The sequence below is a fragment of the Nomascus leucogenys genome, chromosome 11 (genome assembly GCF_006542625.1).
Source record: "Nomascus leucogenys isolate Asia chromosome 11, Asia_NLE_v1, whole genome shotgun sequence".
In the NCBI taxonomy this organism is placed as follows: Eukaryota; Metazoa; Chordata; class Mammalia; order Primates; family Hylobatidae; genus Nomascus; species Nomascus leucogenys.
The window spans coordinates 105,771,831-106,338,399 of record NC_044391.1 but is presented as its reverse complement, the minus strand read 5'-3'; the positions used below and the strand labels follow the sequence as shown (position 1 = coordinate 106,338,399).

At 42.8% G+C, this 566,569-nt stretch overlaps 3 protein-coding genes, 2 long non-coding RNA genes and 1 other non-coding gene across 9 annotated transcripts; 3 read left to right on the top strand and 3 right to left on the bottom strand.

Annotated features, from left to right (window-relative positions):
* Positions 1-13,672: 13,672 nt before the first annotated feature.
* LOC115837412 lies at positions 13,673-13,728 on the bottom strand. The gene has a single exon (XR_004032456.1). It is a non-coding gene; the product is annotated as a small nucleolar RNA SNORD43 (small nucleolar RNA).
* A 23,627-nt stretch (positions 13,729-37,355) lies between these two features.
* Positions 37,356-117,429, top strand: C11H3orf70 (chromosome 11 C3orf70 homolog). The gene is made up of 2 exons (XM_030822943.1): positions 37,356-37,771; positions 113,430-117,429. The coding sequence occupies exons 1-2, from the start codon at positions 37,576-37,578 to the stop codon at positions 113,984-113,986; spliced, it is 753 nt and encodes a 250-aa protein (XP_030678803.1). The 5' UTR covers positions 37,356-37,575; the 3' UTR covers positions 113,987-117,429.
* Positions 117,430-143,346: 25,917 nt separating this feature from the next.
* On the bottom strand, positions 143,347-379,809 carry VPS8 (VPS8 subunit of CORVET complex). 4 transcript variants are annotated; one of them, XM_030822939.1, is made up of 49 exons: positions 379,721-379,809; positions 366,497-366,735; positions 365,059-365,127; positions 358,458-358,588; positions 356,684-356,777; positions 355,118-355,201; positions 352,707-352,739; positions 351,701-351,755; positions 348,325-348,330; positions 342,421-342,545; positions 341,594-341,680; positions 339,079-339,146; positions 337,630-337,783; positions 337,467-337,526; positions 335,817-335,924; positions 331,586-331,666; positions 328,612-328,782; positions 324,729-324,803; positions 323,401-323,436; positions 322,444-322,534; positions 321,996-322,042; positions 320,724-320,813; positions 305,053-305,099; positions 296,309-296,531; positions 292,605-292,694; positions 290,278-290,329; positions 277,986-278,028; positions 276,482-276,554; positions 276,061-276,180; positions 271,250-271,321; positions 266,472-266,591; positions 264,806-264,862; positions 262,913-262,995; positions 261,823-261,907; positions 260,917-261,015; positions 254,805-254,894; positions 250,916-250,962; positions 233,391-233,538; positions 227,797-227,886; positions 225,662-225,704; positions 220,024-220,127; positions 209,149-209,230; positions 208,704-208,786; positions 197,447-197,527; positions 195,016-195,185; positions 191,720-191,885; positions 171,261-171,314; positions 147,450-147,530; positions 143,347-144,082 (listed from the first exon to the last, which is right to left on the bottom strand). In XM_030822939.1, the coding sequence occupies exons 2-49, from the start codon at positions 366,647-366,649 to the stop codon at positions 143,933-143,935; spliced, it is 4,371 nt and encodes a 1,456-aa protein (XP_030678799.1). In that variant the 5' UTR covers positions 366,650-366,735; positions 379,721-379,809; the 3' UTR covers positions 143,347-143,932. The 4 variants fall into 4 exon arrangements, with proteins under 4 accessions (XP_030678799.1, XP_030678800.1, XP_030678801.1 ...); XM_030822940.1 differs by lacking the exon at positions 355,118-355,201 and having other exon boundaries at positions 143,350-144,082; positions 379,721-379,803; XM_030822941.1 differs by lacking the exons at positions 348,325-348,330; positions 355,118-355,201 and having other exon boundaries at positions 143,350-144,082; positions 379,721-379,803.
* Positions 379,810-420,819: 41,010 nt separating this feature from the next.
* LOC101177836 lies at positions 420,820-437,491 on the top strand. Its single transcript, XR_004032410.1, has 3 exons — positions 420,820-421,008; positions 428,456-428,602; positions 435,204-437,491. It is a non-coding gene; the product is annotated as an uncharacterized LOC101177836 (long non-coding RNA).
* A 15,772-nt stretch (positions 437,492-453,263) lies between these two features.
* LOC115837309 lies at positions 453,264-455,315 on the bottom strand. The gene is made up of 2 exons (XR_004032357.1): positions 454,439-455,315; positions 453,264-453,574 (listed from the first exon to the last, which is right to left on the bottom strand). It is a non-coding gene; the product is annotated as an uncharacterized LOC115837309 (long non-coding RNA).
* A 24,784-nt stretch (positions 455,316-480,099) lies between these two features.
* On the top strand, positions 480,100-481,860 carry MAGEF1 (MAGE family member F1). Its single transcript, XM_003256578.3, has one exon. It carries the CDS (start codon positions 480,400-480,402, stop codon positions 481,324-481,326), a length of 927 nt encoding a protein of 308 aa, XP_003256626.1. The 5' UTR covers positions 480,100-480,399; the 3' UTR covers positions 481,327-481,860.
* Positions 481,861-566,569: the final 84,709 nt, after the last annotated feature.

Here is a 566,569-nt window from a genome sequence, read left to right as displayed (position 1 = left end):
TTCCAGCCTGGGTGACAGGGAAAGACTCCGTCTTAAGAAAAAAGAAAGAAAGAAAGAAAGAAAACGGTAAGAGGAAAATATGAGTTCATTCCTTCTTATTTTACATCAAACGAAGCCAAACGAATTGGAATTTGCTGGGTCCTACATATAATAGGAGTTAATATGATGAAATTTTCAGGGTATCCTCTCCTGTCCTTGAAAATATACTTGCTTAAAAGGCTGATTTTGTTACTAATTTTAAAACTTTTTTTTTAAAAAAAACCTCTGGATTTCGTTTTAAAAAATATGTTCTAATGATAATTGACTCTGATGGGAATTATATATTGGAAACACCTTTGAAGCTATAGGACTCCCAGCTTGAAAGATGCTCTTAATGATACTACTTAAATCAGTAAAGCCACCATGCAGCTGCAGTTGCTCTCTATTTATTTACTTCCAGCAGGAACAGGTGTGCATGACAGCGATAAAGTGAGTAATCCTAAATTCCCCTGATTAATGATGTTACAGAATTCTTTATGCAAACCACACTCTACTGCACTGTAGGAACCTAAAATTTCAAGGTCTTAGGTTTGTCTTTAAAACAGATACCTAGAAATCAGAAATATTGCAGCCTCACTAGATTATCTGAACCCTTTTGGTAGCCATTGATAAGATTAAATCAAGTTCTCTGGACTATGTTTAAAAGCAGCTTTTGCAAGAACAGAATAGTTCTTGACTATTCCTGGGACTGTCAGTACCATCTGCTTATCTTACCAGCTTATACGTATTTTGAGATTAACAGACAGGTTACACTGCTTCCAGGCAGGACAGCAGCATTGCACAACTCCAGCGGACACCATTCATACTGTGTACCAAGGGGTTGTCATCCACATGGAAAAGATATGAATGACATCCCCAGGAATTGTATAATGCCTAGTTTTGTTTCCAGGACACTCTGTGTGGCAGTTTCAAGCCAAAAACTCTTCTGGTTATTGCTGTATCTTTCTAAATAATAGTTGACAAAAGTGGCTGGGAAAACCTCTATTTAGACTGGATCACCAATGGGACCAAATTTGGGACAAAATGGGACAAAATGATTGCATTTGGTTTGTTCTTTTTAATATTTTTTTCCTAGCACCCTGAGAAAGAGGAATATGAGAGAGATGAACAGAACTTTAAACTCTTGTCCAAAGAATACCAGGGCATTTAATTTATTTTGTATTTTTTATAGAGACTATGTTGCCCAGGCTAATCTCAAATTTCTGGGCTCAAGTGATCTTCCTGTCTCAGCCTCCCAAAGTGCTCAGATTACAGGCATGAGCCACTGCACCTGGTCTCCCTGCGTGTTTCAATTGAAATATTTATTTGTTCTTTTTCACCCAAACTTAAAGCAGCCTGGCAGAATGAGTGCCTGAAAGCATCTCATAAGATGACATGAGCAGAGCTAATGCAGTCACTCGTGTGCATGTTTTCCCTGTACTTAGGGCTATTCCACATGCTCTAAGATGACACATAAACAGTTGCTAATTCTAGCCATAGTGTGATATCCCTAGGATGAGCTTAGGGCAAAACTTTCTCCAACCAGATCCTAAATGCACATGGATTTCCAAAGCTGGCCAAGGCCTAGAATGTTGTTGATCTGTAAATTGACCGCTGGCTGTCCCCCAAAGTTTCTTTTCTTATGTAAGGATAAATGTCCCAATTGTTAGCTAAGCATATAGTTGCCCAGAATACACAACGTATTTGTCAGCTTCTCTTGTGGATATGTGACTAAGTTCTAGATGATGGGATGTCAGAGGGAGTGTCACATGGCAGCTTCTGGGAACTGGCCTTCACAGTCAGATGATGTGCAGCCTTTGCCCATTTCATTTTTGTCTCTTCCTCCATCTTCCTGCCTGGAACACAGATGTGATGGCCAGAGTTGCAGCCACTAGACTAGACCATGAAGACAGAGGCCAGGCCCTGGAATGAAGAGCAAGAATGAAGAGCAGTAAAGAGCTTGGGTCCCTGAGGAACTCGTGGAGCAGCACGGCCCCTCTACCTCCAGCAGTCATTTATGTGAGAGAGCGATCAACTTGTATCATGGAGAATTTCCTGTTATTTTTAAGTCTTTACTCATAACTGACCCTAAAATCTGAATGAATGCAAATGGGATCCAAGAATTAGTACGGTTTGGGGTTCTTTGTTTTTTGTTTGTTTGTTTTTTTCTCAGTGCCATAGGCAATTCTGATACACAAGTAGTTTTATTTATTTATTTATTTTGGGACAGAGTTTCACTCTTGTCACCCAGGCTGGAGTATAATGGCGCGATCTCGGTTCACTGCAACCTTTGCCTCCTGGGTTCAAGCAATTCTCCTGCCTCAGCCTCCCAAGCAGCTGGGATTACAGGCATGTGCCACCACATCCAGCTAATTTTTCTATTTTTAGTAGAGATGGGGTTTCACCATGTTGGCCAGGCTGGTCTCAAACTCCTGACCTCAGGTGATCCACCCGCCTCGGCCTCCCAAAGTGCTGGGATTACAGGCGTGAGCCAACAGGCTCAGCCACACAGGTAGTTTTAAGAATCTAGTCTCATGAAACAAAATTTGTTTTTTTAAAAAATGTTTTCGCCAGTCTGATGTATTTTTCAACCTGATGTTGAATTACTCAGAAATTTTTATATGTTTCACATATAATTGTTGTGGGCAGACGGAGATGCCCAATAAGAACCTGAGAATAGGGCTTTAAATAAACATTTAGTAGGAAATAGTCTCACAGGCCTACTTGAACCTCAGCTTGACTATTACTTAATTAGAAATAAAAAACATTCATGAAGAAAATATGTATTAACAGAAGGAGAAGTGATCAACAATAGCATAAGGGAAAAGAAGAAAAATTGGAAAAGCAGCATCTCTCAGCACTGACTAAAAGTACTAAATCTGGGGTGCATAAACTTTCTGCTCACTAGATCAGAGATCTCCAAAATGGGGTGCCTCTACTCAAAAGAGCATAAAAAATGATCCACAGAGGTGTAGGCAGAAAATACTAGAACTACCATTGCTACTTATTTTTGCCTACAAAATAAGAACTTAATCTTGATTAATATTTTGTGTGCTGATGTACACTGTTGCCCTCAACAGGCTGCATCTCAGACAGCTATGAGGTGTCCTGAGCAAAGCAGGCAACATCCAAAATGCAGAGGCTGACAGAGGTATCCTCCCACTTTCATTTGCTTTCAGCGTATTGAGAAATATTGTAGATTCTCTGTAATGGGGTAAGTGGATAGTCAGACTAAATTACTTAATTTAACTAAACTAACCCTCACAAAAAAGTCCTTGAAGGGAAGCCCTCTTAAAAAATTTACTTATGAATGCATAAAGAAAATGGGGTACACGTACACAATGGAATATTGTTCAGCCGTAAAAAAGAATAAACCCTGTTATTCATGGCAACATGGATGGCACTGGAAGATGTTATGCTGAGTGAAGTAAGCCAGGAATGGAAAGCTAAATACCACATGTTCTCACTCATATGGGGAAACTAAAAAGAGCAGATCTCATAGAAATGAAGAAAGTAGAACAGAGGATACCAGAGGCTGGGAAGGGTAAGGGGAAAGCCCCATGAATATGTATAGCTACTATTTGTTAATTAAAAAATAAAATTATAAAAAAAGGATTCCTTCAAAGAAAGCGCAATTGAAGATAAAACAAAGCAAGCAAAGGTGAGCAACGAGAAAATGGCAGAGCTGGTAGTTCTGGTGTCAGCTTTTAGTCAGCTGCATTACAAGGTAGAATGAATTAGTCAAATCTCGCAAGAAGTTGGCCAAAAAAATGGAAATTATCAAGAAGATTATTAGAAATTTTGATTGATGGACGGGTGCGGTGGCTCACGCCTGTAATCCCAGCACTTTGGGAGGCTGAAGCAGGTGGATCACCTGAGATCAGGAATTCAAGACCAGCCTGACGAACATGGTGAAACCCCGTCTCTACTAAAAACACAAAAATTAACTGGTGTGGTGGCACGCACCTGTAATCCCAGCTACTCGGGAGGCTGAGGCAGGAGAATCACTTGAACCCAGAAGGCAGAAATTACAGTGAGCTGAGATCGTGCCACTGCACTCCAGCCTGGGCAACAAGAGCAAAACTCCATCTCAAAAATAATAATAAATAATTTTTTAAAAAATAAATATTTATGTACCTGCCATAAATAGTGAAGTTTGCCCTAAAAGTGTACTGTCTGATACTAGCTAATGAAAATATGAAACCATCACATATTAGTAAGATATTTTAATATATTACTTGATCAATATCTAATCATTTATAAATTTCTTTTTTGTGTTGTATAATGTACATGTATATCAATATAATAGGAAAAGTATATGATTTGTAAGTCAATAAGCATTCTGCATATTAGATATATATACTAAAATTTTCTGTGATGTGCTACCCAGATCCTCTTTCAGGAATGAAAGATTAATTCTCCCAGCTTCCAGAAGTGCTGCCAGAAGATGGCCTTCTTTAGGGACTGCCTTGCTCAAGGTCACAGCTTCTTCCAAAGGTAATTTGCTCCGTGCAGGAGTCCCCTTGCCCCAGCTCTGCAGGGCTGGCATAGTCTAGAGCTCCTGGCGGGTCACACTGATTGGAATGAGGTCTTCCTTCATCCTGCAATGCTCCTCCACTTCTTCCTCTGCTCCTTCCCGCTTCTCTCTCCTCCCTTGCAATGGTGTTAATTCCGAGACCACTCCCTAAACATTTTGGACTTTATTTGTTTATTTATAATTTCATCTTTGATTTTAGATCGGGGGTACACATGCAGGTTTGTTACATGGGTATATTGTGTGATGCCAAGGTTTGGGTTATGACTGATAATTTTGCACATGAATCTCAATCTCAGAGTCTGCCTCCCAGGAAACCTAACCTACAATAGTGAAGGTGCATGATTAAAAATACTTGGCAGGCCGGACACGGCAGCTCACGCCTGTAATCCCAGCACTTTGGGAGGCCGAGGGGGGTGGATCATTTGAGGTCAGGAGTTTGAGACCAGCCTGGCAAACATGGCAAAACCCTGTCTCTACTAAAAATACAAAACATTAGCTAGGCATGGTGGTGTGCACCCATAACGCCAACCACTTGGGAGGCTGAGGCAGGATAATTGCTTGAACCAGGGAGGCAGAGGTTGCCGTGAGACAAGACTGTGCCGCTGCCCTCTAGCCTGGGCCGCCGACTGAGACTCCATCTCAAAAAAAATGCTTAGCAATCGTCAACCTACAAGCCAGCAACTCTTCAGTGTTTGTTTAATAGACTTCTTTTGATCTCACATGCTATCAATTTTTATAAATGTTCTATGTGTGCTAGAATTTCATTCTCTATTTCATGAATATGGAATTCTACTATTAGATCAAGCTTGTTAATTATGTTACTCTGGTTTTCTATACAGCCTTGCCTATGTTTTATCTGTAATCTTACCTTCCTCTGATGAGCAGGGTCAGTTACCCATGCCAGGGTGGTTACAAAGAGCCAGAAGTGACTGGGGGGCAGTCATAGCTTAAGGGATTCTTACTGTATCTCTGGTGGAAGTATTTCCCCTCTAGGAACCAGGACTTCTAGATACCGTGTTAGTTGCTTGTGCAGGAAATAAAATTCCCCAAGGGGGCCACTTCTACTTCCACTATTTGGTGTCTATAACCCTGTGTTTTATCTATTGGTAACATAGCACCATATGTGATTATTGATTTAGAGTATGAACTATATCCTGGAGAGTGATACCCCATTTCACAGGGCATCATTTCGAAACTGGCACCTCAACAGTACCTGCAAAGATATATCCCATTGCTCTAAGAGAAAGGCTAGCAGCTTCTATGTAGTATAATATGTGACTGGACTAGAGGACCCCGTAGTCGTCCATCCACTTCTATACCTCTTTTGTTCCAAAGTATGTCCTTTTCCCTGATGCAATATTATGTGAGGTCTTGTACCACTGATTCAGATTCTAAGTCCTTGGAGAATGGGGCTGAAACCCTGTAGTCAGAAAAGAAAAACCTGTATCTGGAATATATGTCAATTCCAATCAAGATGGATCACCGATCCTCCCAGAGTAGAAGAGTTCTGATGTAGCCGACTTACCACCAAGTGGTTGATTGCTATCCTTGAGTACCAGCCCCCGGGGTGCAGCATTTACTAGTCTCTGGCTAGTAAATTGTACCTTCAGCAACTAGATCAGCCTTGGTGAGTGGGAGCCCCTTCTGCTGGGTTCATGCATGGCCTTCATCCCTGCAACCATGCCTACTCTGTTCACGGGCCAGTCATGCCAGTGCTAAGGTGGGCAGTGATCATGACTGGTTGATGTCAGCTAGCCTGGCCACTCTGTCTACTTGGTTGCTTCATTCATCTTCTTGGTAGGTGTTCTCTGGAGGTCATTAACATGTGATACACTACTTTTCACATTTCACACCCACTCCCACAGGTCATCCATCTCTAGTTCCCTAGTTCTCACTGTCCCCTGACTTCCAATATTCCTCCTTCTAGGCCTTGACCAACCATCCAAGCTGTTTACCATTGCCCACATATCCTTATCTCAAGCTACTTCTGTGAGTCTTTGGATCTCTTCTTCCACCATCTGCCATAGCAGTTTCAACGGTTAACCTAGCAGTGTATTAACAACGTCTCCTAGAGTGCCTAGGTATTGAATCCTGTGTCTTGAAGAGTGTTTCCATGTTGATAAACTCTACCTACCAAAGTTTATGTTCTGCCACTCACTTGAACTAGCACCCTCAGGTCTAGTCCCACACATGCTCTCCTGGCTTCTGCTAATAGGTGCTGGCTACGTCCTACAGCACCTTAAGGGTATGATCCCTTTTCTCCCCTAGTGATCTCAACACCTCCCTGGATGAGTTATTTCGTGACTTAACTCTAATTATTGTCCTAGGGGCATTTTCGGAGCTGAGCACGTGTTGTCTTATAGGACGGAAACCTCTTATCTTCAAGCAAGTGAGGAGCACTAGTGTTTAGCAGGGAAAGGCAGGTCACTCCTGCAGGCCCAGAGCATTTAGGGGAATCTCAGAATTTGAGATTTTCAGATTCATTGACTCGATGTCCCCATCCCAAGTCACAGGGTCCCACTTCTTCCTAATCAAAGCCCTAACCTTATCATAGTGGACTTACCATGAAAATTCGGCCTTTTGCCGAACTCCACTTTCCTTATAATTAAGTCCCGGGCCTGATACTCTGCCTTTTCTCCCCTGTGACTACAGGAGATGAGCTTCTTCATATGCTGCCAGGGAAGTCCTGTGATGTTCACAGTTCATCTTACACTGGTAATTAATCATCTTCACATCTTTTATTATATTTCTCCACTGCAGCAATAGCCTCCAGCAACCACCATCTGACTCCATATAATCATAATTTCCGATAAGCCTCTCAAATGCCTGAGATATTGCTTTCATTACTTCCTACCGATATCCCATCACAACTTCTCCATGGGTAAAAGTTTTAACTTTTGCAGCCACAGCATGCCAGGTGGTATCAGTACTCCACTTATTACGAGGGATGACGTCCTCAGTGCCAGGTGGCTGGTTGATGATCCAGTTCCAAAATTCCATTTTAGCAGTTTGCCTCCTAGGACCACTTCTGTTAAAATTGCCATAGAATGGGAAGGAGACCCGAAGCAGAGATTTCCATGCAGGTCTACTGGTGAATGCTCTTGGCAACAGCAGGTGTAAGGGAGTGAAGGAAACAGGATTGAGCAGAAGGAGGGGTTGATACAGATGTAACAGGGGCTTCAGTGGACCCATGGGGAGGTCAGGGGCTTGGATAGTCCTTCAGAGATCCTAAATTAAGGCAAGGGGGATGGACCTTTGTACCCGGACCTTGACTCACTTTTGGCTGTGGGTTGCCCCTAGGGAGGAAGGCATAGCCTTGGACATACCATCAGCCAAGATCAGTATCCTGGGATCAGTTCAGGTCCTTACGGCCAGTACTCGCAGCAGCTGGGGGAATCTGGTTGGTGCGGCACAGCATCAAACACAGAGCTCTGCCTTGTAGACCTTCATTATTGCTCTAATCGCTCTCATTATACTTTAAGCTCCTGTTTTTGTAATTTGCTCGAGAAACCTGCAACTCCCAGCATCCCTCCTCACCTGGACATTCATCCCTGTGTGGCCGTGGACTCTTTTCATCGTATGGCATCTAATCTGGTGTCTGATCTTCCTCAACTCTCCAAATCCTTCTCCTGAGTCCTCTCAAACTCAACATTTGCATCAGCATGTCCTCTAGTCTCAAATGCGTATTGAACACTTCTGTATCTCCTTGGGGTCTTCAAGAGAGTCTCTAATAAATTACTGCATCAGCCAGCTTTTGAATACATTGAAAAATAAAACAAGAAGTAACTATGGAGGCCAAAATAGCACCTTTATTAGAGATAGAGGACAGGCAGGAGGATGTGGTTTGATGTAGATTAACCCCATGGACTTGATAACACTGCGCTGGAGAATTAGACGGCCCACCCTGCATAGTCACAGCAGCAGGGGGCCACATGTATGTTCTCACATTTTCTAAAGCCCTCAGTTATGTGGTTTTAAATGATTTGCTATGGCACATTAGTTGTCTCAGGCCCTAACAGGTGAGGTATAATCAGGAAAAAGAGGGAGATAGAACTCTCAAGAACAGATAATCGATAATTGAATATAATGTGTCAAGTGCCAAATGAATGATGTAGAATGTTAATACTGGAATTCAGAGAAGAAGGTAGTCACTAAAAAATTCATGCTCCTTAACCTAAAGGAGGCCATGCTACCACATTTCTTTAGACCACTCCTTCCCCCATTCTTCTAGATGATTCCTTCATACCTCCTATTCTTCCAGATTCTGTCACCTCCTTCTCCATCCTCCTTCTCAGCTGATGTCCTTGCTTATTTCACTGAGAAAATAGAAGCAATCAGGAGAGCTTCCTCAAGTGCCCACCAACACATCTACCCACCTCCCTGCATCTGTGCTCACATATTCTGCCTTCCCTCTTGTTTCTGTAAATAAACTATCTGCCCATCTATTAAAAATCATCTCCTCTGCTATATTCTAGATACCATCTCCCTTCACCTACTCAAATACCTTGTCCCAGCAATTCTCTCCCCTTTCTTCTGCTTCATCAACTTCCCTCTCTCTACAGCTTCTTTCTAATCAGTACATAAAGTTGTACTTTCTTCCATCTTAAATAAAATCTTGTTTAAAAATCCTTTTTCTATTAAAAAAAATTTGATCCCGTTTCCCCTTCTGGCTACCAGCTTGCTTCTTCTTCACAGCAAAACTTCTCTACTGATTTTTCTCATTGTTTCCTATCATTTCCTCTCATTCTTCCTTAAACCTACTCCAGTCAGGCTTTGATCCCCACCACTCTACCAATACTGCCTTTGTCAAGTCCATCAATGACACTTTTTTCTTCTTTTTTTTTTTTTTTTTTTAGACGGAGTCTCGCTCTGTCACCCAGGCTGGAGTGCAGTGGCACAATCTTGGCTCACTGCAACCTTTGCCTCCCGGGTTCAAGCAGTTCTCTTCCTCAGCCTCCCAAGTAGCTGGCATTACAGGCGCTCACCACCATGCCCAGCTAATTTTTAGTAGAGACGGGGTTTCACCATCTTGGCCAGGCTGATCTTGAACTCCTAACCTCGTGATCCACCCGCCTCAGCCTCCCAAAGTGCTGGGATTACAGGCACTCACCACCACGCCCAGCTTATTTTTAGTACAGACTGGGTTTCACCATCTTGACCAGGCTGATCTTGAACTCCTAACCTCGTGATCCACCCGCCTCAGGCTCCCAAAGTGCTGGGATTACAGATGTGAGCCACCGCGCCTGGCCAACCAGTGACACTTTTATTGCTGAATCCAGTGACCAATTCCTGGTTTTCATCTCACTTAACTTGTCGACCATTCCCTCTTCCTTACAAAGCTTGCTTTGCCTGATTCCAGGACTTCACCAGCCTCTTTATTTCTTCCACCTCATTGGTCTCCTGCTCAGTTTCCATTACTGGCTGTCTATCTCCCCCACCTCTAAATAGTGGAGAGCCCAGGGCCCAGGCCTTGAATCTCTTCTTTTCATGCTCCATACCTGCTGTCTCAGTGATCTCATTTAGTTTCCTGGTTTTCAATATCAACTGTACACAGAGAACTTCTAAATTCATACCTTCAGCCTAGACCTCTCCCTTGTTTTTCTGTCTATTTGACATTTATGTTAGGATGTCTAGTGGATATCTGACTTAACATGTTCAAACTGAGCTCCTGATATTCCCCATCCTCCTTCCAGTCCTCCCCAAAAACAGACTTCTGTAAATCTGCCCCATTCTCTGTAAGTGATAGCTCCATTCTGCCATTTGCTCAGGACATACACCTTCGTGTCATCCTCAGCTCTTCTCTTTATCTCACTCTCCACATCTAATCCATCAGTAAATCTCGGTGGCTCTACCAGCAAATATATTCATTTATATATTATATACTATTTATCACTTTATATATTATATACTATTTATCACTGCTTCCTCTGCTATCACTGGGTCCAACCTATTATTGCCTCTCCTCTGAGGCAGTGGTGTCTTAACTGCACTCCCTGCTTCAGCCCTTGTTTTGCTACGACCATATCAACACAACAGCCAGAATAGCTCTTCTATTCAAAATACTCCATGATTTTCTATCTTATTTAGAGTAAAAACCAGCCTTTACAATGCTACAAGCCCCTACATGATCTAACCCCATTACCTCCCTGACCTCACCTTTGAATGTTTGGCTCATTCTCTGTCCCAGCCAACGTGGCTTCCTTGGTATTTTCTGAACATGCCAAGCAAACTCCCACCCCCGGGCCTTTGCACCTCCTATTCTGTCTACCTGAAACTCACTTCCCTCAGCTATTGCACAGATTTCTGCCTCACTTCTTTCCTTCTGCTTTGAGGTCACCTTGTTAGAAGGGCTTTCTCTGATTATTCCATATCAACAGCAACCATTCCCTTCCCCAATATTCCCTGTCTCCTTGATCTTGCATTTTCTTCATAGCACAGTTACTGTCTGACAATATTTCTATGCTTCCCCCTCTAAAATGTCAACTCCTCACAAGCAGTCATTTTTGGTGTTTTGTTTGTTGTTGTGTCTGGAACCTAGACCCATGCCTGGACGTCGGAGATGCTCAATATATTTGTTGAAGAAATAAAAATCTTAGTTTATACCTTGTCTTAGACTAGCCATTTTAAAAGATCACACCTCGTGTTCTGCATGCTGGAGATTAGCCCAGGCTGTGTTAGAACACTGAAGGAAGGCCGTAGAAAGACTGCTCAGCCATCATCTGTCTCAAAACTACCTGGCACAGCTTAACATAAGAAACGTAAAATCCAAATTTCCATTGGTAACCCAACTTTCGCCTTGTCTACCCACCCCTAATTATAGAACAAATGATCCAAAAAAAGTTTGCTGATTTGTGACTTACATTAAAAAAAAATCTCATAGTCCCAGCTACTCAGGAGGCTGAGGCAGGAGAATTGCTTGAACCCGGGAGGTGGAGGTTGCCATGAGCCAAGATCATGCCTCTGCACTCCAGCCTAGACTCTGCCTCAAAAAAAAAAAAAATTAAAAGAATTAAAAATCAAATTACATTTCATTGTACAATTTACAAATCCACTTTTTCGAGACAATAATATTACATAACAAAGAATATAAAACTCAAGAATTATTAGAATGTATGAGTATTTGAAATATGAACTGTTACAGAAAACGTCTCGGCCATACCACTAAATTGTCAGTTACCCAACTGGTCCTCAGAAACATCTCATAATGTAGACTCTACGTTGGAAAATAAAACAAACTTAATGAAGCGCAATTGATAATCACTTCCAAGAACTGAAAGTATAGAGTGTGGGTTTTGTCTGGCTGTGTTTTGTTTTGTGTTTTTGCTGCACTGCCCACCAGGTGGTGCTGTTGAGAAGTTTTCTTTAAAATTCTGAGTTCGGGGTCAACTATTAACTAAGTAACAGAATATAATTTCTGTGTTCAATAGCGGTTCTCTAATTTGTTTTTATTACTTTAGACAAAATGTTCTGTAGGCTCCTGGAACTTGTGCATGGGTGGGATGTGGGTCAGTTTCATAAATAATAGGCAATGCGAGTAGGTGGAAATTGGAGATAGAATTTCAGCTGCTGCAGCATTTGAAATTGGTAGATTTTCAGTGATCATTTTGTACTTGGCGTCCCAGAGTTAAAATATTATGTAAGATGTACATAATTTTTTGTAGCTCTTATTCAACCTACAAGAGTGAGCATAATAATACCATTTCAATTTTAAAAATCCAACTGCTTATTCTTCCATGGTTCCTGAAAAGCTAGCTTTATTAATTCTTTAAAATATGGGCAAGAATTTTAAAAATAATAATTTAACAGTTGGATTTGTGGCTCTTTCTACACAGGTATTTTGTCTATTAGTAAATTCAGGGATTTTTTTGAGTGTATGCTATATACTGTATATCACTGTAATAATAGTACGAGCCATTCATACAGTATAGCAATTAGTCTGCCTGGCCATTTCCTAAGAGCCACTAATTTTGATGAGAAAATTAGTGAATCTAGGTAGTCAGATTTTACCTGATTTGCTACCGTTTTGGAGCTTTCATGGAAATTTGAGAGTCAATGACCTCTTTTATCCTCTGTGCAAATGGAACCTTGCCATGAAATAGCCATTACACTTGCTTTTTCAGATTAAATTCCAGCTTCTTTACCTTTTACATGTTGACTCTATTTTCCATCTTTTAATCATTATTGTTACCAGAATTGGGACGAGAAAAGAAGGCATCATTTACATAATCATTTGCCTAATCATGTGCATTTATTTACATAAGTTATAAATCTATCTGAGAGAATGAGAAGCAGACCCAGGGGGAGCGAAGAGCCTGGGGTGGGGGTTGAGACTTCCTTCCCAGGGTGAGGGAATCTGAGATGTTAGCTTTCAGGAAGTCAGAAGAGCATGGACAGCAGCCATCTGGGCTTGAGCGCGCTGGGGCCTGCCTGCGGGGAAACACAGGCCACGAGATTGTCTCTGGGGAGAGCAAGAGAAGAAAGCGAAGCAGGCGGCTTAAGCAACACTCAATGTACTGCTTTCTCCTTTTCTCCCAGCTGATGGTCCCACTTCCCAGGGCCTCTGCCGGGACGTGGGGATGCAGGGGAGCAGCAGCTGTTCTGCTGGGCTGCTGGCAGGCCGGTGGCTCTAGCACAAATACCCCTTTCTTCTTCCTCGGAGGGAGCAGAAAGTTGCTGAGTGAAGCCTTGTTTCTCAGCCTCTCCATCCCCCAGTTATCAGAGGGAAGGCTCTGTGTGGCAGTCTGTCTCCTGTTCCTGGGCAGGGCTGGGCCAGAGGACACCACCAAGATAAATAACCCCAGCATATTAGGGCCCTCTTTTACTGCTTGTGGAGTTAGGCAACCTGGCAGTGCTAGCCCAGATTCCAAGGCCAGAGGCTGGCTTAAGCGGAAGGGGCAATTTGGGGAGTGGTCTTGCTCTGATGCCCCAGAGTCATTTGTTTTTGTGCCTCTAGTTAGTAGAATAGTTAGAGCCATAATTGCCAAATGTGTAAAACCGCACCCTTTGTGGGTCAAAGAGAGAGAGACGAGAGCAAGAGACAGACACAAAATGCATCTTTAATATACCTTAAAATATGTATATATGCATAATAATTGTCCTTTTTTCTTTTTTTTTCTAAAATCAGAACATGACAGCACATTGTCTCAGTCCACCCATCAAGTTCATCATCTGTGGATCACTGTCTTTATCATTAAAAAAGTACAACACCACCCCTAGTATTGCAGAGCAGCATTCTAAATATTCTGCTTGTATTAACTCATTTAATTCTCACAATACCCCTATGCAGTAGGCATTCCAGTATTATTATCACCGTTTTACAGATGGGGAAACTGAAGCACAGAAAGATTACTTTCCCAAGAACACACCGAGATAAACCCAAGTTTTTTGTTTGTTTATTTGTTTTTTGTTTTGTTTCTGTTTTTGTTTTTGCTTTGAGACGGAGTCTTGCTCTGTTGCCAGGCTGGAGTGCAGTGGCGCAATCTAGGCTCACTGCAACCTCCACCTCCTGGGTTAAAGTGATTCTCCTGCCTCAGCCTCCTGAGCAGCTGGGACTACAGGTGTGCGCCACCACACCCAGCTAATTTTTGTATTTTTAGAGATGGGGGTTTCACCATGTTGGCCAGGGCGGTCTCGATCTCTTGACCCTGTGATCTGCCTGCCTCGGCCTCCCAAAGTGCTGGGATTACAGGCATGCACCACTGCGCCCAGCTGTTTTTTTGTTTTTGTTTTTGTTTTTTACTGTAAGTTCTGGGATACATGTGCTGAACATGCAGGTTTGTTACATAGGTATACATGTACCATGGTGGTTTGCTGCAGCTATCAACCTGTCTCTGGGTGATAAACCCAAGATTTTAACCTGGGCAATCTGGCTCTAGAGTCTGTGCTCCTAACTATTATGCTATGCAATTTGTACTTATTTATAAATCACACACATATACTACTATAATAACATTAATATATACCTCATGAAACACAAACATATACGGACTTTTTAAAAGGCAATGTTAAAAATAAATATAAATATAATTTCTGATATTTTCTTCCTTGACTCCAATAGATTGTCTTGTAATCCCCCATTTTAGAGAGCACCGTTTGAGAATTTGGAGCCCTGTGGAAAGAGCCTGACCACGACAGGCTCAGGGAACATGAGCTGTACCACTTCACCATTAATACAGTGAGCTTCCGATACTTTCTAGCACCATGCTTCCTTTTTAACACAAACAAATTTTGCGGATGCTCATATAAGAGTTGTACCTTTAGGCCGGGTGCGGTGGCTCGCGCCTGAAATCCCAGCACTTTGGGAGGCCGAGGCGGGCGGATCACCTGAGGTCAAGAGTTTTAGAGCAGCCTGGCTAACATGGTGAAACCCCATCTCTACTAAAAATACAAGAATTAGCTCGGGATGGTGGTGTGCACCTGTAATCCCAGCTACTCGGGAGGCTGAGGCAGGAGAATCACTTGAACCCGGGTAGTGGAGGTTACAGTGAGCCAAGATCGTGCCATTGCACTCCATCCCAGGCAACAAGAGTGAGATTCCATCTCAAAAAAAAAAGAGAAAAAAAAAGAGTTGTACCTTTCGTATCTGTTGATTGAGAAAAGACACTATAATTGAAGCTATTGAGTAACATGTGCTTTTAAATGACTTGATTAATTACAGCAGCACCTACATAATGTAAAAAGTGGCCCACACTTATGCAAGTCACATTAATTTTTCAGTCTACATAGAATACTCAGTATATATATGGATTTGCTTGCTTCTTCTGGGCCTCCGGTGTGCATAACCTTTGTAGATGCTGAAATTTGTTAGTGTGGTGGAAAGATTTTGAGTTCACAAGCCAGTCAGAAATGAGTTTGAATTCTAGTCCCACATATGCAACCTGAAATAAACAATGAATTTTTTCCCTGCCTGAGTTTCCTTGTTTGTAAAAGGAGGATAATACATCCTTGCTTGTTTGTTGTAAGCACAGCTATATATAAAAAGTCTCAGATATATATTGACACAACAAATGGTAGCCATTATTCTCAGAAGCAGATTGACTCTGAAGCTAGCAAAGCTTACAGCATTTGGCAGGGGCTCTTCCCAAGACTTCAGGAAGGCCCTGGCAATTTTGTGATTTGTAATCTTGTACTCTTTTCCTTAAAGAGGGCCCCTAAAATTATATACCTTTCAGCTTCTCATTGGGTCCGCCGAATTACTGCTGCGCTATCCTTCCACTTAAAAGGAATATCTGAGAAATGAGGTACTATAATGACAGGTAAAGTGCCCCACCCCTCTGATTAGAGCCAATGATGGGAGTACATGTGAATTGCTGAGGCAGGTTCAGAGCCAGTTCCCAGAAAAAGGGTTTAAACAGCTACCCTCCAAGGAGAGGTGAAAGTGATCGCGCTAAGTATTCAGCCTCATGGGGGTGGGGGTGTGGAGAGAGGGGCACTGAGAGGGAGCTGGGATGCTTCCTGACTCCCCTAGGCTCTGCGTAGCAACCATGTCAGCAGGGGTGCGCTTCTCATCTGCCCTAGTCAGACTCAGAATTAAAATCTGTTAGTTGGGCTCTGAATAATGTCCTAAATTGGTGGTTCTCAACTCTGGCTGCACAGAAGAAAAATCTGGGGAGTTCTGAAAAAATACAACCCCGGAGATTCTGACTGACTTGGCCCAGTGAACTGGTATTTTTATGCACTCCCCAGGAGGTGTCAATGTACAGTCAGGTTGGAGAACCACTGCCCAAACTAGTACGTGCAGTTTCAGTAGGACAGACAGTGGAGTCAAGGCTAGTGCCCAGCAGTGGGAGAGACAGCAGCAAATGGCACAAACCTTTCTTAGGACTCCTGTGGGGCAGGCACTGTGCTTGGAACAAAGATGCCTAAGAGCTCTGACTGTTGCTGGCACACAAGGAATTTACAGTCTAATCAAGGGGTACCGGCTGCCATGATTCTTACAAGAGGGACCCTGAGCTCAGCTAGGATGTGTCAAGGAAGGCTTCCTGGAGTGACCTGAGTCATACAGGATAAAGTAATTATCCAGATGAAGAAAGGAAAAGTGGGGTTTAGGGATATGAATTATGGTATTGCATTGGGTGTATTGACTGGGCTGGGGCTGTGGGAATGATATGAAATTCCAGATGAGTAGAACAAAAAAACAGTGAGGCAATGAACATTCATCAGCTAAGGTAAAGGAGTAAAGAGACATTGGACCACTGGGCAAGCTAAAGGAGCAGCTGGATTGGCTGGAAATGTGCCAGAGGAGCAGCCCTGGGAGCAGAGGGTGACGGCGCAGCTCTCGGGTGACTAGTGAGAACCACAAGTCCATCCAGCCCACATGAAGCGCCTCTGCAGCCCAAGCTGGAGAAGGAGGGACCACAGGGCTCTGGACAGACCTAGCCAAAGAGAATGAGAGAGTGGGAAGGGGGACCAGTTTCACTGGGATTGATTGCCTTTGGGGTCACATGAAAGGTCCATGAACTTTCCTTCTCAGGCACAGCTCTGGAAGGGCTGTTTGACAAATAGTGAGATTTCAGGCCATTCTGAAACTTAGCCCATCTCCACTGGCCTGGCACTGCTCTTTCCAAAACTACCTCATTTAGGAGCTCAACAATTTGTGTTTACTCTCAATAATATGTTTTGTTTATAAGTTTTTTCTTCTTTTTTTTAACGTTTTGCACATCCATCTTGTCTATGATACTGTCCCGCATGCTTCCATAATCAGAAATTTGTTTCCCTTCTTCCACTGGGAACATGTTTTCCTGTTTGTGTTTCTACAGCATTTAACCAGTTGGTTCTAGTTTATATTTAACACTCTGACTCATGATAATAACTGTTTACTATGTTCCTGGCATTATGCTAAGTGCTTTATATACAATATCTGAGTTATTCTGCAAAATTACCCTCAAGATACGTATTATGGGTCCCATTTTACCACTAAGGAAAGGGAGAGAGAAATTTTAAGGAACTTGCCAAAGACTGTCTGATTCCAAAATACTGCTCTTAATTGCGCACTCTCTCTATCTATCTATATACACACATACACATATATGTATAAATATATATGTAAATGCTTCTTTACACCAATAGCATTTTGTCGTGATTCTTTTCCTTACTGTACTCCTTCTGTTTTGTCATATATTAAACTCTTAGTGTTTGAATTAATGTGTTAAATCTCTGTTTATTTCGGGTTCAGTAACTTACTCTATTTTTAACTTAATGCTCCATTGCTTTTATAATGATCACTTTGTAACATATATTAAAATTCAGTACAGCCAAAAATATACAGTAGGGCGGGTCAATAATCATTACATCCTCTAAAATAAGTATTCTTTGGCATTCTTGTTATTATCCAGCTGAATTGCCCTCCTATTTTGTTAGATACTTGAAGTTAACCTGCCGAGGCTTTAATTGGTAAATCTACATGTTAACCTAGGAAATACTATTTTATTTACTTTTCTAATCAGATATGGAGCTTGATTTATTAACAACGTCCTCTGTAATTTCTCTGAAAAAACCTTACTGTAAGTTAAATCAACCCCATGTGTTTAATCTGTTTTGGTTGTACTAGCAAAAATAAAATTTATTTTTTGTATTTCCTTATTAGATATCAGTTTAATATTGGCATATATACATACAACAGTATACGTACATACAACATATAGTAGATATACACACATACACACATGTACGTACATACAAATGTTTTACAGGTATTAGGGTTAGTCCTGCAACTGAACTCATTACTTTCAGTAATTTTCAGTTGATTTCCTTAGATTTCTAGGTTTGTAGTCATGTCATCTGCAAAACAGATTATTCCTTCTCTGGGAGTAAAGGATATATTGTCATATAAGCAAAATGGGTTTGAACAAGGCAGACCAGGCAATCTGCCTTTCTGGTGCATGACTGAAGTAAATCCCATAGGACAAAAAATAATCCCGAAATTACTAACACCTGATTTTTAGAATTTCATCAAGAAGAGAATGAGAATTATAGCAAATACCTTATTAAAATCTCTTTGGATGGCCAGGTGCGGTGGCTCACACCTGTAATCCTAGCACTTTGGGAGGCTGAGGCGGGCAGATCACTTGAGGTCAGGAGTTTGAGACCACACTGGCCAACGTAGCGAAACCCCATCTCTACTAAAAATACAAAAATTAGCCAGGTGTAGTGGCATGCGCCTGTAATCCCAGCTACTCAGAAGCCTGAGGCAGGAGAATCACTTGAACTCCAGAGGCAGAGGTTGCGGTGAGCCGAGATCGTGCCACTGCACTCCAGCCTGGGCAACAGAGCAAGACTCCATCTCAAAAAAAAAAATCTCTTTGGATAATTATTATATGTATACATATATTTGTTTTTCCTGTCAGTGTGATATGTTATGTTATCCTTTCTTCTGTGTACCAGTTTTGTGTCTTTAGAATAAAGTATAATGTACTCCAAATAAACCTTGCTACAAGTTAAATCAACTTGTGTTTAATAATTTTTCTCTTTTTCTATCAAGTTGAAATCTTAATATTAATGTTCATAAATAAGACTTGTTTCTCCACATCCTCTCCAGCACCTGTTGTTTCCTGTTTTTTTAATGATGGCCATTCTAACTGGTGTGAGATGGTATCTCACTGTGGTTTTGATTTGCATTTCTCTGATGGCCAGTGATGATGAGCATTTCTTCATGTGTTTTTTGGCTGCATAAATGTCTTCTTTTGAGAAGTGTCTGTTCATGTCCTTTGCCCACCTTTTGATGGGGTTGTTTGTTTTTTTCTTGTAAATTTGTTTGAGTTCATTGTAGATTCTGGATATTAGCCCTTTGTCAGATGAGTAGGTTGCAAAAATTTTCTCCCATTCTGTAGGTTGCCTGTTCACTCTGATGGTAGTTTCTTTTGCTGTGCAGAAGCTCTTTAGTTTAATGAGATCCCATTTGTCAATTTTGGCTTTTGTTGCCATTGCTTTTGGTGTTTTAGACATGAAGTCCTTGCCCACGCCTATGTCCTGAATGGTATTGCCTAGGTTTTCTTGTAGGATTTTAATGGTTTTAGGTCTAACATTTAAGTCTTTAATCCATTTTGAATTAATTTTTGTATAAGGTGTAAGGAAGGGATCCAGTTTCAGCTTTCTACATATGGCTAGCCAGTTTTCCCAGCACCATTTATTAAATAGGGAATCCTTTCCCCATTTCTTGTTTTTGTCAGGTTTGTCAAAGATCAGATAGTTGTAGATATGCGGCATCATTTCTGAGGGCTCTGTTCTGTTCCATTGATCTATATCTCTGTTGTGGTACCAGTACCATGCTGTTTTGGTTACTGTAGCCTTGTAGTATAGTTTGAAGTCAGGTAGCGTGATGCCTCCAGCTTTGTTCTTTTGGCTTAGGATTGACTTGGCGATGTGGGCTCTTTTTTGGTTCCATATGAACTTTAAAGTAGTTTTTTCCAATTCTGTGAAGAAAGACAGGTGCTGGAGAGGATGTGGAGAAATAGGAACACTTTTACACTGTTGGTGGGACTGTAAACTAGTTCAACCATTGTGGAAGTCAGTGTGGCGATTCCTCAGGGATCTAGAACTAGAAATACCATTTGACCCAGCCATCCCATTACTGGGTATATACCCAAAGGACTATAAATCATGCTGCTATAAAGACACATGCACACGTATGTTTATTGCGGCACTATTCACAATAGCAAAGAGTTGGAACCAACCCAAATGTCCAACAACGATAGACTGGATTAAGAAAATGTGGCACATATACACCGTGGAATACTATGCAGCCATAAAAAATGATGAGTTCGTGTCCTTTGTAGGGACATGGATGAAACTGGAAAACATCATTCTCAGTAAACTATCGCAAGGACAAAATACCAAACACCGCATGTTCTCACTCATAGGTGGGAATTGAACAATGAGAACTCATGGACACAGGAAGGGGAACATCACATTCCAGGGACTGTTGTGGGGTGGGGGGAGGGGGGAGGGACAGCATTAGGAGATATACCTAATGCTAAATGACGAGTTAATGGGTGCAGGAAATCAACATGGCACATGGATACATATGTAACAAACCTGCACATTGTGCACATGTACCCTAAAACCTAAAGTATAATTAAAAAAAAATAAATAAATAATAAGACTTGATTTCAGTTTCCTATTCAGATTTTGAAATGAATCATTTTCTTTTCACAAAACAAGCTGGGTAACATACAACACACATGAGCACTCACATACATTTAAAGTTTGTATAACAGGAATTTTTTTTTGTTCTTTGAAAGTTTACAAAATTTTTGTAAACCCATAAGGACCAGGCATCTTTTGGGGTGTAATTTCTTGTATTTCTTTTCTGGTTATTTCATCTGTCACAGTGCTTTATATTTTTATCAGCAAGTACACATTTGGGTATCAAAATTTACTTATATATACATATATAGAAATAATATTCTTTTAAATGCCAAGTCTACTTTGTGTTATTCGCATCTTGTTAACATGTATTCTTTCTTCTTGTTTTGATGGAGACAATAGTCTTTTGTAGAAAAATTACTTTTTGCTGTTTTGATATACTAGTCTGGTTTTGTTCCTCATTTTATTTACATATAATCTTGTTTTATTTTTCCTACTTTAGACTAACCACTTTCATCCCACTAAATATTTTAAGTGGAATTTTAGTTCAACATGTTTACCATTTTTTTTAATTAATAAAAGTATTGGTCGGGTGTGGTGGCTCACGCCTATAATCCCAGCACTTTGGGAGGCCAAGGCAGGTGGATCACGAGGTCAGGAGATCAAGACCATCCTGGCTAACACGGTGAAATCCCGTCTCTACTAAGAATACAAAAATTAGCTGGGCATGGTGGCGGACACCTGTAATCCCAGTTACTCGGGAGGCTGAGGCAGGAGAATCGCTTGAACCAGGGAATTGGAGGTTGCAGAGAGCTGAGATCTCACCACTGCACTCCAGTCTGGCGACAGAGCAAGACTCCATCTCAAAAAAATAATAATAATAAAATAAATAAAACAATTTTTTAAAAAAGTATTTAGGATGATCTTTTAACACAATAAGTATACAATAATGCAATGGTTAAAGGTTTGGGCACCAGGGTCAGGCTGCTTGGGTTCAAATCCCAGCTTCAGGCCTTACTAGCTATGCTGCCTTGGACAAGTTCCTTAACCTCTCTGTGCCTCCAGCATCCTCATGTGTGAAGTAAGGGTAGTTACCAGGATCTGCCTCATAGATTATTTTTATAAAAATTATGTGAGATAAAGTGAGCTTTTAACATAGCACTTGGCACATAGTAGGCTGTTAACAAATGTTAGTGTATTAGTTGTCATTGTTATTACTATTAATTAGAAAATAAGAATTATCTGTAGGAGGACTCAGAAGAAAGGGGCATTTCTAGTGAGCAGCAGGATGAAAGAGAAGCCTTGGCTTTGGCGGTTGGTCTCTGAGTGAGGGGCGCAAAAGGGTCTGTGATCCCCAAGCTGATACTGTGGGTTTACACCTGGAAAAGCATGGAAACTGCTTACAAAGACCAGCTCTTGGTCAACTATAATACAGGCGGTGTTCCAGGTAATTACAGCTTCTGCTGTTTCTGCTGTTCTCTTCACCTCTACCTTGTCCCTTACTAGCCTCTCAGCTCCATCGCCAGTCACCCTTTCCCCCCATTTCAAACCCAAATGAATTTCCACTAAGGTAATACATGATTCATAAGATAGCACTTCTATTTTATTTGAATGTAGCATTTGATGCAGTTTTAAGACAAATTTAACTTTCATGCAGATTTTTATGGCATAGTAAAATGAAGTGTTAGATTGTAGTTTTGTTTTATTTTGTTTTGGAAGATGGTTGATTGGGTAGGGGTCTTTCTAGTGTATCCACATATGTACCTTCTTACCCATCAACCTAGTCCTATCTCAATATCAAAACCAGAAAGTTTGCAGGCCAGGCATGGTGGCTTATACCTGCAATCCCAGCACTTTGGGAGGCCGAGGCAGGAGGACTGCTTGAGTCCAGGAGTTTGAAACTAGCCTGGGCAACATAGTTAGACGCTGTCTCCACAAAAAAATTACAAAATTGACCAGGTGTGGTAGCTCTCACCTGTGGTCCCAGCTGCTTGGGGAGGCTGAGGTGGGAGGATCACTTGAGTCCAGGAGGTTGAGGCTACAGTGAGGTGTGATCGTGCCACTGTACTCAGCCTCGGCAACAGAAAGGAAGTTAAAAAGAGTGGAGTGGAAAGGAGTCTCTAAATGAATAACTGTAAAAAAGAAAGGTAGGGGTGGTATGAGAAAACAAAATTTTAGGCACTATTCCCGGCCATGCGTACCTCAGGTCCCAGTCCTTCCTACCTCCTCTGTGAGGAAGAAGTTTCTGGGCCGGTCACAGTGGTTCACCCCTGTAATCCCAGCATTTTGGGAGGCCGAGGAGGGCAGATCACCCGAGGTCAGGAGTTCAAGACCAGTCTGGCCAACATGGTGAAACCCCATCTCTACTAAAAATACAAAAAATCAGCTGGTCGTGGTGGCAGGCACCTGTAATGCCAGCTACTTGGGAGGCTGAGGCAGGAGAATCGCTTGAACCTGGGAGGTGGAGGTTGCAGTGAGCTGAGATCTCACATTTCACTCCAGCCTGGGGACAGCAAGAATCTGCCTTGAGGAAAAATAAAAAAGAAAGAAGAAGTTTCTAATCTGAGTGGTCAGAGCCCAACACATCGACTAGGCTATGTGGCAGATGGTGTTTTCCAAAAACATCTCATGTCTCATGCTGTTCTTATGATGTGATGCTAGCACGTCTCTGTTGTGAGGTGGGGTCTCCCTCCAAACCTAGGCAGACCTTACTTACTGTCTCAACTAATCGAATGTAGTCATGCTGCCTGACTTTTATTTATTTATTTTTTTTGAGAGGGAGTTTCGCTGTTGTCGCCCAGGCTGGAGTGCAATGGCGCGCTCTCGGCTCACTGCAACTTCCGCCTCCCAGGTTCAAGCAATTCTGCCTCCTGAGTAGCTGGGATTACAGGCATGCACCTCCACACTTGGCTAATTTTTTGTATTTTTAATAGAGACAGGGTTTCTCTATGTTGGTCAGGCTGGTCTCAAACTCCTGATCTCAGGTGATCCGCCCACCTCGGCCTCCCAAAGTGCTGGGATTAGAGGCATGAGCAACCGCGCCTGGACTGTCATGCTGCCTGACTTTTGAGGCTGGGTCCTGAAAGTCAGTATGACTTCCACTTGGCTCTCTCTCAGGACCCTTCCTGTGTTCTGAGGAAGCCACACAGAGGGCCCATGTGTTAGTGTGCTAAGCAACAGCCAACCACCAGACGTGTGAGTGACTGCTTCCTCAGGCAGATCCAGTTCCCAGCCTCTGAGTCTTCCAGCTGAGACTCCAGACATGGTGGGACAGAGAAAAGCCATCTTTGCTCTGCCTTGTGTGCATTCCTAACCCACAGAAACTGCAAGAGATAATAAATGATTATTGTTGTAAGCCATTGAGTTTTAGAGTGATTTGTTATGCAGCGCTAGGGAAATAACACATTTACCAAAAGATGCATTTACTAAAGGGTGTGAACCTATATGCTTCCCTTTTATGGATTTGGTTTTTGTTTTTGAGACAGGATCTTGCTCTGTCACCCAGGCTGAGCGCAGCAGTGCGACGCGATCTCAGCTCACTGCAGCCTTGACCTCCTGGGCTCAAGCGATCCTCCCACCTCAGCCTCCTGAGTAGGTGGGGCCACCAGCATGCACCTCACGTCTAGCTGTTTAAAAACATTTTTTTTTAGAGATGGGATCTCACTATGTTGCCCAGGCTGGTCTCAAACTCTTGGACTCAAGCAATACTCCAGCCTCAGCCTCCCAAAGTGCTGGGGTTACAGTCATGAGCTACTGCGCTTGGCCCTATATGCTTCTTTCTTGTGCTTCCTATATCATTTCTAGGTGGATCAGGCCTAGCTCATTTCTTCTCTTATCTACTTTCCCCCTAACATTCATTTAGGTGAGCAAATAAGCCAAGGCCTGCTATGCAATCCTGGCCACACAGTTCCCCTGTTTCTTAGACCTCCTCCTCTTTGCATACGGTCAGAGAGCAGGAAGATCCCAAGAGGTAGGAGGCCCCTACTTCTCTCACCAGTGAGCTCTACATTGGGGTATGGGTGCTCGGACCTTCTTAATAAAGAAGTACCTGTTTCTTCCAGGCGTGGTGGCTCATGCCTGTAATCCCAGCATTTTGGGAGGCCAAGGTGGGTGGATCACCTGAAGTCAGGAGTTCGAGACCAGGCTGGCCAACATGGTGAGACCCCGTCTCTACTAAAAAAAAAAAAAAAAAAAAAAAATTAGCTGGGCGTGGTGGCGCATGCCTGTAATCCCAGCTACTTGGGAGGTTGAGGCAGGAGAATCACTTGAACCCTGGAGGCAGAGGTTGCAGTGAGCCAAGATTGTGCCACTTCACTCCAGCCTGGGACAGAGTGAGACTCCATCTCAAAAAAAAAAAAAAAAAAAAGTACCTGTTTCACAATCTACAATCATTTATTATGCTTAGCTTCCTGGGGGTCTAATGGGAAGGGGAGAGGGGTGTGGCAAGCAGGGCTAGGGTGTTGCTGGGTCCTTGCCTATAATAGCACAGGCTCAAAATATCACCCTAATGACCAACAATGGGCAGGGAGTGAAAAGGAGTCATCAAGATTTAAAATGTGTACAAGCATCAGCCAATTTCCCTTCATACCACTAAGGGAGAAAGCAGAGCAGTGTGGCTTTGGAATCACTAAATATGGACTCTTTCATTCTCCACCAGGAATAGATTGTGGGACGAGTGGTTTTATGACCTTGAGCAGGTAACCTTATCACCTTTCTGTAATTCCACTTTCCTGAATAATAAAGGGGACATTTTACTTAACCAGTTGTGTTACTCTATGAATCCACAAATCTCTCCGTCAGTTTCACAGCTATTTACACCTTGAGCTTCAGGAAGGAACATACGCTTTTGGATACCCACAGGAGATGTGAGGAGGGCGGGGAGTCCCCAGCCCTGTGCCTCCTGGAAATCACAACAGCTGTCGCTGGGGCTCAGCAATCTCCCACCAGGAAGCAGAGATGAAACTCTCCCGACAGCAGCTGCCTGGGGGAAGCCAGCTGCAAGGGAGGGAGAAGAAGCCTTGGTTCCGCCCTCATTTCACCCCAGGTGAACTAGCTTTGTTCTGAACTAGGGTAACAATAGTGCATCCAAATCCTACACAGGTATACACCCAGGCCGAGTAGGTGTGAGTAGCAGAGAAAGAGAGCAAGCCTTATCCTTGTGCTTTTGAAGCCAGGGCAGGAAAGGGGTTCATTTTCCAGATAGCTATGTAAAGAACCTAGCACCACTGACATCATTGACATTACGGTTGAAGCTAATTGCTTTGACGGTCATTTGTACCTGAGTATCAGGAAAAGGGAGAGGGACTTTTGGAGGAAGCTTCTGGTTTTGTACTGGTTACATGTCATCTTCCTGCAACAATTTCATACTGACATTTAAAATAAGGTCGGGTGCGGTGGCTCACACCTGTAGTCCCAGCACTTTGGGAGACCGAGGTGGGCGGATCACCTAAGGTCAGGAGTTAGCGACCAGCCTGGCCAATATGGTGAAACCCCGTCTCTACTAAAATTATAAAAAAATTAGCCAGGCATGGTGACCCGCGCCTGTAATCCCAGCTACTCAGGAGGCTGAGGCAGGAGAATCGCTTGAATCCGGGAAGCTGAAGTCAAGATTGTGCCACTGTACTCCAGCCTGGGCAACAGAGCAAGACTCCATCTCAATATAAATAAATAAATAAATAAATAAATAAATAAATAAATAAATACATAAATACATAAATGTATTATATTTCTTTTCTGTTTTTTCTTTTTCTTTTTTTGAGATGGAGTTTCGCTCTTGTTGCCCAGGCTGGAGTGCAATGATGCGATCTCAGCTCACTGCAAACTCTGCCTCCCAGGTTCAAACTATTCTCCTGCCTCAGCCTCCTGAGTAGCTGGGATTACAGGCATTCGCCTCAGTCTCCCGAGTAGCTGGGATTACAGGTGTGCACCACCACACCTAGCTAATTTTGTATTTTTAGCAGAGATGGGGGTTTCTCCATGTTGGTCAGGCTGGTCTCGAACTCCCGACCTCAGGTGATCTGCCCGCCTTGGCCTCCCAAAGTGCTGGAATTACAGGCGTGAGCCACTGAGCCCAGCCCAAGAGTATCATATTTCTGATGTGCCCTACCACTCCCAGCCTCCTAGCCTCCACTGGACACACACATATGCACTATCCGAGGCATGTCAATCATAGGGCCTCCTTGCCCAGTCCCTTCTATGGGAAATTGTCCTCTCATAGCTCGTGCTAAAGAAGCAGTTTAGGTGGCCTTTGTTTACATCACATGATGTGCCTTCTCTTCCTTCAGCTGTGGATGACTGCTAAGATAACGGTTGAAACAAATTCTAACTCTCGGGAATTTAATCTGGAAGGGAAGAGGAAAATGCAGGTCATATCAAGAGCTGAATTAGAAAAGATTTATAATGGAAAAGAATAAGATGGAGTTGGGATTAGAGGAAGTCAAAGTAGAAGGAAACAGGCTGATACTATGTGTAAATAGAAGCTACAAGGTAGACAAAAGACAAAATAGGAAGAATAGAGGTGTTGGTGATATGGGATACCTACACATGGGTAACAGCAAAATCACATATTCTGGAGCATACCAGTGAAGCCGCATTAACTTCTGCTGCTGCCAGTTCAGGCTGCCTTGGATCCAGCCCCACTTCCTGGAGTCCTGGATGTACTGTGACTTCTGTTCTTGGAGTCTCCTATTGCACCATGTGCCTCCTGACATTAAACTTCTCACCACTTAAAGTACCCACAACCAAAAGACAGATCCACATACCCCTCGTGCACAGTAAGTTCTGAGAGTTCCAGCACGGCTGTTCCAGGATGACTCTTCTCTTTGAATAGAATGGCGAGGATATTCGCTGTGTGCTGGAGTCTCTCCTCCTTCATTGGAGATGATGGCCATTATTATATCACTATCAGAATGTCAGCTGCCACTTCTCAAGCACCTCTTTGGTGCCAGGAACTGTACTTGATATTTAACAAGCAGTATCTCATTTAATCACAACAACCTTCCTAAAACTGGTATTATTAGTCTCTTACGCAGCCAAAGAAACGCTGGCTCAGAGAGCATAATTAACTCGTCCAGGGATAACAGTTAGCATGTGGCAGAGGCAAGATTAGAACTCGGTGCTGTCTGACTCCAAAGCTCTTGTCCTTTTCATTCTGCTGTGACACTTCCCTAAGGAGTGCCACTCAAGGCAGCTTCTCTTGAAACTGAATTGAGCATCGCAGACAGCTGCATTTCACACATGTGTGGCTTTGATACCTCTAAGGAAGGCAGGCACTCTGCAATTCAACACAGTCCCTGCAGCTCCTGAATACAGGACCCTTCACCCAGGACCCTTCACTCCTTGATGTTATTTTCTTGGCACAGAGGCATTGGAGTTTGCAGCCTCTGTGAGCGAAGCAACCTGAATGTATAAGGGCAACTTCTTATGCAGTCTCTTCTTTCAGACTGCTTTGAACTGCATATTGACTATTTGCATGCTTCATATAAGTGACTCGCAGCCACTATGATCTCCACACATCCCAACTTCAACATTTTTTTCTTTCTCTCCAAATATGTTCCTCCATCCTTGTTCCCTAGTTAATGACTGGCATTGTCCTTGAAACTCCTCCCCTCCCCAGAAACAATTCCAAGCCTTATTGATTTTACCTTCCCAGGATGTCTACCATTCTTCTCCCCTCCTTCCTACCCCCATCATTCAACCCTCTTCGTCTCCCTCTTGGACTAGCAGTTGCCTTATCTCTGGTCTTGTTCCATTCAATGTATCCTCCTGGGTCTTTCCTGAGTCAGCATTCAAAATGCCCATTTGATCCCGTCACTCTGGGCTCAGCATTCCTCAGTGGGTCCTGTATTCGTCATTTATTGCGGCAGAACAAATTGCTCCACAACTGAACAAGTTAAAACAAGAAATATTTATGATCTTACAATTTCTGCGCGTCAGGAATATAGGTGCAGCTGCGCTGGCCAGGTCTCTTACAAGGCTGCAGTCGAGGTGTTGGCCAGGACTGTGGTTTCATCTCAGACTCTACTGGAAAGATTTGCTTCTAAGCTCACTCACATGGTTGTTGTCAGGGTTTGGCTCCTCACTGGCTGTTGGCCAGAGATGTCAGGTCCTTGTCATGTGGGCCTTTCCCTAGGGCCACCCACAATACGGCACCTGGCTTTCCCTAGAGTGAAGTCCCTGAGAAAGAGAGAGACCAACACAACAGAAGTCACTTTCCTTGTCAACTAACTTTGGAAACAACTCCCATCACTACTTCTAGGATTGTTAAGTCCAGTCCATACTCCAGGGGAGAGAATGAACACAAGGAAGTAGCGGGAGCCATCTTAGCGGTTGCCCATAGCAACTTCCCACTTCCTGGAGCAGTGGTTTTGCTCTGGTGTTGTGGGAATTACAAACAAAAGGGTTCCAGCCTTACCCCAGCAACATGCAACAGCCTCAGCTGGAGCAGCTGGACTTTACAGATGTTTCATTTATGATTTCTGATGAGTTTTTTAATTGAACAAAGTGTGCCCGGCTGAACGATATACAAAAACTATGGGTTTAGAGGACTCGGTCTAAACTCTACCAGGCTTTTCGTGATCTGGCCCCTGCCTACCAGTTGCGCCTCTTGTGTGACTGCTCCCACATGACTTTCAGGCAAGACAGATCCACACAGCAGCCTTTGCCTTTCTTGCCTTTCTTTCATTATACCCCACCCCAGCTTGTCTGCGTCACCAGTGCCGACGCATCTTTCCTGGGAAATGTTTTTAGATGGCTCCAGGCAGACCTGTTTCTCCCTCATTCTCTTACGGTGCTTTGTTTAAACCCCTTAATCAAAGCAGTTACCTTTTATATTCCTATGGTTGGTTTATGTCTTCCCCCGGAATTTTCTCTAGCATCCAGCCTAGGGCCTGGCACATAGAAGACACTCACTAGCTATTTGTGGAGTGGATGAATGAGCCCAGCATTGTGAACAAGATGCTCTCTGAGTGCACGGGGCCCTGGGTGTGCTTGGAGGGCTGACTGCAGCCTCGCATCTTCACAGTTTGCACATGGAACCTCAGCTGCCTCATTTATAATCCATGAGTCAGTCATTGTATTCCAGATTGTTCTCCACTGTCATTTCAGCCTCTAGCTGCTTCCTGAAATGAGATAAAGCTGAACTATTTTAATTGCTAGCCATCAAGAGAAGATATTTTTTAAAAAATGAAAATGGTAGAATGTGTATGTTATCCTACCATTAAAAGAAGCAAGAGTGTTGCTGTTTCAGAATGATGAGAGATCCATTGCTTCCCGAAGTAGGTGCGGACTGTCGAAGCGTAAAAAATGGGTTGTGTTGTGTGGAGCACAAAATCGACCTGATCCTACACCTATTAGTGTCACATCACATCACTCAAGAGAAGCTCTCTGCTTATTGGTCCCGATGAGCACGAACACTGAGAGCGTTTACCGAGGCCCACCAGGGGCCAGATCGTTGGGAGGTTAAAGACTGGCCTTTTTGCCTTCCCCTACTCTGGAGGTTCATTTTTCCACTAAACATTTTCATAGATAAATATACTTCTCCAGTTAATAAAACAAATTGGTACAAAACTGCTGTGTTCCTTTCAAAGAGCAGCTGAGGGAGATAATGGCAAATTTTAAAAATTCATATTAAGGTGATCCACAATCCACCACTTAAAAAATATAAGAAATGCAATTTTGGACTGGCTTAGCGTTGTGTGGCTTTCTATTTTGCCTTTGATGGTGGCACAATGATATGTTTTGTGGGAAAGCTGGCCTTCGTGATGCAATATCAAAAGGTTAGAGGGGGAACCATGAATATTTCTCCACTATGGGTCTGTCATTCATGCAATGTATAAAATACTGCTTTGGTCAGGAGTGGTGGTTCACGCCTGTAATCCCAGCACTTTGGGAGGCCAAGGTGGCGGAGCACGAGGTCAAGAGTTTGAGACCAGCCTGGCCAAAACAGAGAAACCCCGTCGCTACTAAAAATACAAAAATTAGACAGACATGGTGGCGGGTGCCTGTAATCCCAACTACTCAGGAGGCTGAGGTAGGAGAATCGTTTGAACCCAGGAGGCAGAGGTTGCAGTGAGCCACAATCGTGCCACTGCACTCCAGCCTGGGCAACAGAGCAAGACTCCGTCTCAAAAAATTAAATAAATAAATAAATAAATAAATAAATAAAATACCGCTTTGAATTTGTGGTTATTTCAGCCTGGGTCACCTATAGAGGTAAGATGTTCAGTAAGATTACAAGCTAGTTGTTTAAGTTAGGCTTCTTTTTAATTTCAAAGACTTCAAAGGAATCTCCTCATGCTTAGGGTCTAAGGTTTGCAAGACAGGAATTTGAAAAACAAATTCCATCCTATTTGTGAATTTTCAGTCATAAATCTTTCAATGAATCCATTCAAAACTATTTGTTGAGTATCTTCTGTGCACCCCTGCCTCACTACTTGAGGCACAAAGTGGTAGGTACAGAGTCCTGAAGTATGGAGGAGAAAGTGAATTAAGAAAAGGCTTCAAGAAGCATTTGAGCCAGAACTTGCAGGAAAGGCAGCATTCCACATGTGTAAAAAGGGGTGGCCAGGCAATTCAAGGCAAAAAGAACAGGATGAGAGAAGGCACCCAAGCAGGCAGGAGAGGATATTACATTTCCAGAAACAAGACAATAATCCAGGAAGTTTCCAGATACAGAGGCCTAGGGAAGAAGAGGTGGGGAAGTTGGGAGGGCTTTGTATATCCCACAAAGGACCTTCATTTTTTCAAGTAGGCAATTAGACGCATCAAAGGATTTTAAGCCCAGGTATAATGTGATCAGATTTATGTTTTAAGGAGATCTCAGCCTCATGAAGGAAGGATTGGAGCAAGGAGACTCTGTGGATATGGAGGCATTTGAAGGTGCTGGGAAGCGATGGACTCATATTTATTGAGCATCTGCAATGAGCTAGACACACGGTTTGGCTCTTCAAATATGTTACTGTATTTAATGTTCACAGCAAGTGTATGAGGTAGCAATTACAATTCTCATTTAAGAGATGAGGCTAAATAACTTGCTCCAAATCACCCAACTAGGAGGTGGTCAACCTAAGCTTTGATTCCACTCTGTCTGATTCCAACGCTGCTGCTCTTTTCTTTTCATTTGAGGGGATGATGAGGGTCTGAATTCTGCCGTCAGCAACACTGAAGAGGCATCCTCCCTCCCAACAGAAGACTCTTAATTTAGTTTCACCTCATTTGGAAGCTTCTCCATCCACTTCATCATTCTAATTGCTTTAATATGACAAATTGACCAATTACTAGCAGGTTATTTATAACCGTGGTGGAATTAGTTGCTTAGTACAATCAAGCAACCAAAAAGTAACTGAATTGTAATGACTCGATTTATCAAACTGTTCCAAATGGTTGGTGTGCATATATATAACTCATATTAGCGTTAGACCAATATATGCAATAGAACAGTGGGGGAATATTTGACTATTCACAAATGACAGCTGAACCAAAATAATTCTAATCCCTGCTCTATAGCCAAGTGGACAAGTCTTAACTTTGAACACTAAAAGATGTTCTGGAGAAAGTTCTGGGCTCTTTTTTGTTGATAGAGAAACTGAAGCCTAGAAAGCATAAGGGATTTGCCAAGGTCTCCCAGCCAGAAAATGACGGAGCTTAAACTTGAACTATTTGTATTGTTTTGATGCCATTTTCTTACCATGCCTGCTGCACCATGACATGGAGTCACTTAGCCTCTTGAATCCTCAATTATTTTGTCTACAACATGGAAGGATTGGTGGATGTATCAGTTAGCTTTTGCTGTGTAAGAAACCACCCAGAACCTAGCAGCCTAAAATAATGGCCATTTTATGGAGCTTATGATTCTGTGGTTGATCACGGTGGTTGTCCTGGTCTGGACTGGCTCAGCAGATCTCTGCTGGACTCTCATGCCTCTGTGACCAGCTGGTCGGTCTACATGATCTGCCATAGCCCCATTCATAGTTCTAGTGGTTGACAGACCATTGGCTGGGGATCGGCTGCTCGTCAACTGGAGCACCTCATTCTCCTTCACAAAGCATTTTATCCTTTAGCAGGCTTGCTTAGACTTGTACACATGGTGGTCTCAGGGTTCCAACACAGAAGGAATGGGCAAATCCCAATGAGAATGCTCTTAGCAAATCTTTACCATCCTCGCTACTCTTTCATTGGCTAAAGCAAGTCACATGGTGTAGCAGGCAGCTTCTGAAATGGCTCTCAGTGATTCCTGCCTTCTGGCATTTCTGCCCTCATATAATCTTCTCCTCTTGCATGGAGCTGGACCTAGCAACTTGCTTCTAATGAGTAGAATATGACAAAATTGATGGAATATCACTCCTGAGAGTAGGTTATAAATGATTGTGGTGCTCTCTCTGACTCTTCTTAAAGACATACTTGTTCTGATAAAGCAAGCTGCCACGTGTGAACTGTCCTATGGAGAGGTCCATGGAGATCCAAACAACCGGTGAAAAACAACAGTTCCCTAAGGAACTGAATCTTGCTAACATACAGTGAGTGAGCAAGCTTGGAAGCAGACCCTTCCCTGGTTGAAACTTTAGACGGCAAAGCAGCCTTGGCCCATATTTTCATTGCAGCTTTGTGAGAGACTTAGAAGCCGAGGACCTACTGAAGTTACATCTGGGTTCCTGACTCACAGAAACTGTGTGTTCTTTTAATTTGGGAGTGATTTGTTACAGAGCAATAGATAACTAATACATACAGCTAAGCTCAGAGTCAGTGTGGGAGGTGATTATCCAAGGGTACAGTTATAAGAAGAGTAATTATATGAATTATTTATACATACTTGCAAACAATTTACCAAAGATGAATCTTTTCCAGCCCTTTAGAACCTGAGATGAAATTATTTTCATTATTGCAACAATTATTTATTCTCTGCACTAAATATTGAAAACAAGATGGAATGGTTCCTGTCCTCAAAGAGCGTACAGTTTGTGTCGGGGAAGGGACACAGGGAAACATATTAATTGAAGAATTCTTTCTTTAAGTTTTGTTTACAACTGGGATAAGTGACCTGAATGGACAGCGTGTATAGCTCAGTCTGGACGAGTCAGAGAAAATGGCACTTAAGCTGAAGAGGTAGATGGGGGATTAAGAGCCAGGGACAGGGGAAAATTCCAGGCAGAGGGAGTAGTATTCTTTATTTTATTTTATTTTATTATTTTTTTTTGAGATGGAGCTTTACTCTGTCATCCAGGCAGTGCAGTGGTGCAATCTCTGTTCACTGCAACCTCTGCCTCCCAGGTTCAAGTGGTTCTCCTGCTTCAGCCTCCTGAGTAGCTGGGATTACAGGTGTGCGCCACCACACCCGGGTAATTTTTGTATTTTTAGTAGAGATGGGTTTTCGCCATATTGGCTGGTCTTGAAATCCTGACCTCAGGTGATCTGCCCGCCTCTGTCTCCCAAAGTGTTGGGATTACAGGCATGAACCACCGTGCCCGGCAGGGAGTAGCACTCCTTTTTTTTTTTTTTTTTTTTTGAGCTGGAGTCTCGCTCCGTGGCCCAGGGTGGAGTGCAGCAGTGCGATCTCAACTCACTGCAACCTCCACCTCCCAGGTTTAAGTGATTCTCCTGCCTCAGCCTCCTGAGTAGCTGGGATTACAGGCGCGCACCACCATGCCCGGCTAATTTTTGTATTTTTAGTAGAGATGGGGTTTCACCATGTTGGCCAGGCTGGTCTCGAACTCCCAACCTCAGGTGATCCATCCGCCTTGGCCTCCCAAAGTGTTGGGATTACAGGCATGAGCCGCTGCGCCTGGGTGGGAGTAGCATTCTTAAAGGGGAGCTGGAGAGGTGGTCAGCAGCTACTGGACAAGTTCATATTTATCATCAAATTGTGTGCTATTATGCAATAATTATGGTTAGAGTTTTTAAAATTTCCTTTAGAGATATACACCAAAATATTTATGGATGAAACGATTTGATGTTTGAGATTTGCTTAAAAATGATCCAGTGGACAGGGTGGGGGCCTGGAGTGGGTGGCGCTGTAGATGAAACAAGGTTTTCTAAATGAGTTCATAATCATTGAAATTGGGTGATGGGTACATGGGTACATGGGGGGTTATCTTCATCTCTCTATGTTTGTATATTTTGGAAAGTTTCATAATAAAAAATTTAAAAATCGTATCCCAACAACACATCCTGAAAGCTGTGTGTATATATTTGAGAGGTCACAGCGATTACCTCCTCCTGCTCTACACCAGACAGTAGAAATCAATAACATCTTTAGGGCAAGGGGATGGAATGAGTTTCATGGTACAGAAAACGTAAAGGCTTCTCAACTTCAAATCATGTGTCTAACCTAAAATAAGGTGTTTGGATAATTATCTTGCCTCCTAGCCAAAGTGCTATATTGCATTCTTTCTCATGTTCATTTTTTACTAGCTGAGATGGTATATTTCATATATTGTGGAATCTTACCACATGGTTCACCCTGGAGTAAAAGTCAGGGGAAGGATCCCGTACAAGTATTAGTTACTGAAATACAGAGAGGATGCTGTCATAAGGCCTTCTATGATAGGGGCAGTATTAGAGTGAGTTATAGGTTGGAGAAAGAGAAAAATAGGGTAGAACAGATGGAAAGTCCCCTTTGTTTGAAAAATTGTTGGTTGGCTTGCTGCAGTAATAATGGAGTATGGATTTCTTTGATTAAGATTTCTCTGCCTTTTACTTAGGTTATTCTGAGGTAGGTCAGACTGTGAAGTTAACAGCAGGCGTGCATAGATTTTATGTCAGAGATGTATTCCTTTAGGATTTTTTGAGGCAGGGAGCAGTTGGGGTGGAAGCTGATGAGATGATTCTTCATGTTTGCAACTGTTTCAATGTTAGGTTAGTGGGGGAAGTAGAGTTTGTGATTTTGATTCAGACCTTTCTGGAAAATACTTTTGCTGCCAAACTGAGTCTCTCCCCAATCCCTAATAAATGAAGATTTCACCAGAGTCAGATATATGCAAATTACATTTCCCTTCTCAAGCCAAGGTTAAATAAAAGGGAAAATTATGAAAGATTGCTTATGGCAGCAAGGATTTTCAGCGCTTGAGGATGAATTTGGTTATTTCAAAACCATGATGAGTCTCTTGTCAGTGCAAAGCAGGAAAGGCATAAAACAGAAAGTGGACCTGGGCATAAACATGTTCCCACAGTGTTTGTGCTGAAAGCCTTGTTCCTTGAACAAGCATTCTTCTGTGCTGTGAAAAACGTTTGGCAAATAAGGAGGGGGTGTCCCCTCCTTTTCTGTGTTCAAGGCTGGGTTCTGGCCTTGTTGCAGGGAAACACTAATTCCCAGCAGTGCACCCTGGGAGCAAATGGTTTGTTTCCTCTTCACTGAATCCAGCCTGGGGTCGGTTCTCAGCAGCAGAGCCCGGCATGGAAAATCTATTTGGAGCAACTCGTCCCCAGGAGGGAAGAGTGCAAGCCGACTGTGTGGGGAAGCCGCAGCCACCACAGGGTCAGTCACACCTGCTGGCCAGAGCAGGCACTAACACACAAAGGCAGAGTCCTCCGCGTACATGAGTCCCGTTTGTGTGCCTACCCACCCCTATGTACCACACACACCCGATTTGATCCATATATACCATGCGGACACTCGACATGCCAGATACACGCATTGCACTGCCACACATATACCATACACACACCAAATACTCTATGTTACTAAGCATACCCACCCCCACACCACGTGCACAAGCACATGCACACCCAACTACACACATACACATATTCTGCACACCACACACACTCAACTACACACACCACCCACACTCCACCTCAGTTATAACATTCATTTCACATACACACGTATACACACACCTCACCAGTCACTTGCATCACGCATACCACCCATCAGTACCGTGAACGCACCTAACCACACACCAACCACATACGCATACCCACCACACATACTCCAAATAATCATACACACGCACGCAACACACACAACCCAAGCACACCAAACTACACATACACAGACACACACACATCAATGCACCCAGCTTGGTTGCTTTCCCGCTCAACGGAGGCGGGGGTGGGAGGAGAAGGGGGAGGGGCTGCAGTCCCGGCGAAGGTTGGGGCGGGAGCGGGAAGGCCCGGGCGCGCTGGCCTGGGGTTTGGGGCGAGGCGGGCAGGGGTTGGCGGTGCTGGCCCCTGACGCGCCCTGTGGCCGCGCTGGGGCGGGAGGCCGGCCCTGGGTTGGGGGAGTGCGCGCGTGTGCACGAGCGTGTGCGCGCCTCCCAGGGGCTCCATGCCCAGACACGGGGAGGTGTGTACGGGGGAGATGTGAGACGCCTGTGGGGAGAGGCTGTGTGTGTGAGATCCTCGCTACGCGATGCACCCGGCCCGGGCCACTAGGAGGTTTGGGTGGGCGTGGGCCGGCTGTGCGCAGCCCTCCGTGGAGCGTGTGGACGCGTGTGTCAGTTCTCGGTGGCCAGTGTCACTCTAGGGGAAGTGCATATGTAGGCTGGCGTGCATGTGAGTACAAAGCGGCCGATGAGCGTGTGTTCATCACGGCCCTCCGTCGGGGTCTTTCTTCGAGGAAGGAGTATGTGAGGAGGACCTCGCTGTGACCAGCGGGGACGCCGACGGCCGCGCTCCCTGGCGGGGTGTGTGTGAGGGGGCCGGGCTCGCTGAGGAACGTCGCGCGGGGCCGACCGGCGCGCGCCTGTGCGCGTGCGTGTGCGCGTGGGGCGCGGCGCGCGCCGCGGCGGAGGGAGGGAGGCTGCAGGCCCGGCCCCGGTTGCAGCGCCCGGGGCGGCTCCTCCTCGAGCCTGGGACCGTCACGCTCCCCCCGCCGCCGCGTGCTGGCGTGACTCCCTGCCCGTGCCGCGCCCTCCCGCGTCCGCAGCCGGCTCGGCTTCCTGCCCACCCAGACGTCGCTTCTCCCGGGCTCCCGGTGTCGGCTCCGCGCGGAGGGAGAGGAAATGAGTGCGGCGGCATGGCCGGCGCCCGAGCGGGGTTGGAAGAGCGAGAAACTAGATGAGGCTCAGGCCCTGGCGCGGAGTTGCGCCGCCCGCAGACCCGACTTCCAGCCGTGCGACGGGCTGTCCATCTGTGCCACGCACAGCCATGGCAAGTGCTTCAAGCTGCACTGGTGCTGTCACCTAGGATGGTGTCACTGTAAGTCTAGCCGCGTCTTCCCGCCTTCCGCCGCTGTCCGGGGGACGCCCGCCGGGCCGTCCGGGGTCGCTGCCGGGACTCTGCGGCCGCGGGGCTCCCGGCTCTGCCGGGGCTGCTCTGCCGCTGGCTGGGGCCGCCGTGGGCTCCGGGCCCTCCGGAGCTTTCCTCGCGCCGGACGGCTCGGGTTGGCGCTGCCTTGGCGACGAGATGAAATCCCTTGGGGCGCCTCGCTTTCCTTAGCTACTTCTACAAAAGGGAGCTCCCTGTCCCAGGGAAGCGGGAATCTGTTTTTTTTTTTTTTTCTTTTTTTGACCAAAGCGTCCAGGCAGTGTTTTGAGAAATGGGAGCGAGCCAGCAGAGTTGGTGACAGCCGTTGGGGATGCCTTTTTTCAAGGCTGCTGGTTAAAGATGCTCCTCTTTTTCTTTCTCACTTTTGTCTTTCTGGGCTGCTGTTTAAAAGAAGGAGCCCTTAGATATCCAAGTGTTTCCCCCTTGATTGTACACAAATTGAGAAAAAGCGCTAATGTGGGAGGGATTGCGCCCAAGAAGTTAATATTAACAGTTTGGAAGGTCGAGCTCCTTAAATACCCAGAGGTAAAATTTAAAGCCAAATAAATGAGACTTACAAAATTACAAAATAAAATGAGTGAAAGTAAGCTTAATAGTCTTAAACCAATTTATAAAAGCTAGAACCAAATGGTCTAAACCCTTTCTCTGTGTTTAGCCTCCTGCCTGTGATTTTTAAATAGATTAAACTTAAGTAGCCATTTAATTAGAATTTCACAATTTGATTAGCTGTATCCGATGAATCATTCCTTTTAAGAAATACATTCTAAAGTTAGTTTCCACATACATTTATAATAGAGGGTTTTGGAATGCTTATTTAGGACATTTTCCAAGTGATCTTAAGTTAAAATGAATTTTTCTTCGTTGAGGAGAAAAAATAACTGACAACCAGGAATGCAGTACATAACAAATCCTTATTTACATTAATCGAACATAAATGAATATTTTAAATCGAATTTATGAATTCAAGGATAGAGGATCATTTTCTTTACAAATTCCAGGCACATAGAACAGTATTGATTTTTGGTGTTCCATTTGCTTATGGGCCAGTTTCTTCCTATTTCTCATTATTCCTATTGTGCTCAGATCTGTTCTCATTTGTTAATATAAAGCATTGCTTCACGGTGGGACAGGGTACCGAGTTGGAAGTAGCAACTCCAGGAAACCTGGGATGCTGAAGTGCACAAGTAGAATCTAGACTTTAATTCATTTCGTGGGAAAGTATAGAATCGTTGCGTAAAATGTGAGGAATATTCAAAATAGTCCAGGTTACTGTCTGTCTTATTTTGACAGTGTCTCCTCTAAGTACACCGTTACTGATGGGAACCTTGCAGTCTTCTCAGACAGCGTCTCCCTTCATTAGCCTTGACTCTTAAGATACTCTTCCTTATATGGAGCTGAAATCAGTTAATTTCTAACTTCTTTCTTCTGCTCCTATTTCTGCCTTATGAAATCATATAGAACAATCGAATCCTTTTTTAGATCATGGCTGTTTCAACTCTTCATGTATACATAGCTGAATATACATATGAATGTCTTGCACATATGGACTGTCTTCTCTCTGTATCCCTGACCATTCTCACAATGTCTTTCCTGAAATAGGTTTAACAACAATGTTCACTGAATGACTGAATGAAACTAGTGATCATCTTTCTCTTAAGGCATTGCTTTGTCCTATTTATACATTTCCAGTCCCTTCTGCCTTTCCTTTTATGGAATAGTATTCAGGCTCCTAAGCGTCTTGGTTCTTCTCTTCTGAACATGTGCGAAGGTGGTTTTGATCCTTTGAAGACTGTGGCCCATAGAAAGGTAGACAATATTCCAGTTGTGGTCGGATCAGTCTAGAGTTGAACAAGACCACTACCTCCCATGTTCGAGATACTACTACTGCTGCAGCTCGCATCACATTAGCTTTTCTGATATCTTCATCACATACTGAGCTTGCTGCCGTCAGATTGAACTAAGCTTGCCATCAAAGCCATTGAGTTGTTTTTTTTTTTTAACATATGTGACAATTAAGCCACTGTTTGCCCATCTCACAGTTATATATATATTTTTGGACACAGGTATCCCTTAGATATCTTTTCCTATTAAATTTCATTTCATTGGAATTAGCCTAATTTTGTGCATGTGTGTTTTTAGATCCTGGCTCTTTCTTAATATATTTATAAGCTGTTTCTCCTAGGTTCATGTCATCCACATACTGGATACCAACAGTAGTACAGTACATCTTCATTAAAGTTATTGATAAAATTGTTGAACAAGAGAAAGCCACAGACAGAGTCCTGAAGCTTGCCGGTAGAACCACCCTTCAGGTTGATAGCAATTCATTAATGAGCACTTGTTAGTTATGATTGTTCAAACAATTACCTAGCCACCTAGTTGTGCTGTTATCCATCTTATATTTATCTTGTATACGGGTGTAATGAAAACCTGGCCAAATACCTTATTGAAATCCTACCAACACACTGTTTTTACTGCCTCTTTCTGATCTGTTACTTTTCTGTACATACACTCTTTTTTTAAAAAAAAAAAAAATTAGATTAATCTGGTAAAACTCTGGTTGATTCCACAAATGGTTACCATTTTCTTTTCTAAATGGTTAGAAACTGTTTTAAAATAAATAATCTGAATTTAGAAAAGGATTGACGTCAAGTATACTGGACTGTCGTTGGCAGTTCTTTCTGTTTTTTAAAAAATCAAGACTACAGTTACTTGTTCTTTTCCAGTCTTTGGCAATCCTCCGCTTCTCTACGCTTCCTCCACTGGCAGCAGTTCAGTGATCCCATTCACTAAAAGCTTGACTTCATTTAAAGCAGCTAGGTGCTGTGTTACAGTCTCCTCAGTTATCCTGGGAATTAAATCTCTCTACCCTTTTTAGCCCAAAATAAGCAGAGTTAACATATTTGAGAAGTTCTCCTTTCTTTTTGGTATTCATGGAGTTTACAGTATCAGTCCTAAGCAGAATTCCTTTAATTCTGTTGAACATATATTGAATACCTTCTTTATGAGACATTATTTTGGAAACTCAGCTGTATTTATGAATACAGCTGGATCACACTGGACCCCATATGGACCATTATGGACCCTATATGCAGAGTCTAAGGACACAATCATACTGTATTTACTGTTTTTTTTTTTTTTTTTTTTTTTAGGAGACAGAGTTTCGCTCTTGTTGCCCAGGCTGGAGTGTAGTGGTGTGATCTCTGCTCACTGCAACTTCCACCTCCTGGGTTCAAGCGATTCTCCTGCCTCAGCCTCCCAAGTAGCTGGAATTACAGGCATGCACCACCATGCCTGGCTAATTTTGTATTTTTAGTAGAGACGGGGTTTCACCATGTTGACCAGGCTGGTCTCGAACTCCTGACCTCAGGTGATCCGCTTGCCTTGGCTTCCCAAACTGCTGGGATTACAGGCATGAGCCACCATGCCCAGCCCATACTGTATTTACTTTTGTAATTCTTTTAAAATCACAAATGATAGAAGTGAGAAAACTATCAGTTTGTTTGCCAAATCTGAGAATACTAAAACGAGAGGATTATCCTGATGCTTGAAAAAGGTAGATTCAAAGCAAAGAAGTTCAGTTTTATGTGGTTGATTTTAATCTTGTGAAATATACAGACTTATAAAATAGAAAAAGCTTAAAAATATGTACATGTCCATAAAAGACATAAAGCACATATACATTCACAGATTCAGTGCTCGATGCATTATTAAAGGAAATGACTAGTGTATTTGGGTAATGGTGCATTTTTGAGGATGTTGCCTGGGAGGAAAGCATTATATGTTCTGTTGGTATCACTGTCGAAAATAGATTATTAAGCTGAATAAACCATGAATCTGAATGTGTAACTTAATTTTTCCCAGTAAGGAGTGATACTGGCTTGAATTAATGAGTGAAGGTTTGTTTTCAAGAGGCGTTTTGAGAGAGAAAGAAATACATGGCTTCGTGAGAGAAGAGGGATGGGAAAGAAATCATATGTAGGTATTGTAAAGTAGAATTTTGTGGCTACTTAGAATACTTAGAAAGAATAAGAAATTAGATTGGTGGAGGTGGAGATAAGAGTGTATTTGAGAGATATTTAAGGTGAAATCTATAGGGTTGATTAAATTTGGTCGGGAAGGGAGGGGAAGATTATTAAGGTTAACTTCCAGAATTCTGCTTTATGCAGCTGTGGATGGTGGTGCCATTCACTAACAACAAAATACTGGGTAACTGGGATTGGGAGGAAGGTCATGAATCTAGTTTTGGATCTGTAAGGTTTAAGCTGCCTTTGTCCTCACATGGTGATGTCAGTAGGCAATTAGATACAGGGATGTAGAACTCAGAGGAGAGATCTGGGCTAGAAATAATATGTAAGTAATTTACTTACTTACAGGTTGCAGCTGTAGCTGTGATGGAGCATGAGCACCAAGGGAGAGACTGTAGCATGACAAGTAAAGAAAACCATTAAGCTTTCCCTTTACAACACCAGAGTGTTTTCTTTTAGGACATCAGAGTCTGAGTACAAGAGGATAAGCTGGCAGAGGAGTCTAAGAAGAGATGGCTAGAGGAAAAAATCTGGAAAATACGGTATTGCAGAAACCAGGGGAAATTAGTGTTTTAAGAAAGAGTATGAAGATGAAACCAGTTTTCAGCAGGCTAGTTATTAGATATTGGTAAAATACACAAATAGGGATTTTCATTATTATGGAGAAGAGGGTGAAAGGTTTAGTCTTGCAACAGTGACTTCAGGAATATACTTAATTGAAGCATTAGTCAAAGCTGTTGGAGGCTCTTCAAGGCAAAAGAGAACAGAGCGTTAGGAGCTAAGAATTAGGACACAGATAATTGTTAATATTTACTGAGTGATTACTTTGTACCAGAGTAAGCTTATTATGCTGAGCACTTAATAGCCAATTATGTAATTATGTCCATTTCACAGTTGAGGAAAAAGGCTTAGAGCTTTTCCACGGGCACATAGTAAGGAGTAGAGCCTGGATTCGGATCTAGCTCTGTTTGATTCTACACCCGGACTCTTAACCATCATTGCACTGTAGAGCAATTTAAAATTAGTGAGCAGAACCAACAGAGCTCAGTTCCATTAAAGCCAATGATGGGGAAAGTTTTTAAGAAATGGGTGGCAAGTTGTATCAGTTGCAGTAGTTAAATCCGGAAGAATGAGAACTGTAAAGAGGTCACTGTATGTAATAGGAAATGACATTCAAGTTAAGGGTTAAGGAGGAGAAAGTGATTAGAAGGTGACAGGTGGGGCTGAGTGGGTGGATGTGGTATGATGTAGGTGCTACCAGCCAAACTCAGTTGGCTTAAGAAAATCACATAAGCTCAGTTTTCTGTAGAAGAAATCTGAAAAGATTCTGTTTCAGGTTGAAAGCAGGAAGAGTGGGACTTGATGTAGTCTAATAGGTGATATTAGCATATCTAAAGAAAGACTGTCACAGCAAAAGGTAGATGGGCAGCATAGAAATAGAGACAAATGGGAGTTGGAGAGGCAGAATTTGGGAGTGCTTTTCAAGACTGTTTAGAGAAGATGTTATGCTGCCTAGAGAGTTTAATATCTCTGGTCCATATGGCTGCGCTATCCCAGCAAATGTTTGGTTATACATTTGGCTTCCTGTTTATAGATTTTCTGTAGGGAGAGAAGGAGTTGATTAGAGGGTTCAACTGTCAGGACCTTGGGGCAAATATACTTCTTTTCGTTAGTAAATTAGCATTGTGATTTTGTGTTATTCTATTTGTTCTGTTTTTGTGCTTCTATACAACTCTAGGAAAACTCACAAAATCAGGTTCTGACTTCCACGGGAAAATGCCACCTGGTTTTCCTAAAGGACTTCTGATTCATATCAATAACAATAGCTACAAAAAATGTGTTTAAGTAGTTTGATAAATGAAAACTAGCAACAACAAAAAATAAGGAATGGTAGTTTGGTTGGAAAAGTCAACTACAGTTTTTTTCTAAGAATGAGGGTTCTGCCGGGCGTGATGGCTCACGCCTGTAATCCCAGCACTTTGGGAGGCTGAGGCGGGTGGATCACCTGAGGTCAGGAGTTCGAGACCAGCCTGACCAACATGGAGAAACCCCGTCTCTACTAAAAATACAAAAACTAGCTGGGTGTGGTGGCACATTCCTGTAATCTCAGCTCTTCGGGAGGCTGAGGCAGGAGAATCGCTTGAACTTGGGAGGTGGAGTTTGCAGTGAGCCAAGATTGTGCCATTGCACTCCAGCCTGGGCAACAAGAGTGAAACTCCCTCTCAAAAAAAAAAAAAAAAAAAAAAAAGAATGAGAGTTCTAACTTTGTCTAGTGGTTGAAGGAAGAGGATACAGATTTTAAGAGGAGAGGTGTGAGGTGAAGTTCTGAGTGAGTTTCCTCAAAGCTCTTCCAGAGATAGAGAACACCGATAGGTTCTTCCAGAGACAGAGAAAGCTGATAGATTCTTCCAGAGACAGAGAAAGCTGATAGGTTCTTCCAGAGACAGAGAAAGCTGATAGGTTCTTCCAGAGACAGAGAAAGCTGATAGGTTCTTCCAGAGAAGAGAAAGCTGATAGGTTCTTCCAGAGATAGAGAAAGCTGATAGGTTCTTCCAGAGGTAGAGAACACTGATAGGTTCTTCCAGAGATAAAGAACGCTGACAGGTGTCTTTCTATGTAGCTGGTGCTTCAATAATGAATGCACGTAAAGTTCAGCAATAACAAATAACATGCATCATGGCTATGTGCAGGCACATAACTTTTTGTAATCTTTTTGCATGTGTTTGTTCATTTAAACGTCACAACAATCTTGTGAAATAGGTACTGTTACTATCCTCATTTTTAAGATTAGGAAATTTGCCCAAGGTCACGTGTAGTACCCCTAGCTGCCTGTGGCAAATGTATATCAAAATCTTACAAACCAGCTGGCAACCAGGGCTGTCGGTTTCTTGGTTCCACTGAAGGTATACTGAGGATGATTTCAGCTGTTTTAAATTCCTTTTGGAACTAGCATGTTGAGAATGCTTTCTGAGTTTAAGAGAAGGGCAATTATATGCAGTATGAATATTTTTGGAATGGTTGTGAACTCTATAAAACCATGCTTTAAAAAACATTTAATAATGTATTTGAATAAAATAAAATTAAAATTAAAAGAGGCAAAAAAGACTAGGCAGTTTTTATTATTTGTATGATATGAAGCTTCAGTCATGTCATATCCTCAACTAATCTCTGACTGGCACAAGCCGTTTTTAGATTTGTATACATACCATTAATTATTACTGGCTTCCAAGCCTGTTGAACTTGGAGATTTAAACCACATGGCTTTTGCAGGCCTTTCTATAATTTCCCACATTACAAAATCCTCACTTCATCCAAATTTGTTCTTTCATGTTATAGATCTCATTAATTACAGGAAAGAATGTTTCCAGGGAAATTGTGTTATTAATTCCAAATCAGTATAGGAACATAGGCCTTCGGCAACCAGAAGTTGTCTAGTAGAAGATTTGTTTTCTTAAAAAATAAGGAATTGTATATACATAGAATGTGGAAGGCAGAGTATAGTCCAGCAAAGAGCACCTGTGTTTGAACTGTGAGTCTTATTGTTTTCAGGGTGACTTTGGGTAGATTACTAAACCTCCTGTTGCTTCACTGTACTCTTCTGAAAAATAGGAATAACAATTCTATTTCATCCAAGCACCATGGTGGGTGCCTATAGTCCCAGTTACTCGGGACCACTTTGGCCCGGGAGCAACATCGCAAGACCTCCATCTCTTAAAGAAATCCTACCTCACAGAGTTGTTGTGAAGATTAAATGACATATTGTGGCTGGGCATGGTGGCCCACGCCTGTAATCCCAGCACTTTGGGAGGCCAAGGCAGGAGGATCACCTGAGGTCAGGAATTCAAGACCAGCCTGGCCAACATGGCAAAACCCGTCTCTACTGAAAATACAAAAATTAGCCGGGTATGGTGGTACATGCCTGTAATCCCAGCTACTTGGGAGGCTGAGGCACAAGAATTGCTTGAACCTGGGAGGTGGAGGTTGCAGTGAGTCGAGATTGTGCCACTGCACTCCAGCCTGGGTGGCAGATTGAGACTCTGTCTCAAAAATAAATAAATAAATAATATATTACAAGCAAAGTACTTAGTGCAAGTATTTAGTAAAGGGAAGGATCAGCCCCTCCTCCAAAAAAAGCAAAAAGCAGTGGAAATACTAGGTAATGTAGATGTCCTGATGGCAGGCACTGGAGTCAGACTTCGTGTTTGAATGAGCTCTGCCTACTTAATAGTTACATGGTTTGAGGAAGTTACTTAACCCGTCTTTCAGTTTTCATGTTGTTAATATGGGGATAATAGTACCAGCTTCTTGGTGTTGTGATTATCAAAGTCGGCAGTTGTTTTCCCCCTTCCTCAAATGTCCTGGTTAATCTGGAATCTACCCTGTGACCGTACTGATTTGTTCAATTAAACACTGAAAAACAACAAAGAATAAAAATACATGTTTTGAATATTACACTTAGAATTTTTTTTATTGTTCTCATTGTGGAAAGTTCTATTTTGTAATAGTTCCTATGTGATGAGTGTGTGTGTGTGTGTGTGTTTACCATAGAATCTTATATTTTGCTCCAATTCTCACTCCCCAGCTTCATCCTGTTTTCCTCCATTGTTAAGCAATGGACAGCTCTGGTTAATCAAATATACCAAATAATAGAGAGCTATCATATATATCAAACATGGGTTAATAAGTTTCAAAGGATTCAAATATTATAGAGCTCATCCTATGTTAAAGTGAAACTGAACGTATTCAACTTTGGTGCTTTAGAAGTCTCATCAGTGTGTACTGAAAAAATGGCAAGAGTGCTAGTTAATAGGGGAGTCCTGGTTGCTAGAATGATGGGCCAGTAAACGTAACTGCAGTCTTTCCAAGTTATTTTACTCAAATTCACAGGATTTTTCCTTTGCTTTTCTCTTATTCTTCAATTTTCCGATATTTTAAGAGTATTTTGTAAGCACACTGCCAAAAATATGTAATATCTGGAGTGCCAACAATGTATAATACAAACACTCCCCCAGCTGTATCTGTACAATGCCTTCCCAAGTAGGACAAATTCTTTACCGTCTCTAGTGCTTGTTTGTCCATTTAAAACTGAGTGTTTTGGTAATACAGATGTACTTCTGTATATATCTATCTCATTTTAATAGATGTTTAGTGAAATAAAAGCACTAAGAATATAACAATTTGGTATTTCATGGAAAATTTTATCTGTTGGACTCATTTGCTTTATCTTTCCCTTTTTCTGACTACACACTCTCTTCCTCTGTCTCACTTTTCCCCCCAATACATTTAGAAGAAAGTTGCAGACATCATGACACTTCATACCAAAATATATCAGTATGCCAAAAAAAGAGAAATGTATCAGTATGCCTGTCTCAAGAATGAGGACATTTTTCTGTGTAACCACGATACTATCTATACTCACACCTAAGATAATTAACAGTAATTCAGTCTACCATAGTTTTCTTAATTGTAAAGAAAATGACGTTATAAAAAATCCAGGGTTCAATCAAGATTCATATATTGCATTTCATTGTTAGGTAACTTTAGCCTCTTTTAATCACTCTAAACCAATCACACTTTTTTTTGATGACTTGAATTTTTTGAAGAGTCCAAGTTAACTTTGGAGAATGTCCTATATTCTGAATTTGCCTAATTGTTTCATCATGATTAGATTTAGATTAAACATTTTTGTCACGTTATTACATGAGTGATATTGTGCCCTTCTCACAGCATCACATGAGAAAACACATCATTTGTCTTGTTCTGCCAAGGCTAAGGTGGTAACTGCCACATCTTTCCATTATTAAAGATGCCTTTTGCTTTTTTTCTCTTTGGTTTTTAATAAGTAATCTGTGGGGTGATACTTTGATGCTAGGTGAATAGTCTGTTCCCTAACAAACTTTAACCCAGTGATTTTAGTATTGGCTGAAGATCCTTGCATGCATCACTTACTATGTTGGTTGCAAAACAGTGATGTTCAAATTTTGTCATTCCTTCTACCATTTGATGACATCTTTTATATTGAAGAGGTTCTCTAACTGTACCCCATCTTTCTCATGTTACTATAGACAAATTGATTCTTTGTTTTTGAGCAGGGTTTTGCTGTGTCACCCAGGCTGGAGTGCAGTGCAACCTTCCCAGGGTCAAGCAGTCCTTCCACGTCAGCCTTCAAGTAACTGGGGCCACAGAAGCATGCCACCATGCCTGGCACACTTTTTTATTTTTGTAGAGAGGGGCGTTTCACTGTGTTGTCCAGGCTGGTCTCGAACTTGTGAGCTCAAGTGATGCCTGCCTTGGCCTCCCAAAGTGCTGGGATTACAGGCGTGAGCCACAGTGCCCAGCCAAATTCATTCTTTTTTTTTTCAGAGTGTTATAATCAAGTATTATAATTATTTTTGATGTTCAAATTGTCTTTAAATTTGGCCAGTGAGAATGCCTGCAAGCCGGCTTCTATGTCTTTTTAATATATCTCAACATTTATTTGAACATTTCCCAGTTTTCTGGCATGAGATGTCCCAGGCTTACCTAATAATTTCCCTGCCCCAGATCAGAAATCGTTTTTCTAAGGAAACCAAGTTCCTTTTCATGAGAAATGGTATGGAAACCATTATCTGGGTTTTGAGTCTGCTTATTTTTATTAAGAGATTATTGCCTTTAGGACTTTTCAGTGGACAAATTTAGGGTGTGTGTGTGTGTGTGTGTGTGTGTGTGTGTGTGTTTCCTTTGCATTTCCCCACTGCATACTTGTACCTCCCTCGTCAGTAAAACCCCAGTTTCTAATATAATACTCACTAAGCTTTTCTTCATTTCTATAATTTTATTCCCAGAATGTTATATAAGTGAAAACATAGAGTATGTAACCTTTTGTGATTGGCTTTTTTCATTCAGCATAACTCTCTGGAGATCCATCCAGTTTGTTGGATATATCAGTAGTTTGTTCCTTTTTATTGCTGAGTAGTGTTCCATGGTATACATGTACCACAGTTTAACTTTTCACCTATTGAAGGACATCTAAGATATTTTCAGTTTTAGTTATTATAAATAAATCTGCTGTAAACATTCGTGTACAGTTTTCTACTTGAACATAGTCTTCATTTCTCTGGTATAAATGTTCAAGAGTGCAAGTGCTAGGCTGTATGATAGTTACATGTTTTTGTTTTTGTTTTTTTTTAAAGAAACTGCCAAACTGTTTTCCAGAGGGTCTATTCCATTTTACTTTCCCACTAGCAATGTATGACTGGCCTAGCTTCTTCACCACTTGCTCACCAGCATTTGGTGTTGTCACTGTCTTTATTTTAGGCATTCTGATAGCTTTTGTCTTAGTGAGTTCAGGCTGCTATAACAAAGTACCAGAGACTGGGTGGCTTATAAACAACAGAAGTTTGTTTCTCGCAGTTCTAGATGCTGGAAGACTGAGATAAGGGTGCTAGCATTATTGGATTCTGGCAAGGGTTGTCTTCTGGTTCTAGATTGATGATTTCTCATCATATCCTCACTTGAAGAGGGATAGAGCACTTTCTGGGGTCTTTTTCTTTTTCTTTTTTTTTTGGAGACAAGAGTCTCGCTCTGTCGCCCAGGCTGGAGTGCAGTGGCACGATCTCAGGTCACTGCAGCCTCTGCCTCCTGGGTTCAAGCGATTCTCCTGCCTCCGCCTCCCAAGTAGCTGGGATTACAGGTGTGGGTCACCATGCCTGGCTAATTTTTGTATTTTTCTTTTTTTTTTTTAGTAGAGACGGGGTTTCACCATGATGGCCAGGCTGGTCTCAAACTCCTGGACTCAAGTGATCCATCTGCCTGGGCTTCCGAAAGTGCTGGGATACCAGGCGTGAGCCGCTGCCTGGCCCTGGCGTCTTTTTTATAAGGGCCCTAATCCCATTCATGAGGGCTCTGCCCTCAAGACCTATTATTACTTCCCAAAGGCCCCACTTCCTAAGACCCTCACATTGAGGATTAGGATTTCAACGTATGAATTTTGGGGGACAAACATGCAGCCCACAACAGGTGTGTATTGATGACTGATTTTGGTTTTAATTTGCATTCACCTAATGGCTAATGTTCATGTGCTTATTTGCCATTTATTTTTATTTTTTATTATTATACTTTAGGTTTTAGGGTACATGTGCACAATGTGCAGGTTTGTTACATATGTATCCATGTGCCATGTTGTTTTGCTGCACCCATTAACTCGTCATTTAGCATTAGGTGTATCTCCTAATGCTGTCCCTCCCCCCTCCCCCCACCCCACAACAGTCCCCGGAGTGTGATGTTCCCCTTCCTATGTCCATGAGTTCTCATTGTTCAATTCCCACCTATGAGTGAGAACATGCGGTATTTGGTTTTTTGTCCTTGCGATAGTTTACTGAGAATGATGTTTTCCAGTTTCATCCATGTCCCTACAAAGGACATGAACTCATCATTTTTATGGCTGCATAGTATTCCATGGTGTATATGTGCCACATTTTCTTAATCCAGTCTATCGTTGTTGGACATTTGGGTTGGTTCCAAGTCTTTGCTATTGTGAATAGTGCCGCAATAAACATAACGTGTGCATGTGTCTTTATAGCAGCATGATTTATAGTCCTTTGGGTATATACCCAGTAATGGGATGGCTAGGTCAAATGGTATTTCTAGTTCTAGATCCCTGAGGAATCGCCACATTGACTTCCACAATGGTTGAACTAGTTTACAGTCCCACCAACAGTGTAAAAGTGTTCCTATTTCTCCACATCCTCTCCAGCACCTGTTGTTTCCTGACTTTTTAATGATGGCCATTCTAACTGGTGTGAGATGGTATCTCACTGTGGTTTTGATTTGCATTTCTCTGATGGCCAGTGATGATGAGCATTTTTTCATGTGTTTTTTGGCTGCATAAATGTCTTCTTTTGAGAAGTGTCTGTTCATGTCCTTCGCCCACTTTTTGATGGGGTTGTTTGTTTTTTTCTTGTAAATTTGTTTGAGTTCATTGTAGATTCTGGATATTAGCCCTTTGTCAGATGAGTAGGTTGCAAAAATTTTCTCCCATTCTGTAGGTTGCCTGTTCACTCTGATGGTAGTTTCTTTTGCTGTGCAGAAGCTCTTTAGTTTAATGAGATCCCATTTGTCAATTTTGGCTTTTGTTGCCATTGCTTTTGGTGTTTTAGACATGAAGTCCTTGCCCACGCCTATGTCCTGAATGATATTGCCTAGGTTTTCTTGTAGGATTTTAATGGTTTTAGGTCTAACATGTAAGTCTTTAATCCATCTTGAATTAATTTTTGTATAAGGTGTAAGGAAGGGATCCAGTTTCAGCTTTCTACATATGGCTAGCCAGTTTTCCCAGCACCATTTATTAAATAGGGAATCCTTTCCCCATTTCTTGTTTTTGTCAGGTTTGTCAAAGATCAGATAGTTGTAGATATGCAGCATCATTTCTGAGGACTCTGTTCTGTTCCATTGATCTATGTCTCTGTTGTGGTACCAGTACCATGCCGTTTTGGTTACTGTAGCCTTGTAGTATAGTTTGAAGTCAGGTAGCGTGATGCCTCCAGCTTTGTTCTTTTGGCTTAGGATTGACTTGGCGATGTGGGCTCTTTTTTGGTTCCATATGAACTTTAAAGTAGTTTTTTCCAATTCTGTGAAGAAAGTCATTGGTAGCTTGATGGGGATGGCATTGAATCTATAAATTACCTTGGGCAGTATGGCCATTTTCACAATATTGATTCTTCCAACCCATGAGCATGGAATGTTCTTCCATTTGTTTGTATCCTCTTTTATTTCATTGAGCAGTGGTTTGTAGTTCTCCTTGAAGAGGTCCTTCACATCTCTTGTAAATTGGATTCCTGGGTATTTTATTCTCTTTGAAGCAATTGTGAATGGGAGTTCACTCATGATTTGGCTCTCTGTTTGTCTGTGATTGGTGTACAAGAATGCTTGTGATTTTTGTACATTGATTTTGTGTCCTGAGACTTTGCTGAAGTTGCTAATCAGCTTAAGGAGATTTTGGGCTGAGACGATGGGGTTTTCTAGATATACAATCATGTCATCTGCAAACAGGGACAATTTGACTTCCTCTTTTCGTAATTGAATACCCTTTATTTCCTTCTCCTGCCTGATTGCTCTGGCCAGAACTTCCAGTACTATGTTGAATAGGAGTGGTGAGAGAGGGCATCCCTGTCTTGTGCCAGTTTTCAAAGGGAATGCTTCCAGTTTTTGCCCATTCAGTATGATATTGGCTGTGGGTTTGTCATAGATAGCTCTTATTATTTTGAGATACGTCCCATCAATACCTAATTTATTGAGAGTTTTTAGCATGAAGGTTGTTGAATTTTGTCAAAGGCCTTTTCTGCATCTATTGAGATAATCATGTGGTTTTTGTCTTTGGTTCTGTTTATATGCTGGATTACATTTATTGATTTGCGTATGTTGAACCAGCCTTGCATCCCAGGGATGAAGCCCACTTGATCATGGTGGATAAGCTTTTTGATGTGCTGCTGGATTTGGTTTGCCAGTATTTTATTGAGGATTTTTGCATCAATGTTCATCAAGGATATTGGTCTGAAATTCTCGTTTTTGGTTATGTCTCTGCCAGGCTTTGGTATCAGGACGATGCTGGCTTCATAAAATGTGTTAGGGAGGATTCCCTCTTTTTCTATCGATTGGAATAGTTTCAGAAGGAATGGTACCAGTTCCTCCTTGTACCTCTGGTAGAATTCAGCTGTGAATCCATCAGGTCCTGGACTCTTTTTGGTTGGTAAGCTATTGATTATTGCCACAATTTCAGAACCTGTTATTGGTCTATTCAAAGATTCAGCTTCTTCCTGGTTTAGTCTTGGGAGGGTGTATTTGTTGAGGAATTTATCCATTTCTTCTAGATTTTCTAGTTTATTTGCATAGAGGTGTTTGTAGTATTCTCTGATGGTAGATTGTATTTCTGTGGGATCGGTGGTGATATCCCCTTTTTCATTTTTTATTGCATCTATTTGATTCTTCTCTCTTTTCTTCTTTATTAGTCTTGCTAGCGGTCTATCAATTTTGTTGATCTTTTCAAAAAAGCAGCTCCTGGATTCATTAATTTTTTGAAGGGTTTTTTGTGTCTCTATTTCCTTCCGTTCTGCTCTGATTTTAGTTATTTCTAGCCTTCTGCTAGCTTTTGAATGTATTTGCTCTTGCTTTTCTAGTTCTTTTAATTGTGATGTTAGGGTGTCAATTTTGGATCTTTCCTGCTTTCTCTTGTGGGCATTTAGTGCTATAAATTTCCCTCTACACACTGCTTTGAATGTGTCCCAGAGACTCTGGTATGTTGTGTCTTTATTCTCGTTGGTTTCAAAGAACATCTTTATTTCTGCCTTCATTTCATTATGTACCCAATAGTCATTCAGGAGCAGGTTGTTGAGTTTCCATGTAGTTGAGCGGTTTTGAGTGAGTTTCTTAATCCTGAGTTCTAGTTTGATTGCACTGTGGTCTGAGAGACAGTTTGTTATAATTTCTGTTCTTTTACATTTGCTGAGGAGAGCTTTACTTCCAACTATGTGGTCAATTTTGGAATAGGTATGGTGTGGTGCTGAAAAAAATGTATATTCTGTTGATTTGGGGTGGAAAGTTCTGTAGATGTCTATTAGGTCCACTTTGTGCAGAGCTGAGTTCAATTCCTGGATATCCTTGTTAACTTTCTGTCTCGTTGATCTGTCTAATGTTGACAGTGGGATGTTAAAATCTCCCATTATTATTGTGTGGGAGTTTAAGTCCCTTTGTAGGTCACTCAGGACTTGCTTTATGAATCTGGGTGCTCCTGTGTTGGGTGCATATATATTTAGGATAGTTAGCTCTTCTTGTTGAATTGATACCTTTACCATTATGTAATGGCCTTCTTTGTCTCTTTTGAGCTTTGTTGGTTTAAAGTCTATTTTATCAGAGACTAGGATTGCAACCCCTGCCTTTTTTTGTTTTCCATTTGCTTGATAGATCTTCCTCCATCCCTTTATTTTGAGTCTATATGTGTCTCTGCATGTGAGATGGGTTTCCTGAATACAGCACACTGATGGGTCCTGACTCCTTATCCAGTTTGCCAGTCTGTGTCTTTTAATTGGAGCATTTAGCCCATTTACATTTAAAGTTAATATTGTTATGTGTGAATCTGATCCTGTCATTATGATGTTAGTATTTTGCTCGTTAGTTGATGCAGTTTCTTCCTAGCCTCGATGGTCTTTACAATTTGGCATGTTTTTGCAGGAGCTGGTACCGGTTGTTCCTTTCCATGTTTAGTGCTTCCTTCAGGAGCTCTTTTAGGGCAGGCCTGGTGGTGACAAAATCACTCAGCGTTTGCTTGTCTGTAAGGTATTTTATTTCTCCTTCACTTATGAAGCTTAGTTTGGCTGGATATGAAATTCTGGGTTGAAAATTCTTTTCTTTAAGAATGTTGAATATCGGCCCCCACTCTCTTCTGGCTTGTAGAGTTTCTGCCGAGAGATCAGCTGTTAGTCTGATGGGCTTCCCTTTGTGGGTAACCCGACCTTTCTCTCTGGCTGCCCTTAACATTTTTTCCTTCATTTCAACTTTGTTGAATCTGACAATTATGTGTCTTGGAGTTGCTCTTCTCGAGGAGTATCTTTGTGGTGTTCTCTGTATTTCCTGAATCTGAATGTTGGCCTGCCTTGCTAGATTGGGGAAGTTCTCCTGGATAATATCTTGCAGAGTGTTTTCCAACTTGGTTCCATTCTCCCCGTCATTTTCAGGTACACCAATCAGACGTAGGTTTGGTCTTTTCACATAGTCCCAAATTTCTTGGAGGCTTTGTTCATTTCTTTTTATTCTTTTTTCTCTAAACTTCCCTTCTCGCTTCATTTCATTCATTTCATCTTCCATCAGCGATACCCTTTCTTCCAGTTGATCGCATCTGCTACTGAGGCTTCTGCAATCTTCGCGTAGTTCTCGATACTTGGCTTTCAGCTCCATCAGCTCCTTTAAGCCCTTCTCTCCATTGGTTATTCTAGTTATCCATTCGTCTAATTTTTTTTCAAAGTTTTTAACTTCTTTGCTATTGTTTTGAATTTCCTCCTGTAGCTCGGAGTAGTTTGATCGTCTGAAGCCTTCTTCTCTCAACTCGTCAAAGTCATCCTCTGTCCAGCTTTGTTCCGTTGCTGGTGAGGAACTGCGTTCCTTTGGAGGAGGAGAGGTGCTCTGCTTTTTAGAGTTTTCAGTTTTTCTGCTCTGTTTTTTCCCCATCTTTGTGGTTTTATCTACATTTAGTCTTTGATGATGGTGATGTACAGCTGGGTTTTTGGTGTGGATGTCTTTTCTGTTGGTTAGTTTTACTTCTACCAGACAGGACCCTCAGCTGCAGGTCTGTTGGAGTTTACTAGAGGTGCACTCCAGACCCTGTTTGGCTGGGTGTCAGCAGCAGTGGCTGCAGAACAGCGGATTTTTGTGAGACCACAAATTCAGCTGTCTGATAGTTCCTCTGGAAGTTTTGTCTCAGAGGAGTATCCGGCCGAGTGAGGTGTCAGTCTGTCCCTACTGGGGGGTGCCTCCCAGTTAGGCTGCTCGGGGGTCAGGGACCCACTTTAGGAGGCAGTCTGTCCGTTCTCAGATCTCCAGCTGCGTGCTGGGAGAACCACTGCTCTCTTCAAAGCTGTCAGTCAGACAGGGACATTTAAGTCTGCAGAGGTTCCTGCTGAATTTTTGTTTGTCTGTGCCCTGCCCCCAGAGGTGGAGCCTACAGAGGCAAGCAGACCTCTTTGAGCTGTGGTGGGCTCCACCCAGTTCGAGCTTCCTGGCTGCTTTGTTTACCTAAGCAAGCCTGGGCAATGGTGGGCGCCCCTCCCCCAGCCTCGCTGCCACCTTGCAGCTTGATCTCAGACTGCTGTGCTGGAAATCAGCGAGACTCCGTGGGCATAGGACCCTCCGAGCCAGGTGCGGGACACAATCTCCTAGTGTGCCGTTTTCCAGGCCCGTTGGAAAAGCACAGTATTAGGGTGGGACTGACCCGATTTTCCAGGTGCCGTCTGTTACCCCTTTCTTTGACTAGGAAAGGGAACTCCCTGACCCCTTGCACTTCCCGAGTGAGGCAATGCCTCGCCCTGCTTCTGCTTGCGCACAGTGCGCTGCACCAACTGTCCTGCACCCACTGTTTGGCACTCCCTAGTGAGATGAAACTGGTACCTCAAACAGAAATGCAGAAATCACCCGTCTTCTGTGTCGCTCAGGCTGGGAGCTGTAGACTGGAGCTGTTCCTATTCGGCCATCTTGGCTCCACCTGCTTGTTTGCCATTTATATCTCTTCTTTAGTGAAATGTCTGTTCATGTCTTTTATCCTTTTCTAATTGGATTTTTTAAACTGAGTTTTGAGAGTTCTTTATTATAGATACTAGACTTTTGTCTAGTGGTTTGCAGATATTTTATCTGTAGTTTATCTTTTCATCCTCTTAGCAGAGGCTTCCCCCATCTTTATTTATATGCCAAAAAACTGCATGATTAGTTTATAGTTGACCCTTGAGCAACGTGGGTTTGAACTGCATGAGTCCACTTATGATTGGGTTTTACAACCAAATGTGGATTGGAAATACAGTATTCTTAGGGTATGAAACCCATGAGTACCGAGGGCCAACTGTGGGACTTGAGTATGTTCAGGTGGGGGCTCTGGACCAATCTAATGTGTATACTGAGGGATGACTGTGTATAATTTGGTGAGTTAACAGAGTCTTTTGAGATACAAAATTTAAAATTTTGATGGAGTCCAGTTTATCAGTTTTTCCTTTTATGGATTGTGCTTTTTGATACTTTTAAGAACTCCTTGCCAAGCTTGAGATTTCAAATATTTTTACTTTTTTCTAAAATTTTTATAGTTTTAAGTTTCATATTTAATTCCATGATCCATTATGGGTAATTTTTTTATAAGGTGTGGCTTAGATCACAATTCACTTCTTTGCCTATGGATGTCCAGTTGCTCCAGCACCATTTGTTGAAAGATTATCATTCTACCATTGAGTTGCTGTTGTACCCTTGTTAAAAATCATATTGTGTGGGTCTATTTCTGGGTTTTCTATTTTGTCCCTCTGGTCTTCATGTCTCTTCTTCTGCCAGTACCATACAATCTTGCCTACTGTAGCTGTATAAGAAGTCTTTAAGTTGGGTATACTGATTTTTTTTTTTTTTTTTTTTTTTTTTGAGACAGTCTTGCTCCATCACCCAGACTGGAGTGCAGTGGTACGATCTCGGCTGACTGCAACCTCTGCCTTCTGGGTTCAAGCAATTCTCCTGTCTCAGTCTCCTGAGTAGCTGGGATTACTGGCGTGCACCACCACACCTGGCTCATTTTTGTGTTTTTAGTAGAGACGGGGTTTCACCATGTTGGCCAGGCTGGTCTCGAACTCCTGACCTCTGGTGATCTGCCCACCTTGGCCTCCCAAAGTGCTGGGATTACAGGCGTGAGCCACCAAGCCTGGCTGGGTAGACTGATTTTTTCCACTTTTTCTCTCATTGTCATCGTCTTCTTTCTTGCCCCTTCTTCCTCTTCTCCTCTTCCTCCCTCTCTCCTCCTCCCCCTTTCTGCTCCTCCTCCTTCCTCCTCTTTCTTCCTCCCTCCTCCTCTTTCCTCCTCCCTCCTCCTCTTTCCTCCTCCTCCTTCCTCCTTCTCCTTTCTCCCCCCTCTCCCTCTCCTCCTCCCTCTCCCTCTCCTGTTTTGAGACAGGGTCTCACTGTCGCCCAGGCTGGAGTGCAGTGGTGTGATCATAGGTCACTGCAGCCTCTACCTCCTGGGCTCAAATGACCCTCCTGCCTCAGCCACTCAAGTAGCTGGAACTACAGGCATATGCCACCATGTCCAGCTAATTAAAAAACTTTTTTTGTAGACAACACAGTCTCACTATTTTGCCCACGCTGGTCTCAAACTTCTGGGCTCAAGCAGTCCTCCCACCTTGGCCTCCCAGAGTGTTGGTATTACAGGTATGAGCCACTGCGCCCAGCCAAATCTTTCACCTTTAAGTATAATGTTAGCAGTAGATTTTTTGTAGGTGTTCTTTATCAAGTTGAGGAAGTTCCTCCTGTGTTCCTATTTTCTGAGAGGTTTATTAAAAAATCTTGAATGGGTATTAAGTTTTGTCAGATGCTTTTTTAAAATCAGTTGATAGGATCATGTAATTTTTCCTCATTAACCTGTTCATGTGGTAGATTATATTGATTTATTTTCAAGTATTGAACCAGCCTTGCATCCATGGAATAAACCCCACTTGATTAAGGTGTAATTATTTTAGTGTATTGTTGAATTCTATTGGCTAATAGTTTGTTAAATATTTTTATGTCTATATTTATGACAGGTATTGGTCATAGTTTTTTTTTTTTTTATTCTTGCTGTCTGTCTATCTGGTTTTGGTGTCTGGTAATGGTAACTTCATACAATGAATTAGAAAGTTTTTCCCCTTCGTCTGTTTTCTCGATGAAAATGTGCAGAACTGATATTAAATTTTCTTTAAACATTTGGTAGACTGCTCCAGTAAAACCATCTGGGCCTGGAGGTTTCTTTTTTTTTTTTTTTTTTTGAGTTTAAAAATTGCTAATTCAGTTTTCTTGTTATTACAGGGCTATTCAAATTATTATCAAGGAATGAGTGTAGAACATTGGCATTTTTTCAGGAATTGGTTTATTTCATTTTGAGTTGTCAAATTTATGCTTCTAGAGTTGTTAATAGTAGTTCTTTATTATACTTTTGTTGTCTCCATGGTTTGTAATGACATCCTCTGCTTCATTCCTGATACTGGTAATTTGTGTCGTTTGTCTTTATTCTTTGTCTGTCTTGTTAGAGGTTTGTTAGCTTCATTGACCTTTTAAAAGAGGCAGCTCTTTGTTTCATTGATTTTCTTTCTGTCAGTTTTTCTGTTTTATGTGTCTTTGATTTCTGCTCTCATCTTTATTATGTTCTTCTTTCTGCTCACTTTGGGTTTATTTTGTGCTTCTTTTTCTAGCTTCTTGATGGTGGGAGCTTAGATTACTGATTTGAGGCTTTTATTCTTTTTAATATATGCATTTGTTACTGTAAAAATTCCTTTTCAGTACTGCTTTAGCTGAGTATCATAAATTTTTATGTGTTTTATTTTAATTTTCTTTCAGTTCCGTGTAACTTTTGATTTCTCTCGAAACTTCCTTTCTGACCATAGATTATCCCAAGTGTTCAGAGATTTTTCTAACTTTTTATTAACTGGTTTCTCGCTTGATTCTACTTTGTATGATTTTAATTCTTTTGAAATTGTTGAGGTTTGTTTTATGGCCCAGGATATGGATCAAGTGTCATGGACACCTGGAAAGAATGGGTATGCTGCTGTTGTTGGATGAAGTGCTCTATAAATGTCTTTTAGATCCTGTTTATTGATTTTGTTGTTGAGTTCTTCTATATCCTTGCTTATTTTCTGTCTATATGTTCTGTCAATTGTTGAAAGAGGGTGTATTAGTTCGTTTTCACGCAGCTGATAAAGACACACCTGAGGCTGGGCAATTTACAAAAGAAAGAGGTTTAATTGGATGTACAGTTCCACGTGGCTGGGAAGCCTCACAATCATGGCAGAAGCCAAGGAGCCACAAGTCACATCTTACGTGGATGGCAGTGGACAACGAGAGGAGCCCTTGTCCAGGGAAACTCCCCTTTTTATAACGATGGGATGTTGTAAGACTTATTCATTACCACGAGAATAGCATGGGAGAGACATTCAATTACCTTCCACCAGGTCCCTCCTACAAAACATGGGAATTCAAGATGAGATTTAGGTGGGGACACAACAAAACCATTTCAGAGGGGTTCACGTAAATTGTGGGTTCGTCTTTTTAAGTCTATTAGTTTACCCACAGATATTTGTAGTTTTTTGTTTTTGTTGTTGTTGTTGTTGTTGTTGTTGTTTTTGAGACAGTCTTGCTCTGTTGCCCAGGCTGGAGTGCATTGGCGCAATCTCGGCTCACTGCAACCTCTACCTCCTGGGTTCAGGCGATTCTCCTGCCTCCTTCTTGAGTACCCAGGATTACAGGCGTGCACCACCATACCCAGCTAATTTTTGTGGTCTTTTTTTTTTTGAGACAGAGTCTTCACTCTGTCGCCCAGGCTGGAGTGCTGTGGCGCAATCTTGGCTCACTGCAAGCTCTGCCTCCCGGGTTCACGCCATTCTCCTGCCTCAGCTTCCTGAGCAGCTGGGACTACAGGCGCCCGCCACCACTGTGGGCCCAGCTAATTTTTTGTATTTTTAGTAGAGACGGGGTTTCACCGCGTTAGCCAGGATGGTCTCGATCTGCTGACCTTGTGATCCGCCCACCTCGGCCTCCCAAAGTGCTGGGATTGAGGTGTGAGCCACCGCGACTGGCCTAATTTTTGTGTTTTTAGTAGAGACGGGATTTCTCCATTTTGGCCAGGCCGGTCTCCAACTCCTGACCTCAGGTGATCCACCTGCCTCGGCCTCTCAAAGTTCTGAGATTACAGGCGTGAGCCACCATGCCTGGCCAGATATTTGTAGTTCTTTTGTCTGATGCATACACATTTAGGATTGCCAATATCTTGTTACACTGACCCTTTTTTCATTATCTGATGTCCCTCTCTGTATCTGGTAATTTTCTTTTCTCTGAAGTTGACTTTAGTTGATATTAATATAGCCATAACTGCTTTCTTTTGGTTAATGTTCCCATGATGTATCTTTTCCTTCCTTTTATTTTCAACCTCACTATACTGTTAAATTTGTAGTAAGTTTCTTGTACACAACATATTTTTGTCCTGCATTGCAAGCCATTCTGCCAGTCTCTTTTAATTAATGTTTTTATTAATTATATTATATATATATTTTATATATATATATAAATTAAATATATTTTATATTTTATGTGATTATTGATGAGTTATAGATTATGTCTGCCATTTTATATTTTTTTTTTCTCATTTTTTATTTTTCTTTTCTTTTCCCTGCCTTCGTGTGATTTATTTGAACATTTTTTTGAATTCCATTTTGATTTATCTCTAATATTTTTGAATGTCTTCTTTGTGTATCTTTTTAAAAATTCAATTTAATTTTTTATTGGCACAATATTTGTATATATTTATGGGATACATGTGATATTTTGTTACATGCATAGACTGTGTGATCAAGTCAGGGCGTTTCGGTATTCATCACTTTGAGTATTTATCATTTCTATATGTTAGGAGCATTTCAAGTTCTCTGTTTTAATTATTTTGAAATGTGCAATACATTGTTGTTAACCAGAGTTACCCTACTCTGCTATTGAACGTCAGAAATTATCCCTTCTATCTAATGTATGTTTGTACCCATCAACCAACTTCTATTCATCCCCTCCCCACATCTTTCCCAGCCTCTGGCTAATTTTTGTATTATTATTTTTTAGTAGAGACGGGGTTTCATCCTGTTGACCAGGCTGGTCTTGAACTCCTGGCCTCAGGTGTTCTGCCTGCCTCAGCCTCCCAAAGTGCTGGGATTACAGGCATGAGCCACTGCACCTGGCCCGGTTCTTTATTCTTCTTGTCTTTGCCGAGATTATTTCTTTTCTGAGTCTTTCTACAGTTTCATTTGCTTGAAGTGTGTTTGCAGTTGCTCACCGAAGCATTTTTTTTTTCATGGTTGCTTTAAATTTCTTGTCAAATCATTCTAACATCTCTGTATCTCAGTAATGGCATCTGTTGATTGTTATTTTTCATTTAGTTTCAGTTCTCCCTGGTTTGTTGTTATGACAAATGATTTTCAATTAAAATCGTAATGTTTTTCCATTATATGAAGAGACTCTGAATCTTAATTAAATAAGATCCTTCTGTTTTTCCTGGCTTTTTTGGGGTACCATTCTGGCAGGGGAAGGGGCTGCACCCTCATTATTGCCAGATGGAGATAGAAGTCCAGATTTCACACTCGTTCTCCACGGACACCCTGGAGATGAGGCTTTTTGGTATCTCTGGGTGGGAGTGGGAGTTTTCGCTCTCCCTTAGGCCTCCACTGATAGCACCATGGGGGGCCTAAGTACCACTGAGTCCTGACTTCTGCAAGGCCTCTGACACTTCCTGGCTAAAGTATTGAGGTACCTTTTTAGAGCCTTTCAAGGATGGAAGTTCATCTTTCGTCCCAGCTCTCAGCCTTTACTGGCATGGATTGGGGTAAAGTACACAATTTTTTTCCTCTGATGTTTGGCTGGAGTAGAGCAGTTATTCTCTGAAAGTTTTTTTTTGTCATTTTAGGTTGCTCCTTCTCTGGTCCGTTGGCTAGAGAGAGCAGGCATTTTTTAGGGCTTCTTTTGTCTGCTGCCATTTATGTTTCCTGATTGACGACTTTTTTAGCCCCAAGTCTGGCAAAATAGGAGGAGAAAAAGATACACAAGAAAATACCAGGGAACTCGCTACCATGTGGTTGCTTGGGCCCCAAGGTCCCTAGTTGGTCAGGCTTCTTCTCCCCACCTTTCAGTCTTTTTCTGTTTGTTTTATATGTAATGTCTAAGGTATTTAGCTATACTTAGTGGGGAGGAATAGGGAAAAGTATTTCATTTTCCTGGAAATCTTAGTCTCCATCTTTTTTATTTGACTTTAATTTTTGAATAGGTAAAAGTTTTCATGGTTCAAAAGTCAAACTATTTGGTGTTACTTTCACCAGAATAAAAAGTCAACCTATGTAAAAAAGAATACTAAAAAAGTTTCATTTGTATCCCAATATCTTCTACTGCATTTGAATCCATCTCCTCTAAATATATTATATATATATGATGTATTTTTTTCTTTTTGAGACAGAGTCTCACTGTATCACCCCGGCTGGAATGCAGTGGCACAATCATAGCTCACTGCAGCCTTGAACTCCTGGGCTCAAGCCATCCTCCCACCTCAGCCTCCTGAGTAGCTGGGACTACAGGCATGCACCACCAAGCCCAGCTAATTTTTCTGTTTTTTGTATGGATGGGATTTCACCATGTTACCCAGAATGGTCTTGAACTCCTGAGCTCAAGCAATCCGCCCACCTCAGCCTCCCAAAGTGCTAGGATTATAGGTGGCTTCTTTCTCATTTCTTTATGCTTGCATGCTACTTTGTTGCATATATGTGTAATAGATGTGTTTTGTTTTTGTTTTTGTTTTGAGACAATTCTCACTCTGTTGCCCAGGCTGGAGTGCAGTAGCGTGATCTGGGCTCACTGCATGCAACCTCCACCCCCCGGGGTTCAAGGGATTCTCCTGTCTCAGCCTCCCAAGTAGCTATGATTCAGGTGTGCACCATGCCTGGCTAACTTTTTTGTATTTTTGGTAGAGACAGGGTTTTGCTGTGATGGCCAGGCTGGTCTCAAACTCCTGACCTCAGGTGATCTGCCTGCCTCGGCCTCCCAAAGTGCTGAGATTATAGGCGTGAGCCACCATGCCTGGCCTGTGTAATAGGTTTTTTAACCAATTTCTTATTGCTGAGCATTTTGTTTGTTTCTCATATTTTACTTGTACAAATAATGTTGCATTGATTAACTTGTGCATATGTTGTCAAGATCTGTTCATGGAGGTACATCTTTAAAGTCCTAGAAGTGGGATTGCTGGACCAAATAATAAATACATCTGTAGTTTTATTAGATATTGCCGAATTCTGTTTCATATGGGTTGTACCATTTGCCCTTCCACCAGCAACATGTAAGAATGCCTATTTTCTCATAGCTTCACCAACAGAGTGTATTGTCAAGCTTTTGAGCTTTTGCCAATGATTATAAGTGAGAAATGGTATCTCAGTGGTTTTAATTTACATTTCTCATATTATGAATTGAGCATGTTTTTGTTTTTAACTGTTCTTTAAAGATATTTTCAACGAGTGTGACAGTATAATAGACTTCCAGTATATTGAAGATCATACTACCATCTTCTGGATTTCTTTGTTGCTGTGAAGAAGTCAGCTGTCAGTTGTCATTCCTTTGAAAGATATCTGTCTCTTTTGCCATTCCTTTGAAAGTTATCTGTCTCTTTTTTCTCTGGCTGCCTTAAGATAGTATCTTTGTTTTTAGAGTTCTACATTTCTCTGTGTGCCTGTATTGGAATTCTTTTTATATATCCTGTTTAGAATTAATTTAGCTTCTTCAATCTGTGGATTGATGTCCTTCATCAATTTTAGAAAATACCTGGCCACCTGATCTTCAAATACTGTCCTTTCCCCATTCTCATTGTCTTCTTCTTCTGGAACTTTGATTAGATATGTATTATACATTTTCACTTTGTCATTCATTTTTTAACCTTTGTTTTATATTGTCTGTTTCATATTGAATCTCTTTGTCACTCTATACTGCCTTCTGGAGAATTTCTTCAGATATGCTTTCACTTTGTTCACAGATCTGAATCAGACTAAAGTGGAAGGCATATCTGAAGAAATTGTCCAGAAGGCAATATTTAATGCATTGAGTTTTTAATCTTTTTTTTAGTATTTTACAGATCTTCTATTTGATTCTTTTCAAATAGTCATTTTGAAAAGGACTTCCTCATTTTTAATAGTTACTTGTTTTTACTCATGTCTTCACTTTCTTTTATTTCTGTGAACACAAGAAACATACTTGTTTTATGTTCTGTTTCTGATAGTTCCAATATTTGAATCTCTGCAGATCTGATTCTACTGGATTTTACTAAATGCCTTGCTCATTTGTATGTTTTGCAATTTTTAACTGTGAGCTCCAGTTTATCCCATGGAATGTTATCCCATGGAATTCCTTCAGATCAGATTTGCTTTTGCTTTCTCCAGATGCCTAGGGACACTATTACTACAGGATTGCTTTAGACTAAACAAGTAGCTTGCCTGGAAGTCTGAAGTTTGGCTGGAATCTGTGGAAGGACAGCTTTTGCTTGTGAGTTACAATTTTTCCTCCTCTCTTTCCTCTTGTGTCCTGAGTTTAAGCTATGTAAAACCCCTGTAGGAGTTGGTTTATTTGTAATTTACTCTTATACTGATGTTAACTTTTTGGAGAGTTTCTTTTTACAATATCTGTAGTAAGCCTTAAGCTTTATTTCGTGAACCCTGAGCTTCTAAAAGGTTACAGAAACCAAAAATCCGAAGTTTACCTATCCCAGCAGATATCCTGAAAGTAAACATTGTGCTCAGTTTTCCACTTGCTTCTCTGAATTTCTACCTTTACTTGGGTTTCTGCTTGAATATTCCTTATTTTTGTCAGTTCATCAGTGTAGTGAGGAATATTAAATTTTTTTTCTAGCATTTTTCAGTTGCAGAAGGATTATTCAGGTTACCTGATAGACCATTCGGTCAGAAAAAAGTCTGTTACAAAAATCCTGCTATATTGTATGTCCCTTTTTAAAAAGTTGCTTCAAAGCTTGTTTTGAACAACGTGGAACATAAATACATGTACATATGAATTCAGTATAATAAGAGGCAATAAATATATTAATGCTTTGTTTAACCAGATATCAGACTTCAGGAAAACTCTATTATAACAAGATATTATCACTTGGTTACTTTTTGTTGAGTGGTAAGCACCTCCATTCAAAACACTGCGGAAATGATCACCTAGTCATACACCTCTGATGGTTAACATACAGGTTAAATTACAACAGCTTCTGTAAAATTAGTTTGATTTGGCTAAGGTGGATATTCGTTTAATTGTTTACTATTTTAGACTGCACCATTTAAGAATTACATTTTGAAGCCATAATGAATACCACTTCACACCGACTAGAATGGCAGTAATCACAAAGAAAGATAACAAGTGTTGGTGAGGATGTGGACAGATTAGAACCCTCATGCATTGTTGGTGGGAATATAAAACGGTGTAACCACGTTGGAAAACAGTTTGGCAGTTACTCAAAATGTTAAACATAGTTACCATATGACTTAGCAGTTCTACTCCTAGATAACCCAAAATAAATGAAACATATGTCCATAAAAAAACTTGTATAAATATGTTTATAGCAGCATTAATCATAATAGCCAAAAAGTGGAAAGAACCCAAAAGTCCTTTAATTGATGAATGGATAAACAAGGTATAGAAAATACACAGATGGACTATTATTTGGCAATGCAAAGGAATAGAATGAAATACGGATACATTCAGTAACATGGATGGACCTTGAAAACATGTTGAAGGAAAGAAGCCAGACACAGAAAGTAACATATTGTATGATTTCACTTATATGAAATGGCCAGAATAAGCAAATCTGTAGAGACAGAAAGTAGATGAGGGGTTGCGATGGGCCAGGGAAGGGGAGAATAGGGAGTGACTGCTGTGGACAAGAGGTTTCTTTTTGGGGCAGTGATAAAGTTATGGAATTAGATGGTAGTCGTGTTTGTACAACTTTGTGAATATACTAAACCCACTGAGTATATACTTTTAAAGGATAAATTTTATGGTATGTGGGTCATACTAATAAAAATTGTATGAAGAATACTTTTTAGCCCAGGCTGGAGAGCAGTGGTGTGATCTTGGCTCACTGCAAGCTCCGCCTCCTGGGTTCATGCCATTCTCCCGAGTAGCTGGGACTACAAGTGCCCGCCACTACGCCCGGCTAATTTTGTTTTTGTATTTTTAGTAGAGACGGGGTTTCACCGTGTTAGCCAGGATGGTCTCGAACTCCTGACCTCGTGATCCGCCCGCCTCGGCTTCCCAAAGTGCTGGGATTACAGGCATGAGCCACTGCGCCCAGCCAATATATTTATTTTTAGCCCAAACTTTAGTAAAATATTTTTATAGGATGAATTTGTGATATAATTGACAAAACATGAAATAATTTTCTAGGAAGAAAAGGAAACAGGAAAAATAGAAAGAAGTAATACTATTTAACCTTAATTTAAAGGATTATATTACAAGAGGTACACTGGAACAGAAGCCTGGTTGTTATTTTAGTTGCCTATTTTGAGAATATCTCTAAGCCAAAATGTCAGTGATTGCTTATCTTTGATTATTTAACCACAGTGAAAATAGTACTTATGCTTTAGTCTGTTTATTGTAATATAGGCTTTACTTTTTGGATGTTGTGTTACAATCTGCTCTTAATTCAAAATGATATGAATAAGCATGTTATAATTTTCTTTTGTTTGAATATAAATATTTTGGTAATGGGACAAGTTTAATATTGCCTTCTATTATTAAAAAGTCAAGAAACAACAGATGTTGGTGAGGCTGCGGAGAAAAGGGAATGCTTCTACACTGTTAGTGGGAATGTAAATTAGTTCAGTCACTGTGGAAAGCAGCTTAGAGATTTCTCAAGGAACTAAAAATAGTACTACCATTTGACCCAGCAGTCCCACTATTGGGTATATACCCAAAGGAAAAAAGACATATGCACTCATATGATCACCACAGCACTATTCACGATAGCAAAGATGTGGAATCAACCTACGTGTGCCCATCAGTGGTGGAGTGAATAAGGAAAATGTGGTACATACCCACATGGAATTCTGTGCAGCCATAAAAAAGAACAAAATTATGTTTTCTTCAGCAGCATGCATGTAGCTGGAGGCCACTAAGTGAATGAATGCAAAAGCTAGAAAACCAAATAGCGCATGTTCTCACTTATAAGTGGGAGCTAAACAATGCGAACACATGGACATGAACATGGGAACAATAGACACTGAACTTCTAGAGGGCAGACGGAGCGGGGCCAGGATTGAAAAACTACCTGTCGGGTACTATGCTCACTACCTGGGTGCAATATACCCATGTTACCATCCTGTGCATATATACCCTGTATCTAAAATAAAAGCTGTAATTTAAAAAAGTCATGGCTAATGTATTTAATAGTATTTGTCTGACTCACAGAAAAAATAATAATTTAAAATTTATGTGCATAGAAACTTTTAAAGAGAAATAGACAATTGAATTTTTAAAATTATGATCAACATGCTGGGCACTCAAGGAATATTTGTTATTAATGATTAAACTCAGATATTAATCACTTGATTAAATCCATACATTCATGGTATGATAGAAATTACCTCTAAGTTCTCTAGAACTTAGGAAAGAAAGCACCTTGAGATCATCTCTTTCATAGTTTTTCAAATTATGCTAAGACAGAGTTTCATAGAGGTGCGTTTGATAGAAGGAAATTCATAGTGAAAGTGACCTGTGCTGGGTCCCCCATTCTACTTCAGGCATGTGTTTATCTGTTTTACATAAAATGAGGAAACTGAAGAAACCATCAACATTATCATAAAACAAAGTTATGTTTTTCTGGACTAAGTAGCCTTCAAGGTTAATCAGATACAAATCCATTTATTTTCAGAAAAGGAGTTAGAAAACTCAAAAACTTCTCTGATTTCATTAGTGGTTTTTTGTTGTTTTTTTTCCCCAAAACAGTCTCGCTCTGTAGCCCAGGCTGGAGTGCAGTGGTGTGATCTCAGCTCACTGCAACCTCTGCTTCTGGGGTTCAGGCAATTCTCCTGCCTCAGCCTGCGGGATTACAGGCATGTGCCACCATGCCCGGCTAATTTTTATATTTTAAGTAGAGATGGCATTTCACCATGTTGGCCAGACTGGCCTCGAACTCCTGACCTCAGGTGATCCACCCGCCTCGCCTCCCAAAGTGCTGGGATTACAGGCATGAGCCACCACACCTGGCCGATTTTCACTTTTTTACCTGGTGGTTTTGTTATGTTATAAAAGCACTCACTAAAGTCTTCAGGGCTGATACCATCCTTAAAGAATCTATGCTGTAGCAGTGAGGACCATTGTCAGGTTTCAAGCAGCAGTTAACTGTCTAAAAATCAGCATTATATGTCATATTAAATTAATGTTGCCCATTTGATGATTATTGGCTTTGTTGCTTGTGTATTTAATTTGAAAATTAGTTTCTGTTTTGCAGTTGTATAAGAACTATAAGCATAAGAGGTTTATGCTTAACTTTGTTTGTTTTAGTAAATCCACACTAATGAAAAAATTGAAGCTGATCTTGAGGGGAAAATCTCCTGGGCCGAATCATCCTGTAACTTAACTCATAAAAGTTGCTTTTCAACGTCTCAATTTTTTAAAGCTGTTGTATCTACTCTAGATTGTTCACATGTTGATTATATGGATTTGCTCTTTTTGAGGGAGTCGGTTGACTCGGACATTAAAAAAACAAATAGTGGCCGGTCGTGGTGGCTCACACCTGTAATCCCAGCACTTTGAGAGGCTGAGGCAGATGGATCACCTGAGGTCAGGAGTTCGAGACCAGCCTAGCTAACATGGAGAAACCTCGTCTCTAATAAAAATGCAAAAATTAGCTGGGCGTGGTGGCATGTGCCTGTAATCCCAGCTACTTAGTAGGCTGAGGCAGGAGAATCGCTTGAACCCCAGAAGCGGAGGTTGCAGTGAACTGAGATCGCGCCACTGCACTCCATCCTGGGCGACAAGAATGAGACTCCATCTCAAAAAATAATAATAATTTTAAAAAAGAATGAATGTCTAGGTCTTAGTTCCTTTCTTCAAGCTAATCTATACCATATATCTTCTCAGGGAGTTAGAAATTAGACTTCTTAAAAGTTGAGATAAAATTACAAAAAGTTTACAGTTCTGCAACAACATTTAGTTTTTCAGTAACACCTTATTTATCTCATTTTTAGGCCCAGTCTTTAAACTGATTAATATCTTCCCAGCTGTTAGCTTATTTTAGTTCTGTCAAAGTGAATTAGTTTTTTTTACTTTTACTTTTAATTCTATGGTTCTAGATAGACAGCCCAAAATGATATTCAGGCATATAAAAGGGACCTCTTACAGGAGGCAGTGGAAAGACATTTTCAGATTTTCCTGGATATGAGATAAGGGAATTGGGGAATATCAATAGAAAAGATGGAAAACAGATAACTGGAGATCTTTGCGGAGACAGTAAAGTGGATTTTTAAAAAGCTATAGAATCTCCTTTGGGGATTTGAATGTGAAGATTTTGAATAATATTTTTATCGTGTGATTATCATTGCAGTAAGGGAATGGACAAGTGATTTCTTGCATGTTTAAAATTTGTCAGTGGGCTGTACCTTCTCTCCAGGGCGTGTTTTATGGCCATACAACTGTGTGATTGGAGAGGTCCCACTCTTAGAAGGGCCATGTGCTCTGTAAGTTTTGAACAAGGGGCCAGCATTTTCGTTTTGCACTGGGACCCAGAAATGATAGGGTCAGTCCTATTTTTTCCCATGATTGTTTCACTTAAAGCAAAGAAACCATGTCCTTAATGTAAATGAAGATAACATCTATTTCTTGGGTTGTTTATGATAAGATGAATTAAAACGTGGAAGTCGGAAGTCCATTTTGAGTCTCCTCAGTATGCATTGTAACTTTCTGTTTTTTATATTATTTCTCACGTATTTCTTCCTGGCTGCTTGTATCTAGAGGCACCCAGGGAAGTTATTTGGGACTCTGTACTGACAGTAATGATGCTGTTCTATATCTGGTTTGTCATGTATCCCTGAATTTCACTTGTCTGAGAAGACAGATCCTTCAGTCTGTGACTGACATCCTTTTCTATCATCTTGCAACAACTTGTCTAGGCTATTTTACCTAGGAAATGGGCCTAGAGCTTTCAGCTGTGGAGTTGTTAGCTATACAAAGACATTGGCAGCTTGAACTTAGATACTATATCATTTGATACTTATGAAATTCAAGAGACCAATTAAGTTAAAGAGCAGGCTTGAAATTATATGTAAAAAACTGCTTAGAAAAGTTGAACATTATAGAATTGTTAGCGATTTATCATTTTTACCTTCCTTTTTTCATTGACATCTTGTTGTACTTGCCATGATCCTTTTTTAAAAAGTCAGGCTTGTTAAGTATAACTTATATACAGTACAGTTCACACACTTTTATTTGTACAGTTCTGTGCATTTTAACAAACATATATAATTGTGTAACTATCATATCATCAAAGTGTAGAATATTCCTATCATCCAAGAAATTTCTTTCAACTTTATAGTCAGTCCTATATTCCCATCTCACCCCCATCCCTGGTAACTGCTAACCTGTTTTTATGCCCTATAGTTTTGTGTTTTTCAGAATGTTTTATACATGGAATCATGCAATATGCAACCTTTTTGTTATACTTTTTATAATATTCCAGGATGTTATATAAATGGAATCACGTAGCATGTAGCTTTGTCCACTTAACATAAGGATCTCGAGATTCATCCATGCTGTCGAGTGTATCAGTAGTTTATTCTTTTCTTTTGCAGTTTAGCATTCCATTGGATGTACCACAATTTGTTTAACATTCATCAGCTGGTGGATATTTGGATTGTTTCTATTTTGCCTGTTAAGAATAAGGCTGCTATAAATATTTGCATGCATTTTTTGTGAGAATGTATGTCTTCATTTCTCTTAAGTAAATGCCTAGGAATGGGACTACTAGGTCATAGAAGTTGATGTTTAATTTTCTAAAAAACTACCAAACTGGTTGTTTTTTTTTTTTGGAGACAGAGTTTCACTCTTGTTGCCCAGGCTGGAGTGCAATGGCATGGTGTCAGCTCACCGCAACCTCTGCCTTCCGGGTTCAAGCGATTCTCCTGCCTCAAGCCTCCCAAGTAGCTGGGATTACAGGCATGTGCCACCACACCTGGCTAATTTTGTATTTTTAGTAGAGACAGGTTTTCTCCATGTTGGTCAAGCTGGTCTCAAACTCCCGACCTCAGGTGATCCACCCACCTCGGCCCCCCAAAGTGCTGGGATTGCAGGCGTGAGCCACTACATCCGGCCCAAACTGTTTTTCAAAGTGGTGGTTTTATTTTGCATTCCCACCAATAATGAATGAATATACCAGTTGCTCTACATCCTTGCCAGCACTCGACGATGTCAGCTCTTAAAAAAAGTATCAATTTAAATATGTGGTTACAGTATTTCATTGTAGTTTTAATGGGACTTCTCTAATGTAATGATGTTGGACATCTTTTCATGTGCTGGTTTGCCATCTGTATAATCTTTGGTGAAACATCTGTTCAAATTGCTCACTTTTTTAAAACTGTTTTTAATTTTTTTAACTCTTTCTATATACTGGATATCAGACCTTTGTCAGACATATGTTAGCAAATATTTTCTCCCAGTCTGTGGATTTTCATTTTCTTACACTGTCTAGTGAGGAGTTTTACATTGTAATGATTCTCAATTTAACATTTTTTTAGTGGTTTATGCTTTTCATGTTCTATTTAAGAATGATTTGCCTCATCCAAGGTCACAAAGATTTTCTCCTATATGTTCTTCTCGAAATTTTATAGTGTAAGTTTTATGTTTAAGTCTCTCTGACTCCTTCATTTCTAGGACTCCTTTATTTACAAAATTTTGTTATTTACAAATTTGTGTCTGTCCTTTCACCAATGCCACATTGTCCTAATTACCATAGCTGTATTGTAAGTCTTGAAATCAGGCAGTGCAAGTCTTCCAACTTTACTGTTCATTTTCAAAATTGTTTTAGCTATTGTAATTCCTTTGTCTCTCCATATGCATTTTAGAATCAGCTTCTTGATTTGGACTGCACTTGCATTGGATTTGTGTATCAATTTGGAAAGATTTGCTTTTTCTTCATGTACAGTCATTCCTTGGTACCTGTGGGGGATTGATTGTAGGATCCCCCCGTGGATACCAAAATCTGTGGATACTCAAGTTCCTTATATAAAAGGGTGTAGCATTTGCTTGTAACCTATGCACATTCTCTTGTGCATAGGTTTAAATCTCTAGATTATTTATAATACCTAATACAATGTAAATGCTATGGAAACAGTTGTTTTATTGTTTAGAGAATAACGACAAGAAAAAAGTCTATACATGTTCAGTAAAGACAAAACTATCCAGTTTTTCCCTGAATATTTTCAATCTTCAGTTGTTGAATCAGGAGCCTGTCATAATTCTGACAGACAAAATTGCAAACAGTGTAATCCTGAATGTTGAAATTCTGAAAGATCAAAATCCTGAAAATATAATTCTGGAAAAAATAATTTAAAATTCTTCAAAGGACATTTGTTTACATTTAGAAGTGGGATTTATTTGAGAAACATATAAAAATATGATAGAATACTTCATAGGCCAGTTTACACAATAAAATAGGCAATAATGTATATTTTTTGTAATCACAAATATTCAGGTATAGTAATAACAGTCACATATGTATAACGATTATGAGCAGACAAACCATATTCATAAAGAAATAGGTCATAAAGATGGGGACCATGGTGTGTCCCTACAATCCCAGCTGCTTGGGAGGCTGAGGGGGGAGGATCGCTTGAGCCTGGAAGTTCAAGTCTGGTCTTGACAACGTAGTGAGACTTCATCTCTTTAAAAAAAAAAAAGGAAAGAAAAATATATCAAAAAGTGAAATGTATAAATGCACATCACTATAGTTGGTAATTGTGTGTACCCAGCTTTGTAACTGTAGTCACCCGAAATACCATGATGTTCAATGTAAGCTTTTTGATGAGATATGTCAAAAACCACGATGGGTCACCACTACATATGTCCTCATTCAAAGAGCCGAGATCTCAAGAAATTTATCTTTCACAAATGCAAATGTAAAAAAAGGACTTTTTTTATTTGTTAAGTTTCAGCTTTTTTGCTTACACACAGAGTCAACATTGTGATAATGCAGTTTCGTGGAGTCAATTTTTTTTTTTTTTTTTTTTTTTTTGAGATGGAGTCTCGGTCTGTCACCCAGGCTGGAGTGCAGTGGCGTGACCTCGGCTTACTGCAACCTCCGTCTCCCAGGTTCAAGCAATTCTCCTGCCTTAGCCTCCTGAGTAGCTGGGACTACAAGTGCGTGCCACCATGCCTGGCTAATTTTTGTATTTCTTTTCTTTTTCTTTTTCTTTTTTTTTTTTTTTGTTAGTAGAGATGAGATTTCACCACGTTGGCCAGGCTGGTCTTGAACTCCTGGCCTCAGGTGATCCACTTGCATCGGCTTCCCAAAGTACTAGGATTACAGGCATGAGCCACTGCGCCTGGTCCATGGAGTCAATTTTTTGATGTCCAAGGAGCGGAAGAAAAGCCTGTCTCAGCTCTCAGAGACCAATTTGCCTTTTGTATTTGTTCTCTCCTGGCCCTCAGCCAGTTGGATGATGCTTGCCAATATTGAGGTCAGATCTTCCTACCTAGTCTACTCAGACTCACACACTAACCTCTTCTGGAAACACCCTCCTAGACACACCTAAAATAATGCTTTACCAGGTTTCTAGATATTGCTTAATCCAATCAAGTTGACCCCTAACGTGAAGTCCACAAGCCCATCTGTCATCACCTTGGCACCCATATGCATGTCCTTAAACCATACTTAATTTCCAAAAAAAGACAATAACAAGGTAATAGTTCTGCTTTCCGTGATGCAACTATCCTCGGATGGTGATTTACAGGATTTCAGACACTCGGGGCTTTCGACTTTAGGGATTTTGATCTTTTGGGATTTCAACATTTGGTATTATGGCATTTGGGATTGTCTTTTGAGATTGTGATCCAAACCCAGTTGAATCCACAGATGCAGAACCCACGGATATGGAGGGCCAATGGTATTCTGAGACTCTATTGTTAGGTTTATACATATTTAGGCTTATATATGTTCTTGGTCGGTTGACCCTTTATCATTATGTAATGTCTTTCTTTATCCTTGGTAATATTACTCGTTCTGGAATCATCTACTTTGATATTAGTATAGTCACTCTAGTTTTCTTTTGATTAATGTTTGCATAGTATTTTTCCTTTATACTCTTGCTTTTTTTTTTTTTTTTTGAGATGGATTCTCGCTCTGTCACCCAGGCTGGAGGGCAGTGTCACGATCTCGGTTCACTGCAAGCTCCGCCTCCCGGGTTTACGCCATTCTCCTGCCTTAGCTTCCCTAGTAACTGGGACTACAGGCGCCCGCCACCATGCCTGGCTAATTTTTTGTATTTTTAGTAGAGATGGGGTTTCACCGTGTTAGCCAGGATGGTCTTGATCTCCTGACCTTGTGATCTGCCTGCCTTGGCCTCCCAAAGTGCTGGGATTACAGATGTGAGCCATCACGCCCAGCCATACTCTTGCTTTGAACCAATTTCTTTCTTTATTTTCAAAGAGGGTTTCTTGTAGATAGCCTGTCATTGGGCCTTGCTTTTTTATACAGTGTGACATCATGGCTTTCTTTGATTGTCCTGTCTCACCTTGCCTTACTACTTCTCCAACTTCACATGTCTCATTACACTGTCTCTCCTCCACTATTCTCCCATCAGATTAACCTTAATTCAGTTTGTAGAACTAGTGAAATTCTTTATTGCCCAAGACCATTGTTCTTGCTATTGTCTCTGCGTTGAGTGTTCTCATACCCCATGGCATCTGCCATCCTCCCCCTTTCAGCCTCTCATGCTATAATAAATAGTCCTCTTGTCATGTCTCTTCTTAAACATTACCTCTTCACAGAAACCTTTACTGGCTATGCTATGTAGAGTAGGCTCTCCCTGTTCTTTCTAACAGAATCATGCTTCTTTTTTTTTTTTTTTAAATTTCCATAGATTTTGGGGAACAGGTGGTAATTTGGTAATTTGTGAGATTTTGGTGAACCCATCACCCGAGCTGTATACACTGAATCCAGTTTGTAGTCTTTTATCCTACATCCTCTTCCCACCCTTTCCCCTCAAGTCCCCAATGTCCATTGTATCATTCTTATGCCTTTGCATCCTCATAGCTTAGCTCCACTTATGAGTGAGAACGTATGATGTTTGGTTTTCCATTCCTGAGTTACTTTACTTAGAATAATAGTCTTCAGTCCTATCCAGGTTGCTGTGAATGCCATTACTTCATTCCTTTTTATGCTGAGTAGTATTCCATCGTATACATATATACCACATTTTCTTTATCCGCTTGTTGATTGATGGGCATTTGGGCTGGTTCCATATTTTTGCGATTGTGAATGGTGCTGCTATAAACATGCGTGTTCAAGTATATTTTTTGTGTAATGACTTCTTTTTCTCTGGGTAGATACCCAGTAGTGGGATTGCTGGATCAAATGGTAGTTCTACTTTTAGTTCTTTAAGGAATCTCCACACTGTTTTCCATAGTGGTTGTATTAGTTTACATTCCCACCAGCAGTGTAGAAGTGTTCCCTTTTCACTGCATCCATGCCAACATCTTTTTTTTTTTTTTTGGATTATGACCATTTATGCTGGAGTGAGGTGGTATTGCATTGTGGTTTTGATTTGCATTTCCCTGATCATTAGTGAGGTTGAACATTTTTCCATGTTTGTTGCCCATTTATATATCTTCTTTTGAGAATTGTCTATTCATGTCCTTAGCCCACTTTTTGATGGGATTGTTTTTTTCCTTGCTAATTTGTTTGAATTCCTTGTAGATTCTGGATATTAGTCCTTTGTTGGGTGTATAGATTGTGAAGATTTCCTCCAACTCTGTGGGTTGTCTGTTTACTCTGCTTATTTTCATCTTTCTTTATTTGCTGTGCATATCTATGTGTTTACTGTCTACTTTCCCTACTAGAATGCCAACATTATGAAGGTAAAGGAATCTTGTCCATCTTGTTCTTTATTCAGTGGCTAGCATTCAGTAGTACAGTGTCTGGTAGATAGTACATATTTATTGAATGACCAAATGAATAATTTTCAAAATGTGCTTCTTTCTAGGACTTATAGTCTTACATGTTTGTATATTTTCACCATTAGACAGAAATGTATTTATACTTGCTAAGTTACCCTTTACCCATTAGCAGTCACATAGATATCTTAAGTGATTTGTAGTGCTGTTATTATTGTATGACCAAATATATGATCTTTGTAAGACACTTTATATGTTTTGTAAGATACTTTTTTTTCTTTTTTTTTTGAGCCTCACTCTGTTGCCCAGGCTGGAGTGCAGTGTCATGATCTTGGCTCACTGCAACCTCTGCCTCCCAGGTTCAAGCGATCCTCCTGCCTCAGCCTCTGGAGTAGCTGGGACTACAGATATGCACCACCACGCCCAGCTATTTTTTGTATTTTTAGTAGAGATGGGGTTTCACTGTGTTGGCCAGGTTGGTCTCGATCTCTTGACCTCATGATCCTCCCACCTTGTCCTCCCAAAGTGCTGGGATTACAGGCGTGAGCCACCGCACCCAGCCCTTTTTCATTTTTTTAAAAGCACCCCAAATTCCCTAAGATGCAGATAAAATGAGGAAACATTAAACTGAAAATAGATTAGTGATGTACTTTTCTGAAAAATTCAGAGATTAACTGAAAGACCAACATAAACTTTTTTAGACGTGCCTTTTCAGTTCATTTTCACATTTACATATGTAATGAGATATAGTACACTATTTAAATTTGACATTAGATGACTAACTTTAAGCTCTGTTAAAATGGCTGTATTTTTAGTAGAGACGGGGTTTTCACCATGTTGGCCAGGATGGTCTTGATCTCCTGACCTCGTGATCCACCCGCGTCAACCTCCCAAAGTGCCGGGATTACAGGCGTGAACTACTGCGCCTGGCTTCTCTTAGCACAAATTTCAAGTGCCATATATAACATATTATTATTAACTGTAGTCACCGTGCTGTACTTTAAGTCCCCAGAACTTACTCTTCTTAAAACTGCAAGTTTGTACCCTTTATTGGTTATTAATTTGTTTCTTGAAAACTTGGTATGTTCTGGTTTAGGAGAGGCTACCTCATAGTACTAAAATGTGGGCAAATGTGTAGTCATTTATGAGCTGTGATGGAAGCAAACAAATAACATAAGCTTCCATCCTGTTACTGTTTTAATTATGCCCACTAAAGACTCATTGGGAAAACATTTAAATGTTTCAAAACTCTGAAGGGATAGATCATGTATTAAGAAAACGGAAGTTGCCTTAGCAACCAACTCCTCTCTTTCAATATGGGAATCCAGAAGAAATTTACAGACATCATTACCATCGTCTGTAAAGGGACAAAGTAATTTGCAGGGGGAGTTTTTAAGTTTAAGTGTCTTTTCAGTAGTAGAGTAACATGGTAGATTGGTTCTTGAGATCATATCATTTTAAAATGACTTAACTTGCATAGAGTACAATATTCAACTTTTCTGTTTTCCTAGAAGTCATACATGAATCTAAATTGTTTTAAAATTTTTATTTAGTGTTCTGATACTTGTTTTAAATTTTACCCTGGAAGCCTGACAAGGAAAATAGTAGTTAAAAAAAAGTAAGCAATTTTTTTAGGTTATTGTCTTTTCTGAAAAAATTTTAACGTAATTTAAATGTTAGGGCTTTATTTCAAGTTTTATTTTATCTTTATAATGTTTTCACTATAAAGTAGTGAGGCTGTGTTGCAAAGTGCAGTATGTGCATATTCATATGTGTTCAGGCATTTACTGAGTACCCCCTCTATGTTAAGCCCTGTGCTACCAACAAGGTTTATAAAGATGAAAGACACAGCCCTTGTCATTAAGGAGCCCATAGTCTAGCAGAAGAGACAGATAAGTAAAAACTATAGTCAAGTATATATGCTATATAAAAATATATCCAGGATGGTATGTCAGCACAGAAGCAGAGTATCTAAGACTTAGGGCATCAGGAAGACTTCTAGAACGAAGGATGCTCAAGCTTAAAGGAAAACAGGAATCGGCTAAAGAAGGAAAGAAGCATCATGTCCCATCTCCAGTAAGACTTGCAGATATGAAAGAACATTCATTTATTCATTTATTCAACAAACATTTGTTGAGCATCTGTTATATGCCAGACATATACAATATAATACTGCCTTGGGGACATATTAGAACATAAAACCAGACACACTTCCTGCCTTTTTAGGCATATGAAGAGAATAATACAATAATCACAAAAAATTGTAAAAACTATAGTTGCGATAAATGCAGTGAAGGAGAAGTCCAGGGTGCTGTGAGAATGTGTAATAGAGTGGGGATTGGGGCAGTATTCCCTGAGGAAGTAACACTAAACCTGACAACTGAAGGATGGGTCCATAAACAAAGATTACACAAAATTGTACTGATTTCACTTTTACTGTTAGAAAACGTAGGTTCTTGGGTATCTTTCAAGATCTTCAATGAGTTCAGTCTGGCTAGAATGTAGAGCACATGTGGGAGGAGGAAAAGACAAGCTGGAGAAGTAGGCAGGGACAAGATCATGGAAAGCCTTGTATACCATTCTAGGAAAACTGCTTTTTATCTTGAAGGTGATCGATATTGTGAACCATTTGAGGATTTGAAGCCAAGCTGGGAGAAACATAATCAGATTTGTGTTTTAGAAGGATCTTCTTGAGAAAGGTTACTGTGGAAGGCAAGGCTGTATCTACTTGTTTCTTTGCTAAGTAATGCATGATAGGTTCTGTGTTTTTGAATTTTAATACTGTATTTTCGTTCCTTCAGTTCTGCCATATCAGTGGCTGTTCTTTTCTCTCTCTCTCTCTCTCTCTCTCTCTCTCTCTGTGTGTGTGTGTGTGTGTGTGTGTGTGTGTATGTGGTACACAAATGATGAGAACCAGGGTTTTTACCCTAAGTGATGGGCATGGCTTCTAAAGATTTCTCACAGATCTTATAGTAACTGAATTGGAGGAAATATATTTTACATATTTTAAAGTGATATGGCACTTACCCAGAAATAAATAATACTGACTGATGTTTTCAGTAGAAAAAACAATTGGGAAATTCCTAGATTGTGCTATTTGCATTTTTATTGACAAGGTTGCTGATTTTAAAAGTAAGATAAAGGTTCTGTTTAAATAAATAATTGGTAGTAAAGTTGATTTTCCATAAATGTGGTTTCTCGTTTGAAAATGTAGAGGGTCAGGCCGGGCGCGGTGGCTCACGCCTATAATCCCAGCACTTTGGGAGGCTGAGGCAGGCAGATCACGAGGTCCAGAGTTCGAGACCATCCTGGCTAACATGGTGAAACCCCATCTCTACTAAAAAATACAAAAAAAATTAGCCGGGCGTGGTGGTGGGCACCTGTAGTCCCAGCTACTCGGGAGGCTGAGGCAGGAGAATGGTGTGAACCTGGGAGGCGGAGCTTGCAGTGAGCCAAGATTGCACCACTGCACTCCAGCCTGGGTCACTGAGCAAGACTCCGTCTCAAAAAAAAAAAAAAAAAATGTGGAGGGTTAGACTAGCTGACCTCTAAAGACCTTTCTATCATAGTCTATGATTTTGTGTTTGCTTTTCAACAGGTAATTTTTCAATAGATACATACCTTTGCTTTCCTGTACTGACACAACGAATTAAGGCAGTGGTTCTCAACAGTGGATAATTTTGCCACGCAGGGGACATTTGGCAATGCCTGGAGACATTTTTGGTTGTCACAACTGGAGAGTTGCCTACCCATGTCTAGTGGGTAAGAGGTCAGGGATGCTGCTAAACATCCTAGAATGTAGAGGATAGCTCTCCACAAGAATTATCCAGCCTAAAACGTAAATAATAATGGAAACCCTGAATTAAGGCAAGATTGATAAGACTACCTTTGGTTAATATATAGTCCTTGAGTAGATATGATATTCTATCTGTACTATATTTGTTTTTTCATTTATTCATTGTAAACATTGCCAAATGACATTAAACACATTGTTTTCGTATTCCGTGTGCCATTATCTAATATAGAGTAGGTCTTGTTGAGATCCCTGAGGGGTACCAATAAATAGCATTCTTCTTTTGCTGAGTTGTGAGCCAGGTGAGAAATAAAATAAGAATATTCATCTGCGAGCCAAAATATTACCCTCTGTCTACTAAACGCTGAATTAGAGGATATAGCTTGTATTTGCTAGCATATGGGCTTCCAAATTCTGCACCTCAGAATGAGAAGACTTATCCACCTAGGCATAGCAGCACTGGACTGGGAGAAGCTCCGTTGCAGAGACCATCTGCAAGGGACTGAATGGTCCCCCACCTTCCAAATTCATATATTGAAATCCTAATCCCCAATGTGATGGTTTTAGGAGAGGTGAGACCTTTGGGAGGTAATAGCTTATGAGGGTGGAGTCCTCATGAATGGGATTAGTGCCCTTATGAAAGTGACTCCAGAGATCCCTGTAGCCCTCTTTCTGCCATGTGAGGTCACAATGAGAAATCAGTGATCTGAAGTCCAGAAGATGGCCCTCACCAGCATCCAACCATGCCAGCAACCTGATCTTATATACAATAGATCTCTTTTGTTTATAAGCCATATAAGCTATGGGGCTTTGTTATAGCAGCCTGAAGTGATTAAGACACTGTCTTTAGAGAACTAGGTCAGAACTTGCATTACCTTTGGCTCACTCCCAAGAGGCGAAAGGGAGGGTGCCTAGCCAAGCATATATAGTTTTGGTTTTTTCCAAATTTGCCAGCCAAGAAGCTATTCTCTCTCTCTCCTTGACCATAGGGAGGAAAGGCATAGAGAGGGGCCAAGAGTTTTATGCCACTTGAGCTCCCTCTATATGGAAGGATACGTCAGGGAAGGAGAGGCAGCCTTCTCCATAATGGGTCCCAATAAATGCTGACAGATTGTGATGTAGAATCTCCATACACCATGAATGTCTATAAAGTCTACAGGGGGAATATCAGTTTATTTTTTTTCTGGGTTTGTGTGTGTTTATTGTGTCTAATCTATCTATCAGTTAATCAGTAGCCAAATGACTACAGCCAAAACAGGGGAAAATTAATTAGAATTTTAGATTATAAAAGGGACCTTAAAGATTATTTAGTACATTGGCTCTCAGTCTTGGTTGTACATTGGAGTCACTTGAGAAGCTTTAAAAAAAAAATATGCCAGAGCATCCCAGACCATGTGAAATAAAATCTTAGGTGGGAGGAAGTAGGACCTAAGCATTTATTATTTTGTAAAAATCCCCTTAGAGGATTCTACTGCACACCCAAGAATGAGAATCACTGATCTAGTCTAACATTCTCATTTTATAAAAAATTAACCCAGAGAGTTTGAGTGAATTGCCTGAGGCTGTAATTAGTGAAAGTTAGAGTAAGAATCTGGCCTTCTGCCTCAGAGTTTAGGACTTCTTATTGAAAACAAAGTGAGTTCCCCCCGCCTTTTTTTCATAATTTTAGTTCAGCAAAAGAATTTCCAAAAGCAATAGTCTTATGTCTGGAGATCTGGATTTTAATCTGATTCTGGTGTTAGCTTACTAAGTCATTGGGCCTCATTTTCCTTCTTTTTTAAAATTAAAGAATTAGACTAGATCATTTCCAAGGTTTTTTCAGTCAGTAAAACTCTATGCTTCTATGGTTTCAAATATAAAGAATGAGCTTTATTGCTCCTTAGGGTTAATTGTTGTTTTAATTTTTAGTAAGAATCCACTATCTAGCAAGAATAATGACAGGTGCTTTCATTTACATTAATTCCTTTTAATGGAAACATTTTAAGATAGGTTTCTGATGGGGAATTTTTAATCATTAAAATCAAGATTCTACTGCTATTTAAATTATAACAAATTATAATGCCTTGAGCTGGGCTTCTTAGTTTCGTTAATTTACTGAAGATGTGGACTCTAAAAACATACTTACATGATAGATACTATCTGGAAAAATGCTGTTAATTCTTGGATATTTCCAAGTGTGGATACGTTCACATATCTGAATAATTACTTGACCCCTTTTAACTTAATCTGAATATTTCTGAATATTTCTCAACATACAAATATGACAAAACAAAGTTACCATTTATGGTATTTCAGTTATTTTTGTGTTCATTTGGTTTTCTCTTTTTGGGGGGTGGGCGGCGGAGTTTTGCTCTTGTTGCTCAGACTGGAGTGCAATGGCGGGATCTAGGCTCACCACAACCTGTGCCTCCTGGGTTCAAGCGATTCTCCTGCCTCAGCCTCCCGAGTAGCTGGGATTACAGGCATGTGCCACCATGGCCAGCTAATTTTGTATTTTTAGTAGAGACAGGGTTTCTCCATGTTGGTCAGGCTGTTCTCAAACTCCCGACCTCAGGTGATCCACCTGCCTTGGCCTCCCAAAGTGCTGGGTTTACAGGCTTGAGCCACCACGCCCGGCCCATGTGGTTATTTTCTTATAGCAATCAACTTAGAAAGTATTCTTTGACATTTAAGTTGTTAATTTAAATTGTTACAGCTTCTGACTGTAAGGACAGGGCCTATTATATTCCAGGTACTAAGCCATGTACCTCCACCTTCCCTGTTCCACATAGCTCTGTCTCTGGCACTTAAGAAGTATATAATAAATTTTGGTTGGCTTATTTACTATTTTATATTCTGGTATTAATAGCTCACTGTCTTTTTTTTTCGTATATATCACAACTGGAATTTTACTCTTGGCACTATCTAGCAATTAGTTATAATAGAAGCCCTAAGACTAATGAATAGGGTTATTTCAAGAAATGCTTTTACTAGTGTTAGTTATTTATAGGTCCTTCTATGCTTGTTCATTATTTTATGACTGGATAAGTTTTCCTGACTTTTTCTTCCTGAATAAACCTCAGGTGAGGCAGGAATCCAGACACTGTTACTTTTGGCCATGTTCGAAGAAAAGGAAAATGCTCTTTAAGCAGTCTTGTTTCCTTCAACCTCTATTCTTAGAATTCTATCCAGAAAAGGTATGGCACAGTTCTTTACAAGTCTCATTTGTTTTATTTTACATTGCCATTAACTTTTTTTTATTCTTTTATTTTTTATTTATTTTTTTATTTTTTATTTTTTAGTAGAGACGGGGTTTCACCGTATTAGCCAGGTCTTGATCTCCTGACCTCATGATCCGCCCGCCTCGGCCTCCCAAAGTGCTGGGATTACAGGCTTGAGCCACCGTGCCTGGCCCTACATTGCCATTAACTTTCTACATATTGTAGATCTTTTTTTAGTATAGATAAAAACTTCTATTTGAAGGCAAACATTAGATGGTCCTACTTTATTTTCGTTGCAAATCTCTATGGGATTTATGTGCATGTCAAATGGCAATTATTATTTTGGAATAAAAATGTTAAAAATTTAACTCATGTTCAGTGACTCAAGTTTGAAATAATGTCATGGGAATTTTACTGAACTTGCATTATTGGTTATTATTTATTGTATACTGAGAGTTTGGTGGCATGTAATATTCAAAAAAGAAAATATTAATTAGTTTAGACATGCAAAGTCCAGGGATATAGTGAAAAATACATTAGGTGAAAGTTCAAAATAGAGGTTACCTCTTACTGTGATAGGGGAGGGGGAGGGAGGAGAATTAGGTTGGGTATGAATATGCAGAGACTTCAACTATATTGATAGTTTTATCTTTTAACTGGATGGTGGGTACATGGAGTACATAGAGTACAAAAATAACATATACCTTTGTGTGAGAAAGATATTTCATAATTTTTTAATGTTAAAAATAAATGAATATAGGTTGTGCAAACAGCGTAAGTGTAATTTTTAGCCTATCAAGGAATGCTGATATGATTTGTTGAAAAACTTTGCTTAAATAAATTTTCTAGTGAAATTTGAAAATCGTGGAATTATTTGGCAATAGAAGCAGAGTGTTTCAAGTCTAAATGGATGGGAGAAAGCAAAACTAGTGAAATTATGCTTGCTGGGGAATAGGAAAATGAGAACCAGGTGGCAAAGGACCAGTCACTCAACCAGTTTTTTTTTTTTTTTTTTTTTTTTTTTTTTTTTTTGACGGAGTTCTCTGTACCAGGCAGATGCAGTGGCAAATCTCGCTCACGCAGCTCCCCCCCCCCTCCCCTCAGCCTCCCGACTCCCCCCCCCCCCCAGCTATTTTGTATTTTAGAGACAGGTTCACGTGGTCTCATTGTCTGATCCGCCTCCTCAGTGGATTACAGGTGAGCACCGGAAAGTTTTTTACAGTCAGAATATAGTCAGAAAATGGGCCACGAGTGACTTCTATTTATTTTTTTTGATGTGGAATCTCGCTCTATAGCTCAGGCTGGAATGCAGTGGCACGATCTTGGCTCACTGCACCCTCTGCCTTCCAGGTTCAACTGATTCTTCTGCCTCAGCTTCCCAAGTAGTTGGGATTACAGGCGCCCACCACACCTGGCTTATTTTTTTGTATTTTTAGTAGAGACAGGATTTCACCATGTTGGCCAGGCTGATCTTGAACTCCTGACCTCTGGTGATCCACCTGCCTCAGCCTCCCAAAGTGCTAGGATTACAGGCATGAGCCACCACGCCTGGCCCAGCCCCATGATTTCTGTTTGGTGTTTTAAAAGTATTTTCTATCTCTTTGTTTAAATGCTTACTTCGTTTATGCATTGTTCTCTTGACTTCAGTTAGCATCTGTTATTTTGAATTCTTTGTCAGGCAAATAATATAATTACATTTCATTAGGGTCAGTTTCTGGTATTTATCTTGTTCCTTTAAAACATCATTGCCTGATTCTGTTTCCTTTACTCTTTGTGTTGATGTCTACATATTAGATAGAAGAGAACCCTCTCCTAGTCCTTACTGACTGGACTTGTGCCTCCACCAATCAGTGTGGCTGGAGATTCTGGGGTCCTCTATCAACTCTTCCAAATTGTTTTTCAAAATAATTTTCCCAAGCAGCTGTATACCATTTTACATCCCCACTATCAGAGTTCCAGTTCTCCACAGTCTTGCCAACCGTTTTTATTGTCTTTTTTATTAAAGTCATCCTAATGGGGGTGAAATGGTAGCTCATTGTGGTTTTGTTTTGCATTTATCTAATGGCTAATGATGTGTTGAGCATGTTTTCATTTGCTTATTGACCATCTTTAAAGATACATCTATTCAAATCCTTTTGATCATTTTAAAATTAGATTGTCTTCTTATTGAATTCTGAGAGTTCTTTATATATTCTGATATAAATCTTTTGCCATATATATGACTGGCAAATATTTTCTCTCTTTCTGTGGGTTGTCTTTTTTCACTTTCTTGATGGTATCTTTTGAAGCACAAAGATTTTTTATTTTGATGAAATCAAATTTACTTTTTCTTTCATTGCTTATGCTTTAACAAAACATTCTCTAATTCAACATCATAAAGATTTATTCCTATGTTTTCTTCTAAGAGTTTATAGTTTTAGCTTTTATGTTTAGTTCCATGATGCATTGTGAGTTGCTTTTTGTACTTAGTGTGAGACAGGGATCTAATTTTCTTTCTTTTCATGTGTGCCGAGACCAGCTCGGTCGGGGAGACCCTAACCCAGCGGCGCTAGAGGAATTAAAGACACACACACAGAATTATAGAGGTGTGAAGTGGGAAATCAGGGGTCTCACAGCCTGCAGAGCTGAGAGCCCAGAGATTTACCCACATATTTATTAACAGCAAGCCAGCCATTAGCATTGTTTCTATAGATACTAAATTAACTAAAAGTATCCCTTATGGGAAATGAATGGATGGGCCGAATTAAAGGAATAGGTTGGGCTAGTTAACTGCAGCAGGAGCATGTCCTTAAGGCACAGATCGCTCATCCTATTTGTGGCTTAAGAATGGCTTTAAGTGGTTTTCCGCCCTAGGTGGGCCAGGTGTTCCTTGCCCTCATTCCTGTAAACCCACAACCTTCCAGCGTGGGTGTTATGGCCATCATGAACATGTCACAGTGCTGCAGAGATTTTGTTTATGGCCAGTTTTGGGGCCAGTTTATGGCCAGATTTTGGGGGGGCGTGTTCCCAACATGTCCCCCTTATTTGATTTGCAAATTGATAAAAGCAGGGGCAGCTTTGTCATGGTGAGCTACTTCTCGCAGGAATCAGGATCCACATCTGCAGACTATACAAAGACAAACAACACAGATTAAAAGCACAATTGTCATTGAAATCACAGAGCTTCCAAGTGTTTTTATCCATTTTAATAGGTTACTAGCTACTAATTTGTCTGTAACTCCTTCAAGCACTCCAGTTCCTGGCATTAAGGTCAGGTGTGCCTGGGATACTTTAAATATTTGTTCTTTAATTTCGCAATATCCAAAGACAAGTTTGTAGAGTGTCTTTCTGGATGCTTTTTTATTCTTTCCCAAATTTTGATCTTATTAAGAGCTATTAGTAGTTTCCAGAAATCCTTGTGTTTAGCTCCTACAGCAGGCCATATCATATGCGGTTGAGGAGCCACTATACCGCCATGGTTCCAGATAATAAGAACTCTTGTCATACTTTTTGTGATTTCTACCATCTGACCGTTTTGTTCAGACCAGCTGAACATAGTGTGGCCATGGCACGCAGACTGAGAGGTGCAATTTAAGCTAAACATCTCTTTAGGGGACCAATCAATAATGATTCCATAGGAATCGTTGTACAGCACCTCTGTCTGTTCTGCAGTGCAATCTTCCTAAACAAGTATGTTCATTATTTCTGGCCAGGTTCAATTTTGTTTACAAATAGGTTTTTGAGGGCGGTATGCCTCAATTATAGGAGCAGATTTATTATGGTAAATCCTGAGATCAGAAAGCATGTGTAACTGTGTCATAGAGTGATTACATCTAGGCATTATTGCCAGCCAAGATTGATAAATATGCCCAATAAGTATAATTGTTCTCTGTGTCAGCCCTTGTTGAAGGAATACTCACAGCAGTGGTGATAACCGCTATCATAGCTACCATTAAATTACTCATTGTGACTGGCTGTCCCACTTTCCTCAGGTTTTCTTCCGCCATCTGTGACAGCTTCTTGATCTGTCCCCAGATGAGTAGCTGTGTTCGACGGGTGTTGCTTGTGACAGTTGGGGTCCTCCTCAGCATTAGCCTTGACACGGCTGCAACCGGGGGGGTCCTTGGGATCCTCCCAGAATCTCTTCCTCGGCATCTGGCTCATGATAAGGTTTCAGGTGTCTTGATGGTATCCAGATCGGCTGTTGATTTTGACCTGGAGAAACACAAGCATAACCTCTACCCCAAGTTATTATTTTACCTATTTCCCAACTTTTTGTTATCGGATCTCTCCACCAAACCAATTGTTTTGCTTCTGTCTTTGCAGCTCGTTTCTGTAGTTGCTGTTCAGCTGCTGATAACATCTGGCCTTTGGGCAGGCTCAAAAAATTTAAAGTTAATAATGCTAGATTCAGTTGCATCTGTGGGGTTCCATATTCTCTGTCTCCCCCTTTCTGCCTTTGCAACTGCTGTTTTAGGGAGAGATTCATTCTTTCCACTATGGCTTGTCCTTGAGAATTGTATGGGATACCAGTAATGTGTTTAATATTCCACATAGAGAAAAATGTAGCTAGAACTTGGCTAGTATAGCCTGGGGCATTATCTGTTTTCATAGAAGCTGGAATGCCCATCACCGCAAAACACTGCAAAAGGTGATGTTTAACACAGGCAGAAGACTCTCGTGATTGGCATGTAGCCCAAAGTGAGAAAAGGTGTCCACACATACATGTACATAAGCTAGTCTTCCAAATGAGGGAACATATGTGACATCCATTTGCCAAAGAGAGTTAGGTTCCAATCCTCGAGGATTAACTCCTCCTTTAAAAGATGAGGAATGTACCATTTGGCAAGTTGGGCATCGCTGGATAATAGCTTTAGCTTATTTCCAGGTAATGCTGTATCTGCGTTTGAGATGAGAGGCATTAACATGGGTTAAATTGTGAAAGTGTCTAGCATTAGATGCTGCATTAGCAACTAGGCGATTGGCCATTTGATTCCCTTCAGTCAAAGGTCCTGGAAGAGCTGTATGAGCCCTAATGTGAGTGATGTAAAAAGGGTGCATTCTACTTCTAACTGCTGTTTGCAGTTGGGTAAATAAAGTCATCAGTTGTTCATCACTTGTATGAAATTGTAACTGAGCATTTTCAATTAACTGTGTGGCATGAATCACGTATGAGGAATCAGAAATCACATTAATAGGCATATCAACAGCAGTCAATATCTCAGTTACAGCTACAAGCTCCGCTTTTTGATCTGAAATATAGGACGTCTGAAAAACTTTACTTTTTGAGCCAAAATAAGAAGCTTTACCATTACTAGACCTATCTGTAAAAACATTTTCAGCACCTTCAGTTGGTTTAAATTTAGTTATTTTAGGGAGAATCTAATTAGTTAATTTCAAAAACAAACAGTTTTGTTTTAAGAAAATGATTATCGAGAATACCTACAAAGTCAGCTAAATGGGTTTGCTAAGTAAGACTATTTATAGAAGCTTGCTGTATTTGTGCCTTCGTGAGAGGGACAATAATTTTTCTAGGATCATATCTATGTAATTTAACAATCTGAGTTCTCTCAATCCCTATCATAGTAGCGATTTGATCTAAATAAGGAGTTAGAGTCTGTGAATTAGTATTTGGAAGAAAAAGCCACTCTTACTAAGTCCTGTTCTTGGACAATAACACCAGTAGGTGAATGCTGAGTTGAAAAAATTAGCAAATCTAGAGTCTATGACTATTAAAGGCCAATTTTTTGGAATTATAGCAGGAGAAGGCAATCCTGGCTGTAATGCTTACATAGGTTGTATAACTGAATTGATGGCTGTTAAGTCAGTTAATATTCTCCATTTACTTGATTTTTTCTTAGGAAAACTGGAGAATTCCAAGGGGAAAATGTTGGAGCTATGTGCCCATTTTCTAATTGTTCAGTAACTAATTTCTCCAAAGCCCCCAGTTTATCTTTACTTAGTGGCCATTGTTCTATCCAAATTGGCTTATCTGTTAACCATTTTAAAGGTACAGGTTCTGGAGGCTTAACAATGGCAATGGCCGCCATCAAAAATTATTTCCTAATCTTTGGCGGGAACTTTGTTTTTCCACTTGAAGTGGTTCTTTCCAACCTTGCAAATTTTTTTCTAGTCCCATACCAGGGACATACCCCATTTCATGTGTCATATGTTGACTTTGAGGGCTATATAATTGTTCTGGAATTAGAACTTGTGCTCCCCATTGTTGTAATAAATCTCTCCCCCATAGATTTATAGGTACAGAAGTTATAATTGGTTGAATAGTCCCAGGTTGTCCATCGGGCCCTTCACAATGCAAGATGTAACTACTTTGATATACTTTGGGACTTTACCAACTCCAACTATGTTAAGTTGGGCAGGTTGAATTGGCCACGCGGACGGCCAGTGCTGTAGAGAAATGATTGAAATATCTGTTCCTGTATCTACCAAACCTTTAAATTTCTTTCCCTGAATAGTTATTTCACAGGAAGGACGTTTATCAGTAATTTGATTTACCCAAAAGCTGCTTTGCCTTGTTTATTTGTGCTTACAAATCCTCCTGTTCGTTTAATTTCACTTTTCCCCGTTTCCGCATACGGCACAATCAGGAGCTGTGCTATGCGCTCTCCTGGCCCTGCTTTCCAGGGAACAGAAGTAGATATAACAACTTGAATTTCCCCGTTGTAATCTGAGTCAATGACTCCTGTATGTATTTGTACCCCTTTTAAACCTAAACTAGACCTTCCTAAAAGTAATCCTATTGTCCCCGCTGGCAAGGGTCCACAGACTCCTATTGGGACCTTTTGCGGGGGTTCCCCAGGCAGAAGGCTCATAGCTTTTGTGCAGCATAGATCTACTGCGGCACTACCGGCTGTGGCGGGGGACAGACATTGTACAGGGGTGAGGGAATGGCCTGAGCTGGAAATGCCGCGGTTTAGAACGGGGCCCGGGACAGGCCACTCATGGTGTTTCCCGAAATCAGGTTCCCATCTTTATCAAACTTAGAGTGACACTGATTAGCCTAGTGTTTTCCTTTTTTACATTTTGGACATATTTCAGGCTCAGCAGTTTTCTTTTTTTCCCTCAACTGGCGGCCTGACTCACTGATTTTTTCCACATTCTTTTTTAGTATGACCATGCTTCCCGCAGTTAAAACAAGCTCCAGGAAACAGAGTATTTCCTTTGTCTACTCTCAGTCCTGCCATTGCCTGTACTAGCAGAGTAGCTTTATGCAGATTACCTCCAATACCGTCACAGGCCTTGATATAATCAACTAAATGTGCTTTCCTGAATTTAAACGGAAAAGGCTCAAATGTAGCTATAATATTTCCCTGTTGATCTAGGGGGCGTGTATTCTAACAGGGAACTGCCAAGCCTCTAAATCACTCTCTCGTCTAGCTTGCTGAATTCCTGCCTGAATAAAACTAAGAGCGGTTGCTCGAGGCGCTGCTCGAACAGTCACTGGGGCAACTGCTTTTCGCCCAGTGTCCTCTGGAAAAGAAAGATATGGAGGGTCTTTTTCTTCAAAATAATAATGAGGGGGTGCAGAAGGATAGAGATGAACCTCTCCTTCCTTTGCCACTTTAGCTGGTAAATAAACATGCTCTGTAACCTCTTCTGTTACTTTGCTATACTCTCCTTCCTCCTCATCATCAGTGTGAAAAAGTTCCAAGGTGGAAGAAACCACACCCCACACTTGTCCCATTGTTACCCTGACGCTTCCGAGCTCCCCTTCTTACTCACCACAGGGATTGCTTTAAGAGTACTCTGGTGTCCTCCAGCTAGTTCACGTTCTCCAACTGTCGCTCCGGCGACCCTTCGACCTGGATTCGAGCCCCCATGATGGACGCCACTTGCCGAGACCAGCTCGTCGGGGAGACCCTAACCCAGCAGCACTAGAGGAATTAAAGACACACACACAGAAATATAGAGGTGTGAAGTGGGAAATCAGGGGTCTCACAGCCGGCAGAGCTGAGAGCCCCTAACAGAGATTTACCCACATATTTATTAACAGCAAGCCAGCATTAGCATTGTTTCTATAGATATTAAATTAACTAAAAGTATCCCTTACGGGAAACGAAGGGATGGGCCGAATGAAAGGAATAGGTTGGGCTAGTTAAGTGCAGCAGGAGCATGTCCTTAAGGCACAGATCGCTCATGTTATTGTTTGTGGCTTAAGAATGCCTTTATGCAGTTTTCCGCCCTGGGTGGGCCAGGTGTTCCTTGCCCTCATTCCCTTAAACCCACAACCTTCCAGTGTGGGCGTTATGGCCATCATGAACATGTCACATTGCTGCAGAGATTTTGTTTATGGCCAGTTTTGGGGGGCCTGCTCCCAACACATGTGGATATCCAGTTGTCCCAACATCTACTTAACCTATTGAACATATAGAATACAGTTGTAGTCATTGTTTTAGTATATTTGCTAATTTTAACATTTGTGTCAGTTCTGGGTAGATTTTAATTGATACTTTCTACATTATTAGTTGTATTTTCTCCTTATTTGATATGTCTGGTAATCTTTAATTGGTTGTCAGCATTGTGTATTTTACCTTGTTGGTTGCTGGATATTTATTTTTTAAGTTCAGGGGTACATGTGCAGGTTTGTTATAAAGGTAAATTTATGCCATAGGAGTTTGTTGTACAAATTATTTCATCACCCAGGTATTAAACCTAGTACCTATTAGTTATTTTTCATGATCCTCTCCCTCCTACCCTCCACCTTCTGGTATGCAGCATGTGTTGTTCCCCTCTATGTGTCCATGTGTTCTCATCATTTCGCTTCCACTAAGATCATGCGGTATTTGGTTTTCTGTTTCTGCATTATTTTGCTAAGGATAATGGCCTCCAGCTCCATCCATCTCTCTGCAAAGGACATGATCTCATTCTTTTTTATGGCTGCATAGTATTCCATGGTGTATGTGTACCACTTTTTCTTTATCCAGTCTATCAATCATTGATGGGCATTTAGGTTGATTCCATGTTGTTGCTACTGTGAACAGTGCTGCAATGAACATATGCATGCATGTGTCTTTATGATAGAATGATTTTATATTCCTTTTGGGTATTTACCTAGTAATGGGATTGCTGGGTCAAATGGCAGTTCTGTTTTTAGGTCTTTGAGGAATTGCCACAAAGTTTTCCACAATGATTGAACTAATTTACACTCCCACCAACAGTGTATAAGCATTCCTTTTTCTCTGCAACCTCTCCAACACCTGTTATTCTTTGACTTTTTAATGATAGCCATTCTGACTGGTGTTGAAACAGGTCAGGGTCACTGGCCTCGTTGTCTTAAGGTGTTATCCAAGCTCATCATCTCACAACCAAGAGAATTAAGGAGCATGGACACAGAGGATGAGGTTGGAGGGAAAGTTTAATAAGCAAAAGAAGAAAGCTCTCCACAGCGGAGGGGGGAGCCAGAGTGGATTGCTGTTTTACAGTTGAATTCAAAAGCTTTTATAAGAAACTCCTCTCATCTCTCTAGATGTTTGAGTAACTTCTCTTATCTGAAAAGCTGTTTGCATAACTCCCCCTTATCTGTGTAGTTGTGCGTATGTCTCTAGGCATGCACAAAGCACCGCTTCTCTTGTTTGTATAACTGTGGGTTTCTTTTAGGTAAGTCCTCCTCCTCCGTGTGCAGGTTCCCACAGAGCCCACCATGTATATGCCTGAAAGGGACAGGAACCTTTTTCCTGGGAGCCCACTAATCACAGAAAGAACAAAAGGCTTCTGTGTTGGATCTTACCTGCTTATCTGTGCAGGTACAGCCTGAGTTTTCCCCAGGCTGCTCTATTTTTGCCTGTAGCCATGATTTTTCAGGCAGGCTGCGTCTCTGAGGACCAGTCTTAACTGTTTACCTAACTGACTTTTCCTTTTCTTCTCCCTCAGTGTGAGATGGTATCTCATTGTGGTTTTGATTTGCATTTCTCTAATGATCAGTGATGTTGAGCTTTTTTTCATATGCTTGTTGGCTGTGCATATGACTTCTTTTGAAAAGTGTCTCTTCATGTTTTTTGCCCACTTTTTAGTGGTTTTTTTTCTTGTAAATTTAAGTTTCTTCTCGATTATGGATATTAGACCTTTGTCAGATGTATAGTTTGCAAAAATTTTCTCCCATGCTCTAGGTGGTCTGTCTACTCTCTTGATAGTTTCTTTTGCTGTGTAGAAGCGTTTTAATTAATCCCATTTGTCTATTTTTGCTTTTGTTGCAATTGCTTTTGGTGTCTTTGTCATGAAATCTTTGCCCGTTCCTATGTCCAGAATGGTATTGCCTAGGTTGTCTTCCAGGGTTTGAGACAGAGCCTCACTCTGTGGCCCAGGCTGGTGTGCAGTGGCGTGATCTCTGTTCACTGCAACCTCCACCTCCCAGATTCAAATGATTCTCCTGCCTCAGCCTCCTGAGTAGCTGGGATTACAGGCATGTGCCACCACACCTGGCTAATTTTTGTATTTTTAGTAGAGATGGGGTTTCACCATGTTGGCCAGGCTGGTCTCGAACCCCTGACCTCAAGTGATCCACTCACCTCAGCCTCCCAAAGTGCTGGGATTACAGGCATGAGCCACTGCCACGCCTGACCGTCTTCCAGGGTTTTTATAGTTTTGGGTTTTACATTTAAGTTTTTTATCTATCTTGAGTTAATTTTTTTATGTGGTGTAAAGAAGGGGTTTATTTTCAATCTTCTGCATGTGGGTAGCCAGTTATCTAAGCATCATTTATTGAATAAGGATTCCTTTCCCTGTTGCTTGTTTTTATCAACTTTGTAGAAGATTAGATAGTTGCAGGTGTGTGGCCTTATTTTGGGCTCTATTCTGTTTCATTGGTCTGTGTCTGTTTTTGTACCAGTGTCTTGCTGTTTTGGTTACTATAACCCTGTAGTAGAGTTTGAAATCAGGTAGCATGATGCCTCCAGCTTTGTTCTTTTTGCTTAGCATTGCCTTATCTATTCGGGCTCGTTTTTGGTTCCAGTGCATTTTAAAATAGATTTTCTAGTTCTGTGAAGAATGTCATTTGTAGTTTGATAGGAATAACATTGAATCTATAAATTGCTTTGGGCAGTATGGCCATTTTAATGAAATTGATTCTTTCTAACGACAAGCATGGAATGTTTTTCCATTTCTTTGTGTCATCTCTGATTTCTTTGAGCAGTATTTTGCAGTTCTCCTTGGAGAGATCTTTCACCTCCCTGGTTAGCTATATTCCTGGTTAATTTTTTGTGTCAATTGTGAATGGGACTGTGTTTCTGATTTGGCTGTTGGCCTGTTGTTGGTATATAGGAATGCTAGTCATTTTTGTACATTGATTTTGTATCCCGAGACTTTGCTGAAGTTGTTTATTAGCTGAAGGAGCTTTTGGGCCGAGACTGTGGGGTTTTCTAGATATAGGATCATGTTGTCTGCAAAGAGGGATAGTTTGATTTCCTCTCTTCCTGTATGGATGCCCTTTTGTTCTTTCTCTTGCCTGATCTGGCCTGGACTTTCAATTCTATGTTGAATAGGAGTGGTAAGAGAGGGCATCCTTGTCTTGTGCTGGTTTTCAATAAGAATGCCTTACCTTTTACCCATTCAGTATGATGATGGCTGTGGGTTTGTCATAGATGGTACTTATTATTTTGAGGTATGTTCCTTCAATACCTAGTTAATTGAGAGTTTTTAACATGAAGGGATGTTGAACTTTATTGAAAGCCTTTTTCTGCATTGATATGGTTTGGCTGTGTCCCCACCCAAATCTCATGTTGAATTGTAATCCCCATGTTGGAGATGGGGCTTGGTGGGAGGTGATTGGATCATGGGGCTGGTTTCTAATGGTTTAGCACCATCCCTCTAGTGTTGTCTCATTGACAGAGTTCTTACGAGATCTGGCTGTTTGAAGGTGTGTAGCACCTCCTCCATCACTTTCTCTCCTGCCAGCCATGTGAAAATGTATCTGCTTCCCATTCACCTTCCACCATGATTGTAAGTTTCCTGAGACCTCCCCAGAAGCAGATGCCTATATGGTCTGCAAAACTGTGAGCCAATTAAACCTCTTTTCTCTGTAAATTACCCAGTCTCAGGTAGTTCTCTATAGTAGTGCAAGAATGGATGAATGCGTGCATCTATTGAGATAATTGTGTGGTTTTTATCTTTAGTTATGTTTATGTGATGAATCGTATTTTTTGATTTGTGTATGTTGATCCACAACCTTGCATTCTAGGGACAAAGCCTACTTGATTATGGTGGATAAACATTTTGATGTCCTGTTGGATTTGGTTTGCGAGTATTTTGTTGAGGACTTTTGCATTGATGTTCATCAAGGATATTGGCCTGAAGTTTTCTTTTTTTGTTGTGTCTTTGCCAGGTTTTGGTATCAGGATGATGCTGGCCTCATAGAATAAGTTAGGGAGGAGTCCCTCTTCCTGAATTTATTGGAATAGTTTCAGTAGGAATGGTACCAGCTCATCTTTATATATCTGATAGAATTTGTCTGTGAATCCCTCTGGTCCTGGGCTTTTTTTAATTGGTGGGCTATTTATTACTGATTAAATTTCAGAGCTTGTTACTGGTCTATTCAGCAATTCCATTTCTTCCTGGCTCAGTCTCGGGAGGATGTGTCCAGGAATTTATCCATTTTTTCCAGGTTTTCTAGTTTATGTGTGCAGAGGTGTTCATAATATTCTCTGATGGTTATTTGTATTTCTGTGAGTTCATTTGTAATACACCCTTTGTCATTTCTAATTGTGTTTATTTGGATCTACTCTCTTCTTTATTAGGCTAGGTAGTGATCTATTTTGTGAATTTTTTTTTTTTTTTTTTTTTTTTTTTTTTTTTCCAAAAAACCAACTCCTGGACCCATTGATCTTTTGGATGGTTTTTCATGTCTAAAGCTGTTTTAGTTCAGCTCTGATTTTGGTTGTTTCTTGTCTTCTGCTAACTTTGGGATTGACTTGCTCTTGGTTTTCTAGTTCATTTAGTTGTGATGTTAGGTTTTTAAATTGAGATCTAAGTTTTCGATATGGGTATTTAGTGCTATACGTTTCCCTCTTAACACTGTCTTGGCTGTGTCCCAGGGATTCTGGTATGTTGTATCTTTGTTTTCATTGGTTTCAAAGAATTTCTTTTTCTGCCTAAATTTCATTATTTACCCAAAATTTACTCAGGAGCAGGTTATTCAACTTCCATATAATTGTATGGTTTTGACAGAATTTCTTAGTCTTGATTTCCAATTTGATTGCACTATCGTCCGAGAGTGTGGTGGTTTTGATTTCAGTTATTTTGCATTTGCTGAGGTGTGTTTTATGTCCAATTATGTGGTTGATTTTAGAGTATGTTTCATGTGGCATTGAGAAAACTGTATATTCTGTTTTGGGGTGGAGAGGTAATGTAGATGTCTGTCAGGTCCATTTGATCCACTACTGAGTTCAGGTCCTGAGTATCTTTGTTGATTTTTTGCCTCAGTGATCTAATACTGTCGGTGGGGTGTTGAAGTCTGTCACTATTCTTGTGTGGAAGTCTCAGTCTCTTTAGGTCTCTAAGAACTTGCTTTGTGAATCTGGGTGCTCCTGTGTTGGGTGTATATACATTTAGGATAGTTACGTCTTCTTGCTAAATCGAATCCTCTACTATTATGTAATGCCCTTTTTTTAAATCTTTGTTGGTTGAAAGGGTGTTTTGTGTGAAATTAGGGTTGCATCCCCTGCTTTTTTCTGTTTTCCATTTGCTTGGTAGATTTTTCTCCTTGCCTTTATTTTGAGCCTGTAGGTGTCATTGCATGTGAGATGGGTCTCTTGAAGACAGCATAATAATGGGTGTTGGTTCTTATCCAGCTTGCCACTCCGTGCCCTTTAATTGGGGCATGTAGCCTGTTTACATTCAAGGTTAGTATTGACGTGTGTGGATCTGATCCTATCATGCTGTTAGCTGGTTATTTTACAGACTTGTTTATGTGGTTACTTTATAGTGTCACTGGTCTGTGTCCTTCAGTGTGTTTTTGTAGTGGCTGGTAAGGGTCTTTCCATATTTACTGCTTCCTTCAGGAGCTCTTGTAAGGCCAATCTGGTGGTAATGAATTCTCTCAGTATTTGCTTGTCTGAAAAGGATCTTATTTCTCCTTCACTTACGAAGCTTAGTTTGCCTGGATATGAAATTCTGTGTTGGAATTTTTCTTTAAGAATGTTAAATATTGGCCCCCAGTCTCTTCTGGCTTGTAGAGTTTCTGCTGAGAAGTCCACAGTTAGTCTGATGGACTTCCCTTTGTAAGAGACATGACCTTTCTGTCTAGCTGCCTTTAACATTTTTTCTTTCAACTTTGGAGAATCTGCTGATTTTGTGTGTTGGGGATGATCCTCTTGTGAAGTAGCTTACTGGGGTTCTCTGCATTTCCTGAATTTGAATGTTGGCCTCTATAGCTAAGTTGGGAAAGTTCTCCCAGATGATATCCTGAATTATGTTTTCCACGTTGCTTACACTCTCCCCATGTCTTAAAATTAAAATTGGTCATATTGGATTATAGTGCTATGGCTATATCTTACCACTGCAGGTAAAAGGAGTTCCACTATATTAGTGTTTTCCAGAGAAACAAACAGAGATAGATGGGTATTGGTTGATCGTAAGGAATTGGCTCACGTGATTATAGAGACTGGTAAGCCCAAATCTGCAGTGTGGGCCAGCAGACAGGCCAGAGACCCGGGAGAGCTGACAGTGTGGATGATGTCCACGGGAAATCACTGGAGATTTTTCTCTTGCTTGGGAAGCTGGTATTTCTGTTCTATTCAGGCCTTCAACTGTTTGGATTGGGCCTACCCACATTATGAAGGGCAGTTGGCTTACTCAGACTTCACTGATTTAAATGTCAATCTCATTCAAAGCACCCTCAAAATTGACATATAAAATTAGCCGTCACATCTACCACACAGTAAAATGAGTAGTTTTGAAATTAGTTCTCAGTATGATATATGAATACATTTTTTTCTCTGTGGATTCATAAAAATATCAACTGTAAAGGGAGATGCTTTCTGCCTTCATCACATTTTGTAATCTTTTGAGATTTTATGGGAAAACTATAGATTTTCTAAGTTATTAGCATTAATCAATAGACTCTAGGACCTACTAGTTTGAAATGTGCCCTGCTTGTATTCCAGACGGAAGTAATGAAATCCTAATTAATGTCTTTGAAACCATCCATGAGATCTCATCTGGCATTTTAGGCTCATGGTCTGTAAAGGACTCACAGAAATCCTATTTGGTTTTTATTAGCAACATTAAAAATGTTCCCCAGTTGGGAATTAGTAGCATTTTAATACATAGCATTTATTATCTATTAGTATAGGTTAAGAACAGCTGGGGACCTCTTTGAGCCAGCCATCTGCATAGATAATTCCCAGGATAGTTTTAGCCTAGGCATATCCAAAACAGCTGTACCTGGACAGGCTTCATCCTTGCTGTGGGGCTGGCGTCTCTGGCAGTGTTTTTTAGTCACAGCCTTTCCCCTGCAGGCTTATGGCTTTGTCTCTCTGCAAGGGTCGTATTTGTGCTGGTGGTACCTTTTATCTATTATATTGTCAAGTGATAATCTTAAAAACCCCATCATGCATGGAAATCTTATTTGGTCTTGAAAACCTACATTGTCATATTACCTAATCTCATTGATATTTCAAGCTAAAACCATAAAGTTATCTGCTACAATTGTAAGTTTCTACACACATAACATGGACAAATAGGTATAAAGCTCCACAGCACCCAACCCAGTGCCGAATGTCTTAGGTTTTATATACTGCTCCAGTTTTGTCTAGAACTTCACATGTAAATCAGCATTTCTTTTCTCAAATGGTTGTTTCTGCCTTCTGTGTTCCACATGCTTTATAGGCAGGGGTGCTTCCTCCCTGTCTCTTTTCTCTTCGAGGGCTTATTCCAGGTTCCTGGGAAAAAGAGCTGTATTATCCTTGGTCAGCCATGATGCTCTGCTCTCATTCATAAAGCTACTGAATGTTACTCTCACCTAGCTGCTAAAGTTTTTCGCTCTAGAATTAAGATTAACATGTGTTCATCTATTATGAAGACTGGATTCACAGTTCTTTTCCGAACTTGTTCTTTCAGGAAAAGCACTTTTAATTCAGTAGTTTTATATGCTATTCTTTTGGGGGAGAATAATCAAGGATATTCAGTAAGCTCTCTTGGCTTCACTTAGTTATTTTTGATATTATTGAGATAGAATATTCAAGTAACAAAGATAATGTTCTTTAAAAAATAGGTTTTAGTATACATTCTAAAGTCTTCCTCCATTAATATTAAACTTGTTAAATTAATCAATATGTCCAGTTATAAACATCTAAAGAATTAGTAGCATTTTAATGTATGACATTTATTATCTATTGGTATAGGTTCCAAATATATAAACTACTTCTTAATGCTATTTTCTCAGTAGACAATAAAAATTACTCCTGTAAGAAATCCTGTACCTTGGTCATTGAATCAATTTAAAACCAAACAAGAGTTGGAAACCACACAGTGGATTAAATGGGGAGGAAGTTTAATAGAGAGTATTATTAAACTCTGAGAAATTACGGAAATTCTATGCAGTCCCCCAGGGCCTTGGGAGAATACCCAAGGAAAGACAAAGTTGGAAGGAGGTCCTCTCCCCAAAGTTGGGGTTCAGCCCAAAGGACAGCAGAGAAATGCGCTGCTTCCCCAGGTTGTACTGGTCTGCAGTTGCTTGGCAAGCAGGAAGCAGCTCTCTGCAGTGCAGGTGGGCACAGGCAATCAGCAACTAGTGGTGTGGCTCTGTAGAGGGAGCAGAAGCTTAGTGTGGGCTGGAGGTCTTCACAATATTGGTTGCCTTGTGGAGAGGGCATGGGAAGGTTATCATTAGGCCAAGCCAAGACTGTAAGTGAGCCAAGGAACCACATGTTCTGGGTGCATGGCTGGAGCAGACCTCCCGCAGACCCCTCACACTCTCAGCAGCCAGCAGCGGCAGAGCCCCTTCCTCCTTCAGAGTCCTCCGCGCCCACCACCAAGAAAGTGTCATCACGTTCACTGTAAAGCAATTCTGTCCATTACGGCAGAGCATATATGGGAGGGAAAATTTGGAGCTGAGTGGCAGTGAATTGACAGCTAGCACATTCATAGTCTTATTGTACTCTGGACCCCTTTTTTCTCTTTACTATTTAATGCTTACTGTGGAATGACTCCATTCATAGATTTTACAACCCAACTATTGTAAGGAAGAGGTGGTTCAGGAACAAAGCTTCAAGTTGAATTTTGGTACCATCATCTTAGTTTTCTTGTCCTCATTCAGGAGTAGTTAGACAATGAAGTAGACACACTAGTTACCTGTAAATATTAAACTCATTACTTCCCCTAATGCTTTGGATTTCCTCAGTGGCACCAATTTTGAAATTGGCTGGTTTAACTACAGTTTCAGGAGAGATGAGAGGTAATTATTAAAGAAAAAACATAAGTATATTTTCTTTGATTAGATTGGGAACTATAATTCATGTATATGTTAATAGCTCATTGATATTTTGAATGTGTTTATTATGGTTATTAAAAAATGAAGTTTCGGCCAGGCATGGTGGCTCACACCTGTAATCCCAGCACTTTGGGAGGCCGAGGCGGGAGGATCATGAAGTCAGGAGATCGAGACCATCTTGGCCGACATGGTGAAACCCCGTCTCTACTAAAATGCAAAAAAATTAACCAAGAGTGGTGGTACACACCTGTAGTCCCAGCTATTCGAGAGGCTGAGGTAGGAGAATTGCTTGAACCCAGGAGGTGGAGGTTGCAGTGAGCCGAGATTGTGCCACTACACTCCAGCCTGGTGACAGAGCAAGACTCCGTCTCAAAAAAAAAAAAAAAAAAGTTTCAGAATGCTATATTGGCTTGTTTTATATTGAAAATGAGGTTCTCGAATAATATACAGACACGTTCCCCTACGAAAGTTTTAACTAAGTTAATCTTTTTAAAAAATCAGTAAACATGTTGAGTCTGAGTTCCTATGCTAAGCACAGATGCTTCAAGATCTTATTTTTCTTAAATCAGGTTGACTTGTTAGCACCCTTGTAATTTTCCGAACTTTACATCCCCTTAATAAATAAATGTGGCAGATGTCTTTTACTGGTTCCCTTAGCTTAGTCTGTTAGCAATATCTGTCCATTGACTTAATGGCTGCTAATAACTTGTTTGGTGTCTGTAGAACTCTACAGCTGTGTGCTAGAACAATGGCAGAAAACTACACGAGAATCATCATGTTCCAGGCTCTACTTTGCTGCCCCTCCCCCGATAGGGACTTCATTGTTCTCAAAACGGATTTTTTCAGACTGCAATTTTAGAAATCTGTTGTTCAGTCTAGTAACTCAACCCACACACTAGTGATTTTTGCAGAGAAGGACAGGAGGCTGAGATGGTCTCATAAAATGCCCATAAGGTCAAGGCTTGTTATTAAAATATCAAAGATAATAATGGTAATGTAAATGAAAGACATTAAGAACCATCTTTAGATTTGAAAAGCAGTGGTACTCATGCAGTTTTTCTCACCTTGTAACAACAGTAGCTTCTGCAGTCAGCCACTCCCCTATTTAGGCCTCTTCCCCACATCACAGTTCTCTGCACTGTTTTCCTACACTGCAGAGTGCAGACACTTAATACAGACTGGCTGAGTCTCTGTGTGCCCTGTCAGCAGCCGTCCTTTTTCTGAGCATATGGTTTTCATGCTTCGTCTCACCCCCAGTGACCTCTCCTTGTGAGAAGGCTCCCTCAGCTCTCTTTTCTAACCAATAACTGTATTCAGCTAGTTCTGCAGAATAGCTCCACGTGGATAAGTGTGACTTTCCAACTTACATGGAAACAGGCAGACATATTTGCTATTTGAAACCCTTATTTGGCCACGTAATAGGAACTGGAAGCCTAGGAGACGTCTTTTTTTTTTTTTTTTTTTTTTTTTTTTTTTTAATCTACCAGAAGTTTCTAAACTCTCTGGCCCTAGAAGGAGCCTCTCTCAACTGGAATTAGCTGTGTCTACAGGTTCAAGGGCTCCATCGTGCTGGTTTATTCAGCAGAAAACTCTTAGTATATCCCATCTCCCATGGCAAGGGAGGGGTTTTGCTCTTGCCACATTATAGTGGGCTCTTCATATTCACCGGCTCTGCATCCGTGGATTCAACCAATCATGGATTAAAAATACCTGGGAAAAGAACTAAGAAATAACAGTACAACAATAAAAAATACAAATAGGCCGGGCGCAGCGGCTCATGCCTGTAATCACAGCACTTTGGGAGGACAAGGCAGGCAGATCACTTGAGGTCGGGAGTTTGAGACCAGCCTGGCCAACATGGTGAAACTCAGTCTCTACAAAAATACAAAAACTAGCCAGGCGTGGTGGCTCATGCCTGTAATCCCAGCTACTTGGGAGGCTGAGGTGGGAGAATCGCTTGAACCCAGGAGGTGGAGGTTGCAGTGAGCCCAGATGGTGCCATTGCACTCCGACCTGGGTAACAAAGTGACTTGGTCTCAAAAAAAAAAAAAAAAAAAAAAACCCCAGGGTGTAACTCATTACAAACCATTTACTTTGTATTAGGTACTATAATCTAGAGAGGATTTAAAATATACAGAAGGATGTGCATAGGTTAGACGCAGAATACCATGCCATTTATATGAGACTTGACTTGAGTATCCGGATTTTGATTTCTGTGGGGGTGGGGTGGTCGTTGAACCAATCCCCTGAGGATCCTGAGGGATGTCTGTATCTAGGTAAAGAGACTGGTCTCAGGTCATAGGAGAGCTCCATTCAGGCTGGTCACCTCACCATCCCTCAGGCATCCTATACTTCCCCACCTCCCCCTCTCTATTACTGTTGCACAAGGCATATCACTTTACTTTCTTTTGTTCAGGTCCTAGCTCTTTTTAAATTTACATTCCATGTTTTCTGTGGAGCCTTTTCTAGCCCTTCCAGCCCTCGTTTTTCTCTAACTTCTACACCATGTATCATCTATACCCACAGCTTAATACTCATATTTCCTCTTGTGGTGTCCGTGGATGTTTATGTGACCCAAACTGGATTGTAAGGGGGTTGCATTCTACACTTCTCTTTCCCCTTAGTTGTTCACTGGTGGCTGCTTGTTAAAATACACAAGAATTTGTTGCATATATCTGTCCCTTAAGCCAGATTTGTCTTCAGGTAGGACTAAAAGTGGTTAAAAAGTATAGAGCCTTCATTATCTCTGATTTTCAGATTGGCTGTTGTGAATTCCTAAGTATGGCAAACAGCTTCTCTATTTTAGATTTATGGCATTTACAGAAATGTTATTTTTAAGGCTGGTCTCAGGGTTAAGCTGCCCATACTTGAGGGTGTCAGAGTGTGGCCTGGAGCAGTGTAGTTTATAGAAGTCTGTTGGTAAAGGGCTCCTGCCCTGTACAGGTTGGTTGGTGGTACTTTGTTCCACCACCTCCATTCTCTCTTACTTGACTGAAATCCAGATATCAGCATGATAACTGGGAGGGGGTTGGTGGCTTGATTGCTGAAGTCAGTTTAGTGCTCTGGGAAATCTGAAACACTTCAGATCCCAGGCATTTCAGATAAGGGATACTCGACCTGCACTATACATTGTCCCCCTTGTTTTTGAGATGGAGTCTCGCTTTGTCGCCAGGCTAGAGTGCAGTAGCACGATCTTGGCTCACTGCAACCTCCACCTTACGGGTTCAAGCGATTATCCTGTCTTGGCTTCCCAAGTAGCTGGGATCACAGGCGTGCTAATTTTTGTATTTTTAGTAGAGACGGGGTTTCACCATGTTGGCCAGGGTGGTCTCGATCTCCTGACCTCATGATCTGCCCACCTAGGTGTCCCGAAGTGCTGGGATTACAGGCGTGAATCACTGTGCCTGCCCCCAAATACATAATTTCTAATCACTGACTTTACTTTCTTATCACTTTTTGCCTATCACTTTTATTGGTTTTAATCATTTATATCTTTTCATGTGAGATTTGAAGTATGCATACTCTCCTAGAGTGTAAGCTCCATGAGGACAGGGTTGTCTGTTTTGCCTGCTGTTTTTACCCCATGAACCTAGCTCAGTGCCTGGCACATAATTGAGGCTCAATAAATACTAGTTTGAAAAACAGAGTGAAAGCAGACTAGGGTTTGGGGGTAGGTGAGGTAGGGTGGCAGAGATCTGGACAGAGAGGAGTTTATGGAAGCAACTGAATCAGGAAGCTGGGTACCAGAAACTTAAGAATGGAAGGGCCCTGGGCTTGGCAGGGATGGCCAAATGCAGCTGAGAAAAGCTCTAGAGTGGCTTGGAGACACCTCCAGGCAGCCCTTGCCTTCTGTAAGCAGCAAGAATAACAGAATGTTTACAGTGTGCCAGATACTGAGTCACTGCTTTGAAAGCATTTTCATGTTTAACCATTCAGCCACCTTCTGAGGTAGATATCATTAATCACTTTTACAAGAGGAAACTGAAAATATGAGAAACAATTTCAAAAATGTCAAACAAACAGGCTAGGCACAGTGGCTCATGCCTGTAATCCCAGCACTTTGGGAGGCTGAGGCAGGTGGATTACCTGAGGTCAGGAGTTCAAGACCAGCCTGGCCAACATAGTGAAACCCTGTCTCTACTAAAAATACAAAAACAAAAAGCTGGGTGTGGTGGCAGGTGCCTGTAATCCCAACCACTTGAGAGGCTGAGGCAGGAGAATCGCTTGAACCTGGGAGGCGGAAGTTGCAGTGAGCCACGATCACACCACTGCACTCCAGCCTGAACAACACAGCAAGACTCTGCCTCAAAAAAAAAAAAAAAAAAAGTCAAACGGCTCTAAGTAGCAGAGCTGGGATTCATATCCAGGTGTGTCTGACTCTACAGTCTTTGTCCTAACCCCCCTGGGCTCTGCCACCTTCACAAGATGTGTCTCCTCCTCTTCTAAGCCATGGGACTTAGAACCTCATGCTTGAAAATCTGTAGCAGCCTCTTAACTCTCATCTCTTCTCTTTCCAGTCCATCAGCACACATTTACCAGACCACATTCTCTGCAGCCCTCCTTTTGTCATTACTTGCTTCCTCAGTAATCTGTAGCCATTCACTATTGCTACCCAGATCTGACCTCTTTGGCTTTGCGTTCCAAGCCCCATCCAGCCTCAGTCCTCCTCAGAAACATTATCCTCCTTTGCCCTTTTGATCAACTGTCTAACCCCAAATGCCGAGCTGATGCGTTGAAGCCATTCTGCTTGCTACAATACCGGTCTCTTTTAATATCCATGTAAAATCCTTCAATGAAACTTGGAATCCTGTTCCACTGCCTGGTGAACGCCCTTGCATATATGCCTATAGTCTTATTGAACTCTTGTTTTACTTATCTTCTATATCTATCTGAAAGCTTCTAGAAGCATGACTACATACTCTACTTCATTTTATTTCCCCATAGCATCTGACTTAGTAGTATAAACATGGTAGATATGCAATAAGGATTTGCTAGCTGAGTAAATAAGCCATGCGTCTGGTGGTCTGTCTCACTAGATTTGCTTTACAGTATGTTCCGCCACACTAAAGAAGTTATACATGCAATTTTAAAGTGAAGAAACTAGGATCTTGCATATATTTCTGATTGAGAATTTCAACTTGTTGGGAAATATGCAAACTTTAGTGTCCTCACAGCTCAAAGTACAAAAATATTGGTGTATTGACTGCCAGTGGGGCAGGATGAAGGGCCAGGCCGCAAAAAATATTGGCTATAATAAATACTAAGTTCATTTGCTTTTGGTTTGTGATATGCTATTCAGTGAAAAATGCATCTTCCAGAAATTTTTAAATTAGAATATTTAACATTACTTTCAAAATAATGAATGCCCTTAGGAATAAAATAAACATAATTGTAATTCAAAATATAAAGTCAAAGAACTGAACTGTGCATGCAATTTACCTCAGGCCACTCATTTTTTTCAGTAGATTTACCTTTCTAATTATATTTTGCTCGTACAAATATTTAAATTACTTTGCATTCCCTGAGAGCAGTATACTTGTGTCAAGCAAGACACACATTTAACAACCATAAAACTATCTGCAAAAGCAAAAAGCTCATTGTCCCCCCAAAGGATCTTTTTAAGAATCAAAGCGTACAACTGATGAAATAGTTGAGCAAGGTACACACAGTAGCTTAGCAGGGCTTACACATTTATTTTCTATATTTATTTGGGCTTATTTTTTCTTTTTCATTCCCTTTGTGCTCTACAACCAAGAGAAAGAAACAAACATCTTCAAGGAATTATATCTGCTATGTAATTATACAGTGCTGCAAATTGCAATGTTAGCTGAAGTTAAGGGCAGAGAATGACAGGGTAACTAATGGAGCATGATCTAAACCTTATTAAGTAATGGGTATCTTCCTGGAGAAAGAACACAGGGTGTCTCAAGGCCGAGTCTAAGAATTGACTCCTATCTTGTTATAAGAGTTTGAGAATGTAATAACTCTTCTGTTTCTTTTTTCAACTAAAGAGCTAGGATGAGAATATAAATCTTTTTTAGTGTTTCATTGAGGCATTGTGAAAAGGCATATTATTGCCAAACAGCAAAGAAGGAAAACAAATATTATGAATCAAAACTTTAATAGTGGAAGTTACTTATTTGTGGTTTGATTGGCCTTTGAAAAACAGCTGACAGTATTGATTCATGTACCTCCACCCTCAAAAAATTTTTTCATTTTCTGGTCACAGTTGGTTTTTGTGTTAGTCATGTTGTATGATCACTTTCATTATTGAGAAAGTGATTTCAGCTCCCTTTAAAAAGATTAAAGATAAATTAATGGGTTTGTGATATTTTTATATTTTTAAAATGGGTGCTGGATACTATAATAAGGTATTATCTTCACTTTCCTATGGATGAGCTCTGAGAGTGATTTGAATGAGTCATTAGCAAACTAAGATTCCACTTCACAGGAGTATTTTAACAACAAGTTGAAGAATGTGTGTAAGTTCTTAATAGAAGGAACTAGGGCTCCTTGGAGAAATGGCTGCAGGTAAAGTACAAATAAACGAGTAATGTCTTCTAGTGCCAGAAAGTAAAGAAGTCTTCAGTCAAGGATGGGAATAGTTGAAAGGGCAGGTCCCAAGAGCTAAATCTGGAACAATATAAGTAACAAAATAAATGATAGTAACAGGTAGCAATACACAGAATAAATATCTGTGTGTCCATGCTTATATAAATAATTGAATAAATAAATAAATAAGGGAGAAGGAACAGCTTTTGGTGCTTACTTGTGGCCGGGCGCAGTGGCTCACGCTTGTAATCCCAGCACTTTGGGAGGCCGAGGCGGGCGGATCATGAGGTCAGGAGATCGAGACCACGGTGAAACCCCGTCTCTACTAAAAATACAAAAAGTTAGCCGGGCGTGGTGGCGGGCGCCTGTAGTCCCAGCTACTCGGAGAGGCTGAGGCAGGAGAATGGCGTGAACCCGGGAGGCGGAGCTTGCAGTGAGCCGAGATTGCGCCACTGCACTCCAGCCTGGGCGACAGAGCAAGACTCCTTCTCAAAAAAAAAAAAAAAAAAAAAAGAAAAAAAAAGTCAGAAAAAAGTCTTTAAATATGTTGAATTTATTTGGGAATTATAATGCAAGTTGGCCTGAGTTTATCAGTGCAGATGCCGTTACTGGGCAGGTGTTCTTTCGAGGGCATCTTATCTGAATTGCTGCAGTCCTAAAGAAAGAATCTCTTAGAGTTATTTTAGAAAGTCCTTGAGACAAGTCTTTATCTCAGACATAGCACAAAGCCTCCCCTCTTCAGGCTCTGCTGGCTTTAGTTTGTTTGGGTCTGACAAGATGTGATTTCATCCCAGTATCTTCAATTTCACACATATAATTCCAATTAATGTAGAAGGAATGACGTAAATAGAAAATCTGAAGAATCATGGTGTGTGGTTTAAAAAAAATCAGTTTGGCAAACACCACAGTAATATTTGTTGCAGACAAGAGCCACCTATCCATGCTAAAATTGGTGAAAGTATGGTGAGAAACAGGATATTTGCACAGTCCTAAAATATCTTACAAAGAGAAAAATAGTAACTTTACAATGGAGAAACCTAGGCAGGCACCACAAAGTTAATAAACATCACCTGTAATGAAATGTATCAACAGCATGTACCTCCTGATATAATACACCAAAAAGGGTATGTCATCACATCTATGGTGATAGTTCCCTGTTGTTTTAGATTATACATTTTGAAAAAAAACCATAGGTTTATGTAAAATTTTAAGAAATACAGAGCTCTCATGTGCCCTTTGCCTAGTTCCCCCCAATGGCAATTAAGTTGCAAAACAGTAGTACAATATCACAACCAAGGTGTTGACATGAATACAGGCAAGATACAGAACATTTCCATCACTGTAAAGATCCCTCAGTCTTACTCTTATGTAGCCACACCCCTTTTTAAGAAAATTGGGTTGTTTTCTCATTATGGAGTGGCAAGAATTCTTTAAATATTCCAGATCATATGGGTTTTTTCCCTGTAGTCTGTTAATACAGTGAATTATACTAATTTAAAAGTATAGCTGGGCACAGTGGCTCACACCTGTAATCCCAGCACTTTGGGAGGCCGAGGCAGGTGGATCACCTGAGGTCGGGAGTTTGAGACCAGCCTGACTAACATGAAGAAACCCCATCCCTACTAAAAATACAAAATTAGCCGGGCATGGTGGCGCATGCCTGTAATCCCAGCTACTCGGGAGGCTGAGGCAGGAGAATCGCATGAACCCAGGAGGCAGAGGTTGTGGTGAGCCGAGATCGTGCTATTGCACTCCAGCCTGCACAGCAGAGAGAGACTCCATCGCAAAAAAAAAAAAAAAAAGTGTAAAACTAATTTAAACTATATAAAGTCAGAGAACTGAACTATGCATGCAGTATACCTCAGGCCGCTCATTTTCTTGGTAAATTTTGGTAAAATATACATACCATCTTAACCATTTTTAAGTGTACAGTTCAGTGGTGTTAAGTCCATTTATATTGTGCAACCATCACCACCATCCATCTCCACGTCTCTTTTCATCTTGTAAAACCCAAACTCTACGCATTAAACAACAACTCCCCATCCCCCCGTATGCCCAGTCCCTGGCAAACACCACTCTGCTTTCGGTTTCTGTGAGTTGACTACTTTAGATACATCAAACAAGTGGAATCAGAGTATTTGTCTTACTGTGACTGGCTTATTTCTCTTAGCATCGTGTCCTCAAGGTTCTTCTAGTTGTAGCATGGGTCAGGATTTCCTTCCTTTTAAAGGCTAATGTATTTTACGTGTATATGACCTCTTGTTTATCTGCTCATATGGACACTTGGGTTGCTTCCACCTTTTGGATGTTGCGAATGACGCTGCTGTGAACATGCATATTCAAATATCCCCGAGACTCTGCTTTCCATTCTTTTGGGTATGTACCCAAAAGTGGAATTGCTGGATCAAACTGATCCTCCTTTTGCTCTTTTTCTTTAAGCCCTCACCTCTGAGTATCTTTTCCTTTTAGAGCTTTAGGTTTTAAAAGTTCTCAACCATTTATTCTTTAAGTAACACGGTAAATCCTTAATTAAGATTGTTCAGAGAATATAGTGGTTATTGAATTTCTTGGCTAAATCGCCAGAAACTCGTTTCAATCTTTGCTGTTGAAGAAGTGTGTTCATTTTATTCTTGTAGTAAACATAATTGAATCTCTCTGATAATTCCGGATCTTGCGGTGCCTCGGAGCTATGTGAACATGGATTCTCAGCCTAGGATACCCCAGGGATATAAGTTATCAGGGATTGGAGCAAAGCACTAACCCTTCACAGCCCTACAAAACTAAACCTTTGAGTTTAATTATTTCTCTGTTTATAAACAATATAGTATTATATAATAATTGATATTTCAAAGGTGGTTACTAAAGGTGGTTTTTTATGTGGCCATCTTTACTATTTTCCTTCTCTCTTTCTTTGCATCCCCATATCACCAGATAATGGGCTCTCACCCTCGCTCTGAGTAAACACATTTAATAGATGTACCTTGTAGAAAGAAGTGGAATCTGGTTCACATCTTCCTCACCCAGCTGCATTTCCCTTTTACTACATGTCCTGGTCAGTTTGGGCTGCTATAATAAAATACCATAGACTGGGTGTCTTAAACAACAAACGTGTATTTCTCACAGTCTAGAAGCTGAGAATTCTAAGAGTGAGGCAGAGTCAGTGTCTGATGAGGACACTCATCCTGGTTTGCAGATGCTGTATCCTCACACAGAGGAGAGAAAGGGATCTGGTCTCTTCCTCTTCTCATAGGGCACTAAACCAATGATTAGAGGCTCCACCTTCATTGCCTCTTCTAAACCTAAGCACTCCTCAAAGGCCTCACCCCCAAATACCATCACATTGGGAATTAGGGTTTGTGGGGATACAAACATTCATTCCATAGCACTACACTTCAAGAAAGAAAAAGAGAACTTTGGATGAGAGGAGACAAGAGAAAGAATAGAAGAACAAAAAGGAAAGCAAGCAAACAAATGATGAAGAAGCATAAAAGAGGGGAAGGAAAAATGGAGTGAGGGAAGTCCCAAAGCCAGGCTTCACCTTTTCCCTCTATCTTTGGACAAATACAGCCTTGTTCCCTCTGGATCTGAGGATGGTTCTGGAAGGCATGAATCAACTACGAGGATCCTCCTGTGGCTGTGACAAGTGGACAACTAAACCACAGGTTACTTAGGACAGGATGAATCTAATCAGCATATACAACAAGCACATCTTGACTACCTGCCTTCCACAGCCTCCTGAGCTCAGTAACTACCAGCCAAGAATGGAAAAGATGAAACCTTCATTCCACGTTTTATTTACCACTCTGTGGACAGAAGAGTAGTTCCCCAGGTTCTCTAAGTCCGTTCTCTCCCGTACCCAAACATACATTGCTCTAATCCTGGGGCTGGAGGATCTGGAGGGAGGTGTAAACGGGAGGGAGATGTAAAGGTCAGCCTTCTTTAGCCCTTCAGCCAATAGTGTCCACAGTGCCTAGGGGCAGAGGTCCTACTATACCACCTCTTAGATCTGACCTGATTTTAACTCTGCCTGACAAGTACTAATTACCTTTTAAAGAGCTGGAGAAATGAAGACGCCTGGTATATTTTAAACATAGTTCCCCCAGGCAGTTATGACTGGGTTCTTCTCAATGCGTTTTTATCAGACCACGGGGTTTGCATAAGGTATGCCCAAGCTTGGAAGCACCCTGGGAACCCAGAGGCTTAATGACTTTAAATGTACTTTTTTCATATGGTACCCCAGGATGAAAATGAAGGTATTTTTAGAGTAATTTGGTTATAAAGAAATTGTGGTACCTGAGTGGCTTTTTTGTACAGGAGTCAAAAAAAAAACAAAAAATATAAGGAGGCTTGATTGATCTTAATAGATTACTGATGTTGCATGATTTCTGGCCTTTACTACTTACATTTCTAATCTGAAATTGCCGCTCTCCTGCGGCATCATTAACATTATAAAACCTAAGCTAGTTTTCCTTACAAATGTGAATCCTGTCCTAGAAGGATTTCCAGTCTAAGAAATAAACAGGAGCAAGTGCCATACATATGAGTAACTGGCCTGCAAAAAGATGCCCATGAAGATACCATAAATCACTGGTTCTCAACCAGGGTGATTTCACCCGTCAGGGAATTTGTCTTATTTGGGGAGGAGCTGCTACTGGCATCTAGTGGGGAGAGGCCGAGGATGCTGCTAAACACCCCACACTGCCTAGGATAGCACCCCCCACTTCCACCACAACGAAGAATTATCTGGTCCAAAATGCAGGTGGTGCTAAGGTTAAAAGCCCTGTCAACAATGTGGTGAAGATACAACATGAACCAATAAATTGCCTAAATTAGGAAAAATTCAAAATGATGCCCACAATTGTGGCTACTTGTCTCTGGGAGTTTTAGGCCTCCCCATCCCTGCTTTAGCTTTTTGTTTTGAAATCACTTTAGACTTACAGATGGGATATTTTCAACCCTCTTTCCTTAGCATGTGGGAGGCTTTGCTAGATGTTGAATGAAAAATGGGATGAGGAAAGGGACACATTAGGACCAAATCCATTTAGGTTTTACTTCCATGTCAATTATGTGGGAAACAGTTGAAGGCTCAGAGCAGAGAGGAAGGCTTGGAGATAAGCTTGTGGGCTTCCTAGAAACATCCAGCAGGGTGTCCTCTGCATCCCTCTGTGCGTTTGCCCTTTGCTTCTGCTTGGCTTAGGTTGCTTAGTGCCAGTGGAATTGGTGTCGGGGAGGGGGTGCAGGGGAGACACCTCCTGATTAGACCACTGATGAGCTTTGGTCCTCAGAGAAACCGTTTCCCACTCTAAACCTTACCCCAGTCACTGAGGGTGGCCAGGACAATCCAGTGGGCCACTACCTATTAAATAAATATATAGGTGTATGTATATTATAATTAGAACATACACCTGGAAAGTGAAAATCTCCCATAATTCTGATGATAAACTTAACATACATTTAAAAGCTGGAAAAATATATACGTTAACACAAACATTATTAGAGATAACCACGGAATTATACTTTTACAGTACATTATACTGTTTTACAACTTTTTTTTTTTTTTTTTTTTTGAGACAGGGTCTCATTCTGTCGCCCAGGCTGGAGTGCAGTGGCACAATCTCAGCTCACTGCAACCTCCGCTTCCTGGGATCAAGGGATTCTCGTGCCTCAGCCTCCCAAGTAACTGGGATTACAGGCGTGTGCCACCATGCCCAGCTAAGTTTTGTGTTTTTAGTAGAGACAGGGTTTTGCCACGTTGGCCAGGCTAGTCTGGAACTCCTGACCTAAAAGTGATCTGCACATTACAGGTGTGAACCACTGCACCCGGCTGTACAACTTGTATTTTTTACCATGCTATATTGTGGACCTTTTTTGTTCTAGTATAATGAGCAAATGACTTAAAGTTGTAAAATAAGGATTATAGTATCTATCCACCTACTTCAGAGATATCAGAAAGACACAAATATAAATTGAGATTTAGAAAGTAGATTGAGTCTTTTAGATGAAAATTATTATATACCATGCTGACTTTTTAATTGGACTATACCAGTGTTGAATGATTTTATTACTAGTTTCTTTTGAGGTGTTACTGAAATATTTTTAAAGACATCGAGTCCTCAGAAACCATTATGGCCGTGTTAATATAGTTTGTGTAATACTCATAGATTTCAAGGGTCTTTTTGTGTCTCCACAGGCAAATACATGTATCAGCCTATGACTCCTGTGGAACAGCTTCCGAGCACTGAGATTCCTGCCAGGCCTCGGGAACCCACAAACACCATTCAGATCTCAGTCTCGCTCACTGAACACTTTTTGAAATTTGCATCTGTCTTCCAGCCTCCCCTTCCCCCTGACTCACCAAGGTACTGTATGATTTCAGACCTCTTTATTGACAACTATCAGGTTAAATGTATTAATGGGAAGATGTGTTATGTGCAGAAGCAGCCAGCGCCGCATTCCCACAGAATGAGCCCTGAGGAGGTCTCTGCACACGATGCCTTAATTTCAAAAGAGAGCAATACACCAAAAATAGATCACTGCTCTTCTCCCTCAAGTTCTGAGGACTCTGGGATCAATGCGATCGGGGCTCACTATGTGGAATCGTGTGACGAGGACACAGAAGAAGGAGCAGAACTGAGTTCAGAGGAAGATTACAGTCCAGAGAGCAGCTGGGAACCGGATGAGTGCACCCTTCTCTCCCCCTCGCAGTCTGACCTGGAAGTGATTGAAACCATAGAAACGACCGTGTGAGAGTCCAGACAGGAAGCCGCAGCCTCGGACCCACGCCAAGCTTTTGTACCTTTGTCCGGTGGATCCTTTTTTCCAATGCTGTTGATATTTTCTACCCACTCCCCAACCCCACCAACAACCGTAGCAGTTCGGTGGTATGCTGATTAGCTTCTCTCCATCTTACAACTAAGACATTTTTATTATAAACGGTTTTCTTTTGTATCTCGACTTACTTTCTATGTAGCATCTGGTGTCATGAATTGTGACCCAGCCTTAATTTCACTGGGAGATTTGAAGGCAGTGAAGTGATGGTCGCAGAGAATCTTGGATCAGATTGAGGAGGTACCGAAAGGGAAGGAGCCAGTGTTTTCTCGGTAGCCAGTCCTTCACAGAGAGACTCTTGCCATTCCCTTTGGCATGTTCACAGGCACTCCCGTCCTGTCCTGCTTGTCCTACGCAAGCAGCACTCCCTACTGAGTGTGCACTGGTAGATGCCGTTTCTTCCCTTCCCCTTCTCCCCACACCTGCACTGGGTCTAGATCAGAGCTGCCTCGGCTTACTTCTGGGAGGTCACTGGAGGCCAGCTCACCCCATGGTTTGTGGCCAGTGTCTGTACAAGGCTCCATGACTGGGGCTGAGCTAGACATTCACATGAGAAGAGATGACCTCATCCGTCTCATGCTCAATCCAGCTTTAGCTGAGCACCTGTCCCCTGCAGGGTGCTGTGGGGACACAGCATAAGACCTGATTCCCACCATGAAGGGGCCCACAGTCCTATATATGACACATTCAACTCATGACACCCAGAAAGCTCTGGGGACCCAGGGGAAGCATGAGATTTACTTGGCTGGGGCCAGCTGGGGAAGGTGTTTCAGCATTTGAGCTGGCCTCTTGGTGGGTTCCCCAACATTTCTCTGCTTTTAATTGTTCTTCAAGTCTGGGAAACTCTTAGGAAGTTATATAGGTATCACATTTAGGAGGCAGCCACATCTGACATCTTAAGGAAAAAATAAATCAATTAATAGTTTTAGTTAGCATGGAAATGCTAAAGACAGAAGCCCTTTAGGGATTAGGACTGAATCTAATAGGTTTGATTAATTCTGCTTCATTTGGTTGTATGAAGCATTAGTATGGCTTAAGTGAGGAATGGATTAGAATTCAGTATGATGCATGGATTTTTAAACAGGTGCAAAAGCAGTTGAAATAGTTTGCTGCTAAGTCAGGAGGAAATATTCAGTGTAATCGTCATTCTCTTTCCCACAGTCTGTCTGTTGTATGTGTTCTCTCCCCTCACATGCACAAAATAGTGACTAATTCTTTCTTATTATCTCTCTTCAGAATTCTACTTCTACTCTCCATTTATACCAGGTATTCTTCTGAGTCAGTTAACTGCTATTTCTCCAAACCTTCTATCCATGAGGCATAGTTTCAAATCCTGGAAATTTTAAGTATGGCCTAATGAGAACATCAGAGTTGGAGACAGACCAGTACTTCCATCCTAACTATCCAGAAGCATGCTCTCAGGCCATTGTGCTCTGAGATTCCCTTGTGCTCTGGCACCGTTATGGTACATCTCTACATCACATTCTTTTTTTTTTTTTTTTCGAGACAGAGTTTCCCTCTTGTTGCCCAGGCTGGGGTGCAGTGGTGCGATCTTGGCTCGCTGCAACCTCCGCCTCCTGGGTTCAAGTGATTCTCCTGCCTCAGCCTCCTGAGTAGCTGGGACTATGGGCATGTGCCACCACACCCAGCTAATTTTTTGTATTTTTAGTAGAGACAGGCTTTCACCGTGTTAGCCAGAATGGTCTCGATCTCCTGACCTTGTGATCCGCCCACCTCAGCCTCCCCAAGTGCTGGGATTACAGGCGTGAGCCACCGCGCCCAGCCGGATTTGTAAGAAAAAGTTGTGTTCTTCCCTGAAGCCTCCATTTGGCATTGTTCACAAACTACTCAAGGAAGAATCTGCTTTCCCAGTTGTATGTATAATTTAAGTCGTTTACTAGATAGAACTTTTTTTTAGGTTTAGGTGGCCAAGACATCTATAGGTTTAGAAGGCAGAGTATGCATTTTCCTTTGCAAACAGTGTGAGTTAAAACTTTCTATGCTAAATGGGAATGCAGCATCAAGTCTCCACTTACTGAAATTTAAAGATTCAACAAGACAAACCAAGAAGGGGGTCAGAGGAGCTCTAGGAACAGGCCCAGGAGAGGGCAGGTGGAGGCAGATGTGGGCAGGAGGAACTTCCCCCTGCCCAGGGCATGGCCTGGGTGGCACAGGGACATCTGATGAGCCCTGCCCGAAGTTCTCGGTGCCTGCCTTGCATGAGTGGCTCACTGAAGACAGGTGTGGAAGCCAAATGCCTGCAAGCCGTGTGTCAGGCCACAGCAGTGCAGTCATGCATCATGCACTCAGGTTTGTAACAGCAACACTAGGGCCCTGTCTAGATTTACCCTGTGGGTGAGCCCGTTCTCCAGATGGGCGTATAAAGGGGCTTTCTCCTCTACACCATTCCTGTCAGTGTTCTGTACAGGCCCACATTCCCACCCAGTAAACCAACGGAGTTGACCGGATTTCTAAAGCCATGGAGATATGTGGTCTCGGGGCCACGTTTCTGCAGCATCTAGGGCTTCTGTCTAGGCTCCTGTTTTATTACACTCTTGAACTGCCATTCTGATTAGACACAATTTTAATGGAATTTTTGGATTTAATAATAGTTGATAATCACCTTATATATTTGCATAATCTCTTTATAATGAAAAACTCACTAAGCTTCACTTACTACTATCTCCTATATAGAATTAGAGACATTCCATTGGATTCTAAGTATCAGACACTCCTGGATCTCAAAATGACCTTTTCTAAATAAGCACAAGATTTTTGTCCTAGCACTGTTGATAACACTCTGAAATATGTTATTGAACTGGAATTGTTTCTTTATGCTTGCATTCCAAAACCAACTGAAACAGATTGTAGTTTCACTTTAAATTCTAGGCCTGTTCTATATTATATGAAGGAATTCTCTGTAGCGCTGATATTATGTTGCTAATTTGTATACTTACAGGCACTTTAGAAAATGTTTAGACTGCAACATGCACGGTAACATTGAACACAGTCACATGAAGGAGCCTGTGGTTAACACTTGCACACTGACAGATAGGACAGCTTTATACTTTGGACCCAGTAATATGCTCATTGGAGCAAGGGTTGGGCTGTGTGGATGGATAAACTGCTTTCTTGGGTTTGCATGGAAACCTGGTGCCACTGCTACTTTTGGAAAGTTGGTATAAAAGCTATTAGGTAGAAGCTTAATTCCACTAAACGTAGAATTTAGTTTTCTTCTCTAACCAAGATTTTAGAAGTTTCAAGTTTCAAATATGCTTATAACTTTTCCAAGAAATGATGATTACAATGCTTTTGTGGTTACAACTGTTTGGTATATTAAAAAATAAGGGTTTACTATCACATGTAGGTCTTTTTTACTGTGTAATTTTTAAGATATGAAATAAGAATCTGAGGAGAGCCCTGAAGAACAATTGCTTTCCTGGGAGGGGAAGACTTGTAATTCAAGGTCATACAATACAAAAGAAAGGCAAACAAAAGCACCAAGAGCAGAACAAAACAACGTAGTTGCTTTCCTGAAATACTTTTTGGATTTGATTCTATCTTGGGAGTAGTGGCTTTACTTTTTTTTGAGACAGAGTCTCGCTCCTTCGCCCAGGCTGGAGTGCAGTGGCATCATCTCGGCTCACTGCAAGCTCTGCCTCCCAGGTTCACGCCATTCTCCTGCCTCAGCCTCCCAAGTAGCCACCACGCCCGGCTAATTTTTTGTATTTTTAGTAGAAACGGGGTTTCACCACTTTAGCCAGGATGGTCTCCATCTCCTGACCTCGTGATCCGCCCGCCTCGGCCTCCCAAAGTGCTGGGATTACAGGCGTGAGCCACTGCGCCCGGCCAGCTTTACTTCTAATCCTCCACTTCTTGGTCTATTTGAACCATCACAAGTATTTTGGGACTGATAACAAACCCCTTTTATGCTAATTTAATTCTTGACTTGGGTCATAGGGTGCACCTGGATAATTTATAAAGCTGTCCATAGATCTAAGTTTAGTGGTACAGATACTACTGGGCAGGAGAAAAAGCACAAGTTAAAATATTTCTACAGTCAGCTCTTAATTATTCCCACATCTTGTTTGCAAAATTTTATTGTCATGTTCTGGCTTTTTTACATGAGGAAAACAAAGTTTTAACAGTTTTCTCCTCTGTGCCCTTCTCCAGAGGAGGTGTGAACCAGAAGTGAGGAGGCCAGTTATATTTTAGGCTTTTCGGTAGTTATGATTTTTGTCTTCTCCCACTGAGGAGGAGGGAGGAAGGGAGAAGCCAGTGGGAGTTCCACGCACATGACCAGTGCCGTAAGTTCCCGGATGTCAGTGTGTCACATCAACACATAAATAGGGCACTTCTCAACATTAATTTTGGAATTATTCACCATTTAAAAATTGTCACTGCTTTTTCATTACTGTAGATAACTGAGAGTTAGCTGTTCTAGGAAAAGGCCATGTCTCAGTTAGTGCTATGAATTCTTTTTTCGATTAAGGTTGAAGCAGTGTTCTCTTAGTAGCCTGACACTTCTCAAAGCGACTTATCACTAGCGGCTGTAATACTGAGCTTCTATATCGTTGTGTCCACCTCACTTTTTAAGGCTGTTCATACCTGGCAATATTCACTCACTGTGCTATTTTTAAAAACTATTTTAAAGTTTTAAGCACAATGTTGACTAATTATATTGTTTTCCTACAGACAGCTCAACTTTCCTTGATATGTAACACTTTAGGAAAATACTGCCTTGTAAAATAAACGTGACTTTTTTTTCTTTTATACCAGAACAAATCTGCTATTTTGGAGTGTAGAGTAATGCCTCCCACCCAACCCCAAAACCAAAACTCACGTTTGCAAAGTGTGAAACATTTATGTATCAGGTCTTTCCTACATGCTGAGAAACAGTGTATGGCCATTACCCCACTAAACCTTTACAAGACCTCATGAGGTGCAGGTAACTTGTACTGTCCGCAGTATCTACTCACAGTCACCACTCATGATAACTCCCAGAACTCTGGCTACACTGGGTTTATAGCAAATAAAACTTGATACCCACCTCCACCAAATAGCATTTATTTCACCGCAGCTACAGCCTTTCTATTCGGCTTACACGTGCCATGTAGGGCAGTGTTGGCTGCAGTTCTAACTGAAGATTGGGCATCGAGGGAGGCTGCTGCCCTGCAGAGTCTGGGGGGTTGCTTGGTCACCAAGGCTCGGGGGCCAGGCCTCAGCGCGGCAAGTCCATACTCAGAAAAGAACAGCTTCAGGGGCTGGAGTCTATTGAACAACCTTCCTAGGAACTGCTAAATAAAGTCATTATTTATCAGTAATAAAATCCTTGTTAGTATTAATTATAGTCCAGTGGCTACCTTAAGCTTTCTATGCATAATCTCCACAGCAACCTGTGAGGGAGATTACAGCAGCCCCATTTCACAGATCAGGAAAAGAGCTCAAGAAGTCCACACTTTGCCCAGTGTGGCACAGCTCGTACATGAGTGGCAGTCAGCGTTTGAACCCGGTCACTTTGGCTCTAGAGTCCGCACTCTTGGCCCATTGTCTGCATTGCTGCATCCCCCTAACCCAGCAGACACCTTCCCACAGACTAGTGCCTCATCTACCTCAGTGCACCTGGTCCCTACACAGTGGAGGAGAAACACTGACAGGCTTCCCTCTTTGTCCCCTTCTCTGTCCTCCATACAGTGCCCCCCCACCCCGCACCATATCTCTGCAAATATCTCTACGCTCTGATGAGGCCATTGCTTCTTCCATGTTTAATCACCTCTTGACTAGCATTCAAGACTAGCCCTGCCTTTCCTAAAGCTAACTGATGTTTTAAAGTGATTCCTGCAGACAGCGCATCTCATCTGCGTGTGCACTCTACTGTTTTAACACTCTACCTAATTGTATTGCCAAGTCCTAGAAGGCGTCTCATTGTAGCCTCTTACAAATGCTGACTGCACACTTTTATTCTGCAATAAACTTTAATTTAGCATCTCATCCTCATTACAGTTCAATCACTGGGAATTGGTAATGTCCTTAACCCTTACTGTCCCACCCCAGTTCTGTGCTGAATGAAGGGAGTAAGAAGGATCTCCGGACTCAGCCTCCCTGAGGTAGGGTTCAGGGAGGGGCAGTTAGAGGTCGGATGGAATTCTTCAGGAATCAGGGAGATATGGGAAATTGATGGAAATAAAGTAAAAAGCAAGGCAAAAGCAAATGTGCCAAGATTAATAGTGTTTTTGTTTTAAATTTTCTACTTTTCTAAAATGAAGATACATTACTTTTACAATCAGAAACAACCCAGTAAGTTATTTTGACGATGTCAAGTCCTAGGACAGTGGGTACACGTGGATCCCGATTTTGCTGGATCTGTGCATGGAAGTGAGTTGAGGCTGTGGCCAAACCTGCTCATGCACCTGCTGGAAGAGACTAGCGGCTGCGCTGGGAGTGTGTGTCCTGAAACTAATGGGCCTCCACGGAGGAGTGACTCCTTTCGTGGCTGGAGAGTTCATGGGCCAGGTAGGTTGGAGAAAGGGGTGAGGCTTCATTTCTTCCTGTCTTCCCCAGTCCCCAGCCTGAAGCTGTGTGTGACTCTGGAGATAGGAGATGAGAAAGCTTGGGACCCGGGGGGACCATCCTGGCCCTGTATGACACCTAGCTGGTCACCTGTTGTCAAACCCCAGTGATTTCTCCCAGGACAAAGATGATGACAAAATACACAGCATCGTGGATCAGCAGAACACAATGTCTGAACAGGGACCTGCAGTTTCCGAAGCATTTTCCCAGATGGCAGCTTATCTGCTAGACCCATTGACTCTGTGTGGCGGACAGGGTAGGGATATTGGAGAGTTTCTTACGAAGCAGCCAAGAGTTAACTCTAAAGGTCACACGGCAGGAAGTGGCAAGGTCAGAGCCCCAGACTTCTGATTTCAAACCCAGCCTTGCTGCTCTACCACTTGTTGAGCTGCTGCAATTGAAACCCTGCCCTGCTTTGCAGCCCATTTTCTCTTCGCCCCACAGCTGAGGCTACGAGGGCATCCCTTGCCTCAAGGGAACTACAGCTCAGCCCTCAGGTATCACCCGAGGTTGCCCTTGGTGCCACATCACTCTGTGCGCCAGCCTGGCTTGACCCGGATCTGAGTCTGATCGAGAGAACAGGCATGACCTCGTGCTCGAGCGTGGCCGCCGGGTCTAAGAACTCATCTTGGGAATTGGCCTTGGGTCAGCTTTTTTTTTTTTTTTTTTTTTTTTTTTGAGACGGAGTCTTGCTCTGTTGCCCAGGCTGGAGTGCAGTGGCGCTATCTCGGCTCACCACAACCTCCACCTCCCGGGTTCAAGCGATTCTTCTGCCTCAGCCTCCAGAGTAGCTGGGACTACAGGCACCCGCCACCAAGCCCAGTTAATTTTTGTGTTTAGTAGAGACGAGGTTTATGTTGACCAGGCTGGTCTTGACCTCCTGACCTTGCGATCCACCCACCTCGGCCTCCCAAAGTGCTGGGATTAGAGACGTGAGCCACCGCGCCCAGCAGGTCGGCTCTTAAAGCAGCAGCTGCTCCTGTCTCCCTCCCTCCTACCTCCATTGGGATTGGGACCTTCAATACCAATTGCTTCCCTCAACTATTGCATGTCCTCAGTAGCATCCGCTTTGGACTCGCCTCCCGGGCCAGTCTACTTCAGGCGACTGTGTAGATCCTGACTGATTACCCGGCGATGAGCCTCTCATATCTGCCTCAACCAGGACTCTGTGCAGTAAACAAAGGAGTACATTTCAGCCCTCGTGTAGAATCTGCCTATGTGAATTGCAATGCCAAAATTCACAGAGCAAATGTAGGCACACCCATTTATCTGCAGAAGGACCTGGAAAAGCCATGTTGGTCTATGAGCATCACCACTCCAAGCGGTCGGACAGGACTCCGGAGCTCCCAGGAAAAGCCAGAGGGCCACACAGTACCAGGAGGGGAGTTTCACCGTGGCCCGGGTGTGAGCTGAACAGGGGATTCACAGAGCCTGTTTTCCCTAAGAATCTAGAATAATGAGGCAATTCTAGCCTAATTTAGAGGCTGCACTGAGTATGTGGGAAGCACACCAGATATTTGGGTTTCCCGAGGAAACCAAATGAGGATACCTCGGGAAACCCAAATACCTGGATGAACATGGGGCACACACTGGAGATCTCTGACGAGTCACCAAGGGGACAGTGGAAGATCAGCCAGTCCAACTAGAATTCACTGAGGTCCCTTCACATCACTGGGGGTCCAAAGAGGTCAGTCCTATCCCAAAAGGATTTCTGCTGTCCCCATCATCATTTCCAAGGGCCACAGGCAGTGAATTGCTAGAGCTATCCAGTGCCTTCTGAGTCAATCAGGGAGTCACCTGGGCCCGCATTATGCCACTTAGGGACTGATGGGGTCATGGAGAGGCCAGCAGTGGTGAGTATAAAGGGAGGCAGTTACCTGGAAACCCCATCTCGTGGAGATGAGGCAGGGGTGGTGTGGGGGTGGGGGCTATGGGCATGCTGGAGGAGGATGGGCCGACTCATTCATCTAGAGAGAAGAGGCTAGGCTGGGCTGGGCACGGTGGCTCATGCCTGTAATCCCAGCACTTTTGGAGGCCGAGGTGGGTGGATCATGAGGTCAAGAGATTGAGACCAAACCGTCCCTCTACTAAAAATACAAAAATTAGCCAGGCATGGTGGCATGCACGTGTAGTCCCAGCTCTTCAGGAGGATGAGGCAGGAGAATTGCTTGAACCTGGGAAACGGAGGTTGCAGTGAGCCGAGATCATGCCACTGCACTCCAGCCTGGGCGACAGTGAGACTGTCTTAAAAAAAAAAAAAAAAAAAAAAAGAGGCTGGGTTGGGCAAACCATCAGTCCCCAAGTTTGCTAGGGGCTGGGATGTGGCCCCCAAGATGACTAGGACCCAATGCTGACCTTTGAGATAGGTACAGCACAGGGATCTGAGGGAACAGACGTCCAGAATGGGGGACTACAGCTTCTCTCATAAGTGCCTCAGTGTGAGCCCAGCGCGGTGGCTCACACCCATAATCCCAGCACTTTGGGAGGCTGAGGTAGGAGGATCGCTTTTGCCTGGGAGTTTGCGAGTAAGCCTGGGCAACAAAGTGAGGCCTCCGTCTCTACAAAACATAAAAAACTCGCCGAATGTCCACACCCGCAGTCCCAGCTACTTGGGAGGCCAAGGTGGAAGGATCTCTTCAGCCTGGGAGGTGGAGGTTGCAGTGAGCCATGATTGTGCCATTACACTCTAGTGTGTGTGACAGAGTGAGACCCTGTCTCAAAGAAAAAAGAACAAAAAACAACAAAAAAAAAACCTCAATGTGAAACTGAGGTCCCCTCAGAGCCCCCGGCCTGTTAGGCTGGACCCAACCCAGCCCCACCTAGCAGCTTAACAGCAGATCCTGCCAGGATCTAGAGCCAACCACACCCCTGGCTGGGGCAGAAGGCAGACGACAGGCCCTGCACTTAGGGTCAAGCTCAGGAAAAGACTGAGTGCATGTGAGCGCATGTGAGCGCGTGTCTAGCGTGTCCCATCTCGCCTATCCTGTTGCCCCCAAAGCCGTAGAGGCTTGTTCATTCATCAGGCATGTATGCATTCAACAAGGTACTAATGACATCTACCCCCGACCCTGCAAAATCATTAAGTTTATACCTGACAGAAATGGACACCTACAGCAACCAAAAGACAGAAACAAAAATATTAACAGGCCAGTACTGGAAACAACCTGAATTCTCACTAACAATAGAACGGATGAACTATGGTGTAGCCAGTCAGGGGGATGCTCTTCAGCAATGAGGATGAATAACATGGATAAGTCACACAGCCACACCGTTGAGCGAAAGAAGCCATTTCCCAAGGGGCAAATTCCAAACAGGCACAACGATCTACACTAGTAGTCAGGGTCGTGGTTCCCATGAGGGGTGTGGTGCGACGGAGGAATCCAGGGGACCTCTGGGTGCTGGTGACACTGGTGTGTTCACATTGCGAGTTAATCTAGTGGTACACATATGGTTTGTGAACGTTCCGTTCATAAATTTACTCGAAAAAGATAGTGACTTAAAGGACAGCAACACCCACTCTGTCTCACCAAGTGCCTGGCATATACTTGGCACTCAGTAACTATTGACTGTGCCAGGAATGACATAGGAGTGAGCCAGACACAGTCCTGCCCTCAGGAGGAGTGGGATGGGGCCTCTGATCAGCTGGGGCCACCCATTGGGAGCTCAGACCTCCCCGGGGGCCTGGAGTCCGCCCCGCCTGGCCAGAAGACAGCATCACAGGAGGCCTTTCCTGCAGCTCTGGGCAAGTCACAGACATCTGATTCTGGAGCTGCATCTTTGGAAAAACACTTTCAGCAAGCAGGGCTGAGTGGAAATACACTGCTTCTAGAAGGATTTCCAAAGCTGAATGATTTATTCACTGCAGCGTTCATTGATGAGGCCCCTGTGGGCTTTCCTCTTCCACAAGTAATATGTGACCTTTGTAAAGCATTTTCCCACACGTTGCTGGGACCTTTGCTGCAGATGAAACATCATTTTTATGGTCTGTATTTTTCAGAGGCCCAGTGCCTTGTTCGGCTCACACAGGGGCCATGATGGGGCTGTGCCTCGCTCTTCCCAGTGGGCCACACTGCCCCTCCTGGAAGGCTGGGCGAGTTTCCATCCCCCTGGTGGCAGGAGGAAGGCGCAGATGCAGGGGCACCAGGGCCCTTCCAAGCACCACCTCCTTCACGCCACTGGCTAGGGTGTGAAGGCCAAGTTGCCCCACCCTCTCCCACAAACATGCCTCCTGCAGAGCTCCGTAGAATAAAGCAGGACAATCGTGAATTAGAGCAGTGTTAGCGCCATGACTTCTGGGTTCCGTAAAGTCAGAACTGACTGGGTACAGGATGGGCCTGTCATCTGCAGGTGACTCCCCACTGATGGGCTCAGCTCAGGCTGTCGCCTCTCCTTCCCTGTCTACCTTCTCAGTGGGGAGGACAGTGCCACCTACTCCATGAAGCCCTTCCCCGGCTGATTGAGTCCTCTCCGCCCTGACCCACTGTGTCAGCCGTGCCAATTCAGCCTCGCCTTCTGTATGCCCGGCCAAATGCTGAGCAGGGCCCATCTCCACTCTGGGCAGACTCCTCCCTGGGCACACAGCACCTGAGAATGTAGCTGCCCCTGGTGGCTGCAGAGCTCCCTGCTGGACACAGAATGCTTCCTGAAACACTCACCCCAAAGCCTCCCTCCCACTCCTTCCCAGCCCCTGGGGCCAAGTCTGGTGCCTGTGTTTGGATGGGAGAAGCTGGCACCCTGAACTCTGAGGTCACCTGGATGCTAGAATTCACTGACTCCAACATTCTAAGCTGCTGCTCAGCTTCTGCAGGGATCTGCTCGGATTTCTGTGGAATGGTGACTTGCAGAGAACTTTGTTTTCTTTCTATTCCTTTGCTGGGTAAAGAAATGAAAGATTAGATCAGAAGCAAGATGGAGGAGTCCAAATTTTAAAAATAGGAAAAGCTTTACACAGGTTCAGGCCCCTCCCGTGCCCTCAGCAGGCACACCCTCCACGTCACAATGTCTCAGGCTGTGTTGTCTGGGCAGGGTGTCACCTCTGTCCCCTCCGGAGGGGAGACCATGTGTGACCTACTCCCTGCTTGTCCCCATTGCAAAGGACAGTGCCTGGCATATACTTGGCACTCAGGAGATAACTACTGACCGATAGGCTCTGACTGTGGGCCTGAATTCAACAGAGTGGCTGCGGATTCTCACTGCAGCCTGCAGCGGGGAGCACCGGCCTCCCCAACACACATTTTTTTTTTTTTTTTTTTTTTAAACAGAGTAGGTGACAGGCTGGTCATTTGCTCGAGGATTCCCTGGTCCTCACTCTGGGGATGTGACCACACCTGCATAACTCCAGGAGTCAGCTTCTTTTAGTATGTCACACCCTTCAGGGGCTGGGAAAGCAGCTGCAAGAGGGCACGCGAGACATGCGGCCCAGGAGAAGCCCTCCAAGGTGGGCGTCCTCCCAGACAACCAGAACCCCCTGCCGGGCACCCTCATCTGGCAGAATCAGCCCTTTCCCACCTGCAGGCCCTTCTCAGTGCCTCTGACTTCCCACACACACAGCACAGATTACAAACTGGTCCCTGGCAGTGCACTCTAGCGGGCCTCTCTCAAGTTCTGCGGTCCTCGTTTCAGGGAAAGCAGGTTGTGGATTCCTGCTGCCCTTGGATGGCCCCTGCGCAGCCACACCTCTGAGCAGGCACTGAGCGAGCGTGGGGAGCTGCTCCCTGGGAATCTAGGGAAGAGTTTTTAAACACCCTTACGCGCAGCCATTCTGCGGGAATACATGCTTTCCCGGTAAGGCTTTTACTGTTCATTCCAGGTAAATTGGATGTTGCACACCCCAAGCTCCAAATACAACTCATTAGCTGGCAGGTCTCTGACACCAATTCCTTCTGAGGAAAATGGAGATAATAGCAGCTACCCTCCCAGGTGACTCGGGGAGAATAAAGTGGCTGTGCATAGTGGTGTTTGCAGCTGGTGGCTGCTATTACCCTTCATTACAGCTTATAAAAAGGGTGTGTAGGCCATTTACACACAGATAGGCCGGGTGGGGTGTGTAACCGAGCTGGACTGATAACCACAGTGATTCTCAACGCTGCTGGTTCAGAACCCTCGCCCCAGGCCCTGCCTGGAAACCCAGCAAGTTCAACAGAGCCTTGACGCACACACGCAAGCTGGCACACATGGGTCCCAGGTGGGGCGGAGCCTGGGCCAGCCATGGTGTCCAGATGCCACCCCGCCCACCATCCCTGCTACATGCCCCTGGACCAAGAGCCACATAAGCCGGAAGCTCTGCCAGTGGCCCCAAGTCCTGAAGGAACCACACAGCCTGGCACCCCTCCTGCCAAGAAGCCTGAGGCCCTTTCCCCACCTCCACTCACCCTCCCTGGCTCAGTTCTTGATTAATGTTAGGACAGTTAGCCCACGTCATGGAGACAAGGAACTTGGATATACACCGCCCATCATGCCCTTCAATAAACCCCAAACTTGAGAAACATGTGCAGATACCTATAAAAACATGTCTTAGTCTGTTTTTGTGCTGCTATAACAGAATACCTGAGACTGGCCGGGTGCAGTGGCTCACGCCTGTAATCCCAGCACTTTGGGAGGCTGTGGCGGGGGGGATCACCAGAGGTCAGGAGTTCGAGACCAGCCTGACCAACATGGCGAAACCCTGTCTCTATTAAAAATACAAAAATTAGCCAGGCATGGTGGCGGACACCAGTAATCCCAGCTACTCAGGAGGCTGAGGCAGGAGAATCGCTTGAACCCAGGAGGCAGAGGTTGCAGTGAGCTGAGATCTCACCACTGCACTCCAGCCTGGGCGACAGAGCAAGACTGTCTCGAGAATATATATCTGAGACTGGGGTGATTTATAAAGAACAGAAACTCAATTTCTCACAGTTCTGGAAGCTGGGAAGTCCATGACCAAGGTGCCAACAGGTTCAGTTGTCTGGTGAGGGTTGCTCTCTGCTTCCAGGATGGCGCCTGCTTGCAGTATCTTCCGGAACGGGGGATTACCGCATCCTCACCTGGCTGCAGGCAAGCCGGCTGAATGCTGCGTGCAGCCTTTTTTATGAGGGCCTTATTACCATTCACGAGGGAGGTGCCCTCACACTCTAATCACCGCTTAAAGCCCCCACCTCTTAACACATTGGCTATTAAGTTTCAACACCTGAATTCTGGAGGAGACACATTCAAACCATAGCAACATGAAAACCTGTGCTCGTTTATACCATCTGGAGGAAAGCAATGCTGCTAGTAAGAGGACTTCAGAGTTTTCATATATAAAAAACAAAACCTGGCTGGGTGCGGTGGCTCATGCCTGTAATCCCAGCACTTTGGGAGGCCGAGGCAGGTGGATCACCTGAGGTAAGGAGTTTGAGACTAGCCTGATCAACATGCTGAAAATCCTAAAAATACAAAATTAGCCTGGTGTGCTGGCGGGCGCCTGTGATCCCAGCTACTCGAGAGGCTGAGGCAGGAGAATTGCTTGAACCCAGGAGGCAGAGGTTGCAGTGAGCCTTGGCGCTCCAGCCTGGGCAATAGAGTGAGACTTCGTCTCAGAAAACCAAACCAAAAAACCTCCCTTTGGATAATAAAATGTGAAAAAAGCAGAATGGAAAACAGAGGCTATGATAAATAGCACCTGGTAAGAGTGAATCTTCACAAAGGTCGAAGCCCAGATTCTCTTCTAAAAGTGCCCAAAATAAATGAACAAAGTCACATAGAGGTAGGTTTGGACAATACATCCCACCAGAACAAATGTATAACCTGAAAGCAAAGAACCTCTGGGCCATCTTTTTATAAGAACTAAACTATAAAAATAAAAACAAATGCTGATAGAGCTACGGGAGCGTTTCCTGCTGAACGTGTCCTTCCCCAGCTGGTAGGTGCCTGAGGGCAGGGCTGTGTATGGCTCCCTTTTGTGTTCACAGCAGCCAGCCCAGTGTCTTGCCCAAGGGAACAATTGAGCAATCCTGGGGGCTCAAAGGGAAGAAAAAGGCGCAGAGAATTCAGTGAAGCTGGAAATTGACAGTAACTATCTTCAGGTGTGATATAGACACATCCATTTGAAACCACTTTTGCAAAAATTGTTAACAGTGAGAAAATTCTGGCAGTGTAGAAGATCTCACCTGCCAACCCCCGCTTTGTCTTTGGCCTTCAAGCTACCCTTAATTATTCCTGTGCTTAGGCCGAGCTAACTTTTGGAAGATATTTACTTTGGTTTAAATAATAGCCTTTCCCCAATACTCAACTGCCTTTGTACACTCAACTTGGTCTCTCGTTAGCCAATGAGAGACCGCCAGGCTAGGAGGATAGAGGAGCCTGAATTCTGTCTGCTAAGGTGTCGATATAGACAATTGCCAGCCATTATTCCAGAGGCCACCAGATGGGCAACTTCCCCAATTACTCCTGCAGGTAACATCAAAATTGTAGAGCCTAAGATTGGCCTTTTGATATATCTTTTTGAGTTTTTTGCATGCCTGACAACAAATGGCTCCACGTGGACCCACAGCCTCTCCTGTGGCCTCATCCAGATTAGCAAGCCACTTGACTCAGCATGGAGGACCATTTCCCACCCCTATGATAGCAACCCCAACCAGTCATCAGCAAGCACCCGTTGGCTACCTATCCCCACCCCTTCCCACAATCTACTTTAGAAAAACCCTAGCCTCCAGATGCTCAAGGAGACTGATTTGAGTAATAATAAAACTCCGATCTCCTGTTCAGCTGGCTCTGGGTGAATTAAACTCTTTATTGCAATTCACCTGTCTTGATAAATCAGCTCTCTCTGGGAAGGGGGCAGGAAGAATCCACTGGGTGGTTACACATTCAAAGATTCTCTGTCAGGTGTATTGGTCCATTCTCGCTCTGCTACAAAATACCTGAGACTGGGTGTTTATAAAGAAAAGAAGTTTAATTGGCTCATGATTCTGCAGGCTGTACAGAAAGCAGGATGCCATTTACTCAGCTTCCGGGGGTGCCTCAGGAAACTTACAATCAAGGTGGAGGATGAAGGCGGAGCCAGCACTTCACATGGCTGGAGCAGGAGGAAGAGAGAGGTGGGGAGGTGCCATGCACTTTTTTTTTTTTTTTTTGAGATGGAGTCTTGCTCTGTTGCCCAGGCTGGAATGCAGTGGCACCATCATGGCCCACCGTAACCTCCCCCTCCCAGGTTCAAGTGATCCTCCTGCTTCAGCCTCCCGGGTAGCTGGGACTATAGGTGCACAGTACCATGCACAGCTAATTTTTTTTTTTTTTTTTTTTTTTTGAGACCGATTCTCCCTCTGTCACCCAGCTGGAGTGCAATGGTGCCATCTCGGCTCACTGCAACCTCCGTCTCCTGGGTTCGTGTGATTCTTGTGCCTCAGCCTCCCAAGTAGCTGGGATCATGGGTGCCCTCGACCACACCCAGCTAATTTTTGTATTTTTAGGAGAGACGGGGTTTCACCATGGCTGGTCTGAACTCCTGACCTCAGGTGATCTGCCCGCCACAGCCTCCCAAAGTGCTGGATTACAGGCATGAGCCACTGCGCCCAGCCAGTGCTACACACTTTTAAACAACCAGGTCTTGTGAGAACTCACTCACTATACAGTATCAAGGGAGCCTGGAGGCGGCGGGGGGCGGGGGGTCGATGGCGGAGGGATGGTGTTAACCCATTCACGAGAGCTCCACCACCAGGATCCAATCACTTCCCACCAGGCCCCTCCTCTAACATTGGGGATTACAATTTGAGATGAGATTTAGGTGGGGACACGGATCCAAACCATATCACCAGGTACAAAGGAGAAACAAAGCTGTGATGGAAACTGCTGTTTTTTGGACAACTCAAATGCCCTCCCCTCTCCCGTCAGTGCCCTTATCCAGGGATCATCTCCTCCTTATCGCAGGCGGCAGGATGGCAGGAGAATGTTCAGACCAGTTACCTGCCTTCCCCAAATGGTAATACGAAGGGTCTTCCCAGATCCTCCTTATCACCCATCATAGCCACGTGGTGGGTATGTGACCTAGAAACACAGCTGGAGCTCCCTGGGGCTGGAGCAAGGCAGGTGCAGCTGCTTGTTTTCATATCCTGGGCCTGGCTCCTAGCCTGCTCTGTGATCCTCCAAGCTCCCAAGGCATTATCAGCAGAACCAGGTGCTACTGCTGAGTCTAAAGATATTTCCAGATAAGAGACTTTGTCCCCAGGGACCTGCTACTAGAACCTGCGCTAAGTGCCACAAGATAAGATAGGACAGGGTCAGGCTTCCTGATGGCAAGAACTGGGGCTCAGCTCAGGCCTGCCACATCCCCAGGGCCTAGCACTGCCCAGCTCTCAAGCCTGTGTCTCATCTACCATTAGATGAGACGAGAGGGCTCTTCAAACCCCATCCAAAGTAGATGCTTAGGGAGGCATGACCTGAATGTAAAGATGCTGCAATTTACTCAATTGTGCTGTGACTTGAATGACAACTAAAGGAACTCTTGGGGACTGATGAAAGAGGAAAGGGGCTGAGGAAGAATAATTTGTTGGTGTGTGCTGGTCCTGGTTTGAACAGAGGTCCTGATAATCCCATAAACTGCCTTGATTTATTTTTTAAATTGACAAGTACTATTTGACATATTATGGTGCACATCATGATGTTTTGATATATGTATACGTTGTGGGATGGCTACATCGAGCTATTTAAATGTATTACCTTATATACTTATATTTTTGTGGTCAAAACAATTAAAATCTATTCCGTTTGCAATTTTCAAATATACAATATATTATTAACTGTAATCACCAAGACACATGATAGATCTCAACTTATTCCTCCTAAATGAAATTTTGTGTCCTTTGGCCAACATCTCCCCAACCTCCCAGCCTCCAGTAACCACCATTTCACTCTGTTTCTGAGTTTGACGTTTTTACATTCCCTATATGTGACATCATGCAGCATTTATCTTTCTTTGGCTAGCTTATTTCACTTAACATAATGTCTTCCAGCTTCATCCATGATGTCACAAATGACAGGATTTGCTGCTGCTGCTGCTGCTTCTATTTATTTATTTATTTATTTTGAGATGGAGTCTGGCTCTGTCGCCCAGGCTGGAGTGCAGTGGTGTGAGCTCAGCTCGCTGCAAGCTCCACCTCTTGGGTTCATGCCATTCTCCTGCCTCAGCCTCCCCAGCAGCTGGGACTACAGGCGCCCGCCGCCACGCCCAGCTAATTTTTTGTATTTTTAGTAGAGACGGGGTTTCACTGTGTTAGCCAAGATGGTCTTGATCTCCTGACCTCGTGATCCACCCGCCCTGGCCTCCCAAAGTGCTATTTGCTTCTTTTTAAAGGCTGAGTAGTATTCCTTCGTGGATATAGACTGCATTTTCCTCATCCATTCATCTATCTGTTGGTGGTCACCGAGGCTGACTCCTTTTCTTTGGTATTGAGAATGCTGCTGCAGTGAACATGGGAATGCAGACAGCTCTGTGACATACTGATTTCATTTCCTTTGGATATATTCCCCGTTGTGAGATTGCTGGATCATATGGTAGCTCTATTTTTAATTTTTCAAGGAAGCTCCATACTGTTTTCCATAATGCCCATACTGATTTACACTCCTATCAACAGTGTACAGGGGTTCCCTTTTTTTCGTATCCTCACCAACACTTATTCTCTTCTCTTCTTGATAACAAGCATTCTGACAGGTGTGAGGTGGTGGCTCATTGTGGTTTTGATTTGCATTTCTCTGATTAGTGATGTTGAGCATTTTTATACACCCGCTGGCCATTTGTATGTCTTTTCTGAGAAACCTTTAGTCAGGTCCTTTGCACATTTTAAAAACCGAGTTATTTTCTTCCTACCGAGTTCCTTAGATATTTTGGATATGAGCCCCTTATCAGGTGTATGGTTTGCCAATAATTCCCCCCATTCCATAGGCTGTCTCCCCACGCTGTTGTTTCCCTTACTGCACTGAAACTTTTTAGTTTGATGTAATCTCATTTGTATTTTTGCCTTTGTTGCCAATGCTACTTTTAGGATCATATTCAAAAAATGTTTGCTCAGACCAGTGTCATGGAGTTTTTCCCGTGTTTTCTTTTGATAGGTGTTTATTTTTTGAGACAGGTTCTCACTCTGTCGCCCAGGCTGGAGTGCAATGGTGTGATCATAGCTCATTGCAGCCTCAATCTCTCAGGCTCAAGTGATCCTCCCATCTCAGCCTCCCTAGTAGCTGTGACTATAGGTGCACACCACCACAACCGGATACATTTTTTTGTGTTACTTGTAGAGCCAGGATTTCACCATTTTGTCCAGGATGGTCTCAAACTCCTAGACTCAAGTGATCCACTTGCCTCGGCCTCCAAAAGAGCTGGGATTACAGGTGTGAGCCACTGCACCTGGCCTCTTCTGGTAGTTTTATAGTTTCAGGTCTTACATTTAAAATTTGAACCCACTTTGGTTGATTTTTGTATGTCGTGTGAGATGAAGGTCTAATTTTATTCTTCTGCATGTGGATATTCAGTTTTTCCAGCACCATTTATTGAAGACATTGTCATTTCCCCACTGTGTGTTCTTGGCATTTTTGTGGAAAATCAATTGACTGTAAATGCGTGGATTTATTTCTGGGCTCTCCATCCTGTTCCATTGGTCTGTGTCTACTTTTGTGCCAGTACCATCCTGATTTGTTATAGCTCTGTAGTTAGTTTTCAAATCAGGTAGTATGATGCCTAGAGCTTTGTTTTTTTTTCCCCTAGGAAGCAAACAGTATTATTTACTGCTACATAACCAATTACTCCCGAACTTTGTTGCTTAAAATAACAATAAACATGTATTATCTCATACAGTTTTCAGAATTCAGGAATTTGGGAACATCTTAGCTGAGTGATTCTGGCTCAGAATCTCTCTCATGAGATTCCAGTCAAGCTGTTAACTGGGGCACCAGTCACTTGGGTGTTTGATTGGGATTGCAGGATCTGCTTCCAAGCTTACTTGTGGTTGTTGGCAAGAAGCTTCAGTTTTTCCCTTATGGGCCTGTACATTGGGCTGCTCACAAAATGGCAACTGGCTTCCTCTTGGGTGAGTTAAGAAGGGGAGGGAGGGAAGGAGAGAGGGGAAGGGAGGGGAAGAGGGGGAGGGGGTGGAGAGGGACATGCAGGAGGCAGAGAGAGAGAGAGAGAGATGAGAGAGAGAGAAAAGAGCACTAGCAGATGCACAACCCATATGAAAGTTGTAATGTCTTTTTTTAAAAAAAATTCAATTGACATATAATTATACATATTGATGAAGGACTGTATTAGTCCCTTCTCAAACTGCTATAAAGAACTACCTGAGACTGGGTAATTTATGAAGAAAAGAGGTTTAATTGGCTCACAGTTCCACAGGCTGGGAGGCCTCAAGAAACTTACAATCACGGCTGAAGGGCTAAGGGGAAGCAGGCAACTTCTTCACATGGTTGCAGGAGAGAGAGATCAAAGGGGGAAGTGATACACACTTAAACAGATCTTGTGAGAACTCTCTCACTATCACAAGAGCAGCAAGAGGGAAATCCACCCCCATGATCTAATTACCTCCTGCCAGGTCCCTCCCCCAACACTGAGGATTACAATTCAACATAAGATTTGAGTGGGGACACAGAGCCAAACCATATCATTCTGCCCATCCCCTCCCAAATCTCATGTCCTTCTCACATTTCAAAACCAATCATGCTCCCAGCAGTCCCCCAAAGTCTTAACTCATTCCAGCATTAACTAAAAAGCCCAATTCCAAAGTCTCATTTGAGACAAGGTAAGTCCCTTCTGCCTATGATCCTTTAAAATAAAAAACAAGTTACTTACTTCCAAGATACAATGGGAGTGCAGACATTAGGTAAATACTCCCATCAAAAGGGAGAAATTGGCCAAAACAAAGGGGCTACAGGCCCCATGAAAGCCCAAAACCCAACAGGCAGTCATTAAATCTTAAAGCTCCAAAACAATCTCCTTTGACTCCATGTCTCACATCCAAGACACACTGATGCAAGGGGCAGGCTCTCATGGCCTTGGGCAGCTCCAACCCTGTGGCTGCTTTTGTGGGCTGGTATTGAGTATCTGTGGCTTTTCCAGATGGTGTGAGCTGTTGATGGATCTACCATTCTGGGGTCTGAAAGATGGTGGCCTTCTTCTCACAGCTCCAGTAGTCAGTACCCCAGTGGGGACTCTGTGTGGGGGCTCCAACCCCATATTTCCTCCCTATACTGCCCTAGTACAGGTTCTCCATGAGGGCTTCACCCCTGCAACAGACATCTGCCTGGACATCCAGGTGTTTCCATACATCCTCTGAAATCTAGGTGGAGGTTCCTAAGCCTCAACTCTTGACTTCTGCATACCCACAGGCCCAACACCACATGAAAGATGCCAAGTATTGGGGCTTGCACCCTCTGAAGCAACAGCCCAAGCTGTACCTTGGCCCCTTTTAGCCATGGCTGGAGCAGCTGGGATGCAGGGTGCCATGTCTTGAGGCTGCACAGAGCAGGGGGCCCTGGGCTTGGCCCAGGAAACCATTTTTCCCTCCTAGACCTCCAGGCCTGAGATGGGAGGGGCTGCTGTGAAGGTCTCTGAAATGCCCTAGATACATTTTCCCTATTGTGTTGGCTATTAACATTCAGTTCCTCTTTACTTATGCAAATTTCCGCAGCTGGCTTGAATTTCTTTCTAGAAAATGGGTTTTTCTTTTCCACCACATGGTCAGGCTGCAAATTTTCCAAACTTTATGCCCTGCTTCCCTTTTAAATATAAGTTCTCTTTGGTTATGCAAATGAGCATGGGCATTTAGAATTACCCAGGCCACATCTTGAACACCATGCTGTTTAGAAATTTCTTCTGCCAGATACCCTAAATCATCTCTCTCAAGTTCAGAGTTCCACAGATCCCTAGGTTAGGGACACAATGCTGCCAGTCTCATTGCTAAAGCACAGCAAGTGACCTTTGAGGTGACCTTTGCTCCAGTTCCCAATAAGTTCCTCATCTCCATCTGAGACCATCTCAGCCTGGATTTCATTGTCCACATCACTATTAGCATTTTGGTCAAAACCATTCAACAAGTCTCTAGGAAGTTCCAAACTTTCCCTCATCTTCCTGCCTTCTTCTGAGCCCTCCAAACTGTTCCAACCTCTGTCTGTTATCTAATTCCAAAGTTCCTTCCACATTTTCAGGTATCTTTATAGCAATGCCCCACTTCTCTGGTACCAGTTTTCTGTATTAGTCTGTTCTCACACTGCTATAAAGAACTACCTGAGACTGGGTACTTTATGAAAAAAAGAAGTTTAACTGACTCACTGTTCTGCAGGCTTTACAGGAAGCATGGCTGGGAAGCCTCAGGAAACTTACGATCATGGCAGAAGGGCAAAGGGGAAGCAAGCAACTTCCTCACATGGCGGCAGGAGACAGTGTGAAGAGGGAAGTGCTACACACTTTTAAACAACCGGATCTTGTGAGAACTATCACAACAGCAAGGGGGGAATCCGTGCCCGTGATCTAGTCACCTCCCACCAGGTCCTTCTCCCAACACTGGGGATTACAATTCAATGAGATTTGGGTGGGGAAACAGAGCTAAACCATATCAGGTACATAGTAATGTTTCAATACTTATAATGTGCAATGATCCGATCAGGGTAATTAGCATAACCATCATCTCAAACATTTATCATTTCTTTGTTTTGGGAACGTCCAATTTCCTTCTTGTAGCTATTTGAGACTATATTATTAACTATAGTCATCCTACAGTGGTGCTGAACACTAGAACTTTTTCCTCCTGTTATTTATTTTGTATCCTTTAAAAAATCTCTCCCTATTCCCCTCTTCTCCCTTCCCTTCCCAGTCTCTGGAATCTTCTGTTCTACTTTTTACTTCTATGAGATCAACTTTTTTAGCTTCCACAGATGAGTGAGAACATGCAGCGTTAAACATTCTGTTCCTGGCTTATTTCACTTAACATAATGTCTTCTAGCTCCATCCATCTGTGTTGCTGTAAATCACAGGATTTCATTCTTTTTCATGGCTAATATTCCATTGTGCATATACACCACATTTTCTTTAACCACTCATCTGTCATTGGGCACCTAAGGTTGATTTCATATCTTGGCTATTGCTAATAATGCTGCAATAAACATCAGGGTGCAGATGTCTCTTCAATATACTGATTTCCTTTCCTTTGGATAAATGCCACGTTGTGGGATTGCAGGATCATATGATAGTTCTATTTGTAGTTGAACCTCTATACTGTTCTCCATAGTGGCTGTGCTAGTTTACATTCCCACCGACAGTGTATAAGAGTTTCCTTTTCTCCACCTTTCCTTGCCAGCATTTGATATTTTTTGTCTTTTTGATCATAGCCGTCCTGGAGTGAGATGATACCACACTGTGGTTTTGATTTGCATTTCCCTGACGATTATGCTATTGAGCATTTCATCATCTATCTGTGGCTATATATGTTTTCTTTTGAGAAATCCCTGTTCATATTATTTGCTCATTACAAAAGTTTTTTGTTGACATGTTTGAGTTTCTTGTATATTCTTTTCCTTTTTTCTTTCTTTTTTTTTTTTTGGATGCAGGGCCTCACTGTGTCACCCAGGCTGGAGTGCAGTGGCATGATCACGGCCCACTGCAGCCTCAACCTCCTAGGCTCAGGTGATCTGCCCACCTCAGCCTTCTGAATAGCTGGGATTGCAGGGACACACCACAATGCCTGGCAAACTTTTTGTATTTTTTTTTTTTTTGTAGAGACAGGGTTTCACCATATTGGTCTCAAAATCCTGGACTCAAGTGATCCACCCACCTCAGCCTCCCAAAGTGCTGGAATTATAGGCGTGAGCCACCACACCTTACCTGTATATTCTGGATATAGATATTCAACTCCTGTTGGATGAACAGTTGGCAAATATTTTCTTCCATTCTGTAGGCTGTCTTTTCACTCTGTTGATTATTTCCTTTGCTGTGCAGAAGCTTTTTAGTTTGAAATAATCCTATTTATTTTTGCTTTTGTTGCCTGTGCTTTTGAGGACTTAGTCATAAAATCTATTCTCAGATCAATGTCCTGAAGTGTTTCTCCTATGTTTTCTTCTAGTAGCTTTATAGTTTTGGATCTTACATTTAGGTCTTTGATCCATTTTGAGTTGATTTTTGTATAGAGAGAGAGGTGGGGTCTAGTTTCTTTCTTCTACATATGACTATCCAGTTTTCCCAGCATCATTTACTGAAGAGGGTGTCCTTTTCCTAATAAGTGTATGTGGTGTCTTTGTCAAAAATCAGTTGGCTTTGTCAAAAATCATATACATGGATTGATTTCTAGGTTCTCTATTCTGTCTATGTATATTCTTATGCTGGTGCCATGCTGTTTGGTTACTATAACTTTGTAGTATATTCTGAAGTCTGGTAGTGTGAGCCTCCAACTTTGTTCTTTTTGCTCAGAATTGCTTTGGCTATTCAGGGTCTTTTGTGTCCCATACACATATTAAGATTTTTTTTCTATTTCAATGAAGAATGACATTGGTATTTTGATAGGGCCTGCATTGAATCTGTAGATTGCTTTGGGTAATATGGACATTTTAGAAATGTTAATTCTTCCAGTCTATGATCATGGGATGTCTGTTTGTGTCCTCTCCAATTTCTTTTCTCTCTTTTTTTCCCCCCGATACAAGGTCTGGCTCTATCACCCAGGCTGGAGTGCAGTGGTGCCATCTCAGCTCACTGCAATCTCCACCTCTTGGGCTTAAGACATCCTCCTACCTCTGCCTCCCTTTTAGCTGGGACAACAGGGGTGTGCCACCATACCTGGCTAATTTTTGTATTTTTGGTAGAGATGAGGTTTCACCATTTGCCCAGGCTGGTCTTAAACTTGTGAGCTCAAGTGATCCTCCCACCTCGGCCTCCCAAAGTGCTGGGATTACAGACAAGAGCCACTGCGCCTGACTTCCAATTTCTTTAATCAGTGTTTTCTAGTTTTCCTTGTAGAGACCCGTCACCTCCTTGGTTAAATTTATTCCTAGATTGTTTTTATTTTTTGTAGCTGTTGTAAATGGGATTGTCTTGATTTATTTTTCAGCTAGTTGGTTATCGGTGTAGAGAAACACTACTGATTTTTGCATGTTGATTTTGTATCCTGCAACTTTACTGAATTCATTTATCAGTTCTATGAGTTTTTTGGTAGAGTCTTTAGGTTTTTCTAAGATCGTGTTGTCTGCAAAGAGCGACAATTTGACTTCCTCTTTTCTCTTGTCTGACTGCTCTGGCTAGGACTTCCATACTATGTTGAATAAGAGTAGTAAGAATAGGCATCCCTGTCTTGTTCCATTTCTTGGAGGAAAACCTTTCAGTCTTTCCTCATTCAGTATGACATTAGCTGTGAGTTTGTCATACACGTCCTTAATTGTGTTGAGGTACTTTCTTTCTATACCTAACTTACTGAGAGTTTTTTTTTAATCATGAAGGGATATTGAATTTTATCAAATGATTTTTCTGCAGGTATTGAGATGATCATATAGTTTTTGTCCTTCATGCTACTGATGTCATGTATCATGTTTATTGATCGGCATATGTTAAGCCATCCTTGTATTCTTGTGATACATCCCACTTGACCATGGTGTATTATCTTTAGTATCTTTTTGATGTATTGTTGGATTTAGTTAACTAGTTTTTTTGTTTGTTTGTTTGTTTTTTTGAGACAGAGTCTCACTCTGTCACCCAGCTGGAGTGCAGTGGCACAGTCTTGGCTCACTGTAACTTCCACTTCCCGGGTTCAAGCGATTCTCCTGCTTCAGCCTCCCAAGTAGCTGGGACTACAGGCATGCACCACCATGCCCGGCTAATTTTTGTATTTTTAGTAGAGACAGGATTTCACCATGTTGGCCAGGCTGGTCTCTATCTCCTGACCTCAGGCGATCCACCTGCATTGGCCTCCCAAGGTGCTGGGATTACAGGCATCAGCCACCATGCCCAGCTTACTTACCTAGTATTTTGTTGAGGATTTTTGCAGCTATGTTCACAAGGGATATTGACCTATAATTTTCTTCTTTTTATAGTGTCCTTGCTGGTTTTGGTGTCAGGGTTAGGCTGGCTTTGTAAAATGAGTTAGAAAGAGTTCCCTCTACTTCAATTTTTTGGAATAGTTTGAAAAGAATTGGTACTAATTATTTTATAAATGGTAGGTAGAACTCAGTGGAGAAGCCATTTGGTTCTGGGCTTCCCTTTGTTGAGAGACTTTTAAATTACTGATACAATCTAATTATTTGTTATTGTTCTGTTTGGGTTTTCTATTTCTTCATGATTTAGTCTTGGTAGGTGGTATATGTGTCTTGGAATTTATCTGTTTTTCCTAGGTTATCCGATTTGTTTGTGTATATGCTTGTCCACAGTCGTCTATTATGATCCTTTTTACAGTTGTAAGGTCTTATCTTTCATTTCTGATTTTGAGTCTTCTTTTTTTCTTAGTCTAGTTCAAGGTTTATTGATTTTGTTTATCCTTCCAAAAAACCAACTCTCGGCCAGGCACAGTGGTTCATACCTGTAATCTCAACACTTTGGGAGGCTGAGGTGGGAGGATCGCTTAAGCCAGGAGTTTTTTGAGACCAGCCTGGACAACATAATGAGACCCTGCCTCTACCAAACAAACAAAAAACAGTAGCTGGGCATGGTGGCGTGCCCCTGTAGTTCTAGCTACTTGGGAGGCTGAAGGAGGATCACTTGAGCCCAGAAGGGTGAGGCTGCAGTGAGCAGTGATTGTGCCACTGCACTCCAGTCTGGGTGACAAAGCAAGAGCCTGTCTCAGACAAACAAAATCCTCTTAATTTCATTGATTTTTAAAAATTATTTTTCTAGTTCTAGTCTCTATTTCATTTATTTCTGCTTTGATCTTTATTATTTTCTTCCTCTTACTAACTCTAGGCTTAGTCTGTTCTTTTTATAGTTCTTTAGGTGTTATGCCAATAGGTTATTTGGAGTTTTTCTTCTTTCTTGATGTAGGACTTTATTGCTATAAACTTTCCTCTTAGAACTGCTTTTGCCACATACCATAAATGATATTTTTATGGGATGTTTCCATCTTCATTTGTCTCCAGATATTTAAAAATTTTCTATTTCTTCTTTGACCCATTGGTTGTTTAGGAACATGTTGTTTAATTTCCACAGATTTGTGAATTTCTTAAAATTCCTATTACTGATTTCTAGTTTCATACCATTGTGGTCAGAAAAGATACCTGTTATGATTTTCAATCTTAACTTTGTTAAGACTTGTTTTGTGGCCTAAATATGGTCTATCCAGGAGAATGTTCAATGTGCACTTGAGAAAAACGTGTATTCTCATGCTGTTGAATGGAATGTTCTGTGTATGTTTGTTAGGTCCATTTGGTCTAATGTGTGATTCAAGTCCAGGGTTTCTCCATTGATTCTCTGTCTGGAAAATCATTGTTGAAGTCCCCTATTATTGTATTTCAGTTTATTTCTCTCTTCAGCTCTATTAATATTTGCTTTATAGACTTGGGTGCTCTGATGTTGGGTGCATATATATTTACAACTGTTCTATGTTCTGGATGAATCCACCCCTTTATTATTATATAACTTTGTCTCACTTGACCGTTTTTGACTTAAAGTCTATTTTATCGAAGTGCAGCTACTCCTGCTCTCTTTTGGTTTCCTTTGCACAGAATATCTTTTTCCATCTTTCATTTTCAAGCTACCTGTGTCCTTAAAGGTGAAGTGAGTCTCTTTTAGGCAGCATATAGTTAGATCTTATTTTTAATCCAATCAGCCCCTCTGTCTTTTGATTGGCAGATCTGATCTATTCACATTCAAGGTAATTATTGATAGGTAAGGACTTACCACTGCAATTTTGTTCATTGTTTTGTAGATCCTTTGTTCCTTTCCTCCTCTCTTGCTTTCTTGCTGATTAGATGATTTTCTCTAGTGGTATACTTTTTATTCCTTGCTTTTTATCTACCTACTATAATTTCTTGCTTTGTGGTTACCATCAGGCTTACATAAATCATCTTATTTATTTTTTTGAAATGGAGTCTGGCTCTGTACCCCAGGCTGGAGTGCAGTGGCACCATCTCGGCTCACTGCAACCTCCACCTCCCAGGTCCCGGTTCAAGCGATGCTCCTGCCACTGTCTCCCAAGTAGCTGGGATTACAGGCATGCGCCACCATTTCCAGCTAATTTTTGTATTTTTAGTAGAGATAGGGTTTCACCATGTTGGCCAGGCTGGTCTTGAACTCCTGACCTCATGATCCACCTGCCTCGGCCTCCCAAAGTGCTGGGATTACAAGCGTGAGCCAACGTGCCTGGCCAACATCTTAGTTATAACGGGCTATTTTAAACTTACTACAACTTTATTTTGATTGCATAAAGTTCTGCTTTTACTTCACCCTTCCCACATACATTTCATGTTTTTGATGTCACAATTTGCTTTTTTATATTGAATACTCCTTTTGCCTTAGTTCTTTACACTATAAGAGAAGAAGAGGAATAATTGAGTTGTACTTCGAGAATATCAAGTTCCTTTGGCCTTAATTTAAGGCTGAATGAGAAACCTTTTGATACATAACTTGGGGCAGGTAGCATCACTGGCTCTAGAATCACAACTCTCAATTCCACCTACTCTGCTACCTCTTTGGTATGTTACCTTGGTGAAATTACTTATCACCTCTGAGCCTCAGCTCTCTCATCTATCAATTGGGGTTGAGACTGTCATACAGCTGCGGCAGGCATCCAAGTGGTAATGACTTAATGGTTCAACCACTTCCTTCAATTTTATCTCCTGATACCTTCATCAGGAAGCAGTACCCTTGTAGCCCAGGTCTTGGGAGAAGTTATATAATAAAACCTAAGCTAGCATTTCTGGGGTATTTGCCATGTGCCTGAATGGCACATAGCAAATGTTTACATGTATTATTTCATCTTTATTAACAGTTCTGTTTATAAAGAAACAGAGGCTTAGAGAGGTTAACTGATTTGTTGATTATACGTAGTACATGGCAGAAACAAGATCTATTTTCTATTTAAGGGTTAAAAATTTCTATTGGCCAGGTGTGGTGGCTCATGCCTATAATCCCAGCACTTTAGGAGGCCGAGGCAGGCAGATCACCTGAGATCAGGAATTCAAGACCAGCCTGGCCAACATGGTGAAACCCCATCTCTACCAAAAATTAAAAAATTAGCTGGGTGTGGTGGTGGGTGCCTGTAATCCCAGCTACTTGGGAAGCTGAGGCAAGAGAATCACTTGAACCTGGGAGACGGAGGTTACAGTTAGCCAAGACAGCGCCACTGTACTCCAGCCTGAGCAGCAAGAGTGAAACTCTGTCTCAAAAAAAAAGAAAAAAAAAATTTCTACCTAGTTTATACATCTATTTCCTGTGGGTTTGGTTAGTATCAGTCCATGAGAGCCTGATGATTCCAGTGCACTGAGAAAAGGATCATCTGAGTATGTAAGGTGGAAACCCAGGTGTCTGGGTGTGGCGACCTCCTGCGGTGGTTGGTTCAATGGTATACGAAGTCCCATGGCCAAAAACTGAGTAAGTACTATTCTCTTTGGCAGCCCAGCCCCTGTCACAGGAGCATGTGGGTGGCTGGGCTGCTCTGAATAGAGCTGATGATGGAGCTGCTTATCTGAATTAAGGAGGGTTGTCACAGGCAGGATTCCTGACTTTGAGCTAATAAAATTGTGACAACAGGGCTCGAAATGTCCTCCATGACTTGACAGACTGAGAGCCAGCCAGCCAGGAGACCTGCAGAACTTAAACACAGAGCATTTATTGTTAGAAAGGGCAAGTCTTACACTCAAATAGGTTTTAACATGAACACATTAAAGGGAGATGGCCCTGGCCCCCACAGTGTCTCTGCTCTCTCCAAGGCATGCTTCAGTTATACTGCAGCCTGGCCAACCACTGTTCCCTGTAGAAGTTGAAGTTCCTTGTATTATCCAGCAGCTGGAGGAGACGGAGTATGGCAGACTCTGGAATGCCATTTGTGTGAGTTCCACCTACTTTCTAGGCTTCAGGATAAATGGAAAAAGTCCCAGTAGGCAAAATGTATTTCCTAAAAAGCTGGACAGAGGTATGTGACATTCCTTTGCTTAACAAGCAAAACAAAATCAATGAGTCTGGTGAGCTGACGCCATGACAACAATGTGGAGAAGACTGGGAGTCTACACTGGGAATGTGCTGTGGATGCTCTGGGCACAGGAGCCCAATTTGGAACCTCTTCTCAGAAGCGTGGGAGGCGGTGGAGGCCAAGCCCACCAGAGGCGGGGCCTCTCCCCAGCTGCCTTGGGATCATCTCTGGTTCTCCTGGGCCAGGCTCCACGGAGTCATCAATCCTCAGTCACAGGTGGGGGAATGAGCTGCAGCTGGAAGTTCTCATTCTGGAAGATGCTGTTGAAAGCAGGAGCACTCTGCGAGCCACTGAATGGCCTATAGCTCTCGCTGCTGCGATTCTGGGAGAGTTCCGTGAGGAGAGCCAGCTGCAAAGGAAGGACACACATCAGCTAAGGTTTGTGGGGAGCAGAGGGAAGAGAGGCTCCTGAATCCACTGCTTCAGGCACATGAGAGACAGCGCTGTGTTGCAGGAGTAGTAACATGCAGGGTTGAATCTTAGGTCCATATATCACAAACTAGCTGTGTGACTTTGGGCAAGTTCACTTCATTTTTTAGGGCCTAAATTTCCTCATTCAATAATGAGACTGGACTGGTTCGCTCCCAAGGGCACACAAACTGTGCTCTCCCTGGCACTGGAGAGCTCTCCCACCCTGGGCTGGCCCTGTGCTGAGGGCTCCTCCAGCTGCCGTGGGTGGCCCTGCTGCCACCCTTCTCTCCCTTGGACGCGCCCTGGGCTGAGGAGCTCTGTTCTCAGCTCTGCTCATTCCAGGCTCTCCGTCTTGGTGTGCTCTCCTCGGGGTGAATGACTAATTATGACCACTGGCTCTGACCTCTCTTCTGTAACCTGGAAGGCTTCAGACAGACACCCAGCTGCCAACTCAAACTCAGGGGCTCCAGAGTGGAACCCCTGGATTCTGCCTTCTCCTTCACGTGAGTCCTCCCTGCTCCCAGCTTCCTTATTCCCACCAATGACACTAGCAGTACCCTCATTCTGTCAGTGGCTCAATTCTGGAAGACCTGCCAAGGAGGACAGAAGGGTAAGAGGAGACCTGATGTCAGCCTGTTGGGAAGCCAGTGCTCTGCCACTCAGGGGACCATCCCTTTCACCTAAAGAGGCTTCTGCAAAAGCAGGGAGCTGGCAGCCTGGCTCTTGAGGTGCCCTTGATGGTCAGAGGAGAGAGGAATTCTACATCCAAGGTCCTTAGACTTCCTGCCTGATTAGGGTCTTTGCCTGTTGCTTCCCAGAACATTGTGAGTTAACTTCCACCCCACAGAGCTAATGTGAAGGAAAACTCAGAGCCCAGGTCAAAATAGTCCCTAGTAACAGTAGTTGGGACCTGTGGGATGGGCCACCGTGTCCACTACCAACACTCTAAGGGACCCTGCGTAGGCTCACATGGAGGCCAGTGAAAGCCTGGTCCATGGGGAGTGCACAGCTGAGACGAGGGGGCCATCAGACTCCTCAGGGCAGCCCTGTCTGTGTCTACCAAAGACGCCAGGAGTCCGAGGGGATGTCTAACAGCCTCTGGTGACTGTATCAAGCATCTTTCCATGACAGGCACTTTGCTAGGTCCTTGACATGTGTGTTATTTCTCGTCCTTCACAACATAGTGACTTGCCCTCAGTCACCAGTAGTGAGTGGCGGTGTGGGATTCACCTACCAGACACCATGTCTTCGAGGTGCCCTCTGACCTCTAGCAAAGGGTTTTCCCCTCACACAGGCAACGGTGGCACAAGCTCACATGTGTCCACGTGTCACTTCTGTGGAAAACTCAGTACCAGTGGCTGTGGTAACTGGGAAGACATCTGAAGGCCCCTAAGTCCTAAGTGTCAATTTATCAAAAGTAATCCAGGTCCTGGCCCAGAGACACATGTATGGTCTCTTTCACAACTCAGTAACTCTGACTCAAGCTCTGACTGCAAGTTACCGAGCAGGCCCACTCAGGCAATACTCCAGGGGCCATGAGATGTCCCTTGCTCTGTCCGAGTCCACTTCATGCCACTTCCTTTCTTCCATAACCCTCTCAGTTGCCCATCAGCCTGCGACGTTCTCTGCAATGACTATTATGTACGATGCCTTGAACAGAATGAGCCACAGATGCTCAACTCAATGCTTTCACATTCTGACACTGTGAGGTGGGAAGATCAATTGCAAAAAAAAAAATAAATAAAAATTATTTCCCAGGAAAACAGGTATTTTTGTGTTTCACTTTGGTAGCTTTGTGATCTGGAAATCAATGAGCCTTAAATAAGGGCTCAACAGTTTGAAGCAGAAGAACCTCCTCGGAAGGCCCAGAAACCCAACTCCTGGGGCAGAGCTTGGCTGAGGCTGGAAGGGATGGGGGTGAGGCCAGTTCAATAAAGCTGCTGGACTACATCCAGGAGACCTCTGGAGAAGGTTCCTGGAATAACAACCTCTGCCCAGACAAACTCTCAAAGAAGGAGCACCACTCTCTCCTTCAGCTGCCAAGTAAGCTAGTAGGTTCTGCCTAAGAATGGGGAGGGCGTGAAGGGGGCCCAGGCAGAGAAGCAGAGGACACAGCAGTTTGCACAAGCTCGAGATAAGCTCAGGAACAAATGGGACCAGCTAGAATTGAGGTGTGATTTGGGGAGTGGAGAAGATGGTAGGGTTTGGACTCATTCTTTAGGTGGTGGAGATCCAGAATGTATTGTAAGCAAGGGAGTAACATGACATATTTGGTTTTAGAAAGGGTAGCCAGGCTGCAGCATGGAGAAGGGACAGAAGGGTTTCTAGCCAATCAGAAGACCTGCAGTGGCCTCCGTGAGTGATAAGGAGGCCCCACCTGGGGTAGTGGTGAAAGGGGGATTAGTAGAGAAGATCCCACAGGATGTCCCCAGTCAGGTGGCAGGAAGGTGAGGGGTGAGCCTAGTGCTGCCAGGTCTCTGCTCTAGGTGGCTGGATGACAGAGGTATCATTCCTGAGGCAGGCACTAGGCACGAAGAACAGGTCGAGAAAGCGATGAGTACACATCCAAAGTGCCTGGGGGACACCCGGTCTGATGTGGTGGCAGCGACTGCTAGAAGCCCTCCAGTCTGTACTCTTCTTCCACAGTTAGAGTAGACCAAGAATTGCAGCCCAAGGTCTTTTGGAATAAAAACCAATTTTCCCAGTCTCCATTGCAGTGAGGTGTGGTCATGGGTCTAAATTCTAGACAATGGAGGTAAGTGGAAGCAGCCATGTTGAACCATACAAGTTTAAGTCATGTGCTAAGGAAGGCAGAGCCACGAGACAGAAGAAAGGTGAAGGGAGGTACGTGGATGTGCCCTGGCTGGCTGCATTTACGCTTCTCTTGCTTAAACCACTACTACTTTGCATTTGTCTTTCATGGCCAAAACTAATTCAACCAATGCAGATGCCCAGAAGGGTCTAGGGCTTCGGACAGATTGGGCACCTATCCATATCCTAAGCAAAGCCCTCCTGGGATCAGTCTGGCCTGCTCTCTGTGGAGGGAGGTCAAACACAGAAGCCCTTCTGTGTCCTCACAGCTCATGGTACGTAAGGGACAGACAGCTTTCCCCTTCCTTTGCTCTCTTTGCCAAGCTCTGAGTGCTCCCTGGGGCCAGGGTCTGTTGTCCATGTAGCCATAACAGGGATGCCAGGGCACCTTCCAGGCTAGGAGGAGGCTAGAGGGAGGTTCCAAGACACTGCCTGTCTAATGCAGTAAATTATAAATAGGGAAATAAAAATATAAACAACCACGCAAACATTACCCTGGAGCTTCCTCGGTAGAGACGGCAAAGCTGATCAAATGCTTGGATTTGCTGTGGATCCAGAACAGGTTCTGAGGTTCCCTGAAAAATAAAAACCGATACAATTAACAACATCACGTGGCTAGGCAGCCTCTGGACTTGCTTTACACGATGCCGAAGCAGAATACGGTGCTTCCTTCATTCTCCTGAAAACAATCCATGCTACCAGCAATTAGTGAGATATATACTGAACATGAGTTAGAAATCGGCACGTCCCCCTAAGATCCCTCCTTGGTGTGGCTGCAGGTTGCCCTGTCTGTGGACCCTTTTCCCAATGAAGTCTCCAAATGTCCCATATGTATAGGTTCCTTTCAGGTTTCTTGATCCCTCTTTGGCACCATTATGCAGAGCTAGTTAGTTCCTTCCAGCCTTGCATTCCCATGTCCATCACTTCATACGGCCAGCAAAGATACCCCTTTTCTCTGTCATGGTAACAGGAGACGCACTGTCATTTAAAAATCTCATCCTCTCTCTGTCTCATTATAAAGCTGGTCGCCACCTACGGGGTTGCAAGATTCATCTGCTGCTTTTGGGAAAAGGGCCGGTCTAGCCTGCTCTTACAGCAGCCATGTTTTGTTCCACCTGTTATTGTGGTGGGACCTGCCAAACTGCGATTCTTATCTCAGTGGACCTGATCCAACTCACATGCAGAGAGAAGAAATGGGATTCTGGGGGAGGTGGCCATAGGCTTTGGAGTCAGAGGAGAATCTGGATACTAGTTCTGACAGTAACCTGCTATGTAACTTTAGGCAAGTCACCTCACTTCTCTAAGCCTCAACTGCCTCACCTGTGGGAAGGAAGGGGTAATGCTTACCTTTTGAGATTGCCAAAAATTAAATGAGATATATATTTAAAGTGTCGCCTGCCTAGTACCAGGCGAGGGCTCAGTATACACTAGCTTTTCTTACAATTCAGAGATACCCATAGTTAAAAGTTGATTTCAGAAGTGTTTTTGTTCATGTATAAGATTAGTAAAAGGACGTTTTTCTTTGCCCTATATTATGAACCTGTCCCAAGCATCTGCACTGCACAGGTTGGTGGGTAAGAGCCTGTACTGCAGAGTTCATCAGCCTAAGCCCAAACCCTGGCTTTGGCAATTATTAGCAGCATAATCTTAGGCAAGTTCTCTGAGTTGGGTACTTTTTGCTTGTTTGTTTGTTTTTGCTCACATGGGGATAATGACTATAGCTATATCACATAAAGTGGCTACGAAGATTCAGGAAGGTAATGCACGCAGAACACATAGCAGATGCACGGGACTCTGCAAGTTCTCACTGAGAGCTACTAACTAGAGAGCACAGGAAGGCCCACAGGTACTGCGCACACAGCCAGTCTCCAGGAGACAACGTCGTGTGGCCCTCATCCTGATGTGGCTACAGAAACAGAAAGGAAGGGGGCATCACAGCATCGTGCACAGGCAAAACTGGCTAATGAAGGAGGTTAGGGGATGTGCAGGAGAGGGCATGCGGAGCGTGAGAGGGAAAACTTCATGGAAATGAGAGCTGCTAAGGTCGGCTCCCTGTCTGTCTTGCTTACCAGTGCCCAGTACTGTGCTTGCACAAAGCAGCCACAGAGTCATCATCTGCTGATCAAATGAAGGGATGGGAGGGCCGGCATGCAGATTTCCGATTTCTTACTATTTATCACTGGTGTTGTGACCAACCCTCTGCCATGCAGTAAGAACACAGGGCAGGTTTCTGACACACTTGGGCTCAATCTGGACTCTACCCAAGACTAGGTGAGTGGCTCTGGGCAAGGAATTTAGCTTCTCTCAGTCTGTTTCTTTATCTGTAAAACTCTACTTTGCAGAATTGTTGTGAAAATTAGACATAATGTATGGGCTTAGCGTCTATTTGATGTTCAATCAATGGCAGTAATTACTGCGATTGTGTTGTTTATACTCCCAGAGAGAAGTGCCCCCCTAGAAAGAACAATGGGATGAAATCAGGAAACATGGGCTCCATTCCTGTTACCAGCTCCCTGTATAACCTGAAGAGGCCACATCTCTCCTCTCAGTCTATGTTCCAATTGATCAAAGGGCAATGCCACCTCAGGCCACACTCCACCATCCAGGGAAGAGGTGGGCACCATGAGATTAACAGGCATTTAGGGCATGAAAGTTTCAAGAAAAATAGTAATGTTTACTAAGCCTAATCATGGCTTTTATCTTTTATTGCATATTCGGAAGCAAATTAGGGGCAATGTCACAAAGACACATGGCAGCCCTGAAGAGAAATAACAGTTTCCGTCTACAGATGCCAAATTAGGGTCAGACAAAAAATAAAGGAGGAGCAACCAGATACGAACATAATCTCTGTTCACTCCAAAAACATAAAAGTATTCTCAGACCACTAAACCCCCCCAAGGATAAAACTGGTTAGGAGTGATTTTCCAATTGGAAGAGAAGGAAAAATGCATTTGCTGCTGTCTGTTAGAGCAAATTTCTTTCTTCCCATGTAACAAAGTCCAGTGTTAAGAGCTAAAAATTAATCTGTAGCGAATATGAGAGGAAGAAACAGTGGCAACCCTGGAAATGACCTTGTAGTACTCAGCATTAAAGTAAATCCGGTAGAAAACGAGGTCCTGATGATCTCTGAGAGCCCCAGGGAGAAGGGTGTTGGGCTGACATGAGGCGCCAGCACATTGCAAAGCTCAGTGACTCACAGATGTGGAAGTGGGAGCAGTAACTACATCTGCTGGAAAGAAGAAAACAAACCAGGGCTTTCAGGATACACAGACCTCTTTTTTTTTTTAGATGGAGTCTTGCTCTGTCACCCAGGCTGGAGTGCAGTGGCGTGATCTCAGCTCACTGAAACCTCAGCCTCCCAGGTTCAAGCAATTCTCCTACCTCAGCCTCCTGAGTAGCTGAGATTACAGGCGTGCACCACCATGCTCGGCTATTTTTTGTATTTTTAGTAGAGATGGGGTTTCACCATATTGGTCAGGCTGGTCTTGAATTCCTGACCTCAGGTGGTCCACCTGACTCGGCCTCCCAAAGTGCTGAGATTACAGGCATGAGCCACTGTGCCCGGTCACAGACCTCTTAACAAACATATCAAGCTCTGATATAGGAAAACGACCATGATCCACTGCCACCCTACAGGCCAAATTCTCAAGAACAGGGATGATACTACTCCTAGGGATACTGGACATAAAGCCTTCCAAATCATACTCGAAGACACGGACAGTCACAGAAGGCTGAGTTTGGCTTGTTCGTTTCTTACTCTCTGCAATTACTAAGATCCTGAAATCAAAACCCTAACACTTCCTTTCCTAATTATCTTTCCACAGTAACACATGAGAAGATCAAACCTAGTTTGTGAGAGACACGGGCCACTTTGTATAATTCGTAACGCGATCATGTCTTTTTGGTATTCTAGAAGCCTCCACAGGCGCTTCTGTAAATTTCTGGTGGCAATGAAGGTGGAGATGGAGTAGGACGAGTGGAATGAGAAGCATATTTCCCCCTTTTCTCGCTGCCTGCCCTCCACCTCACTTTCAAATCTTTCCCTGTATCTGTTATAGCCTCAGCCAGTCTTTTGCCACCACCTAAGCTGTTTCACACTGGAGGTCCTTAATATTTAAAAGTTTTGCCTAAATCAAAGTTTGGCTTCAGAGATAAAGGAAAAGCCACACACCTCCTTCCCCTCTGCAAACAGGAAATACCTTTTCTAAATTCCCACCCACAACACAGTTTGCTCTCAGATTGAACCTGACTCTTCATAGCCTCTCATTCTCCAATGCCTCAAAACTCTCAGTAGGTCATAGCTAACAATGAATTAGGTAATGAAATAATACAACAGGCAGACAAGTTGCTAAGCTGCCTAGAGAGAGGAGGGGAAAATGTGGCAGAACGTCTCTGCAGGAGATTCATTTAGAGTAGTAGTCATGACCCTAGAATGAGCAGCTCTAAGGGAGGCGAGTGCTTGAGGCCACAGAGACAGACTGAAAGGCTCAGTGAAAAATAACCTTAAAAACCCAAGCCCTTCAATACCACGATTAAAAAGAAACAACATGGTGACCGTTCACAGCACAGGGGAAAAATGCTGGTTTACATTTTCTCAGATGCGACACAGGAACAACCCTCCCTCCCCCGCTGCAGCGGCTTGCTTTATTGATCATGTAATGACCATGTGCCAGCCACTGTTACAAGTACTTAGCATGGATCATCTCATTTAATCATCTCAAAAACCCTAAGTGGTAGGTACTTTTCTTATTGTTATTTTACAGGTGAAGAAACTCAGGTCCTGGGATTCAGTGATATGCCAAGGTCACTCTGGTTGGTGGCGGAGCCCAGATCTGAATGGGAGTCCAGTTCCAGAGATGTCTTTCATCTGCCATTCTCTTGGCAGCAGTCTGGAAGAAGCCTGACGAAAGTCACTTTCTTTTTTTTTTTTTTTGAGACGGAGTTTCACTCTTGTCACCCAGGCTGGAGTGCAGTGGCACGATCTCGGCTCACTGCAACCTCCGCCTCCCGGGTTCAAGTGATTCTCCTGTCTCAGCCTCCCAAGTAGCTGGGATTACAGGCGCATGCCACCATGCCTGGCTAATTTTTGTATTTTTAGTAGAGACGGGTTTTCATCATATTAGTCAGGCTGGTCTCGAACTCCTGACCTCAGGTGATCCGCCTGCCTCGGCCTTCCAAAGTGCTGAGATTACAGGCGTGAGCCACTGTGCCCAGCCAAAAGTCACTTTCAAGGGACCCAAAAGGTTGTCTGAGGAGCAGTGTAGGACTTGCCTGGGTCAATTTGCCTAATCAAGCTCCTGTGAAACTGACGGACACCTGCCCTCCTTCTGGGGATCCTTCATGATTCTGCTTTAATTTCAAAACTCATCCCATCATTCTATAAAGTATAAACAAAAGACCCAGGAGAGAGAACGAGAGAGCAGCTAATGGAAATAAATATAGCTACTAGTGTTCTGCTTAAAAATGGCTTTGGAAGCCTAGACCAAAGCCCAGTGTTAATAACTAAGCTTCGTTCTGCAGTGAGACACTTCACATACAATGTCATGACAGTTCTGGGTACACACTAGGCGTTCACGAATGCCTTCTGCCATCACAGAAAAAAGTCTGAATTTGGCTCTGACACTAATTAGTTGTGTTGATATCCCTCATATCAGTTATCTCAACTACAAACGGGGAAATCTCTGCACAGCCTACCCTACAAGACTCTTTCTTGTGAGGGAAGGGCTGGGAAGGGAAATGGAGAAAGCTCATTTCCTGTTGTCCATTAGTCTCTGGCCTTCTGCTAGTTGCGTTTGTGTTTAATGTGTACATTAGCCCAATGAAGGAGAAATTATTTTCTCTAATTTACCTGTGAGGAAACTGAAGTTTAGACGTATTAAAATACAGCTTGTAAGAGACAGGGTAACTCTTGATAACAGGTCTAACCCTAAAGCCAACTATGACATGTTAGTGACAAACATAAGGTGCTCTGAATGTATATGGTGTCATGGGCTGCTCGTGGACACCCTGGGCTGCCTGGTCTGTGTCTGTAGGGGCTGATGCTGCATCTGCCCGAGTGCCTACTGGAATCCTGTGTGGTGCCATCATAAGGTTAGCACTAGGTGAAGCTGTGTCATTAGATGAGGGAATCTAAGTATCTTCTGTTTGGTGTCGGTCACCTGTTTTTGCTTCCTCACAAAAGAAAATGTCCCCCAATTGGTTTAAAGTCTTTGAAACCCATATACTGTTCCGACACAGGATTGGTATTCCTTGCCCGACCTGCTTTGAAAGGCAACAGCTTGGGGGAAAATCTGTGGTGACAAAAGCTGATCATCTCATTATATATTTTAAAAAATGGATTAAAAAGTGTAGAATACAGTTTGAATTTTTAGATAACTAATGTAGCTCCTTGGTCAAATTCATGAGAGCCTTCCTGTTTTCTTGATAGGGTTGGAAAGGGGTGGCCATCTCAGTGTACCTGCTTCACAGGCAGGGGAAGCTCAAATTCCCAAACATTAAAAAATCACTGCCGGATGCTGCCACCCACAATGTAACGGAGGTATTTTCCCGAGTCATCATTATCCCGAGATGCCAGGACAGGGAGCAGGACCATTACAAACGGGGACACTGATGGATGGCAGTGAGACTGACCCCCTTCCAGGGGCCACTGTCCTGTGCAAACTTGGAGTCCTGCCACATGGCATACTGTGGCCATTCCATAATTACATTTTCTTTTTGTCAGTACAGGAAGATCTTAAAAAAATACAGAAAGATTTATTGTTATAGGGCATGTACTAGGGAAAGGGATACTCTGGGGATCTGCCCTAGCAGAACTTCAAAATAAGCCTCAAAAATATGATTTAATAGTAATAGCTTGCCAGAAAAAAACCTCAAAAGTCTCTAAAGGAAGACAACACAACCCAGATGCTCGGCAACGCAGAGTAGGGGCTCTCTTTTAAGGAGGTGTCATAATGTCTGGAATAATACCCATCATCAGTTGCTATTTCATGGAAAACCAGGGAGCAAAATTTCAATATTATGATGGAAGAAATGTAAATTCTAACTAGAACACACCTAGGATATTTGTAGAAAACAACAAAACATAAAAGTCCCAAGGCCGTGACTTGTCAGCCACAGCAGATGGCACCAAGCACCTGCCCATATTTCACATTCATCTCCTCCTCCTTCCCTTCTGCTTTAGCCAGTGGAGAGTCCCACTGTTTCCCAAACATGCCCAATCCAATGTTTGATACTATATGAAGAAGTGGGAGCTTTCAGGGCTGGCACAATTGATTTGAGACAGAAGTCCAGGCAGAAGGCTACGCTCTGCAGTGACAGAATGTCAGCCATCAGAAAACATCACACACATTAGAGCAGCACAATCTGCAAAGCTCTGTTCAAATTCCATGACCTTTACAAATGGGTGACAATTCAGCACAGTGCAATTAAGAATGGCCTACTGAGTTCTTTTAATGCACAATAACAGGCTGCTAGTGGCTCTGTCACACATACCGAAGAGAAAGAAGATAACTGCCATGTATTGTGAGAAGTGCCTAAAAACTTCATCAGGAAACATGTTGGAAGGGAAAGGCCCATTTGTAACTCGATCAATAATCTCAACCTCCAAGAAGATGGTAGCCGTGAGGGAACTCCTGTTTTGCTGAGGGAGTTCCCTTCCATATAGAGAAGGCATAGGATAGTATAGAGAACTACTGGCACCGAGATGGTCTCACACACAGCCCCATAATAAGACACACATATGACAGTCTGAGCGGGAACAGACAACTACTCAAGCAGAAGTGTCATATTAAGAAGTGCAAAACCCACAGCCATTAGCTCTCAGTTGCATTGGCATGGGAGCTAATAAATGATGTTAGCTAAGTCTCTGATGATGAGCTGTAAGGCTCTATCCTTGTTTTTTTTTTTTTTTTTTCCTTTGAGATGGAGTTTCGCTCTTGTTGCCCAGGCTGGAGTGCAATGGCACAACCTCAGCTCACTGCAACCTCCACCTCCCAGGTTCAAACGATTCTCCTGCCTCAGCCTCCTGAATAGCTGGGATTACAGATGTGTGCCACTATGCCCAGCTAATTTTTTGTGTTTTTCAGTAGAGACAGGGTTTCACCATGTTGGCTGGGCTAGTCTCCAACTCCTGACCTCAGGTGTTCTGCCCGCCTTGGCCTCCCAAAGTGCTGGGATTACAGGTGTGAGCCACTGCACCCGGCCAACCTTGGCTTTTTTATATATAAATATTTTATCAATGGCTTAAAGGGAAAAGAGGCCTATCCTTGGGAGGAAAAATATGATTCCCAAGGGTCAGGAACTGAAACAATATAAGCAATGCCTTGCACTTGGCTCCAGAAACCAAGGGTGTGTGCATGAATAGCACGTGTGAACAAAATCGGCAGTTTGATAGCGGTATGTTAGCTGTGAATCAACCATGCAAAATGGCTGCTAAAAAAGTTAATGTGCTTTTGGTTCCATTTACAGAAACAGAATGTAGAGTAATGAAGATGATGACGTCATTTTGTTCTAAAATGACCTCACCTGAAGTACAATGGTAATACTCAAGGAGATGTGGTATGATAGGGTGGAGAAGATAGAGGAAATGGATTGTGGATGTTCTGCCTGGACAAGAGACCACCAAGGGCTGGAGATTCAGGACGTCAGCTACATGAAGGACTGGAAAGGCTGCTCTCTAACAGAAGGATTAAGCTATTTTTGGTAGGTCCTAGGGGAAGGGCCAGGATCAATTGGCATCACCTACTACAAGGAAGAATTATCTTAGAGCTTCCAAAGATGGAATATCCTGCCTTAAGAAGGTGGTTTTCAAGCAGAGGCAGAACACTGCTTGTTAAAATGGATGAGGAGAGAGGCTACTTTAGCACGAAGCCTGAGGAGCTCTGCTATAGTCTGGATGTTGTTCCCTCCAACCCTCGTGTTGAGATTGGAGCTCCAATGTTGGAGAGGGCCTAATGGAGGTGTTTGTGCTATGGAGGTGGATCCCTCATGAATAGATTAGTGCCTTCCCTGAGGGTGGGAGGGAGGTGAGTGATTTCTCACTCTATTAGTTCCCATGAGAGGTGGTTGTTTAAAAGAGCCTGGTACTTCCCTCCCCTCCCTCTCCTGGTGCTCCTCTTGCCATGTTGAAACCATGCCCAAAGAGTTAAAAACAGTCTACGACTAACAGAAATTCTTGAGTTTGCAAGATAGCAGATAAGGAACAATTTGCTAAAATGCGGAAACTTCCTCTGCTTGTGAGATTAAGAAACGGGTTGAAATTGGCTGGAAGCAACATGGCTGACTGGAGTTTGTGCAGAATGAGCTTGCTGATGTCACAGCCCAATTTCTACTGTGTATTTCATACTAATTCTTCCCAAATTTGCACATGAGACCCATGAGGTAGTATGCAGAGATAAACACACATCCCTGAGGACTTTCCAGACCTTCTCTTTTCTTCTACTAATCACCTGCTAATCCCAGAATCTACCCCCTGAACCTTTTCTAATAACATTACTCCCTTAAAGCCAGCATAGGGAGACAGATTTGAGCTGGACTCCTGTCTCCTGGTTTGTCAATTTATAATAAAAAGCATTTCTTTTCTAAAAAAAAAAAAACAAAACAAACAAACACCCACAGTGTCATAGTGTTGGCTTCTAATGTATCAGGCTAGCAATGCCTCTTTTTCTTGGTAACTATGTGATGTCTGGACAAGTTGGCTCCCCTTTGCCTTCTGCCTTGAGTGGAGGCAACTGGAAGCAGATGCTGGTACATGCTGCTTGTACAGCCTACAGAACCATGAGCAAAATAAACCTCTTTTCTTTATAAATTACCCAGCCGCAGGTATTCCTTTATAGCAATACAAGTGGATTAAGATAAACTCCAAATAAAAACTGGTGAAAACTATAAAACGAAAACTCCAAGCATTTAAAGACTAAATGAAGAAACTATCCTCCTTATACTCTGAAAATTTGATGACTATGGTTTGTGAACTGACTGCTCCCTTCCCCACCTTCACAACTCAGTAAGGTAGAACTCCACACTACTGCAACCAAGAACAGCAGGCTCTCTTCATCCCAAGATCACAGATGGAAGGCTTTCTTCCCAGTAGGAGCAGGACTTTGGTATTTTTCATCCTGCCATCAGTGTTGCTGGGGCTAAGTGCTAGGTGAGTGCAGTCAAGAGGTAATGGGGGTTCCCTTCTTCTGGAAGCCTCTACTCATGGAATGGAAGGTCTACCTTGGAGGCTGTGCATTGAAAATCCTCAGTCTCTGATCACCCTTGCCCTGGCTTATGAGTCCAGGAGAGGCAGTCCAGGGGGCTGCTTAGGCTCTCACCTTAGGCTCCTGCCCCTCCCCGCTTCCAACAGCATTCAACAACTAGACTGGGGGATGACATTCAGAGAAAAGCTTGCCATTGTCCCTACTCCCAGCTCCAGAGCCCCAGCTCAGAGATTTTTCCTTGGGAAAGAAGTAGGCTTTAAAATAAATAACTCCTAATCTTTTCCCAGAGGAACTGACTTCACTTGCAACTGAATATCGAGAATTTCAATCCTAAGTATGTTCTTAAGAACAGTGGAGTTAGTGGTGAAATGCAACTGGGAAGAGACTTGTGGATTTAATGAAGATACAACCTAGACTATAGGCTGGCTACTTTGCAGGAGAGAACTGAGGAAAAAGACAACTGCAGGTGACCTTGTGAGGTCAGAAGAAATATCAAAACTAGGTCTCAGAAACTATTACTTAACAGAAACTGCAATTTGACTGGATTAGTTTATAGACAATTTATGTCCTAAGGCATTAGTGGAAACAATAGAGCAATCATCAGGCAATTTGTAGAGCGTAACAGTGGGGTATGGTCAGAGAAAAACAAACAAACAGCAATAAAAGGAGAGCCCAGCCAATACCACTGTCATTCCAGGGTGACTGCAGACATACCCAAGGCTACACCTACTTGAGAAACAATATCAGAAGCTTAATATTGTGGAGAAAAATAGACTTTACTAAATTCATCTAGCCAGTCACCAATAACAAGCCCTGGGGGTAAGGGGACCAGTACATAGGATATACAATATATTTTTCTAAAATGTCCAGTTTCCATTCAAAAGTTGTGAGGCATGCAAAGAAACAGGAAAGTATGATCAAACCCCAGGAAAAAAAGCAGGAAACAAACTGCCTGGAAGAGTAAACAGATGTCAGATTTAACAGAAAAAGATTTCGAAACAGTCATTATAAATATCTTCACAGAACTAAAGGAAAGCATGGTTTACAAAGTAAAGGAAGGTATGATGAAAATATAACATCAAATAGAGACAGTATCAATAAAGAGATACAAATTATAAAAAAGAATGACTGAAAATTCTGGAGTTGAAAACTACAACTGAAACAAATTCACAAGACAGGCTCAACAGTAGATTTAAGCCAGCAGAAGAATTGGTGACTTAAAAGAGTTCAATAGAGATCATGCAAGCTGAACAACAGAGAGAAAAATGAATGAAGAGAAGTGAACACAGTCTCAGAGAAATGTGGAGGTATCATCAGCCCAATGTATGCATAAAGAGAGGACCAGAAGAGGAGAGAAAGGAGAGTGAAAATATTTGAATACATTATGGCTAAAAATTTCCTATGTTCATTGAAAACAATAACCTACACATTCAGGAAGCTTAACAAATTCTAAGTAGGATGAAAACAAAGAGATCCACAAACAGATACATCATAATAATATATCTGAAACTACATAATAATGTAATGCCAAAAGTCAGTAACAATGTGAAAAACTTGAAAACAGCAAGAGAAAAATGACTAGTAATTTACAAAGAACCCCAATAAAACTAACAGCAGAAACAATGGAGGCCACATATTCAAAATGCTCAAAGAAAAAACTGCCCACTAAGATTTCTATATCCAGCAAAGCTAGCTTTCAAAAATGAAGGTGACACAAAAACTTTCCCAGATAAACAAAAACTGAGAGAATTTGTTGATAGACCTGGCTTATAAGAACTACTAATGCATTTTCTTTGGCATGAAAGCAACTGACTATGGAGGGTAATTCAAATCCATGTTAAAAAAAAAAAAAGGAACTGCAAAAGGTAAGTATGAAATTATAAAGTACAGTATACATGCATATTTGCTTTTTCCTTCTAATAACTTATTTTAAAAAGCAATCATATAAAGTGTGTATAATAAAATGTTGGGCTTATAATATGTGGAAATGTAATATATGTAACATTTGCACAAAGGAGGTGGGTGAAAACAAAGCTTTTACTGAGCTAAGGAAATGACTACAGATGGTAAAGTAAAAATTACAGCAACGTATTGTGCATTTGTAACATTACTAGATGCACTACATATAACAATATAACTATATATGTACTATATATTACTAGAGGTACTAAATATATTTTGTGGTATGTGCAATACCACAAAAGTGGAGGAAAGGGAATAAAACTACATAGAAGTATATATATAAATGGAATTAAGCACTTCAAATCAAAAGCTGAATATGAAAAGCTGAGATGCATATGGTAAATCCTAGGCCACCACTAAAAAAAAAAACTGAAAAACTGTTAATGGTTAAAGACTTCATAAAAAAGATATACAATACCATTTATTAAATAGGGAGTCCTTTCCCCATTGCTTGTTTTTGTTGGCCTTGTCACAGATCAGGTGGTTGTAGGTTTGAGGCTTTATTTCTGAGTTTTCTATTCTGTGTCACTGATCTATGTGTCTGTTTTGTAACAGTACCAATCTGTTTTGGTTATCATGGCTTTATAGTATAGTTTGAAGTCAGATAGTGTGATGCCTCCAGCTTTGCTCTTTTTGCTTAGCATTGCTGTGGCTATTCATGGTCTTTTTTTGTTCCACATGAATTTTAGAACAGTTTTTTTCTAATTCTGTAAAGAATTATGTTGGTAGTTTGGTAGGAATAGCACTGACTATAAATTGCTTTGAGCAGCATGGCCATCTTTATAATACTGATTCTTCCAATCCATGAGCATGGACTGTTTTTCCATGTATTTGTGTCATCTCTGATTTCTTTCAGCAATGTTTTGCAGTTCTCTTTGTAGAAGATATCTTGGTTAACTGTCTTCCTAGGTATTTCATTTCGTTTTGTTTTGTGAATATAGAAAGTGAGATTCTGTTCTTGATTTCATTCTCAGCCTGAACACTGTTGGTGTATAGAAATGCTACTGATTTTTGTACATTGACTTTGTTTCCTGAAACTTTATTAAAGTCATTTATCAGTTCTAGGAGCCTTTGGCAGAGTCTTTAGGATATTCTAGGTATAGAATCATATTATCAATGAAGAAAGATAGTTTGACTACTTTGTTTCCTATTTGGATGCCTTTTATTTCTTTCTCTTGCCTAACTGTTCTGGCTAGGACTACCAATACAATGTAGAATAGGAGTGGTGAGAGTGGACATCCTTGTCTTGTTCCAGTTTTCAAAGGGAATGGTTCGAGCTTTTGGCTCTTCAGTATGATGTTGGCTGTGCATCTGTCAAAGATGGCTCTTATTATTTTGAGGTATGTTCCTTTGATGCCTAGTCTGTTGAGGGTTTTTATCATGAAGGGATGTTGGATTTCATTCAAAGCCTTTTCTGCAAATATAGAGATGATAATATTGTTTTTGCTTTTGATTCTGTTTATGTGCTGAATCACATTTATTCATTTGCATATGTTTAACCAATCTTGTATACCAGGAATAATGCCTAGTTGATTGTGGTGAGTTAACTTTTTGATATGCTGTTAGATTCGGTTTGCTGGTATTTTTTTGAGGATTTTTGCATCTATGTTTATCAGGGATATTGGCCTGACGTTTTCTTTCTTCATCGTGTCTCTGCCAGATTTTGGTATTAGGTTGATGCTGGCTTCACGGAATGAGTTAAGGAGGAGTCTTTCCTCAATATTTTGGAATACTTTCAGTAGGACTGGTACCAGTTCTTCTTTTGGTAGAAAGATGTATAATTCGATAGAACTTGGCTGTGACTCCATCTGGTCTAGTGTTTTCTTTTGGTTGGTGTGTTTTTTATTACTGATTCCATTTTAGAGCTTGATATTGGTTTATGCAGAGTTACAATCTATTCTGGATTCAATTTTAGGAGATTGTGTATCTTTCCAGGAATTTATCCGTTTCCTCTAGAATTTCTAATTTGTGTGTATAGAGTTGTTCCTGATATTCTGAGGATCTTTTCTGTGGGATCAGTTGTAATGTCATCTTTGTCATTTCTGATTGTATTTATTTAGATCTTCTCTTTTTTCTTTATTAACCTAGCTAGTGGTTTATCAACCTAGTTTATTTTTTTCAAAGAGCCAAGTCTTGGTTTCATTCACTGACCCTTGGCAAATAATTTTTTGCTAAGTCTCCAAAAGAAATTGCAACAAAAGCAAAAATAGACAAGCGGGACCTAATTAAACTAAAGAGTATGTGCACAGCAAAAAAAGCAAAAACAAAAACAAAAGCAAAAATACACACAAAACAACAACAAAACTATCAACAAAGCAAACAGACAACCTACAGAACAGGAGGAGATATTCTCAAACTATACATCCAACAAAGACCTAATATCCAGACTCTATAGGGAGCTAAAACAATAAGCAAAAACCAAATAACCGAATTAAAAGATGAGCAAAAATCATGAACAAATATTTCTCAAAAGAAGACATAAAAGTGGCCAACAAACACGAAAAAATGCCCAGGATCACTAATCATCAGAGAAATGCAAATCAAAACCACAATGAAATACCATCTCACACCATCAGGATGGCTATTATTCACAACAGCAGAGACATGTAATCAACCTAAATGTCCATCAATGATAGACTGCATAGAGAAAATCTGATACACATGGAATACTACATAGCTATAAAAAAGAATGAAATCATATCCTTTGCAGTAACACAGATGAGCTAGTGGCCATAATCCTAAGCAAATTAACACAGGAACAGAAAACAAAATACCACATGTTCTCACTTGTAAGTGGGAACTAAACATCGAGCACACATGGAGATAAATATGGGAACAACAGACACTGTGGAATACTAGAGGGTGGGGGGTACTATGCTCACTACCTGGGTGACAGGATTCACACACTAAACATTAGCATCACTCAATATTCCCATGTAACAAATCTGCACATAAACACCCTGCATCTAAAATAAAATTTGAAAAAAAATATATACAAATGGAAAATAAGCATGTGAGTCAAAAGATACTCAACATCCTATATCATCAGGGAATTGTGAATTTAAGAAAATGAGATACCACTACATACCTATTAGAATGGCTAAAATTCAAAATACTGACACCACCACAACACCAAATGCTGGTGAGGATGTGGAGCAATAGGAACTCTCATTCATTGCTGCTGGGAATGCAAAATGGCACAGCCACTTTGGCAGACAGTTTGGCAATTTAAAAAATGTAAAGATAGTCTTACCATATAATCCAGCAATCATGGTCCTAGGTATTTACACAAATGAGTTGAGATGCCCATACAAAATCCTACACATGGATATTTACTGCAGCTTTAGTCACAAGTGTCAAAACGTAGCAAAAACTAGGATGTCCTGCAGTAGGTGAATGGGTAAACAAATTAATAGTCCAAGCAGACAAGGGAATATTACTCAGTGATAAAAAGAAAAGAGCTATTTAGCCATGAAGACACTGAGGAACCCTAAATGCTGACTGCTAAGTGAAAACTGCCAAGTTAGAAAGCCTATATACTATGCAATTACATGCCATTCTAGAAAAGGCAAAACTATGGATGCAGTAAAAAGATTAGTAGTTGCCGAAAGTTTGGGGAGAAGGCAGAATAAACAGGTGGAGCACAGGGATTTGGAAGGCAGTGAAGCTATTCTGTATGACGGTGCAATGGTGGATACACTTCATTATACATTTATCAGAACTCAGAATATACAACAGAAAGAGTGAACCCTAATGTAAACCATGGACTTTAGTTAATAATAATGTATTAATATTGCCTCATCAACGGGCGGATCACGAGGTCAGGAGATCGAGACCATCCTGGCTAACACGGTGAAACCCCGTCTCTACTAAAAATACAAAAAAAAAAAATTAACCGGGCATGGTGGCAGGCGCCTGTAGTCCCAGCTACTCAGGAGGCTGAGGCAGGAGAATGGCGTGAACCCGGGAGGCGGAGCTTGCAGTGGGCCAAGATCGTGCCACTGCACTCCAGCCTGGGCAACAGAGCCAGACTCCGTCTCAAAAAAAAAAAAAAAAAAAAAAAAATTGCCTCATCAATTAGAACAAGTGTATCACATCGATGCAAGATGTTAATATGGGCAACTGTGGGGGTGGGGAGGGAAAGTGAACATATGGGAACTCTGTGCTTACTGCTCTACTTTTCTGTAAACCTAAAACTACGGTATTCTTAAAAAATAAAGGCTATTAATTACAAAAATTATTAACAAAATCAAAATGCTTATTAACTGACAACCAAATTTTGGTTAAGCTTCTTTCTTTTCCCCAAGCCCCTGAACTCTGACCCATTCTCAGCCTGACCCAGAGTACAGAATCTCTCCTTTAAGGGTTGCTTCTGAGAATCAACTGACCACAAGGAAAAGCATCTCTGATCAGCTGTCCCTTCCCTCCACCCACTCCTTCACACCTGGTTCTTTCTAGCTTTGTTTACCCACCCCCTCTTACGAAATAAATTTCCTTTCTGTGTGATCTTTGAGACCCTTGCAGATCTTATGGTTGGAGCGTTCCCCTTACTGCAATAGCCCCCTCACCTCTATTGCAATGATTCTTCTGAATCAAGTCTCTCCTTACATAAATCCAGATTTTTCTTTGAAAGACAACACATTCTATTAGTTTAGGCTGTTTAGTTAGTTTTAACTAAAATCATTCTCTATATCAGTGAACATGCAACCTGTTTTTTTTTTTTTTTTTTTAAGACGAAGTCTCGCTCTGTTGTCCAGGCTGGAGTGCAATGGCACGATCTCAGCTCACTGCAACCTCTGCCTCCCAGGATCAAGCAATTCTCCTGCCTCAGCCTCCAAAGTAGACTGGATACAAGTGCCCACCATCACGCCTGGCTAATTTTTGTATTTTCAGTAGAGATAGGGTTTCACCATGTTGGTCAGGCTGGTCTCGAACTCCTGACCTCATGTGATCCGCCTGCCTTGGCTTCCCAAAGTGCTGGGATTACAGGTGTCAGCCACTGAGCCCAGCTGCAACTTGTTTTTAATACAATTATAGACTCATAAGATTTTAATGCTTCAAGGGATCTAAAAATCAACTAGTCCAAACTCACCAATGGCAGGAGCTTTGAGTAATAGATATTCTGTCACTGACCAAACACCTCTAGTAGTAGGTAATGTAGTGTCACTCAAGATAGCTTGTTCTACCGTTATGAAATTCTCATACCAAGCTGACATCTCCATTCACACAGTAGCTACCCACAGGTACCAGTTCTGTCCTCTCAACAATTAAGGATGCCTATGCTTTCTTCCGGCTAGTGTCCTCCAGATCACTGCCCTTCAGGTGTCTAAAGGCAACTAGACTCCAGCTTCTTCACATCCATAAAAAGGCATCTGTCTTGCTGAGGTTTTCAACTCTGCCGATGCAAAAACAAAGATCAAATCATGTTCTCTGTTTCCTTTTTTGGGGGGGCGGTGCTCAGTAGAGGCAATGAAGTCATATTTGGAGTCCTATTAAGAAAAATACTCTAGAGAAAGAAGCATCTGTATCTATCAAGGGCTATCATTTTGTTGTTTAGGAGAACTCGCATCTTTGCAGGAAAGAGTTAAGGGTGAGGCATCAAAAGGTGAATGTATCTTTATTTTATTTAAGCCTCCATCAAATGATAACTAGAAAATGCTGCATCTATCTCAGTGTTTTCTTCATTTCCCTTGACTTTGGTGAAACTATCAACCAGCCATTCTTAGGGCTAGCCAGCTGAGACACTGGGGCCAGCTTTTCTGGTTGTTATGGAAACAGTGGCTTTGTGAGGCTTTTTCCCTTAAAAAAAAAAAAAAGCCAACCTGTAATTCAACAAAAATTATGAGCAAGTGTAGCTGTCTATATTGCTGACATGAGCAGCAAGACTGGGAATTGGTTATAAAAACCTTACTTCATAAGAACACCTGGAACAACAACCAAAAAAAAAAAAAAATCAGCCAGGCATGGTGGCTCATGCCTATAATCCCAATTACTCAGGAGGCTGAGGTGAGAGAATCGCTTGAGCCCAGGAGTCTGAGGCTGCAGTGAGCTATGATTGTGCCACTGCACTCCAGCCTGGGCAACACGGTGAAACGTCGTCTCTTAAAAAACTCCAAAAATGAGCTCCAAATTCTTATAACTTACTTGAATACTTAACAAACTGAAAATCAACTTCTGAGAGGCTTGGCTATGACATCCACCAGTTCAGTGACCATTAACATGTAAATGTGCTGAGAGAGGGAACAGTATTTCTTCACTATCCTTTGTCCCTCTGAACCCTGGCACCTAACAGAGGCTTGCAGAATATCTTCTGAATGGACTCACAGAACTATTGGAAAGGCTTTCCACTGTCTCATTCCCTGTGCATTGTCCCTAACTGGAAGAAGTCACTTTGAGAAGAACAGCTGTGGACCTTCCAGTGGCACCACCAGCCTGAAGATAGTCTTCAGCCAGAGCACCTGGCCCCTCAGCTTCTGCAAACACACCAGCAGAGAAAGCTGATCTAAAACCAGGGGTTGCTCAGAGAGGTAACCACGTACCTGAGATCAAGACATAAGACAAAATGCTTTCTCTAGTTATCATAAATGTAACAGGCCCAACTTTCCTGTGAAAATTCTTGGTTGGTGTTTCTTTGGTAGTCAAGAAGAGATGCATCATAGCTGAGTGGTGTCTGATGCTGCCCCCAACTAACTCTCCTGATCTACCTTAAACACTGTCAAGACCTCCATTTGGATCTATCCTGGGGAGTTCATCGCAATGGGTTTTATGTCAATTTTTATCTGAAGGCAATGATTCCTGATTTTTAAATTTCTGGTCATACATGATCAAACACTGTAAAGGTCCTAGGGAACCATGTGTATCTTCCAACTTCGTTACTGAAATTATCAATTAGAGCCCACTAAGAATTTTATAAAAAGTAAATAAATACCAATTTTACATACAATAAATATTGCCAATCTAAAGCTTTTGTAAAGAATATCTATAATGCAAAATGCTAATAAAAAGATACATGTTATGGGCTGGGCGTGGTGGCTCACGCCTGTAATCCCAGCACTCTGGGACGCTGAGGTGGGAGGATCGCTTGAGGTCAGGAGTTTGAGACCAGCCTGGCCAACATGGTGAATCCCCTTCTCTCCTAAAAATACAAAAAAATTAGCTGGGTGTGGTGGTGTGTGCTTGTCCCAGCTACTTGGGAGGCTGTGGCAGAAGAATTGCTTGAACCTGGGAGGCGGAGGTTGCAGTGAGCTGAGATGGCACCACTGCACTCCAGGCTGGGCGACACAGTGAGACTCCGTCTCAAAAAAAAAAAAAAAAAAAAAAAGATACATGTTGTGGAATGTGATGCACACTCTGACATGCAGCGGCAGAGTGGAACAGTGACATTCTAAAGAGTGACTCCTACATGAAATACCTAAAAAGAAGCCCCAGGAAGTTAGCAGAGTCCTACAGAACACGACTCTGGTTTCCTTAGCACTTGAATCCAGCTCTTGGCAGGGCCAATATTGACAGCAGAGTCACCAAACACTTCCTTCAGTTATCGGTCAACAGAGACTTTTCGGCTAAATCAAGAACACTGCTGCTTCCTTTGTGTTTCCTACACATGTCACTTTGGCAGTCACTCTGTTCAACAGACACTACTGCTGCTTCCATCTGTCAATGCAACTTTGGGAAGAGAGACTGTAGCTCAAGAATAAGAACCAGAATATATACATAGATGTACATGAGCATACAAGCATATCCACACAAAAATATATACCCAACTAAGGAAGTAATAATTAGGTGCTGAGTTTCACATTGATTTTCAGGTAAATCTCACTCCGAGTACTGCTGATTCAATAAGGAACTGACCATGCCTGGGAGACAAGCCTGAAACAGCAATGATGTTTCATTTATTTTTCCTCTAGTCATCAGAGCCAGAAATTTCTTTCCCCCCTCAATTCTCATAAACAACCATGAAGTCCTGTGATATCTCTTCCGTGTATCTCTCATTCATTCAACAACGACTGAGTGACAACTTTGTTCTACACTTAGGGATACAACTGTAAACAAGACTGATGTGGTTACTGCTCTGCCCTCATGAGGCATATGGTCTAATGGGAGATGGGGATTAAGTAGAGAGGCAATCTCAACCCACCCAGGTATTGGTAGGGACTAATTCAGGGTGCTATGAGCTCAGGGAAGGAAGGACACTTACTCAGACTTAAGGAGGGTGTCAGGGTTTTCTGAGAGGAAAAACAGCTGGTATTTGAATCTATTTAATCTCTTTACTCCATTAACACAGACTAGGGTTAGGACCTTTTTTCTTACGTGGACAAGTGTCTTACTCTTCTAATTGGTCTTTCTGCCTTCAATCTTACCTTTGCTGGAAATCTTATCCTCAGGATAGAAAGCAAACTTCACAGACTGGGGCTTTTTGAGGTCTGAACCCCTATTTCTCTTTTACCAGACTTCTCCACGCTTTCACATTATATTGAAGACATGCAGAACCATTCCCATTTCCGACAATGTGTTATAGTCACCTCTGTCTGCTTAGGTTACCATTTCCCTTGTTTCTTAAGGCTAGGTCAAGCTTTATCTTCGCTGGGAAACCTTTCCTGACCCCTAATCTGGGATGGCCACTATGATGTATATTTTCAAGTAACTATAGACGGCATAAACAGCGTGATAATAAGTATGTGCTATTTAGTTTTGGGCTTCAACTCACGGATGGTCAATGGCCCAAATTAAGAATTTATATTTCAGGAGAGTCCGGCTAACATGAACTCTGCAAGACAGCCACTAAAAAAAGCCCTTCAGCTATTCATATGTTCACCACCACTAAGACTTGGCTCATTAGCTAAAAAATGGAAATATTTTTATTGGTGAAAGTAATGACCTGTTAACCACCATGGTGAATACTGGAAATGGACTCTCATTGATAAAGTAAAAGGTATTTGAGATATACATATTGAATAAAATATTTTAGAGATAGTCCCAACTTTTGCATAAACCGGGAATAAGTCTGCATCTGATCTCAAAGGAATGCTGCCCGGGCCACTTGTGTCCAGTCACAAGAGGCTTAGGAAGCTTCTGTTTGCCTGATGCCGATTCTAAGAGTAACAGAATCTTGCTTCTGTAATGTCACATCCCTGACAGAGGTCAGACACGTAAAGTGACAAAGAGCTGGGACATTACTCAGTTTGAAAAATAGGTTGCAGAACCGATTTCTAAATGAGGATTTATTTAATAAATGCCTATATACATGGCAAAATTTGCTCTCACTCTAATGTGATAACAGTGTTGTAGGGGAGCACCTAACCATTCCTCAAAGTTCTTCATGGAAGTTTCTGCCATAAAGAACATAAGAACTGCACTAAGTTAGCTTAGTCATCTCAAAATAGGGCCTTTCCTTGGCACCTTCACAGAACCCTGTGCACCTTCCATGGTATGTGTCAAGGTGTACGGTAACTGTCAGTTTACCCATCTACTTTTCTCAATAAATGCTGAGGTCTTTGAGAACAGGATTGTATTTCTCTTCTCTAGTCCACTGTTTATCTCAGTAAATAATGTAAAGAAATACAGCCGGCCGGGCGTGCTGGCTCACACCTGTAATCCTAGCACTTTGGGAGGCTAAGGTGGGTGGATCATGAAGTCAGGAGATTGAGACCATCGTGGCCAACATGGTGAAATCCCGTCTCTACTGAAAATACAAAAAAATTAGCCACGTATGGTGGTGGGCACCTGCAGTCCCAGGTACTCAGGAGACTAAGGCAAGAGAATTGCTTGAACTCAGGAGGCAGAGGTTGCAGTGAGCCAAGATTGTGCCATTGCACTCCAGCCTGGGCGACAGAGTGAGACTCTGTTCAAAAAAAAAAAAAAAAAAAAAAGACAGTGGCTCATGCCTGTAATCGCAGCACTTTGGGAGGCCAAGGCAGACGGATCATGAGGTCAGGAGTTCAAGACCAGCTGACCAACATGGTGAAACCCCATCTTTACTAAAAATACAGAAACTGGCTGGGTGTGGTGGTGTGTCCCTGTAATCCCAGCTACTCAGGAGGCTGAGGCAGGAGAATCGCTTGAACACGGAAGGCGGAGGTTGCAGTGAGCTGAGATCATGCTACTGCACTCCAGCCTGGGCAACAGAGGGAAACTCCATCCCAAAAAAAAAAAAAAAAGAAATACAGCCATCCCTCGGTATCTGTGGAGAATTTACTCTAGGACCTCCTGTGGATGCCAAAATCCATGGATGCTCAAGTCCTTTAAAATGCATGGTATTTGCATATAACCAGTGCACATCCTCCCACGTACTTTAAATCATCTTTAGATTACTTATAATACCAAATACAATGTAAATAGTTGCACTGTTTTTTATTGTTGTATCTTTTTTTTTTATCATTTTTTCCCCCAAATATCTTCAATCTGTGGTTGGTTGAATCCACAGAAGCAGAACCCACAAATGTGACGGGCAGAGTATACTTGCTGAATGAACAGTATTACACAAGCAGCATGATAAAGTAAGAGGACATCTGATTAGGAGCTAGGAGACCTGCATTTTAATACTAGTGTCAACAACAGCTTGAGTACTTAACTATATGTCAAACATAGTGTTAGACTCTTAAACACTAGAGTATTTCATTTAATCTTCAGGACAATTCTGAGAGTAGCATCACCATTTTACATAAGACGAAACAGAGGGGACAATTCACACAAGGTCACTCAGATAAATAAGCAGAAGAGTAAATCTTTGAACCTAAGTCTGGTGGTGTCCAAGGCACATGCTTGACATTACTGTCAGAAGTGTGTTCCATAGCTAACATTGGAGAGCTAAGACAAAAAATTGGAATCCCTCTGGATTCCCATTTCCTCGTCTATTTACTGAGCGAAACTAAAATGACAGGCTCCCCCAGCTCTTCGCGTTACAGTGTGATGGTTCTAAGTATCAACAGTCATTGCCTCAGTCTCGCCTGCCCCTACTGCCTTGACAAGAGTGAAAGAGGCCTTTTCAGACAACATATTTTGTTTTTATTCTCTTCTCTTCTGAAAACGTCTCAGGGGATTCTGAAGTCAGAGGAGGGGGACCCATTTTTGGAACACTGCTTTAAAGTTAAACCTGCTGTTAGTCAACAGAGCCAGCAGGTGGTTATTTTTGTTCTACAGTCCTTCACTGATATGGATGCTGGCTGAAATGGTAAAAAAGGGCAAGGGGAAAAAACACTTCGACTATTAGAGAAAGAAAAATGATGAAAGAAACAAGCAGAAATGTCAATTTGTTTACCATATTTCAACCGCACTTTTGCAGCTGGATAAAGGAAAAGGATTTTAGTGGTTCTCTTGACATCATCTATGCATCACTCAGATAGGGTGTAAAACCATCAGTCATACCGTATCTGTGGTCACAAAGCTTACAGTCAGGAACTGAAGTGGCACACATGAGAGCTCTCTTCTGCCAGTATTTATTGAAGACCTTCTTATGTGCTGTTAATATCTCAGGCCAGTTTTTTTAGGCACAGCTCTCTAGAAGTAAAGCACATTTTTTCTTTTTCTTTTTTTGAGACAGTTTCACTCTTGTTGCCCAGGCTGGAGTGCAGTGGCTTGATCTTGACTCACTGCAACCTCCGCCTCCCGGGTTCAAGCGATTCTCCGGCCTCAGCCTCCCGAGTAGCTGGAATTACAGGCGTGCACCACCATGCCTGGCTAATTTTCTATTTTTAGTAGAGATGGGGTTTCATCATGTTAGTCAGGCTGGTCTTGAACTCCTGACCTCAGATGATCCATCCACCTCAGCCTCCCAAAGTACTGGGATTACAGGCGTGAGCCTCTGCACCCGGCAGAAGTAAAACACATTATTAAGACAAACGATATAGCTTTCCTCTGAATATCTTTCACCTGCTACCACTCATTGATACCATGATACCATGCCTGGTATAGAAGATGGAAATTCTAGAAACTGATAGTTGCTAGGAGACTGATGTCGAAACCCAACTTGGTTTCTCTGGAGAAGCCAAGGAGGAGGCCTGGAGACATGTCATTAAAGCATCTAATCAGAAATAACCCTGACAGCATTAAGATGATTAAAAATCATTGCCATGTTGAGAATATTGTTCCACATAGGAGAATAAACATACAGAAGGAGGAACTGGTTTTTTGCCTTTAAAACAAACTCACTTTTTTAGCAGTGGGATCCCCTTTGGACTGATGATATGATGGAGACATTTTTACCTGGAAAAAAAAGGCAAACATTTTAATACCCTTTCAGTTATAGTCTAGTTTTGTTTGACCCACATTCAAAATAATTCAACTAGAATTGGTATAACTAAGATAAAACAGACATTTCCAGAGGAAATTAATAGATTAATAGATTTTGTGTTAAGTCCCTTTGAAGTTTTTCTGGAGATCAAAAAATCAGTAGTGAACCAAGAAAAAAATATGATTTGGGTAAGAAAAGTGGGTCTAGGTTGGTTTTAACCAAATGGTGAGGGACTAAATAGATAACAGATCTTTGGTGATGATGTTAAGCAAATGAAGTAATAAAAAATGATCAGCATTTCTTGCAGAGGGCAACTCAAAATCTCTATTGTGATGTAATACCCTTTGAAGCAAAGCATGCACAGAAGAGTTTGATAATTGGGAAGGATTTAGAAAAAGTTATCAGCCAAACCATAATAAGAGGATGTTTAGTCCAAGGAAGAAAAGATAATGGTACAGAAATATATTTAAATATTTGAAGAGCTGAAATATAGAGATTTTAGATTAGATAAATGAAAAAGACCCAACTACATGCTGCCTACAAGAAACACCATTTAAATATGAAGGCTCAAATAGGTTAAAAGGAAAAGCATGGGGACACTATGCCATGATAGCACTAAATTTTTTTTTATTATTTATTTATTTTTTTGAGACAGAGTTTCGCTTCTGTTGCCCAGGCTGGAGTGCAATGGCACGATCTTGGCTCATTGCAACCTCCACCTCCCAGGTTCAGTGATTCTCCTGCCTCAGCCTCCCAAGTAGCTGGGATTACAGGCATGCGCCACCACGCCCGGCTAATTTTTTGTATTTAGTAGAGATCACCTGACCTCAGACGACTGCCCGTCTTGGCCTCCCAGAGTGTTGGGATTACAGGCATGAGCCGCGCCCAGCCAATAGCACTAGATTTTAGAGCAAAGACTACTATCAGGTACAAAAAGGGTCATCCCATAATAATAAAGGGCGTCAATTCATTAAGGAAGACACAACAATGCTAAACATCTATGTACCTAATAGCTTAAAAATACATGATGCAATCATGCAAATAACTATGCTGAGTGAAAGAAGTCAGATAAAAAAGTATATCCATTTTATAGTTTCATTAATCTAAAATTTGAGAAAATGCAAACTAATCTACTGTTTAATTAGTTTGTAAAGATAATCAGTGGTTGCCAGGGAACAGGAGGGAGGGATTAAGTAAATTTTTGGTGGTGATGGGTAGAGTCATTATCTTGATTGTGGTGACAGATTCATGAATGTATACATATGTCAAATTTATACACTTTATACATGTCCAGTTTATATCAGTTATTACACCTCAATAAAGCATTTAAAGAAATTTGAAGTATATAACTAAAACAGTGGTTAAAAGAATTTACAGCCCATATGTTATATTGGAAAATAAGGAAGGTTTAAAATAAAGGATCCAAATTTCCAATTTAGGGAACCAGAAAGAGATCAAAGTAAAACCAAACTAAGCAGGAAAGAAGTAAATAATAAGCAGCAAAAATCAATGAAATAAAAATAAAAATAAACCACCAAGATAATTATCAGAGTCAAAATTGGTTCTCTTTGAAAAGATAAATAAAATTGATAATCTGCTATGGAGCTTGATCAAGAAAAGGAGACTATAAATTACCAGTATCAGCAATGAAAGAGGATATATTACAACATGCAACATCATTTACAGGTATTTAAAAGATGATAAGAACCTTTTGTGAATAATTTTATGCCAATAAGCTTGACAAATTAAATGAAAAGGAATGAAAGGATACATTCCTTAAAAACAGAACTTACAAAAATGGACCCAAAACAGAAAATATGAATAGCCTTATATCTATTAAATAAATTCAGTTTGTTATCAAACATACTTCTGCAATGAAAATTCCTAGCCCACAGGGTTTCAGCAGTGAATTCTAGCAAAAATATTAAATATACAGAACCCAGAATATCTACTTATTAATTTACAGGGGTTAGTCCATTCTCATGCTGCTATTAAGAAATTCCTGGCTGGGCGCGGTGGCTCACGCCTGTAATCCCAGCACTTTGGGAGGCCGAGGCAAGCAGATCACGAGGTCAGGAGATCGAGACCACCCTGGCTAACATGGTGAAACCCCGTCTCTACTAAAAATACAAAAAATTAGCCGGGCGAGGTGATGGGTGCCTGTAGTCCCAGCTACTCAGGAGGCTGAGGCAGGAGAATAGCGTGAACCCTGGGGGGCGGAGCCTGCAGTGAGCTGAGATCGCGCCACTGCACTAGCTTGGGCGACAGCGAGACTCCATCTCAAAAAAAAAAAAAAAAAAAAAAAAGAAATTCCTGTGACTGGGCAATTTATAGGAAAGAGGTTTAATTGACTCAGTTCCACATGGCTGGGAAGACTTCAGGAAACTTACAATTATGGTGAAGGGGAAGCAAATATGTCCTTCTTTACAAGGCAGCAGGAGAGAGAAGTGCCAAGCGAAAGGGGAAAAGCCCCTTATAAAACCATCAGATCTCATGAGAACTCACTCACTATCACGAGAACAGCATGAGGGTAACTGCCCCCATGATTCAATTACCTCCCACCAGGTCCCTTTCCCGACACATGGAGATTATAGGAACTACAATTCAAGATGAGATTTGTGTGGGGACATGGCCAAGCCATATCAAGGGCAAAATATAATTATTACTATAAGTAGTTCAATGGATACTCGATACTATCTGACTAGAATGAGGTACTGGTAAACAGTTACAAGATCTCAAGCCTCTTTCAACTCTGCCTAATTATAAGAGACTATAGTACAGATGATATATGCTATAGGAAATATAGTATTTCCTATCACTGTCGCATCGCTATTCAAGTAGGACCACGTTGCAGGTTTTGTTTAACCTCTCTGATTTTAAGAATAACTTTAGAAAACACATCTCAGCTCAACAATCAAAACTGCTAGCTGTCCAGACTGTCCTTTCAGATTCAGCAGATTTGCAAAAATTAGACTTGACAGTCTTTGCTGTAACATACCATGACATTAATACTCTGGAATTCACTCCAGATGTATGATGTAGCTTGCTAAAAATGATCCAGTTTTAACTTCTGGTATGCTCTTTTTGAAAAGGGAGAAAACAGATTTTTCAAAGCAAAGTAGATATTTAAGCTTAAAAAAGTGACCTAATGAAAGAATCTGCAAACTTTTAAAAACAAGCCAAGAACTAAATGTGGTGGTGGACAATTTATCTGAGAAGCCTGTTCTCTAGAGATTAAGTCAGAAAATGTTTGAAGTGGCGATGGAAGTGGTCCAGCATCCCTCGTGAAAGGCCTTATTTTTTCATTTAACAGGATTCCTTCTGGAAATGCCCCAAGCAATGAAGCTTAAAAGAGACATTTTAAATCCAGGTGTGCAGACACTAGATCTGGGGATATGGATGATATACTAAGCTAGGGCCTTAATAATGCTGAACTTTTTGTGATCTTTGTTAATAAAATGATTCCTGACTTAATGAAGCAATCTGAGCTGAAATTTAAAAGCAATATGAATATCTTCTTTATCATCTTGTTTTTTGATTTTTTTTTGAGATGGAGTCTTGCTCTGGTTGCCCCAGCTGGAGTGCAATGGCATGGTCTCAGCTCACTGCAACCTCCAACTCCTGGGTTCAAGCGATTCTCCTGCTTCAGCTTCCCAAGTAGCTGGGATTACAGGTGCACCCCACCATGCCCGGATAATTTTTATATTTTTAGTAGAGACGGGGTTTCACCATGTTGGTCAGCTGGTCTCGAACTCCTGACCTCAGATAATCCACCCACCTTGGACTCCCAAAATGTTGGTATTACAGGCGTGAACCACCACAGCTGGTCTTTTTTTGTTGTTGTTGTTAAAATAGAGCTAGGAATGGTAGCTTATACCTGTAATCCCAGCAATTTGGGAGGCCAAAAGGAGGTTGGCTTGAGCCCAGGAATTTGAGACCAGTCTGGGTAACATGGCGAAACCCCATTTCCACAAAAAATTTAAAAATTAGCCTGGAGTGCTGGTGTGCACCTGAGGTCTCAGTTACTTGGGAGGGTGAGGTGGGAAGACCACTTGAGCCTGGGAGGTCCAGGATGCAGTGAACTATGATCACATCACTGTACTCCAGCCTAGGCAACAGAGTGAGGCCTTTTTAAATGTTAAAAAAAAAAAGCCTTAATTTTTCTGATTACAAAAGAAATACATGTTCAGTGACAGAAATTTAATATAACAGCTCAAACAAAGCAAATAAGCACAATACAATCACACAGCAACAACTGCTATTAAAATTTGGAATCACTGCTTTGTGATCTTTCTACGTTGCATATTATGAATGTTTACTTCGATATATCAATATTCTTCTACGATATGATTTTTCATGGCTACAAAGCAATTTATTCACTGCCTAGACATACCATGACTAATTTAATCAACTGTGGGCTATAGGGACATTTAGGTTATTTTCAATTTTTTAAAATTATTTTTTAAAATGTTATATCCTTGTATATAATATTTGGCACACAAACTTGATAATTTCTGTTGGACTTTGTAAGTCCCTGCTTAAAAGGGTGTAACCATTTAAAAATATATATTACTACTTTTTCTTCAGATAAGTAAGATGGGTCCACAACTCCCTTTCGTATAATTCTGAAATCCGAAAAGCTCTGAAACCAAAAGGATTGTTTAAAAAATATTTTTCACACCAAAAGTCATCTGGCAGCAAAACCTGGCCTGAACCAAAGTGAGGCTATTTATAGTCATCACTTATCTCTCAAAAGCATTTAATTATGAAATAAAGACTAGTACATACCAGGAATTGTTGGGAACAGACCCCCAAATCTGGCCATAAACTGGCCCCAAAATCGGCCATAAACAAAATTGCTGCAGCACTGTGACATGCTTGTGATGGCCATGACACCCATGCTGGAAGGTTGTGGGTTTACCAGAATGAGGGCAAGGAATACCTGGCCCACCCAGGGTGGAAAACCACTTAAGGCGTTCTTAAACCCCAAACAATAGCATGAGTGATCTGTGCCTTAAGGACATGTTCCTGCTACAGATAACTAGCCAGACTCATCCCTTTATTTCGGCCCATCCCTTTATTTCCTGTAAGAAATGCTTTTAGTTAATCTATAATTTATAGAAACAATGCTTATCACTGGCTTGCTGTCAATAAATATGTAGGTAAATCTCTGTTAGAGGCTCTCAGCTCTGAAGGCTGTGAGACTCCTGATTTTCCACTCCACATGCTGTATTTCTGTGTGTGTGTCTTTAATTCCTCTAGTGCTGCTGGGTTAGGGTGTCTCCGACCGAGCTGGTCTCAGCAAGTGGTGCCCAAACATGGGGGCTTGAACCTGGGTTGAAGGGTCGCCGGAGTGATGGTTGGAGAACATGGAACTAGCTGGAGGACACCGAGTACTCTTAAGCAATCCCTGTGGTAAGTAAGAAGGGGAGCTTGGGAGCATCAGGGTAATAATGCGACAAGTGTGGGCTCTGGTTTGTTCCACCTTGGAACCTTTTCACTCTAATGAGGAGGAGGAAGGAGAGTACAATGAAGTAACAGAAGAGGTAACAGAGCAGGTCTGTTTGCCAGCTAAAGCTAAAGCAGCAAAGGAGGAAGAGGTTCATCCGTACCCTTCTACACCCCCTCATTATTTTGAAGAAAAAGAGTGGCCTGATTCTCCAGATCTTTCTTTTCCAGAGGACATATGGGCGAAAAGTAATTGCCCCAGTGACTGTTTAAGCAGTGCCTCGAGCGACTGCTCTCAGTTCTATTCAGGCAGGAATTCAGGAAGCTAGAAGAGAAGGTGATTTAGAGGCTCGGCAGTTCCCTGTTAGAATACACCCCCCAGATCAAGAGGGAAATATTAAAGCTACATTTGAGCCTTTTCCTTTCAAATTACTCAAATAATTTAAACAAGCTATTAATCAGTATGGACCAGGTTCTCCTTTTGTAATGGGACTGTTAAAGAATGTTGCTGTTTCCAGTCGGATGATTCCTACTGACTGGGACGATCTTACTCGAGCTTGTCTAACTCCTGCTCAGTTCTTACAATTTAAAACTTGGTGGGCAGATGAAGCTTCCATTCAGGCTGCTTGCAACACCCAGGCCCAACCTCAAATTCATATAACTGCAGACCAACTTTTGGGGGTTGGCAGCTGGGCTGGTTTAGATGCCCAAGTGGTCATGCGGGATGATGCCGTAGAGCAGCTTAGAGTAGTGTGAATTAGGGCTTGGGAAAAAATCACTTCAGGTGGAGAACAATACCCTTCTTTTAGTGCTGTAAAGCAGGGACTGAAATAACCGTATGCAGATTTTATGGCTCGGTTACAGGATTCTCTTAAAAAGGTGATTGCAGATTAGGCTGCTCAGGAAATAGTGTTGCGGTTATTAGCTTTTGACAATGCTAATCCCGACTGCCAGGCTGCTCTGCAACCTATTAAAGGGAAAGCACATTTAGTTGATTATATGAAGGCCTGTGACGGTATTGGAGGTAATCTGCATAAGGCTACTCTGCTAGCCCAGGCAATGGCAGGCCTGAGAGTGGATAACGGAAATACTCTGTTTCCTGGAGCTTGTTTTAACTGTGGGAAGCATGGTCATACTAAAAAGGGTATTCAATTAGGAAAAGAGGAAGTCAAATTGTCCCTGTTTGCAGATGACATGATTGTATATCTAGAAAACCCCACTGTCTCAGCCCAAACTCTCCTTAAGCTGATTAGCAACTTCAGCAAAGTCTCAGGATACAAAATCAATGTACAAAAATCACAAGCATTCTTGTACACCAATCACAGACAAACACAGAGCCAAATCATGAGTGAACTCCCATTCACAATTGCTTCAAAGAGAATAAAATACCTAGGAATCCAACTTACAAGGGATGTGAAGGACCTCTTCAAGGAGAACTACAAGCCACTGCTCAATGAAATAAAAGAGGATACAAACAAATGGAAGAACATTCCATGCTCATGGGTTGGAAGAATCAATATCGTGAAAATGGCCATACTGCCCAAGGTAATTTATAGATTCAATGCCATCCCCATCAAGCTACCAATGACTTTCTTCAGAGAATTGGAAAAAACTACTTTAAAGTTCATATGGAACCAAAAAAAGAGCCCGCATCGCCAAGTCAATCCTAAGCCAAAAGAACAAAGCTGGAGGCATCATGCTACCTGACTTCAAACTATACTACAAGGCTACAGTAACCAAAACGGCATGGTACTAGTACCACAACAGAGACATAGATCAATGGAACAGAACAGAGCCCTCAGAAATAATGCTGCATATCTACAACTATCTGATCTTTGACAAACCTGACAAAAACAAGCAATGGGGAAAGGATCCCCTATTTAATAAATGGTGCTGGGAAAACTGGCTAGCCATATATGGAAAGCTGAAACTGGATCCCTTCCTTACACCTTATACAAAAATTAATTCAAGATGGATTAAAGACTTACATGTTAGACCTAAAACCATTAAAATCCTACAAGAAAACCTAGGCAATACCATTCAGGACACAGGCATGGGCAAGGACTTCATGTCTAAAACACCAAAAGCAATGGCAACAAAAGCCAAAATTGACAAATGAGATCTCATTAAAATAAAGAGCTTCTGCACAGCAAAAGAAACTACCATCAGAGTGAACAGGCAACCTACAGAATGGGAGAAAATTTTTGCAACCTACTCATCTGACAAAGGGCTAATATCCAGAATCTACAATGAACTCAAACAAATTGACAAGAAAAAAACAAACAACCCCATCAAAAAGTGGGCAGAGGACATGAACAGACACTTCTCAAAAGAAGACATTTATGCAGCCAAAAAACACATGAAAAAATTCTCATCATCACTGGCCATCAGAGAAATGCAAATCAAAACCACAGTGAGATACCATCTCACACCAGTTAGAATGGCCATCATTAAAAAGTCAGGAAACAACAGGTGCTGGAGAGGATGTGGAGAAATAGGAACACTTTTACACTGTTGGTGGGACTGTAAACTAGTTCAACCATTGTGGAAATCAGTGTGGCGATTCCTCAGGGATCTAGAACTAGAAATACCATTTGACCCAGCCATCCCATTACTGGGTATATACCCAAAGGACTATAAACCATGCTGCTATAAAGACACATGCACACGTATGTTTATTGCGGCACTATTCACAATAGCAAAGAGTTGGAACCAACCCAAATGTCCAACAACGATAGAATGGATTAAGAAAATGTGGCACATATACACCATGGAATACTATGCAGCCATAAAAAAGGATGAGTTCATGTCCTTTGTAGGGACATGGATGAAACTGGAAAACATCATTCTCAGTAAACTATCGCAAGGACAAAAAACCAAACACCGCATGTTCTCACTCATAGGTGGGAATTGAACAATGAGAACTCATGGACATAGGAAGGGGAACATCACACTCCGGGGACTGTTGTGGGGTGGGGGGAGGGGAGAGGGACAGCATTAGGAGATATACCTAATGCTAAATGACGAGTTAATGGGTGCAGCAAAACAACATGGCACATGGATACATATGTAACAAACCTGCACATTGTGCACATGTATCCTAAAACCTAAAGTATAATAAAAAAAAAAATAAATAAAGAATGTAGAAAAAATCAGTGAGTCAGGTCGCCAGTTGAGGGAAAAAAAAAGAAAACTGCTGAGCCTGAAATATGTCCAAAATGTAAAAAAGGAAAACACTGGGCTAATCAGTGTCACTCTAAGTTTGATAAAGATGGGAACCTGATTTTGGGAAACGTCATGAGGGGCCGTCCTGGGCCCCATTCCAAACCGGGGCATTTCCAGCTCAGGCCATTCCCTCACCCCCGTACAATGTCTGTCCCCCGCTACAGCCGGTGGTGCCGCAGTAGATTTACGCTGCACAAAAGCTGTGAGCCTTCTGCCTGGGGAACCCCCGCAAAAAGTTCCAACAGGGGTCTGTGGACACTAGCCAGCAGGGACAATAGGATTACTTTTAGGAAGGTCTAGTTTAGGTTTAAAAGGGGTACAAATACATACAGGAGTCATTGACTCAGATTACAATGGGGAAATTCAAATTGTTGTATCTATTTCTGTTCCCTGGAAAGCAGGGCCAGGAGAGAACATAGCACAGCTCCTGATTGTGCTGTATGCGGAAATGGGGAAAAGTGAAATTAAACGAACAGGAGGATCTGGAAGCACAAATAAACAAGGCAAAGCAGCTTTTGGGTAAATCAAATTACTGATAAACATCCTACCTGTGAAATAACTATTCAGGGAAAGAAATTTAAAGGTTTGGTAGATACAGGAGCAGACATTTCAATCATTTCTCTACAGCACTGGCTGTCTGCGTGGCCAACTCAACCTGCTCAATTTAACATAGTTGGAGTTGGTAAAGTCCCAAAGTATATCAAAGTAGTTATATTTTGCATTGTGAAGGGCCCGACGGACAACCTAGGACTATTCAGCCAATTATAACTTCTGTACCTATAAGTTTATGGGGAAGAGATTTATTACAACAATGGGGAGCACAAGTTCTAATTCCAGAACAATTATATAGCCCTCAAAGTCAACATATGATGCATGAAATGGGGTATGTCCCTGGTATGGGACTAGGAAAAAATTTACAAGGTTTGAAGGAACCACTTCAAGCAGAAAGACGAAGTTCCTACCAAAGTTTAGGATATCATTTTTGATGGTGGCCGTTGTTAAGCCTCCAGAACCTATACCTTTAAAATGGTTAGCAGATAAGCCAATTTGGATAGAACAATGGCCGCTAACAAAGAGAAACTGGAGGCTTTAGAGGAATTAGTTACTGAACAATTAGAAAACGGACACAGAGCTCCAACATTTTCCCCTTGGAATTCTCCAGTTTTTGTAATGAAGAAAAAATCAGGGAAATGGAGAATGTTAACTGATTTAAGAGCCATTAATTCCGTTATACAACCAATGGGGACATTACAGCCAGGACTGCCTTCTCCTGCTACGATTCTGAAAAATTGGCTTTTAATAGTCATAGATTTAAAAGACTGTTTCTTTATTATCCTCTTAGCTGAGCAGGACTGTGAACGGTTTGCATTTACAATTCCTGCAGTAAACAACCTACAGCCTGCTAAGCGTTTTCACTGGAAAGTGTTGCCACAAGGCATGTTCAACAGTCCAGCAATTTGCCAGATGAATGTAGGACAAGCAATTAAACCTACTCATAAAAAATTTTCACAGTGTTACATTATTATATGGATGATATACTTTGTGCTGCCCCACTCAAGAAATATTACCAATATTACCAAATATTCCAATGTTATGATTACTTGCAAAATTCAATTTCTCATGCTGGTTTAATTATAGCTCCTGACAAAATTCAGACTACTACTCCTTACTCTTACTTAGGGGCCTTAGTAAATGACACTACCATTGTGCCACAGAAAGTAACCATACGTAGGGATCAATTGAAAACATTAGATGGCTTTCAAAAATTACTAGGGGACATTAATTGGATACGACCTGCTCTAGGCATTCCTACCTATGCCATGAGTAATCTATTTTCTATCCTTAGAGGAGATCCTAGTCTCACTAGCCCTCGGCAGTTAACAAAAGACGCTGAGGCAGAGCTGCAGCTAATCGAAAAGCAAGTCCATAAAGCTCAAATAAATAGAACAGATCCAGAGAAGACTCTAGATTTGCTAATTTTTCCAACTCAGCATTCACCCACTGGTGTTATTGCCCAAGAGCAGGACTTAGTAGAATGGCTTTTTCTTCCACATACTAATTCACGGACTAACTCCTTATTTGGATCAAATTGCTACTATGATAGGAAATGGGAGAACTTGGATTGTTAAATTACATGGATACGATCCTGGAAAAATTACTGTCCCTCTCAGGAAGGCACAAATACAGCAAGCTTTTATAAATGGTCTTACTTGGCAAACCCATTTAGCTGACTTTGTGGGTATTCTCAATAACCCTTTTCCTAAAACAAAACTCTTTCAATTTTTGAAATTAACTAATTGGATTCTCCCTAAAATAACTAAATTTACACCAATTGAAGGTGCTGAGAATGTTTTTACAGATGGGTCTAGTAATGGTAAAGCTTCTTATTCTGGATCAAAAGGTAAAGTTTTCCAGACGTCCTATACTTCACCTCAAAAGGTGGAGCTTGTAGCTGTAATTGAGGTATTGACTGCTTTTGATATGCCTGTTAATGTGATTTCTGATTCTTCATACGTGGTTCATTCCACACAGTTAATTGAAAATGCTCAGTTACGATTTCATACAGATGAACAACTGATGACTTTATTTACCCAATTGCAAACAGCAGTTAGGAGTAGAATGCACCCTTTTTACATCACTTACATTAGGGCTCGTACACCTCTTCCAGGACCTTTAACTGCAGGGAATCAGATGGCTGATCACCTAGTTGCTAATGCTAGACACTTTCACAATTCAACCCACGTTAATGCCTCTGGTCTCAAACACAGATATAACATTACCTGGAAGCAAGCTAAAGCTATTATCCAGCGATGCCCAACTTGCCAAATGGTGCATTCCTCATCTTTTACAGTAAAGGAGGAGTTAATCCTCGAGGACTGGAACCTAATTCTCTTTGGCAAATGGATGTCACACATGTTCCCTCGTTTAGGAGACTAGCTTATGTACATGTATGTGTGGACACCTTTTCTCACTTTGTCTGGGCTACATGCCAATCAGGAGAGTCTTCTGCCTGTGTTAACATCACCTTTTGCAGTGTTTTGCAGTGATGGGCATTCCAGTTTTTATTAAAACAGATAATGCCCCAGGCTATACTAGCCAAGCTCTAGCTACATTTTTCTCTACATGGAATATTAAACACATTACTGGCATCCCATGTAATTCTCAAGGACAAGCCATAGCGGAAAGAATGAATCTCTCCCTAAAACAGCAGTTACAAAAACAAAAAAGGGGGGAGAAACAGGGACTACGGGACACCCCATATGCAATTGAATCTAGCATTATTAACTTTAAATTTTTTGAGCCTGTCTAAAGGCCAGATGCTATCAGCAGCTGAACAGCATCTACAGAAACCAGCTGCAAAGACAGATGCAGAACAACTGGTTTGGTGGAGAGATCTGATAGCAAAAACTTGGGAAATAGGTAAAATAATAACTTGGGATAAAGGTTATGCTTGCATTTCTCCAGGACCGAATCAACAGCTGATTTGGATACCATCAAGACACCCGAAACCTTATCATGAGCCAGATGCCGAGGAAGAGACTCCGGGAGGAACCTGAGGACCCCCCGGTTGCAGCCATGTCGAGACTGACACTGAGGAGGACCCCAACTGTCAGGAGCAACACCCATCGAACACAGCCACCTACTTGGGGACAGATCAAGAAGCTGTCACAGATGGTGGAAGAAAACCTGAGGAAAGCAAGACAACCAGTCACAATGAGTAATTTAATGGTAGCTATGACAGTGGTGATTACCATTGCCATGAGTATTCCTTCAACAAGGGCTGACACAGAGAACAATTATACTTATTGGGCATATTTATCAATCTTGGCTGGCAATAATGCCTGGATGTAATCACTCTATGACACAGTTACACATGCTTTCTGATCTCAGGATTTACCATAATAAAGCTGCTCCTATAATTGAGAGATACTGCCCTCAAAAACCTATTTGTAAACAGGACTGGTCCCAGTTAGAAAAAAATGAATGTACTTGTTTGGGAAGATTGCATTGCAGAAAAAGCAGACATGCTGCACAATGATTCCTAAGGAATCATTACTGACTGGTCCCCTAACGGGATGTTTAGCTTAAATTGCACATCTCAGTCTATGTGCCATGGCCACACTGTGTTCAGCTGGTCTGAACAAAATGGTCAGATGGTAGAAATGGTAAGAAGTACAGCAAGAGTTCCTATTATCTTGAACCATGGTGGTATAGTGGCACCTCAACCTCAAATGATATGGCCCGTTGTAGGAGCTAAACATAAGGATTTGTGGAAACTATGAATAGCTCTTAATAAGATCAAAATTTAGGAATGAATAAAAAAGCATCTAGAAGGACATTCTACAAACTTGTCTTTGGATATTACAAAATTTAAAAAAACAAATATTTAAAGTATCCCAGGCACACCTGACCTTAATGCCAGGAACTGGAGTGCTTGAAGGAGCTGCAGACAAATTAGCAGCTGGTAACCCATTAAAATGGATAAAAACACTTGGAAGGTCTGTGATTTCAATGATTGTGCTTTTAATCTGTGTTGTTTGTCTTTGTATAGTCTGCAGATGTGGATCCTGACTCTTGTGAGAAGTAGCTCACCGTGCAAAGCTGCCTTTGCTTTTATCACTTTGCAAAACAAAGAAGGGGGACATGTTGGGAAGAGGCCCCCCAAATCTGGCCATAAACAAAATCTCTGCAGCACTGTGACATGCTCATGATGGCCATGACGCCCACGCTGGAAGGTTGTGGATTTACTGGAATGAGGGCAAGGAACATCTGGCCTGCCCAGGGTGGAAAACCGCTTAAGGTGTTCTTAAACCCCAAACAATAGCATGAGCGATCTGTGCCTTAAGGACATGTTCCTGCTGCAAATAACAAGCCAGACCCATCCCTTTATTTCGGCCCATCCCTTTATTTCCCATAGTTAATGCTTTTAGTTATTTCCCATAGGAAATGCTTTTAGTTATTTCCCGTAGGAAATGCTTTTAGCTAATCTATAATCTATAGAAACAATACTTATCACTGGCTTGCTGTCAATAAATATGTGGGTAAATCTCTGTTTGAGGATCTCAGCTCTGAAGGCTGTGAGACCCCTGATTTCCAACTCCACATGCTATATTTGTGTGTGTGTGTCTAATTCCTCTAGGGCCACTGGGTTAGGGTCTCCATGACTAAGCTGGTCTTGGCAAGGAATGTCATATACAATACTTGCACCATATTAACTTACTTTTTAGCATTTTAAATGCCAGTTTATTGTCTTCTGGCCTTTTTTTTTTTTTTTTTTAAATGAGAAATCAGCCATCATTCTTATTGTTGTCTTTGGCTCCTTTTAAGATTTCTTCTTCATCTTTGGTTTCAGCAGTTTGACTATGACTATTAGTGTTTGGGTATGGTTTTCTTTATATTTATTCTGCTAGAGGTTTGCTGAGTTTTTGACTCTATGGGTTGATGTTTGCTATGAAATTTGGGAAAATTTCAGATATTATTAGGTCCAATGTCCCCAGCTCCCATTCTCTTGCTCCTTATGTTCCAGAAATCCAATTATATATATATTCTATATATGTTGTATATATTCATATGTCTATCATATATAAAAATTATAGATATATGTACATATATCTATAAATTATAGATATATGTACATTATATAAATATATAATATATAAGTTATAGATATATATACATTATAGATCTATAATTTATAAATATCTAATTTATACATTAATATATATCTATAAAATATAGATATAGCTATAATTTGTATATATGATAGACTTCTAGATATTGTTTCACAGGTCACCAAGAGTTTTTGTACTTTCTTCAATTATTTTTGCCTCTGTGCTTCAGTTACAATGATCATTTCTATTGAACTGTATTCGAATTTACTAATTTTTTTCTCAGTCTTAAAAATGCTGTCGATATCTAATAAAATTTTCACTTTACATATGTTTTCTAGCTCTACAATTTACACTTGGTTTTACTTCAGATTTTCTATTTCTGTGCTGATGTTTCCCCATGTGTTCAATCATTCTGCTAATCTTTTCCATGAAATACTTTAATATATTTATAATTTCTATTTTCAAGTCCTTAACTGCCAATTCCAGCATCTGGGTCATTCAAAGGTCTGCTTCTACTGATGCTTTTTCTCTTGATTATAATTTACACTTTCCTTCTTCCTCCTACTGATCCTATGATAGTTTGGGCTTTGGCTTTGTTAGGATTTACTGTGCTTTTGCTCTTAGTCCTGGGAAATCCCTTAGTCCTCAACCATAGCCTTTCTGCAGTTTCAACACAAAATTTGAGGTATTTCTCAATCCCTGTAACATGGCAAGATTTACATTCAAAACTTGGCAACAGGCAGCTGCTGAAATCTCTGCTTAGTTCTTTAGTACCTGATGCTGCTTTCTGGAAGCACTGTCTGTCTGTATACAATTTGGAAAACTGCAAAGAGAACTTGGGGCTCCCTCTTCTGTGGCATGCTTCTTTCTGAGATTTTCTCCCTTAATTTAGAGCTGCTTTGGTAGTCTTGTACTTTGACCTCTGTTTCTTCATCCCAATAAGAATGTGACTTGGTATTCAAGCTCTTTTCTCCAATACTCCATGGCAAGCCAAGAAGCGCCCTAGAAAAGCTGGTTAAATGTAGAGCTCGTCTAGTTTGCTTCCCTTCTTTCAAGGTTTGCATTCCCTATAGTTTCTGCCTGCTTCCAGTTGCTCTCTAAACAGTGTTTTTTGATATTTTGCCTAGGGCTTATAACTATTAGCAGAAAGGTCATCTACTATAGGCTGCTCTGCCATTACTGGAATTAGAACTTTATTATGTCTCTTTAAATTTTTTTTTTGTTGTTCTCCGTAGGGCTTATAATTATTAGCAGAAAGGTCATCTACTATAGGCTGCTCTGCCATTACTGGAATTAGAACTTTATTATGTCTCTTTAAATTTTTTTTTTTTTGTACTCCGTGTCCCTACTTTTTTTAGGATTCCAATTAGATGTATATTTGGCCACTTGAAGTTGTTCCATAGTTCACCAATGATCTATTCATTTATTTTTCTTTTTTCTTTTTTGAGATAGGGTCTCGCTTTGGTGCCCAGGCTGGAGTCCCATAGCACAATCATAGCTCACTGCAGCCTTGGCCTTCTGGGCTCAAGTGATCTTCTCGCCTCAGCTCCTCACCTGGGACCACAGGCATGTGCCACCATGCTTGGCTAATTTTTAAAAAATTTCAGTAGAGACAGGGTTTAATCATGTTGTCCCGACTGGTCTAAAACTTCTGGGATCAAGTGATCCTCCTGCCTTGGCCTCCCGAAGTACTGGGATTACAGGCATGAGCCACTGTACCAAGCCTTGTTTCTGTTTAGTCTTCTTTCTGTGTTTGATTTGGGATAGTTTCTATTGCTACATTGTTAAGTTCACTAATCATTTCTTCTCCAATGTCCATTCTGCTATTAATTTTATCTAGTATATTCTTCATCTCAGACATTGTAGTTTTAATCTCTAGATGTTCTACTGGTTCTTTGTAACTTCCATATTTCCACTTGACGTATTCAATTGTTCTTCTAGCTTCTTGAACATATGGAATACAATTATAACTTTAAATGTCCTTGTCTACTAATTTTATTATTTGGGTCATTTCTGTGTTAGTTTCAATGGGTTGTTTTTTTTTCCTCATTATCATGGCTTGTATTTTCCTGCTTCTTTGCATGCCTAGTAATTTTTGATCAGATACTAGACATTGTGGATTCTATCTTCTTGAGTATTGGATATTTTCATAATTCTTTAATACATTCCTAAGCTCTGTTCTGCAATGTGGTTAAAATACTTGGAAATAGTTTTATCTTTTTAGGTTTTTGCTTTTAAGCTTTGTTAGGTGAGATCAAAGCAGCAGTCAGTTTAAAGTTAATTTTTTTCCCCACTACTGAGGCTAAGAACTTACTTAGTACTCTCAATGCTACCTTGTTATTTATGAAGATTTCCAGGCTGGCTGGTGGGAGCAAGCATTATTTCTGGCTCTTTGTGAGTCTGGGACATTGTTCAATCTAATCCTTTTGGGTGGTACCTTTTTTTTTTTTGACCTGAAGTAGTTTCCTCACACAGTGGGTAAATAAGTGGGTAAGTACTCAACTGAATACTCAAAAGTTACCTTCTGCAGATCTATGGAGCCCTCTGTAAGGCTCTCACCTAATACTCCACCCTGCAAACTCTAGCCACCTTGTCTTTCCTGGACTCTGAGCTCTGTCCCCTTGACCCAGAGAGACTAAGCTCTGCCTTGGTTCTCCCTCTCTGAGTCACGGCGTGAAAACTTTCTCCAGGGAGTAATTTGGTAGAAATCTTAGGGTTTATGTCACTTGTTTCTTATCTTTCAGGGGTCACTATCTTTCACTGCCTAGTGTCCAATGTCTTATGAACCATTATTTTATATATTTTGCCCCTTCCCCACCCCCCCAAAAAAAACTCCAAATGCATCTTGTCCTGAAGTGAAAGTCTTCATATTACATTTATAAAATCCAAAAAATTCTGAATTCTGAATTCTGAAACATATCTGGCCAAAGTGACTTAGACAAGGGCTTGTGGACTTATACAAATATGCATTCCCACTAGTAGTGCATAAAAGTATCTGTCTCCTCACATCCTTATCAATGTAAATGCATATGTATTTTTAATGTGTCTCAGTTTAATTATGTATTTTTAAATATTTGCCAGCTTAATAAGTAAAAAAATGGTATTGTATAGCTGATTTAGCTTGCATTTCTTTGATCACTGGTAAAATTGCACTTTTTTCACATTTATTGGACAACAGAATTTCTTATGTCCTTATCTCACAATCTGGATGGAGTTGGAGACCATTATTCTAAGTGAAGTAACTCAGGAATGGAAAACCAAGCATCTTATGTTCTCATTTATCAGTGGGAGCTAAACTATGAGAATGCAAAAGCATAGGAATGATATAATGGACTTTGGGGACTCAGGGAGGGGGGAAGGACTGGAGCAAAGTAAGGGATAACAGAGTACACACTGGGCATAGTGTATACTGCTTGGGTGGTGGGTGCACCAAAATCTCAGAAATTACCACTAAATAACTTTTCCAAGTAATCAAAAACTACCTGTTCCTCAAAAACTACGGAAACAAAAAATTTAAAAATAAAATTAAATGGTTTCCAAACCTTTCTTGATGCTTGAGAAGGTAGGAAGAAATTCAGTGAAACAGATTACCTTTCTTCACTGCAGGAGGTGTGGGGAACATGGGAAGAGGACAACCAATGTAGTGTAAATGGCTTTCAAAATTTTACACCAATTCATGAAAAATTTCTCAAGAAAACTTGGAATGAAAAGGAATTTCCTAAACATGATATAAAGATTGCAGACTAAAAGCCTACAGTTAACATTACACTTACCAATGAAAAAATATAATGCCACAAGTATTGGCACACATAAGTACTTAACTTGGTCCTTGCTTGCCTAATGAGCCTCACCTCATACCACTCTCTCTGACCCTCTTGATTCCATTCTACTTACCTTCTAGTTCTGTGTTTGTCACACTTAAACTTGTCTAGCTTACTCCTTTTCTTTTCCCTTCAAGGGAAGCTAACAGGGCACTTCTAGGAAGCCTTCCATGATCCCTCATGTCTATTTTGTATCTACTCATTATCTGTACTTACAGCATAGTTCATCTATGTGGTATAATAAAAATACATATATTTGGCCTTTGTCTTAGGTTCCTGGCACACAGCTCCTAAAACCCTTGGAATCTCCTGAGTGAGGAGAGTGTCTTTTGCATGAGAATAAGATGACTGGTGTGGAGACCGTGGATAGCTTCAGCATGAGGGCTGGGTGCCAGAAAGACCAAGCCATGGTTAGAGGTTTGGAACTTTCAGCCCCATCTCCCAATCTGTGCAGAGGGGAGAGGGGCTGGAGATTGAGCTCAATCATAAATGGCCAATAATTTAATCAGGCATGACTACATAATGAAACCTCCAAAAAAAACCTGTAAATGGTAGGGTTGAGGAGCTTATGGGTTGGTGTAGACACTGATGTGCTAGGAAGGTGGTAGGCCCAGAAAGGGCATGGAATCTCTACCACTCCTCATCCCCCTCCCCAACCTCGCCCTATGCACCTCTTTCATTTGGCTCTTCCTCAGTCGCATCCTTTATAATAAATTGGTAAATGTAAATAAAGTGTTTCCTGAATTCTGTGAATCATCCTAGTGAATTATGGAACCTGAGAGGGGGTCATGGGGACCACTGAATTTGCAGCCAAGTCAGACAAAAGTAAGTAGCCTGAGTACTTTGTTTGTGACTGGCATCTAAAGTGAGGACTGTCTTGTGGGACTGAGCCCTTAAACCATGGAGTCTCTAACTCTAGGTAGTACCAGAATTGAACTGGAGTCAGAAAAAACTTGAGAGTACTTAGTTAAAAACCCTTTTATAAGTTCATTGACTGTAAACTCTGCAAGAAAAGACCATGTTTGCCTTGTCTACCATTGTATCCCCAGGCACCTGGCACAGTGCCTATCACACTGTTCAATACAAACTTGGGGAAGGTATAATTGGAAAGGCTACCACTGGAGAGTAGAAGTTCTACATTGTTATCTGGAGAGAAGTTAGTCAGGAGGTTTTCCCAGGCTCTGCTTCTAATACAATGCTGATGGCTGATGAAACAAAAAGAGAGGCCGGGCGCAGTGGCTCACACCTGTAATCCCAGCACTTTGGGAGGCCGAGGCGGGCAGATCACGAGGTCAGGAGATCGAGACCATCCTGGCTAACACGGTGAAACCTCATCTCTACTAAAAATACAAAAAATTAGCAGGGCATGGTGGCACGCACCTATAGTCCCAGCTGCTCAGGAGGCTGAGGCAGAATGACGTGAACCCAGGAGACGGAGCTTGCAGTGAGCTGAGATTGCGCCACTGCACTCCAGCCTGGGCAACAGAGCGATACTGCACCTCAAAAAAAAAAAAAAAAAGAAACAAAAAGAGAAAAGTAACAAGCCCAACTTTTCACTATGTGATGTGAATGTGAAGGCCAACTATAGGATAGAGTAGCACAGAGGAAGGAACAGGAAGCCAAAAATATGATACTACTTCAAAGAGGAAGTATAGCCAAGTAGAGCACAATGATCAAGTCCCAGTCCCAGTAACTTCTCCACATTGAACCCCTCATGTTGTCAAGCTCTGCTCTCCTGAAAACTATCAAGCGGTAGAGTTCAAACTCTGCTCCACTGTCTGCTTTAAAAAAAGGCTGTAAAATACATCAAATTATCATCTAGTCCAGTAGTCAGACTCCAAAGGCAGTGAAACAGCACATGTGTATGCACCTTGTCCACCATCAGCCCTACTTAAAAGCCATAATTCTGCACTCTTATCATATAGGTACTCATTGGTACCTGCAAGTACTCAGCTGTACTTGCTAAGCTGTTACTCTGTCAAAAGGTCTTAAAAGCAGGCTCATATGTGTACACCTCATCTGTCCAATTAGATCTTAAGCCGTTCAAAGGCAGAAAATGTCATCTGTTGCTCTCAAATTCATGTTTTTCCATACTGAGTAGCGAAGAGAGGCTCTTCAAACACTAAATAGGACTGAAAAGAACATTTCATGTACCCAATAACCATCAGGTAAATTTGTTGAGACCTATGGGAACCGAAGGAAATGAGACCAGGCCCAAATGACATTGGTAAGAAAAGACCATTTCCATTTTGCCACGAAAACAAGTCTTACCTGTGATGGGGTTATCCTTCCCTTTTTAATTTCAGATGAATTTTCACTGAGTTTTCCTACTTTGTTACTTGAGCTGCATTTGTAGCATGTCCATCTTGTTTGGCCCTCAATTTCCACAGTGCATTCTTTGTTTTGTAGGCAGAATGAGTGATACAAATGGCCACAGCTGCAAAACGAAGGCAACCAATCTGTACTTTTTATTATCACAGAATCCATAAATATAAGCTTGTAAGTGTACTTAGAAGCAATAAAGATCTCTAGCAAGTAGATATGCACTGATGGCTGTACAGGGTAAGAAACAAGAAAGGGAATGTACTTGCTGCTGTCCTCTCTTTTTAAAAATCCACATTCATATATTTGTATACTTATGTTGTAAGTACGAACAAATCACAGTTCTCTGACTAAAAACTACCTAGAGGATGAGTTGAACTTCTGTTCATTTCTCAAACTATGAAATTCGTATAGTATTTCTAGACAGTCTGAAAAAAAGGCAACTGGGGGCTGGGCATGGTGGCTCACGCCTGTAATCCCAGCACTTTGGGAGGCTGAGGTGGGCAGATCAGCTGAGGTTAGCAGTTTGAGATCAGCCTGGCCGACATGGTGAAACCCTGTCTCTACTAAAAATACAAAAAACTAGCTGGGCGTGGTGGCGGGTACCTGTAATCCCAGCTACTTGGGAGGCTGAGGCAGAGGTTGCAATGAGCCGAGATCATGCCACTGCACTCCAGCCTGGGCAACAAGAGCAAAACTCTGTCTCAAAACAAAAAACAAAAAACAAAAAATTAGCTGGGTGTGGTGGCACACACCTGTAGTCCCAGATACTCAGGAAGCTGAGGCATGAGAATTGCTTGAACCTGGGAGGCAGAGGTTACAGTGAGCTGAGATTGCGCCACTGCACTCCAGCCTGGGAGACAGAATGAGACTCCATCTCAAAAAGAAAAAAAAAAGACAACTGGAAAAAATCATAATTATTTAAGTAGCTTGATAACAACATGAGTGGTCTGCTCACCAAATTCAAGGCAAGGATTGTGATTTGATTAAACATTTACAAAAATGTCATTGCTGTAGTAAATCCTTATGCTATTCTTATAAAGAAATTCCCTATTGATTACACTAAATTACCAAATCAGCCTCCCAGAAGTTGAGTACTGAGAATAATCCTCAGCCATCTACACTGATTTATCTTCATTTCTTTAACCTAAAATGTCGGACATTCCAAGAATCAATCCTTTTCTTTTCTATAGTCTTTATACTCTTTTTCTTTTTTCTTCCCTTCTCTCTCTCTCTCTATCTATCTATCTATATATATATATATATAAACTTCCTTTTCTATACTCTGTTGTTGTAGCTACCTTTGCTCCTTTAGCGATTACTTCCAGGTTCCATAGCTTTAAAATACCACTACCTTCCAAATATATCCAGAATCCTACCGCTTCTTACTGCATGACTATTACCTAGACCGTCTCTCACACGGGCTACTACAACAGCCTAAGTGGTCCGTCTGCTTTCCCCCTTGATCTCTCTAGTCCTTTCTTACCACAGCAGTCAGAATAATCCTTAAGACATAGGTCAGATCATGTCACCGCCCCAATCCTCAAAACCATCCAGTGGCTTCGCATCTCAGCATAAAAGTCTCACTTTCACTATAAAAATGAGTTAGACTTGGGCCAGCTCCTACATGATTTGGCCTCTGCCCCTCTGAAGTCTCTTTCACTGTCCCCTTCCTTGGCTGCTCAGGTGCCACTAGCCTCCTCACTCACTACTCCTCAAGAATGCCAAGGCTCTCTCACCTCATGGTCTCTGCACTCGGCTCCTCTGCCTGGTGTACTCTCTTCTGAGGTTGCATGGCCACTTCCTTTAGATCCCCTCAAATGTCACTTAAACAAGAAGGCTTTCCTGGACTACTCTATAAATTAGTAGCTCCCAACATTCCTTTTCCTCTGTAGCATAGCTTGTTTTTTATTCATGTAACTATTATTTTTCTATTAATTAATTTTTAAGTTGTCTGTTCATAAGTCACCTTAACAGTGAGCCTTTCCCTGACCAACCTATATAAAATATCTGCACCCCCCACCAAACACTCTGTATCTCTTTTAACATTTTCTCCCCCATGGTAGTTATCAGTATCTGGCATTTCACTTGTTGGCTTATGGTCTATCCCTGTCACTACAATGTAAACTCCATGAGGGCAGATCCTTTGTTTTGTTCATCCTGTATCCTATCCCCTTGAATAGCAGCTTGCATACAGCAGGTGCTCCATAAATATTTCTTGCCTGAATGGGCTCTTTGTGTGAAGAGATCTACTTCCCCTTCCAACCATCAAGTCTACCAACCTTCCTGCAGAGCTAACACTCAGATAGTGCTTACTCATGCCAGGCACTGTTACAAGTGCCTTATATAAATCATCTCATTCAATCCTCACAAAACCCTATTATACTATTTACAGACGAGGAAACTAAGATATAAAGAGGTTAAATAACTTGTCCAAGGTCTCACAGCTGGCATGTAGCAGAGTCAAGATTTGAACTCAGGAAGTTTGGCTCCACGGCCATATCGTGTCACCTCTATCCATACATTCTAGATGAGCTGTCTTTGCTCCTGAGACCAACACCTTCGCTCTGCACTAGGGTTCCTCTCTCTTTGCAATGTAGCTTAAATATCATAGGCTGACAATTTCTAAATTAAAATTTTCCAGTCTCAACACATCTCCAGATTTCTGACTTGAATAACTGTCTAGCTGGCATCCCTACTTGATGTCTAACAGTACATTTCAAACCTAACACGTCCAAGACAAAACTCTTGACTTCCCCAGTTACCTGTACCTGTTCTTCCTCATCTTAGACAATGGTACCATGTTTACCCAATTGCTCAGACCAAAGACTCATTTTTCTCTTATACTCCACATCTAATACACCAGCAAGTTATCCCTATCTTTAAAGGATACTCAGAATCCAAACACCTCTCAGCACCTTTGCTCCTCCCTCTCTCGTTCTGCTCAAAGGTCACGTCCTCAGATATGCTTTCCCTCATTCAACAGCACTTGTCCTGAACTCGTCATCCTTCTATCTATTTGTCCTGTGTTTTATTTTTCTCCATAGCTCTTATTCCTCTGTATTTATGTCTTGCCTGGGCACCCTAACCTCCACCCCAATGCAGAATGTAAGGTCTGTGAGGGCAGGAACTTGCCTATCATGTTCATTGCTAGAATGACTGCCTGTGTATCCATGTGTATTCTTGCCTGGTAATGCCACAGATGTACATGTACCACATATGTAACATTTCCTTCCCTTTCTTACCTAAAGACAATAATTTCATCAGCCATTTCTTGGCGTCTCTTGTACTGCTGCAAACATATAGAGCAGTAATCTTGTTTGGGATTCAGTCCTCTGGTGACCGAAGCTCTCAGGTTACACAATGACCAATGGAGATCTTGGTTTAGAAGGCTAGTTGTTGTTTCCAGCAGGGTCTATGAAACACCAAAACAAAAAACAAACAAACAAAAGGTTATAAAATGAAAGAGATAGAGCAGATGAATGGTGAATAGCACTTGCTTAGTTTTCAGCTACCAACAACTAAAATTGAAACACACTATAAAGGGATAAAATTGTTGAAACAAAAAAACATCAAAACCTCCCAAATTCAAGCAGTTAACCTCAATGTGCAGAGTAATGGTGAGTGTATACATTACAAAGATTCTCAAATCTGTCATTAGTTTCTACTGAGAAATGTGAGCTCTGCCATTCTGCAGCTTAATTCAGTATTGATGGCTTTCAAATGACTAGATAAGCCCAAATCTATTTATTACATTTATATAATAACTGCTCTCTGAATGGCTCAGAGTGTTGTAATAAAGAATACAGCTAAGTCTGAATCCCAGATTCTTTATTGAAACTGCATTCATGGTAATGTTTCAAATATCTTTTCACTAGTAAAGCTAATGGCCATTACTCTATTTTCATCTTCCTTGGGCAGAGAGATCACATTTTCCTGATCAGCACTTAGAAGTCATTTGCATCTACTCAAGACCATGACATCTATCATTAAGTCACATAAAGACATTTTAACAGCTATCACATTAAGTCATTTTAAGGCTGTATGTATTTATACAGTATTGTTTTTGTACTGTATCTCATTCTTAACATTCATATATATCATCTGGCTATGTATTTGGGTTCTTTTTTCTCAGTCTTTAAGGGGAAGATAGAGGTAGGTACTGCCTGCCCTCCTTGCTATACAGCTTAACTCTTTAACTTTACCTGTAATTCAAAACTTCTGGTTCTAATGGTCTATTCTAATTCTTTCCAGTCAGTATTATCTTTTTCTCCTCTTCCATAGTTCCAAAATTGGCAAACATTTTCTGCTTTGCACAAACTATACTTCTGCTAACCTGGAATCTGTGACTGCAGGGGTATCAAGCTTCACTGGATTACACTTAACCAAACTGCAATTCTTACAACATTCTAAGAAAAGCTGTCACCCAGATTTTCCTTTTCTTCTCTTGGATTCTTAAAAAAAAGCAGACATTGTCTCCAACAGACCTAAATGGTACTTTTCCTAGGTGGCTTCATGAGTCACTTTGCAGTACACTAAGAAAAAAGCCTGTACACCAAGCTGGCTGTTACTGAGACTTAAAGCTAAAGACAATTTTGAGTTAAGGGAAGACTAATGACCATTTATGGTGATATGGTTTGGCTGTGTCCCCACCCAAATCTTATCTTGAATTACCACGTGTGGTGGGAGGGACCCAGTGGGAGGTAACTGAATCATGAGGGCAGGTCTTTCCTGTGTTGTTCTCGTGACAGTGAATAAGTCTCACAAGAGTGGATGGTATTATAAGGGGGAGTTTCCCTGCACAAGCTCTCTTCTCTTATCTGCTGCCATGTGAGACATGCCTTTCACCTTCCACCATGATAGTGAGGCCTCCCCAGCCACATGGAACTGTAAGTCCAATAAACCTCTTTCTTTTGTAAACTGCCCCGTCTTAGGTATGTCTTTATCAGCAGCATAAAAACAGACTAATACAATGGTTAGTGACAACTATCTGTTTCAGAATGTTTAAAATAATACTCATTTAATTTTATTTTACAATTTTCTATATTCATGTTGACCCTTTTCATGTGGTATAGCTTTGTATTAAATTATTTTTCCAGAAAGTTTTTCACACTTTCATTTTGAAAAAAGATATTTGTTTCATTGCCAATGAATTAAAATAAACTAAATTTGAATTAGATGCATTTCTACATTCTGAAATGTGTGTGTGTGTACACAAATTAAGGTCAAGAGAATTTTTTTTTTTTTTTTTTAGAGACAAGGTCTTGCTCTGTCACCTGGAGAATGCAGTGGCACAATCATAGCTCACTGCAGCCTCCAACTCCTGGGCTCAATTGATCATCCTGAGTAGTTACAATTATAGGCACATGCCACCATGCCCAGCTAATTTTTTTTATTTTTTGTAGAGACAGAGTCTTGCTATGTTGCCTGGGCTGGTCTCGAACTCCTGGCCTCTGGCAATCCTCCTGTCTCAGTCTTCCAAAGTGCTGGCATTACAGGTATGAGCTATCATGACTGGCGAGAGAAAAACTAAAAGAAATACACACATATACACCTCAGTGTACCTAACTGCCAGTAAATAGATGGTAATTTTTTTTTAAGTATAGGTACAAAAGAAAAAAAATTAGCATTTTTCTACCTTAGGACAGACTTAGATGCAACAAGTAGCTTACTTACTTGTTCATAGTTAAAGGTATCTAACATTCCCAAGATAAGTCCCTGGATTTCTCCAAGTTTTCCTTTTCCATAAACTGGATCCTAATCGGAAAAAATTATAATTCTGTTACAATTCTGTATTTTAAAATTACTTCAAAATGTAAGTTATCTGAAAAAGCTAAATGCTTTTAAGTATTTTTTTACAGTCACAAAATATTTATTCTTCCATGAACTTTCCACTGGAAATGTACCATAGTCTTCCTCTGACCATCTCAAATATTTTTGAAAAACAAAATTTAAATTATCCAAGCCCCTTGCTTAACAATCCTTACAAGTCTAATTAAACTTTACTTCTATTTTGTTTCTGCAAGAAGCTTCCTCTCCTTCAGAGAACACAGCAACTCTCCCTCTTTGAGCTCATATATATGTTACATTAAAACCAGTGTACTCATGAATACCCAGAATCTGTCCAACAACTCCTCCTGTGATCCCATTTAGCCACCTCCTGCCCCTAACCAACTCAATTGCATCAGTTTTGGAGACAGACAGGTTCTGAGAAAACAGCTCTCAGTTTTTTGAAGTTTTTTTCAATAAGGTCACTACTGATAAACAAAAGATACCTAGACACCCAATGTTCTCTCCACTGCATTTCATATGAGGTATGCCAAGTAACTTGTTTATTACGTACATTTTGGAAACACTGAAGTGTACCAAAACAAAAAACAAAAAAACACACCAAAACTGAAATCCAACCAGAGATAAACACTGTTGATATTTTGATGTATATTTCTCTAGTCTTATTTCTGGGAGAGGTGAGAAGAGGGAGGGAAAGAGGGATATATTTTTTAGTGTATAAAATTTGAGTATTTTACAAAATATTTTTATATCTTTTTTTAATTTAATGGTATATTGTGAGCACTTTTCCATACCAGCAAATATTTCTTTTTTTTTCTCTACTCTTATGACACATTACAAGGATTTCTTAATAGGTACAGAATATAAATCATGTGAAAATATCATGTTTTATTCATTTTCTGCTTTGAACACTTCACTTTTCCCCTTTCCCAAACTCCAGCCACTATTATCAAATGCTAGTGGCTACAAATCTCAATTGGAATCTCTGATTCTTTCTTTAGAGATTTCTAGACAGAAAACTATAGACTCAAAGGGCATTTTCATGGCTATCAATATATATTGCCAAATTGCTCTACCTATTTTAGGATTTTTATCCCCATCAGCATATGTATGTGCTCACTTCACTGACCTTTGGCTAGACTAATAATTAAAATTTTAAAACTGCGAATAAATGAGTCAAGTCTATTACTTTTCTCTAATATCAAGTTATATATGACATAAATGACTCTTTTCCATGCCAAATAGGAGAATCCAACTACACAGTTATGATACAAGTAGCTGCTACTTTAAGTGAGTAGCATATGCCAAGTACAGTACTAAGCACTTTATGTTTAACATATTACTAAATTCCTTTAACAGGTTTTATGAGTAAAGAAACTGAGGCTTAGAGAGGTTACAAAAACTTCTCTAAGTCACAAAACTATCAAGCAGATAAGATAGGATTTGAATCTATGTACTTCAGAAATCATGCTTTTAATAAATACACTATACTGGTCTCCCAAGTATGGATACAAAAACTAATAAATTAAGTAATAAATTACTTTTTGCGTGAAAATATGGGTTTCTAACATAGGTAACTAAATGATAAACTAATGATTGCCGGAAAACACGAGAAACATGTCTGGCTATTTCTTAGGGAGTAAGGGTTATTAAACTCTTGGTACTGTTAAGAGTTACTGTGAGTTCAGAAGGAAAAAAGGCTATGGAAGCAGGAAAAACCTGTATAAGAATTGTCGCCGGGCGCGGTGGCTCACGCTTGTAATCCCAGCACTTTGGGAGGCCGAGACGGGCAGATCACGAGGTCAGGAGATCGAGACCACGGTGAAACCCCATCTCTACTAAAAATACAAAAAATTAGCCGGGCGTGGTGGCGGGCGCCTGTAGTCCCAGGTACTCGGAGAAGCTGAGGCAGGAGAATGGCGTGAACCCGGGAGGCGGAGCTTGCGGTGAGCCGAGATTGCGCCACTGCACTCCAGCCTGGGCGACAGAGCGAGACTCCGTCTCAAAAAAAAAAAAAAAAAAAAAGAATTGTCTCAGGATTTGCTTATTTTTCTCTTCTGGGTTCTAGTGATGGCTCTTGCAGAATAGGTTGTGCAGTTTCTAACTAAGATTGGTTTTCAGTGCTTTGAGTCTGTCTAGAGCAGCATGAGATTGTCTGCCAGAGGTTTCTCTGGCCTCTTCAACTGCTAGGGTTATGCTGAAGAAATCCAAGGCACAAAATAACTATGTATTTGTGTAGTAATTATCAAATTAACAAGTTTGGGCTTGAACACATCACTTAAGCTTAACAGAAAAAATTTCTATTTCACAGCTAGAGATTGTATCACTAAGCTAAAGATATCTGTCAGATATGTGGAAATCATTTACAAAAGGCAAGATACAGATATTTCAGACTAGTCCTTCAGAGAAAAATAACTCAAAGCCATATACCCACTGGACATTTTTTTCTTTTTATTTTCTTTGCATAAAAATAGACCCTTGTTAAATGCTTAATTATACTTTTGGTCAAGTTCTTAATAAGTACACATTTGTCAAATATCAACAGATAGTACAATATCTTATTAGAAAAATCTATTATAATATTTACTATAATATGTGGATCCAATAAGACAACAGAGCTCTGGCATGTGTTTTCGACAAGGGTTGTTTGGAGAACAAAGAGGTCTTAAAAGGTTAAATTCTGGGAAAAGGAAATCTTTATAGGTCATTTCTATATTTATATCAGTACATCTCACTGTAATATACATAATTCAAAAGCAAAATCAAGAAAACGACCTCATGCTGGGACAACATATAAATTATGGAATGCAAAAGGGAGCTCAAAGCTTCTAGCACAGCATGCTCCAACCCACTAGCTCTTCAAATTATTTTCCAAAGATGTCAGCTAGATTCTTCAGCAATGAATAAATGCTGAGGTTTCTCTTAGGTTGTTTGTTTGAAAACTATGAAGGAAGAGCATACTTGGGTACCCAGGTAAATTTGATTTTCAAGACACACACTAGAAAAGATGTGATGACCACTTTTTTTTCCTATTGCTTTCTGGTACCTATTGTATCATGTATGTGGGTGTTTAAAATAAAAATCTTTATTAATTGAGCACTGCTTTAAAATATGAATGATGCCCTGAACAGGAGAGTCTATAAATAATTTGTTTGCCTTTCCTCAGTAAGAAAGTAATAAACAGCTTCTCAGAAGCTAAAAGTTACTTCAGCCATAGAGCGAAGATAGAATGTATATAACGAAAACATGGTCCTTTAAAATGTTCTTTTATTACCTAATATTCATGGAAAAAAAAAAAAAAGCAAAAACGGTGTAATTTGGGTCCCAGACATCAGTCTGAATAAACACGTGAAGATCAAGAAGATCTGTGAGAACCTCTTATCATGTGACCACTACTTTTGGAAAAACTAATTTTTTCAGTTGTATCTGAGCAACTGTGCATCTAAGCAACTGTGCATCTAAGTAACTGTTGCTCCCTACTTTTTTCAGTGGGGATCTGATAAAGTGAGGTGGGTAAGAGAAGCACCTTGATTAGTGTTAGATACAGAAGAAAAGCCCTAAAACTTGAAGTTAGCAGACCTGGATTAATTCTAGTGGTTCCCATTTCAAAACTGAATAAACTAAGACAAATTATTTGATCTTTCTGAGTGGCACTTTTCTCATGAGATATATGAGGTATTGCTACATCCCCAGCTTAATTTGCACAGTTAGAGATCAGAGAAGATAATGAACACTAAAGTGATGTGTAAACTGGTGAGAACTAGAGAAGGACATTATTAGGTGAGGGAGTCAACAAATATTTAATGGGCATATACTGTGTTTTAGGCACTGCACTCGCTGTCGTAGATAACACAGTGAACAAGGGAGACGTGATCTCTGCTTTTATAAAACTCACAGCCTAGGGGGTAAGCTGATATGAAGGTAGGGCTCAAAAAGAGTTTATATTTACAGGTGTGATTGGGCCTGCAGTGAGGGTGGAAAGGCAAGGGAGAAAAAACTTAACTCCTAAAATATTGTAGGAGATAGAGTAGAGAGGATTTAACATGGATTAAATACTGGGACTGCTGAGGAAAATAATGAGGAATTCTACCACACAGTTAAGGAGGAAATTATACAAACTGTCTACAATCTATTCCAGAAAACAGAAGCAGAGGGAACACTTTTTTTTTTTCTTTTTTTTGTAGACAGTCTCGCTCTGTCGCCCAGGCTGGAGTGCAGTGGCGCGATCTCAGCTCACTGCAAGCTCCGCCTCCTAGGTTCACACCATTCTCCTGCCTCAGCCTCCTGAGTAGCTGGGACTACAGGTGCCTGGCACCATGCCTGGCTAATTTTTTTTGTATTTTTAGTAGAGACAGGTTTTCACCGTGTTAGCCAGGATGGTCTTGATCTCCTGACCTTGTGATCCGCCCGCCTCGGCCTCTCAAAGTGATGGGATTATAGGCGTAAGCCACCACGCCCTGGCCAAGGGAACACTTCTTAACTCATTCTTTGAGGCCAGCATCACCCTAATACCAAAACCAGACACAGATATTACAAGAAAGGAAACTACATGAACAGAGATGCAAAAATCCTCAACAAAATATTAGCAAATTGAATCCAGTAATGTATAAAAAGAATTATACATAACAACCAAGTGGGATTTATCCCAGGTATGCAAGGCTGGTACAACATTTAAAAATCAATTAATGGGCTGGGTGTGATGGTTCATGCCTGTAATCCCAGCACTTAGGGAGGCAGAGGCGGGAGGATGGCTTGAGCCCAGGGTGAGACCTGCTTGGGCAACCCAGCAAGACCCCATTCTCCACAAAAAAGGAAACAAAAAAAAGGCAAGAAAAATCAATTACTGTAATCTATCACATCAACAGGCTAAATAAGAAAAATCATACGATCATATTAGTAGATGCAGAAAATGCACTTGATAAAATCCAACGCCCACTCATGATAGACAAACTATGAGCAAACAAGGAAGGGAGGGACACTTCCTAAACTTGATAAACAGTATCTATAAGAACCTTGCAGCTAACATCATACTTAATGATGAGAAACTAGATGCCTTTCTTCTAAGACAGAAAATAAGGCAAAGATATCCCCTCTTGCCACTCCTATTCAACGTTGTACTGGAAGTTCTAGCTACAGCAGTAAGACAAGAAAAGGAAATAAAAGATATACAGATTGAGAAGGAAGAAATAAAACTGTCTTTGTTTGCAGATGACATGATTGTCTAAAAAACCCTGAAACAATTAAGTGATTATAGCAAAGTTACAGGATACAAGGTTATTATACAAAGTCAATTGGTTTCCAATATGCCAACAACCAACAGTTAGAATTTAAAATTAAAAAGATACTATTCACATTAGTACCTAAGAGAAATATTTAGATATGTCTAATAAAATATATACAGTTTGTATGAAGAAAACTATAACTAATGAGGGAAAGCAAAGAAGATCTAAATACATGGAGAAATATTTCTGTTCATGAACAGAAACATTTGATATTGTTATAATGTTAGTTCTTCATTTGATCTACAAGTTCAATGTATTCCTAATCAAAATTCCAGCAAGTTACTTTGTAGATATCAACAAACTGTTTCTGAAGTTTAAAGCAGAGAGGCAAAAGACAAGGAACGGCCAACACAATAATGAAGAAGAGCAAAGTTGGATGATTGTCACTCCCTGACTTTAAGACCTATTATAAAACTAATCAAGACAGTGTTGGTATTGGTGAAGGAAGAGAAAATAGATCAATGTAAAAGAACAGAAAACCCAGAAACAGACCCATATGAATATGGTCAACTAAGCAAAGGCAATTCAATGGAGAAAGGGACAGTCCTTTCAACAAGTAGCGTTGGAACTAGTTCCAACGGTGTATATTCACATGCAGAAAAATGAATCAACACCGACCATATATTTTCCCCTAAAATTAACACAAAATGGATCATAGCTCTAAATGTAAAATGCAAAAATACAAAACCTTTAGGAAAAAACAAAGGAGAAAAATCTGGGTAACCTCGAGTTTGGTGATGAGTTTTTATATACAACATCAAAAGCACATTCCATGGAAGAAAAAGTCAATAAACTGGACTTCATTAAAAGCAAACACTTCTGCTGTGTGAGAGACACTGTTAAGAGAATGAAAAGACCAGCCACAGAGTGGGAGAAAATATTCGCAAAAACACACATGTGATAAAGAACCTTATCCAAAATATACAAAGAATCCTTAAAACCCGACAACAAGAAAACAAACACTTCAAAAAGCACATAAAAGCTCAATATCACATGTTGTATGAGACCTACAAATTAAAACAATGATGAGACTACTACATGTCTACTACGTCTACTAGAATGTCTAAAATCCAAAACACTGACAATACCACATGCTGCTAAGATATGGAGCAATAGGAACTTTCATTCAGTGCTGGCAGAAATGTAAAATGGTATAGACATTTTGGAGGAGAGTTGGCAGTTTCTTACAAAAGTAAGCATAGTCTTATATAATCCAGCAATCACATTCCTAGGTATTTACCCAAATGAGTAAAACTTAAGTCCACACAAAAAGCCTGCATACGAATGTTCATAGCTGTTTTACTGAAAATTTTCAGAACTGGAAGGCAACCAAGATGTTCTTTGATAGGTATATGGATAGACAAAACTGTGGAACATCCATACAATGGAATATACAGAGATAAAAAGAAATGAACTATCAAGCCCCCAAAAGAAATGGAAGAACTTTAAGTGCATATTGCTAAGTGAAAAAAGCCAATATGAAAAGACTATGCACTCTATGATTCCAACTATATGACATTCTGGAAGAGGTAAAACTATAGGGACAGTTAAAAAAAAAAAATCAGTGCAGGCACGGTGACTCGCACCTGTAATCCCAGCAGTTTGGGAGGCAGAGGTGGGCAGATCACTTGAGGCCAGGAGTTCAAGACCAGCCTGGTCAACATGGCAAGACCCCATCTCTACTAAAAATACAAAAATTGGCCAGGCATGGTGGTGTATGCCTGTAATCCCAGCCATTTGGGAGGCTGAGGCATGAGAATCTCTTGAACCTGGGAGGTGGAGGTTGCAGTAAGCAGAGATCATGCCAACGTACTCCAGCCTGGGTGACAGAGTGAGACTCTGTCTCAAATAAAAGAAAAAAAATTAGTGGCTACCAGGGGATTAGCATAGTCGGAGGAGGATGAATAGGTGGAGCACAGGGGCCTTTTAGAGCAGTGTATGATATGGTCATGGTGGATATAGGACATTATGCATTTGTCAAAACCCATACAACTGCACAACACAAAGGGTGATTCCTAATGTAAACTATGGACTTTAGTTAATAATTATAATGTATCCATATTAATTCACCAATTGTAACAAATATACCACACTAATACAAAAATGTTAACAGTAGGCAAAACTGAGTGTGGGAGGGAGAAGGGGTAAAAGGGAATTCTCTGTATTTTCTGTTTAATTTCTCTGTAAATCTAATACTGCTCTAGTAATTAATATAAATACTAAACCTCAGTGAAAGGCCTGGTTGTGTAACTGAGGCTTGCTGACTGATGCAGCTCCATGGAGAGTGACAGGACAGCTAGCCAGCCTTTTTCTTGAGGAAAACCTAAAGCATCAAATCTGTTTAGGGTTTATTCCTCTGAGATCATTCAGTGTCTCAAGAAAATGAACCTCTGTCTCCTTCGTGAGACGTGAGTGCGTCTGATGGCTGCTGGAAGGGGGAAGAGGAGCACGGGGAATCCTATCAGCAGACTTTCCCCAAATGCTCATTTTCAGCCCTGTGTTTTACTCCCCTCCCCTGGTGTCTGAGTCATTCCTCTGCTAAAAATCTTGATGACAACTGATTTTAGAATAAAATCCAAACTCCTTATCATGAATTACAAAGCAATTAAAGACACAGTCCCTGCCTATCTCTCAAATTTCAGCTCTGTAATTTTTCTTTATTCTTATCCTATGTTCTGAGCACACTTAAAAAACTTGTAACTTTCCAAATGTACCATGCTTTCACCTCAAAGTCTTTGTGTATATAGAATAATCCTACCTCCTTTCTTTCCTTGATTTCCTTAGACTCTTTTAAGAATCAGCTCAGACATCTCCTCTTCCAGGAAATCTTTCCAAATTTCCTAGTTAGTTTCAGGTATACACTTTGGTCATATATAGTCATAAATACAACTCAATCTAACTTACTCAAAAAAGTTAATTATTGTAAAGATACTAGGGTATTTCACAGATCCAAGAAGAGGAATGCTGCTAAGTCTTAAGAGTCACAATGAGAGACTCATGCGCATCAGCTTTTTCTCCCCACATCGTCTCCTCTCCTGGTCTCTATGTCTTGAATCCTCTTCATGCATTGTATCCATTTGTGTGTCTCTTCTTAGTGTCTACTACATTCGTCTCCTTCTCTCTACAGATTATGCTTTTTCACTCTTCCAGTCCATATAATGGAAAAACAGGAACTGTCCGCTCCTGAAATTTGTACCTGATGTAATCCAGAGACCTAACGAGAGACTTATAGGTCTTTTCCAAGTTCAGTTCCAAAATGTCCTGGAAAGCACATTGATTGGCCCTGTTTAGGCCATTTGCTCACCCTGAGTCAATCGGCTGGACCCAGGAGGCAGGGTCACACTTTCCCACAGCTCCTCCTGCTCTTATGCAGATTAAGTATAGAAATGTAGGCATGGAAATTATCCTACATGGATTCAGAGCAGATAACCCTAAAGGTGGCCACTATTACTTGAACGGAGCCCTTTGAATAGTTGTACCAGAACATTTTTTGTCTCTTAAATAAGAGCTCTTATGGGTTCAGAACTATGCCTTTCATCTAAACAACATAACATACAACTAATATACTTAATTAATAATGAACTCAAAAGACCAGGGACATAAACAAATAAAAAAAAGCTCACGTGACATAATAAAAAGGAACATGAATTAGGAAGTGAGAGACTTAGGGGGTGGTCCAGGTTCTGCTGCTAATGATAGGCTAAGAACTCAACTTCTCTATACTTCAGTTTCTTCTTTTTTCAGCAGAAATGTTTATAGTAGCCCTGCCTACCTCAAGAGATTGTTGTGGGCTTCAAATGAAATCTGTGAAAGCACCTTGAAAAATAAAAATCTCTGTACAAATATAAGGTAGCATAATCACAGTAATCACAAACATGCAAATGAGGAATTTAAGAAATAGCATACCTTCCTGATTAGTGGGAGTTAACAACCATTGAAAATAGAAAATGATAAGAAAAAATTATAATGAATGCCAGTATAACTCAAAATAAAGTGAAGATTTTCAAATATCAAGAGACTTCTAGATTCCAAAGTCTTGAAATATAAAAAATTTTAAAAATCATGTTTTTGCCAAGAGAAAAACATGTTTTTGTTATAATTTACATATCATAATGTGTGGTTAAAGCTCAACATAAAGCAAAATGTATAACACAGAGGGAACCCATTTGACTTTACGATTTCATTTCTTCTAACTTACTTGGAAAAGTATTCCTGCCCTTATGGAGATATTACTTTATATATGATTAGAAACCTCATAAGTAATGTGCTTTAAAATGGATATGTGAAGCAGTCTATATCAAAGAATTATTCAATACATGATAATTGCTAAGATCAAATGAAATAATACATGTAAAAATGTGTTCTGGCCAGGCGCCGTGGCTCATGCCTGTAATCCGAGCACTTTGGGAGGCTGAGGCGGGCGGATCACCTGAGGTCAGGAGTTTGAGACCAGCCAGACCAACATGGAGAAACCCGGTCTCTACTAAAAATACAAAATTAGCCAGGCGTGGTGGCACATGCCTCTAATCCCAGCTACTCGGGAGGCTGAGGCAAGGGAATCGCTTGAACCCGGGAGGCGGAGGTTGTGATGAGCCAAGATCACACCATTGCACTCCAGCCTGGGCAACAAGAGTGAAACTGTCTCAAGAAAAAAAAAAAAGTATTCTAAATGATAGTATACCATGTAATGACAAAGACTACAGGATGTAGTCATCTTTATCAGAAAAGCCCCAGAAGCTTAATATTAGATGGGAAGTAGAGCTTGGTGCATCTTTCTTTTTTTTTTTTGAGACAGAGTCTTGCTCTGTCGCACAGGCTGGAGTGCAGTGGCTCGATCTTGGCTCACTGCAAACTCCGCCTACCAGGTTCACACCATTCTCCTGCCTCAGCCTCCCAAGTAGCTGGGATTACAGGCGCCTGCCACCATGCCTGGCTATTTTTTTGTATTTTTAGTAGAGATGGGGTTTCATCATGTTATCCAGGATGGTCTCAATCTCCTGACCTTGTGAACCGCCTGCCTCGGCTTCCCAAAGTGCTGGGATTACAGGCGTGAGCCACCGCGCCCGGCCAAGCTTGGTGAGTCTTAAAAGAGCTGATAGGAACATTCTTCACTGAATAAAAATCATTTGAAAATTATAAGGACTAATGGCATCATATTACAGTTTGCTTTGTATGTGTGTGTGTGTGGGGGGGCGGGGTGCATGCACATGTGTGCCTATACTGAATAAAGTGAGGACAGACAAAATGGATTCTAAGTATAATTCCTGTTTCCCCAAGAATGCTCACAGGTTTTTTTCTAAAAATATATCTTGGAGTATTTTGAGTGTTCTCTTTTGATGAAGCCGAGAAGGTTCAGGCTTTTTTGTTGAAAGAAACAAACCAAAATGATGCTTCCTACAAAAGCTTTGGACACAAAGCCAGCTAGAATTTACAGTCAAGGATGAGTATTCAAGACAAAAATAATTTTAGGATGAGTTAGAAGCCTAAATAACAACCAATGCTTAGGAAATTCCTGTATTAATTTTTAGATTATCTTTTTGGTCTAAAAATTATAATCAGCTGATAACTCCCTCCCAGTTAGCAAACCAATAGGAAACTTGTATATCTGAATCCCAAGGCAACATGGAGTATCTGAAGGCTGCATGCCCTAACTGAAGGTCACGCAAAGTCACATCAATAAACTAACAGAAAAGATTCAAGAATGAGGGTCGGAAGTTAGATATTTAGATATTTAGCTATTGCCAAAAATGAGCTGCATTATGCTTGAGATCCATTTAAATATTAGCCCAATTCACTGTTATTTATATATAACTAAAATGTTAGTCGAAATCAATATTTAATATTCACCCCTTTTAACTCACCTGTAAGATTCTTTGCAAGATTGATGGAAGGGCAATAAAAGCTGCCATGCTATTTAAAACTTGCATGGTCAAAGATTTCAGAGCTGTTATAACAAAATATTAATATTCAGGTTAGTTTAAAATAAGAGTTTTCAGTTTTTCCCGTAAGTCTATGGAAAACAATGGATTTATATAGCTTCTTAGAAACTTAGCTAACCAAGGCCTATTTGATATTTTAAAATTAACTGTTGACAAGTTATAAAGACTACAATTATTTAAGATAAATTATATGAGTGGAACAACAGAAAGAAACATGAAAGATGAGATCAACCATACTATATGGTTTCATTAAGGAAAATCATAAGAATATGCTATTGGAAAAAGATATTATACTGATAGTTTCTGCAGACAAATATTGGATTGATGATACAGGTGGACTCAGTCACTTGAATTCTGAAGAACTGACCTTCAGAGTGTAGATGAGGAATGGCTGAACTGGACAGCTTCTGAGGGGCCATCATTGCCTCCAATAACGGAAACCAAAGTGCCTATAATGTCAGAGAAAATCAAAGAAAAAGAAAAGTGGTCAAAGAAAACAATGAAAAACAAAAGAATAACTAACATCAGCATAATGTTTTACAGGTCGAAAGGTACTTCTCACATACATTTGTTGGTAAAAATTAGAAAAAATAAAAATGGAAATATTCAGGGCCAAAAAAAAAAGACAATACAAAGCAGAAACCACAGCTAGAACAGGCATCTTTATCATGAAGCCTTGGGAAACATAAGGAGGTCAACGTTAAGTAAGTCTAGGCCTTGGAACTGCAATCTTACGTGTCTCAGGGGAGAGCAGGTTCAAGGAAGCCAGGAAAGAGCTTCCTGCTAGATTCTTATCTACTCTATTAAAAATTTATCACTGACAAAGTTTAAAATAACACTATTGCTGCATAAAGAAATAAGCACCCCCACTAGCTGTCCCCCACCCAATTTTCTTTAGCTATGTCAAGCAAGAAAAATGAGTAAAGGTTATCCCAAGTTTTTTCCATATCAAGCATTATCTTATATTTCCTAAGTCAACACGGACCAGGAAATAGAAGTGAAAACTGTATCAGTTAACATGATCAACCATGTCAAGAGATTAAAAAAAAATCTATCATTTATTTATATTATGTTAATCACTATTAAATGCTTTACATTTACATTTTTGCATTTAAATCTCATAATAACCCTATACAGTAGGTATTATCTTCACTGGAGATGTGAAATTGAGGCTCACTGAAGTTAAGTAATTTTTCAAAGACCACACAGCCAATTACCTGACTCTAAATTCTGTGTTCTCCCTAAGCCTTAGGAAAAATATTTATTATAAAAATGAATGGCTGGGTGCGGTGGCTCACTCCTGTAATCCCAGCACTTTGGGAGGCCGAGGCGGGCAGATCACCTGAGGTCAGGAACTCAAGACCAGCCTGGGCAACATGGTGAAACCCCGTCTCTACTAAGAATACAAAAAAATTAGCCAGGCGTGGTGGCAGGTGCCTGTAATCCCAGCTACTTAGGAGGCTGAGGCAGGAGAATCGCTTGTACCTGGGAGGTGGAGGTTGCAGTGAGCCGAGATCACGCCATTGCACTCCAGCCTGGGCAAGAAGAGCAAGACTCGGTCTCAAAAAAAAAAAAAAAGAACCCACTGCTGCCCGGCCCCCATGAAGATGCTGCCACCCCACCCCTGCTGGTGTGCAGCACACCCCACACCACTGCTGTCCATGCTGGCACAAGCATGTGTACCTGTCATGCCGCTGTTGCTGCTGGCACACACACACACACAAGGATGGACTCTGCAGCCACTGCCTCAATAAAGTGCTTTAGCTGGCAGCCCCCACTGGAACATTGCTACCAGCTGATCAGAAACATTTTAGCTCCTCCAATGCAGCAAGTACATAAGCTTGCGGGGCCAGAGCACAAAGCCATAGGCCTGGTCTCAGCCGCTCAGAGTTAGAACAAGCAGCCCAGTAGTGCTGAGCTGAGCCTTGGCCCCCTGAAATCTTCTGGAAATGAAGACAGTTGACTGACCCACATTACACCACAGTCAAACCTTCAAAGGCACCAAAGAATACAAAAGCAAAAAATGCCATCCAAAGTACAGCAACTTCAAATATTAAAGGTACACCAGCTTATATGGATGAGAAAGAACTGTGGAAACTCAAAAAGCCAGAGTTTCTTCTTAACAGCAAACAACCCCACTAGTTCCCCAGCAATGGATCTTAACCATGCTGAAATGGCTGAAATGACAGATATAGAATTCAGAATCTGGATAGGAATGAAGATGTTTGAGATTCTGGAGAAAGTTGAATCCAAATCCAATGAATCTTAGGAATCTAATAAAATGATACAAGAGCTGAAAGATGAAATAGCCATTTTAAGAAAAGAACCAAACTGATCTGTCAGAGCTGAAAAACTCACTGCAAGAATCATATAATACAATTGAGAGAATTAACAGTGAGTAGATCAAGCTGAAGAAAGAATCTCAGAGCTTGAAGACCAGTTCTTCAAATAAAAAATGAAGACCAGTTCTTCAAATAAAAAATAAAAACAAAAACAAAGAAAAAAAGAAAAAAAAATGAACAAAACCTCCAGGAAATATGAGATTATGTAAAGACACCAAACCTTTGGCATTCCTGAAAGAGAGGGAGAGAGGACAAGCAACCTGGGAAACATATTTGAGGATACTGTCCACAAAAATTTCCCTAACCTCGCTAGGTTCTTGACCTTGAGAGGCTGACATTTAAACTCAGGAAATGCAGAGAACCCTTGTGAGATATTATACAAGATGGCCATTACCAAGACACATGGTCATCAGATTCTCTACGGTCAACATGAAAAAAGAAATTAAAGGCCGCTAGAGAGAAGGGGCAGGTCACCTACAAAGGGAACCCCATTGGGCAAACAGTGGACTTTTCTGCAGAAACCATACAAACCAGAAGAGATTGGGGGCTTATACTCAGCATTCTTACAGAAAAAAATTCCAACTCAAAACTTCATATCCAAACAAACTAAACTTCATAAGCAAAGGAGAAATAAAATCATTTTCAGACAACGAATGCTAAGGAAATTTGTTACCACCAGACATGTCTTACAAGAGGTCCTTAAGCTAAACATGGAAACAAAAGACTATTACTGGCCACCACAAAAAACACACTTAAGTACATAGACCACTGACACCATAAAGCAACTACAACGAAGCCTGCACAACAACCAACAACATGATGACAGGATCAAATCTGCACATAACAACAGTATCCTTGAGCATAAACAGGCCTTAAAAGGCACAGAGTGGTAAGCTGGATAAAGAAGCAAGACTCAATGGTATGCTGTCTTCCAAGAGATCCATCTTACATGCAATGATACCCATAGACTCAAATAAAATGGATGGAGAAAAATCTACCAAGCAAACAAAAAAACAAAAAAGAGCAGGGGTTGCTATTCTAATTTCAGACAAAAGAGACTTTAAAACAACAATGAACAAAAAAGACAAATAAAGGCATTAAATAATGATAAAGGGCTTGATTCAACAAGAAGACTTAAGTATCCTAATACACAAGCACCCAACAATGGAGCACCAGATATATAATACAAGTTCTTAGAAACCTATGAACAGACTTAGATAATCACACAATAATAGTAGGAGACTTCAATGCCCCACTAATAGTATCAGACAGATCATCGAGGCAGAAAACTAGCAAAGATACTCAGGACCTGAATGTGACACCTGACCAAACGGATCTAAGTGACATCTGCAGAACATTCCACCCAATAATAACATAATATGCATTCTTCCCATTTCCACCTGGCACATACTCTAAAATCAACCACATGATTGGCTATAAAACAATACTCAACAAATTCAAAAAAACGAAAATCATACCAACCACATTCCCAGACCACAACATAAAAAAAATTGAAATCAGTACTAAGAAGATCTCTCAAAACCATGCAATTAAATGAAAATTAAACAACCCTACTGGATGACTTTTGGCTAAAAACAATGAAATTAATGCAGAAATCAAGAAATTCTTTGAAACCAAAGAAAACAAAGATACAGCATACCAGAATCTCTGGAACACAGCTAAAGCAGTGTTAAGAGGTAAGTGTATAGTGCTAAATGCCCACATCGAAAAGTTAGAAAGATCTCAAATTAACAACCTAACATCACACCTAGAGGAACTAGAAAAACAAGAGCCAACCAACCCCAAAGCTAGAGAAGAAACAACCAAAATCAGAGTTGAACTGAGTACAATTGAGACAAGAAAAACCATATAAAAGACTAATGAAACCAAAAGATGATTCTTTGAAAGAATAAATAAGATTGCTAGACCACTAACTAGTAAGAAAAAGAGAGGCTGGGTGAGATGGCTCACAGTTGTAATCCCAGCTTTGGGAGGCTGAGGTGGGGAGATTGCTTGAGTCCAGGAGTTTGAGACAAGCCTGGGCAACCTGGGGAGACCCTGTTTCTACAAAAACACAAAAGTTAGCAGGGTGTGGTGGTGTGTGCCTGTAGTCCCAGCTACTCTATTTGGGAAACTGAGGTGGGAGGATTGCTTGAGCCTGGGAGGTCGATCATACCACTGCTCTCCAGACAGGGTGACAGAGCAAGACCCTGACTCAAAAAAAAAAAAAGAGAAGGAAGGGAAGAGGGAAGAAGAGGAGGAGGGAGGGAGGGAAGGAGGATGGATGGACGGACAGAAGGATGGAAGGAAGGACAGAAGGAAGGAGGGAAAAAGAGAGAAGATCCAAATAAATGCAGTCAGAAATGACAAGGGGACATTAACACTGACCCCCAGAAATATATTTAAAAAAACCCCTCAGAGACTATTACAAACACCTCTATGTACACAAACTAGAAAACCTAAAAGAAATGAATCAATTTCTGGAAACATACAACCTTCCAAGATGGAACCAGAAAGATACTGAAACCCTGAACAGATCAATATAACAAGTTCTGAAATTGAAGCAGTAATAAAAAGCCTACCAATGAGAAAAAGGCCAGGACCAGATGGATTCACAGCCAAATTATACCATACATATAAAAAAAACCTGGCACCAATTCTACTGAAAATCTTTCAAAAAATTACGGAGGAGAGACTCCTCCCTAACTTATTCTATGAGGCCAGCATCATCATGATACCAAAACCTGGCAGACACAATTGAAAAAAAAAAAAAAAAAAAAAGAACGAAAACATCAGGCTAATATTCCTGATGAACATACATGCAAAGATCCTCAACAAAATACTAGCAAACCAAATCCAGCAACATATCCAAAAGCTGACCCACACCCACAACCATCTGAGCTTTGAAAAAGTTGACCAAAAAAAAAAAAAGATAAGCAATGAGAAAAAGACTCCCTATTCAAGAAAGGGTGCTAGAATAGCTGGCTATCCATATGCAGAAGAATGAAACTGGGGAACTATGTATCACCATATACAAAGATCAACTTAAGATGGATCAGACTTAAATGTAAGACCTCAGAGTAAAAAACTCTTAGAAGAATACCTAGGAAATATTCTTCTCAATATCAGCCTTGGTAAAGAATTTATGGCTAAGTCCTCAAAAGAAACTGCAACAAAAACAACAACTGAAAAATGAGACCTAATTAAACTAAAGAGCTTCTGCACAGCAAGAGAAACTATCAATGGAGTAAATACACAACCTAGAGAATGAGAGAAAATATTCACAAACTATGCATCTGACAAATGTCTAATATCTAGAATCTATAAGGAACTTATATCAACAAGCAAAAAACAAATAACTCCATTACAAAGTGGGTAAAGGACATTAACAGACACTTCTTAAAAGAAGACACGCAAGTGGCCAATAAACATGAAAAAATGCTACGCATCACTAATCATCAGAGAAATGCAAATCAGTAAGATACCATCTCACACCAGTGAGAATGGCTTTTGTTAAAAAGTCAAAAAATAGCGGACATTCACAATGCTGCGGAGGAAAGGGAACACTTATACTATTGGTAGGAATGTAAATTAGTTCAACTACTGTGGAAAGCAGTTTGGAGATTTCTCAAAAGAACTGAGAGTTGAACTACCATTTGACCCAGCAATCCCACCATTTGGAATATACGCAAAGGAAAAGAAATCATTCTATCAAAAAGATACACGTACCCGCATGTTGACTGCAACACTATTCACAATAGCAAAGACATGGACTCAAGCAAGTGCCCATCAACAGTGGACTGGATAAAGAAAATGTGTTACATATACACCATGTAATACTATGCAGCCATAAAAAGAATGAAATCATGTCCTTTGCAGCAACATAAATGGAGCTGGAGGCCATTATCCTAAGCAAACTAAAGCAGAAACTGAAAACCAAATACCACGTGTTCTCATCTGTAAGTGGGAGCTAATCATTGGGCATATGGTCATAAAAATGAGAACAACAGACACTGGGGAATATAAGAAGGAAGGAGGGGGATAAGAGTTGAATAAAAACTACCTATCGGGTACTATGCTTACCACCTGGGAGACAGAATATTCATTCATACTCCAAACCTCAACACCATGCAATATATCTAGGTTAGAAAGGCCAGCATCATTCTGATACCAAAACCTGGCAGAGACACAACAAAAAATCATGTAATCTCTGATTCTAAAATAAAAGTTGGGGAGAAGAAAGAGCAAGTTAAATGAAAAAACAAAAAAAAAGTCCAAATATAGGCTGCCAATCAAAAGATGAATAAAAATAAAAATTTAGGAATAAAAAAATTGTAACAAAAAGACTCGTATGATCTACCTAAATAAAGGTTAAACAACTATGGAAATTATAGACACAGAAAAGAATGTGTTATAAACCTTAATTAGGTAAAACACTGTGATTAATTAAAATTAGTAGGTATGTGAAGGGGAGAGTAGGAAGCAAGTATGAGTCCATGGGAATTTCATTATTGGCATGGCATCATACATATCATAAAAATGGAAATGTATAATAATTATAAACATATACACATAATTACAATGGGAGCTAAACATTGGGTACACCTGGACGTAATGATGGGAACAACAGATATCGATGAATACAAGAGGGGAAATGAGGAAGGAGGACAAAGGTATATGCAAATTTTCAACTGCGAGGGGGTTAGCACCCCATGCCTTGTGTTGTTCAAGGGTCGACTGTAATACACCATGATTAAGTGTGCTTTATCCTAGAAATGCAAGGATTCAACATGTCAATAAATAGATGTGATACATCACATCAACAGAATGAAGAACAAAAACCACATGATGATCTCAATCAATTCAGAAAAAGCATTTGACAAAATTCAACATCTCTTCATGATACAAATCTCAATAAATTAGGCAGAGAAAGAACACACCTTAACATAATAAAGGCCATATATAACAAAACCCACAGCTAACATCATACCAAATGGGAAAAAGCTGAAAGCCTTTTTTCTATGAACTTGAAGAAGACAATGATGCCCACTTTTACCACTGTTATTCAACATAATACTGGAAATCCTAGCCAGAGCAATAAGGCAAGAGGAAGAAATAAAAGGCATCCAAATTGGAAAAGAGGAAATCAAACTGTCCTTATTTGAAAATGACATTATCTCATAGATATGAAAACCTAAAGACTCCACCAAGAAACTGTTAGAACTGATAAACGAATTCAGTGAAGTTGCTGGATTCAAAAATCAACATTCAACAATCAGTAGCATTTCTACATGCCAATAACAAACTATCTGAAAAAGAAGTCAAGAAAGGAATCTCATTTACAAGAGCTACGAACAATAAAACAAAATACCTAGGAATACATTTAACCAAGGAGGTGAAAGACCTCTATAAGGAAAACTACAAAACTCTGATGAAAGAAACTGAATATACACAAATAAAAAGACATCCCATGCTCATGGATCAGAAGAATATTAAAATGACAATACTACCCAAAGCAATGTGTAGATTCAATGCAATCCCTATCAAAATACCAATAACATTTTTCACAGAAATAGAAAAAAAATCTTAAAATTCATATGGAACTACAAAAAATCCTGAATAGCCAAAGCAAGCCTGAACAAAAAGGATAAATCTATAGGCATCATACTACCTGATGTCAAAATATATTACAAAGCTGTAATAACCAAAACAGCACAGTACTAGTATGAAAACAGACACATAGACCAATGGAATAGAACAGAGAACCCAGAAATAAATCCACATATTTATAGCTGACTGATTTTTCACAAAGGAGTCAATCATATACATTAGGGAAAAGACACCCTCTTCAGTAAATGGTGTTGGGTAAACTGGATATTCATATGGCAAAGAATGAAACTAGACTCTTATATCTCACAATATACAAAACTAACTCAGCATAGATTAAAGACTTCAACGTAAAGCCAACATGCATAAAACTACTGGAAGAAAATATAGGGGAAATACTTCAGGACATTGGTCTAGACAAAAATTTTACAGCTAATACTTCAAAATCACAGGTAACGAAAACAAAAAAATAGGCAAGTAGCATTATGTTAAACTATAAAGCTTCTGCACAGCAAGGAAATGATCCAAAGAGTGAAGAGACAACATGTACAATGAGAGATAATATTTGCAAACTAGTTATCTGACAAGGGACTAATATTTAGAATATATAAGGATCTCAAACAACTCAATAGCAAAAAAGAACTAAATAATCCAATTAAAAAATGGGCAAAGGATATGAATAGACACTTCTCAAAAGACGATCAACATGTCAGCCATACAAATGGCCAACAGGTTCATGAAAAAAATCTTCCAACATCGCTAACCATCAAGAAAATGTAAATCAAAGTCACCATGAGATATCACAACACACTTCTTAGAACAGCTATGATAGAAAAGATCAGAGATGGCTCTTGCTGAGGATGTGGAGAAAAGGAAAGCCTTGTACATGGTTGGTGAGCATGTAAATTAGTACAGCCATTTTGGAAAACAGTATGGGGGTCCCTGAAGAAACTAAAAACAGAACTACAATATAATTCAGCAATCCTACTACTGGGCATTTATCTGAAGGAAATATATTGTAATCAGTATATCAAAGGGACACTTGCACCCCTGTTTACTGTAGCACTTATTCACAATAGCCAAAATATGGCATCAACCTAAGTGTCAATCAACGGATGCATGGATAAAGAAAATGTAGTAAATATACACAATAGAATGGTATTTGGCCATAAAAAAGGATGAAATCCTGACACTTGCAGCAACAAAGATGGAAGGGGAGGTCACAATGTTATGAAATAAGCCATGCACAGAAAGACAAATATCGCATGTTCTGACTTACATGTGGGGAGCTACAAAAGTTGATCTCATGGAGGAATAGAGTAGAATGGTTACCAGAAACTGGTAAGGATGGGTGGGGGGATGAGGAGAGATTTGTCAATGGGTACAAGCATACAATTAGATAGAATTTTAATAAGTTCTAATGTTCAACAAAACAGTAGAGTGATTACAGTAAACAATGATTTATTGCATATTTCAAAACCGCTAGAAGACTCAATGTTCCCAACACAAAGAAATGATAAATGTTTGAGGTGACAGATATCCTAAGTAACCTGATTTGATCATCATACATTGTATGCATGTATCAATATATCACATTAATCCCATGAATATGTATAATTATTATGCATCAATTAAGAACATTCTTTAGTTTTACGTAAGTTTCCTATGGGAAGCTGAGTAATATACATATATTTTTTGAGTACTATATTTTTAAAAGCAAGCATTATTTAATGCAATTTTACTAAAATTATATCAACCTAGGCAGACAAAAAATAACTAGAGTTATGTTCACCAAATGATAATGATGGTTATTTCTGAGTGATGGGATGAATCTATTTTAATTAAAAAAACCCATTCTTCTGCATAACTTTCTATATTTCATGATTTTTAAAAATCATGAGTATGTATCATCTCACAGAAAGTTTCTTTTAATAAAGAAAAGCAATCACATTTATATAAATAGGCTTGTTATACACAATTTACATTCTAAAGACTTCATAATTTATGACCTTGAAAACTTCTGGACAAAAACTTAAGGGAGAAATTTGCTCATCTCAGAAGAACAGAAAATATGCCATGATTTATTATTTTCATTGTAACATGTATGGCTAAATATAGATATATAATTAACCTGTTCCCCATTTCAAAAACCCAGGCATTAGAAAGAGGCCAGGCAGTGTCAAGTCAGAGGCCTGAGCCTTGGAAGGGCAGGCAAAGAGTTAAGTCATATCATGATACAACTTTACTTCTTAAAACTATTGCAGAATTTAACTATCAAATCACATCTCGCCCCCTTAGTTTCTGCTTCATTGCTGTAACTCCCACCTGCACCTGCTGCTCAACGATACCTCCTTCAGTTTTGTTTTCTTCTTTTGTGCCATCTGGGATCTGTGATAGCAGTGGTTCCAACCTTGGCTGCATATTGGAATCATGAAGGGAGCTTTAAAACATGGTGGTGACTGGGTCTCATCCCCAGAGACTGTAATTTAATTGATCTGGGGTGCAGCCTGAGTACTGGAATTGTTCAAAGCTCCCCAGGTGACTCTAGTGTGCAACCAAGGTTGAGAATTACTACACCATAGCCTTCTTTAACCTTTCTTCAGCTTTCTCTTGAGGGCATTCCTCCAGTTCTTCATGCTTACTTTCACCACAGGGAATAGAGACGATGATAAATGATGACCTATCTCTGGTACAACTACATGGAATACACAAAATCTCAGTCCAAAGAGAACAGGCACATCTAGTATTCATGCATCTTAAGTTTTGCAGCACAGCCAAACCATGAATATAAAGCCTTTGTTGAGAACAAACAAGCCACACACTCTTTATAATAACTTCAGGAGTCTCCTACTCCTGGGAACACTAAAAAGTGATTAAAATCCACTTGAATTAAACCCGGGTGGCTGAGAGGGCAGTGGAAACAGAACTGATTCCTAGTTTCAGACAAGTACAAGCTTTCTTTTTTTTTGAGACGGAGTTTCACTCTTGTTGCCCAGGGCTAGAGTGCAATGGTGCGATCTCAGCTCAACGCAACCTCTGCCTCCTGGGTTCAAGCAATTCTCCTACCTCAGCCTTCTGACTAGCGGGGATTACAGGCATGTGCCACCACGCCCGGCTAATTTTTTGTATTTTTAGTAGAGATGGGATTTCTCCATGTTGGTCAGGCTGTTCTCGAACTCCTGACCTCAGGTGATCTGTCCGTCTCGGCCTCCCAAAGTGCTGGGATTACAGGCGTGGGCCACCATGTCTGGCCAAGTACAGGCTTTTAAATACCTAAACAGTCATTCTCCTACCTCACGTTGCTGCTGGTTCAAATTATGTGAATTTCTCTGGCAAAGAGCAATGGTCTCCACCATGGTATCTTCAACATCCTTCAATGAGGGATCCTCTTTGGTATCTAGATTTAGAAAAAGTATAAACATCATTTAAGGATATGTTGCTGATAATCTCAGAGCCTCTGTGAAAAGTTAAACTTTTTTTCCTTTGCATCACCTTCATTTTCTAGTATATAATAATTAATAAAACCTGATACTAATGTTTTGTAGATTAAAAAACAGATTATTCTGTGAAATAAGAGTTTCCCACAGAAATGTTTTACATTCGTAGGACAGATAAAGCACATCACACTTAGCATTTCAATATGCTATGGAAATATGGAAAATCCCCAATCATCTGTCTAAGGATTAGTTACTAGAGAGATTATCATTCACCTTTCTTGGTATACTATCTCTTCTTCTGCCTATTTCTTAAACGTAGATATTTCCCCCAAGATACTATTTTAGGTCTCTCTTCATTTTCTCAATGATTGCAGCCATTTTTGTTTCAACTCTCATGTCTTTGTTCATAACTTTCAAATACACATCTCCAATCTTTATTCCATTCAAAATCTACAGGTTGAATCTTCTAATGAACCTAAGACATTTATCTCCACATGGATGTCCTGCAAGCACTTTCAACTTTATATGTGCAAAACTCAATTTATTTTTCTCATTTCAAATCTGCTCCTCCTCCTCCATTTACAAACCAAGTTAATGAAATAATCATCTTTAAGTCAACGAGTTTATAAATCTAGTTCAACCACTGTGGAAGTCAGTGTGGCGATTCCTCAGGGATCTAGAACTAGAAATACCATTTGACCCAGCCATCCCATTACTGGGTATATACCCAAAGGACTATAAATCATGCTGCTATAAAGACACATGCACACGTATGTTTATTGCGGCACTATTCACAATAGCAAAGAGTTGGAACCAACCCAAATGTCCAACAACGATAGAATGGATTAAGAAAATGTGGCACATATACACCATGGAATACTATGCAGCCATAAAAAATGATGAGTTCGTGTCCTTTGTAGGGACATGGATGAAACTGGAAAACATCATTCTCAGTAAACTCTCGCAAGGACAAAAAACCAAACACCGCATGTTCTCACTCATAGGTGGGAATTGAACAATGAGAACTCATGGACACAGGAAGGGGAACATCACATTCCAGGGACTGTTGTGGGGTGGGGGGAGGGGGGAGGGACAGCATTAGGAGATATGCCTAATGCTAAATGACGAGTTAATGGGTGCAGGAAATCAACATGGCACATGGATACATATGTAACAAACCTGCACATTGTGCACATGTACCCTAAAACCTAAAGTATAATTAAAAAAATAAATAAATAAATAAATCTTTATCTTTGGTGCCTCCCTCTCCTTCACCCCACACATTCAGATAACTTGCTAATTTTTGTTGATTCTACTTCTGTGCTTGCATATGACCACAACTTTTACCCTGGTGGAGCTTTTCATCACCTCGTCTGTGCTACTGCAACAGTCTCTTAGTTGAACTTCTGACATCCCAATCTTGCCTCCCTCATTCTCTTTTATACTGTCACTAGGGTTCTCTTAAGCACAAGTTCAAACAGATCATTCCCTTCCATAAAAACCACCAAAGACTCCTAATTCTGAAAAACAGAATGTAAGTAAGGATCTGACACTAAGTAAACAGAGTAAAGACTTGGGCTCATCTCACCCTCCGTGCTCTGGTGTTGCCCTATTCTTTTTTTACTTGCTGATTACTAGTCAGGCACTTCCATGTTCATGTTTTCCTCAGCCTAGAAGGTTCTTTTCCTGCTTCTATCAAACTGCTATTTATTCTTCCAGTCTTTCTTCAAAGGTCTTCCACAAAACTCACTGGTTTATGGGTTACAAATAGTTCCGTAATTTTCCACACACCTTAGTCACTCTCAATGTACCTTTTATGACACACCATTCTACTGGTACTACAAGGTTTTATTTACTTATCTGTCTCCTTCAGGAGACTAACGTTCTTTGTGCAGTGGGTAGGGGAATCTGTGTTTTAGTAGTCTGTGTATAGCCCATAGGAACAAAGCACAATTAGCAAATCCTCCCAAATACTTAAGTACACTATCAAAATTGAACATGAAAGTAGATGGGGCCGGTCGTGGTGGCTCATGCCTGTAATCCCAGCACTTTGGGAGGCCAAGGTGGGTGGATCGCCCTGAGGTCAAGAGTTTGAGACCAGCCTGGCCAAGATGGTGGAACCCCAACTCTACTAAAAATACAAAAATTAGCTGGGTGTGGTGGCTGGTGCCTGTAATACCAGCTACTTGGGAGGCTGAGGCAGGAAGAATTACTTGAACCTGGGAGGCAGAGGTTGCAGTGAGCCGAGATTGCGCCACTGCACTCCAGCCTGGGCAACGAAGTGAGACTCCATCTCAAAAAAAAAAAAAAAAAAAAAGGTAAGAAAGTAGATGGCAGGCATGAGACTATTTCTGGAAAATTTATTTTCACTGGAATTCAAAACACTAGCCTTTGCAGACATACCACCTGCAAATGACTGTAGTGATTTTGGGGGAATGCTCTTAATTTTTTTCTCAGTCTTTCATGTATTGTCTTGAAAAGTTATTCTTGGCTGGGTGCAGTGGCTCATGCCCGTAACGCAACACTTTGGGAGGCCGAGATGGGTGGATCACCTGAGGTCAGGAGTTCGAGACCAGCCTGGCCAACATGGCGAAACCCCATCTCTACTAAAAATACAAAGATTAGCTGGGCGTGGTGGCATGCGCCTGTAGTCCCAGCTACTTGAGAGGCTGAGGCACGAGGATCACTTGAACCCGGGAGGCGGAGGTTGTAGTGAGCTGAGATCACGCCACTGCATTCCAGCCTGGGCGACAGAGCAAGACTATCTAAAAAAAAAGGAGAGGGTGGTGGGGCTGGGTACGGTGGCTCACACCTGTAATCCCAGCATTTTGGGAGGCCGAGGCAGGCAGATCATGAAATCAGGAGTTCAAGACCAGTTTGACCAATACCGCAAAACCGCATCTCTACTAAAAATACAAAAATTAGCCGGGCGTGGTGACAAGCACCTGTAATCCCAGTTACTCGGAAGGCTGAGGCAGGAGAATTGCTTGCACCTGGGAGGCAGAGGTTGCAGTGAGCCAAGATTGTGCCACTGCACTCCAGCCTGGGCAACAGAGTGAGATGCCGTCTCCAAAAAAAAAGAAGTTATTTTTATAATACTAAATTTTAAAAATTGCCACAAAATGCAACAAACATAACCAAAATCACTGAACACATACTGATAGTACAAAAATGGTAATTAAGTGTCCAGTGGAACTATCAATATTAAAAAAGTCAATCAAGTGTTCACTGACGTTCCAAAAAGATTTACCATAATACCTGATGATCATAAAACAACACAGACCCTATCATCTAGGACCTTACTACAAAAATATAGGTAAGTAATCTACAGAGAATTAGGAAAACGGTATGTTAGTGAAATGTGTGGAACAAGGGGTCTCTAAGAAATGTGTGTTAAAGAGGATAATCTAAAAATCATCCACCAAGTGATTCCCTGATCTTCAGGAGGGCTACTTTAAAAATGTCAAGGAATATGAAAACAAACAACCCAATTAAAAAATGGGTAAAGGACTTGAATAGACATTTCTCCAAATAAGGTAGATAAATAGCCAAAATACTCACGAAAATCATCACTAATCATTAGAGAAATGCAAATCAAATCCATAATTGGATACTACCTCACACACATATGGATAGCTACTATTAAAAAAAAACAGAATATAAATGTCAGAAAGGATGTGGAGAAATTAGAACCCTTGTGTACTGTTGGTGGGAATGTAAAATGAAGCAGCAACTAGGGAAAACAGTATGGCCATTTCTCAAAAAATTAACAGAATTAATACTTGATCCAGCAATCCCACTTGTGGTTATACACCCAAAAGAATTGAGAGCCAGGTCTTGAAGAGATACTGTACATTCATGCTCATAGTGGCATTAGTCATAATAGACAAAAAGTGGAAGTGGCCCAAGTGTCCATTGAAGGATGAATGAATAAATGAAATGTGGTCTATACATACAATGGAATTTAATTCAGCCTTTAAAAGGAAGAAAATTCTGACACATGCTACAACATTTATGAACCTTACGCTAAGTTAAATAAGCAAGTCAAAAAAGGACAAACACTATATAATTTCATTCATATGAGATACTTGAGTAATCAAATTCAGAAAAAGAATGGTGAAAAAAGAAAGTAAGATGGTGTTTGCCAGGGGCTGGGAGGAGAGGGGAATAAGGGAGCTGTTGCTTTATAGGTCCAGATTTTCAGTTTGGGAGATTAAAAATTTTGGAGGTGGATGGGGGTAATGATGATATAATAACGTGAATATACTTAATGCTACTGAACTGTACACTTAAAAATAGTTAACGTGGTAAATTTTATGTTAGGGTATATTTTACCATAATTTTTTTTTTTTTTTTAAGATGGAGTTTTGCTCTTTTGCGATACCCAGGCTGGACCACAGTGGTGCAATCTTGGCTCATTGCAACCTCCGCCTCCCAGGTTCAAGCGATTGTCCTGCCTCAGCCTCCCAAGTAGCTGGGACTACAGGTGTGTGCCACCACGCCTAATTTTTGTATTTTTAGTAGAGATGGGGTTCACTATGTTGGCCAGGCTGATCTCGAACTCCTGACCTCAGGTGATCTGCCTGCCTTGGCCTCCTAAAGTGCTAGGATTATAGGTGTGAGCCACCGTGCCTGGCCACCACAATTTATTAAAATAATTTTTTTTGAAATATCAAGGAATATAATGAAAATTTTATATTTGCTAAGGACAAAACCACTCAAGATACTAAATTGTCAACTTTTACTGCTTTGGGTTAAAACTGTATAAATTCAGTTTGGAAGCATTGGCTATGTTCAATGTCCTACTAATTAGAAGCTCTGATTTGCTGTTGTTTGGCACATTAATTTTTAGGATTTAGTTATATACCTCATTTAAACATAACCAAACCATACTTTTGTTATAGCAAAAGTATAAACAAAAAGATAACCAGCCTAGCGTGGTGGCTTATGTCTACAATCTCACCACCTTTGGAGGCTGAAGTGTGCAGATCACTTGAGCCAAGAGTTTGAGACCAGCCTGGGTGACAGGTGAAACCCCATCACTACAAAAAATACAAAAATTAGCCAATGTGATGGCATGCGCCTGTAGTCCCAGCTACTTGGGAGGGTGAGGCAGAAGGACTGCTTGAGCCTGGAAGACGGAGGTTGCAGTGAGCCAAGATTGTGCCACTGCACTCCATCCTGGGCAACAGAGAGAAAGCCTGTCTCAAAAAAAAAAAAAAAAAAAAAAAAAAGACAACCAACAAATGGTGCCTAATTTTCTGTACATTTAACTCCACTGAAAATTAACATCACAAAGCCACAATGGTTTCTATGATTTCCTGTTATGAACTCTTGAAAATTAGCTAAAATTTCGATCCATGTTAAAATGAATAAACAGTAATTATGCATATATGGAAGTGTAATTATTACATAATAAATGCAATTTATTAAACATCTTTTAAAACATGAGGTCCATGGATGAAAAATGTTGTAATTATATTCAAGAACTTACTTTCACCTTGATGTGTTATCTCTTGAAGTTTGCTTTGTAGCCTCTAGGAGATAAAAGAACATAGGAGTTAAAAAGGAACACTTTATAGTTCTACCCACCCAATACTTGATTTAACATATTTTAAAGGTAAACCCCTCAAAACTGAAAGGTTATTAAGAACAGTCCTTTACTGTCAGTCAGAAGTAAATTATTGTGTTTATAGAAAGTACAGAGCTAGCAGTATGAAAAGGGACCCACCTCTGCTTCTGTCATCCCACCACAGTCACTTTGGATAAGGGAATCCAATTCATACTGGGTGATATAGTTTGGATACTTGATTCCTCCAAATCTCATATTGAAATGTGATTCCCAATGTTGGAAGGTGGGACTCAGTGGAAGGTATCTGGGTCATGGGAGTGGATCTGCACGAATGGCTTGGTGCGCCCCTCTGTGGTAATGAGTGATTTCTCCCTCTATTAGTTTACATGAGAGCTGGATGTTTAAAAGAGCATGGCACTCCTCCCTCAACCCCACTCTTGCTCCCTCTCGTGCCATGTGACATATCAGTTCTCCTTTATCCTCGCTTCCTGAGGTCCTCACCAGAAGCAGATGCTAGATGCTAACACAGCCTGCAGAACTGTGAGCCAAATAAACTTTTCCTTAAAAATTACCCAGCCTCAAGTATTCCTTTAGAGCAACACAAAAGAGACTAATATACTGGGTTATGAGTAAACGGGGTATAATATACTGGGTTATGAGTAAAAAGCTTATAAGCTAAGATCATCAACTACTTCCTCTCAGTTACCTCATACAATATGCAAATGATCAATAACTTCTCAAATCTAGCCTTCTTCTCTCCGTTGCCACTGACACACCCAGTTCAAGCTCTCATAGACTCATATCTGTACCATTGCAATGGCCTCCCAAGTACTGTCTGCTTTGTTTTACCTCCCTCTTCTCTGTACCCTGCCTCCCATCCCCCAGCAGTCACCAGAGCAGTCTTTACGAAACAAACATCAAATCAGTTTCTTGCTTAAAAACCTTTATTTGATCCCGTGTGACAAGAAGATTAGCTAACATTCTTTAGTATGTCCAACCAAATCTGTCCAAATCTGGACCTAACCGTTGTTTCTCTCCTGACCTGCCTATATATCACACAGCGGAGCCCTAGTGAAGCTGCTGGCACTCTCTTAGTCATCCATACTTCTTTGCTTTGTATTCCTAAACCTTTATGAATGATGGCCTCATTCCCCACAGAGATCTCCTGTTTCTCCTCTCATCGATGTCAGAAATACTCTTATTTATTCCTTAAAACTAGGTTCATGGTATCGTCAACAAATAAATTGCAAGAAAAAAAAAGTGGTATAGGAGTAATTTACAGATTAAAAGAGATTAAGAGCCTACACAAAGCCTCTGTGGATGATTCTTGCTGGCTTATTTTAGAATCATATGGCTAGAAAGAAACTAGAAGCCAATATGGAACATTTTAAAATATAAATATGATATCCCTAATCTATTCCTAGCCACATGACAATATTAAAAAACCACAACAAAACAAAACTGCTACGTCACTTCACCCATCAGGACGGCTACTATCAAGAAAACAGAAAGTGTTAGCAAGAATGCGGAGAAACTGGAACCCCTGAGTGTTGCTGGTAGGGATGTAAAGTGGCATAGCTGCTATGGAAAACAGTAGGGCAATTCCTCAAAAAATTAAAAATAGAATTGCTATTTGATCCAACAATTCTACTTCTGGGTATATATCCCAAAGAAATAAATGCAAGAACTCAAAGGTGTTTGTACATCCATGTTCACAGCAGCATTGTTCACAACAACCAAAAGGTAAAGCAGCCCAGGTGTCCCCTGAAGGAGGAATGGGCAAACAAATTGTGGTATATACATAAAAATACTTGTCAAAAACTCATCAAATGGTGCATTTATGACTTTTTTTTTTTTTTTTACTGTTGTACATTTTACCTTTTAAAAAAGTACCACAAAGAAATATTAAACTCTAGTTAATGCTATGCATGATAAAAATATTCAGGGATAAAATATATTACTGTCTGCAACTTGCTTTGAAACAAAAGAAATTAAGATGGATGCATGAATGGAGGAATAGACAGAAATATGATGAAAGAAACATAGTAAGATGTTACCTCTAACATTATTAGGAAGGCACCATGACTATCTCCTTTCTTTTCCAATAGATAAGCAGTGACTTCATGAAGTTGATACTTCTGAGTAATCTAGGAAAGAAAAAAGATAAATATTTTTATTCACCAATCTTGTTTGTGGAGTGGGAAGATCCCACTGAGGATGAAAAAAACTCATATGATAAATAATGAATTTATACTTTATTAGTATGATACTTTACAGTAAAATATGCAAATAACTGACTTTCTAGTCATATAGTAGATCATTTGGCAGTTCTAACTGGACCAGATTCACTCATTTTTTTCATTTATTTATTTAAAAAAAATGTTACACACCTGAATTAGGTATACACACTGGAGAAAAGCTAACATATATACATGCATACTAACAATACAAACTAGAACTTGATCAAGTACAATTATTAAAAAATTGAAAATGACAATGAAAACATTACACATCAACTTGTGAAATATTAATAAAAATTAATAAACAAAATCTCTAATTAGTAAAAAAGAAGTATCAGTTAGGCTAGGGAGAAAAAAGGAAAAAAGTACAGAAATGACAGCAAACAACAGAGAAACAATAGAGAGATTTCACAAACTCCAATGTAGCTTTTTTGAAAAGATTAACAGGTTAGAAAAAATGTTTATTAGAACAAATAACACATTAACAGTTTAACAGAACAAAGGAAAAAAACATGACAGTCTCAATAAATGCAGGAAAAGCATTTGGCAAAATACAGCACCCATTCATGACAAAAACAAAACACTCTTACTCAAACTGGGGATAACATTTTCTTAACTTAATAAAAACTATCTACCAAAATCCTATGATAAATACCACATTTAACGTAAAATATTAGATATGTTCCCTTTTAAATCAGGAACAAGGTTAGAAGTCATACTATCACTGCTTCTGTTCACCAATACTTTAGAGATCCTAGACATCTGATAAAAGAAAGAAAAAACTACAAGATTGGAATTAAAATAAAACTGCCATTATTCTTATTGTCATAAAAATCTAGAAACTGAATTTTAAAAGAATTCTGCCTGGTTGCTCCATACAAAACAATGTACAAAAATCAGTAACATTTTAATACAGCAGCAGCAATCAATATAGAAAGGGCATCTCGAAAAATCTCCTTGTACAATATTAACAAAAACTATAAAGTAACTATGAACAAATTTAATATGTGCAGGAACCTTACATAAAAGCTATAAAACCTCACCAAAGAGCAGAAAAGGCAGTTTTAAAAGGCATACATTTTCCTGAAAGAGAAGAATCAACACTATAGAGATGTCAATTCTCTCTGAATTAGTCTATAAATTCAATGTATTCATAAATCAAAATTCCAGAGTTTGTTTCTTTTAAAGAAACTTGACAATTTGACCTCCAAATTCATGTGGAATACTAGGAGATGTAGGACACCAAAAATAGCCAAAGTATTTTAAAGAAAAAGAATAAGGAGGGAGGATTCTTTTTCCAAATAATAAATCTATTGAAAAGCTGTATTAATTAAAATATGTGGTATGGATATAGGGAAAGACAACCAAAGGAAGAGAACGGAACCCACAGAGTCATGTATATTTGGGAGTTTAGTATATGGCAGTATGGCATTAAAAACCAGTGAGGAATGGATAATAAAATGCCACATGGACCATTAGCCATCATGTGGAAGATAAAAATCCTTCTTTTGATCAGCTTGCAAAAATTAACTCCAGATGGATTAAAAGCCTAAATGTAAGAAGCTAAACTATAAAATTTATATATAAGAGAATATCCTTTATTCCATTAAAATAGGAAAGGAAATAAGACACACACACACACACTCACACACACACACACACACACTCTTAAGCCTTAAAGAATGGTAAACTAAAACAGAAGTCACTAGAAGCCAAGTTAAATGATGTGCCATAATAAATTGGAAGAAAGTACCTCCAACACATAAAATTAGCAAAGGATTAGAGATTGGGAAATCAGAAAAAACTTCTAGAACTCAATAAGAGAGCCACAGAAACTCAACAGAAAAAATGGGCAAATGACATGAATAAATAATTCAGAGAAAAGAAAATTCCAATGGTCATCAAACATATGGAAAGATGTTCAATGTCATGAGTAATCACTAACACCCACCACAGCAAAAATTAAGAAGACTAAAAATACTAGGCATCAGCAAGGACGTGAAAAATAGCAAATATCAGACACTGCTGATGAGAATAGAAACAATCTGGAAATCAACTTGGCAATCAGTAGAACTACACTACTTTGTTGTCTAAACAATTCCATTTGCAAGTATATTACTCAGAGAACCCTCATATGGGCACACAAGAAGATATATACAAGGATGTAAACTGTAACACTGTTTATAATAGCAAAAGATTGGAAACAATCTAAATGTTTACCAACAGGGAAATAAACAAATTGGCACATTCATTTGATAGATTACCGTAAGATCATTAAATGAACGAAGTAGATCTACATGTATAAAAATGTTTTAAAAATTTAGTAAAAGTGGCCGGGTGCAGTGGCTCACGCCAGTAATCCCAGAACTTTGGGAGGCCAAGGTGGGTGGATGACTTGAGGTCAGCAGTTCAAGACCAGCCTGGGCAACATGGTGAAACCCCATCTCTACTAAGAATACAAAAATCAGCATGGTGGTGTGCACCTATAATTTCAGCAACTTTGGAGGCTGAGGTAGGAGAATCACTTGAATCTGGGAGGTGGAGGCTGCAGTGAGCTGAGATCATGCCACTGCACTCCAGCCTGGGTGACAGAGACAGACTCTGTCTCAAAAAAAAAAAAAAAAAAAAAAAAAAATTGGTTTAAAAAAAAAAAAAAGCAACTTACAATAAAATATCTACTGTATGATATTAATACAAATTTTAAAAACATATAAAACTAACATGTATTTTATAGATACATACACATACAGAAAAAATTCAAAACATAGATCAGAAGGATAAACACCAGTTTAGGATGGTGGAGACCTCAGGGGAGAGGGGGGAATAAGACAGATAATGGGTGCTCTACTTTTAATATAAACAAACAAGAACAATAAGATAACAAAGATCTAAGGCCAGTATGGCAAAATGTTAACTGTAAAATTTGGTTGGTGGGTATATACATAATTGATATTCAGCACATTTCTGTAAATTTGAAATATTTCATAATAAACATTTTTAAAAGTATGTGTGGGCAATTCAGGAGGTAGATGCAGAAAATACAGGCAACTGTTTCAGGAGTGTTGACAGCAAAGGAAAAGAGATGCATGACAGCTGAAAAATAAATGTTAAATGGGAAACATACTAATCTGTTATAGAAAATAATGTGTGTGTCTGTTCATTTTCATTTAGAAACAAAAGAAAATAAGGGAAGAGAATTAAGGCAATGAATGCGCTAAAGTTACTGAATTGCTATTTAGTCTATTAAGTTCTATGGCACAACAAGACTAATCATCTGTGTCTGCAAACAAGAGTTTGGTCTCCTTTCAATATTTTTACTATGTTCCTTTTCCTATGCTTATTGAGTTGGTTAGAATTTCTATCATGCTTGATCAATAACAATTTCTATAAAGCTGACTTTACTAAAATAAATGGAGAGGCAGTTTATCCCAGCAATTAAGAGCATGCACTATAGAGTCAGACTATGTGGGTTCAATCTCAGGGGCTACCACTTAGTAGGTATAAACTTACACAGGTAACTTCATATGTGAGTCTCCCTTTTAATTATGACTTTGACTTATGAATTACCATTATTTCACAGGTGAACTGTGATCCTATTCTGATCCAATCTTTTAAACCTTTGACATGTTTGACAGGCTTCTCAAAATCAAAGTTCAGATTCTAAAATTGAATCTTTTTAACCTAAACCTAATATTGGGATGTTGCAGAGGGTCCCTGAAACATACAAAAAAGAGATAATAAACCAGCTTATTTGATGTGCTCAATTACATGGGAAACACTTCACATAAGAAATAATGTTTCTTTGAGCTGAAAAAAAAGAGTATACCCAGGTACTACAGGTAAAATCTGATGATGGCAAGCCCATGGCTTCATTTCCCAGCCTGAAGATGAGAGACTTTTAAAGGTCTACTCTGAGATTTCTTGTAAGTTTCAGCAGAGGAGATTTTTAAAAAGCCTAAATAGCCAATCACTACTCTTGCAGTACTTACATAAATAATCAGGCCAAATATAATGACACTAAACTTATTTTACAAGTCAATTGAACTTACTCTGATTATTTTTGGTAAAAATGGGGGAACTGGAGAAAAAAACTATTTCAGAAAAAAAAAACTACAGTAAACATGAGATTCTAACTCACAGTTTTTGATATTTTATTATTTAATTTGACTAAATCTGAATTTTTAGTTTCCTCCAATATCTGACCAGCTCTCCAAACTAATATTTGAACATTTTCTCCCATTTTTCTGACTTGGAATCACTGAAATTAAAACTGCTTTTCCTGAAGCTCTGCACACTAAAGCTAGACAATTTGATATTGACGTTGGAGGAATCACCACAACAACTTATTTATGGACAGAAAGTTCACTGAAACACCTCATTCAAACGGCAATCCAGGAAAATCTGTCCGATTGCCATTTCCTACTCCCACCCCAACTATAGATACTTTAAACACAAATCTTGAAATATTCTCAGCTGGCTCCCCTCCAGACTGAGAGACAAGCTTAGAGACTGCTCCAAACATTAACTTTTGTTTTCTTTTTGTTTCTATAGAAATGTCTTTTATTAAATGCCTATGTGCCTATACCTGACTTTGTCAGAAACACACTTACAACACCACCACCTCCTAAAATGAGATGCAACTATTTAACTAAACTGACCCATTTTCACAACCAAGAGATTGTTTCAATAAGACGTGGGACAATGTACCCGAATTTGTTCCTTTCCATTTGTTCCAATCTATGATTTTCTCCCCTCTGCCAATCTATTATGTCAAAACCACTAACAAATCTCTCCACAGTTACCTACCTGGCGTTTAATATGTGAAACTTTCTAAAAGTAAAGTTTCAAAGGGGGCACCGAACAAAATCAAAATAAGTTTCCCCCAAATACTGAGGATTGTTAAGTTAAAGACAATGAAAATGCAGGGGCATCCTCTGCTCCCGCCATCTGCCTGATGGCAGGACATACATTCTTTACTGGATAGCACTTGCTTATTGGCCCGGAGAAGATACCAGCAAGCACAGGAGGAATCTGGAAACACAGTTGACTATCTTCCCATACATGTTCCCACCTTTTACTAGGCTGGAACTGCTCTCTCCTATCTTGTCACTATGTAAGATTTAAGGCTCTTTGTTAAAATACTGTTTAAGCAAAGCCCCTAAGCCACTGCCTTGAGAAAGATACTTTTGAACTGAGGTCTCTCCTACATGATGGGAATAGCACATATCAATAAACCTCTTTTTGTTTTTCTTTTGTTAATCTGACTTTTGTTTTCAGGAGTGTGTCTCAACTAAGAATTTATAAGGTTTAAAAAAGAAATTATATATTTTTTCCCCTTTTCTTTGATCATCTGTCAAATGGAGAATGTTAAGAAGAGTTTACTCTTGTCTCTTCTACATTGTTCGTCTCACCTGAATAGTTTCTTCCAGACGGTAGCACTCAAGGACTTGCAGAGTCTCTATAACTTGGGTTGGGTTGAACTGACACAACAGCTCAATGAACTGCTCTGTGATACAAGGAGATATTTGCAGTAATTCTTGATTTATATGAATACCTTCCCTAAAAACACAAAAGAGAATACTCAATTGTAGCATTATTTAATCACATCTATAATTAAAAGCTACCAGTAAAAAGCACATTACATTAAAACTAGGACTACCTGCTGGTCAGATAAAAATATGAATTGAAAGTCTCAATGCTATTTAGGTTACTTGAGCAAACTGTACATTACATAAGAGGCATTGTAAGTTGCAATATTACTCAGGTTATGTCGAATAATTAAGGAAGTAACATTCAGTTGAAACTCTTCTAAATCATTCCAAAAGTTGTGTTTTATTCTAAAAGAAACAAGAGACACCCAATTTAGTCCTAATACTTTGATCTCTAAGTAACTATATATAACCATCTTCCAATCTCAGTGTTTCTTCTTTATGTTCTTCATAGCATCAATCATATCACATTGCAATGACTTGTTGAATTATCTACCTTCTCTAAAACACTATAAATTCTGTGAGGAGTAGGTACCAGGTATCTTCTCAGTAGTAAATTTTTGAAGCTAATCAATGTCTTGCACACAGTGAGGACTAATTTTTTTGGTTATTGTATAATAAATACAGGAGTAATACTAAAATACACAATATTTACGGGTTCATTTGCCTAGTACACCAGCTACTCACATAGCCTGCTATTCATAATGCCTACACAAAAGTTTTGGAAGTAGAGTATTAACTGCATCATGCTGGGCACTCAAGCACTCAATTACTGATGGTGGAAAGTAGCTACTTAGGAAACCAACTGTTCATTGGAGACCTAAGAATCATCCTCTCTCTAGCTTCAAAAGAAGTTAGTTCCTTCTGAGAGTCCTATCTTCTCTTCAGAATTCCTGAACTAAAGCTCATTATTATATAAATAACTGGAACAGGGTTAATAAGATACAACAATGATTGCTCGGAAAACTAGCCCAGTTCTGAAGAAAGGTTAAAGCACACGGTCTAAAGAAGCAGTTTCCAGCTTTTCTCATATTGTGGCACACAGAAAATAAGATATTTGTTTGGTCCACTGTAGTGAAGTAAGATTGCTCACAAGGGACTCTGGTGGTCCCAAGAGCTGAGACAGTCTCCAGGCACACTTGTAACCATGTACAGTACATCAATAGCCACAGGGTGGGACTCTCTGGACTCCAGAAAGAACAATTTGGATTTTGTAGTTATTCATAAGTGATAGTAAGTAGTGCTTCTACTTTTACTAGTAAGAAGCTTGGGTTAAAGAAAAAGAGACTGTATTTAGACACAGGGCATTTTCCCTAATTTAAGAACTTTGTGATACTCAGTCCTGACCAGAGGTGGGTAAATGATAAACTGCTGCTTGGAACTTTCAATACTTGCTGATGGGCTAATTCAGTATCTCCTCAAATTGGCTATAAATTCCAAGGAAAGAGTGTTCTTTTTTTTTTTTTTTTGTATCTTATAACTGCCTTTAATACAGAAGTTTGTTCAGTGACTGGCTATTCCCTATATATACCACCACCTTAGTTCTTACCCACAACTTGAAAATCATCTGTTTAAGTATCTGTGTCCCCAACTACATTGTAAAGTCCATGGTATTGCATTCATAATTGTTTACCCATCATTAAGACAAAATAAATAGTGCTCAGTAATCTGATGTAAATATATATTGAATTGAACTGAAATGAATGTAGACAGTATATTGGACTGCCTTCAAACACAGGAAGAAAACGTGTAGGGTCCAGCCCTATGGGACTTAGCAGGTGTTCTCCCCGTGTGCGGAGGCAAGAGATTTAATAAATAAAGACACAAGACAAAGAGATAAAGAGAAAATAGCTGGGCCCGGGGGACCACTACCACCAAGACGTGGTGACCGGCAGTGGCCTCAAACGGCTGGGCGCGCTGATATTTATTGCATACAAGACAAGTGGGGGCAGGGTAAGGAGGATGAATCTTCTAAGTGATAAGGTGAAGCAAGTCACATGATCATGGTTCTTCTATGCACTTACAAGAAAGATCAAAGACTTTAAGACTTTCACTATTTCTTCTACCGCTATCTACTACGAACTTCGAAGAGGAACCAGGAGTACAGGAGGAACATGAAAGTGGACAAGGAGAGTGACCATCGAAGCAGCACAGCACCACAGGGAGGGGTTTAGGCCTCCGGATGACTGCGGGCAGGCCTAGATAATATCCAGCCTTCCACAAGAAGCTGGTGGAGCAGAGTGTTCCCTGACTCCTCCAAGGAAAGGAGACTCCCTTTCGCGGTCTGCTAAGTAACGGGTGCCTTCCCAGACACTGGCGTTACCACTTGACCAAAGAGCCCTCAAGCGGCCCTTATTCACGCGGGCGTCACAGAAGGCTCACCTCTTGCCTTCTAGGTCACTTCTCACAATGTCCCTTCAACACCTGACCCTATACCCGCCGGTTATTCCTAGGTTATATTAGTAATGCAACAAAGAATAATACTAAAAGCTAATGATTAATGTTTATAATAATGATTGATAATTGTCCAGGATCATCTCTGTATCTAATTTGCATTATGATTATTCTTATTTTAACTATTTTCTTTATTACACTGAAATAGTTTGTGCCTTCAGTCTCTTGCCTTGGCACCTAGGTAATCTTTCGCCCACAAAAACGTAGAATAGAGGGCTGAAAACTACAAGGACTAGGGCTATAAACTCAGAGATAATTAGGAATAAATCCTATCAGAAAGTCCTACATGGAGAAATTAGAAGCAGCACATGATAATCTAGGGACACGGCAGTTCTCTATGTGGGAATATAATATTGTGATATAATAAGCACACAGCTCCTAAAATCATCAAGCTTTCCAAAGTGTTTTCTTCTTCCATGCTAGTGAGATGACTGAGGGCTGGGGGCTCCTGGACAGCCTCAGGATAAGGGCTGGTTGCCAGGAGAGCCAACCACATGATTAGAGGGTTGGAACTTTCAGTCCCACCCCAGCCCTGACACCTCTGGAGAGGGAAGAGGGGCTGAAGGTTGACTTGATCACCAATGGCCAACGATGTAATCAATCACGTCTACATAATAAAGCCTCCATAAAAACCCCAAGGACTAAGTTCAGGGAGTTTCTGGATCGCTGAACATGTGGAGGGTCCCGGAGGGCAGTGTGCGCCAAGAGGGCATGGAAGTTCCCTGGCCCTTCCCACATAGCTCGCCCTGTGCATTTCTTCTTCTATCTGGCTGTTCCCCTATATCCTTTGTAATATCCCTTATTATTAAGTAAATGTAAGTAAGGTTTTCCCTGAATTGTGTGAGCTGCTCTAGCAAATTAATCGAATCTGGGGAGGAGGGTCAAGGGTATCCTGATTTAAAGTCATAGTTGCTCAGAAGCACAGGTTACAGCCTGGGGCTTATGCTCAGTACCTGAAGTAGGGGCTAGTTTTGTGGGACTAAGCCTGCGGGAAGAGAAATAAAAGGAAAATCCTAAGCTCTCCAACCAACTTAATGAAACTGAGATGGAGCAGGGGCCTCTCTTAGGGGCCTGCCACACACCTTCCCCTCTTTCAAGCATGAAAATAAAGAAAAATCTTGAATCTCTTCAAGGGAAATTCCACGCATCTAGCTAGTCTTTAGAAGTAAATGAGTAACCTGATAACAAAGAAAGAGCTTACAACAATAGCCACCCAAGTAGGTTAGAGCGACAAGATGTTTGATTCCCTGTAGAAATTAAAGATAACATCTTAACATATGTCCCTGAGTTGTTTTTCTCAAACCTGCACCACAACCAGATGGAAAATGCCAACCACTGTCATGCAGAACTCAGATAAGGGGGCCCCTGAGGACTGAGCTCTGTCTGCTGTTGTTTGCTCTAGATTGCTTCCTAAAGGGTCTGGAGAGAGTCACACCCACAAGCCAAACCTTAATATTCCTTCTGCCGACCCCAAGTTCTTAGGCAAAGCCTTGCTTCCTTAACCAATTGCAAATCAAAGAATCTCTGAATCCACCTATGCCATATAGGACCCCCACTTCAAGATATCCCACCTTTTTGAGCGAAATCAATGTATAAAACCTCCATGTAGTGATTTGCAATTTGGCCTGTAATTTCTGCTTTCCTGAAACATTCCCCTGTTTTTAAAAACTCTTCCTGTAAGCCATCAGGGATGTCTGGTCTTAAGCATGAGCTGCCGATTCTCCTTGCTTGGTGCCCTGCAAAGAAATGCCCTCCGTTCTCTCACTGCAAACCTCAATGTGGGTGTTTGGCTTTACTGCACCAGGTAAGTGGACCCAGGTTCAGCTTGGTAACAGACTCTACCTTAAAAATTGAGTTCCCAGCCATGACAGGATGGCAGGGCAGACATGCCTCAGTATGCCCCTTCCTTATTAACCTTTAACCAGAATTCTTTCCTAAGGAGTAAAAAGAAACCAGCTCTGGAAAACAAAAAATAGATGGCTCATTCTTTCATTGCCTTTAGCCAACTGTCTGAGGTTGTGACCAGACTCCTCCTCCACCTTTGCTGTTTCAGTGTGATAGCTCACCAGTTTCACAACACATCCTTTCCTAACACTAACCACCACCTCCACAACTGTTTTGCCAAATGGCAGAGGACATGCACTGAGGGTTTCCGTGTCATCTGCTTCACCTTTTGACGTCAGAGGGCTGAAAACTGCCCCTTTGGATTGTGGTAATGCTGCCATATTTTGAACATGGGTCCCACGAAAAGGCATGAAGCTCGATTGTGCATGTGCTTATTTCTCCTTTCATAAATATTCATGACTCTTCCTATAGGTTACTGAATATATACACTTAGCTACTCAGCATAAATTACTGTTCCTTTTACCCCTCCCTTGAACTGCTTGTTTTCAGCTTCTGCCAGAGGCTACACTTCCCAGCCTGTAGAATGGCCACCTTGCAAGCTGCAACTCTTTATCTGAAATAAAGCTCTCCTTTCAAAATTTATGAACCTTGTGATTCTTCAGTTGGCAAGGATCTGACAGTAACTCCAGATACATAGTGTCAGAAATGAGTGAAATTGTAGACTACCCAGTTGGTGCCCACTAGAGAACTGCTTGATTGGTGTGTGGGGAAAAATCCCCACATACATCACCAACGCAGACTGATTTATCTTATTATCAGAGGGATCAAGGTTGTGTCTCAAGAGAACACTATTAGGTAAAAGAAAATGGGAATGTTAACCAATGTTTCCCCATATTCAGATGAGCCAGTGTGCTTTCCAGAGGTTTATGCCAAATTGTAGGTTGTGTTTTATGCCAAATTGTTGGTATTTCATTTACATCAGACTTCTGTTAATATGTCTTATAAATGCAAGACTATGGAGCAAATTAAGACTAGACATAAGTATGAACAATAGTACTTCTTTCCAGAAAATTTATTGACACAACCATTTACGAGAAACAAAGTTGTGAATATGCATCAAACCAAGCAAATCACCCAGATGAATAGATTTTGATGGATTCATTGTGAGAGAAATAATGTGTCTGATGGGAAATGATCAGGCCACATCAATATAATCAAAACTTTAATAAGTTAGCTGGAGCATTAATGATTTACATCCATTTCCGACTGTTGCTTATCAGTCTTGCACATAAATTTGCTATATCCATTTCCCAAAGCTATCTGTTAGTCTTCTATTAACTATCTGCTTTGCAATATACCCACTGCTTTCTTTTGTCAGTTTTAGAAGAAAGCATGTGTGTGCCTTGTGAAACATACACACAAACCCTGCCTACTACAGAATTCAGGTTGGAGCACATATCCACCCTTACTCAAATTGTGAAAATCATTTCAAATTACAGCTCTGTAAACTGAACCATTTCTAGGGAAGACGAAAAATATATATCAGTTTTGAAAAACATATATCAAATTCTTTTTTTTTTTTTAGACAGCCTCACTCTGTCGTCTGGAGTAAAGTGGTATAATTTCAACTCACTGCAATCTCTGCCTCCTGGGCTCCAGTGATCCTCCCACTTCTGCTTCCTGAGTAACTGAGACTATAGGTGTGGGGCACTACGCCTGGCTAATTTTTTATTTTTTTGTAGAGATGGGGTCTCACCATGTTGCCTAGGCTGGTCTTGAACTCTTGGGCTCAAGCAATCCACGTGCCTCAGCCTCCTAAAGTGCTGGGATTACAGGTGTGAGCCACCATGTCTAGCCCACATTAAAATTATTCAAAAATTCAAATTCTGTAAATTAGTTCAACCATTGTGGAAGACAGTATGGCAATTCCTCAAGGAGCTAGAACCAGAAATACCATCTGACCCAGCAATTCCATTATTGGGTATATACCCAAAGGAATATGAATCATTCTACTATAGAGACATAGGCACACATATGTTTATTGCAGCACTATTTACAATAGCTAAGTCATGGAACCAACCCAAATGCCCATCAATGATAGAGTGGATAAAGAAAATGTGGTACAAATAGACCATGCAATACTATGCAGCCATAAAAAGGAATGAGATCATGTCCTTTGCAGGGACATGGATGAAGCTGGAAGCCATCATGCTTAACAAACTAACACAGGAACAGAAAACCAAACATCAGATGTTCTCACTCATAAGAGGGAGTTGAACGATGAGAACACATGGACACAGGGAGGGGAAGAACACACACCAGGGCCTGTTGGGGGGTGGGGGGCGAGGGGAGGGAACTTAGAGGATGGGTCAATAGGTTCAGCAAACCACCATGGCACACGTATACCTATGTAACAAACCTGCACATTCTGCACACGTATCCCAGAACTTAAAGTAAAATAAAAATTAAAAAATAAATAAAATTCAAATTTTGACTTCCTAATATTTGACAAAGAAAATACACATTGTGTTGGAATTTTTTTAAAGGCTAGTCTAGTCCCACCCCCTCACTCTAAAAACTATCTAAATAGGCCAGTCTAGATTAATCTTTCATTTCTCTAAGGAAGAGGACTTCACAACCTCCTTCACGTATTGTTTTTACAATTTAGGTCCACTTCGGCTTAGCCTAAATCCTGTCTGCTTAAATTCTCTGCTCTATCCCATATATCCAGTCCTTAGATGTGGTGGCCCCCTTTTGACTACCCAGTACCTTTTAGACTGAGAATGCAAATATATCACCCACAACAAGCTAGAGTAAAAAAAAAACCAAAAAAAAAAAAAAACTGCTGGGTGTGGCCGCTCATGCCTGTAATCCCAGCACTTTGGGAGGCTGAGGTGGGTGGATTACTTGAGGCCAGGAGTTTGAAACCAGCCTGGGCAACATGGTGAAACCCCATCTCTACTAAAAACACAAAATATTAGTCAGGCATGGTGGTGCGTACCTGTAATCCCAGTTACTCGGGAGACAAATGCAGAAGAATCACTTGAACTCGGGAGGCAGGGGTTGCAGGGAGCCGAAATCACACCACTGCACTCCAGCCTGGGCAACACAGTGAGAGACTCTGTCTCAGTTAAAAAACAACAACAATAGCAACAAACAACAACAACAACAAAAACCCCTATTTTCCCTATAGTTGTCATTCAAATCACAAAGCCTTTAAGCTGAACTTTCAGCTTTCCATACACATTCCGAGTTAAAAATGCCAAATGTAATCCTGTGCCAACTAAGCAAAACGTAAGTGAATGTTCCAATCTGCCTGAAAAATACATTAAATGTGATTATTACAGGTAGCAAAGACAATATCTATAAAATCTGTATGAAACTGTAACATACAAACAAACACAATGGTCTCTACAAACTTGACAAGCATTGACTGAGACAGAAACTTTCCTCTGGTAAGAAGGAATCCAGTGCATCCTTGGTCTCTTTGCTCCCCATCAAGACTGCCACGATCCACAGAGCTAACGGTATTTCCGCATATAGGAACAGCCACAATCCCTCATAAACTTTTAAGAGGCACAGAACAATGCAGGCAAGTTCATCATTGCCTGACAGCAAAGATTCTGACACATCAAGTTAATGGAACAGCAGATCTAAGACAGCTAGCTGTAGGGGATTTGGTCACTTTCCACTTTTCTGGTTTGACTAATAATCAAATGCCAAAATGTAATTTTTCAAATCTTTTTTTTTTTTTTTTTAAGACAGACTCTCACTCCGTTGGCCAGGCTGGAGTGCAGTGGCATGATCATGGCTCACTGCAGCCTTGACCTCCCCGGCTCAAGCAATTCTCTCACCTCAGCCTCCCAAGTAGCTGGGACTACAGGTGTGCACCACCATGCCCTGCTAATTTTTATAGAGATAGGGCTTCACTGTGTTGCCCAGACTGGTCTTGAACTCCTCGGCTCAAGCAATCTGCCCATCTCAGCCTCCTAAAGTGCTGAGGTTACAGGTGTGAGCCACCTCACCCAGCCTAATCTTTCAAATTTTAATAAAATTTGTTATTTCTCTGATAGTCATGAAAAGAAAGTACATATTGTTCTCCTACATAGGAAGGAAAAATGAGCTTTATAAGCTAATAGAAATAAGAGCCTAATGATTTCAGGGACAGAAAGAATAATTCAGCTCTATAATCACATCAGGTATAAATGTTATTTGAATTATTCTAATTCTATGCAGGCTGGGATGTCGTATTTTCAGACTACTTTAAGAAACTAAGGTTAACTTTAAGGGGCCATTAAAGCCCTTAGAAGAACTGGCCTGGTGCCATGCCTACATGGTTCCCAGCCTTGCAGTAAGTAAAGAATGTCACTTTCTGACAGGCCCAGGAACCTCAGAATATTCTGGGGACTCCAAGCAAAAATGAATTCACCCAAGTATTACTGGTAAAATCTGATTACTATGCTGGCCACTGATTTACTATTGGTAAAGTCCATGGCTACCCTGAAAAGGCTTTTTTGTTTTTTGGAGACAGGTCTCCCTCTGTCATCCAGGCTGTAGTGCAATGGCAGTGGCGCGATCACAGCTCACTGTTTAACTTTAAACTCCTTAGCTCAAGCAATCCTTCTGCCTCAGCCTCCTGAATAGCTGGGATTATAGGTGTGACTAATATGCCTGGCTAATTTTTCATTTTTATTTTTTTTAGAGATGGGGTCTCACTATGTTGCCCAGGCTGGTCTTGAATTCCTGGCCTGTACAGTCTTTTAAAGGTATAATCTAAGGTTTCTTATAATAAATTCCAACAAAGCAGATTAAAAAAAAAAAAGAGCCTATATGGCCAATCACTATTCTTGTTGCACTTTATGCAAATGATCAGGCCAAGTATAATAAGGCTAAAACTGGTTTTAATAATTAAATTAGTGTAATTACTGTAAATATCTTTAGTAAGAATGGGGGTAATTATAAAGAGAAAACTTATGTTTCAGAAGAAAACTACAGCACATCTGTTATTAGATTCTAGACCTGTCGAATATTTTTGAGTTTTTTTATTACCTGGTCTAAATCCTGAATTTTTAGTTTCCTCCAATATCTGGCTATGACTCCCAGACTTATGTTTCTAATTTTTCTCCTACCTTTCTGACTTGAAATCATTAAGTTTTAAAGTGTGCTTTCCCTGAAACCCTGCAAGCTAAAGTTACACAACTTGATATAAACTTCGAAGAAATCATACAAACCATTTATGGAAAAAAGTTCACTGAAATTTTGATGCAAACAGCAATCCAGAAAAATCTGTCAAAATTACCAGTTTACTTTTACTCCAACTGCAGATATTTTGAAAACAAATATAAAAATCTTCTCAGCTGACTGTGCTCCAGAATTAAACTCGCTAACAGACTGCTCCAAACATTAAACTTTGTTTTTCTTTTGCTCCCATAGACATGCCTCTTGCTAAATATGTTTGTCTATACCATAGAGTTAATTTTGATTAAAAAAAAAAAAAAACCTGTCCACAACATCACCTCCCGAAATAAGATACAACTGATCAACTGAACAGAGTAATTCTCAGGACTAAAAGACTGTTTCAATAAGATATGGGACAATGTACCCAAATTTGTTCCTTTCCATTTGTTTTAATCTATGATTTTCTCCCCTCTGCCAAACTGTTATGTCAAAACCTCTAACCCAAAATCTCTCCCGAGCTACCCACCTAGCTTTTAATATGTGAAACTTTCTGAAAGTAAAGTTTCAAAGGGGGCACCGAACAATCAAATACGTCTCCCCAAAATATTGAGGATTGTTAAAGACAATGAAAATGCGGGGAACCTCTCTGCCCCTGCCTCTATCTGCCTGATGGCAGGACATAACATTCTTTACTGGAGACAGCACTTGCTTACTGGCCCAGAGAAGGCACCAGCAGGTACCAGTGGAATCTGGGAACAGATTTTACTATCTCTCCACACGTTCCCACCTTTTACAAGGCTGGAACTGCTCTTTCCTGTCTTGTCACTATTTAAGATTTAAGGCTTTTTGTTAAAATACTGTTTAAGCAAAGCCCCTAAGCCACTGCCTTGAGAGAGACACTTTTGAACTGAGGCCTGCCCCACATGATGGGTACATCACACATTAATAAGCTTCTAGGCCGGGTGCGGTGGCTCACGCCTGTAATCCCAGCACTTTGGGAGGCTGAGGCGGGCGGATCACGAGGTCAGGAGATCGAGACCATCCTGGCTAACATGGTGAAACCCCATCTCTACTAAAAATACAAAAAATTAGCCGGGCGCGGTGGTGGGCGCCTGTAGTCCCATCTACTCGGGAGGCTGAGGCAGGAGAATGGCGTGAACCCAGGAGCTTGCAGTGAGCTGAGATAGCGCCACTGCAGTCTGGCCTGGGCGAAACAGCGAGACTCCGTCTCAAAAAAAAAAAAAAAAAAGGCTTCTGTTTGTTTTTCTTTTGTTAATCTGAGTTTTGTTTTCAGTAGAGTGTCTAAACTAAGAACCTGAAAAGGAAAAAAAAATGTTTTTTTCCCTAAAATGACTTTACAGCTATTACTACATATAAGTAAACTGCTCTCAAGAAAACAATGTGGATGAGGAGGGAGGAACAGGTATATGAAGGGAAGAATGGCAATGTGTAGTGTACCTTACGAACACGTAGGTCAGCACTGCTCAGGAATAAAGGAGAGAAGAGACATGGGAAGATGGAAGAAAATGCTGCTGGCCAGGTGGGCTGAGTCCTTTTGTATCAAGAACGGCCCTGTATACCAGGAAAACTGGATTTCACCTTAGGTAATGGGAACTGAAAGAGCTTTAAGAAAGTGGCAGAGAACATTATCATTATCTGCCTGTTCAAAAACGGAAAAGCCAGGCTGGTTATGAAGCTGCCACCGCAAAGATGATGACGGTGAGAGAAATCCAGCATGGCTGACTCCGTCTTGTGACAAGCCTCATAGGCTGGCTGTCCTCGCTCATTCCTGGGCACAGGCCAAGCTAACCATGAGTGGAATTTAATTTACAGTTTAACTTTGAAGCAAGGATGATAACAGCCCCCCTAAAACTAACCCTCTCCATGCTCAGGGACCAAAACCACCTTTGTAAGACTAATAAAGACTACAAGATCGGGATTATGGGAAGAGCCTGAATTCTGCTAAAATATAGGTGTAGCTAAATGATAGCCAGCCATTGTAACCTAGCTTGCCTTTCTATAATCCCTTGCTGCTCAAGGAGTCATATGGCCAGACATCATGAGATTTGTGACTTCCCCAACTGCTCCTATAGATAACACCACTATTGTAGAATCTAAGATTGGTCTCTGGAGATGTTTTCAGACTTTTGCATTCTGGCCATCTTCTGACTCCAACCAGACCTGGGACTCATGACTAAAGTGGTCCTGTGGCCCCCACTGAGGCAGACTCAACACACAAGGACCATTTTCCACACTACTATGATTTCATCTCCAACCAGTCAGCAGTGCCCATTCCCTAGCTCCTTGCCCACCAAATTATCCATAAAAGCCCTGGCCTCTGAGTTCTCCAGGAAACTGACTTAAATAATAAGTTATTACACCAGTCCTCCCATGTGGCTAGTTCTGTGTTAATTAATCTCTTTCTCTACTGTAATATTGTGGTCTCACTGAATTGGTTTTTCTGTGTAGCAGGAAGAGCCTGTTGGGAGATTACAGTTGGGAAACCAGCAAAAGAAACCAGAGGGGGGATATTAAGTGCCTAAACCAGGGCAGTAGGGGTAAAGACAAGAAGAAAAATCACACATAAGAGATAGAGAAGAGGTAGAGTTTATAGATTTTGGTAACTGTTTCTGTGCAGTGTGGTGACAAGGTGGAGTGGGAATGGATAAAGGAAAGTGAAAACTTGATCATCACTCTCAGGATTTTATTTAAGATACTTATACATAATTACCTGCTTTTGCCTATCTTTCTCCATTAGAATGTAAATTCTCTGAAGGCAGGGCCCTGTCTTATTCATCATTTTATCTCCCATGCCTGTCAAGTGCTTGGTATGCTGTAGTTACTCAGTAAATTGCTACATAAAATAAATGAGTTTATGATATTGTTAAGAGAGAAGAGGTTTAGGTTGGAAAAAGTGAGTATAAATAACAATTTCATTATAGGTAAGTACTGATTAAAGGAATAAAGAAATATATATATGTAATAAATATATATATATGTATATATATATACAGAGAGAGAGAGGAGCTGACTGGTGATTAGGAGGTGATGATGTGTTACAATTTAAAAGGTTGAATTTGAGTTGTTAGCAAAATACTAACCAAAGATATAAGATCTAGGGGTACGCCAGGCCAAATTAACAATCACCTTGGCCACTGTAGGCACTCACTGAAGTAGGTATTTTTTTTAATATGTCAAAGTTCATGAACATATATAATCTCCTAATTTTGTATGTTAACTTTGAAATATGCTATTTCAATACTGAGTGTCAATATCTTAAAATGTCCCTTCAAAAATATCCACAGAAACACTGACAGATTCAACTAAAATCCAATGCATAACCATTTCCATAATCTATATTTTGCTCCTTGGCAAAGTTACTCATTTTCTTAACAATGTTCAATTCTTACTTTACTCTGATTAAACACTTTCAGATACAATGTGACGTATGCGTTTTTTTCCTATAGGAAAATCATACTATATGTTTCAGAGGGCTTCAGAATATTGTTAACAAAGGCTAAATCAACATTACCAGGAAAATCATACTGAGGAAAATATTCAGAATATAAATATACTTGCACATTCTCTTTACTCCTCATGCAGCTCATGGCCTCACAAAAAACACGTGTCCTTTTGTATTAATCTTTAAGCATCCCCACTGCATAAGGAACCTGCAGCTGGGTGTAAGCACATCAAGAGAACTCCTGTGAGAATTCATGGCCAGCAGGAATGCACCCAGGGCGTGGGGGTAGAGTGGGGCTTTACATAGCAGCTGTCCCAAAGGAAATAATTGGAAGAGGATGCAAATCCTCTCTCCCAAGCTGTTGGCCTTAATTCAGGAAAGTAATTTGCTTCTGGAGGATTAACCCCCTCTCCCCCTAAAACTATCTAATCTTTCTATGTACAGATGCCACCAATATCTTTGCAGGTCAATTAATTTGACTGAGGAAACCATTTACATAACAAAGATAACACAAAGACACTGGGTAAAGACATAGAGAAATACACACATGAATTCAACTGGATGACCTATTCTTTTAAAAAAGCTGTTGACATAATAAAAACTACCCCCTCAAAAACAACTTGATACTTGTAAATGTTTGTGTGTGTGTGTGTGTGTGCACGTGTGTGTGCAATCTCTGCCTCCCAAGTTCAAGCGATTCTCCTGCCTCAGCCTCCTGAGTAGTTGAGACTACAGGCGTGCACCACCACACCTGGCTAACTTTTGTATTTTTAGTAGAGACGGGGTTTCACCATGTTGGCCAGGTTGGTCTCGAACTCCTGACCTCCGGTGGTCCACCTGCCTTGGCCTCCCAAAGTGCTGGGATTACAGGCATGAGCCACCGTGCCTGACCATACATGTAAATGTTAAATTAAATATGCATAAATTATACATACAAGAATGAGAATCCTATTAACTCAGGTGTCGGGGGCAAGAGCAAAAAAAGCAACACTCTGAGATGATACATACACACCAGCAGTCCTCATCTCAAAATAACTGTTTTCTTTCATAATGCTGCTTTAGGAGTTTCATAGGGGAAAAAACCTGGAGGTTAAAAATATCTATTGCTTAAAAAGAACAAAAAGAGAAGAAACAAAGGCAAAAATATTTCACAGTTGGCTGTCAAGTAAACTGCTAGCCGGGGCCAGTCTACCTATTCTTGATGTTGTTTTGACCCTATATCCGTATTCCGTACTCCCTCAGTTTTCCCAGTACCTGAAAGGACTCTAATCCTTTACTTTAGGTTAGTTAACAAGCACAGTCACTAAAAAACAGCTAAAATGTAATGAGAAGTTAGTCAATCAGAGACTAATATAAACCAATCCATGCGCTCTGCTTTCTTCTTACCCTTGAGGTCAACTGTATTAGGAAAAGGTGTTGAGTTTTTTCCCTATCTTTTATATGCTTCATTGTTTTCATATGTTATTTATATATTCCTCATTGTAAAAGGGGCCATACAATACAGAAATTGACAAAGCAACTAGAAAACAGTTTTGATGGGGAAATGGAGGAAGGTAATTTGGATTTTTTACATCTATAAAGAACACTCTATATCTGAGTGTGCCTATAATGCAAAGAGCTTGAAGAAGTGTGTGTACCCTGAATCCCTGGAAAGAAGGGAACAGAATGGGGTGGAGGTAGGGTTCAAAGGATACCAAAAACAAACCTTATACAAATCAAAACTTTGTCTAACAACCACTCTCAAAGCAAAAAAGGGAGAACTTCCTCTTTTTTCTTTACTCCCTCAGCACTCAACCTTCTTAACCTACTTTCTCTCCCTCAATCCAGAACTCAATATGTTACTAGTATTATATATTTATTTACACTGTGGGTTAAAGAGGCTTTTATGGATTACCTTGAGATACTATCATTTAAAATGTTCTTTATATAAAAATGATTGAAATGCCAAACATTAAGTTCAAAGCATAATCTAAATCAATGCCTGCCTCCTATGGAAGACATAAAGTAAGAGGATAAAATATGATGAATCCAAGAATCGGGACTCTCAAAGCAGAACACTCAGTCTTTGATATTTTGGAGGCAAATCAATACAAAAGTGAGCTCTTTTTAAAGGCAGAGCTAAGGTAAGCTGGTTACTTCAAGGCTCTTAATTTCTGGTAGACAAAAGTAAAGCTAGAAATTTGGCTGTCAGAGTGAGGTCATTCCTGGTCATGTCACTTTTTGGGGAAGGGGAGAGGAAGGCCTGTGAGCGCGCTGCCTCTTTTCAAGGTCGGTAAGAAAGGACCTTGCGCCTGAATTGATATGACAGGAAAGGAATAATGTGTGAGAAGTAATTATCCTGGTTAGGTTTAGCTTAGGGAAATAAAATATACCTGTTTCTCAAGTAAAATGATTTGTGGTTTACTGGTGAACAAAACAACTTTCACAGCACTCGTAAAGGGTCTTACCTAACTAACATCTTTCAAATCTAGATATAAGTAACAATGGAGCAAGACTGTCCATTGAAGACCTTTGATACTTGTGATATACCTTTTTTTGTAATATTTATTTTAAATAGTGACTGCATTACCAAAGCAGGTATATTATTTGTATTTGCTTTTTATTAAAAAACAATTGAAATGCCAAACATCAAATTCAAAAAGCTTAGAGCATAATCTACATCAATGCCTACCTCCTATATAAGACATAAAGTAAGAGGATAAAATATGATGAATCCAAGAACTGGGATTCTCAAAGCAGAACACTAGGTCTTTGACACAGATATTTACATTACCTAATACTGTTTTTTTTTTTTTAAATAAAAAAATATATATTTGGTCACCATCACTTTCCACACTTCATTTGAGAAAATGCCAAGTTGAAAGCTGACCTTCCCCTGTCGTTCCTGCTTGAGTCTCTTCAGGTAGGATGGCAGAGGAAAGGGACTTGATTAAAATAAATTATCCTAAGGGCAGAGCAGTGAATGGATCTAACACTGGGAAAAGTATGGGAGAGGAAAAGAGGGAACTGTGCCACAGAAGAAGAGGTGGGCAGGCTTTGGAGAAAGGGCTGAGAAGTGGGGCTGGCGTTTCCTTCCTCCTCCCCTGAGCTCCGTCCTCTGCCCTACTTTCATGTCTCCCCCTCCCAGCTCTCCCCACCTCTACCCACCTTCCTTCCTTCCCTCCCACTCCCAACTCCAATTCTAAAATCTTTCCATCAGTTAATTCTGGGAGTAGAAAAGGGCCCAAACTGACTCTGAGGGAAATACACATGATTAACAGGAATTAAAAAAAAAAAAAAAAAAAGGATGTCTACCCTCAGTAATAATCTGAGGACAGAGAATTAAAACACAGATACTTTGAAAACGTCTTGAACACAAGTGGAGGGGGGTTTGTAATCAGTCTGCTTTTAGTAAACATCTACACATACATATTTGTTTGACTAAATTTAAATGTACCACAGCCTATTCAAGATTTAAATGGTTGAGCTTTCAAAAAAATTTTACAACCAACAAAATTACTGGTATTTTGGTATTTTAAAATCTCACAGAACACGGAAATAACCAAAACTGATATTACAATTGCTAACGTAAGTAAATAGTTGTTTTCAATGGCCAGCACAAGTTTGTATGTCTGATATGAAAGCTACGTCATCTTGGAAAATTACATGTAAACCATGCTTAACTCTAGGTGTGCATCAAAATATTCCAACTCCCAGTGATTCTGTGGGTTGGGACAAGCCATCTGAATTTTTAAAAGCTTCGTAGGTGATTCTGATGCACACTACTAGTCAAGAGTAACTATCTTAGAGGATATTAAATATTACTGCCCTCAACTCCCAATGTACTCTATGTAGTTACACCAAAACTTTAAAACCTCATATGCAGAACCGCTTTGCCTACAAATCCATTATTAATTTCATCATCTCCTTGAGTTTGCTTTTATCTGACATAAACATCAGAGTAGCAGTTGAAAAAACACAAACTTTCCTTCCCATACCATCAGGAAGTTGTTTAAAACTAAACATATTAAGTCAGAGTTTAAAAGGTAATACATTTAGAGGTAGGCTGGGAACCAAGTGTTAACTTTGGAAAGTAGAGCCACCAACAATCTCCCACATGAAGTTAGGAGTAGGCAAGAGTGAAACAAGGGCAAGAGGGGGAAGCTAACTCTTCTGAAACATGTCCTTGTGGCATAGCTTCATTATTTTATTTACACCCATGAGAACTCACCATATATGCTCATGTTCAAATGGAAAGAAAAGTATTATCTCAAGATATAATCTATCATTCAGATCTTCTATTTTCACATTATCTGTAACAGTTGCTCCTACTAATACAAAAAATTAAGAGCTAATTGTATTATGTAGATATCATGGGCTGGTAACTTTATTTCCTTTTATTTTTCATATAGATATATATACACACATACATATATATATGTATATATATATATATATATATATATATATATATATATACACACACACATACATATATATAATGAAAGACTAAAGTTTATCAACATACCTTGGGTCAAGAAGACTCCTCAAAAATTTGAAAAGCAAAACCTGGTTCTGAATAGAAAAACAATAAAAATTACAATTAAATATTAAAACAAATTTTTCAAATATTCCATGGTAAAGAACTACTTTAACCTATCCCTTTATGCACAGATATCTGAGTATTTCCACAAAGCCCTCTGTACAGATATAAGAAATTCTAAAGAATCATTTGGAGGTTCTTTATGTCTTCTCAATAATTCTAATCACTGTCGCACATTCACTTCTCAGTGTAAACGGAACACAAACACCCTATTATCGCCCAAAAAAGACCTCTACTGAGACAAATCCCCCAGTTGTTCCCAGCACAAGGACCCTCGGAGTGGCAGGTGCTTGGAACTGCTCTGTGGATGCTGAGCTCTGGCTGCACTGATCAGTTTCACCCTGCCTTAACCTGGTCCTCCTGTGGCAATGAGTTGCTGTGAGATAGTTCATCCAGGGAGGGTGGGAGTTTGAGGTCCAAGTTAACAACCACCACCAAAAAACCTCATGAATATAAACAACTACGGAAGAGATGCCAATCAAACTGCAACATGTTAGCAATCAATACGCCATAAAATCTGGGTTCTGTTTGCCATTTACTCACTTACGTGACTTTCTGTAAGTTACTTATCCTCTGAGCAGTTCAATTTCCTTATGTGGAAAAAAAAAATGAGGACAGCAGTATCTTCTCTGCCTTCCACACTGGGTAGTAGTGAGGGTTAAATGAGATAAACCTTCAAATACTACAAAAATATGAATATTTCTAAATTCTTGGGAAATCTATGCAAAAATTGTTTTTTTTTTATTTTTTGACACATTCACACTTTATCTGTAAAAAATGGGGGACTCTTAAAGATGAAAAGATTAATATAAAATATGATTTAAAAATATATCTATTTTTATCCATCTAATTTTCTATTTTTTCACTATCATTTTGTATTATTTTACATGACTTTCTTCTTGGTTATAACATTCTGGCAATTTTTCATTTTAAGAATTCTGAAAACAACTGATCAGAGGCATATTTCTTGCCATCAAAAGTAAAGGTACTTTGTAAGATCTGTGTGGGATTCTTGCACAATTTATAAAGCTATGCAATAAATACTACATTTATTTAAAAGAAATGTCTAAGACTCCATAAACAGACTTTTTTTTTTTTTTTTTTTTTTTTTTTTTTTTTTTTTTTTTTTGGGACAGGGTCTCACTCTGTCACCCAGGCTGGAGTGCAGTGGCATGATCACAGCTCACTGCAGCCTCAACCTCCTGGGTTCAAGTGATCATCCCACCTCAGCTTCCCGTACAGCTGGGACGAAAGGAACCCACCACCACGTCCAGCTAATTTTCTGGATTTTTTTGTAGAGATGGGGTTTCACCATGTTGCCCAGGCTAGTCTTGAGCTCCTGAGCCTTGCAAAATGCTAGGATTATAGGTGTGAGCCACTGTGCCCAGCCCATACTTTATTTTATATATCTGTCTGATGAATGACATTATATTCACTTCCTGGGCCTTTCTCTTAATATCCTTAGAGACTATTAAAAAAAAAAAAAAAAGAAAAGAAAATCCTACAAATGATCCTTTTAAATCTTAAAGGACAATGACAACACAGCCACAACCACAGGCAAAATTTACCAGAAGTGCTGACTTTTAAAGGGGAGAGAAGCTCTGGAGGTTGAGAGTAGTTTTGGTAGAAATCTCCTCCTACCCTCCCTCACTAGACTGGATTTCATGTCCTTCCGTGTACTGCTTTAGTATCCTGGGCTCCATTAGCATTCCAATCAAGCTAGTCTGTAATTGTCTTTTGGCTTATTTGTCTTCTTCCTGGAGAGCAGGATCACACTTACATGTTTTTGTATCCTCAGCACTTAATGTTTTCGGCCCAGAGCAGGTAAAGGAGTATTTATTGAATTAATGGGTGAGTCTTTTTCTTGAGTTAATGGACCTCATCATTATCATGCTGGACAACCAAGCCTGATATCTGGGAGTTGTTTTTAACTCCTCCCATCACATTCAACTGATTTCCAGATCCTATACATTTTACTTCACAAAAATGTCCTAAAACTGTCCTCTCCAACTGCCACTGACTCAGTAATAGTTCTCTCCATCTTTTGCCTAGATCTTCTCTCTCCTCCATTCGCTCTCCTTTCCAGTCCATTCTCCCCACTGCTATCCAAAGTTCATTTTCTGTAAAATGGATCTAATGATACTGCTCTTTAGCTTTAAAAAACTTCAATAATTCTCAGTACACAGAAGACAGTTTAAATTTCATAGCATCACATATGAAACCGTTCCGTATTTGTCTCCAAGCTGTATTTTGCAACCCCTCTAGTTTAGCTCCTCCCTTCCAGCCTACCACTAGTAGCTTAACCTAATGCCACTTCCACCATCACCTCCCCCACCGACGTCATGCTTCACATAGACCTGACTGTTCTCTGAACATGCACGCTGCTTTATGCCTTCAAGGCTTTTATACCCAGAACCTTTTCATTAAGAAAGCCCCGACCAAGCCTCTGCTTGGAAATCTGACATTAGGCATTCAAGACCAGATTAGGGATGTCTGGGCCTTCTTGTCTTTCTCACAATCCATTACCCTCTTCTCTTGTTCTACAGTACTTTTCACATATCTCTAGTGTAACTCTTTCAACACTGGACTATAATTATGCAAGTGCTTCTCTGTTCTAGAGGAAAATTTTAAGAAAAGGTTGTATTCTTATTTCTGTCCCTAGGGCCTAGCACACTGGTAGAGAGTGGGGCTGCGCTAAGTGTTCGAATGAATGAATTCCATATTTTTGTCTCTCATGCCAGCTACCTCCTACTCACTGCTCTGATTTCCTTCTTGCACAGCTATTCCCAACCACTATTAATGTCACTTAAGGACTCTGGGTGGTGCTTCATGTCCCTGTCATTGTCCTATTCCCTGCCTCTATCACTTGTGGCTACAAGGACAGGGAGCAAACTCAGCATCAGCACTGACAGGTAAGTGGTAAGTGGAATACCTTAAACAGTCCATTCAATAGTACTTTTAACTGAGCTTCTCAATATTTACCATGCATATAGCTGTATTCTAGTAAGATTTTCCAAGAAAAATTCTAAACAGCGCATTTTCAGGATGACAAAGTTTTGAATAAATATGAATCTCAAAGAAAACAGGGTTGTGGGCCGGGCACAGTGGCTCACGCCTGTAATCCCAGCACTATGGGAGGCCGAGGCAGGCGGATCACGAGGTCAGGAGATCAAGACCATCCTGGCTAACATGGTGAAACCCTGTCTCTACTAAAAACACAAAAAAATTAGCCAGGCGTGGTGGCAGGCACCTGTAGTCCCAGCTACTCAGGAGGCTGAGGCAGGAGAATGGCTTGAACCCGGGAGGCGGAGCTTGCAGTGAGTGGAGCAGTGAGTGGAGATCACACCACTGCACTCCAGCCTGGGCGACAGAGCGAGACTCCATCTCAAAAAAAAAAAAAAAAAAAAAAACAAAGAAAAGAAAAGAAAACAGAGTTGTGGATCCTACAGCAAAAGAAAATGGGGGAAGGGAGGATCTGTGGATTAGGATTTCCAGAATAAGTACATTATAGTTCCAGAAATGCTTCTTTGAAGCTCATATTTGTATGCACAAAGATGAACTCCCTCATTTCCAAACTAAGAGATCATCATACAACTGCTTCCAATACCCCCCCGCCCCCCCCCACACACACAGAGTATTAGGTTGGTGCCATTAAAGAAATGGCAAAAACTGCAATCACTTTTGCACCAACCTAATAGAAACTGCTAATAAATGTCAACGGAAGAAATCACTACAATCAAAACTTCTTAGGTGAAGATTTAATAATTGTCTCTCCACTAGATATTTTTCCCCAATATATATTTGCAATATGTACCTGAAGTTTTTTAATGACCATTTCAATATGTCCAGAAAAGTGGGTGGCAACCAGCTCCGCAGCTTTACAGGGCTTCAGGGACACAAGTTCCTGGAGTTAAAGGAAAAGACAAAGCCATCTTTAATGGCTCATTTAAACAGCATATCCACAGATGTGAGGCATGATTACCTACCTCAATACAGTCGCAAGCTTCCATACTGCATTTCAGCAGACCTTGACATACGGCCTCAATTTAAAGGGCACTTTGCAAATGAGCAAAATTAGAAATGTGCCATGTAAAAAAAAAAAAAAAATCAAAATTTAATTTAAAGAAAGGTAATTCAGAATTCTTAGAAAATGAAAGCACTATAGAATTCTGGATTTCAGCCATGATATCTGCAGGAGAAACAGAAGGAACAAAAGCTTCCCAAATTTCCTGTCAATGCATTTCACCTTGGAGCTTAAAGTAATAATTTGAAGAAATGAGAACGAATAGTTGTAATTTATATGGCTGAGAATTTTAAAACTTTACTTCTGGTGCCTAGTGGATTTAGAAACTGCAAGCATTTTAAAAAATAAACTAGGTCGGGTGCGGTGGCTCACGCTTGTAATCCCAGCACTTTGGGAGGCCGAGGTGGGTGGATCACGAGGTCAGGAGATGGAGACCACGGTGAAACCCCGTCTCTACTAAAAATACAAAAAAAATTAGCCGGGCGCGGTGGCGGGCGCCTGTAGTCCCAGCTACTCCGGAGGCTAAGGCAGGAGAATGGCGTGAACCCGGGAGGCGGAGCTTGCAGTGAGCTGAGATTGCGCCACTGCACTCCAGCCTGGGTGACAGAGCGAGACTCCGTCTCAAAAAAAAAAAAAAAATAAAAAATAAATAAATAAACTTCAGGTCTTAAATTTTATATGAGAATAAAATGTTGACCACTTTTAATTAAACACTGTTAATAAAATCTGTTTGTCAAATATAAGACTTTTAATTTGACCTCCCCTTGGACTTTCCTGGACACTACTGGATATCCTTTACTTTTTAAAACTCTCTTCTTACTTGGTTTCTGTCACCTAATATTCTACCAATTGTACCTTCTCTGTGGGGACACTATGATCAAACACAACCACGATACACGGCTAAAACACAAAGACCAAATGTAGACCCAAATAGTGTATTATTAAATAAAACTCAGACAAGCCACTATGACTGCAACATTCACAATGTATCTCTTAATTATTGTGTTAGGTAGTACTTGTAGATTCGTAATAATTAGCTGCCACAAATAACTGTAGTTTGCATAACTTTAATGCAATACTCCTGATGAGAGAGAAGGTGTAACTAAATATTACAAAGGAGACACTATTACTGATCTGTAGCCATTCAAAAATAAGCTACGATGAATGAATTTATGCCAAGAATTTGGAAATTCAGACAAAATAAATTCCTAAAAAGTATAATTTAATAAGCTGACTTGAGAAGAAATAGCCTGAATTGATTTTTTATTTTTGGTAGAGATGGGGTCTTGCTATGTTGCCCAGGCTGGTCTGGAAGTCCTGGGATCAAGAGATCATCCTGCCTTGGCCTCCCAAAGTGCTGGAATTACAGGCATGAGCCACCGTGTCTGGCCCTGATTTGATTTTTAACCATTAAAATAACTGAATGAGTAGTTGAAAAACTGTAGGCTCAAATAGCCTCACTGGTAAGTTCTAGCAACCATTTAAGGAAGAAATAATTCCAACCTTAACTAAACCTCTTACAACAGAGAATAGAAAAAAGAAAAATTCTTCAGCTCATTGTATGAGGCTAGTAACATTTTGACACCTAAACCCAATAGGACAAATTACAGATCAACCTGAACCACAAATATTGATATGAACATCCTAAATAAAAATGAAATTCAGCAATGTATAAAAAGAATAATGTATCAGGATCAAGTTGCACTTATCTGCAAAAATCAAGGTTGGTTTAATACCAATAAAATTTAACACAAAAACAGAATAAGGAAGAAAACATGATAAAATTTAAAATCCATTCATGAGGAAACTCTTGGCATACTAGAAATAGAAGAAAACTTCCATAAAAATCCTTATAGTAAACATACTTATGTGGGGAATGAAATTTTTAAAAATGCCATTAACAACAGCAAAATATGAAGTTGTGACAGTAAGTATAACAAAGGATGGGGCTGGGCATGGTGGCTCATGCTTGTAATCCTAGCACTTTGGGAGGCCAAGGCAGGTGAATCATTTGAGGTCCGTTTGAGACCAGCCTGGCCAACATGGTGAAACCCTGTCTCTACTAAAAATATAAAACTAAGCTGTGCATGGTGGCCACATCTGTAATCCCAGCTACTTAGGGAGGGTGAGGAAGGAGAATCATTTGAACCCAAGAGGCGGAGGTTGCAGGGAACCTAGATAGTGCCACTATACTCCAGCCCGGGCAACACAGTGAGTGAGACTCTGTCTCAAAAAAACAAAACAAAATAGAACAAAAACAAAGGATGGAAAGTCTCCACAGAGAGCATTATAAAACTTTATAGGAAGACATTAAATAAAGGATTATACCATACAGTCATAGATACGAAGGCTCAATATTGTAAAGATTGCGAATTATCTTCAAAATTATTGATAGATTCAGTGCAATGCCTGTTGTAATCACGAAGTTAAAAAAATTTTGGTGGAACTTGATAAGCTGATTCTAAAATGTATTTGGAAGTATCAAAAGTCAATAGCCAAGATTCTGTTAAAGATATCAAGACTCATTATACAGCGACAATATTAAAAATAGTGTGATACTGATGCAGAGATGGACAAACAGACCAATGGAACAGAAGGCCCAGAGAAACAGACTAGGCATATAGATCCTTGATATATTCATCACATAGGTAGCATTGCTGAGCAACAAGAAAAGGCAACCTTTAAAAATAACTGCTGCTGGGAAAATTGGGCATCTATATTCTAAAAAATTAATTCAACTTCCATCTCATACTATGTACAAAAAATTACTTTCAGGTGGAACTCAGAGCCAAAGATAAAAAAGAAATAAGAAAGAAAACAGGACATAAAGGGGGGGGGGGAAATGATTATTTTGACCACTTAAACACACACACACACACACACACACACACAAAGATCGAAAGGAAAAGCCACAGAATGGGAGAAGATATTTGCAATACATATTGCTGATAAAAGACTAACATCCACAATACATAAGAAATCTTCCAAAACAGTAAGTATGAGACATTCAAACAGAAAAGTGGGCAAAAAACTTCAGCAGGCACTTCACAAAAGAGAAAATTGCTCAATAAACATATGAAAAGGCTGTCAGTCTTATTAGTAATTAAGGAAAGGTAAATGTAAAACATAATTAGGTATCATTACACATCCACTAGATCAGGAAAGATTTAAAGTCTGCCAAGGATATAGAGTCCATAGGAACTCTCATACAGTGCTGGCATCCAGTGAAATTTAAAATATTAATCTCAACTAACTAGGAATTATATACTCTAGAGCAGAGATTATGAGTTAGCATACATCAGAATAATGTAGGGGATTGCTGGACCTCACCCCCAGAGTTTCTGATTCAGGAGGTCTGAAGTGGAGATCCAAACTTTGCATTTCTATCAAATTCTCAGCTGATGCTGTGATGTTGGTTAGGGGACGAAACTGAGAATCACTGCCTTAGAGAAATGTATGTGGCTATGCTCAAGATGCACATATAAGAATGATTGTGAACAGACTATTCTTAATAGTTAAAACTAGAAACAACTGAAATGCCTAGCAGCAGTAGAATGCATAAACTGTGATATAAAATGGAATACTATACAATAAAAATCAACTGCAGCTACGTAAAACAAAAGGCACAATCTTCTCAAACAAAATACTGGGCAAAAATAAGAAAATAAAGTGTGATTTCATTTTCACAAAGTTCAAGAATAGGCAAAACAAAAACATATATTTAGGGATGCATGCATATGCAGTAACAGTATACAAAAAGGTAAGAAACTGTCACAAAACCCAGGATAATGGCTATATGGGGGAAGGGGGGAAGAAAAAAACTGTTATCAGAAAAGAATATATGGGAAAAGTCTGAGGTATGGAAATATAATATTTCTTGTTGAGGACCTAGGATGTTTGCTTTTTAATTTTTAATTAAGCTGTACATTTGTTTTATGCACTTTTTTGAATGCTTTATAAATTTCAAAATATAAAATGTGAACACAATCTAATGAAACCTTTCATATTCAAAAAACCATCTGAACCAGAGATTGGTCATCTAAGAAAGACTTTCAGGGATCTGTAGATCCCTGAACCTTTAAACAGAATCATGTATCTATGTACATGTGCAACATTATGGGGCATAAATCTTTCATTAGAGTCTCAAAAAAAGTGTTAAGAACCACTCAGCTATAAACTAAGTGTATCTTGTCAGAAAACTTCATTATGATGACTTTTTGTCCTATGTATTTAATGTTGATTATATTTACATTACTGAAGACACAGAAGTCCTTCAACAAAAGTTTATACACCTCTCATTGTGGCCTTAAGAGATTAAAAAGTTCAAGGTGAAAAAATATGCAGATGTGGGAAAAACTAGTCAGCAAAAATAATTATTGTGTAGCAAAAATACTTCTTGCTTCCCCAGCTTGAGTTTTTTGCCGAGTAATCTGTTTGCTCATTAATTTATCACATTTCATATAATGCAGAGATGTGGCTTCATTTTTGATGTCTGGAATCCATGTGCTCAAACCACTATATAATGCAGATGAGGTGAAATGAGAACTGAACCATAATATAACCGTGGAGACTTGAAGAGGAGAATGAAAAAGAATACTAAATGATTAAAGAGAAAAAATATAAAACACAAAATCAGAGAATGACTTGTTGGGTTATTTTGCCAAGATATATTCATTTTGCTGTTAGCAGGAATATAACAACACTAAATAATATATTCCATGTTCTCAATCCTATATACAGCAGTGTGGAAATTACTTCAGACCACATATCTCATGACTGGCTATACTACCTTTTGTGCCAGATATTTCACAAGAAGATGCTGTTCACACCTCTGATCTTTCTAAACTTTACAACCTTCAGGAACTAAAATGAAGTATCCACATCATATCCTTTCTTATAGTTTTTCATATCTATAAAAAATGTTCAAACATGTTGAATAATCATATCTTTACTACATCTCTAAATCCACCACCTGACTCTTGCTATAAGAAGAATGAGAGCAACTCTGTAGATATAAATGTTATTTCCAAAACTAGGATTACCTCAGTTTAAATGTTATTTCCAAAACTAGGATTACCTCAGTTTAAATGTTATTTCCAAAACTAGGATTACCTCAGTTTAAATGTTATTTCCAAAAGAGGATTACCTCTTTTCTTACTACTTTTTTTTCAATCATCAGAAATAAACAGAATAGATAAAATAACATAAAACATAAAAATAAGAGATTTCAACAAAACTGCTAGTTCTGTTGGATTCTGGGGTAAGGAGTATGTTATGAACATAAGGAAACTAAAGGAAAAAGTGATTTTTGGGTCCCATTTCAGAACACAAGGTGATCACAGCCCTCATCATGCAAGTAGTCTATTTGTATATCTAGAAGCATTGTTTCTTAACAAGAACTTTTTGTTTCAATAGAAGTGAATGCTTGCATCCTCTGTAAAATAGCAGGCATCAACAAAATCAGTGAATTAGTTGACCACAGCTAGGTCAGAATCACCATCCTGTTATATAAGGAAGAGAAATACATTAGAGAGAAAACTCATTGCAGTAATTTTTCTAAAAGTCCATTAGATGATTGGAGGGAATGGCACCAATCACGTATTAGGAAAAAAGGACAAGTAGTACTCTCAGAATCATTCTACGAACTTTGTAAAAACGCACTAATAATAGTTTGTCACTGGCTGATTGAACATGGGCTAGTTTCAGAAGTCATGATGTAACAGATTGTGTGTGACACAGACTTTATGAATACAAACATGAGGTAGAATAATTACACGAAAAAGATTTCAACCCTAAATTAAATCAACTTAATATGATACATGCCATTGCTTAGTTGGCATAAAGTTAACTTGGGTTAGATGACCATTCAGATGGTGAAGTGTGAAGTTTTGCGCATCAGTACCTCAATATGATCCATTGCTTTCTGCCATACAGACTGTTTCTCCTCTGCACTGTGTCCAGGAATGGATAAGATATTGTGAATGTAATTAAAGACTTCTTCCTGAAGAGCACAAGACAATATAATTTATTCCTTCACTCACTCAAAGATTTAGTCCCTACCAACTGAACCAGTCTTGGTAAACATCTATTATTTGAAGATGAAAAATCATCTGGAGATAATTAACTGATGGAAAACTCTGTCCCTAAAAAGAAAGAGTAATTGTTTAAAATTTAGGGTAGACTCTCAGAAGCAAAAAAATCAGTTCTAATTAATTTTGGTTTCAATTTATTAATCTTCAGTGACCTAATGAAGGAATATCACACTTTGGCTTTTGGGGATCCCATTGTCCACATTCCCAATTTCAGCACAAACCACTCCTGACCTTGTCTATTATGCTCCACCTATACTGATTTTCACTTCATCTCTATTATCTCTACTCAGCTCCTTGAACATGTCAATTTTCCCCACCTCAGGTCTCTTGCATATACAGTTACCCATCCTGGAACACTCTTCTTGGCTCTTTCCTTCACTGGCTTCTCAAATTCCAAAACTCAGTTTATATGTCACTTTCTCTGAAATTCCTTCCCTGGCTACTTTGTATAAGTCGGTTCCCCATTATCCTCTAAAGTTGCACTCAGTTTCTCTTCCCTAGCATTTATCACAATTTGTAATCATATTTGACTTTGTTTACTGTCGGTTTCCATCACTAAATTATACATTCCAGCACTGCAAGAACTATATCTGTTTTAATTATCAATGTATATTTGGCTCATACACATGCGCAAATATTTCTACTCAACAGTTATTTGTACTCAATAAGAGGGAAAGTTGAGTAAGAAAAAAGAGTAAAGCAGTATCTTGACTCACCTCTCTCAGAGGGTCACGTAAGTAGCAATCGATAATTTTGTCATATTGGTGTTCTCTTTCATACATAAATTCACAAATTTGATAGCTAGAATGTAAAGGGAAAAACTTCAGTGTACCAAACAGGGAGGTTTTTGAGACATTTGCTCTGGCACACAGGTTAGTATTAGGAAAAGTGGGTCGGGTGTCCTGGCTCATGCTTATAATCCAAGCACTTTGGGAGGCTGAGGCAAGAGGACTGATTGAGACCAGGAGTTTGAGATCAGCCTGGGCAACATAGCAAGATCCCGTCTCTACAAAAAAACTAAAAGTTAGCCAGTCATGGTGGCATGTGCCTGTCATCTGAGCTACTACGGAAGCTGAGGCAGGAGGATTGCTTGAGACCAGGAGGTTAAGGCTGCAGTGAGCTATGATCGCACCACTGCACTCCAGCCTGGTCAACAGAGGGAGACCTTGTCTCAAAAGAAAAAAAAGAAAAATTAATATAGTAGATGTGATTTCTACTGTTAAATAAAGTTACAGCGAATATCTAAGGGAGATGAGTATTTGCCATTCCTTTAACTATAGGTTCAAGAGGTTGCTAAATATTATAAGAAATTTCAGTGCTGAATATAAAAGAAATACTAAAACAATAATGTATCACATAAGAAATAGTGAATATGTTAGATATTGATAATTTACAAAAATTTTACAGAAAGTTCCTCTGTTCAGAATTACATGTCATATAAATACAGCATACTAGGTAAGTAGCAATGTGATCATATCATCTTATTTGCTATGTCAAATACTGCATTGTCTCTAATATATCTAACCATCAACAATTTATGAAACATGGAAATATTGAAGAAAAAATCTAAAATAATAAAACATCATAAGACTATTTCACTTTGTTTAAACAATTATATAAAAGCTTCATATTTGCCCTATCAATTTCTGCAAATTTTACCAATTTCTAGAATTCAATTAAAAGGCAGAAATTTTCACACTTAGCTTTTTGTTATTTGTATAATCTTTCCTAATTAAAAAAGCAGCAATGCATCAATAAACTGGGCTTTAGGTTAGAGAACTAATATACAGCCTCAAAACAACTTACAACTCAGCTTTTTCTGCCATCCGGATGAGTCGACTCTCTTCAAATTGAACTATGCCTCCAGCCTGCAGCAACTCTAAAAGGACCTGAGCATTTACAATAAATGAGTAAAAACACTTGAGAATTTACTAGCTCTTTAAGAGTGCATTCAGCCATGCAGACTATAACGTCTAATTTTTTCTTTTGTATTCTTAGTTGATATTTTGGCTTGCTGTCACATATGGAAGGGGTTAGACTGACATTATAAACTTGATCATACTGCATTTAAGCCCTATAAAAAGATAAATGGCTCCGCTTTTCAAACATGGAAAGAACACCACAGTGTTTACAAATAAAGCCCTATTAGACACTGAGCTGACTCTCTGCTAAGCTAAAATGTCCATATATATTCTTTCAAGAAGTGAATTTTTATCTCACTTTTATGTCTTACAGTTCTTTACAATCTGTCTATCCACAGCTGGTATCCACGTTTATATGTTAATTTTTTAAAAATTAAGTATTGGGGCTTTTCATAGCAGCACTATTCAAAATAGCCAAACGGTGGAAACAATCCAAATGCCCCACAGTGGATGAATGAATAAACAAAATGTAGTATATGCATACAACGGAATACTGTTCAGTAGGAAGAACACCTGATACATGCATGCTGCAGCATGGATGAACCTTGAACACATTCTGCCAAGTGAAGTAAGCTAAATACAAAAGAACGAATACTGTGACTGCACTGACGTGAGGGACCTAAGGTAGTAACATTCATAGAGACTGGTAGTTACTAAGGGCTGGGGAGGAGAAAACAGGGAGTGGGAGTTATGATTTAATTGGTATGGTAGTTCAGTTTGGGAAGATAAAAGAGTTCTGGGGGTGGATGGTGATGAGGATTGTACAACAATGTGAATACCATTGATGCATACACTTAAAAATAGTTAAAATGGTAAATTACGTGTTATGTCTATTTTACCACAATAAAAAGCAAACAAAAATATTGGGGCTCATAGAATTAATTTTTACCACACTAAGCAGCTGAAATGAGGGGGCCCATATTACTATTTGCATTCAATATATTTTAAGAGATAACCAAAATTTTAACAGCTGTTCTTTTACCTAGGATACTCTGCCGCAGTCACTGGGCCATAGCTGTGCGGATGAAGGGGTCACTGTTGCTGTCCGATAGTCTCAACTTCCCAGCTGTGTATGATTACCACAGTGCCATAAAGCCATACTTCAGCACAGCTCTCACGGTACTTAATTTTACTAGTTTACTTACCTGACAAAATCTGGCTATCAATACGAAATGGGTTGACTCTCTTAGTGCCCACAATTATGGCGGGTATGCTTTTTAAAGAATCCTACTCCTCAAGGCAACCTCAAGAAAGTGGCATGAATAGAAAGAAGTGGTACTCAAACAGTTACTATCTCACAATAATTAGTGGAGGGACAGGTGGATTCTAGTCTCCAGAACGGTCAGCCCTAATACAGTGGGGTTTTAGGGCACTCTCAAAAATTAGGTATGTCAATACTCAGGACCCTGCAGCTTTTTTGTTTCAGGACCACAGCAGCTAGCAGTAGTTACCAGATTAATGATGCCAATGGAATGCAGGGTACAAGAAGTCCTAGCTGTTGCTACATAATAGGGGAAGATGAAGTAGTTTCTTTGATGTCATGGTAGATACAAGACAGATCCAGTCTACCTAGGAATTTAGTCTGATATAAGCTTCTTACACATGTACCTCTAACAATCATCCACTCTATTTTCTGGTTCCCACTGACTCTAACTTCATATTAGGGTTTGGCACAAGTAATTGCCCCTCATGTGTAGTGAAGTCTAGCACAGAAGAATTGTTTCTGGCTTACTCTTCTTTCCTATTTTTTAGCAAAAAGAGTTCTAGTAGTTCATACCTGCTGTCTTTCAGAGTGTCGGGAGTCATCATCAGGACTACAAAGGAATTCAAGGACCTGGCCAAAGAAAAAGTATTTTTTATTTGATATCAGCATCTAGACATTAATATCCTCATAATAAAAATAATAACTACCCTTTCAAATAACCAACTCATTTCACACCCAGCCATAACAAATACCACAGGTATAGGGTATCTTCCCAACTGATTAGCCTAGTACATGTAACATCAGGTTCAGGTGTGCTAACTATTTATTTATTTATTTATTGAGACAGAGTCTCGCTCTGTTGCCCAGGCTGGAGTACAGTGGTGCAATCTTGGCCCACTGCAAGCTCTGCCTCCTGGGTTCAAGTGATTCTCCTGCCTCAGCCTCCCGAGTAGCTGGGACTATAGGCACCCGCCACCATGCCCGGCTAATTTTTTGTATTTTTTTAGTAGAGACAGGGTTTCACCATGTTAGCCAGGATGGTCTCGATCTCCTGACCTCGTGATCTGCCCGCCTTGGCCTCCGAAAGTGCTGGGATTACAGGCGTGAGCTATCACACCTGGCCTAGCAACATAACCCTAAGAGGCTGGGTACGGTGGCTCACATCTGTAATCCCAGCACTTTGGGAGGCCGAGGAGGGCGGATCACTTGAGGTCAGGAGTTCAAGAGCAGCCTGGCCAGCATGGCGAAACCCCTCTCTACAAAAAATACAAGAAATTAGCCGGGCGTGGCAGTACGTGCCTGTAATCCCAGCTACTTAGGAGGCTGAGGCAGGACAATCGTTTGAACCCGGGAGGCCGAGGTTGCAGTGAGCCAAGATCGTGCTGCTGCACTCCAGCCTGGGCGGCAGAGCCAGACTCTGTCTCAGAAAGAAAAGAAAAGAGAGAGAGAGAGAGAAAAGAAACATAACTACAAGACAGTGTTGTCAATATACCTTAACTTTAAGTTTCCTGATATGATACCATGGACCTAGCAAAGCATGGGCCTAGGAGTGAGGCCACTTGAATTTGGATACTAACTCTATTAAGACTTAATATTTACTGCCAATAATAACACACTAAGTATGACCTTACACGAATTACTTAATCTCTCCAGGCTTTAGTTTCCTCATCTATAAAAGGAGGATAACTGTCCCTATTTTAGAGCTGTTGAGAGGACTAAGGCAACATACACACATACAGCTTTGGAACAATGTCTGCCATTGTGAAATACTCAGAAAATGCTAGTCATTTTTAGTTACTTTCTCCAGACAAAAAGTATTTTCTTTGCCACCTGTGGAAAAATAGCTATTTAAGCGGGATTACAAGAAATCTTGAAAGTCATTTGTAAGTAAATTGAGATTGTACAAAAGTAATCTTTTCTCCAGGTGATGGTCATAACAGTCTTACTACCAGTGAGATGGGGGAGATTCTTCAGTTGGGAAACTCTTGAGCAAAGAATTCTAGGCAATTCAAAGCAACAGAATAATTGAGAGAACATAATCTCTATAAACCAATCTCCACAAAACGTACCCATACACCCATACACACATACCCCCCTAATTTAGATCCAAAACCTGAACAGGCCTCTCCTTGATAAGGTATTTACCCAATAGTGTGTCATATCAGGAAACAGTGTAATCCAGGGAACTGTGCACAGTAAACAGGAAAAAACCTTTTAGTTTTCACTGCTAGACACTTACCTGATCAAAAAGTGTTCTGTTTACAAACAAGGTGTTGTCAGGCTTTGCAAGCTGCCGAGCAAGGAAGGTAAAGAGACATCCTACTTGTGAGGGGGTAAAGTCTGAATTCTCCACCATAACCTGAAGAGCAAAGGAGACCATTTATTCAATACACCATCTGGTTTGATGCAAAAAAATACACAATTAGAAGAGGGGATAGCCTCATTACTGAAGACTCGTAAAAAGATTCTTTTATTGACTGTGCAACAATTGAATTCAACGCCATTTAGAATAAGGACAACTACTTGCATACTCTGAGAAGAAAACATTTTAGTGATTTTTGGCCTATTTCTATCACAATTTGGATGAGAACTGAATTGATAAAGAGGTAGAGATGTAAAGTGTGGTATTTCAAATAAATATTAATCATGTTTCCCTTAGGAATTCTTAGAGAATCCTTCTACAACTAATTTTTTTTTCTTTTTTTGAGACAGAGTCTCGTTCTGTTGCCCAAGCTCGAGTGCAATGGCGTGATCTTGGCTCACTGCAACCTCTGCCTCTTGGGTTCAAGTGATTTTCTTGCCTCACCCTCCCAAGTAGCTGGGACTACAGGTGTGTGCCACCACACCTGGTTAATTTTTGTATTTTTAATAGAGACAAAGTTTCACCATGTTGGCCATGCTGGTCTTGTACAATTAAATTTAAATAAGCCCTACTAAAAATCTGTCCATCAACAAGGGAAGAAGAGAGTTGCTTTGAGGTTTGAGAGTAAGATAACTGAGAGTCAAGGTAGCCCAGAGAAGTCAGCTATCACACAGACCAATGAAGTGAACGGCTTCCGCCTTGTATCAAGCAGTTCCTTGAAGACATGGTTTTGTATAACAGGCTTTTTACAACACACACAGTTATCAAATCATAGTCATTCCTCTGCTTTAACTCAGCTCTCATTTCCTAAGTACTCACTATGTATAAGATGCTATAAGTGTCTTTAAGACAATTAGGAACAAGAAGGAAAAGACAGACACATCTTAAATAAAAGGCGTAATATAATGACTGCTATTATAAAGGCACAAATGATTACAGAAGCACAGTGGAAAATTTTAATTCAACTGGTTAGAGAGGGAATTTGAAAAGAAATGAGAATAGCTTTTAAGCTAAGTTTTAAAGCCCGTGCAGAAATTTTGACAAGGGGAAATGTCAACAGAGAAGGCAAACCTGGCAAAGAGAAGAGTGACAGCAAAATAATGGACACAGAAAAACACGTTTGTTAAGGGGAACAACAATATTTATTAGAATGCAGCAGCACACAGGAGGAGAGAAACAATAGATTAAAAGGGAAGATGAAGTCTCCAATGTCATCCTAAGGAAGCTGGAATGTATTCTACAGAAAACTGGGGAGCTACTAAACGTGTTCCACCAGCAGGGCTGAACATGACCAGTACTTGTGCTTAGGAAAATTATCCTGTCAGCAGGACATAGGATACAATTAACAGTAGAAAGAAACAGAAGGCAGGGAGAGTAAGATACAAGTGACTGCAGGAGTCTAAGTGAGAGACCAAAGGGCTCTTAAGTAGGGCAGTGATCATGAAAATGGAAAGAGGCAGAGAGAGGGGGGACAGGACAAGTATTCCTATGTGTGGAAACATGTGGTTAAAGCAGCAATGAAAAAGGACATATGTTGAGCCTGACTGGCAGGTGGGATAATGATGCCATTAATAGAGAGAATGCAGAAGTGTGGGAGGGAAGACCATGCACTGTTTTGGGCGAGCTGAATTCATGGGGGCAACTCTACAACAAATCAGGGTATAGTACCCTCACACATCTATTAAAAAGTTCCAAGTTTCCTCCTTCCATCCTCCATTCAAAGATAAAGCACCAGGTTTCTCCCATTATACAACATTCCCTAGCTTTTGACCTACTTCTTCGTGCATCCCTTTCTTTTGCCCTTTCTGCTTTTAGTCCAGTAATCATCACTTGTCAAGTGCAAACTCATTATCAGAATATGTGGGTATTTCAAGTTATAAAAACTCTATCTCATATATATGTATTCTTATATATATATATGAGAATTCCCTCATCAACTCAGCAAGTGTCTAATCGGTTATTATCCTACAAAAGGCCATTTCCTTTTTCTTCTCTTCTTCTTACAAATTTTCTGGGCAATGTAAAAAGTCACAAATTAATAGATGTTTCCTCTCTGTCTGCAGCCATTCAGCACACATGATAACACCCATTGGCCTGTTCTCTGGTCACTGCCTATACTCCTCCTCTCACCGGCTCCCTCACAAGTACACTTTAACCAATTAACACATCTCTAGCACTAGAAATGAAAAAAATAATCTCAAAAGCTCATTCTTCATTGACCCAAGGTAAACACTATCAAGACAACATACAAGAATGGCAAGTCACCAACAGGAATAGTCAAATACTTATGGAGCTTTCTCTTCATTTGGATCACTCTTCTAACTTAGTATAGTTTTAAACTCAAATTACAATTTAACCAACTTACATTTACCTGACATCTGCTGGGTTACAGGCATTGTGCTGGATCTGTTCTAGGCATGCTAAAACAATGACCAAAACAGTAATAATAATAATAATAATAATAATAATCAGAATAATCCTCACAGTCTCTACCTTCAGGAAGCTCAAGTCTAGATAAGACAGATAAGAAAATATGTAAACATGACATTACAGTGTGCTAACTGAAGCATAAAGTGTTGCCTGAGCACAGACAAGGAGCAACTAATCAACCTAGATGTGCGGGAGAGCGTTCAAAACAGTTTCTCACAGATGATATTTCAGTTAAGTCTTGGAAAATAATTAGGAACTTGCTAGTCAGTGAAAGGAAAGGAAAAGGCATGACAGGCTGAAAGAAAACCCTTGCAAAGAACATAAACCATGAACACACCACAGAGAGAGTCTAGTGAATTCTAATAATTTAATATGGTTGAGGGTCCTAATACAAGGTGTTTGGGGTAGGATGACGAAGTGGATGAGAGAAGGGACCAGTTATAGAGACCTAGTCAGGACCAGAAAATATAGAGGGATCTTGGATGTTCAATAGTTTAGATGGGTATGGCAGAAACTATTACTTATGCTCCAGCATCTAGTCTTCCCTCCTAACTTAGAAACAGAACTCCTCAAGGCTGGGCGCAGTGGTTCACACCTGTAATCCCAGCACTTTGGGAGGCTGAGGTGGGCAGATTACCTGAGGTCAGAAGTTCGAGACTAGCCTGGCCAACATGGTGAAAACCCCATCTTTACTAAAAATACAAAAATTAGCTGGGTGTGGTGGCAGGTGCCTCTAATCCCAGCTACTCTGGAGGCTGAGGCAGGAGAATCGCTTGAACCCAGGAGTAGTGAGCTGAGATAGTGCCACTGCACTCTAGCCTGGGCAACAGAGCAAGACTCAGTCTCAAAAAAAAAAAAAAAAAAAAAAAAAAGAAGAAAAACAGAACTCCTCATGTTTAGCTAAGCACATGGTTACAAGAACACAGACTATGTTTCTCCATCTCCCCCACCAACTAAGGGGCCTTATATGGTGTAAGCAGAATTGTATTACACAGCTTTTAAGAAGTTTCCTTAAGCAGAGGGAACATTTTCTTCATCCCTTTCTACGTTCAGGCTGGCTAGAATGCAGAGGTAATGGCAGGAGCCTGAGCAGCCATTTTGGATGGAAAGATGGAAATCACATACTAAGTGTAATACTAAGACAGAAGGAATCTGTGTCCCTGAGTTTATGAAGTCACTCTACTAAACCAGGTTGCCTACTTCCAGATGTCTATGAGAAAAGTTAATTCCCATCATAATTAAACTATTGTTATTTTGAGTTTTCTGTCACTCATAGCAGAACTTAATTCCAAATGACCAATAGGAAGCCATAGAAGAGTATTAGGTAGAAGAGAGGCAAGGTCACAAATTAAAGGAGGGCAAGACTGGGAATAAATCTAAGTGAAAATTCTCCATATTAGCCAACTCAATCAAACTGGCATTATCTGACAGGTCAGCAATCCTATTCTCATAACCATCACTGCCTGTTTTACAATGTTAAATTAATTGAAGCTCAAAAGAAATAATGTATATAAACATACAGAACTATTACAAATGCATTATATTGATGTTATGCACAACTAGAAAACACTTTAATTCTGGTCTCTTGTCCAAAATAATTTAACATTAAATGAAAGAAACCTCCACTTTACAGCCCAATGAACAAAAATAAAAACTCTAAGCTTTCAACTACCAGAGGAAACTGGCCCGCCTGAAGTCACGCAGATGGAAAAGCAAAGAATCTTTCCCTGCATTCTTCATTAGCAACAGCATCAATCTCAAAACAGCTAAAACAGCTTTCTCCTGAATCTAATTAGATTTATACTGGGATGATCATTTCTGTGTGCCTCACATCATTCTTAAGTGCCATCCAGCATCTTAGCAACAAAGTGAAGTTGGCATGAGACAGAGGAAGATTCTTCACATTAATTGTTTTCTCAAAGCACTCTGAAGTTAGTCTCTATTATTACACGTAATCACACTAATATAGCAATTATCACCATATGCCTTTCTCACAGTAGTGCTCTCTATTCCGGTCCCCAGTCTAAAGCCAACATACACTAAACATTTTTTTAAATAAATAATTAGTACTTAATTCAGCTCTTGAGGACAAAGACACCATAATAAAATTTTAAGATATGATTCCAAGAAACCACTTAACAAGATTATTTTATACCTGCTATAAAACAGCTCAACTATCTTAATATAAATATCAATGTAAAGACATGTATTCTTTGAATACTTACTTTCAACAAAATATCCACAATTCGCTGTTGATATTCCACAGCTTGCTTGTCATTTTTAAAATCTTCAAAAGTCTAAAAGGGAGAAATAAATTTTTTAAAGTAATTATTATTTGCACATTGTAGAAGAAAACAAGTTATTAAATTCTTCTCAATAAAATCCAAGTAATTTCCCAAATAAGATAACTATTCCTCATTAGGTTTTGTCTTATACACCTTGCATGACATTATTTTTAGTGAGTCAAGTAGAAAGCTATGGCATTTAATATTTCACAGTATTCTGAGACTTAAAAAAAATCACAAATAAGAATTTGAGAAAGGAAGGAAGGCAAAGTCCATAAGCAAAAAAAAGAGTGCGATAACACTAATGAAAAGAGGTAATTTGGGAGCAAAGGTTTGAAAACAGAAGGATAAAATACTACATGTTCAGCCATCATTCAGTCTATGTTATTTGGAAACAAGTAAGACACATTTTGTTAACTGTCATAAAAATAACTTTCACAATTTCCATGACAATTAAGAAAAATGATGTCCAAAGATAGGCATTTTTAAAAATTATTATAGTAAAAAAATGTTAAAATTCTCAAGCCTACTTACTATTCTCAAAACACTGCCAACTATAGCAACTTTTATTTTATGTAACTGATCAAGCACAGCCAAAATACTTTGAACATAACATGCATCAAAATAAATTACAATACCAGATTCTGTTTGTCAGTATATGTAACAGCATGTCACAAAAAACCTAGTACATATAGTATATATGAAGAAATTGAGATTATGTCCACTATCAAAAAATGGAAATGAAAATTTTTACTGAACAATAAGAATGATGAAAGACTTAAAGATCGTTCCTATGGTTTTCACTTAGTTCATTTGATTCTGAGAAATGTTTAAATCCATGTAGCACTAATTTATTGCTATTTCCTTGAAACAAGAAAATGAACTACACATTGTCCCAGTAGACTAAAAATAAAAAGGAATTTCACAGCCATGAACTTTCAAGACTACATCATAGTCCTGTTCAAACAAGAGTAGTTACTGCTCTTTAAATGGGCCTGAATTTCCCCCAAGTTCTCCTAAGTACCTTTGTTCATGCTGTTCTCTTATTAGCATGTCCTTCCCTTCCTTCTTCTGTTTGATGCACAGAAAAACAAAATATTCTCAACTTTTTTTTTCAACTAGTCTGCTTTACTGCCAGGTAGCTGGGAAATGCTGAAACGAGTTACCAAGGAGACTGTAGGAACTCTTACTGTGGAAGGCTCAAATAGAAGTTATTCTGATGTATATGTGGGTTGAATATGACCCTGACTGAAGACAGGAAGACGGACTACAAAGTCTCTCTCAGTTCCATCTTTGGATTCATGAGAACAACAAACACACACGTACATAGACACCCATCCCTGCCTGCTAAAGTGAGATGACACTCTGCAGGTACAAAGGGAAGGTACCATCCACTAATATAAGTGCTATTCAACTAAAATACAAAACCATGGAGAATTAACACATGCATTTAAAAACTATGGCAGTGACAGCAAGTAAAAAAGAATTTCCTTCACCATTTTCCTTTTGGCAGCACGTAGTCACTCCTTTGAAACAGATATTGATACTTTGATTCTGTGAACATAATTAAGTGGTGATATACCACAGTGTGAATATTATGATATGCTTAATGACTATTTTGGTGGTAGTTAACATCTGCCACCAAACTGGTACATTGTTAGACCATTATCATCCCACAAAAACGCTTCTAATTATGGATGTTTACTAGAGGAATAATATGCAAAGATGTCCTAATGGAGAATTACAGTTTCTGAAGCACAAAGGTAGACCTAAAACCCAAGTTGTAAGTCATCTGTGAATTTGGACATAAAAAATTATTTCTGTAGTACTTTAAAAATTACTATGGGGTTTCTGTAAAATAATGATAGCAAGCTACCTCCTAACCCACGGATCAACATTCTCTGTAAAGAGCCAGACAGTAAATATTTCTGGCTTTGGGGCTACATGTGGCTTCCATCACAGATTCTTCTTCTTTATGAGGCTGATTTGCCTCTTAAAATATCTTTCAAATCCTTTCGCATCTTGGTATCCCCACTGTCACTGCCCTAATTTAAGCTACCATTATCTTCTATTTAGATTACTACAAAATTTACTAACAGATCTCCCTGCCTCCATCTTATCTCATTTCAATCCATTTGTATGCCCCCAAATTCATGTTGAGAACCTCACCACCAATGTGATGGTATTAGGAGGTAGGCCTCTCGGAGGTGTGCCTAAACCAACAGAATCTGCCAGCACCTTGATCTTGGACTTCCCAGACTCTAGAACTGTGAGAAATACATTTCTGTTGTTTATGAGCCACCCAATCTATGCATTTTGTTATAGCAGCTCAAACAGACTAAGACACAAGAGTCAAAGGGAATCTTTCTAAAGTATAAAATTAATGTATTTTTCTTCCTAAAAGGCTTCAATTGCTACCAACTGCTGTAGTATAAAGTCCAAATTTTGGCCAGGTGTAGTGGCTTACGCCTGTAATGCCAGCACTTTGGGAGGCCAAGGTGGGCAGATCACCTGAGGTCAGGAGTTTGAGACCAGCTTGGCCAACATGGCGAAACCCTGTCTCTGCTAAAAATACAAAAATTGGCCAGGTGTGGTGATGTGTGCTATAATCCTGGCTACTGGGGAGGCTGAGGCAGGAAAATCACTTGAACCCAGGAGACAGAGGTTGCAGTGAGCTGAGATCGTGCCATTGCACTCCAGCCTGGCAGACCAGAGCAAAGCTCTGTCTCAAAAATGAAGGAGGGAGGGAAGGAGGGAGGGAAGGAAGGAAGAAAAGAAGGAAGTCCCAATTTTTTACTGCAGGTTTCAAGACTCGGTATCTGCCTACCTCTCCGGATTTGTTTCTCTCTGCACTTCTCCTTATACTTAAAAGATGCGGCTATATTGAATTTTTTTCAATTACTTGAACACTCATTGCTCTGTCTCATTTCCAGGCCTTTTTATATATTCAGCCCTCTGCCTACAATATTTTTTTCCTACCCTTCTCCTGACTAACTTCTATTCATGTTTTGAGACTCAGTGTAGACACCATTTTATCTAAGAAACATTCCCTAACGCTCCAGTAGGTGCCCCTCATTAAGTGTTCCTATAGCATCCTGTACTTCCCCTAAGGCATATATTACACTGTGCTATAATTATTTATCTACAAGTCTGGATCCTCTTCCTCCACAAAAGCAGTTTATATCTTGTTGGCCAAGGCTGCATCCCCTAATGTGGATAATACATGGGATATACCATGCACTCAAATATTTGTCAACCAAATCAGAGACTGTTTTGCAGCCTTACTATAAATCCCAGGGTCATAATTCAGACATCGGCATAATTCCAAATGTGTTTCGGTGCTACCACAGCCCTTAAAGAAATAAAAATTACATTAAGTCCTTTGTTTTCTCTAACACTCTTTCTAAACTTCCTCCTCCCCCATCACTTCCTGTTTCTTTTTTTCCTATGTGCCAGTCACCAACTACCCTTATGTTCCCCTCTGGACATTTAAAATTTCCTAAACCAACTAGATCTGACTTCTAAGTTTCTCCCTCTCTTCTTTCTATGCAATTAAAGTTACTACTTCTGATGTCAGATTTTCAAATTAAACCAATTCAAATGATAATAACCTTCTCATGAGTACTTACCTTTTTAAAATAATTTAATAGTTTATTATATTTATATAATTCAATTTATAAAAGTAGTATATGTTTATTAGGGAAATTTGCTTCATCTCACAGAGTTAATCACTATTAATATTTAGGTGTATTTCCGTCCTGTGTTTTTTTCTCCAAATACTGTGTATATGTGTGTTTTGCATATTCGTGTGCCTGCTGCTTTCGCTTAACACTATAGGCATTTTCCACAATATCAAAAGCTTTTCAAAAAACAACCACAATACCATTTAATTTAGAAGATACATTATGTTTTATCTAATAACTCCCCAGGGGCATTTGCACAGACAACCTGGCTCACCCAAACTGTACATGTTCATCTCTAATTCAACATGTATAAGGGTGTTTTTTCAGCAAAAAGCTTCCATGTTCCATTTCAACTCCAGCTATTTTTACTATCATCACTACCACATCTCCTTTAACATCTCCCTTCCATATTTAGTATGCCAGGCAATATAATTTATGAAATCAAAGATGCACCACATCTAACTCAGTTCTCCTTAACTTTTTGATGTGTGTGTGTTAGAGAGAGGGGGAAAAAGAGAGAGAAGGAGAGAGGGAGGAAAGGAGGGAGGGATAGAAGGAGGGAGGCAGGAAGAGGGGAAGGGAGGAAGGCAAGGAACTAGAGAAAAAAATGGGTAGCACAACCAAATTAAACATTTGAAACACTGACTTACTGCTAGTGCATAAAAACTGTACCTGCATAAGAATTATGATTTTTCTATTAAAAAATATTGCTTTGTCTTTTTTCTTTTTTTGAGACAGAGTCTCTCTCTGTAGCCCAGGCTGGAGTGCAATGGCACAATCTCAGCTCACTGCACCCTCTGGCTCCCAGGTTCAAGCAATTCTCTTCTTGCCTCAGTCTCCCAAGTAGCTGGGATTACAGGCACCTGCCACCATGCCTGGCTAAGTTTTGTATTTTTAGTAGAGATGGGGTTTTGCCACGTTGACCAGGCTGGTCTGGAACTCCTGACCTCAGATGGTCTGCCTGCCTCGGCCAAAGTGTTGAGATTACAGGGGTGAGCCACTGCACCCCACCAAAAAATTATTGTTCTGTCTTCTTTGAAAACACCTTAAAATAATACTATCTCTTACCAGTGCCAATACATTTAGAAATTCTCTTGTGTCAAAATGTAGCAAAGTCCGAATGTAAGGATAGATTTCTTCCTCAGGAGAAGCCTCTGCTGAATGCAGGCGAATTAGGAATTCAAAAACCTACAAGTTGGGGAAAAAAATGTTGATTATTTTCTCACCTTACAAAGTATCTTGCTGAAGCAGTGATTCTCATTTGGATAAAATAAAGGCAGGCTGAATTCAGTTTAAATTGCTACTGTATTTTAAGGTCTCTCTTAAATTCTCTCTCAGCTCTAATTATTGACTTTAGTAATAGTGTGTAAGCGCTCTCCTGTAACAGGTGATAGCTCCTGACCCACGTGTAAGCCTCAACTGCAATTTGTCTTCAGTGCATCTTAACAAGAGATGGAGAACAGTCAAAGGCTATAAAAATAGTACCAACCTGGTTTTTAACCAAGGGAACAAGATCTTCAGGGATGTCACCAAGGGGATAGGCACGACCTGCTAGACAACAGCTAGAAGAAAAGAATGAGAACGGATCTGGTGACTTGTAAAGGGGATAACTTTCAAACGAGTAACACACTGTTTCTCAAACTTGAGATACTAGTTCAATTTGTAAGTAGGCTCAGCTTTTGTCAGTTAGGTCAAGTTCCAAAGCAGGTCAAGATGGCACCCGGTTTAGAAAATGTGGGCAACAGACATGGAGGTGAGGTAATGCATCCTGTGACTGAGTGGGAACTTTCGTTTCTTTGTATGTTTCCTAAGAAAAACCAATGCTCTATTAAAAGGGCAAGAAGGAATGAGGACAGACTTCTAAAGGCCTCATACCCAGCGTCTAGAAAGATGGTGCCTAACAGCACCATTATACTACGATTAACCTGTTAAAAGCCTGGCGTTCTCAGATACTGTTAAACCAGGGGCTCTAAGAATGGTATTAAAGATGGGGAAAGAGCTAGGCTAAATGTCTGGGAAATGTCTGCGACAGGACAAACCAGGGAGAATTAGAATCTGAAGAGAAATTCACCCTACAGTTTTACCTCCAAATCAAACCTTCTTCATGGCTAAAGACTTGCCTTGTGAGCTGAATTACTACAAATGTCATCTGAACATGTCTACCTTTTTTCTATTTTTTTGGGGGGAGGGAGGGAGCAAATTTGAACCTTTTTGAACTACAGTTTTCAGTGTTAGACTGGAGACAACTGGACACCAGCATATCCTGAAGAGTTTAAAGTACAGATGATAAAGCACTAAGTAAATGCATATTTCTTTCACACTAAAGAATCAATGTAACAAGTGTGAAACAGGTTTCAAAGTTAACTCTGACGTTAGATATGAGCTAAAATTATGTTCTGCTAGGTTTTGTCACCTTCCTGCCAAACAGCCATCTACCTAAAAGTTCTATCAGGGCTCAATTCTGAGCTGGCATAGTCTACTGGAATGAACCCTGCTCCAGGAGTCAGGAGATAAACATTCTAGTTTTACCTCTGTTACTAACTTTTTCATGATTTGAACAAGTCTTTTGCCCTCATATATAGAAACAGTACACATCCCACATAGTTGTCACTAGTAAACATAAAAAACCCAGGTTTCAACACCAAGGTTTCTCAACCTCAGCCCTACTGATATTTCGGGCCAGATAATTCTCTGTTGTGGGGACTACTCTGTGCATTGTATGATGCTTAGCAGCATCCTTGGCCTCTGCCCACTAGATGCCAGTAGCATCCCTTCTCTAGCCCCAGTTATAACAACCAAAAAATGTCTCTAGATGTTGCCAAACATCTCCAGGGAGTAGGAGACAAAATTATCCATGGTTGAGAACCACTGCTCTACATAAAAGAATTGTGCAAAATGAAAAGTACTATATAGATGAGATCATAGTATCTCTAAAAACATAGGAAAAATATAGAAAGAACATACATGCAGATGAATAAATAAAACAATCTTACCTAATATATACAAGAAGCTTATTGCCCATAACAACTTGTTCATCTAAAATACAAAGAGAAGTATCTTCAGCAATTTTCTCTCAAAACCTTTTCAGAAAAATAATCTTTATGTAGAAAAAAAATAAAACTTGGCATTTAAGGTGAGGTAAATATATTCCCAGATAACAGGAAGTTGAGATAAGACCACTTTATTGGTTTTTAAGTTTTATTAGATTCTTGTCACAGACACAATAGCAATATAAGCTATTCTAAGATAGATGTAGAAGGAATAGATCTGAGGGTAGAGATCTATGTATTGTTGGCCTAACTAACTTGGGACCAAGGGAAGGTGTAGGGCAGGCAATGAGTTGATGAACTGTACATCAGAACCAATTAATTAGTGTTAAGGCATAACCATACTGTCTTATTTGTAATATGGACTTTCACCACCCACAGTGCTCTAGGGTTGAAAAGGCCATTGTTCCCAAATGTTTAAAGTAACAGAACTAAACTAAATGATCTTTAGGGCCCTTTCTATTCTAAGTTACATAAAAAATGTAAGATTCTGCCATCTTGTGATATAAGCCTGTTCTTTGACTAAAGAAATCAGAAAGATAATATGACAAAGTTTGAAGCCAAGGGGTCAAGCGCAACACAGAATGGAGCAGGAGTGTCAACAGGGTGAAGTGACTGGGAACGCCCACAGCACGCAGATGATGGGAATCTGTGGTTGGCAATAATGAAGAGCTGGAGTTTCTATTTTTGGTATACGAATACTGGACATAATGCAAGCAAGTGTATGCCTTTATCAGTAATCTTTCACAAATACTCAAAATCTGTAATGTTGTTGGTGCATGTAAACTTGAATTGCTCCAAATGTATGAATAACTACATTTTGCTTCCATTCCAAATGTTATTTGATTCACATCAACCAGTATGACACATGGTGACCATCACCTGCATGGCATAACAACTTAATGTTTATTGGCTAACTAGATAAATACGAGTGAAAGAAAAATAAAGTCTCAGGACCCCAAACTCACTATGCCAAAAGGAAAAGTTAAGCTTCGGAACTGAGTCATGTAAAAAACAAAAACAAAAACAAACAAACAAAAAACCTGGCTCCCTTTGGTTCCTAAACAGATTGCTGCAAGATAGAAGGCCATGTCTCTCCAGCTGGCCTCCCTCACCCTGACAATGTAAATTAATAGCTGATATTTACAGGCACTGGACAAAGAGAAGACTATAAATTATTCCTCAGCCCATCCCCAGTCAAATGCATGTTTGACTTCTTCCTCTATTCCATGTTTATTTTACTGTTGTACCTGAGCGAGTTAGAAAAACGCCACACTTTGAGACGAATTAAGAGTCTTTTATTTAGCCAGCAGCCAAAGAGAAGGCTAACGCTCAAAATTCTCTCGGCCCCGAGGAAGGGGCTTGATTAACTTTTATACTTTGGTTTAGGAAGGGGAGGGGAGCTTAAATGCAACAACTCTTCAGAAGTAAAAACATGCAAAATAATTAAAAGGACAAATGGTTACAGGGAAACAAACAATTTAAAAGACAAATGGTTACAAAAAAAGCAAGGTACCAGGTGCGGGGCTCTAAATCCTTCATAAGAGTTAGATATGGGCACTACGCCGGACACAGACTCAAGACTTTATGGTGTCATCTTTCGAGCAAAATCCTGGGAACTTCATACATGGTTTGTTCCAGTACCTTATCAGTTAATTGGATTCCTTTGATATGTTGAGCATCTGCTGACACAAGTTAACTCCTTGAGGAAAGAGGGGTGGGTAAGGAGTCCTTAATGTCGTGTAAATCAAGGGGGCCAGATGGAGCTCGTCAGGCTTTCTCAGCTAAGGGAGAGTCTATTCATGTGGAAACGAGGCTAGGTGATTAAGAGAGCAAAACGGAGAGTCTAAAAACAGGGTTAGTGAAAACAAGGTTGGGCATTACATTACCTTCTGGAAAATGCAGATTCACTGAGCATGAGATAAATGCATAATTAACTGTTCCTCTTTTCCCTCTTGCCCACTCTCTACCCTTTAAACACTGAAGTTCTCAAAACCGTCTGTGGAAAAAGCACAGGCCGAAGATCCTACTGTAGCTTGTGTCTCTTTCTCCCAGTGTGTCCTCAACCTTGGTGAAATAAACCTCTAAATTGATTGAGACTTGTCTCAGACATTTTTTGATTTACACACCTTTCTTGCTGGAAATCTCAGGTAGAATATATCTAGCTCATGATATTCCTAGAGAGAGCTAAATGTATTTGTTTAACCTCCCCATCTCCATTATTCCACTACTGTGAGAGCCTCTTATGAGCAGAGTCTGGGACATTTCTGTATTTCTAGCATCGAGAATAGTGTCTGGCACATACGTAGGTAATTAGTAAATCGTATGCTGAAATGAACTAACATAGTACTTAATTTTCTACAACCTTTCTCTTCCCAATATCTTCTTTTAGACAACTTTTCATTATAAAAGATCATCAATTCCATTCAGACGTTTTAATTCTCCACTTTCATTTCTGGTAGATAGAGATGTGAAAGGCAATTTTCAACTTTGCCTCAAAAAGATTAGGTTCAGGGGTACTATTAGGTATGGGGAGTTAAGACTATAGAATGACTCCCTCACCCCCACCCTTATGGTAAAAAATTATAAAACCTGGACATCATACAGAAAGTAACTACCTGAAGATACCAAAGAGTTACTGAGGAGTGAGCAGAAGCATGAACTGGTGGGGACTTCAGCCTCATTTGGGGGAGGAGAGACAGGCAGCCACACTGTTTTTCTTTCTGGCCTGTCCCTGAGGTAAGCGTACTCTGAACTGCACACATAGGGAGGCATGGAAAGGCCCCTAACCTTCCTGGCACGGGGGGCGGGGATCAGAAAAGTGAGGTCAGGGAACCATGAATATGGAAGGCAGTTGGGGAATCCCAAAGGTAAAGAATCAAAGAGGAGATCCCCAAATTGTCTGCCCACATCTGGAGTGGATCCATTTGCTAAACCACCATGCAGGAAAAAGACTCAAAGCAGCTTAGTCAAAGACAAAAAACCAGGATCAAGAATGGAGCTCCCTCTCTGAAGGTTTTGGAGTGAGGAAAGAAGCACATGGGCTCTGGTGGAGAGTTCCTTCACTTCTCCAAGTGTGAAGGGAGAAGCGGAGATAGGGAGTTAGCTGTACAAGTAAATTACCACCTCTGTGGCTTTTGGCCTGGGTCTAAGTGCTGTCTGTGTGGCAAGCACAGCAGAGCTGGAGGCCATCACGGAAAAAGCAACAATCTTTCTGGCAAGGGAAACGTGAAGTTAAGAAACATGAACAGTTTAAAAATTAGGAGAATCTTGCCGGGAGGCTGAGGCAGGAGAATGGCTTGAACCCGGGAGGCGGAGCTTGCAGTGAGCTGAGATAGCACCACTGCAGTCCAGCCTGGGTGAAAGAGTGAGACTGTCTCAAAAAAAAAAAAAAAAAATTTTGGAGAATCTTGCAAAGAAAAGAGAAAGAGGAAGGATCCCCAAACTCTGTCTACCCTCATCACTGTCTGACCCCTGAGCCATGTGTGTGGATCAGAATCAAAGCAGATCAGCCATCCAGAAATGACCTGAGGAGAGACTGGGGCTGCAGAAGAGACAGGGTTTGCAATTCAAGCCCACCAAGAAAATTATCTGATAAAACAATGGAAGACAATACTCAGTGGTGAAAAATACCTGATAGAACAATGGAGAAAAATACTCACTGGAGAACCCATACTCTCCACACAATGTAACATTCATAATATCCAGATACAGTCCAAAATTATCCAGCATGAAAAACCAAGACAATAAAACATATTCTTCTCAAAAGTGAATCAAGTCCAATCCTGAGATGAACAAAATGTGAGAACAAGCAAAGATTTTAAAGCACTATTATAATTATCCTTAAGCAAAAGAAATGGTTTCAGTGCATGAAAATTTCAACAGATAAATGAAGAGTTGCAGCAGAGAAAACAGAAACAAGAACTAAATGGAAATTAGACCGAAAAATATAACTGTTGAAAATAAAAAATCACTGAGCAGATTTAACAGTTGAATTGAAATGAAGGAGTTAAGAGCAAATGAATCTGAAGGAAGAGCAATAGAAATCATCTAAGGTGAAAAACAGAGAGGAAAAAAGACCAAACAGAACACAATCAAAACCCAGAAAAACAGACCTCAGAAATGGTGGAGTAAGGACCTGCAAAAATCTCCTCCATAAAAGCAATACAAATACCGGTAAAAACTGTCAAACTGGCTTTTTCAGAACTCTTGAAATTAACTAAAAATTTGCCATAATCTGAGGAATGTTTATTCAGAAAAATGCCTGAATCTCAGGAAGACCAGTGAATTTTAGAGTTTTAACTTTATGTATTGCCATCTCCCTTTCTCCAGCTCTACTGTAGTTTTGAAAACCAATATTGCCTTACAACTTGGGCAGCTGTGAAAACAAGTGGAACACAGTGAGTTTGATAGCGACAGGAGGCAGCCAAATGCCTAGGCAGATAGGGGCGGGTCCCTCGTGAAACCCCACCTTCAAGCCAAAAAACAGCCTGAAGGCTGAAAGACCAGATTACTGGTCCGGATGAAACCTGCAACCCGGAGTAAGAACTTCTGTTTCTGTTTGCACATCCTTTCCCAGTTGATTCTTTCTGAATAATGCCTTTTAACCAATCGAATGTTGCCTTTTCCAATACTGCTACAGCCTGCCCCTCCCCTATTCTGAGCCCACAGTAGCCCCAGACTCACCACATTGAGGGGACTTTCCCGCCTTTGGGTAGTGGGACCACCCCCACATCCCCTCTCTGCAGAAGGCCATTTCATCACTCAATAAAACTCCCTACCTTGCTCACTCTTCAATTGTCAGCGTATCCTCATTCTTCTTGGATATTGGACAACAGCTGGGGACCCACCAAGTGTGGGTACCCAGAAAGGCTGTTACACTGGCCTTTTGCCTTCGCTGGCAAAGGGCAGCCACCCCACACAATGGGGCCAGGGGCCGACCGAGCTGCTAACATGCTGCCATCCATCAGGCTATGGATAGTAAAACTAAAAGAGCTAATTAGCACACTAACACCCCATCTGGGGCTTCAGGGTCATGGGCACCCTTGTCTGGGTGCTGCTGCATTCCCCTCAAGACCACGGGCCTCACATGGAGCTTGCTCCTGTGTCAGCGCTTAGAGTGGCGAGCCGGATCCCACACTGGCTTGCTCATGTGCTCCCTCCCACAAGGGGCTGAGCGCAGCAGGCCAAGTAGACAGGGTGCCCCTGCTGCAAGTCCGGCAAAGGACCGAGAGAAAATTCCTGTGTCAATCTTGTAGCCCCTCAAATGCCCCATCCTCCGAGAATTGTCACTATTTGACCTATCTGGCAGCTTACTTAAAAGCTCCATTTTCAGGGCTTATCTTTTTTTGCCCTAACTCAGAACTCACTCTGTGGGAACAGCACTATCCCCAGGACATTTGTGAAAACAGTCAGTGCCATTGTTCAACATTACAGTGGGCTGAGACAGTGTTAGTAGTTGGGACTAATAAGTGGTGCACCAAAAACCTTAAAAGGAAAAACTGGAGAACGGGAGATCTGCAGGGGCTTTTGAAAAGTTCTAACATATTCCTGGAATGCTAAAAGGATGTATGCATATAAAGGGCTTTGCACATACCCAGGGAAATTCTCAAAGGCCCTAATTTATAACCCATGGCTGACTTTGCAGCTCTGTGCAAGCAGGAAGGGAAGGCTACAGCAGAATTCTAAACTGCCTGCCAAAGAACTGAAAATTCCACCATAAAATGAAGCAGGAACTGATAGGATTAAAGTGAGAGAGGGACAATTCAACAATATTTGGAGACTTCAATATCCCACTTTCAAAAACAGATAGAACAATCAGTAGAAGATGAACAGGAAATAGAAGACTTGAACAAAACTATAAGCAAACTAGACCTAACAGACAAAGAAGCCCAGAGAATTTCACCCCAAAACATGGCACCATGGTGTGCAGATTATTTTAAATTAAGGGTCATTGAAGGTCAGCATATGCTGGGAGAGACTTGTGAAAGGAAATTAAATCTTGGGACCCCAAAATCACTAAGCCAAAGGGAAAAGTCAAGCTGGGAACTAATGTCAGGCACACCTGATCCCATTCTATCCCTAAGTAAGATAGCTACAAAGATAAGAAGCTACATACCTCCCTCACAATTTACCCACAAGGAAATTCCTTGTGAACAAAGGACAGACAGAACTCAAAGTCATCCCTCTGAGGCTCACCTGGGACAAATGCATAACTAATTGCTTCCTCTGCCCTATTGTTTACGTAAACATGCAGATTCACTGAGCCAGACTAAATTGTGTATTCAGTGGAAGGCTGATCAAGGACTCAAAAGAATGCAACCTTTTGTCTCTTACCTACTTCTAACGTGGAAGCCCTCACTTCAAGTTGTCCTGCCTTACCAGACTGAACCAATGTACATCTTAAACATATTGATTGATGTCTCATGTCTTCCTAAAATGTATAAAAGCAAGCTGCCCATCTTGGACACATGTCTTTAGGACCCTGAGGCTGTGTCACGGGTGCATCCTTAACCTTGGCAAGATAAACTTTCTAAATAGACTGAGACCTGGGCTAACAGGTCTCAGATAACTTTAACAGGTTAAAGATATTTTGAGTTAACAGGCTCTACTCTGATACTATGTGATCTACCTTAAGACTGGACCCTCCAAAGAAAACACAATTAATTGCCTTCCATCCCTTTCCTGAAATCTCTTTACCTAGCAAAAGAAACCTAAGGAATACAATCGCACCTCTACAAGCTTTTTCACAAGATAATGTCTGCCTCTGAACAATGATCCAAATATTATTGGATCATTCAAATTCCAAAGAGAATCCTTTACAAGTTAACTTCTGTCTCGCAGGTCCATTCATTCCCCTAATAATCATTTACGACCCCTTAAAAGAACTGCCTATTTCCCCATCTCCCTTCTACCCCTAAGAAAGGATGCATCTGTACCTCATTGGGTTTTTGGGTAATCATGGTCCTTCAATTACCCCATGTTTATGCATGTTAACAAAAGTATATGCCTTTTTCTACCCGTTAATCTATTATTAATTCATTTCAACAGACTTAGACTCAAAGTTTCAGAGTGAAAGTTTAAATTTCCCTACACAGACATCTATGTAACACTTTATCCAACAACAGAAGACACATTACTATGCTCAAGTGCACATGGAACATTCTAGAGAACAGACCTTATGTGAGGTCATAAGTCTCAACAAATTCTTAAAAGATAGAAATCATAAAAAGTACATTTTCTGACCACAAAAAAAGTAGAAATCAATATGAGGAGGCAATGTGAGAAATTCACACATAGGTGGAAATTAGACAACACACTTCAAAATCACTAGTATCACAAGAGAAATTATAAAATACTTTAAGATGAATGAAAATGAAGACAACATACCAAAACGTATTGCTTAGAGGAATATTTGTAGCTGTAAACACTTAACTTAAAAAAAAAACACAAAAACAAAGACCTCAAATCAACAATATGAGCTTCTACCTAAAGAGCTGAGCTTCCAAAGGGTGTGAAAAATTCTAAGGCTTCTGATACATATATTGTGCTAAACTGCTCTATAGAAAGATTGAACCAATTTTACTCCCATTAGCAGTTTATGATACTGTTCATTTCCCTAAGAAATAAGTATGATTTTAAAAAATATTTATTAATTTGTTTGGTTAAAAAAAACTCTTCATTTTAATTTGCATTTCTTACATTACTAACAAAGTTGAACACCTTCTCAATGTTTACAGGCTAAGTTTCTTTTGTGAATTGCCTTAGTGTTGTCTATTCTTCTATTAAGGTGTTAGTCTTTCTCACAGATTTTATTACTTTTTATATATTGATATTGAGCCCTGAACCAAAGAATTAAAAATATTTTCCTGTTCTGTCAAAAAAAAAAAAAAAAAAAACAAAGAGCTGAGCTTCTACCTAAAGAGCTTCTAACCCAAAGAACTGAAGAAAGCAAATAGACTAAAGTTGAATGCATGAAATCAAAATTGGTTCTATGAAAAGATCAACAAAACTTACAAACCTTTAGACAGACTAAAAAAACAGAGAAGAGTCAAATTACAAAAATTAGTAATGAAAGAGACATCACTACTGACCTTACAGAAATAAAAGGAATTACGAAGGAATATTATAAACAACTATATGCTTAAATATTAGATAGTGCAGATTAAATGGTCAAATGTCTAGAAATTTAAAAACTACTAAAACTAATGAAACACTCAAAAAGAAACAGATAATCTGAGTAAACTCCAACAAAGAAACTAAACTAATGCTATGGTCTGAATGTGGCACCCAAAATTCATGTGTTGAAAACTTAATCCCCAATGCAACAATATTGGGAGGTGGGGGCCTTTGGGGAGGTGTTTAAGTCATGAGGGTTCTACCCTCATAAATGGATTAATGCTGTAGTAAAAAAGGGCTTGATGGACTGGGTTCACTCTTTTTCCACTCTTCTGCCAAGTGAGGACACAATGTTTGTTCCCACTTGCCCTTCCAACTTCTGCCATGTGAGAACACAGCAAGAAAGCCTTCATGAGACACTAGGTGCCAGCACCTTGATTTTGGACTTCTCAGGCACCAGAATTGTAAGACATAAGTTTGTGTTCTTTAAAAATTACCCAGTCTTAGGTATTCTGTTACAGCAGCACAAAACAGAGCAAAACAACTAATAATTTTAAAACTTCCAATAAAGAAAAGCCCAGGCCCATATGGCTTCATATTGAATTCTGTCAAACATTAAAAAAGTTAACCCTAATCCTTCACAAACTCTTCCAAAAAATAAAAGACAGAATACTTCCCAACTCATTCTATGAGGCAAACATACCAAGATACACTCATAACAAGACTGGTATTCTTTTGATAAGAAGATAGCAAAAGAAAACAAAACTGTAGAACAATATCTCTTATGAATATAGACACACAAATCCTTGAGAAATACTAGCAAACTTAATCCAACAACATATTTAAAAGATTATATACCAAGTGAGATTTATCCCAAGAATGCAAGGTTGGCTTAACATACAGGATCAATTAAATAGATCATATCAATAAAATAAAGGACAAAATCCACAAGATAATCTTAATAGAGGCAGAAAAAGCATCTGATAAAATTCAACAGTCTTTCATGTTAGAAACACTCAAACCGGGTAAAGAAAACTTCATCAAATGGGTAAGACCATCTACATCAAATTTAATGATGAAATATTGAGTGCTTTCCCCCTAATATCAGGAAAACAAAAAGAAGTCCATTCTTGCCACTTCTGTTCAACACTGTATTAGTGGGTGTAGCCAGCCCAATTAGGGAATAAAAAGAAAGGCATCTAGATTAGAAAGAAAAAAGTATAATTATTTTTATTTGCAGAAGACATAATCTATATTTTCCTTAAAAAGTTCTAAGAAATTAAAAATTAGCACTAATAAATGAATACAGCAAGGATGTAGGATACAAGGTCAATATACAAAAGTCAATCTATTTCACACCAGCAAATCCTGAAAATAAAATTAAGGAAACAATTTCATTTATAACAGCATCAGGGTGAATAAAATACTTAGGAGGAGGAAAAGAAGCATATGACCTATACATTAAAAACTGCAAAACATCCTTGAAAAAAATTAATGAAGACCTAAATAAGATGAAAAGATGTGCTGTGTTCATGAACTGAAAGATTTGGTAATATGAAGACAGTAATAAAAATGACGTACAGATTCAAAGCAATCCTTATCAAAATCCCAGCTGCCTTTTCTGCAGAAAAGGGGAAAGCAAAGTGACTTTAAGACCAAAATAAGCTGGGTACAGTGGCTCACACCTGTAATCTCAGCTACTTGGGAGGCTGAGGTGGGAGGATTGCTTGAGGCCAGGAGTTCAAGACCAGCCTGGGCAACATAGCAAGACCCTGTCTTAAGAATTTCTTTTTTTAATTCAGCAGGGCATGGTGGCCTGTAGTGCCAGCTACTTGGGACGCTGAGGAAGGAAGATCACTTGATCCCATAAGTTTGAGGCTGCAATGAACTATGATCACACCACTGTACTCCAGCCTGACTGACAGAGTGGGACTCTGTCTCTAAAATAAAATTAATTTTAAAAAGATAAAAATAGAAAAACATATCACATTCATACATTAGAAAATTCTACAGTGTTAAGATAGCAATTCTCTCTCTCAATTAATCTATAGCATCAATGCAATCTCAAAGAAAATCAAACGAGCTTTTTTAAAAAAACTGATGAGCCGATTTTAACGTTTATATAGAAAGGCAAAGAACCTGGACTAGATTAACCAATTTTGAAAAAGAAAAACAATATTGTAAGACTTAAAATATGTGATTTTGAGACTTACTATGAAGTTACAATAATCAAGACAGTGTATTACTGGACAAGGACATACCGCTCAATAGAACAGAATAGACAGCACAGAAACACATCCACAGTTATATGGTCATTTGACTTTTCATAAAGGTGTCAAGGTAATTCAATGAAAATAAAATAATCTTACCAATAAATGGTAAGACTTACAGGAATAACTGATAGCTGTATAGAAAAAAATCCTTGAACTTTACCTTACATCATTTATAAAAATTAACTCAAAATGAACTATAGACCTAAATACAAGAGTTAAAACTATTAAATTTCTATAAGAAAATGTAGGAGAAAATATTTATGACACTGAATTGAACCAAGATTTCTTAAACAGAATAGCAAAAACCTAAATGACAAAAAAAATTAATAAGATGAACTTCATGAGACAGTCTCGCTCTGTCACCCAGGCTGGAGTGCAGTGGCAAGTGGCACGATCTCTGTTCACTGCAACCTCTGCCTCCTGGGTTCAAGCAATTCTTCTGCCTCAGCCTCCTGAGTAGCTGGGACTACAGGCACCCGCCACCACACCCGGCTAATTTTTATATTTTGTTAGAGACGGGGTTTCGCCATATTGGCCAGGATGGTCTTGAACTCCTGACCTCATGATCTGCCCGCCTGGGCCTCCCAAAGTGCTGGGATTATAGGCATGAGCCACCATGCCCGGCCAGCTTGGGAACTCTTAACAATTCAATAATATGAAGACAACCCCAGGTCATCTCCACCAATTAAAAAAAAGGGGGGGGGGACTAAATATTTAAACAGACAATTCACAAAAGAAGATACGTGAATAGCTAAACAAGCACATGAAAAAATGATTAACATCACTAATGATCAGAGAATAAAAATTAAAATCACCATGAAATACCATTACTTACTCCTTAGAATGGCTAAAGTTTTAAGAAGATTTTAAAACACCGACAGTATCAAGTGCTTGCAAGGAGGTGGAATGGGAACTCTCAAATATTGCTGATGAGAAATGGTACAGCATTAAGAAAAACCATATAGCAGTAGCTTAGAAACTAAAACATATATTTACCATACAATCCAGCCATTCCAACCTTAGGTATTTGCCCAAGAAAATGAACACATTTGTCCATATAGAAACTTACAGCTAGGGGTCATGAATGGAGGGTAAGAGAACAAGGGGGGATACTTGAGGTAATGAAAGTTTTCTATATCTTGACTTTATCAATATGAATTCAATATGAATATCCAGTTGTGATATTGTACTTTATTTTTGCAAGATGTTATCATTGGGGAATCTATGTAAAGACTATATAGGATCTCTATGTCCCATTTCTTATAACTGCATGCAATTATCTCAAAAAGTTTAACTAAAAAACAAAAAACAAACAAAAAAAAACTTAAAAAACTTGTCCACAAATGTTGTAGCAGCATTATATTATTCATAGTAATCCCAAACTGAAAGCAACTGAAATATCCATGAAGTGGTGAATGATTAAACAGCTTATGGTATATTCAATCCATGGACTATCATTTAGTGGTAAAAGGGAACAAAATATTCATATACATAACACAACATGGATGACTCTCAAAAATATTATGCTTCATCCACGTTAAGTGAAAGAAATAAAACACCAAAGATTACATAGTACATAATTCCATTTACATGAAGTGTAGTGACAGAAAGTAGATCAGTGACTGCCCAGAGTAGGGATGTGGGGAAAGGATCAAGTACAAAGGGGAAGGAGGAAACTTTAGTGTGAGAAGCTACAGCTCCTTCTACAGCTTGATTATGGTGGTGTTACATGACTGTACATGATTACCAACATTCACACTGCACACATATAATTGGCGAATTTTGTAACATTTAAATAATAGCTTAAATACAGGAAAGCAAAAAATTAAGGCTTAGAAAATAAATACCTGTTAGTGTTTTTCCTGCGTTCAGAGGAGGAGCAATGACTCTGAAAAGTTTCTGCATTAAAATTAATAGGAAAACAATCTTCATCATCTCAAATGATATTATTTAAAAAATAAGAATCTTATGCTATTCATCACCATTCACTAATGGAATTAGTCACTTACCATTAAGATTAAATATGAAAACCTTCCATCTGTACATGAAATGTTTAGAAGGGTCACTGAGAAACAATCACTGTTGTCATATTCCTCACCGAAAAAAACCATTTAATAAATACCAGTTACATAAAGGGCTTACCTGAGATTATAATTTTGATATAAAGTATCCTTTGGTTTTTAAAAGCTTTATTATCTTAAAAACTGGTAAGCAAGTGAAAGGACTTCCCACTAAAGTGGTAACAGAGATGATTTTAAACTGAAAATACCTAATCAGCAGCCACAGAAAGAAATATCATCTAAACTTAAGCAGAGTCTCCCAAATATTTAGCTGCCATGGACCCCCCTTCAGAGGGAGATTCCTATTTGGGAAAAAAACTGATCCTTAGCACCAGGAAATGCAAATTCAGCTGTCCATTAGCATCAAAAAGCCCAAAAGAACTTTCCATGCTTTCCCACTGAAGACCTAACTACCTGCTACCCCCATTTTTGTTAAGCTGGTATATAAACGTCTACCTCTGGCTACTCAGCAGAGATGCTCATTACTGAGTGTTCCTGCACATATGTGAATAATCCTTATCTTTTCTCCTGTTAATCTGTACATTGTCAGTGAATTCAAAGCCTTCAATCCTTTCCCTGTACCTCCCACCACTGGGACCTAAATTGGTAAAGAAAAGTTTTTCCTCCCAACTCAAGGCACTATTCTTACCTTAGTCAAAACTAGAAAAAAGGAAAGATTTCAGAGACTATAGTAGTCATCTCAAATGTGATGACACGCTTTCATTCTAAAAAATCTAGACAATTTCAAGAGACAGGACACCTTCTCTTAATTTAGACCTCTTTAATTACTAAAATAGCTAAACTTTAAACACTTTGAACACAAAACAAGGTAACCTCAATAGCTCAGTGTTCCATTTGAGATGTATCAGTATAAATGCAAACCAGATTTTATTAGTATGAGGAATACAAAACCCACGCAAAACAAAAATTTCAAAAGCAACGTAACAAAAATACAGCAATCATCTTGTCAATGCAGAATGCATCAAAACAGAATCTGTTTTGAGGGATTATTTTGAGCAAAACTAGAAACTGTATTAATTCTTCTGAATTGTGGCTTAGTTGTGGCATGCAGGGAGGCACTGGACCTCACTGAGGAGGCAGCTGACGGGTCTTTTTCAGGGAACTACTGGACCTTAATGAAGGAGCAGCCGAGAGGTGTTCAAGACAAAAAAAATCCTTGAGATTACAGACAATCAGGGCCAAACCCCCAAAACCAGGGGTAGAAGGGTGGGGGACTAACTTTAGAAACTAACTGAAAGAAGAGAGGTGCAACCAAAACTGAAGGGTTATGAATTAGAGGGGTACTTGCCCTACCAAACTGAATGTGCTTAAAGAAGCCTGAACTATCATAGAATGCTGACTTCTTAATACTGAAGATAGTTTTGGATAGCAATAAATTAGCTAAATGGTTGACTGGATGCCTTCAGCAGAGGCCTGCTTTTTTTGAGGGACACTATAATAAAGCATTGAGCTGGGAGGGCACTACATGTGTCTACAACTCATTCTCCACTATTCTGCCATCAAACTGAAGACAAATAAGAAAACAGATATGGGGTTTGGTTCTTCTAAAAGTAAGTCCAAATGTTTTTTAGATTCTCCTGGTAAGGAGAATAAAAAATTAGAATGAATGCTATAAAATTCTGAGTTAGTAAAAGCAAAAAATGATCAATTAACAAATAACGGCCTCCTGCCATTTTCAGGAGCCTTCCCCAGCAGAATATATCTACAAATAGCATTACTCAATAGTACACTGATTATATAAAATAATTATACAAAATAAATTTTTCATATCTTTAGAAAAAGTTACTACAGTATCAAAAATTCTTAGGAGAAAAACATGTAAAGCCTAACAAGCAAGCCTTAATTTAAATTTTATCTGTTGTTCCCTGGTATTTAAATACCTACTTATGTAGATAAGAAAGCAAGCAATGGCAGAAGGTATAAAATTGAAGACTATCTAAAAGCCCCAAGCTAAAATGGGTTCAAGGTCAATAAATCTATAAGAATGTTTAAATAATTGGATAAAACTAGAAACTATTAAAAGCAAATGGCGAATAAGAGAAAAAAGTTAGTAGACAAAATTAATTATGTATCCAAGTTAGGAAGTATCTTACCTCCATTGGACTAATAAATTCATTCATGCCTCTGTTGTAGACATAGATCATAGCATCATATAAACGATTTTCCCAACACATGAGAACTACCTGTGAAAAGGAAAAGCCACGTGGTCCATACAATTCAGACTCACCAATTATTTTCCTTAATGCTTTAAGAATGGGAAAGGTCTTGAATTCTCTTCCCTAATTTTTCTTGTTTCTTCTCTGATAAAAACTGAAATTCAAGTACTCAAACACAATGCAAGGGTAAGAGCTGCTGTAGTTGAAATTACTACTTTTAATAGTATAATGCTTACTTTAAGACATTCACAGTGTCTAATTTTGTTTCTTCTCTATCCTCCCCCTTTCTATATTCATTTTACCTTTGATCAATAGTTCTACAAACATTTATTGAACACATATTCAGACCCTCTCGTAGGCACTGGGAATAAAGTGTTAGATAAGACAAATCCAGACTTTGTCCCTACTCTTGTAGAACTTACATTGATCTTGGACACCCACCAAAAGGAGGTAGGGGTACAAAATGGCTTGTGAGTTAAGACTTGGGGAAGATACTCAATTACACAAAAAATTCATTATTTACAAATGTAGTAAGTGCTATTAACCTGACTGGTCTGGAGTACTCAAAAAGCCACCCCTGAAGGAACAACATTTAAGGTGGGACCTAAAGAATGGATACATGTGAGCCACAAGCAGAAGTGCAAGCTAGGAATTCTGTAGGAAGAAGCAAGAGTAAAGGTTGAAGGACCTAATGTGGAAGTGAGCTTGAAGTGCTTAAGGATGGAGAGAAATCAATTTGAGAAAATATTTAGGAAGAGGACTAGACATGAGTTTGAGTATACAGTACTCTATATTCTGTCTCTATGACAGCTATATAATACTATAAACAGTGCAAGAGGAGAAGGGCAGAAGTCGGCAAAGGAGAATGACAAGAGGGAGTGAGAGGTAAGAGGGAAAATGGAAGTGAGATGTGTTGGGAGAATCTTTCTAGAAAAGGCCTGTTCTGGGACTTCTACGACTCCCTCTCTACCCCTCTCAGACAGTACCATGATCATGCATCTCTTCACTGATGACTAACACATTTACAGCTTCAGCCCTAACCTCCCCTCTAACCCATAAATATATCCAACTACTTAATTTGATATCTTCGCCTGAATGTCTAGTAGCGATCTCAAAATAAAATGGCCAACCAGAACTCCTGATTTGTCTCTCAAACTTAGACCCGCCTTAGTCTTGCAATCTTCTCAAAGGAATCACTCACTATTCACCCTGTTTCTCAAACCAAAAACTAGTCATCATCCTTAAATTCTCTCATTCCCACACTCTCACACCCTCACATCCCAATTCACCAGCAAATCAATTCTATCTCCAAAACAGCCAAAATCAGGCCATCGCTCTTCATCTCACTGTTACCATCTCTGGCCAGAATCACCTCCTGGGCCAGCTTCCTAACTAGTCTCTTTGCTTCCTCTGCACTTGGCCCTCATCCCTGATTCTGTTACCCCTAAAGCACAGGATGCTCTTGCTTAAAACTTTCTAATGATTTTTCATAGCATTTAGAATAAAATGGAAAGATCTACACCTTGCCCTGCAAGATCTACCTCTGTACCAAGCTCCAGATCTGCTTCCTTTTTTGTTACTTGAACACCCGAGACAAAAATCCTTTTTTTTTTATGCTAGCTGTTGCTTTTACCTATAACAATCTTTTCTTCCAAGACCTTTGCATTACTGATTCCTTCTTGTCATTCAGCTCCCAAGATTCAATGCTGCCTCCTCAAAAAGACTATCTATAATTAGCCAATCTAAGGTAGCCTCACATGATCTCTTTACCATATTTCCCGGTTTGATTTTTAACATAATACTTGTATTGAAATACTTTCTGGATTTTTGTACATTGATCTGTTCACTGTCAAATTTTTCTGCTAAAATTTAGGCTTTATGAGAGGACAAGCCTTGTTCACTAGGGATACTGAAGCATCCTCAGAGCCTGACATTCAGTAAATGCTTCTTGAATTAACGAACAAATGCTGTTAAAAGAGTAAATAAAATAAGGATTGAAAAATACCATTTGGTGTAGTGGACAAGGAGGCCATTGTTGACTCTAGTAAAAGTAAGATTGAAGAGTTAGGAAGTGGGGGAAAAAAATGAAAATAGCAACCTAAACAATGCTTTCAAGAAATCTAGCTGTGACTGGGAGGAGTGAGATGGGGCAGTAACCTAGGAGGAAAAAGGGGAGAAGGCTTGATATGGAGACATAAGAAACTGAGGGGAGGATTTTGAAATTGTTGTTTAACATTAAAAAGACTAGAGTATATTTACATGGTACTGGGGAAAGACTGAAAATGTTATAAAGTATTATAAACAAAAGAAATTAAATTTTTTTCCTGTATGTGATAGATAGGCAAAACTAGATGGACAACATGCTCTCAAGTCATCAGACCTATTGTCAGACTATGAAGACTATGCCAAATTACCCATATAATACAAAGGCAGGTATAAAACAGGATCTGGCTTTACTTTGCAAACTCACAGCCACTCATAAAGAGCTTCCAGAAATAAAATAATCATTTTTCCAAACCCTTAATTTCTATGTGATTTTGCACACTTTCAAAAAACTTTTGGTCTAAGACTTTTGTTAGTCTTCCATATTCAAGCTCAAGAGGGCTTAGCACCTTTGCAGGAGTAACATGCTCATTATTAGGACTAATGTGGAATTAAAAAATTAAATTGTGGGCAAGGCTCAGTGGCTCACACCTATAATCTCAGCACTTTGGGAGGCCACGGCAGGCAAATCACTTGAAGTCAAAAGTTCAAGACCAGCCTGGCCAACATGGTGAAACCCCGTCTCTACTAAAAATACAAAAATTAGCTGGGCATGGTAGCAGGTGCCTTTAATCCCAGCTACTCTGGAGGCTGAGGCAAAAGAATTGCTTCAACCCAAGAGGTTGCAGTGAGCCAAGATCACGCCACTGTACTCCAGCCTGGGGGACAGAGCGAGATTTCTGTCTCAAAAAAAAAAAAGGAAGAAGAGAGGGAGGAGGAGGAGGGGGAAAAAATAAATTGCGAAATGTCTTAGGCCAGAATAAATACTGCACCTCAATTAAGAAACTTATTTCAAGAAACTCAATTAAGATAACTTATTGTGAGAACCTCAGATACACTGGAAGTATTTATCAAACAATGGCTGGCTATTCATGCTAAAAAGTTCTATAACTTGCCTGTTATACCATGTTCTGTATTTCAAAACTCTGGACATACATACCAGCTCTTTTTAAAAATCGCATCATATTTTTCAAGGTAAAAACATTCTATAATTCATGAGAAAGCAGCCATAGTTGAAATTCACTTGCTTGATGAAAATTATATTAGCGAACGAACAAGCTGATAGAGAGGGATCAGTTAACAAGCATTTATAGAGCAACTTCTAAATGTAAACTCTATACCAAGTGCTATTGGGGATGTGAAAGAAACAGAAGACAACATAATCCCTGACTTGCAAGGCACTTATAATCTAGCTTTCACTTAAATACAGTCCTAGGAAATATATTGGCAAATATAAATTTATAATACATCTTACAAAAAGTGCTCAATAAACAATTACGGTTTTTAGAAGGCAGGGTCAGGCCTGATCAGTGAAGTAAATGTAATCAATAAAGGAATGAAGTTTATTTCATAAGTTAGTAGACTGTCTATGAACTCACCTGCTGAATATCTAGGCTGGTGATATCCATATGTACAATGAGAGCTTCCACATTTTCCATTAATTTTTTATCTTGGAAATGAACAATCAAGTCTTTCATTACTTGGGGTGTGATTCCCACCAATTTATCACTTAAAATATATGGCTCAAGGCACTCCAAAAATACTCCTTTGGCCACTGAATTCTCACTTAATTTATCATACATCTGACTAAATAAAAGATCCCTGTAACAGAAAGGGAGAAAAAAAAACTTTTAGGAACATGCCAAATATCCATTAAATTTAGTCTCCCAAGTATATCTCATCTTTTCCCTATTTCAACTTACTCATGAGTTTATTTAAAATGGCAATAATATTCACATAGAGCTTTACATTGCAAAAACTTTGTGTGTGTGTGTGTGTGTGTGTATGTACATATATATGTATATATGTAAAATCTCAATTAATCCTCCCAACACTTCTTTAACAAATCAGAAAAGGTAAGATAAATTGCTTGCTAATAGTGACATATCTAACAAACAAGAGAGTCAGAATTTGAACCCAGCCTTCCGGCCTAAATCCTGTGCTCAGTGTATTGTGGCATATTGCTTCTTAAAGACAACACTGACATGGGAACAGATAATTGGGTGGACATCATGAAGTAGGAAAAAAACAAAAGGACTACTCATGATTTATCCTTCCCTCCTTCCTGGTATTTAAATATTCCTAGCTGACCTGCAGAGTCAATATGCTTCTTTGTCTAGCTATAACCCTTTACATCCCAAAATGTTTGGTTAGTGATTATTCACGGAAGAAGAAGAAAAAAAGTTTAATACTTAAAATATAAACCTAGAAACAATTTTATTGCAGAAACAAAAATTGTTTTAAATTACTTTAAACGTCAACAACTTCGACAATGTTTATTTCATATTTCTGGAAACAACCCATAAATAATTTGAGTTATATTGACCACAGACAGAATTCTGAATTCTATTTTCATACATCATATGATAAGCATTATTCTAAGTTGCTATTTATTCTTTAAAATTACCATTTTGTCTAACACAATACCTCAATATGCTGAAAAATCAGAATATACTTGAGTATTCCTGTACTATTGGATATATTACTTATTTCCAGTATTTCGAGTGATACTACAATGAACATCTACATATAAAGCCTTTCCCATTTGAAGGGCTTAATTCCTAAATCAGTCAACTTTTAGAAATTTATCTTAAGTGAAAAGATATGAAAAAATCTGTGGCACTTGAAATGTGCTAAGAAATTATCTTCAAAAAGCATCACAGCATCAATTGACACTGCCACCCACAATGTATAATCCTACCAGTTTCACTAAACAATTGCAAATTTGGTTTTTCTCCCCTGACAATTTAATAATTCTTTTATGATCAGCAAAATTGAATATTTTCCATGTTTTCATTTATAAATTGTATTGCCTTGTATCATTCACTTCTTTGTTCATTCCGTTTTTTAAAAAATACAAAAACTGTGTGAATTTTATTTACCCGTTGAGATTATTTACTTTTTTCTAAATGTGTAATTTCTTTATATGTATATCATGTCAACTGTGGAAAGTGGTAAATTGTTAATTTATTCACAGGTATGGTCTTTCATGACAAGTCCCACAAAAACGTCAAGGAAGCTCCTGAAAGGACTAGGATGGGGTTTTGACTCATCTGAAGTCCTGGAAGGGGACAGATGGAAAACAGACTGGCTACAACTGCACCAGAACTCCACGCCACCCTGCAATTAACAGAATTTGCAATATTCTGGGGAAAATCCACAGCCATTTATTTTTTTCTCAAATGCACAAATGTAATTTTACATCATTTTTCCCCTCCATTTCATATTTATCAAAATATTTTCATGTCAGTTTCATTTGAATCAATAATTCATCATATTTTTGTGATGACCGATTACTAGCCAAGCAAAACAAACAGAGATTAATGGAGTTTTACTGTAAGAAACAAAAAGTAACAAGATAACTAACGATTCAAAGAAAATGTCAGATTTGCTAGCCCTTGTACTCTGTAATGTGTTGTTAAAAGGAACATGCTAAAAAAGATAATTATATATTTCAGTTTAGTACAAAAAGCCTTGGGGAGAGAATTAAAGAGAGCTAAAAATTCAGTAAAGGCTACAAAAGTTAACTAACAAGACACTCCTGTGACAAATAGCATGTGACGCTGGTAAGATAAATGCAAAACCACACATTTCTTTCTTAACCAATCAGAAGCTATAATATAAAGAAGCAAGAAAAATAAGACTCAGCAACTCCTATTTGCATCTCTACCCTAAAATAAAAATTTTTTTATATTCAACGACAAATTCTCATCATTCTGGGAGAATATTTATTAGTGCATCAGGAAAGACGGGAGTTAGAAAAGTACATACAGGCCAGGCCGGGTGCAGTGGCTCACGCCTGTAATCCCAGCTCTTTGGGAGGCCGAGGCAGGCAGATCACTTGAGGTCAGGAGTTTGAGACCAGCCTGGCCAACCTGGGGAAACCCCGTCTCTACCAAAAATACAAAAATTAGCTGGGTGTGGTGGTACGCGCCTGTAATCCCGGCTACTCAGGAGGCTGAGGCAGGAGAATCACTTGAACCCAGGAGACAGAGGTTGCAGTGAGCCAAGATCGACTCCAGCCTGGGCAACTGAGCGAAACTCCATCTCAAAATTTAAAAAAAGACAAGTACATACAAAAATTTTTAGCTCTCATATTTTTTTCTATATTTAGGCACTATTCTCCAGGGTGCTATCTTTGTTTCCTAGAAGGGCTGACTTCAAAATTGATGTTTACCATTTCAAGCTTAGCCTCCCTATGGCCAGTGTAACAGAATATCGACCATGAATAATAGAGGACCAAAGAGATATTTCTACAAACTTCACTTTGTAACAGTACTCACATTAAAGATATTTTTGAAGTTTATCATTTATAACTTCAAAAACAGGACAACTGTTAAATTTACTTTGTACATTATCAATTTCATAAATTTTTAAATGTGAAGAGCTGCTTTGGTTATAAGAAATTACAAATTTAGAAGTATGTGAAGGGGAACAAGGGCATCAATCCTAACCCTTGCCAATCCATACTAAATATATAACCAGAACCAAATAAGTAAATTCCCACCAAATATAAGTGGTATTTAATACACCGAAGTTGATTTGGGCTGGTTTCCTTATTTATAAAAGCAAAAGCAAAATTCAAATGAATTTTAAGAAATTATGTTCAAAATGCTTTATTTTCTGATACAAGTACCACAGTTTGTAAAGATTTCCTTTAAAAAGGCATGTGGTAATAGTTACACAGCTGTGAATACACTAAAAACTACTGAATTGTATACTTTAAAAGGGTGAATTTTATGGAATGTGAATTATATGTCAATATAGCTATTATAAAATTAAAAAGGCCTTTTTTCCCCTAGCTTTGATATTAGGTTGGTACAAAAGTAATTGCAGTTTTTGCCATTACTTTTAATGGCGAAATTTGCAATTACTTTTGCACCACCCTAATAAAATTTTAAACATCCAGTTCTTCAATAAGTCTTGATAATTAAGATCTTTTTGTTTCTCAAACAATAGTCCTGATGTTGAACAACATGAATGAACAAATTAAAAGACTACTTCAAGTTCACTTTGGATTTAACAGAAACATTTTTGGTTCAGATGCATACACAATGCAAGCCATTGGAATGATGGTTTCTTAACAACTGTGGATATTCCTTACAGTGATATAAACTCAAAATAGTCGGTATCATCCATGTAGAGCACCCATTTTGCTTTTTTTTTAAAATAACTGCTTTATTGCTATATAATTCACATATAATCACATAACCTATTTTTAAACAACGTTCAAAATTATAATTATGGTTTACATAAACTCTGGATCTATTTTCAAAGTAAAACTGACATTAGGGCTATCCATATATATGCTAATATATAGCCTATATTTTGCATAGGTAAAATGATAAATCAGAAGTATCCCACAAAAAGCCTTAAGACATTGTGTCTTTTGTCTAATACTGAAAAAAAAATACCCAAAACCAAATTGAAATGAAATTGTGGAACAGAGACCAAATTATGAAAATACAGTATAAGTCTTCAAAAACAGAATTCCTGTCATTTCTGATATTAAGTAATTTACAAAAGACTCTAATGCCAAATTTTAACCAAGAAGGATGTCCATAATACACTGAGTAGTATGCCCTACAGAGAAAAACAAATGTGATTACTGTGACATAGTAAAAATGATTTTACATTATAAAAGTGTTATTAAATATAAATAGGAATACATATATACACTAGCTTAATTAATATTACTGATGGGTACTGAATTCTCTGAGTTATGAAACTACGAGGTAACAGTGATTACAGTGTAATAATGGTTGTGCCACTAAGTAAAAATTAATTTCAGAGCATGTATTATGTTTATAATTTCACCCAAATAAGAAACAATATGTGAAAATAAAAGGACTGCCTATAAAAACAACATACTCAATCAGAAGACATTAATATAAAAGGAATCTCGGGAACAGGACTGAGTGAGTAATGAATCTAGAAGTGGAAGAAGTTACCTGAAATTGGCTTGCTGACTACTAGACGACATTTTGTAAGACTGTGTTTGTATTATGCAAAATTTGAGCATTCCTTAAAGCCATGTTAATGTCACAGATATTTTGCAAATTTGGAAACGTAGAAGAGAAGACCTTAGACATAAATAGGAACAAATGTCAAAAAGGATAGTTTAAAGAGAGCATCCAGTTTAAGGAGAAAAAATACTATACTGGAATGAAGCTACTTACAACTGACAATCCTCCGCTACAATTCAGCATAGGGAACTGACCATTTTTAACCTTATTATCTATGGCAACTCTAAGAAAAAAATTTTAAAAACTCTACCATTTAAGTGGTTACACTGAACTTAAACATAGAATTCTTGTATCTAATAAATCTTTAGTCATTGCATGTTTGAAATAGAAGGGAAGTGAAAGATGGCCTAGATGCAAACAATTAAAGTTGATCAAACGGCTTATTCAACCTTTCCGTCTAAGCTCAGGCCCATACATAGAAGAATCTTAACATTCTGATGAAAAAGACAAGCCAGTATGGTGAGAAGCAAACAAGCACAACATAGATCTAGAACAAAAGAGGGAGCGTTTGACCCAATGCCTAGTTTCACAGCCCCGACCTTTCTTACATCTCTAGGAATGCTGCCCTCCCACTTTTTCTCCTGTTAGAACCCAAAGAGTAGAATAGGGAAAGAGACAAGGAGGGAAAGACAGACAATAAGAACACACATGCTGGAACTTCTCCCAAGCAGAGGCAGGATCTAGTACAATCTAGTCTTCAGTGTTAGAAAACAGAATTGAGAGAGAGGGAAGCCATCCATATGCTCTTTGTAGTATGGTCCAGGGAAAATGTCCATGGCCTTGATCTAAGAGTGTGTATGTAAGAGCAAGAGGAGGAAGAAAGAAAAGAGGTATGAAAAGGACCAGGAAGAGCTGAATTGAGGAAGGATTCTCCTCCTCTTGGAGGTAAGGAGTATGTACTATGACTGCTGTTCCTGTTATTTCTGAGCTCTCCAACAACAAATATTGTATTTGTTTCTGACACAATACAGAGAAAGCATGCTAAGGAATCAGGAAAAATTAAAAGAAAGAAGTTGACAAAAATAAAGAAATAATAAATAGATCCTAATTTGGTGAAAATCTAGACCAGATTTTATCTTCTATGTTATATGCTGTGGTTCAATATAGAAATTATTGCATTCTCAGCCAGTCAATAGGTGAAATAAATGTTAGAGAATATTTCCTTTCCAAATCATGTAAAAAAGAAAAGCTTATCTCCAGAATATTTTAGGGAATAACAAAATATTCTGGAAAAACATAATCAATTTTTTTCCCTATATAATCTTTCATCTTACAACTGTTAGGCCCACTTCAACTTTATGTCACTGTGACAGTATTCTAGTATTCAAGATAATGATCACAAGTCACCCTGCAAACCAGGAGGCAGGATTACTTCATCAGTTCAACCATCAGGTATTGGATAGCTATATTGTGTCAGGTATCATTCTAGGTAGAAATAGTCCATTTTATAAAAATAAGCCTTTTTACTCTAAATAAAATTTAGTCTTTCAGGCACTTCACTTCATCTCATTTATAAATTATCTCAATTTGAATATCAGAGTTGATTCCAGTACTTATCAGTACTAGAAATACCTCTACACCTCCACTTCCTCATCTGAAAATGAGGATAACATTATCTCTCTTCACACTGTATTTATGAGGGTTAAGTAGAATATGTAAAACTGACTCATAAACTATTAAGGCTGCTTTAAAAATATAGGACATATAACAAGGAATTGAGTGTGAAGGTAGGTAAAGAGAAAACTAATTGAGAAAAAGATAGGGTCAGGTTAGCAGACATATCATGGCGTTTTGCTTTCTAGGAAACAATGATTAACTACACAATCACTGTCCATCAGCTAAAAGTCAACTAGCTATTTAAGAGACACAGAGGTATTTCTGGCCCTAACACCAGAAAGAAATTTCTCCCATAGGCCCTCATGTGTAATATAAAGTAATGTTCTTGGCCAGGCGCGGTGGCTCATGCCTGTAATCCCAGCACTCTGAGAGGCTGAGGCGGGCGGATTACGAAGGTCAGGAGATCCAGACCATCCTGGCTAACATGGTGAAACCCCGTCTCTACTAAAAATACAAAAAATTAGCCGGGCATGGTGGCGGGCGCCTGTAGTCCCAGCTACCTGGGAGGCTGAGGCAAGAGAATGGCGTGAACCCAGGAGGCAGAGCTTGCAGTGAGCCGAGATCGTGCCACTGCACTCCAGCCTGGGCAACAGAGCGAGACTCTGTCTCCAAAAAAAAAAAAAAAAAAAAGCGATGTTCTCAACAACATCCCTACTGTAAACACGATGTGTTTCGCTAATTACGTAACACTAGAGTTAAAACACTGGAATAAATTTGAGCCCCAAGTAAGCAGAACTTACTATAGCTATCTATGACATCATCAAAAGTCTGACATAGCAAATTACTGCCCTCTTGACAACCTTTACTGATACTTCAAAGTATGACCCAATCTTTTCTGAATCAGGCTACTAGAATTTATATAAATTCATGAACCAAGTCATGTTGCATAGGGTTTTGGGAGCATCTACATTAAATCTTCACATTTGTTCTCTATCACTTACAAAGTGGTACAAGCTAGTGGTTAAAACCAAGAACACAGGAGCTAGACTCATGTATTTGAATCCCACCTTTGCCACCAAAAGCTGTGGGACTGAGTTTTGGCAAGTAACTTAATCACTTTCTGGCTTTGGCACATCTTATATAAAATGTGGATGATAATAATCCCTACCTCACTGTTAATAAAAACTAAATAAATTGCTATAAAAATTAGATAAATTAATGTAAAGGGTTTAGAACAATACCTGGTTATCATTATTAGTGTGGAAAAAAAAAGAAAAAAAAAACCCCTGTGCATTAGCACAGGTTGGTTAGTTTATTTTTTATTTTATTTATTCTTGAGACAAGATCTTGCTCTGTCACCCAGGCTAGAGTACAGTGGTGCAATCCTGGCTTGCTGCAGCCTTGACTTCCTGGGCTCAAACGATCCTCCCACCTCAGCCTCCTGAGTAGCTGAGACCACAAGCACATGCCACTGTGCCCAATTAATTTTTAAAAAATTTTCTTGTAGAGACAAGGTCTCCCTATATTACCCAGGCTGGTCTCGAACTCCTGGGCTCAAGGAATCCTCCCACCTCGGCCTCCCACAGTGCTGGGATCACAGGGATAAGCCACCACGTCCAGCCAGGTTGGCTAGTTTATATAATTACAATTTAAACAAAGCCCAATCAAGAGTTTATTTATAATGACTTATTTTAAACAAACAAACAAAAAATAGTACTGCATAAGCACAATGAATCTAGCCTTTTTTGAATAGTATAAAATACTATGTTCTAGTGATGGTTCATAAAAGTATGTATACCAGGCCGGGCATGGTGGCTCACGCCTATACTCCCAGCACTTCAGGAGGCCGAGGCGGGTGGATCACAAAGTCAGGAGTTTGAGACCAGCCTGGCCAACATGGTGAAACCCTGTCTCTATTAAAGATACAAAACATTAGCCAGGCGTGGCAGTGCATGCCTGTAATCCCAGCTACTCAGCAGGCTGAGGCAGGAGAATCTCTTGAACCTGGAAGGCAGAGGTTGCAGTGAGCTGAGATCGCACCATTGCACTCTAGCCTGGGTGACAGGGTGAGATTCCGTCTCAAAAAAAAAAAAGTATATATACCAAAAAAAGGAGAATGTGTGTGTGTGTGTGTGTGTGTATATGTGTGTGTGTGTATATATGTATATGTGTGTGTATATGTGTACGTGTGCGTATATATGTGTGTGTATATATGTGTGTGTGTATATATATATATATAATGAATCATATACTTTTTACTTTTAAAACCCCTAAGTAGTATTGCTCTTTTGCTAGTTACATTCTTTATCTCCAATATCCTGCCACACAGACAAATAAATGATATATCCATAGCATCTGTCTTAGGGAAGTTAATTTTATTAGGTAAATGAACTGAAAACTGTTAAAGAATCATATTTCTATAAATTAATATTTGTAAATCTATTCAGTCAAATTCATAGAATTCTTAGCAATGGCTTATACATAAACAAGAGGCTACCTGGGTTCAAAATAATTGAATCTGACAGGCAATGCATACTTACTTTCGCTGCAGCAGAAGGCAGTAATCAACTATGACAGGCACCATATCCTGTAGAGGAACCATAAAGAAAGCATCAGCCCCACAACCCTGTCCAGTGGCCCACTGATAATGACAGGTCTGCTTAAGACGCTTTTAGATTGTTAGGAGGATATAACTTCATATCATGCTTTTGGTAAGCAATATGGCATTATGTGTCAAAGTCTGAAAAACAGAACATTTTGACCTAGTAATTCTATTTCTGGAAATGTACCCTAAATATGTTTAAGAATAAAAATTATTTTAATGCATTAAGATGTTCACTGCATCTTTCTAACAGACGGAGCAGAAGAAGGAAGGGAAGGGAAAATGGGAAAGAAAAAAAAGAAATATGAATTACATTCAACAACATGGGAAAATAGTTAAGTAAATTTTGTTATTTAAGTAAAACGCTACATATATCTTACAAATTTATCAAGAGTTTACAATATAATTAAAACAAATACTAGGTGAAAATATGTATTCGTCTCACAGATTTGTAAAGAAAACTCGCAAAAAAAGAAAACCATAAGAAAATAAATCAAATTGGCCGGGCGCGGTGGCTCACGCCTGTAATCCCAGCACTTTGAGAGGCGGGCGGATCACGAGGTCAGGAGACCGAGACCATCCTGGCTGACACGGGAAACCCGTCTCTAAAAAAAAGAAAATTAGCCGGGCGTGGGCGGGCGCCTGTAGTCCAGCTACTCTAGAGGCTGAGGCAGGAGATGGCGTGGACCAGGAGCGGAGCTGCAGGGAGCCCAGACCGCGCCACTGCACTCCAGCCTGGGCGACAGAGCGAGACTGCGTCTCAAAAAAAAAAAAAAAAAAAAAAAAAAAAGAAAATAAATCAAATTGATAACGGGATACAGTTGGTCCTGCTGGTGGCTCAGGTGATTAAGGTTGCCCATATTTTGTCACAATCCTCCAAACCTGCTATTTTAACATTGATTTAACTTCTCAGTTTCATAATATTTTTATTGCTTTAAATTCATCATGTACAGACTCATATCAAGTAAATGACAACCCATAATTTTGACCCTTTTCAATGGAAAGAGTCTGAGGGAGAAACAGTAGCTTATTATGACTGGAAATTGTCAAGTAACCAAGCATCAAACTTCGGCAGTATTCTTTCCTTTTCTGCTGGCTACAGGGAAATGGTTTCCTTTTAAAAATCCTGGAAGGGTTATGTTCTGGGCAGAAATCTCATCAGGAGGGAGGAGGCACTACGTGAAAAAGAGCTCTACATACTAACACCTGTCTGATACAAAGGTCAAAACTAAGGAACTCTTATTATTTGAGAGAGAGGTGACTAAAGAAGGACCTACAATCCTGAAAGGATTATAGGGCTATCCCTGACCCATCCTGCTTCCTTTACTTATGAATGTTACTCATGACTACATGTAGATTTGATTCTTCAAAAACAGGAGGTAAAATGATAGATTTGAAAAGTGTTAGAGCTATAGCAAATCTCAACCCTGAATGAGAATACAGTGGGCTAGGCAACAGGGAGTTGGTGGCAGGAGGACTTCCCTAGAAATGCTAGAGAAAATAAACATCTTTTAAAATGCATAGCTGAGCTCCTAAGATAGTAAGGGCAATACCCAGGTCTAAAAGTGAAAAGGGAACTGAAAACCAAAGCAGTAAGTTCCAAGCTGTTACCGATCCTATCCTGTAGGTTTGTTGGTCGCAGAAGAGCTTGGGTTTTAATGCCAGAAAGAAGCTGAGGCCTTAAACCCTTTTAACAGAGGGAACTGAAGCAGAGGACCTGCCTAAAACTGGGATTCTTAAAAAGCCACATCCTCAATGAAAGGAAATTAGAAAAAAAAAATCTGCCTGTTAGCATAGGAAGATGACAAGGAAGTTTGTCTGTCTCAGACTGGGCTCAGAGGGGGTAAATTTATACTCACCAAGAATCTGTAATCAAGACCCTGTCTACAGGCAGAGCTGGGATTTGAATTTATACTATCTCCTTAGTATGAGAACAACTGAGCCAAGAGGTTCACATAAAAAGTGATCCTGAAAATACTATGCAGCCATAAAAAAGGATGAGCTCATGCCCTTTGCAGGGACATGGATGAAGCTGGAAACCATCATTCTGAGCAAACTATGACAAGGACAGAAAACCAAACACCGCATGTTCTCACTCATAGGTGGGAACTGAACAATGAGAACACTTGGACACAGGGCGGGGAACACCACACACCGGGGCCTGTTGGCGGATAGGGGGCTGGGGGAGGGATAGCATTGGGAGAAATACCTAATGTAAATGACGAGTTGACAGGTGTAGCACACCAACATGGCACATGTATACATATGTAACAAACCTGCATGTTGTGCACATGTACCCTAGAACTTAAAGTATAAAAAAAAGATCCTGAAAAAGGATACTCCTCAGATACTTGAAAGAAGCAAGTTCAAAAACTCCCCAGAGATCACCCTAAACACTGGCAAAATAACTACTGATGAAGTCCTACTGAAGATGTGCTCAAAATAAAAAATTTGAAAACACTTCATTAAATAATGCACCATACAAGAATGTCTGGAGGAACTATAAAGGGCAGTAGTATACCCCAAAATGTCAAATAATATAATTATCAGGTAGAAACTATTTGTTAAAGTATATTTAAAATAATTAAGGGCATAAAATAAGGAATTAAGTGCCTGGCCTGGTACTAAGTACTACGGATATACTATAGGGCTTAATGGAGTGTGAAATCATCGGATTCATACATTTAGACAGATCACTATGGTGACTGCATGGTGGGGGCATCTGAAAAACCAGGACTGGAAACCAAGGCTATTATAGTCATCAAAGAAAAAAAATGGTGGACTAAACTAGAGTACTGACAGCAAGTATAAAGAACAGTGGACAAAATTATTTATAACTATAGGGTTTAGTGACAGATTGATCATGGTTTGGAAGGCACTGAGAGGAGTCTATAATTCCTAGGTTTCTGGTTTAAGTGATGGTTGAATGAAGAGGTCACAAAATGACAGAAGAAATGTGGGAAGAGGTGTTAGAAGGAAGAAGGTAAGTACAATCTGGTCCACAGCAGATTTGAGGAACACCTTCACTTTGATGTTGAATAACAAGAAATTGAGTATAGTAATCTGAAACATCTGGGTTAGAATTACAGATTTCTAAGTTATCAGAGGAAACAATGAATAGAAATAAAATTGTCCAAGGACAACAGAGTGAGATGAAAAGCAGTCACAAATGGACTAAATTTTGAGGAAGACCAAATTTATGAAATGGTCAGAGGATAGAACCAAATTGATTCAGGAAAAGTCACTGGAGTTTAAAATCAGAAGGGCACACAGTCACAGATATCTAGAGGATACAGACTTTCAAAAAGGAAGAACTAATCATTGCTGTTTAATACAGAATTGAGAATGAACAAGATCTGAAAAATATTTACTGCGTTTAGCAATTTGGATATAATTGGTGTTTTTAGTTAAGGTGTTTTATCTTCCTGATTAGAACTGACAAACTTCTAGCAAGACTGACAAAGAATAAGAGAAAACATCAGGAATGAAGCAGAGGATATCATTATAGACATTGACAACATCAAAAGGATAATAAGGGAATACTATGAAAATTCTACACACATAAATTTGACAATTTACATGAAGTGCACCAATTTCTCAAAAAACACAACTATCAAAACTCACTTAACCCGAAACAGCTCATTTGAATACCCCTATAATTATTAAGGAAATTGAATTCATAACTTAAAATCCCCCAAAATCTTCATGTTTAGATGGTTTCACTAGAGAATTGTACCAAACATTTAAAAAGTATGAAAACAAATCCTATATAATCCCTTCCACAAAACAGAAGAGAGGCGAACATTTCTCAATTCATTTTGTTAAGTTAGTATTACTCTGATACAAAAACCTGAAAAGCCATTACAAAAAAAACTACAGACCAATATTCTTCATAAAGATGCAAAAGTCCTTAACAAAATATTAGGAATGATAATTCACAATTACATAAAAGGAATTATACCTCATGACCAAGTGAGGTTTATTCCAGGATGCAAGACTGGTTCAATATTCAAAAACCAATCATTACAATATGCCATATCAATAGCCTAAAGAAAAAAAATCACATGATCATATTAATTACATAGAAAAAGCAACTGACAAAATTCAATATCCATTCATGAAAATCCTCTTAGAAAAACCGTAATAGAGGGGAACTTCCTCAACTTGATAAAAAGTAACCACAAAAAACCTACAGCTAATATTATACTTCATGATGAAAAATTGAATGTTTTTACCCTAAGACTGGGAACAAGGCAAGGATGTCTGCTCTACCTCTCTTCAATACAATGCTGAAGTTTTAGCCCATGCAATAGGCAAGAAAAGGAAAAAATAGCACACAGATTGGGAAGGAAAAACTAAAACTGTCTCTGTTGGCAGATTACATGATTGTCCACACAGATAATACCCCAAGGAATCTACAAAAAGCATTCTAGAATTAATAAATGAGTTCTACAAGATTGCAGAATATAAGATAAACATTCCATATGCCATTACTGAACATATGAATACCAAAATTAGAAATTCAATACCATTTAAAACTACTAAGAAAAAAAGAAATATTTGGCGTAAATCTAAAAAACCATGTATAGTACCTGTATACTAAAAATTACAAAAAAAGTGAAATAAATGGAAAAACTAGGAGACTCAGCATAGTAAAAATATCAGTTCTCCTCAAACTGGTGTGTTTAATGTAATTTATATCAAAATTCCCACAAGATTTTTTGTAGAGATAGACATTATTCTAAAATTTATATGGAGAGGCAAAGAAATTGGAATAGTTGAAACAATTTTCATAAAGGAGGAGGAATCGGTCTACCCAATTTCAAGACTTACACAGCTACAGTTATCAAGACTATGTGGTACTGGCAGTGGGATAGGCACACGGATCAATGGAACAAAATAGAGAACCTAGAATTAGATTCACCATATAAGCCCAGTTGATTTTTGACAAAGCTGGTAAAGCAACTGAGCGCAGGAAAGAAGGAAAGTATTGCCTTTTCAACAAATAATGCTGGAGCAATTAGGTATCTATACACACACACAAAGGAACTTTGACCTCAGTCTCATACCTTATGTAAAAATTAACTCAAAATAGATCACACCTTTAAGTTACACACAAAACTGTAAAACTTCCAGAAAAAAACATAGGAGAAAATCTTCAGGATCTTAGGCTAGGCAAAGAGTTCTGAGACTTGATTTCAAAAGCACAATCTATACAAGGAAAAGCTGATAAACTGGACTTCATCACAATTAAAACATTTGGTTTACAAAAGATCCTGTTAAGAAGGATGAAAAGAAAGCTACAAACTGGGAGAACCAAGTCCAATAAAGGACTAGTGCCTTGAATATATTAAAACCCTAAAAATTCAACAGTATAATGAGAAACAATCCAGTTAGAAGAGAGGCAAAACCCACGCAGAAACATTTCACAAAAGAAGATATACATGTGGCAAATAAACACATGAAAAGATGTTTAACATCATTAGTCATTAGGGAAATGCAAATTAAAGCCACAATGAGATACCATTATGCACCTACCAGAATAGCTAAAATAAAACAGTGACTTCACCAAATGCTGGATGTAGACTAGAAACTGGATCACTTACACACTGCTGGGGGAATGCGAAATGGTACTGGCATTCTGGAAAACTATTTGGCAGTTTCTTTTAAAATTAAACATTCAACTATCATATGATCCAACAATTGTAAACCTGGACATTTCTCCTAGAGAAAAGAAGACATGTTCACACAGAAACCTATACAGAAATGTTTGGAGTCACTTTATTTTTAACAGCCCCAAACTGGAAACAACCCAGATATTCTTCAGCCGGTAAAATTGTTAACTAAACTGTGGCTCATCCATACTATGGAATACTACCCAGCAATAAAATGCAACCAACTATTGATACGTGCAACAACCTGGGTGAATCACTAAGGAATTATTATGCTGAGTTTAAAGAGTCAGTCCCAAAAGGTTACACACTCTATGATTCCATTTATATAGCATTATTGAAATTATAATTATAATTTATAGAGATGAGGAAGACTACTGGGTATCAGAGGTTAAGGAGGAGGTGGGAGCAGGAGAGAAGTGGGTGTGGCTATAAAAGGGTAAAATGAGGGATCCATGTGGTGATGAAAATGTTCTGTATCTTTACCTTATCAGTATCAATATCCTGGTTATGCGACTGTACCACAGTTTCGTGAGATGTTCTCTTATTGGGGAAAACTGGTTTAAGGGTATGGGATCTCTTTGCATTATTTCTTGCAACTGAATATGAATCTATAAATATCACAAAATTACTAATTAAAAAAAAACCAAATACACATAATTTTTATGCCTGCCACTAACTGTTCCTAACTCAATTAAGGCAAAACCATCCAAATTAACAATTTCAATCTGGCTTCTTAAAGAAACCAGGTCTTTATCAATTTAGAACATTTAAAATCATAAGTAAAACAGTATTAGTTAAAGCCAAATCTATTTCCATATTTTAAGCTTTCCTTCCCAGAATCAGATTACAGAGAGACAAACTATATTGTCCAGTGGATAATCCCTGATGGCAATCTCTTAGAGGCCTGAAAACGAGCTAAGTGGGATCAGTAGCTCTCCATCTCCCCACTGGCAAGGGCTACACAAAGACTCAACTTCCTGCAGAATCCTCACAGAGTTGCCTTGCTCCACAGAGCTGGGCAGCTGGCATGTCCAGGACTAGTAAACAACCACCTTGAGTAGCTGGTGCCCAAGCTCAGATAATATCCCTCTAAACTCACTTGGAAGGCTCCTCTCATGAGAGCCCTGAAAGAAAGCAGAATGGGAAAGAACTAGTCCTTCTCTTGCAGCAAAGAACTCAGTTCATACAGCCAGACCTGGTCTACATATGCCTCTCTACCAGATGCTGAGAGATTAAGGGCTTTCGAGACAGACATTGTGAGCAATACCTGCTTTAAGAATATTAAGAATATTCTACTCAGTCTCAAAAGCTTGCAGGATGCAAGAAATCACTGAATTTGGGGTCTCCAAAATTTAAAAAAAGAAAACGAGTAACTATTTCTCTAATCTCTTCTTCAATGTATGGCCTATAATGGGCCAAAAAAGACTGCTTCTCTTGTCAGATATTCATGCATATTTGAGATGTATTAAAGAAGGCAATGTGGAAACATAAATAAAAAACTGAGCTGACAGATAACCTAAATTTAAGCCTGTCAATGGTTTGAGTGACTGAATAGATCATATTATTGCATTGTGACTATCTTACCATCTGTGAAGTGAAGATATAATCTCTGGTTTTCCCTATTTCATGGGATGATTTGAAAAGAAATAACAGATGCAGATTCCTTTGCTTTTTGGAGGGATGGCACTAATTCTCTTAATTTATATTCTAAAAGACTATCAGATAAGGAAAACTTCACTGTGTGAAAATGATTCAAAATTATATATACATATATATGTATACACACATACACCAAAACAGATAAACATATCTATCTACACACAGATATACACACACAGATAAATCTCCACAGGCTATCAGAGCTAGGCAGCTGGTATTCCCAGGATTGGTAAACAAACATCCCAAACAGCAATATAGATTAGATTATCTCTCTGCATGTATATATGTATTTTTCTTTTCTTCTTTCAGGTATGGTGATAAAATAATCTAGGAAAGATCTGACTCCTGAGAACCAGCACTTTAATCAAGCCTCAGGGATAGGAAAATGTGCTAGACATCAACACTCTTTTCCTTTCCTCAAACCTTCTCAGAGGAAGTACGGGTCAGACAAGGAAAGCTCCTACTGCCTCGCCCTGTGTTTGGCTTGTAGTCACTGTCCACTCTTTGACATTACCTCTTAATGCAAAAATATATGCCTACAGCTGCTATAAAAATAGCCTTGAATTATCTGACCCTCATAGAAATGTGAAATGAAGCTGGAAGCAGAGCTTAGTAATGATTAACATAAGACTTCATTAAGATCTTTTAGGTCGGGCGCAGTGGCTCACACCTGTAATCCCGGCACTTTGGGAGGCTGAGGCGGGTGGATCACGAGGTCAGGAGTTCGAGACCAGCCTGGCCAACATGGCGAAACCCCATCTCTACTAAAAGTACAAAAATTAGCTGGGTGTGGTGGCGGGCGCCTGTAATCCCAGCTACTCAGGAGGCTGAGGCAGGAAAATAGCTTGAACCCGGGAGGCAGAGGTTGCAGTGAGCCGAGATCATGCCACTGCACTCCAATCTGGGGGACAAGAGTGAAACTCCATCTCAAAAAAAAAAGGATCTTTTAAAATTATATTATTTTTCAAATCCTTTCAAAGCTTGATTCACATTACAGCATTAAAATGCCTCATATTTATATTTCTACGTTGTTTCAAAAACAAAAACGCATATATTAAGTAAGTGTAGCAAAATAAAATAACCCAAAATACTGTTTCCACAGTTAACTGACTAGCATTAGTTTCTTAGTTTGAAAACACTGCTAGCAACTCAAATCAGTCAATTGTTCAGGTATATTTACCATGGTTATGCTAAAATTCATTTGTATTTTCTTTTTCATACATTTCAATATCTTCCCCAAACTCATAAATTACTTAGTCTTCTGTGTTTCAAAATAAGTTACATAACAACACATCGGTCTGAGATTATCAAAGAATAAAGTGTGGGATGAAACACAGTATAGTACAGGGTCAAGGCTCCTGAGCCAGGCAGCCTGGGTGTGTATCTATGGTGGTTCTATTTACTGGTTCGATGATATTGGGCAAGTTACTCAACCTCTTTTTGTGTCTATTTCCTCTGGAAAATGGAGGTAAGTAATAACTACTCCTCAAGTATGTCATAAGGACTAAATAAGATAGCCATCAGGCATATAGCACACCACATGAGCCATCATTACGACATATGTGTTGCAAATACTAAGTTCTACATTTGGTTCTTAGTTCAAACCTCTTAGAGTTAAATTGAAAGCATACTTTCAAGGCAAGCTCTACGACATAAGTTCATATATTTTTAGAAATTCTCTCAACAACTGTTTATCAAGGACACTGAACCAGATGCTGGGCATATGGCAATGACAAAAAACAGACATGTTCCTAAACTTACACAGGTCCCTAAACATATATAGGCTAGCTGCAGAAAACTGACATTGAATGAGTGACTTCAGTGCATAGTATTTTAGAAAGAAATGGATCTGAGTTAATCTGGGGGACAATTACACTGAGACCTGAAAATAAACAGAGCTAGTTGAGCTACAAAGAAATGAGAAAGGATTTTTTATGCAGAGAGAACACTGTGGACAAAGGCTCTAGGTTAAGAGAGAACAGGGGCGTTAAGACACTGACAAGAACTCTAATATAACAGGAATACAGAGAATTAGGGGCAGTTAGGCAAGGGTAGACCATGCAGAGCCTTAGAAAATGTTAGGGAATTTAGTCTCTACCTCAGAAACAATAGGAAGTCCTTAAAATATTTTAAAATTAGGAAAGCATCACATCTAGATTTGATATACATTTCTCTTCGGCTGCTGTGTAGAAAACGAAATGAAGTACAGTAAGAACGTGTACAAGGAGATCGATTTGGAGAATTCTATAATATTCCAAGAAGGAGATGATAGGCACTTGGACTAGGATAGTGGCAGAATTAACAGCATGGTGGAAACAGATGACAGAAATTGTCAGGAGGCAGAATAGCCAGGAACAAGTAAAAGACAAGAATCACCCAATTTGTGTTAGGAGCATGGCGGATCCACTCACTAACACAGGAATCCTCAGAAAAGGCTTTGTGAGGAAACAGGTATTGAGTCTGAGGTACCTACAAAACATCCAAGCAGAAATGTAAATGGGTAACTTACTCTATAGATCTCAGAATTCAGAAGAGCAATCTAGGTTGTTAACACTGGTTAGATAGTCATGTGCCTATATCACCTAGGGAAGAATGTAAAGCAGTGATTCGTAAACTTTAATGTGCTTAAGGGACATCTTGAGAGCTGACTACAAATCCTGGTCACCAATCCCAGAGAGTCTCATTCAGTAGGCCTGGGAAATAAGAAAAAGTATTTTTAACAAATATCTTCAAATGATTTTGAAGTAAATGGTACACAGACATCTTGACAAACATTGATATAAAAATAGAAGAGAAGGGTATTGTGAAGAATCCTAACATTTCTTGGTTAAGTAAAGAAAAGGAAGAAGAATAAACAAAGAAAATCAATAAGCAGTCAGAGAGGTAGGGAAAAAACTGGAATGCATGGTATCAGGGAAGCCAAAAAGGGACAGACTGTTTCAAGAAGTCTTCATGTGCTGAATGCTGCTGAGGACCAGTAAGATGAGAAATAAAAGGGTCCACAGAATTTATAGACATGGAATAGGTTAAGAGATGAGAAGGAGACAACTCCTTTTTTTAAGGAGTTGTCTCCATTAAGGAAATGGAGACAACTCCTTTTTTTTTTTTTTTTTTTTTTTTGAGACAGGGTCTTGCTCTGTCACTCAGGTTGGAGTGCAGTGCCGTGATCTTGGCTCACTGCAACCTCGACCTCCCAGGCTCAAGCGAACCTCCCACCTCAGCCTCCAGAGTAGCTGGGACTATAGCTGTGCACCACCTCTCCCAGCTAATTTTTTTTTTTTTTTTTGGTAGAGACAAGGTTTTAACTATGTTGCCAAGGCTGTCTCGAACTCCTGAGCTCAAGTGATCCATCCACCTCATCCTCCCAAAGTGCTGAGATTGTAGGCGTGAGCCATCATCCCTGGCCAGAGACAACTCTTGTAAGATGTCTGGCTCTATAAAGAATGGGTGAACAAGAAAGCATAGGATAATAGAGATGGCGTGGGGCAAAAAAAGAATCTGTTTGCTGCTTGACTTAGTTTTAGGGTGGGAAACACTTGAACATATATGAACGCATATGAGGAAAGCCAGAAGAAAAGGCAAGTCTCAAGATGTATGAGACAGAAAACACTATAATTCCTTTTTATCCTACCATAATAGTTATGATACAAATAAATTATAATTATAGGTTGAAATCTTTTCTTAGATAAATAAAAGCCACCTGTCCAAAATGTGAGAAGATCCAAAAGTTATTTTCTAAAACTAAGACAGGAGAAATATTGATTGATCTTTGGAGAAAAGCGAAAATAGTGAATAGCCTTACATATTCTGACACTAAGGAAAAGGTGAGGCTCCTCACCAAGGGTAAAGATTAAAATTGAGGCAGCAGGCAGGAGGTGCCACCTGCTGGTAAAACACAAATTCTCAGTATTTTGACTGTGACAGAAATCAGTCTTAGTAGCAATTTCAACTAACCAGATTAGAGGTTACTTATGTCTCCAATAATAGCTTCTTGAGACTGATACAGAATCTGAGACCTTCCCACTGGGCAAAAAAAAAAAAAAAAAAAAAAAAAAAGTGTTTTAAAAACACTTCTATCAGTTGGTCATCCTGCCTTTATTTGAATACATTCCATAATAAGAGATGCATAAATCCAAGAGCTGTTACATCATAAGTAGGTCATTTTAAACTGAAATACATCTTCTCCTAATTTCTACCCACTATATACTAGGCCTTCCCTCTGAAGCAATACAGCTATTGTATTGCGACAGCCTTCTACCATCTCTAGGCAGGGATGTCTCCACTTACTTTCTCCTCAGATCAAACAACCCAGTATATTTTTTTAACTGTTGTTTTTAAAACCTTCCACCATCTCAGCTGTGGGATGTGGTTGAGTTTATCAACAGCCTACAAAATGCCTTAGCAGTTTTATTTCAAACAGGCAGCCCAGTAGTACCAGTACTTTCCTGTATCTGGGTCTTAACACACAATTGGCTCATACTAAGTTTATGGTCAACTAAAACCCTGTCCACCCAGATCTTCCCAATCCAGTACTCACATAATTTGATTATTTGAATCTAATGAATCTAAATCTTGATGTTAATCTTCATTAAATTTCAACTCATGATGATTTTGATTGCACTTTCTTGTCAAGATCACTTTGAACCTTGATTCTTGGCGCTACCTAGATTTGACAGACCAGTCACTAAATCTTCACCCAAATCAATGATAAAAACTTGGGTATGAAAGAGTCCTAAGATGTAATTAATACTAAGCCACCAAAGAATATTTTTGGGTAGAAATATTTATCTAGCTGCAAATCTATTTACTAATCTATTCCAGCCATGAAGATAATGGAAAAATTAGGCAAATGCTTTAATGAAATAAATTATGTTATGTCACAGGCATTCCAGGAATATACTATCTTTATATTTCTTTCAAAAAGTGATTATATGAGTTTAACATGGTTGTTTTGAGGTGAATTCAAGGAAAACATTCACAAATCACACGGGTGATGTCAGCAGATAGTCTCCAAAGTCCACTCTACTTAAAAAAAAAAAAAAACACTTGAAAAGTCAACCTATATAATTATTTTATGATCAAATATGATTAAACAAAACAACAGATTTCTGGCTGACAGTGCATGCATTTCACCCATCCTAATGCACTGAAGGTCACGTTTTCCAGAAAAACTGTCCTCCTGAATGGAATAAATTGTATCTCCCTGTATATACTCCACACTTAATCAAGAATGCCTTATTTGAAAATTGATGCAAAGTTACTTGCAAATTATTCATGTTGGCCCATATTGTTTCAACAGTATCGTAGGTTATAATTCTACTGGGTCTTGAGAATTGAACAATCATAATGATATTACATATTACATATGGTAGGCTTCAGTTTTTTAATACACTTATCTGGACTTTTCCACTTTAAAACCATTCTCTGTGGTCATGAAAATTGAGTCAAAATGAGGTGCATTGTTCTATGGTACAGTGTGGCAGTCTGGATGTAAACCCTGAAGCCCACTGCTTGAATGCAAATCCTAGCTCTCTCATTTATTAGCTTTGTGACCTGGAACAAATCATTTAACCTTTCTGTGCCTTGGCATCATTTACAAATGTGAATAGTAACAGTAGCCACCTTACAGAGTTATGATAAGAATTAAATGAGTTAATAAATATGTATAAAGGGTCTGTAACAGTGCCTGCCACACAGTTAAGTATTAAACAGTTTAGATGCTTGCTGTAATTCTCATTCTTGGTCATTTATTAACATCACCCCTTCTCACTCATCTTCTCCCTGTGCTTGCTCTTAAAATAACAGTATAATACAATGATTAGTTAAGAACTGGGCTTTGAAGTCAGAAAGACCTGGATATGAGTCCCATCTCCACCATTCACTGCAATATTACCTTGGAACTGAACTTCACTCATCTAAGCCTGTTTCCTCATCTATAAAATGGGGATTAAAAATGACACCTACTGCCTGGGGTTGTTTTGAGAATAAAAATGCATGTCACACACTTTACATAGTATCTGGCACATTGTATGTGCTCAGTAAATCTTTGTTAAAAATCCCGATTTTGTACTCCACAGCATTCTGGTAGGCACAGTCTGGACCATATCATTCTCCTTTCTGACAGTCTTACAAGTTCATGATACTTCTGGTATGTATCTTTAGTTATATGCCTTTCTCCATATTTATAGATGTTCTGTGATTTGCAGATAGAAACTTCTTTCAACATTACTTTCTCCTTGAATGGTTGAAATTTTGGAATTTCCTGTTCCTTGTGAACCCATTCTTTTTTTGGAGCCTATAGCCATGTGATTGTGCCCATATTTTTTTCTGAGATATTTGCTTTCTAAAATACAGGACTCATGCTATGTATATTCTTCATCATTATTATGATTGTTAAAATAAAGTGACAATTTTTCTCTCAAGGGTCTATCTCTTCTACTTCCCCAATCATTAGTGAAAATTAAGTCCAGAGAAATAGTCCCCTCCATTGTTTCCTTTACCTCCTATGAGACTAACCACTGAAAAATCAAAAATTTTATCAGATACTCTTATCAACAGAATGAGACTTTGAACAGGTAGCTAGATGGTTACAGAGCACACTACTACTAACATTTATTTCTCTGTACGTTCTGCAGTCAGCATCAGAAACCACCGTCTACAGGAATGCATCGGAAACCACCATCTACAGTTCCTGTATCTGAGATTCTTTACTATTTCTCCATCAGAACGTCACCTTTGTTCCTTTCATCTTTTAGAAAGAAGCTCTCTACCACGTTTTCCCCCAACGCGGTGGTTTCTGTATTCTCCACACACACATACACACTCATTCCATTCACCCCTCCTAGCTTTTTCTACTAGATGATTTTTTTCAACAAAGTATACCTTCCAAAGGCCAGAGTTCCTACAACCTCTTGGTGATAGGTATATTCTTGTTACAAATATTAAGTTTTCGATCTATACTGCATTGGTATACACAAGTATTTATATATTGTTTCCAAACAGTTTTGTTCCCAAATGCTTTCTTTCTACCATATGTCTTCTTCCTAAGTTATTTATTTTTATAACTTTAGGCTTATTTCTCCTTCTCTACTGATAAATTTAATAAGCATCCAGCCAAACACAGTAACATCAGTTACTCTACCAGAAGCCCACTAGCATGGCATTGAACAGCACAGTTCAGGAAACCAAATGCTTCTCTGATACAAGCCAACTCTTAACTGCCATATCTATTCTTGTCTTCCAATATTACAAGCATCAAATAGAACATGAAAAGATAGGACCTGTGCCTGCTCTTTAGAACTTCAAAATCCCTAGATTTCTTCTAAATATTTCCATTAATGTAAACCAAAAAAACCCATTATTTTGACTAGACTACAAACTTTAAGATAGTAAAGATCATGTAAATTTTACTATTGCCCAGTGCCAAGTACATATCAGACCACAGGATGCACACTTTAGCCAAATCCTGCCCAAAGCCTGTTTCTGTATTGTTCACAGCTAAGAATGGACTTTACAATTTTAAGGGGTTGCTTAAAAAATCAAAAAACAAAAAAAGGAAGAAAAAGATGACAGAGACCACTGTAGCCTGCAAAGCCTAAACTCTGCTGTCCGAGTCTTTTTAGAAAAAGTCTGCTGACCCCTGTATTGGACACTCAAATATTTGTTAAAAGAGGAGGTAGGCAAAGGGAAGGGAGCAGTAGGAATGGGGGACAGAGATGTGCAACAAATATAACTGGAGAGCACTGCAGAAAGTAAAACCTGCATAATAAATACATACACGTCTCTACATTGTTCTTTGGCTTTCATTTTCATTAAGTTCCAAGATAAACTAAAGGTCTTTCATTAGCATATTTTATAGATCATATTATATATATATTTGTGATTGATCTATTATTCTTAAGTCATAAGTGCTCTTAGGAGAACTAAATTTAAACCTTGGCAGTACTAAATAACCTAGTTAACATAAATATTAGACCAGCAAGATGTCAGCCACTATAAGGTATCAGTTTACAGGAAAGTATCTTCACACGTATATCCTTTCCTTCCACACAGCACTAAGCAGCTAAGTGCTAAGTAACACTCCACAATGTTTTACTCATTTATACCCATTACTTAAAAATATAATCACTTAGAATGTTCTACAAGCCCTGAAATAAAGTTTTGAATACTAAAAAATGTTTAACCAAAAATGAAAGTCACATTCTCAAGTAACATAAAAGAGGAGTATTAGACCTATCCAGAGCATCGTCTACTGGAAGCACATGCAAACGTGTACCTGAAAATGCTGCTCCATCACTTGGATTTTTCCTTGGTCTGGGCACTTTTTCAGAGCTCGATCTGCATAATGGAATAGGATTTCTACCATCTGTAAGGAAAATAGCCTGGCATAAACATTAAAATACATCTGTAAAGTTTTTCAATATGTATGTGGCTCTCCTAAATAATACAGAATTGGAATTTATTATATTAAAATTTAATTGAAAATTTTAGTGGCTTTATTTACCAACTTTTAAAAACTCTAGCCTCATTTCTTCCAGTCTCAGGGCTAGTACTAATTTGCTAATCTTTCTTAAGAAATGCCTCCATGTTCTAGACCTCGGTGGCATCTATACTGCTCAGGAAATGAAACATTCAAGTTCTTCAGTAATCCTCTGCTGTAGGTGTTTCCCTAAAGAGCACAGATGAGCAAATCATTCGAGGTCTAAGGAGTAACCAATTTCTATCCAGGTTTTCTATAAATGTTTATACTAATTTGGAATATAATTTTTACCAATGCATTTACACAACAAAAGGGAGGGAATCCTATAGTCAATTAATTCAGCCCAGTCTAGAGTAGGAACAGAAGGTCAATATTAAATATTAGCATCAATTATATTGATGCTAATTAAAAACATTAAAATATTAACCCTCTCTGCTAGTTCTGGGCAACACAAACATTTGCACATACACTAGTTCTCATAATTACTAGTAAGTTTATAAAAACTAACAAATGTCAATTTTCTGTGGGCTATTACTTGGTTCAGAAATAATCCAGATTCCCAGGTTTTCTTCCTCCTCCTTCCTGCTGTCTTTTGGCTATGCACTTTATTATCTTCATAAAAGAGTGAGCGAGGGAAAAAAGAAAACGTGATTAAGAAGGAATTTTAAAAGTATTCAAGATGACACAGGCAATTATAACCTGACTTTTTTTTAGATACAGGTCTCACTCTGTTGCCCAGGCTGGAGTGCAGTGCCGCAATCATCGCTCACTATAGCCTCAAACTCCTAGGCTCAAGTGATCCTCTGACCTCGCCTCCCAAGTAGCTAGGACTACAAGTGCACACCACCATACCTAGCTAATCTTTCTATTTTTTGTAGAGACGGGGTCTTGCTATGTTGCCCATGCTAGTCTTGAACCGCTGACCCCAAGTGTGTGTCTGTGTTTGTGTTTTTTTAATATGCTCTCTTCTAGATTGTAGCCATTTACCTACTCGTGCCCAAAGATACTGGCAAATGCCAAAAGCAAATCTGCACTGTATTCTAGTAAAGACCCTCTTAAAATACTCACCCGGTCTGCAACAATAGCCTTTCGCTTACTGGCATCCCCTGATAATCCTGCAGAGAAGGAAAATCCAACAAAAAAAACAAAAGTTAGTCCACATCTTTAGGAGTGAAACTATGTCTGGTTTTGTATTTATAAGATGTGAAACAACAGGTATAATTGTAACAATTCTTAGCTATCAAAATGTTGGATAATATGCCATAATAGGAACACCTCAAATCTACTGGACCGGATATTGTATCAATGTACTTCTCTCTCATTCTAATAGTAATTTCCTTACGAAATAATTTTAAAAGCGACATTTTAATTTCTATACCCTCTATTTGTCACATTAACCTTCTTAACTGAAAGTCTATAAGGTTTAATAGCATCCTGTTTATAAACACTTTAGTACTATCCATTCCCTCTACTCCAGGAGAACCACGTCTACTACACTGGAATTCTGTCTACTCACCCACTACTGCTTTTGCTTTTCCTTCATGGAAAGACCACGCAAGAGCCAAGGCTTCTGTAAGACAATCTTGTTTCAGGAGATGATCCACTCTCTAAATGGAAAAATGTGAGAAACCAGACCCCTTTGTTCGACCAGTCACCAGTCAGAATTCCTATTCCACCTAAAATCTTTCCAGAAGTTATTATTTTAATAATTATGTGAATATCTTGTTTCAAAGAAAATCAATATCATCAAGCAAGATAGTATGACTGTATAGGCTAGTATAGACAGCCACAGGTCCTAAATATGAAAAGCGGAAATAGCTGGAATGTCATTGTAGGAGAAATGTCTAGTTGCTTATCACAACATTCATTTCCTCCTCCTTGGTAGTAACAAACCCCAAGCTTATTTGAGACAGCAATATACCAGCTGAAGGATATTTCTAAGACTTCCTTGTAGCCACTGGGAACAATGTGACTGAGCTCTGGCTAATGATAAGTGGAAGTGTTATCTGGTATTTCTGGGATGTCATCTTAAGAGGCAGGAGACAGCCTTTATTTTTCTCTTTCTTCCTTTCTAAAATGTGGTAACAGCTGGAGCTCTAGCAACCATACGGAATTATAAAATGGTCCTGAGACCAGAATTCAAAGACAAACATGGTGGAACAGGACAGCACGCTTAAGCTTATGGAATTCCTACAAGAGCTGTGGACCACCTAGCTCCAGGTTGCTTTTACATGACAGAGAAATCTTATTTAAGCCACTATTATTTTGAATTTTCTAATATATGTAGACAAACCTAATTCTAACTTATACTGTCAGTTCTAGCAAATCAAGTACCTAACAGCTATAATTGTTTTCATGTACACTTCTGAAATTAAGAAGCTTACCAAATAATCTTCTTCTGAAAAGTTAAAACAGAAATGTCAAGAAGCTACCAATTCAGTAACTCTGACATGTGAAATTACTTGGAACTCACCTCTCTCCAGCTCCTCAGCATCATCACATAAACAGACTGGAAAGTAAAGCGATGGAAATTAAAATGATCACCCTTAACAGACTTCTTTGGGAGATACACTTGTCCTAGTCCCACAGCTCATTTGATATCTCTTTAAGTAAAACATTTCACACTACAGTTAGAAGTGTATCTTTCATACTACAGTTAGAAGTGTATCTTTCATACTACAGTTAGAAGTATATCTTTCATACTACAGTTAGAAGTGTATCTTTCATACTACAGTTAGAAGTGTCTCTTTCATACTACAGTTAGAAGTGTATCTTTCATACTACAGTTAGAAGTGTATCTTTCATACTACAGTTAGAAGTGTATCTTTCATACTACAGTTGGAAGTGTATCTTTCATACTACAGTTAAAAGTATATCTTAGAATTTACTAATGGGTCTTCAAGAACGCTTTTCTTTTTTTTGAGACAGAGTCTCGCTCTGTCGCCCAGGCTGGAGTGCAGCAGTGGGATCTTAGCTCACTGCAACCTCCGCCTCCGGGGTTCAAATGATTCACTTTCCTCAGCTTCTCGAGTAGCTGAGATTACATGCGCCTGCCACCACAACTGGCTAATGACAGGGTTTTGCCATGTTGGCCAGGCTGGTCTTGAACTCTTAGCCTCATGTGATCTGCCCACCGAGGCCTTCCAAAGTGCTGGGATTACAGGTGTGAGGCAACGCATCTGGCCTAGAACCCACATTAAAGAGTAAGTCAAATATTTAAAGATCTACAGTCCAAGAAGGAGTTAATTCCACAAGGAAGCAAGGAAAGCCCAAGCTCATTTCCCTCTACTGACTTGGCAATATTTTGGTTAAATTTTAATAATGAAGAAATGTTTCTCCATATTTTTTAAAAAGCACAGGAACAAATTGAGATAAATTGAGATACAAAAAGTTCCTATTCCAACAATTCTATTCTAAGTCAAATACCTCAATACATTTTAATCAGCATCCTAAGCTGATCTAAGCTAACAGCCATCATCTTAATTACATGACAAATATCCATGATTAGGTAGCTGCCTAGTCATAAAAACATAAACGTGAAGGAAGCTTACAAAAGCACATCTCTGAATCAAGAAAATAAGCATCCTATTAGCCAGCACCTAAACAAAAGTAAAGAATATGTCTAAAAGTGGAGGAAAAAAATAATTAACTAAAAATCATGACTACCTAACCACAAAGCGTTTAGGATAACTGCTGATCAATATTCACTTTGCAATATACTGCCCGCTTTACCAGCAATCTCCTTCAGCCTCAACTACCCTGATACATACAAATACCAACTCACAGAGTAAAAGAGCTTACTTTTGTCCCCAAATAAAAGATCTGACCACCATAGCTACTGATGGATTGATAACAAGCCTTCTCTCCAACCAAAGCCTGGAAAACAAACATACATACAAAAAAGGTAAAAAAATTCCTTTGTATTTAATATATTTTTAACATTTCATCACTATTAATGACTTATTAGTTACACTTTTTTTTAGTGATCATAGTTTACAATGTGTAACTTATCTCAGTCTACATTTAAATATTTGACGTATACTGTAAGAACCCTGCAAGGATGTACTTTTATCTCCTACATCCTGGCACTATGTACTATTTTTGTTATATATATTGCTTCTATAGATCATAAACTTCACAACACATTATTTTTGTTTTAAACAGTCAATTGCTTTTGTTAAACAACAGTATTGAGATACAACATACACCATACAATTCACTCGTTAGGCACAGAATTCACTGATTTTTTAGTAAATTTACAGTTGTTCAGCCATTATCAAAATCCATTTTGAGAACATTATCATCACTCTGCAAAGATCCTTGTACCCATCTGTAGTCACTCCCATTCCCACCTCCAAACCCAGGCAACCACTAATGTACATCTGTCTCTATAAATTACATTTGCCTTTTCTGAGCATTTTATATGAATAGAATTAAACAAAATGTGTTCCTATTGCATGTCTTCTTTTACTTAGTATTTTTAAGGTTCATCCATGTTGTAGCCAAGTATCAGTTGTCATACTTTTTACTGTGGAACAGTATTCTATTAAATGGCTATGCCACATTTTGTACATCCCTTTACCAGTTAGAGAATATGTAGATTGTTTTCACTCTTTGGTTATTAAGAATAATACTGCTATGTGTGTTCATATACAAGTTTTTACATAAACATGTGTTTTCAACTCTTTTGGAAACACACCTAGGAGTGGAACTTCTAGGTCAGATTGGTAATTCAATGTTTAACGTTTTTTGTTTTTTTTTTAAGATGGAGTCTCACTCTGTCCCTGAGGCTGAAGTCCAGTGGCACAATCTCGGCTCACTGCAACCTCTGCCTCCTGGGTTCAAGCGATTCTCCTGCCTCCACCTCCCGAGTAGCTGGGATTACAGGTGCCTACTACCAAGTCTAGCTAATTTTTGTATGTTTAGTAGAGACAGAGTTTCACTACGTTGGCCAGGCTGGTCTCGAACTCCTGACCTCAGGTGATCCTCCTGCCTCGGCCTCCCAAAGTGCTGGGATTACAGGCAAGAGCTACCATGCCCGGCCTCAATGTTTAACTTTTTAATAAAGTGCCAAACTATCATCCACAGCATTTGCACCATTTTGGTTTCCCACCATCAATGTATGAGGCTTCCAGTATCGCCACATCCTTGCCAACACTTGTTATTCTTTTTTCTTTTTATGATTGCCTTCCCAGTGGGTGTGAAGCAGTATCTCATTATGATTTTGATTTGTATTTCCCTAATACCTAATGATGTTGAGCAGCTCTTCAAGTGCTCACTGTCCACTTCTAAATCTTTACAGATCACTGCTGACTGTCTGATGAGAAACGTGTTCTCATAATTATTGCTCCTCTGCATTTAATGTGTCTTTTTTTCCTACTGGTTGCTTTAAAATTTTTCTCCTTATCATTAATTTTGATCAATTCGTATACAGTTTATTTTAGTTGTGCTTGGGTTCACTGAGCTTCTTAAATGTGTGTGTCTACAGTTTTAGAAAAGTTTTGACCATTATTTTTTCTGATTTCTTCTCTCCTTTCCTTTAGAGATTTTAACTACACATACATAAGGCTATCTGATGTGGTCTCACAGTTCACTAATACTATTTCTTAAAATTATTTTTCTGTGTTTCATTTTGTATAATTTCTATTGTTGTATCTTCAAATTCATGAATCGTTTTTTCTGTATTGCCTAATCTGCCATTAATCCCATTTAGCGCATTTTTTCATCTATAAGCATTATAGTTTTCATCTCTAGAAGTCTGATGTGCATCTTTTCAAATATCTTCCATGTCTCTACTTAATTTTTTTAACTAAAGAGTATAGTCATAATAACTACTATGTCTTTGTCTGCTAATTCTAACATTTATGTCAGGTGTGATTTAGTTTTTATTTTTCTCCTCATTATAGATTGTTTTTCTTCTTTGCATACCTAGTAATCTCCAACTGGATGGGAGACATTGTGAATTTTGCCTTGTTGGTTTCTGGATCTTTCTGTATTCCTATTAATATTCTTGTGTTTTGTTCTAGGAAATAAGTGATTTGGAAACAGTTTGATCCTTCCTGGTCTTACTTTTAAGATGCGTTAGCTGGGACCAGTGTGCCATTTATTCTAGTCCTAATGAGGCAAGATACCTCTGAGTACTCTACCCAATGCCCTGTGAATTATGAAGCTTTCCATGCTAGCTGGTGTAACAAGCACTGTTTACAGCCCTGTGTGAGCACTAGATATGGTTCCCTCTAAACCTTTCAAATGGCTCTTTCCTGGTCCTTGGGCAGCTTCCTTCTATGCATTTGCTGATTGGGAGTCTGAGGAACACTCAAGAGGGGCTCTTTCACAGTGCTCTTTTCTCCAGTACTCTCTCTTGCAAACTCAACTCAATTTTGTCTTCCTGCAATCTCGGCTCTGTCTTCTCAAATCATGGAGTCTTCCAGGCTCCAACTGGGTTCCTCCACAGCCCAAATGCTCTCTCAAGGCTGGAAGCTAGGACAACCACAGAGTTCACAGCATTTGTTCCTCATTTGGTGACAGATTGCTGTCCGTCATTACAGATGTCCAGTGTCTTAAGAACTGCTGTTTACTTTTCTTCTTCTTCTTTCTTCCCCCTTCCCCTCCCCCTCCCTTCTCCTTCTCCTTCCTCTTCTTGGGTTATTTCAAGCAAGAGGGTAAATCTAATTCCCCACAACTCTCTCAGCTAAAAGTACAAGTTCAAAGTCCACTGGTATTTTTAATACCATTCAAACACAAGAAAATAAAGTATGGAACAGTAATTATTATTATCACTTAGTGAATTATATTGCACTGTCATTTCTTATTCTGACTTTTCTTGGTTTTTAAAGTGGGAGGCTGGAAGACCCTTTCATATATATTTTATGCTCTAAAGTTATAATATGAGGGAGATTTGAGAAAGCCTACACATCATGCTGTAGTCATTCTTTAAATATGACCATCATTACTATTTTTTTCAAAAAATTATCCAAGGAAGTCTCACAATGGTCTAAATTTCCTACTTAAAGATTTGTGGTTTAGGAACATGAGATCACAATTCAAGGTAATTGAACTATAAACTATCTGTGGAAATTGCTTAAGGCCATTATGTAGTTGCTTAATGATACAATAAAATTAATGCTAAGGCCATAACTTTGTTGCGTCCTCCTTCTCTCTAGGCTCCTGCATCTCATCTATCACCTATTTCTAGAATATCTTCTTTCTCTCAAAGCCATCTTTGTTTTTTAATACCCACAGCTACCATACCTGTTCAAGCCTTTACCAATATCACCCAAATACTTTCAAAGCCTCATAGGGTACCTGTCTGTAGTTATTTATCCCTTAAATCTATCAGGCTTATTACTGCCAAATTAAGCTTTCTAAAAATATTTTGATTTTACAATTTTTCTCACAAATTTTCCATTATACTTCATTATTTTGGCATAAAAATTAAAACTCTTTGGTATTAAGTAAAATAAGTCACATTTCTGAATAGAAGGGAACAAAAATTATTGTTTTACCTTCTATTCCTAAACACTTATAAGCACATCCACACCCACTTCAACCTAGTGGCTTTTAAAGAACACCTCAAGACAGAAAAAGATAACTCCCCAGAGTTCCTATTTCTAAGACAACTACAACAAAACACCAAGTTTATCAAAGTATTTTCTAGGATACCAAGATAAGTGATTAACCTTACCAGTGCCTGACTAACATTTCCTCCAGTGGCTAGTGATTTGAAATGGCTGCTATTGTAGACCAGCTGAACTTCTGAGATCTCCACTGTCTCCAATTCCTCTTGTGTTTGCCGATCAATCACATGCAACTTCTCTACGCTGTCTAAGAGCACAACTGTGCGTGAATTTATCCACTGTAATTCAAGCACACAACAAAACAAAAGTGAGACGACACCCGCATCATCATCTGGATCAAGAAGAAAGCTTGGCTGCTCGATTAAATTACACTGAGGACTGGATCCATTTAACAATTTACATGGCAACACAATCAAAGCAAGAACTACTCAGTGACATGCCAGAGTACAGTAGGTACAATATAGTACTGACTTTTGAAAATGTTAAAATGACATTTTCATAGTGTAAAAGAAGACTAAAAGCTGTAGGTGGATTAGAGCATATCATTTTTTATAAAAAATTTTTAAAAGCAATTGGCACGAATGACTTCAGTATCATGATAAACTCTGCATTTCCAGTTTTTATGATATTGCTGAAACAAAAGAACAAAGTAAAGCCCATAAACGTATCTGGTCAAAGGACAATTGTTAGCACTGAAGCAATACATATCTTAAAATAGAAGCTATTTTAAAAATTTACTTCCTTCAAAATCTCTCTTAAAATCATGAGAGTCCTTTGTTCTATTTCTCTGTATCTCCCAAATTTTCTTTAATAAGTACTATTATAATTTTAAAAGTACTAACAATAATAACTTTAAAAATCTTCTGAAGGATGCCATTTTAACAAATTTCTTGGGTTATGTATAAAATCAGATTTCTTATTTTCAAATTTTTTTTTGGCAATCCCAATCCCTTCCCAAGAAATAAATGTTAAAATCTGCTCAATTAGAATTCAGAAGTAGCCAGAACAAAGTGCTTCCCCTGCCCTTTATGTCTCTGGTATTCATGCTGGTGTATTTGTATGTTCTATTCTATGTCATCAGATATTACTTGCATAATGTCCAATTAAAGATAACCAGTTGAAAATGCTAAAAAATATACTCTATACTGTATATTAGCTACTCTAAGGAAAGAGTTTGTTCCCCTCTCCTCCTCTAAAAAATCTCTTTCAGAAAACAGGGAGTTTGTTTCATATGCAAATCTTTTACAGAAAGCTCTTAATAAGGTGCTCTCTTAATTATTTAGAAAAACAAAGTATTTTCTAGGAAAAATCACACTATTTAGCCTTATACAACTTTAATCAGTGCTAGTTCTTAGGCACTCTCAGAGGTCACCTGGTTAAAAGAAAACGAGAGAATGGCAGAAAAAAATGAACCTCAATAAGTTTAGTAATTATTCCTGAGATTAGACCCGCAGAGTTGCAAGTGTTGACACTGTTGTAAATAAGCCTTTTAAGGGTAATTTACAAAACAATGCAGTTAATGGTCACATACACTTGTGCAGATTTTTAAAGTACTGTATCTCAAACATCTTAAACAGAAGTTATGATGATAAATTCTGAAAAACTGTATGACATGATTCAATAAGACAGTTCTGGTGACGACAACACTGATGTCTTCTAAGAGTCTGAACAAAATTATTTCATAAAATGTGTATGGAAGAAAGAATTATTTCTAAACAACTGTCTGTGAGTTAAAAATGTAATGTACAACTAAATCAATAAATCATGTAAATAAAAGATCTATTTCATCTATATCCTAAAAAATTACACGTTATCAAGTTGAGGAAAAAACCCCTTTTCAATCTTTTTATTAGAAAAATGAGGCATTGCCTTATATTTAGGGTTGCCTATATTCATGCATCTACAGAATGTTTTACTGGACACCAGACACTGATGTGATAAAATGTATTAATGATGGGAACCCAGAAATATTATAATTACACTGTTCTCAAAATTAACAAACTATTTGAAAGAGAAAAAATAAAATTTGATACAAAAAGAAATCTCTCTCTTTTTAAACCAAGAAGTCGGCTGGGCGCGGTGGCTCACGCCTGTAATCCCAGCACTTTGGGAGGCCGCGCAGGCAGATCATGAGGTCAGGAGATTGAGAGCATCCTGGCTAGCACGGTGAAATCCCGTCTCTACTAAAAATACAAAAAATTAGCCAGGTGTGATGTGGTGTGGGGCGGGGGGGTGCCTGTAGACCCAGCTACTCAGGAGGCTGAGGCAGGAGAATCGCTTGAACCCGGGAGGCAGAGCTTGCAGTGAGCCAAGATTGCACCACTGCACTCCAGCCTGGGCTACAGAGCAAGACTCCATCTCAAAAAAAAAAAAAAACAACCAAGAAGTCAATTGAGTTGCATGGTAGAAAGAGAACTCTGCAAAGTTTTTAGTCACAAGAAAAAAAGGGGTTGCACAAGATGCTGAACCAAAGAAGACAAATCTCAAAAATACAAAAAAATGTTTTACAGAGAAAGCAGGGCAATGATCCTCAAAAAACTCACCTAAATTCTTCTGAAGCCAAACTCCCCTTTGAGCTAAACAAGACATTAACATTACATTTCTAATCCTGCCTGTGTTCAGCAGGACATAGGCTGAAAGGCAATAATTTGTGGCACCACACCACATTCAAAGTTTATTCAATATAACCAGGACTCCCTTTGTGTGTGTGTGTGTGTGTGTGTGTGTGTGTGTGTGTGTGTGTGTGAGAGTATATATATATATATACACACACACACACACACAGATACTTTTTTTTTTTAAGAGACAGGGTCGCACTCTGTTGCCCAGGCTGGAGTGCAATGACTAGTCACAGGAGCAATCACTGAGCACTACAGCCTCGAACTCCTGGGCTTAAGCTATCCCACCTCGGCCTCCCAAGTAGCTGGGACTACAGGCACGAGCCTCGGTGCCTGGCTGTCCATATTTCATATGATCTTAAAGGTAATAATTCTTGGCAGAAATCCTGGTAGCTTTAATATATCATAGATTCAGAACAATTACATGAACTAAATGGGGATATTTAATTTGAATAATACTCACAGTAAAGTTGATGAGGTCATAGTATAGGTGAAGATGCTTTTGCTTAGTAACATGTATTGCTCCAGATTCATCTCTCTTTACCTGATGATGAAATAAAAACAACCTAAAAACCAGCTAATGTTTGAGGGATTTTTTTAGATATTTAATTATACTCCACCTAGAGTATCACATTTACCCATTATCCCATTCACTGTAGAGAAGCCAAAAACACTGATAAATGATTATGAAAATAGAAAATAAATTATTTGTTCCATTATTTATACCAAAATGCAGGGCGTATCTGGGGGTGGTCTAGTTGTCAGTATTGACAAATGCTGTGACATAGTTTTCACTCTGTTATAATTCAGAACAACCTAACTTTATCACATCAACGACTATAATTAAAGTACAAAAAGGAATGGTGACATGGTGTGAGGAAGTCAAAAGTCCATTAAAGAAAAAAAGATGCTGCAGTGATGTAAACCAGACTTTTCTGAACTATGGCATTATTATGAGAGGACTCAAAAAGTTCATGGAAAATGTATATTATGAAAAAACTATGCATGGATCTCAAAAATTGTCTGCACCAAAATAAACTCATACTGACTTGTTATAACATGTCTGAAAAGGATCTAGTTTGAGGCATTAAAAAGGGTAAGACATCAGTTTGAAAAGTGCCCCAAAGAGCAACATAAATTCTGCTAAAATTGAAGCAAGAACAAACATCAAATTTATGGTGAAGCTTCGATGGAAGAATGGTAAAATCACTGATGCTTAATAAAAGTTTATGGGAACAATGCCCCCAGAGAAATCAGCAGTTTACAAATGGGTAACTCATTTTAACAAGGAACGAGATGATGTTGAAGGTGAAGCCTGCAGCTGCAGACCATACCCATCAATTAGTGAGGAAAAATATTCATCTTATTCATGCCCTAATTGAAAGAGATCAATGATTAACAGCAGAAACAACAGCCAACGCCATAGACATTTCAACTGGTTTAGCTTGCACTATTCTGACTGAAAAATTAAAGTTGAGCAAAGTTTCTACTTGATGGCTGCTCAAACAGTTGTGTCCAGGTCAGCTGCAGACAAGAGCAAAGCTTTTAATGGGAATTTTAAACATGTGGAATCAAGATCCTGAAACATTTCTTTGAAAAACTGTAACAGGAGATAAAACATGGTTTTATCAGTGTGATCCTGAAGAAAAAGCACAAGCAAAGCAAAGGCTATGAAGAGGCAGAAGTGGTCTAGTCAAAGCAAATGCAGACCAGGCAAGAGCAAAGGTCATGGCAACAGTTTTTTGGGATGCTCAAGGCATTTTGCTTGTTGACTTTCTGGAGGGACAAAGAACAATAATATCTGCTTATTATGAGTGTGTTTTGAGAAAGTTAGCCAAAGCTTTGGCAGACAAATGCCCAGGAAAGCTTCACCAGAGAGTCCTCCCCCACAACCATGTTCCTGCTCATTGCTCTCATCATACAAGGCCAATTTTGAGAGCAATTTGATCCACCATACAGTACTGATTTGGCTCCTTGTGACTTCTGTCTCCCAACCTAGAAAAAGTCTATAAAGGGCACCCATTTTTCTTTAGTTAATAATGTGAAAAAGACTGCATTGACATGATTACATTCCCAAGACCTTCAGTTCTTTAGGGATGGACTATATGGCTGGTATCACCACTTTAAAAAGTATCTTGAACAAGATGAGGCTTATGCTGAGAAATAAGATTTATTTGTATTTTTTAATTCCATTTTTCCACAAACTTTTTGAAGTTCCCTTGTGTAACTCTAACAGCCCAAAATTTCCCAAAAGGACCTTGAGTGTCAATCTTTTATTTATATGTATATACATATACACTCTATATCCTCAGTCATCCTTATAATTTGCTTCCTCCCCTTCTGCTCCAAGGTAACAGAACACTGAAGAAATATAAAGCACAAGATACACCTGACCACCTGAAATTCATGGCATTCAATTCAACCTGGGCTTTCTTGCACACTCCCCATAGTAGTATTATAGATGTCTTTCCCTTTAAGTCACCTTCTGGTCCCATCACTTACAGTGGTGACCTCACCTGATATCTTAACAAAAATCTGAGACCACTTAATGTGGGCCCTTCATGTGGACCCCTCTTCACTTCACTAAATCACTTCTCCCTTAAGAAAGGATCCTCTGGTAAAATGAACATGGGATCTAGAGCCATATATCTAAGTTCCACTAGTATACCCGTGTGACCAAGGGCAGTCACCTACTCTTTCTCAGTTTCCTGAGAATATATGGTCCATAGATGCTAAAATATTTACTGTGTGGCCCTTTACACAAAAAGCTTGCTAACCCCTGATCTAGATTAATAATGATTGGCCTAGACTGGTAATGGAGTCATCACAGGTTCCTAAGTAATTAAAGTCATAAAGACGTGATTAAAGTGACATTTTAGGAAGATCAGTCTAGAAGTAGCAAAAAGAATACATACAGAAGGCAGGAGAAAAATTAAACTTTTTCTCTCATAATAAAGGAGGTGTAAGGTGTTTAGACCTTGGTTGCAGTGAGAGTTAAGGGATGATACTTTCAAGGAAAAACAAGCCTTCTCATCATATTGGATCTAGAGACTGAAGGACATGAATGAAACATCCCATTTCTGACTTTGCATTTTAGAATCAAGAAATATTTGAAGAGACACTGTTTAGGGAGAAAATGATTAAGGAATATTTCAATGTGTTGAGTTGAAAGTAAAGGTAGGACTCTCAAATGTTGTACTGGGGATGTTCTAATGAAACTTTATTTATAAAAACAGATGGCTGGCCAGATTTGGCCCACGGGCCACAGTTTGCCAACCCCTACTCTCAGTCCACCTCATCTATTAAATTATATTTTCCACCACAAGTTTCTCTTTGTCATTAATTCTATAAACATTTATTGAATATTTACAATATACAAGCACTGTCCTAGTGGCTGGAAATATAACAGTAAAGATGGTCTCTAGAGTTATGGAGCTTTCTGTCTAGTGGGGAAGAAAAACATTAGACAAGTAATTTAAAAAGTGCTGAATGTGGCCAAGCACAATGGCTCACACTTGTAATCCGAATATATGGGAGGCTGAGGCCAGAGGATCGCTTGAGGCTAGGAGTTCGAGAGTCAGCCTGGGCCTCAGCTGGAGACCCGCAAGACCTCGTCCCTCTTTTTTTTTTTTTAAGTGCTGAATGTTATCAAAAGATGTATGTAACTAACTTAGTTCAGAGGCCAGGGAAGGTCATGTTAATCATGAGCTCAGAGACAATGGAAGATAGCACAGAACTTTCCTGGCAGAGGCAACAGTATATGTAAAAGGCACTGAGGCCAGAGACTAGCTAGGAAGCTACGGCGGAATCCAGGCTAGACATGTACATGATTTAGACTAAGGAAACAGCAATGGGGGAGACAAAAAAGGAGAAATTCAAGAGATTTTTGAAGGTAGAGTCAATAGGACTTGGTAATAGACCACATATGAAGAGAGAAAGGTAACTGAAAAGTAACTCCTAAGTTTCTGGCTGGAGAAACTAGGTGGACAGTGGTGAATTTGCTTCACTGAGCTAGGAAACGCAAGAGATTATTAATACAAAGGCATATTCTTGCCTCTGTGACTTCAGTTCATCTCATTTCCCCCAATATGCATACCCACCCTTCCTGCAGTAGTTGCAGTATATCCTTCATAAAGCCATTAATACCCTCTCTAGTCCATACTGATCACTTTGTACTCTGAATTTATATCAGCTTGATTTTCATCACATAGTTCAATCCTTAAACCATTTTCTGTAGTAATAACAAACACACTGATTTTGCTTTTCAAACAAGATTATAAGCTGTGTGAAAGATGAAATTATGTTGTATACTTCCTTCTTTCCTTTGCTGCTTGTGCCCATCACAGTGTAGAGGACACAATAGGTGCTCAATGATACTTGCTCTCTAATACACACATATGTAGTTACACATACATTAACACATATTCACCTTCATATCTTCATACATTTACATACACCATTAATTATTTGTCAAAGAAATGAAGCTGAGAAATAAACCATGAGAGGTTATGTAGCTGAGAGTGATCATCATTTTCCCATGCTAATCATTAAAGCCTTAGATAAAAATTAAATAGGTCACTCTCTCTACAAAGACTTAGGAGAGTAACACAAATTTCTTTGACACATTAATTGCTGATGAATAAAAAAAATTGTAAGAGGTTTTCTAATGGACCTAGCATCATATTAGGACTTACCAATAGAAAATGAACAACATCGCCTCTGCAGAAGGCAAGCATGGGATTCACATAATTTTGCACTGCTACAAAGTGCCAGGCCAGCAGTGGCACACTGGAAGGATCCATCTATGTAGGGAGAAGGAAAAAAAAATCATCACAGTTAATAAACAAGGGGACAAAGATAAAACTATGGTTAAAAACAGCATCTGACTAGTGTTCCTGATAAAAACTTTCCCCAATTTCTCAGTAAAGCAAGAACTAACTGGGAGGTATCATGAGGGAACTTTCTGGGTTGATGGTAATGTTCTACATCTTGATAGGAATTTGAGTTAAAAAAGTGTTAAGCATTTGTCAAAGTTCGGCAAATGTACACTCAAGATCTGTGCATTTCTTTGTATGTATATTCTACACCAAAGGAAAAACCTAAAGAAGTATTAAACTCTAGCTAATAATATGCATGCTAAATATTTAGGGGAAAAAATACTGGTTTCTGAAATTTCCTTTGAAATACATAAAAAATATAATTTGGTAAGTGGACAGAGGGATGGGTAGATGGACAGATACATAATAAAGGGCAGTAAATGTTAATTATAGAATTTAAATGGTAGCTATACAAGTATTCAATGTAAAATTCTTTCAATTTTGTTTGAAAATGTTTATAATAAAATGTTGAAAAAAACAATAAAAACATACAAAAAGAAGCAAACACGTAACAACATGAAAAAAATCTCAATTCGCCAATGAAGCTAATCTAACAAATGTTAATGGCCATCTAAGCCAGTTTTGCCATCTGAAAGGAAAGACCTGCTTCCCCTAGGGCCCAGAGACACACAGGGTACCAAAAAGAAAACAAAAGTGAGTTCTTTCACCATAGGGAATGCTTTCTGAACCAGCCAGAGTTCTGTACCACCATTCTCCAACCCATCCTATCAATACCTCCCCTCATATATACATTGGAAGATCACAACTCTGAAAACAATCAAGAAGAAAAAAAAGGGAAAACTGGGATATAAATAACACATGCTAGGAAGTATCATCCTCCCATGTAAAATATCAGAGGCAGAAGCCAGGGAAAGCACATGTAGTAGCAATCTACGGCGCATATTACAGTGGGGTCTCCTCTATCCATAGTTCAGTGCCAAAGTTGCAGGCAGTGAGTATAAGCCTGTCTCAGCACAGCAGCCATGTAAAAACAAGTATCTTTCAAACACTGAAAATCAGGGTTTGGACTCAATAAATCAACTTATCCTTCAACTTTAAATCTGACAAGGGAATTTTATTTCACTCAGAAGGGCAATGAATGAAGCTAGGAAATTCCATGCATGAAGTTAGGTGTGACCACAGAGTACCAGGACAGCAATACACAGGGACTGTCAAGTTAAGGTTAAGAACAAAAGCCATTGTATGCTGTCTATGAGAGAAAAGCTTAAAGTAATAAAGGTAGAAAAGTACAAGATCTCATGATCCCTAGGACACTGTGCTGGTCACCAGCTTATGATGCTTTGATCACCTTAAGGCAAGTCCAGCCAACGATCTCTGGAGCACTGACTTTCATCCTGTCTAGTTTTTTGACAATCTCATAGAATTCACCCCTTGCAAGTCATCTCTCTCAATCTCCTGACATGGTCCTTCCTTTGGCCAATAAGACGACCAATAAGACTTACTCACCCGGCCGTAGGGAAAAGTCATCCATACTTTCAAGGATGGTTTCAATCCAATGACCAGTATCTTTAAGAGAAAAATATGTTTTCAATATTGACCTTGTAATTTTCAAATATTTGGTATTCAAAGCTTCTAAAAGTTCTGAGTTTTAACTTCTAAATACACTTACTTTTGTTAAGGATGCCATGGCCAATAATGAAAACTGTGTGATGGGATGATCTTTCAACTCAGGCTTAGAATGCAGAGGCTCAATACAGCAGACTTCACCCTTGGAACCACTGAACAGACATCTAGATTCACAGGTTCTCACTCCCATCACTCTCCTGAAAATGTAATTAGAAAATTCGGAATCAATTTAGCAATGATCCAAGGCACTACTATCTCTACCTGGACTACTTTCCTAGCCTCCTACCTCCCACCTCCTTAACCCTCAACAATCCAAGCTCCACAGGACAGCAGCATGATCTTATTATTATACAAGTCAGATTTGTTTATTTTTCTGCCAAAAACAGTCCACTGGCTTGCTACTATACATAAAAAATAAAATCCAAACTCTTTCCCATGTCTTAAAAGGATATGATCTGGCTCTCCCTTCACTTGTCTCCCACTATTGTGTTCCTGACAAAGTCACACTCCAGCCACACCTGCTTTCTTCCATTGCTCTGGCAGGCCAAGTTTGTGGCCACCTCAAAGTCTGTGTGTCTGAATGTTCTCTGCCTGGAATATTTTCCTCAGCTCTGTGCATTTGTTGACTGGCTCACCATTCAGGTATTTTTCCAGATGTTGCCCCTTCTGAGAAAGGCATTCCAGAATTATCCTCAAGTGCAATCTAGTGCAATCCCCTGTCTTGTTTTCTTCACAGCACTTAGATCCATCTGAGATGATTTCATTTATGTGCTGGTTTGCTGTTTCCTTACCCTTACTGCAGCTAGAATGTAAGTTCTCTTAGAGCAGAAACTTTGCTTGGTTCACAGCTATAACTCTAGGATCTAGATAAATACCTACACATAGGAGATGCTCAATAAACATTAACTGAATAAGAAGTATGTTTTTTTTTTTTACAGAAATTACTTTGTGCTTAGCATTGTTAGAAGCTATGAGAAATACAAGAAACAAAGATAGTTGTTAACCTTGAAGAACTTATGGAAACATAATACACAATGAATATCATGTTCTACTTTTCAAAAAACTCTGCTTCCTAAATGTTCTTTGATGTATCTAGACAGTCTTTGCTCTTAAAGAGCAAACATGGCAATTCTAAGATAATTAAAAACCTGTTTACACCTGCCCATTATGATTATAATCAACTGGGCCTTGAGCCTAAACCAAAATTAGTGAGCTACTCCAGAAGACTGGTCCCAAGCTTGACAGCACATAAGAATCTCCTGGGGAGTAGGAGTCTAGAATCCCAACTCAGACCTACTGAGATAAAACTCGGAAGGACCAGGCCCAGAACTCTGTTTGTTCTATTAATATAAGCCTTCCCAGATAATTGTAATACACAGTCATAATCTACTCTCAATTACAGGGGCTTTCTAGACCTCTTCATGTTCAATTTCAAATCATTAAAACAGAGCTAGTCTTTTCATTTGTCAACAAATGTCCACTAGTCTCTTACTTAAACGTCAATTCAAAAACAGAGCCTCCGCTGTCGTTGCAAATTGCAAGAGTTGGATCATCTGTAAACTAAACAGAGAAGGAATTTATTTTCTTGTAGATTTTTAAACAGTCAAGTATTAAGAAGGAAAAAATTATGCAATTTTGAAAAACTACAATATACACATTTAATAGCTTTTGAAATAACCTAAACTAGTTTCAGTGCTCCTCACTCTAAACTTACAAACTTACCTTTGTTTAGAGTAATAATGGTCCAATATCTTTAAAAAAACAGAGGCTTTCAAAAAGTAAAACCAACTTTCATCACGATAAAAGAAAAATACAAACTATGATTGATTAAAAACCCTAAAGTTCTCTACTTGGGTTCTTACAATAACTTTTTGTAACTTGCTATTACTAAGTAAATGAGATCCTTTGGTTACATTTACACCTGCCCAGTTTTCAAGAATAAAGACTCTAAAAAATACTTGGTATCTTTGAGAAATAAACTTATCTGAATATGTCTTCTGAATAACTGAAAAGTAAGTCCACTATATCTAAAACATTTTAACTTTTCATATATAACTCTTCCCAAAATGTGCTACCTCTTTGATCTTCTTCCATAGCATATACTTAAGTTATCACTACCTAACTTAGAAAACTCAGAATAATAAATAAGGTTCACAATGACAGACAGTCCTAAGGTGACCTGAAGTATGGTCAATGTTGCAGGACACAAAATGGAATAAACTGAACTTGTACCATTTACAGTGACTATCCTCCCTAAACTCAAAGGTTAGTGAACCATCCTAAATGGCATGCCTCAGGTTCCCAGTCAGGGATGGCCGAGGTACTGGAGGCCACTGTAAAATTCTTCTTCCTTGACCCAAACACACGCATAGTTAAGAAACCCCACAACTTTGCTCTTACAGCCTAGATGAGCAGTTGCCAGAGTGGGAAGCATATACCCTAGGTGTGTGCATGAAATGGTCCACTGGAGTGCAGGAAAAATAACAGAACTTGTATTTCTGTTTAATTTTCTATTTCTTGTGTATGTGCTTTATAATGTACATAAAAATTAGTACAGTAGTGTATTCATATAAACACACATACACACACATAAATACCCATAAATAATGAAATTCCAAATTGTTATTGATTAGATACAGACTTAAGTTTGGAGAACAATGCGTAGGAGTATTAAAATGCAAGTGGCTGATGTCAGGAGAAGACTTCAGAAATATTCAATCCTATGTATCTTACTCCAGTGTTATTATCTACATGTACCACCTTCATCACCACTGTCAAGCAACACGATGGTTCCTACTACATGTTATTTATCTCAACTGCCTTCTTCTCTTTTCTCTCTGCCTTTATCTCTTCTGTTTCTTATTCTTTCTCCCAATATTTTTTTTTCTGCAAAAAGATTGCTCTTGCATAAACACCACCATCTAGTTTTTCCTTCAATCAAATATTTATTGAGCAGCTACTATAGGTAAAACACAAAAGTAAATGACAGATTGCAATTTCAAAGACATTCATCTACTAAGAGAGATAAGACATATATACAAACAACTATAACATATTAGAAGTTGGCACAAGCCATATGAAAAGAGGTCAAGATATATTGCCATAATGCTCTGAAAGAGAAGAAATTCTCTCCACTTTTACTTGTCTTGGTTGTTTTCATTGTTACTAAATGCTTCAACGCTGCTCTGTCACAGAAGACTTTTTTGTAACTCACTTGGATAAAGACATACAAACTCCAGATGCTTGTAGACTTTAAAAAGCATACTTGTGGATGACAGAGCTCTGCAGAGCTAAGCAACAAAATGTGTACATGATTAAAATCTAGAAGATCTGATTTTAGACTTCTCTAGTTATAATCCTTTACCTTTTATGCTTCTGAACATGAGCTTGACAGCATGGAAGAATCAACATTCACATTGTATTTATAAATGAAATGTTACCTAAGTCAGTTTATTTTTTCAGGCCTGTAAGGAGAAAGCCAAGACTAGGATCTTAATGCTTTCCCTTTAGAGGCCTGAAAGAAAATAAACCAATAGATTCATTTCTAAACATAATCCAAACCTTGGTTCTTTCACGATCTGTGCCATGAACTTCAGACAACTCCCAAAAAAGGGTGACAGAGCACACCACCTCAGCAATAAAATTTTGATGAACTAAACAAAGAGCTCCATATGAGTTTCAGCAGGGTGCTGCCCGTCTTTACAGCCAAACTGTAGTCTAGCAACACACCAATTTCCCTTTTTGCCACTGTATCCGTTAGACTTCAATACAACTTGAAGCTGAATATCTCCATACTAGCCCATCTCTAGTTTTAACCTGGAAAAACATCATGTTGGGCTAGTCAAATAAAACACAGCTCAATGTTAAGGATTCTACTTATAAGGTAACGTTCAGCTTCATGTTAAATACATTTTTTGGACTCTGATTATCAATATAGAGAAATTTACTTTAAAATAAACACAAAGGCATAATAAAAAATTATTAGAAAAAGAAAATAAAGCTCTTACCTTGATATGCAATATTGCTGTTCCTGGAGGATGAGCATCTGTTATTGATCTTAGAAGTTTTCCACTGGCCAAATCCCACATGGTGATCTATAAGACAACTAAGTGCTTTAAAAACAAATTTATTGCTCTTTTTTGGACTTAAGTATCCTGTCTTCTGGCTGGAATAATCTATTCCTTGACTATAAACATTGCAGGCAAAGAACTATAAAGTTAAAACATACCGAAAGGTTGCAGATCCATTAAAGCATGGAACCTTTATTCGATCTTCATTTACCCTTCATCCTGCCCATCCTACTTTTCCCTTTAGATTTTAAATGTTGTTCTCATACTGAGAGACAAAAGATATTTCTCTAATAAGTCAATCTGTTTAGCACTAGTAAAAAGTATAGGAAAGGCTTACTGCCAAACTAGCTAGTGATGTATAAATCAGAAGATGAAAAAAACCATAACCTAATGCCAGTTTCAGAAGAAGAAAGAAATGCAAAAATCGTTATCCAGGAACACAGAATCTTTCTAAAAAGCAGCCTCCATTATTTACATGACTGTAAGGAAGTACATTTTATGTAACACCCCTGGTTGGTTTACAAAAATTATTTACTCAGATAGACACATGAACTAGGATATAAAAAACTACAGACTCTGGGTCAGTCGATAACAATTATGTACAATTTTGAATAAGACAAAACTCAGATTCAGCAATCTCTGGTTAGCTCTACAAACATATTACTTCATAACACATATTTTGGTCTTTGATCTAAGATACAAGTTTTTTTAAAATGATCTTATTTTAACATTGTCTTATGAATTAAAGGAGATTCATATCTTACCTGTCCTTTAGCAAAGCCACAAAGAAGTCTTGAGCAATCATTGTTGATACTGAGGGCAGAGATAGCGCCATACTGACCTCCAACACTAGTGCTACCCAGACAGAGTCGCAAAGCTTGATTCTGATCTAAAGAAAGCAGTTTTTAAAGTCAAGTGAAGGAAATGCAAGAGAGTGAATACATCTAGTACAGGCATGCTTTCAAAGACTTGGGAGGTGACAAGAATCAAAAGCAGCAGACAATGAAGTCACATTCATTTTTAAATATATTTATTGAGCAACTAGCAGATGCTAGGCGTTGAATTAGACACTTAAAAATATAGGAAAAAAAAGGCCGGGTGTGGTGGCTCATGCCTGTAATCCCAGCATCTTGGAAGGCCGAGGTGGGTGGATCACCTGAGGTCAGGAGTTCGAGACCAGCTTGGCCAACATGGTGAAACTCCGTCTCTACTAAAAATACAAAAATTAGCTAGGCATGGTGGCCCACGCCTGTAGTCCCAGCTACTTGAGAGGCTGAGGCACAAGAATCACTTAAACTCGGGAGGCAGAGGTTGCAGTCAGCTGAGATCACACCACTGCACACCAGCCTGCACAACAGAGTGAGACTCGGTCTCAAAAAAAAAGAATACAGAAAAAAAAAGATCTACAAGGAAGCATAATAAAAAACGCTAACGATAAGCCAAAAAATCCACATGTAATCTGTATCTCCTTAAACAAACCATCATCTGTCTCATCCTAGAATTGTATTTCTTGCTATTTTTAAGATGTAAAGTTATGGGGAATACCATCGTCTTTTAAAATAACTATAAAACTTCAAAACTCAAGAAATTTAATTTAGAATTTGGCAGAAATTTACATTTATATTATCCATAAAGAAAATTTACTAAGCAAATTAACAGTGCAAATTACAGAGTAAACATTTAAATGACTTCAGAAAATTATTTCAAACATCAAAATTTGATATGCTAAAAGTGGCTAGGCATGGTGGCTCACACCTGTAATCCCAGCACTTTGGGAGGCTGAGGAAGGGAGGGTCACTTGAGGTTAGGAGTTCGAGACCAGCCTGGCCAACACAGTGAAACTCCATCTCCACTAATATAAAAAATATAGCCGGGTGTGGTGGTGGACAACTGTAATCCCAGCTACTTGGGAGGCTGAGGCAGGAGAATTGCTTGAACCCAGGAGGCAAAGGTTGCAGTGAACCGAGATCATGCCAATGCACTCCAGCTTGGGCGACAGAGAAAGACTCCGTCTCGAAAAAACAAACAAACAAACAAACAAAAAATATGCTAAAAGCAAGCAATTCAAATATCTATTAGATTAAGTTTGTTAAGGGTGATAAGGGCAAGGATCTTGCCTTAATCACCTCTGATTTCTCCAGGAGGCACTCAAATATTTATTAAATTCTGTTATCTAATAATTAAAAGAAATTTCTCTAGGGTTTCTCCTAGGCAATGCTTATTTTGTCTAGAGTTCATTATTATACCCACTTAAAAACAATGAAATTAAAATTTTAAATGTCAGAATGCATGCCTACAAAATTTAACTATTTAGAAAAAAGCAAAAAACACCATATTTCCACAACCTGGAGTTTTCTCAACTTCCCCAGCACTGTTTGTGTCTCCCTTAATTATCTACATGTGAATTTTGGGGTATGTCTTACTTCCCCTATTACACTATGACCTCTCTGAGGGCTAAGATCATGAGTGAATTAACACTCCCAAAGTACCTTGCTTAATGCCTTGCGCTTAGAAGGCATCTGACAGTCATCTGAATAGCTTTCACATTTGCCAATTCTCCTTCTATAAAAGTAAATCTAGCTATCAGACACAGTCATTCATTCTCAGGTCTAGGGAATAATATTGGGTCAGTCCTTTTTGCCCATTCAGAGAGAATACTGTAAGAGTACTTTTCTGTGCTCATAAACTGACTTAAATAGTAATCACTCCTTCCCAAAAAAGAGTTGTGAAACAATGAGTGTAACTACATAGCACATAGAAAATACTCGATTTTTTTCAATCATTTTGGATTTCAGCCTTCCAAGGTGAACACTGAAAAGGAATAAAACTCATAAATATACAAGGTCTGATGTATTTTAAAAGTTACTGTCTTTATTCACATCTAGAATTTTACAACTACAGATATTTTTCAATACATCCTGACTGTTCTCCCCCTTACAATTTTTTCACCCTTCCTCGATTTAATCCAAATTATAAAACTTCCCTTTATTCTATAATTTTCCTGACTCTAAATATAACATCACATTTTATTTTGCTTTTCCAAAACTACCTACCTAAAATAATGTTTTGCATGATCCTTATTTCATCAGAGCCACCCTGTATAGTCAGTGGATTCTCTACATACCTTAATTTGCAAACTGTCATGATATGATGGTTGGGCAACAGTATTCCATATATACCTCTACTCTGGGTCACATGTATAGGTAACAGACGGACTGAAAGTAAGAGGACAAAGATAGAGCTGGTATGAAATTTCATACCCTGGAGTTTGGACCGCTTGCCTTCCAGGCACAGAGCGATGTCTAAGCAGCATACTGCGAAGATCCTTTGTAGTCCCTGCTTTGAGATCCAAACTTCGCAGAGTTCTGATTCACCAATACTTAAAGACCCTCACTACTACTTTCTAATTTAACAACGTTCATACTTTAAATCGGACTATTTCAGGCACAGGAAGTATGAGCAGGAGAACTGAGGATATGATAACAAAGAGAATAAGGGTGCCATGAAGAGGAAATAGAAAAGAGTGGCAATGGACGAAATGAGGGAAGGAAAGGACATAACTTCTAGATTAAAAACCAAACATGACTGTGCTTTCCTAACTGTTGTTCCCACATACCATCAACTAGCTAAGACAGGGAAGTAAATTATCAATCTTAGCCATTCCTGCAATATGGATTAAATTTACAGCCCACAAATCTGTTAATGGAAACATTCTCAACTTTTTTCTGGATGTTTTACAATATATTTGTTGTTTTTATAATGCTCCTTTAGAAGGTATCATGACTATGAAACCAGATACCTGGATTTTAATTCCACCCCTACCCCACAGATAGTTACAAGCCTTACAACTACAGCATGTCTTGGTAATTTTAGGAATGTTACTTAAATTCACTTAGCCTCCCTATCTTCATATGTAAAATTTAGAAAATGCCCATTATCTCACTGTGTTGCTAAGAGGAATAAATGAGTAAAGTAAGATAATGCACAAAGGAACCAATTCAGTGTCCCTTGAATATTACTAAGTGCTCATCACAAACTAATTTATAGATTACATTCATATATACACTTAAAAAAACAGCAGTGATGGTGACAGACATGATGGACAGTGTAACAAATGTAATCTACTTTGACTCCATAAAGATATTTATCAAGCTCTTATTGGTATCTTCATACATTCTTTTTTTTTTTTTTTTTTTTTTGAGATGGAGTTTTGCTCTTGTTGCCCAGGCTGGAGTGCAATGGCACGATCTCAGCTCACTGCAACCTCCGCCTCCCGGGTTCAAGCTATTCTCCCGCCTCAGCCTCCCAAGTAGCTGGGATTACAGGCATGCATCAATATGCCCAGCTAATTTTGTATTTTTAGTAGAGACAGGGTTTCTCCATGTTAGTCAGGCTGGTCTCAAACTCCCGACCTTAGGTGATCCGCCTGCCTCAGCCTCCCAAAGTGCTGGGATTACAGGCTTGAGCCACCGTGCCTCTTCATACATTCTATCCTTATAGTACCATGTTAACAAACTTGCTGTTATATAATTTAGACTAAATTCAGAAAAGGTAGAATTTCCGTGGAAAGAAGAAAGCAGTCTTATTGAAGAGGTTTCTCCTGCTAGAGTCACTAAACATTCTGTAGTCCAGAAAATTCTGGACAATTCTGGGAAATGATATTTGACCAAAATAAACATAAAACCTCTTCAAAACACTTAAATTCCATGGATACATGTAAAGAACAAAATGACCTGGACAGGAGGTGAAAATGAGAGCCACTCCAGGTTACTCTTGATTTCATGAATTTAAAAGGAAAAATTCTATTCTCCTCCTCTTCTCTGGTCTCCTTTGTCTACAGTTGGAAAAAGTTATTAAATTAACAGCATATCTAATTTCATTTACAAAGTCACATAAAGGTATATTTGGTTAGTACTGTCAAATTTGTGTTTTAAAAAAATTGCAGGGGTTTTAATAATGGTTACCCTGGCAAGAAATATGAAATGAGACTATCACCTTTCTTATAAACTTCACTGAGTTGACAAAGAGTTTTGCCTGTGAAAAATTAGAAAATCATCAAATGGCACAAATGCAAGGAATTACTGTTTATGACAATAATATAGCTTACCAATTAATTTAGATAATTTGAAGGCCAAATATCACAAACAGCACATCTATTTGGCATTGCCCTGAATTGTATCTGTATCTTTTATTAGTATGTCTTTCAAAGTACACTTTGCTTAGAGTAGATCTCCTCAGCATATTTGGGACTTAAGAATAATATGCTGAATAGCAAAGAAAAGTCACAAATAATGTACAAAGTCTGTAATAGCCCTAAAATCTAAATTTGAACATACTTCAAGAATTTCTGTTAACTCTTTCCATGTACCAAAAGTAGCCCAAGCCTCTATTTCTCAAAGAAGGAAATACCTACATCCTAGCAGGAATCCAATTTAATTGTGTGTGTGGAACTCTACCTTTATTGGCCAATATTCACTATTCTTTAATACTATTCTTATTTTTTATTTTTTATTTTTTTGACAGAGTCTCACTCTGTCACCCAGGCTGGAGTGCAGTGGCACGATCTCGGCTCACTGCAGCCTCCGCCTCCTGAGTTCAAGCAATTCTCCTGCCTCAGCCTCTCAAGTAGCTGGGATTACAGGTACGTGCCACCATGCCTGGCTAATTTTTTTATTTTTAGTAGAGATGGGTTACACCATGTTGGCCAGGCTGGTCTTGAACTCCTGACCTCAAGTGATCTGCCCGCCTCGGCCTCCCAAAGTGCTGGGATTACAAGCGTGAGCCACCACATCCAGCCTTTTCTTGTCCTTTATTCACACTAAAATATTCTCTAGGACCAAGGGAGAAAAGATCTAATCAGGAAACATTTTTCATCGATGATCATAAAACAACAGAAGCACTTTTACCTGACCTCCATCAAACCAACTCACAGAATTCAAGTTCTCCTTCCCTGTGTAAGGCTTACTGACTGAAGCCAGGGCATACTGAATCCCCATGGCTAGCTGGATATCTTCCAGAATGCTGATGCTTACTATGAGTCAGCTGTATTCATTCCCAAGCCTGTTCATGCCATTGTAATGTTACTGTACTTTAAAACTTAAACAGTAAATAAACCAATGAAACAGAGTGAAAAAGAGCTGTTGTTTCCATGAACGTTAAATGGGATGATTTAGAAAAACTTGGTAAAGATGAGTTTCTATACAAAACTGTCACAAAATAAGGTGTTCATAATATAACAGGAAAAGATTGAAAGTTTTGTTAAAATCTAGGATTTTGCACGCATTGATTCACAGGTGCTTAAGCTTTTACCTCATTTTTAAACTTTAAAATGGCAAATTTTGCATGACCCATTAATGATAAAGTTTATGCCAAAAAAGATACTTCAGGACTCCAAGTGGCAAATACAAACTCAAAGAAAAAGTTTGGGACTACATCAAAAGATCAAAGGAAAAATGAAAATGTATATATTTTCAGTTAAAACATTGAAGGTATATATATACTTATAGTTTTTCACAATTTCCCGCTTAACTAATTTTTCAATCAGCTGGCTTTTTTTCAATAAGCATTTCATAAGAGGACGTTGACTATAGTTGGTAGCATTCTCTTCCAACATTAAAAAGACCAAAAGAAAAGAAACCATTCATGCAAACTAAAATTACTTACTATACCTTTTCCTTTTGAATCCATGAAGAAAAGATCGAGAGAGAAAGAAAAGCAAGAAATCAGTTCAAAAGCTCGAAGAAAAGGCAGGTAAAAAGTTTCAAGAATATAAGTGACAAGCTTTAGTTATCTGTGGGAATGATACTAAATTTGATTAAGTGATGCCTCTAGCATTTATGATTATGCTCAGCTATGGGTTATGGGAAAAAATCCATAATACTCTCATTAGAGCAAAGTAAGTAAATCCATGTTTAAGTTAGATAAAAACAAAAACAATTTCAAAAAGATAATCTACTAAAGTACGCTAATAACCAAAAAAAAAGAGGAAAACTAAGGACCCTGGGATGGGGAAACATCTTAAGATTTGAACTTTTGAGACTCTTTATACAAAGGTAAGTACCAATATATTTTTTTAAACGCTATATGCCTATAATTACTTAAGAAGAGGCAATAAACATCAGTCTTCAAGAAACTTATAATGGTTTCTATCTTAATGACCTGGGCCTCTGTTTCAAAGAGAAACATTTAGTACTTAAACAAGTATAGCTCTTCCTGCTACACTTTCTCCTATGATCAACACAGATGTTTAACAGAGATGAGATCTAACCCAGGCCTCTAGACACTTTATAGTATTATTACTCTGCCATTTGTTCCCAGGCTTTCAAGCATATTTTAATCCATTTGTTAAAACACGTTGTCCAAACATCTGATTCCTATAAACAGTAATAAGTAAAATTTACTAGCTACACTATTAATACCCAAAGCACAAAGCACAACCAGAATATTATGATTCTTTCTCAAAATGTTCACTTTGACATACTTTCTTTTCCATGAGACTGTAATGAAAGATTATTATTTCCTCCTATCTACAAGAAAGCTGCTGCGGTCTTAAAAAAAAAAAAAAATCAGGAACCAGGCCCAACGAAATTAAAAAGACAGTACCAAAAGACAATGTTCTCTTTTCCTCTGTTAGTTTTTATTTGTAAAGTATTCATTTTAATTTGTTTGTAGTAAGCTATACTTGAGTTTGATTATAAGCAGTCACATATTCTTATAACACTGACAAGAAAGGGATGTTAAAGCAGATAGAGGTGAGGAGAAGTGAGTACTGGTAAGTGGGAATAAAAAATCAACATGCAATCTGCTGACAAATACATGCATTATAATCTATTCTCATTCACCTTAGTTCTTTTATTCTTTTCTTCCTATCTTAGAATTTGCCTCCTTTTATCTGAGGATAGCAGAATTGCTTAGAATAGTGGAAATACACTTATATAGAATTCAGCATTCCTCAATGAACTTGGCTGAATTTGGCTCTGTGCATGTCACTTAACCTCTCTGATCCTCAACAGCCTCAGATGTAAAACAAGCAGACTGAACTAAATGACCTCATAAGATTCTTTCCCAAAATTCTATTTATCTAACATTAATTATGCCCCACAGGAAGACCACCATTCTGAACACCTGAGAGGAGAGCAGGCTGACAGAACTTTTCCAGAGGGCCATTAGAAAATACATATCAAAAGTCCTTAATGTTCATCTCCTAATCAAAGCAATTCCACTTTTAGGAAGATCTGTCCTAAAAAAGTAATCATGGACACAGAAATGTAGTAACAAAGACGTTCATCACAGTACTATATGTTTACAAACAACTTAAATGTCTTATAGTAGGAAATGATTAAGTAAATTAGGAAGAATCCATTTAATAGAATACTATGTAGCCATTAAAAATGATGTTACAGACAAAATATATAACTACATGGAAAGATATTCATTATAATAAAAAGCAGTTTGCAAATTAACATGATCCCATTTGAGGGTGTATAGATACATATACACAGGTACAGAAAAAAAGACTAAAAGGTTACATACAAAAATGTTAGGGATTATTCCTACATGGCAGGATTTGGTGTATCTTCAACTTTTTGCTCATCTATATTTTCTACTATGAATATATATCAACTATATAGGTTTTAAAAGTCTTTTTCAATCAATTCTAAATTCCTTCAAGGGAATTATAATTTTGTTTCTACTCTTCTGGTCCCCAAACAATAAAACTCTATTATTTAAATCAATTAGCTTTGAAAAGACTAGGTTTTACAATTACATTTTAAAAAGCTTTTGTCATAATACAAAATTTATAATAGTAAGTCAAATCACTCAAAACCAACAGAAAATAACTAGTTATCCACTTATATGGTAAATAAGGATGCAAGGCCCCACAGAAATCAAATTGTGGTTCTGCTATTAAATATTCTCAGGTAATCCATACAAAAGTCTGTAGATTCCTTACTAAATGCAGTGTCATCAAGTCTTTCATTTAAGGTAGATTAAACAACTTAATATCCAGAAGAGAACACTAAAAATGACTCCCCCAAAAAAACTAATAGTTTTTTATTTTTTATTTATTTATTTATTTATTTTTGAGATGGAGTCTTGCTGTGTTGCCCAGGCTGGAGTGCAGTGGCACAATCTCGGCTCACTGCAACCTCCCCCTCCTGGGTTCACACGATTCTCCTGCCTCAACTCTCCGAGTAGTTGGGATTACAGGCGCCTGCCACTACACCCAGTTAATTTTATTTTATTTATTTTTTTCAGTAGAGACGGGGTTTCACCATGTTGGCCAGGCTGGTCTCAAACTCCTGACCGCAGGTGATCCACCTGCCTCAGCCTCCCAAAGTGCTAGGATTACAGGTGTGAGCCACCGTGCCCGGCCACAAAAATCTAACAGTTTTTAAATTTAAAAAGAACAAAATATTCTACTCATACAACGAATTCAAAAGCAAAGAAGGTTTAATGAAACTATAGTCATTTAGTCTCAGGTAGAAAAAAATGAGAAAATACAACTATCTTCTACTATACAAATAAAACTAGTTCTCTTTCAACCAAGAAAGCAATGTGATTACAGGCCAAAAAAATTTCGGTTTGGAGTGATTTACAATGGAAATTTAAAAAAAAAAGCTTACTGTCAGTGAGAGCTCCTGAAAATTACTGAGAAAGCCTGTTTTCCTGAAGATCTTTTAGAATACCCATTACTGGAACGTGATTCAGAATCAAAAATCCCCACCACCAACAACCGGAGGCAGACAAGATGATAACGCAAGGTTCCCTTCAACTTTATTCTTTTTGTCTAGGTTTGCAGAGAGATCAATAGATATGATAGCTTATAAATTCATGAAGAAGAAAATAAACTTGCAATAAGCAGTGAAACAAAGCTGTGAGTCAAATAATTTTTAGCTATAAAAATACTGACTGCTACTTTTCAAGTTTTTCTGGTTTTGTTCAAGAAAATGAAGTATACTATATAAACTGTGATTAAAGGACATTATAAAACCCAAAAGGACACTTAATATTTAAAAGCAGGAAAGCACTTAAAAAATTTACCAAATATTAAAGCCAATCCATGAGATGTACCCACTGCTATCAGACTGGACACTGCCTGAAAACAAAAGGGAAGATTACATTTTAAGATATTACATTAAGAATCTTGAAATAATCAGAGTTGAATTTGTTGGCCTGCCTTCCTCTAGGCACCAGATGACATACAAACTATTGTAAATAAGAAGAATTTCATCCAGGAGGCAAAACGGGAAATGAAACTCAGGACATTTTATTTCTGAGAATCCCTCTAAATTTACTCTAGGGGTAACACCATCAAAATATCATATGTTCAACATTATAGGCAATAACATGCCACTTAGCTTCCTCTAAAGCAACTTTCAAATAAAAAATCAGGGATCCAGGCAAAGTAAGAGGCACTTATGCTACCCAACCTAGAGCTTCCTACAAGGCGTGGGGAAGAGATGAGAACACACTTCTCTAGTTTATCCGCAGGGGCCTAAAGGCATCCAAAGTGTTCAAAACTCACCCACTTCCTTACCAAAGACTGACTAAAAGGAAAGCTAAAAAGGCACTGGAGGAAGACAAGAGGAGACAGTACCAGCGTGCTTTCAATATCCCCTAGTTCTCTACAATACTGCAACAGAGTTCTATTTGGCAAGCCTGGCAATGGAATCCAGAGCTGTTAAATGTACTATTTTCCACAAAGTGATCCTATCAAATGATGCTTTCCACTCCTTGTGGAAGGGGAGCCAAATCACAAAAGAAGCAAATTTAATTGGGCAGGGTGGTACCACAAACAAATAAACCTGGAGAAGGCTAACATTACTCCATTATCTGCTTCTCAAACAAAAGCCTAAAAAGTAACAAAAAATTAGGAAAAAAGAGAGCATTCAACATGGATAAATGTTAAACCTGATTACTGGCAGTAAAATGACTTATGAATTTATTACCATAATAACTTATATAATATTTTGAACAATGTAATAATAAATCAAAGAAAATCCAATCAAATAGAAAGCTTACCTTTAAAAAGTTAAAGTATACTTACAATTGCTGTAGGCAAGCCAGCATCTACTTTGTCCTAAATGAAATTTTAAAGAAAGTATTTGAAAAATATTCTCATTTTAAAACAGAAAATGGTATATGGCTCTTGCTTTACATATACTTGTTCCAAATCAATTTAGATTAGAGGTGGAACCTTTATTTTTGCCCCCAACTAAGAGAAATTACAAAAGCTATATATATCAACAAAATACAAAGGGCATGAAAGGGGATTGTTTTATTTTACTAAGTATATAAGTGCCTTTACTAAGTAAGATGCCTCAGGAAGGGTACTGATTATAATGGAAATGCAAAGGAAAAAGAGGAAAGATGTTCCATTTTCTATACTTGAATAAACTATAAGTACTATGGGGTCAAAATGGTAGGAGTACATAAAGATTTGAGAAAAGTAAACATGTTAAAGATGTTTCTACTACTAAGTAGGACTTTCCTATCTAGCAATTACCCAATAACCTCTAAATAAACCCCAACAGGGTATATTAAGTCAGTTCTCAAGCATAAGAAATTAAAACATAAAGAAGTGCTAGTCCCAGCTCCTTACCGGTAACTATATGGCATTCGAAAAGTCACCTAACTTTTCTGAACATTAGTCTCCTCATCTGTTCAAAGAAATAGCAAATACTGCCCTGTTTACCTCAGTGACCTGTCCTGAGGATCAAATTTAATGTGAAGAATCAAATAAATATGTAAGAGTATCAATTCTATGCTCACATAGCTTTAAATAACCCTAAGAGTTTGTAGTGATACAGTACTATAGTAGCAAAGTGTATACAGATATTACACTACTTGATTCTCAGACCTAGAGAGATGTATAGAACAGGCAATGTTATTCTGATTTTCCAGATTTTAAAAACAGACATTTCCAAGAGTTTAACTGACTTGACAAAGGGTACTCAGTAAGTGGCAGAACTATGTCTCAAACTCAGAGCTTCCAAATCCCAGGACAGGCTCCTTGTATCACTTACACATCTTCTTTTCTATGTCTGTCCTTGTCAGTGTGGTCAATTATTATCATCTCTCAGAAGGCAGACTCTATAGACTCTATTTAACCAACTCTGTAGAGCTTCCTGGGCACTCACTTAAACTTACTCCAGTACATGGAAACAGGAGAAAAAAGCAATGGGCAAGGCTGCTACACACAATGCTCTGGATAGCAGCATCTATCCAACTTTGCGTGTATCTATCTGTGTGTCAAACATGCCTAACATAACGCTCGACAATTAAGAAGCATGTAATACATAGTTGATAAATGACTGATTTGCACCTAGACAGCGAAAAAGAGAAATGGGACAGCAGATGAAGGTCAAAAACTCTAGTAAGACCTCACTTAATGTTGTCAGTAAGTTCTTAGAAACTGACTTTAAGCAAAACAACTTAAACCAATTGTTTTTTTCTTCATTAACAGTATAACAAAATGACATTGAACAAAATGATGTTATTCAAAGGTCTGTTCTATATTCAAAATAGAACCTGAATAATGGAATCAGAAGCCATCTGACTTCAAAAGCTAAAAAAACACAGATATTTGGAAGCATTGTAGAGATTACAGAATTTTAGTACTGGTGTTGCAATATCTGAGGGTAGTGGGTCTCAAAAGCCAAAATGCATGGGAATCACCTGGGATGCCTGTATGCCTGGGATTCTGTAGGTTTGGGGTGAGCCCCAGGAATCTGCAATTTAATTAGTACCCTAGGAGATTCTTATACAGTGGACGCATTTTGAAAAAAAACACTATACTAAGCTATCTCTAGTATTTTAAAGTTGATCATAAAAATAATAAAGATCCTTAAAAAAAGTTACTTTGAATTATTTTAAAGTATAGTCACATGTCATACTACTTTGAAAAGGATCCCAAATTAAAAAATGAGCTTCACAACTGCAAAAATTTCATCTCTCCAAGTGTTTTCCATGCATGAATCCCAAAACTGTGATCAAGGCCCAAAACAGCCCTAATAACATCACTAACCACATGGCTGGAGGCGCTATTGAGCAATTATTCAGGGAGAAATATCCAAAAATATAACTAGCTTTACATGTTAATAAACCAACCATCACAGGAAAGCATGCAATTTAAATCGAGCTGGTAATCCAAAAATAGGAAGGCACCGTATGATGACTGTCACAGGAAAGGCAGTTTTCATTTTAACATACCAAAGGAGCTCAACCATAGCAATCAAATAAAAACAGAATGCAAACACTCTGGGATTTATTAGAATTTCCCCTCCTCTTCAAGGGGAAGGAGAAACCCTTTTAAATAACAGATTTATCTAATCATTGTTCAGAGTCTGAGTTTTAGCTCAGTCTCCATTATTCAAAATATTTTTAAAACTGCACAGGTGGGTCAAATGACTGTTCTGGTTCATCTTGATTTTGAAAGGAATGAATTTCATCACCTACATAAGGATTAAATTCAGAAAACGCCATGGAAATGTAATCCTCAACAGGTGGTTCCCATTCTAGCAAATATGAGTTACTCTCCACCTAAAAGAGGAAGAACAATTGCCCAGGTTTCCTCCATTGCTTGAGCATCTCTCTATTTAAATTCACTTCATGATATATGAGCTAGGTCAGGATACCCCAATTGTTACAGTAAATACTTTTTTTTTGTTTGTTATTTGCACTAAGGGCTTTTTCTAATAAACCTGAACATTGAAGTGCAATTGTGGTATCTTGCAATTCTGTATCAATCTCTCACCCTCTTGAAAAATCCAAACTTGGCTGGACCAGGTGGCTCACGCCTGTAATCCTAGCACTTTGGGTGGCTGAGGCGGGTGGATCACAAGGTCAGGAGATCGAGACCATCCTGGCTAACATGTTGAAACCCCGTCTCTACTAAAACTACAAAAAATTAGCCGGGCATGGTGGCGGGCACCTGTAGTCCCAGCTACTCGGGAGGCTGAGGCAGGAGAATGACATGAATCCGGGAAGTGGAGCTTGCAGTAAGCCGAGGTCATGCCACTGCATTCCAGCCTGGGTGAGAGTGAGACTCCGTCTCAAAAAAAAAAAGAAAAATCCAAACTTTTATTTCTTGTCCAACTTGGATATGCAAAATGCCAATTAAATGCCCCAAAAGAACATAAAAACACATTAAACTTCCTGGAGTATAATCTGTCATTATCATTATATACAGAATTTACACATTGTACTCAGAAAACCAAAATTGAAAGACTACATAAAACTATGGGCTTTGAGGTCAAAAGTCTGATAGTGTCAAATGAAAAGTTCTGCTATCTATGGACCATTAAATATCGTTTACATTAACCCAGTGCTCTACATAATTTTCAAAAAAGGCCACAGATACTCTGTTCCAGCCATTTTACACATTGATCACGTTCACCAATGCCACCTCCATTTCACAAGAGGCACTACACTTGAAGCCAGAAACCCCAATTTTGAATAAATGCCTTGCTACCTCCTAACAGGATGATCTAAGACAAGTTAATATCACCTTTCTGAGCCTATCTTCTCATTTGTAAAATAGAATACAGCTTTACCTAGTTTCCAAGTTGTAAGAATAAATGAAATAAGGGACATGAAAATACTTTTGCGAATTATAAAAAAAATCATTCAGTTGTAAAAGATTCTGATCAATCATTTCTCCATATGAAAAGAGAAAAAAAAAACAAGGACACAATCTCAACAAATACACAAGACAGCAACTAAACTGAAAAGGAATTTAAAGAAAAGGAAAATAGTATTTATTTTAGGCTTGCTGCCATATTTCATTTAGGTACAGCCTAGATTCTGAGCAGAACTTTATTTTCATGGCTGCACTAATTTCTATGTCAAGACGTGTAGCCACGTCTCATAAGTCAAAAATCATCACACAAAAACCATGAAAGCCAGATTCTATTTTTCTTAAGCCTCGGGCCAAGAGAAGTGCTGTATTTTGTTTTAGGCTCATTCCTACTTCATTATGCCATTGCAGGTTACAAAGTTGAGGGAAAAGAACAAAATACTTACAGCTGCAGACACTATCTGGGCAGAAATTCCCTTCAAAAGTGAATGGCGCATAACTGATCCATGAAGTGAAAAAGAATCAGGTAATTTCTTCTTTCTAAAAAAAAAAGAAAAACATTTAAAAACAGACAAAAATAGCGAAAAGGCGAGGTCCCAAAGCTTTGAAAGAAAACACACACGCACAAAGAGCAGAAGACAACATTGTATGTAATTTGTTAGATCTGTTTTTAAAAGAGGTATGACCGATCTAACAATCCCACCTTAAAATGTATTAAACCCGCCTTGAACCTCAAAGCAGGAAAATGAATCAAATCACCATTCCTTTCTCACGATTCAAACTGCTCCATGCCCACCTCAGGGAATGCGGCAGTAGGTTCTCATGTTCTCCAGAAGGCTGCCTACAGAGCAGTCCTCCGGCCTGCAAGTCCACATTACCCTACTGCCTTCTTACCCTTGCTCACCTTTCCTGTGCTGCTGCTTCTCCTATGACCACCCTCTCAATCTTCAACCACCTCCTCAAATTCCTCCTCTACTCATCCTCATACAAAAAGTAACTTTTAAACTTTTACCCAACATTACTGAGCACCTACTCTGTATCACTAGAAGTATGCTCTGGGAATACAAAAATAAGAAAGTCACAGTTATTACTGTCAAGGATCTCACAGCTGAGGGGCTGAGAAGTAACTCTAAAGGATAAATGTTATACTAGAAATATGAATTAAGTGCCATATAAATGCAAATGAAGAACAGTTTAATTCTGTTTATTTGGGGGACATTAGGGATAGCTATAGAAAAAAAGATGACTAATTTGACCTTGATGGATGACTAGGAGTTTGTCAGGCAAAACGCACGGGCAGAAATATGAAGATGTAAAGGTGTACAGTGTGTCTGGGGTACACATACACAAAAGGTACAGACTAGGAGGGCAGAAGTGTGAGTGCTTAGAGATCAGGTCAAAACAGTAAGCGTGGCCCAGACTGATGCCATGCAGAGGAGTTCTGACTTAATTTTGTAGGCGACAAGATGACACCATATCTTTTAAGCAGGTAGTGACCAGATCATCAAAAACATTTAAGTTATCTATTTGAAGGACACATTGTTGAACAGGTTAACATATCCAGCAATGGCCCCTATCCCATAAGAGATAACCTAAAGAAAAGAGCATTGACACAGGCAAAATCAAAGAAGAAAAACAGATCACTTTAGCAATATTAAAGTTACACGTGAATTCAATAATGTATTTATAGTATGATTCCTCCACTTCTCTTTCCTTTTCATAGTCTCTCCAAGAACTTGGAAGGTGAAAAGCAGCCCAAATTTAAGTTATTTAGGGTTAGAAATCCTTTTCCTGAATTTTTAATCATCTTTGTGATTCTCTGAATCCACTCCAAGAGAATGAAGGAAAGCTGATCTCAGAGAACGCGGATGACAGGGAGGTGCGGGAGGGTGCACAGAACAGTAGGGCAGTGAACCAAGCTGCATGTTTCCACCACAGACACTGTGCTAGGTTTAATCTGTGCTTCCTCCAAGGGCTCTCCTGCTTCCAGGAGTCCCTGGCTATCATTATGGCTTCCTACCGAGAGTTCAGACTGTGGTCATGGCACCTACCCTTTTACATTCTTCCTTAACGGTACCAAAATTTTCAAGATATTATATCCCTTCTACTTCCCATGCAAGGCTTCAACAGACCACATTGTACTTTAAAAAGTACAATATTTACATTTGAAACAATCGAATACTTCAACTGTAAGCAAGTATGATTGACATGAATACCTACCTTTTTAAGTTGGTCCTGTCACCACTATCTGAGCTTGCCACAGATGAAGTATCATAGGAGTGAGAATCAATAGTATCAATGTTTAACAACGTAGGATCCTCAAGAACAAAAGACTCATCTTCATCATCAGTCTAAATTGGAAGAAGATAAATCAATACATTCAAAATCCAAATACTCTATGAAATGAGTCAGGCATTAATGGGTTTCTCCAGAGCACACAAGTGCTTATTTCTGCTTTTCGCCTCTATTCCATGCATTCTTATTGACCGGAAAGGCACCATACAGAATTACTAGTATTAAATTCTAGATAGCTATTTCTCTCTACAAAGAAGTCACCCCAAAAACTTCTTTTGTGTAGCAGGAAGAAGCAGAAGCAGTTATGCAGATTACTGTTAGCTGTAGAATATTTCTTAAAAATCAAGCTTTTACAGATGATTTAGCAGTTAACTAAAAGCCAATGGCTAATTTGAAGAAAACAAACACCATCTGACTATAAATAGTCTACTATTAAAAAAAATGACAAGCAGACAGCAGAAAGGCATTCTGGGTAGGAAACAGTGCAGAAAGGCATTCTGGGTAGGAAACAGCACAGAAAGACACAGTGATTTCACAATACAGATTTTGTCCATGGGAAAAGTAGTAGTCCAAAATGTCTGGAGGATATAAGCAGAAGTTGGAGATGACCCTAGAAAGATAAGCTGGTACCTAAACCATAAAAAGCCTTATATTCCATTACACTAGATGGCAGCAGGGCCCATGTCTATCTTGTTCATCATTGTACCTCTAGTGCCTAGTATAATGCCTGACACATAACCAGTACTCATTTAATGAGTATTTAGTATACTATATATAGCAGGCAGTGGGAAGGCAACTGACATTTTTAAGAAGTGGAAAGACATGTTTTAAAACATGTTTAAAAGAAGTGGGAACCATGTTTTAAAAAGGTAAGTGGGGCAGTATGAAGAATGGATGAAGGGAGACAAGAAGACTTTAAGGACCAGTAAGAGGGCTATTGCACTATCAAGGAAAAACAGGAGATCCCAACCTAAGAAGCTGCAGAAGAGGTCAACAGAGGGAATGATGAAACACATTATGGAGAAAAAATCAAACGTCTCTGGTTACCATTGAAATGGGGGCTTGAGTAGGGGTACGGATGGGAGGAGAGGTAAGGGAGAAGTCAAAGAAGAGTACAAGGTTTCCAGCTTCTACAATCAGGTAAAAGGTGACTCTACTCACTGAAATTAGAAAGCAGACAAATGGCAGATAAAGCAGGATGAGGAACTTGGCTTTGCACAAGTTGATTCTGAGTGACAAACATCAGAGAACGATGTCTCACCGTCTCTCTCAGCTGCACCACCTTCTGCCTTACCATTTCCAATCAATGTACTTGAGAGATTAATGTCTACTCACTACCTCGACCCACTCATTACAAGCTCCTACCGACCTTGCTGATGCTACTAGCCAAATCCACTGGCCTGCTTTCTGTTAGCATGTTCTTGTCCTCCAGGCATCATTTAACCCTGTTGACCATTCCCTGTCACCCAGGCCGGTGTGCAGTAGCACAATCACAGCTCACTGCAGCCTCAAATTCCTGGACTCAAGCAATCTTCCACTCCAGCCTCCAAGAAGCTGGGACTACAGGTGCATGCCACCACGCCTGGCTCATTCACTACATCTCAAAGCTTTCTTTTCCTTTAGTTTTCGGTACATCTCTCCTTCCTGGTTCTCCGCTAACTTTTGTGTCCTATTAGTCACATGCTAGCTTCTTCTCAGCCCAACCTTTAAATACGATTGTCCCCCAGGATTATATTCTAAGCTCTCTTCTTCTCTTCCTACTTCATGGACTTCCTATTTGAGTAAGCTCATCCATATCTATAGCTTTAAGAACCATGTTATCTAATGACTCCAAAATCTGTGTCTTTAGCATCAACATTTCTCAAGGTTTAGGTCCAAATTTACCACTGCTTTCCAGATATCTCTACACATAGGTCTTCTAAAAAGAGAGTCAGGACTGGCAATAAGACATTATGTTGCTTGAGTGCTATAAAGATTGGAACGATTGCTGTAGGAAAAGGGAAGGAAATAATTCAGAAATAAATACAGCAGCATTAAGATCTTAAACAAGAGAGTCAATCAAAATGTTATTTGATTTTCTTAAAAAGCCTGGGGACATAATTAAAGAAAATGGATCAGATGAATTAAGCCAGGCTTACAGGATAAGTGAAAGAAAAAGTGAAGGGAAAAAAAGAAGTGAAGATGTCAAGACTGAATTTAAAACTACTGCTACACAGTAAAAGTATCAATTATCCCCAAACTGATGTGAAAAAAACTGCACAATCCTTTCAAATTTCAGCTGATTTGTGTGTGTGTGTATATGTGTGTATCTGTGAACTGATAAACTAATTCTAAAACTTACGTGAAAATGCAAAAAAAAAAAAACAATAAGGCAATCTTGAAGAATAACATCAAAGCTGGAAGATTTTAAACTACCAGATATCAAGACCTATTATAAAGTTTCAATCACTAGAATGTGAGATCGAGGCAAGTATGGACACACCAATGGACTCAGATCCACACATATATGATCACTTGATTTATAACAAAGGTGACACCAGATGAGAATACTCTTTTTAGTACATGGTGCTGGCTCATAGCTCACATTGTCACACCCAAAAAAAATTCCAGATGAACTACAGATCTACATATGAAAGGAACAACAATGAAGGTTTTAGAACAAAATAGGGTAACATCATCATAACCATGGAATTGGAAAAATTTTCTTAAATAGGACACACAAATGCACGCAAGTGGAAAATTTTAATAAGCTGAACTATATTAAGAACTTGTGCTCCTCGAAAGAAACCATTAATAGAGTGAAAAGGTAATGTACAGAAAGAAAGAAGATACAATATGTACATCAAATAAAGGGCTTGTATTAGCATATATAAAGAATTCCTATAAATCACTTAAAAAATAAAACAACAGAAGTAGGCTAATTATATGAAAAAACAATTCACAAAAGAGATATTCAAATGGTCAAAACCTATGTCAAAGTACCCAATTTCATTAGTCTTTAGGGAAATTCAAATTAAAATCATGATGTGATAGCACTACACATCTGTCAAGAATGAAAGTGAAAAAGACAAAAAAAAGTTGACAAGGATGTAGTAATCAGAAATCTCATACTGTTGCTGGAAGTGTGTATCAATACCACCACTTTCAAAAACGGCGCCAATATATACTAAAGCTGAATAGAACTATACCTGATGACCCACTAATTCCCCTCCTAGGTATACGCCCAACAGAAATGTATATAAAGCTGGGCACGGGGGTTCATGCCTGTAATCTCAGCACTTTGGGGGGCCAAGGCAGGCAGATCACCTGAGGTCAGGAGTTCGAGACCAGCCTGGCCAACATAGCAAAACCCCGTCTCTACTGAAAATACAAAAAACTTTGCCACGTGTGGTGGTGCATGCCAGTAATCCCAGCTACTCGGGAGGCCGAGGCACGAGAATCACTTGAACCCAGGAGGAGGACGTTGCAGTGAGCCCTGGTCGTGCCACTGCACTCCAGCCTGGGTGATAGAGTGAGACTCTTGTCTCAAAAAAAAACAAAATGAAAGCAGATAAAAACCAGAAATGTGTGTAAGTATGTACATGCCAAAACACATGATTAAGAAAATTTACAGCAGCACTCTTCATGGTAGTCAGAAATTAGAAACTACACAAATACCTATCAACAGTAAAATGAATAAAGGTATAGTCACAAGGAATTTTACACAGCAATGTGAACAAATCTAAAAACATAATATTAAGGGAAAGAAATCAGAAACAGAAGAGTACACACTATATAATTCCATTTATATAAAGTTCAAAGCAGGCAAACTAATCAATGCTGGTAGAAGTTAGAATAGTAATTACCCTGGGTTTGGGTACTAAAGGGACACAAGATGAGCTTCTGGGGTACTAGCAATGTTTTGCTGCTTTATCTGGATTCTGGTTACACAGGTTGTTTAGTTTGTTAACATTCACCACACTGTACACTTATGATTTGTGCACCTTCCTCTATGTATGATATACTTCAATGAAAAGTTCAAAAGAAATTTCTGGCTGCACAATCCAATAGCAGGACTGAAGTAAACCTAGGACTATTCTGAGAGACTCGGAGATTAGAAAGGGTCAAAGACTTGGTCTTAATGAGGCCAAAAAACAGTTTCAATGGAAGGGAATAGGGGAAAAAGGTTATAGCTAAAGAATGGAATTTCAAAATTAAAAATCTCAGAAGAAGCATAGTTTCGAAGGATGGCAATACCTAGTAACATTCTTTCATGCCCTAAATTCTGAGATCTAGGATGTCTCAGTAATCTCTAAATTTCTACTTTAAAAAGTATTGGCCAGGTATGGTGGCTCATGCCTGTAATCCCAGAACTTTGGGAGGCCGACGCCAGCAGATCACTTGAGGTCAGGAGTTTGAGACCAGCCTGGCCAACATGGTGAAACCCCGTCTCTACTAAAAATACAAAAATTAGCTGGGCGTGGTGGCGGGCACCTGTAATCCCAGCTACTCGGGAGGCCGAGGCACGAGAATCGCTTGAGCCTGGGAGGTGGAGGTTGCAGCGAGCCAAGATCGTGCCACTGCACTACAGCCTGGGCGACGGAGTGAGACTCCATCTCAAAACAAACAAACAAAAAAAAACAAAAAAACTTGGATGTCCATTTCTTCCCAGTCTCCCTTAAGGTTGATATTAATGAACATTATAGAATATATGCATCCACATATCCTGAGAAAAGGTCTTATTTATGTTTTCTACTTCGGCCCTTTTCATTTTTTCCTTCAGTCATTTTCTTTAGTACTCCCCACAGCCCCCTTATAGTCTTCATAATGGTGTACAATTTGAACTATGTTTTCTTCCACTTACGACTTGCCTGGTTCCCTGGAGGTGTAAAGTCTGGCCAGTTCCCAGCCTCATTTCCCTCTCAAGCACAGAGATAGTCATATTGCACTTTATAACCCCAACATCTAACACCATGACCCAAATACACTAGGCACTCAAACTACTATTGAGGATGATAACAGTGTTATCTTCTTAGTAAACCACTAATGACTATACTTACTGTTACTCATAGATAAGAAAGTTGCTGTGCAGGAGCAGTTTTCCGGTGTTATGAACCACAGCTCATTCAGATGAGCATTATTTTCTTTGCTGATATTATATAATAATTTACAAACAAGGCCTTATACACAGTCCTCTAAGATTATTTTTATTTTACACTTAATGATTGAAATGAGGATGCAATTAAGGCCATTTTAACAAAACTGACTAAAATTAATATTCTCACCTCTAAATGAAAGATTTCCTCTATATTAGAAAGTAAATAAAGGACATTTCACTGTAACAGAATATTCTTTCATGGACCAGAGCCTTCTTTGTCAAAACTAAAAATGCTTAAGTCTTCACACAGAACATATAGAACATTTCTGAAGTTAAAACACATTCAAAGTTAAAATACACTCAAAGTAACAGCAACATCAAACTGATATAAAACATAGAAATAAAAGCCATACAAGAAAAATAAAAGACATAATTGACAGAGAAAGTAGTTTGCATCCTATAAAGCGTTGCCTACAACCCTCATAGGATAGGCAAAGAAATAATAAAGACAGAGGCCCAACTCATTCGGAGCTTTGGTATATGTGGGCCTTTCTGTCGGGGAACTTTTGGGTCTTTATCTTTTGGAAAACGTAACTGTGGATTTGAAATAGATTTATACATTGCAAGATCTTTCTCAAATTAGAAGCTAAAACCTCCAAGGGAAGTCCCAAGCAAGTTTTTAAAAAATGAAGAAGACTGAGTTGAAGGGTTGTCAGCAGATGCAGGGTACATAAAACAGGCGTGCTTCACCAACCATGTACTCTCACAGAGCCCCTTTAGAAAGCCTTTGATCTCCCAATTCAGAAAAGAATAACACCATTTCAAAACTCTGAAAAACTTCTCATTAGAAATGGTATTCATAAGATAAACTATAAAAGATTAGTTTTCTTCATGTAGAAGAGTGATGAAGCTTATTATAAGGTTGCAAGATGTTCTTTAGTGTCAGAGGACAAGCTATTTGAATATCAGTGGTAGAAAAAACTTAACCATTAGCAACACATAATACAAACCTCAAAAGTGACATAAATTTTGCATCTCAATTCACTTAATAAAATATACTTTAAAGTCTGCCAAGTATTAGGCATTGTTCTGGGCACAGAGACTCTAAAGATGAACAAGAGATGGTTTATGCCCTTGAGAAGCTCACAATCTAGACTACTGCTGTCCAAGAGAACTTTCTGTGATGATGGAAATACTTTTTATCTATGCTGTCCCCTAGCCACATAGTAGCCACTAGCCACACGTGGCTATTGAGCACTTGAAATGTGCCTTGTGCAGCCAAGGAATTAAATTTTTATTTGATTATAATTAATTTAAATTTTAAACTGACACACACGACCAGTGGCTACCCTACTGGATAGTGCGCATCTAGGTGCATGTATGATAACTAATCCAAAAAGTATTAAGATTAATGCCACAAAATGACAGTAATCATTAATATTCACTTACCTCATTTAGTATGCTTTCCAGTGTTGGAGGAGTATCAACTTGAGGAATATCAAACTCCTTGTCATCAATCTAAATAAAGAAAAAAAAAATAATGCTCACAAAATGATGCCTTTCTGCTTATAATTGTGAGAGGTTTTAGTTGATTAAAACCACCATCAGTTAAAACACAAACTTACCACCAAAATGGTCAACTCAAAAATCCATAGTAGTAAGTCAAAACTACGGAGTGGCTTCCTTTCCTATCTACACATTCATTTACTATCAAGGACATATATGCACTAACTGCACTATCCTGACAGCCCTTTCCAGAACACTTTTTTTTTTTTGAGACAGAGTCTTGCTGTGATGCCCAGGCTGTAGTGCAATGGTGTGATCTCAGCTCACTGCGACCTCCACCTCCCGGGTTCAAGCAATTCTGCCTCAGCCCCCCCGAGGAGCTAGGAGTACAGGCACGTGCCCCCACACACAGCTAATCTTTTTTCTATTTTTAGTAGAGATGGGGTTTCACCATAAGGCCAGGCTGGTCTTGGACTCCTGACCTCAAGTGATCCACCCATCTCGGCCTCACAAAGTGCTGGAATCACAGGCGTGAGCCACCACGCCCGGGCTACTTTCCAGAAAACTTCTGTTGAAAGACTTTTGCATCTGCTTTCTTAAACATGACAAAACAACATCTAAGAAAACCCCTAATTTTCTAAGTTTAGACATAAGTCATAAGCAATAAGCAAAAGTCTGACATCACGTTTCTTAGTTATTTCATAAATTACGGTGAGAGATAATTAGGTCAAGCAACATGTTGTTATTCTCATACTCACAGAAACCCATTAACATAATATTAAATCAAAGGGAGAAAAAAATGCTGTGCAAGATAAGGAACCTACCACTGGCTCTGTGACTTTGAGAAGTCATTTACATAGCTGCATGCCAGTGTCTTCATCTATACAATGGATTATCAGAGTGTTGTGAGAGTTGTGAAGCTCAAATGACAACATGAATCAAATTGTTTCATAAACTGTAATGGACTATACAAATGAAGAGTAAGGTTATCTCATAAAAATATACACGTGGGAGGCCAAGAAGGGAGAATTGCTTGAGTCCAGGAGTTTGAGACCAGCCTGGGCAACATGGCGAGACTCTCTCTACAAAAAAATTAAAAATTAGGCGGGCGTGGTGACACACACCTGTGGTCCCAGCTACTTGGGAGGCTGAGGTAGGAGGATCACTTGAGCCCAGGAGGTTGAAGCTTCAGTGAGCCATGTTTGCACCACTGTACTCCAACCTAGACAACAGAGTGAGACCCTGTATCCAAAAAAAAAAAAAAAAAAAAAACCTATACACAGACTCCTATTAACCCATGCAAAAATGACAGACTTAAGAGTCTCTGGGTCTAATCAACACTGGTTAAACATTATCACTTGACAGAAATTGAAATTTTTACCAGATCATTTTTGAACTCCAGTTCCTTGTCCAGATCTATGTAAGAGAATTTTGAAAGTGAAGCTTCTAGATTGAAAGACTTATTCAGCTCTTCTTCGCTCATCTTGGCACAGAGGCTCTGTTCCACATTTTCATGGTCTGGTTCATTTTCCATATTTACTTCTAATAACAGTATTCAGTCCATCAAAGCAAGTGTTTTTTTTGTTTGGCCTTAGCTCACAAAGACCTGAATGATCATATCTTTTCAAAAAAAGAAAAAAACAAAAACAAAACAAAACAGTATCATTTAGATTTCCTCCTTGTCAACTGGACATTCCAAAGACTTACTTGGTCAGATTTCACCTAAACATCTGATTGCAGGCAAACTGAAATTAACAGTGGGGTACAGGGTATGTTATTAGGAGAGGGTTTCAATGAGAGCATAAAGGAGGAATAGCTAACTTGGGCTCAAGGACTTTGGGAAGTGGCCCGCCAACCAAAGTCATGAAACTGGTGATAGTGATAACTTAATAGGCTCAGCCACTAGACCTGGTACCAACTAGATTTATTTACCTAACAGCATAAGGGTAAATCGGTGCCAAAAGCTGCAAATGCCTTCCTTACGTTCCAAACCCCAGGGTAGTGCTCCAGTTCCCCTAGAAATAAGCATATAAACCAGTTTTGTTGTTGGCCTCTGCACAGGGCCACAGACGTCTCTGGGAGCTTAGCAGAAACACTGAGGATGAACAATTATCTATTTAATACAACACGAGCAAACCTAAGGGTTCAGATCTACTAAAGGAAACAACAATGACCCCAAGATAAAATAATTCCATAGCCTACCAGAGATTTCTAGAAACAGAGCTAGTCACAGAGAAACATGGACACTTTCAGAGAAAAATGAAATACTAAAGAAAACTAGAAACGTATACAGCTTTTTATTATTTCACAGCTCTAAATGACAGATCGCGCTTATATCAAAAATCACAGATAATTTGGTTTACTTGCAAAACTGTCATTTTTAGAAAGTAAAATATACTTAAAACATTTTAGAAAGCTAAAATATACATTAAAACACAAGTTTAATAATTAAGTTTGCTTTTAAATGATTTTACTTTGTGTTTCAATTAGGCTACAAGTGACCCAACTTTAAAAAGTCCAGTTAGCTTCACCTGTTTAGGATAAAGCAAAAATATGAAAACAGAAACAATGCCCTAATAATAATAATAATAATAATAATAATAGTAAAGATCATTTTGTTTTCTCAACTATATGTTTTTCACAGTACCAAACAACTGGCAAAACTCTCGGTGCAAAGCTCTTTCAAACTACATACTGCCCTTAGAGTGTATAAACACCACTACCACCAACCCTTGCCCTGCAGTGAGCTTCTCTTAGTAAATTAGATTGTGTATGTTAGTAAAGACGGATTGTGCATGTTAGTGAAGGCAGAAAAAAAAGGCTTGCAATTACTGAGCCACTTAATTTCTTTTAAGAAATGGAGTCTCACTATATTGTCAACGTGGCCTCCAACTCTTGGGCTCAAGCTATCCTCCAGCCTCAGCCTCCTGAGTAGCTGCGACTACAGGCATGTGCCACTGTGCCTGGCTTGAAATAACTAATTTTTTAAAAAGTTTACTGAGATTAGTTGTTTTTAAACAATATGCCAAAAATTCACTGACAATTTTATCTAATGAAGCTCATTAGTTTAGTACCTATAATTAATTTCACTTCCTTTGATGTTTCATTTTTATCATATTAAAAGAAATGAATACTTTGTATAAATCATGGACTCATGAAACTGACTTTTCAAGAGCTGAAACCAACCTTTCTAGCTATTACACTATTTGGTATATTACCAAATACAGACTAATTTCTTTCACATGCTACAAAAAAATGGCTTTTCTGTTTATAGGGTTGTGTCCTAATAAAACACACACTATCAAAACACATTCCTAAAACACATAACTGAGGCCACTCTTTGCCTGGCAACATTTTAAAGTATCTTTCCAACATCAGGTTCTAAATATAGGGCTCCTTTTACAATAACCCAAATGCAGTAGCAATACGAATGTTTATATGCATTTCTTCAAAGACCCTGGCTCATGACAAATTACTTTTTAATGAAGTCTTTCAGCTCCTATTTGTACCACTAAGCAAAAATTGTTGCAATTATTTAACAACTATTTACAAATATGTGCAATCTAATTCACGTTCAGTGGTTCCTAAAGATGTTATTAACTTTTATTCTTATACATTTTTCAAAAATAGTGGGAAAGACCATATAGGAAAATAATATTTAACTGATTTAATAATCTAAAATGTTTCATATTTTATATTTGTCTTTCCAAAATAACTCAGAAAGGAAAACAATTTTTTTCCAGCTCTTTTTATCTCATATCTGGAGTTATTAAGAGGTTCCAAGACCATATAACAATTCAGCATCTGTGAACCCCAGTATCACACTGAAGAAGTGTCAGGTGATCAGGCACTCCCTGAAGACATCATCCCGCCAAGCTACCCTGTCCCGTTTCTGACCTTCATTTCACTGAGCTCCTTTTACCGATGTAATGTGGTGGCAAAGTGGAAAGAGCACAAGCCAAAGAGTCTATTAAACTCAGGTCTGCTGTTGTGGCCACTTTTCTTAGAAATGACCAGGAAATAATCACTTCTCCCCACCTCTGACCCTCCAAAAAATAAAATAGAAAAATCAAGTCTGAATCTGGACTTTATGAGTTCCTACCTGTGACCTTGGTTAATTTGTTTACCTTTTTTGAACCTATTTCTATATCATTAAAATGGAATATTGTGGACATTTGTGTTGTTTGCTCAGAACGCGTCTCTTGTTCTGGGAAGGGCTCCTTCAAACCATGTGTTCTTGTAGAGGCTAATGGTCAAAAATCCCTTAGTAAAAGGGATTATGTGACAGCCAGAGTCTTTCACCAGGATTCATTAAAATGGAACCGATGAGGAAGAGGTATTTCCATTGTTCTCTATACAATGAATAATGCGGCTGAGCAGATCCCACACTCCCCACCCGGCTCTCTTCTGCAGAAAAGAAATCACTCACTTGACACACACCTAATTAAACACTAAGCATCTGTGACTGGAGATGTACCTCTAATGATAGAACTTAGGTTCTAGGTACAGATTCTCTAGCAAGAATGAAACCTATCTAAAAAAAAAGAAGTAGAGGCTGGGCACAGTGGCTCACATCTGTAATCCTAGCACTTTGGGAGGCCAAGGCGGGTGGATTTCCTGAGCTCAGGAGTTCAAGACCAGCCTGGGCAGCAACACGGTGAAACCCCGTCTCTACTAAAATACAAAAAAAAAAAAATTAGCCAAGCGTGGTGGCGTGTGCCTGTAGTCCCAGCTACTCAGGAGGCTGAGGCAGGAGAACTGCTTGAACCCGGGAGGCAGAGGATGCAATGAGCCAAGTTCGCGCCACTGCACTCCAGCCTGGGCAACAGAGCAAGACTCCGTCTCTAAAAAACAAAAAAAAACAAAGTAGAGAAGAAAGTCCTGACATTATTCAAGCCTCAGATTCTAGTCTTCTATGAAGTTAGCTCTGCCCATAGCCTTCTAGCAGTTTGGCTATATAAACCAACATATACTCTCGCAACTTCCCCTTTTTTTTTTTTTTTTTTTTTTTTTGAGACAGAGTCTTGCTCTGTCACCCAGGCTGGAGTGCAGTGGCGCAATCTCGGCTCACTGCAAGCTCTGCCTCCCGGGTTCCCGCCATTCTTCTGCCTCAGCCTCCCGAGTAGCTGGGACTACAGGCGCCCGCCACCACGCCCGGCTAATTTTTTGTATTTTTTAGTAGAGACGGGGTTTCACCATGTTAGCCAGGATGGCCTCGATCTCCTGATCTTGTGATCCACCCGCCTTGGCCTCCCAAAGTGCTGGGATTACAAGCATGAGCCACCGCGCCCGGCCTCAACTTCCCCCTTTCTTTTAGCACTTAAAATTGAGAGTCCTGGCTCTTATGAATGCAACTACCTACTTTGCAGGGCTCCTGTGAGGAACAAATGATATGACTATAAAGCATTTAGAATAATGTCTGGACATAATTTTCAACAGATATTAGCTATTATATTTAAAACCTCAAGATTTTCAAATTTTTCTAAAGTTAAAGATTCTAAAACCAAATCCAGTATTTTTGTAAAGGTCTAGCCAGTGCTAAGCATATCAGAACAATATCCTGGCTATCACAGCAGTTCTTCATGAGCTGAATGGTAGGGGTTTTGTCTAAGACTAGTACAGCCCCCACCAAAGCAACAAAGACACTTAATAAAAACTTCAATTACAATAGAAGTGTCTTATTGTTACTAACTCATTCTAAACTCATGTTTTGGATTTTTTTAACATCAACATCGGTCCACCCTCTATTAGTGAAGGCAACTACGTCCCCTTCCCAAGTTCCTCTTTTGTCACTTACCAGCAGTTACTCCTTTCTTCATTTTAGTCAGTAAGTTTTTCCAACTCAAATAGACCTGATGAATCAAAAGGTCATCATGCTCAAATTTTTTTAAAAGGAGAGTTCACGGCCGGGCGCAGTGGTTCACGCCTGTAATCCCAGCACTTTGGGAGGCAGAGATGGGCGGATCACGAGGTCAGGAGATCGAGACCATCTTGGCTAACACGGTGAAACCCCATCTCTACTAAAAATACAAAAAATGAGCTGGGCATGGTGGCAGGCGCCTGTAGTCCCAGCTACTCGGGAGGCTGAGGCAGGAGAATGGCATGAACCCGGGAGGCGGAGCTTGCAGTGAGCTGAGGTCGCGCCACTGCACTCCAGCCTGGGCGACAGAGCGAGACTCCGTCTCAAAAAAAAAAAAAAGGAGAGTTCACACAAGCAGCTTCTGTGAATTTTTCAGAAAGTACCTGAGCTGGAATCCACCTGTGGTAGGCAGTATGAGGGTATCCAACAATGCCAGTCCTAATTCCCAGAAACTGTGAATATGTTACTTGATATGGCAAAAGGGATTTTGCAGGTTAAATTAAGACCTTGACAGGAAGGTTATTCCGGATGATTTGGGTGGGTCCAATGTAATCACAAAGGTCCTTGAAAGTGGAAGAGAGAGGCAGAAAAGAACGCCAGAGAAAGAGATGTGACATGAGAAGTAGAATCAGAGAGACACCATGTCATAGGCGTTGAAGATGGAGAACGGGGCTTAGGAGCCAAGGATGCAGGCAGCCTCTAGAAGCTGTGAAAGACAAGGAAACAGATGGTCTTCTAGAGCCTCTAGAAGGACTGAAGTCTTGTCTTGACCTCTTAATTTTAGTGAGATTGGGGTCAGACTTGTGAAGTACTGAACTGTAAAATAAATCTGCATTGTTTTATACCACTAACTTTACGGTAATTTATGGCAACAATAGGAAATGAATAGACAGTTGATCCTTGAACAACACAGGTTTGAACTTCAAGGGTCCACTTACAGGTGGGTTTTCTTCCGCCTCTTCCACCCAAGACAGTGAGACCAACCCCTCCTCCTCCTCCTCAGCCTACTCAACGTTTAGACAAGGATGAAGGCCTTTATAATGATCCACTTCCACATAATGAAAAGCAAGTATATTTCCTCTTCCTTAGAATCTTCATATCCTTTTCTCTAGCTTACTTTATTGTAACTAAATACAAATAGCACACAAAATGTGTGTTAAACGACTGTTAATGTTATCAGTAAGGCTTCTGGTCAACAGTAGGTGATAGAGGTAAAGTTTCTGGGGAGTCACAAGTTGTACTCGGATTTTCCACTGGTTGAGGGGGCAGTGCCCTTAACCCCTGCATTGTTCAAGGGTCAACTGTACTAATAAATATAAGTTAATTTGTTTCTGGTCACATATCCAACATTCTGAAATATTAACCCTTCCCTTGTGTGTTGGTGTTGCCCATGTGTTTATTAAGCAGGCCCTTCATTCCAATATATGCACCAATGATGAAATGCTTAATATATGATGCTTAATATTTCACACTTGATACCGATCCTGCTTCAGCTATCCCTTAAATGTTATCCCAGTAAAAGGCTGATAATCAACCACTCATAAATTCCTGTTGGGAAGCAATTCTACAACTAGTTCTTCACCCAACCATCGTGTGAGCTAGTGTTTTTATAGTTCTTAAGGGGATGCCATACCAGACAGTACTTGCACATAACAAAACAGGCTACGTGATTTCTTAGTCTCTCTTAGAATGAAATCAGATTAATCTGATAGGAAATATATGTCATGGAATCATAATTACGCAGTATGCTGTCCTCTTCTGAGTGCTGATAAACGAGTATTGTAATAGTTCAGACATAAGATTATCTGACATCTTGATAATTGTTATTTCCTCTTAATTGTTGTTCTCAACCAATTAATGATGCAAGGACCATTAAAAAAAAGATATGTGCCATATAAACAGCAATGACTTAATTATGACACTGGCTAACTGAATAAGAACTCTAGAATGTGTGACCTGTATTAGGCCAAGTTAAACTTGCATCAGTTTTTTTTAAGAGATGGGATCTTGCTATGTCGCCCAGGTTAGCCTTAAACTCCTGGCCTCAAGCGATACTCCTACTTCACATCTCCCAAGTAGCTGCAACTACCAGCCTGTGCCACCATGCCTGGCTTTTCACCAGTTTTCACCTTGGCAAACATTTATTCCTAACTGTTCTCAAGCTCCACGATCCTGTTTAATCCTGACATTCTTTTCCTCCTAAAAGTGTCATATGAGATACTTTTTCACATTACAATGAAATAGAATCATTTTTATTTACTATATAATGCTAGAAAAAAATCACAAAATCATGATATAGTAACAACATTACATGCAAATTTTTGTTTTTGGCCTTCCCAATCCAAGTATTTCTCTTCATTCCTTTGTTTTGTTTTGTGGTTTGTTTTGTAAAGGGAAAAATAAAATGCAATGATGGATTAACTTCTATTAGTTTTCTATTACCTTCTGGCAAATGGACTTTTTTTTTTTTTTTTTTTTTTTTGAGACAGGGTCCCCCTCTGTCACCCAGGCTGGAGTGCAGTGGCATGAGCTCGGCTCATTACAACCTCTGCCTTCCAGGCTCAAGCAACCCTCCCACTTCAGCCTCCCAAGTGGCTGGGTCTACAGGTGCACACCACCATGCCCAGCTAATTTTTTGAATTTTTCATAGAGATGATGTTGGCCAGGCTGGTCTCAAACTCCTGGGCTCAAGCCATCTGCCCGCCTCAGCCTCCCAAAGTGCTGGGATTACAGGTGTAAGCCACCGTGCCCAGCACAAGTGGACTTATTTTTAACAGATTCCCAATGCCTCCAGGATAAAATCCCAAATTCTAAGCCTGTGACTCCAGATATCACACGAGTTGATCCTTCTGCCTCCTTCCCTTACAATTGAATTTATTATTTTTGCACTAAAAGTCCTTCATGAATAGCTTCCACTTTCCCCCCATGTCTGCTCAAGCTGATTCACCTTCCCTTTCCTTTTCTTTTTCTCTACATTTATCTAACTTCCTTTCTTCCTTCTGGACACTGTTCAAACTGGATCTGCCTATGACCTCTTCCTTCCCTAACCATCCTCTGAATTCAGAAAACATGTCCTCTTTTAAAACAGAGGCTTGGCTCTTTCCTCATGCTGATTCATTAGTTAATTTACCATGTGACTATCTTTTCTCCCCAGCTATATAATAAAAATGGGGCCATGCTCCTTTGAATATTCCACATCACTGGGCTTACTGGCTTGCACAGCTAGGTAGACATTCAAAAAATGTTTGATTAACATAGGAACTAGGAGACAGGAATAACATCTGTGTTGCAAATTAAATCTATCAGTGTTATTACTTGTCATTGTTAAGCTCCAGAAGATATTATTTGACTCACAGCATATAGGAATCTATACCATAATAAGTAAGCCAAGCTATAATTGAATACTACTTATATGTAGTCAAGCTTGTCAACCACTGCAGGTCATATTTATCAACTATCAGCTAAAACTTTGCTTCCTTAGAAAGGCCTTTTTTTGCCCTGCTCAACTAGGCTATGTTCCCTGTTAGTATGCACCCGTAATATCGTTCTCCTCTTTTACTACACTTAACCACATTGTAATCATTTCCTCATTGTCTAAACCACCACTCCTTGCCCCCAGTTGGAATGCAGGTTCCATGAGAGAGCAAAGACCAGATCTATCTTGTTCACCACTCTATTCCCTGTGCCGATATGACACAGCAGCTGATCAACCCACCCATCTACCCACCCACCCATCCCTCCCTCCCTCCCTAGGTAAATACCCAAGCAAGATGCATCACTGGCTTCCAGAATCTCAAATAGCAGTTCTGGTCATGTAATATAAAGAATGGTTAGTTACACTACTCCAAAACGCCTCCATCTGTGCAAGTTCCATTCTTTGCATCTAGGAGAGATATTTTTAAATCATTGAGCTCATTTATAACATGATGCAAATCCCACAATCTCGGATGTTTTATGTTCTTTTACGTTAATTCAGCTTAGAGGCCAAGATGAATACAGTGGAAAGGTACCATACTTCCATTCAATTTACAGGATTTCATCTATTATCTTCAGCAACGGGAAGGAAAGAAAAAGAAATGATTCACATAGAGCCAGAGACTCTGCATACCTCTACTCAATAACTTCTTGCTTCACAGTGAGCACAGAATAGGAGATGGTCAGCTGCTGTTCTATGTCTCAGTTCTCACATGCCTCACACCCAAGCAATTCACGTCACCTGTGCTCAAAATAACAAACGCCATGCAGTTCCAACATGAAAAACAAGATCTGGCTGTACTGGGCTTCCTGAGAGACCCACCGCTTGTCAGTCTCTGATATGACTCCCTCTTGGGGTACTTTGAGGGTACTCAATTTTCACCTCATTCATGGCCTTTAGATACAGACCCTATTTAGAGCAACATTACTATATACTGGGATGGGCTGCTTTACTTGACCCTGGAATTTCTTTCCAAGAAGGCACATTTAGGTAATTGTAGCTCACAGTGCCAGAACTGCCACAACGAAAAAGCCCAACCCTCTGTTTCTCTTTCTGTTCTGTTGGTGAATGTCTAAATGAGGAGAGTGATCATAAGTACATACAGATTTAAAAATGTTAAAAAGAAAAGGGGAAGGAACAGTGCCTAAGACCTTCCTGTATACAGTGCTAAGTTACTGCTATGAATTGTCAGACACAATCAGCTCCAGTCTAGAAAAGAAAAATCTAATCCCCTATCACAATATACAAAACAATAATATGAACTAAGTCTACAAATATCTAGATAATGTACAAATTCTAACTTTATTGATCAGTTTTACATCAATATGTGTATGAGGTAGTAAGTGAAATAAATAACAGAGAAAAATGATCACTTCCAGCTTCTATAATACTGTCTCCACTATCCTGAGAATCTCTCTTCTCAGACCCACTTCAGCTCCAAAGAACTCCTCCTAAAAAGCACAAGGGCCTTGTGTAGGCTGAAATATATTCCCTTTTCTTCTTCGCATAACTGATACAGGTAAATTCTTGTAAGGTAAATGCGCAAAAGACAGGATTCCACTTAGGTAAAGGCTGAGTAGATGATGGCCTTCTTTATTAACTTGCAATTAACTGTCATCTCAATTTCTCTTGGTTAGGTGTGAAGAAGGATATAGAGTCATGAGAGATTTATTCTTTTTTTTTTTTTTTTTAAGAGCAAGAAGTAACTGGAAGCATCTTGCTGAATTGCAACAGAAAAAACAAAGGTTAAAACACCCCAGCGCCACTGCCATCTTTCCTGGAGGGCAACTGCTTCTCCTCCATTCCAACCATGTGATTTTGGTGTTGCTGCCAATCAAGTACCCTATCTGCCTAGCTAGGGGAGCAGAAGAGTAGGCACATCACATTCTTGTGTCCTATGTGGCCAATCAAGGTACTTCTGGAATTTCTCTTTATTCTAGGGTGCTTAATCTTGGATGGCATAACACAGGAGTCATCTGCAGTCACATCTTTTATGCATTTATATACAGTCATGTGCCCCAAAAAGACATTTTGGGTCAATGACAGACCACATATACAACCATGGTCCCCTAAGATTACACATAATGGAGCTGAAAAATTCCTGTAGCCCAGTGATGTCATAGCTGTTGTAATGCAATACATTACTCATCTGTCTGTGGTGATGCTGGTGTAAACAAACCTACTGCACTGCCAGCAGTATAAAAGCTAAGCACATACAATTATGTGCAGTACATAATACTTTATAATAAACTATGTGCCGGTTTATGTATTTGCTATCCTATACTTTTTATCATTAGAGTGTATTCATCTACTTATTTAAAAATTAAAAAATTAGCTGTAAAACAGTTTCAGGCAGGTCCTTCAGGAGGTATTCCAGAAGGCACTGTTATCATAAGAGGTGACAGTTCCCTATGTGTTACTGCCTCTGAAGACATTCCAGCGGGATCTTCCTGACTCTGTGTAGGCCTAGGGTAATGTGTGTGTTTGCGTCTCAGTTTTTAAAGATTAAAAATTTTTTAAATAGAAAAAAGCTAACAGAATAAGGATATAAAGAAAGTATTTTTGTACAGCTAATTGTACAATGTGTTTGTATTTTAAGCTAAGTTTTATCACGAAGAAGTCAAAAACTTTTTTAAAAGTTTGTAACATAAAAGTTACATTACAGTAAGCTAAGGTTAATTTATCATTGGAGAAAGAAAAAAATTTTTAATAAATTTAGTGCAGCCTAAGTGTACAGTGTTCAAAGTCTACAGTAGTGTACAGTAATGTCCTAGGCCTTCACATTCACTCACCACTCACTCACTGCCTCGCCCACAGCAACTTCCAGTCCTACAAACTCCATCCATGGTAAGTGCCCCATACAGGTGCACATTTTTTAATCTTTTAAACTGTATTTTTACTGTACCTTTTCTAGGTTTAGATATACAAATACTTGGCCACTGTGTTACAACCACCTACAGTATTCAGTACAGTAACATGCTGTGCTGGTTTATAGCTTAGGAGCGACAGGCCATCCCACATAGTCTGGGTGTGTAGTAGGCTATACCATCTAGGTTTGTATAAGTACACTATGATGCTTGCACAACGACAAAATTTGCCTAACTACACATTTCTCAGAATGTATCCCCTAATTGTCCCATGACTGTAACAGGACAGAATGAGGCTTGCATTACAGTTGCAGAAGAGATAGGGAACTGGGGGTTACTGGTCCTCTGCAGAAAGGGAGAGATACACAAGTACTCCACCACTGGAGTCACTGGATTTAGTGATACCCCAGCCCCTTCCAGGTTTGGAGCCAATAAATCCCTTTTAGCTTAAGCCCATTTGAATTTTCCATCACTTGCAACAGAAATATCTTTGACTAAAAAAAGTATAATTGCTATTAGAGTAAACCTAAGAAATTCCTAACAGTGAAAAATCCAACGCAAAGCTGTAGTTCCTTGCTAAAACACAGAACACATTTACTAATGTCATACAGCGTGAAGATAAGTCAAATATTCATTCAAGATTCAGTTAAGAATACAACAGTTTGATCTTACCAGTATGTAGAGATGACACTTAAAGCTGTGGATCAAGAGAACACACCATCTAACTCTATGAAAGCTATCAATACATCCAAAGTTAAACATACTTTATTAAGTTCAAAAGATCTTCTCATTCACATACATAACTGACATTTTGTGTCACACTGGTTGAAATGTCAATGGAACAGTGAGATACAGCTAAGAATCACCAACATGTCCCAATATTCTGGAAGACACAAAACATCCATCTGCTGACAATGGTCCAGATACGAAGAAAATGTATTAAATATAAAGAAAAAATCAACATATTACTCTGTTAGAGCTCTGGAAAGAATTTTCTCACATATGCCTCTTTGACCATATAAAGCCCAGTAGTTCAACGAATTTTTTTTCCATTTATCTTTATTGCATACTCTATGGAACAGGCCAGCTATTGCCAGAGGATTCAATACCTACTCTGTGCTTAAATTTAACCATGAGCAAACCCATGTCTTACACAAACATATGCAGATTCTCCATCCACATTTGTATTAGATATACCTCAAACCCACACAGGCAGACATAGGCATACACAGACAATTAACATGTAATTATCTCCCAAACGCAGACATTTGGAATAAAGTTTAGCACCACAAGCTAACATCCATGCTTGTTTTGCTTGGGTTTTGTGGCTTTTCAGTAGGGGAAAGTAGAGTATGGTAGAGGGTGGATGGTGCAGAGGACAGAAGCCTTCCTATTCATTCTAACAAGAATGTAAGAAGTGGAGGGGGCCTGCTTATTTAAAGAAGGCTCCCCAGCTAGCTATTCCTGATAACCCAGGGCCATGGAACCTCTCACCGATCCTACCTCCTGCCACCCTATTCTCCTGTGAAGCACCCCCATTTTGTACACCCAGACACTCTGAGCAGCTGTTTCCCTCCTTCCCCAGGTGCCAAGCACGAAGAACTGGCCAAGGCACAGGAGTAGCCTCGAACTTCAGAGGCCCACCTTTCACCCTGCTGCCCTCACTCTGGTGCACAACTTGCACGTGGAGACAAACTGGAACCAGCCTCACAGGGTGCGCACCGATCCTAAGAGGTGGACACCCCATCTAAGCCTCAGGCTCAGGCACCCTGATATCAGTCCCTGGAGGATACAGGGGTCCACACCTGTTTCCCAGGCCCGACAGACGGGCTACACACCTGTCCCGCCCGGGAGTGGGGAGGGGCATGACACCCGCCACCTAGGCTCACAGTCGGGGAAGCGGGCGCGCCAGTCCATCAGCCAAATTGTTGCACGACTGTAACAGGACAGAATGAGGCTTGCAATTACAGTCGCAAAGCAGATAGGGAACTGAGGGGTTACTGGTCCTTTGCAGAAAGGGAGAGATACACAAATACATCACTGGAGTCACTGGATTTAGTGATACCCCAGCTCCTTCCAGGTTTGGAGCCAATAAATCCCTTTTTACTTAAGCCCATTTGAATTTTCACATTCATTTGGAACCAGTAAGTGGAAATTGCCCGACCTAGTTCCGGGCCAACGTACGACACGCCCCTCCACTCGAGAATCAACCCCGCCCGGCCTGTGGCTCGAGTCCGGTTAGCCCGTCAGGGGCTGCTCTGTTCGCTCCCCGAAGTCGCGCCGCTGTCGCGCGGGGAGGAGGCGCCGAGGCTCAGAGACCTGTCGCGCGCTCTCCTCCTACCCTGAATACGGCCCCTCAATCCTGTCTCCTCCCCACGGACCCGCTCTCTGGAAACTCGTTACCTGAGCTTGCTGCCATTGCGGCCCTGGACCGCCGGCCCACGTGACCGCACCCCCTGCTCTAGCCTCACGCACGCGCACTACCTACCACTACGGGCAGCGCTTCCGCTTTCCTCCTCTCACTGCTCCCCCTCCTGGGCGGTCCGCGCCTCTTCACCACGCCCCTATTTAAAGGGCCAGAGATACACTGTCTTCTCCCACGGAAAAAATAGGTGATTCACATCTTGAGGACCAAGAGAATGGAAACGTCGAAAGAGTAGCGCAGACAAATAAATAGCAGTCCTTGAGGTGAGAGGAGAAAGCTCCTCCTTTAAGAAAGTGAACTTACTTGCAGCCAGCCCAGAAAGGAAGTTGATTCCCTGCCTTTTGGAGTTTGCAACCAGTAAATTCTTTTTAACTTTTTTTTTTTTTTTAAAGATGAACTCAGAATTGCCAATTTATTTTGTCAAATAAGGACAATAGGCACACACATACTAAAATACCAACTATTATCTTCTAATACATTGTCAGTATTGCTCCCCAAAATACATCTTAACACCAAAAATATAGGAGAAACATAGTCTCAAATAAAGGAAACATCTGAAAAATGAACAAAAACGTGTGCTTATTTCTCTTATCGCTCCTGAAGAAAGGTGAAAGCTTTCAGAACAGACTGGTTTCTAGAGTCATCACTGTAGGTAACATTAGCCCCAGGACACAGATTTTAGGCCTGCTGGGGGCTATGGTCAAGAAAATAGGAGGAAGAACACCAGAAGATACTCTTGGAAGGAGATACAGAAAATATTCGGTTGGGCAGACATTTCTGAGCATCAGCTAGGTTCACTAGTCTTCTGGGCCTTCAGAAGACCCGAAGGTGTTGCCCTGCCCTCCAGGCATTTATTTTCTAAGAATTCAGTGTACAGATATAACAAAATACAAGGCAGTATGTTTTGAGTAATATAAAGAAAGACATTGAACCACCATTTTCGGATCACAGACAAGGGGAAAGGTTCAAACACTCAAGGAAGGATGTGGTATCTTGTCAGGTCCTTGAAGGATTTCAGTAGCAGAGAGCAGGGAGAATGCCTAGCTGAGGGAAGGGTGGGATCAAAGGCAGTACAAAGCAAGTTAGGGAACTAGTTATTGGCCTAATGTAGCCGTGGTGTGGGCAGTGGCTTTCAACCTTCTTTTAATCATCCCTCACAGTAAGAAACACATTTCAGGCCAGGCACGGTGACTCACGCCTGAGATCCCAGCACTTTGGGAGGCTGAGGCGGGTGGTCAGGAGTTCGAGACCAGCCTGACCAACATGGAGAAACCCTGTCTCTACTAAAAATACAAAAATTAGCCAGGCGTGGTGGCATGCACCTGTGGTCCCAGCTACTCGGGAGGCTGAGGCAGGAGAATTGCTTGAACCCGGAGGCAGAGGTTGCAGTGAGCCAAGATTGTGCCATTGCACTCCAGCCTGGGTAACAGAGCGAGACTCTGTCTCAAAAAAAAAAAAAAAAAAAAAAAGAGATACATTTCAGCCATGGCCTAGTATAAAAATACACACAGTATGCGCATATGTGTGAGCATTATAGATAGATAGATAGATAGATAGATAGATAGACAGATAGATATGCTGAGACAGTAATTGCCCTTAGAATGTACAATACAACTTGGTATTTTCTATTCTGTTCTCTTTTTTTAAGTGCTGGTTACTGAATTCATTTCAGTACTCAGTGATGCAGAGCAACCCGTAGTTTGAAGACACTGGTGGAGTGTATATTAGAGATGTGGTGGGCTATGAGGCTGGAAAGGCTGGGACCAGATCCAGGAAGACACTGCACGCTAAGCTGGGGCATTCTGCTCTTCTGGTAAGAGTCTCCAGAGGAACTTGAGCAGAGGAGTGGCAAGATGATAGCTGTGCTTTAGAAGGCTGGAAACCGGTCTTTGGTTCTGAATATCACATTTTTCTAGAAAAGCTATTAAACTAGAGACTGTCTACAGAAGGATAAGCAAGCTGGTGAGACCAGAAAGCCTGTGTGACAGAGAACTTTTGAAAGTATCCAGAGGAAAAGAAATTAGCAGAAGTAGGGGAGAGCAGGGTCATAGGGGCGAGCAGTGGAAAGGTAGCTATTAGGTTGGTACACAAGTAATTGCAGTTTTTGCCATGACTTTAAAAAACTGACCCTTTTGAAATATCTCTGCAACACTCATAGACTTATTCTGAATAGCTGTAGAAAGAAAGCAAGCCTACGACCTGTGTATGGACGTTGCAGAGAAGCAGATTTCAACTTATAATAAAGAATATTTTAGGATGGTCCAGACTGGCTCTGAGACCTCTCCAAAGTAACAGCCCTTTTATGTACCTCTGTTCACAGCAGGAAATAATGTCAAATGCTATCCTTTCCAGGGCTGTTTGCCTTAATAATAAAAAAAAAAAGTGTGCTTATTGTAGAAAACTTGGAAAATTCAGGAAATATTTTTAAATAAAGCAGAAATTACTCACATCCCAGAAAAAGGCACTTATAGTTTTGGCTTATCCGTTGTATCTTTTTCTTTGTATATTTACATTTTTGACATGATAGAACTGCATAGAATATTTAGTTGTGTATTCTATGGATTTATAGGATATATAGTTAATAGCCCATCCTCTTTTTTTCACTATTATATCTTGAGCACTATCCACCATCACTAAAATAGTTCACAAATATTGTCACGGCTACATAATTATTAATGATACAGTTTCATGTATTTCTTTATTCCACTATTTTTGGACATATACAGGAGTTCCTATTTTTTACTGCTAACAAGAACATTGCCGTGAATATCCTTATACATAAATCTTTGCCCACATTTTAAAATTATTTCCTTCCTTAGGCTAGCAACCTGTAAGTGGAATTACTGATTCAAAGGCTTTGAAAGCTCTTAAGTCTGCAAATACCCGTGGTCAAACTGCCTTCCAGAAATGTCAGGCCAGTTTTGATTCTCACCAGAAGCTCTCAATGGTGCCTATTGCACGTACCCCCACCGGCATTTATTTTATCTTAAAAAAAAAAAGATTTGCCAATATGATAGATGAAATGGTCTCTCATTTTAACCTGTATGGAATTACTATTGGAGTGGAATATCTGTATAAATTTATCAGCCCTTTATAGTTATTCTGGGAATGCAGTTTCACTGCTGGATTTGTGATTGCAAATAGTACTGAGTGAATTGTTACAGACTTGTGAGGAAAAAAAAAGCAGAGAAGGATTTTTAAAATAAATGATGTGGTCACACCAAGTTATAGGCAAATTATATTGTGGTGTGCTGCACTAACAAAGGGTAGTGGGAGAATTGAGTCATCACACAGTATTACAATATTCATGTGAATATTGGCTTCAGCAAAATATCATTCCTTATATTAAATCAAAATTGTAGATTTGAATTTCCTCATTTGGTAGTTTTGTTTGTATTCAATTTATATTTTTAGTTTTATAGATGCATAAAATCTATAAAAACCAGGAGCCCTTAGTTTTGTGTTTGCATATATACATACACATATACGCATGCAACATTATTAAAAAAATAAGCTAACTCTAGATATCTGTGAGAAACTTTTCCCCTTACAAAAGATCTGAACAATATCCAAGTTTGAGGAACAGTGATACTGGAATTTCTTAAAGTATCATTTGTACTTATCTAAACATAGGTATTGAGGTTTTTTTGCAAGGTAAAATTTGTATCAGCTTATATATTGGAATTCTTCCATATAGAATAGTGTAATGATTTTCTTCTTTTTGGAAAGAGTACCAAAAGCTCTATGTTTGGGGTTCAGAGAGTATGTTTCGACTTAAAATGTACCATTCATCAGTGAACTTTCTACAGGTCAGTAAGACCTAGACAGAAGAATGTTTGCGTTTACTAAACTTGTAAGTAAGACAAAGCAGTTGAGCAGATAGTGATTACAATGGAGCTTTTGTGAAGTGGTCTTAAGAGAAATTAAGCCAATGAGAAAAAAAGTTGCATGTGAGCTCTCAGAGCCTTGGGAAGCAGTGAGGGCTGGCCTGCGGGGTGCACAGGAGCTAGAAGGGGGCGCCACTGAGGGCTGCCACAGTTGGATGGTGTCCTTACTCCGGCTCTATTGCCTCCAGCTCTCCCCAAGAGTGAAGGATGCAGACCTCGACCCAGACATCACTATTACCCCTGCATCTAGAATAAGCAACATCTCTCCTGAAGGAAAAAAATGTCTGTACCTGAGAACAAAAGGCAGAGAATAGGAGATGGATCCCTTTGTCATTTCTTTTTTGCTCACAATCACAAAATAAACTGGCCTCTTTTCCTTTTTTAAAAAGGGAACTTGTTGGAGCACAGAGAATTTTTAGGGCAGTGAAACGACTCTGTATGATGCTATAACAGTGGAAACATCATAAATTTGTCCAAAGCCACAAAATGTACAACACCGAGAATGAACCCTAAGGTAAACTGTAGATGTGGATAATAATAATGTAATGATGTGTCAGCGCAGGCCCATCAGCTGTAACTAATGTAGCACTCTGGTGGAGGAGACCATGTATGCCTGGGGCAGGCAGTGTATGAGAAGTCTCTGTACCTTCCTCTCAATTTTGCTGTGAACCTAAAATTACTCTAAAGGATCAAGCTTATTAAAATAATTTGGCCAGATGAGGTGACTCACGCCTGTAATCCCAGAACTTTGGTAGGCCAAGGCGGATGGATCACCTGAGGTCAGGAGTTTGAGACCAGCCTGGCCAACATGGCGAAACCCTGTCTCTAGACTAAAAATACAAAAATTAGCCGGGCGTGGTGGCACCTGCAATTCCAGCTACTCAGGAGGCTGAGGCAGGAGAATCGCTTGAACTTGGGAGGCAGAAGTTGAAGTGAGTCGAGATCGTGCTACTGCACTCCAGCCTGGGCAACAGAGCGAGACTCTGTCTCAAAAAAATAATAAATAATAATGAAAATAATAATAATTTTAAAAGCCGAAACCAAAACCTGGTGTACAGGGTTTTTAATCTAAAAATCAGGAGTCTTTAGTTTTGTGTTTGCTTGTATACATATGCAAACTTTATTGAGTCGAAATGTCCAAGCAGGCTGGAGAGGCATAAAATTGGTTCTCTGTAAGTGACTCAACCTAGTCCAGCTGTCACTCTCATGTCCCCTCCACCTGGAGTGTTCCTCTCTCAAGATAACCACTTGGCTCACTCGCTCACCTTCTTCAGGGCTTTGCTCAAATGTCACTGCATTAGTCAGGGCAATAAATACAAGGAAGATGAGGAGCAGTTCTCTCCTCCATCCAGTTCTTGGGAACCCAGTTTCTTTCCATCTGGTGACACTGTTTTCTAAACACATGGCCTCTAAATGCTCTGAGGCAGAAGAGAGGGGCGCAGAAAGCCCACTGACTCTGAATTGCCTTGGCCTGAAAGTGACATGCGCCCCTTCGGCTCACAGTCCATTGGCCAGCACCAGCCACCCAGCCCTGCTTTATTACGACAGAGGCCAGGGAGTGTAGAGGAGCACAGAATTCTAGGGACTACAGCCGGCTTCTGCCACAGTCACCTCCGGGAAGTCTTCCCTAGCCACTCTCATCCTCCCCACACTCTGTCACCACTGTCCTATGCTTTATTTTTTCTATAGTACTTGTCATCATCCAACATACCATGTATGTACTTATTTATCTGTTAAGTTTCTGTCTTCCCCACCAGTACATAAGCACTATGAGAGCAGAGACTTTTTTCTAGTTCATTTATGGTTGTACCCCTTGCATCTAGAATAGTACCTGGCACAGAGTAGGAGCTCCATAAATTTGTATGACATAAATGAACAAATTCTGCAACGACAGCCTATATTTGTGTGTGAAGGAGGTGTCACATGCACGAACCTGAGAATGCTTCCAAAGTCAGGATCGAGGAATAAAGATCTCCCTTACAGCATACACCAGCATTGACTGAGTAACTATTATGTGCCAAGCACAATGCTTGTTGCCAGGAACACAAATATGAATGAAAGCCAGTACCTGATCCCTAGCCAGGAAGACAACACTAAAAAACACAACATTTACAAGATCCATGATAGAAATAAATGATGGAAGCTCAAAAGGCCAAATTGTCCTGACCTATAGCAAGAATCACGTTTTGTATCCAAACATTACTAGAATAGCAACCAAAAAAGAGGGGACTCAGGAATCATAAATTGCTTCCCAAAGTCGTAAAAGGAATAGTATCTATATTCTCTACCATTTTGTATTCTCAACAACAGGCTGGCTTTCACTTTCCATTCACTCATTCATTCTAATGCCTTCCCTCATCCCTCTTGCCTTCAGCCTTAGAAAAAAAAATTCTCTTTCTAATAATTTCACAATTCCAGAAATGTTGTCATTTGAAATCTGCTTAGAGTATTTTGTCTTCCAGCCCCACCCTTGCCACTGCTCCCGTACTCCTGCAAGCAAATAATCACATCACTTATCAGCCTTTTGAACTTAGAACTGGGCATTCTGCCAGAACTCAATAGCAAGAAGAGGGTGGAGAGAAATGTCCAGGGCTAGGATCTGGGCTTTAAAGGGGATCCTAGGCAGGACTGGGCATTAGACAAGGACTGAAGAGGACTGAGCATTAGACAAGGAAAAGGTCAAGGAAAGAGTAAAGAAGATGCAGAAACAACTAGGATATCAGAGGCAATTTGATCTATTTCACCACTTTGTCTGGACATAGCCTTGTTTACATAAAAGGGTAACACAAAAAGAGGAAGGGTTGAAGTCAGCTGAGAACGAAAGACAGTTCAAAATCATCACTGTGTCAGGGACCAGATTCCTACCATCTCATTGTACCTCCATGTAGGGCCTCAATCCTCAAGTCTGTTCTATCATCCAAGACGTCTGTTCCAACATCCATTTTCCAATTAGCAAGGAAGAAGAAAGGAAGAAAGAAGGTATATTAGTTATCTGTTGCTGTGTAACTACCCAAGAAATTAGAGGCATGAATCAATAGCATGCATTATCTTATAGTTTCCATAAGTCAGGACTCTGGGCATGGCTTGACTGGGTCTTCTGGTTTGGGTCTCTCACAAGTCTGCAACAAAGGTGTTGGCCCAAGCTGTAGAAATCTCCAGGCTCAAATTGGGAAGGATTTTCTTCCAAGATCACTAACATGATTGTTGGCAGGATTCTGTTTGCCACAGGCTGTTGGACTGAGGGTCTCAGTTCCTCACTGGTTGTTGGCCAGAGGGCCCTCAGTTCCTTGTCACATGGGCTTCTCCATAAGGCAGCTCACAACATGGTAGCCTGCTTCATCCAAGCAAGCAAGCAAGAAGAGCCAGCAAGAATGTCAGGGAGATGGAAGTCACAGTCTTTTGTCAGTTGATCTTAGAAGTGACTTCTGGCTGGTCACGGTGGCTCATGCCTGTAATCCTCGCACTTTGGGAGGCTGAGGTGGAAGAATCACTTGAAGCCAGGAGTTCAAGACCAGGCTGGGCAATACAGCAAGACCCTATCTCTACAAAAGATAAGAAAATTAGCCAAGTATGGTAGCACATGCCTGTAGTACTAGCTACTCTGGGGACTGAAGTGAGAGGATAGCTTGAGCCCAGGAGTTTGAGGTTACAGTGAGCTATGATGGTGCCACTGCACCCCAGCCTGGGTGACAGAGCAAAGCCCTGTCTCTAATAAATAAACAAATAATTTTAAAAAGAAGTTAGTTTCCATTGTTTTATGCTACACTCTCTGTTAGAAGTACAAGCTCCAGCCCATACTCCAGGCGAGGCAATTACACAAGGGCATGACTTCCAGGAAGTAGGGTCACTGGGAGTTGTTTTAGAAGCTGCTGGCAAAGAAGGGTGTGCCCACTCCCTTCAATTTCTGAAACTGCATACACCAGTCCTGCTTACTTACCATTGGTCCATTTCTAGCTGCAAGGAAGGCAGGAAAATGAAGTCTATATTCTGGATAGCTATCAGCCTAGCTAAAATTTATGGATTTAATCCTAAAGAACTATAGAATTCTGGAGAGTAGAAGCCTTAATTGTTCTGTATGCTTCAGGGCCAGCCCCAGACATTGAGGAGGAGAAAAATAGCACTGGGTAGAGTCATAGAATCTGGGTTCAAATCCTTCCTCTGTCACACTCTATATGCTGAGTAAATTAAACCTCACTGAGTCTCTAATATCTCAGAGCCGTGGCTGGGCGCGGCGGCTCATGCCTGTAATCCCAGCACTTTGGGAGGCCGAGGTGGGCGGATCACAAGGTCAGGAGTTTGAGACCAGCCTGGCCAAGATGGTGAAACCCCGTCTCTACTAAAAACTCAAAAATTAGCCGGGCGTGATGGTGCGCACCTGTAATCATAGCTACTAAGGAGGCTGAGGCAGGAGAATCACTTGAACTCGGGAGGTGGAGGTTGCAGTGAGCCGAGATTGTGCCACTGCACTCCAGCCTGGGTGACAGAGCGAGACTCTGTCTCAAAAAAAATAAAATAAAATAAAATAAATAAAAAATTCAGAGCCTTTTAAACCTGGCTGTGACAGTCAGTGAGCTTGCCATGTGACTCCATGCCATTTACCCAATTTCTTTAGGCCCCAGCTTCCCGTCAGGAAAAGATAGTACCAAATCTTACATAGCTCTTCAAGTTGCTGAAAAGATAGCATGTGATCATGTCAGTGATTCTTTTTTTAATGTGAAATGCCTGGCAAACCTAAGATGGCATGAGTGGCCACCAAGTGTCAGTGGGGAGCAATGGGCTTGGGTTATGGCCCATGACCACCAGATGGTGCTGGCATTCAGCAGATACCTGGTTTTGCTGGGAGCCTTTACAAGGAGGCCCAGAAGGCCAGCGCTACCCTTCATCTCTAAGATGAGAGAAATGAGGCCTGGGGGTGGTAGTGGAGGGTGCAGAGGGTGGGGGTCCACACAGTAGGGAGGTCTAGAGCTCAGGTTTCCTGACTCCCAGCCTGGGGTGGCACATCCCTACCCAGTAACGATACCCTCACATCCTCTCTGGAGTTGCACTGAAGACCAGTGTCTTCTTGTTCATAGGTTCCCCAAAACTTAAAAGCCTGCAGGATGTCCACAAGTATCATCTGTCTCTCTGGCTGTATAGCATAGTGGTTAAGAAAATTACAGGCAGTGGCTCACGCCTGTAATCTCAGCATTTTGGGAGGCCAAGGCGGGCCGATCACTTGAGGTCAGGAGTTCACGACCAGCCTGGCCAACATGGTGAAACTCCATCTCTACTAAAATACAAGCCAGGCATGGTGGTACGTGCCTGTAACCCCAGCTACTCGGGAGGCAGAGGCAGGAGAATTGCTTGAACCCGGGAGGCAGAGGTTGCAGTGAGCTGAGATCAGGCCGCTGCACTCAAGCCTGAGTGACAGAGTGAGACTCCATCTCAAAAAAAAAGAAATACAGAAAAAAGAAACAAAGAAAAGAAATAAAATGCTTTTAGAGTCAGGAAGATCTCAATTTGCATCTGTATATCAGCCTCCTCACCTGCAAAGTTAGGATAATAATTTTTACCCCTTAGGGTTGGTATAAAGTGTAAGTTAAATGAGATAAAATATGTGACTACAATAGGTAACATCAATTAGTGCTTATAAAGTGCCATACACTCTTCTAAGTAGTTTACATGTATTTAATTCTCACCATTACCTTATGTTGTATCTACTGCAGGCATTATTAAGCCCATTCTACAGAAGAGGAAACTGAAGCATAGAGAGGTCATAACTTGCCCACACTCATAGTTAGTGGAGAAGCCAGGATTTGAACCTGTCTTCAGAGCCCATGCCCTTAACCATACTTGTTACTAATTGCTTGACCCAATATGTCAATTATGCCCAATAAATGACAGATATGGATCCACAGGGCCAAGTCGAGGGTTCTTGCTTTAGGGACAGGAGTTTGGAATGAGCAAAATAACCACACTGCACCTGCACTCTCAGAGTGGCAGGAGTAACACACAGGTGAAAGAAAAATATTAAGTACCCAAGTTAAAAATAAAAAGGTAACAATAAAATGTTAAAATTAAAAAGATATCTGAAACGAAGCAGCTGGGATAAAAAACAGAGACTTTAGAGACAAAGAAACCAGTGCTCGAATTCAGATCCTGCCTCTTGCTGGCTATGGGACCTTGGTGAAGTTGTTTAACCTCTTAGAGTGTCCATCTAAAAATTAAATCTAATACCCTACCTTGTAGAATTACTTGTAGGTGTTAGAGACCATTGTGGTTGAAATGCCTGTACACACTACGGCAGACATTTAATTATTATGGTTCTTGTTATAATAAATAGATAGGTAGATCAACAGCTGGCTGAAGAGGATTCAAAGATCGTAAGCTGTTGTCCCTTCCCTCAAAGAACTTGTATAGCAGAGCGATGGCTGTTCATACCATAGGTGCCTCAGGAGAGGCGAAACATGCACACGCAATGAGCTTTAGAAAGGACAAGATGTTTCTCTAGCAGCGGTAAATTGGAGGAGGTTTCGTGGGTATGATACTTAAGATGAGTCTTGATGGAAAGGAGACAAGGAGTACATTCCGGAAACGTTATCAGCAACGGTAAGGAGGCCAAGAAGAGCTGGGTTTGTTTGGGGAGTAGTAAGCATTCCAGACTGGAAATGTGAGTCAGGCTGAATAGTGTGGCAGCAGGGACAGGGAGAGAATTTCTGGTTAGACTTGGCACATTAAGCCCATGTGTTTGACTCTGTTCCTACAATGACAGTAAAGTAGTAAAGTCTAAACCCACAAGAACTATCAGAACAAGAGAAGAGACAACAGCTGATGGACAATGTCAAAGAATTTTGGAAGAAAGATCCCATTGGATGAGTATTAACTGACTTAGCAGAGAAAAAAAAAGCTGCCTGCAGGGCAGGCAAGGGGCAGAGATGCTTTCAAAAAGGAAGCCAATTTGACATGAAAAACAACAAAAAATAAGAACAGAAGAGTTTAGAAGATGGAGGTATGGGTAACTGTGAAGTTAATGGGATGGAGTGGGCTGCAAACATAAGGATGAGCTGAAAGTCAGCTTCTCCTCTCCAGCCCTGGCAGTCAAACAGCTTTGTTCATCCCACCCTGCAAAACACAGGCTTAATCTCTGGAGAGGCTAAAGGAGAGATTCTGGATGTGGGAAAGGCACCAGGCATGGAAGAAGAAGAGGTAAGGGAGCATAGAGAAAGCAGGATGATCAAGTGAAAGTCTCATTCTTTTTTTTTTTTTTTTTTTGAGACGGAGTCTTGCTCTGTTACCCAGGCTGGAGTGCAGTGGTGCAATCTCGGCTCACTGCAACCTCTGCCTCCCAGGTTCAAACGATTCTCCTGCCTCAGCCTCCTGAGTGGCCTGAATTACAGGCACGTGCCACCATGCCCAGCTAAATTTTTTTGTATTTTTAGTAGAGAGGGGGTTTCACCATGTTGGTCAGGCAAAAGTCTCATTCTTGAGCAATGCGATCACCCACTCCTTCCAATGGGAAGGGAAAGCGGGGGGACCCAGAATGCTGGAAGCCTGGCTTACACTCTAGAGGAAAGAGGCTGGGGAAGGTCCTGCTGGGTAAACTGACTGGCTCAAGAGAAAGACCTATTGACACTGGCATTGGCTGGCATTGGTTGGGGGGTCCCCAGTAAAACATTAGCTTCCTACCTGATAACCTTAAGGTGTGGCCTACCACTAAACCAGCCCTGCCCCAACACACGGAGATTTCAGTGAGCTTTTTAGTGCTTCACTCTTCAATATGAATGGATGGTGAGGAAAGGAAGAGAGGATGTAAAGCAAAACCCAGTAGAAGAAAAAGGGGGAAGAAGAGGTGGAGAAGGGGGAAGAAGGAAGGAAGGAGGGACGAAGGGAGGGAGGCAGGGAGGGAGGAAAACTCAGGCGAAGCAGAGACGATTCAGACAGAGAATTCACTGCAATTTTAAACGGCATATTTAATATCCTTAGAGGGCTAGAAAACCATTGAACCCAGGAAACAATATCAGGGGCTATGGAAAAAACACCTTCAGAGAATAAGAATGGGCTCTTGGAAATCAAGACTGCTAAAGTTTTAATATTGTATAGGTTTAGAAGACAAAAAACTAGAAAATCTCCTAAAAATAAGGCAAATAAAGACAAAAAAGAATTAATAAAAGAAAAAGATTAAAGTATCAAACAATTACTCCAGAAGGCTCAATGCTAGAATTACAGGAGTTCCCAAAGGAAGAAACTGAGAAAAGTTTGGGGAATAATTACCAAATAAATCCTTTGAAAATTTTCCAGGATAGTAAAAAAAAAAATCATATTAAGGTACATCATTGTAACATTATCAGAAGAGCAGAACAGTGTAGAGGAAAAACTAGGTCACCTACAAAGGACTGGGGTTCAGAACACACTGGGAAAAAATGCTGGAATGGGCATGAGGGATCTTACTGGGGTGATGGAAACATTCTAAAATTTGTTTGTGGTGATGGTTGTAGAACTTGGTGAATTTAAAAGCCTTTTTTTTTTTTTTTTAAGGTGGAGTCTTCATATATTGCCCAGGCTGGTCTCAAACCCCTGGATTCAAGCAGTCTTCCCACTTCAGCCTCATGAGTAGCTAAGATTAAAGGCAGGTGCCACTGCACCCGGCGAAGTCATTAAATTGTACACTCAAAATGGGGAAATTTTATAAAACTAAAATATACCTCAATAACATTGTAAAAACCAGGATTCATAAAATTAAAAAATTGCGGAATTAAATATATAAAGCATTTCAAATGCAAAAATGTATAATCATATTATAAAGTAGCTAATAAAATAATACATGTATAAGTACTAAATATACTTTTCAAATAAATTACTACATAAAGTAAACTAGAAACAAATAAAAGCAGGAGCTCCAGAAGGAGGAACTGAGAAAAGTTTGGGGAATAATTACCAAATAAATCATTTAAAAATTTTTAAATCATTTAAAAAATTATTTAAAAAAAAAAGAAGCTAGAAGATAGTAGACAAATTTCCACCAAATTCTGGGAGACAACTTTTTTTCTAGAATTCTCTAGCAAGTAAATTGTTGATAAAACATGAACAAAGTTATTTGCAGACATTCCAGGTTTCAAATAATTTGTCTCTGATGTACCCATTCTCATAAAAGACGTGAAGAGAAAGTAAATCATGAACAAAGACATGGGACACAGACAATAGGGGAACTCATATAGGAGAGAGAGGGAAAAGAACTTTTTAGAATGATAATGAAGGGAGCCCCAGGATAATAGTTGCGTAGCAAACCACGAAAGCAACCAGTCCACACTGGAGCAGGAAAACTCCAGGTTTCACGAGTGGTTTCCAAGGAAATAATAGAACATAGAGATAACATGATTTATTTTACTATATAGAATTCTACTCTATAAGAGAGTTGGGGACAAATTAGTGATAAGTACATAGAAAACTAAGCAAAGAAAAGAAAGAAGCTATTATTAACTCTAACGGGAAATGCTTTTTTAAAAAATATAATCTTAGTTTATGTTGCTCGGTTGCAAGCAATGTTTACATAGCCATAATAATGTATATACTGAATGTTGATTGAACTAAAAACCATGCTACAATGATATTAAGAGAATGTGTTCAGGGAAAGAAGTTGGCAGGAAGGTAAATCCTCATCTTCCTATAAGGAAGTTATCTTAGTTTGGGTTTCCCCAGAAGCAGACCCTGAGACTTAAGTAGTTTATTTGGGAAATGCAGGGGACAGCTTTCACAGGGAGTTGGGAAAGTGATGTAGGGAAGGGAAAACAGCCAATAAAGAATGTGTGATTAAGCCAGACACAGCTGTGGGCAATTGGAGCTTAATCTTACTGGGAAGACTCTGGGAAATGGGGCAAAACACATGCCTCAGAATTATCGCACCCAAGGGGGAGGGAGCTGAGGTATTTATACTCCAGCTCCTGAGAGCCATTAGTTGAGGACTGCTGGGATTGGGGGAGATGGCATATTAATTTCCAGGTATGTCTAGTCTGTGAGGGCAGACCCCAGAAGCTTTCAGATACAGAGATGCAAACCCCAGCAGTTGGAAGTAAGGAAGAATGCTGCTTGGAAATGTCCAAGGCAGGGATGTCCAAACTTTTGGCTTCTCTGGGCCACAATGGAAGAAGAAGAATTGTCTTGGGCCACACATAAAATACACTAACACTAACAATAGGTGGTGTGAAAAAAAAAAAAAAGGCCAGGCATGGTGGCTCATGCCTGTAATCCCAGCACTTTGGGAGGCCAAGGTGGGTGGATCACGAGGTCAGGAAATCCAGACCATCCTAGCTAACACAGTGAAACCCCATCTCTACTAAAAATAGAAAAAAAAAAAAAAATAGCCAAGCGTGGTGGTGGGCGCCTGTAGTCCCAGCTACTTGGGAGGCTGAGACAGGAGAATGGCGTGAACCTGGGAGGCAGAGCTTGCAGTGAGCTGAGATCGCGCCACTGCACTCCAGCCTGGGCAACAGAGTGAGAGACTCCATTAAAAAAAAAAAAAACAAAAACACATAAAAAACTCAATGTTTTAAGAAAGTTTACAAATTTATGTTGGGCTACATTCAAAGCCGTCCTGAGCCACATGTTGCCTGTGGCTGAAGGTTGGACAAGCTTGATCTAAGGCATACAGATGGGATATTGACAGCATCTTTATTAAAAATCAATAGATAATGTCCAGAATGAAAAACTCTAAAATTACCATTTACCTCATTCGAAAAATGGAGGTAAATACCTGAAGAAACAGCAAAAAATGTTGCAATTACCTCTAAGGAGTAGTAATCACAAATAAAAAGAAATGACACAGGGAGCAATCTGTTTTTTCATTATATACTTAGTAGGACTATTTGGTTTTAAGTAGTATATATGAATTATTTTTAAAAAATAGCATTATATTTACAAAAAAATGAACACACCAGTGCAAAGGAAGATGGGGTCATGATCTCAGGGTAGGACAAGGGCTGCAGGAAGCCAGACCCCAGCCTCAGTCTCAACTTCAAAACTGATCTTCACTGGGGTCTCCAAAGCATTAGGCCACAGCAGCTGGATGGCCATTATGGGCACTGTGCCAGCGGGCGTTCCGTGTGGTCCAGGAGGATTAAGAACAGTGGTACCACTTACGGGCACAGCAAGGTCATGGGAGAGGGCTGGTTGGGGAGGAAAAGGTGGTGAGGTCCCTTTGGGACATGTTGACTTGAGTTAGCTAGCAGGACATCTGAGAGATATCCAATGGGCAGCTCAGGAGCAGAATCAGGGCCTCAGGGAGTTTCTGGAAATTGCTCCCAGCAAGGTACTAGCAGATGGTGTGGGAGTCCATGGAGAAATCAAGGAGACAGTCAAGCGAGGGAATTCAGGGGCAGAGTCTTGACACAGGAGGGTGAGACAGAGGAGATAGTGAGAAGATAAGAAGACATGGTGACAGAAGTGTGGAGAGAAGTGTGAGGTCCGGGATCAGATTTCAAGAGTGCTGTTCGCCAGTGTCCAAGGCTGCTGTTCTGTCAGGAAGAAGGAGGTGACAAAGAAAGCCCTTGCATCTGCCTGCACTCTGGGGCGGCATAAAAACCTCCACTTGAGGAGTCCAGCGACCTCACTGCTGGCCCTCTGTTCATCCTGCACCCTGGGCAAGTTACTCACCTCTCTGGATCTCGGTTCCCACATCGCCACAATTGGACAGATAATTACAGACCATGGTAAGCACTGGTACAGTTCAATCCTGCTAAAAAACAAACAATAAAACAAAAAAAAAAAGAACAGAGGCCGGGCACGGTGGTTCATGCCTGTAATCCCAGCACTTTGGGAGGCTGAGGCAGGCAGATCACCGGAGGTCGGGAGTTCAAGACCAGACAGACCAACATGGAAAAACCCTGTCTCTGCTAAAAATACAAAATTATGCAGGCGTTGTGGTGCATGCCTGTAATCCCAGCTACTTGGGAGGCTGAGGCAGGAGAATCGCTTGAGTTCGGGAGGCGGAGGTTGTGGTGAGCTAAGATATTGCGCCATTGCACTCCAGCCTGGGCAACAAGAGCGAAACTCCATTTCAAAAAAAAAAAAAAAAAGGAAAGAAAAATAAAGGAAAAAAACAGAAATGCTTCCAGACTGCTTGGCAAAAAGCCACTTCCCTGAATCCTTCATGTCTGCCCCCACCCACCCTGGACTGCCCCAGACTTCCAGGTCCCTATGCCAGTGCCGCCTCCCCCAGACCTTGCTCCAATAACTAAGGGAAGATGCCTCCAGGGCCCTCTCCAGCACTAGACCTGCATCCACTCTGATGGTTGAGCCCATCGCATATGGGCTGTTAAATATTGTGACTACCACCCTCACTAATAATACCTTCCCTGCCTACCTGACAGCAACCTGGTGAGGATCAAATGAAATAACAGATGTGAAAGGCCTTTGCAAAGGCTCCAAGTGCTGTCATATATTGGGTAAAATATTGTTTTAACATCAAAATGCAAAAGTAATGCTGCAGAGAGACGCGGTCACAGAGGGCAGGGACACAGAGCTGTGATGGATTGCAGGGCTGGAGACAGTGAGGGGGAGGGGGAGGAAGGGAGCAGCAGAGCAGAGAAGGGAGGGAGGAGCAGAGAGGCTGCAAACAGCCAGGCTGACTGTGCAGCCTCCATCCCCAAGTCACCGTGATGCTGTGTGCAGGACAGAGGGGATTTGAATCCCCCAGGCCCTGCCCCAAACCCAGAAGCCAAATCCAACTCAGACCACACCCTGGGCTTTTGCCCCTACACCAGACTTCATGGGTGTATGGGGTGGAAAGGGAGAGGCAGAGGATGTAAGTCCTTATGCATATGTTCTTGTTCAAGCAGCTTGATGTGGCTTGTGTCATTGTTTAAAGTCCCAGGACAGCAGGAACCACAGCTATTGTGTGGTTTGTGCCACCTCTAGAGGTCTGACACCTCAGAGCCAAGCCAACATGTGGGGCCTTCCTGTATCAACCCCAGCAATCCTCTAACTCCCTATTACCCCTACCATCCACAAACGTGTTCAAACACCTTTCCTCATGCGATGCTATTGATGGTAATGCTATTCCTGTTTTACAGTGGAGGAAACTGAGGCTCAATGAAGTTAAGTGGCTTGCCAGAGGTACCCAGGTTCGTTGGTTCTTTCTTTCTCTCTTTTTCTCTTTCTTTCTTTTTCTTTTGATTTTCTTTCTCTCTTTTTATTCTCTCCCTTTCTTTTCTCTCTTTCTTTCCCCCCCTCTCTCTTTCTCTCTCTCCTCTCTTTCTTTCTTTTTGAGACAGGGTCTCACTCTGTTGCCCAGGCTGAAGTGCAGTGGTGCAGTCTTGGCTCACTGCAGCCTCTGCCTCCCAGGCTCAAGTGATCCTCCCACCTCAGCCTTCTGAGGGACTGGAACTACATGTGTGCACCATCACAACTGGCTAATGTTTGTATTTTTTGTAGAGACGGGGTTTCTCCATGTTGCCCAGGCTGGTCTCAAACTCCTGAGCTCAAGCGATCCACTCACATTGGCCTCTCAAAAGTGCTAGGATTGCCACCATGCCCAGCTCATTTTCTTATTTTCTAAACAGACCAGATGGAACTTACTGGAGAGGTGAAGGTAACAGTGTTCGAAAGAAGGAGGATCATTCATTCTTCTGTTTTAATTCAGGCCCTCTAGATACAGGCCCTCTAATACAGATACATATTAACATATGCAAGTCAATAAATGTGATACACCACATAAACAGAATTAAAAACAAAAATCACATGATTATCTGAATAGATGCAGAAGAAACATTCCACAAAATCCAGCATCCCAGCCGGGCACAGTGGCTCATGCCTGTAATCCCAGCACTTTGGGAGTCTGAGGTCAGTGGATCACCTGAGGTCAGGAGTTCAAGACCAGTCTGGCCAACATGGCAAAACCCCATCTCTGTTAAAAATACAAAAATTAGCCGGGCATGGTGGCGCATGCCTGTAATCTCAGCTACTCAGGAGGCTGAGGCAGGAGAATCGCTTGAACCTGGGAGGCAGAGGTTGCAGTGAGCCAAGATCACAATGCTGCACTCCAGCCTGGACAACAGAGTGAGACTCTGTCTCAAAAAAAAAAAAAAATCCAGTATCCCTTTATGATTAAAACTTTCAGCAAAATCAGCATACAAGGGACATACCTCAATGTAATAAAAGCCATCTATGAAAAACCCACGGCTGACATAATACTGAATGGAGAAAAGTTGAAAGCATTCCCCCTGATAACTGGAATGAGACAAGGATGCCCACTGTCACCACTTCTCTTCAACATAGTACTGGAAGTCCTAGCCAGAGCAATCAGACAAGAGAAAGAAATAAAGGGCATCCAAATCGGTAAAGAGGAAGCCAAACTGTCACTGTTTGCTGATGATATGATTGTATACCTGGAAAACCGTAAAGATTCCTCCAGGCTGGGCGCAGTGGCTCACGCCTGTAATCCCAGCACTTTGGGAGGCTAAGGCCAGAGGATCACCTGAGGTCAGGAGTCCAAAACCAGCCTGGCCAACATGGCGAAACCCCATCTCTACTAAAAATACAAAAATTAGCTGGGCGTGGTGGCAGGCACCTGTAATTCCAGCTACTCAGGGAAGCTGAAGCACGAGAATTGCTTGAACCTGGGAGGCAGAGGTTTCAGTGAACCAAGGTCCTGCCACGGCACTCCAGCCTGGGCAACAGAGCAAGACTCCTTAAAAAAAAAAGTGGGCTAAGGACATGAATAGACAATTTTCAAAAAAAGATATAAAAATGGCCAACGTACATATGAAAAAATGCTCAACATCACTAATGATCAGGGAAACGCCAATCAAAACCACAATCTGATGCCACCTTACTCCTGCAAGAATGACCACAATCAAAAGATTATAGATGTTAGCATGGATGCGATGAACAGGGAACACTTTTACACTGCTGGTGGAAATGTAAACGAGTACAACCACTAAGGAAAACAGCGTGGGATTCCTTAAAGAACTAAAAAAGTAGAACTTTCATTTGATCTGGCAATCCCATTACTGGTATCTACCCAGAGGAAAAGACATCATTATACGAAAAAGATACTTGCACACGCATATTTATAGCAGCACAATTCATAATTGCAAACATGTGGAACCAACCCAAATGCCCATCAATCAACAAGTGGATAAAGAAGCTGTGGTATATCATATATACATATATGATGGAATACTACTCAGCCATAAAAGGAATGAATTAATGGCATTCTCAGAAACCTGGATGAGATTGGAGACTATTGTTCTAAGTGAAGAAACTCAGGAATGGAAAACCAAACACTGCATGTTCTCCCTCATAAGTGGGAGCTAAGCAATGAGGATGCAAAGGCATAAGAATGCCACAATGGACTTTGGGGACTCAGGAGGAAAGGATGGGAAGGGGGTGAGGGATAAAAGACTACAAATTGGGTGCAGTGTATACTGCTTGGTGATGGGTGCACCAAAATCTCACAGATCACCACTAAAGAACTTACTCATGCAACCGAACATCACCTGTTCCCCAATAACCCATGGAAATAAAAATTAAAAAAAAAAACAAACAATAATTCAGGCTAACTCCAAGTCCAGTCCACAACTATGACTCACCTGGAACAACTGCTACTACTTCTGCCTGAAGAAGAATTCTCCAGGAGAAATCACTTGACCCTTGTGCCTACTAATTGCAATGTTGCTTCCATCTGTCTCCCACCTATCCCATCTTCTGTACTCATCCCATCACGCACTTATCTGTTTAACAACCTTTAAAGGCTCCCAAATCCCCTCTTTGGCATGGCACACCAGGCCCTTCAAAACTTGGTCCAAACATCTAGCCCAAGGGTTGCAAACTCAAGTGCCCATAGGAGCAAGATGGGCTAGTTAAGTAAATGGGTGAAACATGCAAGTGCTGGGGAGTGGCAGGGGTTGAGGCCAGCTGGGGAGCACATGTTCATCCAAAGGAGCTAGCAGCTTCTTAGGGCTCAACAAAGGTGGCCATATGGGAACACATACCTAGCATTACTTAGGGTTATCTTCTGGTTTTTCAAGAAAAGCCAAAAGTCCAGAGTGTTTGGTGAAATCACTCAATTTTTAAATGTTGAGACAAATATATGTATATACTGTACACGCCAAACAACTCACATGTGCAGGTTGACTTAGGAGGGTGGGCTGCCATTTTGTGATGTGTATTTTGAGCAATCTGGTCCATTCACCATTCCCCAAACACTGTTCAGGTCTAGGATGTTTGTCCAAGCTGTTTCACCTAGAATGCCATCTCCTCCCTTCACTAATCTTAGCCCTTTGGCAAATCCCTACTTGTCTTTGAAGACTCAAGTCAGCTCTCATCCTCTTTCTGTGACTGCCTGTCTCTGCCTCTGCACCCCCACCCCAGCTCTAGGCAGAATTAACTGCTCTCTCGCCTGCTTTCCCATGCGCTTCGTGCTAATGTCTAATAATGTCCTTACTGCCTGGGATCGTCACCAGCACAGCAGAGTGAGGGGAATACCTGTGCTGCTTATCTGCTCTGACTCCAATAAACCACCTGGTTTAAGTCCTGGCTCCATCCTAGGTCAAGCTCAAAACCTTTCAATGCCTTCACTTTCTCACTTGTAAAATGGAAAGAAAAGTAGTTTCTACCTCATGGGATAATAATGGGAAGTGAATGTGTATAAAGAGTGCCTTCTATAGTGTTCACTAGGCAGAAGTGCCTGCTTGTATTTTAGCCACACACACACACACAAACTGTAAACACTTACCGAGCACCTATTGTGTGCCAGGCTGTGCTGGAGTGGGGGAGGGGGTACTTTCATTTCTGTGCTTTATGTTTCCATGGGGAAGGACTGCAGCTAGAATAACCCTACTGGCCTCGCTCCCTACTCCTCCCCATGGGAAGAGAAGGGATTTATCTGATAGTGAATTTGAAAGGAAGATCTGAGCCTGAGAAGCTCAACCCCTTCCTCTCCCTTTCTCTCTCAGAGCCAATCTGCCTTCCAGATACCTGCATTCAGGTTGCTTCTTCAGGTGAAGGCTCCAGGCAGAGACTTGCAGTTTCCAAGCTGTGCCTGGTCAGGGGAACATCAGGAAGCCTACTGTGGCCACACACTGAGGTATCATCTTCCACCCCAGAGTGATCAAAGATAAAGCTGATCGGGCCGGGCGCAGTGGCTCACGCCTGAAATCCCAGCACTTTGGGAGGCTGAGGCGGGTGGATCACGAGGTCAGAAGTTCGAGACCAGCCTGACCAACATGGTGAAACCCCGCCTCTACTAAAAATACAAAAAAAATAGCTAGGTATGGTGGCAGGTGCCTGTAATCCCAGCAACTTGGGAGGCTGAGGCAGGAGAATCACTTGAAACCGGAAGGTGGAGGTTGCAGTGAACCAAGGTTGCACCACTGCACTCTAGCCTGGGCAATAAGAGCAAAACTCCGTCTCAAAAAAAAAAAAAAAAGGTAAAGCCGATCTTCCTATCTGCATGATTCCTGTGTCTGTCTCTCCAAAGTTTCCAAAATCAAGTTGAGAAGAGTGTTATTTGCTGGTTCCTCCAACAAAATCCCAACACTGGGACTACAGAGGAGAATGAGACACAGCCTCAGCTCCCAACAGCTCACAGTCTAGTTTCCATGGGTTCCTCCGTGGAGCAGGAATTCCCTGAGACCATGCAGTATGGGGCAAAGTGCACAGATGTGGAAGCAGACAGATTCGTTTGAACCCTGGTTCTGTCACTTATGAGCTGGGCGAGATTTATGCAAGTTGTTCTGGGTCTTGGTTTTGTCCTCTGTAATATGAGTTGTTGCAGGGTCCGAACCTGTTACAGGGGAGGGTCATTTTGCACGTTCACAAATCAGTGCTCACATTAAAATGTTTGACATTATGCCCAATCGTGTTTCCTTCCACAGCCTTCTTCTTCTCAATAAATGGCAACTTCATTCTTCCATTGTCCAGGTCAGAAACCTTGGAGTCATCCTTCTCTCCCACCACACTTCCAACCCATCAGCGAATTCTGCTGGCTTTACGAAATGTATCTGGAATCTGAGCACTCCTCCTCACCTCCACTGCCACCTCCCTGGTCTGTGCAACCATCACTCCTTACCTTGGTAATCGCGGTGGCCTCCTCACTGAGCCCTGCTTCCACCTCCCCTCCTGTACAGTATGTTCAACCCAGCAGCCACATGGAGCTCGTAAAAAGTCAGTCAAATCATGTAGCTCCCTACTCAAAATTCTTCCAAGACTTCCCATGGCATCCAGAGTGAATACCAATGTCCTTACAGGGGCCTAGGAGGCACTCCCTGTCCCCCAGCTGCCTTTCCCATCCAGTCCCCTACTCTCTTCCTCTTGGTCTCCCTGCTCCTGCCACACTGGCCTCCTTGCCATTCCTCAAATAGCCAGGCATGCTCCTGTCTCAAGCCTTCACACTAGCTGTCCCCACTGCCTGGGAGTCTTCCCCAGATAGCTTGCTTCCTCATCCCCTTGATGTCTTTGCTCAAATGTCATTTTCTCATGGAGGCCTTCTCTGACCCTCTTCTTTACAGCCTGTCTCTCTTATCTTGCTTTATTTTTCTCCACCAGACAATTGGTGTTCCATATGGGGCCACCAGATAAAGCTGTGCAGGTTGGATGCCTTGCCAAGCAAGAGTGAGCCCAGGCTCTGCTTGCCGAGCTCTGTGCCCTGGCACAGGGTTGCCTCCACCCACACACAGGTGTGGCCTTTTTCTAATTTGCATGAAGGTGTTGTATAAGCTAGTGGATACCCAAAGATTATATATTTTATTTCTTCTTTTGCTTATCATTTGTTTCCCTGCCCTCCCTAGCCAGGAAATAAGCTCCTTAAGGGCAGAGATTTTTGTCTTGTTCACTGATGTATCCTCAGCTCTTATAAAGGCCCAGGCACACACCAGGTATTCAATAAACGTTGAGTCAATGAATAAGGCAACTGCTCGACAAGTTTTGTTGTATTACACTAAAGGTTGACACTAAAAATAAAAGATAGTTGTGCCTTTATTGAATTCTCCTCTCTTCAACTCATTTAAGAATCCCCACTGTCTAGTGGAGTGAATATTCTGAGCATCCATTACCACCTTTATCCCATCCGCTTTGATCACTTTCTGCCACATCTAACAGAGTCTGGGTTTGTTGCCATCCAATACTGTCTTCATTTCTTCTGCATTAATCACACTCAGCTGTGCCAATGCCAGATCCCAGCGTCTCATGTTTCCTGTCACTGTGCTCCCAATGAGGGACTGTCTGCAGGATGGGGGAGGGAGCTGTGCCCAGTGGCCACCAAGACCTGCATATCCAGTTGCCTGCAGCTCTCCACATACTTGGGGGCCCCGCAGGCACCCCAATGCAGCATGTCCAGAATTGAACTTACTGGTTCCTTTCCTTCCCCGTCCTACAAACCTGCTAGTGGCCATAGCAGTTCCCAAGCCAGAAACCGAGGACTCTTCCTCTACAACTCCCCTGCCTTACTCCCCACATGTAGTTACCACCAAGGCCTGTTGATTGGATCTTCCAAAAATTCCTTTTAAAAAGATGTCTCCTTTCACTGTCTTAGCACAGTACCCAGTGGTTTCACCGTCACTATTATGATAGTCTCCTAACTGTTCTCCTTTGCTCCCATCAACCCAAGTCATCCTGCAGCAAAGAGTGGTCTTTCTTTTCTTTTTCTTTTTCCTTTTTTTTTTGAGATGGAGTGTCGCTCTGTCACCCAGACTGGAGTGCAATGGCATGATCTCCGTTCACTGCAGCCTCCACCTCCTGGGTTCAAGTGATTTTCTAACCTCTGCCTCCCGAGTAGCTGGGATTACAGGCATGAGCCACCACGCCCTACTAATTTTTGTATTTTTAGTAGAGACGGGCCTCTACTAAACATGGCTTCACCACGTTGGCCAGGCTGGTCTCAGATTCCTGTCCTCAAGTGATCCACCTGCCTCGGCCTCCCAAAGTGCTGGGATTACAGGCATGAGCCACTGCACCCAGCCAAGAGTGGTCTTTCTTAAACGTGTACCTGTGACTCTGTCTCTAAGAGTCCTTCAGTGATGCCCCATGACAAGAGCAGGAAATCCAACCTCGCAGACCCATCTACTTCTCCAGCCTCACATTCCACTCCTTCCTGCTGTCACACTTCCTGCTCCTGTAAGACTGAGCCATGTGATCTCACGCCTCCATGCTTTGCGTATTCTATTCACTCTGCCTGCCATGCTTTCCTCCACTTCTTGTCCCAGGTAGACACCTTCATCATTTAATATCTTAGAAAGGCAGTCAAATGTAATGGCATCAGGCCAGGCACGGTGGCTCACACCTGTCCTCCTAGCACTTTGGGAGGCCGAGGTGGGTGGATCATTTGAGGTCAGGAGTTCAAGGCCAGCCTGGCCAACATGGTGAAACCCCTGTCTCTACTAAAAATATAAAAATTAGCCAGGCAGTAAGTGGTGTGCCCCTGTAATCCCACCAACTTGGGAGGTGAGGCAGGAGAATTGCATGAACCTGGGAGGTGAAGGTTGCAGTGAGCCAAGATCTTGCCACTGCACTCCAGTCTGGGCAACAGAGTGAGACCCTGTCTCAAAAAAAAAAAAAAAATGTAGTGGCATCAAATCCTACTTTCCCTCTTACTAGGTATGTAAATTTGGATCACTTTTCTAAGCCCTCTGTGCCTCTGTTTTGTAAAATGGGAATAACAGAACCTACCTCCCAGGCTTTTCTGATAATTAAGTGAATTAATGATGGAAGGCTCTAGCACCATGTCTGGAACGTGGTAAGCATGGAATGCTGGTTTTTATTATGTATCCCTTAAAGTCCACCTCAGATATCACTTCTCCCCTCTTCTATGCCATTTCTCTACCTTCTTCAAATATCTGCCATTGCACTTATCTCAGTATGAGATGGTAAGTTACATGGTCTGTCCCTCAGAGTGGACTCTCTGGACTGCGAGCTCCTTGAGGGCTGGTCTTAAATGTCAGCTAAATAAACATTGATTTCGTTTGATTGACCAAATGAAGTAATGACCAACCTTAGGTAAGACATTCAGAAGAACTGTGCTGAGAGAGAGTGGTGCAAACTTTTCCCCCAAGTTCATGGCTCTGCTGCACTATGTGTGTTTGCAAGGGGGCCTGGAAGCCCTTCTACCTCCGTGGCTGAGAACGCTCTATTTCAGGCCTCCACGTTGCTGCCAGCTGTCCCCAGCACCGTCTTGCCCAGGAGAGTCTGGGCAGGGGGGCCTCCCTTCCATGCTGACGGTGGACAGGCAATATTCCAGAGCCTGCTGCTGACATTGGGCTCAACAGCCACTGCTAGGCAGGACTAATAAGGAAGCTCTGATGAAACTGCTCAGGAAGCCGGAAGTGGGCCTGTGGTGGGTCCAAGCCTGGCAACACACAGACAGCTCAGCCCTTCTCGTGCTCTCAGCAACTTCAGCTTGGGCTGGGGCGTGATGTTTCCTTAGCTCTGGACCTGCCTACCAGACTCCCAAAAGACTGCTGGGTTTCTTCCTGCAGTGATTCTCACTCTTTTTGGTACATGTCACTGTTAACATCAGATGCTTCCTGCCTCAATCATGAAAATTAGAGTGTTTTCAGCTTTCCATAGCCATTGAGAAATGTGGGCTGCCCTCCTCTCTCTCTCTCTCTGGTTTCTTACATAACATACTGTATATGAGCCACTGCCATCCCCCAACGAAATCTGGAATGTCTGAGGTCATTGTTGGACAGCCATGAGAATCTTGCTTCTAAACATTTGCTGCCAGTCTTCCCTTTGCAGGAAACGGCTCCCAGCCCTCGGCTCCGTCCCACAGGAACAGCTCCTGGTCAGGACCACTGTCCAATCTCACCAGACATGCTGAATCAGCTGCCCAGGGGACTGAAACCTCACTTCTGGGACACAAAGAGCCCACCACTTTCTCAGCATTTTGCAGACCTTATTAGTCCCCATCTGTCTCATATTTACAATTAAGCATCAAAAACGTCCTGCTGGGCCTGGAATTTGAAGTAAAGGAGAGGGTACCCCAGCACATTATTGGATTTTGCAGTTTGAGTGTGCCAAGCACTTTACAGATAGTGATGCAATAAAGAAATCAGAAACTATATATACGTATGTGTGTGTGTGTGCGCACGCGCGTGCACCCTGTTGAAGAAGCTGGCTTGGGAGAGGAAAGATGACAACGCTGTTAACCTACCCTCAGCTCAGCTTAGTTCATCAGAATCGCTGGGGACTGAGACTCTGCCGCCTACACTTCCTGCCATTCACTCTCTTTTCTGCTTCTTCCCATTTTTCCGGCTCCTTTTTCTTTCTGCGATCCCTGACTTTCTCTCCCAAAGCTTTATTCCCACCCCTGGCCGTGGCCCTGCGCCCACACCTTCCACCTCAGCTTGGCCTTCTCCAGGGACCATGTCTTTGATTCTTTGGCCATCGCCATGGGGCTAGCACATGGCCTCTTCTTCCTGAGCTTCTCTTTTCCCCTGTCTCAGTGCTGTCTGAGTTTACTCCTCCTCCTCCAACATGCCCTCCCCAACATGCTCCTCCCCCAACATGCTCCTCCCCCAACATGCTCCTCCCCAACATGCTCCTCCCCCAACATGCTCCTCCCCCAACATGCTCCTCCCCAACATGCTCCTCCCCAACATGCTCCCCCCCAACATGCTCCTCCCCATGCCCTCCCCAACATGCTCCTCCCCACTCCCCCCAACATGCCCTCCCCAGCTCCTCCCCAACATGCTCCTCCCCCCTCCCCCAACATGCTCCTCCCCCAACATGCTCCTCCCCAACATGCTCCTCCCCAACATGCTCCTCCCCCAACATGCTCCTCCCCCAACATGCTCCTCCCCAACATGCTCCTCCCCCAACATGCTCCTCCCCAACATGCTCCTCCCCAACATGCTCCTCCCCAACATGCTCCTCCCCAACATGCTCCTCCCCAACATGCTCTCCCTCCTCCCAACATGCTCCTCCCCAACATGCTCCTCCCCCAACATGCTCCTCCCCCAACATGCTCCTCCCCAACATGCTCCTCCCTCCTCCAACATGCTCCTCCCCCAACATGCTCCTCCCCCAACATGCTCCTCCCCAACATGCTCCTCCCCCACCCTCCTCCCCCCCCCCCCCCCCCCTCCCCCCAGCTCCTCCCCCAACACGCTCCTCCCCCAACAGCTCCTCCCCCAACACGCTCCTCCCCCAACATGCTCCTCCCCAACATGCTCCTCCCCCAACATGCTCCTCCCCAACAGCTCCTCCCCAACACGCTCCTCCCCCACCTCCCCCCACATGCTCCTCCCCAACATGCTCCTCCCCAACATGCTCCTCCCCAACATGCTCCTCCCCAACATGCTCCTCCCCAACATGCTCCTCCCCCCCCCCCCAACATGCTCCTCCCCAACATGCTCCTCCCCAACATGCTCCTCCCCCAACATGCTCCTCCCCACAGCTCCTCCCCAACATGCTCCTCCCCCCCCCCAACATGCTCCTCCCCAACATGCTCCTCCCCAACATGCTCCTCCCCCAACATGCTCCTCCCCACAGCTCCTCCCCCACCCCCCCCAACATGCTCCTCCCCAACATGCTCCTCCCCCAACATGCTCCTCCCCAACCTCCTCCCCACGCTCCTCCCCAACAGCTCCTCCCCAACAGCTCCTCCCCCAACACGCTCCTCCCCAACACGCTCCTCCCCCAACACTCCTCCCCAACAGCTCCTCCCCAACATGCTCCTCCCCCAACAGCTCCTCCCCAACATGCTCCTCCCCAACATGCTCCTCCCCAACATGCTCCTCCCCAACATGCTCCTCCCCAACATGCTCCTCCCCAACACGCTCCTCCCCCCCCCCCCCCCCCCCCCCCCCCCCAACACGCTCCTCCCCCAACACGCTCCTCCCCCAACACGCTCCTCCCCCACCCCTCCCCCCCCCCCAACATGCTCCTCCCCCAACACGCTCCTCCCCAACACGCTCCTCCCCCCCCCCCCCCAACACGCTCCTCCCCCAACAGCTCCTCCCCAACAGCTCCTCCCCCAACACCCTCCCCCACCCCCCCCCCCCCCCCACGCTCCTCCCCCAACACGCTCCTCCCCCAACAGCTCCTCCCCAACATGCTCCTCCCCCAACATGCTCCTCCCCAACATGCTCCTCCCCCAACATGCTCCTCCTGAGCATGTTGCCCACCTCAGTCCATAATCTGTGTCCCTCTGCAAAAGCCTTCCATGCACAGGGGCTCAGGCCCTTCTTGGGGAGATCTGCCTGAGGAAGGGAGGGCAGAAATCCAGTCATGGTTTAGGGGAGCTGGCTGCCATGGACTGGGACCATTGAAAGCTTGTCCACAAGTGGGAGGCTTTTGGCTACAAAAGCCCCATTCATCTAATACATTTTACAGACACCTGGAGGGCTATGAGCGCCTCTACCCAGACACCCAGCTCCAGGGGAGAGAGAATCTCAGTCCGCCCTAAATAGCAGATTTAATTCCTTCAGATTAACCACAAACTGGGTTTGTAGCCCACATGCAAATGAGCTTCCTGTAACCTCTCTGCACAACAGGCCGTCATGCACAAAGACCAGAAGGGGTAACCTCAGGAAAAGTGTATTTCGTCTTCCTCCTGTGCCTAATTCCTAAGCTCCTTTCTCTCTCATCATGTTTATTCTAATAGAAGAAGATGGTAAATGTCAGGATGTCATGAGATGAATCTATGATCTAATTTATTTTTTCAGGGAAAAAAAATGGGACCTGAAACACCTATTTAAGTCAGGTGTTCTGAAAATGATTAAATAAGAGGAACAAGAGGAGGAACTAAGTGTAAAATACAGCTCAAGAGGCCTGGTGCCACAGAGTCAACCTGCTTATTACGCTGTACGATGTGAATAATTTATCACATTTTACCCTGCATTAAGTACCATTGAGGATTAATCTGCAGTTTATTTGCAGACCATATTAACCCCTGCCTGCCTCATTCTGCCGTCTCCCAGGGGAGGTTTGTGGAAAATCTCTCTGCTGCTCTTGTGCCACATAAGCAAGGACTGGACAGCAGAAAGTAACCAGCCTAACTAACTAGTTCCCTTCTGGGAATGCATCTGGGAACATCAAGTCCCCATGTTGTCTGCTTCTGGGGCATTCTCCTCGTAACCTTCCAGTGCTCCTACTCGGGCTGACCCCTCCTATCACCACGTCCCTTCCATGTCACTTCTTATATATTTATTTATTTTTATTTTTATTTTTTGAGACAGGGTCTTGCTCTGTCGCCAGGCTGGAGTACAGTGGTGCAATCTCGTCTCACTGCAACCTCCACCTCTGGGTTCCAGTGATTCTCCTGCCTCAGGCTCCTGAGTAGCTGGGATTACAGGCGCCCACCACCAACACGCCTGGCTAATTTTTGTATTTTTAGTAGAGACGGGGTTTCACCAAGTTGGCCAGCATGGTCTCGATCTCTTGACCTCATGATCCACCCGCCTTGGCCTCCCAAAGTGCTGGGATTACAGGCGTGAGCCACCGCACCCGGCTATTTGTTTTTTGAGAAGCAGACTCACTCTGTCGCCCGGGCTGAAGTGCAGTGGCACGATCTTGGCTCACTGCAACCTCCGCCTCCCAGGTTCAGGCGATTCTCCTGCCTCAGACTCCCAAGTAGCTGGGATTACAGGCACCCGCCACTATGTCCAGCTTATTTTTTGTATTTTTTTTTTTTTTTTTTTTTTTTTTTTTTAGTAGGGACAGGGTTTCACCATGTTTGTCAGGCTGGTCTCGAACTCCTGACCTTGTGATCCGCCCACCTCAGCCTCCCAAAGTGCTAGGATTATAGGCATGAGCCACTGTGCCCGGCCTTATTTATTCTTTTCTTTTCTTTTTCTTTTCTTTTCTTTTTTTTTTGAGACGGAGTCTTGTTCTGTCCCCCAGGCTGGAGTGCAGTGGTGCGATCTCGGCTCACCACAACCTCCGCCTCCCAGGTTCAAGCGATTCTCCTGCCTCAGCCTTCTGAGTAGCTGGGACTACAGGTGCACACCACCACACCTGGCTAATTTTTGTATTTTTAGTAGAGACAGTGTTTCACCATGTTGGCCAGGCTGGTCTCAAACTCCTGACCTCAGGTGATCCATCTGCCTTGGCCTCCCAGTGTGCTGGGATTACAGGCGTGAGCCACCATACCTGACCTGTTCTTTTATTTCTATGCCATACATAGCTAGGCTAGGTCTTTACATCTCACGCGGGACTCACAGCCAAAACCTCCTAACTGACCTTCCTGACTGGTCCTCCCCCATCCTCCAGTTTATTCTATATATGACTAATGTTCCTAAAATCCTATTTTCACCCAAACTTTCTTTGGCATGGAAGCCTGCTGGGTCCTGATCAGGGACACAGATCTGCTTCCTTCGCCCAGCACTTACGCCTCCTTTGATCTGGCACCACCATCTCTCCATCCTCACCTCCTACTCCTCCTTTCCAGACACCCTCCCTTTCAGCAGACCAACCCCGGGTCTCCCTGAACAGCCAGACTCACTCCCACTGCCTCAGGCTTTGTCTCTGCCCTCCTCTCTGAGGGAAGTCTGCCTCTGCCCTCCCTGTGTCCAGCTCAGCTGAAATCCCCACTGCCTGTGAACTCTTGACCACACAGGGCTTTCCCTTCTTCCAGCACCTCCTGGCCACTTTGTTCATTGCAGAGTACCTTTGGAGCTGGGATTCTAGGATGTCTGCCTGGGAGAAACTTAGAAACAGCAATCTGGTTGGAAGCAGGGCCAGGGACTTGTCTCAAAACTGTGGTAGAATTCAACTGATTTATCTTATTTTTATTTTTTGAGATGGAGTCTTGCTCTGTCACCCAGGCTGGAGTGCAGTGGTGCCATCTTGGCTCGCTGCAACCTCCACTTCCTGGGTTCAAGCGATTCTCATGCCTCAGCCTCTAGAGTAGCTGGAATTACAGGCGCCTGCCACCATGCCCAGCTAACTTTTGTATTTTTAGTAGATGCGGGGTTTCACCGTCTTGGCCAGGCTGTTGTCGAACTCCTGACCTCAGGTGATCCACCTGCCTTGGCCTCGCAAAGTGCTGGGATTACAGGCATGAGCCACTGCACTCAGCCTTCATCTGATTCTTTACAGTAATTTTTCTAAAGGGGCTTGTACTCACATTTTCCATAAGATTAAGAAGACATCCCCCGCCCATGTCAAAAACATGATTTTTAGTCAGTTTTTTTTTGGCAGGGGGGAGGCGGGGGTGATTCATGAAGATGAGGGGCATAAAACATACCTCTCCAAGCCACTCCTTGGCACTGCCACTGCCCTTGCACTACTCAAGGAAGTGGAACAGACAAGCTGAAACAAGTCCTTTGCATATAAAAGCATGATATACAAAGTGCAACTCCCAGGTGTCAGAATTATTTGCAGAGAGGCCAGGCGCGGTGGCTCACACCTGTAATCCCAACACTTTGGGAGTCTGAGGCGAGTGGATCGCTTGAGGTCAGGAGTTCGAGACCAGCCTGGCCAACATGGTGAAACCCTGTCACTACTAAAAATAAAAAAAATTAGCCAGGCATGGTGGTGTGCAGCTGTATTCCCAGCCACTCGGGATGCTGAGGCAGGAGAAATGCTTGAACCCAGGAGGCAGAGGTTGCTGTGAACTGAGACCGTGCCACTGCACTCCAGCCTGGGTGACAGAGCAAGACTCCATTTCAAAAAAAAAAAAAAAAGAATTATTTGCAGAGTTATAAGAGTCCAAGCTTTTGACTCATGTATTTGCCTCACCCTCTGCCATGTTATTTGGTATTCCAGACATCTCAGGAGGTCTCTGCCTGTGCGTTCCCAACGCAGCAACCCTCTGGGATCAGCAGGCAAGTTCATTACGAATGTGCAGCCCTCTGCCCCTCCTGCTTCTCCAACTGATCCTGTACCAGATCCTCTAGGGCCTCCTCCGCGGCGTTCCCCTCCTCACCTTGAGGTAGAGGTTGCCTGAATTTACAGGGCCACCCTCCCTTCTACTTCCTTTACTCCCACTTGAGACAATCTCAGTCCTTATCTTATCCTCCAGATCCTCAAAATCATTTTTCCTTTGTCCATTTTCCAGTTGTGTCTCTCGCCTTAAATCTCTAAGAACCAGGTAGCAATGAATGAAGGAAGGAACGCCGCCTCTCGCGTCTCCTCACTTGCATCATAATATCAGCGTTGCCCAGGTAGTGACCTTTCATGCACACTGTCTCATATCAGGCCTGAGGTTCGGAGGGGTGATGTGACCTGCCCCAGGTTAAGCAGCTGTAAGTGCATCACCCTTTCCCAGGGACTTTTAGGCCACTTGGGAGCACCCCGGGTTTCTGACTGAGCCAGGCTCCAGGTTGATGTTGACATGCTCCCACAGTAAATGGCCTTCACCAGTACTGACCTACATACCTACCCAAAGGACAGAACAGGGACAGGTTTGTGGGCCCAAACAGGATGGGTGGCAGCTTTCAGCGATTCCTCTCCGTGGTGAGTAACTCAGCCTTTATCCCTGGAATGCATCAGAGAACTGCGTTCCAGTCCTCCCCTCACATGATGGCTTCATTGACTCCCCAGCCGCACAGGTTACTTCCCCCTTCACTTCCTGCCCAGACCCATTTCCAGCTGCAGCCTCAGCCCGCAGGCCTAGCAGGCACCTGGGAAACAGCTGCAGGTGACCCAGGTGGTTTATGGTCAGGGCCAGCCTGGCCCAGCCTGCAAGGATCAATCCATGGAACCAAAGACAAACAATCCCAGGACCTCTCATCGGGTGGCCAGCGAGGCAGGCACAGGTGGCTGGTTGCACTGGGGCCGAAGTCTGGTCTTAGAGAGGGCCAGCTTCAAGACTGCAGGGACCAGACAGACCCAGGGACACCCCAACTCCAGTCCAGAGTGGGGATTCAGTCTGCAGTTGGACAGCGCCTCCTGGCCCCACTGCTCAGCAACTTAATTCAGCATCTGAACATCAGCATCATACATAGACTAAGAATTATTCAACATCAAGGAAGCACATTTGGAGGAATCTAGAAATCTTAATGAATTTTCTGCACTGGAAGAAGGGATTAAAATCTAAGCGAGGTAGAAGACTGAGAAGAGGGGAAAAAAAAAAACCCCAAGTGTGGCAAGAGAAACTATAATTAAAATAGTAAGTTGCAATTCGAGGTGGGGGTTGGAGAAGGAGGATAGATGGCTGTAAAGACCAAGGGACATCCAGTGAAGCATCTGACAGAAATGATTCCCAGGGATGTTCTGGGGAGAAAAATCCATCTGGAAACAGAGAAAAGGAAATGAAACAAGAATTTGCTGCATTATTTAAAGCTTTCAGGGGGAGGGGGGCGTTCAGGAGAGAGGAGGTTAAGAGAGAAGAGAATGGAATTGCTCTACCAAAAGGGATTAAAGGAAATCATAAGGGCATTTTAAAATGACTGAAGCAAAAAAAAAAAAAAAAAAAAAAAGGGAGGGATGCAAATAATTGTAAGCTGTGAAATTAATGGTGGCCAAGATTCTTAGTTCATTCTTTAAATCTGCCTAACGGGAAAAAATGAAAAATGAAGGAGAGGCATTTGTATGCTTGGGGAGTAACGGAGTCCTGGAAAATGCAGTTCCAGAGAGCACTGACAAAAGCGAATGCATGGCAGAGAACGTGTGTCCTGGGAGAGGGCAGGGCTGGCAGGAAAATCAGACACCACGGCAGGGCAATCCACTTACATAAAATACCTGCACTTCCTCCCTTTGGTGTTTGCCTTCCCAAATATTTGACTCTTTCATGGAAGGCTCCACATGATGTCCAGAAATGAGCAAAGTCAAAAGATGCTCTTGTGAATAAACCACATGGCATCAGAGGCCTGGGTTCGAATCTTAGCACTGTTACTAGGTTTGTGACCGTGGGCTTGTTACTTTACCTCTCTAAATTGCATGGCTTTAGAGGACTGCAGTGAGGATTCAGCGGCATTAAGTCCAAGCCTCACAGTATGGGGCCCATGGTGCGCTGTCAGTGAAGGGTCATCAGTGTAAAGCCTCTACCTCTTGCCAAGTTCTTTGGTCCAAAGGACCTTGTGCCTTGAGTCCTTCCCTTGGAACATACCCTTCCCTAGGATCCCCATTTTATAGCTCACTGGAAAACATACAGGCCTAGAACCCTGAGGGAGGTAAAAGTCACCTGTGCCCAAGCAGTTTTTTTCTTTTTGAGACAGGGTCTCACTCTGTTGCCCAGGCTGGAGTGCTGTGGTGCGATCTCCACTCCCTGCAGACTTGACCTCCTGGGCTCAAGCAATCCTCCCACCTCACCACCCCACCCACCCACCCCAAGTGGCTGGGACTACAGGCAGACACCATCATGCCCAATTAATTTTTCATATTTTTTTGGTAGAGACGGGGTTTTGCCATGCTGCCTGGGCTGGTCTCAAACTCCTGGGCTCAAGCGATCTGCCTGCCTTGGACTCCCAAAGTGCTGGGATTGCAGGTGTGAAGCCACTGCATCCAGCCAGCAGAGTCTTAACATCCTCCCTCACCTAAACTTCCCGTGCACAGTAGCCCACCTGTCTACCCACCACAGCTACTCACATTCAAGCCCACCTCGGTGCTTTGTCGCATCCAGGCTTGCTGGCCCCCGAGCTCCTTCCCCTTAGCCTTTTTCCAGTCCCTTCCCAGAGGCAGCCCCCACTCTTATGAGATGTCTGTACATCCTGGGGGAGTCCAGCAGGTGGGTATGCAGCACTGGTTCTGGGAAGCAAGGACACTAAAGCTGCCCTGTCAAGGGAGGCTGTAGGGAGAAGAGAAAGGGAAAATAGTCTGGAAACAAAGCTGGGTTTCTAAGCAAAGAGTGAAAGGGCTTGGGCCTCAGGAGAGCAGTGGGATTGTTGATGCATGCTGGGGAAGGAATCAGCAAGGCCCCGTGATGAACTAGCTCCATGGCACAAAGGTGACGGGGTAGCCTAAATGGACCCGCACCCGCTTCTGCTGGGAACCCCAGGTCTGCCTCTCCAGGGCTGATGGTGGTGGATGATTTTCCCCAGCACTGCCCCGGCTGCACTTGACTGCCATTGGCCACTTGACGCCTGCCTGTTTTTAAATAGCTACACTAGATTTTTCATTCTTCTTTAACAGGGAGTTCATTGGGACCTTCAGCTTATGTTTGGGAGTAGAGGGGGTGTGGAAAATGAAGCTTTTCCTAGAGTTGCACTCCCCAACCTTGCTCTGGCCCTAAGGATCCTATCTGGCTACAGCCTTTCTGCCATGCTCACCCCGCCCTCCTGAGCTTGGCTGTAATCACATGACTGGTGGTAGTAAAGAGGAAATTACATGTCTGCCTCTCATGCCCGCCATTTTCAGGTCTATGATGAGGCTGTGACATAGCCACTGAACCCAGGACCCTCCGGCTTGCATTTGCGCTGGCTGAGGCTCACTATGCATCACTGTGCTGCTTCCAGAGCTGAACTGTGCTCCAGTGTCTGGGAGATGGGAGAGAGCTGTTTATCCATCCAAACCCCCAACTTACCAACTCTCCTGTGGCAGAGGCAGTTGACCTCCATCTGTAACCCTCACCTGCTGCACCGCCTCCCCGTGGGAGTCTGATTCAGTTGGGAGTAGTTTGGCAATTATAGTCATCAAATACCAGACAGTGACATGGAGCAAATCACCTACCTTCTCTAAGCCTCAGTATCCTCCTCTGTAAAATGGGGACAATTATACACACTTCATGGCGCTACTGGGAGGATGAACTGGGAAATGCAAGTGCAATCTTTTGGTAAAATGAAAACTCTAATGAATGTAATTATTGACTGCTTATGCATACCCCGGGAAGCATGTCAACCCACGCCCCTGGAGGAATCTTCCTTAGGCTCCTTACATAGAAGCTGTAATAACACCCTCTCCCACTCCCCCTCCCTTTTATTTTAGCTTCCATTGTATTCTAAACTCACCTCTATAATTGCACTAATCAGCCTGTATTGTAACTGTTGCTTTGCATATCAGTCTTCTACAGTGGACTGACCTCTTCTTGGGGGTAGGGGATGTTCATTCATTCAACAAGAGTAAATATTTCTTCCCTGGCTCACAGCGGGGGCTCAATAAATCTTTGATAAATGAATGGACTGTGGTACTGGGGAGCTGGAGTGATATGTCAGATATGGCCACCAGGGGGCAATCAAGTCCTTCCTAAGCACGTCGACTTGAGTCACTGCAGAGGCCAGTCTCAGAGCAAGAGAGGGCTCTACAAGAATTTCTCGCTGGTGGGTGAAGGCCAGGGCCTGGGCGCCGGGCCGCAAGTTCTCTTTGTGTCTGGCACCAGCTCTGTGCAAAGACAGGACTATCCACCATGGGGTCCTGAGTCCTACGTCTGCCTGGAGCCTGAATGCCCAAGATGACCCTGGAGGAGAGACCCAGGTTATGTGTGGGGGAGCCCCGGCAGGCTCAGCTGATGGGATCCGAGGGCCAGTGTACACCTTCTGTGCACGTATGCGTGTGAGTCCATGAGTGGGCATGTTTATTACAGCCCTTGGATCCCTCCGTGGAGACGCGGCCATTTGCCTACCCTTGTAAGCAGCAGGGTGGAAAAGTAGAAAAGTGTGGAGAATACTGAGGCGTGGGCTGCAGGACCAGCCCATCGCTGACCTGCCGTGTGCCCTGGGCAAGGAGCTTCCCCTCCCTGGGCCTGTTTCCTCACCTGTGAAATGAGGGCAGTGGGTTACATGGCTAAGGGCCTTTCAAGCGCTGACATTTCTTCTTTGTGTCTCTGAGGTATGGACTGATTCAAGGGCTCTTCGGGATTCTCAGACTGGATTGGGACCTGCATTCTTAGGAAGACTGGATGCTACCTCTGGCTTCCGACCTGGGCAAAACCCTGCCTCACTTGGGTGGCTACCTGCCAGATGCTGCCCTGGGTTCAGAGAGGAAGGCTCTCAAACAGCTATGGGGACGGTCACTTGCCTGTCTGTCTGTGGATGTTTCCCAGGTGGGGCCACCTCACCAGGCCTCTCCTTGCTCTGTGCTTCCCCAAGTCCCTTCCTTTCATTCTCAACTCCCCAAGTCTCTCATCTGGCGGTGTGTGTTGCTATCAGCTGGAAGGTCAGAACCTGTGACAAACCTACTGGTCTAACACACTGGAGGCAAGCACAGCCTGAGGCCTCGGTCTCCTGGGGCCTTTTGGGACCCCCGCCCCAACCTACTCCTTTTACCTCCAGGCAGGACAGACCAGACAGATGAGAATCTACCTAAGCACAAGCTGCTGTTGAAATAAAGGGAGAGATGTTTCTTTGTAAGTTTCCCCTTGAAATAAACCCAGACTTAAGAACAACAGAAACACGCAAAATGTGTTTTTAGTGGAACCCAGATGGAGGGCTAAAAGCCCAGAGGGCTGTCTCCATCAAGGGTTCTCCTCTTTGGAATTCTATCCTCTCCTCCCCACCCCCCTCAGGCACGTCCCCACCCAACCTCTGGGCTGGGGCTCTCTGGCCTGGAGTAGGCTACCTCCAGCCATCCTGGCATTGCTTCCAGGTAAGCAGAGCACTCCACCTACCATCACCCTCCAGACACAAGGCTGAGCCTGGCATCTAATGAGATCTGTGGTTTCAGAGATTTGGGGGACAGGAGTGGGGACCGGGACCAACTCAGTGCAAACACCTGGATCTGCTGAAATACAACAAAGAAAGAGTGAATTAAGACATCTGAAAAAAATACTCTAAGGAATTCTGCTCACCCACGTGGCCCACTGCTTCTCATTAAATAGTTGCAGTTCTCCATATTAACATATGCAAATCCAGCCCTGTGCGGGGGGGTTGGGGGATACAAAGGCAAGTCCTTACAACCCCTTTCTCGCTCCCCCAAGTTTGGTGGAAGGAGTTCCCTGTGGGGTGAAGAACTCTCACAGGTTCCATTTCGATGCTTGAGAGTTGCAGCCATGGGATGCTCCTTCCCTGCGGGGAAACAGATGAGAGCAGTTTCAGGGAAAAACGAGGAAACTGATCTGTAGAGGCTGCATCTTCTAAGTTGTACTGGTCATTTTTCAACATTCCTGGATGCCCACCATATGCCAGGGGCTGACCTTGGGTGCTGGATACACAAGACATAACCAAGACATCGGGACTAGCATCAGATTGCTCATAGTCTAGTGGAGAAGAAGGAGAAAGAGAAGAAAATCAGATATTATAATTAAACAGCTGATGGAAGATGCTGAGTTTGGTCATGGATGCATTGCCTCTGGGACCTCCAGGTGAAGATCATTGGATGTAGAGGGTCTGATTCTTAAGAGTAATTTTTAGGCAAGAAATGTAGATTTGGGGACAGATGAGCCAAGGTCAGAAGGTGCAGGGAATGAGGGGAGGATAGTATCAAGGAAGGAAGGAGGTGCAAGAACAAAGAAGGACTCAACAGGGTCCAACGCCACCAGTAAGGACTAAAACGGGTTTCCCAGCAGCTTCATCAGGACATCACCTCTGCCCTTCGTCAGAGTGGTTTCAGTGGTGTCGTGGGGAAAGAGGCCAGGTGAGGAGGTCAGAGGAGACGGTAAGGGGAGAGGAGGCAGTGTGCAGAGCCAGAGGCAGGAGTAAGTGCCACAGAAGAGATGGGAGTTCGTGCATGTGCCGGCCTCACGAAGCCACAGCACAGAGCCTGGGGCAGAGTAAGCCTTCAGCAGAGAGGAGAGGAGATTTTTTCCTCCTCCTTTCTGCCCCTTCTAGAATAGTCAAAGGCCATGTTGGGTGAGGAAATGGCTAGAGAAAGGCACCCTTCTTCCAGTCATTCAGTAAACATTTATTGAACAGCTACTAGGTGCCAGTCTCAACACCAGGTGCTGAGGATACAGTAGAGAGCAAGAGGCACGGCCCCGCCTTCCTGTGTGGGAAGGTCTTCCACCCCGCCCCACCTCTGAGTGGCTAACAATGGCCACGGACGCTCACAGCACAACTCCCACTGGGGCGAGGCCCAGGCAGAGGTGGGAAAGTGTGTGGGGCTCATCTATGTCCTCTGGAGGTTCCCCTGGTCCCCACTTCTTGGCCTGGTTTCTCAGAAGACTGCATTCCTACTAAGGATTTAGGGGATGTAATTTAAGCAGCAGCCCTTTGATGGTGGGGGTGGGAATGTTGCATTTTCAGAGGCAACTCTTAAAGAACAGAAAGCTTTCCTGCCAGGATGGCTCTGGAAGGATAGCAGAATGTCAAGCAGCTTAAGAAAATTGAGGGGAATTTTTTTTTTTTTTTTTTTTTTCTGGAAGGGCATAGTGGTCAGACATGATGGCTCATGCCTGTAATCCCAGCACTTTGGGAAGCCAAGATGGGAGAATTGCTTGAGGACAGGAGTTTGAGACCAGCCTGGTCAACATAGCAAGACCCTGTCTCTATAAAAAAAAAAAAAAAAAAGTCCAACAACAATAGACTGGATTAAGAAAATGTGGCACATATACACCATGGAATACTATGCAGCCATAAAAAATGATGAGTTCGTGTCCTTTGTAGGGACATGGATGAAACTGGAAAACATCATTCTCAGTAAACTATCGCAAGGACAAAAAACCAAACACCGCATGTTCTCACTCATAGGTGGGAATTGAACAATGAGAACTCATGGACACAGGAAGGGGAACATCACACTTCGGGGACTGTTGTGGGGTGGGGGGAGGGGGGAGGGACAGCATTAGGAGATACACCTAATGCTAAATGACGAGTTAATGGGTGCAGGAAATCAACATGGCACATGGATACATATGTAACAAACCTGCACATTGTGCACATGTACCCTAAAACCTAAAGTATAATAAAAAATAAAAAATAAAAAAAAAAAAGAAAAAGAAAAAAATAATAATCAGACTTGGTAGTACACCCCTGTAGTCCTAGGCCCCTTGGGAGCTGAGGCAGGAGGATCACTTTGAGCCCAGGAGTTTGAGGCTATAGTGAGCCGTGATCAGAAAGCCAGGGACATACAGTGTCCTTTTGGCTCCCGAATCATTCAGATCCTGTTTTCCTATTTTGCTTCCTCCTTTTTTTTTTTTTTGAGATGGAGTCTCTCTCTGTCGCCCAGGCTGGAGTGCAGTGGCGCCATCTTGCCTCACAGCGACCTCCACCTCCCGGGTTCAAGCCATTATCCTGCCTCAGCCTCCCAAGTAGCTGGGATTACAGGCATGCACTACCATACCCAGCTAATTTTTGTGTTTTTAGTAGAGACGGTGTTTCACCGTGTTGGCCAGGGTGGTCTCAAACTCCTGACCTCGAGTGATCTGCCCATCTCCACCTCCCCAAGTGCTGGGATTACAGGCGTGAGCCACTACGCCCGGCCTTCATTTCCTCTTAGCTGAGGTCTTTCCGGTCTGCAAATCTTGCTCCTGGCGGCCTCCACTCTTTTCCCTTTCCTGTTCCGTGTCTACCTTCCGTGGGGAAGAGAGTGGAGCACCGCACGGAAGAGGTGCCATGAGGACAGGGGCCGCGTCTGCTTCCGCAGCTCCTGGATCCCTGCCTGGCACACAGTGGGCCTTTAAGATGGATTCGTTGCCTGAAGGAAGTCAAGAAGCCAGGCTAGCGTTCCATTTTTCCTCTCCCTTCAAGGCCTGTGCAGGGAGGGCCTGGCTGCTGCCATGAAGGGGAAGAGAGCCCGGGACAGTGACCCGGCAAAGGGCCCCGGCGAAGGCCCAGCGCAGCAGGAAGGCCGGCCGCATCCTGTCGGAGCCTCACCTCTGGCTTTCGGCCGTGACGCTGGGACCCAGGGAAGCCCTGGGATCTCCCCGGGGACCCTCCGACATGAGCCCTGTTCCATATGCCTGAAGAGCGGAGCCAGGAGGGAAGGAAGTGCCCAGACACAGGGAGACAGAGCATTAAAATTCCAGCGGCAATTCCACGGGCGGGAGCTCACGGTTCCTAACTGACCTTAAACTCTTTCTCCTGACAGGTCTTGGAATCCATCACTCCAGCCTCTCCCCGAGCAGCTGACATATCGCAGTAACGCTTCTCCAGAAGTCAGGGTCTGCTGACTCCGGCAGGGACGGGAAGGCAAGCGAGCGCGAGCAGCTGAAATGGCCCCTGTCTCCCCTGACTTCAGGGCCGAGGGCAGGCGGGCCGGGGAGGCCCATGGAAAGGGCTGTCAAGTGTAGCGCGATTCCCAGCCACAGCCCGAGAAGGTAGTTTGCTAACTGTCTGCCTCTGGGTGGAATTCTATTAACCTACTGGGGGAAACTCGTTTCCTCCCCACTGAAAGCTCTGAGTGGCATGTCACATATGTCTTTTATTAATAAAAAAAGAAAAGAGAGAGAGAGAGAAAATAGAGTCATTATTACGGCATAATTGCAGTTCATTTGGTAGGCCAGCTCTTTCAAAGCCCGGGTGCTGGGGGTGCAGTGGGGGGTGATAATAACAGGGACCTTGATATGAACCGCTTGGGAACCACCTGTGTAGGAGGCAGTTCGGGAGTGACTCTCAAAAGTGCAGTGGCTTGCAAGATTCAGAGCTGGTGTGGGCAGGGACACCCCTCTCAGAGCTAACAGACTGCACCGCAACCCTGGCACCTGCTCCGGGAATCAGGTGACCTTATGCAATGCCTTACTCTCCCAGAGTTTCTTTCTTTCTTTCCTTCCTTCCTTTCTTTCTTCCTGTCACTCTCTTTCTCTTTCTTTTTCTTTTCTTTTCTTTCCTTCCTTCCTTTCTCTCTCTCTCCCCCTCCCTCTCTCCTTCCTTTTCTTTCTTCTTTCTTTCTTTCTTTCTTTCTTTTTTTTCTTTCTTTCTTTCTTTTTCTTTTCTTTTCTTTCCTTCCTTCCTTTCTCTCTCTCTCCCCCCCTCCTTCCTTTTCTTTCTTCTTTCTTTCTTTCTTTTTTTCTTTCTTTCTTTTTCTTTTCTTTCCTTCCTTCCTTTCTCTCTCTCTCCCCCTCCCTCTCTCCTTCCTTTTCTTTCTTCTTTCTTTCTTTCTTTCTTTTTCTTTCTTTCTTTCTTTTTCTTTCCCTTCCTTCCTTCTTTCCTTTCTTTTCTTTCTTTCTTCTTAAAGGTAAGGTGTATAGACTTAACTGCCCTATAGTTATGTTTCTTTTCTCTTTCTTTCTTTTTTTTTTTTTTCTTGAGATGAAGTCTCACTCTGTCGCCTAGGCTGGAGTGCAATGGCACGATCTCGGCTCACTGCAACCTCTGCTTCCTGGGTTCAAGCAATTCTCCTGCCTCAGCCTCCCAAGTAGCTGGGATTACAGGTGTGCACCACCACACCCAGCTAATTTTTGTATTTTTAGTAGAGACGGGGTTTCACCATGTTGGCCAGGCTGGTCTTGAACTTCTGACTTCAAGTGATTCGCCCACCTTAGCCCCGCAAAGTGCTGGGATTACAGGCGTGAGCCACCGCGCCCGGCTAGGAAGGCTACTTTTGAAGATGCTAACCTATCTCAGCGCTAGGACTTGGAATAGAATTTTAAAGGAGCGATCTTGTGCTCCTGGGAGTCAGCGGAGTGGTGGCAAATATCAGAGGGAGAATTCCCTCTTTGTATCCACACAAAAGTGGTGTTCTGGAGGCCAAGTTCAGGCCACATTGTCAGCCACCCCTCCCAGCTACAGTTTCTCCTTCCAGTATTCTTTTGAGTCAAATCTTTGGAGCATTTCTGTGTTTCTTTTCATGAAGAAGATATTTTACTTATAATATCTGTAAGAAAATAGAGCCAAGATTAAACATAGAGAACCTCCCTCTTCCAACATGAGGGAGAATTCCCTAGAAAATGGGCTAGGACTCATGGATGGGACCTTCGTGACTTATTCTGTGGATGACAGATCCTATTACTGGTCTGTCTGCCAGCACCGCCAGGGGCAGCCACGCCAGCCAGAGAGTCACACAAGATGGGGTCTGTTTCCTGGCTCAGCAAGGGAGAAATGTACATCCCTCACCTCTGGGCCTCTAACGAATTCTGATTCAAGCTGAACAGGCCTAGGAATCGATAGTTTTAATCATTTCAAAAACTGGCCCCACTCTGGGTAAAATCACAATGTGTAAGAAGCTCAATGGAGCTTAAAGGCCACAACCTCATTATCATTTCATTAGACTCACATTTCAGCAAGATGGAAAGAAATGTTGTCACACACCGCCCCCTCCCACAGCTCCCCTGTCCTCCCCAGCCCTGTGTAGTCATGCTGGAGGACAGCGATGGTTTACAGCAGCCGACAGCCACCACAACCACCAGCCCCCTCCCAGCGTGCGCTCCACCCCAGAGGAAGCTCAGCGCAGTCGCTGGAGACCTTGGCGCAAATCAGCGCCTATGCCTCCCAAGTCAAGTTTGCAGTCCTGGGAAGTTTAGGAAAAACAACCCTGCTGTCAGTGTGGCTTCTCACAGCTGGAGGGGTCAAGTTATCAACACAGTATAAACCCAGGTCAGCAGAACCTTGTCCTACCCAGGGCCCCAGACGCCCTCTGGGAAGCAAAGGGTTTGAAAATGTCTTAAGCTTTTCCAGTTTGTTTATTTTCCAATGTTTAATGATATTGTCCATGCAAGGAACAGAACCCCAGCTCCTGCTAACAATTAAAGAGGTTTTCTAATTTAGGAGAGAATGTGATTTTTTCAAAAAGAGAGAAAACTTGCACAGGAAATAAAGCAAATACTCCACATTGAGAACATGCATGCAGAAAAGCCTAGCGTCGAGAAGACCCTGACTGCCTGGTGAACATATGGAATGAAAACTGTTCAGGGCGGCTGACCCAACGAGGAGGCAACATCGGAGGAGGCTGGCAAACGTCTGCTGGACCTTACTGCACCGCTGCCGCCACCAGACCATTTCATGACTGTGGCTTGTATCTGTGACCCCAGACCTCACCATCCGTAGGTCCAGATGGGCTCCCATCGGTGAAATGACCAGAATTCACTGCGCTTGTTTCTGTCTGCTGTAGGCTTACTCTGACTTGGGGGACGCCTTGGGAGTGCCCCTCATGTGCTTGTGAACAGGACTGTCAGCGACAGTGGATGCTGTGTCTTACCCAAAGGTCCCTCTCCCCACGTGGCTCTGCGCTGATGTCGTGCTGCCCATAGTCACTCCAGGGTCACCTTGTTTGCTGGCCTGCCCTGTGGGAATGCTGCCACCCATACCCAGGGCGTTGCCTTTTGAAGCCCCCAAAACTGCAGTGCCTGAGGCTCCAGAACAGGGCTGTTGGCCTCATGCCCTCAGTGCACAGGAGCCTCCCTGCTTCCTGGGGTGTCCTCTCCACTCTGTCATATGCTGTCATCTGGACACCCAACAGGACTGACCTCCCTGAGTCTCGCAGGGTAGTGAGGTGGGATGGGGGTGAGGTATGTTTCTCTCCACTTCCCTTTCCTTCCATCCACTGCCAGTAGACATCTGTGCCCCACACTTTTCCAAACCCAGCGGACTAGGAAACAGTTGAGGCTAAAATTAGGATCCCTACTCTGTGTCCTCAGACCAGTGGTTCTCAACCTTGGCTGCATATTAGAATCACCTAGGGAACTTTTAAAAACCTCTATTTCCTAGGCCATACCTCAAAGCATGAAATCAGAATCTTTGGGCATCAGTAATTTTTAAGTCTCCCTGGGCAATTCCAACGTGCAGCCAAGGTTGAGAACCACTGCCTTAGAGGAAGGAAAGGAAGGAGGCAAGAAGGGAGGAAGTAGGGGTGGTGGGAGGGAGGACAAGGCCAAAGCTGGAAGCCCTTTCCCTGTGATGGAAGAAAACTGACGTGAGCCAGACCTGGTGCCACACCCCGGGACACACACCGAGAAAACCCAGTGAATCTTCTGCCAAGCCTGCCGGTGACTTGGGGTGCTGTTGTCAGTATCTTTTTTCAGCTGAGTCAACACATTGGGAGAGCCGAAGAAGACAAACATAGGACGACTCGCCACTGATGACTTTCCACTTCATACCTGGTGGCATCCGAGATGCCTGAAGGGAGGAGGCCTTGTCAATGGCGACGGCGGAGACAGACAGAACCCTACACTTGATGGGATGTCGGGAGAGCGTCCAGTCTAGCCCTGTGTAGATTTCTGAACTACCCAAGACTGCTGGCCATCTGCTCCAAGAACAGGTGTGACCAGGAACCGGCCTCTGTTAGCTAGGAACACAGAGTCTCTTCATTCATTCATTAGTTCACTCACCCATTCGCCTAATCACAGCTGAGCATGGCAGAGCCATGAGTAGGGGCCCTCAGATACCACATGCAGCTCAGTGCTTCCCAAGCTTTGTTTTTAGTTGAGGAATGCTGGGTTTAAGTGAAACCGTATGGAGGCATAAACAAATACAAGAGAGCTGCTCCAGCTAAAGCAGGGGAGGGGGCCCTGCGCCCGGCCCACTCGCCTCCCTTCCCCTAAGGAGGCTTCACCAGATTCTCCTGTTTCAAGGAGAAATAGAGTTTGGAAACCTCTCATTTTATAAACGAGGACACTGAGGCACAAAGCAGGGTGGTTGGTGCCTTGCCTAAAGTCATACAGATTTCATGTAACAAATTGTGCTGGCTAGGTATGGGAGAACGCGGAGCCTACAGCACAGATGAATACCTCTATCGCAAAGGCTGAACCAAATGCCCCGTTAAATCAGGAGACCTACCTCTCTCAGCTTTGTTTTCTGAAGAAATCCCTTCCCAGGGTTCTTCCGCAGCATGTGGCACTCAGGGGGAACCACAGCCTTGTCCTCTAGGGCCCGGCAGGTGTAATGTTCAGCAGGCATGCGCTGGTGCACCACACTGCCAGCATCCACTCTGGTGTCCTGGGGGTTTACCTGATTGTTAACTATTTTAAAGATCACACCTGGATCCCATTACCAATGTTTCCAAAGTACGAGTAAGAGCCGGACGCGGTGGCTTAGGCCTGTAATCCCAGCACTCTGGGAGGCCAAGGTGGGCAGATCATTTGAGGTCAGAAGTTCGAGACCAGCCTGGCCAACATCGTGAAACCCCCATCTCTACTAAAAATACAAAAATTAGCTGGATGTGATGGCAGGTGCCTGTAGTCCCAGCTACTCAAGAGGTTGAGGCAGGAGAATCGCTTGAACCTGGGAGGTGGAGGTTGCCGTGAGCCAAGGTAACGCCACTGCACTCCAGCCTGGGCGACAGAGCGAGACTCCTTCTCGAAAAAATAAAAATAAAAGCAAAATGTGACTAAGAATCAGACAGTAACAGAAAATATCAGTAACAAAAGAGTCCACACCTGCCTTTCTCATTGCTATTATTTGATACCAGATCTACCTGAAATCTTTCAGAAAGAGGGAAGAGCGTTCTTTTCCTGGGAGCTTTCTGGGTGCAGACTTCCGTTCACACCTGACAGTGCACAATGGGCACAGGGCGACCAGGCTGACTTTTTTTTTTTTTTTTTTGAGATGGAGTTTCGCTCTTGTGGCCCAGGCTGGAGTGCAATGGTGCGATCTTAGCTCACTGTAACCCCCAACTCCTGAGTTCCAGCGATTCTCCTGCCTCAGCCTCCCAAATAGCTGAGATTACAGGCACCTGCCACCATGCCCAGCTAATTTTTGTATTTTTAGCAGAGACAGGGATTCACCATGTTGGCCAGGCTGGTCTCGAACTCCTGATCTCAGGTGATCCTCCTCGGCCTCCCAAAGTGTTGGGATTACAGGTGTGAACCACTGCACCTGGCCTATGCTGTCTTCTGAGATGGACTGAAGGCCGCGCCAGGCCTCGGGACACAGCTTGAGGGCTTCAAAGCCAGGCAGGCCGAGTTCCATCCCTGCCCCTTCCACTTGCTGACAGTGCTGCATGTGGCAGGGTCACGCGTTTCTCTAATCCACGGTGTACATGTAGTGGGTGCTGTCCCTCCTCAGGAACCACCCTCGGCTGAAGGGAGCCATCTTGCCTGGGCTTCCCCCTCCCAGAAGGCACAAGGACCCCATCACCTCAATGGGGGCACATCTTAAAAGGGCCACCCAAGCTTCAGCACACCAGCCTCGCTGCCATTCAGCCTTTCCTGCGCCAGCCTGCCTTCGTGATTCCCCAGCGGGGCTGCTCCGTGAGTGCTCCCAGTTACTCTGCATGCCGACAGCCCGTGAGTGCTCCCAGTTACCCCGCACACCCAGAGCCTGCGTTTTGAGAACCTGGCCCAAAGCAGTACTCAACCAGGGGCAGATTCCTACCTCTCGGCTACGGTGAGGGTTAAGTGAGCACACTACTCACGTGAAATTTCCTCTCCAACGCAGCGCCTGGACTATAGTAAATGAGCCATACATACTTGTTCATTTCCTCCCTCTCTCCATTCTTTCTTCCCCCAAGTGTGTTTATAGACTTTATTGTGAGTGTTCTCTTTCCTCAGAGAGAGACATCTGGCTCTCTGTTCATTGGCAGAGCTGAACTGATTGACACACTCTAAACCTAGTAAGTGTCTCATCCCTTTCTGACGTACAATTGTTTATGTAGCTGTGCTCACTCCTCATACCAACACACACACACGCACACACACACAGAGACACACACACTCACGCACATGCACACAAGTGGTATTGCCTAATCCTGCAGTCTTTGTAGTTTCACAAACATCCAAAGCTTGACCCCACTGCCACAACACACAGAGAACTGCTTGTGTGGAGACCTGTACGCCAGGGGCTGTGAGACATCCCAGGAGGGAGAGCTCATTTTCCGATGATGGAATCAAGGAGGGCTTCATGAGAGAGGTGACATGGGCTTTGAAGGCTGCATAGAAATCCAGCAGGCAGAGGGGGTGGGAGTGGCTTTCTAAGCCAAGGGAACTGTGGAGTTGGGAAAACACAAAGCATGTCTAGGCAAGTCCTCCAGTCTAGCTGAAGATAAAGCTTCAAGAGGAGGATGAGAGGGAGGAGCCAAGGGTGGGAAGGTAGTTTGTGACTTGACTGGGTGGGGCCTTGAGTGCCAAGCTGAGGCCGGAAGTAATGGGATTCTACTGACAATTTCTGAGAGGTGGAGGGAGAGTTTTCAGAAGGTCAGTCATGGAGAGGATTGAATGAAAAAGATACTGAGGTCAGGCCGGGTGCGGTGCCTCATGCCTGTAATCCCAGCACTTTGGGAGGCCAAGGTGGGTGGATCATATGAGGTGAGGAGCTCGAGACCAGCCTGGCCAACATGAGAAAACCTTGTCTCTACTAAAAATAGAAAAGGTAACTGAGAGTGGTGGCACACACCTGTAGTCCCAGCTATTCGGGAGGCTGAGGTAGGAGAATCGCTTGAAACCGGAAGGCGGAAGTTCTAGTGAGCCGAGATCACGGCACTGCACTCCATCCTGGGAGACAGAGCGAGACTCCATCTCAAAAAAAAAGGAAAGATACTGCGGTCAGAAAAACAATGAGGAGGCCATGGTAACAGACAGGGCTAGCAAGGACCCCCCTCCTGGCGGGGGGATTGGTAGACCAGGAGAACAGGAGGAGTCTCAGGATAGGAATGTGTGCATCCATCCTTTCCAGATCACCACTACCACGAAAACCTTCAGGGGCAGCTGTGCAGATACCCCAGCTCCTCATCTGAGAATGGGTGCCAAGTGAACTCCATCTCCAGAAATTGTTTGGGGAAGTGAAAGAGGAAACTGAACTCAAAATAAGGGTGCCTGACTCACTGTCTCTCAGTGACCACGCGCAGAAAAATCCTCTGAGCCTGCCGCCAGCCACCTCCTCTGTCCACGCCTTACTTCACAGGAATTCAGACACCAAGAGGGAGTCCCACACACGAAACACCTGGAGACGTGAAGAAACAGACTCAGCCCTGCCTCCCTCTTCCCTTGCTGCGAGGCCTTGGGCAATCACTGACATATTTCCGGGCCTCAGTTTTCTCATCTATAAAATGATAATAATAACCATCACTACCCATTTGTGGGACTTTTATGAGATCAAGTAGCCCAATAAACTCGAAAATGCTTAAAGCTCTTTGGAAGAAATGCAAGGTGTAATTGTTGAAGTTGTTATGTAATTGGATATTACCATGGCCACTACCACTATAAACTTGCATATCTCTTTTCTCTGAAGAGGTCAAATGCTGTTGATGGTGTCCTTCTTTCATGAATGATTTCCAAACATCTCCTCTTGTTTACAGGTGGGCCCTACACGAGAAGGTTCCACAGATACTGCCGGCCTAAAGTGGATCTTGAGTCAGATCCTACGAAAGCCAGGAGGGCATGGCTGAGAGCACCTTGGAGAGGCAGAAAAAGGGGAGCTGACTCAACACTGCTCTTTTGGGAAGGTGCGGTGTCCTGGGGAGGGAAAGGCAGGTGACTCAAGGTGGAACTTTCTGGGCACAGAGGAGCTGGGATCTCTCATCCAATTCATGCAAATCCTTGGCTGCACCAACCCAGATCCCACCCCTCCCCATACGAGGCTACCTTCTGGTCTTACTGCCTTGAAATCTAACAGTGCAGCCAGTGTGACTCACCAACCATGTGGCTTGCAAACATCACTAAGCTTGTCTCATTTTCCTCATCTGTAAAATGGTTTAATAATCTCTGAGCTGCCTGCCTTCCAGGGCTGATGTGGGGAGGAAGAACCCATGGGCTGAGGATGTAAGAGTGCTTTGGTGACTATGAGATGTTGTACCAAGGTAAAGTGTTGTTGAGAGAATGTTTTAAGATGATTTCTGGGTCAGGCGCAGTGGCTCACACCTGTAATCCCAGCACTTGGGGAGGCCGAGGCAGGCAGATCACCCGAGGTCGGGGTTCGAGACCAGCCTGGCCAACATGGTGAAACCCTGTCTCTACTAAAATTACAAAAAATTAGCTGGGCGTGGTGGCGGGTGCCTGTAATCCCAGCTACTCGGGAAGCTGAAGCAGGAGAATTCCTTGAACCTGAGAGGCGGAGGTTGCAGTGAGCCGAGATCGTGTCATTGCAATCCAGCCTGGGCAACAGAGCGAGACTCCGTCTCAAAAAAAAAAAAAAAAAAAAAAGATGATTTCTGGCCTGGGGGTGGTGGTGGTGGTGGTGACTGGAGGATGCTCTGGAGTGGTTAGGGGAGATGCTGGGGGAATCCCAGGAAGCCAGACCCAAAGTTCCAAAGTAGGGAGAATTCTCTTGAACATGGGTTTAGAGTATCTCTTAGTGTCCTGGTACAAAGTTCCTTCTTCCCACAAAAAGCAAATCACAAGACCAGGACAATGTGTGGGGATCACGATCTTCCAGCAGCCCACAGCTTGGCTGTTACACTCTTCCTGAATGCCTCTGGACTTTCTAGACAGAGGCACGGAGCTGGTCTGGGACAGTCCCTCCAACCAGACTGCGATCACACTCCCAAACTCAAGCCCACCAGGCTGACTGATATTGACTTCTACCAGTTGAAGGCCATCCTTAGCCACACTTTCCCTCCTTGGTGTAGTGGCCATAGACTCCAGAATTAGACTGTCTGGGTTCAAACCCCAGGTTTACCATTAGCCAGCCATGTGTGCCCTTGGGCAGGTTATTAACCCTTCTGGGCCTTCACTTCCCCATCTGTATTTGTGGCTAACAGTAGGGCCCATCTCATAGTCTTGTTTTAAGAGTCAAATGTATTAACAAAGTGCTTAGCATAGTGCTTGCCACCAAATAAGCACTATTTCTGTACTGGCTCCTTCTGCCAAGATTGGACTGAAGGTCTGTTTTTTGTTTTTGCTTGAGACGGAGTCTCACTTAGTCGCCAGGCTGGAATGCAGTGGCGCGACCTCGACTCACTGCAACCTCCGCCTCCTGGGTTTAAGCGATTCCTCTGCCTCAGCCTCTCGAGTAGCTGGGACTACAGGCACACACCACCACGCCTGGCTACTTTTTTTGTATTTTAGTAGAGACAGGGTTTCACCATGTTGTCCAGGATGGTCTTGATCTCCTGACCTCGTGATCCACCTGCCTTGGCCTCCCAAAGTGCTGGGATTACAGGCATGAGCCACCACATCTGTCCTTAAGGTCTATTTTTGAGAGGCCTCTGTGACCGCTTTCTGCTCTATTGCCTTCCTCCACAGTTGCCTTTGTCCCTTGTCATGTTGGTGCTTCCTGGTCACACAGAAGCAGAGAGCCAGCATTCATCCTTCTTGGGAACTCTCGGTCCTCTCCACTTGCCTGGGTTTGAGATCCTCCTCTACAAAGTCATGTCCCTCTCGTCATTCAAAACTCTGCTCAGTACCCATGTCCTTCATGAAACATGGTAGTGGTGGCCACAGTGGGAGAAGCATAAACTCTGGGATCAGACAGACCTGGGTTTGAATCCAAGCCTAACCTGTCCCACCAGCTGGGTGACCTTGGGCAATTACTTTACGTCTCTTAGTCTCAATTTCCTTACGTGTAACATGAGGTAAGTATCTCTTCCTCATGGGTGAAGATGACGATGATGCCTGGGACAGTGATGGCACATAGTAGGTGCTCAACAAATGTTACTCTTCCCTCCTCTCAACCTTGCTCTGACAGCAGTTTCTTCTCTCTCCTCCAGCCCTTAACAGCATTTTACAGCCTCAGTAAGAGGCGGAAACATACATACACACCGTGTGTATGTTCTTAGGTATTTATCATGTGTTGGCTCTTCTTTTATTCACTCAACATTTATTAGGCATTTGCTATTTGTCTGATGCTCCGCTAGGCCCTGGGGAAGACCAAGACTGAATCCTTTCCCCGAGGAGCTCACAGAAAATTGACAGGATCATCCTAAGGTCAGGAGTTTGAGACCGTGGCGAAATCCTGTCTCTACCAAAAAAATATGAAAGTTAGCCCGGTGTAATGGCAGGCACCTATAGTCCCAGCTACTTGGAAGGTTGAGGCAGGGAGAATTGCTTGAACCCGGGAGGTGGAGCTTGACGTGAGCCAAGATCATACCACTGCACTTCAGCCTGGGTGACAGAGAGAGACTCCGTCTCAAAAAAAAAAAAAAAAATTAGAGAGGATCAAATATATGTATGTTTAGATAATCTCAGAGTCTGTGTTCAGTGTTCTGGGGGGCGGCGTGTCTGCAAGGCACTTTCGATCACAGCATATGGTGCAACTAACAAGGCTCCTTTCAGCAGTCAAAGGCCTTCAGTTCAACTCAGCCAGTGCTGACTGGACCCCTGCTGTGTGCCAGGCACTATATTAGGTACCGGGGGTTCAGGATGAAGAAGACAGTGCTTCCACCCTCAAGGAGTGCAGGATCCAGTAGGAAAGGCAGACAGAGGATATAAGGGTCACACCGTGTGGACAGTGCCTCTATGCCCAGGTGTGGTCATGCAAGAGGGAGACAGCTGAGTGTGAGGGGTAAGGATGACTTCCTGGATGAGATGGCATCTAAAACTTGGAGGACAAGTAGGAATTGGCTAACAAAGGAGGGACAGAAGGTCTTTCCAGGTGGAGGGAAGTAGTCTGGGAGGAGCCAGGCCGGGCCTGGGGCTCAGGGGATTAAAGGTAGTTCTGTAAGGTTGGACGCATGCACAGGAAGCTTGGAGCCTCCAGCAAGATCCTCTTTTCTTCTCTTTCGGCCCCCAACACACTTTCCCTGGTCACATCCCTCAGCCCCAGCTCCAGAAGACCCCTTTTCCGGAGGCTTCAGCCTGTCTGATGCTAAAATCTATCCTACCTTGGGGGCTATGCAGCCCAGGCTCTCCCGGAGGGACAGACAAGCTGTGGAAGGAAAATGGGCTGGGGAGCTGGGAGTGGGCAAGAAAGAGGAGAAGTCCCCACCCCTCCATGCAGGGACACTGACCAGCATCCAGGGTGATCCCCGTACTGGGTCACTGCATACTCGTGGCGACAGCTGCTGGGTGTCAGGAGAGATCCTGCTTCCTTGGCTGAGGCCTCCCCACCCCAGCGCCTGCTCACCTGTTCTGTGCTAAGCCTCCACACGTCCCCTCCTCCTGCCAAATCAGTTTCCGCTAATTAGGTCAAGGTGAAGGTCATCTTCCCTCCCTGAGTTTGACCTTGCAGCCAGCAGCCCATGAGAGTTCTAGCACACTCCACATTTGCCAGGGGACGTGTGTGCAGTTACCACACTCACGTGCACACATGCGCACACCCCCTCCCACATGCCAGCTCACAGTACCCACGCTCACACACAGACACTCACACCACTTACCCACGCATCTGCTTAGAGACACACTTGCACGCATGCCAGAGGGCCCAGCTTGCCTCTGCTCTATAAGCTCCCTTGGGAGAGAAGCAGACCTCCAGAAGGTTCTGGGCCTCCAGCCCAGGGATGTCAAGCCCCACGCCAGAGAACCCTCCTATCTCTTGCTGGGAGGGTACCAAAGGGTTAAAAGAGAACATTTCCAGGGAGTTTGCCTCTTAATCAACACAGTTAATTCTTTTCCTTTTACAAATATAAATTCTTGGCAGTCAGTAACCAAGAAAGAAAGGAGAAAGAAAAAAAACTTAACCCAACATTAGTCAAATCTTTGCCTCTTCCTATTTTTTTTCATGTTAAGACCCAGAGGAATTTAAAGCAATGAGACAAATCCCAGCCCAGATGGAATGTTTTTGCTAATATACGTCTGCAAGTTATTTAAATGTATGTTTAAGTGTGTGTGTGAGAGAGAGAGCGAGAGAGAGAATATGAGAGCAAGCAAGCAAGGTTGAGCGGTGTGTGTGCCTCTGTGTGTGTGTGTGTGTGTGTGTGCGCACATGTGTGTGGCTAGAGCACGCAGAAGAGCAGAGGGGCCACCAGAATCCCTGCCTGAGCCCCAGCTACCCTCTGGCCCTGGCTCTCTGGTCTGGACCTGGATCAGTACAAGGCCATTGCCCAGAAGGCTGTCCTTGTCCCTCAACGTGGGGTCTCCTGGGACAATAGCCCCTGTTCCTGCCCCTCAGCCCCAAGGTGGCCTCAGTGACACATTCTGCTAAGGAAAACCCACCCATCATAGGCATGTCTTGCCCTCGTTTCCTGCTTAGCCAGAAGGTTTGGGGCTGGAGTTTCCAGGCCTGGAGGGGAAGGATAGTTGAGAGGACCAGGCCCCACAGCACAGAGCTGCTCCCCACATCCCCCTCCAAGAGTGGACCTGCCTGGACTTGAAATCTGGGCTTAGACTGTGTTCCTGGCCTCTCTCTATCTCCTCTCAGACCTCTCTCAAGATCTTCAGCCCCCTGTGGTATTCCCTCTCACCCCGACAGAATCCCCCACGGATGACAGGGTCAACCCTTACCCACAGACTGCATCTCAGCAGGGCTCCCCACCCCCTGCCCTTAGAAGCACCCTCAGTTGGGTTCAGGGTGCAGGGGCCTTGCAGACACCCCCCTGAGCTACCCACCTGCCCCTAGCTCCCTCTCGTCTGCTCCCTTCTGAGTTGACTTTAATTCTTTTAATCTTTCCTCTGAAATCGCTCCTCTGGCCTCGCCATCAGCTGTGTGGGTTCCAACTTCCTGATTTCCATAGGGAGATTAAACAGCTTTCTCCATCCAAGGCAGTTTGGATGTCTGGGCCACCCCCTGGGCTGGCTAGACCCCTCTCTGCCGAGGGGGCTGCTCTCACTCTTTTGAGCCCCGGCCCACCCTGAGTCCCGAGCCTTCCACATGGAACTTCCCATGCCCCCTCCCTGCCCTGCCCCCCCAAGAGATTCCAGCCCTCCCGTGTCTTCCCTTTCACAGAGGCCTCTCAGCATCTCGAGCCAGGCCCAGAGCCTGGAGTGCACGACTTCCTCCATCAGCAGCTCTTGGGAAGCAGGCAGGCGGGGAACAGGGTCTGGGATCCTCTCTGTGGATCCCCTGCCTGGTTGCTCTCCCCGTGCCCCAGCCTCTCCTCAGGCTTCTGTGCTCCTTCCACCACTCGTGCCCTCCGAGGTCCTTTTCTGAGCGTGTGGCCATCCACTGTCTGTGCTGGCTGCTAAGGGGACAGGTCTCACCAGCTCTCAGTGTCACCTGCTCTGCTCATCTGTGAGTGCCAGCTCAGGACCTGGTGCTCAGCTGAGCCTGGCAGGAGACAGAGCAAAGTGGAGTCAGGTTCAGGGACTAAGTGGGAAGGGGGTTTGGGGAGGGGCACAGAGAGGGTGTCCAAGGGAAACTAGAAAAGAGGCTTTTTTTTTTTTTGAGACGGAGTTTCGCTCTTCTCACCCAGGGTGGAGTGCAGTAGTGCAGTTTTGGCTCACTGCAGTTTTGCCTCCCACGTTCAAGCAATTCTCATGCCTCAGCCTCCCGAGTTGGTGGGATTACAGGTGCATGCCACCACACCTGGCTAATTTTTGTATTTTTAGTAGAGACGGGGTTTCACCATGTTGGCCATGCTGGTCTCGAACTCCTGACCTCAGGTGATCTGCCTGCCTTGGCCTCTCAAAGTGCTGGGATTACAGGCATGAGCCACCACACCCAGCCTAGAAATGAGTTTTGGATGGCATGTCGTTTGAGCTTGCCCTGAAATGTAGCTAGGGGATGGAGGAAGCTGAGTTCTGACTTCAACACAAGAGGAACAGTTGCTTAGAAAGGAATCTCTGAGGCAGAAAAGGGGAAAGAAGACCTTCTGTAGAAAGTGTCCTGGAATGCCACCTTGTCAGGGCTATGATTTGCCTCTGAAATGAGTGGGGTCCTGGGTCTCCACACATGGACACCAGCTTCCCAAGGCCTAAATATGCCAGATGGACTCTTGGGTCTGTCCTAGACTGAGGGCTTCTGGGAGTCCATGAACCTCCTGACATTGTGTGCAAAGTATTGTGGATCTGGGCAGCATTACAGGGCTTTGATCATGTTCTCAAACGGTCTGTCACCTCAAGAAGCTAAAAACCACTGTGCTGGAGGTTAACACAAAGGTGACCCTTGAGGCTGGCCAGAGTGACCCAAAGGTCATGCCACAAGTGGGCCAGAGTGGCACCAGATGACTTCTGGCTGAAACAAGTAGACCGGGTCAAGCTCAGGCAGTCACATGAGACACATCTCATTTCTAGATGTGGGGAGAGATTCTGGAGATGACCTTGGCTCCTGGAGATGGCATCTTAAAGCAGATCTCTGCCAGGTGAGATCCCGTGGCCCATGGGACACATCTTCACTGGGCCTGAGCTGTCTGTCGGCTTCATCTACTGGGACACTGGCAGGTATTGACAAGTGAGACAGCAAAGGTGACCCACGGTGGGCCCCGGGTCTTCTGGTGTCGGTGAAAAGTGCACAGAAGGGTCTGGGCCTATGACTTTCACAATATGTATGAAGGTCATCTGTCTCCGAGGGAAAACAGCAGCCCGTCTCCAAGGAGCTATGAGTGTGCCCAGCGCCGATGTGGGCAGCTCAGGGGATCAGAAACAGGGTGGGGAGGTCATTAACGCCAAGGGGGCCATGCCAAGGAAGCAGAGCTACGTAGTGAAAGGCCCTCAGCCCACCTCCACACTAGCCTCTCTGCGCCGCAGTTCCCTCCTGGCGGAGGATGGAGTTGGTCTGCAGGGTTTCTGAGGGCCCCTTCAGCGCCACCATCCTAGGTTTTAAGAAGTGTCCCTCCTGGCCGAGCGTGGTGGATCATGCCTGTAATCCCAGTGCTTTGGGAAGCCGAGGCAGGTGGATCACCTGGGGTCAGGTGTTTGAGACCAGCCTGGCCAACATGGTGAAACTCCATCTCTACTAAATATACAAAAAATTAGCCAGGCGTGGTGGTGCATGCCTGTAATCCCAGCTACTCAGGAGGCTGAGGCAGGAGAATGGTGTGAACCCGAGAGGCGGAGGTTGCAGTAAGCCGAGATTGTGCCACTGTACTCCAGCCTGGGTGACAAGAGCTAGACTCCATCTCAAAAAAAAAAAAAAAAAAAAAAAAAAGAAATGTGTCCCTCCCACTCCCTGGGCTCCTGTTTGGGGGGTGGGGAAAGTAGAGATTATCCAAAAGCCACAGGAGTTTCCCAGCCCTCTCCCCACTGCACTTCAGGACCACCCACCCAGGGCCTGCCCTGGGCTCCCTCCTCCCAGAAAGTCAATTTCCCTACAAAGGAGGCTGGGGAGCGAGCAGGGCTTTCTGCTTTCTCTTTTGGTTTGCTGGTTTGCTTGCTCTCCTGCTCACATTGTGCATATGCAGGGGACTAGCTGGTTCTCTCTAAGAGGAAGAGTGGTGACCCTGGCTCAGACAGGTGTGAAAGGAGCATCCTAGCACCGAGGGGCATTGGCTGCTGAGCCAGACAGGGGGCAGGGGATGCACTCTCCTCTGGGCCTGCAGAGGCAAAGCCCAGTCTTTGCTGTTCTAGGACAGACACACTGCAGTCCTAGATAACCCCCTAAGCTCTCTTTCTAGAGCCTGATGGCTGCAGAATGTTTTCTCCTGGCCAATGCGTGCCTGTGTAGTTTATATACATGTGCGTATGCCTGTAGATATGTGTGTGTATAAATATAGATAGACGGATATAAATCAAGGGTTTAGGAGGTAGGCGGTGGCGCTGACGGCAGCCAAGCCACTGCTAGTTCTTCCAAGAGGGCAGCTCGGGTGTCTCCCTGCACTCTTCTCCCGTCACTTCCGCCTGTGGCTCCTGGTCCCCACTCCCAAGCGTCAAGCTGTCATCATCACCAACTCCTCCCTCACTTCCCCCCACAGGCAGGCTGTTGCTATATCCTCACTCATTCCTCCGCAGCAACTCTGAAATCTGTTTCTTTCTGGGTCTCACCCCCTCCCTCAGCAGCCCCCTCATCGTGTCCCCATCTCTCTTTTTGCATCTCCTTGCCTCCTGGCCTCTGTTTCCTTGGCTTTTCGCTCTCTCTGACTCTGAGCTTGTCCATCGCCCTGACCCGCTCCTCTGTGCATATTCTATGGACACACCGAACTCCCAGCCCCCTCTGGATCCTGTCCTCCTTCCCTTCACTCTGCCTCTCTTTCTAAGTGTGTGTTTCTCTCTCTCTCTATTCATCTCTGTGTCTCTCTCATCAAGTAACACAGCCAGGCACTTTTGTTGGGGAGGGTGCATTTCTAACCTCCTTTTTTCTAGCCTCACTGTCAAGTGCACGTTTGCCCTGGCCTGGGCTCCGAGCAGGGGCAGCGCAGGGAGAACGGCCCCGTGGCTCCACCTCACCAGCTGTGAGAACCTGTGGGCCTGGGGAAGAGCAGCTGGGCCAGGAACCAGTGATGCAGCCCTCTCTAGGATGGAAACAAGACACAGGCCTGGCTCATTTGCATGTCAGGTCTCTTTTACATAAATCTGCATGTCAAGCTGGAGGCCCTGGAGCCAGGTAATGCAAAGGGATGCAAAATAAATTAATCAGTGTGCCCTGCTGCAGGAGTAAGCCAGCCCTTTCTTCCAACTGACAGAGCAAAGCCAGATGAGCTAGTGTCCTTATAAGGCTGGCGGTGGAGGGTGGGGCGGGGTAGGGTGCTGGCCTTTAGCTGCTCCACCTACCAGCCCCACTCCAGAGTGGCTCTAAGAGAGAGGATGGGCCCGGGTGGCTGACCAGGGCCACGAAGCCTGCCAGCCTGAAAAGGGGGGATTAAGGCTCACCTCTTCCCATGGGGAAAGTGAGGTGCAGGAAGTGGGGGGGGGAACTTTTCCAAGGTTACCCAGATGCCTATGTCTGTGCCAGATCAGAAGCGTACGCTTTGGCTCTCAGCAAAGTAACCTTCCTGCTTCTTACTGCTGGCTAGAAGCAGGTGAATTTCACCACTTCATTTGAGCGTCTCCAGTGACCTTGGGGGGATCAGAGATGAGACTCTTCCCTTCTCCAGCCCAGCCTTCAGGGAGCACTGCCCTGACTCTAACCACTTTGGGATGCCCTCCAGCTCTTCCTGGCCCACACACAGGGCCCTGCTTCCCCTTTAGAAAAAGACAAAGTGTGAAGGAGCTACTAGTAGGTTTTCCAGCCTCTGGAAAGTGTGACTTTTGGGCTACTCCTAGATTGGGAAATGGCTCACGAAGGTCCAAGGCTTCCTCCACATGAGAGGAGGATGGGGCAGGTCACGAGCTCCAGAGCCTGCCCCTGACCCAGCTCTATTCCTCCCGTGTCAGGCAGGGATGAGCCAGCTCTGGGAGCCCAAACACTCCCAAAGGCCTCACGCTTCTCCAGACGCAACCTGCAGCTTGTTTTGAGGAGATCCGCAGCACATGGCACGTGTTCTGTGACTGCTCTCATGCCCCTCTGCTGCAGGAAACTGACCAACAGAACCTCCTCCTGCCACTGGAGAGTGTAGGCTGACTGTGTGTGCCAAAGGCCATCTCAGGAGGCAGGGCAGCCCGTGGTCACAGCCAGGGGCTTTGGAATGAGCCACACCTGTCCTGGTGCTACCACTCGCCAGCGGTGTGACCCAGGACAAGATGCCTGGCCTCTCTGAGCCTAGTTTTCTCACCTGTAAAATAAGAGTTTCTACCTCATAGGGTTTTTTTTTGTTTTTTTGTTTTTTTGAGACAGAGTCTTGCTCTGTTGCCCAGGCTGGAGTGCAATGGTGTGATCTCAGCTTACTGCAACCTCCGCCTCCTGGGTTTAAGCGATTCTCCCACCTCAGTCTCCTGAGTAGCTGGGATTACAGGCTCTCGCCACTGTACCTGGCTAATTTTTTATTTTAGTTTTAGTAGAGACAGGGTTTCACCATGTTAGCCAGGCTGGTCTTGAGCTCCTGACCTCAGGTGATCCACCTGCCTCGGCCTCCCGGAGTGCTGGGATCACAGGTGTGAGCCACTGCGCCCAGCCTCCTCATAGAGTTCTTATGGGGCTTAAACAAGACAAAGCATGTACCATATCCCACACTGTGCCTGGCACCGCGTAAGTGTCTATTAATGGTAGCCATTGTCATTGCCCCTGCAAGTGTAGGTATCACAACCAGCCCAGCCTAGGTCAGAGGAAGGGAGTGGGAAGCAGAACTAAGCCTGCTTGGAGTCTCTCTCTCCCACCCCACCTTCTCCCACCACCTTCTTCTCCCACCACCTTCTTCTCCCACCACCTTCCTTCTCCCCCCCTCCCCCACCTTCTCCCCACCCCCTTCCCCACCTTCTTCTCCCACCACCTTCTTCTCCCACCACCTTCTCCTTCTCCCACCCCCCTCCCCATCTAGTCTCCACACTTGCACCAGAGGAAACATTCTAAAACACAAACATGATCATGCCACTTCCTAGCCTTTACTCCTTTCTGGCTCCCTATTGTGTTCAGGATAAAGCCCAAGCTGCTTGACACAGCCTTAGAAGGCATTTTGGGATCTGGCTTCTGCTTATCTCTCGAGCCTCATCTCTTATCTTCTTGCAGCCCAGTCTTCCAACACAGTTGGCATGTTCATGTTTGCACTCACCTCCAGGCCCCCTCCTGGGCTGCTTCCTGACCCAGCTACTCACTACCTCTCCTCTTAGTGTAGAAGCTGCTTCCTCCACGACACTTCCATTCCCGTTGCTAAGGATTCAAAGAGAAGGGCCTATGGGGCTCCCAGTCCCAGGAGATTGTGCCTGAGAGGTCAGAGCAGGAAGGACCCCTAAGATCATCTAGTTCAACCTCTCCTTTGGCAGAGGAGAAAACCCAGGCCCCCGAGGGAGGGGGTTTCCTCCAGGTTCCCCCCAACCCCTCCCCACAATTAGCACAAGAGGAAAGCCAATCAGTAGGCCTCCTAGGCACCACAGGCCATTCTTCCAAATACATTTGCATTTAATCTCCTCTCCCAGGGAGAATAAATACAGAGGAAAGAAGTGGAGGCCCAAAGGAATCAACTGCAAACCCCAGGAATAGACTCCAGGTTTGCATGTCATTGGGGGCAGGGCTATCTTACAGCTTTCCTCAACCATCCCTGAAGAGATCACTCTTTTGTTTTTTTTTAGACGGAGTCTCGCTCTCTCTCCCAGGCTGGAGTGCAATGACGCGATCTTGACTCACTGAAACCTCCACCTCCCGGGCTCAAGCTATTCTCGTGCCTCAGCCTCCAGGGTAGCTGGGACTACAGGCGCTCACCACCACACCTGGCTAATTATTGTATTTTTAGTAGAGACAGGGTTTCACCAATGTTGACCAGGCTGGTCTCGAACTCCTGACCTCAGGTGATCCACCCGCCTCGGACTCCCAAAGTGCTGGGATTACAGGCATGAGCCACCATGCCCGCCTGAGAGGGTCATTCTTTTTATCTCTTCATGGTATACTGTCCTGCCTCCTCTGCCAAGAGAGCTGGACCTGTGACCCTGGGACTAGGGCAATGAAGGGGCCTTCTGGGGAGCTGCTGACTTACAGGACAGTCAAGTGAGATCCAGTCCAGGCCACCACTGGCCTATGGAAAGCACACAGGCCTGGAGTCAGAAGACTTGTGTTCAAGTCCCACTTCCTAGCTGAGCAAATGGGCAAGTCACTTAACCTCCCTGAACCTCGGTGTCCTCAACTGTAAAATGGGGGTAAAGATAGTTTCCTCCTCCCCAGGCTGGTATGAGGTCATGTGATAGAGGAGAGAGTGTCCCCTAAACAGTTCAACTTTCAAACATGCGTTCTCCTTAATGAGACAGGACGAACCCCGGGAATTTCTGATCAGGAAACAGCCCCCTCTGCTCTTGCTCACACTCTGTGCCTAATCTGCTATGGACCGAAAAGCGTTGGGCTTATAAATATTTGTTCCTTATGGCCAGACTTTCATGAGTTTTATCAGCCTAGTTGATAAGATAATCCTGGCCTGTTGGGTGAGCTCTAGCACCTGGTGTTCTGCATTGCAGGTGACCTCTCAGACCTAACTTTTTAATACCTAGCAAGTCAATACAGAGGCTCTCAACTTACAGGCTGGAGAGGAGGGGCATGTGGGCCTCCGAAATTAATTCTCTTTGTTTCTGGATCTGATGTCTAGAGTTGACCGGGGACTCCGAGTTAACACCTTTCATGCCAGATGGTGACTGGGTCTCCACTGGCTCCACTGAGCTCAGAACCAAAATGGTTTTGAAAAGACTTGAACTGAGCACCCTTCTCCTTTAATTAAGCGCGAAATCTCCATATCTATTTCAGCCTTTGAAAACTGAAACCCAGGAAGGCAGTTTCCCTGGGCAGAGAGAAGAGGTGTGCAGAATTAATATTCCATCTCGACTTTTCCTGTGTAACTTAGTAAGTTGCCTAAGCTTATCAGGGACCCTGGCTGCATTTAGCCACGGGGCCGGCCTGGATCACACGGCCGCGTCACCTTCCCAGTTGACAAAGCTCACATTAGCACAGTTGACCAGCCAGGAGGGCCACGAGGCGACGCAAAGTGAGCCAGGGTTAAGGTGAAAAGCTGGGACCCGTCTCACCTTGATGAGTAGCACGTTACCATTTGGTAACATGTCCCTTCTCTCTCAGATGTTTTAGCTGGATCCTCCCAGAGTCCCTCCCGCCCACCCTCCATGCAGCCTGAACTGTACCTGCTTTCCTGGGCGCTGAGTTTGGGGCCTCAGATTGGCCCCAACTGCCTTCCACTTCTCCCAGGCTCATTTTTTCTAGAACTATTCTGGGACTGCCCCAGCTCTGTACCTCCAAGAGGACAGGCAACCGCCTGGACTAGCTCCATCCTGACCGCCAGCAGCCTCTCCCCCAACTTCAGCCCCTCCTCGGCATCCAGAGGCCAAGCCTAGGCTTGCTTCTCTCTGGAGCTGCCGGCTCTCAAGGACTCTGCTTCCCAAGAGGAAAGGTCTCATAGAAAATCAGAGGATCCTTGCAAGGGCATCCTTAGAACCAGTGTGGGAAAGGCTCCCCTGGGCATTCACCTCTTTTGGAACATCCACTGAGCTTAGGATTCTCTCCAGAAGAAGCACCTGGTCAGGGGAGGGGAGGAAATACCAAAATCGAATTTGCCCCATAATAACAGAATTCTAGAGCCAGAAGAGATCTCAGGCACCAACTAATCCAATCCCACTTTTTAACAGGTGGATAGACTGAGGTTCCAGGAGGGAAAATGGCCTTTCTAATGAGTTCCAATAACAGGCAGGACCAATGGGGCTTTAGCTCAGGACATGAAAAAAACACAGAGAGAAGAATGAGAGAAAGAAAGAGAGAGATGCAGAACCCCTCTGCCACAGGAGTTGGCCCACATGCTCAGATCACAGAGAAAGTGGGACGTCTTGGTCCTCTGCAACATGCCCCCTGCTCTAGGACACCTCTGTGGTCTTGGTAGAGTGTCTGTTCCTTTGAATGCCAGAGCAGGCACCATCCGTGTCCTCCTGCCAGCGAGGGGTGATGCGTCCTGCTAGAGGGGTCAAAGGCAAGGGCTCTGGGGTCCGGCAGACTTGGGTCAAATCTTGGCTCCACTACTTGGTTGTGTCTATGAGACTCAACCAAGTTATTGAACCTTCTTTTTGCCTCAGTTTCACCATTTATAGGATGGGGATAATAGAAATCACCTCATATGGTCCATAAATGCAATAATGTGTGTAACATGCCTGACATATATTACACCTGAACACAAGCTCCATGAAGGCAGACACTTTATTTCCTGCCATTTCCTCAGCATCTAGATCATGCTATATATATAGAATGAAGGGATGCAGCATATGTTCTTTTATCAATTATTTTCCTTAATGGTTATTGTTATCATTATCATTATTATTGCCCAGAATATCTTTTTCTTTCTTTCTCTTCCTTTTCTTTTTCTTTCTCTTTCTTTCTTTTTCTTTCTTTCTTTCTTTTTCTTTCTTTCTCTTTTTCTTTTCTTTTTTCTTTCTAACTTATTTCTTTTCTTTTCTTTCTTTCTTTCTTTCCTTTTTCCTTCTTTTTTCCTTCCTCCCTCCTTTTTCTTTCCCTCCCTTTCTTTTTTCTTTCTTTCTCTCTATTCCTTTTTTTCTCTCTTTCTTTCTCTCCTTTTTTTTTTTTGTTTTTTTTGAGACAGGGTCTCTCTGTGTTGCCCAGGCTGGAGTGTAGTGGCATGATCACACAGCTCACTGCAGCCTCAATCTCCTGGATTCCAGCAATCCTCCTGCCTCAGCCTCCCAAATAGCAGGGACAACAGGCACATGCTACCACGTCTGGCTAATTTTTTTATTTTTTGTAGAGATAGGGATCTCATTTTGTTGCCCAGGCTGGTCTTAAACTCCTGGGCTCAAGCCATCCTCCCGCCTCAGCCTCCCAAAGTGCTGGGACTACAGGCATGAGCCACTGCTCCTGGCCCCAGAGTATTTTCTGGTTCTACTTCATCCACCTTTTCCTTCTTATCCTGGACTCCTTTCTGTTGAAGCCAATTTTGCTCACACAGTACTTACTACTTGCATCAGTATGTGCATGTACTTACTACTTGCATCAGTATGTGCATGTGCACCCCAGCAGCCATACATATTCACACCTGCGCATCCCTAAGCTGCTGTTTCTGACTCTCAACATGTCTCTTCTCACCTGCAGGGGGAGAGGGAGAACCATGAGGCTGAGTCCCAGCCCTTGCTTTCCTACCCAGCCCCCTTTCCATCCAGTGTTCACATTGCTGCCCGCTTCATGTACTTTACAATCCTGGCCACCCTTCTCTAGCATACTTTGTGCTGCCTAATAAGTTGAGGGTGGTTAAAAAAAAAAAAAAATTACCACCACTATTTCTTCCTTTCCAAAGAAGGCTGTCCACTTATTTCTGTTTTGTCTGATTCAAAACTGACTGATATAATTCCCTTCTGCTCTGAAAAATGGGGACCTCAGCAAAGAAGGAAATAGAGTCAGAGTGAAAAGAGAAGGGGTCAGGGGCTTTCTGGAGATTTATGAAGTTCCCGTTCGAGCACAGGCAGCTGGACAGCTCTCCTCCTTCTTCAGGCCTTGAGTTTCAGAAAAACACAAGACTCTGAGACGCGCCTTCACTTGAGTCATTTGGGTGGAGCTGGTGTGTTTATCTGTGCTATCTTCCCATTTCCCTCTCCTTCTTGAATTGAGAGCAGTGAGTGGTGAGCGGCAATGCCTGCTTTCTTCTATTCTTGGGGTCCAGGACACTGGGGCAAGATGCAGAGAGATCATCCTTCAGTTCTCAAATCCCATTCTAACCCCCTTTCTCCACACCCACGTTTAGAGTTTTAATTCACTCTGTATTAATGATAATCTGGAGGGGAAAATGTGTAGGAAATTGATAGACTAGGTCAGCCATGGTGGCTCACGCCTGTAATCCCAGCACTTTGAGAGGCTGAGTCGGGTGGATCACCTGAGGTCAGGAGTTTGAGACCAGCCTGGCCAACATGGTGAAACCCCATCTCTACTAAAAACACAAAATTAGCCGGGAGTGGTGGCACGTGCCTGTAGTCCCAGCTACTCAGGAGGCTGAGGCAGGAGAATCACTTGAACTTGGGAGGCAGAGGTTGCAGTGAACAGAGATCGTGCCATTGCACTCCAGCCTGGGTGACAAGAGCAAAACTCTGTCTTGAAATAAAAAAAAAAAAAAGAAATTGATAGACTAGATTTTAATATAGCATGAATAACTCAACCATGCAAATTAACACAGGCCCACAAGCCTAGGCCTGAAAGAATCAGACCACTTATTTGCTTCTATTATTAATAAGAATTTGCTTAATAGTAGAAAATAATAATAATTTAAAATAAGGCCTATGGCCTTTTAACACCAGTGGTCTGCCAGAGACTGGATTGGTGTGACCTGAAGATAAACTGTAAAGTGAAATATTCAGTCAGACAAACCTTAGGTGTTTGCTGTGTGCTTCCTTAACGTACACAGCCAAAAAACAGATTCCATTTACTTTCTCTTTTTTTTTTTTTTTTTGAGACCGAGTCTCACTCTGCCACCTAGGCTGGAGTGCAGTGGCACAATCTTGGCTCACTGCAACCTCCACCTCCAGGGTTCAAGCAATTCTCCTACCTCAGCCTCTAGAGTAGCTGGGATTATAAGCCTGCACCGCCACGCCCGGTTAATTTTTACATTTTTAGTAGAGACGGGGTTTCACCATGTTGGCCAGGCTGGTCTTGAACTCCTGACCTCAGGTGATCTGTCCGCCTCAGTTTCCCAAAGTGCTGGGATTACAGGCATGAGCCACTGCACCCGGCCTCATCTTCTTTTTAAAGACTTCACTGAAAAAGCGTCTCGGTGTACTAAATTGATGGAAATGTCGGCTCTGTGCAGATAAGTGGTTTCCATCCTTTGGAGGCTGGCCTCCTCCTGTTTGTCTGAGCTCAGGTCTCATTGGGCACGGTGCCTGATGCCGAGTTAAGTGTCTGGTAGCCCCTGCCCCAGCCAAGCAGGGAGGCCGGGTGAGGTGGTCCCCCTAGTGGGGCGCCAGTGGGCTAAGGTAGGTGTCAGGAGTGTCTCTTACCATGATCACAGGCCCTCTGAGGTGAGGGGAAAACCTACTGAATTGAGAGTAGGCTTGTGCATCAAGTTCGGCAAATCGACAAAGTGGGTTCCAGTGCGTTACTGGAGTAGGAGAATCTGAAGTTGCATCAAGGCTAGAGTGTGGAGCCAGGGAGTCACAGAGCTGAGGACATTCTCCCCTGGCCCGGACCTTATGCCCTAGACGCATGCCCTGCCTGTGGCCATAGGAGCTGCGCACAGGCACTGCCTGCCCATCAGTTCAGTGTCCATGGCTCTGTGCTGCCCCAGATATGGGCTCCCTCTTGGCCCCAGGCTCTCTCCAGTACATCCTTCCTGGCTTGTCCTACCTAGACTTGGGTACCGGTTCTATCTCTGCTTCATGACTGTCTTGGAAATCCCATTAGTCTCAGCCATCAAGAACTGCCCCTCTCCCCAGGCGCCGAAACCTACCTTGGTCCCTGTAGCTGCACCTGACTCAGGGGCCTCGGACACCATAGCATTCCAGACTCCTGGCCTGGGGGTGGAACGGGAAGGTGGCGTGAAGAAGGGGTGGGAACTAGAAAATAAGAGGCTGGGTTGAAGTGGACAAGGAGGAGAACAATTTGGGTGAGTATTAGAAAGACAGCTAAAAATATTCTCCCTAGGTCCTCAGGGTGAGTGGGCTCAGTGCTTTACAGACCCAGTGGTAGCAAGATTGCGACATTCAATTCATTTCCAGTACCCCTGGGGATAAACTGAGAACCCCTGCTGTCAACCCCAATGATGTGGCCTCAGCCTGATTCTATGGCTTTCAGGTACGACCTCTAAGGAATGACAGAAGGGTTGTTTAAGTGGAGAAAATGTTTTCAAACTCCAAGCAGCATGTGCTCAAGCACTTTTTTTGTCCGCTCTACTTTTGCTCCGAGAATGCCTTCTTTTTTACTTCTGGAGGTCTTGATGCTGACAGCAAGCACCTGGCTTTTTCTGATCTGAGAGTCTTGTTTGTCACCTCACAATGGGCCTTGCTTCTATTTTATGATATCCTCTATTTCACGCCCTCAGCACTTGTCAGCAGAGGGCATAGGAAACAATCAGCTCTATGAACTGGGCGCTATCAGTATTTGCCTTCCGGCCTCGTCATGGGTCACAGGCTCTGACGCAGGCGTGATGCCATGGGAGTCTTTACCTGGTTACCCAGCCACTCACACCCCCAGAGGTGCACAGCGCTCGTCACTCAGATCCATCCAAACAGAAATTTTTCCTTCGGAGTCACTCTCGCTTCACCTCATCTTCCTCCAGAAGCCCAACCTCGGAAAATGTTCCTATCCAGCTTTAAAAACAATTAGTGACTACCTGAATGGGAACATAGGTGGCATATTTATCAAAATTTCAGATGATGCAAAATCAAGTAGGAAATCACGAAATAGGGTAACAGAGTAAGGTTCCATGTCAGCCTTGATAGGTTGGAACAAGGAACTGAATTTAACAAGATGAAATTTATCAGCAGTAAATGTGAAGTCCCGCCCTTGGGCTTAAAAAACAAACAAAAAAACCCAGCACAGCTGTACAAATTCAGAATTTGGAAAATGAAGCTAAAAGTGTCACACATTGATTGCAAGCTCATTGTGAGTCAAGAGTCAAAAAACCTAAGGCGAATTTAGGTTGCATCATTGGAAATGTAGAATATGAACAAAGGAGATAAGGGAGGTGATGCTCCTGTACTCAGCATTGCAGGACCATACCTGATGTGCCGTGTTTCATTCCTATATCGCTTTATTTTTTTATTTTTTGGAGACGGAGGCTTGCTCTGTCGCCCAGGGTGGAGTGCAGTGGCGCGATCTCGGCTCACGCAACCTCCGCCTCCCGGGTTCAAGCAATTCTCCTGCCTCAGCCTCCCCAGTGGCTGGGACTACAGGCGCCTGCCGCCACGCCCAGCTAATTTTTTGTATTTTATTAGAGACGGGGTTTCACCATGTTGCCCAGGCTGTTCTTGAACTCCTGAACTCAGGCAATCCGCCCGCCTCAGCCTCCCAAAGTGCTAGGATTACAGGCATGAGCCACCGCGCCCGGCCCCTACATCACTTTAAAATGAACACTGATAAGCTCTGGTGCTTCAGAGACAGGTGGAAACAGGCAGGTGGAGAATCTGAGAATCTGGAAATTAAAAAAACAAATGAAGACCATGGCCATGAAAGAACTAAGGAAGTTTAAGCCAAAAGAGAAAAAAAGATTTAAGGGGGACATGAAAGCTATTTTTCAGGCCAGGCACAGTCGCTCACGCCTATAATCCCAACACTCTGGGAGGCCGAGGCAGGTGGATCACTTGAGGTCAGGAGTTCCACACCAGCCTGGCCAACACATAAAACTCCATCTCTATTAAAAATACAAAAATTAGCCAGGCGTGGTGGTGCGTGCCTGTAGTCCCAGCTACTCGGGAGGCTGAGGCAGGAGAAACGCTTGGACCCAGGAGGCGGAGGTTGCAGTGAGCCAAGATCACACCACGCTACTCCAGCTTGGATGACAGAACGAGTCTCCATCTGAAGAAAAAACAAAAACAAAAACTATTTTTCAGCATTTTATGGACTGCCCTATACAAAAGGGATAAGGCTTCCCCTGCCCTGCTGCCCACCCAATTCTAGCAGACAAAGCTGGTCCATTTAAGTTAAAGGGAGCGAAATTTCAGTCCAGCTGGAGAAAGAAAAGAGCTTGCTCTTTCTTCTTTCTTTTTTTCTTTCTCTTTCTTTCTTTCTTCTTTCTCTCTTTTTTTTGACAGTCTCACTCTGTTGCCAGGCTGGAGTGCACTGGCGTGATCTTGGCTCACTGCAACCTCTGCCTCCCAGGTTCAAGCAATTCTCCTGCCTCAGCCTCCTGAGTAGCTGGGACTACAGACAGCGTGCCACCATGCCTGGCTAATTTTTGTATTTTTAGTAGAGACAGGGTTTCACATGTTGGCCAGGATGGTCTCGATCTCTTGACCTTGTGATCAGCCCGCCTTGGCCTCCCAAAGTGCTGGGATTACAGGCTTGAGCCACTGTGCCCGGCCAAGAGCTTTCTTTTCTAACAGTGAGAACGGCCCAAAGTTGGGATGGTCTGCTGATTAGGTAATGAACTCCCTGACACCGGAGATATTCAGCCAAAAGCTGGAGGATCACGTACCAGGGACGCTGCAGAGAGTATTCTTGTATTCGTCAGAGGATTAGATCTGATGACCTTCAAGGATGTTTTCATCTCAGAGATGCTCTGATTCTGGGGGAACTCTATTATAATTTATTATACAATCCCCTACATTAGAATATCTAATTCCTTTTGGTAAAGCAATAAAGTTTGTGAATTTAGGCAATATTTTCCAGTCCTTTTCAGACTCAGTTTTGAAATTTCAGATAAAAAGCATAGACTCTAGAGAAAACTGCGTGGGTTTACACCTTAACTGTCTTACTTATCAGCTGTGTGACCTTGGGCAAGTCACTTAACCTCTCTGGGCCTCATTTCCTCATTTATAAAATAAGGATAATTATAGTGCCTGCTTCATTGAGATGTTATGAAGATTAAATAAATTAGTATTTGAAAAGCACTCAGAACATTGCCACCACATAGTATTATAAATGTGTTTATTACATTAAAAATCATGTAAAATAGCTTAAAACAAGTACTAGGAACAGTCTCAAATGGTTTAACAAATGGTTTAAGGAGGTCCTCCTTTACGAACTTATCACCAGCAGCTCTGGAGGTAAAATAGCCAAGAGCACAGGGGTAGCAAAAAAAAAAAAAAAAAGAAAAAAAGCAAAATCACATAGGCTCCCTATGCTCTCAGAAGGAAGAAAAAGCTTCCTGCTGTTGGTGTACAGTAACCTCCACAAAGGCCTGTGTGTTTAATGACACCAGATTATCCCTACCTCCCCCATCCCTCCTCTCTCTTCTTGGAGTTGCTAGGAGGCCAGGGGTGTGCTGCAGTGTAACAAAGCTGCGTCAGGGGAGGCTGGGGGCCAGAGCCTGTTAGATATACAGGGCCTGTTCCAGGGAGCTTAATATCCTCTTACTGGAATAACTATTGTCCCAGCTTCTCAACAAATACCAACCGTCATTAATAAAAGGACTAATAAAAGCATTTATTGCACTCAGGCACTGGTCTTGCTTTTTCTAGCTCCAGGGCCTTGGCAGAGGCAGCCGTTGAGGATGAGGGCTGGAAAAGCTGAGGCTCCCCCTGCACCCAAGAGCTGAGCCCAGGCCTCCAGCCCAGCCCATCACCCTTCCCAAGGCCAAGGGCCACAATCAGTGAGATCTCTCGTCAAAGAAGAGCTGGGCAGTCAGACAGTGGGAGACTGGAGCATGAAGATAATGTATCATTTAGGCATCAGACTCCCGGGTCATTGTAAATAGTGACTATAGGGTGGTGAAAAAGAAAAGGTTGTCTTATCATGACTTTATTTCAAGAAGCTGAAAGCACATCATCTTGCAAGACTTTTACCCACATTTTACAGAGGAAGAAATGAAGGCACAGAGGCATTTAGGGGCTCACTCAGTCATATGATATGTGGCCTCCTTGCCAGAACTGACTAGACTCCAACAGTCCTTACTCCCAAAACTAGCACCACACTGATAGAAAAAGGAAGTGTGAGGCTATATCTATCTCTGCCCAGTCCCGGATTCCATGAACGCTGTGATCATTGCCATCGCTTCTCTAAATTATTATTGTTATTATTATAATAACTGGTGGGTAGAGTTGAGTGGGTGGTGTCAGATAATTACTAAGACCCCAAAATTAAAGTGGTTGAGTCCTTACTTTTCCACGGCTGCTCAAGATGAAAATGAAAGCTGGCCTCCAGGGGGCCCTGGGAGGAACCCTAATCTTGAGATAGAGGGAGCCCAGGTGGGGAAGGCAATGGAGGAAGAACAGGCCCAAAAGGCCTGGGAAGCCAGACTTGGAAACTCTAGATCCTGGATTACAGGACCCCGAGTGAGAGCGCACAGTCAAACCAACCTGGCTTCAAATCTTGGGCCTGCTTCTCCTTTGCTGCATGACCTTGGGAATTTACCTAGCCTCTCTGAACTGCAAGTTCCTCATCCATCAAATGAGGATAATAATCCTGACTAGTCCCTAGAGCTGTTGTCGTAAGTAAGGGTTAGAGGACAGAGTGTGAGAAATCCAGAAATGTGGGTTATTTCCTCCCTGAGCCTAGAGCTCTGCCAGTGAGGAGGCCACTAACTGTGGGGCTGCAGAACTTTCCTGGCATCAAGGACATCAGGAGGCAGAGTCCTCTTCTCAGGACTAGCATTTCAGTGGGAAACAACGTTAGCCGCAGTTTCGCCCCTATTTAAGACAGGGCAACAAAATCTCTTGGGCCCTCGGCCCCTCCCTGCCCCGAGGGCTGTCAGATGGATAAAGGAGACAGGGTCCTGGGAGGAAAGGTGGGCGTTAATAACAGCACCCTGGATCTCTATTATTATTGTCATTATTCTGGCTCTGTCCTGTAAGCAGCGGGGACCCAGGTGACTCACAGTCTGCCTGCAGCAGCCCAACATCGGCCTGTTGGGACTTGCCGGCCTGCCAGGATTCCTCCACCAAAGAGGCCTCTGCTCCGGATGGGAGCTGTCAGGGTCCCCAGGGCTGAGTGGAAAGGGAGTGGGAGGGGGCATTTGAGACCATAGTGCACAGCTCAGAGAGGCTGGGACACCTGTGCCAACAGCCACGAGTGAGCCTAGGGCATAGAGTGGCAGGAGCTGGGGCCCCTGGAGGTTGTGGGATTCACACCTTTAGAGACTACCTGATCCCTTCGGAGTGGCCCTGGAGGTGGTAGGTCCCAGGCAGAGGGCGGTGAGAGACAGGGACGATTCAGGCCTGGGTCTGACCCTGGGACAGCTCTCCCAGGTGGGATGGGATGGGCAATGGGATGAGGACCAAGCCCCCTTCCTCCTCCAGGGGAGCCACTCTGGGTGGCTGGGGCCTGGCATAAGAAGCCGGTGGCATCAGCAGATGATTCTGAAACTCTGTAACCCAAATGCCTGGGTCCTAAAATCTCAGCAATTGTGGGGGGTAGAGAAAGGGAACTGGGGTGCCTCTGACAGCCACCAAGCCCCCTGCCATGCGAGCTCTCTATAAATGTGATTTGAACAACTATGACTCACCCGCACACACCCCTGCAGTTTCGTGGTGAGGACACAGCTAATCATAGCTGTGTTTGGGGGAGGAAGAGGGATTTTGCCACAAGCTCCACAACAGTCCCTCCTTCTCCAGGATGGCAAAGCGGGTGTGACTGGCCAGGAGTTTGGCAAGTAGGAGTTTCTGCTTTCCTGGGGATTGGCTCTGCCCAGGGGAAGAGCACACCCCTAGAAGGGCCATTAAGGTCAGGGATGGTTCCCTGATTTCTGATCAGAGATGACACCAGGAAGATCTGAGCTGGATTCCCTCAGATCTGTCAGTGATGATGTTTACTTGGGTCTTGTTTTTGTTTTGATTAGAGCTGAAAGGCACCAATTACAGGACACCTAGTTGTATCCCAAACTATTGATGAGGAAATCGAGGCCTCAAGAGGGTGAAATGACTTGTTCAAAGTCATAAAGGGAGATCCTTAGAGGCAGAGCCACAGCCCCAACTGCAGATCTGTTGTTCTTTCTGCGAATTCTTCTATGTCTATTTTGATTCCCTAAGAAATGACAACAAAAACAAAAATATCAGCTACCATTCACTGACTAATACCTGCCAGTTACTAGATTAGGTGGTTTATGTATATTACCTCAGGCTGCAAATGCAGATGAGGCGCTCAAACATCAGGATTACTTACATCAACTCTACATTTTCTTCCAGATCTGAGGTACAATCATTCTGGGGCACATGCTCTCAAATTCACAGCCATTCAGGCTGTGCTTGCTTTATTAATTGATCTAGTACTTTCTACATGCGAGTATTTGAGTGGGCTCTGGGAATCCACAGATAAAATAGGACAAGTTTCTGGACAGTGCACTAGGATCAATGATTTACCAGAGCTATAGACAAAGGATCGGGTATAGACAAATGTGTGCTGAGAAGATGAAGAAGGTTTCCGTACTCAGTGACATTTAGGCAGGGTTTTGAAGGGTGAGTAGGAGTTTGCCAGGTGGGGCAGCAGATGAGAAAGATGAGCTGGTGGAGTGAAAGTGTTCTGTGTGTTTGAGAACAACAAATAGTTTGAGACAGAATGTGGTGGAATGAAGGGGAAAGTGTTAAATCACACCACAGGGGCAGGTTAAGACTACCTGAGCAAGGCCTTCCTTCCAGGCTAAGGAGGGCACCGCTCAAGAGGTTTAAGCAGACATCTGCTTTGGAAGGATTCTGAGACTCTCGTTCCTAGCTTATGTAAATACATATTCTACCTCTGATGTAGCCTGTCTCTCTCCCCCAGACCTCATTTGTCTGGGCACCTGTGAATATGTTTGTCCACCTGGAACACTAAGAGGTCCTTCAGTGAGGATGACACGGGCTGCCAGCTGTGGTCACAAACTCCTGCTCTTTGCCTCTGCACAAGAACATTCTGGGTGCTCCTCTGGCATTCCTCTCATTGACTGGGTATTAGTGGGGTCTTTACACCCTGGCATTCTGCTTGGTCAGGCGCTGTCAGATGGCCTGTGCAGTGGAGCTGGGCCGTGGACCCACAATAAACCCTTCCCTGTCCCTCTTCTGGTCCCAGCTCCTGGCCTACCCCAAACCAAGCTCTGCCCCCGTGAAAACTGCCCTCTTCACCCCTCCACCCCAACTCTCATCCCAGGGTACTTTAACCTTCCTGTTAGAGCATGCTTTCTTTCTCCTGCTTTCTCCCTGGCTGGCTTTCCAGCCCACCCTGGTCTGGGTGCCTGGAATACAGTGGCATTCTTAGTTCTTGTCAAGTGGAAAAAAGGATCTTTCTTTCATGTATATTTTCATTTTTAATCTCAGTTAATCATCCAAAAGAGGCTTCCTGACAGAGAGAACAGAAGATGCCTTTTGGAGCCCGAGAGGCTTGAAGCCGGGCTGCGTGACCTTCAGCAATCATTTCACTTCTCTGAGCTCCAATATCCTCATCTGTAAAATGGGAACATCAGCCCTTACCGGGCAGGGATTACAAGAGATAATATGCTTGTCAATCAATCAAGGAAGGGTTGCGTTCAGTTGAGAGACCCGAGCAGGAAGGGACACATTCCTATGCTTCCTCTAAGAACTGGTACCTTTGCTTCTGGCTAAAAAAAACACAAACAAAACAGAGTGTGTTAAATCAGGGTTTCGTGCTGTTGCAAGTGACGCTGTAGTGAAATGGGAAGAAGCCCACCCTCCGTAAGGATCCTAAGGCCTCTGAGGACAGGAGGAAGACGCGTCCTTCCTGTTCCTGAGGGAAATGAAAGGCTGCAGCCAAAGCTATCTTCCAAAGCCCGCAGACAGGTAGCTCTCGGGCTGACCTTTGCCGGGCTGGTAAGCCTCATAGTTTCATTGTTCCACCCGGGCTGGGGAGCTGGTTGGTGGAGTTGGCTTAGAGAAGGATATTTTGTATCTGGCTTTTGGAATGACTAATGAATGAGCTGTCTCCGCTGCAGGAGAATTATGCCACTTAAGCAAAACCCAGCCGGGCTGGTCGGCTCTGAGATAGCTAATAGGAAATGCCTGTCAGAGCACTGACGCTTCAAAGCCAAATATATTCTCACTGTGTTCTCTGTTTGCTAAGTTTACTTTATGCAAAATATAACTCAGCTGAAAATATGTAGATGGCAGAGTGATCGCTCCTTCTCTCTGGAAGAAATTGCAAAGATGGGGAGGAGAGCAGTTCGCTGTTAACCCTACTGGTCCTGCCAGGCTGAGGAAGAGCCGGAACCAGAGATCTACTCGCTAGAAAGTCTGTGCCTCTGATGGGTCCATAGCAACTGCAGTCTTCAAAATAGAGGCAACTGCCCTCCTGCCACATTTCCAGACAATGGGAATGCAGGGAGCGTGGCACTGGCAATCACAAACAACCCGTCTGTCAACTTGCCCAGTGTTGCAGGGGCCAATAAGGCCATGCGGGGACAACTGTATTTTTGACCTGTTTAGTGGCCTTGCCCACCAATACCCACCCCTCATCGGTGAGGTACAACATCCTCCAACCAAGAAGCAGCCAAAACAGTCAGTGACTCCTGTAACCCCTGAATGGAGCAATAGCCGGGTGGATGCTGAAGCAATGTAATCTATGAGAAGAGCACTGGATGGGGAGTCAGGGGAGCTGGGTTCTGGTCCTTCTTCTGCCTCTTCTGTGACCTTGCAGGAAAGGTCTTCAGGCCTTGGCTTCATTATTTATAAATGGAGAGATTGGACCAGCTCAGCAATGTCTAGCGTCACATGACCCTAACACTCCGTATTATACACAACAGAATGAAGGCAAGAGTGTGGCAACCCCACCCCATTCTCAATTCCCTGACCCTCTCCCTCTCTCGAGAATTGCCATAAGGAGCTGGGCAGAAAGACAGGATCATCTTTATAGAGATATGTGAGATTTCTCAATACCTGAAGCGGAAAAGATCCCCCGAGGCCATGACCACGGAATGAGCATGTGCAGATCCCTTGCTGAGGAGGAGCAGAGAGACAGGAACTCCTGCAGCCTTTGACTTGGAAACATCCTGATTCCCATAAGGCCACAGTCACCAGGCAGCCTGCTGGCAGCTCATTCCTCTTCCCAAACACCCTCCCTGCATAAAAGGTCTGGCCTCCTTTATGGAAGGCATTTGGGTTTACTCCTCTGGGACAGAAGTGGTGAGCGCTGGGCCTAAGGAGCTGTGGGCTTCTCAGAAGGACCTGGAGAATAACCATGGAACACCTAAGTGTGTGATGCAGAGTAGGGATGAAAATATGCATTAGACATGAAGAACTCCCTGTTTTGTTGCAAGACGAGAACATATAGAGGAGGCTGGGCGCGGCGGCTCATGCCTGTAATCCCACCACTTTGGGAGGCCGAAGGGGGTGTATCACAAGGTCAGGAGTTTGAGACCAGCCTGGCCAGCATGGTGAAACCTTGTCTCTACTAAAAATACAAAAATTAGCTGGCCGTGATGGCAGCCACCTGTAACCCCAGCTACTCGGGAGGCTGGGGCAGGAGAATGGCTTGAAACCAGGAGGTGGAGGTTGCCGTGAGCCGAGATCACGCCACTGCACTCCAGCCTTGGGGGACAGAGTGAGACTCCATCTCCAAAAAAATAAAAATAAAACAGAATATATAGAGGAAACAAAGAATGTTGTAGGGTAAATCACTTGACACTGACATTGCTTTTTAAGCACATTAGAAGTTCAGAGAGATAACGCCTTTGGGCAAGTTGCTGAATCTCTGAGCCTCGGTCCTCATCTATAAAATGGGGATGATGATGACTTCCCTTCACTACAGAGACAGTGTATATAGAATGCCTCACACACCACCCAGCACATTTTAATCACTCAATAAAAAGAAGCTGTTACTATTTTTATAGCCAAGGCTTAGAGGAGAGCTTCTCAACAGAATGGGTTCCAGGTGAGCAGAGACCTGACCCATCCGTTTAGTCCTTGGGGCTGGGCCTGGGGTTTCTGGACCCCCTAGCTGGCCCTTCTCAGGCTGCCAGCAGTTCCTGCAGTGTGTCACACAGACAGTATCCATTCCTTCGTGTGCAAAGAACATTGGGAAGCCCTGACTTAGAGACCTCCAAGTAGGCTTCAAAACCTACAAGGCCAACCAGGCATGGTGGCTCAGGCCTATAATCCCAGCACTTTGGGAGGCTGAGGCGGGCATATCGCCTGAGGTCAGGAGTTTGAGACCAGCCTGGCCAACATGGTGAAACCCCATCTCTACTAAAAATACACAAATTAGCCGGGTGTGGTGGCGTGCACCTGTAATCCCAGCTACTCGGGAGGCTGAGGCAGGATAATTGCTTGAACTCGGAAGGCGGAGGTTGCAGAGAGCCAAGATTGTGCCACCGCACTCCAGCCTGGGCAACAGAGCAAGACTCTGTCTCAAAAAATAAAACAAAACAAAATCTACAAGGCCTTTAGTGAGCTGGGCAGCATGGAGGGGCTTCTGCTGCCCTAATAGGAATCAAGGAAAACAGCAAAAATCAGCCACAAAGAGTGAGACATGGTGGGCCTGAGAGTCCGAGGACAGCTGGGAGGTCTCAGTGCCCTATACAACGTCTTGCACGTGGACCCCCAGCACATATTATTAGGTGAGTCATTGAATCTGCTTTATGGGGAGCAGAGTCCAAGTTGAGAGATGTTGAGGGAAAAGGCTGGAAAATGTCCACTCAAGTGGGGTGAGACCGGGCAAGGGTCATGAAGCAGGGCTTGGGGCTTGTAGGGACATGCTGAGGCTTAGGGGCTTGTGCTGCTCAGGGGTCAGAGGAAGACAAGAGACAGGAGTCAGTGCAGACACTCAGGCAGGCATCAGACAGCAGAACAGGGTGGAACGCAGGCATTCAGGTCAGCAAGCAGCGCAGGAAGCATGAGCTCTAGTGCTGAGGAGGCATTGAGCCAGGCTCAGCCATAGAGACTGGTCTCAGAAGGGGGGTACCAGGGCCACAGGGAAGAGGCTGTCACTGGTGGATAGAAGTGAGGGAGCTACATGAAGCCCAACAAGCCAGGGAGAGGTGCTGACACTCGCTTAGCCCACCTTAGAGAGCCGTGCAGGGATTAGAGCAGGTAGCAGCCCATCCAGCTGGCGGGTGGTGGTGGAAGGAATCACACGAGAACCGCTCTGTGCATATGGCGACTGCCACAGACACCGGAGGGCAGGGTTGGGGAGTGGAGGAAGCTGGGCTGGAGAAACTGACTTCGCTGCCGCGTGGCCAAGCACAGCACTAGAGGGGCACAGAAGTGTGCTCCGTTCAGGTGGGGCTGGGAGGCTGGCCCATCAGCCAGGTGGGGTGGAGCCAGTGGGAGGTCAGTAGCAGGAAAGCAGCTGCAACCTGGTTCTGGGTGGCTGGACCCCAGCTAGAAGCAGGGTTCCCAAAAGGGAGTAGACGACTATCATAGTACAGCCCTTGTCAGACACCCTTAGAAGGAGTAGTATAGCACACGGGTTTCAGTCTCAGACAAGCCTCGTTTGAATCCTGTTCCCCCCCTTTAGCAGTTGTACAACACCGGTGGTAACACTTAACCTCTCAGTTTCCTTATCTGCAAAGTGGAGAGAATCCTAGCACCTACTTCACAGGGATGAAGGTTAAATCGGGCCATTTGTGGAGCTTCTAGTATAGACAGATGCTCACAAAATTGTGCCTATTCTAACCATGATGATTAGCTCCTGAGATTGTCAGGTCCCCAGAAACCAGGAGGGCTTCCCAGGTTAGATGGGTAGAACACGGCAGAAGCCCAGCCTGTGTGGGAAGGAAACATCACAAAGGCTGTGACCACAGAGAATCCCCTGTTCAAATCCCTGTGAGTCCTTAGCAAGTGACGTAATCCCTTCAAGCCTCAGTTTCCTCTCCTATAAAATGGAGATACTACTGTCTGCCTTTGGGGTTGTTGTGATGGTTAAATGAGATAATGTATGTGAAGAGTCCAATCCAGTAAGAGCTTAGTGAAAAGCTACTCTGTGGACTAGGATGATACAGGAGGGAGGTGAGTGAGGATGGGACCCCGGAGCTAAGTGGGGGCCCAGGGCTTACCCTCTGTACTCCAGATCCCAGACCTCTCACAGCAGGGATCCTTTCTCCCTGCAGACGCAGATGCAGCCAGAGCTAAGGGGGCTCCATAGGAATGTACTCTGCAAACGCGCCCACATACATTCTGATAGGATTCCTCCTACCTGGATGGAATTGACTCAGGAACCAGGTAAGCCACATCTGATGGAGACAGGTTGTGGCTGTAGCAGGGAAAGGAGAATAGAAAGAATAAGGGGGATGTGGGGGCGGGGGTGGCGGCGCTGGTGGAAGAAAGATATTTCCATTGACTCTGTAAGTAAGTAATTACTTGTGCACTTTCTACAGGTCAAGCCCTATAGATACCAGGGTGAACAAGACTGTCATGGTCTCTGTGCCCTCAAAACTGAGCCCAGCAGGGGAGCCTAGCATGGGAGCAATGAAAGGGGAGTTTTGGGACTGGGCACGGTGGCTTACGCCTGTAATCCCAGCACTTTGGGAAGCCAAGGCAGGCAGATCACTTGAGGTCAGCAGTTTGAGACTAGCCTGGACCAACATGGTGAAACCCCATCTCCACTAAAAATACAAAAGTTAGCCGGGCATGGTGGCATGCACCTGTAGTCCCAGCTACTGGGGAGGCTGAGGCAGGAGAATCGCTTGAAGCCAGGAGGCAGAGGTTGCAGTGAGCCAAGATCAAGCCACTGCACTCCAGCCTGGGGGACAGAGTGAGACTCCATCTCAAAAGGAAAAAAAAAGAAAGAAAGAATGAAAGGGGAACTTTGGGGAGATGGTTCAGTGACCACATTCTGGCTGGAATGAGGCGGGGCTCGTGCAGGCGGGAATGTGTGCTGTGATCAGGTGAGAGGGGGTGAAAGTGGCTGAGGATGCAGGCTGTGTCGCCTGGTGGAGAGAGCACTGTGTGTTACCAGACAGATCCCACGTCATCGCAGCTCTACCTCTTACCAGCTATTTGGTTCTGGACAAGTTAGCTTGGGGGGCCTTCAGTTTCCTCCTCTGTAAGATGCGACTGCTAGTACCTGCCTCACGGGGTGTTGGTGACTAGTCAATTAGGCGATAAATAGAAATCTGGCCTCTTAGTAAGTGTTCAGCACATGGGGGCTATGGTTAATAAGAACATTAATCACAAGGAGAATCTAGGAGATCACTGGAAAGCATAAATGAAGACTTGGGAAATATTTCAGTTGGTAACTGGGCAACTCTAACGTGTTGAGTATCTTTTGCAGGTATAGGAGAGGTTTGGACTGGCGCAGGGTGGGGAGTCTAGCTCCTCAAGAGGGAGGACCCCCAGGTCAGCTCAAGCAGGGGGATAAGGTTCAGTTGAGGAAGAAAGCACTTGCAGCCAGTGTCTAGGTTAAATGTTTCCACCTTTATTTTCTCCAAGACGCGCCCCGGAAGGGCAGTGGGAAGGATGGCCTAGATCCCCAGAGCCAGCGTTGGGCTTGACCTGGCCAAACTCTGAGAGAAAGATCCTGGACCAAAAGTGTAGTGTGAAAAGGAAATGGCTGCTCGATCGCCATCTTTCTTTTTGTAGCCAGAACAAACCCTCAATAAACATGTTACCTTTGGTTTTTGAAAGTGGCAGTCCCATTGGAAGCAAAGGACTCACAAGACACGGTCCTCAACAGGAACACAAGAGTCACCCCCACCAACGCTCTTGCCAGAAATGAGCTGAAATGCTTGGAGAAGTCTCGGAGCCAAAATTCTCAGGGAGAAGTCCCAGAAGACTGCCCGTCAGGCGAGGAAATGTAGGGAAAATGCAATGTGTAAAATGATGAGCTGGAGAACCATCCAACAGGCCTGCACTGAGCTATGTCTTAATGAGGCGAACTCCAAAGACGCTTTTCCTTTAATCTGGCATTTGAAACGAAACACTGCTAAGACACCCCCACCTCACCCACCCCACCCTCATGCGTTGCCATGACTACTCAAGTTCTTAGGCCATGAAAGAACAACCTCAGCATTTTCTTCTGCAACAAAAGAAAATTATTCCAGGTTTCTAGGCAAAGAACTCCAAGGAGTGGGACCTGTTACTGGATAGCAGGTTCTTCAGAATTGCTAGGGATGAAATCTGAGCCTACGGGGACCAGAGCTTTCTGAAAAGCCAGTGGAAGGAAACTGAGGGTGACAGAGCCCCCACTCTCGCCCCAGCTCACACAGCCTGTGCTCTGTCGCCATGGCTGGTTCCCTCCCCTCAGCTGGACCTCATTTGCTCCTGCAACGAAGCAAGTTAAAAGAAAACACATCCCCTGTCCATATGGGAAGGGGCAGGGGGTGGGAGAGGAGCAGGTCCCGGCTCAGTAGGTCCCAGGGTGGCAGCAAAAGGTGACTTTGCCTGCTCTCTAGTTTGGGGTGCTCTCGAGACAACCAAGGGAGGCCAACCTGTGGCATGGCTAGGAAGCCCCTCCAAGGCCCCCTTGAAAGCCTGAGGTCCTGCTAATGAGGGCCAATCTAAGCTTTCTTCCAAATCCAGAAAGCAAAGCCGAGGGAGCAACAGCTGGACAGGCAAACTGCTCCCTCCCCAGCCTGAGCTTCAAGTGGAACCCCAGACACTGCTGTCGACGCCTCCCTTTCCTTCATCCTCCACATCCGATCCTTCATCGCCTTTCGAGACTACTTTCTCAACATTTCTCACATCAATCCACCTCTTTCTCCATCACCATTGTCTTGGTTCAGGCCTCACCATCTCTGGTCTGAAGTGTTCCTCCAGACCACGTCCACACTAGGGCAAGAGTGGTCATTTCAGAACACAAATCTGATCAGGTCACCTCCTGCCAAAAACCCTTCAGTGGCTCCCATCGCCTTTGGGATAAATTTTCACATTCCTTAGAAAGACATGCAAGGCCTTTCATGATGGACGCCCCCATTCCTACTCACTCTACTCCAGACATAAAGAAAACATTTCCCCAACTTACACATTCTTGCATGCCTCTGGGCCTCACAAATGGTTCTCCTCTTCTTAGAAAGGCCTTCCCTGACCCAGCATGCTGGATATCTTCTGCTTACCATGCCAGATCCACTCTCCAGCCTGCTCTGTGCCCCAAAGTCTGCCCTGTATAGATCACATTAATCAGCTCCAGTGCCCTCTGGCTCCTGGTTGGGTTTGGCCAATGGGGACCACCAGCAAGAGTTTGGAAGACAGCAAAGAATGAGGTCAAGGCAATTGATTCCCTCCTTGTAAGGTTGCATCAGGCTGGCTGATTCCCTAGAGGGAAGGTGACCTGAATGACACGACTCTCCCTCTTTCCAGGGTACAGGCTGCCCCTCTCCCATGTCTTCTGGCCTAGGGGTGGAAACAGCTCTGCTGCCGCTGGCCCTGAGTTTCTGTACTATCTTGTGTTGTTCTCCCACACTCTGCCCAAATCTTTGCAAATAACCTCTTTGTGCATAAACCCTCCTCAAATCATCCTAACTTAAGGGGGCCTGTACCCTTTTAGGACCCTGACTAATGCACTCATCCTTTGTCTTTGCCGAATCATAGCCATTCCTTGGGACTCTATTCAGGCATCCCCTCCTCCAGGAAGGCTTCCCTATTCTCCCCAGGCTGGTTCAGCTGCCCTGCCCTGTGGGCTCCCAGAGCTTCTGTATGCTCCTGTCGCAGCTCTTCCCACACTATCGCAAAAGCCAGTCATTTGTACTAAATCTGAGTCTGCAGAGGGTGACTGAAGTTGAGTAACTTTTGTGGATCTGAGGGGAAGGTTTGGAATGGGGTAGAGGGGGGAGTCTGGCTTCTGCTGAGGGATGGCCCCCCAAGTCACCTCCAGCAAGGGTATATGGTTTACTTGAGGAAGAAAGCACCTGAGATCAGTGTGCTATGGGGACAATGCGTCGTTGCTCATCCCTGCACCCCAGAATCTGGCACAAAGCAGGCCTTCAGAAAACATTTGCTGAGTGAAGGAAAGAAAAAGTTGTAGCTCAGAGTGAGACCCTGCCAGAGACCCACGGGGAAAAAGTGCAGCATCCCTTTGTGGTTGTCAGTTGTAGGAGCTGGTGTTCCTCAGACCAGGACACAGGCGGTCAGTCAGATCACAGACCAAAGGGCCAGAGGAAAGGCTGTTATTTAAAGAAGACCCCCGCTGGGCATGGTGGCTCACGCCTGTAATCCCAGCACTTTGGGAGGCTGAGGCAGGCGGATCATGAGGTCAGGAGATCGAGACCATCCTGGCTAACACGGTGAAACCTCATCTCTACTAAAAATACAAAACATTAGCCGGGCGTGGTGGTGGGCGTCTGTAGTCTCAGCTACTCGGGAGCCTGAGGCAGGAGAATGGTGTGAACTCAGGAGACGGAGCTTGCAGTGAGCCGAGATTGCACCACTGCACTCCAACCTGGGCGACAGAGCAAGACACTGCCTCAGAAAAAATAAAAAATATAGAAAAAAATAAAAATAATAAAATAAAGAAGACCCCCAACCCTAGGACCTGAAAACCATGTCAGTGTGCATGGGGAGAGAGCAAGGGAGATGTGCTGATCCATTTCAACAGCTGGGCTTCCTGAGAAACAGGAGTGAACAGCCTCCCTCAGCCTGCGGGGACACAGTGGAAGTGTTCCTCCTTGTCCTTGAGCTGAGAGCCCTGCGAACCCCGGCATCAACCCCAGGGAAACTCACATTAGTTTGCTGAAATCAATTATTAAAAGCCCAGGGGCTGTTCCAAAGGACCCAGCAGCACTCTTCCCAATACGTTACCAAATCATTCATTCTTTCAGCAAAATTTATTGGGGGTCTGCTCTTTGCAAAATTCTTCCCTTTTATTTATTCTGTTAAAATTCTATCCAAAAGGGAAAAGTCGTTTTTTTCCTTCCAGTCAGTGTCCCCAGTGGACCCTGCAAGAAGCCTAGCAGGAGTCGGGCGCGGTGGTTCACGCCTGTAATCCCAGCACTTTGGGAGGCCAAGGCGGGTGCATCACCTGAGGTCAGGAGTTCAAGACCAGGCTGGCCAACATGGCGAAACCCCTTCTCTACTAAAAATACAAAAAATTAGCCGGGTGTGGTGACGCGTGCCTATAATCCCAGCTACTTAGGAGGCTGAGGTAGGAGAATCGCTTGAACCCAGAAGGCAGAGGTTGCAGTGAACTGAGATCGCGCCACCGCACTCCAGCCCGGGCAACAGAGCAAGATTCCATCAAAAAAAAAAAAAAAAAAAAAAAAAAGGCTAACGGGGCAGAGGGTGGGCTTCCAGGTAGAAAGGCCCTGTGGCACCTGGACAAATCATGGAAGATGGGGCAGACATGGTGGGTGGAAGGCGGAATAGTGAACTAGTATAGCAAGAAAGCTCTAGAGCTCTAGCTCCCTGCTGTTCTAGATATGTGGCCTTAGGCAAGTTACCTCATGTCTCTGTTACTCGGCTTCCTCCAGTGCAGAATGATGATCATAATAGGACCTAGCTCAAAGAGTTCCTGTGAAAATGAGATAAAATCAAATATCCTCCATGAGGTCACCTAGAGCAGTGGGTCCCAAACCCTATCAGACCCAGTGCTCCCGTTTTTACATCAAATATTTTGTAAGTCCACATTGAATATTCCGAAATGAAATTTATAGATGATATAACCCACCTATGCACATAGTTTTTATAAAATCAATATACCACCCTAACTATAAGATAATGAACAAAAAGGAAAATAACTTAGAATAAATGAATACACATTGTGATCTAGAAATGCTTGGGCATAACTACACTAGAAGAGATAATGTAGTCAAAGGATTGCACCTATTTGTAATAAATAAGTTTGAATGTAAGAGAGGTAAAATAATATTCACTGGAACATTATGGGTACTTCTTTATATTTGGTGTTCTGAAACAGGACTAAATAAGTATTATACAGTCATACAGATATGTAGAATCATTACTCATATATAAATGCAGATGAATAGAGGTGTGTTGTTTTGACAACTCAAATACTATGAACATATTATTGTTGGTATTGTGGTTTTCTGAAACGGTAAACAACTTCTGGGAAAGATAAAATACAGTGTTCTTTCCATTTATATGATCGTAGCATTCATTAAAAATTCAGTGCATATTAAAATTGTACCAAAGGGCCGGGTGCGGTGGCTCACAGCACTTTGGGAGACCCAGTGAGATGGATCACTTAAGATTAGGAGTTCAAGACCAGCCTGGCCAACATGGTGAAACAAAAATACAAAAAAATTAGCCGGGCGTGGTGGCAGGCACGTGTAATCCCAGCTACTAGGGAGGCTGAGGCAGGAGAACGGCTTGAACCCAGCAGGTGGAGGCTGAGATGACCAGAGATCATGCCACTGCACTCCAGCCTGGGCGACAGCGAGTCTCCATCTCAAAAAATAAATAAATAAACAAAATTGTACAAAAGTACTTTGTGTTTATATACAAATTAGAATTAGGTTCTAGGCTCAGACCAACATAAAGAGGTTTTCTACCTACATGAACATCTGGTGAGGCATTCAAATGTCAGAAGTGCAGGAGAAACCTTCATTGTACAAGACTGCCTTGCCTATGGCAGGGAGTCTGGCTCCCCTCTGACTCCACCTCAGTAGTGCCCCCAACCAATGTAACAAACACCACACGTTTCTAAAGTGCCTCTAGGGGGCAGCACTATCCCCATTGACGATTAGCGGGCCAGAGTTTATGGGGTTATCCAATAGGTAGCCTACTGAGGAATGCAGGATGACAGGCATACAATCTCCAGAAATGCAGAGCAGACCGTCAGCGCCAGGGAACTCTATCAGCACTTCACACTCTGACTCTGCTGTTTTGCTGTGTTCTGCTACGTTTTTGTTTGGTAGGGGCCATAGGGCAAGGCCATTCCCCAATGGACAGGGGATGAGATCTCTCCTGGAGAGAGTGAAGAAGAAATCAGCATCAAAACAGACAGAGCTGTCGCACAGACTTCCAAGTAAAAAAAAAACAAAAAACAAAAACAAACAAACAAAAAAAACGTCTCTCCAAACTGATATACCCTTGTGTTTTTCTTCCCTGGACGACTATTGGGAGCCCTTTGAAAAGAATATCATCAGCATTCTTTGCAAATAACCCTCAGTTTGCTCACCTCTTGCTCCGCTGTGAACATCACAGAGTATTTCACAATGTTGTAACATTTTGCCTCTCAACTGAATGTATCTAAAGAAAAGCCATTGTCTTTTGTAGATATAAAACTGCACTTCTAGCAAGACCGATCAAGGCATTGGGGTGAGGTAGCAAGCTAGTGTTTGCCCACCCCATTCCTTCTTGATGCAGCCTTAATGATCAACAAAACCTTACTTGAATCTGAGGCTTATTTACCACCAAAAGGAGCAATCATTTCTAATCATCCCAGGAAGAGACAGATCCTCAGACGGAACTCTGGGATTCAGATGGTGGCACCAGACACAAGGGGAACTCTCGTCTCCTTCTCAGCTTCATTCTTTATTTAGTGGGTCCATCTGAACTTTCAAGAGCACAGCTGTCCCAGCTTCTGCCCCAAGGCCAGGGCTGGTGCCATGGCACTGACCACGCAGAGGCAGCCCCCACACTGGTGAGGGCAGGCACTGCGCCCTCACAATCAAGTCATATCTTGTAAACAAGATTTTATGGGCTCATGTTACTCTCTCTGTTTATTTCTGTTGTTCTCCCCAACCTGTGGTAAAGGCTGGTCTGAGGAATCCAGCCTGGTCTCAGCTGCCCTGTGTGTGTTGAAGGGTGGGGATGATGGGTGAGACATCTCAAGGGGAAATTCTAGTCACCCCTCTCTACACAGAGACTCTCGCTTCATTGCTAAGCTTGCAGGAATTGGCTTTAATTCATTAGAAAAGGTGGCGACTTTTCTTCCACAGGATCTGGTGGAGCCAAGGAGGTCCTAGTTTTAAATGAACCAGGCAAGACACCAGGAAGGGGTCTCAAGCCCATGGGCTAAGCCCCCCGAGCAGGTTATCAGAATTTGAGAATAGCATGAAGGCTGACTTTGTAGCAAGGAGCTGTGATGTTAGTGCCCAATTTGTAGGCTGTAGGGAGCACATTTTGTATCTATTTGCCAGGAGACAAAGTGGGTCCACCAATAGTTGATAGGGGTAAGTGTACCTTTGGGAGAGGGTGGCTCCATCCACAGATAGAATGGATCCAGCAAAGTTGGGCACCAAGCAGGCTGGACACATGTCACCTACTGTCTTAGTCCGTTTTCACACTGATGATAAAGACATACCTGAGACTGGGTAATGTGTAAAGAAAAAGAGACTCACAGTTCCATATAGCTGGGGAGGCCTCACAATCATGGCGGAAGGTGAAAGGCACATCTTACATGGCGGGAGGCAAGAGAGAATGAGAGCCAAATGGAAGAGGAAACCCCTTATAAAAGCATCAGATCTCATGAGACTGATTCACTACCACGAGACCCGTACAGGGGAAACCTCCCCCATGATTCAATTATCTCCCACTGGGTCCCTCCCACAACACATGGGAATTACGGGAGCCACAATTCAAGTTGAGATTTGGGTGGGGACACAGCCAAACTATATCACCTACATACGTTTTTGAGGACAGAGAAGGAGCCAAGAGAAAAAGAGAACAAATATGCACATAAACAAGATTGAAATAAAAACTGAAGGTGTTTTCTCAAGATTTATTTCTCATTATCTCCCACTCTCCTCAGGAGTCAAAGTCAGCATGGTCCCAGGAAGCCCCTAGAGGCAGGGGAAGCTGCATCAGGACGGGGAGGAAAACAGCTCCATCTTAAAGAGAAACTGACATCATCTCGAAAGCCCTGAGGAACGTGCTCTTACACAGACCTGAGTGTTGGGGCCGCTCACTTTAGCAAGCACAGCAGCAGCCTAAACATCGCTGATACCTCCACCATCTGGCCTTCAGCTCCACAGAGCTGCTGCCCCAACTTGGGGCACACTTTGGGAGAGAACCAGAGGGAAAAACCTCTCAGCAGTAAATGTGAATCTCACAAAGCCTGTGCGCGCGAGCAATGGTTCTCAGCCCTGCGTGCACTTTAGAATCACCCGCGGAGTTTTTAAACACACCCATGCCTGGGCCCCACCACCAGAGGTTCTGATTTAATTGGTCTGGAGTAGGACCCAGGCATGGATATGTTTTCAAAGCTCCCCAGGTGATTCTAATGTACAGCCAGAGCCGAGAACCACCACGTTATACAATAGGAGAGGCCCTCAGGCTCTCACTCAGATCCCAGTTACTCTTAATTTATATATACTTCGAACAATCCTGTTGTCTGGTTTTCTAGCTGTTATAAGATTAAAAGCAGTACTTTTAGAAGGGGAAAGAAAGGCTGCTAATGAAAAGACACTAAAAGCAGCAAGACATAACACATGGAAGTCTGATCACAGGGTAAAGATAGAAAACCTATAAAAAGCAAACACAGCATCCAACCTCTCCCCACTCCAGCATATCCTATTTACAGTCAAGGCCTGAGGGCTCACTTGATGGGGAGGAGGGAGCATGATGGCTGCAGTGTGAAGGGCAAGTGATAAATATTGACTTTCCATGATGTGAAAGGCGTGTGTCGACAGCTGCTACAAACATTAGCTCATTTAATTCTCATAACAGCCCTATAAGTATTATTATCCCATTTTATAGGTGAAGATACCAAGATACAGGGAGGATCATTGGTTTGCTCAAAGTTGCACCAGCAGTGAGCTGCAAAGCTAGGATACGAATGTCAAATGTCAATCAGTTTGATTCAAAAGCTCACATCTGTTAGAAAGTGCCCCATCTGCCTGTTAAGCTGATATTTCTGCCTGTTAAGCTGATATTTCTAATGATGACCCAAAGTCTAGAGCTACGTTACCTTCAGTGTCCAGCTGTTCAAGATGTTCACTTTAGGAATAGTTACACACACACACACACACACACACACACACACACACACACACAAATATGTGCTTTTTAACAGTGATGAAATAATTGAGTACCCATCCGGGAAATAAATAAATAAATAATACACATTATTTCCCAGCTCACGCCATTTGTCAAAATGAATACCAGATGGATAAAGATGGAAATGAAATCATAAAGGTACTAGAAGAAAATATGAGTGAATATTTTATAATCTTAGGATGGGGAAGGACTTTCTAAACATGTCAACAAAAGCAGAAACCATAGAGGAAAAGATTAATAGATTTGACTACAAAAAAAAATCAAAAACTTCTGTACATCAAAACCCACCATAAATTGAAAAAATATTCAGCCTCACTAACATTCAAAGGAAGGAAAATTAAAACGCCAATAAGAGACCTTTTTTGGCTGATCAGATTGGCAATGATTAAAAAGAATTATTATACTGAGAGTTGGCATGGGTGGGGGAATTTGCACTCACACACTGTTGGAGGGGGTGTAAACTGGTATAAAGGCATTTTGGCAATATGTATGAAAAAAGCCTAAGAAGGCACATATCTTTGACCCAGAAATTCCATGTATAAAAATGGAAAGGACAGGATTGATTCACTATACTCACAAATGCATGTGTGCAAGGATTTTATTCACTGATGCACTGTTTGGAATATTGAAAAACCGGAAGCAACCTGAAAGTTTAACAAAAACAAATTAGTGAAATAAATTATGCTACTCATAAAAAGCAATACTATGTAGCTATCAAAAATGATGCTGTGTAGACAGACCAATGGGACAGACTAGAAAGCACAGAAACAGACCCAAGGAAATACGAGAATTTGGTCTTTGAAAAATATCAAATCAGTGAGACAAAGATAGATTTTTAAATAAATCGCATTTGGCTAACTGGAAAAAGACAGAAGCTGGATCACTATTTCTCACAGTACGCCAGGATAAATTTCAGCTGGACCAGAGATATAAATGCGGAAAATAAAACCATAAAATTGCCAGAATAATAATAGAACTCTTTTATAATCTTGGAGCAGTGAAGACCTTTCTAACTGATTCAAAAATCAAGAAGTCATGAAATAAAAGACTGAAAAATACATCTACATAAAAATCTTAAAACTTCTGCATGGCAAAAATCCCATGAGCAATGTAGAAAAATAGATGGTTAACTGAAAAAAAAAATTACAACTCATTTCGCAAAAGGTCAATCACTCTAATACATATTTGTTTCTATAAATCAAAACCAATATCCCAATAAAAAGGTACCCATTTTCAGAAAAAAAAACACAAATGGCTTTTAAGCGTATGAAAGAATGTTCAACCTCATCTATAATAACAAGAAAGCAAATTATATAGGAGTTGCAATGATATACCCACTTTTCACCTATCAGATTTGCACACATCCAAAATATACTTACTCACTCGCTAATGTTGTAGGGAAACATACCCTCATTCTTTGCTGGTAGGAGTGCAACATGGTACATCCTTATGAAGGGCAATTTGGTATTTTCTATTGATGTTACTGCTAATCTATTTTCCCCTTGATTCATCAGTCCTACTCTCAGAATTTTTCCTGCAAATGTATTTGCACATGGACAGAAATGACATATGTACATATTATAGAATTATGTATAATAGCAAAATATCAGAAATATTTCAAATGTCCGATTATATGGGTTGGTTAGATATTATGATCCATCCATACAATGAAATACCAGGAAGCTCTCTATATACTGATATGAGAAGTCTCCACTATATGCCATTGTTTTTTTGGTTATATATTTTTTTGTTTTGTTTTGTTTTTTGCGACAGAGTCTAGCTCTGTCTCCCAGGGTGGAGTACAGTGGCCCAATCTTGGCTCACTGCAAGCTCCGCCTCCCAGGTTCACGCCATTTTCCTGCCTCAGCCTCCCTAGTAGATGGGACTACAGGCGCCCGCCACCATGCCCAGCTAATTTTTTGTATTTTTAGTAGAGACGGGGTTTCACCATGTTAGCCAGGATGGTCTCTATCTCCTGATCTCGTGATCCGGCCGCCTCGGCCTCCCAAAGTGCTGGGATTACAGGCATGAGCCACTGTGCCCGGCCTTGTTTTGTTTTTTTAAGGAAGGTGCCAGAGGGGAGGGATGAACAGGTGGACGTGGGGGATTTTTAGGGCAGTGAAAATACTCTCTATGATTCTATAGTGGTGGATATATGTCATGATACATTTGTCCAAACTCACAGAATAAAAAACACCAAGAGTGAACCCTAATGCAAAATATGGTCTTTGGTGATAATGACGCCAATGTAGGTTTATCAACTGTAACAAATGTATTAATTGTATATTAATCCCCCACCAGTTGATACATTTGTTACAATTGATACATTTAACAAATGTAAGACATTTGTTACAAGAGTTGACACATCTGTTACAATCAATACATTTAACAAATGTATTATAACTGATACATTTATTATTATTATTTATTATACATTTGTTAATACATTTAACAAATGTATTACATTTGTTACAAAAGTTGATACATTTGTTATAGTTAATACATTTAACAAGTGTATTACAATCGATACATTTATTATTATTTTTTATACATTTATTATGTATCAACTGGTGGGGGATGTTGATAAGTGAAGCAGGCTATGCATGTGTGCAGACAGGACATATACGGGAAATCTATGAATCTTGCTCTCAATTTTGCTGTGAACCTAAAACTGCTTAAAAGTAATAGTCTCTACAAAAAACAAAAACAAAAAAAGTAAGGTGCCCAATAGCATATACAGTGTGTTATCTTCCGTGTAAGAAAGGATGGGGAATATATATTTGCATGTGCTTGTAACTAGGAAAAGCAGTGACCTATGGGAAGGGAAGGCAGAGAACCAAGTGAATGGGGATGTGTGGGAACGTATGCTTTTTAATGTTGTTTTGATTTTTGAACTGTGTAAAAGCATTATCTATTTTTAAAATAAAATTAATACATAATGGTACAGGTTCATTTGTGTTGACATAGATTTTCAAAATCGATTTAGTGCCTAACGTAGGTCACAATTATATATAGAATAATCTCAATTTTAAAAAATATATCATACTTATATGGTCCTACTCAACTATATTGGGAAATAGGAAAGACTAGAAAGATACAGTCTAAAATATTAATAGTGGTTATCTTTAGTTGGTGGGATTTAGGGTTATTTCATTTTAATTACTTTTCTTTCTATCTGTATTTTCTAATGCTAATAAAAATCATGTTTTATTTTTATAATTATGAAAATAAAGAGGAAAAAACTTACCTCAAACAAGTCCCAAGGAAAAATGAATGATCCAGGAAAGATATTTGCAACATGACAAAAAATTTCATATCTTTACTATTTAAAGAACTCTTGCAAAAAATAAGAAAAAGAAGAACGGTCCAGGAAAAACTCAAATAAGCAACAGGATGAGTGTTAGACACTTATACAATGTATTATTAGAAAGCAGTATAATGATAATATTGAACACTAATGACAAGGATAGTCATTATCTATTAAGAAAAAGCAGGCCAGAAAATAGTATTGTTTTAATAAAAATATATTTACACCCAGACTTACAGACTTTATTCAATGTATCTATTTATGTATAGATATAAACACATGCACAGAATTAAATCTGTGAGGACAGGCACTGAAAGGTATATAGATATGATTTCTGAATGGTAACATTTCAGGTGTTTAATTTTTTTCTTGCCTTAACTTATATTTTTCAGCAATAAAATGATTACTTGTATAAGAGAAAATATTTATAATATTGCTGTGGAAAAATTTTGCCACAAATAAGTTCCTCACACTGTATTTAAGAATGAAAAACTGAAAACGAACTAAATCTATAGCAATAGTCATTAAAGGTGACAATGGGGCCATGGGCAACTTCAATCACAAATAATTACCTTATAGGAAAATATTAATTAGAGTGAAAGTTTCAAGGTATGTGAAGAAATATATGTTATGCATATGCAAAGCCACAGTATACATGCAGTATACACAAAATGACTCCATTAAAAAAATAAAACTGTATGTGCTTAGAAAAATTGGAGGAAGACACCCACCAATGTATTTGTTTACTTTAGTCACCCCTGGATGGTGGAATTATAGGTGTTTTTCTGTTTTTGTTTTTTTCTTTTTGATGGTCAAGATTTTCTCAATTTTCATCTTCTAAAAATTAGGGGAAAAAAGCACTAAGTTATTTTGTAATGCTTTAAAACAAAGATGATTCGAGAAACAAATTATGAACTATATAAGAATTGGCTCCTCCAGAAAGACCCATATGAGTTAGGGATTTTGGCTAACTGAGGTGGGCTATCTCCATCTACTGATGACAAGGAGAAGTCAAGCACGGCCTTGGTCCTCAGCTGGGATACTTATCCCCCCTTCCTTCTTCCCTTGAGTCTCTCTTGACCATAAGATGTTGGCCACCACACTACGTAAAACAAAACTGCCCACCAGTGTATGAAGGCTGGATGCTGCAACAAGGCAGTGCTCCCCAAGAATCACTGGTCCAGCCACTCACCTTCCAGCAGGTAAGTTAACAGACCTGTTGGGCCAGAAGGTGGTTGGAGGGCAGCATCGTTGATGAAGAGGCCAGGGCACGAAGGTCCTCTGCAAGACTTGTTCCTGGCCCAGACCCTCCTTTCACTGTTTCTGCTACAGCCTCCTTGGCCATCTTAGTCTTATTGCTGAGTTTGTTAAAAGAAAGGAGCTGCTGGGCTTGGTGGCTCATGCCTCTAATCCCAGCACTTTGGGAGGCTGAGATAGGCAGATCACCTGAGGTCAGGAGTTTGAGACCAGCCTGACCAACATGGCGAAACCTCGTCTCTACTAAAAATACAAAAATTAGCCGGGCATGGTGGCACGTGCCTGTAGTCCCAGCTACTCGGGAGGCTGAGGCAGGAGAATTGCTTCAACCCAGGAGGTGGAGGTTGCAGTGAGCTGAGATGGTGCCATTGCACTCCAGTCTGGGCGACAAGAGTGAAACTCCATCTCCAAACATAAAATAAAATAAAATAAAATAAAATAAAATAAAATAAAATAAAATAAGCAGCTACAAGGTTGGTGTCTCTCAGGTAGCCCCCTCCAAAAGTGCCAGGGCAAAGAGGTGAGCTCTGAGACGCAGGCAGCCCCCAGGCCCTTTATGTCTCTGGAGAGTGTATTGCAACAGCCTCCTAACTGGCCTCTTGCCCTCAATCCCCGCCCTGCCCAACCTATCTTCCAGGCCCCTGCCTCCCATCTTGAAAAACAGCTATCGATTTTATTTCTGGGATCAAAACAGTTTGTGTAAAATCAGCGCTTCTCAATCTTTACCACTGAAACGCACCAACAGTAAACAAAAGAAATGCCTTATGTTCCCCCAGGGTACTGCAGAGCCTGAAGCTCCTGCCAGCACACCCAAACTCTCTTTGAAGTCTCCTGTTTTCTCTTAAAAATTCATGAGAATTTTGCATTCTACTCCACGATATATCTGAATTTCTTTTAATATGAAGATGTTTAAAATTATTCACCTCAAGGAAAACTGGTGTTCCTGAAAGAAATACTGTGTTTATCTGGAGGCTTCAAGTATCCTCCTTGGAGAATTATCTACAGGATAAAATCCAAACTCCTGACAAGCAAGGCTCTTTAAAATTTGGCCCTCACAAACCTTTCTGCTTTTCTCCTCCACCTCGACACACACTCCAGCATCTGGGCCACCTGGACTCTTGTCATTTCCTGATATGCCAGCTTCTTCCCAGTCCCTGTGTGTGTTTTTGCTTCCTTTGGGACCACACTTCCTGCCTGTTGACAACCCACTATTCCGAAAGGCCTCAAGGGGGATCAAACACCACCTCTCACAGGAAACCTCTGATCACCCAAGACAGACATGATGTGAGAGGTGCCGTGAAAATAGCTTGTGTTTTGGAATCAGAAGGCTGGCGTTCATCCTGTCTCCAACTATGGACAGTGGAAACATTACCTAACTTCTCTTAGATTTCATTTGTAAAATGGGGAATAATTATGCTTCCCTCAAAGGGCTGTTCTAGGGATTAAATAAGGTTCAAGCAATTGTGCAGTGCCCAGCACATACTCCCTTCCACCCCTCCAAATTCCCATAACACTTTATTGATACCACTGATGTCAAGAGCAGACATTTACGTAGTCATTCTTTTTATGACAGCTTATTTCCTCTAACTAGATCAGTGGTTCCCAATGTCCCAAAAAGCTTCTTGTATTACCCCCATGGTCCCACAGCTTGAAAGATTTTGGTTATTAAATCAAACACATTTATGAAATAATAGCCTGCTTTTCTCAGTTCTTGATCCTAGTAAGCTTTCTGAACATTGAGAGCGCTGCCAGCCTTTCCTCTCATACCTAACTCTAGGGACTTGGAGTTGGGAGCCACCCACCAAGACCATAAAAGCCTTGAATCTGCAGCCCATCTCCACACTTCCCACAGCACCTTCCTCAGTGCCTTTTGCTTAAAACACACCTAGTAACTGCTTGTGGCATAAACAAGAAGTTTCACACACATGACAGGGGGAGAAGCCCTCTCCAAATGAGCTGGTTGGTGTGCAGAAAGGGGTCATTGTTACGGGAGGCAGAGCTGAAGGCGAGCCCTTCTCCCTCCATCCACCCGGAGCAGCACCCCCAATTACACCAGCTGGCCTCCAACTTCTGTGTGTGAGCCGATTAAAAAGCACCCTCTCTCCAGTGTCTGGAAACTCCTGCAAGGAAAGTTTGCTGCCCAAAGTTGGCTTTTGACTAGAGTCTTAATAAGAGGCCTCAGCAGGCTGTGGTTAGAGAGACAATGTCACTTAGAGGAGCAGCTTGAAGCGGCAGTTAGGAGAAGAATTATTTTAATGAATACATTTCCTTTCAATTGTATGGGAATATCAAGATCCCATTAGAATGGGGAAGCAATTAGAACTAATAAAGATGAATGCACAGTGCTCTGTGCCTGCGGAATAACAAGCAGCCCACAAAGGGGCTCCGGAGAGGCCGCTCTAATCCAAGCAAACCAGCGGCCAGCAGAGGGGAAACGGCTCTGTTCAGCCGCTCAAAGACCCCGCGTCCTGCACATTCTGATCACGGCCTGCGAATGGCGTGAGGTAGGCCTCGGAGGTGGGGGTTGGGCCCCCCGCCGTTGCCCAGCCTCTTGGGGATTGAGATGGGCTGTTGGCAGCCCCTTGGCAACAGCCATTCAGACCAGGGCCCTGGCTCCTTGCCAGGCTCTCGCCCGCCCCTTGCACTGGGCCTCATTGTGTCCAGGTGGCAAATGCCTTCTCGCCAACTCTCCTTCGAGGTTTAGAGAGGGGGTGGGACAGTGGAAGAGGGAGAAGGGGATGAATGAGTAGGGGGCCCTCTGCCCCCTGCCATTCCCCCTCCCCCTGCCAGCCAGGGTCTGCTCCTCCTCTGGGTTTGGTGTTATATTACAGACACTGGTGAGTCACTGGCAGCCAAACACAGAAGTACTGTTGCTTACACAATTACTCTTCAAACAGTAACAAACAATTTTCATTACCCAAGTCAGATCGAATCATCCGCCTGGCCATCCTGCCTCAATCCCAGCCCCACAGACGGGACCCAAAGCCTCACACTCTGCCCATTCAGCTCTGACAAAACCAGCTTCAATTTCTCCCGGCCTAGGGATAGGGACAAAGCTCTTCCTCTGATCCCTGCTTGGAGCCAGATCAGCTGCACGGCTGTCAAGACTGTCAGGAGAAATAGGGAAGACACAAGCACCCATGCAGCCTGGAGACCATCAGATCTGGGGTGACATGTTACTGAGCACCTGTGTGAAGAAGGCATTCAAGAGTTTGGAGGACTCTATTGCCAAGTTTAGAAGGAATCCAACAAGATAACCCTGGCTCTGCACCAAAGTATTCACTGGCCTCAAATGGAGTGTCAGTACTTGACATTTCTTTATTTAATCTTTTTTGGCCAGACAGTTTTTTCAACGAGGAATGTGTAAGCTATTCCGAAATGTCTGTCTAAAAGGCCAGTCACCCTCATTACTGGGATTTTTCCACCATGTCTCTTTTAGAAAAGGGTCTGTAACATTTTATATTTATTTCTTAATGGTGGAGCACTTTAAACGCATATTTACATTTATAATCTTGATTGAACTTCAAAATAACTCTGTGAGGATGGGCAAAACAAGGGTTGTCGGGGCCTAAAGATGAGGAAAAGGTGGCTCAGAGAGGTTCAGCGTCCTGTGCAAGGTCACAGAATGGGCGAGTACTGACCTGGTTCAGCACTTTGTCCCAGGAAACCTCCTCCGCGTCTCCACAGAGTGCTGGGCATTCCAGGACAGCTCAGCTGCAATTCTGCTTTTCCAGTGGAACATCCTTCTCCCTTCCACGTATGAAACTGTACAAAGCACGGTGGGCTTTTGAAGACTCTAGTCTAGGCTACGAAGGATCCTCTCTCAAGAAGATTCCAACCCAATAGTCATTAAAGTACATGTTTTGTCATCTCTCAAACCAAAGACATACATCTTTTGTCCCTTTTAAAAGCTTAGGTAAGGAATGTGTTAAAAGTCTGCCTGTTGCCAGGAGCGGTGGCTCACGCCAGTAATCCCTGCACTTCAGGAGGCCGAGGCAGGCGGATCACGAGATCAGGAGATCGAGACCATCCTGGCTAACATGGTGAAACCCCATCTCTGCTAAAAAAAAAAAAAATCAAAAAAATTAGCCAGGCGTGGTGGTGGGCACCTGTAGTCCCAGCTATTCGGGAGGCTGTGGCAGGAGAATGGCGTGAACCTGGGAGACGGAGTGGCAGTGAGCCGAGATGCGCCACTGCACTCCAGCCTGGTCGACAGAGCGAGACTTCGTCTCAAAAAAAAAAAAAAAAAAAAAAAAATTCTGCATGTCCAGTTACATGGTGGACATAACAAAAAAAAATGGGAAAAATTATTGTTTGCATTCCTTCCACTGTAACATGGTAATATCTAGCGATTGGCAAGTGGTAATGCAGAGTCCATTCACCTTTCTTACTCCTCGCCACCTCCCATACCTAAAGGGCTGTTCATTTTTTAACATCCTTTTTTATTTTTATAAATTTTGAGGTATGATTCATACACTATGAAATGCATACCTGGCTGGGCATGGTGGCTCACGCCTGTAATCCCAGCATTTTGGGAGGCTGAGGCGGGCGGATCACTTGAGGTCAAGAGTTTGAGACCAGCTTGGCCAACACATGGTGAAACCCCATCTCTACTAAAAATACAAAAATCAGCCAGGTGTGGTGGCAGGCACCTGTAATCCCAGCTACTTGGGAGGCTGAGGCAAGAGAAGCACTTGAACCTGGGAGTCAAGGGTTGCAGTGGCAGGGGTTGCAGTGAGCTGAGATTGTGCCATTGCACCACTCCAGCCTGGGTAACAGAGTGAGACCCTGTCTCAAAAGAAAAGAAAAGAAATGCATAGCTATTAAGTGTACAGTTTGACAAGTTTTGACAAATGTATACCTACATCCAAATCAAGACACAGAACATTGCCATCACCACCGAATGTTCCTGGATACCCCTTTCTAGTCAACACCACCCCAGGCCTCCACTGTCCTATTTCTATCACTGTAGATTAGCTTATCCTGCCTTGAACATCAGATAAATGGAATCGTATTATATGTATAATCTTTTGTATCTTTCTTCCGTCACTCAACATATCTGCCAGACTCATTCACATTGTGTCAGTAGTTTGTTCCTTCTTATGAGTAGTACTGTCATTTATTCAGTTCTTAAAATCCAGCCCTATTACCACAGATTTGTCCCTCAAAATTCTTTTCATTTAATATATCTTCTGCATGCTCCTTTCCATGCGTATATCTCCTGCATATCTCCCTGGCAATCCTTGTAGTGAGGAAAATATGTAAGTGGACTATTTTATCTCTAGCACTGTCCTTTTAGGTATGGGTGGCTCTCTCTACCTTCAGGAAAAACAGATAACCAGGCAGTCTTGCTTCAGAGTTTACAGATCTGGGTTTTCATTTCTTGTCTAGCACTTAACAGACGGGTGGTTTGGGGCAGGTGATTTAACCTCTCTGTGACTGTTTTCCCATTTGTAAATGTGGATAATAATACCTTCTTAATAGGGATTTGTGAGGAGTAAATTACATTGTACATAAAATGTTTGGCACAATGAAAACTACTAATAGCCTCGAGCTCGGCTATAATAAACATCCTCTCCTGCTTCATTCACATACTTCCAGGTTTGTAAGTCATATGATACAAATGGGTATATATTTTCAAAAGTTTTTAAAAGGAACATTTCATATTTAGATTTAGAAAAGTCTGTCAGATATTTACTTAAAATAAGTAACTGTTATTTCCTAGGGAAAAAGGTAAAGCCTTCTGCCATTTATTCATTGGCAATTATATATCGAGTATTGACTGAGAAGCTCTTCAAAAGAGTTAAAAACATAGCCCTAGCTTTTAGGATGTTTGGTTTGGGGGAGGGTAATAAGATAAGCACAACAAATTATAATACAAAGTATAGTAAATGATAATAATAAGAATTAACATCTATGAATGCAGTGGTTAAGAGCACGGTCTCTGGAGTAATACTATATGGGTTCACATCCCAGCTGTATGATGTTGGGCAAGTTACTTAACCTCCTTGTGTGTAACCTCACCTGGAAAATGAGGCTAATAATACCACTTACCTAGCAGGGCTACAGTATCAGAAAAAAGTGGTCCAGGGTGTTTGAGCATCCTGTGCAAGGTCACAGAATGGGTGAGTACTGACCTGGTTCAGTGCTTTGTCCCAGGACACCTCCTCTGCATCTCCACAGAGTGCTAGGCATTCCAGGACAGTTCATCTTGCGATTCTAATACTGTATATTGCATATAAAAATATGCAATAATTAACAGCTAACATTTATTGAATATCAATATGTACCAAGTACTGTGTTAAATGCTTATGTGCATTACTTCACATAATCTCCACAATGCTGTTACCACTATTATACTCATTTTACTGATAAGGTAACGGAAGGGCAGAAGTTTAGGTAACTTGCCCAAGATTACATAGCTAATAAGTAGCAAACTGTGTCACAGAAAAGATACAATCGTCTATAAAATGGGGATGATGGTATTAGTACCTACATTAGTGAGAATCCGATTAATTAATATTTGAAAAGTGCTTAGAACAGAGCCTGGCACCTAATGAGTCCTATATATATGGATGTTAACAAATTGCTAAGGTGATTCAGAGATGACAGTAAATAACTTCTATGCATGGTGACTAAGGAAGGCTTGGGAAGGTGATGTTTAAACTGGGCCCTGAATAGTGGACAGGATTTGGAGAAATGGAGGTGATGGAGAGGGCATTTCTGACAGGGAAGGAAGGGAGGGAGGCGGGAAGGAAGGAAGGAAGGAAGGAAGGAAGGAAGGAAGGAAGGAAGGAAGGAAGGAAGGGAGGGAGGAAGAGAGGCAGGAAGGGAAGGAGGGAAGGGAGGGAGGAAGAAGAGGAGGGAGGAAGGAAGAAGAGGAGGAAGGAAGGAAGGAGGGAAGGAAAGAACGAAGGAAGGAGCAAGAAGCAGAAGAAAGCTCAGAGTGTGTAAAAAGAGAAAAAAGAAATACGTGGGAGTAGTCAAATTTGACTTGGGCAAAAAAAAAAAAACCTTCCCCTTTCTTTCAACCAGTCCCTATTCCTGCTGTACTTCCTCAGTATTTTCCTCTTATCCCCATGGAATCTGCTGTCCTTACTCCCTCATCATAATGATCCATTGAATAATATTTACTGAGTTCCTCTCTGTGTCAGGCACTGCTCTAGCCACCGAGGATACACCCCACTAAATAGGCCAGGTCCCAGTTCCTAGTTTGCACTATAATAATCCTCCAAACTGGATTCTAGCTTTTAGCCGGCCGAACTCCAATTTGTCTTCCACAATACCGCCAGAACATGAAGACATAGATCTGGTCTGGACACTCACTTGCTTAAATCCCGCTGCAGTATTTTCTTTACGTCCAGAATAAATTTCAATCTCCCTAGCATCCTTTACTAATTGGCTCGCACAGTCTTACCTCGCAGGCTTCACCGTGCTCTCTGCACTAGAGCCACGGCAAAGCACTGAAAATCCGAGATACACACACTTACAAACAGGCACTTGCAGAAAGAACGTGGGTGGCACTCCATCCCTATTTCATCCCTTGTACACTGAAACATTCCCCAGTCTGCATGCCTTGGATGGGAGAGTCCTGGTTACATTCCCCCGCCCCCGACTTTTCAAGCCTAAAATCCGGCACAGGGTGCACACCCCCGTCCCCACCCTCCAGGGCACTTCCACTTATAGCAGCCCGGGCACACCCCCAACCCGGAAGGGACCGGAAAAGGAGGGGCTTCGTGCGGCACTAGGGTCGCCATCCTGGCTGAGGTGGCCGGAAGTGGCCCCTCGCGCGGGCGCGGACTGAGGCTGCGCGCCGCAGGTCCCGGCTGTTGGCGGCGTTGCGGCCGCAGGTTTGACTCCCGTGCGGTGCCGCCCAGCAGCCACAAAGCTCCCGCTGCCATTGCTCCTTGTACTCCCACCGCCACAGCCGCTGTCCAACCCCTCCCCCGGGGCTTGCGCGGCGGCTCCCACACCCCTCGGCCCGTGTACGCGCTCTGCACCTGCCTGCCCGAAAACATGTTGCAGACACCAGAGAGCAGGGGGCTCCCGGTCCCGCAGGCCGAGGGGGAGAAGGATGGCGGCCATGATGGTGAGACCCGCGCCCCGACCGCCTCGCAGGAGCGCCCCAAGGAGGAGCTTGGCGCCGGGAGAGAAGAGGGGGCTGCGGAGCCCGCCCTCACCCGGAAAGGCGCGAGGGCCTTGGCGGCCAAAGCCTTGGCAAGGCGCAGGGCCTACCGCCGTCTGAATCGGACGGTGGCGGAGTTGGTGCAGTTCCTCCTGGTGAAAGACAAGAAGAAGAGTCCCATCACACGCTCGGAGATGGTGAAATACGTTATTGGAGACTTGAAGGCTCTGTTCCCCGACATCATCGCAAGGGCCGCAGAGCATCTGCGGTATGTCTTTGGCTTTGAGCTGAAACAGTTTGACCGCAAGCACCACACTTACATACTGATCAACAAACTAAAACCTCTGGAGGAGGAGGAGGAGGAGGAGGATCTGGGAGGAGATGGCCCCAGATTGGGTCTGTTAATGATGATCCTGGGCCTTATCTATATGAGAGGTAATAGCGCCAGGGAGGCCCAGGTCTGGGAGATGCTGCGTCGGTTGGGGGTGCAACCCTCAAAGTATCATTTCCTCTTTGGGTATCCGAAGAGGCTTATTATGGAAGATTTTGTGCAGCAGCGATATCTCAGTTACAGGCGGGTGCCTCACACCAATCCACCGGAATATGAATTCTCTTGGGGTCCCCGAAGCAACCTGGAAATCAGCAAGATGAAAGTCCTGGGGTTCGTGGCCAAGCTGCATAAGAAGGAACCCCAGCACTGGCCAGTGCAGTACCGTGAGGCCCTAGCAGACGAGGCCGACAGGGCCAGAGCCAAGGCCAGAGCTGAAGCCAGTATGAGGGCCAGGGCCAGTGCTAGGGCCGGCATCCACCTCTGGTGAGGGTTGGTGAAAAGTTGACCAGTGGGTGCCCGTGAGGACGAGCTACTGTCCTGAGTCATAAGTAATATAGGTGGGGCGAGGGTCTTATTTCTGTAGAAATCGTGTGACTTTAAGGATTTAGATTTTGTATCTTATGTTTTGTTACATTTAATAATTACTGTTAAAATGCTGTTTGTAAATGAGATTGGTCTACTTTTTCCTGTAGGATTTTGTTGTAGAGTTTTACTGGTTTTGTAAAATGGATTGAAGAACTTTGTATTTATACTGTGATTTTGAACAGATTATGCAACATTGGAAGGAAGGCTGTACTTTGATGGTTTGAAGGAACTCAGCAGTATGATGATCTGGTTCCAGGGGAAAAAAATAGCTGATTGGTGTCTAGCCCCCCAACACTTTTGTCTGTTGTGTATAAAAGAAGAAAGACTGGCATGTACCTCCATTTGCTTAGCTGTTTGAGTATCTAGAGAAAAATTAAAATGCAATGAGTTAGCAGTATACCCTGGTACACTTAATAAATTAAACATTTGTGGAGCATCTCGTTTTCTGTGACGCACTGTGTGGGCACTTGGGGATAGAATACTAAACAAGATAAAGGTCCTACTTTTTTTCAGAATTGAAGAGTAAGTAAATAAACAAGAAATTAGCAGTGCAATGAGTTGAAGTCTACAAAGGGATACTTAACCCAGCTGGGATGATTGAGTGAGGTTTGCTCTTCAGAAATCCACTTCAAGATTTCTCCTCTGGCACCAGGAAGCCCAGTTCCCTCTTCCATGTTTCTGCCTGCTACTTTCCACCTGCCACCTCCCATTTAGAGGAGACTTGTAAGGCATCCCTCCCCTTCATATTATCCGTAGAGAGTCATCTGTAAGCAGCTCTGGCTTCTTCAATGCCCACCAGCTTCTGCGTGAGGATAAATCCTGTAGAAAGGGTACTTAGAATAATAGGGAATTTAGAGAAGTGATTCCCAAACCAGAGAGTGGGCGAGGGTGGGGGGCAGGGTGGGCGGGTTGTGAAACTGTTCCCCTGCAACTGCCATAAACAGAAGAGCTGCTTTCTTTTCTCTTACCAGTTTTTTCTTCCAGTTGTGTCTCTGAGGATGTTAAGGTTGGCGTGGAATACAGACTACTTTGGGACATAGGGATCCAACAAATCAGAGTGGGACAAAAGCTACCAGCTTAGGGGCAAAAAAGTTGCTAATGGTTAAAAATACAACTTCTGGGTAGTTTATGATGCATTAAACATAAATATTGAGTGCCCACTCTGTGCTAACAACTTTGATGGGTACCAGAACTATTAAAATGAGAAGACGGCCCGGCATGGTGGCTCACGCCTGTAATCCCAGCACTTTGGGAGGCTGAGGCAGACGGATCACGAGGTCAGGAGGTCGAGACCAGCCCGGCCAGCATAGTGAAACCCTGTCTCTATTAAAAATATAAAAATTAGCTGGGCATGGTGGCGCAATGCCTGTAATCCCAGCTACTCAGGAGGCTGAGGCAGGAGAATCGCTTGAACCCAGGAGGTGGAGGTTGCGCTGAGCCGAGATCGTGCCACTGCACTCCAGCCTGGGCGACAGAGCAGGACTCCGTCTCAAAAAAAAAAAAAAAAAAAGAGGAGACTGGTTTTGCCCTCAAGGAGCAATAACGATAATTTCTCACATTTGTATTTTCTCACAGCGATGAGAGGTCAGATTACTTGGTGATTTGCCTAAAGCCTTTTGGTTGGTAAAATGGAGTACCAAGACTAGAACCCAAGTCTGTTGCCCCGAAACCCAGTGTGTTTCATTCTAGTGCATTGTTCCCCATTCTTAGCCTTCAATTTTAGACATCACAACTCCAAGAAACAAGTGAGGCATGTGTAATTACCTCTAGTCACCACTGCAGTTGTTACGGGAGTGAGATAGAGTAGAAATACTCCCCGTCTTACCAATGACAGGTGGCTTTGCTCAAGGTCAAACATGTACTGGTGCGTGGCAAAGACAGGACCATTTCTAAATATCTACTAAAGGCCAAAGGCATTATTTTTCTGCTTTTCACAAGCACATTGCAAATATCTCTATTTTACAGGTACTAATGATAGTAAATTTGCCACTTATTTAATACCTAAGATGAACCAGCTTTTTATGCTTTACATGTCTGAATGATTTTTATAACAGTCTTAGAAGATATCATCTGTTCCATTTTGCATGAAGCAAACAGACTCAGATGCTATAAAGGTCTCACAGATAGACTATGACAGAACAAGGATTGGAGATGAAATCTAAGTAAAGAGGTCGCACTTTTCACTATTGTACATTTCCTTCTTGAGACTCCTTCCAGACTTGGGTCATCTGTCTTCTGAATCATCTTCCTTCGGACACTGCTGTCTCTCTGGAGATACAAACAAGGGCTGTGTAGCCAAGGTAATTATGATAAGATGCTGGCCAGCAGGTAAAAATGAGGCTAAAATACAGTTGAGGCATTATCTTTTAATGTTGATCCCAGCTCTACCTACTCTCCCCAGTGTTCTCAGAGTGCTGGCTACACGCAGAATGTATTTTTGCTCAAACTTAGCATATTTTGCCCATACAAACTGTGTTTCCTCAGTCTTTAGTCTGCCCTCTCCACTAAACCTCAAATTCATCTTTCATGCCATGGAATAATCAAATAGCATTTGCGGATCTGCAAATATGATTCCCAGCACTGTTTCCAAACAATACAAAGGGCTGGCAGAACTGGTACCCTTGCCTCAGGATGAAAGACCTCCATTGCAGATGTCGTTATCAGCTTCCCAGAAGTGCTAAGAGTGTGGCCTCTGGGCCCATATGTGGATGGCCATGTTAAGGGCAAGACATAGATTCTTCTGTTGCTTATGGCCACTCACATGAGGGAGAAGGAAGGCCTAGATCCCCCATCCTGCCCCCTTCAGACACAAACAGAACTAGATCTTCCTGGGCGAAACACTGTGTGTTTGGGGCAGGGAAGATCTGGTTGAGGGAGTGTTGGCAGATGGATTACTCCAAATCATATTTATTATAGTACAACGGGGAAGCTAAGTCAGTGAAGGAAATTCCCTTGAAAACTATGAATCAGAGACTGATTTGAGTAATAATAAAACTCTGGTCTCTCGCACAGCCGGCTCTGCATGAATTACTCTTTCTCTATTGCAGTTCCCATGTCTTGATGAATTGGCTGTCTAGGCAGCAGGCAATGTGAACCCCTCGGGCAGTTACAAATTTGGGGACTCATCCAGGATTCATCACTGGAGGGGGCCCAGTGAACCACAGGCAGGTAGCCCCTGTCCAGTGATGGATCCAGAAGCCAGCCCAAGCGGCCACCTAGTTCTCTTGGACTGGGGCTGACTCCGGTACTCTATACTAGTGGGGCGCTGCCGATCCAGTGTGCATGGATTTAATTGCAATGGAGAAATAGTTCCAGGGAGACATCCCTTAACTGTAGCCCTATCACCATTGTGAGGTATCTGATTGGTGAGTATCCTAGGCCCTGCCATGGCCTCCTTCCTTCTCCTGCCTGGTTCTGTAGCCCCATTGCGGGGTGTCTGTAGCTCCACCATGGAGGGTCTGTGTCTGTAGGCCCATTGTGGGGTGTCTGTTTGGCTCCTGGGGGGGCGGTCTTTGTTGGCTCTTTCTTTCTAGTAGGAAGAGTCCTGGTTTGGGAGACTTCTCCTCAATCAGAAAGATTTCGAGGAGGTTTCTCAGATGGAGAATAGGAGAGTAGTTTGGAAAGGACACTCTTGGAGTTCCTGGTTAGGGATCTGATTTGGAAGGCCGTCTGTCCTTCATCTTTGTGTGTGTTTGTATATGTAGTAGGCTTCTCACAGGGGTTGCTGATGAAAGTCCAGCAGGCCTAAATCAGAGAACCCTCCTTATTTGTCTGGTCACATTCAATGAACTCTAAAGAAGGTTCAACAGGCCTCTCGGGGTGACTATCTGCTCTTCCCCTTGCCTAGAGACCCCATTGTGAATTAGCGTTCAGAGGTCATCCATCCCCACCTGGAGTGGGTCAAAGATAACAGGGACCAATTGAAAAATTTTGAGCTTTGCCAGGCTGATATTGGGTGTTGCACGAGGTGACTAATGTCTGTTTTGTTATGCGTATTTTGCTGGGATGGAAAATGTTAATTCAGTTCCCCATGCAGCCTGTTGGGCAGCATCTTGCAATCTGAGAATCTTGTCTATGGTTCCATAAAGCAGGAAAGGGTGATTTTCTCTTGTAAAGTAGCTTAAACCCCACAGCTATAGCACAAGCGAGTAGGGTCAGCAGAAGCTGCTTCATTCTTCTGGAAGCTCCAGAGAAAGGGGACCCAGAAACCTGGTATCCCAACAAAAATGGCAAGAAATTCTTACCAACCAAGTTTCTCGTCTCTCTCTCTTTGTCTGGATAAACAGTAAACTATTTGTCTCCTCTGCAAGGGTTTGATTAATAGAAAAAAGGACTTGTGAGACTAGTTTTAGGCTGTAACACATCTGGTGTATTTTGTGCAAAGAATTTGTCTTTCTGTGTTCTGTGATGGAGACGGGGGTATCACAGGATAGAATGTGGGTTTAGGACCCCTATAAGCCTGCTTTTCAAGTCAGCTTGGCAGGCTGGTCAGTTACAAACTTTGCTGCGGGTCCCTGAAACCAATACTGTATGAAATTTCTCTGTCTTGTTTTGTGTTCTTAAGAGCTTAACCTTGTGACCATGTGCGGATACTTTCTTTTGGTTTCCACCATCCAGAGCACAGGAATTTCGGGGTTCATGTCATAGTCCTAAAACTTTTTCTTGAGCATTTAAAAGCCTCACAAGCTTGAAATTGGCTTCTCTAGGCCCCTTCTGGGAAAAGCAATAGAAGCCGCTCAATGCTGTATAACTCAGTAGCTAAGGCTTTATCTTTTGACAGTGGTGGCCTGGGTTCAATTATTGGCTTCTGGAATGATTCCTTTCTGGTTTGTTATTTGTGTAACTTTGCCATTTACTGAGTTTTTTTCCCTTATAAATAGCTTCTGATTTCCTCTCTTGAATTTTCCTTTCTCTGAACTACCTTGTGGAGATTCTAAATCTTGTAAAAACAAAACAAAAAACTGCTTACCATGTCTTCGAATCACCTAGGAGGTTACCTTTGGTAAAGTTCAGAAGCTAGAAATATTGGCCACTTGACATGCTAAAGGTGGGTAATAATAGTTTTGAAAGGATTTCTTTTTTAAAGAGCACTATGGTTTAAAGTCAGTTTAATTAAAAATGGATAAATAAGCCATAGATGTATTTAAAAGACCTTTATGTGTTTCTCTTCTTGGAACTTGTTTTTCTGGGAAAATTCTTTCTTCTCAGTTGGCTAAATTATTTTTCTTCATTTTTTTTTTTTTTTGTCTTGCCACTCTTAATGCACACATGAGAGGCCCTAAGATAACTTCTGGTAGCCTGGGACTCGTTGGGAAAAAAGAGGAGGAGCCACAGACCCTGTTTTGGGAAAACAAAAACAAAAACAAAACCTCTGTTTTCCTCATGAAACGCCAGGAATTAAAAACGGACAGATCCCTCTCAAAATCAAAGGCTCTGTTCTGTTTTGTACTGTGTTATCTGATGGTTTTGAGTTTTGGGGGTATCAGAAATCACTTCTCATGAGAGAGCTTTGGTGTGTAATAACTAGATAGGAAGTATACTTTAAGGGATGGCTAATGGTAGTTATGGAGGGATACTTGACTCTTTGCGCACTTGGATCAGAGAAGCACGCTCGTGGACACCTGGAAGATAAGGGAACATCCCCACCCCACAATAGAGATGAGACTCCCATGAGGGATGGGCTGATTGCAAAATGGGCTGATTGGCTTTGGGCTGCCTTGCGAAATGAAATGCAGAGTGGAAGCACTGCACTGTCTTCTCCCATGGTTTTTCCCTCCTTTTGGGGATTCAGGAACCAGTATAAAATGGCACCCTTAATTTTGGGGATCTGTCTTTGCCTTCAGCTGCTTATTTGCTGCTTATTTGGCCCTGGAAACGCATGCTTTCCTAGCCCTGTTCCTCCACAGGCTCCACCCTGAAGCCAGTCATCCAATTAAGAAACTGGCAAATGAAAAATCTTACAAGTGCTGAATCTTCTGTCTGTTTGTATATTTATATGTGTTGTATGTTTATATATAAAAGAGCTCTGATTTATTGGCTTAGAAAAATAAGTGCTTAAATCAAATATTTTGTCAGAAAAATAGAAACTTTAATGTCTTTTTGTTCACATGACGTTAGCACTCTTTGGGAAATAAAGACAGTTTTAAAGATTATTGGTAAAATAAAATGTCTCAAAAATGTAGACATTTGGTCTAAATTAAGGTCAGATATCAGATTTGCTAGATACTTTAAGGTCAAACTGTTTCTTTGACTTTTGAAAATTATTCAATTTTACCTACTTTGGAGCATTAGATTATAGATAAGGCCTGGGGACATATGGAGAGCCATGGCCACTAAATATGCCAAAAGGATTCAGACCTTGTCTTCATTTGTGTCTGATGTCCTAGGCTCCACTCCTAGTACATAATTAAAATTGCTTACTTACCAGGTTTTTCAGTAAAAATTAAAGTTGCTAAGAGTTAACATTGTAACACATGTAGTTGAGACCACTAGAGAAACAGTTTTACACACAAGGTGGGTAGGGAATATGTTTTTGGTAAAAGATTATAAGAAGGCATGGAAATATGGCTTCTGTTAAAGAGAATATAATTTTGTCTAGTTCAGAGGGCTTTATTTTGTTTATTTATTTTTGAGACAGAGTCTCATTGTTGCCCACACTGGGCACGATCTCGGCTCACTGCAACCTCTGCCTCCCAGGTTCAAGCAATTCTCCTGTCTCAGCCTCCCCAGTATCTGGGACTACAGGCGCATGCCACCACACCTAGGTAATGTTTTTGTATTTTTAATAGAGATGGGGTTTCACCATATTGGTCAGGCTGGTCTCGAACTACTGACCTCAGATGATCCGCCCGCCTCGGCCTCCCAAACTGCTGGGATTACAGGCATGAGCCACTGAGCCCAGCCCAGAGGGTTTTAAAGATTGTCTTAACCTAAAAGGGTAACGGAACAAAACTGAAGGTTTAAGCAAAGTGAAAAGGGCTGAAAAGTGTTGATCTTATTAAAATTCTGTGGGTATAAACAAGTTGGCTGAGATTTAAAATAAACTGTTTAGCTTTTTTCCGTAGGTTAAAACATTAAAATCATACTGATGTGGGGCCAGAATCTGGACCCATTTGTCAGAATAACAGGGTTTTCTTAGAAAATTGATCCGTTGTTTGATGGAAAATTGTAAAGGGTTCTAAAAAGTTGATGAAAATCTTACCTTATGGTCAAACTAATTAAAACTGGATAGAGATATAAAATGTTATTTAAAAAACTAACTTTAACTAATACAAACATGAAATTTGTTTTTCTCTTTTGAAGACGATTTTTATGTAATGTTGAAAGATAATGAAAGGGTTTTGTTTGCTCCTTTGGATTAACGGCAGAGGGGAAAAAAAGAAGAGAGAGAGAAGAGAAGATTCAGTTGGCCTCCTGCTATATTCATTGGGTCTTGTTGGAAAGCTAAGTCTCCTCTATCAGAGTAAAGGTTTTTCTTTTTTTTTTTTTTTTTCTTTGAGACGGAGTCTCGCTCTGTCACCCAGGCTGGAGTGCAGTGGCGTGATTTCGGCTCACTGCAAGCTCCGCCTCCCAGGTTCACGCCATTCTCCTGCCTCAGCCTCCCGAGTAGCTGGGACTACAGGCGCCCGCCACCATGCCCGGCTAATTTTTTGTATTTTTAGTAGAGACAGGGTTTCACCATGTTAGCCAGGATGGTCTCGATCTCCTGACCTCGTGATCCTCCCGCCTCGGCCTCCCAAAGTGCTGGGATTACAGGCGTGAGCCACCGCGCCTGGCCAAGGTTTTTCTTTTTAAAAAATTTTATTGGAATTATCATTTTGGCCAAATGAATGACTTTATGGTGACCTGGGATTCTATTTTAAAACACTACCCAGTGTTTTAAACCTTTGATATTTGACAAACTTTCCAAAATCAAATTATAAATTACATCTCTTTCTAACCTAATGTTTTAGATATTAGGTCCTCTAAAGTCCGGAATTGACAGTTGGCTTATTTGGTACAAAAATCATACAGGAAGCATTGTCCAATGTGAAATGGTGTTTGGCTTTCTTTGGTCTATATTTGTGTTAATGTGTTATTGGTATGTGTTCTGAAATTATGTAAAATTCCTATAATTCTAATATGACTTAGTATGTGTTATCAGTAATAATTATAATGTTAACAGGCTGTATGCCGCAGAGGTAACAAATTTCATTGTCAATCATGTCTTTAACTGTCGCTGCCCTAAAATGTTTTTGTCATTCACAGACAATTGTTGTCTTGTTTTGGTCTTCTTTAAAAGATGGTTTTATAATCAGCTATAAAATTTAACAGGTGCTCTTAAATTCAGGATTCTGATTAATAACTCTGGAGATTGTGACATTAGAATAGAGGAAAAACTTTCAAATAGAAGAGTGAATGGTCTTTGGTTCACTTTGGACTGCATTTGTATAAATATGTTATTAGTATGTATTCCAAAATTATGGGAAACTTCTATAATGTTGATATAATTTAGTGCACATTATTAATAATTATAATTATTATGTAAAATTGTATGCCACAAGTGGCCGGGCACATTGGCCCATGCTTGTAATCCCAGCACTTTGTGAGGCTGAGGCGGGTGGATCACTTGAGGTTGGAAGTTCAAGACCAGCCTGACCAACATGGAGAAACCCCGTCTCTACTAAAAATATAAAATTAGCCGGGCATGGTGGCACGTGCCTGTAATCCCAACTACTCAGGAGGCTGAGGGAGGAGAATCACTTGAACTCAGGAGGCGGAGGTTGCAGTGAGCCAGGATCGCGCCATTGCACTCCAGCCTGGGCAACAAGAGCAAGACTTCGTCTCAAAAAAAAGAAAAAAAAATGTATGCCATAAGTAATCAAAATTCTTAGTCAATTGTAGCTTTAATGGTGGCTATAGACTTTTGTCATCCACAGACATTTTGTCTTGCTTTGGTCCTTTACAAAAGGAAGTTTATAATCAAATATAGGACTCTTAAGTGCAGGTCTCAGATAACTTTGATGACTTTAAAAATTGTGCTATTGGAATAGAGGAAAAAACCAAACTTCCTGGACTCTCATGGAGAGCTAATGTGTTAAACATTGCTAAACTTTTTGTTTTCGGAGTCAAGAGAACTTATTTCTTTGAGCTATTTGCAACTTTTAACAAGTGAGTACAATGTACTCCTGTGAACAAAATTTGGAGCATATTTGCTCCTCTCTACCTAATTTCTCCAGAATTTGGAAACTATTTATGAACACTCTCAATTTATGGCAGTTTAGTTAATTGCATAAGTGCAAAAGGAATCTGTTTTCTCTTGTAATAGGACACAATTGGAGAAATTGGTTATTTTACCAAGGCTTTGACTGGAATGGCATGCTTCCTTTAAAGAATCAAAGTTGACTTATAGAGCCAATTAAAGCCTGTTGGGGCATCTGGCCTCATACCTTGTCCACACAGAGTCCCTGTACAAAATTCCTGACCTGTGGTAAGTAAAGAATGTCACTTTCTAACAGGCCCAGGAACTGCAAGTTATCTTGGGACCTCAAGAGGAGAGGAATTTGCCCACCTCATAGGTATCTGAGGGTAAAAACCCATGGCTGGGCGCAGCTTCTGAAAAGTCTTATCTGAGATTTTACATGGAACAGAGTTCTATCATAAGCCAATTAAAAAAGCCTAAGTGGGCCAGGCGAGGTGGCTCACGCCTGTAATCCCAGCACTTTGGGAGGCCAAGACGGGCGGATCACGAGGTCAGGAGATCGAGACCATCCTGGCTAACACGGTGAAACCCCATCTGTACTAAAAATACAAAAAAATTTGCCGGGTGTGGTGGTGGGCGCCTGTAGTCCCAGCTACTCGGGAGGCTGAGGCAGGAGAATGGCATGAAGCCGGGAGGCGGAGCTTGCAGTGAGCCAAGATCGCGCCACTGCACTCCAGCCTGGGCTACAGAGTGAGACTCTGTCTCAAAAAAAAAAAAAAAAAAAGCGTAAGTGAAAAATAATTATTCTTGCTGTACATTATGCAAGTAATTGGTAAGACTAAGGTTTATTTTGTAAACAAATCAGTTCTATAATGATTTGTTTTTAATAAAAGTAGGGACTGGAGAGAGAAAAATTATGCTTCAAAAGAAAAACTGTAGTACACCGTTGTTAGCTGTTCTTGAGGTTTTTTCCTGCAGTTTAGACTAAATTCTTAATTCTTTGTGGGTTAGAAGTCCCCAAACTAATGCTTTCAAATCTTTGCTTTTAAAATCGGGAACTGTACTCCTCCCCCTAGGACTCGTTATTTACCTTATAGTAGGCTGTTCACTTACACAGTGTAGTAAACTAGAGATGAGAGTGCTAATGTTTTTACCACGAAAGCTGACCCAGGCCTGCATGAGTCACTCAGAGAGTTGCAAAGCGGTTCCACTCTTCTCACCTTGGGGTTCACTCCCATTCCCACTACGTCCCCTGTTAGCAAGAAGAAGCCAGAGCCATCGATGGCCTTTTCCATCTTCACATCCTATACCTTAAGATTAAGGTGTTATAAAACCCAAAGGGAGGATTGAAATGGCCTTTGCAAAATTATGACTGAGACAGTGAAAGAGATCTGACTTAATTGACTCCATCTTGCTTCTAACCTCCAAGCTGTCCTTGTTCATTCCTGGGCGTAGGCTGAACTAACTTTGGGAGAAACTTAAGTTTATAGTTTAAACAAAGACCGTAACAGCCCTTTCCCAAAGCAGACCTCCTTCTTGCCTGGGGACTAGATTGCCTTTGTAGGACTAACATTAGCCATTAGAAGCCATTAGCCATTTCTGACCATTAGAACTTATGGTTTAGGAGTCATGCAGCTGGAGGCTACAAGATTCTGACCCTCCCTAAACTGCTTCTAAGATCAGTGCTTGAGATATTTTGCAGACCCTGCACTTGATGGATCAGCTGGCACCTCCCAGATCAATAAACTGGCTCATCTGATCTTGTGGCCCCCACCCAGGAACTGACCCAGTGACCAGCTCTGACTCCCTATGATTTCATCTCTGACCAATCAGCACTCCCAGCTCACTGGCTTCCCCCACCCACCAAGTTGTCCTTAAAAACTCTGCTCCCCAGGCGGGACGCGGTGACTCATGCCTGTAATCCCAGCACTTTGGGAGGCCAAGGCTGGCGGATCACGAGGTCAAGAGATAGAGACCATCCTGGCCAACATGGTGAAACCCTGTCTCTACTAAAAACACAAAAATTAGCTGGGCATGGTGGCACGCATCTGTAGTCCCAGCTACTCGGGAGGCTGAGGCAGGAGAATCGCTTGAACCTGGGAGGCGGAGGTTGCAGTGAGCCAAGATCGTGCCACTGCACTCCAGCCTGGCGACAGAGCAAGACTCCGTCTCCAAAAAAAAAAAAAAAAAAAAAAAAAATCTGCTCCCTGAATGCTCGGGAAGACTGATTTGAGTAATAATAAAACGCCAGTCTCCTGCAAAAAATAAATAAATAAATAAACAACTCTGAATCATGTCTTGGACAAGGGGACCTTCTCTCAGTTCAGCCACACACTCTTCAGGGATCACGACACTCACCAAAGTCAGGACTTTTGACCTGTTGGAACCGAGAGAGCCAGTGTTTGGAAACAGGCTCAGGTTGATTACAGACCCATATCCAGTAGGCATATAGTGCTCCAGAGGTGGCAGCTCATTTGCAGTCCCTGCAAATCCAGCCTCAATTCACAGCCTCAATCACAGTTTCCACTTGAGGTAATTATGCTTCATGCCTTGGTCATGGTGGCAATTGATACTTGTACAATTATTCCACAAATTGTGCAGCCCAGCAGAGAGGACAGTTACCTCCCGGCAGAAACACTGTACTGACTAAGGAGGTTAGCTGTTCTGAAAAGTGTCCCAATCAAGGCCTTTTCAAAGTCCACTATGTGACCTTGATCGGGGAAATTCAGTGTAAGGGCTGAAGATCTAGGAAAGAGGTTAGTGGATTATTGGAGTAGGGGTCAGATGCCATCCACACACCATCCTACCAGCTGGTTTCAGACTGCCAAGTTCCCAAGCCAGCCATGACCAATAACAGTAGCAGCCAGCATTTATTAAGCTTTGTATGCCAGGCATAGTGCTAAGTATGATAAGCCCATTATCTCATGCATCTGCATGACAGCCCTATGAGGCAGGTTCCACATTTGCCAGCATTAAGATACTCTAAGGAAACCATGAGGAAGGAATAATTTCTTCCATTCTTTCAATGCACAAGTTAAATGACTTGGACAAGCTCACGACATAACCAGTGAGTGGCACATCCAGAACTTCAACCTAAATCACCTGGGATGTTGCTGGCATTCCACCCTCAGTGGGTACTTAGGGAGCAGCCAACTCCCATTACAGAAGCGGGGCTCTAGAGGGAGTAAAGAAAACCTCTGGCAGTGTTCATGTGCATCTCAGCCTGGAGCACCCAAACCAGAGGGCGGAGGCAATGATGGGGGAGCGGGGCAAGTTGGCTTCTCTGATTGTAGGGACCGTATTTGGGAGAGGAGCCCATTTTTAAGGGATGATGCCTCTGAGGCATCTCCCAGACCTGCTGCAGTAGCCCTGTGGGCCATGTGCTGGGGCAACCAGTGCAGAGGAAACAGCAACCTCAGCCCAATAAAGACTCGGGAGGGCTGCTGTGTATCGAGCATGGTGACGGACAGCCACATACCCAAGCCACAAAGGTAGAGGAGGGCCAGGGGCAGCGGCTCATTCCTGTCATCCCAGCACTTTTGGGAGGCCGAGGCAGAAGGATTGTTTGAGGCCCAGAGTTCAACACCAGTGTGGGCAACATAATGAGACCCTGTCTCTACACAGAATTTAAAAATTAGGGGTGGTAGCGTGCACCTGTATTCCCAGCTACTCTGGAGGCCTGGGCGGGAGGATCTCTTGAGTCCAGGAGTTTGAGGTTGCAGTGAGCCATGATTGCACCACTGCACTCCGGCCTAGGCAACAGAGAGAGGGACCCTGTCTCAAAAATTAAAAAAAAAAAAAACAAGGAAGCCTCCTGAAATGGAAAGCTCCCCGAGCAGACGCTCCGTTCCCGCTTGCCATGAGGTAACAGTGCGGCGTCAGCAGAGTTCTCTGACCTTTCTGAGCTCGGTTTTTCTCATCTTTAAAATGGAGATAATGCTACCAACTCCTCAAAACACTGAAGACCGGGGGAGTTACTAGCCACCTACCACAGGGTCTGGAATGTGGTAACTCTAAATATTGATTGGGCATCTTCTAAATGCCAGGCATACACATGGGTAGTGCGACGACAGCAGAGAACCCAAAATAGTCAAAAACCCTTGCCCTCATAGAGCCTACATCCTAAGGATATAGATGATGACATGTGTCTTAAGGAGAAACGAAGCTGGCAAGGGGGAAAGAGTGCTGGGAGGGTGTACAGTTTTAAATAATAGCTTGGACCCAATAGAAGGGTCCTTTCCCTTCCAGCCTGGGAAAGCCTCACCGAGAAGTGATGTTGGAGTCACAAATGAAAGCCATAAGCAGGGGCCCAGAAGCTGTCTGGGGGGACTTGGGGGAGGGGAGCTGGCAGAGTTAACAGCAAGTATGAAGGCGCAGGCTGGGAGCAGGCCAGGCATGTTCTGAGAAATAGCTCCAGCAAGCAGAGTAAGTGGGGGGTGGGGTCGGAAGAGGAGAGATGTTCCTGATTGTGAAAGAGCTGGCAGAGCTGGCACACGTACCTGCAACAAGAAATAGATGCTGATCTGCCCTGACTGCGTGTCAAGCCCTGCACCTGGGAGGTACTGTCGGCATGGCCACAGGCAGCGGGAAGGGGAAGGAAAGATAAGAGTATCTTCTTTATTCATAGCTTTTGTTTTTCTAATTACAAATACTTATGGTGGAAATATTGGAAGGTTTCATAAAAATACAAAGAAGAAAAGGAATTCTCTACAATACTGGCACCCAGAGGCAACCATGGTTAACAGTATAGTATGGCTTTCTATCTCTAGTAATCTTGTTTTCACTTGCCCAGGGTATAAATGACTTATTGCTACTTTAACAGTGAGTTACAATGACACTGAGCCCACCTTGTACAATATTTTCTGCAAATACTTCTGAGAGCTCTAGTGGATGTCTCACATGATGTCACAAACCCATCTGTCCACTGCAGTCATAACTAAGGCTCATGGAGGCCCAGGAAAGGACCCTCTGTTGGGAGTGTGCCTTGAGGGGACCCCAGCATCCATGGCTGCTGCTTCCTCTAATGCTGGTGGAGTTATGGAGAGATGCTGGGTTCCCTCCAAATTGGATACAATGTCCTTTCCCGCAGTCTGTGCCAAGATATGTCACCTAGATCCCAAAGCAACAGTGCCAGGGCCCTTCAGCCTCCTCAGTAAGGCTGTCTCTGTTTCTATCTCTTACAGCAACTCTCCCAAATTCAGCTGAAAATAGCCGCCTCCATCGGGACAAATCTAGGCTCCCTCCGTCCATAATTTCTCTCCTCAAAGCTCAGGGTATAAAAGAAGGGAAGGCAGACCAGGTTCCCGAGGCAGGGCCATCTCCATCGCTGAACCAAAACAGTTAACATCTGTATTTAGGCTGACAGTAACTATACAGTTTTAGGTTCGTGTAGATTTTCCCAAAACAAAGCAAAAGTCTGTCCCAGGGGTGAATTAAATTCTCTACCTCTAGCAAACTGCTAGCAGTTTTGCTCCCTTCCGCCAACCTTTTTTTTTTTTTTTTTTTTTTTTTTTTTTTTTTTTTTTTTTGAGGCGGAGTTTCCAGGCTGGAGTGCAATGGCGCAATCTCAGCTCATTGCAACCTCTGCCTCCCGGGTTCAAGTGATTCTCATGCCTTAGCCTCCCAAGTAGCTGGGATTGTAGCCACGCACCACCACGCCTGGCTAATTTTTATATTTCTAGAGACAGGGTTTCACCTTGTTGGCCAGGCTGCTCTCAAAGTCCTGACTTCAAGAGATCCTCTCACCTTGGCCTCCCAAAGGGCTGGGGTTACAGGCGTGAGCCACTGTGCCTGGCCCCTTCCCGCAACTTTCCTAGCCTTCTCCTCACCCTTTTTTGAAACCTTAGGGTGCAGCTTAGCCAGGGATGTCACCTAGTGTTAAAGATGGTGAAAATGTAGGGGAAAGGTTAGAATGGGGAAAAGGATTCCAGGCGAGGGAAACAACTCCCCCAACAGCGGAAGGGTAGCAGGAGTGTGCATTGTGCCCCAGGAACAACGAGGGGACTGATTATGCTGAAGCCAAAAGTCTGGAGGAGAGGAGAGGGTGCTGTGGATGGAGAGGAGCCCCTGGGGGAAGCGGTGGAGGGAGGGAGGGAGAGCAGTGAGCTCATGGCGATGCTTGAGGGGGATGGACTGGCTGGTTATGAAAGGGGAGGTTGGAGGCAAGGAGGCCCAGTGGGAGGCCTCTGCAATAGTCCAGATGACAGCTCGACCAGGGCAATGGTGGCAATGGGGGTGGGGGTGGGGAAGGATCGGCTGGGGGAATAACTGGAAATGATTTGATAATGGATGAACTGTGGGAAATGAAATGGAGGAAGATGTAAGATATGATTCAGTGTTTCCAGCTGAAGCACCTGGAAGCATGGCGGAGTCACTCGTCAGAACAGCTGGATGCCCGGGGAGATCTGGTTTGGGGGCAGGAAGGTAAATATGGCTTCAGGCACACTGAGCCTCAGTTGCTGAGTTGGACAGCCAGTGGACACTTAGAAATGGAGCAGAGGAGGGACACTGAGGCTAGGAGTAGACACTCTGAGTCACCTTCTTAGAGAACATAACCAAAACCATGGGCTTTCTCCTTGGGAGACAGTCTAAAGCAAGGAGAGGGGGAACGGGACTCACCTCTCTTCTCACTCTGCAGGAGGAAGCAAGAATGGGGGGTGTCCTAAGCAGATTATTAAACAATACCGTTCTGCTCCCACAGTTGCCTGTTGAGGGCTGGTCCTGGGTCTACCTTCTAGATCCACTTTTACAAATGACCTGGGGGATACTGGGAGGGTCTCAGCAGGGAACAGCGTGGCCAAGATGTCATAGAACTGGGAAAGAAAAGCTGCAAGTTGGTGTAGGTGGGTGTCAGCCAGGGGTGGCTGAGGATTCTTTGTGTGCACTACAAACAGAGCTGCAAACGAGAGTCACACTGCAGCTGGAGAGACTCATGACAGACCTAAGCCAAGGCTTTAACGGGCCCACTCCTAGGATTCCAGACTGAACGACCTTTTCTCTCTCCGTATTAGTGGGCCTCCTTGCTCGGAATGAAACAGGCAATGCCATCTTTAGTCAGACCTGAGATATCTCTACAGCACAAGGCACATCCTGAGGGGAGGAGATTGTCACCTGGGGAGAACCCACACATTTAGACCTCTCAGACACACGGGACACCCCACCCAGACACAAACACATCCTTGGTATATACATGCAGAAACAGCTCCACCAACTCCATAGGAAATATGAAGAAAAAAATATCATTTGGCAACTATCATGTATCAGGTATTTTGCTTAGAGCTTTCCAAGCATTTGCATATTTAGTCTCCTGACAGTTGTGAGAGAAAGAGATTATTTTCCCATTTTATGGAAAACCAAGGCTCAGAAAGTATTTTGCCCAAGATCACATGCTTCGAGAATGGCAGATGTTTCCTGACCCAGGTCTGCCTGGGCACGTATGTGTTATTCTCCATTCCTCGCCCGTGTGTGCACCGTGGACTCATACACACAGCACTTACCCATCCCCTCCAGACATGAAATTCCCATCGACCTCACATTCCTCGAGTGCACGGATCTTCATTCCGTTCACAGGTGTATCCCTAGCATCTGTAACAGTGTCTGGCACATTATCCACACTCAGTAAATATCTTGTTGCTGTGTGAATGCACACACACACACACACACACCCTTCGCATACACTTACATACATATCCAATCCAGCATCTGAAAAGAGGCCCCCGCTGGGAGAACCAGGCCTTCCTGGCTGCCCCCACTGGCCTGCTCCTGGAAGGGAGGCCTCACACCATCAGGCCACAGCTGGTCCCCCCAGTCTCCTTCCTGAATAGGCGACCAGCTCTCTCTCTAGCCTTAGGAGGGTCCACCTTCTTCTTTTCTTAGCTCAGTCAAAACGAAGAGTTTTTCTAAAACATCTTTGCTGAGAGAGAAAGCAGAAGAAAATGAATCAAGAGACTACAAGCGCTTGAGTGGGTGAGTTTACAAGAGCCTGATTCTTATCAAGCGATCATGGCTGGGCTGCTGGAACGATGGGCTCACGGAGCCCAGGCCCTGGCTTGGATGCTCTGGCGTCATTAACTCAGAAGTGAAGGGGGTGGGCACAGCTGCTCAATCTGAGGGATCCTCTCTTCCTCCAGATCCTGCTGCCGCTCCTGCTTTCAGGGCACAGACCCTTCTGCCATTGTGGCCTTGAGCTAATTGCAATTTTATACCCTCTTTGCCATCTGCTGTGCCTTAGGCTGTAAACCAGGCAGCTCCAACCCAAACCATTCATTTGGACTGTGTTAGTACCCTGCTGAAAACCTCAGCAGTCTTCATTCCTTCCTAGAGCCCCAAGGCTCTGCCTGGGGTGACTCCTGCCTGGGGCCACCTCATTCCACTCCACTCCTTCACTGGGTCTTGAGCTCCATTTGCAAAGCAGTTCTGAGTGATTTACCAGAGCCTAGGAAATAATCCAATCCTTCTCACACCCCTGCAGCCCCTGCCACCAGACACACACACACACACACACACACACACACACACACACACACACCCCAAGCCTTCCCAAGGCTCTATTCATCCAGACACCTCAGATGACTCCAGATCAGACGCTGGACCAACATGTCAATATCACCAAGGCCTCTGGATTAAAATGTAAATTCCTGAGCCCTCCCAAGATCTGCTGAAACAATCTCTGCGGTGAAGCCCAGAAGCCAGCACTTTCAGCAAGCTGGGGAGCAACGCTCACACTCCAAAGTCCAAGAGCAGCACCCCGAATCTAATAATTCCACACACATCCCAACGAATATACAATAATAACAGCTAAAACATTTACTGAGCACTTACTATGTGCCAGGAAGCATTTTCATGTATTAACTCGTTTAACCCTCACAGCAGAGTTGGGGGGCATGCTATTATCCCTGCTTCACGGCAACTTGCCCACGTTCACACAGCCAGTTGGTGGGAAAGTCAGGAATGGAACCCAAGTCCCGTGGCTTTTGAACCTCCATACAACCACCACACTTCTTCTAGTACACATAAGGGTACACCCACGCGGACTCCAACACCTACCACACACAGGACCCCCACCCCTCAGATCTGCTCACCAAAGGGAGCCCGAAGGCCAAGGTGTTTTTAAAGGCTCCTGGTTTCTCTTTCGCCCCAAGTCTGGCCTGCTCGTGTCTGAGCTGAGAGCCAGCAGCCACAGCCAATGGGGTGGGGGAGTTGGTGAGCTGTGGCTCCAGGACTGTGTGGCAGCAGCCTCAGGCCACCAGGCCCAGCACTGCCTGCCTCAGTGAGTGTGCCCACCACAGGCCTTGACTGCCAGGCGCCCTGCACCCTGCCTGCTGGTCCCCCCTGGCCGGCATGTCCTGGCTTCCCGAGACCTGAGCCCCCTGACAGGGCCCTCCCGGAATGCTGCAGAGAGCAGATGTGCTTGCAGCGCTCTCCAAAAACGAGTCTTCTTAGGAATCCTGCCATGGGGGAAAGGCAGGGGGTGGGGGAGGGATTGGAAAAACAACCCAAATACCATAACACAGAAAAGTGATCCAAATAAAAAGCAGCAACTGTGTGTCTGGAAGGAATAAACTGAGGAGGAGAGGCGCGGAGTTGTGCAGCGTGGCCTTGAGGCTGCCAGCCCTGGCAGCCCGCAGATGGGGGCTGGGCAGCAGCCGCCAACGGGCCACGGGGCTGCTCTGGCCAGGGGCTGGGGCACGCGAGGAGCAGAGTCTGGGCTGACTCTGGGGCGTAAGGTGTGACTCCCAACCCGAAGCCTCCTCCTTCCCAGGGCTCCGGGTGCTGCCTTCGGCAGAGAGGAAGTGTGGTCGCAAAGGGGCTTTTGGAGCCCCAGACACCCCATGACCCATCTGGAGGGTTCTTCTCACCCTTCTCCACCTAAAGGGTCTGCTTCAGACCATGGAAGAGCCAGAATGATGCCCCTTCACACTGGCATTCTGAACATAGGGCAGGCGGCAGGGGTCTCACAATAAGGCAGGGGAGCCCTGAAAGTGGAGGAGAGAGTGGGAACAATTTATTCTGGGGCCACAGAATGCAGAATTACAATGCTGGGGTTCCCACCCAGCCCTCTCCTGATGAGCAAGGTGACCTTAGGCAAGTCACTTACTCTTCCTGAGCCCAAATCTCCTCGATGTCAAATGGGTACAATGAAGTTTTCTCTGCTCACCTCAGAGTAGAACAGGATTGATAATGATCGTGAGAAGGGTTTGGAAGCAGGAGCTGCTGTCAGCTCCCGCTGTCCTTAGAAGCTGGGTATGAGGCACAGAGCCGGGCGTGTATCGCACCGCGGTGCCTGTGTTTCTCTGAGAGAGGTGTCACTCCCATTTCACAGATGAGAACCGCAAGGCCCAGGGATGTCAAGGAACTCTGAGAGCCGGCAGATGACAGAGTTGACTCTGAAGCCCATGTCCTCTCTCCTGAGCCACATTGCTGGAGGGCAAAGTATTCTGATATTGCAGTCCAGTGGGCAGGAATGGGCAGTGTCACCACCGGTGAGCCCAGGAAAGAGGCAATGCCTAGAGCCCGGGCAGAGGAGACTGGCTGGGAAGGCTGGCAGCTGGTGGCAGGAGCCCTGTTTGGGCTCGGGCCGGGGTAAGAGGCTCAGTAGAGTGAGCTGTGCCCAGACCTGGAGGAGCCGAAGCCCCCAGTCCCCTATGAAGGCCTGGGGGCTGGCACACCAGCCAGGGTAGCCAGGAAAAGGGCAGCACCCAGGTGATGGAGGGTGCCAAAGTACTGTGAGAAATTGCAATAGAGGTCAGGGCTGAGGAACCAAGCAGGGAGCACATGAGCTGCGAAGCGAGGCAGCGCAGCACCAGAGTGTTAAGAGAGGCGGGAGGAGCTGCGTGGTCGACGGGGCCGACATGAAGAGAGGCCTAGGCAAGTCCCCGGGTTGGCCCAGGAATAAAATCCACAGCCGCTGCGGGGCCCTCCTCTCACATCACCTTCCTTCACTGCTCCAGGAGGTGGAGGGGGCTTCTCCAGGCCTGGGCTCAAGCACAGAAAGCAAGTCAGTGGTATGTCACAGGATGTGGAGCTGAGGAACGGGCTTTTAAGATGTACTTATGAGCGGCCGGGCGCGGTGGCTCACGCTTGTAATCCCAGCACTTTGGGAGGCCGAGGCGGGCGGATCACGAGGTCAGGAGTTCGAGACCACGGTGAAACCCCGCCTCTACTAAAAATACAAAAAAATTAGCCGGGCATGGTGGCGGGCGCCTGTAGTCCCAGCTACTCGGAGAGGCTGAGGCAGGAGAATGGCGTGAACCCGGGAGGCGGAGCTTGCAGTGAGCTGAGATTGCTCCCTGCACTCCAGCCGGGGCGACAGAGCGAGACTCCATCTCAAAAAAAAAAAAAAAGATGTACTTATGAGTTCTGTGGACTTAGAGTACACACTTAACCCTCTCTGTGCTCAAGACAGCCAAAACCTGAGCCAGGTGCAGTGGCTCACGCCTGTGATCCCAGCACTTTGGGAGGCCGAGGCAGGTGGATCACCTGAGGTCAGTAGTTTGAGACCAGCCTGGCCAACATGGTGAAACCCCATCTCTACTAAAAATATAAAAAATTAGCCAGGCATGGTGGCGTTCACCTCTGATCCCAGCTACTCAGGAGGCTGAGGCGGGAGAATCGCTTGAACTCGGGAGGCAGAGGTTGCAGTGAGCGAAGATTGCGGCATTGCACTCCAGCCTGGGCAACAGAGTGAGACTCCATCTCAAAATAAATAAATAAATAAATAAATAAATAAATAAATAAATTTTTTCAAAAAGCCAAAACCTAGACAGGAGCAAAGCCGAGGGTGCTTTCCCTCCAAGTCCCTGCCCCATTACCTCCTCCACGAAGCCTGTCTCTCTGGCAAAGTGAGTGAGCGGCTTCCTTTCCAGTGCCCTGTTGTGCCCCGCATGCCTCCCACAGGCCTTCCAGGCAGTTGTGACCGCTTCATTCTGGCAGCAGGTAGCAGGAGCACATGTCTATTGCCCCATCAGGACTGTGGGCATCTTAAAGGAACCCCAGCTGGTGCCTGACAGAAGGGCTGGTAAATGCTTGAGAAATGGAGGGACTAAATGACAGAATTTTATTGGGGGGCTTCCTAAAGGTAGTGGTTGGATCTTTAAGGAGTTGATGTTTTTGGATCATACTTTTTCTTCAAAGAAATCAAAGCTCTTTCTCGTTCCCAATACTTGGGCTTAGCCGTACCAGTTTCTAAATGTTAGAATTCTCTTAACAATGTTTATTTATTCATTCCACAAATGTTTCTTGAGCATATACTATATGCCAGACTAGAAAGCAAAATCTTAGAAGACATGGCCTCTGTCCTCAAAGATGTAACTATGAAGTGGCCAGAAATGGGTGCAGACAAGCACATGGATAATTTTAAGCTATGACCATCTGGAGGATTCTATAGGAGCCCATGAAGGAGGCTCCACCAAATCCATCCAGGAGGGACCAAGGAAAGACAAGGCTGCCATGTGTGGCTGCACAGGTCGTGCACTGCACAAGCCAGGATACCTCTTGGAGTTGTGTGATGCAGCGGTCTAGTCCTTCCAGGCCAGCAGCAACTGAAGCGCTGTTGCTGCCCCTACCCCAGTGCCCAACCCCATCCATCTATCTGGTCCCAGAGCATCTTTCCCCTCTGGCTCCTCTCCTCGCTAAGAATTCCTTTGTCCAACCTTCCAGAGGTTTCTTTAGAAAAACTCTCCAGGAGTTCTTGCTGTCCCCTTTCTCCTGCCAGCTCTATAAAGCAAGCTGGCTCCTCTGAGAGATTTACATTTTCGGGAAGTGTGATTCATGGGGAAAGAACTCTTTCCACAGCTTTCTAACCTTCGATGTGACCCCCAAAACCCTGTGGCTAATACAGAGTGATCTAAATCTCACAAAGCTCATAAACACAAGAGCTGCACTGCATTGGGCCGTGAAAAAGGCCTTTGGCTAGCCAGCTTCTGCCACCAGCTAGAGGAATGTTCCCCTTTCCCACCTACACCAACAGCCCTCCTCCAAGATTCCTCCACTCCCGTGGCAGCTTCTGCAGGGGCAGTGGCCCAGGGCCCCAGTGGCTGGGAGAGGAGGTTTGCTAAGCCCTCCCCCGACCCCATGTCCCACCAGTCCATAGCTGGACCCAGAACCTCTGCTCCTCCAATTCTGGCAGGAAAGGCCTCAGTTGTTGAGCAAGAGAGAGAAAGACTGGAGAAACAGACATCTAAAATACAGCCTCCCTGATGAGAAGAACAGCTGGGACCAGAAAGATGCTTGTGAATTATGGGTGACATGACTGTTGAGGTCATGCCTGATGTGGACACAGGCAGCTATGGGCCTGGCTCAAACTGAAGTTTCTGGAGGTTTTCCTGCAAAGCAGAACAATGTAAGTGAAATCTACTTTTTCCATAAAACCGATGGCTTTTTGAAGACCAATCCATCAGCAACAAATTTAATGAGCTAGAAATGACATGCCTGCAACACTCCACAAACTATACCTCTTTCTCAAGCAGGATACAGAACAAGCAAGGCAAGGTGGTAACTAATGAGATAATATCAATGAAACGCCTCGCCCAGTGCCTGGCTTATAGTAGGCGATCAATAAATGCTCACTGTTACTATAATGTTTTATTTTACTATTTGAGCAATCCCTGAGAGAGGAACTGAGTAGTGCAGAGAGAGGGGCTATAAAGTTTCCAGGAACTAGTCTGAGGGCCTGCCTGCCCGCGCGCCCGGGGAGGGGCCCGGGAGACCTCCGGCTAGGGTTTCACATCAGGAAGTTGGCTGACTGCGCAGAACGACACTTGCGCTACTACTGCTCATGCTGAAAATAGCACCACCACACAACTGGCCACGAAGGCAGGGGGACAGGCAGTGGCAAAACCAAAGTCATGGCCGGCTTCAGGATACTCAGTCTGGGATGGACGCCCTTTCCTTCCTCCCTCCCCTCCTCCCCATTCCCCATAGCAATCTGGAAGTCAGAGGGACTCAAAGCATGTCTTTGTCACTGGGTTTGGGCCCCACAGGCTGTGGGGTCCTGGGCCACCACACCCCCCTAGGGCAGGGAAATGGAGCCTGGGCTGGCGGCCAGCAACCTTCTCATGGTCTCCGCAAACCCACCCCATCCGTCCCTCCCATTCTAGTAGGTAGGTGACATGGACACTTGGCCCAGACTCAAGTCAGGAGAGGGAGTTCCTTTCCTGCCCCTCTGAACACTGCGGGGGTCTTGCACCCTGGAAAGCCTTTTCAGAGATTTCTCTTCTCCCATGGCCGGGATGCATCAGAAGGGGCACAACAGCAGGAAACTCGGTTCTCTTTCCCGAGGGTTGAGGCTGGGTTGTGGGAAGGACTAGGTCATATTCTGCTGGAGAGCCACCTAAGAGGCCCCAGATGTGGCACCAGCTAATCCTCCGTACTCTCAAAACACCACCTTTGACATTGAGGCATCTGCCTTCTCAGCCTGTTAATCTCACACCCAATACCTGGAGAAGATTACCCACTGCGAGTGCAGTGGTGTGATCTCGGCTCACTGCAGCCTCCGCTTCCTGGGTTCAAGCAATTCTCCTGCCTCAGCCTCCTGGGATTACAGGTGCCCACCACCACGCCAGGCTGATTTTTTGTATTTTTCATAGAGACAGGTTTTAGCCATGTTGGGCAGGCTGGTCTCAAACTCCTGACCTCAGGTGATCTGCCTGCCTCAGCCTCCCAAAGTGCTGGGATTACAGGGGTGACCCACTGTGCCCGGCCTCCATTTTTTTTTTTTTTTTTTTGAGTTGGAGTCTCACTCTGTTGCCCAGGCTGGAGTGCAGTGGCACGATCTCTGCTCACTGCCGCCTCCACCTCCCGGGTTCAAGCGATTCTCCTGCCTCAGCCTCCCAAGTAGCTGGGATTACAGGTAGTGCCACCACGCCTGGCTAATTTTGTATTTTCAGTAGAGACGGGGTTTCACCGTGTTGGTCAGGCTGGTCCCAAACTCTTGACCTCAGGTGATCCACCCGCCTCGGCCTCACAAAGTGCTGGGATTACAGGCCTGAGCCACTGTGCCCGGCCTCCCCTACCACCACTCTTGTTTCCCCACCTCCCTTTTAATGAAATGCTCCTTTTCTCCACCGAAAGGAGAACCAAAAGGACTTCCTTTTGGCATGTGCAGGAGCTCCAGACACAGGGAGAAGCCCCAGGAGGCTTCCTATTGAGTTCATGTTTACTGCACTTAGGGTTAAATTCCAGGATTTGTGGTCAGGAGACATTGTTTTATCACTTACCTCTCATCATCATCATTTACCCTTTAGAACCTCAGTGGCCTCATTCGTGAAATGGAGAGAATAATGTCACCCACAAGGTTGTTGCAGAGAGGAGTAGATGAGGTATGAGAAAGTACTTTCCAAACCGAGGGGCCACGTAATACTTATGATTATTATATTGCTGTGAGTTTATGAAAGCAGCCACTGTCCCTCAGAAATACCCCCAATGCTTGCGTATGTTGTTCAGGGAAACACTCCCAGAGCCTTCTAGACTGGGAGACTGGAGTCTATCCGCTGACTCTGAGATCCTGTGGTGGGGCATGGCCAGGGCTGGAAGGTGGGGAGGGGGCAAGGTCAGCCCCCTCACTGTCCTCATTCAACCTCCAGCAAGGACAGTGATTATAACCCCCTAAGAAACAGCGACATTCTCTCCCCAGGAAGAATGCACTTCTGAGGGATTACCTCACCCCTTCAGAGCCAAAGAGACACAAAGAAATGGCTAAATAGCCAGCCTGAAGTCACACGGCTTTCCCAAACCCAGCCTCCCACACTCAGCCGTGAGAGCAGAGCATTAAAAGAGGCCAATCCCTAAAGTCAAGTTCAGGGTCCTCCCCCAGCCCCAAGAGCCTGGCTTAGGAGGGGCCAGGAAGACAGAGGCACCAACAACAGCTATTGTGTGTCGAGGCTGTTCAAGGTGCTTTATGTCCATTTTCTCTCCCTTGACCCAAATCACAGCCCTGTGAGACAGGAGTCATTATGTCATTTTCCAGATGAGGCTCTGACTGCACGTACTTTTCCTGAGGTTTTTCATTTAGTAAGTGGCAAAACTGGATGAGATTTGAACCATGGTCTGATTGGGTCCAAAGCTCATGACCACTCTATCCACCGCCTGCTTTATCTGGGGACCAACCTAAAATGCCAGAGTGGGCAGGGCTATCTTCTGGGTGGGGCCTCCAACCACGCTGGGAAGAGGAGAGAGCCTCAGAGAAAAGGGAAAGTTGTTGACTCTCAGTGACGGCAGTTCTGGACACCTATCAGCCTTGCAGGCACCAAAGACCACAGGGCTGCCTTTGCACCCGGCTGGGAAAAGGGTCAAGGTTGGCTTGCTCCAGAGCTGGGCTCCGAACCCAGGGGAGCCCCATAAGGGGAAAGTACACCTGCTGCAGTGGTCTCCCACTTCCCCTCCTGCTCCCTGCAAAATGACAGAGACCTGTCCATGGGACCCAAAGGACCCTGTTCCTGGAGCGCAGTTGGAGTGAGAATACAGCCCTTCCATCTTCCACTGCCAGACTGGGTGTGGGAAAATCTGACCGAGTCACCACCCCAGAGCAGGGCCTGGTGGCCTTTCCAGCGGGCTCACAGAGCCTCCCACCTGTGTTCCTGTCCTCTTCTAGGAAGGCATGGAGGAGACAGAAGATGAAGGAGTGCGGATCAGATTCAATGATTTTTGTTGGGATGGATTACCCCCAAAGGGATTTTTCTTTCCCTTTATTTAAGTCATATAGACACATTACAGAAAATTTGGCAAATAAAAGAAATAGAATTACGTGTAATTTCACCATCATAACACAACTGCCGGGAACATTCTCATGTATTCCTCCCCCGCTCTCCTACCTCTTTATTTTCCTTTTTTTAATGTTTGGTAATGGTGATTACGCTACTTTTAGAATGTGGGCCGGATGCTGCCCCCACTTCGCGGCCATCATCCTTGTCTTTCCGTGCCACTGTGCGGTTCGCCTGTCCTCCTTTTGAATGGCTGCAGGTGAGTCCATCATGTGGGTGGAGGCACCTCTGACTTAAGAACATTTGTATTTGAAGTCTTACAAAAGTAGAAAAACGGAATCCCATTTAGTCAAGCCTTTAACACACCACCTATTTTGAAAAGAATGCAATTACATGGACTCAGAGCTGGTCCAAAAAATCCAGGCAGCCCTTGGTGGTGGCAGATTGGGGAGGGGACCTGCAGGTGGTGGAGGCACTGCTAGGGTGGGGTTGGGGCACCTGCCACCCACCCAGGAGCCACCAGAGTCAGGTCTCTTGCCTTCTTGACCATGAAGGACCTGTGCTCTCAACAGTGTTCCTGGGCCAGAGAGTTGCTAACAGAGACTGAGTATAGGAGAATGATACATTAGAAACCAAGGAGCCTCTCTCATTTGCCCGCTGTCCTTTTTAGAGCTGTCCTGTCCTTGTTAGAGGCCTGCCTGGGGAGGGCAGCCATGAAACTCCCCTGGCCCTGAAACTGCTCGGCGCACAGCGGAGCGCAGCACAGACCTGAGTCATTACGGGCCCCGAGGCTAGCTCTCCAGCCTCTCAGCCTGCTTTTGGATACTCTCAAACAGGTACTCTGGGATGGAGGTGGTGGCACACCTGTAATCCCAGCACTTTGGGAGGCCAGGGCGGGTGGATCACCTGAGGTCGGGAGTTCGAGACCAGCCTGAGCAACATGGAGAAACCCCCTCTCTCCTAAAAATACAAAATTATCTGGGCGTGGTGGTGCATGCCTGTAATCCCAGCTACTCAGGAGGCTGAGGCAGGAGAATGGCTCAAACCCAGGAGGTGGAGGTTGTGGTGAGCTGAGATCGCGCTGTTGCACTCCAGCCTAGGCAACCAGAGCGAAACTCTGTCTCAAAAAAAAAAAAAAAAAAAAAAAAATACAAAAATTAGTTGGGTGTGATGGTGCCCACCTGTAATCTCAGCTACTCGGGAGGCTGAGGCAGGAGAATAGCTTGAAGCCAGGAGGTGGAGCTTGCAGTCGGCCGAGATCGTGCTACTGCACTCCAGCCTGTATGCTGTATGCCCAACCTGGGCGACAGAGCAAAACTCCATCTCAAAACAAACAAACAAACAAAAAACAACTCAGGTACTCTGAGGTTTAGTCAGTATTTCTCAAGGGGCTGCTGAACGCCTCATTTGAGAACTGTTGCAAACAGGAAGAAAGCGCTGGCTGGAGTCAGGCTTGCCGGGGGTTGAGGGTTTCTTCCTGGCTCCCCTCCACTGATTTAACAAGTAAGTTACTTTAACCTTTCTAAGCCTCAGCTTCTTCATCTGCAGAATGGGGTTAATCTAATTTACCTCGCAGAGTTGTGATAAGGATTAAAGATAATATACGTAAAGTGCCAGATGTTCAGGAAAGGTGTCCAGGTAGGCATTCAGGAAAGTTGGTTATCATTAAAGTAGCACAAAACACATGTAAAATGCTAAAGGGACAGCACGTAAAGCACGGGGTTAGAGCATTGAGGGGTGAAGGAGCAACTGGTTCTTCTGGCGCAGGAATTCTCAACCCTTGCTATGCATTAGATTACCTGGAACCCTTTAAACTATGCTGATGCCCAGGTCCCAACCTGACCAATTAAACTCACCTGACTCCAATTAAGAATGGAGTCCAGCTGGGGGCAGTGGCGCAAGCCTGTAATCCCTTTGGGAGGCCGAGGCAGGTGCATCATCTGAGGTCAGGAGTTCAAGACAAGCCTGACCAACATGGAGAAACCATGTCTCTATTAAAAATACAAAATTAGCCATGTGGTAGTGCATGCCCATAATCCTGACCACTCAGGAGGCTGAAGCAGGAGAACTGCTTGAACCCAGGAGGCAGAGGTTGCCGTGAGCCGAGATCACGCCATTGCACTCCAGCCTGTGCAACAAGAGCAAAACTCTGTCTCAAAAAAAAAAAAAAAAAGAGTCCACTCACGCCTGTAATCCCAGCACTTTGGGAGGCCAAGGTGAGTGGATCACCTGAAGTCAGGAGTTCAAGACCAGCCTGACCAATATGGTGAACTCCCATCTTTACTAAAAATACAAAAATTAGCTGGGCATGGTGGTGTGCACCTGTAGTCCCAGCTATTTGGGAGGCTGAGACAGGAGAATTGCTTGAACCCAGGAGGTGGAGGTTGCAGTGAGCTGAGATCACGCCACTACACTCCAGCCTAGGCGACAGAGAGAGATTCCCTCTCAAAAAACAAACAAAAAAAGAATGGAGTCCAGGCCTGGGCATATATATATATATCTATATATATATAGATATATCTATCTATATATATATATTTTTGTTTTTAATAGAAAACTTCCCAGGTGATTTCTGGGTGCATCCAAGGAGAACCACTGCTCCAAAAGGTGTTTTGAAATGTGATTTGGAAAGGACAGGGAAGGAAACCAACACGCATTGAGTTAACTGCTCTATGCTAGTAGATTTCACAGCTGTTGGCTCATCTCGTTCTCCTAGTAATCACCTGAAGCAGGTACTTTTAATCCCATTTGAAACGAAAGGAAATAGAGGTTTGGAAAGGTTACATACCAAATAGCACCGAAAGGGAAATCTGCCCACAAGCCAGCCCAGGCACTGTCACTGCGTGATGCTCCAGAGCAGGCTGGCTGGTAGACATTACTGCAAGCCAACATGGGAGCCACATGGGTAATTTCACACATTCTAGTAGCCACATTTAAAATGTAAAAAGAAACAGGGGAAATCCATTTTAATAATATATTCTATTTAATCCAACATGTCCATATTATTTTAACATGTAATCAATATAAAAATTATAAGCATTATTAATGAGATAGTTTACTTTTTTTTTTTTGAGACAGAGTCTTGCTCAGACTGGAGTGCAGTGGCATGATCTTGGCTCACTGCAACCTCTGCCTCCCAGGTGTTCAAGTGATTCTCCTGCCTCAATCTCCCAAGTAGCTGGGATCACAGGCACCCGCCACCATGCCCTGCTAATTTTTGTGTTTTTGTAGAGATGGGGTTTCACCATGTTGGCCAGTCTGGTCTCAAACTCCTGACCTCAGGTGATCCACCCACCTTGGCCTCCCAAAGTGCTGGGATTACAGGCGCGAGCCACCACACCCAGCCTACATTACTTTTTTCATACTGAATCTTCATTATCTGGGTGTGTATCTTACAGCACATCTCAATTGGGATTGGCCACAAGTGCTCCATAATCATGGGTGGTTGGTGGCTGCCATATTGGACTGTCTAAAGGGACGGGTGACCTGGAGTATCTTGGGCAGATAATAAGAGCAGGTGGTGGGGGCTGAGGACTTTCAGGCAGTAGGGAATAACCGCGGGTTCTTGAGTGAGAGAGTATCCTGGCACAGCGCTCTGATGCTGCGGAGTTTGGAGGCTGCCAATGAGCTAGAACAAGAAGTTCAAGGACAATGAGAGGTCAAAGGAGGAAACCCCAGTGGGTGACCAGCCCCACAAGTAGGACTGGGAGCCTTGGCCCTTGCCCTCACCTGAGACTGGAGGAGACCCCAGACGGGGCCTGTAAGTATGAATTTACCTCCATGGGGAGGTGGGCAGGTCACCTTGGCAGGCCCTGGTTGGGAGAAGGCTGTTGAGGACCCAGGGGCTGTTTTACGGTTCCTTTGGCTCCCCATTCACGGAAGCAGACTCACACCAGATCCCTCCTGCCTGCTCCCCCCACCACTCCTGCAGCCCATAAAGGGTAATGAAGCTGAAGTTAAAACAGTCACATGAAACCCACTCATTTGAAAGGGCACCTGCTTTAAAGGCCAAATTTCCTGAGCCCAGGTTTATACATTAAGCTACAGAAAGACCTAATTAATTCAGACCCCACTCACTCTGAATTTGGGATAAATTCTGCCTCGGGCTGGTCTGAAGTCTTTCCTTTTGCACTATCTATGAAGAAACGGTTTGCTAAGCAAATAAATAGTGCAGGCCCGATTACAGCGACAGGTCTGGCTTACTTAACTGTTTTTAAGAACTTTAAAAATCATTTTAGCAGCCTCATTCCCAGAAAGTTAATGAGATCATTACAGCTGGTCCTTATCTATTTATTTCAGCATTTTAGTTTTCCAAGCACCTTTATACCCATTAGTTAATGTGACCTGGGGTGGGGAATCCTGTAATTTTTCAGCTTCCAGCAACAGACTTAGTGCGTGGCACATAGTCGGTACTTAATGTTTGCTAAATGAAGGAAGGTAGGCGTGGTAAACAATACTAGTCCCATCTTACAGATGAGAAAAAATGAGGCTCAGAGAAGTTAGTCATAATATATTCTGTCAGGGCCACAATGGCTTTGGGGTGTCCCTAGAGCTAGACCAGCCACATAGCTAGTTAGTGATGATATCAGAGCTTGAACCAATGCTGGTTGCAGGTTTCTCTCCACTCTGTTACATGTTACCAGGACTGCTGCTTGACAGCAGTTTATTATCTGAGTTTGAGGAACAGTCTGTTCTTAGGGACCACAACAAAAAAGTCCCATTTTTCTTTTTCTTTTTTTTTTTTTTTTTTTTTGAGACGGAGTCCTGCTCTGTCGCCCAGGCTGGAGTGCAGCGGCGCCATCTCGGCTCACTGCAAGCTCTGCCTCCTGGGTTCATGCCATTCTCCTGCCTCAGCCTCCCGAGTACCTGGGACTACAGGCGCCCGCCACCATGCCCGGCTAATTTTTTGTATTTTTTAGTAGAGACGGGGTTTCACTGTGTTAGCCAGGATGGTCTCTATCTCCTGACCTTGTGATCCGCCTGCCTCAGCCTCCCAAAGTGCTGGGATTACAGGTGTGAGCCACCTCGCCCGGCCCATTTTTCTTTTGTAAATTGCATTTTCCCCAGGGAAAGGAATCACTGCGTTCTGGAACGTGTGCCTCCCCACTAACCAGCAACAATCCCCTTCTGTGCAGCACCTGACTCTGACACAGGCCTCCTGACACCCGTGGCCCTTGGGATGTCAGGGCCAGTATAGGTCACTTTCCTCCCTGGGGTGGAAGAAATGGGGACTGCTGCAAATCTGTCTGGTCCTGGCTCCTCCAGGGAGTGCATCCCGAGGCACAGGCCTCCCAGGAAGGATGGTCTTTGTCCTCTGGGTATACCCTTCCCCCAGATCAGGGGAGCAGCCTCCGTGGGCTGGGTCTTTCTTGCCCCTGATGGGGGGATAGGAAGAGACCGGTCTCTGCCTCTCTGCCCTTTGTTCTGGAGGCTTGGCTGGCTTGGAACACTGTGCAGGGAAAATTCCCTGACCGTGAGATCTGCAGGCTGCAGGGTCCCTGGGGAAGGCTGGCCAGGGGCTCTTTCGAGCTGCAGCTGGAAAGAGGGGTTGGGTTTCAGCGAGCTGGGCTGGGGGACGGCAGCCTGCCTCCCTGGCGGTAAGGGAGCCAGCGGTGCCTGACAGCTTCCTGTCGAGAGCTGGGGGCCCACGTGACCGCTCCCCACTTTGTGGATTAGGGGGCGAAAGGCCCAAGAGGGAGAGCAGGAGGGGCACTCAGGTGCTCTCTGGCTCAGCTGGGGGTGGGGTGAGAAGCAGAGCACCAAATCATTTTTTGTGAAATGAATTCTGCGGGCTCCTGGTCACACGGTCCAGCAAGCTGCCTCGCCCTGGAGAGGGGGTGTGGGGGTGGGGATGCGGTGAGCCTTGGCACCGACTAGGGCCATGGACTGTTTGTTTAAAGTCCCCTCCCTGCAACCTGAGGACACACATCCCCACAGTGTCTGCCAGAGAGGCAATGTGGTAGCCACAGCGCTATGTGTTGAAGAGGAGACGGGATCTGGCCGTGACGCGGGAAAGAACCCAGGGCTGGATTGAAGGGCAGTGCATGCTCTGACCACCCTGGACTCTCCCGCGCTGGACTCCCTGAGCCAAGGGCAGCTGAGGCCAGAGAGCTGGGCCTCCCACTGAAGCCTTCCTGACCAGGGATGCCAGGCCTGGCCTAGAGATGCCCCGTTCTGTCCAACAAGCATTTATTGAGCACCTATTGTATATGGAAGTGCGCACAGAGATAAGTCAAACACAGCCCTGTCTTAAGGAGATACACTTGAGATGATAAGCTCTGCGTATGACAGGGTGCAGTGCAGGCACACAGAGAAGCTTGGCACCCCAAGGGTGCAGCCTTGGGGTTCACAGAGGGCTTCCTGGAGTCAATGGGGCCTCAGAGGGAGGAGGCCAGCAGGGTGGTGAAGTCCCTAAGGACCCAGTTTAGCAGTGGGTTTCTGGGGACGGTTGCAGATCCCCACCTCATAGGCAGACCTGTGCACACCTGCCCTGCCATCACCACCTAAGAGTGGCCTAGAACCCCAAAGGTCTCCGGTGAGGAACAGCAAGCTGGGCACAGGCCTTGCCTGGGTTTCTGGGTCAGCTGAGCTCACTTCCCCGTGCCTGGTCCACACACCTTGAGAATGATGCAATAGATGTCAGGGAGAAGGAGGGGGTGCCATGCGGCCCACCAGGTGTGGGCCTTCCCCTTCACTGACCTCTAAATGAAGACCCCACAGCCCTGGGGCAAAAGCCTCGGGCACTGACACTTCACTAATATCTAAGCCTTTGTGCTGTTAAACACCAAGGAGCCTTGGCCTCCTCCCTGGAGGGATTTCTGATGCAGCTATCGGCCCTGTAGGTGATTTTTGTTCCAACTCTATCTCTATTGTTTACATAGCTCAGAGTTCCATGGAGTTAGAAAAACATGCTTTCCTTTCCACTAAAGGTGCTATGAAAAACAGCCGGTCTGTGGAGGGGCAGGAGGGAAGGCCGTGCGTGCTGTCAGGCCCCTCATTCTGACATGCTCATCTGGTCTCCAGAGGCCTCTCTGTCCAGGAAAGCTGTTTGTCACGCTCTCCCGGGAGCTGGCTCAGCTGGAGGCTCTGGGACTCGGAAGGAGCCCCCATTCTAGAACTCTCACTGGGAGTTCTGGCTCTAGGAATGGAGTTGTCCCTGAGTGGAGTCCTACAGGCCTGGATGCCACCAAAAGAGGGGGCAGTGGAATGCTACTCCCCCTCTAATCTGGCCACCAACTGCCACCTTATCTGCAGGCCCTGACAAGGGTGACAGAAGCTGATGCCTGGATGTCCAGCAGGCAGGACGATGGGAGAGCGGATGGGGCAGATGGTAGAGAAGGAGGTGAAAAGCAGCCCCACTCACCCTGGGGAGGGACCGAAAACTCTTGCTTTAAAGCCAGCAGGTTCCACCTCGGGGTATTCTCTCCAGCACCGTTTTTCCTTCTTCACTACAGAGATTTTACTTCTCTCCTGCTTAGTTTGAGAACTGTCCTGATGCAGCGGGCAGATGTGTGAGTATGTGAGGGCTCCGGTGATGACTCCTCAGGGTCTCCGCCTGAAGACTTGGTTCAAAGCTCCCAGCCCTCTAGCAGACCTCACCCCTGCCTCTTACCGTTTCCTCTTTCCTTCCTCCTGCAACTTCCCCTTTCTCTGCCTGCATGCAGCCCCTGTGTCTCCAGCACATTCCCCTTTGGGTCTCCAAGTCTTCGGCACTCACGTTCTGCATGTTACTCATCCTGTCCATTGGCCAACAAGCAATGGGTCACGTCACTTCACTTCCCTGGTTTTCATGTCTATGAAATGGTGAAAGTCATGGGTGGTGGTGGGTTGTCTGGTGGTCTTGAGAGTGGCTGCAAGCCCTTCTACCCTAAGATTTGAAGTATTTACTTATTGATGCCCTGATGCCTGAGCGGGCATTATGGGGAAAAAAAAAAAAAAAAAAGAGACTGCCCAATACCAGCCCAACCAATATGGAGAAAACCTGTCTCTACTAAAAATGCAAAATTAGCCGGGCGTGGTGGCACATGCCTGTAATCCCAGCTACACAGGAGGCTGAGGCAGGAGAATCGCTTGAACCCGGGAGGTGGAGGTTGCAGTGAGCTGAGATTGCACCACTGCACTCCAGCCCGGGCAACAGGAGAGAAACTCTGTCTCAAAAAAAAAAAAAAAAAAAAAAAAAAAAAGAGGCTGCCCAATATGTGCACTGGGACTCTCGACCCCTCTTCATTCCAGGCCAGCCTAGGGCTGAGGAGTGATCCCTTTACAGATTCAAGCTGCCACAGGTCAAATGATAGAATGGGGTGCAGCAGGATGGGGAAGCCCAGTGGGAAACGGGGCAGCAGGATGGGCTGGAACAAGCCTTCAGCCCTACCTCTCTCCCTTGACTACTCCAGATATTCTTGACTTCTGAAAAATTCCCAAATGTTTCCAAGCCAAGAATCCCCCAAAGGAGTGGCTCAGTGTCTGGGGTTACAGAGACTTTGTTACTGCAGCAAAGCATACTACAACCCATTTACTGGTTTAATTTAATTATTTATGATAACACTTCAGAGTAAAAACTACACTTGTCAAAATAAAGGGGACTTTGTGCTGCAGTGACCCAGATTTTATTGTTGCATTACCTAATGCACCGAAACCTGGTAATCGGCACCAGATCTCCCTGCCACTTGGGCAAATCAGCACTGAATAAGGAAGGCTGAAATGGATTACTGCTTCCCGGGGGAATTATTTTCAACGATTCGAACAAAATGGCATTTTGATTTTCTTCCTCCCACTCTAGTTGCATCCCCTTTTCCCCAAATAACCTGGTTTCTACACATATATTTGACTGTTTGCCATTCCCTGTGTGCCCTTAGATCACCTCCCTTTCTTTGCACATACAGTTTCTTCTGCCTAGGATGCCTTCTTCACCACTCACTAGACAAATCATTCCTTACCCTGTCGGCACAACAGATTCCCCCATGCATTTGAGAAGAAATTCAGATTTGTCCAGGCACGGTGGCTCACGCCTGTAATCCCAGTATTTTGGGAGGCTGAGGTGAGTGGATTACCTGAGGTCAGGAGTTCAAGACCAGCCTGGCCAACATGGGGAAACCCCATCTCTACTAAAAATACAAAAATTAGCTGGGCATGGTGGTGCGTGCCTGTAATCCCAGCTACTTGGGAGGCTGAGACAGGAGAATCGCTTGAACCCAGGGGGCAGAGGTTGCAGTGAGCTGAGATCGTACCACTGCACTCCAGCCTGGGTGACAGAGTGAGACTCCATCTCAAAAAATAAATAAATAAATGAAAGAAATCCCACCTCTACTGAAAATACAAAAATTAGCTGGGCATGGTGTCGCGCACCTGTAATCCCAGCTACTCAAGAGGCTGAGGCAGGAGAATCGCTTGAACCCGGGAGGCGGAGGTTGCAGTGAGCTGAGATTGCACCACTGCACTCCAGCCTGGGCAACAGAGCAAGACTCTATCTAAAAAAAAAAAAAAAAAAAAAAAAAAAGGATAGAAATTCAGATTCCCGGGAGCCACGCTGAAGAACTCCCACTGAGCTTAAATCTTGCGTCTCTATGAAGCCACTCCTGGGGTCCGTGCCCTGTCCGGCACTTTCTCCTCTGTGGCTCCCCAGCCCTCTACCCTTTCCCCGACAGCTTCTGCTCCTTGACCATAAGTTCTCTGAGGGCAGGGCCTTTCTCTTTTACCTCTGTATCCTCAGCCAAGTGTAGTGTCTGCCCATGTGGAAGTTCAATAAAAGGTGGCCGGTTGCATGTTGGGCAGTATTTTGAGGAATTAAGACTTTGCTGGAGTTATTCATACTAAGGTCAGAGCATCAACTTCTGTCCACACCCAGACCCTGAGCCCCTCTCCTTCCCACCTGGAACATGCAGGTCCACATTCTTCCTTGGGCAGAAATGGCCTTTTTTTTTTTTGGTTGAAAGACCTTTGAGGGTGAGAAATTCCCAGCTACACTGTGTGATGGGGCTTAGGGAGATGTGGATTCACAGCAGGGTATAATGGGCATGTAATCTGGCCTCACCATTCACAGCAAGCCTGTCAGGACCAGCTTCAGATGCTTACTCCTTATTAATGGCCCTCCCCTGAGTCCCAAGGCTAACAGGTTCTCTCAATACCGTACTGCCTCCCTCAGCTCCTAACACTCCATTATTCACAGCAGTGACAGTGGTGATGACAGCCTAGGTGACCCACGGCAAAATCTAGTGATGAGTAAGGAAGGGAAATTTGCCTGTGGAAGGCCCCATCCACCCATCCACCCACCCATCCATCCATCCATCCACCCATCCATCCACCCACCCATCCATCCATCCATCCACCCATCCACCCACCCATCCATCCATCCATCCATCCATCCACCCATCCATCCACCCACCCATCCATCCATCCATCCATCCACCCATCCATCCACCCATCCATCCATCCATCCATCCACCCATCCATCCACCCATCCACCCATCCATCCATCCATCCATCCATCCACCCATCCATCCACCCATCCATCCATCCATCTATCCATCCATCCACATAGTCATTTATTGCTAAGTCAGGACACACACACACACACACACACACACACACACACACGACAAAGGAGACCTGGTCTCTGCAATTAAGGTGCTTACAATCTAGTTGGGGAGACGCATAATAGTTACAATTCCAGTGCCCCAATCTCCATCCTCAACGACTCCATCTGTAGTAATTTCCCAGCGTTGGTGCTTTACATTCACAAAGTACTTCCCGTCTGAGCTGGGGGTCCTCCCAAGGAGAGGAGGAGTACTCCCCAGTTTTGCCATCTCTAAAACCAAGTTGGAACAGGTGGGCTCTGGGGTCCCTCCCTGCTCCAGTCCAGGTGGGTTTCTTTAGGAAGAACTCCTGGTACAGGAACTTCTTGGGGCCCACAGTCTGCAAACTGATGGCTTCCTGGAGGTGTTTCCTAAGCAGCCAGGACTTTTCAAAGAAGACCTGATAAGCCGTGCAGTCAGAGACCTTGGGGGCTACTCAAACCGATGGCTGCATACTAGAATTGCTTGAGGGCCTGAGGGGAAGAAATGGCAGTGCCTGGAACCCAACTGAATCAGTAGTTCCTAAAAGTTCCTCTGGTGACCCCAGTGTGCAGCCGGGGTTGAGAGCTGTGGACCTAACAAACTCTTCTATGCTTGAGGGGTCTGAAGCCGGGAGAGGCGTAACTTGAGTAGAGACACATGTAGAAAGCGCAAAGCTCAGAGCACAGACGCAGCGCAGCTGAGGCCCTGCTTTCCCATGCTGCTGGCTGCTTCTCCATGTCTCTGTGAAGGCTTAGTCCTTTCTCACCCCACTTCCAAAGACGACCAGGCCCTGCTGGCCCTGGAGATCCTGCTCTGTCCCCATTCTGAGGACAGTGGCTAGAGCTGTTCCTGACCCCTTGATGTGTCCTTTCCTAATGTCCAGAGGCAGAGGGACAGGCGGGTGGCAGTTGAGGCAGACCTGGGCCTTGAGTCCAGGGAGGGGCTTTCACCAGAGAAGATGGTGATCATTTGATTTAAACAAACGGGGCTTGTTCCTGGAAGATGTTTGTCTGCACGGGGCAGCAGTGCCATTCATCATGGCAGCTCTGAGACTGGGGGCAAGCAGTCAGCTTTTCAGGGCCCCGGCCCACAGGGAGGAGCTTGGGGGCTGCTCTCCCAGGACCAGCCTTGAGAAGATGTCAGGAAAGCTAATGAGCAACGGGACAGCTGCAGCTTGTTACAGAGCGCCCCGGGCCCATTGTAACTGAGACCTTTAAATATACATTGTAGTCAAATAACCAGCATCCTCTCGCCCAACTGCAGGTACGCCAGGGCCAGGCTGGTCCAAGCCCAGCCCACCCAGCTCCTCCCTCCTAGCCTCATCCCTATGTCTGAGGGAGAAAAACCACTCTCCCTCCCTCTATGATTAGAAAGGAATAGATTATGACTGCAAGAGCTGGGCGTAGCCAGGTTCTCTGACCATCTTCACTCTTACTTCCCTCTGAATAGACACAATTGTAGCTCTGTCACTGCCCTTGTCACCCTGCCTAGGTCCTGCTGGGTTTCAGAAAATCAGAATGGCACTGTGGGTCCTTGGAGAACCTCTATAGGACGTATCTCCCACCAAGTCAGAACCTCCTGAAGCCACTGACAGCCAGCCTAAAATGCCTGTTCCGTGGTCCTCCACTCATATGCCTCCTCCAAAGCCCGCTTCAGAGATTACCCACTCTGTGGAGCCTTCCCAGGCTTACCAAGGCAGAGCTGGTGGCCTGTCCCCTACACTGAATAAGTGTGTGGGTCATACCTCTTAGCCCAGGTGAAGCCGGGGGCCTATGTGAGCTCCTTGAGAACAGGGACCAGTTTATATTCCCGTCTGATACCCAGAGGCCAGCATGTGCATGACACCTCGGAGACCTCAGGAAACGTGTGCGAAGTGGACTCCTGTACTCCACCCATCCCATCCTTAATGGACGCATCCATCCAACACGTGGTAAGTGGGCTCTGCCCAAAGGGAACTCTCACCCAGCAGCACACGGTGCTGGGAGCAAGGAGCCCAGGTGAGAAGCCACTGGTTGTCCCCAGGGTCCTGTCTGTAGGAGAGGTATTTTAGGTCCATTTCTAGGGAAGGAATCCTGAGCAGCGATGTCTAATTTGAAAGTGGAGTAGTAGAAGCAGGAAGAGAAGGCAGGGTTAGAAGCAGAAGGTAGCACTGCTTCTCACCAGAGCATCTGCCCTCACCAGTGAGCCTCCATTTACCACTACACTCCACTCCACTACATCCCGGGGTACTCACCTGCCATGGTGTGCCCCACTTCATCATGGGTACCTCAGTTCCCCACACCATACTCCATCATGGGTAGCTCAGCTTACCACACCGTACCCCATTTCATCATGGGGCACCTCAGCTCCCCACACCATACTCCATCATGGGTACCTCAGCTCCCCACACCATACCCCACTTCATCATGGGGCACCTCAGCTCCCCACACCATGCCCCACTTCATCATGGGCACCTCAGCTCCCCACACCATACTCCATCATGAGCACCTCAGCTCCCCACACCATACCCCACTTCATCATGGGCACCTCAGCTCCCCACACCATACTCCATCATGGGCACCTCAGCTCCCCACACCATACCCCACTTCATCATGGGGCACCTCAGCTCCCCACACCATACTCCATCATGGGCACCTCAGCTCCCCACACCATGCCCCACTTCATCATGGGCACCTCAGCTCCCCACACCATACTCCATCATGGGTACCTCAGCTCCCCACACCATACTCCATTCATCATGAGCCCCTCAGCTCCCCACACCATACTCCATCATGGGTACCTCAGCTCCCCACACCATACTCCATCATGGGTACCTCAGCTCCCCACACCATACCCCACTTCATCATGGGGCACCTCAGCTCCCCATGCCATTCCCCACTTCATCATGGGGCACCTCAGCTCCCCACACCATACTCCATCATGGGTACCTCAGGTCCCCACACTGTACCCCACTTCATCATGGGGCACCTCAGCTCCCCTCACCATTCCCCACTTCATCATGGGGCACCTCAGCTCCCCACACTGTACCCCACTTCATCATGGGGTACCTCAGCTCCCTACACTGTACCCCACTTCATCCCAGAGTCGCTCAGCTCCCCACAGTGTACCCCAATTCATCCCAGGGCCACTCAGCTCCCCACAGTGTACCTCACTGCATTGCAGTGCCAGTCAGCATACCACCTCATACTTCACCACAAGTGCCCGAGAAGTGCCGTGTCCGGCGTGTGGCCTGCTCTGTGAGGCTGTGCCATGAGCAGCAGAGGAGGTCTGTCTCTAAGCCTGCTGGTTGGGAGAGGAAGAGAGGAGAGATGAGGGACCTCCGAGCAAATGGACAGAAGGAATTTCTCTGCTGCAGATAAAAATCTTTCCCATCACCTGTACCAGCCCCACTGACGTGGCCAGGTGTCAGACCTCACTGAGGTGGACATCCCAAACCAAGTGGTCGTGCGCGTGCATGTATTTGTGCACGTGTGTGTGAGAGACAGTGTGTGTGTGTATGTGTGTGAAATGACATCCCCTGAACATTGGTTAGTTTCTACAGGCATTGTGCTGGGTGTTTTATAAATATCAACACATTCCATCTTTATCAACTCCTAGGGGGATGGTATAACTGAATCCATTTTACAGGTTGGGAAACTTGAGACTTATCCAGGATCACTTAGCTTATAAATTGTAGAGTTGGAATTTGAACACTGCTTTCTCCAACTCAAAAGTCTGTTACCCCATGTCATAGATAGCCCAAAGATCATTATCTTGCTTGTGCTGACAGTGGGGAAGGCAGCACAAATCAGATGCAGCCAGGCCTGCCGGCCTCTGGTTAAAATTGGTTACAGGCATTCTGCCCCGGGGATAATTCAGAGGAGTCGAAGTTGACCGGCTATACCAGGCTTAGTACAGACAGGCTTCACTTGCCTAAGGCGACCAGCAGCAAGTTGATTCCTCCAGGCAGCAGGCAGACTTCCTGCACACCTCACACACCTGTGCAGTGTCCAGGTGCCTTCCTCCCCAGCCAAACTGTGCTCCTCCCAAGTCAGCCCCTTCAGCCCCTCCCCACACCCCCGTGGCCTTGACCTGCCATTGGGTTTGCAATGCCGAGGCCCAAGTCCAGTCCCTCCTGCCATCTTTTGCATCCCTGCTTCCTGGCCTTAGGACCCCACGGAAGCAAAGTGCATGAGGTTCAGGGTCATGCTGTCGAAGAGACTGCCTCCTCTCTCTTCCCTTGGCTCCTTCAACACTTGCAACATTAGATAGTTCAGAACACAGACTGGTCTTCTATAGCTAAGAAAACTCTACAGAATCTAGCACAGTGCCTGGTACACAGGGCTGATGATGCATCTGTGTAAGTTGCTTATAATATAGAGGCTGTCAGCCAAGTGGCCAGGTAGGGGTTGAACTCTCCCCCTCCCACAGAGATACTGTTCGCTAGCTAAGCCCCGCACCCAGGAGACTGTATCTGCCTGGGAAAGAGGTGGTGTTTGTTCTCTGATTCACGCAAAGGCGCTCTGTGTGTGCTGGTGCTGAAGTACTGTACCTCATTGAACAAATGAATGGTGAATAAGTCCAACCTATTCTCTAAACCTTAGCCACAGCAGGTGGGGATAGACCTGGGAGCTTGGGCTCACTCCCATTCCCTCCTCCACTTCTATTTCTGTATCTCCCTTTCCCATCTTCACTCTGTGCTCTGGGTAGATAGCGTTCTGTTTTTTTGAGATGGAGTTTCGCTCTTGTCGCCCAGACTGGAGTGCAGCGGCACGATCTCTGCTCACTGAAACCTCCGCCTCCTGGGTTCAAGCGATTCTCCTGCCTCAGCCTCCCGAGTAGCTGGAATTACAGGCGTCCACCATCACGCCCCGCTATTTTTTGTATTTTTAGTAGAGACAGGGTTTTGCCATGTTGGTCTGGAACTCCTGACCTCAGGTGATCCACCCACCTCGGTCCCCCAAATTGCTGGGATTACAGGCATGAACCACCGCTCTTAGCCGGAAAGCATTCTTTACACTTTTCCAAAACCATCCCTGTTGGGACACTCAGGGATGGTCCTGCCACCCAGGAAGACTTGCTTCCCCACTTCTCCCCTACCTCTCTGGGAAGTGGGGTAATTCTTTCTACTTACCTATTTATTTTTAATTTGTTTAAATTATGATTAAAGTACACATAATATACAATTGACTATTTTAGCCACTAAGTTAATAGATTGTTGTGCAACTGTCATCACAATGTCTCCAGAACTTTCATTTTCCAGAACTGAAACTCTGTACCCATTCAACAATAACTTCCTATTCTTCCTTCCCTCAGTCGCTGGCAACCACCGTTCTGCTCTCTGTTTCCATGAGTCTGACTATTTTAGATACCTCATATAAATGGAATCATACAGTATTTGTCTTTTTGTGGCTGGCTTATTTCCCTTGGCATAATGTCCTCGAGGTTCATCCACATTGGGGCATGTGTCAGAATTCCCTTCCTTCTTACAGCTGAATAATATTCCATTGTGTATATGTGCTACATTTTGGTGATCCATTCATCTATTGATGGGCGCTTGGGTTGCGTCCACCATTTGTCTATTGTGAATAACGCCGCTGTGAACATGGGTCTTCCCTGCTTCTTAACATCCTCTCTATCTTCTTCTTTACTTGTTCCTTCCCCTCTGACGGGAAACCCCCACAATAAACAACCTCAAAGCCTAGATTTGCCAGGACAATCCCACTTTCATAATTCTTTTTTTCTGTTGTCTCTACAATCCACAGAAAAGTCCTAGAAATTCTAATAAATTTTCTCCTTCTTTGTCATTTATTTATTTATTTATTTATGTATTTATGTATTTTTGAGGTGGAGTCTTGCTCTGTCACTCAGGGGGAGTGCAATAGTGCAATTTCAGCTCACTGCAACCTTGGCCTCCCAGGTTCAAGTGATTCTTCTGCCTCAGCCTCCCCAGTAGCTGGGATTACAGGTGAGTGCCACCACGCCCGGCTATTTTTTTATTTTTTATTTTTAGTAGAGACGGGGTTTCACCATGTTGGCCAGGCTAGTCTCGAACTCCTGACCTCAAATGATCCACCCACTTCGGCCTCCCAAAGTGCTGGGATTACAGGCGTGAGCCACTGCGCCCAGCCCTTCTTTGTCTTATATTCAGAAAAGGCACAAAAGTCCTTTATAAGATCCCGATTTTTGGTGCAGGAAATTTTATCACTTTCAAAAGTCCCTCCTACATTAAATTAAGAATAAACATCCCTACCTGGCCTGGCTGCCTCCGGAACCGTCTCTGCCCTTCCATGTCCTGCCAGCTCTCTCTCCGAGTGTTCCACGCACTTCTTCTGCTTCCTCACCCCCTGCTACTTTCTTAATGCCCTGCAATCTGGCTTGTCAGTACAGCTCTACTAAATCCACTCCTGCCAAGGTCACCAATGACTTCTTTTTTAAACAAGTTTCAATTGTTCTGTTTCTTGGTTATCAAATAAATGCTCATTGTAGAAAATTTGGCAAGTGCAGAGCAGCGCATAGGAGCAGGAAAAGGATCAGGCATGCATCCTCACACCACCCAGAGGCAACCATCATGAGCAGTCTGCTATATTTCCCTCCAGTCTTTTTTCTCTATGCCAAACATTGTCTTATTTTTCACCATCCTCATCTTTCCTGATCCCTGTAGCACTTAATGCTATTGAATATTTACTTCCTGAAACTCCCTCCTCCAGCCTCCTTCTCTGGTTTCCGTTCCTATCCCACCAGCCATTTCTTTTGTGAGCTGCCTTCTAACTGAGCCTTGCCAGGATGTAGACGGTGCCTGAGTTGAGTTTCCACAGGGGTACCAGGACCCTCCCTGAACACTAGGTAATAACTTAGGGCAAGTCCTTATCAGAAGGCAGGAGTAGAGCTGAGATGATGAACCCCAGCCAGCAAATCTCAAAGTAAACAACAGTCAAGTGCTCCCATCCTCTTCTCTGTATGACAAACTCCTGTGATCCCTCATATCACTTCTTCTGTAAGGTTTCATCTGACTGCCCCCAGCAGGGTTGGTCACTGTACCCTCTGATTCTCCTCATTTCTTCTCAGTGTGGTGCTGTTCATCTTTCTATTGCAGAAATAACTGCATTGACTTACAGCAATCTGTTTATTTGGCTGTGTCCCTCTCTAGACTGTCAGCTTCTTAAGGGCAGGGACCCTCTATTATTGATCCTTACATTTCCTGAACCCAGGGGAAAGCTCACTGGCCAGTTTTGAGTCCCAGAAGAAACAGGTGACTTACCCAAGTTCACAAGGCCACACGCAGGCTGAGAGACCACCACAGCCCCGTGAGACTCCTGGTCCTGAGTTTGTTCCTTTCTTCTTTTTTTTTTTTTCTGAGACAGAATCTCGCTCTCACTCTGTTGCCCAGTCTGGAGTGCAATGGCATGATCTCAGCTCACTGCAACCTCCACCTCCCGGGTTCAAGCGATTCTCCTGCCTCAGCCTCCCAAGTAGCTGGGATTACAGGCACCCATGACCATGCCCAGCTAATTTTTTGTATTTTTAGTAGAGATGGGGTTTCACCATGTTGGCCAGGCTGGTCTTGAACTCCTGACCTCAGGTAATCCACGCACCTCAGCCTCCCAAAGTGCTGGGATTACAGCATGAGCCACCATGCCCGGCTGAGTTCTTCCTATAACACCATGTAGGAGCCACAGATACGCAGCATTAAGAGGAAGGGTTTTGGTGTGGCCAGCAGAAATCTCCAGGCCTCCACACACACAGGAACACTGTGGGACTGTGAGGAAGGTGAGGGAAAGCAGAGGCCCCACCAGGTCTGCACCTGTGCCCGATGATGGGAGTGGGGGCCTGCTGTCCCCACACTCAACTCACCAAGAGCAGCATTTCTCTATGACTCACTCAAGCTTCCCAGATTGGGACTCAAGAATCCCCACTCTGAAATTTCATCCAGGAAGCCTTTCCTTAAACATAACCCACCCTCTCTCTTCCAAACAATTGAGCCAGATAAATAAGGGAGGCCCCGGGTCCTACCTGCTACATGAAACGCAGACAGAGAGTTGAGAGAAGGGGTGCACAGCTCTGGCTAGGAGATCAGCAGGGAGTTATGAAGAAGAGCCATCAGCGTCCAGTCCTCAAGGATGGGTAGGATTTGACATGAAAACAAATGCAAGAAGGAAACAGCGCGAGCCAAAGCCTGGCCGTGAATTGGCCTGGGGAGCTGGAATACAGCTAGTCAGTCAGCAGCCTCCTGGGGCAACCCTCCTGTGCTCTAAGGACGTTCTCAGAATGACTCCCGGGTCCCTCCCGAAACTCTCTTCCCATAGATAACAGCTGTGCTGGGCCCTGGGCGCTGGAAGAAGAAGACAAGGATTTCCAACACGTTGACTGAACACCTGGGGTGTGGCGGCAGGAGCTTTAACACACAAACATGTATGCAGCTCCAGCAACCATATGCGTGTGTGCAGAGGGCGGTGGGGGGATGGAAGGGCTGTGGGCTTCGGAGGCAGAACAAACCCTTCTGCCCTTTATTAGTTCCCTGACTGTGGGCAAGTCTCTGAGTCTCTGTTTCCTCATCAGTAAAATGGGGATTATAATACTTACCCTGGGAAATCATTGTAAGGATTAGAATGCCACAAACGTAGGCCGGGCGCAGTGGCTCACGCCTGTAATCCCAGCACTTTGGGAGGCTGAGGCAGGCGGATCACGAGGTCAAGAGATCGAGACCATCCTGGCTTAACAGGGTGAAACCCTGTCTACTAAAAATACAAAAAAATTAGCCAGGCTTGGTGGCAGGCGCCTGTAGTCCCAGCTACTCGGGAGGCTGAGGCAGGAGAAGCGTGAACCCGGGAGGCGGAGCTTGCAGTGAGCCGAGATCGCGCCACTGCACTCCAGCCTGAGTGACAGAGCGAGACTCCGTCTCAAAAAAAAAAAGAATGCCACAAACATAGTAGGTACTCGTAAAGAACAGCAACCTCACTACTGTCCCTGTTTTGAGAATGACCCTTTCACACATGAACAACCCTGGGGAAATAACGCAGTCGCTGGAGGGGCTCATTTAGGTTTCCCTGCCCGCACCCTCGCCCTTGGACTCCAGCCTTCCTCTGTCGCTTCTGCTTTTGCTGTAATGAGGTAGAATCAGAAGATCTGGGATCTTATTCCATTTGGCTATGTGACTTTAAGCAAAGAATTTCAACTCTTGTTGAACACTTGTAAAAACGGAGCTAGTCTCTCCTGCCCCATGGGCTTGTTGGGGGGATTCATGATGTTTGTGTGCTAAAGCCCCTGCCGCCACACCCCAGGTGTTCAGTCAACGTTTTGGAAATCCCTGTCTTCTTCTCCCACCTCCCAGGGCCCAGTATGGGGCTCAGGGCTGGGCTGCAGGTCTGAGTTGCTGGGTGGTGGAGTGGGGTGGGGTAGAGGCAGGGCCCAGAGATGAATGCATAAATAACCAGCCATCCTGGTCTCACTTCAAAAGTCCTGGTCTCTAGCCCTTTAATCATGGAGCTGCTCTTCCCTGGCCACCTTCCAGGGCCCCGCCCGCCTGCTTCCCATGCAGAGAGAGCCCGTGGAGGGAGCCTGTATCTTTGCAGCCCGCCTGCTTTGCGTGGCATCCTCGCTAATCGATCCCAGGAACCCAAGATGCTGACTCTCTCAGCTGACTCACCCCATACCTCAAATCCCTCACCCCACGTGGCTCCCCCCACCTCATAGGCTTGCCTCTGGGCTCTCCACCGTCACCACCCTCTCTGACTAGCCTGCCCTCTGACCAGGCCTGCCAGGGTAGAAAATGGGTTTGACAGGACAGCATCCTCCTCTCCCTGGTGACCTTATCGTACCAACCAAAGCATCAGTCCCCAAGGCCCCAAGTTCCAAGTGTTCTCATTGGACAATGGAAACCTAATATTAGAAAGTGAGCCGGTCTCAGAAAATCCTGGACATGTGTTTGCCATGTTGGTTTCCAGCCCCACTCACTGCTGGCGAACCTCTTTATGAAAGGCAGAGTGTTCCCTTGGGATCAGGAGTGAGAAGTATATTGGGGGTGGGGGTTGGGAGGAGGGTTGCATATGAAATCACATTTGGCAACCTGAGTTGTATTTTTAATGCACTAATAGAGTTGGCTTCTTGAAGAAAAGGACCAGTGATTCGTTTTCATAGGGGAATGAATTCATATGGGAAAGAGCTCCAATAGAAGGAGCTATTTTTAGATTTGGGTATACTGGATCTGCTTAAACTGAGGCACACCGGTATTCAGTTTGCAACCCTTTCATGTGAGGTTTCCTTCTCTGAGTTTCCTTGGTACTAGAATTCAACTGCCGGTTCTGTGATTTGCACTCCTCCCTAATGGAGATGAGGTGTTGGTGGCATGGCACAGTGGATGGCACCTGGCCATTGACACCAGCGGGCCTGCGTTTGCATCTGTGCCCCGCTACGTCCCAGCCAGGTGACCTTACTTCCACTGCCTGATGGACTGCTGAGCTGGGATGGGGGAATACGGGGAGACACAGGGTGGGAAAGTGGGGGCAATATTCTCCCCTAATAGATCAGGTGGGATGATTAAATTAGGTCATAGGAGAGACAAGACCATAAGATTCCCTCCCCCCAGGACTCTGACTTCAGAAGTTCTTAAGAAATAACATCTGCCAGCCGAAGGAGCACATCTGCCTGTTCCCCCCAGCACACTGTCAGGCCCCGCTAACCTGCGCACAGCTTCCCTTTGTAAATCATCTTCAACAAGGGCTCCCCTTATCCCAGCAGAGCTCCCCCCTCCTGAGTCCTGAGCTCTGGCAGACAATGAAACCGCAAGATTAAGGCACACCAAGGCACCTTTTCCACGAAAATCCCCGCTGATCACCACCTCCCTGCACCCAGGCATAGCTAGCCCAAGGTACTCTCAGAAGTCACAGAACCCTAGAATCCCAGGGCCGGAGTGCTCTTAGAAAACCTTATGCCTTCAGCTCCTTGTGGTGCAAATAGAGAAACTGAGGCCAGGAGAGGCATCCCTTCCTCAAGGCCCCAGGGCTGGTTAGTGGCAGATCCAGCAGGAGGGCAAGACTGCTGTGAGATGCAGTTTGTCCTCTCTCACTCCTGTTTCCCCTTGGAGGGCTGGCTGCAGGTCTGGCTGCCCTCAGAGCCTGCATTCTGCCCAGGCGAGGACAAGGACGGTGTCCTTCATTAGTCCACGCCCAGAGCTCTGAGTAAGTGGTGTTGGCTGATGGCTGACAACATTCTTCACAAAGGAAAAAGATTTTAAAAGAGCTCTGGAAACGTGGTTTTCCATCCTCATCTTTGAGAGGCACTGTGATGTTGGGAAAGAACATGGACCCGGAGCCAAGCCACTTAGGTTCTGGTAGAAATGTAACAAGCTCACATATGCAAAGTACCCAGTGCAGGGCCCAGCACGCGGCAGGTGCTGGACAGTGGAGGCCGTTACCTGGAATGTTAGTCCTGATTCTGCGGCTGAGTGACCTCAGGCAAGTCAACCAACCTCTCAGAGTCTCGATTTTCTGGAAAATAGGAACAATAACACATCCCCAGCCTCCCTCCCAGGGGAGTTAGTTCTCTCAGGGACTCTGCAGGGCTTCATAGAGCAGATGACACTTGAGAGCTGAGAAGAGCTCGCTACAAGTTCAAGGTAAAGGTGGGAGTTCCTAGGCTGGGCACGGTGGCTCATGCCTGTAATTTCAACACTTTGGGAGGCAGAGGCAGGTGGATCACTTGAGGTCAGGAGTTCAAGACCAGCCTGGCCAGGCCGGGCATGGTGGCTCATGCCTGTAATGCAAGCACTTTGGGAGGCCGAGGTGGGCGGATCACCTGAGGTCGGGAGTTCGAGACCAGCCTGACCAACATGGAGAAATCCCATCTCTACTTAAAAAATACAAAATTAGCCAGGCATGGTAGCACATGCCTGTAATCTCAGCTACTAGGGAGGCTGAGGCAGGAGAATCGCTTGAACCTGGGAGGCGGAGGTTGCAGTGAGCCGAGAAAAAAAAAAAAAAACAGCCTGGCCAACATGGTAAAACCCTGTCTCTACCAAAAATATAAAAAATTAGCCAGGCATGGTGGCGGGTGCCTGTAATCCCAGCTACTTGGGAGGCTGAAGCACGAGAATCACTTGAACCTGGGAGGTGGAGGTTGCAGTGAGCTGAGATTGTGCCACTGCATTCCAGCCTGGGCGATAGAGTGAGATTCTGTCTTTAAAAAAAAAGGATGGGAATTCCAGGTTGAGGGAGCCACAAGGCAACAGTGATTCAAGGAGGAAACTATGGGATGGAGAAAGAAGGCCCTTTGTGGTAGCCACTGAAAACAAAGCCCTGAAGCTCCTATGTGTGCACTGCCAACCCTTGTGCCCCTCTTTGTCATCTAAGGACTGCAGTCCCAAGGGGAACCAACACTTCCTGAGCCCCTCCTGCCTGCCTGGCGTGCAGCATAGCTTTTCAATCCTCCCACAGTCCTGGTGGGGTTTCTATTATTCCTACACAATAACTTCACTTGCCTCAAAGTCACACAGGTGGAGTGTGGAGAAGCTGCAGTTAAACCTCGACCTACGGGCTTCCCAGTCTGTGGCCATCTTCCTGTGTGTCACAGGCTTGAAGTTCTTCCGTCTTTCAGACCCTCCTCAGCTCCAGAGAACTCTCTTCGCCGCTATCTTGCACCGACCTCTGCGGCCAGAATCCTGCTCCCCTGGAAGGACTCCTAGCAAGGCAATGTCCCTGCCAAGGCTCAGGAGCGGGACTTCACCCAGCTCCTGGAACGTGGAGAACAGGCGTTTGTAAGACCTCTACACTCATGTGCAAACCGTGTGTGTGTATGTGTGTACATGTGTCTGCACTTTTTGGTTTTTCTTTTTTTTTTTTTTTTTTTTTGAGACAAAGTTTTGCTCTTGTTGCCCAGGTTGGAGTGCAGTGGTGTGATCTTGGCTCACAGCAACCTTTGCCTCCTGGGTTCAAGCAATTCTCCTGCCTCAGCCTCCCCAGTAGCTGGGATTACAGGCGTGCACCACCATGCCTGCCTAATTTTGTATTTTTAGTAGAGATGGGGTTTCTCCATGTTGGTCAGGCTGATCTTGAACTCCTGACCTCAGGTGATCCACCCGCCTCGGCCTCCCAAAGTGCTGGGATTACAGGCATAAGCCACCATGCCTGGCCTGTGTCTGCACTTTTCTGAGACGCAGCCTCTAGTCCTCACCAGATTTTCTAGGAAGGCCGTGTCCCAGAATGCTTAGGAACCCCCAGGCCCCACATTCTCTGCAGGCTCAGTTATTGTCCCTCCACCCTGACACTGTGGGCGGGCCCTGGGAAGTGCAGGTGAGAAACAGGCTTGGCCCCTGCTGTATCCAGGCCCTGCAGCAGGAGGGCAGCGGAGGAGGTCCACAAGTCCTTAGGCTTCAGGAAGCTCCAGCCACCTCCGGACAGGCCCCACGCCCTTGTGCAGGTTGTTTCTTTCTACTGCATCCTATGTGGAGCTGGGTCTAGGCAGCAAGAGGCTGGGGAAGGCTGGCAGGTCCGGCACACTGGGATCGCAATGAAGGGGCAGGTTGGGTTTGGGCTTCTGGAGGCATCCGGGCAGGGTGTGCTGTCAGAGGAGCAGCTGGCCCTGGGCTGTGGGCGCTGACAGAGCAAACAAGATCTGCCCTTCCCCCTTGGGTCTGGGCAGATGAGGAGTGAGTGACAGCAGCAGGTCCAAGCCAAGTGGCCTCTTCAGCCACCATGGAGGCCCCGGAAATACCGAGGCTGGGAGGGGCCATGAAGGGACAGAGGCCTAACTGCCTGTCACTTGGGTCTCTGCCAGGCCATCCTTCAAGCCCTGGACACACTGGCTGCCCCTCCCGGGCACCCTTCTCTGCCATCAGACCCCTGCCTTTCCCCCAGCCAGGCCCTGAGCTTCTTTTCCTGTAGGCTCCAACACCATACTCAGAAAGACCTTGTATGTTTTTCGAATTAATGCAATTAAGAGCATTAAAGTTTGAGAACGATAGAGTTTTTCATTTTCCTTTTATTTGATTAGAGAAATTCCCACCGCACAGTTCCTCCAAATGAAACCCAGACCCGAGGCCCATTGTTCCGGGGGCTTCCATGAGAATGTGTTACCTTTCAATCTCACACACTAATGTGTTTAGCGTTACAGTCCCCCCCGGGCGGCTGCAGGAAGGATCTGGAGCCTTGATTAAAGCGGCCTTTGCAGGGCAGGAATGTGGGCTCCTCCGCCTGGGAGTCACAGAGGGGCTGGATGTTTGCTCGGCAGAGCCTCTACTCAGATGGCCAACTGGGGACTGGGCTCGATGGCCATCATGCCTGGGTGTAATCAGGCCTTTGTTCTGCTCGCTTGTCTTTCGACTGGGCCTTCTGCACCTCCTGCTGAGCCCCAGCACAGTCACATGCCTACAGCACAACCCCACCCTCCCCCCAACACACACACACACACACACACACACACACACACACACACCCACCCCTCTCTTTTCTTTCCTCTCCTATCATCCTCCTCCCTATTCTTTTTCTCCTCTCCTCTTCCCATCTTCTGGTCTCCCAGTGGTCGCTTGGGCTTCGCGGCAGCCTCCCTTTGGCCAGTTCTGTTCAGAGGCAGGATTCAAGAAATCATACTCCTCCTCCCTCGGTCAGGCCAAATGCTCCAAGGTAAAGGGCAGAGTTAGAGCCAGAAGTTAAAAATTGATTAGAGGAGTATATAAGGAAGGCCTGGGAGAGGGAGGAAGGGGGTCATAACCCCTGTTAAAAAATTCAGCTAATGCCAAATTTAAACAGGATGTTAAGTCTACGCCCCTCCCACCCCAAATCACCAAAGGCTCAGCACGGGGAGGCCCAGGTTCCTTCCTCTTCCAACTGGGGCAGCTGGTCCAGGCCCCAGGGTGTTCAATGCCCTGGGACAGGAAGCTGGTGGGACTTCCCTGCCCCAAGGCTTGAGTCCTGCAGAACTTTCACAGCCCAAGCCAGGGTCCTAGGAGACACCACCAGGACCTGGCCCAAATTAGGCAAAACGAAAAAACAATCCGGCTTGCGAACTAGAATCCAAACTAAAAATAAGCCTGTCAACTCTCAGAGGCAGCTCTGCTACTCCTGGGTCCCATGGAATTGGGGAGAGCCTGGGAGAGAAATGATATACATTCTCACCCCCGACTCCAAAGCTGCCTTGACCCTGGGGCATTCCCAGATGCCTCAGAGTCATTCCACAAACATCCAGGGAGGCCCACACCTTGCAGAGCACAGGCAGTATTGTAGGGGCTTTGGAGAGGAGTGTTCTCCTCTAGGGGAGTTAAAGACGTGGGCAGATGGCCGAGCGCGGTGGCTCACACCTGTAATCCCCGCACTTTGGGAGGCCGTGGCAGATGGATCACCTGAGGTCAGGAGTTCAAGACCAGCCTGGCCGACATGGTGAAACGCCATCTCTACTAAAAATACAAAAATTAGCCAGGCATGGTGGTGCACGCCTATAGTCCCAGCTCCTTGCGGGGCTGAGGCAGGAGAATAGCTTGAACCCAGGAGGTGGAGGCTGCAGTGAGCCAAGATCATGCCATTGCACTCCAGCCTGGGTAACAGAGCGAGACTCTGTCTCAAAAAAAAAAAAAAAGAAGTGGGCAGCTTATGACTTCAGGTTGTCCCTTGTGATAACATTCTCAAAGGACGATGAGTCCTCCCCCAAACCCCAACCCGGATCAGCAGGGACCAACCCACACTTGGAGACAGAAGACTTACCTGGCCCCTTTGCACTAAGGAAGGGGCCTAACCCAGACTGAGCCTCCACCTGCAATCCCCCTTCCAGGCTCTGCTGAGCTGCGTACCTGATTGTTCTTGGGTATAAATCCCAAGCAATCACATGCACAGATTTACTTTTTAAAAAGCTTACCCTAGGCCAGGTGCCATGATCCACACATGTAATCCCAACACTTTGGGAGGCTGAGGAAGGAGGATGGCTTGAGACTAGGCGTTCAAGACCAGTCTAGACAACAGAGAGATCTCATCTCTACAAAAAATCTAAAAATTAGTCAGGCTTAGTGGCGCATGCCTGTGGTCCCAGCTGCTCGGGAGGATGACGTGGGAGGATCGCTTGAGCCCAGGTGGTTGAGGCTACAGTAAGCCGTGATCACCCCACTGAATTCCAGCCTGGGGAACACAGTGAGATTTGTCTGAAAAAAAAAAAAAAAAAAAAAAAAAAAAAAAAGGCTGCCCTGTAGGGAAGCTTAGAGATACAAGAGTGGAGGCAGGAAGACCAATGTCTACCTGAGTCAAGGAAGATAAAGGCTGAATTAAAGCTATGATGGAGGGGCAGGGATAAGTGGGAGGGAGAGAGGAATGACTCAGCCAGGTCCTGAACCAGATCCCCTCCTCCTACCTGGGTTGCTGCCTCATTTACTCTTCTCAGTGTCAAGGGAGATAAATAACATCACCACATGGGCTGGGCAAGCTGGGGGACTGATTTGCAAGGCTAAGAGAGTGGAATTCATTGTCCTTTTGTTCATGCAGACACTCAGGCAATACTTGGCCGATTAGATAAATCCACCTACACCTTTAAGCTGTACCTCCCCACGCAGGGCCTAGAAGGTCTAACCCTTGGATCAGTCCCAGGGTTCTGCCGCAAACATCTGCCAGGGCCAAGAGCCCCCAGGGAGCAGATACATAATGTGAACTGCATTTGGATGAAGAAGCAGTTAGAGAAGGCAGCATGAGGGAATCTGGAGCGCAGTGGAAACTGCTCAGGAATTTGGCTTCATGTCTAAGTTGATTCTTCCTAGACAATCACCTGAATGTGGGTATCTCCAGGTTACCCATGCTGCAGGGAAGACTGGGAAGGGGGCTGATGATGCCAAAGGTGAATAATCCAGAGACTATTTCTGATTATCCCTATTGGACTTTACCAGTTGGCTTTTTTTCCGCCTCTGCTGGGAAATTTGCTTCCCTAAGCAAGAATTTCTTTGACCATTTTTCAAAATTTACTCATGATTTCCAACCACGAGCAATGCTTCCCCCAAGTTGATCAGGCTTGGCTTTATCCTGGGCTCCTTTCAAACCACACAGACAGAAAGCGGAGACAAAGAACCATGCAGGGCCACGCAGAAGCCAGTGCCCATGCCCTGGGGTCCTCTGTGGCACCAGGAAAGGGCGGGGAAGACACAGTTAGTTCTCTAGCCCGTGCACATCGCTCCCTCCCCATTTAGCCCACAGTCCAAAAGGCACTGCAGCAAGGATTCATCTCGGAGTTTCAATTTTCAAGGAAATAAACCATTTTATCTCAGAACACGGGGGGAAAAAATGAATTCTCTTTTTTTTTTTTTGAGATGGAATCTTGTTCTGTCACCCAGGCTGGAGTGCAGTAGCACTATCTCAGCTCACTGCAGCCTCTGCCTCCCGGGTTCAAGCAATTCTCCTGCCTCAGCCTCCTGAGAAGCTGGGATCACAGGCGAGTGCCACCGTGCCCAGCTAATTTTTGTATTTTTAGTAGAGATGGGGTTTCACCATGTTGGCCAAGCTAGTCTCAAACTCCTGACCTAGTGATCTGCCTGCCTCGGCCTCCCAAAGTGCTGGGATTACAGGCGTGAGCCACTGCGCCTGGCCCGAATTCCCTTTCCTTAACACAGATAGACTAAATTTCCCTTCACTTTCTTGCTTAAAAAAAAAAAAAAATCCAAAAGCTGCTGCCATTTGCTGCGTTGGATGCTGGCTGACCATTCTGAAAGGCAGGCAAATAAATCCAGAGGCCAGGCCAGGCTCCTTGCCTGGTTCTGGTGGAGCTTCCACAGCCACCCCTTGAGTTCGGCAGCGGCTCAGGAAGGATGGGAGGAGGGCCAGGGAGCAACCTGACTTAGGAAAGCAATGGCCTTGAGAAGGAGGCCTGAAACTCTGAACCAAGAGCCCAAGTATCCTCAGGAGGAGTTTCACAAAATTCTGTCTGTCTAGCTGGTTGCCCAAGTCCCAGCCCAGGCCTGATGTGCTCCACATCAACCCACAGGAGCCAGAAGCTTTGTCAGCCGTGTGCCCTCTGCCTAGTGCTCCATGGCAACCCTGGTGCTGGCTCCTACTGGCTCTTACTCTGTGCATTCCCTCACTAAAGATCCTTAGAGTGGGTACTAATATTAGCCCCAGTTTACAGATTATGGAACTGAGGCTCTGAGAGTTTAGATCGTCTCTCTTAGGTCACACAGCTAATAAGAGGCAGACCAGGATTTGAACCCATGTCTCTGATTCTGAGCATCTGCTCTTCATTTCTAAGCTAGCCCATGTTTGACTGGGGTTCTGGTCCACCTTGCCAGCCTGTTCTGCCCTGTTCCTTAGACGGATGTTGCAGTTCAGCTCCATAAATGAGCCCCCTAATTTCCTCCTGGGCTGCCTCCTCTACCTGACATGCCCCTCAGCCTCACCTCCAACTATGTCATTCTACCTTGCTTCTGCGTGCCAAAAAAGACATCTCCCTCTTCTGAGCTCCTGTGGCATTTTGTTTATCTTAGTGGTTTTCAAAGTGTGTCCCTGGACCAGCAACATCAGCATCAGATCCCACCTCAGACCGGTTGCATCAGAAACTCTGGGCATGGGGTCCAACAATCTGGTTCAAACAAGCCCTCCAGGTGATCCTGATGCATGCTCAAGCTTGAGAACCACGGGGCTACCTCTTGTTTCTCCAGACCCCAACAAGTCTAGGTGACCATTAAGGGTAAGATTAGCTCTCGTTGTGGTCTTTGACACCTGAGCCCAACTCATCAGGTCTTTTATAAAGGAACCCTGAGTGACTAATAATGGAGCGGGTAAAGCTTTTTTTGGCCTCTGCTGCTGCTTTCCATTCCACTACCTGGCATCCTGTTCTGGAACAGCTGACAAAAGTAATCATTGCCATATGGACGTTATCACCATGCCCTTCAGAACTGGTTCAATGCCTTCAGCCATTGCCTCCTCACCCCAAGTGGGGCCTGAGGCTCTCCATAAAAATCACCTGAGACCATCAGTGTCTCAGCCTCAAAGAATCTTTCCAGTCTTTGTCACTAAACTGCCTGTCTGACTCCCTCCTGACCTCTTCCCTGAAGTGTCTTAACACAGCCCACAGCCCACAGCCCACATCCCATAGCCCAGCCTTGGCCTAGGGAATGGCCTTTCAAACCCATATGTCCTGAAGGTGAAATAGACTTCACCCTTACTGATGGAATCTCCAACTCTGATCATGGTATTGTCTGTTTCTTCCTTTAATTCTGTCAATTTTTGTTTCATGTCTTTGAAGCAGTGTTAATAGTTGCATACATGGCTGTGATTGTTTTCCCTTCCTGATGAATTGACCCTTTCACCATAACAAAATATTTTTCTTTTTCTCTGGTAATACCCTTTGCCTCAAAGTCTATTTTATCTGATATTAATGCAGCCTCACCAGCTTTTGAATGTATATAATTTTTCATCCATTTATTTTCATCTTATTTGTGTCTTTATATTTAAAATTCATCTCTTGTAGACTGCAAATAGGTCTTTTTTAAAAAAAAAAAATCTATTCCAACAATCTCTGCCTTTCAATTGGAATGTTTAGTCCATTAACATTTAATGTAATTATTGACATGGTTGAATTTCATTTTATTTCCCCCCTCTGTTTTTTATTTCTCTGTTCCTCCTTCCTGCCTTTTTAAATTTTTTTGGAATGCCATTTATTTTTTATTTTATTTTATTTTTTTCATTTTTTTTTTTTGAGATGGAGTCTCAGTCTTGTTGCCCAGGCTGGAGTGCAATGGCACGATCCCTCGGCTCTCCCATGTTCAAGCAATTCTCCTGCCTCAGCCTCCTGAGGAGCTGGAATTACAGGCGCAAACCACCAGGCCCAGCTAATTTTTTGTATTTTTAGTAGAGACGGGGTTTCACCATGTTTAGCAGGCTGGTCTGGAACTGCTGACCTCAGGTGATCCACTCACCTCGGCCCCCCAAATTGCTAGGATTACAGGCATGAGCCACTGTGCCCAGCCTGAATGCCATTTAAATCTATCTATTGGATTTGTCATTATACCTCTTTATATTAATTTTGAAATAGTTGCCCCAGGGATTACAACACATCGTTAACTTTTCACAGTCCACTTAGTTACTATTTCAAGTAAAATGTAGAAACCATTGCCCACTACCCCCATCCTTTATGCTATAGTTATCATATGTACTACATCTACATACATTATAAAACCCACAAAACAATGTTATATTTTTTGCTTTAAATAATCATGTGAATTCTAGAGCAATTAAGAGGGCTCATTGCCAAAGGGAACCTCAAAATTAGAGGAGGCCTTTCTCAGGAATCTGATTTCGCTCGTCAGTAGGAAAGGAAACCTGGATCTTTCAATGTTCTTTCACTTACTTCTAGCTGAAGGTGAGTTCTGGGGCCACAGATCAGAGCCACAGCTGATTCATCTTTGTCTTGCCTTTGAGAGTCTTCATCAAGTCTCCTGGGCCCCAGTCATCCTACCCAAAGTCCTTTTCACTGTTTCCCACTGGTCCTTGGTGGTCAGACATGATGACCCAGAGTGAATATGCAGATCAAGACTCATCAGTATCCTGTCTTCCTCTGCCTCTCTTATAAGAGGCACTTTTGCTGATCTTTTTATGAGTTGCGGTTTTTTTTTCCTCACCTCTTCTCCTACGTTATATAGTTCCTGAAGGTAAGGAATCTGGTCTTATGCATAGTAGGTACTCAGACAACTTTGCTGAAAGATCAAATGAACCCTAAATGCATTTTCTGGCCCTTCTAAGGGCAGTCATGCACAGAAGGGAAAGTGTGCAGGGAAGAGAAGGAGGCACATGGGTATCTGCCTCAGGAGTGACGGGAAATCATTTCCAGGGGCAGGAGGTATAGCCAAAAACATCACCGCGGATTGATGGCGGGATTGCAGAGAGCCTGGGGTTGACTGTGATGAAATGTACATGTGGGCGTTGAGAATGTAAAGGCTGCAAAACGGGGGAGGCTACCAGGCCAGGATGTGTGAGTGGAACCAGGATTTTCAGCATGCTTGTGTGTACCTGGAGGAAGTATGTCCTGGGCCACCCAGAGCTGCTGACACTGCAGCCTGGAGGGCTGAGGCTTTTTAGAGAAACGATTAGTCTGATGACAGGGAGAAGAAGGAGAAAGTGGCCAGGGCCAGGGTAGGCACGGGGCTGGTTTGCAGGGCTGTGGGCCTCACCATAAGGGAGGCAAGTGGAGGGCATTCATCTGGGTGCTTGTAGGAGACATAGAGAGTCGGGGTTCAAGGGACTGGAACTGAGCCTGATCAGAAAAGGTCCTTTGTTCTAGAACAAAGGGGCCCAAGAGTGTCCTTTGACCTAAGCCTCAGGAGGAAGAAGGCTGTCTTGGCACAACAGGGTCTCACTGGGGTCAGGATAAAGGAGGAGCCCATGACTGGGAAGAGGTGAAACTGGGAGTGCCTCTGAGTCATGCCCTCAGCCTGTGCCAAGCTAATTGAATGACATGAGACCTGCAATACCTAATTTCATACGAAATATGATAATGGAGTAATGGGCCAGATTTTTGCATGTGGCTTGTAGAAAAGCTGAGAAGGAGGAGAGATGGAGTAGGAACAAGCCGCAGCACGTTTCAGCTCATGAGAGCCAGTTAGCCAGTCTGCTGGGTGCTGCCAGCTGGGGTGAATGAAGTGCCTGTTGTTTCAAGGCAGGGGAAAATGGGTGACCGTTATTTTGAGTGAGGAATTCATATCCAACATGGTGTGAAGTTAAGCAAATCTACAAGCGAGACTCGACCTGTTATAATAATCTTAAGTGTTTTTGGCCCACAGCAGGAGGGAGAGGCAAAGGTACAGCTGCTTGTGAGACCTACTGTGTGCCCATCCCCACAGCAGGCTGCCTACTAGGAGGGTGCCACGCTCAGGCTTTGTGGGAGCTGGAACGTGGGCACTGTGAGAGTTTGGGGTTGCTGGAATGTTCCTATTTTATAACACAGACTAGCTAGCTCTTTAATGTATTAAACTTCTTCCCAACACTATGTGGTCAGCACGATTTTGCAAAAAGACGGTGTTAGGCTTTCCATTAGGTTTCTGGGTATTCAAGCCAAGAAGAGTGTGAACCCCTCCCCGCAACCCCTTCCCCATAAGGAAATGCCTGAGTATTTGAAAATGCTCTTTTATTTCCAATCCAGTCTAACTGCAGCTTCCCTTACATTCAAGGTGACGGCCATTGTGGTTAAGGGCCTGGACAAACTGGATCTTTGCAGAATTCAAAGCAGATTCAAACAACTCCCGAAGGCCGCCAGCCTCCGTCAGGAAGCCTCCTCCAGTGTGGGAGTGTGGAGGCCACTGCTCCAGACTGATCTCTTGGCTCAGGGACAGATGTGGTGAGCTCTTTCTTGGCTGGAGCAGCTGATCCAATTCTGTAAGGTGGCCCTGCTTCTCTGCCCAGTACGGGAGACAGCGGGGCCTATTCCTGGTCTTTATAAAGTGGGCTGCTCATCACTATGGGGAATTCTGAATGCAGCAAGGTGGTCAGGATCAACTGGACAGGATGTCCCTTTCTGGACTCCACCATGAATGGTTCTGTCTGGACACTTGGAAGTTTAGGCAGATCCATCCTGCTTGAGGTTCTTCAGGGGCATCTTTCCCAACAAAGAAATTACTAAATTCCTGGTAAATAGCCAAGTCACAGAAAAAATCAACTACAACTTTATCAGAAGACTAAAGTAAGCATTTTGCCTAATTACAGGTGTGCAGCATGGTTGTCTTTCTGGTTCTCGTGGCCCATCCCTGCTCCTCCAGGCAGGGGTAGGTGAGCCTGCGTTCTGACCTGGACTCAGTCGCCTCTCCATGTTGTCAGTTTGTTTTCTTCATCTCCCCATGTTGCCAGGGACCTACAGACCCTATTTCTATCTCTTCAATACCTGGTGTTATACTGCAATGCCTGGCTTTGCAATTGGCAGCGGCTCATGAGGGCTTTTCTGCTGCCAACTCTCTGCGTGCTTCTCACCCCCTGTCCCTCATCGCGTCACCCTCTGCTGGTTTGTCCCTCTGGCCTTGCTCCCCAGAGGTGCTGCATCCAGCCTCTCTCAGCATCCCTCTCAAGGCTCCCTCCTGCAGATCCACGCTGTCTATGGCCCTCAGCTGTGAGGACTCTGGAGGCTGGGTCATTGCTGCACAAAGCCACTTCGTGACAGAGAGCCCTTCAGCCAAGCATGGAGGTCAAGGCTAACAGTTGGCATTTTAACACCGGCATGCTTATTTTTTGTTTTCCACTACACATCAGTCCTGCAATCACAATTATATACCTCAAATGTTTTCTAATTAGTCTATTGGCACACAAAACATTTCTCCAGTATAGCATTATTGCAGTGACCGTCACAATCATCCCAAGCCATTAATTCATAAGTATCATCATTAGTAGTTTAATAGTTTACCAAATATTAATATACTTTGTTTAATAATTAAAATAATTAATAGTGATTTATTATTAAATTATCACCATCAGTCTGTGCCTCTGCCCAACCCCATGAGGGCTTTACCTGGCCCTTGCAGGTGGCACCTGTGACAATGGGTCACACAGTGGAACTCTGACTGCAAGGGTGGCCAGGAACCTTTTGTCCCTTGTTTGGTGCTGAATGTTCATATTGTGCCCCAGCACCCACCACTCCCTGTGCCTCCTCCCTATGGCTCTCTTGTCATGACTGTGTGACCATCACAAGCTCCCACACATGCACGTCACACAGGTGTAGGTGAGTGGGTGACCCCTGAAAAACAAAGAGGAAAAAACTCAATGTTTCTGAAGGCTTGTTAGTGGGGAAACTCCCTATCTGCAGTGTGTATGAGGGTGGGTCATCTAGGCTAGATCTAGATGACCCATCTAGATGACCCATCTCACGTTAGCACACTCACCTAACGTTTCTGTGTGCAGGACTGTGAGGAAAGGGGACAGGGACAGGCCTTTCAAAAGTACAAAGTGCTGGCTTTGATACTCGCATCCCCGATGTGAGGCACTCAGGGTAGATACCATCCCCCATTTCACAGATGGAAACTGAGGCCTCCAGAGATGTCATGACTCGCCTCTAGCCCCACAACTGGTGGAACCAGGAAGACAATCTGGGTCTTCTGTCCCTCCAGCCAGAGGTTTCCTAGAGTTTGTTTACTGAAATGGAAGATAACACTAACCGTTTTCTTTTTTCTTTTCTTTTTTTTTTTTTTTTTTTTGAGGTGGAGTCTTGCTCTGTTGCCTAGGCCGGAGTACAATGGCATAATCTCGGCTCACTGCAACCTCCACCTCTCAGGCTCAAGCGATTCTCCTGCTTCAGCCTCCCAAGTAGCTAGGATTACAGCACCCGCCACCACGTTCGGCTAATTTTTGTATTATTAGTAGAGATGAGGTTTCGCCATGTTGGCCAGGCTGGTCTTGAACTCTTGACCTCAGGTGATCCATACCTGCCTTGGCCCTCCGAAGTGCTGGAATTACAGGCATGAGCCACTGTGCCTTGCCTTGCCTTCTTTTCTTCCTTTCATTTCTTTCTTCTTTTTCTTTTGGTCCCTGGTTTCTGGGGAGATAAATAACTAGCTCCCAATTGCTGTGAGGAGTGGGAGAGGCAAAAATCACACTGGCTAAGTGGGCTTGGGACACTGACAAAAGAACTCCTTTGCTTTCCAGAGGCTTCTAACAGGAGCGGGGGCAGGGCTTAGTTGGGACTAGAAGAGCGGATGGAATCACTTGCAAAACGCTAATAAATCTGCAGGCCCAGCTGTTCCTCATCTGATGATCCTGAAGGGAAAGTGTGAAATAGTAGAGATGCTGATGGGTCTGGGGGGCCCCTTCAAAGGCAACCCAGTTTTCCCAAGGTCCCTGGAGCTGGGGTGGGAAGTATCCGGAAACGTCTGAAGGGTGTTTGTTAGCACTGGGAGGCCTGGGCCCCTAGAGACCGCGTGCACACATGGAGTGTGCCTGGGAACGCCCCGGGCTTGGAAGTTCTGGAGGGGTGGGCAAGTCCCATTTCCCAGAGCGAGAGAACAGGGCTGGCAGTTCGGCAGACCTGAGTTTGCCTAGCTGCTCCAGCGCTGAGGGGCTGTGTGGGCCTCTGTGAGGTCTTTAACCTCTCTGAGCTTCGTGCCTGTCACTTATAGAGGGAAGATCATAACCCGCCCTGCGGGGTTGCTCGAGGATTAAATGTGCTAATGCCTAGAGAGGCCTGGCACATGCTAAGTGCTCAATATTCTTTCCCTGTCCTCGTTGCCCTTCCCCTGCCCCAAATCAAGAAGGGCCTGGATAGGCGGTTCTTTTTTTTTTTTTTTTTTTTTTTTTTTGAGACGGAGTCTCGCTCTGTCGCCCAGGCTGGAGTGCAGTGGCGCAATCTCGGCTCACTGCAAGCTCCGCCTCCCGGGTTCACGCCATTCTCCTGACTCAGCCTCTCTGAGTAGCTGGGACTACAGGCGCCCGCCACCACGCCCGGCTAATTTTTTGTATTTTTTAGTAGAGACGTGGTTTCACCATGGTCTCGATCTCCTGACCTCGTGATCCGCCCGCCTCGGCCTCCCAAAGTGCTGGGATTACAAGCGTGAGCCACTGCGCCCGGCCAGGCGGTTCTTGTTAGTATAGAGGTGAGTATTCCCACCTGTCACGTGGGAGACCAGGTTCAATTCCCTGAGGGGAGGCCATTGATGATGCTTTGGCTGGGTGTGGCGGCTCACACCTCTAATCTCAGCACTTTGGGAGGCCGAGGCGGGCAGATTACTTGAGGTCAAGAGTTCAAGACCAGCCTGACCAACATGGTGAAACCCCGTCTCCACTAAAAATTCTAAATTAGCTGGGTGTGGTGGTGCACACCTGTAGTCTCAGCTGCTACTTGGGAGGCTGAGGCAGGAGAATAGCTTGAACCTGGGAGGCGGAGGTTGCAGTGAGCCAAGATCGCGCCATTGTACTGTAACCTGGGCAACAAGGGCGAAACTCTGTATCAAAAAAAAAAAAGGTAGGGGGTGGGGACTTGGTCATGCTGACCTCTGAGGCCAATTCCAGGGAGGAGGAAGGGCAGCCCCCAGCACATACAGTTATGTATAGACAGACGAGGTTCCCATCCTTGGTCTCTCCAGCCAAGGGCCCTGTGGGGAGCAGGCCACAAGGAGAGTACAGAGTAGCTTTGACCACTCTCAGCAGACAGGATCTGTGAACCCAGGGGCTGAATCCTGCTTGAACTAGAGGCTTCCAAGGCAAAGGGCACCCTCTCTGTAGCCAAGGTCTCTGGCCTGAGTTGAAAAACTTTTAATTGGGTTCCAACTTCTCAATTCCCCAGAGCAGAGCCATCAATCCTCCCAGCAGGCAGGCCAGCCTCAAGCCCAGCCTCAGGGAGCAGGCACAGGCCAGCCCAGGGGGATCTGCATGCTACGGGCCAGCTGTAAGATCCCAAGGGTTGGGAGCATCCCAGGCTATTAGAGCTCGCAGCGGATAGAGCCAAGCCAGACTTCTGTGCCTGGGTGCATGAAAACTCTGTGTTCTCCAAGGCCTAGAACCTGCTCTGGGCTGGAATCCGATGGTGCTTGGTCTAATGCTCAGCTGCCCCTTTCACCAGATGGGTGACCCTCAGGCAAGCCACGTGAGCCTTCTGAGCGAGGATTCCCATTATTTTTGTTTGTTTGTTTGTTTGTTTGTTTGAGACAGTCTTGCTCTGTCGCCCAGGCTGGAGTGCCATGTCACAATCTCGGCTTGCTGCAACCTCCACCTCCTGGGTTCAAGCCATTCTCCTGTCTCAGCCTCCCAACTAGCTGGGACTACAGGCACATGCCACCACGCCCAGCTAATTTGGTATTTTTAATGGAGATGGGGCTCCACCATGTTGGCCAGGCTGGTCTTGAACTCCTGGCCTCAAGTGATCCGCCTGCCTCTGCCTCCCAAATTGCTGGGATTACAGGCATGAGCCGCCGCACCCAACGCCCCGTCCTTAAAATAGTAACACTCCCTGGAAGGGTGGCGAGGATTGCTGAGCTCCACCTCAGAGACCCCATGGATGTTAATGTCTGCACCCGTGTATGTTAATTCCCTCTCGCATTTCTTTTCCACTTTTTCTTTCTTTGATTTTTCTCTCTTCTTGTCTCTTGGGCCTTTTTCAGCTCCAACTCTCTTCTTGGCACTTTCTTCATTTCCTTAGGCTGGTTGCTTTTCTCCTTTCCACATACAGCACAAGTAGGGAAGCTGGAGAAAAATCTTCACATCTTAAACCATGGGACCCTGGACTCACAGGCCTGGCTGGCCCTGGGTCAGCTTTAGGCTTCCAGCTCCTGAGTAGATCATGGTACTGCCTTCAGCTCCTCCTTCCCTTCTCCTTCCTTCTAGAGATTCTACTTGGCCAAGAACGGGAAAGAAGTCAGGAGAGAGCAGGTTGAGATGGGGAGCAGAGGTGGTGGTCCTCTCAATACATAGACCAGGCCGGCAGCGGTGGCTCACGCCTGTAATCCCAGCACTTTGGGAGGTCGAGGTGGGCAGATCACAAGGTCAGGAATTCAAGACCAGCCTGACCAATATGGTGAAACCCCATCTGTACTAAAAATACAAAAATTAGCCGGGCATGGTGGCTTTCGCCTGTAGTCCCAGCTACCTCGGAGGCTGAGGCAGAATTGCTTGAAGCCGGGAGGCAGAGATTGCAGTGAGCCAAGATCACACCATTGCACTCCAGCCTGGGTGACAGAGCAAGACTCCATCTCGAAAAAAAAAACATAGACCAGGGGAGGCTACAGGAAGTGAACATGACCCCCTTAGGTGGCCGAATAATAGGGGGAAGAAGTGTCCATCTCTTCCCCTCCCCACATCACCGCCTGCTGCACCCCAAGCCTAGAAGGAAGTCCTTCCTCATGCCTAACTTGCACCCCCCCTGCTGCAAGTCCCGCCTCCTTCAGTTTGGTCCATGTGGATGATGCTATCTCATCATCCCTCCACGGGTGCCTCAAAAGGCCTTCTCCTCAATCTCGTTCAGCTAGAAGCCCCGGGGGAGTGAAAACGAACTTTAAGAGGATGTTTAAAGTTTGGCTTCTCATCACCACATCTCAGCTGAGTCCATAAAACCGCCTTATAAAGCCCACTGGCCAGCCAGCTGCCCTCAGCCACAGGGGCCTCCTGGTTTTATGATTGGCCCCAATTCAGACACCAGCTGGGTGTAGGAACTCACTGGCTTTTATGAAGAGATGTTAACAAGAAGCATCTCTTCCCCTCTGTCTTGTTCCCAGAGCCTCCACTCCATCCCTCATTCACGTGTTCCTTCAGTCGATAAACATTTACCAAGGGCCTCCTCCAGCCAGGTTCTGCTGTAAGCCCTGGGGTGGGGGTCGGCACAGGTAAGGGCTGGGGGTGGTGCTTTCTTCCTTGGAAGGGCTCGCCCTGCAGGAATCAGCACCTGGGTGGCACCTCTGCAGTAGCTGGATCACATTGAATTGTCAAGTTTGTAAATTGCACAGTAATTGTGAAACAGTGTTGGAAAAACAAACAATTACCAAGCATCCTGATAAGAGCTGCCAGGAGGTGTGAGCCCAGAAGCCTGGAGCAGGAGACTCCAGCTGTGTTGGGGATCAGGGTATTTCCCCAGAAGAGGTGCCCTTGCAGCGGGTGCCTGAAGAATGCTTAAAAATGTTCAAAGCAGGCAGGTTGGGGCAGGTGGAAGGCCTGGTGGAAACCCTGAGCTCTCCTTTGCTAATGGACAGGAGGGAGAGATGGGTAGTTGGGGGCTGAGACGGAAGCAACACAGGGTCAAGTTTCTCCAGGGTGCTCAGTCTATCTTTAAAATGGATATAGTGTTGGTCAGTTAAAAGAAAACCCAGAAATTTATTTTTATTTTTGAGACACAGTCTCGCTCTATCCCCCAGGCTGGAGTGCAGTGGCACGATCTTGACTCACTGCAACCTCCACCTCCCAGGTTCAAGTGATTCTCCTGCCTCAGCCTCCCGAGTAGGTGGGATTACAGGCACACACCACCACACCCGGCTATTTTTTGTATTCTTAGTAGAGACGGGGTTTCACCGTGTCGGCCAGGGTGGTCTCCAGTTCCTGACCTCAGGTGATCCGCCTACCCCGGCCTCCCAAAGTGCTGGGACTACAGGCATGAGCCACTGCACCTGGCCCCCAGAAATATTTAATAACAATACCTGGCTCATGTTGATAGACTTTTACCCGGTCCAACTACTTTCCTATGCATCATTTCCCTTGATTTCTGCAATAATCCTGTGAGGTAGGCAGGACAGGTATTTTAACCCCCATTTTACAGTTGATGAAACTGAGTCTCAGACAAGTACAAAGACTTGTAGCTGGAGAAACAGCCAGCAAGTGGCAAATGGGGAGCTCTTATTCTCAAGTCCCTGCTCTTTCCCCTGGGGATAGCTTAGAGCTACTTAGGGAAGTTCTGAGGGTTATGGAGAGCCGTGGGGAGGGAGGGGCAAGGGAAGTAAAAGTGTCCCCTCTCGGCAGCATCTGTCATGGTGGCCAAACTCTCCACCTCTCAGTTTGCCACCTAATGGGAAGGGAGGATTCAAGCAGGTAAGATGTCTTGGATCCTCTGGAGCAGGGGAAGAAGGAGGACTCCCTGAAGGGCAGATTCTGGAGAAGGAGGGGACTGGGAAGAATCACACTTACAGGAGATTGACAAAAAGAGGGGCTGCAGGCTTGGCATGGTGGCTCACACCTGTAATCCCAGCACTTTGGAAGGTCAGGGTGGGTGAATCACCTGAGGTCACAAGTTCAAGACCAGCCTGGCCAACATGGTGAAACCCCATCTCTACTAATAATACAAAAATTAGCCAGGCATGGTGGTGCTGGTCCTCCCCTGTAATCCCAGCTACTCGGGAGGCTGAGGCAGGAGAATTGCTTGAACCCGAGAGGCGGAGGTTGCAGTGAACCGAGATCGTCCCATTGCACTCCACTCCAGCCTGGGTGAGAAAGCAAGGCTCCATCTCAAAAAAAAAAAAAAACAACGAGGAGCTGCAGACTTGGAGGGAGAGGAGCTTGGGTAAAAAAACAGACTAAGGGTCAGTCATGAGCCCACAGGGCAGCCACTGTCCTCAGGTGGGGGTGCTGGGGGACTGAAGGCCTCCTTCCAGCTTGCTCCAGGTGGGAAGGTAGCCTTGCCACCCCTTGCCCCACTTTCCCGTTCCTCATTTGTAAGTGAAGCCCCAAGGACTAAGGAAAGAAGCCGACTCCTTGATGCACCTCTATAGTGGGGCATTCAGAACCCAGGGGTGGCAGGAACAGGCCTCACACACAAGAATCCTTAGTCATGCAGTGTCACCTCGTTCAGACACTGCATGCAGATCTAGCGAACAACAGATGCATCTCATGCCTGCTCTCCCAGGCTCCAACACACACACCCCAAAGACACTCTATATACACCCAAACTCACACAACCAAATGCCTACTCCCCCACACACAGGAGCCCACAGGCTCGCACACACGTGTGAACAGCGCACACAGTGATTCACAGCTTACAAACTGCTTGTACTCACAAGCACAACATCCCCAGATTCACAAACAAATCCGTATTCACTTGCACACTGAGGTAGACGAATACGCATGGAAATAATGCTCACACACACAGCCCAGGGGCCTTAGATAAGGGGCCCAGAGAGCTCTGGAGTTGGGGAGTGGAGGTGCTCAGCGAGGGTCCCCAGCCTGGCTTTCTTCAAGCCTGTCAGTCTCTTCTCCGCCCCTCCACTCTCTCTCACCTCCAGCAGATAAGAGTTGACCAGATTGTGACCAGGTTCCCAATCCTATCTCCCATCCGCCTCCCCTTACAACCCCTCAAGTCCCCATCAGAGGGCTTGAGACACACCAGGGGCTCTGTTAATAGTGGCCTCCCCTCCCCCTACCATTATACAGAAAGCCTGGGGCCTGAAAGTGTGGGGTCAAGAATGGCTGCCTCATCCTAAGGCCACTTGAGGGGGGTGGCGGTGTCACAGGAGCAGGAAACACTCCCACCAGGCCTCCCTCTCCAGGCCTAGGACCCCCAGGCATCCCTCTGTGAAGCATGGGGCCTGGGAGCGCTGCTGAGGGAGGTGGCAGTACCCACGATGCAGAAGAGGTGGTGTCTCCCGGCCAGCAGCCTCTGTCTACGTCCCTTCACTCACGCACACACCTGCGCGTACGCACACACGCACACACTTGCACACTTCCCCCACTGTAATTAGAATGGTTGCTCCAGCACCCAGGGAATGGCTGTGATTTATGAAATGGGAGTTGGTGTAGAGAGATTCCGGCACCATCTGCTTGGGAGCAAACAGGAAGAGCTTCAATGTGCTGCAGACCTGAGGGAGGGGGCCAGTTGGTGTAACAGGCTCATAAATGTAGTTCCTAATGGCCACAGGTGCTCCCCCACACCCCCATCCCCCAACCCCATTGGAGATCTACATCCCTGGAAATAGTTACAGCCTCTGCCAGGGTCCCATGGCACATGCTCCCCAGCCAAGGCCAGGCTGCCTGGAGGTGGAGCGCTGGGGGAAACAGCATGGAGCGTCCAGACCACCTAAGTGCAAATACCTACAGCTGCTTACAACTGGGCTTCAGTGTGTTCATCTACAAAACGGGATGATGGCAATAAAGAGCTGCAGTGTATCACACATCTACCCTGTGCGTGATAGGGTACATCATCTTAGCTCCATCTCACAGATAAGCACCTTGATGCTGTGAAGGTTAGACTGTCCCACATCTGCAGTAGTGAGCTGCAGGGTCAAGACCTGAGGTGGAGTCAGTGGAGGCCACTGCTCTGAACCATTTTTTTTCTGCACACAGCTCTTCATCATGGGGAAGTTGTAGAGATCAAATGAGATAAATACTCCAAGTTCCGGACATAATAGGTGCTCAGCATGCATTAGGTTTCTTCTTTCTAGATATCTAGCTCTAGAAACTGGAAGATTTAAAGACAGATTGAGAAAGAGAAAGAGATAGGGAGAGAGCCTCAAAGCACACTGAGGTTTCTTATTACTGTGATTAGCACTCATGCCTTGAACGACAGCCAGTCCTGAGATGCTTACAGTAAAATCTAACGTCACCTACAAAAACTGACCTGCACCTTTTAACGCCATGCCCAATTGTTATTGTGCTTTGCAGTGATTGGTTTTGGGTTATGAGGAGGGCTCATAAGTGACTGTCATTTGCATACCCAGCATATGGCAGTGAGTTCAGCTTTTCTTTTACTACTTTGTTAGCCCCACAGCCAAGGCGGGTGGATCACGAGGTCAAGAGATCGAGACCATCCTGGCCAACATGGTGAAAGCCCATCTCTACTAAGAATACAAAAGTTAGCTGGGCGTGGTGGCCTGCACCTGTAGTCCCAGCTACTCGGGAGGCTGAGGCAGCAGAATCGCCGAGGCAGCAGAACACTTCACTATATTTCCCCAAATCATGGTTCTTGACCAGAAGATTCAGAACCACCAGAAGTTTCTACAAATTCAGAGGTCCTGACCCTTCCTTGCACCCCTCATCTATCATATCAGAATCCCTGGGTGTGGCCTCTGTAATTTTGAAAGGTTCTCCAAGAGGCTTCAGGGTATTCCCACTCCCCCCAACCTGCCCCTGGATCCACTGGTCTTCAATTTGCAAATCCTAGCCCTGGAGATCCAAGAATCAATTCGAATCCACCAACACTGTGTTCAGAATGTGAGCTCCTCTCCAAAGGACCATGTCTTATTTGTACCTATGGCCCCTTCAGAGGCACTGGATTCAAGAATGAAGTCTTGTAGATACCATCACATAGAGGATGATGGTTAGTATCTCCAACCCCCAACTCCCCTTCATTAAAAAAATGAAGTCTTGGCTGGGCACGGTGGCTCACACCTGTAATCCCAGCACTTTGGGAGGCCGAGGCAGGCAGATCACGAGGTCAAGAGATTGAGACCATCTTGGCTAATATGGTGAAGCCCTGTCTCTACTAAAAATACAAAAATTAGCTGGATGTGGTGGCCCACGCCTGTAGTCCCAGCTACTCAAGAGGCTGAGGCAGGAGAATCGCTTGAACCCGGGTGGCGGAGGTTGCAGTGAGCTGAGATCATGCCACTGCACTCCAGCCTGGGTGACAGAGCAAGACTCAGTCTCGGAAAAAAAAAAAAAAAAAAAGAAGTCTTATAGAAAACACAGACTCTTAGCAACCAACTTTAAGATGGGTGAAAACAAATGCCAAATGGAAGGACCAAGAATCTAGCCAGCAAAGTAATTGACATGGAGAAGGGAGGATCAGAAAGAAGGTGCAGCTCCCTTGATTGGGCCTTGAAGGCTGAGCAAGATTTTGATAGCAGGTGAAGGGAATCAGATATTGCAGACGGGGTTCCAGATGCCATCAGGCCTCAGCTCATGCCTTAATATTCTTGAGGCTTTTATTGGCTTAATTTTCCATGTGCAAAATGAAGGGTAGAAAAGCTCCACATGTCCCAGGGAGATGGGGTAGGGGTGGAGGAGCCCAGCCTGCTGGGCCCAAAGTAGATGGTGTGGCTTGGCCCAGAGCAGCCCACACTTTCACTAACCCAAGCTGCAGCCAAGGTTTGTCCTGTGTCTATGGCCCATTTCTCAGAATATACTGCGGCCACAATACACAGAAGCCACAATCCACCCATGGGAATTCTGCCCAGTGATCTCTAGAGGAGAGAAGCAAATATTGGGGCTGTGGATACTCAAGGGTTAAATGGAGTCTTTCAGGCTCAAAGAACAATGAAGGTCAAGAAGAGACTCATCAGACGAGCTTGCTGGATGGAGGTGGCACCTGGCCAGGCCGGAGAGTCAGCATTCTTCCACCTCCCTCTGCCAGCCAGTCCATGACTCTTCCTCTCCCACTCAAAACCAGACCTCCAGGTTCCCACCATCCAGCCACACACCCCTCACCCAATCTGGCTGGGATCACCCATCCACCCAGAGGTCACTCAATGTCTTTTGAGGACTTGGGCACCTGGCTCAGGGTCTTCTTCTCTCTCCCACCTCCTGCTGTCTGCCTGGGGAAGCTGAAGGTCCACATGGACTTCCCAACTCCCTCACCCTCGGCTCTCCTATCTCCCCTTCCAATGACCTTCTCTCCACTTCTGCCACCCACATATCACCTGAAATGTCTCCTGCGAAATCCTAAACTCCAGCACCCCCATCTTGGGCCACAACTTTTTCCTTCCTTTCCATACAACCTGGTCTCCGTTCGCAGAGATTCTCCAATTCTCCCGTTCTGCCCCACTCGTTCGAGCTCCAGTGCTGGAGCGCTGGCTTTGGACAAGGCCTTCTGCCAGCGCATCTGCTCCTTCCTGGCTCTACTTTCTCCCCTCTTGACCTGCCTGTGATTGGCCACATCATTCATTTTCCCGACACCCTCGATTCTCACACCCCCTCGCCCTGCTTTTCCCAGCCCTGGAGGACTCTAGTCATCTGCTTTGTCCATTGCGATTCCCAGGCTACTAGAAGGCATAGGAAAACCACTCAACCGTGCAAACTAGTGCCACTCCAGATTTATGGTCCCTGACTTCAGCCTGGCCCTTCAGCTCCTGGACTGCTGGTGATCAGCTCCTGTTCTGAAACTTACCACCCTTTCAGGCTTCCGGCCTGTCCCCTCCCTCATGTGTAATTGACAGAGAAAATAGAGATTCTCAGAACTCCCTCAATTGCCCTCTCCTCCTCTTCCTTGCTAACCACAGACCCAACCCCATCTCTTCCCAAGACCTGGTTTTCACTCGCAGACCACCCAGCCCTGGTGCAACTTGCTCCTCCCTTAGCTGCTGCAGCAGCACCCTCTCTTCTGGACTTTCTCTTATTTTCCATCATCCCTTCCTTCTCTCTCTCCTGCTTCTCCTCTGCCCACTGCCTCTATGTCGTGGTTCCTAGGGCTCCAATTCTGGTCTTGCCCTGCTCCTGCACCCCTGATTCTTGCCCTGCTCCTGCACCCCTGATATTCTCATCTAAACTCATGGCTTCTTGCTCTGGTAATTCTGATATCCGTGGCTCACGTCCAAGCTCTACATCCTGGTGAACTTGGATGTTCACCTGTGTATCCCTTCGGCCCCACCAAAGCAGCATGTCCCCAGCTAGTCCTCTTAGCTCTTGCCTCAAACCTCCACCTCCGCGGTCTCTGGATGTTGAGTTAGAGCATCACCATCCACCCAGCTGGCCAGCCAGAGACCTGGGAATTGCCTCAGCTCCATCCTGACCCCTCCCAACACCCCACACAACATCCTGTGTACTCTGTCTCAAACATGGTTCCCAAATGCACCCTCTCTCTTCCGTCACACTGCTATGTTTTTTTTTTCTGCTGCATCATCTTTTGCAATAGCCTCTAACTGCTCCTTGCTTCTGACTATCTCTCACTTTTGTATTTAAGCCAAATTTCCTTCAATGGCCCACAGAGGCCTTCACATTCCAACACATCCAGCCTCTCTCTGCTCACCTTCCCTGCCTCTTCCCCTGCCAGCCCCTAATCCAGCTGCCTCCTGGACAAGCTAGAACTGCTCTTAACCCCATGATCATGCATCTGCTGAACCCTCTGGATGGGATACCCTCTCTCCTGCTTCCTTGACTGGGAAACTATTCTTCCTCCAAGATCCACCTTCCCAGACACCCCAGCCCCTCAGGCAGAACTAGCTGTGCTCTTCATTCTGTTTCTCTGTACTCAGTTTATCCAATCTACAGCTGTTGGATATTCACTGGTTCCAGTTTGGGGCCTTCATGAATAACGCCTGCCATGAACATTCTTGTACACGATTCACCTCTGGAGTACACATGTCTGAATTGACTGCTTAGATGCTGACCGGCTGCTTCTGAAGAGATATTTGAGAACTCCTGGTCCAGATCATCACCAGCCCTTCGTTTTATCAGACTTTTACATTTTTGCTAATCTGGAGGGTATGTAGTAGAATCTCCTTGAGATTTTAATTTGCATTTCTTTGATTCCTGATAAGGTCTCACACCTCATATATTTATAGCCATTTGGATTTTTGCATATTTGTGTATGTGATCCAGTTTTTCCATTGAGTTGCCAATCTTCATACTCGTTTGTGGGAGTTCTTTACACATTCTGGAGCTGAGCCCTTTGTCAGTTGCATGTGTTGCAAGACCTTTTCCTGCTCTGTGGCTTCCCTTTTACTCTCTTCTTGTTGTCTTTTGAAGAACACAGCTTCTTCATTTTAATGCACCCGAATTTGTCAATCTTTTTCTTTATTATGGTTAGTGTTATTTCTGTGTGTTGTTTAAGAAATCTTTCCCTACCCTGAGGTCACGGAGATTTTTTTTTAAGTTGTCTTATAAAGGCTTTCTTGTTTTGCTTTTTGGATTTAGGTCCTTCCTCCACCTGGAACCCCACGGCACTTGGTACTTATTTCTGTAGCACTGCTAACTCCATCTGTTTATATGTCTGCCTTCTCCACTAAACAAAGACCTCCTTTAGGGCAAAGTACAAATCTGTGTTTTAAATCTTTGTATTCAGAGGTCCTAACACAGTGCCCAGCACACAGTAGGCACTTTATCAATGCCCTTGAGTGCCTGGATTGCAGAACCGAGGTACAGCTGCTTCCAAACAGGAAGGCCCTCTCTTCCCAGGAGTCCCACCTTTGCTGACTCTTGCCCTCCCATCAAAAAGCACATGTGTATACTGGGTTCATGTGTGCTGAATTTATGGCACAAGTGTGTACTGAGTGCCTACTGTGCATAGGTGCTGGGCACAGTTTTAGTGATGCAGAGCCAAAGACGGTGAAGTCTCAGCCTGTACAGTACCCATTACCTGGCACCTGCTTTCCTGACGCGGTTCAGAAACCCCCACACTGATCTGGAGAGCCAGACAGTCCTGGGTGCAAATCCCAGCTCTGCCTCCTATCATCTGCACCACACTGGGCAAGTCACTTCAGTATACTGGGTTTCAGCTTTCTACTTTGTCAAAAGGGAAAACAACAGATAACTTTGAGGGTTGTGGTGAGGACAGAGTGGAAGAATAAACATGAAATGCCAAGCGGGTGCTGGAGGCATGGTAAGTGTCTAAAGATTGTTGAGTTGAATAAATGATGGAATGGATGAGTCAGTGAATGAACTGGTTGGGAGGGGGATGGGCAAGGAGAGATAGAATGGGGAGGGGCAGCAGGCAGGAGGCAGGGGCTGCTGGGTTCTGTTGCAGGCCTTCCTTGTCATAGTAACTGCTGTCAGCAAATGTTTCCCAGACAGGAATCCCCTTCAGGGCTCCCTTCCCCAACCTGCTGCATTTGTTGACTCAAAACCTCCCCACTGCCAATTTAGCCTGCAGTAAGGAAGCAGAGTGGGGAGGGGGAGAGACGTGTAGGAGGGAGTGGAGCTGTGCAGAAAGGGGTCTTTGTCTGAGCACTGTGTGGCATTTCAGATTTCGGTGGAGGGGTTTTTGTTACTTTTTTTTTTTTAACCTCCTAAAGAGTTGAATGGGCTGCACTTGTAATCAGAGGTATCAGAATGAGACAGCAGGGAGGACTTCCAGTGGGCTCTCTGTATTGGATGGTGGAACAATGGAATGGACTGCCAAGGGCCTGGGGAGTCTCTCTGAGGCTTAGGCACAGATGCAGGTGCGCTGTTCCCATGGAGGGACTCTGAGGGTCTCAGCCCCATGCTCCCTCCACAGCTCCTCTGCCTGCTGAGGTGAGAGGTTCCATGTCCAGGAAGCTGTTTGTTTGTTTGTTTGTTTGTTTGTTTTCAGGAACAGGGTCTCACTATGTTGTCCAAGCTAGTCTTGAACTCCTGGGCTCAAGCGGTCAGCCTCCTGAGTAGCTGGGACTACAGGCATGTGCCATTATACCCAGCTCCCAAGAAGCTGTTCTGAACCCAGTAGCCACTGGGCCATGTCGCTGCAAAGCTTAGCTTGGGCCTCTTGCCACATGCTGTTCTCTCAGCTCCCTCTCCTGGGGCTCCTGTTGGGGCAGCCCTGGATCCTGGAGGGTTCACGGCTGGACCCAGGCTTTCCTCTGACCCCGCAGAGCCCTTCCACGCAGCCCTACTTCAGGCCTGCCCCATCAGCCTGCCCACCACCCCCGGCTCACAGTCAAGGAGAGGAGCCGACAGGCCCAGCCTCCCGCCACCCAACCCCAGGCCCTGAGCGTCAGGCCTGCGCCTTCTCCTCCCCGACACCCTCTCTCCACCTTTAGGTGGCTTCGTGCCTCCTCCATGCATGTGCGTGCGTGTGTTTATAGGCTTCTCTTGGGCTGCTCTGTGCCCTCATGTCTGTCTGTCTGTCTGTGTTTCTGTCCCTACCTCTCTCTCCTCACGCTGCCTCACTCCTTTCTGTCCTCTTTGTCTGCCTTCCTTTTTGTCTTCTGGTCTGTGTGTCTCTCTCGGACCCTGTCTTTCTTTCCATCAGTCTGTTTCTTTGTGAGTGTCTCTAAGTCACTCTGTCTCTCAGTCTGTCTCTGAATCTGTCTCTCTTTCAGTGTATGTGTCTCTGTGTCCCCCTCTCCTCTCTGTCCCTGTTGCTGTGTCCCTGTCTCTGTCCCTCTCACTCAGTGTCCCTGCTATGTCTCTCATGCTCTGGCTCTCCCTCTGAGCCTCTCTTTTCTGGGCACTCAGCAGGCTGGTGTCAGAGTCAAAGCCTGCCCAGCCGCCAGGCCACTTGCCCCGGTGGCCAGCACCTCTGGCATCACCTCTAGGAGCAGGCTTTCCCCACAGCTGCCAGGCGAGAGCAGGCCTTGTGGCCCCCAGTCCTGCCCTGAGAGCGGAGTCCCAGGGGCCTACAATCTGCCTTCACTCAGCACCTGCTAAGGGCTCCTTTCTTCCCGTCCCCTCGTCCCTCTTCCCGACTTAAACTCAATGCCCTGCACCCCCAGCCCCTGAAGTCGCTGACTGTGAGCCCAGTACCACTACCTGGCTGTGAGCCCAGTACCACTCAGAGCTCCATGGGGCACGGCTGCAGGAACTCCACCCCGACACCCTCAGGAGGTCCCAGGCCAGCTGGGGTGGCCCCACACCGGCACGTAGAAAACAGTGTGGACAGCACAGGGCAAAAGAGTCAGGGCCCAGTGTGGCCACAGACTGAAAATCCCAAAGGAAGGGAGACACGAGTCAACATCAGGGAGGTTAGATTCAAGCTGGACAGGACTGCGTCAAATGGAGATGGCCAGAGAGGGCATTCACATGACAGGACCCTGCCTGGCACAGGTGTCGAGGATGGAATCATTAAGGGACCCTGAGCTGAAGGGTAGTGGTTTCAGGGCTGGAATTAAAGTTTGTGCACACCCTTGAGAGTAAAAAGATTAAAAACGATTCTCACGGAGGTACGTGGGGGGAGGCAGAAGTTTTCAGAAGTGACGATGATATCTAAATTGGATTCCAAATCCACTCAAGGTGAAGGAGAGGGAAAAGCTATTTCAGGCTAAAGAGCCAGCAGAGAGGAAGGGAAGGGCTCAGAGAGAGTGGTGGGAGGGATATGGGACAGAACGGGGGCCCTGGTGCGGCACCCCAGGGCTCTAGACTCTATCTGCAGCTGCCAGGGGAGCGTTTTGAGAAGGAGAGTGACACTGTATGCTTTTATTTATTTTGGCTTTTTAATAAGTCACTGGCAGCTGTCTGGAGAAGGGATGGGCAGGAAGGGAGACTGAGGGTGGGAAGAGCAGCCAGCAGCTCCTGCAATGGTCCTGGCAAGAGCCAAAGAGAGGCCTGCTGGGGCTGGGTTCATGGGAGTGGGTACAAGAGGACACCTTCAGGGAACCTTCTGAGGCAGACCAGAAAGGTTGGGGCAAGGAAGAAGTGGGGGTTGTCTGAAGCTTCCAACTTCAGGACACCAGGGAGGAGGAGAGGTTTGGAGAAAAAGACCAAAGCACCTTGGGGTTGAGATGTCCACGGGGCTTCCTGGGGTGGAACTCCCTCCTTTCCACTCGTGGCAGCTGGACATAAGGTATGGAGGCCTATAGGTGGCCCGGGTGGCAGAGAGAGGTCTAGGAGTTGGTCGTTCCTGAGGCCAAACAGAGGCTGAGCTTGGGGCCAGGCGAGGTAGCTCACAACTGTAATCCCAGAACTTTGGGAGGCCGAGGCGGGCGGATCGCCTGAGGTCAGGAGTTCGAGACCAGTCTGGCCAACATGGTGAAACCCCGTCTCTACTAAAAATACAAAAATTAGCCAGGGGTGGTGGTGGGCACCTGTAATCCCAGCTACTCAGGAGGCTGAGACCGGAGAATTGCTTGAATCCGGGAGGCGGAGCTTGCAGTGAGCCGAGATGGCGCCACTGCACTCCAGCCTGGGCGACAGAGCGAGACTCTGTCTCAAAAAAAAAAAAAAAGAAGAAGCTGAGCTTGGGTCTGATCTATTATGGCTGGTTCCAGCTCCAAAGCAAGAAAGGGGTACAAAGTCACTCCGGAAAGCCCTGAGTCCACTTCCCCAGTGTCTTCTCACCCACAGCCCCAGCTTCCCACACCCTACACACACACACACACACACACACACATGCACACAGAGAACCGGATCAGCAATGGCACCCAGTGTTTCAGGCCAACCAACAAGCATTTTCAAATGCAAATTCCCTCCTTCCACCCCCACTTGTTCCTCATACAACTGCTCTCTGAGCAGCTGGGGGCAGGGTCCGGGGCGGGGGTGGGGGGCAGCAAAAATAAATCCCATTTTCTGCTCCTTTTCAATGCTGGGCAGCATTCCCCTGCTGCCTCCCCTCCCTCTCCACAGATGGGGGATTAGACTGGCCTCAGGTTCGGCTCTGCCAGAGGGGAGGGTGACAGGCAGGGCAGGGACTGAGCTGGGGAGGGGTGCAAGTGTTCAGTGACAGGGCTAAGAATAACAGCTTCCATCAGGCCTGACGCCCTCTCCCACTTGCCATGGCTCAAGTTGTTCCTGCGTGCAGGAGACAGACAGACAGATACAAGGCCGGGTGTATCTGTGCATGAGACAAAGACCAAAGCCGGGGATGCAGTTGTAGGGGACAAGCTGCCAGGCAAATGGCATGGATGTGACTGGGAGAGGCTGGAGACAGAGTGACCCACTCATGTGACAGTGAGATGGCGAAGGAGGGAGAGCATGCTCCATGCGTTTCAGTGTGTGTGTGTCAGAGGCTGTGGGAAGGCCCTTGTGAGAGAGGCTGTTGATATGTGGAAGAAAAGGCCGCAGGCAGGAGCAGGTGGGCAAGCCTGGGTCTGAGCGTGTGGGCATCCTCAGGGCATTTATGAGTGGCCAAAGTGGGGGCAGCAGGGGCGGCCTGGCAGCAGATCTTGCTCTGCTGGGGCTGGGAGGTCTCTGTGCAGGGCAGTCAGGTGGCAGCAGAGAGTGCGGGAACGCTGCCTTCTTCTGTCTGGAGGGCAACTGGGGAGGGAAGGTGTGTGTGCACGTGGGTGTGTCTGAGGGTGTGGACTCAGTGAACAAGAGTGTGCTGCATATAAGGGTGTGTCTTGTATTCGTGTTAACTGTGTGTCTGTGTGAGAGTGTGTTAGGGTATGCCTCTCTTTGTATATGTGTATACAGTTTATTTCTGAGTGTGTGTGCTTATGAGCATTTGTAAATGAATGTGTGTCTGTGTGTGAGTATGTGTAGATGAATGGGCACATCTGTGTGTGAACACGCACGTGTATATATGAATGTGTATACATGAATGTGTACATGTATGTGTATGTCTGTGTATGGCCGTGTGTGTCTGTGTGTATGTGTGCTTAAGAGTGTGTGTGGGGGGCTGGGAGCGGTGGTTCACGCCTGTAATCCCAGCACTTAGGGAGACCAAGGCCGGTGGATCACTTGAGGTCAGAAGTTTGACACCTGCCTGGCCAACATGGAGAAACCCCATCTCTACCAAAAATACAAAATTAGCTGGGCATGGTGGCACATGCCTGTAATCCCAGCTACTTGGGAGGCTGAGGCAGGAGAATCACTTGAACCCGGGAGGCAGAGGTTGTAGTGAGCTGAGTTCGCGCCATCACACTCCAGCCTGGGCAACAAGAGCAAAACTCCGTCTCAAAAAAAAAAAAAAAAAAAAAAGAATGTGTGTGTGTATGCATGCTTAAGAGTGTGTGTGCATGTGTGTGTAGGCACACGATGGGATCCCCAGGCCCTCAGCCTGCCCAGCCGCCCTCACTTGCCTGTGGCTCCCAGCAGCTGGTGAGGGACTGTGCAGCTGGGTCTCTAAATCCACCTCCAGGTTTCCAGTGTAGAGCAAGCTAAAGATCAAGGCCACGGGCAGGAGGCTGCCTCATTCTGCCCCTTTCCAGGATGGAGCAGGAAGAGCCAGCGCCAGTGTTCCGAGCTTGCAGTGAACGCACCCAGCCGCCCACTTCAGCCTGCAGTCATGCAGCCATGCCTCGGTTTACTGACAGCATGTTGGGGGAGGGGCATACCATTTGAATTTGTGTACGTGAATCACAAATGCCAGGGGAGATCCTTAAAACAGACCTAGACCTACGACAGACCATTTCTCCTCGAGCCAGCGCTTCACGTAGCGTGTGGCGCCCTGGCCTCGTCCAAGCAGCTGTTTGGGAGGATGGCTTCTTCTCCGGATTTGCCCAATCTGGGCCCCTCGCCTTGACTTCAACAGCCAGTGAGGGTCCACCTCGCCCAGGTATCTGCCCATCTATAACATCGCCTAGAGGGGTTCTTTAATTCAGGACCTTATGAAGCCAACTAAATGGTTCGTTGAGAATGACTAAACTCCACCTTGGAAAGAAAATCATAAACATTTTACTACCTGGCTAAGCCAAGCATGATTACATATGGAAACTATGGACGCTACTCAGTGGGATTTTGATATTAATTTCCAATTTCCTCTTCACTGAGGAACTGATGAAAACCCAGTCTCTGCGCTATCCAGGCTAGAGTCAACTTCTTACATTGTCCGTCTAAACTCCACTGCTTCTCGCCGCGGCTTCCCCACTCTGGCTCCATGCTGGCTGCTCCTGAGTTCAGCTTTGGCCCTTAGTCTCCAAGGGGGCTCACTGGGGGTTCACTTAAGTACAACCTCTGCCCAGCGTATTAAGGAGAGCCTCCAGCGGCCATTCTGTCTGCACATGCCAGCCGCCTGCTGTCACGAGGAGTGCCTCCCCCGTGGGCTCCATGCTGAGCTCCTGCGCTCCGTGCCACTCCTAGCACCTTGTGTGCTGTTTGCCAGTTTCTGGCCTGTTCTTCCTGCTCCTGGTAGGGATGCCATATTCTGCGCCCATGGAATAAAGGCAGATGCGTGTTATTCCCTGCTTTGAGCAGAAGGCTGAGAACAGCTTGCCCCTTAGGCGGGAACAAGACACATCGGAGCTTTCTGTTGTGTTGTTCCCTCCCTGTGCTCCCTCACCGAGGGAGCTGCCAGTCCATGAGCAATGTCAGGGGACTCCACTTCACCTCCGCATCGCATGAAACAGCAGCTCCAAGCAGGACCTAACTCTGCAGAAGGGTCCAGAACAGGGTTTGCGGGCAGGCACACCTCAGTTTGACTCTCCACCCTGCCATTGTGTCTTTGGGCAAGTGGTTTATTCTCTTGAGCTTGAGTTTCCTCATCTATATGAAGGTATATTCACACCTTTCTCAAAGGGACGGTGCCAGAATGTATGAGCAGATAAAGCACCTGCACCTCGTAGGTATTTGGAAACAGTGCTCGTCGCTATGACTACTAGACTGACTCGGGAGCCTGGACAGCATCCTGTGTTTCCCAAGCATTGGATGCGCATCAGAGCCACTTGGGAATGCAGCTTAAAATGCAGATCCCTGGGCCCAAGGCTTTTGCATCAGTGTGTCAGGCCTCAGGCCCTCCATCTGCCCCGGCTTTGGAGTGCCAGAGCTACTGGTGGGAAGGCTGGGCTACCCCAGCCTCCCAGCCGCTTCCTGCATTTATTTCAGAGCTACCGAGGCCTCAACGTGCATAGGGCTCCCAGAGAAGCTGTCCCAGGTGAGGGCCAGATTGAGTTTGACATCGTCTTTGCCAGAGAGCACCCTGGCCGCTGCTTTGGTTTTGATTAGAGGCGGCCTGGCACTGGGTAGCCGTGGCCTCTTCACCTGAACTGCCGGCATGAGGCACAGATGCTAATCACACGGGTAAGTACTTGCAGATTTCCCAGGAACAACAAAAATAATTTGTTTGCTCCATGGCTTGTGAGGAGGGAAGCTGGGCGCTGGTGACTGGGTGGCTTGTAGATTAGGCCCGTGGCCTTTCACCTCCTCCTGCCCCTGCGGGCTGGTGCTCCCAGTGGTGCTGATTAGAAGCAGGAGAAATTAAGATCCTCTCCTCACTCCCTACCCCCAACAGGCTGGAGAAGGTGCGGGAGGAGAGAGGGGGTCGGCTGAGAGGCTAAGCCAGGCTGCAGACATGTAGCCGCAGTCCTGCCCGTGCAGCCTGGGCCTGTGGAGACAGTAGGCCATGAGCAGGAGGCAGGGGCCTTCTCCGCCTTCCCGTTCAGCGTGCTCAGCCTTGCTGTCAGGGCTGAAGTGCGATGCCAACCAGCATCTTTCTCGGGGTCACAGAAGCTCAGTCCTTCTTTAGCTGAGCAGGGCAGGAGAGGGACAAGAAGGGATCACTCAAGGGGCTGCTGGGACTAGGGCAGCTGAGACCTCACGGGGCTGTTGGAACTAGGGCAGCTGGGACGGGTCACCCCCAGCAGCCCCAGGTGATGGCCTCTGGGGCCTGACTATTATGAGGGGCAGAAGTGGCACCCTACCCAGCTGAGAAGAAGGTCAAGCCGTCTCCTAGGTGTGAATGGTGCTATGCAAGAGGAAAGTGGCTGTGGAAATTAGTCAGAGCCCATCTGCCCAAGAACAACAAGAATCTCTCTACGAGAAGTCAGTCATCAGGCTGGAAGGACGGCAGCGTCCTCCCTCCTGGCTTCCTTCTGCCTGGGTGTAAGGAGGAGGGCGGGATAATTGCCATAATTATTATTATTGTTGTTAGCCCTTATACTTTTATGTGCCTTAATGATTTTTACATACTAATAGTCACTACTTATCAATGGCCTACTGTGTGCCAGACAAAGAAATCGGGGCTCTGCATGTATGATCCGGCCTACAGGGTAGCAATCACTAGGTCCCTGTTACGGAAGAGGACACTGATGCTCAGTGAGCCTGCATACCTTGACTGAGATCACAGAGGAAGATGCAGAGCAAGGATGTGCAACCAGGGCCCCCTGTCTTCCCCTCGTCTCAGGTGACAAGCTGTCCTGGGATGGGCTCTTCTCCGGAGACCTGCAGGGGCCAAGTCAGAACCAGAAGGCGTCCAAACACAGGTGAGTGAGGGGACTGGCGATACATGTCCCCTAAAGCAGTGCAATGATGAACAGGCTTACGGGGGTTCCAACCTTATTCTGGGCTGGTGGAAACACCCTCGGAATACGCTTGCTGTGCTGCTGAGAAGAGGGCTCTTCCCGGGCCTCACACTGCTCTCTCCCTTCCTTCCCTGCCTTAGGCTGCAGGTGGCTATGCAAGGGAAATGGAAATTGTCTGTGCAGGGTAGGAACCTGGCCTCCCCGCAGTGCAGAGCTGGATAATTACACAGGTAAATCTGGGGTCAGGGTGGGTGCAGGACCTGCTCTGCCAGTAAACTGGGGGCAGGGGTGAGTGACTAAAACAACAGTGTGACCCTCCCACCACCAGCTCTCTGTGGCCCCTGGACTGACTGACTTTCTTCCTTTCCTTCCTTCCTTCCTTCCTTCCTTCTTCCTTCCTTCCTTCCTTCCTTCCTTCCTTCCTTCCTCTCTCTCTCTCTCTCTCTTTCTTTCTTTCCCTCTTTCTTTCAACTCAGTTTTGCTCTTGTTGCCCAGGCTGGAGTGCAATGGGGCAATCTCAGCTCACTGCAACCTCCACCTCCTAGGTTCCAGCGATTCTCCTGCCTCAGCCTCCCGAGCAGCTGGGATTACAGGCATGCGCCACCATGCCCAGCTAATTTTTGTATTTTTAGTAGAGACTGGGTTTCACCATGTTGTCCAGGCTGGTCTCGAACTCCTGACCTCGGGTGATCCACTCGCCTTGGCCTCCCAAAGTGCTGGGATTACAGGCCTGAGCCACCATACCCGGCCCCTGGACTTACTTACTTTCACACTGTATCCATTTACATCTTTTCGTTCTGGTTTCACTAATCAACAGGCCTCTACAATACCTTCAAAAATTGTTGAAAAGCTGCTAGTTTTGGAGAATTTGTTCAAGGCAAGTAACTTCTGCCCAGGACCCACCCTCTTCCACCTCTCTCCTTCTGCCCCTGGGCCAAAGACTTCTACCTCTCAGCTGTGGAGAAGGAGGTCTCTCCTCACATCATTCAGCCTGTCTGAGATGACCCTGTTTGCCCATATTTGTGTTCCTTCAAATTAAGGTGATTCATTAAACCTCTGGCAGATTTCATTTTTATTCCTTGATAAGAACTTTCAAATAAATATATTCAGCCACGGAAAGAATCCTTTGACAGAGCCATGTCCTAATTTTGGCTTGGGTAATGTGGTTCTCAAGTTGTCAGCTGGGAATGTGCAGGAGAGACCGGGGCTGGTTCCCACCCCCACCCCCCACCCCCACACTGCAGACTTTGTGGGAGGGAAGTGAGCAGGCTGATCTTGACTCTGGCTACTTGGAGGGATGCAGGGGAGGTCTGGCTCTACCTCCAGGGGCTTAGGAGCAGCACCAAGGTCTCAGCAGGCCCTGCAGGCCCCAGAACCTGGAAGAAGAAGTTCCTTCTTTCCCCGGGGAGCCTGTTCAGAATGTGCTAAACCCAGCCCCGGCGTACCCTAGAGTTGCCTGCCCAGGGACAACGCCCGGCTGCAATTTCTATTCTGAGCAGGGCAGAACCTGCGTCACTCCCAGCATCAGGTGTCCACAGAGGAGGCCACATGCTACTGGAAGGCACCTCGACAGAGGCTCCACACACTAGAGTCTATCCCCAGTTCTGTTACATGATGGGCTCTATTTATTTATTTATTTATTTATTTTTGAGACGGAGTCTCACTCTGTCGCCCGTGCTGGAGTGCAGTGCTGCAATCTCGGCTCACTGCAACCTCCGTCCTCCAGGTTCAAGCAATTCTCCTGCCTCAGCCTCCCGAGTAGCTGGGATTAGAGGCATGTGCCACTACGCCCAGCTATTTTTTTTGTATTTTTAGTAGAGATGGGGTTTCACCATATTGACCAGGCTGGTCTCGAACTCCTGGACCTTGTGATCCGCCCGCCTCGGCCTCCCAAAGTGCTGGGATTACAGGCATGAGCCACCGCGCCCAGCCTATGATGGGCTCTTTGCCACACCTCTCTGAGTGTTCAAATGGAAGACATTTATTAGGCCCTTACCATGTTACCAGATTGGCAGTTCTAAATCTTCCAGCAACCCTGGCATCCCTATTTACAGGAGGAGACCGATACTCAAGAGAGATTAGGAGACTAAGACCATACAACTGGGCCGGGTGCGGTGGCTCACGCCTATAATCCCAGCACTTTGGGAGGCCGAGGTAGATGGATCACCTGAGGTCAGGAGTTCGAGACCAGCCTGGCCAATATGGTGAAACCGTGTCTCTACTAAAAATACAAAAATTAGCTGGGTGTGGTGGCACACGCCTGTAATCCCAGCTACTTGGGAGGCTGAGGCAGGAGAATTGCTTGAACCCGGGAGGCGGAGGTTGCAGTGAGCAGAGATTGCACCACTACACTCCAGCCTGGGTGACAGAGCGAGACTCCATCTAAAAAAAAAAAAAAAAAAAAAAAAAAAGGAAAGAAAAATTAAAAAAGACGATGCAACATACAACTGGTAAGGGAAAGAGCCAGAAATGAATCCAGGACTCTTGGCTCAAAATTCTCTTGAGACCTCAAAGGGAGCCAGCAACAGCATATCTTGAACACAAGGTCCTGGCCTGGTGGCTGCTCTTGAAAAAACAAACAAGGCTCAGGGACTATAGAAGCAGCTTTCAGACTCTGAGGGCTGTTGGGAGCATCCAGCATCAGAAAGAGGATTCCACCCACACTACAGGTGGGCAGGTGGTAAATGTCTTGAGCTGCAGAAATCCAAGTCACCAGTTCCGAGACAAAACTTAAACTCTCTCAGGACAGGAATCTGAATCCCAGGTGCTATCTGAGAGAGACAGGGCAGGGTGGTGGAGCCTTGCATCTGTTAGGAAGCATTTGACTGCAAGTAACAGAAAATCTGACTAACAAGGGTTTAATCAAATAGGGAGGATAATTACCCACCCTGATTATCAAATAATGATTATCAAATAATCAAATGCTTCTCCCACATAATAAAAAGTTAGAGGTTGGTGGTATTGATTCAGCCACTCAAATGGTGATATCAAGAAACCAGGTTATTTCTGTCTCTTTTCTCTCACCCTCCTGTGTTGGCTTTTTGTGCTAATGCTTGTCCAACCTTATAGGCTTCATGTGGCTGCCACAGCTCCAGGCATCACATCTGCATTCAGGGCAGGAGGAGGAAAGAGAGATGGCATCAATAACATTTTCCCCTTTAATTGGGATATTAAAAACCTTCAACTTCCTAGTTGAAAGATTTAATAAACTGGTTAAAAACCTGAAAGGAAGGAAAGAATTCTTCCACGAGCCCAAAATGGAGTCACATGGTCACTTTTAGCTGCAAAAGAAGCTGGGCAAGAGATTATCTGGCTTTTACCTTCTATGGTGGGAGAATAACATGAAAGGAGACTGTGAACGGCTTCTTAGTTTGCCAACCAGCAGAATCTGCCATAAAATTCTACATCTTGGCCGTGTCATGGTATTCAAAGGATAAATTGCAGAAGTCTGTCCTGGTCAATGCACCTTTATACATGCTGTTTCCTGGAATTGGGACCCCCATTCAATTTCTATACCTCTCATATTTGCCTAACAAAGCCCTCAGTGTATTCTGAAACTACTTTTAGAAGCAATTTGGCAACATGTTTCAAGGGCCATAAAAGTGTTCATAAATTTTGACCCAGTATTTCCACTTCTGAGAATTTATTTGTTCCAAGGAAAT

What these genes read in the sequence shown, in the direction of transcription:
- C11H3orf70 (XM_030822943.1), top strand. Translation starts at nt 37,576, where the DNA reads ATGAGTGCGGCGGCATGGCCGGCGCCCGAGCGGGGTTGGAAGAGCGAG. An exon ending in TCACCTAGGATGGTGTCACT is followed by an intron (nt 37,772 to 113,429) that starts GTAAGTCTAGCC and finishes GTGTCTCCACAG; the next exon opens with GCAAATACATGTATCAGCCT.
- VPS8 (XM_030822939.1), bottom strand. Translation starts at nt 366,649, where the DNA reads ATGGAAAATGAACCAGACCATGAAAATGTGGAACAGAGCCTCTGTGCC. An exon ending in GAAATGTTAGTCAGGCACTG is followed by an intron (nt 324,804 to 328,611) that starts GTAAGGTTAATC and finishes TTTGTTTTCCAG; the next exon opens with GCTTTGGTTGGAGAGAAGGC. An exon ending in TGCCTTCTGCTGCAGCGAAA is followed by an intron (nt 296,532 to 305,052) that starts GTAAGTATGCAT and finishes TTTCTGTTACAG; the next exon opens with GGATCTTTTATTTAGTCAGA.
- MAGEF1 (XM_003256578.3), top strand. Translation starts at nt 480,400, where the DNA reads ATGTTGCAGACACCAGAGAGCAGGGGGCTCCCGGTCCCGCAGGCCGAG.